The following is a 576,716-nucleotide window of genomic DNA, read 5'->3' as shown; positions in this document are numbered from 1 at the left end:
GGAATCTTCCCTTGTTTTATGTATTGTGTGTTATATATGTTTACTTATTTAATAAAACTCATTGTTTTTTATGTGATATTGAAGTCAGCACTCCATTTCTTTGTTCTTAACGTGTGAACATAGCCTGAGGCTGCTTTCACCCGCTGCTATTTTAAATGCACTCTTTTGTTGTGATGTTTTTTTCTCTTAAAAACATTGCAACATGTGAGCGTGGTCTTACCCGCAACACTGTGCGCCAAACAATTTGATATGAATTTCACCTCTACATGTGAACTAACATTAAAAGGGGTATTCCCATCTCTAAGATCCTGTCCCAATATGTCGTAGATGTAGTAGTAATAATAATAATATTAACAAATTCCTCCAATTAAAAATGTAGTATAGTTCTTCTGATTCACTAAGTCTATTTCCTCATGTGGAGGCATCATAGGACCTTAGATATCCATGGTTACGACCACTGATATAGTAACAGCTAGCTGCTAGTGGTTCTAACCATGGATACCTAAGGTCCTGCACATGAGGAAATGGACAGAGATATTACTTATATTACTACTAGTTATTGGGATATGATCTTGGCGATGGGAATACCCCTTTAAGAATACAATTTGTGTAGAAAACTACAATTCCAAGCAGGTCCTGAAGGTCGGTATCTTTCAGGGCACGTTGGGAATTTCAGTTCCCCATGGAAGAAAAACTGATGCCAAAAATGTGAAAATTGATTTGTTTTTATTACCTCATAGTAGAGGAAATTACTACTACTCGGTATTATCTGCGGCTTTGCCCTTGTCTCAGACGGTCAGTCCTGATACCGGGCCATCGCCTTGGAGCAAGGACTCTCTTAGTTCTATGAGGCGGTGATACGGTCACACAGCGGGAGTCCCCGAGACCCTGCAACCTGTCTGTATGAAGCGCATCTAAGCCCTGGTCAGGTAGGGTGTGGAGGTCTGGGTTCCCAGTGCAGCAGAGGGGTCCACCAGGGGATTGTCCTGTTCTTCTGTGGTCCAGTCTGAGCCGGCATAGAACATTCCGTGTAGACTGTGACATCAGCTCCGGATTTATCCGGTGACATCACAATATACTCCAAAGATGTGGATAACGAATAATTATTTTTCTATTTTTAAGGATCTGAGCGATTTTTATTTATTTATTTTTTATTGTGACACCAAGGACTTTGTATTCACAGTATTTATAGATTTTACCAAATTGTCATCTAAAAAAAATAACTATGCAGATCTGTATATATTCTACACAAATGTGTGTTGTAGGGATTTGCTCTGGTAGGCAATAGCTGGGCGGCAGTAACGAGGCAACACACAGGCATAAAGTCCAATTTCAGTGGTTTTAATGTCACTCAGTAACCAGCAGCTTAACAAAACATAAGGGAAAGCAAACTCATACTCCAGCTTGGAGAACCACTGGTCCCAGACTCACCCCTTGCACGGGACGGGCGTAACTAAGCGGCTGCCAGGTGCCATTTCCGGGGTTCTTCCGAGTCTTTCTGCGATAGTTCTGCAGCACGAGAATCCTATATACAAGTTTCAGGCTGAGTCCACACAAGTTCCTGTAGCTTCCAGAAACACACACTCACCCTGTGGCAATCACCAACCTCCATTACATAGGGCCTAACGCCTCCTACCAGTGAGGTAGACATCACATGGGCTGATCACGTGACCCTGACATCATCGCAGGTCCTGTCTTTAAGAAAAAACCCGGCCAAACATTAATCTGCTAGGAGAAACATATCTTCCATCCAGTAAAACACCCTTTACTGTACCACATACCTACCCCCTATGTTCAACCCTAGAGGGGTGGACACATGACATACAGTGAACTCTGGACATGGCATCTGCATTCTCCTGTAGTCTGCCTGCACGATGTTCTACTGAAAATTTAAAGTTTTGCAGGGACCGGAACCACCTGGTGACTCGGGCATTCCTCTCCTTAGCTTGACTCATCCACGTAAGAGGGGAATGATCTGTCACCAACCGAAATGTCCTCCCCAGCAAATAGTAGCGCAACGATTCCAGTGCCCACTCGATGGCCAGGCACTCTCTCTCTACAATACTGTACCGGGTTTCAGCTGGGGTAAGTTTCCGGCTTAGGAAGCTAACGGGATGCTCTTCCCCGTTAACTTCCTGAGCCAGCACTGCACCGAGGCCTATCTCAGAGGCATCAGTCTGCACCATGAACTCTTTTTTGAAATTTGGAGTGATCAGGACTTGTGTACCACACAGTACCCCTTTTAATTTTGTAAAGGCCTCCTCTAACTGATAATTCCAGTGGACCATCACAGATTTTTTCCCTTTTAAACAATCTGTTAAAGGCGTGGACAGGGTTGCAAAGTTGGGAATGAATCGCCTGTAATATCCTCCAAACCCAAAAAGGCCTTTACCGACCTTGTTTACTTGGGGCTTGAGAACTCCCCTCCCAGTGACATAACCCAAGTAGCGGGCTTTCTCCAACCCTATGAAACACTTCTTTGGGTTGGCAGTTAGCCCTGCTTGTCGCAGGGAGTCTACCACTGCCTGTACTTTTGCTAAGTGGCTTTCCCAATCGGTGCTGAACACAATAATATAATCTAGATAGGCTGAGGCATAGCGGCGATGGGGACGGAGAATAATATCCATTAACCGCTGGAACGTTGCTGGAGCGCCATGCAATCCAAAGGGTAACACCTTATACTGGAACAGCCCCTCAGGTGTTATAAACGCCGTCTTTCCCTTCGCCGCCTCTGTTAGGGATACCTGCCAATAACCTTTTGTGAGGTCCAGAGTTGTAAAATACCGTGCTTGCCCAAAGCGCTCTATCAACTCGTCAACCCGGGGCATGGGGTAGGCGTCAAATTTTGAAATGTCATTGAGTTTTCTAAAATCATTACAGAATCTTAGAGACCCATCAGGCTTGGGTATTAGAGCTATTGGGCTGGCCCACTCACTCTGAGACTCTTCTGTGACCCCTAACTGTAGCATCATTTTTACCTCTTCTGAGATGGCTTGTCGCCGGGCCTCAGGCACCCGATATGGCTTTAGTCGGACCTTGGCCTGTGGCTCTGTGACAACGTCATGTTAGATTAGGGAGGTGCGTCCAGGGAGCTCCGAAAAAACATCTGTATTTCGGCTGATGAACTCCCGGACCTCCTGAACCTGTTTAGGAGACAAAGTATCTGCAATTTTGACGGCGGGTTGGGCTTCTCCCGCCTCGCCCCGAGGTAACGGAGCCTTTACCATCTGAAACGCTGGCAGCGGACTATCCCCACCAAGGTGCTCTCTATCTTTCCAGGGTTTAAACAAATTATTGTGGTAAACCTGTTCTGGCTTTCTCCGTCTTGGTTGGTGTACCTTGTAGTCTACTGGCCCCACCTTCTCCATGATCTCGTAGGGTCCCTGCCACCTTGCGAGAAATTTGCTATCTACGGTAGGCACAAGCACCAAAACCCGATCCCCAGGGCTAAAGGTTCTTACCCGAGCCTCCCGATTATAGACCCGACTCTGTGACCGTTGTGCTGCCTCCATATGTTCCCGGACCAATGGTAGGACTGTCTCCATTCTCTCTTGCATTTTTGCAACATGTTCTATTACACTTTTGTGGGGAGTAGGTTGGTTCTCCCAGGCCTCTTTGGCTATATCTAGTAAGCCCCGTGGATGTCTGCCGTACAATAGTTCAAAGGGTGTACCTTGTAGTCTACTGGCCCCACCTTCTCCATGATCTCGTAGGGTCCCTGCCACCTTGCGAGAAATTTGCTATCTACGGTAGGCACAAGCACCAAAACCCGATCCCCAGGGCTAAAGGTTCTTACCCGAGCCTCCCGATTATAGACCCGACTCTGTGACCGTTGTGCTGCCTCCATATGTTCCCGGACCAAGGGTAGGACTGTCTCCATTCTCTCTTGCATTTTTGCAACATGTTCTATCACACTTTTGTGGGGAGTAGGTTGGTTCTCCCAGGCCTCTTTGGCTATATCTAGTAAGCCCCGTGGATGTCTGCCGTACAATAGTTCAAAGGGCGAGAACCCCGTAGATGCCTGAGGTACCTCCCTCACTGCAAATAACAAATATGGCAATAACAGATCCCAGTCCTTCCCATCTTTGGAAACTGCCTTTTTACCATGCTCTTCGGGGTCTTATTGAACCTTTCTAACAGACCATCTGTTTGGGGATGATAGACCGAGTTACGCAACTGTTTAGCATTTTATCAACCGGCAGAGTTCCTTCATAATTTTTTACATAAAGGGGGTTCCCTGGTCTGTTAAAATTTCTTGCGGAATTCCCACCCGTGAAAACATACCCATGAGTTCCTTTGCTATAAGCTTAGCTGATGTGTGGCGCAGAGGAATGGCCTCAGGATATCGGGTAGCATAATCTAGAACTACCAGAATGTGTTGGTGTCCCCTTGCCGACTTATTGAGAGGCCCCACCAGGTCCATGGCCACTCTCTCGAAGGGCACCTCTATAATCGGCAAAGGCACCAAAGGGCTCCGAAAGTGAGGCTGGGGACTGGTTACCTGGCATACTGGACAGGAGCTACAGTACCGTTTAACTTCTTCATGAACCCCTGGCCAGTAAAATCGTTGCAGGATTCGGTCGAGGGTCTTCTTTTGGCCCAAATGTCCCCCAAGTACATGCGCATGCGCTAAAACCATTACCAGCCTGCGATACGTCTGAGGTACCAGTAATTGTTCTACCATTTCCCCACGTATTATCTCCACTCGGTACAACAAATCCTGGTTCAACTCAAAGCGTGGCAACACCGTATCTACCCCAGGTTGTTGGGGTTCCCCATTTACAAACAGTACATTTTCTCTGGCCCGGCTAAAGTAAGGTCTCGGAGTTGCGCTGTACCAAAATTGTCACCTGATACATTCAAGTCTGACAACTCAGGTCCCGGCGGCAAGTCTTCCACCTCTCCAGCCAATCCTTCTAGGGGAGAATTCTCCCCTTCCTCCACCGAAGGGAAGGTTATTCCGACCGCCAGCACATTTTCCTCCGGGCCACCAGGTTCATGCCCCCCTTCTGGAGAATGTAACCTGGTTGCCTCTGGTACCGGCAGTTGCTCAGTGGATGGTACCACAGACGGCCACAGCACAGAAAACAACGGAAAGTCTCTTCCAATTATCACTTCATAATGTAAATTAGCCACCACCCCCACCTCGTGGCACCGCCTCCCTGCTGGCGTGCTGATTACGACTAGTGCGGTGGGATAGTCTTTTAAGTCTCCATGTATACACAACACCCCAATTTTCCGACCCGTAAACTCGCTGGTGTGTATCCAGCTGGCTCGTACCAGGGTTACAAGACGCCCTGAGTCCAATAGGGCCACAGCCCGGGTGCCCTCCACTTCTAGCCGACACAAATGTTCCATATTAGGGCCCTTCGGGGTGCCCATTGCACACATTGGTTCGGCATAGTGGGTGTTAGGAATCTGGGTTCTATAATGCCTATGCGGGAATCCAGATTCACATATTTGTCTCCAGAGGCTAAGTCCTTTGTCCCAGCTTCTGAGCATGCTCACGGGAATAGCTCTCATTGGAGTTCAGGAGTCAGGTGCTCAGGTCCTGCTCCTGATTTGATTGGTTATGCTCAGGGCTCTGGAGATTTCCGGCAGGTCCCGTACGCTATAAAAAGTGCGCATGGCCGCTATGCCATGCGCTAGTATTTTCATACTGCTGCTGTATGTATGGTGATGGATGCTTGGACTGGTGGACGACTTATTATGAAACCCCTTCCCTCTGATATTACGTTTGTGTGAGTGATTGGGCAGCCGCCAGTAGCAGCGCTAGCGCCAGCGCGCTCCAGCCATACTTTTTGCAGCAGCTAAGCGTCCTGCATTGCTCCAGCGTTTTTGCAGCGCCTTGTTTGCGGCTCTGTTCACGCCGCGCTGCAGTTGCAGCTCATTTCTGCGTCCGCGGTTGCGACGCCAGCACACCTGTTACCACGGTAGGTGTCGGACGTAGTGACATCCTAACTACTCCGGTTTTTGCCTACCGCATGTGTGCCGCTGAGTCCCTGTGTTGCTAACAGGCTCAGCGTTACTTTTCTAATTTTTCCTGGAGCAGCTCTGTGCACTTAACAGAGACTGCTTGATTGCACCTGAGTGATATAGAACCCCGTGCACATTACCGCCACAGTGCTCTGTGTCTTCTAGCTGCGGTTTTTCCATCTGCCGCACGGTGGACCCCGGGCGGCGAACACGTTTATTTATATTTTTTTATGCGTGTTCCGCCGCCGTAACAGTGGGACTGGCGGTAACAAAAATTGGTGTCCATGGGCTCAGTCAGGTGGGGGCAATCAGCTCTCATATGACCTGGTTCCTGGCACCGCCAGCAGATTATGGGGCTCCTTACTTCCCCGGATAAGTCCGGAGCGGCCTTCCTGGGCTCTGCTCGCCGAACCAGGGGCGGGGACTTAGGGAACCTTCCTGTTACCTTTCGGGGGGTCCCTCCCTGTAACTCCTTGGTAGCCCCATACCTTTCTATGAGGTCTATCATCTGCATGGCATCAGTAGGGGGCGCCTGTCCGACCCAGGTCTGGAGGGAGTGGGGCAAAGCCCTCCAAAATCTATCAGTCACTATGCGGTCCAGTATGGCCGTAGGGGATAACACTTCAGGCTGCAACCACTTTTGTAACAGGTGCAACAGGTCGTAATACTGGGACCGGGCGGGCTTGGAGGGGGTAAACTTCCAGTGGTGTACCCGCTGAGCCCTCACTAACACATTTACCCCAAGGCGTGCCAGTATCTCACCCTTGACGACCGTGTAGTCCGCCCTTTGCTCTGGGGGTAGGTCCTGACACGCTTTCAACAGTCCTGGGGTCAGAAACGGATCGAGGACACCTGCCAAATGGTCCCGGGGGAGCTTCTCTCTCTCAGCGACTCCTTCGAACATCTCCAGATACACCTCCACATCGTCCGATTCTCCCATTTTAGGAATCGCTGTACAAACCGCTTTCCGAATATCCTGGATTCCCCGGTCAGCTCCTTTTGCTTGCGCTGTTGTGATATGCTGTATCAACAGCTGATTGGTTTCCTGATGCTGCTGCATAGCCTGCTGCTGCATAGCCTGCTGTCGCATGAACTCTTGTTGCTGCTGCCGCATGGCCTCCTGTTGCTGCTGCATAGCCTGCTGTTGCTGTCGCGTGGCCTCTATTTCTGGAAAGTTCCCCGCCTGGATATCTGCCACTCGTTTCACCCAGGACATAGGCTGGGGTACCGATCAAAAATCAAAACAGCCTGGCCTCACTGCTTCTGCTCGCATTCTCCACCAATTGTAGGGATTTGCTCTGGTAGGCAATAGCTGGGCGGCAGTAACGAGGCAACACACAGGCATAAAGTCCAATTTCAGTGGTTTTAATGTCACTCAGTAACCAGCAGCTTAACAAAACATAAGGGAAAGCAAACTCATACTCCAGCTTGGAGAACCACTGGTCCCAGACTCACCCCTTGCACGGGACGGGCGTAACTAAGCGGCTGCCAGGTCCTGCGGCATCCACCAGGTGCCATTCCCGGGGTTCTTCCGAGTCTTGCTGCGATAGTCCTGCAGCACGGGAATCCTATATACAAGTTTCAGGCTGAGTCCACACAAGTTCCTGTAGCTTCCAGAAACACACACTCAACCTGTGGCAATCACCAACCTCCATTACATAGGGCCTAACCCCTCCCACCAGTGAGGTAGACATCACATGGGCTGATCACGTGACCCCGACATCATCGCAGGTCCCGTCTTTAAGAAAAAACCCGGCCAAACATTAATCTGCTAGGAGAAACATATCTTCCATCCAGTAAAACACCCTTTACTGTACCACAGTGTCCAAAAGAAGGTTTCAAGTAGCTGAGGTGTGTAATATGAGGTTCTGCAGCAGCTGAGCTGTGAATTGTGAGGTTCTGCAGCAACTGAGGTGTTTCATGAGGTTCTGCAGCAGCTGAGATGTGTATTATGAGGTTCTGCAGCATTTGAGGTGGGTAATATGAGGTTCTGCAGCAGTTGATGTGTATATTGTGAGGTTCTGCTGCAGCTGAGATGTGTATTATGAGGTTCTGCAGCAGTTGAGGTGGGTAATATGAGGTTCTGAAGCAGCTGAGGCGTGTAATAAGGTTATGCAGCAGCTGAGACATATTGAAGTTCTGCAGTAGCTGAGCTGTGTATTATGAGGTTCTGTAGCAGCTGAGGTGTATTATGAGTTCTGTAGCAGCTGAGGTGTATTATGAGGTTCTGCAGCAGCTGAGATGTGTATTATGAGATTCTGCAGCAGCTGAGGTGTGTAATATAAGGTTATGCAGCAGCTGAGACGTATTGAGGTTCTGCAGCAGCTGAGGTATATTGTGAGGTTCTGCAGCAGCTGAGGTATACTATGAGGTTCTGCAGCAGCTGAGGTGGGTAATATGAGGTTCTGATCGCGTTATTCCACTTTTTGTTTTCGGCAGTATGATGATAAAGAATTGTTTTTTGCCTTGTTTTTTTCTTTGTGTTCACTAAAGGGGTTAAGTAGTGGGACAGTTTTATAGGTCGAGTCGTTGTGCATGCGGCGATACCACATGTGTGCACTTTTATTGTTTATATTGTTTTTTTCATTCAAATATTTATTTAGTGATAGAATATGTATTGATTTTTTTATTTTTGATTTTTTTAATATTTTTACAATTATTATTTAAAATTATTTTTTTTTCTTTACCTTTTTCCTAAGTCTTTTACTTAGTCCCACTATGGGACAATCATTTTTTGCAGGCTGATCGCTGCACTGACAGGGAGACTACCTGATCATGCACTGTGCATGATCAACAAGTTTCCTAGCTCTGTTGAGCCAGATGTCGTGATGACGACATTCGCTCACCATGGCAACGATAGGGACCCTGCGTGACGCCGCGGGGGCTCTGACCCAAAGGCAGAGGGGCTGTTAGCCCTGTGCCGACTTCCGGAATGCTGTGACTGCAGTATTTCGGGGGATAAACTGACGGGAGTGGTCTGTGACTGCTCCTAGCACCTATTGCAATACAAGATACGACGCCTGTAGACAAGGGGCGCTGTTGCTGAAAATATTCCTTTATTCCATACAGTTCTACATCAAGTTTAGGTTACTCTTCTCTTATGTTAATCATTTTTATTAGATATGTTTATAGTCACCTTTAAGGCACACGCTTCTTGTTGGTATTTCTATCATATCACAGGAGGAGACAATTATTATGTGCCACAATACTAGAAGTCAGCATAATTCCCTGTGCCCAATGGCTTTTCCTAATTCTATGTGTCTAGCCACTGAGCTATAGTACTATATTCACTCTACAAGTGGCCAAAAATCTGTGCCCCCTATAATAAGCCAATTCACGCTCAAGGAAGTGAGAGCAGGTTCCTAAATATTTATCAGCGGCACGGAAGTTTCTATAGAATTCGGCCAACAGGGCAGACATGCCGAAAATCAGTTTGCGGAACCTATTTACCTGCTTTCTGCACAAAAAATAGTGAGAAAAGTGTTTTATTAATGCAGAAGGTGAGAGAAGTTTTAGCTATCAGGAATGGAGTGCTATCATTATCTTAAGATGGATAAATACAATCATGGCCAAAAGTTTTGAGACTGACTCAAACTTTGGTTTTCGTCCTTGGAACCAAAATGCCAATGTCTTTTTCACCAAAGCAACTTAGTTTATCACTTTTCCCATGTGACCTGGTCTCCATTATGGAGGAGAAAAGCATCATCACAACCTTGCCCTGGATGATGGGAGTAGTTGCTCGTGGAGGAGGTTTAGATTTTATTCTTCATTCATGGCCCTGTTGAGGTATTACTGTGAGTGAGCTCCTCCATTGATGAGAAGCCCCCACACACGAGTGGACTCTCTACTGCTGGCAAACACAGGTCTTATGGCAGCGTCATATTTTCTTCTCTAGACAATCATTCTTTCAAATGTTCCAAACAGTTTGTAGGGAAAACTCAGAAAAAAATATCACACCTGTCATTTCCAGAATTCCATAACTTTTCCTGCAATTTCAATGTAGAGATACAAGGCTCAGACACATGGCTCAGACACACAGCTGCTAGATATTAATTGAATTCTTTATTCACTTCATACAAGATATCACAAGTAGAAGTTCCCATGATGAGGATGGTGATGGGTCCTGGACTCACGGAGAGTCGTCGTCCGTCAGCACTCAGGAGAGGAAAAACCCCCAGTGGAGGAAACCTCTAGGGAACCATGGCTGACGGCCTGCCCTTCCCCTGGGCGGTGCTGGATCATGGCAGCATGTTCCGTAGATCGGGTCAGATGCAGCAGAAGATTCACTGATCCTCTGATCACATCTGACTGCAGAAAGTAATGAGGACAGAGACCGAGCCCGGAATCTGCCTCGTCCTGAGGTGCGGCTCATCTGCTCCTGACATGGCGGCCGCCACATCATTGACGTGTGATAGCCGTCACCTCCAGCCGTACCCCATCTTCATTGTGAGGTTAAAGGTCAGGGCGATCTCTTGGACCGTCATACACTCTACATGCCGTTTATAGACATGGAGTTACTCCCTGACCTTTTTGGGAAATCCGCTGATTCTGTTGTTCTGCAGGCAGGATATTAGATGAGTCCTCATCTTCTGATGCTGGAACTCAGCTCTGGGTTCACCGCCATCTGCCATAAACTCGTAGGCAAACGCTATAGCATATAAGCCACAGTCGTACCAGTTCTTCTGCTGATCCACATCGATAAACCTCAGATGTTCCAGGGGATTGTCGACCACTATACTGTACATGTTGTTAATCTGCTGATGGATGGATGGAGACAGATTCCTGATGTTGAAGCTGTCGGCCACAAAGATTTGGCCATTTTTATAGCAGGTTGTCAGCCAGTGCACCCTGTCCGCATCATAGTGGATTTGTACAGCATTCTGCAGTACGCTGTACCCTGGTATCATAAGAGCGCAGGGGGGCTGCAGGCCATCAAAACCCTTAAACTGTCTCTGCAGCAGGTCCTGGGCCATGATGATGACCTCGTCATCCAGGTAGCCTTCCTCCCCTTTGCTCTGCAGGATGGTTAAGAGCTCTGGAGGCAGGTTGTTCTCTTGGTTCCCAATATCGGGCATCTCCACTTGTGGGGTCTCGATCTCCGGGGTTACTCCTCCCCTTCTCATGTACAGCACCATGGAAATAAAGGCGCTATATAAATAAATAATAATAATAACAATAATAATAATGATAAGTAGATCAGTAACGTTTTCTATAGCCGCTCTCTTGTCTGGTGGCAGCATCTCGGGATGACTGTCATCGGAGGGTGATGCTTTCATTTTCAGATTGTCTCGTGGCCTTGTTTGTGGAAGCCCCTCGGGTGCACATTGTGCACATTCTGGATCGGTAAGATCCTGGGATCTTGTTTGTGGCAGTCCCTCGGATGCATCTTCTGCACATTCTGGATCGGCACAATCCTCTCCACTTTCTGCAATGCTAGAGGTGGGCTCAATATCACCTACTATGTAGGTTGGGCTCTTCTCACCGCTGTCTTGGCTGATGACGCGGTCTCTACGTCTTGTTATAGCAATTAATCTGAAGCACTTGACCACTGTCATGGTGGCAGATTTGATGGCCTGGAAGGAATCCTTCAGGAGAGCTCTGAAATTGCATTGGAATTTCCTGAATCGGGTTGGAAGACTAAAGCCAATTACTTCTATAAGTAGATCAATAATATTTTCTATAGCAGCTCTCTTGGCTGGTGGCATCATCTCGGGCTGACTGTCCTCAGAGGTTGATGCTTTCCTTTTCAGATTGTCTTGGGGTCTTGTTTGTGGTAGCCCCTCTGGTGCACCTTGTGCGCATTCTGGATCAGCAAAATCCTGGGGTCTTGTTTGTGGCAGCCCCTCGGGTGCACATTGTGCACAATCTGGATCGGTAAAGTCCTGGGGTCCTGTTTGTGGCAGCCCCTCGGGTGCACATTCTGGATCGGTTAAGTCCTGGGGTCTTGTTTGTGGCAGCCCCTCGGGTGCATCGTGTGCACATTCTGGATCAGCAGGATCCTGAGGTCCTGTTTGTGGCAGCCCCTCGGGTGCACCTTGTGCACATTCTGGATATGCAAAATCCTGGGGTCCTGTTTGTGGCAGCCCCTCGGGTGCACATTCTGGGTCAGTAAAGTCCTGGGGTCTTGTTTGTGGCAGCCCCTCGGGTGCATCTTGTGCACATTCTGGATCGGCAAGATCCTCTCCACTTTCTACAATGCTAGAAGTGGGCTCAGTGTCACCTACTATGTAGGTTGGGCTCTTTTCACCGCTGTCTTGGCTGATGACGTGGTTTCTACGTCTTTTTGTAGCAACTGACCTGATGCTCTTGACCACTGTCATGGTGGCAGATTTGATGGCCTGGAAAGAATCCTTCCGCTGAGCTCTGCAATTGCATTGGAATTTCTTGAATCGGGTCAGAAGACTAAAGCCAGTTGACTTGCAGGAAGAGAGAGCCTTGACCAGCAGCCGCTGGTCACAATGGGGACCTCCATGAATCCCCATGATGTCGTCGCTTTCTTTCTCCTTCGTATTCCTGTAGCTTTGTGTATCCAATAGGGAGTCACACAAATGACAGCCTCGGCTCTGCGGTCAGGCTTTACATAGGCTTTACTCCTTTGCAGTCATTGTGATGTCATAGAGTAGAAGATGTCATCGAGTTCCACACTCCACATTGTGATATCACTGCTTCAGGCTCAGCTGCTAAGGGCCCACCAGTAACATTGATGCTGACGCCACCCTACAGTTACGTGCAGTTATCTGACCCTTAATCACAAATTTCCAGCCACATTCTCCATAAAATGTTATGAGGAGGTTCCTGTATGTGTAGTTATATCTCCACCGAAGTATATGGAGAATGCAGTGGGGGGGGATTGCTGGTTTATAGCACTTGCTGTAAAGTGTAAGTGCACAATATGGCCTGTATTACATGCAGTTTTACCACAAAGGTTTTCAGTTGGACTTGTTTAACGCTTCTTATTTTTACAGCATATTCACACGTTACTTTTTTTGTTCTGCAGCCAAAACCTAATGTTTTGGCAGCAAAAAAAACTGCAGACACAAAAAACACCTTTTGCTGGCTTTTACTCTGGTTTTCTTGCGGCGTTTTTAAGGATCCCAAAGTTCAGCTTTGCTTCCACCGTACAAGCATGAACAATGCGAGGTGTTAGACCACCGATATAAGACGTAGGTGAAACCATAAAACATTTGGGGAAAAAAGGGAAATTTGATAGAAATATTTAGAAAGATTTTTATGTCTGAAAAAAGTGACTATTCTGAGCAAAAAAGTTCCTATGAGTTAATGAAAAAATACACATTTGCAAATGTAAATCCAGCAGGGGGAGGTGAATTGGTCAGACATAGTTTACCTAAGACATTGGCAGTGCATTGGGGTGATCAGGTATTGTTCAACTTCACACATCGGTCAGAGATATCAATAATTTCATTAAACTGTACTAATGTAACCGCCATTCTCAGGTGAGGACACCAAGATATTTTGGTTTAATTTTGGGAAAATCACATTCTGCTGTACCTGCTTTTGTCACTAATAACACTGCAAGAACTGATGGCGTTTCTTGCTATGTTTTTTGCTGCTTTTTTGCACTTATCCATTGCTTTCTATGGGGGGCTGAAGGGAGTGCGGTTTTACCTGCGGATTTGCCCCTGCATTTTGACACCAGTATAATGGAATAGGTGTCGAAACGCAGCAAAATCAGCAGAAAGAATTGACATGCTGCGGATTTCAATCCGCAGCAAGTCCGCAGCCTGTGCACTGCGGTTTTGAAAACCCATTGCTTAGCATTGTACTGTACATTGCTTGCAGATCTGCAGCGGATCCGCAGAGAACAAATCCGCTGCGTGTGCACATACCCTTAAAGCAGCTTTTAACTGGCATAAAAAGGCTGAAAAAACGCAACGTGTGAACATAATGTTAACTGATACACAAAGACAAACGCAGCTATACATATAGCAACAAATCTCATAGCTGTATATAATATAATTATATAGGACTATCAAGAAACTCCGTAGTGTATATTAAGAACAAAGAAATGGAGTGCTGACTTCAATATCACATAAAAAACAATGAGTTTTATTAAATAAGTAAACATATATAACACACAATACATAAAACAAGGGAAGATTCCACAAAAATGCTCCTAGGGAAATTTTTGACATGGGAAAGTTATGCAAAAATTGGAGCTGTATCAATAATTACTGTATCACCCAAATGGAGTACAAAAGTTAAGGCAGTAACCATAAAGAGGTACATAGGGTGAACATAAAGTACATAGTGCAAATATATTAATCACAGCCTTTTAGGCACGCTTACCCATATTAGTGATCGCAAGTGCTGAAAACTTCCCTGAGGAGAGACCCTGGATGCGCATTTCGCGGGATGCTTTATCAAGTTACTGCCTTAACTTTTGTACTCCATTTGGGTGATACAGTAGTTATTGATACAGCTCCAATTTTTGCATAACTTTCCCATGTCAAAAATTTCCCTTGGAGCATTTTTGTGTAATCTTCCCTTGTTTTATGTATTGTGTGTTATATATGTTTACTTATTTAATAAAACTCATTGTTTTTTATGTGATATTGAAGTCAGCACTCCATTTCTTTGTTCTTAACGTGTGAACATAGCCTGAGGCTGCTTTCACCCGCTGCTATTTTAAATGCACTCTTTTGTTGTGATGTTTTTTTCTCTTAAAAACATTGCAACATGTGAGCGTGGTCTTACCCGCAACACTGTGCGCCAAACAATTTGATATGAATTTCACCTCTACATGTGAACTAACATTAAAAGGGGTATTCCCATCTCTAAGATCCTGTCCCAATATGTCGTAGATGTAGTAGTAATAATAATAATATTAACAAATTCCTCCAATTAGAAATGTAGTATAGTTCTTCTGATTCACTAAGTCTATTTCCTCATGTGGAGGCATCATAGGACCTTAGATATCCATGGTTACGACCACTGATATAGTAACAGCTAGCTGCTAGTGGTTCTAACCATGGATACCTAAGGTCCTGCACATGAGGAAATGGACAGAGATGTTACTTATATTACTACTAGATATTGGGATATGATCTTGGCGATGGGAATACCCCTTTAAGAATACAATTTGTGTAGAAAACTACAACTCCAAGCAGGTCCTGGAGGTCGGTATCTTTCAGGGCACGTTGGGAATTTCAGTTCCCCATGGAAGAAAAACTGATGCCAAAAATGTGAAAATTGATTTGTTTTTATTACCTCATAGTAGAGGAAATTACTACTACTCGGTATTATCTGCGGCTTTGCCCTTGTCTCAGACGGTCAGTCCTGATACCGGGCCATCGCCTTGGAGCAAGGACTCTCTTAGTTCTATGAGGCGGTGATACGGTCACACAGCGGGAGTCCCCGAGACCCTGCAACCTGTCTGTATGAAGCGCATCTAAGCCCTGGTCAGGTAGGGTGTGGAGGTCTGGGTTCCCAGTGCAGCAGAGGGGTCCACCAGGGGATTGTCCTGTTCTTCTGTGGTCCAGTCTGAGCCGGCATAGAACATTCCGTGTAGACTGTGACATCAGCTCCGGATTTATCCGGTGACATCACAATATACTCCAAAGATGTGGATAACGAATAATTATTTTTCTATTTTTAAGGATCTGAGCGATTTTTATTTATTTATTTTTTATTGTGACACCAAGGACTTTGTATTCACAGTATTTATAGATTTTACCAAATTGTCATCTAAAAAAAATAACTATGCAGATCTGTATATATTCTACACAAATGTGTGTTGTAGGGATTTGCTCTGGTAGGCAATAGCTGGGCGGCAGTAACGAGGCAACACACAGGCATAAAGTCCAATTTCAGTGGTTTTAATGTCACTCAGTAACCAGCAGCTTAACAAAACATAAGGGAAAGCAAACTCATACTCCAGCTTGGAGAACCACTGGTCCCAGACTCACCCCATGCACGGGACGGGCGTAACTAAGCGGCTGCCAGGTGCCATTTCCGGGGTTCTTCCGAGTCTTGCTGCGATAGTTCTGCAGCACGAGAATCATATATACAAGTTTCAGGCTGAGTCCACACAAGTTCCTGTAGCTTCCAGAAACACACACTCACCCTGTGGCAATCACCAACCTCCATTACATAGGGCCTAACGCCTCCTACCAGTGAGGTAGACATCACATGGGCTGATCACGTGACCCTGACATCATCGCAGGTCCTGTCTTTAAGAAAAAACCCGGCCAAACATTAATCTGCTAGGAGAAACATATCTTCCATCCAGTAAAACACCCTTTACTGTACCACATACCTACCCCCTATGTTCAACCCTAGAGGGGTGGACACATGACATACAGTGAACTCTGGACAGGGCATCTGCATTCCCCTGTAGTCTGCCTGCACGATGTTCTACTGAAAATTTAAAGTTTTGCAGGGACAGGAACCACCTGGTGACTCGGGCATTCCTCTCCTTAGCTTGACTCATCCACGTAAGAGGGGAATGATCTGTCACCAAACAAAATGTCCTCCCCAGCAAATAGTAGCGCAATGATTCCAGTGCCCACTCGATGGCCAGGCACTCTCTCTCTACAATACTGTACCGGGTTTCAGCTGGGGTAAGTTTCAGGCTTAGGAAGCTAACGGGATGCTCTTCCCCGTTAACTTCCTGAGCCAGCACTGCACCGAGGCCTATCTCAGAGGCATCAGTCTGCACCATGAACTCTTTTTTGAAATTTGGAGTGATCAGGACTTGTGTACCACACAGTACCCCTTTTAATTTTGTAAAGGCCTCCTCTAACTGATAATTCCAGTGGACCATCACAGATTTTTTCCCTTTTAAACAATCTGTTAAAGGCGCGGACAGGGTTGCAAAGTTGGGAATGAATCGCCTGTAATATCCTCCAAACCCAAAAAGGCCTTTACCGACCTTGTTTACTTGGGGCTTGAGAACTCCCCTCCCAGTGACATAACCCAAGTAGCGGGCTTCCTCCAACCCTATGAAACACTTCTTTGGGTTGGCAGTTAGCCCTGCTTGTCGCAGGGAGTCTACCATTGCCTGTACTTTTGCTAAGTGGCTTTCCCAATCGGTGCTGAACACAATAATATAATCTAGATAGGCTGAGGCATAGCGGCGATGGGGACGGAGAATAATATCCATTAACCGCTGGAACGTTGCTGGAGCGCCATGCAATCCAAAGGGTAACACCTTATACTGGAACAGCCCCTCAGGTGTTATAAACGCCATCTTTCCCTTCGCCGCCTCTGTTAGGGATACCTGCCAATAACCTTTTGTGAGGTCCAGAGTTGTAAAATACTGTGCTTGCCCAAAGCGCTCTATCAACTCGTCAACCCGGGGCATGGGGTAGGCGTCAAATTTTGAAATGTCATTGAGTTTTCTAAAATCATTACAGAATCTTAGAGACCCATCAGGCTTGGGTATTAGAGCTATTGGGATGGCCCACTCACTCTGAGACTCTTCTGTGACCCCTAACTGTAGCATCATTTTTACCTCTTCTGAGATGGCTTGTCGCCGGGCCTCAGGCACCCGATATGGCTTTAGTCGGACCTTGGCCTGTGGCTCTGTGACAACGTCATGTTAGATTAGGGAGGTGCGTCCAGGGAGCTCCGAAAAAACATCTGTATTTCGGCTGATGAACTCCCGGACCTCCTGAACCTGTTTAGGAGACAAAGTATCTGCAATTTTGACCGCGGGTTGGGCTTCTCCCGCCTCGCCCCGAGGTAACGGAGCCTTTACCATCTGAAACGCTGGCAGCGGACTATCCCCACCAAGGTGCTCTCTATCTTTCCAGGGTTTAAACAAATTATTATGGTAAACCTGTTCTGGCTTTCTCCGTCTTGGTTGGTGTACCTTGTAGTCTACTGGCCCCACCTTCTCCATGATCTCGTAGGGTCCCTGCCACCTTGCGAGAAATTTGCTATCTACGGTAGGCACAAGCACCAAAACCCGATCCCCAGGGCTAAAGGTTCTTACCCGAGCCTCCCGATTATAGACCCGACTCTGTGACCGTTGTGCTGCCTCCATATGTTCCCGGACCAATGGTAGGACTGTCTCCATTCTCTCTTGCATTTTTGCAACATGTTCTATCACACTTTTGTGGGGAGTAGGTTGGTTCTCCCAGGCCTCTTTGGCTATATCTAGTAAGCCCCGTTGATGTCTGCCGTACAATAGTTCAAAGGGTGTACCTTGTAGTCTACTGGCCCCACCTTCTCCATGATCTCGTAGGGTCCCTGCCACCTTGCGAGAAATTTGCTATCTACGGTAGGCACAAGCACCAAAACCCGATCCCCAGGGCTAAAGGTTCTTACCCGAGCCTCCCGATTATAGACCCGACTCTGTGACCGTTGTGCTGCCTCCATATGTTCCCGGACCAAGGGTAGGACTGTCTCCATTCTCTCTTGCATTTTTGCAACATGTTCTATCACACTTTTGTGGGGAGTAGGTTGGTTCTCCCAGGCCTCTTTGGCTATATCTAGTAAGCCCCGTGGATGTCTGCCGTACAATAGTTCAAAGGGCGAGAACCCCGTAGATGCCTGAGGTACCTCCCTCACTGCAAATAACAAATATGGCAATAACAGATCCCAGTCCTTCCCATCTTTGGAAACTGCCTTTTTACCATGCTCTTCGGGGTCTTATTGAACCTTTCTAACAGACCATCTGTTTGGGGATGATAGACCGAGTTACGCAACTGTTTAGCATTTTATCAACCGGCAGAGTTCCTTCATAATTTTTTACATAAAGGGGGTTCCCTGGTCTGTTAAAATTTCTTGCGGAATTCCCACCCGTGAAAACATACCCATGAGTTCCTTTGCTATAAGCTTAGCTGATGTGTGGCGCAGAGGAATGGCCTCAGGATATCGGGTAGCATAATCTAGAACTACCAGAATGTGTTGGTGTCCCCTTGCCGACTTATTGAGAGGCCCCACCAGGTCCATGGCCAATCTCTCGAAGGGCACCTCTATAATCGGCAAAGGCACCAAAGGGCTCCGAAAGTGAGGCTGGGGACTGGTTACCTGGCATACTGGACAGGAGCTACAGTACCGTTTAACTTCTTCATGAACCCCTGGCCAGTAAAATCGTTGCAGGATTCGGTCGAGAGTCTTCTTTTGGCCCAAATGTCCCCCAAGTACATGCGCATGCGCTAAAACCATTACCAGCCTGCGATACGTCTGAGGTACCAGTAATTGTTCTACCATTTCCCCACGTATTATCTCCACTCGGTACAACAAATCCTGGTTCAACTCAAAGCGTGGCAACACCGTATCTACCCCAGGTTGTTGGGGTTCCCCATTTACAAACAGTACATTTTCTCTGGCCCGGCTAAAGTAAGGTCTCGGAGTTGCGCTGTACCAAAATTGTCACCTGATACATTCAAGTCTGACAACTCAGGTCCCGGCGGCAAGTCTTCCACCTCTCCAGCCAATCCTTCTAGGGGAGAATTCTCCCCTTCCTCCACCGAAGGGAAGGTTATTCCGACCGCCAGCACATTTTCCTCCGGGCCACCAGGTTCATGCCCCCCTTCTGGAGAATGTAACCTGGTTGCCTCTGGTACCGGCAGTTGCTCAGTGGATTGTACCACAGACGGCCACAGCACAGAAAACAACGGAAAGTCTCTTCCAATTATCACTTCATAATGTAAATTAGCCACCACCCCCACCTCGTGGCACCGCCTCCCTGCTGGCGTGCTGATTACGACTAGTGCGGTGGGATAGTCTTTTAAGTCTCCATGTATACACAACACCCCAATTTTCCGACCCGTAAACTCGCTGGTGTGTATCCAGCTGGCTCGTACCAGGGTTACAAGACTCCCTGAGTCCAATAGGGCCACAGCCCGGTGCCCTCCACTTCTAGCCGACACAAATGTTCCATATTAGGGCCCTTCAGGGTGCCCATTGCACACATTGGTTCGGCATAGTGGGTGTTAGGAATCTGGGTTCTATAATGCCTATGCGGGAATCCAGATTCACATATTTGTCTCCAGAGGCTAAGTCCTTTGTCCCAGCTTCTGAGCATGCTCACGGGAATAGCTCTCATTGGAGTTCAGGAGTCAGGTGCTCAGGTCCTGCTCCTGATTTGATTGGTTATGCTCAGGGCTCTGGAGATTTCCGGCAGGTCCCGTACGCTATAAAAAGTGCGCATGGCCGCTATGCCATGCGCTAGTATTTTCATACTGCTGCTGTATGTATGGTGATGGATGCTTGGACTGGTGGATGACTTATTATGAAACCCCTTCCCTCTGATATTACGTTTGTGTGAGTGATTGGGCAGCCGCCAGTAGCAGCGCTAGCGCCAGCGCGCTCCAGCCATACTTTTTGCAGCAGCTAAGCGTCCTGCATTGCTCCAGCGTTTTTGCAGCGCCTTGTTTGCGGCTCTGTTCACGCCGCGCTGCAGTTGCAGCTCATTTCTGCGTCCGCGGTTGCGACGCCAGCACACCTGTTACCACGGTAGGTGTCGGACGTAGTGACATCCTAACTACTCCGGTTTTTGCCTACCGCATGTGTGCCGCTGAGTCCCTGTGTTGCTAACAGGCTCAGCGTTACTTTTCTAATTTTTCCTGGAGCAGCTCTGTGCACTTAACAGAGACTGCTTGATTGCACCTGAGTGATATAGAACCCCGTGCACATTACCGCCACAGTGCTCTGTGTCTTCTAGCTGCGGTTTTTCCATCTGCCGCACGGTGGACCCCGGGCGGCGAACACGTTTATTTATATTTTTTTAAGCGTGTTCCGCCGCCGTAACAGTGGGACTGGCGGTAACAAAAATTGGTGTCCATGGGCTCAGTCAGGTGGGGGCAATCAGCTCTCATATGACCTGGTTCCTGGCACCGCCAGCAGATTATGGGGCTCCTTACTTCCCCGGATAAGTCCGGAGCGGCCTTCCTGGGCTCTGCTCGCCGAACCAGGGGCGGGGACTTAGGGAACCTTCCTGTTACCTTTCGGGGGGTCCCTCCCTGTAACTCCTTGGTAGCCCCATACCTTTCTATGAGGTCTATCATCTGCATGGCATCAGTAGGGGGCGCCTGTCCGACCCAGGTCTGGAGGGAGTGGGGCAAAGCCCTCCAAAATCTATCAGTCACTATGCGGTCCAGTATGGCCGTAGGGGATAACACTTCAGGCTGCAACCACTTTTGTAACAGGTGCAACAGGTCATAATACTGGGACCGGGCGGGCTTGGAGGGGGTAAACTTCCAGTGGTGTACCCGCTGAGCCCTCACTAACACATTTACCCCAAGGCGTGCCAGTATCTCACCCTTGACGACCGTGTAGTCCGCCCTTTGCTCTGGGGGTAGGTCCTGACACGCTTTCAACAGTCCTGGGGTCAGAAACGGATCGAGGACACCTGCCAAATGGTCCCGGGGGAGCTTCTCTCTCTCAGCGACTCCTTCGAACATCTCCAGATACACCTCCACATCGTCCGATTCTCCCATTTTAGGAATCGCTGTACAAACCGCTTTCCGAATATCCTGGATTCCCCGGTCAGCTCCTTTTGCTTGCGCTGTTGTGATATGCTGTATCAACAGCTGATTGGTTTTCTGATGCTGCTGCATAGCCTGCTGCTGCATAGCCTGCTGTCGCATGAACTCTTGTTGCTGCTGCCGCATGGCCTTCTGTTGCTGCTACATAGCCTGCTGTTGCTGTCGCGTGGCCTCTATTTCTGGAAAGTTCCCCGCCTGGATATCTGCCACTCGTTTCACCCAGGACATAGGCTGGGGTACCGATCAAAAATCAAAACAGCCTGGCCTCACTGCTTCTGCTCGCATTCTCCACCAATTGTAGGGATTTGCTCTGGTAGGCAATAGCTGGGCGGCAGTAACGAGGCAACACACAGGCATAAAGTCCAATTTCAGTGGTTTTAATGTCACTCAGTAACCAGCAGCTTAACAAAACATAAGGGAAAGCAAACTCATACTCCAGCTTGGAGAACCACTGGTCCCAGACTCACCCCTTGCACGGGACGGGCGTAACTAAGCGGCTGCCAGGTCCTGCGGCATCCGCCAGGTGCCATTCCCGGGGTTCTTCCGAGTCTTGCTGCGATAGTCCTGCAGCACGGGAATCCTATATACAAGTTTCAGGCTGAGTCCACACAAGTTCCTGTAGCTTCCAGAAACCCACACTCAACCTGTGGCAATCACCAACCTCCATTACATAGGGCCTAACCCCTCCCACCAGTGAGGTAGACATCACATGGGCTGATCACGTGACCCCGACATCATCGCAGGTCCCGTCTTTAAGAAAAAACCCGGCCAAACATTAATCTGCTAGGAGAAACATATCTTCCATCCAGTAAAACACCCTTTACTGTACCACAGTGTCCAAAAGAAGGTTTCAAGTAGCTGAGGTGTGTAATATGAGGTTCTGCAGCAGCTGAGCTGTGAATTGTGAGGTTCTGCAGCAACTGAGGTGTTTTATGAGGTTCTGCAGCAGCTGAGATGTGTATTATGAGGTTCTGCAGCATTTGAGGTGGGTAATATGAGGTTCTGCAGCAGTTGATGTGTATATTGTGAGGTTCTGCTGCAGCTGAGATGTGTATTATGAGGTTCTGCAGCAGTTGAGGTGGGTAATATGAGGTTCTGAAGCAGCTGAGGCGTGTAATAAGGTTATGCAGCAGCTGAGACATATTGAAGTTCTGCAGTAGCTGAGCTGTGTATTATGAGGTTCTGTAGCAGCTGAGGTGTATTATGAGTTCTGTAGCAGCTGAGGTGTATTATGAGGTTCTGCAGCAGCTGAGATGTGTATTATGAGATTCTGCAGCAGCTGAGGTGTGTAATATAAGGTTATGCAGCAGCTGAGACGTATTGAGGTTCTGCAGCAGCTGAGGTATATTGTGAGGTTCTGCAGCAGCTGAGGTATACTATGAGGTTCTGCAGCAGCTGAGGTGGGTAATATGAGGTTCTGATCGCGTTATTCCACTTTTTGTTTTCGGCAGTATGATGATAAAGAATTGTTTTTTGCCTTGTTTTTTTCTTTGTGTTCACTAAAGGGGTTAAGTAGTGGGACAGTTTTATAGGTTGAGTCGTTGTGCATGCGGCGATACCACATGTGTGCACTTTTATTGTTTATATTGTTTTTTTAATTCAAATATTTATTTAGTGATAGAATATGTATTGATTTTTTATTTTTGATTTTTTTAATATTTTTACAATTATTATTTAAAAAATTTTTTTTTCTTTACCTTTTTCCTAAGTCTTTTACTTAGTCCCACTATGGGACAATCATTTTTTGCAGGCTGATCGCTGCACTGACAGGGAGACTACCTGATCATGCACTGTGCATGATCAACAAGTTTCCTAGCTCTGTTGAGCCAGATGTCGTGATGACGACATTTGCTCACCATGGCAACGATAGGGACCCTGCGTGACGCCGCGGGGGCTCTGACCCAAAGGCAGAGGGGCTGTTAGCCCTGTGCCGACTTCCGGAATGCTGTGACTGCAGTATTTCGGGGGATAAACTGACGGGAGTGGTCTGTGACTGCTCCTAGCACCTATTGCAATACAAGATACGACGCCTGTAGACAAGGGGCGCTGTTGCTGAAAATATTCCTTTATTTCATACAGTTCTACATCAAGTTTAGGTTACTCTTCTCTTATGTTAATCATTTTTATTAGATATGTTTATAGTCACCTTTAAGGCACACGCTTCTTGTTGGTATTTCTATCATATCACAGGAGGAGACAATTATTATGTGCCACAATGACAACACATCAACACTAGAAGTCAGCATAATTCCCTGTGCCCAATGGCTTTTCCTAATTCTATGTGTCTAGCCACTGAGCTATAGTACTATATTCACTCTACATGTGGCCAAAAATCTGTGCCCCCTATAATAAGCCAATTCACGCTCAAGGAAGTGAGAGCAGGTTCCTAAATATTTATCAGCGGCACGGAAGTTTCTATAGAATTCGGCCAACAGGGCAGACATGCCGAAAATCAGTTTGCGGAACCTATTTACCTGCTTTCTGCACAAAAAATAGTGAGAAAAGTGTTTTATTAATGCAGAAGGTGAGAGAAGTTTTAGCTATCAGGAATGGAGTGCTATCATTATCTTAAGATGGATAAATACAATCATGGCCAAAAGTTTTGAGACTGACTCAAACTTTGGTTTTCGTCCTTGGAACCAAAATGCCAATGTCTTTTTCACCAAAGCAACTTAGTTTATCACTTTTCCCATGTGACCTGGTCTCCATTATGGAGGAGAAAAGCATCATCACAACCTTGCCCTGGATGATGGGAGTAGTTGCTCGTGGAGGAGGTTTAGATTTTATTCTTCATTCATGGCCCTGTTGAGGTATTACTGTGAGTGAGCTCCTCCATTGATGAGAAGCCCCCACACACGAGTGGACTCTCTACTGCTGGCAAACACAGGTCTTATGGCAGCGTCATATTTTCTTCTCTGGACAATCATTCTTTCAAATGTTCCAAACAGTTTGTAGGGAAAACTCAGAAAAAAATATCACACCTGTCATTTCCAGAATTCCATAACTTTTCCTGCAATTTCAATGTAGAGATACAAGGCTCAGACACATGGCTCAGACACACAGCTGCTAGATATTAATTGAATTCTTTATTCACTTCATACAAGATATCACAAGTAGAAGTTCCCATGATGAGGATGGTGATGGGTCCTGGACTCACGGAGAGTCGTCGTCCGTCAGCACTCAGGAGAGGAAAAACCCCCAGTGGAGGAAACCTCTAGGGAACCATGGCTGACGGCCTGCCCTTCCCCTGGGCGGTGCTGGATCATGGCAGCATGTTCCGTAGATCGGGTCAGATGCAGCAGAAGATTCACTGATCCTCTGATCACATCTGACTGCAGAAAGCAATGAGGACAGAGACCGAGCCCGGAATCTGCCTCGTCCTGAGGTGCGGCTCATCTGCTCCTGACATGGCGGCCGCCACATCATTGACGTGTGATAACCGTCACCTCCAGCCTTACCCCATCTTCATTGTGAGGTTAAAGGTTAGGGCGATCTCTTGGACCGTCATACACTCTACATGCCGTTTATAGACATGGAGTTACTCCCTGACCTTTTTGGGAAATCCGCTGATTCTGTTGTTCTGCAGGCAGGATATTAGATGAGTCCTCATCTTCTGATGCTGGAACTCAGCTCTGGGTTCACCGCCATCTGCCATAAACTCGTAGGCAAACGCTATAGCATATAAGCCACAGTCGTACCAGTTCTTCTGCTGATCCACATCGATAAACCTCAGATGTTCCAGGGGATTGTCGACCACTATACTGTACATGTTGTTAATCTGCTGATGGATGGATGGAGACAGATTCCTGATGTTGAAGCTGTCGGCCACAAAGATTTGGCCATTTTTATAGCAGGTTGTCAGCCAGTGCACCCTGTCCGCATCATAGTGGATTTGTACAGCATTCTGCAGTACGCTGTACCCTGGTATCATAAGAGCGCAGGGGGGCTGCAGGCCATCAAAACCCTTAAACTGTCTCTGCAGCAGGTCCTGGGCCATGATGATGACCTCGTCATCCAGGTAGCCTTCCTCCCCTTTGCTCTGCAGGATGGTTAAGAGCTCTGGAGGCAGGTTGTTCTCTTGGTTCCCAATATCGGGCATCTCCACTTGTGGGGTCTCGATCTCCGGGGTTACTCCTCCCCTTCTCATGTACAGCACCATGGAAATAAAGGCGCTATATAAATAAATAATAATAATAACAATAATAATAATGATAAGTAGATCAGTAACGTTTTCTATAGCCGCTCTCTTGTCTGGTGGCAGCATCTCGGGCTGACTGTCATCGGAGGGTGATGCTTTCATTTTCAGATTGTCTCGTGGCCTTGTTTGTGGAAGCCCCTCGGGTGCACATTGTGCACATTCTGGATCGGTAAGATCCTGGGATCTTGTTTGTGGCAGTCCCTCGGATGCATCTTCTGCACATTCTGGATCGGCACAATCCTCTCCACTTTCTGCAATGCTAGAGGTGGGCTCAATATCACCTACTATGTAGGTTGGGCTCTTCTCACCGCTGTCTTGGCTGATGACGCGGTCTCTACGTCTTGTTATAGCAATTAATCTGAAGCACTTGACCACTGTCATGGTGGCAGATTTGATGGCCTGGAAGGAATCCTTCAGGAGAGCTCTGAAATTGCATTGGAATTTCCTGAATCGGGTCGGACGACTAAAGCCAATTACTTCTATAAGTAGATCAATAATATTTTCTATAGCAGCTCTCTTGGCTGGTGGCATCATCTCGGGCTGACTGTCCTCAGAGGTTGATGCTTTCCTTTTCAGATTGTCTTGGGGTCTTGTTTGTGGTAGCCCCTCTGGTGCACCTTGTGCGCATTCTGGATCAGCAAAATCCTGGGGTCTTGTTTGTGGCAGCCCCTCGGGTGCACATTGTGCACAATCTGGATCGGTAAAGTCCTGGGGTCCTGTTTGTGGCAGCCCCTCGGGTGCACATTCTGGATCGGTTAAGTCCTGGAGTCTTGTTTGTGGCAGCCCCTCGGGTGCATCGTGTGCACATTCTGGATCAGCAGGATCCTGAGGTCCTGTTTGTGGCAGCCCCTCGGGTGCACCTTGTGCACATTCTGGATATGCAAAATCCTGGGGTCCTGTTTGTGGCAGCCCCTCGGGTGCACATTCTGGGTCAGTAAAGTCCTGGGGTCTTGTTTGTGGCAGCCCCTCGGGTGCATCTTGTGCACATTCTGGATCGGCAAGATCCTCTCCACTTTCTACAATGCTAGAAGTGGGCTCAGTGTCACCTACTATGTAGGTTGGGCTCTTTTCACCGCTGTCTTGGCTGATGACGTGGTTTCTACGTCTTTTTGTAGCAACTGACCTGATGCTCTTGACCACTGTCATGGTGGCAGATTTGATGGCCTGGAAAGAATCCTTCCGCTGAGCTCTGCAATTGCATTGGAATTTCTTGAATCGGGTCAGAAGACTAAAGCCAGTTGACTTGCAGGAAGAGAGAGCCTTGACCAGCAGCCGCTGGTCACAATGGGGACCTCCATGAATCCCCATGATGTCGTCGCTTTCTTTCTCCTTCGTATTCCTGTAGCTTTGTGTATCCAATAGGGAGTCACACAAATGACAGCCTCAGCTCTGCGGTCAGGCTTTACATAGGCTTTACTCCTTTGCAGTCATTGTGATGTCATAGAGTAGAAGATGTCATCGAGTTCCACACTCCACATTGTGATATCACTGCTTCAGGCTCAGCTGCTAAGGGCCCACCAGTAACATTGATGCTGACGCCACCCTACAGTTACGTGCAGTTATTATCTGACCCTTAATCACAAATTTCCAGCCACATTCTCCATAAAATGTTATGAGGAGGTTCCTGTATGTGTAGTTATATCTCCACCGAAGTATATGGAGAATGCAGTGGGGGGGGATTGCTGGTTTATAGCACTTGCTGTAAAGTGTAAGTGCACAATATGGCCTGTATTACATGCAGTTTTACCACAAAGGTTTTCAGTTGGACTTGTTTAACGCTTCTTATTTTTACAGCATATTCACACGTTACTTTTTTTGTTCTGCAGCCAAAACCTAATGTTTTGGCAGCAAAAAAAACTGCAGACACAAAAAACACCTTTTGCTGGCTTTTACTCTGGTTTTCTTGCGGCGTTTTTAAGGATCCCAAAGTTCAGCTTTGCTTCCACCGTACAAGCATGAACAATGCGAGGTGTTAGACCACCGATATAAGACGTAGGTGAAACCATAAAACATTTGGGGAAAAAAGGGAAATTTGATAGAAATATTTAGAAAGATTTTTATGTCTGAAAAAAGTGACTATTCTGAGCAAAAAAGTTCCTATGAGTTAATGAAAAAATACACATTTGCAAATGTAAATCCAGCAGGGGGAGGTGAATTGGTCAGGCATAGTTTACCTAAGACATTGGCAGTGCATTGGGGTGATCAGGTATTGTTCAACTTCACACATCGGTCAGAGATATCAATAATTTCATTAAACTGTACTAATGTAACCGCCATTCTCAGGTGAGGACACCAAGATATTTTGGTTTAATTTTGGGAAAATCACATTCTGCTGTACCTGCTTTTGTCACTAATAACACTGCAAGAACTGATGGCGTTTCTTGCTATGTTTTTTGCTGCTTTTTTGCACTTATCCATTGCTTTCTATGGGGGGCTGAAGGGAGTGCGGTTTTACCTGCGGATTTGCCCCTGCATTTTGACACCAGTATAATGGAATAGGTGTCGAAACGCAGCAAAATCAGCAGAAAGAATTGACATGCTGCGGATTTCAATCCGCAGCAAGTCCGCAGCCTGTGCACTGCGGTTTTGAAAACCCATTGCTTAGCATTGTACTGTACATTGCTTGCGGATCTGCAGCGGATCCGCAGAGAACAAATCCGCTGCGTGTGCACATACCCTTAAAAGCAGCTTTTAACTGGCATAAAAAGGCTGAAAAAACGCAACGTGTGAACATAATGTTAACTGATACACAAAGACAAACGCAGCTATACATATAGCAACAAATCTCATAGCTGTATATAATATAATTATATAGGACTATCAAGAAACTCCGTAGTGTATATTAAGAACAAAGAAATGGAGTGCTGACTTCAATATCACATAAAAAACAATGAGTTTTATTAAATAAGTAAACATATATAACACACAATACATAAAACAAGGGAAGATTCCACAAAAATGCTCCTAGGGAAATTTTTGACATGGGAAAGTTATGCAAAAATTGGAGCTGTATCAATAATTACTGTATCACCCAAATGGAGTACAAAAGTTAAGGCAGTAACCATAAAGAGGTACATAGGGTGAACATAAAGTACATAGTGCAAATATATTAATCACAGCCTTTTAGGCACGCTTACCCATATTAGTGATCGCAAGTGCTGAAAACTTCCCTGAGGAGAGACCCTGGATGCGCGTTTCGCGGGATGCTTTATCAAGTTACTGCCTTAACTTTTGTACTCCATTTGGGTGATACAGTAGTTATTGATACAGCTCCAATTTTTGCATAACTTTCCCATGTCAAAAATTTCCCTAGGAGCATTTTTGTGGAATCTTCCCTTGTTTTATGTATTGTGTGTTATATATGTTTACTTATTTAATAAAACTCATTGTTTTTTATGTGATATTGAAGTCAGCACTCCATTTCTTTGTTCTTAACGTGTGAACATAGCCTGAGGCTGCTTTCACCCGCTGCTATTTTAAATGCACTCTTTTGTTGTGATGTTTTTTTCTCTTAAAAACATTGCAACATGTGAGCGTGGTCTTACCCGCAACACTGTGCGCCAAACAATTTGATATGAATTTCACCTCTACATGTGAACTAACATTAAAAGGGGTATTCCCATCTCTAAGATCCTGTCCCAATATGTCGTAGATGTAGTAGTAATAATAATAATATTAACAAATTCCTCCAATTAGAAATGTAGTATAGTTCTTCTGATTCACTAAGTCTATTTCCTCATGTGGAGGCATCATAGGACCTTAGATATCCATGGTTACGACCACTGATATAGTAACAGCTAGCTGCTAGTGGTTCTAACCATGGATACCTAAGGTCCTGCACATGAGGAAATGGACAGAGATATTACTTATATTACTACTAGATATTGGGATATGATCTTGGCGATGGGAATACCCCTTTAAGAATACAATTTGTGTAGAAAACTACAACTCCAAGCAGGTCCTGGAGGTCGGTATCTTTCAGGGCACGTTGGGAATTTCAGTTCCCCATGGAAGAAAAACTGATGCCAAAAATGTGAAAATTGATTTGTTTTTATTACCTCATAGTAGAGGAAATTACTACTACTCGGTATTATCTGCGGCTTTGCCCTTGTCTCAGACGGTCAGTCCTGATACCGGGCCATTGCCTTGGAGCAAGGACTCTCTTAGTTCTATGAGGCGGTGATACGGTCACACAGCGGGAGTCCCCGAGACCCTGCAACCTGTCTGTATGAAGCGCATCTAAGCCCTGGTCAGGTAGGGTGTGGAGGTCTGGGTTCCCAGTGCAGCAGAGGGGTCCACCAGGGGATTGTCCTGTTCTTCTGTGGTCCAGTCTGAGCCGGCATAGAACATTCCGTGTAGACTGTGACATCAGCTCCGGATTTATCCGGTGACATCACAATATACTCCAAAGATGTGGATAACGAATAATTATTTTTCTATTTTTAAGGATCTGAGCGATTTTTATTTATTTATTTTTTATTGTGACACCAAGGACTTTGTATTCACAGTATATATAGATTTTACCAAATTGTCATATAAAAAAAATAACTATGCAGATCTGTATATATTCTACACAAATGTGTGTTGTAGGGATTTGCTCTGGTAGGCAATAGCTGGGCGGCAGTAACGAGGCAACACACAGGCATAAAGTCCAATTTCAGTGGTTTTAATGTCACTCAGTAACCAGCAGCTTAACAAAACATAAGGGAAAGCAAACTCATACTCCAGCTTGGAGAACCACTGGTCCCAGACTCACACCATGCACGGGACGGGCGTAACTAAGCGGCTGCCAGGTGCCATTTCCAGGGTTCTTCCGAGTCTTGCTGCGATAGTTCTGCAGCACGAGAATCCTATATACAAGTTTCAGGCTGAGTCCACACAAGTTCCTGTAGCTTCCAGAAACACACACTCACCCTGTGGCAATCACCAACCTCCATTACATAGGGCCTAACGCCTCCTACCAGTGAGGTAGACATCACATGGGCTGATCACGTGACCCTGACATCATCGCAGGTCCTGTCTTTAAGAAAAAACCCGGCCAAACATTAATCTGCTAGGAGAAACATATCTTCCATCCAGTAAAACACCCTTTACTGTACCACATACCTACCCCCTATGTTCAACCCTAGAGGGGTGGACACATGACATACAGTGAACTCTGGACAGGGCATCTGCATTCCCCTGTAGTCTGCCTGCACGATGTTCTACTGAAAATTTAAAGTTTTGCAGGGACAGGAACCACCTGGTGACTCGGGCATTCCTCTCCTTAGCTTTGACTCATCCACGTAAGAGGGGAATGATCTGTCACCAACCGAAATGTCCTCCCCAGCAAATAGTAGCTCAACGATTCCAGTGCCCACTCGATGGCCAGGCACTCTCTCTCTACAATACTGTACCGGGTTTCAGCTGGGGTAAGTTTCCAGCTTAGGAAGCTAACGGGATGCTCTTCCCCATTAACTTCCTGAGCCAGCACTGCACCGAGGCCTATCTCAGAGGCATCAGTCTGCACCATGAACTCTTTTTTGAAATTTGGAGTGATCAGGACTTGTGTACCACACAGTACCCCTTTTAATTTTGTAAAGGCCTCCTCTAACTGATAATTCCAGTGGACCATCACAGATTTTTTCCCTTTTAAACAATCTGTTAAAGGCGCGGACAGGGTTGCAAAGTTGGGAATGAATCGCCTGTAATATCCTCCAAACCCAAAAAGGCCTTTACCGACCTTGTTTACTTGGGGCTTGAGAACTCCCCTCCCAGTGACATAACCCAAGTAGCGGGCTTCCTCCAACCCTATGAAACACTTCTTTGGGTTGGCAGTTAGCCCTGCTTGTCGCAGGGAGTCTACCACTGCCTGTACTTTTGCTAAGTGGCTTTCCCAATCGGTGCTGAACACAATAATATAACCTAGATAGGCTGAGGCATAGCGGCGATGGGGACGGAGAATAATATCCATTAACCGCTGGAACGTTGCTGGAGCGCCATGCAATCCAAAGGGTAACACCTTATACTGGAACAGCCCCTCAGGTGTTATAAACGCCGTCTTTCCCTTCGCCGCCTCTGTTAGGGATACCTGCCAATAACCTTTTGTGAGGTCCAGAGTTGTAAAATACCGTGCTTGCCCAAAGCGCTCTATCAACTCGTCAACCCGGGGCATGGGGTAGGCGTCAAATTTTGAAATGTCATTGAGTTTTCTAAAATCATTACAGAATCTTAGAGACCCATCAGGCTTGGGTATTAGAGCTATTGGGATGGCCCACTCACTCTGAGACTCTTCTGTGACCCCTAACTGTAGCATCATTTTTACCTCTTCTGAGATGGCTTGTCGCCGGGCCTCAGGCACCCAATATGGCTTTAGTTGGACCTTGGCCTGTGGCTCTGTGACAACGTCATGTTAGATTAGGGAGGTGCGTCCAGGGAGCTCCGAAAAAACATCTGTATTTCGGCTGATGAACTCCCGGACCTCCTGAACCTGTTTAGGAGACAAAGTATCTGCAATTTTGACCGCGGGTTGGGCTTCTCCCGCCTCGCCCCGAGGTAACGGAGCCTTTACCATCTGAAACGCTGGCAGCGGACTATCCCCACCAAGGTGCTCTCTATCTTTCCAGGGTTTAAACAAATTATTATGGTAAACCTGTTCTGGCTTTCTCCGTCTTGGTTGGTGTACCTTGTAGTCTACTGGCCCCACCTTCTCCATGATCTCGTAGGGTCCCTGCCACCTTGCGAGAAATTTGCTATCTACGGTAGGCACAAGCACCAAAACCCGATCCCCAGGGCTAAAGGTTCTTACCCGAGCCTCCCGATTATAGACCCGACTCTGTGACCGTTGTGCTGCCTCCATATGTTCCCGGACCAATGGTAGGACTGTCTCCATTCTCTCTTGCATTTTTGCAACATGTTCTATCACACTTTTGTGGGGAGTAGGTTGGTTCTCCCAGGCCTCTTTGGCTATATCTAGTAAGCCCCGTGGATGTCTGCCGTACAATAGTTCAAAGGGTGTACCTTGTAGTCTACTGGCCCCACCTTCTCCATGATCTCGTAGGGTCCCTGCCACCTTGCGAGAAATTTGCTATCTACGGTAGGGACAAGCACCTAAACCCGATCCCCAGGGCTAAAGGTTCTTACCCGAGCCTCCCGATTATAGACCCGACTCTGTGACCGTTGTGCTGCCTCCATATGTTCCCGGACCAAGGGTAGGACTGTCTCCATTCTCTCTTGCATTTTTGCAACATGTTCTATCACACTTTTGTGGGGAGTAGGTTGGTTCTCCCAGGCCTCTTTGGCTATATCTAGTAAGCCCCGTGGATGTCTGCCGTACAATAGTTCAAAGGGCGAGAACCCCGTAGATGCCTGAGGTACCTCCCTCACTGCAAATAACAAATATGGCAATAACAGATCCCAGTCCTTCCCATCTTTGGAAACTGCCTTTTTACCATGCTCTTCGGGGTCTTATTGAACCTTTCTAACAGACCATCTGTTTGGGGATGATAGACCGAGTTACGCAACTGTTTAGCATTTTATCAACCGGCAGAGTTCCTTCATAATTTTTTACATAAAGGGGGTTCCCTGGTCTGTTAAAATTTCTTGCGGAATTCCCACCCGTGAAAACATACCCATGAGTTCCTTTGCTATAAGCTTAGCTGATGTGTGGCGCAGAGGAATGGCCTCAGGATATCGGGTAGCATAATCTAGAACTACCAGAATGTGTTGGTGTCCCCTTGCCGACTTATTGAGAGGCCCCACCAGGTCCATGGCCACTCTCTCGAAGGGCACCTCTATAATCGGCAAAGGCACCAAAGGGCTCCGAAAGTGAGGCTGGGGACTGGTTACCTGGCATACTGGACAGGAGCTACAGTACCGTTTAACTTCTTCATGAACCCCTGGCCAGTAAAATCGTTGCAGGATTCGGTCGAGGGTCTTCTTTTGGCCCAAATGTCCCCCAAGTACATGCGCATGCGCTAAAACCATTACCAGCCTGCGATACGTCTGAGGTACCAGTAATTGTTCTACCATTTCCCCACGTATTATCTCCACTCGGTACAACAAATCCTGGTTCAACTCAAAGCGTGGCAACACCGTATCTACCCCAGGTTGTTGGGGTTCCCCATTTACAAACAGTACATTTTCTCTGGCCCGGCTAAAATAAGGTCTCGGAGTTGCGCTGTACCAAAATTGTCACCTGATACATTCAAGTCTGACAACTCAGGTCCCGGCGGCAAGTCTTCCACCTCTCCAGCCAATCCTTCTAGGGGAGAATTCTCCCCTTCCTCCACTGAAGGGAAGGTTATTCCGACCGCCAGCACATTTTCCTCCGGGCCACCAGGTTCATGCCCCCCTTCTGGAGAATGTAACCTGGTTGCCTCTGGTACCGGCAGTTGCTCAGTGGATGGTACCACAGACGGCCACAGCACAGAAAACAACGGAAAGTCTCTTCCAATTATCACTTCATAATGTAAATTAGCCACCACCCCCACCTCGTGGCACCGCCTCCCTGCTGGCGTGCTGATTACGACTAGTGCGGTGGGATAGTCTTTTAAGTCTCCATGTATACACAACACCCCAATTTTCCGACCCGTAAACTCGCTGGTGTGTATCCAGCTGGCTCGTACCAGGGTTACAAGACTCCCTGAGTCCAATAGGGCCACAGCCCGGGTGCCCTCCACTTCTAGCCGACACAAATGTTCCATATTAGGGCCCTTCGGGGTGCCCATTGCACACATTGGTTCGGCATAGTGGGTGTTAGGAATCTGGGTTCTATAATGCCTATGCGGGAATCCAGATTCACATATTTGTCTCCAGAGGCTAAGTCCTTTGTCCCAGCTTCTGAGCATGCTCACGGGAATAGCTCTCATTGGAGTTCAGGAGTCAGGTGCTCAGGTCCTGCTCCTGATTTGATTGGTTATGCTCAGGGCTCTGGAGATTTCCGGCAGGTCCCGTACGCTATAAAAAGTGCGCATGGCCGCTATGCCATGCGCTAGTATTTTCATACTGCTGCTGTATGTATGGTGATGGATGCTTGGACTGGTGGATGACTTATTATGAAACCCCTTCCCTCTGATATTACGTTTGTGTGAGTGATTGGGCAGCCGCCAGTAGCAGCGCTAGCGCCAGCGCGCTCCAGCCATACTTTTTGCAGCAGCTAAGCGTCCTGCATTGCTCCAGCGTTTTTGCAGCGCCTTGTTTGCGGCTCTGTTCACGCCGCGCTGCAGTTGCAGCTCATTTCTGCGTCCGCGGTTGCGACGCCAGCACACCTGTTACCATGGTAGGTGTCGGACGTAGTGACATCCTAACTACTCCGGTTTTTGCCTACCGCATGTGCGCCGCTGAGTCCCTGTGTTGCTAACAGGCTCAGCGTTACTTTTCTAATTTTTCCTGGAGCAGCTCTGTGCACTTAACAGAGACTGCTTGATTGCACCTGAGTGATATAGAACCCCGTGCACATTACCGCCACAGTGCTCTGTGTCTTCTAGCTGCGGTTTTTCCATCTGCCGCACGGTGGACCCCGGGCGGCGAACACGTTTATTTATATTTTTTTATGCGTGTTCCGCCGCCGTAACAGTGGGACTGGCGGTAACAAAAATTGGTGTCCATGGGCTCAGTCAGGTGGGGGCAATCAGCTCTCATATGACCTGGTTCCTGGCACCGCCAGCAGATTATGGGGCTCCTTACTTCCCCGGATAAGTCCGGAGCGGCCTTCCTGGGCTCTGCTCGCCGAACCAGGGGCGGGGACTTAGGGAACCTTCCTGTTACCTTTCGGGGGGTCCCTCCCTGTAACTCCTTGGTAGCCCCATACCTTTCTATGAGGTCTATCATCTGCATGGCATCAGTAGGGGGCGCCTGTCCGACCCAGGTCTGGAGGGAGTGGGGCAAAGCCCTCCAAAATCTATCAGTCACTATGCGGTCCAGTATGGCCGTAGGGGATAACACTTCAGGCTGCAACCACTTTTGTAACAGGTGCAACAGGTCGTAATACTGGGACCGGGCGGGCTTGGAGGGGGTAAACTTCCAGTGGTGTACCCGCTGAGCCCTCACTAACACATTTACCCCAAGGCGTGCCAGTATCTCACCCTTGACGACCGTGTAGTCCGCCCTTTGCTCTGGGGGTAGGTCCTGACACGCTTTCAACAGTCCTGGGGTCAGAAACGGATCGAGGACACCTGCCAAATGGTCCCGGGGGAGCTTCTCTCTCTCAGCGACTCCTTCGAACATCTCCAGATACACCTCCACATCGTCCGATTCTCCCATTTTAGGAATCGCTGTACAAACCGCTTTCCGAATATCCTGGATTCCCCGGTCAGCTCCTTTTGCTTGCGCTGTTGTGATATGCTGTATCAACAGCTGATTGGTTTTCTGATGCTGCTGCATAGCCTGCTGCTGCATAGCCTGCTGTCGCATGAACTCTTGTTGCTGCTGCCGCATGGCCTTCTGTTGCTGCTGCATAGCCTGCTGTTGCTGTCGCGTGGCCTCTATTTCTGGAAAGTTCCCCGCCTGGATATCTGCCACTCGTTTCACCCAGGACATAGGCTGGGGTACCGATCAAAAATCAAAACAGCCTGGCCTCACTGCTTCTGCTCGCATTCTCCACCAATTGTAGGGATTTGCTCTGGTAGGCAATAGCTGGGCGGCAGTAACGAGGCAACACACAGGCATAAAGTCCAATTTCAGTGGTTTTAATGTCACTCAGTAACCAGCAGCTTAACAAAACATAAGGGAAAGCAAACTCATACTCCAGCTTGGAGAACCACTGGTCCCAGACTCACCCCTTGCACGGGACGGGCGTAACTAAGCGGCTGCCAGGTCCTGCGGCATCCGCCAGGTGCCATTCCCGGGGTTCTTCCGAGTCTTGCTGCGATAGTCCTGCAGCACGGGAATCCTATATACAAGTTTCAGGCTGAGTCCACACAAGTTCCTGTAGCTTCCAGAAACACACACTCAACCTGTGGCAATCACCAACCTCCATTACATAGGGCCTAACCCCTCCCACCAGTGAGGTAGACATCACATGGGCTGATCACGTGACCCCGACATCATCGCAGGTCCCGTCTTTAAGAAAAAACCCGGCCAAACATTAATCTGCTAGGAGAAACATATCTTCCATCCAGTAAAACACCCTTTACTGTACCACAGTGTCCAAAAGAAGGTTTCAAGTAGCTGAGGTGTGTAATATGAGGTTCTGCAGCAGCTGAGCTGTGAATTGTGAGGTTCTGCAGCAACTGAGGTGTTTTATGAGGTTCTGCAGCAGCTGAGATGTGTATTATGAGGTTCTGCAGCATTTGAGGTGGGTAATATGAGGTTCTGCAGCAGTTGATGTGTATATTGTGAGGTTCTGCTGCAGCTGAGATGTGTATTATGAGGTTCTGCAGCAGTTGAGGTGGGTAATATGAGGTTCTGAAGCAGCTGAGGCGTGTAATAAGGTTATGCAGCAGCTGAGACATATTGAAGTTCTGCAGTAGCTGAGCTGTGTATTATGAGGTTCTGTAGCAGCTGAGGTGTATTATGAGTTCTGTAGCAGCTGAGGTGTATTATGAGGTTCTGCAGCAGCTGAGATGTGTATTATGAGATTCTGCAGCAGCTGAGGTGTGTAATATAAGGTTATGCAGCAGCTGAGACGTATTGAGGTTCTGCAGCAGCTGAGGTATATTGTGAGGTTCTGCAGCAGCTGAGGTATACTATGAGGTTCTGCAGCAGCTGAGGTGGGTAATATGAGGTTCTGATCGCGTTATTCCACTTTTTGTTTTCGGCAGTATGATGATAAAGAATTGTTTTTTGCCTTGTTTTTTTCTTTGTGTTCACTAAAGGGGTTAAGTAGCGGGACAGTTTTATAGGTCGAGTCGTTGTGCATGCGGCGATACCACATGTGTGCACTTTTATTGTTTATATTGTTTTTTTAATTCAAATATTTATTTAGTGATAGAATATGTATTGATTTTTTTATTTTTTTAATATTTTTACAATTATTATTTAAATTTTTTTTTTTTTCTTTACCTTTTTCCTAAGTCTTTTACTTAGTCCCACTATGGGACAATCATTTTTTGCAGGCTGATCGCTGCACTGACAGGGAGACTACCTGATCATGCACTGTGCATGATCAACAAGTTTCCTAGCTCTGTTGAGCCAGATGTCGTGATGACGACATTCGCTCACCATGGCAACGATAGGGACCCAGCGTGACGCCGCGGGGGCTCTGACCCAAAGGCAGAGGGGCTGTTAGCCCTGTGCCGACTTCCGGAATGCTGTGACTGCAGTATTTCGGGGGATAAACTGACGGGAGTGGTCTGTGACTGCTCCTAGCACCTATTGCAATACAAGATACGACGCCTGTAGACAAGGGGCGCTGTTGCTGAAAATATTCCTTTATTCCATACAGTTCTACATCAAGTTTAGGTTACTCTTCTCTTATGTTAATCATTTTTATTAGATATGTTTATAGTCACCTTTAAGGCACACGCTTCTTGTTGGTATTTCTATCATATCACAGGAGGAGACAATTATTATGTGCCACAATGACAACACATCAACACTAGAAGTCAGCATCATTCCCTGTGCCCAATGGCTTTTCCTAATTCTATGTGTCTAGCCACTGAGCTATAGTACTATATTGACTCTACACGTGGCCAAAAATCTGTGCCCCCTATAATAAGCCAATTCACGCTCAAGGAAGTGAGAGCAGGTTCCTAAATATTTATCAGCGGCACGGAAGTTTCTATAGAATTCGGCCAACAGGGCAGACATGCCGAAAATCAGTTTGCGGAACGTATTTACATGCTTTCTGCACAAAAAATAGTGAGAAAAGTGTTTTATTAATGCAGAAGGTGAGAGAAGTTTTAGCTATCAGGAATGGAGTGCTATCATTATCTTAAGATGGATAAATACAATCATGGCCAAAAGTTTTGAGACTGACTCAAACTTTGGTTTTCGTCCTTGGAACCAAAATGCCAATGTCTTTTTCACCAAAGCAACTTAGTTTATCACTTTTCCCATGTGACCTGGTCTCCATTATGGAGGAGAAAAGCATCATCACAACCTTGCCCTGGATGATGGGAGTAGTTGCTCGTGGAGGAGGTTTAGATTTTATTCTTCATTCATGGCCCTGTTGAGGTATTACTGTGAGTGAGCTCCTCCATTGATGAGAAGCCCCCACACACGAGTGGACTCTCTACTGCTGGCAAACACAGGTCTTATGGCAGCGTCATATTTTCTTCTCTGGACAATCATTCTTTCAAATGTTCCAATCAGTTTGTAGGGAAAACTCAGAAAAAAATATCACACCTGTCATTTCCAGAATTCCATAACTTTTCCTGCAATTTCAATGTAGAGATACAAGGCTCAGACACATGGCTCAGACACACAGCTGCTAGATATTAATTGAATTCTTTATTCACTTCATACAAGATATCACAAGTAGAAGTTCCCATGATGAGGATGGTGATGGGTCCTGGACTCACGGAGAGTCGTCGTCCGTCAGCACTCAGGAGAGGAAAAACCCCCAGTGGAGGAAACCTCTAGGGAACCATGGCTGACGGCCTGCCCTTCCCCTGGGCGGTGCTGGATCATGGCAGCATGTTCCGTAGATCGGGTCAGATGCAGCAGAAGATTCACTGATCCTCTGATCACATCTGACTGCAGAAAGTAATGAGGACAGAGACCGAGCCCGGAATCTGCCTCGTCCTGAGGTGCGGCTCATCTGCTCCTGACATGGCGGCCGCCACATCATTGACGTGTGATAGCCGTCACCTCCAGCCGTACCCCATCTTCATTGTGAGGTTAAAGGTCAGGGCGATCTCTTGGACCGTCATACACTCTACATGCCGTTTATAGACATGGAGTTACTCCCTGACCTTTTTGGGAAATCCGCTGATTCTGTTGTTCTGCAGGCAGGATATTAGATGAGTCCTCATCTTCTGATGCTGGAACTCAGCTCTGGGTTCACCGCCATCTGCCATAAACTCGTAGGCAAACGCTATAGCATATAAGCCACAGTCGTACCAGTTCTTCTGCTGATCCACATCGATAAACCTCAGATGTTCCAGGGGATTGTCGACCACTATACTGTACATGTTGTTAATCTGCTGATGGATGGATGGAGACAGATTCCTGATGTTGAAGCTGTCGGCCACAAAGATTTGGCCATTTTTATAGCAGGTTGTCAGCCAGTGCACCCTGTCCGCATCATAGTGGATTTGTACAGCATTCTGCAGTACGCTGTACCCTGGTATCATAAGAGCGCAGGGGGGCTGCAGGCCATCAAAACCCTTAAACTGTCTCTGCAGCAGGTCCTGGGCCATGATGATGACCTCGTCATCCAGGTAGCCTTCCTCCCCTTTGCTCTGCAGGATGGTTAAGAGCTCTGGAGGCAGGTTGTTCTCTTGGTTCCCAATATCGGGCATCTCCACTTGTGGGGTCTCGATCTCCGGGGTTACTCCTCCCCTTCTCATGTACAGCACCATGGAAATAAAGGCGCTATATAAATAAATAATAATAATAACAATAATAATAATGATAAGTAGATCAGTAACGTTTTCTATAGCCGCTCTCTTGTCTGGTGGCAGCATCTCGGGCTGACTGTCATCGGAGGGTGATGCTTTCATTTTCAGATTGTCTCGTGGTCTTGTTTGTGGAAGCCCCTCGGGTGCACATTGTGCACATTCTGGATCGGTAAGATCCTGGGATCTTGTTTGTGGCAGTCCCTCGGATGCATCTTCTGCACATTCTGGATCGGCACAATCCTCTCCACTTTCTGCAATGCTAGAGGTGGGCTCAATATCACCTACTATGTAGGTTGGGCTCTTCTCACCGCTGTCTTGGCTGATGACGCGGTCTCTACGTCTTGTTATAGCAATTAATCTGAAGCACTTGACCACTGTCATGGTGGCAGATTTGATGGCCTGGAAGGAATCCTTCAGGAGAGCTCTGAAATTGCATTGGAATTTCCTGAATCGGGTCGGAAGACTAAAGCCAATTACTTCTATAAGTAGATCAATAATATTTTCTATAGCAGCTCTCTTGGCTGGTGGCATCATCTCGGGCTGACTGTCCTCAGAGGTTGATGCTTTCCTTTTCAGATTGTCTTGGGGTCTTGTTTGTGGTAGCCCCTCTGGTGCACCTTGTGCGCATTCTGGATCAGCAAAATCCTGGGGTCTTGTTTGTGGCAGCCCCTCGGGTGCACATTGTGCACAATCTGGATCGGTAAAGTCCTGGGGTCCTGTTTGTGGCAGCCCCTCGGGTGCACATTCTGGATCGGTTAAGTCCTGGGGTCTTGTTTGTGGCAGCCCCTCGGGTGCATCGTGTGCACATTCTGGATCAGCAGGATCCTGAGGTCCTGTTTGTGGCAGCCCCTCGGGTGCACCTTGTGCACATTCTGGATATGCAAAATCCTGGGGTCCTGTTTGTGGCAGCCCCTCGGGTGCACATTCTGGGTCAGTAAAGTCCTGGGGTCTTGTTTGTGGCAGCCCCTCGGGTGCATCTTGTGCACATTCTGGATCGGCAAGATCCTCTCCACTTTCTACAATGCTAGAAGTGGGCTCAGTGTCACCTACTATGTAGGTTGGGCTCTTTTCACCGCTGTCTTGGCTGATGACGTGGTTTCTACGTCTTTTTGTAGCAACTGACCTGATGCTCTTGACCACTGTCATGGTGGCAGATTTGATGGCCTGGAAAGAATCCTTCCGCTGAGCTCTGCAATTGCATTGGAATTTCTTGAATCGGGTCAGAAGACTAAAGCCAGTTGACTTGCAGGAAGAGAGAGCCTTGACCAGCAGCCGCTGGTCACAATGGGGACCTCCATGAATTCCCATGATGTCGTCGCTTTCTTTCTCCTTCGTATTCCTGTAGCTTTGTGTATCCAATAGGGAGTCACACAAATGACAGCCTCGGCTCTGCGGTCAGGCTTTACATAGGCTTTACTCCTTTGCAGTCATTGTGATGTCATAGAGTAGAAGATGTCATCGAGTTCCACACTCCACATTGTGATATCACTGCTTCAGGCTCAGCTGCTAAGGGCCCACCAGTAACATTGATGCTGACGCCACCCTACAGTTACGTGCAGTTATTATCTGACCCTTAATCACAAATTTCCAGCCACATTCTCCATAAAATGTTATGAGGAGGTTCCTGTATGTGTAGTTATATCTCCACCGAAGTATATGGAGAATGCAGTGGGGGGGGATTGCTGGTTTATAGCACTTGCTGTAAAGTGTAAGTGCACAATATGGCCTGTATTACATGCAGTTTTACCACAAAGGTTTTCAGTTGGACTTGTTTAACGCTTCTTATTTTTACAGCATATTCACACGTTACTTTTTTTGTTCTGCAGCCAAAACCTAATGTTTTGGCAGCAAAAAAAACTGCAGACACAAAAAACACCTTTTGCTGGCTTTTACTCTGGTTTTCTTGCGGCGTTTTTAAGGATCCCAAAGTACAGCTTTGCTTCCACTGTACAAGCATGAACAATGCGAGGTGTTAGACCACCGATATAAGACGTAGGTGAAACCATAAGACATTTGGGGAAAAAAGGGAAATTTGATAGAAATATTTAGAAAGATTTTTATGTCTGAAAAAAGTGACTATTCTGAGCAAAAAAGTTCCTATGAGTTAATGAAAAAATACACATTTGCAAATGTAAATCCAGCAGGGGGAGGTGAATTGGTCAGGCATAGTTTACCTAAGACATTGGCAGTGCATTGGGGTGATCAGCTATTGTTCAACTTCACACATCGGTCAGAGATATCAATAATTTCATTAAACTGTACTAATGTAACCGCCATTCTCAGGTGAGGACACCAAGATATTTTGGTTTAATTTTGGGAAAATCACATTCTGCTGTACCTGCTTTTGTCACTAATAACACTGCAAGAACTGATGGCGTTTCTTGCTATGTTTTTTGCTGCTTTTTTGCACTTATCCATTGCTTTCTATGGGGGCTGAAGGGAGTGCGGTTTTACCTGCGGATTTCCCCCATGCGTTTTGACACCAGTATAATGGAATAGGTGTCGAAACGCAGCAAAATCAGCAGAAAGAATTGACATGCTGCGGATTTCAATCCGCAGCAAGTCCGCAGCCTGTGCACTGCGGTTTTGAAAACCCATTGCTTAGCATTGTACTGTACATTGCTTGCGGATCTGCAGCGGATCCGCAGAGAACAAATCCGCTGCGTGTGCACATACCCTTAAAAGCAGCTTTTAACTGGCATAAAAAGGCTGCAAAAACGCAACGTGTGAACATAATGTTAACTGATACACAAAGACAAACGCAGCTATACATATAGCAACAAATCTCATAGCTGTATATAATATAATTATATAGGACTATCAAGAAACTCCGTTGTGTATATTAAGAACAAAGAAATGGAGTGCTGTCTTCAATATCACATAAAAAACAATGAGTTTTATTAAATAAGTAAACATATATAACACACAATACATAAAACAAGGGAAGATTCCACAAAAATGCTCCTAGGGAAATTTTTGACATGGGAAAGTTATGCAAAAATTGGAGCTGTATCAATAATTACTGTATCACCCAAATGGAGTACAAAAGTTAAGGCAGTAACCATAAAGAGGTACATAGGGTGAACATAAAGTACATAGTGCAAATATATTAATCACAGCCTTTTAGGCACGCTTACCCATATTAGTGATCGCAAGTGCTGAAAACTTCCCTGAGGAGAGACCCTGGATGCGCGTTTCGCGGGATGCTTTATCAAGTTACTGCCTTAACTTTTGTACTCCATTTGGGTGATACAGTAGTTATTGATACAGCTCCAATTTTTGCATAACTTTCCCATGTCAAAAATTTCCCTAGGAGCATTTTTGTGGAATCTTCCCTTGTTTTATGTATTGTGTGTTATATATGTTTGCTTATTTAATAAAACTCATTGTTTTTTATGTGATATTGAAGTCAGCACTCCATTTCTTTGTTCTTAACGTGTGAACATAGCCTGAGGCTGCTTTCACCCGCTGCTATTTTAAATGCACTCTTTTGTTGTGATGTTTTTTTCTCTTAAAAACATTGCAACATGTGAGCGTGGTCTTACCCGCAACACTGTGCGCCAAACAATTTGATATGAATTTCACCTCTACATGTGAACTAACATTAAAAGGGGTATTCCCATCTCTAAGATCCTGTCCCAATATGTCGTAGATGTAGTAGTAATAATAATAATATTAACAAATTCCTCCAATTAGAAATGTAGTATAGTTCTTCTGATTCACTAAGTCTATTTCATCATGTGGAGGCATCATAGGACCTTAGATATCCATGGTTACGACCACTGATATAGTAACAGCTAGCTGCTAGTGGTTCTAACCATGGATACCTAAGGTCCTGCACATGAGGAAATGGACAGAGATGTTACTTATATTACTACTAGATATTGGGATATGATCTTGGCGATGGGAATACCCCTTTAAGAATACAATTTGTGTAGAAAACTACAACTCCAAGCAGGTCCTGGAGGTCGGTATCTTTCAGGGCACGTTGGGAATTTCAGTTCCCCATGGAAGATAAACTGATGCCAAAAATGTGAAAATTGATTTGTTTTTATTACCTCATAGTAGAGGAAATTACTACTACTCGGTATTATCTGCGGCTTTGCCCTTGTCTCAGACGGTCAGTCCTGATACCGGGCCATCGCCTTGGAGCAAGGACTCTCTTAGTTCTATGAGGCGGTGATACGGTCACACAGCGGGAGTCCCCGAGACCCTGCAACCTGTCTGTATGAAGCGCATCTAAGCCCTGGTCAGGTAGGGTGTGGAGGTCTGGGTTCCCAGTGCAGCAGAGGGGTCCACCAGGGGATTGTCCTGTTCTTCTGTGGTCCAGTCTGAGCCGGCATAGAACATTCCGTGTAGACTGTGACATCAGCTCCGGATTTATCCGGTGACATCACAATATACTCCAAAGATGTGGATAACGAATAATTATTTTTCTATTTGTAAGGATCTGAGCGATTTTTATTTATTTATTTTTTATTGTGACACCAAGGACTTTGTATTCACAGTATTTATAGATTTTACCAAATTGTCATCTAAAAAAAATAACTATGCAGATCTGTATATATTCTACACAAATGTGTGTTGTAGGTATTTGCTCTGGTAGGCAATAGCTGGGCGGCAGTAACGAGGCAACACACAGGCATAAAGTCCAATTTCAGTGGTTTTAATGTCACTCAGTAACCAGCAGCTTAACAAAACATAAGGGAAAGCAAACTCATACTCCAGCTTGGAGAACCACTGGTCCCAGACTCACCCCATGCACGGGACGGGCGTAACTAAGCGGCTGCCAGGTGCCATTTCCAGGGTTCTTCCGTGTCTTGCTGCGATAGTTCTGCAGCACGAGAATCCTATATACAAGTTTCAGGCTGAGTCCACACAAGTTCCTGTAGCTTTCAGAAACACACACTCACCCTGTGGCAATCACCAACCTCCATTACATAGGGCCTAACGCCTCCTACCAGTGAGGTAGACATCACATGGGCTGATCACGTGACCCTGACATCATCGCAGGTCCTGTCTTTAAGAAAAAACCCGGCCAAACATTAATCTGCTAGGAGAAACATATCTTCCATCCAGTAAAACACCCTTTACTGTACCACATACCTACCCCCTATGTTCAACCCTAGAGGGGTGGACACATGACATACAGTGAACTCTGGACAGGGCATCTGCATTCCCCTGTAGTCTGCCTGCACGATGTTCTACTGAAAATTTAAAGTTTTGCAGGGACAGGAACCACCTGGTGACTCGGGCATTCCTCTCCTTAGCTTGACTCATCCACGTAAGAGGGGAATGATCTGTCACCAACCGAAATGTCCTCCCCAGCAAATAGTAGCGCAACGATTCCAGTGCCCACTCGATGGCCAGGCACTCTCTCTCTACAATACTGTACCGGGTTTCAGCTGGGGTAAGTTTCCAGCTTAGGAAGCTAACGGGATGCTCTTCCCCGTTAACTTCCTGAGCCAGCACTGCACCGAGGCCTATCTCAGAGGCATCAGTCTGCACCATGAACTCTTTTTTGAAATTTGGAGTGATCAGGACTTGTGTACCACACAGTACCCCTTTTAATTTTGTAAAGGCCTCCTCTAACTGATAATTCCAGTGGACCATCACAGATTTTTTCCCTTTTAAACAATCTGTTAAAGGCGCGGACAGGGTTGCAAAGTTGGGAATGAATCGCCTGTAATATCCTCCAAACCCAAAAAGGCCTTTACCGACCTTGTTTACTTGGGGCTTGAGAACTCCCCTCCCAGTGACATAACCCAAGTAGCGGGCTTCCTCCAACCCTATGAAACACTTCTTTGGGTTGGCAGTTAGCCCTGCTTGTCGCAGGGAGTCTACCACTGCCTGTACTTTTGCTAAGTGGCTTTCCCAATCGGTGCTGAACACAATAATATAATCTAGATAGGCTGAGGCATAGCGGCGATGGGGACGGAGAATAATATCCATTAACCGCTGGAACGTTGCTGGAGCGTCATGCAATCCAAAGGGTAACACCTTATACTGGAACAGCCCCTCAGGTGTTATAAACGCCATCTTTCCCTTCGCCGCCTCTGTTAGGGATACCTGCCAATAACCTTTTGTGAGGTCCAGAGTTGTAAAATACTGTGCTTGCCCAAAGCGCTCTATCAACTCGTCAACCCGGGGCATGAGGTAGGCGTCAAATTTTGAAATGTCATTGAGTTTTCTAAAATCATTACAGAATCTTAGAGACCCATCAGGCTTGGGTATTAGAGCTATTGGGATGGCCCATTCACTCTGAGACTCTTCTGTGACCCCTAACTGTAGCATCATTTTTACCTCTTCTGAGATGGCTTGTCGCCGGGCCTCAGGCACCCGATATGGCTTTAGTCGGACCTTGGCCTGTGGCTCTGTGACAACGTCATGTTAGATTAGGGAGGTGCGTCCAGGGAGCTCCGAAAAAACATCTGTATTTCGGCTGATGAACTCCCGGACCTCCTGAACCTGTTTAGGAGACAAAGTATCTGCAATTTTGACCGCGGGTTGGGCTTCTCCCGCCTCGCCCCGAGGTAACGGAGCCTTTACCATCTGAAACGCTGGCAGCGGACTATCCCCACCAAGGTGCTCTCTATCTTTCCAGGGTTTAAACAAATTATTATGGTAAACCTGTTCTGGCTTTCTCCGTCTTGGTTGGTGTACCTTGTAGTCTACTGGCCCCACCTTCTCCATGATCTCGTAGGGTCCCTGCCACCTTGCGAGAAATTTGCTATCTACGGTAGGCACAAGCACCAAAACCCGATCCCCAGGGCTAAAGGTTCTTACCCGAGCCTCCCGATTATAGACCCGACTCTGTGACCGTTGTGCTGCCTCCATATGTTCCCGGACCAATGGTAGGACTGTCTCCATTCTCTCTTGCATTTTTGCAACATGTTCTATCACACTTTTGTGGGGAGTAGGTTGGTTCTCCCAGGCCTCTTTGGCTATATCTAGTAAGCCCCGTGGATGTCTGCCGTACAATAGTTCAAAGGGTGTACCTTGTAGTCTACTGGCCCCACCTTCTCCATGATCTCGTAGGGTCCCTGCCACCTTGCGAGAAATTTGCTATCTACGGTAGGCACAAGCACCAAAACCCGATCCCCAGGGCTAAAGGTTCTTACCCGAGCCTCCCGATTATAGACCCGACTCTGTGACCGTTGTGCTGCCTCCATATGTTCCCGGACCAAGGGTAGGACTGTCTCCATTCTCTCTTGCATTTTTGCAACATGTTCTATCACACTTTTGTGGGGAGTAGGTTGGTTCTCCCAGGCCTCTTTGGCTATATCTAGTAAGCCCCGTGGATGTCTGCCGTACAATAGTTCAAAGGGCGAGAACCCCGTAGATGCCTGAGGTACCTCCCTCACTGCAAATAACAAATATGGCAATAACAGATCCCAGTCCTTCCCATCTTTGGAAACTGCCTTTTTACCATGCTCTTCGGGGTCTTATTGAACCTTTCTAACAGACCATCTGTTTGGGGATGATAGACCGAGTTACGCAACTGTTTAGCATTTTATCAACCGGCAGAGTTCCTTCATAATTTTTTACATAAAGGGGGTTCCCTGGTCTGTTAAAATTTCTTGCGGAATTCCCACCCGTGAAAACATACCCATGAGTTCCTTTGCTATAAGCTTAGCTGATGTGTGGCGCAGAGGAATGGCCTCAGGATATCGGGTAGCATAATCTAGAACTACCAGAATGTGTTGGTGTCCCCTTGCCGACTTATTGAGAGGCCCCACCAGGTCCATGGCCACTCTCTCGAAGGGCACCTCTATAATCGGCAAAGGCACCAAAGGGCTCCGAAAGTGAGGCTGGGGACTGGTTACCTGGCAGACTGGACAGGAGCTACAGTACCGTTTAACTTCTTCATGAACCCCTGGCCAGTAAAATCGTTGCAGGATTCGGTCGAGGGTCTTCTTTTGGCCCAAATGTCCCCCAAGTACATGCGCATGCGCTAAAACCATTACCAGCCTGCGATACGTCTGAGGTACCAGTAATTGTTCTACCATTTCCCCACGTATTATTTCCACTCGGTACAACAAATCCTGGTTCAACTCAAAGCGTGGCAACACCGTATCTACCCCAGGTTGTTGGGGTTCCCCATTTACAAACAGTACATTTTCTCTGGCCCGGCTAAAGTAAGGTCTCGGAGTTGCGCTGTACCAAAATTGTCACCTGATACATTCAAGTCTGACAACTCAGGTCCCGGCGGCAAGTCTTCCACCTCTCCAGCCAATCCTTCTAGGGGAGAATTCTCCCCTTCCTCCACCGAAGGGAAGGTTATTCCGACCGCCAGCACATTTTCCTCCGGGCCACCAGGTTCATGCCCCCCTTCTGGAGAATGTAACCTGGTTGCCTCTGGTACCGGCAGTTGCTCAGTGGATGGTACCACAGACGGCCACAGCACAGAAAACAACGGAAAGTCTCTTCCAATTATCACTTCATAATGTAAATTAGCCACCACCCCCACCTCGTGGCACCGCCTCCCTGCTGGCGTGCTGATTACGACTAGTGCGGTGGGATAGTCTTTTAAGTCTCCATGTATACACAACACCCCAATTTTCCGACCCGTAAACTCGCTGGTGTGTATCCAGCTGGCTCGTACCAGGGTTACAAGACTCCCTGAGTCCAATAGGGCCACAGCCCGGTGCCCTCCACTTCTAGCCGACACAAATGTTCCATATTAGGGCCCTTCGGGGTGCCCATTGCACACATTGGTTCGGCATAGTGGGTGTTAGGAATCTGGGTTCTATAATGCCTATGCGGGAATCCAGATTCACATATTTGTCTCCAGAGGCTAAGTCCTTTGTCCCAGCTTCTGAGCATGCTCACGGGAATAGCTCTCATTGGAGTTCAGGAGTCAGGTGCTCAGGTCCTGCTCCTGATTTGATTGGTTATGCTCAGGGCTCTGGAGATTTCCGGCAGGTCCCGTACGCTATAAAAAGTGCGCATGGCCGCTATGCCATGCGCTAGTATTTTCATACTGCTGCTGTATGTATGGTGATGGATGCTTGGACTGGTGGATGACTTATTATGAAACCCCTTCCCTCTGATATTACGTTTGTGTGAGTGATTGGGCAGCCGCCAGTAGCAGCGCTAGCGCCAGCGCGCTCCAGCCATACTTTTTGCAGCAGCTAAGCGTCCTGCATTGCTCCAGCGTTTTTGCAGCGCCTTGTTTGCGGCTCTGTTCACGCCGCGCTGCAGTTGCAGCTCATTTCTGCGTCCGCGGTTGCGACGCCAGCACACCTGTTACCACGGTAGGTGTCGGACGTAGTGACATCCTAACTACTCCGGTTTTTGCCTACCGCATGTGTGCCGCTGAGTCCCTGTGTTGCTAACAGGCTCAGCGTTACTTTTCTAATTTTTCCTGGAGCAGCTCTGTGCACTTAACAGAGACTGCTTGATTGCACCTGAGTGATATAGAACCCCGTGCACATTACCGCCACAGTGCTCTGTGTCTTCTAGCTGCGGTTTTTCCATCTGCCGCACGGTGGACCCCGGGCGGCGAACACGTTTATTTATATTTTTTTAAGCGTGTTCCGCCGCCGTAACAGTGGGACTGGCGGTAACAAAAATTGGTGTCCATGGGCTCAGTCAGGTGGGGGCAATCAGCTCTCATATGACCTGGTTCCTGGCACCGCCAGCAGATTATGGGGCTCCTTACTTCCCCGGATAAGTCCGGAGCGGCCTTCCTGGGCTCTGCTCGCCGAACCAGGGGCGGGGACTTAGGGAACCTTCCTGTTACCTTTCGGGGGGTCCCTCCCTGTAACTCCTTGGTAGCCCCATACCTTTCTATGAGGTCTATCATCTGCATGGCATCAGTAGGGGGCGCCTGTCCGACCCAGGTCTGGAGGGAGTGGGGCAAAGCCCTCCAAAATCTATCAGTCACTATGCGGTCCAGTATGGCCGTAGGGGATAACACTTCAGGCTGCAACCACTTTTGTAACAGGTGCAACAGGTCATAATACTGGGACCGGGCGGGCTTGGAGGGGGTAAACTTCCAGTGGTGTACCCGCTGAGCCCTCACTAACACATTTACCCCAAGGCGTGCCAGTATCTCACCCTTGACGACCGTGTAGTCCGCCCTTTGCTCTGGGGGTAGGTCCTGACACGCTTTCAACAGTCCTGGGGTCAGAAACGGATCGAGGACACCTGCCAAATGGTCCCGGGGGAGCTTCTCTCTCTCAGCGACTCCTTCGAACATCTCCAGATACACCTCCACATCGTCCGATTCTCCCATTTTAGGAATCGCTGTACAAACCGCTTTCCGAATATCCTGGATTCCCCGGTCAGCTCCTTTTGCTTGCGCTGTTGTGATATGCTGTATCAACAGCTGATTGGTTTTCTGATGCTGCTGCATAGCCTGCTGCTGCATAGCCTGCTGTCGCATGAACTCTTGTTGCTGCTGCCGCATGGCCTTCTGTTGCTGCTGCATAGCCTGCTGTTGCTGTCGCGTGGCCTCTATTTCTGGAAAGTTCCCCGCCTGGATATCTGCCACTCGTTTCACCCAGGACATAGGCTGGGGTACCGATCAAAAATCAAAACAGCCTGGCCTCACTGCTTCTGCTCGCATTCTCCACCAATTGTAGGGATTTGCTCTGGTAGGCAATAGCTGGGCGGCAGTAACGAGGCAACACACAGGCATAAAGTCCAATTTCAGTGGTTTTAATGTCACTCAGTAACCAGCAGCTTAACAAAACATAAGGGAAAGCAAACTCATACTCCAGCTTGGAGAACCACTGGTCCCAGACTCACCCCTTGCACGGGACGGGCGTAACTAAGCGGCTGCCAGGTCCTGCGGCATCCGCCAGGTGCCATTCCCGGGGTTCTTCCGAGTCTTGCTGCGATAGTCCTGCAGCACGGGAATCCTATATACAAGTTTCAGGCTGAGTCCACACAAGTTCCTGTAGCTTCCAGAAACACACACTCAACCTGTGGCAATCACCAACCTCCATTACATAGGGCCTAACCCCTCCCACCAGTGAGGTAGACATCACATGGGCTGATCACGTGACCCCGACATCATCGCAGGTCCCGTCTTTAAGAAAAAACCCGGCCAAACATTAATCTGCTAGGAGAAACATATCTTCCATCCAGTAAAACACCCTTTACTGTACCACAGTGTCCAAAAGAAGGTTTAAAGTAGCTGAGGTGTGTAATATGAGGTTCTGCAGCAGCTGAGCTGTGAATTGTGAGGTTCTGCAGCAACTGAGGTGTTTTATGAGGTTCTGCAGCAGCTGAGATGTGTATTATGAGGTTCTGCAGCATTTGAGGTGGGTAATATGAGGTTCTGCAGCAGTTGATGTGTATATTGTGAGGTTCTGCTGCAGCTGAGATGTGTATTATGAGGTTCTGCAGCAGTTGAGGTGGGTAATATGAGGTTCTGAAGCAGCTGAGGCGTGTAATAAGGTTATGCAGCAGCTGAGACATATTGAAGTTCTGCAGTAGCTGAGCTGTGTATTATGAGGTTCTGTAGCAGCTGAGGTGTATTATGAGTTCTGTAGCAGCTGAGGTGTATTATGAGGTTCTGCAGCAGCTGAGATGTGTATTATGAGATTCTGCAGCAGCTGAGGTGTGTAATATAAGGTTATGCAGCAGCTGAGACGTATTGAGGTTCTGCAGCAGCTGAGGTATATTGTGAGGTTCTGCAGCAGCTGAGGTATACTATGAGGTTCTGCAGCAGCTGAGGTGGGTAATATGAGGTTCTGATCGCGTTATTCCACTTTTTGTTTTCGGCAGTATGATGATAAAGAATTGTTTTTTGCCTTGTTTTTTTCTTTGTGTTCACTAAAGGGGTTAAGTAGTGGGACAGTTTTATAGGTCGAGTCGTTGTGCATGCGGCGATACCACATGTGTGCACTTTTATTGTTTATATTGTTTTTTTCATTCAAATATTTATTTAGTGATAGAATATGTATTGATTTTTTTATTTTTGATTTTTTTAATATTTTTACAATTACTATTTAAAATTTTTTTTTTTCTTTACCTTTTTCCTAAGTCTTTTACTTAGTCCCACTATGGGACAATCATTTTTTGCAGGCTGATCGCTGCACTGACAGGGAGAATACCTGATCATGCACTGTGCATGATCAACAAGTATCCTAGCTCTGTTGAGCCAGATGTCGTGATGACGACATTCGCTCACCATGGCAACGATAGGGACCCTGCGTGACGCCGCGGGGGCTCTGACCCAAAGGCAGAGGGGCTGTTAGCCCTGTGCCGACTTCCGGAATGCTGTGACTGCAGTATTTCGGGGGATAAACTGACGGGAGTGGTCTGTGACTGCTCCTAGCACCTATTGCAATACAAGATACGACGCCTGTAGACAAGGGGCGCTGTTGCTGAAAATATTCCTTTATTCCATACAGTTCTACATCAAGTTTAGGTTACTCTTCTCTTATGTTAATCATTTTTATTAGATATGTTTATAGTCACCTTTAAGGCACACGCTTCTTGTTGGTATTTCTATCATATCACAGGAGGAGACAATTATTATGTGCCACAATGACAACACATCAACACTAGAAGTCAGCATCATTCCCTGTGCCCAATGGCTTTTCCTAATTCTATGTGTCTAGCCACTGAGCTATAGTACTATATTGACTCTACACGTGGCCAAAAATCTGTGCCCCCTATAATAAGCCAATTCACGCTCAAGGAAGTGAGAGCAGGTTCCTAAATATTTATCAGCGGCACGGAAGTTTCTATAGAATTCGGCCAACAGGGCAGACATGCCGAAAATCAGTTTGCGGAACGTATTTACCTGCTTTCTGCACAAAAAATAGTGAGAAAAGTGTTTTATTAATGCAGAAGGTGAGAGAAGTTTTAGCTATCAGGAATGGAGTGCTATCATTATCTTAAGATGGATAAATACAATCATGGCCAAAAGTTTTGAGACTGACTCAAACTTTGGTTTTCGTCCTTGGAACCAAAATGCCAATGTCTTTTTCACCAAAGCAACTTAGTTTATCACTTTTCCCATGTGACCTGGTCTCCATTATGGAGGAGAAAAGCATCATCACAACCTTGCCCTGGATGATGGGAGTAGTTGCTCGTGGAGGAGGTGTAGATTTTATTCTTCATTCATGGCCCTGTTGAGGTATTACTGTGAGTGAGCTCCTCCATTGATGAGAAGCCCCCACACACGAGTGGACTCTCTACTGCTGGCAAACACAGGTCTTATGGCAGCGTCATATTTTCTGCTCCGGACAATCATTCTTTCAAATGTTCCAAACAGTTTGTAGGGAAAACTCAGAAAAAAATATCACACCTGTCATTTCCAGAATTCCATAACTTTTCCTGCAATTTCAATGTAGAGATACAAGGCTCAGACACATGGCTCAGACACACAGCTGCTAGATATTAATTGAATTCTTTATTCACTTCATACAAGATATCACAAGTAGAAGTTCCCATGATGAGGATGGTGATGGGTCCTGGACTCACGGAGAGTCGTCGTCTGTCAGCACTCAGGAGAGGAAAAACCCCCAGTGGAGGAAACCTCTAGGGAACCATGGCTGACGGCCTGCCCTTCCCCTGGGCGGTGCTGGATCATGGCAGCATGTTCCGTAGATCGGGTCAGATGCAGCAGAAGATTCACTGATCCTCTGATCACATCTGACTGCAGAAAGTAATGAGGACAGAGACCGAGCCCGGAATCTGCCTCGTCCTGAGGTGCGGCTCATCTGCTCCTGACATGGCGGCCGCCACATCATTGACGTGTGATAGCCGTCACCTCCAGCCGTACCCCATCTTCATTGTTAGGTTAAAGGTCAGGGCGATCTCTTGGACCGTCATACACTCTACATGCCGTTTATAGACATGGAGTTACTCCCTGACCTTTTTGGGAAATCCGCTGATTCTGTTGTTCTGTAGGCAGGATATTAGATGAGTCCTCATCTTCTGATGCTGGAACTCAGCTCTGGGTTCACCGCCATCTGCCATAAACTCGTAGGCAAACGCTATAGCATATAAGCCACAGTCGTACCAGTTCTTCTGCTGATCCACATCGATAAACCTCAGATGTTCCAGGGGATTGTCGACCACTATACTGTACATGTTGTTAATCTGCTGATGGATGGATGGAGACAGATTCCTGATGTTGAAGCTGTCGGCCACAAAGATTTGGCCATTTTTATAGCAGGTTGTCAGCCAGTGCACCCTGTCCGCATCATAGTGGATTTGTACAGCATTCTGCAGTACGCTGTACCCTGGTATCATAAGAGCGCAGGGGGGCTGCAGGCCATCAAAACCCTTAAACTGTCTCTGCAGCAGGTCCTGGGCCATGATGATGACCTCGTCATCCAGGTAGCCTTCCTCCCCTTTGCTCTGCAGGATGGTTAAGAGCTCTGGAGGCAGGTTGTTCTCTTGGTTCCCAATATCGGGCATCTCCACTTGTGGGGTCTCGATCTCCGGGGTTACTCCTCCCCTTCTCATGTACAGCACCATGGAAATAAAGGCGCTATATAAATAAATTATAATAATAACAATAATAATAATGATAAGTAGATCAGTAACGTTTTCTATAGCCGCTCTCTTGTCTGGTGGCAGCATCTCGGGCTGACTGTCATCGGAGGGTGATGCTTTCATTTTCAGATTGTCTTGTGGTCTTGTTTGTGGAAGCCCCTCGGGTGCACATTGTTTACATTCTGGATCGGTAAGATCCTGGGATCTTGTTTGTGGCAGTCCCTCGGATGCAGCTTCTGCACATTCTGGATCGGCACAATCCTCTCCACTTTCTGCAATGCTAGAGGTGGGCTCAATATCACCTACTATGTAGGTTGGGCTCTTCTCACCGCTGTCTTGGCTGATGACGCGGTCTCTACGTCTTGTTATAGCAATTAATCTGAAGCACTTGACCACTGTCATGGTGGCAGATTTGATGGCCTGGAAGGAATCCTTCAGGAGAGCTCTGAAATTGCATTGGAATTTCCTGAATCGGGTCGGAAGACTAAAGCCAATTACTTCTATAAGTAGATCAATAATATTTTCTATAGCAGCTCTCTTGGCTGGTGGCATCATCTCGGGCTGACTGTCCTCAGAGGTTGATGCTTTCCTTTTCAGATTGTCTTGGGGTCTTGTTTGTGGTAGCCCCTCTGGTGCACCTTGTGCGCATTCTGGATCAGCAAAATCCTGGGGTCTTGTTTGTGGCAGCCCCTCGGGTGCACATTGTGCACAATCTGGATCGGTAAAGTCCTGGGGTCCTGTTTGTGACAGCCCCTCGGGTGCACATTCTGGATCGGTTAAGTCCTGGGGTCTTGTTTGTGGCAGCCCCTCGGGTGCATCGTGTGCACATTCTGGATCAGCAGGATCCTGAGGTCCTGTTTGTGGCAGCCCCTCGGGTGCACCTTGTGCACATTCTGGATATGCAAAATCCTGGGGTCCTGTTTGTGGCAGCCCCTCGGGTGCACATTCTGGGTCAGTAAAGTCCTGGGGTCTTGTTTGTGGCAGCCCCTCGGGTGCATCTTGTGCACATTCTGGATCGGCAAGATCCTCTCCACTTTCTACAATGCTAGAAGTGGGCTCAGTGTCACCTACTATGTAGGTTGGGCTCTTTTCACCGCTGTCTTGGCTGATGACGTGGTTTCTACGTCTTTTTGTAGCAACTGACCTGATGCTCTTGACCACTGTCATGGTGGCAGATTTGATGGCCTGGAAAGAATCCTTCCGCTGAGCTCTGCAATTGCATTGGAATTTCTTGAATCGGGTCAGAAGACTAAAGCCAGTTGACTTGCAGGAAGAGAGAGCCTTGACCAGCAGCCGCTGGTCACAATGGGGACCTCCATGAATCCCCATGATGTCGTCGCTTTCTTTCTCCTTCGTATTCCTGTAGCTTTGTGTATCCAATAGGGAGTCACACAAATGACAGCCTCGGCTCTGCAGTCAGGCTTTACATAGGCTTTACTCCTTTGCAGTCATTGTGATGTCATAGAGTAGAAGATGTCATCGAGTTCCACACTCCACATTGTGATATCACTGCTTCAGGCTCAGCTGCTAAGGGCCCACCAGTAACATTGATGCTGACGCCACCCTACAGTTACGTGCAGTTATTATCTGACCCTTAATCACAAATTTCCAGCCACATTCTCCATAAAATGTTATGAGGAGGTTCCTGTATGTGTAGTTATATCTCCACCGAAGTATATGGAGAATGCAGTGGGGGGGGATTGCTGGTTTATAGCACTTGCTGTAAAGTGTAAGTGCACAATATGGCCTGTATTACATGCAGTTTTACCACAAAGGTTTTCAGTTGGACTTGTTTAACGCTTCTTATTTTTACAGCATATTCACACGTTACTTTTTTTGTTCTGCAGCCAAAACCTAATGTTTTGGCAGCAAAAAAAACTGCAGACACAAAAAACACCTTTTGCTGGCTTTTACTCTGGTTTTCTTGCGGCGTTTTTAAGGATCCCAAAGTTCAGCTTTGCTTCCACCGTACAAGCATGAACAATGCGAGGTGTTAGACCACCGATATAAGACGTAGGTGAAACCATAAAACATTTGGGGAAAAAAGGGAAATTTGATAGAAATATTTAGAAAGATTTTTATGTCTGAAAAAAGTGACTATTCTGAGCAAAAAAGTTCCTATGAGTTAATGAAAAAATACACATTTGCAAATGTAAATCCAGCAGGGGGAGGTGAATTGGTCAGGCATAGTTTACCTAAGACATTGGCAGTGCATTGGGGTGATCAGCTATTGTTCAACTTCACACATCGGTCAGAGATATCAATAATTTCATTAAACTGTACTAATGTAACCGCCATTCTCAGGTGAGGACACCAAGATATTTTGGTTTAATTTTGGGAAAATCACATTCTGCTGTACCTGCTTTTGTCACTAATAACACTGCAAGAACTGATGGCGTTTCTTGCTATGTTTTTTGCTGCTTTTTTGCACTTATCCATTGCTTTCTATGGGGGCTGAAGGGAGTGCGGTTTTACCTGCGGATTTGCCCCTGCATTTTGACACCAGTATAATGGAATAGGTGTCGAAACGCAGCAAAATCAGCAGAAAGAATTGACATGCTGCGGATTTCAATCCGCAGCAAGTCCGCAGCCTGTGCACTGCGGTTTTGAAAACCCATTGCTTAGCATTGTACTGTACATTGCTTGCGGATCTGCAGCGGATCCGCAGAGAACAAATCCGCTGCGTGTGCACATACCCTTAAAAGCAGCTTTTAACTGGCATAAAAAGGCTGCAAAAACGCAACGTGTGAACATAATGTTAACTGATACACAAAGACAAACGCAGCTATACATATAGCAACAAATCTCATAGCTGTATATAATATAATTATATAGGACTATCAAGAAACTCCGTAGTGTATATTAAGAACAAAGAAATGGAGTGCTGACTTCAATATCACATAAAAAACAATGAGTTTTATTAAATAAGTAAACATATATAACACACAATACATAAAACAAGGGAAGATTCCACAAAAATGCTCCTAGGGAAATTTTTGACATGGGAAAGTTATGCAAAAATTGGAGCTGTATCAATAATTACTGTATCACCCAAATGGAGTACAAAAGTTAAGGCAGTAACCATAAAGAGGTACATAGGGTGAACATAAAGTACATAGTGCAAATATATTAATCACAGCCTTTTAGGCATGCTTACACATATTAGTGATCGCAAGTGCTGAAAACTTCCCTGAGGAGAGACCCTGGATGCGCGTTTCGCGGGATGCTTTATCAAGTTACTGCCTTAACTTTTGTACTCCATTTGGGTGATACAGTAGTTATTGATACAGCTCCAATTTTTGCATAACTTTCCCATGTCAAAAATTTCCCTAGGAGCATTTTTGTGGAATCTTCCCTTGTTTTATGTATTGTGTGTTATATATGTTTACTTATTTAATAAAACTCATTGTTTTTTATGTGATATTGAAGTCAGCACTCCATTTCTTTGTTCTTAACGTGTGAACATAGCCTGAGGCTGCTTTCACCCGCTGCTATTTTAAATGCACTCTTTTGTTGTGATGTTTTTTTCTCTTAAAAACATTGCAACATGTGAGCGTGGTCTTACCCGCAACACTGTGCGCCAAACAATTTGATATGAATTTCACCTCTACATGTGAACTAACATTAAAAGGGGTATTCCCATCTCTAAGATCCTGTCCCAATATGTCGTAGATGTAGTAGTAATAATAATAATATTAACAAATTCCTCCAATTAGAAATGTAGTATAGTTCTTCTGATTCACTAAGTCTATTTCCTCATGTGGAGGCATCATAGGACCTTAGATATCCATGGTTACGACCACTGATATAGTAACAGCTAGCTGCTAGTGGTTCTAACCATGGATACCTAAGGTCCTGCACATGAGGAAATGGACAGAGATATTACTTATATTACTACTAGATATTGGGATATGATCTTGGCGATGGGAATACCCCTTTAAGAATACAATTTGTGTAGAAAACTACAACTCCAAGCAGGTCCTGGAGGTCGGTATCTTTCAGGGCACGTTGGGAATTTCAGTTCCCCATGGAAGAAAAACTGATGCCAAAAATGTGAAAATTGATTTGTTTTTATTACCTCATAGTAGAGGAAATTACTACTACTCGGTATTATCTGCGGCTTTGCCCTTGTCTCAGACGGTCAGTCCTGATACCGGGCCATCGCCTTGGAGCAAGGACTCTCTTAGTTCTATGAGGCGGTGATACGGTCACACAGCGGGAGTCCCCGAGACCCTGCAACCTGTCTGTATGAAGCGCATCTAAGCCCTGGTCAGGTAGGGTGTGGAGGTCTGGGTTCCCAGTGCAGCAGAGGGGTCCACCAGGGGATTGTCCTGTTCTTCTGTGGTCCAGTCTGAGCCGGCATAGAACATTCCGTGTAGACTGTGACATCAGCTCCGGATTTATCCGGTGACATCACAATATACTCCAAAGATGTGGATAACGAATAATTATTTTTCTATTTTTAAGGATCTGAGCGATTTTTATTTATTTATTTTTTATTGTGACACCAAGGACTTTGTATTCACAGTATTTATAGATTTTACCAAATTGTCATCTAAAAAAAATAACTATGCAGATCTGTATATATTCTACACAAATGTGTGTTGTAGGGATTTGCTCTGGTAGGCAATAGCTGGGCGGCAGTAACGAGGCAACACACAGGCATAAAGTCCAATTTCAGTGGTTTTAATGTCACTCAGTAACCAGCAGCTTAACAAAACATAAGGGAAAGCAAACTCATACTCCAGCTTGGAGAACCACTGGTCCCAGACTCACCCCATGCACGGGACGGGCGTAACTAAGCGGCTGCCAGGTGCCATTTCCGGGGTTCTTCCGAGTCTTTCTGCGATAGTTCTGCAGCACGAGAATCCTATATACAAGTTTCAGGCTGAGTCCACACAAGTTCCTGTAGCTTCCAGAAACACACACTCACCCTGTGGCAATTACCAACCTCCATTACATAGGGCCTAACGCCTCCTACCAGTGAGGTAGACATCACATGGGCTGATCACGTGACCCTGACATCATCGCAGGTCCTGTCTTTAAGAAAAAACCCGGCCAAACATTAATCTGCTAGGAGAAACATATCTTCCATCCAGTAAAACACCCTTTACTGTACCACATACCTACCCCCTATGTTCAACCCTAGAGGGGTGGACACATGACATACAGTGAACTCTGGACAGGGCATCTGCATTCCCCTGTAGTCTGCCTGCACGATGTTCTACTGAAAATTTAAAGTTTTGCAGGGACAGGAACCACCTGGTGACTCGGGCATTCCTCTCCTTAGCTTGACTCATCCACGTAAGAGGGGAATGATCTGTCACCAACCGAAATGTCCTCCCCAGCAAATAGTAGTGCAACGATTCCAGTGCCCACTCGATGGCCAGGCACTCTCTCTCTACAATACTGTACCGGGTTTCAGCTGGGGTAAGTTTCCGGCTTAGGAAGCTAACGGGATGCTCTTCCCCGTTAACTTCCTGAGCCAGCACTGCACCGAGGCCTATCTCAGAGGCATCAGTCTGCACCATGAACTCTTTTTTGAAATTTGGAGTGATCAGGACTTGTGTACCACACAGTACCCCTTTTAATTTTGTAAAGGCCTCCTCTAACTGATAATTCCAGTGGACCATCACAGATTTTTTCCCTTTTAAACAATCTGTTAAAGGCGCGGACAGGGTTGCAAAGTTGGGAATGAATCGCCTGTAATATCCTCCAAACCCAAAAAGGCCTTTACCGACCTTGTTTACTTGGGGTTTGAGAACTCCCCTCCCAGTGACATAACCCAAGTAGCGGGCTTTCTCCAACCCTATGAAACACTTCTTTGGGTTGGCAGTTAGCCCTGCTTGTCGCAGGGAGTCTACCACTGCCTGTACTTTTGCTAAGTGGCTTTCCCAATCGGTGCTGAACACAATAATATAATCTAGATAGGCTGAGGCATAGCGGCGATGGGGACGGAGAATAATATCCATTAACCGCTGGAACGTTGCTGGAGCGCCATGCAATCCAAAGGGTAACACCTTATACTGGAACAGCCCCTCAGGTGTTATAAACGCCGTCTTTCCCTTCGCCGCCTCTGTTAGGGATACCTGCCAATAACCTTTTGTGAGGTCCAGAGTTGTAAAATACCGTGCTTGCCCAAAGCGCTCTATCAACTCGTCAACCCGGGGCATGGGGTAGGCGTCAAATTTTGAAATGTCATTGAGTTTTCTAAAATCATTACAGAATCTTAGAGACCCATCAGGCTTGGGTATTAGAGCTATTGGGATGGCCCACTCACTCTGAGACTCTTCTGTGACCCCTAACTGTAGCATCATTTTTACCTCTTCTGAGAAGGCTTGTCGCCGGGCCTCAGGCACCCGATATGGCTTTAGTCGGACCTTGGCCTGTGGCTCTGTGACAACGTCATGTTAGATTAGGGAGGTGCGTCCAGGGAGCTCCGAAAAAACATCTGTATTTCGGCTGATGAACTCCCGGACCTCCTGAACCTGTTTAGGAGACAAAGTATCTGCAATTTTGACCGCGGGTTGGGCTTCTCCCGCCTCGCCCCGAGGTAACGGAGCCTTTACCATCTGAAACGCTGGCAGCGGACTATCCCCACCAAGGTGCTCTCTATCTTTCCAGGGTTTAAACAAATTATTATGGTAAACCTGTTCTGGCTTTCTCCATCTTGGTTGGTGTACCTTGTAGTCTACTGGCCCCACCTTCTCCATGATCTCGTAGGGTCCCTGCCACCTTGCGAGAAATTTGCTATCTACGGTAGGCACAAGCACCAAAACCCGATCCCCAGGGCTAAAGGTTCTTACCCGAGCCTCCCGATTATAGACCCGACTCTGTGACCGTTGTGCTGCCTCCATATGTTCCCGGACCAATGGTAGGACTGTCTCCATTCTCTCTTGCATTTTTGCAACATGTTCTATCACACTTTTGTGGGGAGTAGGTTGGTTCTCCCAGGCCTCTTTGGCTATATCTAGTAAGCCCCGTGGATGTCTGCCGTACAATAGTTCAAAGGGTGTACCTTGTAGTCTACTGGGGCACCTTCTCCATGATCTCGTAGGGTCCCTGCCACCTTGCGAGAAATTTGCTATCTACGGTAGGCACAAGCACCAAAACCCGATCCCCATGGCTAAAGGTTCTTACCCGAGCCTCCCGATTATAGACCCGACTCTGTGACCGTTGTGCTGCCTCCATATGTTCCCGGACCAAGGGTAGGACTGTCTCCATTCTCTCTTGCATTTTTGCAACATGTTCTATCACACTTTTGTGGGGAGTAGGTTGGTTCTCCCAGGCCTCTTTGGCTATATCTAGTAAGCCCCGTGGATGTCTGCCGTACAATAGTTCAAAGGGCGAGAACCCCGTAGATGCCTGAGGTACCTCCCTCACTGCAAATAACAAATATGGCAATAACAGATCCCAGTCCTTCCCATCTTTGGAAACTGCCTTTTTACCATGCTCTTCGGGGTCTTATTGAACCTTTCTAACAGACCATCTGTTTGGGGATGATAGACCGAGTTACGCAACTGTTTAGCATTTTATCAACCGGCAGAGTTCCTTCATAATTTTTTACATAAAGGGGGTTCCCTGGTCTGTTAAAATTTCTTGCGAAATTCCCACCCGTGAAAACATACCCATGAGTTCCTTTGCTATAAGCTTAGCTGATGTGTGGCGCAGAGGAATGGCCTCAGGATATCGGGTAGCATAATCTAGAACTACCAGAATGTGTTGGTGTCCCCTTGCCGACTTATTGAGAGGCCCCACCAGGTCCATGGCCACTCTCTCGAAGGGCACCTCTATAATCGGCAAAGGCACCAAAGGGCTCCGAAAGTGAGGCTGGGGACTGGTTACCTGGCATACTGGACAGGAGCTACAGTACCGTTTAACTTCTTCATGAACCCCTGGCCAGTAAAATCGTTGCAGGATTCGGTCGAGGGTCTTCTTTTGGCCCAAATGTCCCCCAAGTACATGCGCATGCGCTAAAACCATTACCAGCCTGCGATACGTCTGAGGTACCAGTAATTGTTCTACCATTTCCCCACGTATTATCTCCACTCGGTACAACAAATCCTGGTTCAACTCAAAGCGTGGCAACACCGTATCTACCCCAGGTTGTTGGGGTTCCCCATTTACAAACAGTACATTTTCTCTGGCCCGGCTAAAGTAAGGTCTCGGAGTTGCGCTGTACCAAAATTGTCACCTGATACATTCAAGTCTGACAACTCAGGTCCCGGCGGCAAGTCTTCCACCTCTCCAGCCAATCCTTCTAGGGGAGAATTCTCCCCTTCCTCCACCGAAGGGAAGGTTATTCCGACCGCCAGCACATTTTCCTCCGGGCCACCAGGTTCATGCCCCCCCTTCTGGAGAATGTAACCTGGTTGCCTCTGGTACCGGCAGTTGCTCAGTGGATGGTACCACAGACGGCCACAGCACAGAAAACAACGGAAAGTCTCTTCCAATTATCACTTCATAATGTAAATTAGCCACCACCCCCACCTCGTGGCACCGCCTCCCTGCTGGCGTGCTGATTACGACTAGTGCGGTGGGATAGTCTTTTAAGTCTCCATGTATACACAACACCCCAATTTTCCGACCCGTAAACTCGCTGGTGTGTATCCAGCTGGCTCGTACCAGGGTTACAAGACTCCCTGAGTCCAATAGGGCCACAGCCCGGTGCCCTCCACTTCTAGCCGACACAAATGTTCCATATTAGGGCCCTTCGGGGTGCCCATTGCACACATTGGTTCGGCATAGTGGGTGTTAGGAATCTGGGTTCTATAATGCCTATGCGGGAATCCAGATTCACATATTTGTCTCCAGAGGCTAAGTCCTTTGTCCCAGCTTCTGAGCATGCTCACGGGAATAGCTCTCATTGGAGTTCAGGAGTCAGGTGCTCAGGTCCTGCTCCTGATTTGATTGGTTATGCTCAAGGCTCTGGAGATTTCCGGCAGGTCCCGTACGCTATAAAAAATGCGCATGGCCGCTATGCCATGCGCTAGTATTTTCATACTGCTGCTGTATGTATGGTGATGGATGCTTGGACTGGTGGATGACTTATTATGAAACCCCTTCCCTCTGATATTACGTTTGTGTGAGTGCTTGGGCAGCCGCCAGTAGCAGCGCTAGCGCCAGCGCGCTCCAGCCATACTTTTTGCAGCAGCTAAGCGTCCTGCATTGCTCCAGCGTTTTTGCAGCGCCTTGTTTGCGGCTCTGTTCACGCCGCGCTGCAGTTGCAGCTCATTTCTGCGTCCGCGGTTGCGACGCCAGCACACCTGTTACCACGGTAGGTGTCGGACGTAGTGACATCCTAACTACTCCGGTTTTTGCCTACCGCATGTGTGCCGCTGAGTCCCTGTGTTGCTAACAGGCTCAGCGTTACTTTTCTAATTTTTCCTGGAGCAGCTCTGTGCAGTTAACAGAGACTGCTTGATTGCACCTGAGTGATATAGAACCCCGTGCACATTACCGCCACAGTGCTCTGTGTCTTCTAGCTGCGGTTTTTCCATCTGCCGCACGGTGGACCCCGGGCGGCGAGCACGTTTATTTATATTTTTTTATGCGTGTTCCGCCGCCGTAACAGTGGGACTGGCGGTAACAAAAATTGGTGTCCATGGGCTCAGTCAGGTGGGGGCAATCAGCTCTCATATGACCTGGTTCCTGGCACCGCCAGCAGATTATGGGGCTCCTTACTTCCCCGGATAAGTCCGGAGCGGCCTTCCTGGGCTCTGCTCGCCGAACCAGGGGCGGGGACTTAGGGAACCTTCCTGTTACCTTTCGGGGGGTCCCTCCCTGTAACTCCTTGGTAGCCCCATACCTTTCTATGAGGTCTATCATCTGCATGGCATCAGTAGGGGGCGCCTGTCCGACCCAGGTCTGGAGGGAGTGGGGCAAAGCCCTCCAAAATCTATCAGTCACTATGCGGTCCAGTATGGCCGTAGGGGATAACACTTCAGGCTGCAACCACTTTTGTAACAGGTGCAACAGGTCGTAATACTGGGACCGGGCGGGCTTGGAGGGGGTAAACTTCCAGTGGTGTACCCGCTGAGCCCTCACTAACACATTTACCCCAAGGCGTGCCAGTATCTCACCCTTGACGACCGTGTAGTCCGCCCTTTGCTCTGGGGGTAGGTCCTGACACGCTTTCAACAGTCCTGGGGTCAGAAACGGATCGAGGACACCTGCCAAATGGTCCCGGGGGAGCTTCTCTCTCTCAGCGACTCCTTCGAACATCTCCAGATACACCTCCACATCGTCCGATTCTCCCATTTTAGGAATCGCTGTACAAACCGCTTTCCGAATATCCTGGATTCCCCGGTTAGCTCCTATTGCTTGCGCTGTTGTGATATGCTGTATCAACAGCTGATTGGTTTCCTGATGCTGCTGCATAGCCTGCTGCTGCATAGCCTGCTGTCGCATGAACTCTTGTTGCTGCTGCCGCATGGCCTCCTGTTACTGCTGCATAGCCTGCTGTTGCTGTCGCGTGGCCTCTATTTCTGGAAAGTTCCCCGCCTGGATATCTGCCACTCGTTTCACCCAGGACATAGGCTGGGGTACCGATCAAAAATCAAAACAGCCTGGCCTCACTGCTTCTGCTCGCATTCTCCACCAATTGTAGGGATTTTCTCTGGTAGGCAATAGCTGGGCGGCAGTAACGAGGCAACACACAGGCATAAAGTCCAATTTCAGTGGTTTTAATGTCACTCAGTAACCAGCAGCTTAACAAAACATAAGGGAAAGCAAACTCATACTCCAGCTTGGAGAACCACTGGTCCCAGACTCACCCCTTGCACGGGACGGGCGTAACTAAGCGGCTGCCAGGTCCTGCGGCATCCGCCAGGTGCCATTCCCGGGGTTCTTCCGAGTCTTGCTGCGATAGTCCTGCAGCACGGGAATCCTATATACAAGTTTCAGGCTGAGTCCACACAAGTTCCTGTAGCTTCCAGAAACACACACTCAACCTGTGGCAATCACCAACCTCCATTACATAGGGCCTAACCCCTCCCACCAGTGAGGTAGACATCACATGGGCTGATCACGTGACCCCGACATCATCGCAGGTCCCGTCTTTAAGAAAAAACCCGGCCAAACATTAATCTGCTAGGAGAAACATATCTTCCATCCAGTAAAACACCCTTTACTGTACCACAGTGTCCAAAAGAAGGTTTAAAGTAGCTGAGGTGTGTAATATGAGGTTCTGCAGCAGCTGAGCTGTGAATTGTGAGGTTCTGCAGCAACTGAGGTGTTTTATGAGGTTCTGCAGCAGCTGAGATGTGTATTATGAGGTTCTGCAGCATTTGAGGTGGGTAATATGAGGTTCTGCAGCAGTTGATGTGTATATTGTGAGGTTCTGCTGCAGCTGAGATGTGTATTATGAGGTTCTGCAGCAGTTGAGGTGGGTAATATGAGGTTCTGAAGCAGCTGAGGCGTGTAATAAGGTTATGCAGCAGCTGAGACATATTGAAGTTCTGCAGTAGCTGAGCTGTGTATTATGAGGTTCTGTAGCAGCTGAGGTGTATTATGAGTTCTGTAGCAGCTGAGGTGTATTATGAGGTTCTGCAGCAGCTGAGATGTGTATTATGAGATTCTGCAGCAGCTGAGGTGTGTAATATAAGGTTATGCAGCAGCTGAGACGTATTGAGGTTCTGCAGCAGCTGAGGTATATTGTGAGGTTCTGCAGCAGCTGAGGTATACTATGAGGTTCTGCAGCAGCTGAGGTGGGTAATATGAGGTTCTGATCGCGTTATTCCACTTTTTGTTTTCGGCAGTATGATGATAAAGAATTGTTTTTTGCCTTGTTTTTTTCTTTGTGTTCACTAAAGGGGTTAAGTAGTGGGACAGTTTTATAGGTCGAGTCGTTGTGCATGCGGCGATACCACATGTGTGCACTTTTATTGTTTATATTGTTTTTTTCATTCAAATATTTATTTAGTGATAGAATATGTATTGATTTTTTTATTTTTGATTTTTTTAATATTTTTACAATTACTATTTAAAATTTTTTTTTTTCTTTACCTTTTTCCTAAGTCTTTTACTTAGTCCCACTATGGGACAATCATTTTTTGCAGGCTGATCGCTGCACTGACAGGGAGAATACCTGATCATGCACTGTGCATGATCAACAAGTATCCTAGCTCTGTTGAGCCAGATGTCGTGATGACGACATTCGCTCACCATGGCAACGATAGGGACCCTGCGTGACGCCGCGGGGGCTCTGACCCAAAGGCAGAGGGGCTGTTAGCCCTGTGCCGACTTCCGGAATGCTGTGACTGCAGTATTTCGGGGGATAAACTGACGGGAGTGGTCTGTGACTGCTCCTAGCACCTATTGCAATACAAGATACGACGCCTGTAGACAAGGGGCGCTGTTGCTGAAAATATTCCTTTATTCCATACAGTTCTACATCAAGTTTAGGTTACTCTTCTCTTATGTTAATCATTTTTATTAGATATGTTTATAGTCACCTTTAAGGCACACGCTTCTTGTTGGTATTTCTATCATATCACAGGAGGAGACAATTATTATGTGCCACAATGACAACACATCAACACTAGAAGTCAGCATCATTCCCTGTGCCCAATGGCTTTTCCTAATTCTATGTGTCTAGCCACTGAGCTATAGTACTATATTGACTCTACACGTGGCCAAAAATCTGTGCCCCCTATAATAAGCCAATTCACGCTCAAGGAAGTGAGAGCAGGTTCCTAAATATTTATCAGCGGCACGGAAGTTTCTATAGAATTCGGCCAACAGGGCAGACATGCCGAAAATCAGTTTGCGGAACGTATTTACCTGCTTTCTGCACAAAAAATAGTGAGAAAAGTGTTTTATTAATGCAGAAGGTGAGAGAAGTTTTAGCTATCAGGAATGGAGTGCTATCATTATCTTAAGATGGATAAATACAATCATGGCCAAAAGTTTTGAGACTGACTCAAACTTTGGTTTTCGTCCTTGGAACCAAAATGCCAATGTCTTTTTCACCAAAGCAACTTAGTTTATCACTTTTCCCATGTGACCTGGTCTCCATTATGGAGGAGAAAAGCATCATCACAACCTTGCCCTGGATGATGGGAGTAGTTGCTCGTGGAGGAGGTGTAGATTTTATTCTTCATTCATGGCCCTGTTGAGGTATTACTGTGAGTGAGCTCCTCCATTGATGAGAAGCCCCCACACACGAGTGGACTCTCTACTGCTGGCAAACACAGGTCTTATGGCAGCGTCATATTTTCTGCTCCGGACAATCATTCTTTCAAATGTTCCAAACAGTTTGTAGGGAAAACTCAGAAAAAAATATCACACCTGTCATTTCCAGAATTCCATAACTTTTCCTGCAATTTCAATGTAGAGATACAAGGCTCAGACACATGGCTCAGACACACAGCTGCTAGATATTAATTGAATTCTTTATTCACTTCATACAAGATATCACAAGTAGAAGTTCCCATGATGAGGATGGTGATGGGTCCTGGACTCACGGAGAGTCGTCGTCTGTCAGCACTCAGGAGAGGAAAAACCCCCAGTGGAGGAAACCTCTAGGGAACCATGGCTGACGGCCTGCCCTTCCCCTGGGCGGTGCTGGATCATGGCAGCATGTTCCGTAGATCGGGTCAGATGCAGCAGAAGATTCACTGATCCTCTGATCACATCTGACTGCAGAAAGTAATGAGGACAGAGACCGAGCCCGGAATCTGCCTCGTCCTGAGGTGCGGCTCATCTGCTCCTGACATGGCGGCCGCCACATCATTGACGTGTGATAGCCGTCACCTCCAGCCGTACCCCATCTTCATTGTTAGGTTAAAGGTCAGGGCGATCTCTTGGACCGTCATACACTCTACATGCCGTTTATAGACATGGAGTTACTCCCTGACCTTTTTGGGAAATCCGCTGATTCTGTTGTTCTGTAGGCAGGATATTAGATGAGTCCTCATCTTCTGATGCTGGAACTCAGCTCTGGGTTCACCGCCATCTGCCATAAACTCGTAGGCAAACGCTATAGCATATAAGCCACAGTCGTACCAGTTCTTCTGCTGATCCACATCGATAAACCTCAGATGTTCCAGGGGATTGTCGACCACTATACTGTACATGTTGTTAATCTGCTGATGGATGGATGGAGACAGATTCCTGATGTTGAAGCTGTCGGCCACAAAGATTTGGCCATTTTTATAGCAGGTTGTCAGCCAGTGCACCCTGTCCGCATCATAGTGGATTTGTACAGCATTCTGCAGTACGCTGTACCCTGGTATCATAAGAGCGCAGGGGGGCTGCAGGCCATCAAAACCCTTAAACTGTCTCTGCAGCAGGTCCTGGGCCATGATGATGACCTCGTCATCCAGGTAGCCTTCCTCCCCTTTGCTCTGCAGGATGGTTAAGAGCTCTGGAGGCAGGTTGTTCTCTTGGTTCCCAATATCGGGCATCTCCACTTGTGGGGTCTCGATCTCCGGGGTTACTCCTCCCCTTCTCATGTACAGCACCATGGAAATAAAGGCGCTATATAAATAAATTATAATAATAACAATAATAATAATGATAAGTAGATCAGTAACGTTTTCTATAGCCGCTCTCTTGTCTGGTGGCAGCATCTCGGGCTGACTGTCATCGGAGGGTGATGCTTTCATTTTCAGATTGTCTTGTGGTCTTGTTTGTGGAAGCCCCTCGGGTGCACATTGTTTACATTCTGGATCGGTAAGATCCTGGGATCTTGTTTGTGGCAGTCCCTCGGATGCAGCTTCTGCACATTCTGGATCGGCACAATCCTCTCCACTTTCTGCAATGCTAGAGGTGGGCTCAATATCACCTACTATGTAGGTTGGGCTCTTCTCACCGCTGTCTTGGCTGATGACGCGGTCTCTACGTCTTGTTATAGCAATTAATCTGAAGCACTTGACCACTGTCATGGTGGCAGATTTGATGGCCTGGAAGGAATCCTTCAGGAGAGCTCTGAAATTGCATTGGAATTTCCTGAATCGGGTCGGAAGACTAAAGCCAATTACTGCTATAAGTAGATCAATAATATTTTCTATAGCAGCTCTCTTGGCTGGTGGCATCATCTCGGGCTGACTGTCCTCAGAGGTTGATGCTTTCCTTTTCAGATTGTCTTGGGGTCTTGTTTGTGGTAGCCCCTCTGGTGCACCTTGTGCGCATTCTGGATCAGCAAAATCCTGGGGTCTTGTTTGTGGCAGCCCCTCGGGTGCACATTGTGCACAATCTGGATCGGTAAAGTCCTGGGGTCCTGTTTGTGACAGCCCCTCGGGTGCACATTCTGGATCGGTTAAGTCCTGGGGTCTTGTTTGTGGCAGCCCCTCGGGTGCATCGTGTGCACATTCTGGATCAGCAGGATCCTGAGGTCCTGTTTGTGGCAGCCCCTCGGGTGCACCTTGTGCACATTCTGGATATGCAAAATCCTGGGGTCCTGTTTGTGGCAGCCCCTCGGGTGCACATTCTGGGTCAGTAAAGTCCTGGGGTCTTGTTTGTGGCAGCCCCTCGGGTGCATCTTGTGCACATTCTGGATCGGCAAGATCCTCTCCACTTTCTACAATGCTAGAAGTGGGCTCAGTGTCACCTACTATGTAGGTTGGGCTCTTTTCACCGCTGTCTTGGCTGATGACGTGGTTTCTACGTCTTTTTGTAGCAACTGACCTGATGCTCTTGACCACTGTCATGGTGGCAGATTTGATGGCCTGGAAAGAATCCTTCCGCTGAGCTCTGCAATTGCATTGGAATTTCTTGAATCGGGTCAGAAGACTAAAGCCAGTTGACTTGCAGGAAGAGAGAGCCTTGACCAGCAGCCGCTGGTCACAATGGGGACCTCCATGAATCCCCATGATGTCGTCGCTTTCTTTCTCCTTCGTATTCCTGTAGCTTTGTGTATCCAATAGGGAGTCACACAAATGACAGCCTCGGCTCTGCAGTCAGGCTTTACATAGGCTTTACTCCTTTGCAGTCATTGTGATGTCATAGAGTAGAAGATGTCATCGAGTTCCACACTCCACATTGTGATATCACTGCTTCAGGCTCAGCTGCTAAGGGCCCACCAGTAACATTGATGCTGACGCCACCCTACAGTTACGTGCAGTTATTATCTGACCCTTAATCACAAATTTCCAGCCACATTCTCCATAAAATGTTATGAGGAGGTTCCTGTATGTGTAGTTATATCTCCACCGAAGTATATGGAGAATGCAGTGGGGGGGGATTGCTGGTTTATAGCACTTGCTGTAAAGTGTAAGTGCACAATATGGCCTGTATTACATGCAGTTTTACCACAAAGGTTTTCAGTTGGACTTGTTTAACGCTTCTTATTTTTACAGCATATTCACACGTTACTTTTTTTGTTCTGCAGCCAAAACCTAATGTTTTGGCAGCAAAAAAAACTGCAGACACAAAAAACACCTTTTGCTGGCTTTTACTCTGGTTTTCTTGCGGCGTTTTTAAGGATCCCAAAGTTCAGCTTTGCTTCCACCGTACAAGCATGAACAATGCGAGGTGTTAGACCACCGATATAAGACGTAGGTGAAACCATAAAACATTTGGGGAAAAAAGGGAAATTTGATAGAAATATTTAGAAAGATTTTTATGTCTGAAAAAAGTGACTATTCTGAGCAAAAAAGTTCCTATGAGTTAATGAAAAAATACACATTTGCAAATGTAAATCCAGCAGGGGGAGGTGAATTGGTCAGGCATAGTTTACCTAAGACATTGGCAGTGCATTGGGGTGATCAGCTATTGTTCAACTTCACACATCGGTCAGAGATATCAATAATTTCATTAAACTGTACTAATGTAACCGCCATTCTCAGGTGAGGACACCAAGATATTTTGGTTTAATTTTGGGAAAATCACATTCTGCTGTACCTGCTTTTGTCACTAATAACACTGCAAGAACTGATGGCGTTTCTTGCTATGTTTTTTGCTGCTTTTTTGCACTTATCCATTGCTTTCTATGGGGGCTGAAGGGAGTGCGGTTTTACCTGCGGATTTGCCCCTGCATTTTGACACCAGTATAATGGAATAGGTGTCGAAACGCAGCAAAATCAGCAGAAAGAATTGACATGCTGCGGATTTCAATCCGCAGCAAGTCCGCAGCCTGTGCACTGCGGTTTTGAAAACCCATTGCTTAGCATTGTACTGTACATTGCTTGCGGATCTGCAGCGGATCCGCAGAGAACAAATCCGCTGCGTGTGCACATACCCTTAAAAGCAGCTTTTAACTGGCATAAAAAGGCTGCAAAAACGCAACGTGTGAACATAATGTTAACTGATACACAAAGACAAACGCAGCTATACATATAGCAACAAATCTCATAGCTGTATATAATATAATTATATAGGACTATCAAGAAACTCCGTAGTGTATATTAAGAACAAAGAAATGGAGTGCTGACTTCAATATCACATAAAAAACAATGAGTTTTATTAAATAAGTAAACATATATAACACACAATACATAAAACAAGGGAAGATTCCACAAAAATGCTCCTAGGGAAATTTTTGACATGGGAAAGTTATGCAAAAATTGGAGCTGTATCAATAATTACTGTATCACCCAAATGGAGTACAAAAGTTAAGGCAGTAACCATAAAGAGGTACATAGGGTGAACATAAAGTACATAGTGCAAATATATTAATCACAGCCTTTTAGGCATGCTTACACATATTAGTGATCGCAAGTGCTGAAAACGTCCCTGAGGAGAGACCCTGGATGCGCGTTTCGCGGGATGCTTTATCAAGTTACTGCCTTAACTTTTGTACTCCATTTGGGTGATACAGTAGTTATTGATACAGCTCCAATTTTTGCATAACTTTCCCATGTCAAAAATTTCCCTAGGAGCATTTTTGTGGAATCTTCCCTTGTTTTATGTATTGTGTGTTATATATGTTTACTTATTTAATAAAACTCATTGTTTTTTATGTGATATTGAAGTCAGCACTCCATTTCTTTGTTCTTAACGTGTGAACATAGCCTGAGGCTGCTTTCACCCGCTGCTATTTTAAATGCACTCTTTTGTTGTGATGTTTTTTTCTCTTAAAAACATTGCAACATGTGAGCGTGGTCTTACCCGCAACACTGTGCGCCAAACAATTTGATATGAATTTCACCTCTACATGTGAACTAACATTAAAAGGGGTATTCCCATCTCTAAGATCCTGTCCCAATATGTCGTAGATGTAGTAGTAATAATAATAATATTAACAAATTCCTCCAATTAGAAATGTAGTATAGTTCTTCTGATTCACTAAGTCTATTTCCTCATGTGGAGGCATCATAGGACCTTAGATATCCATGGTTACGACCACTGATATAGTAACAGCTAGCTGCTAGTGGTTCTAACCATGGATACCTAAGGTCCTGCACATGAGGAAATGGACAGAGATATTACTTATATTACTACTAGATATTGGGATATGATCTTGGCGATGGGAATACCCCTTTAAGAATACAATTTGTGTAGAAAACTACAACTCCAAGCAGGTCCTGGAGGTCGGTATCTTTCAGGGCACGTTGGGAATTTCAGTTCCCCATGGAAGAAAAACTGATGCCAAAAATGTGAAAATTGATTTTTTTTTATTACCTCATAGTAGAGGAAATTACTACTACTCGGTATTATCTGCGGCTTTGCCCTTGTCTCAGACGGTCAGTCCTGATACCGGGCCATCGCCTTGGAGCAAGGACTCTCTTAGTTCTATGAGGCGGTGATACGGTCACACAGCGGGAGTCCCCGAGACCCTGCAACCTGTCTGTATGAAGCGCATCTAAGCCCTGGTCAGGTAGGGTGTGGAGGTCTGGGTTCCCAGTGCAGCAGAGGGGTCCACCAGGGGATTGTCCTGTTCTTCTGTGGTCCAGTCTGAGCCGGCATAGAACATTCCGTGTAGACTGTGACATCAGCTCCGGATTTATCCGGTGACATCACAATATACTCCAAAGATGTGGATAACGAATAATTATTTTTCTATTTTTAAGGATCTGAGCGATTTTTATTTATTTATTTTTTATTGTGACACCAAGGACTTTGTATTCACAGTATTTATAGATTTTACCAAATTGTCATCTAAAAAAAATAACTATGCAGATCTGTATATATTCTACACAAATGTGTGTTGTAGGGATTTGCTCTGGTAGGCAATAGCTGGGCGGCAGTAACGAGGCAACACACAGGCATAAAGTCCAATTTCAGTGGTTTTAATGTCACTCAGTAACCAGCAGCTTAACAAAACATAAGGGAAAGCAAACTCATACTCCAGCTTGGAGAACCACTGGTCCCAGACTCACCCCATGCACGGGACGGGCGTAACTAAGCAGCTGCCAGGTGCCATTTCCGGGGTTCTTCCGAGTCTTGCTGCGATAGTTCTGCAGCACGAGAATCATATATACAAGTTTCAGGCTGAGTCCACACAAGTTCCTGTAGCTTCCAGAAACACACACTCACCCTGTGGCAATCACCAACCTCCATTACATAGGGCCTAACGCCTCCTACCAGTGAGGTAGACATCACATGGGCTGATCACGTGACCCTGACATCATCGCAGGTCCTGTCTTTAAGAAAAAACCCGGCCAAACATTAATCTGCTAGGAGAAACATATCTTCCATCCAGTAAAACACCCTTTACTGTACCACATACCTACCCCCTATGTTCAACCCTAGAGGGGTGGACACATGACATACAGTGAACTCTGGACAGGGCATCTGCATTCCCCTGTAGTCTGCCTGCACGATGTTCTACTGAAAATTTAAAGTTTTGCAGGGACAGGAACCACCTGGTGACTCGGGCATTCCTCTCCTTAGCTTGACTCATCCACGTAAGAGGGGAATGATCTGTCACCAACCGAAATGTCCTCCCCAGCAAATAGTAGCGCAACGATTCCAGTGCCCACTCGATGGCCAGGCACTCTCTACAATACTGTACCGGGTTTCAGCTGGGGTAAGTTTCCGGCTTAGGAAGCTAACGGGATGCTCTTCCCCGTTAACTTCCTGAGCCAGCACTGCACCGAGGCCTATCTCAGAGGCATCAGTCTGCACCATGAACTCTTTTTTGAAATTTGGAGTGATCAGGACTTGTGTACCACACAGTACCCCTTTTAATTTTGTAAAGGCCTCCTCTAACTGATAATTCCAGTGGACCATCACAGATTTTTTCCCTTTTAAACAATCTGTTAAAGGCGCAGACAGGGTTGCAAAGTTGGGAATGAATCGCCTGTAATATCCTCCAAACCCAAAAAGGCCTTTACCGACCTTGTTTACTTGGGGCTTGAGAACTCCCCTCCCAGTGACATAACCCAAGTAGCAGGCTTCCTCCAACCCTATGAAACACTTCTTTGGTTTGGCAGTTAGCCCTGCTTGTCGCAGGGAGTCTACCACTGCCTGTACTTTTGCTAAGTGGCTTTCCCAATCGGTGCTGAACACAATAATATAATCTAGATAGGCTGAGGCATAGCGGCGATGGGGACGGAGAATAATATCCATAAACCGCTGGAACGTTGCTGGAGCGCCATGCAATCCAAAGGGTAACACCTTATACTGGAACAGCCCCTCAGGTGTTATAAACGCCGTCTTTCCCTTCGCCGCCTCTGTTAGGGATACCTGCCAATAACCTTTTGTGAGGTCCAGAGTTGTAAAATACCGTGCTTGCCCAAAGCGCTCTATCAACTCGTCAACCCGGGGCATGGGGTAGGCGTCAAATTTTGAAATGTCATTGAGTTTTCTAAAATCATTACAGAATCTTAGAGACCCATCAGGCTTGGGTATTAGAGCTATTGGGATGGCCCACTCACTCTGAGACTCTTCTGTGACCCCTAACTGTAGCATCATTTTTACCTCTTCTGAGATGGCTTGTCGCCGGGCCTCAGGCACCCGATATGGCTTTAGTCGGACCTTGGCCTGTGGCTCTGTGACAACGTCATGTTAGATTAGGGAGGTGCGTCCAGGGAGCTCCGAAAAAACATCTGTATTTCGGCTGATGAACTCCCGGACCTCCTGAACCTGTTTAGGAGACAAAGTATCTGCAATTTTGACCGCGGGTTGGGCTTCTCCCGCCTCGCCCCGAGGTAACGGAGCCTTTACCATCTGAAACGCTGGCAGCGGACTATCCCCACCAAGGTGCTCTCTATCTTTCCAGGGTTTAAACAAATTATTATGGTAAACCTGTTCTGGCTTTCTCCGTCTTGGTTGGTGTACCTTGTAGTCTACTGGCCCCACCTTCTCCATGATCTCGTAGGGTCCCTGCCACCTTGCGAGAAATTTGCTATCTACGGTAGGCACAAGCACCAAAACCCGATCCCCAGGGCTAAAGGTTCTTACCCGAGCCTCCCGATTATAGACCCGACTCTGTGACCGTTGTGCTGCCTCCATATGTTCCCGGACCAATGGTAGGACTGTCTCCATTCTCTCTTGCATTTTTGCAACATGTTCTATCACACTTTTGTGGGGAGTAGGTTGGTTCTCCCAGGCCTCTTTGGCTATATCTAGTAAGCCCCGTTGATGTCTGCCGTACAATAGTTCAAAGGGTGTACCTTGTAGTCTACTGGCCCCACCTTCTCCATGATCTCGTAGGGTCCCTGCCACCTTGCGAGAAATTTGCTATCTACGGTAGGCACAAGCACCAAAACCCGATCCCCAGGGCTAAAGGTTCTTACCCGAGCCTCCCGATTATAGACCCGACTCTGTGACCGTTGTGCTGCCTCCATATGTTCCCGGACCAAGGGTAGGACTGTCTCCATTCTCTCTTGCATTTTTGCAACATGTTCTATCACACTTTTGTGGGGAGTAGGTTGGTTCTCCCAGGCCTCTTTGGCTATATCTAGTAAGCCCCGTGGATGTCTGCCGTACAATAGTTCAAAGGGCGAGAACCCCGTAGATGCCTGAGGTACCTCCCTCACTGCAAATAACAAATATGGCAATAACAGATCCCAGTCCTTCCCATCTTTGGAAACTGCCTTTTTACCATGCTCTTCGGGGTCTTATTGAACCTTTCTAACAGACCATCTGTTTGGGGATGATAGACCGAGTTACGCAACTGTTTAGCATTTTATCAACCGGCAGAGTTCCTTCATAATTTTTTACATAAAGGGGGTTCCCTGGTCTGTTAAAATTTCTTGCGAAATTCCCACCCGTGAAAACATACCCATGAGTTCCTTTGCTATAAGCTTAGCTGATGTGTGGCGCAGAGGAATGGCCTCAGGATATCGGGTAGCATAATCTAGAACTACCAGAATGTGTTGGTGTCCCCTTGCCGACTTATTGAGAGGCCCCACCAGGTCCATGGCCACTCTCTCGAAGGGCACCTCTATAATCGGCAAAGGCACCAAAGGGCTCCGAAAGTGAGGCTGGGGACTGGTTACCTGGCATACTGGACAGGAGCTACAGTACCGTTTAACTTCTTCATGAACCCCTGGCCAGTAAAATCGTTGCAGGATTCGGTCGAGGGTCTTCTTTTGGCCCAAATGTCCCCCAAGTACATGCGCATGCGCTAAAACCATTACCAGCCTGCGATACGTCTGAGGTACCAGTAATTGTTCTACCATTTCCCCACGTATTATCTCCACTCGGTACAACAAATCCTGGTTCAACTCAAAGCGTGGCAACACCGTATCTACCCCAGGTTGTTGGGGTTCCCCATTTACAAACAGTACATTTTCTCTGGCCCGGCTAAAGTAAGGTCTCGGAGTTGCGCTGTACCAAAATTGTCACCTGATACATTCAAGTCTGACAACTCAGGTCCCGGCGGCAAGTCTTCCACCTCTCCAGCCAATCCTTCTAGGGGAGAATTCTCCCCTTCCTCCACCGAAGGGAAGGTTATTCCGACCGCCAGCACATTTTCCTCCGGGCCACCAGGTTCATGCCCCCCCTTCTGGAGAATGTAACCTGGTTGCCTCTGGTACCGGCAGTTGCTCAGTGGATGGTACCACAGACGGCCACAGCACAGAAAACAACGGAAAGTCTCTTCCAATTATCACTTCATAATGTAAATTAGCCACCACCCCCACCTCGTGGCACCGCCTCCCTGCTGGCGTGCTGATTACGACTAGTGCGGTGGGATAGTCTTTTAAGTCTCCATGTATACACAACACCCCAATTTTCCGACCCGTAAACTCGCTGGTGTGTATCCAGCTGGCTCGTACCAGGGTTACAAGACTCCCTGAGTCCAATAGGGCCACAGCCCGGTGCCCTCCACTTCTAGCCGACACAAATGTTCCATATTAGGGCCCTTCGGGGTGCCCATTGCACACATTGGTTCGGCATAGTGGGTGTTAGGAATCTGGGTTCTATAATGCCTATGCGGGAATCCAGATTCACATATTTGTCTCCAGAGGCTAAGTCCTTTGTCCCAGCTTCTGAGCATGCTCACGGGAATAGCTTTCATTGGAGTTCAGGAGTCAGGTGCTCAGGTCCTGCTCCTGATTTGATTGGTTATGCTCAAGGCTCTGGAGATTTCCGGCAGGTCCCGTACGCTATAAAAAGTGCGCATGGCCGCTATGCCATGCGCTAGTATTTTCATACTGCTGCTGTATGTATGGTGATGGATGCTTGGACTGGTGGATGACTTATTATGAAACCCCTTCCCTCTGATATTACGTTTGTGTGAGTGCTTGGGCAGCCGCCAGTAGCAGCGCTAGCGCCAGCGCGCTCCAGCCATACTTTTTGCAGCAGCTAAGCGTCCTGCATTGCTCCAGCGTTTTTGCAGCGCCTTGTTTGCGGCTCTGTTCACGCCGCGCTGCAGTTGCAGCTCATTTCTGCGTCCGCGGTTGCGACGCCAGCACACCTGTTACCACGGTAGGTGTCGGACGTAGTGACATCCTAACTACTCCGGTTTTTGCCTACCGCATGTGTGCCGCTGAGTCCCTGTGTTGCTAACAGGCTCAGCGTTACTTTTCTAATTTTTCCTGGAGCAGCTCTGTGCACTTAACAGAGACTGCTTGATTGCACCTGAGTGATATAGAACCCCGTGCACATTACCGCCACAGTGCTCTGTGTCTTCTAGCTGCGGTTTTTCCATCTGCCGCACGGTGGACCCCGGGCGGCGAACACGTTTATTTATATTTTTTTATGCGTGTTCCGCCGCCGTAACAGTGGGACTGGCGGTAACAAAAATTGGTGTCCATGGGCTCAGTCAGGTGGGGGCAATCAGCTCTCATATGACCTGGTTCCTGGCACCGCCAGCAGATTATGGGGCTCCTTACTTCCCCGGATAAGTCTGGAGCGGCCTTCCTGGGCTCTGCTCGCCGAACCAGGGGCGGGGACTTAGGGAACCTTCCTGTTACCTTTCGGGGGGTCCCTCCCTGTAACTCCTTGGTAGCCCCATACCTTTCTATGAGGTCTATCATCTGCATGGCATCAGTAGGGGGCGCCTGTCCGACCCAGGTCTGGAGGGAGTGGGGCAAAGCCCTCCAAAATCTATCAGTCACTATGCGGTCCAGTATGGCCGTAGGGGATAACACTTCAGGCTGCAACCACTTTTGTAACAGGTGCAACAGGTCGTAATACTGGGACCGGGCGGGCTTGGAGGGGTAAACTTCCAGTGGTGTACCCGCTGAGCCCTCACTAACACATTTACCCCAAGGCGTGCCAGTATCTCACCCTTGACGACCGTGTAGTCCGCCCTTTGCTCTGGGGGTAGGTCCTGACACGCTTTCAACAGTCCTGGGGTCAGAAACGGATCGAGGACACCTGCCAAATGGTCCCGGGGGAGCTTCTCTCTCTCAGCGACTCCTTCGAACATCTCCAGATACACCTCCACATCGTCCGATTCTCCCATTTTAGGAATCGCTGTACAAACCGCTTTCCGAATATCCTGGATTCCCCGGTCAGCTCCTTTTGCTTGCGCTGTTGTGATATGCTGTATCAACAGCTGATTGGTTTCCTGATGCTGCTGTATAGCCTGCTGCTGCATAGCCTGCTGTCGCATGAACTCTTGTTGCTGCTGCCGCATGGCCTCCTGTTGCTGCTGCATAGCCTGCTGTTGCTGTCGCGTGGCCTCTATTTCTGGAAAGTTCCCCGCCTGGATATCTGCCACTCGTTTCACCCAGGACATAGGCTGGGGTACCAATCAAAAATCAAAACAGCCTGGCCTCACTGCTTCTGCTCGCATTCTCCACCAATTGTAGGGATTTTCTCTGGTAGGCAATAGCTGGGCGGAGGTAACGAGGCAACACACAGGCATAAAGTCCAATTTCAGTGGTTTTAATGTCACTCAGTAACCAGCAGCTTAACAAAACATAAGGGAAAGCAAACTCATACTCCAGCTTGGAGAACCACTGGTCCCAGACTCACCCCTTGCACGGGACGGGCGTAACTAAGCGGCTGCCAGGTCCTGCGGCATCCGCCAGGTGCCATTCCCGGTGTTCTTCCGAGTCTTGCTGCGATAGTCCTGCAGCACGGGAATCCTATATACAAGTTTCAGGCTGAGTCCACACAAGTTCCTGTAGCTTCCAGAAACACACACTCAACCTGTGGCAATCACCAACCTCCATTACATAGGGCCTAACCCCTCCCACCAGTGAGGTAGACATCACATGGGCTGATCACGTGACCCCGACAAGATCGCAGGTCCCGTCTTTAAGAAAAAACCCGGCCAAACATTAATCTGCTAGGAGAAACATATCTTCCATCCAGTAAAACACCCTTTACTGTACCACAGTGTCCAAAAGAAGGTTTAAAGTAGCTGAGGTGTGTAATATGAGGTTCTGCAGCATCTGAGCTGTGAATTGTGAGGTTCTGCAGCAACTGAGGTGTTTTATGAGGTTCTGCAGCAGCTGAGATGTGTATTATGAGGTTCTGCAGCATTTGAGGTGGGTAATATGAGGTTCTGCAGCAGTTGATGTGTATATTGTGAGGTTCTGCTGCAGCTGAGATGTGTATTATGAGGTTCTGCAGCAGTTGAGGTGGGTAATATGAGGTTCTGAAGCAGCTGAGGCGTGTAATAAGGTTATGCAGCAGCTGAGACATATTGAAGTTCTGCAGTAGCTGAGCTGTGTATTATGAGGTTCTGTAGCAGCTGAGGTGTATTATGAGTTCTGTAGCAGCTGAGGTGTATTATGAGGTTCTGCAGCAGCTGAGATGTGTATTATGAGATTCTGCAGCAGCTGAGGTGTGTAATATAAGGTTATGCAGCAGCTGAGACGTATTGAGGTTCTGCAGCAGCTGAGGTATATTGTGAGGTTCTGCAGCAGCTGAGGTATACTATGAGGTTCTGCAGCAGCTGAGGTGGGTAATATGAGGTTCTGATCGCGTTATTCCACCTTTTGTTTTCGGCAGTATGATGATAAAGAATTGTTTTTTGCCTTGTTTTTTTCTTTGTGTTCACTAAAGGGGTTAAGTAGTGGGACAGTTTTATAGGTCGAGTCGTTGTGCATGCGGCGATACCACATGTGTGCACTTTTATTGTTTATATTGTTTTTTTCATTCAAATATTTATTTAGTGATAGAATATGTATTGATTTTTTTATTTTTTATTTTTTTAATATTTTTACAATTATTATTTAAAAAATTTTTTTTTTCTTTACCTTTTTCCTAAGTCTTTTACTTAGTCCCACTATGGGACAATCATTTTTTGCAGGCTGATCGCTGCACTGACAGGGAGACTACCTGATCATGCACTGTGCATGATCAACAAGTTTCCTAGCTCTGTTGAGCCAGATGTCGTGATGATGACATTCGCTCACCATGGCAACGATAGGGACCCTGCGTGACGCCGCGGGGGCTCTGACCCAAAGGCAGAGGGGCTGTTAGCCCTGTGCCGACTTCCGGAATGCTGTGACTGCAGTATTTCGGGGGATAAACTGACGGGAGTGGTCTGTGACTGCTCCTAGCACCTATTGCAATACAAGATACGACGCCTGTAGACAAGGGGCGCTGTTGCTGAAAATATTCCTTTATTCCATACAGTTCTACATCAAGTTTAGGTTACTCTTCTCTTATGTTAATCATTTTTATTAGATATGTTTATAGTCACCTTTAAGGCACACGCTTCTTGTTGGTATTTCTATCATATCACAGGAGGAGACAATTATTATGTGCCACAATGACAACACATCAACACTAGAAGTCAGCATCATTCCCTGTGCCCAATGGCTTTTCCTAATTCTATGTGTCTAGCCACTGAGCTATAGTACTATATTCACTCTACACGTGGCCAAAAATCTGTGCCCCCTATAATAAGCCAATTCACGCTCAAGGAAGTGAGAGCAGGTTCCTAAATATTTATCAGCGGCACGGAAGTTTCTATAGAATTTGGCCAACAGGGAAGACATGCCGAAAATCAGTTTGCGGAACGTATTTACCTGCTTTCTGCACAAAAAATAGTGAGAAAAGTGTTTTATTAATGCAGAAGGTGAGAGAAGTTTTAGCTATCAGGAATGGAGTGCTATCATTATCTTAAGATGGATAAATACAATCATGGCCAAAAGTTTTGAGACTGACTCAAACTTTGGTTTTCGTCCTTGGAACCAAAATGCCAATGTCTTTTTCACCAAAGCAACTTAGTTTATCACTTTTCCCATGTGACCTGGTCTCCATTATGGAGGAGAAAAGCATCATCACAACCTTGCCCTGGATGATGGGAGTAGTTGCTCGTGGAGGAGGTTTAGATTTTATTCTTCATTCATGGCCCTGTTGAGGTATTACTGTGAGTGAGCTCCTCCATTGATGAGAAGCCCCCACACACGAGTGGACTCTCTACTGCTGGCAAACACAGGTCTTATGGCAGCATCATATTTTCTTCTCCGGACAATCATTCTTTCAAATGTTCCAAACAGTTTGTAGGGAAAACTCAGAAAAAAATATCACACCTGTCATTTCCAGAATTCCATAACTTTTCCTGCAATTTCAATGTAGAGATACAAGGCTCAGACACATGGCTCAGACACACAGCTGCTAGATATTAATTGAATTCTTTATTCACTTCATACAAGATATCACAAGTAGAAGTTCCCATGATGAGGATGGTGATGGGTCCTGGACTCACGGAGAGTCGTCGTCCGTCAGCACTCAGGAGAGGAAAAACCCCCAGTGGAGGAAACCTCTAGGGAACCATGGCTGACGGCCTGCCCTTCCCCTGGGCGGTGCTGGATCATGGCAGCATGTTCCGTAGATCGGGTCAGATGCAGCAGAAGATTCACTGATCCTCTGATCACATCTGACTGCAGAAAGTAATGAGGACAGAGACCGAGCCCGGAATCTGCCTAGTCCTGAGGTGCGGCTCATCTGCTCCTGACATGGCGGCCGCCACATCATTGACGTGTGATAGCCGTCACCTCCAGCCGTACCCCATCTTCATTGTGAGGTTAAAGGTCAGGGCGATCTCTTGGACCGTCATACACTCTACATGCCGTTTATAGACATGGAGTTACTCCCTGACCTTTTTGGGAAATCCGCTGATTCTGTTGTTCTGCAGGCAGGATATTAGATGAGTCCTCATCTTCTGATGCTGGAACTCAGCTCTGGGTTCACCGCCATCTGCCATAAACTCGTAGGCAAACGCTATAGCATATAAGCCACAGTCGTACCAGTTCTTCTGCTGATCCACATCGATAAACCTCAGATGTTCCAGGGGATTGTCGACCACTATACTGTACATGTTGTTAATCTGCTGATGGATGGATGGAGACAGATTCCTGATGTTGAAGCTGTCGGCCACAAAGATTTGGCCATTTTTATAGCAGGTTGTCAGCCAGTGCACCCTGTCCGCATCATAGTGGATTTGTACAGCATTCTGCAGTACGCTGTACCCTGGTATCATAAGAGCGCAGGGGGGCTGCAGGCCATCAAAACCCTTAAACTGTCTCTGCAGCAGGTCCTGGGCCATGATGATGACCTCGTCATCCAGGTAGCCTTCCTCCCCTTTGCTCTGCAGGATGGTTAAGAGCTCTGGAGGCAGGTTGTTCTCTTGGTTCCCAATATCGGGCATCTCCACTTGTGGGGTCTCGATCTCCGGGGTTACTCCTCCCCTTCTCATGTACAGCACCATGGAAATAAAGGCGCTATATAAATAAATAATAATAATAACAATAATAATAATGATAAGTAGATCAGTAACGTTTTCTATAGCCGCTCTCTTGTCTGGTGGCAGCATCTCGGGCTGACTGTCATCGGAGGGTGATGCTTTCATTTTCAGATTGTCTCGTGGTCTTGTTTGTGGAAGCCCCTCGGGTGCACATTGTGCACATTCTGGATCGGTAAGATCCTGGGATCTTGTTTGTGGCAGTCCCTCGGATGCATCTTATGCACATTCTGGATCGGCACAATCCTCTCCACTTTCTGCAATGCTAGAGGTGGGCTCAATATCACCTACTATGTAGGTTGGGCTCTTCTCACCGCTGTCTTGGCTGATGACGCGGTCTCTACGTCTTGTTATAGCAATTAATCTGAAGCACTTGACCACTGTCATGGTGGCAGATTTGATGGCCTGGAAGGAATCCTTCAGGAGAGCTCTGAAATTGCATTGGAATTTCCTGAATCGGGTCGGAAGACTAAAGCCAATTACTTCTATAAGTAGATCAATAATATTTTCTATAGCAGCTCTCTTGGCTGGTGGCATCATCTCGGGCTGACTGTCCTCAGAGGTTGATGCTTTCCTTTTCAGATTGTCTTGGGGTCTTGTTTGTGGTAGCCCCTCTGGTGCACCTTGTGCGCATTCTGGATCAGCAAAATCCTGGGGTCTTGTTTGTGGCAGCCCCTCGGGTGCACATTGTGCACAATCTGGATCGGTAAAGTCCTGGGGTCCTGTTTGTGGCAGCCCCTCGGGTGCACATTCTGGATCGGTTAAGTCCTGGGGTCTTGTTTGTGGCAGCCCCTCGGGTGCATCGTGTGCACATTCTGGATCAGCAGGATCCTGAGGTCCTGTTTGTGGCAGCCCCTCGGGTGCACCTTGTGCACATTCTGGATATGCAAAATCCTGGGGTCCTGTTTGTGGCAGCCCCTCGGGTGCACATTCTGGGTCAGTAAAGTCCTGGGGTCTTGTTTGTGGCAGCCCCTCGGGTGCATCTTGTGCACATTCTGGATCGGCAAGATCCTCTCCACTTTCTACAATGCTAGAAGTGGGCTCAGTGTCACCTACTATGTAGGTTGGGCTCTTTTCACCGCTGTCTTGGCTGATGACGTGGTTTCTACGTCTTTTTGTAGCAACTGACCTGATGCTCTTGACCACTGTCATGGTGGCAGATTTGATGGCCTGGAAAGAATCCTTCCGCTGAGCTCTGCAATTGCATTGGAATTTCTTGAATCGGGTCAGAAGACTAAAGCCAGTTGACTTGCAGGAAGAGAGAGCCTTGACCAGCAGCCGCTGGTCACAATGGGGACCTCCATGAATCCCCATGATGTCGTCGCTTTCTTTCTCCTTCGTATTCCTGTAGCTTTGTGTATCCAATAGGGAGTCACACAAATGACAGCCTCGGCTCTGCGGTCAGGCTTTACATAGGCTTTACTCCTTTGCAGTCATTGTGATGTCATAGAGTAGAAGATGTCATCGAGTTCCACACTCCACATTGTGATATCACTGCTTTAGGCTCAGCTGCTAAGGGCCCACCAGTAACATTGATGCTGACGCCACCCTACAGTTACGTGCAGTTATTATCTGACCCTTAATCACAAATTTCCAGCCACATTCTCCATAAAATGTTATGAGGAGGTTCCTGTATGTGTAGTTATATCTCCACCGAAGTATATGGAGAATGCAGTGGGGGGGGATTGCTGGTTTATAGCACTTGCTGTAAAGTGTAAGTGCACAATATGGCCTGTATTACATGCAGTTTTACCACAAAGGTTTTCAGTTGGACTTGTTTAACGCTTCTTATTTTTACAGCATATTCACACGTTACTTTTTTTGTAAACCTAATGTTTTGGCAGCAAAAAAAACTGCAGACACAAAAAACACCTTTTGCTGGCTTTTACTCTGGTTTTCTTGCGGCGTTTTTAAGGATCCCAAAGTTCAGCTTTGCTTCCACCGTACAAGCATGAACAATGCGAGGTGTTAGACCACCGATATAAGACGTAGGTGAAACCATAAAACATTTGGGGAAAAAAGGGAAATTTGATAGAAATATTTAGAAAGATTTTTATGTCTGAAAAAAGTGACTATTCTGAGCAAAAAAGTTCCTATGAGTTAATGAAAAAATACACATTTGCAAATGTAAATCCAGCAGGGGGAGGTGAATTGGTCAGGCATAGTTTACCTAAGACATTGGCAGTGCATTGGGGTGATCAGGTATTGTTCAACTTCACACATCGGTCAGAGATATCAATAATTTCATTAAACTGTACTAATGTAACCGCCATTCTCAGGTGAGGACACCAAGATATTTTGGTTTAATTTTGGGAAAATCACATTCTGCTGTACCTGCTTTTGTCACTAATAACACTGCAAGAACTGATGGCGTTTCTTGCTATGTTTTTTGCTGCTTTTTTGCACTTATCCATTGCTTTCTATGGGGGGCTGAAGGGAGTGCGGTTTTACCTGCGGATTTGCCCCTGCATTTTGACACCAGTATAATGGAATAGGTGTCGAAACGCAGCAAAATCAGCAGAAAGAATTGACATGCTGCGGATTTCAATCCGCAGCAAGTCCGCAGCCTGTGCACTGCGGTTTTGAAAACCCATTGCTTAGCATTGTACTGTACATTGCTTGCGGATCTGCAGCGGATCCGCAGAGAACAAATCCGCTGCGTGTGCACATACCCTTAAAAGCAGCTTTTAACTGGCATAAAAAGGCTGCAAAAACGCAACGTGTGAACATAATGTTAACTGATACACAAAGACAAACGCAGCTATACATATAGCAACAAATCTCATAGCTGTATATAATATAATTATATAGGACTATCAAGAAACTCCGTAGTGTATATTAAGAACAAAGAAATGGAGTGCTGACTTCAATATCACATAAAAAACAATGAGTTTTATTAAATAAGTAAACATATATAACACACAATACATAAAACAAGGGAAGATTCCACAAAAATGCTCCTAGGGAAATTTTTGACATGGGAAAGTTATGCAAAAATTGGAGCTGTATCAATAATTACTGTATCACCCAAATGGAGTACAAAAGTTAAGGCAGTAACCATAAAGAGGTACATAGGGTGAACATAAAGTACATAGTGCAAATATATTAATCACAGCCTTTTAGGCACGCTTACCCATATTAGTGATCGCAAGTGCTGAAAACTTCCCTGAGGAGAGACCCTGGATGCGCGTTTCGCGGGATGCTTTATCAAGTTACTGCCTTAACTTTTGTACTCCATTTGGGTGATACAGTAGTTATTGATACAGCTCCAATTTTTGCATAACTTTCCCATGTCAAAAATTTCCCTAGGAGCATTTTTGTGGAATCTTCCCTTGTTTTATGTATTGTGTGTTATATATGTTTACTTATTTAATAAAACTCATTGTTTTTTATGTGATATTGAAGTCAGCACTCCATTTCTTTGTTCTTAACGTGTGAACATAGCCTGAGGCTGCTTTCACCCGCTGCTATTTTAAATGCACTCTTTTGTTGTGATGTTTTTTTCTCTTAAAAACATTGCAACATGTGAGCGTGGTCTTACCCGCAACACTGTGCGCCAAACAATTTGATATGAATTTCACCTCTACATGTGAACTAACATTAAAAGGGGTATTCCCATCTCTAAGATCCTGTCCCAATATGTCGTAGATGTAGTAGTAATAATAATAATATTAACAAATTCCTCCAATTAGAAATGTAGTATAGTTCTTCTGATTCACTAAGTCTATTTCCTCATGTGGAGGCATCATAGGACCTTAGATATCCATGGTTACGACCACTGATATAGTAACAGCTAGCTGCTAGTGGTTCTAACCATGGATACCTAAGGTCCTGCACATGAGGAAATGGACAGAGATATTACTTATATTACTACTAGATATTGGGATATGATCTTGGCGATGGGAATACCCCTTTAAGAATACAATTTGTGTAGAAAACTACAACTCCAAGCAGGTCCTGGAGGTCGGTATCTTTCAGGGCACGTTGGGAATTTCAGTTCCCCATGGAAGAAAAACTGATGCCAAAAATGTGAAAATTGATTTGTTTTTATTACCTCATAGTAGAGGAAATTACTACTACTCGGTATTATCTGCGGCTTTGCCCTTGTCTCAGACGGTCAGTCCTGATACCGGGCCATCGCCTTGGAGCAAGGACTCTCTTAGTTCTATGAGGCGGTGATACGGTCACACAGCGGGAGTCCCCGAGACCCTGCAACCTGTCTGTATGAAGCGCATCTAAGCCCTGGTCAGGTAGGGTGTGGAGGTCTGGGTTCCCAGTGCAGCAGAGGGGTCCACCAGGGGATTGTCCTGTTCTTCTGTGGTCCAGTCTGAGCCGGCATAGAACATTCCGTGTAGACTGTGACATCAGCTCCGGATTTATCCGGTGACATCACAATATACTCCAAAGATGTGGATAACGAATAATTATTTTTCTATTTTTAAGGATCTGAGCGATTTTTATTTATTTATTTTTTATTGTGACACCAAGGACTTTGTATTCACAGTATTTATAGATTTTACCAAATTGTCATCTAAAAAAAATAACTATGCAGATCTGTATATATTCTACACAAATGTGTGTTGTAGGGATTTGCTCTGGTAGGCAATAGCTGGGCGGCAGTAACGAGGCAACACACAGGCATAAAGTCCAATTTCAGTGGTTTTAATGTCACTCAGTAACCAGCAGCTTAACAAAACATAAGGGAAAGCAAACTCATACTCCAGCTTGGAGAACCACTGGTCCCAGACTCACCCCATGCACGGGACGGGCGTAACTAAGCGGCTGCCAGGTGCCATTTCCGGGGCTCTTCCGAGTCTTGCTGCGATAGTTCTGCAGCACGAGAATCATATATACAAGTTTCAGGCTGAGTCCACACAAGTTCCTGTAGCTTCCAGAAACACACACTCACCCTGTGGCAATCACCAACCTCCATTACATAGGGCCTAACGCCTCCTACCAGTGAGGTAGACATCACATGGGCTGATCACGTGACCCTGACATCATCGCAGGTCCTGTCTTTAAGAAAAAACCCGGCCAAACATTAATCTGCTAGGAGAAACATATCTTCCATCCAGTAAAACACCCTTTACTGTACCACATACCTACCCCCTATGTTCAACCCTAGAGGGGTGGACACATGACATACAGTGAACTCTGGACAGGGCATCTGCATTCCCCTGTAGTCTGCCTGCACGATGTTCTACTGAAAATTTAAAGTTTTGCAGGGACAGGAACCACCTGGTGACTCGGGCATTCCTCTCCTTAGCTTGACTCATCCACGTAAGAGGGGAATGATCTGTCACCAACCGAAATGTCCTCCCCAGCAAATAGTAGCGCAACGATTCCAGTGCCCACTCGATGGCCAGGCACTCTCTACAATACTGTACCGGGTTTCAGCTGGGGTAAGTTTCCGGCTTAGGAAGCTAACGGGATGCTCTTCCCCGTTAACTTCCTCTAACTGATAATTCCAGTGGACCATCACAGATTTTTTCCCTTTTAAACAATCTGTTAAAGGCGCGGACAGGGTTGCAAAGTTGGGAATGAATCGCCTGTAATATCCTCCAAACCCAAAAAGGCCTTTACCTACCTTGTTTACTTGGGGCTTGAGAACTCCCCTCCCAGTGACATAACCCAAGTAGCGGGCTTCCTCCAACCCTATGAAACACTTCTTAGGGTTGGCAGTTAGCCCTGCTTGTCGCAGGGAGTCTACCACTGCCTGTACTTTTGCTAAGTGGCTTTCCCAATCGGTGCTGAACACAATAATATAATCTAGATAGGCTGAGGCATAGCGGCGATGGGGACGGAGAATAATATCCATAAACCACTGGAACGTTGCTGGAGCGCCATGCAATCCAAAGGGTAACACCTTATACTGGAACAGCCCCTCAGGTGTTATAAACGCCGTCTTTCCCTTCGCCGCCTCTGTTAGGGATACCTGCCAATAACCTTTTGTGAGGTCCAGAGTTGTAAAATACCGTGCTTGCCCAAAGCGCTCTATCAACTCGTCAACCCGGGGCATGGGGTAGGCGTCAAATTTTGAAATGTCATTGAGTTTTCTAAAATCATTACAGAATCTTAGAGACCCATCAGGCTTGGGTATTAGAGCTATTGGGATGGCCCACTCACTCTGAGACTCTTCTGTGACCCCTAACTGTAGCATCATTTTTACCTCTTCTGAGATGGCTTGTCGCCGGGCCTCAGGCACCCGATATGGCTTTAGTCGGACCTTGGCCTGTGGCTCTGTGACAACGTCATGTTAGATTAGGGAGGTGCGTCCAGGGAGCTCCGAAAAAACATCTGTATTTCGGCTGATGAACTCCCGGACCTCCTGAACCTGTTTAGGAGACAAAGTATCTGCAATTTTGACCGCGGGTTGGGCTTCTCCCGCCTCGCCCCGAGGTAACGGAGCCTTTACCATCTGAAACGCTGGCAGCGGACTATCCCCACCAAGGTGCTCTCTATCTTTCCAGGGTTTAAACAAATTATTATGGTAAACCTGTTCTGGCTTTCTCCGTCTTGGTTGGTGTACCTTGTAGTCTACTGGCCCCACCTTCTCCATGATCTCGTAGGGTCCCTGCCACCTTGCGAGAAATTTGCTATCTACGGTAGGCACAAGCACCAAAACCCGATCCCCAGGGCTAAAGGTTCTTACCCGAGCCTCCCGATTATAGACCCGACTCTGTGACCGTTGTGCTGCCTCCATATGTTCCCGGACCAATGGTAGGACTGTCTCCATTCTCTCTTGCATTTTTGCAACATGTTCTATCACACTTTTGTGGGGAGTAGGTTGGTTCTCCCAGGCCTCTTTGGCTATATCTAGTAAGCCCCGTGGATGTCTGCCGTACAATAGTTCAAAGGGTGTACCTTGTAGTCTACTGGCCCCACCTTCTCCATGATCTCGTAGGGTCCCTGCCACCTTGCGAGAAATTTGCTATCTACGGTAGGCACAAGCACCAAAACCCGATCCCCAGGGCTAAAGGTTCTTACCCGAGCCTCCCGATTATAGACCCGACTCTGTGACCGTTGTGCTGCCTCCATATGTTCCCGGACCAAGGGTAGGACTGTCTCCATTCTCTCTTGCATTTTTGCAACATGTTCTATCACACTTTTGTGGGGAGTAGGTTGGTTCTCCCAGGCCTCTTTGGCTATATCTAGTAAGCCCCGTGGATGTCTGCCGTACAATAGTTCAAAGGGCGAGAACCCCGTAGATGCCTGAGGTACCTCCCTCACTGCAAATAACAAATATGGCAATAACAGATCCCAGTCCTTCCCATCTTTGGAAACTGCCTTTTTACCATGCTCTTCGGGGTCTTATTGAACCTTTCTAACAGACCATCTGTTTGGGGATGATAGACCGAGTTACGCAACTGTTTAGCATTTTATCAACCGGCAGAGTTCCTTCATAATTTTTTACATAAAGGGGGTTCCCTGGTCTGTTAAAATTTCTTGCGAAATTCCCACCCGTGAAAACATACCCATGAGTTCCTTTGCTATAAGCTTAGCTGATGTGTGGCGCAGAGGAATGGCCTCAGGATATCGGGTAGCATAATCTAGAACTACCAGAATGTGTTGGTGTCCCCTTGCCGACTTATTGAGAGGCCCCACCAGGTCCATGGCCACTCTCTCGAAGGGCACCTCTATAATCGGCAAAGGCACCAAAGGGCTCCGAAAGTGAGGCTGGGGACTGGTTACCTGGCATACTGGACAGGAGCTACAGTACCGTTTAACTTCTTCATGAACCCCTGGCCAGTAAAATCGTTGCAGGATTCGGTCGAGGGTCTTCTTTTGGCCCAAATGTCCCCCAAGTACATGCGCATGCGCTAAAACCATTACCAGCCTGCGATACGTCTGAGGTACCAGTAATTGTTCTACCATTTCCCCACGTATTATCTCCACTCGGTACAACAAATCCTGGTTCAACTCAAAGCGTGGCAACACCGTATCTACCCCAGGTTGTTGGGGTTCCCCATTTACAAACAGTACATTTTCTCTGGCCCGGCTAAAGTAAGGTCTCGGAGTTGCGCTGTACCAAAATTGTCACCTGATACATTCAAGTCTGACAACTCAGGTCCCGGCGGCAAGTCTTCCACCTCTCCAGCCAATCCTTCTAGGGGAGAATTCTCCCCTTCCTCCACCGAAGGGAAGGTTATTCCGACCGCCAGCACATTTTCCTCCGGGCCACCAGGTTCATGCCCCCCCTTCTGGAGAATGTAACCTGGTTGCCTCTGGTACCGGCAGTTGCTCAGTGGATGGTACCACAGACGGCCACAGCACAGAAAACAACGGAAAGTCTCTTCCAATTATCACTTCATAATGTAAATTAGCCACCACCCCCACCTCGTGGCACCGCCTCCCTGCTGGCGTGCTGATTACGACTAGTGCGGTGGGATAGTCTTTTAAGTCTCCATGTATACACAACACCCCAATTTTCCGACCCGTAAACTCGCTGGTGTGTATCCAGCTGGCTCGTACCAGGGTTACAAGACTCCCTGAGTCCAATAGGGCCACAGCCCGGTGCCCTCCACTTCTAGCCGACACAAATGTTCCATATTAGGGCCCTTCGGGGTGCCCATTGCACACATTGGTTCGGCATAGTGGGTGTTAGGAATCTGGGTTCTATAATGCCTATGCGGGAATCCAGATTCACATATTTGTCTCCAGAGGCTAAGTCCTTTGTCCCAGCTTCTGAGCATGCTCACGGGAATAGCTCTCATTGGAGTTCAGGAGTCAGGTGCTCAGGTCCTGCTCCTGATTTGATTGGTTATGCTCAGGGCTCTGGAGATTTCCGGCAGGTCCCGTACGCTATAAAAAGTGCGCATGGCCGCTATGCCATGCGCTAGTATTTTCATACTGCTGCTGTATGTATGGTGATGGATGCTTGGACTGGTGGATGACTTATTATGAAACCCCTTCCCTCTGATATTACGTTTGTGTGAGTGCTTGGGCAGCCGCCAGTAGCAGCGCTAGCGCCAGCGCGCTCCAGCCATACTTTTTGCAGCAGCTAAGCGTCCTGCATTGCTCCAGCATTTTTGCAGCGCCTTGTTTGCGGCTCTGTTCACGCCGCGCTGCAGTTGCAGCTCATTTCTGCGTCCGCGGTTGCGACGCCAGCACACCTGTTACCACGGTAGGTGTCGGACGTAGTGACATCCTAACTACTCCGGTTTTTGCCTACCGCATGTGTGCCGCTGAGTCCCTGTGTTGCTAACAGGCTCAGCGTTACTTTTCTAATTTTTCCTGGAGCAGCTCTGTGCACTTAACAGAGACTGCTTGATTGCACCTGAGTGATATAGAACCCCGTGCACATTACCGCCACAGTGCTCTGTGTCTTCTAGCTGCGGTTTTTCCATCTGCCGCACGGTGGACCCCGGGCGGCGAGCACGTTTATTTATATTTTTTTATGCGTGTTCCGCCGCCGTAACAGTGGGACTGGCGGTAACAAAAATTGGTGTCCATGGGCTCAGTCAGGTGGGGGCAATCAGCTCTCATATGACCTGGTTCCTGGCACCGCCAGCAGATTATGGGGCTCCTTACTTCCCCGGATAAGTCCGGAGCGGCCTTCCTGGGCTCTGCTCGCCGAACCAGGGGCGGGGACTTAGGGAACCTTCCTGTTACCTTTCGGGGGGTCCCTCCCTGTAACTCCTTGGTAGCCCCATACCTTTCTATGAGGTCTATCATCTGCATGGCATCAGTAGGGGGCGCCTGTCCGACCCAGGTCTGGAGGGAGTGGGGCAAAGCCCTCCAAAATCTATCAGTCACTATGCGGTCCAGTATGGCCGTAGGGGATAACACTTCAGGCTGCAACCACTTTTGTAACAGGTGCAACAGGTCGTAATACTGGGACCGGGCGGGCTTGGAGGGGGTAAACTTCCAGTGGTGTACCCGCTGAGCCCTCACTAACACATTTACCCCAAGGCGTGCCAGTATCTCACCCTTGACGACCGTGTAGTCCGCCCTTTGCTCTGGGGGTAGGTCCTGACACGCTTTCAACAGTCCTGGGGTCAGAAACGGATCGAGGACACCTGCCAAATGGTCCCGGGGGAGCTTCTCTCTCTCAGCGACTCCTTCGAACATCTCCAGATACACCTCCACATCGTCCGATTCTCCCATTTTAGGAATCGCTGTACAAACCGCTTTCCGAATATCCTGGATTCCCCGGTTAGCTCCTATTGCTTACGCTGTTGTGATATGCTGTATCAACAGCTGATTGGTTTCCTGATGCTGCTGCATAGCCTGCTGCTGCATAGCCTGCTGTCGCATGAACTCTTGTTGCTGCTGCCGCATGGCCTCCTGTTGCTGCTGCATAGCCTGCTGTTGCTGTCGCGTGGCCTCTATTTCTGGAAAGTTCCCCGCCTGGATATCTGCCACTCGTTTCACCCAGGACATAGGCTGGGGTACCGATCAAAAATCAAAACAGCCTGGCCTCACTGCTTCTGCTCGCATTCTCCACCAATTGTTGGGATTTTCTCTGGTAGGCAATAGCTGGGCGGCAGTAACGAGGCAACACACAGGCATAAAGTCCAATTTCAGTGGTTTTAATGTCACTCAGTAACCAGCAGCTTAACAAAACATAAGGGAAAGCAAACTCATACTCCAGCTTGGAGAACCACTGGTCCCAGACTCACCCCTTGCACGGGACGGGCGTAACTAAGCGGCTGCCAGGTCCTGCGGCATCCGCCAGGTGCCATTCCCGGGGTTCTTCCGAGTCTTGCTGCGATAGTCCTGCAGCACGGGAATCCTATATACAAGTTTCAGGCTGAGTCCACACAAGTTCCTGTAGCTTCCAGAAACACACACTCAACCTGTGGCAATCACCAACCTCCATTACATAGGGCCTAACCCCTCCCACCAGTGAGATAGACATCACATGGGCTGATCACGTGACCCCGACATCATCGCAGGTCCCGTCTTTAAGAAAAAACCCGGCCAAACATTAATCTGCTAGGAGAAACATATCTTCCATCCAGTAAAACACCCTTTACTGTACCACAGTGTCCAAAAGAAGGTTTCAAGTAGCTGAGGTGTGTAATATGAGGTTCTGCAGCAGCTGAGGTGTTTTATGAGGTTCTGCAGCAGCTGAGATGTGTATTATGAGGTTCTGCAGCATTTGAGGTGGGTAATATGAGGTTCTGCAGCAGTTGATGTGTATATTGTGAGGTTCTGCTGCAGCTGAGATGTGTATTATGAGGTTCTGCAGCAGTTGAGGTGGGTAATATGAGGTTCTGAAGCAGCTGAGGCGTGTAATAAGGTTATGCAGCAGCTGAGACATATTGAAGTTCTGCAGTAGCTGAGCTGTGTATTATGAGGTTCTGTAGCAGCTGAGGTGTATTATGAGTTCTGTAGCAGCTGAGGTGTATTATGAGGTTCTGCAGCAGCTGAGATGTGTATTATGAGATTCTGCAGCAGCTGAGGTGTGTAATATAAGGTTATGCAGCAGCTGAGACGTATTGAGGTTCTGCAGCAGCTGAGGTATATTGTGAGGTTCTGCAGCAGCTGAGGTATACTATGAGGTTCTGCAGCAGCTGAGGTGGGTAATATGAGGTTCTGATCGCGTTATTCCACTTTTTGTTTTCGGCAGTATGATGATAAAGAATTGTTTTTTGCCTTGTTTTTTTCTTTGTGTTCACTAAAGGGGTTAAGTAGTGGGACAGTTTTATAGGTCGAGTCGTTGTGCATGCGGCGATACCACATGTGTGCACTTTTATTGTTTATATTGTTTTTTTCATTCAAATATTTATTTAGTGATAGAATATGTATTGATTTTTTTATTTTTGATTTTTTTAATATTTTTACAATTACTATTTAAAAATTTTTTTTTTTCTTTACCTTTTTCCTAAGTCTTTTACTTAGTCCCACTATGGGACAATCATTTTTTGCAGGCTGATCGCTGCACTGACAGGGAGACTACCTGATCATGCACTGTGCATGATCAACAAGTTTCCTAGCTCTGTTGAGCCAGATGTCGTGATGACGACATTCGCTCACCATGGCAACGATAGGGACCCTGCGTGACGCCGCGGGGGCTCTGACCCAAAGGCAGAGGGGCTGTTAGCCCTGTGCCGACTTCCGGAATGCTGTGACTGCAGTATTTCGGGGGATAAACTGACGGGAGTGGTCTGTGACTGCTCCTAGCACCTATTGCAATACAAGATACGACGCCTGTAGACAAGGGGCGCTGTTGCTGAAAATATTCCTTTATTCCATACAGTTCTACATCAAGTTTAGGTTACTCTTCTCTTATGTTAATCATTTTTATTAGATATGTTTATAGTCACCTTTAAGGCACACGCTTCTTGTTGGTATTTCTATCATATCACAGGAGGAGACAATTATTATGTGCCACAATGACAACACATCAACACTAGAAGTCAGCATCATTCCCTGTGCCCAATGGCTTTTCCTAATTCTATGTGTCTAGCCACTGAGCTATAGTACTATATTGACTCTACACGTGGCCAAAAATCTGTGCCCCCTATAATAAGCCAATTCACGCTCAAGGAAGTGAGAGCAGGTTCCTAAATATTTATCAGCGGCACGGAAGTTTCTATAGAATTCGGCCAACAGGGCAGACATGCCGAAAATCAGTTTGCGGAACGTATTTACCTGCTTTCTGCACAAAAAATAGTGAGAAAAGTGTTTTATTAATGCAGAAGGTGAGAGAAGTTTTAGCTATCAGGAATGGAGTGCTATCATTATCTTAAGATGGATAAATACAATCATGGCCAAAAGTTTTGAGACTGACTCAAACTTTGGTTTTCGTCCTTGGAACCAAAATGCCAATGTCTTTTTCACCAAAGCAACTTAGTTTATCACTTTTCCCATGTGACCTGGTCTCCATTATGGAGGAGAAAAGCATCATCACAACCTTGCCCTGGATGATGGGAGTAGTTGCTCGTGGAGGAGGTGTAGATTTTATTCTTCATTCATGGCCCTGTTGAGGTATTACTGTGAGTGAGCTCCTCCATTGATGAGAAGCCCCCACACACGAGTGGACTCTCTACTGCTGGCAAACACAGGTCTTATGGCAGCGTCATATTTTCTGCTCCTGACAATCATTCTTTCAAATGTTCCAAACAGTTTGTAGGGAAAACTCAGAAAAAAATATCACACCTGTCATTTCCAGAATTCCATAACTTTTCCTGCAATTTCAATGTAGAGATACAAGGCTCAGACACATGGCTCAGACACACAGCTGCTAGATATTAATTGAATTCTTTATTCACTTCATACAAGATATCACAAGTAGAAGTTCCCATGATGAGGATGGTGATGGGTCCTGGACTCACGGAGAGTCGTCGTCCGTCAGCACTCAGGAGAGGAAAAACCCCCAGTGGAGGAAACCTCTAGGGAACCATGGCTGACGGCCTGCCCTTCCCCTGGGCGGTGCTGGATCATGGCAGCATGTTCCGTAGATCGGGTCAGATGCAGCAGAAGATTCACTGATCCTCTGATCACATCTGACTGCAGAAAGTAATGAGGACAGAGACCGAGCCCGGAATCTGCCTCGTCCTGAGGTGCGGCTCATCTGCTCCTGACATGGCGGCCGCCACATCATTGACGTGTGATAGCCGTCACCTCCAGCCGTACCCCATCTTGATTGTGAGGTTAAAGGTCAGGGCGATCTCTTGGACCGTCATACACTCTACATGCCGTTTATAGACATGGAGTTACTCCCTGACCTTTTTGGGAAATCCGCTGATTCTGTTGTTCTGTAGGCAGGATATTAGATGAGTCCTCATCTTCTGATGCTGGAACTCAGCTCTGGGTTCACCGCCATCTGCCATAAACTCGTAGGCAAACGCTATAGCATATAAGCCACAGTCGTACCAGTTCTTCTGCTGATCCACATCGATAAACCTCAGATGTTCCAGGGGATTGTCGACCACTATACTGTACATGTTGTTAATCTGCTGATGGATGGATGGAGACAGATTCCTGATGTTGAAGCTGTCGGCCACAAAGATTTGGCCATTTTTATAGCAGGTTGTCAGCCAGTGCACCCTGTCCGCATCATAGTGGATTTGTACAGCATTCTGCAGTACGCTGTACCCTGGTATCATAAGAGCGCAGGGGGGCTGCAGGCCATCAAAACCCTTAAACTGTCTCTGCAGCAGGTCCTGGGCCATGATGATGACCTCGTCATCCAGGTAGCCTTCCTCCCCTTTGCTCTGCAGGATGGTTAAGAGCTCTGGAGGCAGGTTGTTCTCTTGGTTCCCAATATCGGGCATCTCCACTTGTGGGGTCTCGATCTCCAGGGTTACTCCTCCCCTTCTCATGTACAGCACCATGGAAATAAAGGCGCTATATAAATAAATAATAATAATAACAATAATAATAATGATAAGTAGATCAGTAACGTTTTCTATAGCCGCTCTCTTGTCTGGTGGCAGCATCTCGGGCTGACTGTCATCGGAGGGTGATGCTTTCATTTTCAGATTGTCTTGTGGTCTTGTTTGTGGAAGCCCCTCGGGTGCACTTTGTTTACATTCTGGATCGGTAAGATCCTGGGATCTTGTTTGTGGCAGTCCCTCGGATGCATCTTCTGCACATTCTGGATCGGCACAATCCTCTCCACTTTCTGCAATGCTAGAGGTGGGCTCAATATCACCTACTATGTAGGTTGGGCTCTTCTCACCGCTGTCTTGGCTGATGACGCGGTCTCTATGTCTTGTTATAGCAATTAATCTGAAGCACTTGACCACTGTCATGGTGGCAGATTTGATGGCCTGGAAGGAATCCTTCAGGAGAGCTCTGAAATTGCATTGGAATTTCCTGAATCGGGTCGGAAGACTAAAGCCAATTACTTCTATAAGTAGATCAATAATATTTTCTATAGCAGCTCTCTTGGCTGGTGGCATCATCTCGGGCTGACTGTCCTCAGAGGTTGATGCTTTCCTTTTCAGATTGTCTTGGGGTCTTGTTTGTGGTAGCCCCTCTGGTGCACCTTGTGCGCATTCTGGATCAGCAAAATCCTGGGGACTTGTTTGTGGCAGCCCCTCGGGTGCACATTGTGCACAATCTGGATCGGTAAAGTCCTGGGGTCCTGTTTGTGACAGCCCCTCGGGTGCACATTCTGGATCGGTTAAGTCCTGGGGTCTTGTTTGTGGCAGCCCCTCGGGTGCATCGTGTGCACATTCTGGATCAGCAGGATCCTGAGGTCCTGTTTGTGGCAGCCCCTCGGGTGCACCTTGTGCACATTCTGGATATGCAAAATCCTGGGGTCCTGTTTGTGGCAGCCCCTCGGGTGCACATTCTGGGTCAGTAAAGTCCTGGGGTCTTGTTTGTGGCAGCCCCTCGGGTGCATCTTGTGCACATTCTGGATCGGCAAGATCCTCTCCACTTTCTACAATGCTAGAAGTGGGCTCAGTGTCACCTACTATGTAGGTTGGGCTCTTTTCACCGCTGTCTTGGCTGATGACGTGGTTTCTACGTCTTTTTGTAGCAACTGACCTGATGCTCTTGACCACTGTCATGGTGGCAGATTTGATGGCCTGGAAAGAATCCTTCCGCTGAGCTCTGCAATTGCATTGGAATTTCTTGAATCGGGTCAGAAGACTAAAGCCAGTTGACTTGCAGGAAGAGAGAGCCTTGACCAGCAGCCGCTGGTCACAATGGGGACCTCCATGAATCCCCATGATGTCGTCGCTTTCTTTCTCCTTCGTATTCCTGTAGCTTTGTGTATCCAATAGGGAGTCACACAAATGACAGCCTCGGCTCTGCGGTCAGGCTTTACATAGGCTTTACTCCTTTGCAGTCATTGTGATGTCATAGAGTAGAAGATGTCATCGAGTTCCACACTCCACATTGTGATATCACTGCTTCAGGCTCAGCTGCTAAGGGCCCACCAGTAACATTGATGCTGACGCCACCCTACAGTTACGTGCAGTTATTATCTGACCCTTAATCACAAATTTCCAGCCACATTCTCCATAAAATGTTATGAGGAGGTTCCTGTATGTGTAGTTATATCTCCACCGAAGTATATGGAGAATGCAGTGGGGGGGGATTGCTGGTTTATAGCACTTGCTGTAAAGTGTAAGTGCACAATATGGCCTGTATTACATGCAGTTTTACCACAAAGGTTTTCAGTTGGACTTGTTTAACGCTTCTTATTTTTACAGCATATTCACACGTTACTTTTTTTGTTCTGCAGCCAAAACCTAATGTTTTGGCAGCAAAAAAAACTGCAGACACAAAAAACACCTTTTGCTGGCTTTTACTCTGGTTTTCTTGCGGCGTTTTTAAGGATCCCAAAGTTCAGCTTTGCTTCCACCGTACAAGCATGAACAATGCGAGGTGTTAGACCACCGATATAAGACGTAGGTGAAACCATAAAACATTTGGGGAAAAAAGGGAAATTTGATAGAAATATTTAGAAAGATTTTTATGTCTGAAAAAAGTGACTATTCTGAGCAAAAAAGTTCCTATGAGTTAATGAAAAAATACACATTTGCAAATGTAAATCCAGCAGGGGGAGGTGAATTGGTCAGGCATAGTTTACCTAAGACATTGGCAGTGCATTGGGGTGATCAGCTATTGTTCAACTTCACACATCGGTCAGAGATATCAATAATTTCATTAAACTGTACTAATGTAACCGCCATTCTCAGGTGAGGACACCAAGATATTTTGGTTTAATTTTGGGAAAATCACATTCTGCTGTACCTGCTTTTGTCACTAATAACACTGCAAGAACTGATGGCGTTTCTTGCTATGTTTTTTGCTGCTTTTTTGCACTTATCCATTGCTTTCTATGGGGGCTGAAGGGAGTGCGGTTTTACCTGCGGATTTGCCCCTGCATTTTGACACCAGTATAATGGAATAGGTGTCGAAACGCAGCAAAATCAGCAGAAAGAATTGACATGCTGCGGATTTCAATCCGCAGCAAGTCCGCAGCCTGTGCACTGCGGTTTTGAAAACCCATTGCTTAGCATTGTACTGTACATTGCTTGCGGATCTGCAGCGGATCCGCAGAGAACAAATCCGCTGCGTGTGCACATACCCTTAAAAGCAGCTTTTAACTGGCATAAAAAGGCTGAAAAAACGCAACGTGTGAACATAATGTTAACTGATACACAAAGACAAACGCAGCTATACATATAGCAACAAATCTCATAGCTGTATATAATATAATTATATAGGACTATCAAGAAACTCCGTAGTGTATATTAAGAACAAAGAAATGGAGTGCTGACTTCAATATCACATAAAAAACAATGAGTTTTATTAAATAAGTAAACATATATAACACACAATACATAAAACAAGGGAAGATTCCACAAAAATGCTCCTAGGGAAATTTTTGACATGGGAAAGTTATGCAAAAATTGGAGCTGTATCAATAATTACTGTATCACCCAAATGGAGTACAAAAGTTAAGGCAGTAACCATAAAGAGGTACATAGGGTGAACATAAAGTACATAGTGCAAATATATTAATCACAGCCTTTTAGGCACGCTTACCCATATTAGTGATCGCAAGTGCTGAAAACTTCCCTGAGGAGAGACCCTGGATGCGCGTTTCGCGGGATGCTTTATCAAGTTACTGCCTTAACTTTTGTACTCCATTTGGGTGATACAGTAGTTATTGATACAGCTCCAATTTTTGCATAACTTTCCCATGTCAAAAATTTCCCTAGGAGCATTTTTGTGGAATCTTCCCTTGTTTTATGTATTGTGTGTTATATATGTTTACTTATTTAATAAAACTCATTGTTTTTTATGTGATATTGAAGTCAGCACTCCATTTCTTTGTTCTTAACGTGTGAACATAGCCTGAGGCTGCTTTCACCCGCTGCTATTTTAAATGCACTCTTTTGTTGTGATGTTTTTTTCTCTTAAAAACATTGCAACATGTGAGCGTGGTCTTACCCGCAACACTGTGCGCCAAACAATTTGATATGAATTTCACCTCTACATGTGAACTAACATTAAAAGGGGTATTCCCATCTCTAAGATCCTGTCCCAATATGTCGTAGATGTAGTAGTAATAATAATAATATTAACAAATTCCTCCAATTAGAAATGTAGTATAGTTCTTCTGATTCACTAAGTCTATTTCCTCATGTGGAGGCATCATAGGACCTTAGATATCCATGGTTACGACCACTGATATAGTAACAGCTAGCTGCTAGTGGTTCTAACCATGGATACCTAAGGTCCTGCACATGAGGAAATGGACAGAGATATTACTTATATTACTACTAGATATTGGGATATGATCTTGGCGATGGGAATACCCCTTTAAGAATACAATTTGTGTAGAAAACTACAACTCCAAGCAGGTCCTGGAGGTCGGTATCTTTCAGGGCACGTTGGGAATTTCAGTTCCCCATGGAAGAAAAACTGATGCCAAAAATGTGAAAATTGATTTGTTTTTATTACCTCATAGTAGAGGAAATTACTACTACTCGGTATTATCTGCGGCTTTGCCCTTGTCTCAGACGGTCAGTCCTGATACCGGGCCATCGCCTTGGAGCAAGGACTCTCTTAGTTCTATGAGGCGGTGATACGGTCACACAGCGGGAGTCCCCGAGACCCTGCAACCTGTCTGTATGAAGCGCATCTAAGCCCTGGTCAGGTAGGGTGTGGAGGTCTGGGTTCCCAGTGCAGCAGAGGGGTCCACCAGGGGATTGTCCTGTTCTTCTGTGGTCCAGTCTGAGCCGGCATAGAACATTCCGTGTAGACTGTGACATCAGCTCCGGATTCATCCGGTGACATCACAATATACTCCAAAGATGTGGATAACGAATAATTATTTTTCTATTTTTAAGGATCTGAGCGATTTTTATTTATTTATTTTTTATTGTGACACCAAGGACTTTGTATTCACAGTATTTATAGATTTTACCAAATTGTCATCTAAAAAAAATAACTATGCAGATCTGTATATATTCTACACAAATGTGTGTTGTAGGGATTTGCTCTGGTAGGCAATAGCTGGGCGGCAGTAACGAGGCAACACACAGGCATAAAGTCCAATTTCAGTGGTTTTAATGTCACTCAGTAACCAGCAGCTTAACAAAACATAAGGGAAAGCAAACTCATACTCCAGCTTGGAGAACCACTGGTCCCAGACTCACCCCATGCACGGGACGGGCGTAACTAAGCGGCTGCCAGGTGCCATTTCCGGGGTTCTTCCGAGTCTTGCTGCGATAGTTCTGCAGCACGAGAATCCTATATACAAGTTTCAGGCTGAGTCCACACAAGTTCCTGTAGCTTCCAGAAACACACACTCACCCTGTGGCAATCACCAACCTCCATTACATAGGGCCTAACGCCTCCTACCAGTGAGGTAGACATCACATGGGCTGATCACGTGACCCTGACATCATCGCAGGTCCTGTCTTTAAGAAAAAACCCGGCCAAACATTAATCTGCTAGGAGAAACATATCTTCCATCCAGTAAAACACCCTTTACTGTACCACATACCTACCCCCTATGTTCAACCCTAGAGGGGTGGACACATGACATACAGTGAACTCTGGACAGGGCATCTGCATTCCCCTGTAGTCTGCCTGCACGATGTTCTACTGAAAATTTAAAGTTTTGCAGGGACAGGAACCACCTGGTGACTCGGGCATTCCTCTCCTTAGCTTGACTCATCCACGTAAGAGGGGAATGATCTGTCACCAACCGAAATGTCCTCCCCAGCAAATAGTAGCGCAACGATTCCAGTGCCCACTCGATGGCCAGGCACTCTCTACAATACTGTACCGGGTTTCAGCTGGGGTAAGTTTCCGGCTTAGGAAGCTAACGGGATGCTCTTCCCCGTTAACTTCCTGAGCCAGCACTGCACCGAGGCCTATCTCAGAGGCATCAGTCTGCACCATGAACTCTTTTTTGAAATTTGGAGTGATCAGGACTTGTGTACCACACAGTACCCCTTTTAATTTTGTAAAGGCCTCCTCTAACTGATAATTCCAGTGGACCATCACAGATTTTTTCCCTTTTAAACAATCTGTTAAAGGCGCAGACAGGGTTGCAAAGTTGGGAATGAATCGCCTGTAATATCCTCCAAACCCAAAAAGGCCTTTACCGACCTTGTTTACTTGGGGCTTGAGAACTCCCCTCCCAGTGACATAACCCAAGTAGCGGGCTTCCTCCAACCCTATGAAACACTTCTTTGGGTTGGCAGTTAGCCCTGCTTGTCGCAGGGAGTCTACCACTGCCTGTACTTTTGCTAAGTGGCTTTCCCAATCGGTGCTGAACACAATAATATAATCTAGATAGGCTGAGGCATAGCGGCGATGGGGACGGAGAATAATATCCATAAACCGCTGGAACGTTGCTGGAGCGCCATGCAATCCAAAGGGTAACACCTTATACTGGAACAGCCCCTCAGGTGTTATAAACGCCGTCTTTCCCTTCGCCGCCTCTGTTAGGGATACCTGCCAATAACCTTTTGTGAGGTCCAGAGTTGTAAAATACCGTGCTTGCCCAAAGCGCTCTATCAACTCGTCAACCCGGGGCATGGGGTAGGCGTCAAATTTTGAAATGTCATTGAGTTTTCTAAAATCATTACAGAATCTTAGAGACCCATCAGGCTTGGGTATTAGAGCTATTGGGATGGCCCACTCACTCTGAGACTCTTCTGTGACCCCTAACTGTAGCATCATTTTTACCTCTTCTGAGATGGCTTGTCGCCGGGCCTCAGGCACCCGATATGGCTTTAGTCGGACCTTGGCCTGTGGCTCTGTGACAACGTCATGTTAGATTAGGGAGGTGCGTCCAGGGAGCTCCGAAAAAACATCTGTATTTCGGCTGATGAACTCCCGGACCTCCTGAACCTGTTTAGGAGACAAAGTATCTGCAATTTTGACCGCGGGTTGGGCTTCTCCCGCCTCGCCCCGAGGTAACGGAGCCTTTACCATCTGAAACGCTGGCAGCGGACTATCCCCACCAAGGTGCTCTCTATCTTTCCAGGGTTTAAACAAATTATTATGGTAAACCTGTTCTGGCTTTCTCCGTCTTGGTTGGTGTACCTTGTAGTCTACTGGCCCCACCTTCTCCATGATCTCGTAGGGTCCCTGCCACCTTGCGAGAAATTTGCTATCTACGGTAGGCACAAGCACCAAAACCCGATCCCCAGGGCTAAAGGTTCTTACCCGAGCCTCCCGATTATAGACCCGACTCTGTGACCGTTGTGCTGCCTCCATATGTTCCCGGACCAATGGTAGGACTGTCTCCATTCTCTCTTGCATTTTTGCAACATGTTCTATCACACTTTTGTGGGGAGTAGGTTGGTTCTCCCAGGCCTCTTTGGCTATATCTAGTAAGCCCCGTGGATGTCTGCCGTACAATAGTTCAAAGGGTGTACCTTGTAGTCTACTGGCCCCACCTTCTCCATGATCTCGTAGGGTCCCTGCCACCTTGCGAGAAATTTGCTATCTACGGTAGGCACAAGCACCAAAACCCGATCCCCAGGGCTAAAGGTTCTTACCCAAGCCTCCCGATTATAGACCCGACTCTGTGACCGTTGTGCTGCCTCCATATGTTCCCGGACCAAGGGTAGGACTGTCTCCATTCTCTCTTGCATTTTTGCAACATGTTCTATCACACTTTTGTGGGGAGTAGGTTGGTTCTCCCAGGCCTCTTTGGCTATATCTAGTAAGCCCCGTGGATGTCTGCCGTACAATAGTTCAAAGGGCGAGAACCCCGTAGATGCCTGAGGTACCTCCCTCACTGCAAATAACAAATATGGCAATAACAGATCCCAGTCCTTCCCATCTTTGGAAACTGCCTTTTTACCATGCTCTTCGGGGTCTTATTGAACCTTTCTAACAGACCATCTGTTTGGGGATGATAGACCGAGTTACGCAACTGTTTAGCATTTTATCAACCGGCAGAGTTCCTTCATAATTTTTTACATAAAGGGGGTTCCCTGGTCTGTTAAAATTTCTTGCGAAATTCCCACCCGTGAAAACATACCCATGAGTTCCTTTGCTATAAGCTTAGCTGATGTGTGGCGCAGAGGAATGGCCTCAGGATATCGGGTAGCATAATCTAGAACTACCAGAATGTGTTGGTGTCCCCTTGCCGACTTATTGAGAGGCCCCACCAGGTCCATGGCCACTCTCTCGAAGGGCACCTCTATAATCGGCAAAGGCACCAAAGGGCTCCGAAAGTGAGGCTGGGGACTGGTTACCTGGCATACTGGACAGGAGCTACAGTACCGTTTAACTTCTTCATGAACCCCTGGCCAGTAAAATCGTTGCAGGATTCGGTCGAGGGTCTTCTTTTGGCCCAAATGTCCCCCAAGTACATGCGCATGCGCTAAAACCATTACCAGCCTGCGATACGTCTGAGGTACCAGTAATTGTTCTACCATTTCCCCACGTATTATCTCCACTCGGTACAACAAATCCTGGTTCAACTCAAAGCGTGGCAACACCGTATCTACCCCAGGTTGTTGGGGTTCCCCATTTACAAACAGTACATTTTCTCTGGCCCGGCTAAAGTAAGGTCTCGGAGTTGCGCTGTACCAAAATTGTCACCTGATACATTCAAGTCTGACAACTCAGGTCCCGGCGGCAAGTCTTCCACCTCTCCAGCCAATCCTTCTAGGGGAGAATTCTCCCCTTCCTCCACCGAAGGGAAGGTTATTCCGACCGCCAGCACATTTTCCTCCGGGCCACCAGGTTCATGCCCCCCCTTCTGGAGAATGTAACCTGGTTGCCTCTGGTACCGGCAGTTGCTCAGTGGATGGTACCACAGACGGCCACAGCACAGAAAACAACGGAAAGTCTCTTCCAATTATCACTTCATAATGTAAATTAGCCACCACCCCCACCTCGTGGCACCGCCTCCCTGCTGGCGTGCTGATTACGACTAGTGCGGTGGGATAGTCTTTTAAGTCTCCATGTATACATAACACCCCAATTTTCCGACCCGTAAACTCGCTGGTGTGTATCCAGCTGGCTCGTACCAGGGTTACAAGACTCCCTGAGTCCAATAGGGCCACAGCCCTGTGCCCTCCACTTCTAGCCGACACAAATGTTCCATATTAGGGCCCTTCGGGGTGCCCATTGCACACATTGGTTCGGCATAGTGGGTGTTAGGAATCTGGGTTCTATAATGCCTATGCGGGAATCCAGATTCACATATTTGTCTCCAGAGGCTAAGTCCTTTGTCCCAGCTTCTGAGCATGCTCACGGGAATAGCTCTCATTGGAGTTCAGGAGTCAGGTGCTCAGGTCCTGCTCCTGATTTGATTGGTTATGCTCAGGGCTCTGGAGATTTCCGGCAGATCCCGTACGCTATAAAAAGTGCGCATGGCCGCTATGCCATGCGCTAGTATTTTCATACTGCTGCTGTATGTATGGTGATGGATGCTTGGACTGGTGGATGACTTATTATGAAACCCCTTCCCTCTGATATTACGTTTGTGTGAGTGCTTGGGCAGCCGCCAGTAGCAGCGCTAGCGCCAGCGCGCTCCAGCCATACTTTTTGCAGCAGCTAAGCGTCCTGCATTGCTCCAGCGTTTTTGCAGCGCCTTGTTTGCGGCTCTGTTCACGCCGCGCTGCAGTTGCAGCTCATTTCTGCGTCCGCGGTTGCGACGCCAGCACACCTGTTACCACGGTAGGTGTCGGACGTAGTGACATCCTAACTACTCTGGTTTTTGCCTACCGCATGTGTGCCGCTGAGTCCCTGTGTTGCTAACAGGCTCAGCGTTACTTTTCTAATTTTTCCTGGAGCAGCTCTGTGCACTTAACAGAGACTGCTTGATTGCACCTGAGTGATATAGAACCCCGTGCACATTACCGCCACAGTGCTCTGTGTCTTCTAGCTGCGGTTTTTCCATCTGCCGCACGGTGGACCCCGGGCGGCGAGCACGTTTATTTATATTTTTTTATGCGTGTTCCGCCGCCGTAACAGTGGGACTGGCGGTAACAAAAATTGGTGTCCATGGGCTCAGTCAGGTGGGGGCAATCAGCTCTCATATGACCTGGTTCCTGGCACCGCCAGCAGATTATGGGGCTCCTTCCCCGGATAAGTCCGGAGCGGCCTTCCTGGGCTCTGCTCGCCGAACCAGGGGCGGGGACTTAGGGAACCTTCCTGTTACCTTTCGGGGGGTCCCTCCCTGTAACTCCTTGGTAGCCCCATACCTTTCTATGAGGTCTATCATCTGCATGGCATCAGTAGGGGGCGCCTGTCCGACCCAGGTCTGGAGGGAGTGGGGCAAAGCCCTCCAAAATCTATCAGTCACTATGCGGTCCAGTATGGCCGTAGGGGATAACACTTCAGGCTGCAACCACTTTTGTAACAGGTGCAACAGGTCGTAATACTGGGACCGGGCGGGCTTGGAGGGGGTAAACTTCCAGTGGTGTACCCGCTGAGCCCTCACTAACACATTTACCCCAAGGCGTGCCAGTATCTCACCCTTGACGACCGTGTAGTCCGCCCTTTGCTCTGGGGGTAGGTCCTGACACGCTTTCAACAGTCCTGGGGTCAGAAACGGATCGAGGACACCTGCCAAATGGTCCCGGGGGAGCTTCTCTCTCTCAGCGACTCCTTCGAACATCTCCAGATACACCTCCACATCGTCCGATTCTCCCATTTTAGGAATCGCTGTACAAACCGCTTTCCGAATATCCTGGATTCCCCGGTTAGCTCCTATTGCTTACGCTGTTGTGATATGCTGTATCAACAGCTGATTGGTTTCCTGATGCTGCTGCATAGCCTGCTGCTGCATAGCCTGCTGTCGCATGAACTCTTGTTGCTGCTGCCGCATGGCCTCCTGTTGCTGCTGCATAGCCTGCTGTTGCTGTCGCGTGGCCTCTATTTCTGGAAAGTTCCCCGCCTGGATATCTGCCACTCGTTTCACCCAGGACATAGGCTGGGGTACCGATCAAAAATCAAAACAGCCTGGCCTCACTGCTTCTGCTCGCATTCTCCACCAATTGTTGGGATTTTCTCTGGTAGGCAATAGCTGGGCGGCAGTAACGAGGCAACACACAGGCATAAAGTCCAATTTCAGTGGTTTTAATGTCACTCAGTAACCAGCAGCTTAACAAAACATAAGGGAAAGCAAACTCATACTCCAGCTTGGAGAACCACTGGTCCCAGACTCACCCCTTGCACGGGACGGGCGTAACTAAGCGGCTGCCAGGTCCTGCGGCATCCGCCAGGTGCCATTCCCGGGGTTCTTCCGAGTCTTGCTGCGATAGTCCTGCAGCACGGGAATCCTATATACAAGTTTCAGGCTGAGTCCACACAAGTTCCTGTAGCTTCCAGAAACACACACTCAACCTGTGGCAATCACCAACCTCCATTACATAGGGCCTAACCCCTCCCACCAGTGAGATAGACATCACATGGGCTGATCACGTGACCCCGACATCATCGCAGGTCCCGTCTTTAAGAAAAAACCCGGCCAAACATTAATCTGCTAGGAGAAACATATCTTCCATCCAGTAAAACACCCTTTACTGTACCACAGTGTCCAAAAGAAGGTTTCAAGTAGCTGAGGTGTGTAATATGAGGTTCTGCAGCAGCTGAGCTGTGAATTGTGAGGTTCTGCAGCAGCTGAGGTGTTTTATGAGGTTCTGCAGCAGCTGAGATGTGTATTATGAGGTTCTGCAGCATTTGAGGTGGGTAATATGAGGTTCTGCAGCAGTTGATGTGTATATTGTGAGGTTCTGCTGCAGCTGAGATGTGTATTATGAGGTTCTGCAGCAGTTGAGGTGGGTAATATGAGGTTCTGAAGCAGCTGAGGCGTGTAATAAGGTTATGCAGCAGCTGAGACATATTGAAGTTCTGCAGTAGCTGAGCTGTGTATTATGAGGTTCTGTAGCAGCTGAGGTGTATTATGAGTTCTGTAGCAGCTGAGGTGTATTATGAGGTTCTGCAGCAGCTGAGATGTGTATTATGAGATTCTGCAGCAGCTGAGGTGTGTAATATAAGGTTATGCAGCAGCTGAGACGTATTGAGGTTCTGCAGCAGCTGAGGTATATTGTGAGGTTCTGCAGCAGCTGAGGTATACTATGAGGTTCTGCAGCAGCTGAGGTGGGTAATATGAGGTTCTGATCGCGTTATTCCACTTTTTGTTTTCGGCAGTATGATGATAAAGAATTGTTTTTTGCCTTGTTTTTTTCTTTGTGTTCACTAAAGGGGTTAAGTAGTGGGACAGTTTTATAGGTCGAGTCGTTGTGCATGCGGCGATACCACATGTGTGCACTTTTATTGTTTATATTGTTTTTTTCATTCAAATATTTATTTAGTGATAGAATATGTATTGATTTTTTTATTTTTGATTTTTTTAATATTTTTACAATTAGTATTTAAAAATTTTTTTTTTTCTTTACCTTTTTCCTAAGTCTTTTACTTAGTCCCACTATGGGACAATCATTTTTTGCAGGCTGATCGCTGCACTGACAGGGAGACTACCTGATCATGCACTGTGCATGATCAACAAGTTTCCTAGCTCTGTTGAGCCAGATGTCGTGATGACGACATTCGCTCACCATGGCAACGATAGGGACCCTGCGTGACGCCGCGGGGGCTCTGACCCAAAGGCAGAGGGGCTGTTAGCCCTGTGCCGACTTCCGGAATGCTGTGACTGCAGTATTTCGGGGGATAAACTGACGGGAGTGGTCTGTGACTGCTCCTAGCACCTATTGCAATACAAGATACGACGCCTGTAGACAAGGGGCGCTGTTGCTGAAAATATTCCTTTATTCCATACAGTTCTACATCAAGTTTAGGTTACTCTTCTCTTATGTTAATCATTTTTATTAGATATGTTTATAGTCACCTTTAAGGCACACGCTTCTTGTTGGTATTTCTATCATATCACAGGAGGAGACAATTATTATGTGCCACAATGACAACACATCAACACTAGAAGTCAGCATCATTCCCTGTGCCCAATGGCTTTTCCTAATTCTATGTGTCTAGCCACTGAGCTATAGTACTATATTGACTCTACACGTGGCCAAAAATCTGTGCCCCCTATAATAAGCCAATTCACGCTCAAGGAAGTGAGAGCAGGTTCCTAAATATTTATCAGCGGCACGGAAGTTTCTATAGAATTCGGCCAACAGGGCAGACATGCCGAAAATCAGTTTGCGGAACGTATTTACCTGCTTTCTGCACAAAAAATAGTGAGAAAAGTGTTTTATTAATGCAGAAGGTGAGAGAAGTTTTAGCTATCAGGAATGGAGTGCTATCATTATCTTAAGATGGATAAATACAATCATGGCCAAAAGTTTTGAGACTGACTCAAACTTTGGTTTTCGTCCTTGGAACCAAAATGCCAATGTCTTTTTCACCAAAGCAACTTAGTTTATCACTTTTCCCATGTGACCTGGTCTCCATTATGGAGGAGAAAAGCATCATCACAACCTTGCCCTGGATGATGGGAGTAGTTGCTCGTGGAGGAGGTGTAGATTTTATTCTTCATTCATGGCCCTGTTGAGGTATTACTGTGAGTGAGCTCCTCCATTGATGAGAAGCCCCCACACACGAGTGGACTCTCTACTGCTGGCAAACACAGGTCTTATGGCAGCGTCATATTTTCTGCTCCTGACAATCATTCTTTCAAATGTTCCAAACAGTTTGTAGGGAAAACTCAGAAAAAAATATCACACCTGTCATTTCCAGAATTCCATAACTTTTCCTGCAATTTCAATGTAGAGATACAAGGCTCAGACACATGGCTCAGACACACAGCTGCTAGATATTAATTGAATTCTTTATTCACTTCATACAAGATATCACAAGTAGAAGTTCCCATGATGAGGATGGTGATGGGTCCTGGACTCACGGAGAGTCGTCGTCCGTCAGCACTCAGGAGAGGAAAAACCCCCAGTGGAGGAAACCTCTAGGGAACCATGGCTGACGGCCTGCCCTTCCCCTGGGCGGTGCTGGATCATGGCAGCATGTTCCGTAGATCGGGTCAGATGCAGCAGAAGATTCACTGATCCTCTGATCACATCTGACTGCAGAAAGTAATGAGGACAGAGACCGAGCCCGGAATCTGCCTCGTCCTGAGGTGCGGCTCATCTGCTCCTGACATGGCGGCCGCCACATCATTGACGTGTGATAGCCGTCACCTCCAGCCGTACCCCATCTTGATTGTGAGGTTAAAGGTCAGGGCGATCTCTTGGACCGTCATACACTCTACATGCCGTTTATAGACATGGAGTTACTCCCTGACCTTTTTGGGAAATCCGCTGATTCTGTTGTTCTGTAGGCAGGATATTAGATGAGTCCTCATCTTCTGATGCTGGAACTCAGCTCTGGGTTCACCGCCATCTGCCATAAACTCGTAGGCAAACGCTATAGCATATAAGCCACAGTCGTACCAGTTCTTCTGCTGATCCACATCGATAAACCTCAGATGTTCCAGGGGATTGTCGACCACTATACTGTACATGTTGTTAATCTGCTGATGGATGGATGGAGACAGATTCCTGATGTTGAAGCTGTCGGCCACAAAGATTTGGCCATTTTTATAGCAGGTTGTCAGCCAGTGCACCCTGTCCGCATCATAGTGGATTTGTACAGCATTCTGCAGTACGCTGTACCCTGGTATCATAAGAGCGCAGGGGGGCTGCAGGCCATCAAAACCCTTAAACTGTCTCTGCAGCAGGTCCTGGGCCATGATGATGACCTCGTCATCCAGGTAGCCTTCCTCCCCTTTGCTCTGCAGGATGGTTAAGAGCTCTGGAGGCAGGTTGTTCTCTTGGTTCCCAATATCGGGCATCTCCACTTGTGGGGTCTCGATCTCCAGGGTTACTCCTCCCCTTCTCATGTACAGCACCATGGAAATAAAGGCGCTATATAAATAAATAATAATAATAACAATAATAATAATGATAAGTAGATCAGTAACGTTTTCTATAGCCGCTCTCTTGTCTGGTGGCAGCATCTCGGGCTGACTGTCATCGGAGGGTGATGCTTTCATTTTCAGATTGTCTTGTGGTCTTGTTTGTGGAAGCCCCTCGGGTGCACTTTGTTTACATTCTGGATCGGTAAGATCCTGGGATCTTGTTTGTGGCAGTCCCTCGGATGCATCTTCTGCACATTCTGGATCGGCACAATCCTCTCCACTTTCTGCAATGCTAGAGGTGGGCTCAATATCACCTACTATGTAGGTTGGGCTCTTCTCACCGCTGTCTTGGCTGATGACGCGGTCTCTATGTCTTGTTATAGCAATTAATCTGAAGCACTTGACCACTGTCATGGTGGCAGATTTGATGGCCTGGAAGGAATCCTTCAGGAGAGCTCTGAAATTGCATTGGAATTTCCTGAATCGGGTCGGAAGACTAAAGCCAATTACTTCTATAAGTAGATCAATAATATTTTCTATAGCAGCTCTCTTGGCTGGTGGCATCATCTCGGGCTGACTGTCCTCAGAGGTTGATGCTTTCCTTTTCAGATTGTCTTGGGGTCTTGTTTGTGGTAGCCCCTCTGGTGCACCTTGTGCGCATTCTGGATCAGCAAAATCCTGGGGACTTGTTTGTGGCAGCCCCTCGGGTGCACATTGTGCACAATCTGGATCGGTAAAGTCCTGGGGTCCTGTTTGTGACAGCCCCTCGGGTGCACATTCTGGATCGGTTAAGTCCTGGGGTCTTGTTTGTGGCAGCCCCTCGGGTGCATCGTGTGCACATTCTGGATCAGCAGGATCCTGAGGTCCTGTTTGTGGCAGCCCCTCGGGTGCACCTTGTGCACATTCTGGATATGCAAAATCCTGGGGTCCTGTTTGTGGCAGCCCCTCGGGTGCACATTCTGGGTCAGTAAAGTCCTGGGGTCTTGTTTGTGGCAGCCCCTCGGGTGCATCTTGTGCACATTCTGGATCGGCAAGATCCTCTCCACTTTCTACAATGCTAGAAGTGGGCTCAGTGTCACCTACTATGTAGGTTGGGCTCTTTTCACCGCTGTCTTGGCTGATGACGTGGTTTCTACGTCTTTTTGTAGCAACTGACCTGATGCTCTTGACCACTGTCATGGTGGCAGATTTGATGGCCTGGAAAGAATCCTTCCGCTGAGCTCTGCAATTGCATTGGAATTTCTTGAATCGGGTCAGAAGACTAAAGCCAGTTGACTTGCAGGAAGAGAGAGCCTTGACCAGCAGCCGCTGGTCACAATGGGGACCTCCATGAATCCCCATGATGTCGTCGCTTTCTTTCTCCTTCGTATTCCTGTAGCTTTGTGTATCCAATAGGGAGTCACACAAATGACAGCCTCGGCTCTGCGGTCAGGCTTTACATAGGCTTTACTCCTTTGCAGTCATTGTGATGTCATAGAGTAGAAGATGTCATCGAGTTCCACACTCCACATTGTGATATCACTGCTTCAGGCTCAGCTGCTAAGGGCCCACCAGTAACATTGATGCTGACGCCACCCTACAGTTACGTGCAGTTATTATCTGACCCTTAATCACAAATTTCCAGCCACATTCTCCATAAAATGTTATGAGGAGGTTCCTGTATGTGTAGTTATATCTCCACCGAAGTATATGGAGAATGCAGTGGGGGGGGATTGCTGGTTTATAGCACTTGCTGTAAAGTGTAAGTGCACAATATGGCCTGTATTACATGCAGTTTTACCACAAAGGTTTTCAGTTGGACTTGTTTAACGCTTCTTATTTTTACAGCATATTCACACGTTACTTTTTTTGTTCTGCAGCCAAAACCTAATGTTTTGGCAGCAAAAAAAACTGCAGACACAAAAAACACCTTTTGCTGGCTTTTACTCTGGTTTTCTTGCGGCGTTTTTAAGGATCCCAAAGTTCAGCTTTGCTTCCACCGTACAAGCATGAACAATGCGAGGTGTTAGACCACCGATATAAGACGTAGGTGAAACCATAAAACATTTGGGGAAAAAAGGGAAATTTGATAGAAATATTTAGAAAGATTTTTATGTCTGAAAAAAGTGACTATTCTGAGCAAAAAAGTTCCTATGAGTTAATGAAAAAATACACATTTGCAAATGTAAATCCAGCAGGGGGAGGTGAATTGGTCAGGCATAGTTTACCTAAGACATTGGCAGTGCATTGGGGTGATCAGCTATTGTTCAACTTCACACATCGGTCAGAGATATCAATAATTTCATTAAACTGTACTAATGTAACCGCCATTCTCAGGTGAGGACACCAAGATATTTTGGTTTAATTTTGGGAAAATCACATTCTGCTGTACCTGCTTTTGTCACTAATAACACTGCAAGAACTGATGGCGTTTCTTGCTATGTTTTTTGCTGCTTTTTTGCACTTATCCATTGCTTTCTATGGGGGCTGAAGGGAGTGCGGTTTTACCTGCGGATTTGCCCCTGCATTTTGACACCAGTATAATGGAATAGGTGTCGAAACGCAGCAAAATCAGCAGAAAGAATTGACATGCTGCGGATTTCAATCCGCAGCAAGTCCGCAGCCTGTGCACTGCGGTTTTGAAAACCCATTGCTTAGCATTGTACTGTACATTGCTTGCGGATCTGCAGCGGATCCGCAGAGAACAAATCCGCTGCGTGTGCACATACCCTTAAAAGCAGCTTTTAACTGGCATAAAAAGGCTGAAAAAACGCAACGTGTGAACATAATGTTAACTGATACACAAAGACAAACGCAGCTATACATATAGCAACAAATCTCATAGCTGTATATAATATAATTATATAGGACTATCAAGAAACTCCGTAGTGTATATTAAGAACAAAGAAATGGAGTGCTGACTTCAATATCACATAAAAAACAATGAGTTTTATTAAATAAGTAAACATATATAACACACAATACATAAAACAAGGGAAGATTCCACAAAAATGCTCCTAGGGAAATTTTTGACATGGGAAAGTTATGCAAAAATTGGAGCTGTATCAATAATTACTGTATCACCCAAATGGAGTACAAAAGTTAAGGCAGTAACCATAAAGAGGTACATAGGGTGAACATAAAGTACATAGTGCAAATATATTAATCACAGCCTTTTAGGCACGCTTACCCATATTAGTGATCGCAAGTGCTGAAAACTTCCCTGAGGAGAGACCCTGGATGCGCGTTTCGCGGGATGCTTTATCAAGTTACTGCCTTAACTTTTGTACTCCATTTGGGTGATACAGTAGTTATTGATACAGCTCCAATTTTTGCATAACTTTCCCATGTCAAAAATTTCCCTAGGAGCATTTTTGTGGAATCTTCCCTTGTTTTATGTATTGTGTGTTATATATGTTTACTTATTTAATAAAACTCATTGTTTTTTATGTGATATTGAAGTCAGCACTCCATTTCTTTGTTCTTAACGTGTGAACATAGCCTGAGGCTGCTTTCACCCGCTGCTATTTTAAATGCACTCTTTTGTTGTGATGTTTTTTTCTCTTAAAAACATTGCAACATGTGAGCGTGGTCTTACCCGCAACACTGTGCGCCAAACAATTTGATATGAATTTCACCTCTACATGTGAACTAACATTAAAAGGGGTATTCCCATCTCTAAGATCCTGTCCCAATATGTCGTAGATGTAGTAGTAATAATAATAATATTAACAAATTCCTCCAATTAGAAATGTAGTATAGTTCTTCTGATTCACTAAGTCTATTTCCTCATGTGGAGGCATCATAGGACCTTAGATATCCATGGTTACGACCACTGATATAGTAACAGCTAGCTGCTAGTGGTTCTAACCATGGATACCTAAGGTCCTGCACATGAGGAAATGGACAGAGATATTACTTATATTACTACTAGATATTGGGATATGATCTTGGCGATGGGAATACCCCTTTAAGAATACAATTTGTGTAGAAAACTACAACTCCAAGCAGGTCCTGGAGGTCGGTATCTTTCAGGGCACGTTGGGAATTTCAGTTCCCCATGGAAGAAAAACTGATGCCAAAAATGTGAAAATTGATTTGTTTTTATTACCTCATAGTAGAGGAAATTACTACTACTCGGTATTATCTGCGGCTTTGCCCTTGTCTCAGACGGTCAGTCCTGATACCGGGCCATCGCCTTGGAGCAAGGACTCTCTTAGTTCTATGAGGCGGTGATACGGTCACACAGCGGGAGTCCCCGAGACCCTGCAACCTGTCTGTATGAAGCGCATCTAAGCCCTGGTCAGGTAGGGTGTGGAGGTCTGGGTTCCCAGTGCAGCAGAGGGGTCCACCAGGGGATTGTCCTGTTCTTCTGTGGTCCAGTCTGAGCCGGCATAGAACATTCCGTGTAGACTGTGACATCAGCTCCGGATTCATCCGGTGACATCACAATATACTCCAAAGATGTGGATAACGAATAATTATTTTTCTATTTTTAAGGATCTGAGCGATTTTTATTTATTTATTTTTTATTGTGACACCAAGGACTTTGTATTCACAGTATTTATAGATTTTACCAAATTGTCATCTAAAAAAAATAACTATGCAGATCTGTATATATTCTACACAAATGTGTGTTGTAGGGATTTGCTCTGGTAGGCAATAGCTGGGCGGCAGTAACGAGGCAACACACAGGCATAAAGTCCAATTTCAGTGGTTTTAATGTCACTCAGTAACCAGCAGCTTAACAAAACATAAGGGAAAGCAAACTCATACTCCAGCTTGGAGAACCACTGGTCCCAGACTCACCCCATGCACGGGACGGGCGTAACTAAGCGGCTGCCAGGTGCCATTTCCGGGGTTCTTCCGAGTCTTGCTGCGATAGTTCTGCAGCACGAGAATCCTATATACAAGTTTCAGGCTGAGTCCACACAAGTTCCTGTAGCTTCCAGAAACACACACTCACCCTGTGGCAATCACCAACCTCCATTACATAGGGCCTAACGCCTCCTACCAGTGAGGTAGACATCACATGGGCTGATCACGTGACCCTGACATCATCGCAGGTCCTGTCTTTAAGAAAAAACCCGGCCAAACATTAATCTGCTAGGAGAAACATATCTTCCATCCAGTAAAACACCCTTTACTGTACCACATACCTACCCCCTATGTTCAACCCTAGAGGGGTGGACACATGACATACAGTGAACTCTGGACAGGGCATCTGCATTCCCCTGTAGTCTGCCTGCACGATGTTCTACTGAAAATTTAAAGTTTTGCAGGGACAGGAACCACCTGGTGACTCGGGCATTCCTCTCCTTAGCTTGACTCATCCACGTAAGAGGGGAATGATCTGTCACCAACCGAAATGTCCTCCCCAGCAAATAGTAGCGCAACGATTCCAGTGCCCACTCGATGGCCAGGCACTCTCTACAATACTGTACCGGGTTTCAGCTGGGGTAAGTTTCCGGCTTAGGAAGCTAACGGGATGCTCTTCCCCGTTAACTTCCTGAGCCAGCACTGCACCGAGGCCTATCTCAGAGGCATCAGTCTGCACCATGAACTCTTTTTTGAAATTTGGAGTGATCAGGACTTGTGTACCACACAGTACCCCTTTTAATTTTGTAAAGGCCTCCTCTAACTGATAATTCCAGTGGACCATCACAGATTTTTTCCCTTTTAAACAATCTGTTAAAGGCGCAGACAGGGTTGCAAAGTTGGGAATGAATCGCCTGTAATATCCTCCAAACCCAAAAAGGCCTTTACCGACCTTGTTTACTTGGGGCTTGAGAACTCCCCTCCCAGTGACATAACCCAAGTAGCGGGCTTCCTCCAACCCTATGAAACACTTCTTTGGGTTGGCAGTTAGCCCTGCTTGTCGCAGGGAGTCTACCACTGCCTGTACTTTTGCTAAGTGGCTTTCCCAATCGGTGCTGAACACAATAATATAATCTAGATAGGCTGAGGCATAGCGGCGATGGGGACGGAGAATAATATCCATAAACCGCTGGAACGTTGCTGGAGCGCCATGCAATCCAAAGGGTAACACCTTATACTGGAACAGCCCCTCAGGTGTTATAAACGCCGTCTTTCCCTTCGCCGCCTCTGTTAGGGATACCTGCCAATAACCTTTTGTGAGGTCCAGAGTTGTAAAATACCGTGCTTGCCCAAAGCGCTCTATCAACTCGTCAACCCGGGGCATGGGGTAGGCGTCAAATTTTGAAATGTCATTGAGTTTTCTAAAATCATTACAGAATCTTAGAGACCCATCAGGCTTGGGTATTAGAGCTATTGGGATGGCCCACTCACTCTGAGACTCTTCTGTGACCCCTAACTGTAGCATCATTTTTACCTCTTCTGAGATGGCTTGTCGCCGGGCCTCAGGCACCCGATATGGCTTTAGTCGGACCTTGGCCTGTGGCTCTGTGACAACGTCATGTTAGATTAGGGAGGTGCGTCCAGGGAGCTCCGAAAAAACATCTGTATTTCGGCTGATGAACTCCCGGACCTCCTGAACCTGTTTAGGAGACAAAGTATCTGCAATTTTGACCGCGGGTTGGGCTTCTCCCGCCTCGCCCCGAGGTAACGGAGCCTTTACCATCTGAAACGCTGGCAGCGGACTATCCCCACCAAGGTGCTCTCTATCTTTCCAGGGTTTAAACAAATTATTATGGTAAACCTGTTCTGGCTTTCTCCGTCTTGGTTGGTGTACCTTGTAGTCTACTGGCCCCACCTTCTCCATGATCTCGTAGGGTCCCTGCCACCTTGCGAGAAATTTGCTATCTACGGTAGGCACAAGCACCAAAACCCGATCCCCAGGGCTAAAGGTTCTTACCCGAGCCTCCCGATTATAGACCCGACTCTGTGACCGTTGTGCTGCCTCCATATGTTCCCGGACCAATGGTAGGACTGTCTCCATTCTCTCTTGCATTTTTGCAACATGTTCTATCACACTTTTGTGGGGAGTAGGTTGGTTCTCCCAGGCCTCTTTGGCTATATCTAGTAAGCCCCGTGGATGTCTGCCGTACAATAGTTCAAAGGGTGTACCTTGTAGTCTACTGGCCCCACCTTCTCCATGATCTCGTAGGGTCCCTGCCACCTTGCGAGAAATTTGCTATCTACGGTAGGCACAAGCACCAAAACCCGATCCCCAGGGCTAAAGGTTCTTACCCAAGCCTCCCGATTATAGACCCGACTCTGTGACCGTTGTGCTGCCTCCATATGTTCCCGGACCAAGGGTAGGACTGTCTCCATTCTCTCTTGCATTTTTGCAACATGTTCTATCACACTTTTGTGGGGAGTAGGTTGGTTCTCCCAGGCCTCTTTGGCTATATCTAGTAAGCCCCGTGGATGTCTGCCGTACAATAGTTCAAAGGGCGAGAACCCCGTAGATGCCTGAGGTACCTCCCTCACTGCAAATAACAAATATGGCAATAACAGATCCCAGTCCTTCCCATCTTTGGAAACTGCCTTTTTACCATGCTCTTCGGGGTCTTATTGAACCTTTCTAACAGACCATCTGTTTGGGGATGATAGACCGAGTTACGCAACTGTTTAGCATTTTATCAACCGGCAGAGTTCCTTCATAATTTTTTACATAAAGGGGGTTCCCTGGTCTGTTAAAATTTCTTGCGAAATTCCCACCCGTGAAAACATACCCATGAGTTCCTTTGCTATAAGCTTAGCTGATGTGTGGCGCAGAGGAATGGCCTCAGGATATCGGGTAGCATAATCTAGAACTACCAGAATGTGTTGGTGTCCCCTTGCCGACTTATTGAGAGGCCCCACCAGGTCCATGGCCACTCTCTCGAAGGGCACCTCTATAATCGGCAAAGGCACCAAAGGGCTCCGAAAGTGAGGCTGGGGACTGGTTACCTGGCATACTGGACAGGAGCTACAGTACCGTTTAACTTCTTCATGAACCCCTGGCCAGTAAAATCGTTGCAGGATTCGGTCGAGGGTCTTCTTTTGGCCCAAATGTCCCCCAAGTACATGCGCATGCGCTAAAACCATTACCAGCCTGCGATACGTCTGAGGTACCAGTAATTGTTCTACCATTTCCCCACGTATTATCTCCACTCGGTACAACAAATCCTGGTTCAACTCAAAGCGTGGCAACACCGTATCTACCCCAGGTTGTTGGGGTTCCCCATTTACAAACAGTACATTTTCTCTGGCCCGGCTAAAGTAAGGTCTCGGAGTTGCGCTGTACCAAAATTGTCACCTGATACATTCAAGTCTGACAACTCAGGTCCCGGCGGCAAGTCTTCCACCTCTCCAGCCAATCCTTCTAGGGGAGAATTCTCCCCTTCCTCCACCGAAGGGAAGGTTATTCCGACCGCCAGCACATTTTCCTCCGGGCCACCAGGTTCATGCCCCCCCTTCTGGAGAATGTAACCTGGTTGCCTCTGGTACCGGCAGTTGCTCAGTGGATGGTACCACAGACGGCCACAGCACAGAAAACAATGGAAAGTCTCTTCCAATTATCACTTCATAATGTAAATTAGCCACCACCCCCACCTCGTGGCACCGCCTCCCTGCTGGCGTGCTGATTACGACTAGTGCGGTGGGATAGTCTTTTAAGTCTCCATGTATACACAACACCCCAATTTTCCGACCCGTAAACTCGCTGGTGTGTATCCAGCTGGCTCGTACCAGGGTTACAAGACTCCCTGAGTCCAATAGGGCCACAGCCCTGTGCCCTCCACTTCTAGCCGACACAAATGTTCCATATTAGGGCCCTTCGGGGTGCCCATTGCACACATTGGTTCGGCATAGTGGGTGTTAGGAATCTGGGTTCTATAATGCCTATGCGGGAATCCAGATTCACATATTTGTCTCCAGAGGCTAAGTCCTTTGTCCCAGCTTCTGAGCATGCTCACGGGAATAGCTCTCATTGGAGTTCAGGAGTCAGGTGCTCAGGTCCTGCTCCTGATTTGATTGGTTATGCTCAGGGCTCTGGAGATTTCCGGCAGGTCCCGTACGCTATAAAAAGTGCGCATGGCCGCTATGCCATGCGCTAGTATTTTCATACTGCTGCTGTATGTATGGTGATGGATGCTTGGACTGGTGGATGACTTATTATGAAACCCCTTCCCTCTGATATTACGTTTGTGTGAGTGCTTGGGCAGCCGCCAGTAGCAGCGCTAGCGCCAGCGCGCTCCAGCCATACTTTTTGCAGCAGCTAAGCGTCCTGCATTGCTCCAGCGTTTTTGCAGCGCCTTGTTTGCGGCTCTGTTCACGCCGCGCTGCAGTTGCAGCTCATTTCTGCGTCCGCGGTTGCGACGCCAGCACACCTGTTACCACGGTAGGTGTCGGACGTAGTGACATCCTAACTACTCCGGTTTTTGCCTACCGCATGTGTGCCGCTGAGTCCCTGTGTTGCTAACAGGCTCAGCGTTACTTTTCTAATTTTTCCTGGAGCAGCTCTGTGCACTTAACAGAGACTGCTTGATTGCACCTGAGTGATATAGAACCCCGTGCACATTACCGCCACAGTGCTCTGTGTCTTCTAGCTGCGGTTTTTCCATCTGCCGCACGGTGGACCCCGGGCGGCGAGCACGTTTATTTATATTTTTTTATGCGTGTTCCGCCGCCGTAACAGTGGGACTGGCGGTAACAAAAATTGGTGTCCATGGGCTCAGTCAGGTGGGGGCAATCAGCTCTCATATGACCTGGTTCCTGGCACCGCCAGCAGATTATGGGGCTCCTTCCCCGGATAAGTCCGGAGCGGCCTTCCTGGGCTCTGCTCGCCGAACCAGGGGCGGGGACTTAGGGAACCTTCCTGTTACCTTTCGGGGGGTCCCTCCCTGTAACTCCTTGGTAGCCCCATACCTTTCTATGAGGTCTATCATCTGCATGGCATCAGTAGGGGGCGCCTGTCCGACCCAGGTCTGGAGGGAGTGGGGCAAAGCCCTCCAAAATCTATCAGTCACTATGCGGTCCAGTATGGCCGTAGGGGATAACACTTCAGGCTGCAACCACTTTTGTAACAGGTGCAACAGGTCGTAATACTGGGACCGGGCGGGCTTGGAGGGGGTAAACTTCCAGTGGTGTACCCGCTGAGCCCTCACTAACACATTTACCCCAAGGCGTGCCAGTATCTCACCCTTGACGACCGTGTAGTCCGCCCTTTGCTCTGGGGGTAGGTCCTGACACGCTTTCAACAGTCCTGGGGTCAGAAACGGATCGAGGACACCTGCCAAATGGTCCCGGGGGAGCTTCTCTCTCTCAGCGACTCCTTCGAACATCTCCAGATACACCTCCACATCGTCCGATTCTCCCATTTTAGGAATCGCTGTACAAACCGCTTTCCGAATATCCTGGATTCCCCGGTTAGCTCCTATTGCTTACGCTGTTGTGATATGCTGTATCAACAGCTGATTGGTTTCCTGATGCTGCTGCATAGCCTGCTGCTGCATAGCCTGCTGTCGCATGAACTCTTGTTGCTGCTGCCGCATGGCCTCCTGTTGCTGCTGCATAGCCTGCTGTTGCTGTCGCGTGGCCTCTATTTCTGGAAAGTTCCCCGCCTGGATATCTGCCACTCATTTCACCCAGGACATAGGCTGGGGTACCGATCAAAAATCAAAACAGCCTGGCCTCACTGCTTCTGCTCGCATTCTCCACCAATTGTTGGGATTTTCTCTGGTAGGCAATAGCTGGGCGGCAGTAACGAGGCAACACACAGGCATAAAGTCCAATTTCAGTGGTTTTAATGTCACTCAGTAACCAGCAGCTTAACAAAACATAAGGGAAAGCAAACTCATACTCCAGCTTGGAGAACCACTGGTCCCAGACTCACCCCTTGCACGGGACGGGCGTAACTAAGCGGCTGCCAGGTCCTGCGGCATCCGCCAGGTGCCATTCCCGGGGTTCTTCCGAGTCTTGCTGCGATAGTCCTGCAGCACGGGAATCCTATATACAAGTTTCAGGCTGAGTCCACACAAGTTCCTGTAGCTTCCAGAAACACACACTCAACCTGTGGCAATCACCAACCTCCATTACATAGGGCCTAACCCCTCCCACCAGTGAGATAGACATCACATGGGCTGATCACGTGACCCCGACATCATCGCAGGTCCCGTCTTTAAGAAAAAACCCGGCCAAACATTAATCTGCTAGGAGAAACATATCTTCCATCCAGTAAAACACCCTTTACTGTACCACAGTGTCCAAAAGAAGGTTTCAAGTAGCTGAGGTGTGTAATATGAGGTTCTGCAGCAGCTGAGCTGTGAATTGTGAGGTTCTGCAGCAGCTGAGGTGTTTTATGAGGTTCTGCAGCAGCTGAGATGTGTATTATGAGGTTCTGCAGCATTTGAGGTGGGTAATATGAGGTTCTGCAGCAGTTGATGTGTATATTGTGAGGTTCTGCTGCAGCTGAGATGTGTATTATGAGGTTCTGCAGCAGTTGAGGTGGGTAATATGAGGTTCTGAAGCAGCTGAGGCGTGTAATAAGGTTATGCAGCAGCTGAGACATATTGAAGTTCTGCAGTAGCTGAGCTGTGTATTATGAGGTTCTGTAGCAGCTGAGGTGTATTATGAGTTCTGTAGCAGCTGAGGTGTATTATGAGGTTCTGCAGCAGCTGAGATGTGTATTATGAGATTCTGCAGCAGCTGAGGTGTGTAATATAAGGTTATGCAGCAGCTGAGACGTATTGAGGTTCTGCAGCAGCTGAGGTATATTGTGAGGTTCTGCAGCAGCTGAGGTATACTATGAGGTTCTGCAGCAGCTGAGGTGGGTAATATGAGGTTCTGATCGCGTTATTCCACTTTTTGTTTTCGGCAGTATGATGATAAAGAATTGTTTTTTGCCTTGTTTTTTTCTTTGTGTTCACTAAAGGGGTTAAGTAGTGGGACAGTTTTATAGGTCGAGTCGTTGTGCATGCGGCGATACCACATGTGTGCACTTTTATTGTTTATATTGTTTTTTTCATTCAAATATTTATTTAGTGATAGAATATGTATTGATTTTTTTATTTTTGATTTTTTTAATATTTTTACAATTACTATTTAAAAATTTTTTTTTTTCTTTACCTTTTTCCTAAGTCTTTTACTTAGTCCCACTATGGGACAATCATTTTTTGCAGGCTGATCGCTGCACTGACAGGGAGACTACCTGATCATGCACTGTGCATGATCAACAAGTTTCCTAGCTCTGTTGAGCCAGATGTCGTGATGACGACATTCGCTCACCATGGCAACGATAGGGACCCTGCGTGACGCCGCGGGGGCTCTGACCCAAAGGCAGAGGGGCTGTTAGCCCTGTGCCGACTTCCGGAATGCTGTGACTGCAGTATTTCGGGGGATAAACTGACGGGAGTGGTCTGTGACTGCTCCTAGCACCTATTGCAATACAAGATACGACGCCTGTAGACAAGGGGCGCTGTTGCTGAAAATATTCCTTTATTCCATACAGTTCTACATCAAGTTTAGGTTACTCTTCTCTTATGTTAATCATTTTTATTAGATATGTTTATAGTCACCTTTAAGGCACACGCTTCTTGTTGGTATTTCTATCATATCACAGGAGGAGACAATTATTATGTGCCACAATGACAACACATCAACACTAGAAGTCAGCATCATTCCCTGTGCCCAATGGCTTTTCCTAATTCTATGTGTCTAGCCACTGAGCTATAGTACTATATTGACTCTACACGTGGCCAAAAATCTGTGCCCCCTATAATAAGCCAATTCACGCTCAAGGAAGTGAGAGCAGGTTCCTAAATATTTATCAGCGGCACGGAAGTTTCTATAGAATTCGGCCAACAGGGCAGACATGCCGAAAATCAGTTTGCGGAACGTATTTACCTGCTTTCTGCACAAAAAATAGTGAGAAAAGTGTTTTATTAATGCAGAAGGTGAGAGAAGTTTTAGCTATCAGGAATGGAGTGCTATCATTATCTTAAGATGGATAAATACAATCATGGCCAAAAGTTTTGAGACTGACTCAAACTTTGGTTTTCGTCCTTGGAACCAAAATGCCAATGTCTTTTTCACCAAAGCAACTTAGTTTATCACTTTTCCCATGTGACCTGGTCTCCATTATGGAGGAGAAAAGCATCATCACAACCTTGCCCTGGATGATGGGAGTAGTTGCTCGTGGAGGAGGTGTAGATTTTATTCTTCATTCATGGCCCTGTTGAGGTATTACTGTGAGTGAGCTCCTCCATTGATGAGAAGCCCCCACACACGAGTGGACTCTCTACTGCTGGCAAACACAGGTCTTATGGCAGCGTCATATTTTCTGCTCCTGACAATCATTCTTTCAAATGTTCCAAACAGTTTGTAGGGAAAACTCAGAAAAAAATATCACACCTGTCATTTCCAGAATTCCATAACTTTTCCTGCAATTTCAATGTAGAGATACAAGGCTCAGACACATGGCTCAGACACACAGCTGCTAGATATTAATTGAATTCTTTATTCACTTCATACAAGATATCACAAGTAGAAGTTCCCATGATGAGGATGGTGATGGGTCCTGGACTCATGGAGAGTCGTCGTCCGTCAGCACTCAGGAGAGGAAAAACCCCCAGTGGAGGAAACCTCTAGGGAACCATGGCTGACGGCCTGCCCTTCCCCTGGGCGGTGCTGGATCATGGCAGCATGTTCCGTAGATCGGGTCAGATGCAGCAGAAGATTCACTGATCCTCTGATCACATCTGACTGCAGAAAGTAATGAGGACAGAGACCGAGCCCGGAATCTGCCTCGTCCTGAGGTGCGGCTCATCTGCTCCTGACATGGCGGCCGCCACATCATTGACGTGTGATAGCCGTCACCTCCAGCCGTACCCCATCTTGATTGTGAGGTTAAAGGTCAGGGCGATCTCTTGGACCGTCATACACTCTACATGCCGTTTATAGACATGGAGTTACTCCCTGACCTTTTTGGGAAATCCGCTGATTCTGTTGTTCTGTAGGCAGGATATTAGATGAGTCCTCATCTTCTGATGCTGGAACTCAGCTCTGGGTTCACCGCCATCTGCCATAAACTCGTAGGCAAACGCTATAGCATATAAGCCACAGTCGTACCAGTTCTTCTGCTGATCCACATCGATAAACCTCAGATGTTCCAGGGGATTGTCGACCACTATACTGTACATGTTGTTAATCTGCTGATGGATGGATGGAGACAGATTCCTGATGTTGAAGCTGTCGGCCACAAAGATTTGGCCATTTTTATAGCAGGTTGTCAGCCAGTGCACCCTGTCCGCATCATAGTGGATTTGTACAGCATTCTGCAGTACGCTGTACCCTGGTATCATAAGAGCGCAGGGGGGCTGCAGGCCATCAAAACCCTTAAACTGTCTCTGCAGCAGGTCCTGGGCCATGATGATGACCTCGTCATCCAGGTAGCCTTCCTCCCCTTTGCTCTGCAGGATGGTTAAGAGCTCTGGAGGCAGGTTGTTCTCTTGGTTCCCAATATCGGGCATCTCCACTTGTGGGGTCTCGATCTCCAGGGTTACTCCTCCCCTTCTCATGTACAGCACCATGGAAATAAAGGCGCTATATAAATAAATAATAATAATAACAATAATAATAATGATAAGTAGATCAGTAACGTTTTCTATAGCCGCTCTCTTGTCTGGTGGCAGCATCTCGGGCTGACTGTCATCGGAGGGTGATGCTTTCATTTTCAGATTGTCTTGTGGTCTTGTTTGTGGAAGCCCCTCGGGTGCACTTTGTTTACATTCTGGATCGGTAAGCTCCTGGGATCTTGTTTGTGGCAGTCCCTCGGATGCATCTTCTGCACATTCTGGATCGGCACAATCCTCTCCACTTTCTGCAATGCTAGAGGTGGGCTCAATATCACCTACTATGTAGGTTGGGCTCTTCTCACCGCTGTCTTGGCTGATGACGCGGTCTCTATGTCTTGTTATAGCAATTAATCTGAAGCACTTGACCACTGTCATGGTGGCAGATTTGATGGCCTGGAAGGAATCCTTCAGGAGAGCTCTGAAATTGCATTGGAATTTCCTGAATCGGGTCGGAAGACTAAAGCCAATTACTTCTATAAGTAGATCAATAATATTTTCTATAGCAGCTCTCTTGGCTGGTGGCATCATCTCGGGCTGACTGTCCTCAGAGGTTGATGCTTTCCTTTTCAGATTGTCTTGGGGTCTTGTTTGTGGTAGCCCCTCTGGTGCACCTTGTGCGCATTCTGGATCAGCAAAATCCTGGGGTCTTGTTTGTGGCAGCCCCTCGGGTGCACATTGTGCACAATCTGGATCGGTAAAGTCCTGGGGTCCTGTTTGTGACAGCCCCTCGGGTGCACATTCTGGATCGGTTAAGTCCTGGGGTCTTGTTTGTGGCAGCCCCTCGGGTGCATCGTGTGCACATTCTGGATCAGCAGGATCCTGAGGTCCTGTTTGTGGCAGCCCCTCGGGTGCACCTTGTGCACATTCTGGATATGCAAAATCCTGGGGTCCTGTTTGTGGCAGCCCCTCGGGTGCACATTCTGGGTCAGTAAAGTCCTGGGGTCTTGTTTGTGGCAGCCCCTCGGGTGCATCTTGTGCACATTCTGGATCGGCAAGATCCTCTCCACTTTCTACAATGCTAGAAGTGGGCTCAGTGTCACCTACTATGTAGGTTGGGCTCTTTTCACCGCTGTCTTGGCTGATGACGTGGTTTCTACGTCTTTTTGTAGCAACTGACCTGATGCTCTTGACCACTGTCATGGTGGCAGATTTGATGGCCTGGAAAGAATCCTTCCGCTGAGCTCTGCAATTGCATTGGAATTTCTTGAATCGGGTCAGAAGACTAAAGCCAGTTGACTTGCAGGAAGAGAGAGCCTTGACCAGCAGCCGCTGGTCACAATGGGGACCTCCATGAATCCCCATGATGTCGTCGCTTTCTTTCTCCTTCGTATTCCTGTAGCTTTGTGTATCCAATAGGGAGTCACACAAATGACAGCCTCGGCTCTGCGGTCAGGCTTTACATAGGCTTTACTCCTTTGCAGTCATTGTGATGTCATAGAGTAGAAGATGTCATCGAGTTCCACACTCCACATTGTGATATCACTGCTTCAGGCTCAGCTGCTAAGGGCCCACCAGTAACATTGATGCTGACGCCACCCTACAGTTACGTGCAGTTATTATCTGACCCTTAATCACAAATTTCCAGCCACATTCTCCATAAAATGTTATGAGGAGGTTCCTGTATGTGTAGTTATATCTCCACCGAAGTATATGGAGAATGCAGTGGGGGGGGATTGCTGGTTTATAGCACTTGCTGTAAAGTGTAAGTGCACAATATGGTCTGTATTACATGCAGTTTTACCACAAAGGTTTTCAGTTGGACTTGTTTAACGCTTCTTATTTTTACAGCATATTCACACGTTACTTTTTTTGTTCTGCAGCCAAAACCTAATGTTTTGGCAGCAAAAAAAACTGCAGACACAAAAAACACCTTTTGCTGGCTTTTACTCTGGTTTTCTTGCGGCGTTTTTAAGGATCCCAAAGTACAGCTTTGCTTCCACCGTACAAGCATGAACAATGCGAGGTGTTAGACCACCGATATAAGACGTAGGTGAAACCATAAAACATTTGGGGAAAAAAGGGAAATTTGATAGAAATATTTAGAAAGATTTTTATGTCTGAAAAAAGTGACTATTCTGAGCAAAAAAGTTCCTATGAGTTAATGAAAAAATACACATTTGCAAATGTAAATCCAGCAGGGGGAGGTGAATTGGTCAGGCATAGTTTACCTAAGACATTGGCAGTGCATTGGGGTGATCAGCTATTGTTCAACTTCACACATCGGTCAGAGATATCAATAATTTCATTAAACTGTACTAATGTAACCGCCATTCTCAGGTGAGGACACCAAGATATTTTGGTTTAATTTTGGGAAAATCACATTCTGCTGTACCTGCTTTTGTCACTAATAACACTGCAAGAACTGATGGCGTTTCTTGCTATGTTTTTTGCTGCTTTTTTGCACTTATCCATTGCTTTCTATGGGGGCTGAAGGGAGTGCGGTTTTACCTGCGGATTTGCCCCTGCATTTTGACACCAGTATAATGGAATAGGTGTCGAAACGCAGCAAAATCAGCAGAAAGAATTGACATGCTGCGGATTTCAATCCGCAGCAAGTCCGCAGCCTGTGCACTGCGGTTTTGAAAACCCATTGCTTAGCATTGTACTGTACATTGCTTGCGGATCTGCAGCGGATCCGCAGAGAACAAATCCGCTGCGTGTGCACATACCCTTAAAAGCAGCTTTTAACTGGCATAAAAAGGCTGAAAAAACGCAACGTGTGAACATAATGTTAACTGATACACAAAGACAAACGCAGCTATACATATAGCAACAAATCTCATAGCTGTATATAATATAATTATATAGGACTATCAAGAAACTCCGTAGTGTATATTAAGAACAAAGAAATGGAGTGCTGACTTCAATATCACATAAAAAACAATGAGTTTTATTAAATAAGTAAACATATATAACACACAATACATAAAACAAGGGAAGATTCCACAAAAATGCTCCTAGGGAAATTTTTGACATGGGAAAGTTATGCAAAAATTGGAGCTGTATCAATAATTACTGTATCACCCAAATGGAGTACAAAAGTTAAGGCAGTAACCATAAAGAGGTACATAGGGTGAACATAAAGTACATAGTGCAAATATATTAATCACAGCCTTTTAGGCACGCTTACCCATATTAGTGATCGCAAGTGCTGAAAACTTCCCTGAGGAGAGACCCTGGATGCGCGTTTCGCGGGATGCTTTATCAAGTTACTGCCTTAACTTTTGTACTCCATTTGGGTGATACAGTAGTTATTGATACAGCTCCAATTTTTGCATAACTTTCCCATGTCAAAAATTTCCCTAGGAGCATTTTTGTGGAATCTTCCCTTGTTTTATGTATTGTGTGTTATATATGTTTACTTATTTAATAAAACTCATTGTTTTTTATGTGATATTGAAGTCAGCACTCCATTTCTTTGTTCTTAACGTGTGAACATAGCCTGAGGCTGCTTTCACCCGCTGCTATTTTAAATGCACTCTTTTGTTGTGATGTTTTTTTCTCTTAAAAACATTGCAACATGTGAGCGTGGTCTTACCCGCAACACTGTGCGCCAAACAATTTGATATGAATTTCACCTCTACATGTGAACTAACATTAAAAGGGGTATTCCCATCTCTAAGATCCTGTCCCAATATGTCGTAGATGTAGTAGTAATAATAATAATATTAACAAATTCCTCCAATTAGAAATGTAGTATAGTTCTTCTGATTCACTAAGTCTATTTCCTCATGTGGAGGCATCATAGGACCTTAGATATCCATGGTTACGACCACTGATATAGTAACAGCTAGCTGCTAGTGGTTCTAACCATGGATACCTAAGGTCCTGCACATGAGGAAATGGACAGAGATATTACTTATATTACTACTAGATATTGGGATATGATCTTGGCGATGGGAATACCCCTTTAAGAATACAATTTGTGTAGAAAACTACAACTCCAAGCAGGTCCTGGAGGTCGGTATCTTTCAGGGCACGTTGGGAATTTCAGTTCCCCATGGAAGAAAAACTGATGCCAAAAATGTGAAAATTGATTTGTTTTTATTACCTCATAGTAGAGGAAATTACTACTACTCGGTATTATCTGCGGCTTTGCCCTTGTCTCAGACGGTCAGTCCTGATACCGGGCCATCGCCTTGGAGCAAGGACTCTCTTAGTTCTATGAGGCGGTGATACGGTCACACAGCGGGAGTCCCCGAGACCCTGCAACCTGTCTGTATGAAGCGCATCTAAGCCCTGGTCAGGTAGGGTGTGGAGGTCTGGGTTCCCAGTGCAGCAGAGGGGTCCACCAGGGGATTGTCCTGTTCTTCTGTGGTCCAGTCTGAGCCGGCATAGAACATTCCGTGTAGACTGTGACATCAGCTCCGGATTCATCCGGTGACATCACAATATACTCCAAAGATGTGGATAACGAATAATTATTTTTCTATTTTTAAGGATCTGAGCGATTTTTATTTATTTATTTTTTATTGTGACACCAAGGACTTTGTATTCACAGTATTTATAGATTTTACCAAATTGTCATCTAAAAAAAATAACTATGCAGATCTGTATATATTCTACACAAATGTGTGTTGTAGGGATTTGCTCTGGTAGGCAATAGCTGGGCGGCAGTAACGAGGCAACACACAGGCATAAAGTCCAATTTCAGTGGTTTTAATGTCACTCAGTAACCAGCAGCTTAACAAAACATAAGGGAAAGCAAACTCATACTCCAGCTTGGAGAACCACTGGTCCCAGACTCACCCCATGCACGGGACGGGCGTAACTAAGCGGCTGCCAGGTGCCATTTCCGGGGTTCTTCCGAGTCTTGCTGCGATAGTTCTGCAGCACGAGAATCCTATATACAAGTTTCAGGCTGAGTCCACACAAGTTCCTGTAGCTTCCAGAAACACACACTCACCCTGTGGCAATCACCAACCTCCATTACATAGGGCCTAACGCCTCCTACCAGTGAGGTAGACATCACATGGGCTGATCACGTGACCCTGACATCATCGCAGGTCCTGTCTTTAAGAAAAAACCCGGCCAAACATTAATCTGCTAGGAGAAACATATCTTCCATCCAGTAAAACACCCTTTACTGTACCACATACCTACCCCCTATGTTCAACCCTAGAGGGGTGGACACATGACATACAGTGAACTCTGGACAGGGCATCTGCATTCCCCTGTAGTCTGCCTGCACGATGTTCTACTGAAAATTTAAAGTTTTGCAGGGACAGGAACCACCTGGTGACTCGGGCATTCCTCTCCTTAGCTTGACTCATCCACGTAAGAGGGGAATGATCTGTCACCAACCGAAATGTCCTCCCCAGCAAATAGTAGCGCAACGATTCCAGTTCCCACTCGATGGCCAGGCACTCTCTACAATACTGTACCGGGTTTCAGCTGGGGTAAGTTTCCGGCTTAGGAAGCTAACGGGATGCTCTTCCCCGTTAACTTCCTGAGCCAGCACTGCACCGAGGCCTATCTCAGAGGCATCAGTCTGCACCATGAACTCTTTTTTGAATTTGGAGTGATCAGGACTTGTGTACCACACAGTACCCCTTTTAATTTTGTAAAGGCCTCCTCTAACTGATAATTCCAGTGGACCATCACAGATTTTTTCCCTTTTAAACAATCTGTTAAAGGCGCAGACAGGGTTGCAAAGTTGGGAATGAATCGCCTGTAATATCCTCCAAACCCAAAAAGGCCTTTACCGACCTTGTTTACTTGGGGCTTGAGAACTCCCCTCCCAGTGACATAACCCAAGTAGCGGGCTTCCTCCAACCCTATGAAACACTTCTTTGGGTTGGCAGTTAGCCCTGCTTGTCGCAGGGAGTCTACCACTGCCTGTACTTTTGCTAAGTGGCTTTCCCAATCGGTGCTGAACACAATAATATAATCTAGATAGGCTGAGGCATAGCGGCGATGGGGACGGAGAATAATATCCATAAACCGCTGGAACGTTGCTGGAGCGCCATGCAATCCAAAGGGTAACACCTTATACTGGAACAGCCCCTCAGGTGTTATAAACGCCGTCTTTCCCTTCGCCGCCTCTGTTAGGGATACCTGCCAATAACCTTTTGTGAGGTCCAGAGTTGTAAAATACCGTGCTTGCCCAAAGCGCTCTATCAACTCGTCAACCCGGGGCATGGGGTAGGCGTCAAATTTTGAAATGTCATTGAGTTTTCTAAAATCATTACAGAATCTTAGAGACCCATCAGGCTTGGGTATTAGAGCTATTGGGATGGCCCACTCACTCTGAGACTCTTCTGTGACCCCTAACTGTAGCATCATTTTTACCTCTTCTGAGATGGCTTGTCGCCGGGCCTCAGGCACCCGATATGGCTTTAGTCGGACCTTGGCCTGTGGTTCTGTGACAACGTCATGTTAGATTAGGGAGGTGCGTCCAGGGAGCTCCGAAAAAACATCTGTATTTCGGCTGATGAACTCCCGGACCTCCTGAACCTGTTTAGGAGACAAAGTATCTGCAATTTTGACCGCGGGTTGGGCTTCTCCCGCCTCGCCCCGAGGTAACGGAGCCTTTACCATCTGAAACGCTGGCAGCGGACTATCCCCACCAAGGTGCTCTCTATCTTTCCAGGGTTTAAACAAATTATTATGGTAAACCTGTTCTGGCTTTCTCCGTCTTGGTTGGTGTACCTTGTAGTCTACTGGCCCCACCTTCTCCATGATCTCGTAGGGTCCCTGCCACCTTGCGAGAAATTTGCTATCTACGGTAGGCACAAGCACCAAAACCCGATCCCCAGGGCTAAAGGTTCTTACCCGAGCCTCCCGATTATAGACCCGACTCTGTGACCGTTGTGCTGCCTCCATATGTTCCCGGACCAATGGTAGGACTGTCTCCATTCTCTCTTGCATTTTTGCAACATGTTCTATCACACTTTTGTGGGGAGTAGGTTGGTTCTCCCAGGCCTCTTTGGCTATATCTAGTAAGCCCCGTGGATGTCTGCCGTACAATAGTTCAAAGGGTGTACCTTGTAGTCTACTGGCCCCACCTTCTCCATGATCTCGTAGGGTCCCTGCCACCTTGCGAGAAATTTGCTATCTACGGTAGGCACAAGCACCAAAACCCGATCCCCAGGGCTAAAGGTTCTTACCCAAGCCTCCCGATTATAGACCCGACTCTGTGACCGTTGTGCTGCCTCCATATGTTCCCGGACCAAGGGTAGGACTGTCTCCATTCTCTCTTGCATTTTTGCAACATGTTCTATCACACTTTTGTGGGGAGTAGGTTGGTTCTCCCAGGCCTCTTTGGCTATATCTAGTAAGCCCCGTGGATGTCTGCCGTACAATAGTTCAAAGGGCGAGAACCCCGTAGATGCCTGAGGTACCTCCCTCACTGCAAATAACAAATATGGCAATAACAGATCCCAGTCCTTCCCATCTTTGGAAACTGCCTTTTTACCATGCTCTTCGGGGTCTTATTGAACCTTTCTAACAGACCATCTGTTTGGGGATGATAGACCGAGTTACGCAACTGTTTAGCATTTTATCAACCGGCAGAGTTCCTTCAGAATTTTTTACATAAAGGGGGTTCCCTGGTCTGTTAAAATTTCTTGCGAAATTCCCACCCGTGAAAACATACCCATGAGTTCCTTTGCTATAAGCTTAGCTGATGTGTGGCGCAGAGGAATGGCCTCAGGATATCGGGTAGCATAATCTAGAACTACCAGAATGTGTTGGTGTCCCCTTGCCGACTTATTGAGAGGCCCCACCAGGTCCATGGCCACTCTCTCGAAGGGCACCTCTATAATCGGCAAAGGCACCAAAGGGCTCCGAAAGTGAGGCTGGGGACTGGTTACCTGGCATACTGGACAGGAGCTACAGTACCGTTTAACTTCTTCATGAACCCCTGGCCAGTAAAATCGTTGCAGGATTCGGTCGAGGGTCTTCTTTTGGCCCAAATGTCCCCCAAGTACATGCGCATGCGCTAAAACCATTACCAGCCTGCGATACGTCTGAGGTACCAGTAATTGTTCTACCATTTCCCCACGTATTATCTCCACTCGGTACAACAAATCCTGGTTCAACTCAAAGCGTGGCAACACCGTATCTACCCCAGGTTGTTGGGGTTCCCCATTTACAAACAGTACATTTTCTCTGGCCCGGCTAAAGTAAGGTCTCGGAGTTGCGCTGTACCAAAATTGTCACCTGATACATTCAAGTCTGACAACTCAGGTCCCGGCGGCAAGTCTTCCACCTCTCCAGCCAATCCTTCTAGGGGAGAATTCTCCCCTTCCTCCACCGAAGGGAAGGTTATTCCGACCGCCAGCACATTTTCCTCCGGGCCACCAGGTTCATGCCCCCCCTTCTGGAGAATGTAACCTGGTTGCCTCTGGTACCGGCAGTTGCTCAGTGGATGGTACCACAGACGGCCACAGCACAGAAAACAACGGAAAGTCTCTTCCAATTATCACTTCATAATGTAAATTAGCCACCACCCCCACCTCGTGGCACCGCCTCCCTGCTGGCGTGCTGATTACGACTAGTGCAGTGGGATAGTCTTTTAAGTCTCCATGTATACACAACACCCCAATTTTCCGACCCGTAAACTCGCTGGTGTGTATCCAGCTGGCTCGTACCAGGGTTACAAGACTCCCTGAGTCCAATAGGGCCACAGCCCGGTGCCCTCCACTTCTAGCCGACACAAATGTTCCATATTAGGGCCCTTCGGGGTGCCCATTGCACACATTGGTTCGGCATAGTGGGTGTTAGGAATCTGGGTTCTATAATGCCTATGCGGGAATCCAGATTCACATATTTGTCTCCAGAGGCTAAGTCCTTTGTCCCAGCTTCTGAGCATGCTCACGGGAATAGCTCTCATTGGAGTTCAGGAGTCAGGTGCTCAGGTCCTGCTCCTGATTTGATTGGTTATGCTCAGGGCTCTGGAGATTTCCGGCAGGTCCCGTACGCTATAAAAAGTGCGCATGGCCGCTATGCCATGCGCTAGTATTTTCATACTGCTGCTGTATGTATGGTGATGGATGCTTGGACTGGTGGATGACTTATTATGAAACCCCTTCCCTCTGATATTACGTTTGTGTGAGTGCTTGGGCAGCCGCCAGTAGCAGCGCTAGCGCCAGCGCGCTCCAGCCATACTTTTTGCAGCAGCTAAGCGTCCTGCATTGCTCCAGCGTTTTTGCAGCGCCTTGTTTGCGGCTCTGTTCACGCCGCGCTGCAGTTGCAGCTCATTTCTGCGTCCGCGGTTGCGACGCCAGCACACCTGTTACCACGGTAGGTGTCGGACGTAGTGACATCCTAACTACTCCGGTTTTTGCCTACCGCATGTGTGCCGCTGAGTCCCTGTGTTGCTAACAGGCTCAGCGTTACTTTTCTAATTTTTCCTGGAGCAGCTCTGTGCACTTAACAGAGACTGCTTGATTGCACCTGAGTGATATAGAACCCCGTGCACATTACCGCCACAGTGCTCTGTGTCTTCTAGCTGCGGTTTTTCCATCTGCCGCACGGTGGACCCCGGGCGGCGAGCACGTTTATTTATATTTTTTTATGCGTGTTCCGCCGCCGTAACAGTGGGACTGGCGGTAACAAAAATTGGTGTCCATGGGCTCAGTCAGGTGGGGGCAATCAGCTCTCATATGACCTGGTTCCTGGCACCGCCAGCAGATTATGGGGCTCCTTACTTCCCCGGATAAGTCCGGAGCGGCCTTCCTGGGCTCTGCTCGCCGAACCAGGGGCGGGGACTTAGGGAACCTTCCTGTTACCTTTCGGGGGGTCCCTCCCTGTAACTCCTTGGTAGCCCCATACCTTTCTATGAGGTCTATCATCTGCATGGCATCAGTAGGGGGCGCCTGTCCGACCCAGGTCTGGAGGGAGTGGGGCAAAGCCCTCCAAAATCTATCAGTCACTATGCGGTCCAGTATGGCCGTAGGGGATAACACTTCAGGCTGCAACCACTTTTGTAACAGGTGCAACAGGTCGTAATACTGGGACCGGGCGGGCTTGGAGGGGGTAAACTTCCAGTGGTGTACCCGCTGAGCCCTCACTAACACATTTACCCCAAGGCGTGCCAGTATCTCACCCTTGACGACCGTGTAGTCCGCCCTTTGCTCTGGGGGTAGGTCCTGACACGCTTTCAACAGTCCTGGGGTCAGAAACGGATCGAGGACACCTGCCAAATGGTCCCGGGGGAGCTTCTCTCTCTCAGCGACTCCTTCGAACATCTCCAGATACACCTCCACATCGTCCGATTCTCCCATTTTAGGAATCGCTGTACAAACCGCTTTCCGAATATCCTGGATTCCCCGGTTAGCTCCTATTGCTTGCGCTGTTGTGATATGCTGTATCAACAGCTGATTGGTTTCCTGATGCTGCTGCATAGCCTGCTGCTGCATAGCCTGCTGTCGCATGAACTCTTGTTGCTGCTGCCGCATGGCCTCCTGTTGCTGCTGCATAGCCTGCTGTTGCTGTCGCTGTCGCGTGGCCTCTATTTCTGGAAAGTTCCCCGCCTGGATATCTGCCACTCGTTTCACCCAGGACATAGGCTGGGGTACCGATCAAAAATCAAAACAGCCTGGCCTCACTGCTTCTGCTCGCATTCTCCACCAATTGTAGGGATTTTCTCTGGTAGGCAATAGCTGGGCGGCAGTAACGAGGCAACACACAGGCATAAAGTCCAATTTCAGTGGTTTTAATGTCACTCAGTAACCAGCAGCTTAACAAAACATAAGGGAAAGCAAACTCATACTCCAGCTTGGAGAACCACTGGTCCCAGACTCACCCCTTGCACGGGACGGGCGTAACTAAGCGGCTGCCAGGTCCTGCGGCATCCGCCAGGTGCCATTCCCGGGGTTCTTCCGAGTCTTGCTGCGATAGTCCTGCAGCACGGGAATCCTATATACAAGTTTCAGGCTGAGTCCACACAAGTTCCTGTAGCTTCCAGAAACACACACTCAACCTGTGGCAATCACCAACCTCCATTACATAGGGCCTAACCCCTCCCACCAGTGAGGTAGACATCACATGGGCTGATCACGTGACCCCGACATCATCGCAGGTCCCGTCTTTAAGAAAAAACCCGGCCAAACATTAATCTGCTAGGAGAAACATATCTTCCATCCAGTAAAACACCCTTTACTGTACCACAGTGTCCAAAAGAAGGTTTCAAGTAGCTGAGGTGTGTAATATGAGGTTCTGCAGCAGCTGAGCTGTGAATTGTGAGGTTCTGCAGCAACTGAGGTGTTTTATGAGGTTCTGCAGCAGCTGAGATGTGTATTATGAGGTTCTGCAGCATTTGAGGTGGGTAATATGAGGTTCTGCAGCAGTTGATGTGTATATTGTGAGGTTCTGCTGCAGCTGAGATGTGTATTATGAGGTTCTGCAGCAGTTGAGGTGGGTAATATGAGGTTCTGAAGCAGCTGAGGCGTGTAATAAGGTTATGCAGCAGCTGAGACATATTGAAGTTCTGCAGTAGCTGAGCTGTGTATTATGAGGTTCTGTAGCAGCTGAGGTGTATTATGAGTTCTGTAGCAGCTGAGGTGTATTATGAGGTTCTGCAGCAGCTGAGATGTGTATTATGAGATTCTGCAGCAGCTGAGGTGTGTAATATAAGGTTATGCAGCAGCTGAGACGTATTGAGGTTCTGCAGCAGCTGAGGTATATTGTGAGGTTCTGCAGCAGCTGAGGTATACTATGAGGTTCTGCAGCAGCTGAGGTGGGTAATATGAGGTTCTGATCGCGTTATTCCACTTTTTGTTTTCGGCAGTATGATGATAAAGAATTGTTTTTTGCCTTGTTTTTTTCTTTGTGTTCACTAAAGGGGTTAAGTAGTGGGACAGTTTTATAGGTCGAGTCGTTGTGCATGCGGCGATACCACATGTGTGCACTTTTATTGTTTATATTGTTTTTTTCATTCAAATATTTATTTAGTGATAGAATATGTATTGATTTTTTTATTTTTGATTTTTTTAATATTTTTACAATTACTATTTAAAATTTTTTTTTTTTCTTTACCTTTTTCCTAAGTCTTTTACTTAGTCCCACTATGGGACAATCATTTTTTGCAGGCTGATCGCTGCACTGACAAGGAGACTACCTGATCATGCACTGTGCATGATCAACAAGTTTCCTAGCTCTGTTGAGCCAGATGTCGTGATGACGACATTCGCTCACCATGGCAACGATAGGGACCCTGCGTGACGCCGCGGGGGCTCTGACCCAAAGGCAGAGGGGCTGTTAGCCCTGTGCCGACTTCCGGAATGCTGTGACTGCAGTATTTCGGGGGATAAACTGACGGGAGTGGTCTGTGACTGCTCCTAGCACCTATTGCAATACAAGATACGACGCCTGTAGACAAGGGGCGCTGTTGCTGAAAATATTCCTTTATTCCATACAGTTCTACATCAAGTTTAGGTTACTCTTCTCTTATGTTAATCATTTTTATTAGATATGTTTATAGTCACCTTTAAGGCACACGCTTCTTGTTGGTATTTCTATCATATCACAGGAGGAGACAATTATTATGTGCCACAATGACAACACATCAACACTAGAAGTCAGCATCATTCCCTGTGCCCAATGGCTTTTCCTAATTCTATGTGTCTAGCCACTGAGCTATAGTACTATATTGACTCTACACGTGGCCAAAAATCTGTGCCCCCTATAATAAGCCAATTCACGCTCAAGGAAGTGAGAGCAGGTTCCTAAATATTTATCAGCGGCACGGAAGTTTCTATAGAATTCGGCCAACAGGGCAGACATGCCGAAAATCAGTTTGCGGAACGTATTTACCTGCTTTCTGCACAAAAAATAGTGAGAAAAGTGTTTTATTAATGCAGAAGGTGAGAGAAGTTTTAGCTATCAGGAATGGAGTGCTATCATTATCTTAAGATGGATAAATACAATCATGGCCAAAAGTTTTGAGACTGACTCAAACTTTGGTTTTCGTCCTTGGAACCAAAATGCCAATGTCTTTTTCACCAAAGCAACTTAGTTTATCACTTTTCCCATGTGACCTGGTCTCCATTATGGAGGAGAAAAGCATCATCACAACCTTGCCCTGGATGATGGGAGTAGTTGCTCGTGGAGGAGGTGTAGATTTTATTCTTCATTCATGGCCCTGTTGAGGTATTACTGTGAGTGAGCTCCTCCATTGATGAGAAGCCCCCACACACGAGTGGACTCTCTACTGCTGGCAAACACAGGTCTTATGGCAGCGTCATATTTTCTGCTCCTGACAATCATTCTTTCAAATGTTCCAAACAGTTTGTAGGGAAAACTCAGAAAAAAATATCACACCTGTCATTTCCAGAATTCCATAACTTTTCCTGCAATTTCAATGTAGAGATACAAGGCTCAGACACATGGCTCAGACACACAGCTGCTAGATATTAATTGAATTCTTTATTCACTTCATACAAGATATCACAAGTAGAAGTTCCCATGATGAGGATGGTGATGGGTCCTGGACTCACGGAGAGTCGTCGTCCGTCAGCACTCAGGAGAGGAAAAACCCCCAGTGGAGGAAACCTCTAGGGAACCATGGCTGACGGCCTGCCCTTCCCCTGGGCGGTGCTGGATCATGGCAGCATGTTCCGTAGATCGGGTCAGATGCAGCAGAAGATTCACTGATCCTCTGATCACATCTGACTGCAGAAAGTAATGAGGACAGAGACCGAGCCCGGAATCTGCCTCGTCCTGAGGTGCGGCTCATCTGCTCCTGACATGGCGGCCGCCACATCATTGACGTGTGATAGCCGTCACCTCCAGCCGTACCCCATCTTCATTGTGAGGTTAAAGGTCAGGGCGATCTCTTGGACCGTCATACACTCTACATGCCGTTTATAGACATGGAGTTACTCCCTGACCTTTTTGGGAAATCCGCTGATTCTGTTGTTCTGTAGGCAGGATATTAGATGAGTCCTCATCTTCTGATGCTGGAACTCAGCTCTGGGTTCACCGCCATCTGCCATAAACTCGTAGGCAAACGCTATAGCATATAAGCCACAGTCGTACCAGTTCTTCTGCTGATCCACATCGATAAACCTCAGATGTTCCAGGGGATTGTCGACCACTATACTGTACATGTTGTTAATCTGCTGATGGATGGATGGAGACAGATTCCTGATGTTGAAGCTGTCGGCCACAAAGATTTGGCCATTTTTATAGCAGGTTGTCAGCCAGTGCACCCTGTCCGCATCATAGTGGATTTGTACAGCATTCTGCAGTACGCTGTACCCTGGTATCATAAGAGCGCAGGGGGGCTGCAGGCCATCAAAACCCTTAAACTGTCTCTGCAGCAGGTCCTGGGCCATGATGATGACCTCGTCATCCAGGTAGCCTTCCTCCCCTTTGCTCTGCAGGATGGTTAAGAGCTCTGGAGGCAGGTTGTTCTCTTGGTTCCCAATATCGGGCATCTCCACTTGTGGGGTCTCGATCTCCGGGGTTACTCCTCCCCTTCTCATGTACAGCACCATGGAAATAAAGGCGCTATATAAATAAATAATAATAATAACAATAATAATAATGATAAGTAGATCAGTAACGTTTTCTATAGCCGCTCTCTTGTCTGGTGGCAGCATCTCGGGCTGACTGTCATCGGAGGGTGATGCTTTCATTTTCAGATTGTCTTGTGGTCTTGTTTGTGGAAGCCCCTCGGGTGCACATTGTTTACATTCTGGATCGGTAAGATCCTGGGATCTTGTTTGTGGCAGTCCCTCGGATGCATCTTCTGCACATTCTGGATCGGCACAATCCTCTCCACTTTCTGCAATGCTAGAGGTGGGCTCAATATCACCTACTATGTAGGTTGGGCTCTTCTCACCGCTGTCTTGGCTGATGACGCGGTCTCTATGTCTTGTTATAGCAATTAATCTGAAGCACTTGACCACTGTCATGGTGGCAGATTTGATGGCCTGGAAGGAATCCTTCAGGAGAGCTCTGAAATTGCATTGGAATTTCCTGAATCGGGTCGGAAGACTAAAGCCAATTACTTCTATAAGTAGATCAATAATATTTTCTATAGCAGCTCTCTTGGCTGGTGGCATCATCTCGGGCTGACTGTCCTCAGAGGTTGATGCTTTCCTTTTCAGATTGTCTTGGGGTCTTGTTTGTGGTAGCCCCTCTGGTGCAGCTTGTGCGCATTCTGGATCAGCAAAATCCTGGGGTCTTGTCTGTGGCAGCCCCTCGGGTGCACATTGTGCACAATCTGGATCGGTAAAGTCCTGGGGTCCTGTTTGTGACAGCCCCTCGGGTGCACATTCTGGATCGGTTAAGTCCTGGGGTCTTGTTTGTGGCAGCCCCTCGGGTGCATCGTGTGCACATTCTGGATCAGCAGGATCCTGAGGTCCTGTTTGTGGCAGCCCCTCGGGTGCACCTTGTGCACATTCTGGATATGCAAAATCCTGGGGTCCTGTTTGTGGCAGCCCCTCGGGTGCACATTCTGGGTCAGTAAAGTCCTGGGGTCTTGTTTGTGGCAGCCCCTCGGGTGCATCTTGTGCACATTCTGGATCGGCAAGATCCTCTCCACTTTCTACAATGCTAGAAGTGGGCTCAGTGTCACCTACTATGTAGGTTGGGCTCTTTTCACCGCTGTCTTGGCTGATGACGTGGTTTCTACGTCTTTTTGTAGCAACTGACCTGATGCTCTTGACCACTGTCATGGTGGCAGATTTGATGGCCTGGAAAGAATCCTTCCGCTGAGCTCTGCAATTGCATTGGAATTTCTTGAATCGGGTCAGAAGACTAAAGCCAGTTGACTTGCAGGAAGAGAGAGCCTTGACCAGCAGCCGCTGGTCACAATGGGGACCTCCATGAATCCCCATGATGTCGTCGCTTTCTTTCTCCTTCGTATTCCTGTAGCTTTGTGTATCCAATAGGGAGTCACACAAATGACAGCCTCGGCTCTGCGGTCAGGCTTTACATAGGCTTTACTCCTTTGCAGTCATTGTGATGTCATAGAGTAGAAGATGTCATCGAGTTCCACACTCCACATTGTGATATCACTGCTTCAGGCTCAGCTGCTAAGGGCCCACCAGTAACATTGATGCTGACGCCACCCTACAGTTACGTGCAGTTATTATCTGACCCTTAATCACAAATTTCCAGCCACATTCTCCATAAAATGTTATGAGGAGGTTCCTGTATGTGTAGTTATATCTCCACCGAAGTATATGGAGAATGCAGTGGGGGGGGATTGCTGGTTTATAGCACTTGCTGTAAAGTGTAAGTGCACAATATGGCCTGTATTACATGCAGTTTTACCACAAAGGTTTTCAGTTGGACTTGTTTAACGCTTCTTATTTTTACAGCATATTCACACGTTACTTTTTTGTTCTGCAGCCAAAACCTAATGTTTTGGCAGCAAAAAAAACTGCAGACACAAAAAACACCTTTTGCTGGCTTTTACTCTGGTTTTCTTGCGGCGTTTTTAAGGATCCCAAAGTTCAGCTTTGCTTCCACCGTACAAGCATGAACAATGCGAGGTGTTAGACCACCGATATAAGACGTAGGTGAAACCATAAAACATTTGGGGAAAAAAGGGAAATTTGATAGAAATATTTAGAAAGATTTTTATGTCTGAAAAAAGTGACTATTCTGAGCAAAAAAGTCCCTATGAGTTAATGAAAAAATACACATTTGCAAATGTAAATCCAGCAGGGGGAGGTGAATTGGTCAGGCATAGTTTACCTAAGACATTGGCAGTGCATTGGGGTGATCAGCTATTGTTCAACTTCACACATCGGTCAGAGATATCAATAATTTCATTAAACTGTACTAATGTAACCGCCATTCTCAGGTGAGGACACCAAGATATTTTGGTTTAATTTTGGGAAAATCACATTCTGCTGTACCTGCTTTTGTCACTAATAACACTGCAAGAACTGATGGCGTTTCTTGCTATGTTTTTTGCTGCTTTTTTGCACTTATCCATTGCTTTCTATGGGGGCTGAAGGGAGTGCGGTTTTACCTGCGGATTTGCCCCTGCATTTTGACACCAGTATAATGGAATAGGTGTCGAAACGCAGCAAAATCAGCAGAAAGAATTGACATGCTGCGGATTTCAATCCGCAGCAAGTCCGCAGCCTGTGCACTGCGGTTTTGAAAACCCATTGCTTAGCATTGTACTGTACATTGCTTGCGGATCTGTAGCGGATCCGCAGAGAACAAATCCGCTGCGTGTGCACATACCCTTAAAAGCAGCTTTTAACTGGCATAAAAAGGCTGCAAAAACGCAACGTGTGAACATAATGTTAACTGATACACAAAGACAAACGCAGCTATACATATAGCAACAAATCTCATAGCTGTATATAATATAATTATATAGGACTATCAAGAAACTCCGTAGTGTATATTAAGAACAAAGAAATGGAGTGCTGACTTCAATATCACATAAAAAACAATGAGTTTTATTAAATAAGTAAACATATATAACACACAATACATAAAACAAGGGAAGATTCCACAAAAATGCTCCTAGGGAAATTTTTGACATGGGAAAGTTATGCAAAAATTGGCGCTGTATCAATAATTACTGTATCACCCAAATGGAGTTCAAAAGTTAAGGCAGTAACCATAAAGAGGTACATAGGGTGAACATAAAGTACATAGTGCAAATATATTAATCACAGCCTTTTAGGCACGCTTACCCATATTAGTGATCGCAAGTGCTGAAAACTTCCCTGAGGAGAGACCCTGGATGCGCGTTTCGCGGGATGCTTTATCAAGTTACTGCCTTAACTTTTGTACTCCATTTGGGTGATACAGTAGTTATTGATACAGCTCCAATTTTTGCATAACTTTCCCATGTCAAAAATTTCCCTAGGAGCATTTTTGTGGAATCTTCCCTTGTTTTATGTATTGTGTGTTATATATGTTTACTTATTTAATAAAACTCATTGTTTTTTATGTGATATTGAAGTCAGCACTCCATTTCTTTGTTCTTAACGTGTGAACATAGCCTGAGGCTGCTTTCACCCGCTGCTATTTTAAATGCACTCTTTTGTTGTGATGTTTTTTTCTCTTAAAAACATTGCAACATGTGAGCGTGGTCTTACCCGCAACACTGTGCGCCAAACAATTTGATATGAATTTCACCTCTACATGTGAACTAACATTAAAAGGGGTATTCCCATCTCTAAGATCCTGTCCCAATATGTCGTAGATGTAGTAGTAATAATAATAATATTAACAAATTCCTCCAATTAGAAATGTAGTATAGTTCTTCTGATTCACTAAGTCTATTTCCTCATGTGGAGGCATCATAGGACCTTAGATATCCATGGTTACGACCACTGATATAGTAACAGCTAGCTGCTAGTGGTTCTAACCATGGATACCTAAGGTCCTGCACATGAGGAAATGGACAGAGATATTACTTATATTACTACTAGATATTGGGATATGATCTTGGCGATGGGAATACCCCTTTAAGAATACAATTTGTGTAGAAAACTACAACTCCAAGCAGGTCCTGGAGGTCGGTATCTTTCAGGGCACGTTGGGAATTTCAGTTCCCCATGGAAGAAAAACTGATGCCAAAAATGTGAAAATTGATTTGTTTTTATTACCTCATAGTAGAGGAAATTACTACTACTCGGTATTATCTGCGGCTTTGCCCTTGTCTCAGACGGTCAGTCCTGATACCGGGCCATCGCCTTGGAGCAAGGACTCTCTTAGTTCTATGAGGCGGTGATACGGTCACACAGCGGGAGTCCCCGAGACCCTGCAACCTGTCTGTATGAAGCGCATCTAAGCCCTGGTCAGGTAGGGTGTGGAGGTCTGGGTTCCCAGTGCAGCAGAGGGGTCCACCAGGGGATTGTCCTGTTCTTCTGTGGTCCAGTCTGAGCCGGCATAGAACATTCCGTGTAGACTGTGACATCAGCTCCGGATTTATCCGGTGACATCACAATATACTCCAAAGATGTGGATAACGAATAATTATTTTTCTATTTTTAAGGATCTGAGCGATTTTTATTTATTTATTTTTTATTGTGACACCAAGGACTTTGTATTCACAGTATTTATAGATTTTACCAAATTGTTATCTAAAAATAATAACTATGCAGATCTGTATATATTCTACACAAATGTGTGTTGTAGGGATTTGCTCTGGTAGGCAATAGCTGGGCGGCAGTAACGAGGCAACACACAGGCATAAAGTCCAATTTCAGTGGTTTTAATGTCACTCAGTAACCAGCAGCTTAACAAAACATAAGGGAAAGCAAACTCATACTCCAGCTTGGAGAACCACTGGTCCCAGACTCACCCCATGCACGGGACGGGCGTAACTAAGCGGCTGCCAGGTGCCATTTCCGGGGTTCTTCCGAGTCTTGCTGCGATAGTTCTGCAGCACGAGAATCCTATATACAAGTTTCAGGCTGAGTCCACACAAGTTCCTGTAGCTTCCAGAAACACACACTCACCCTGTGGCAATCACCAACCTCCATTACATAGGGCCTAACGCCTCCTACCAGTGAGGTAGACATCACATGGGCTGATCACGTGACCCTGACATCATCGCAGGTCCTGTCTTTAAGAAAAAACCCGGCCAAACATTAATCTGCTAGGAGAAACATATCTTCCATCCAGTAAAACACCCTTTACTGTACCACATACCTACCCCCTATGTTCAACCCTAGAGGGGTGGACACATGACATACAGTGAACTCTGGACAGGGCATCTGCATTCCCCTGTAGTCTGCCTGCACGATGTTCTACTGAAAATTTAAAGTTTTGCAGGGACAGGAACCACCTGGTGACTCGGGCATTCCTCTCCTTAGCTTGACTCATCCACGTAAGAGGGGAATGATCTGTCACCAACCGAAATGTCCTCCCCAGCAAATAGTAGCGCAGCGATTCCAGTGCCCACTCGATGGCCAGGCACTCTCTACAATACTGTACCGGGTTTCAGCTGGGGTAAGTTTCCGGCTTAGGAAGCTAACGGGATGCTCTTCCCCGTTAACTTCCTGAGCCAGCACTGCACCGAGGCCTATCTCAGAGGCATCAGTCTGCACCATGAACTCTTTTTTGAAATTTGGAGTGATCAGGACTTGTGTACCACACAGTACCCCTTTTAATTTTGTAAAGGCCTCCTCTAACTGATAATTCCAGTGGACCATCACAGATTTTTTCCCTTTTAAACAATCTGTTAAAGGCGCAGACAGGGTTGCAAAGTTGGGAATGAATCGCCTGTAATATCCTCCAAACCCAAAAAGGCCTTTACCGACCTTGTTTACTTGGGGCTTGAGAACTCCCCTCCCAGTGACATAACCCAAGTAGCGGGCTTCCTCCAACCCTATGAAACACTTCTTTGGGTTGGCAGTTAGCCCTGCTTGTCGCAGGGAGTCTACCACTGCCTGTACTTTTGCTAAGTGGCTTTCCCAATCGGTGCTGAACACAATAATATAATCTAGATAGGCTGAGGCATAGCGGCGATGGGGACGGAGAATAATATCCATAAACCGCTGGAACGTTGCTGGAGCGCCATGCAATCCAAAGGGTAACACCTTATACTGGAACAGCCCCTCAGGTGTTATAAACGCCGTCTTTCCCTTCGCCGCCTCTGTTAGGGATACCTGCCAATAACCTTTTGTGAGGTCCAGAGTTGTAAAATACCGTGCTTGCCCAAAGCGCTCTATCAACTCGTCAACCCGGGGCATGGGGTAGGCGTCAAATTTTGAAATGTCATTGAGTTTTCTAAAATCATTACAGAATCTTAGAGACCCATCAGGCTTGGGTATTAGAGCTATTGGGATGGCCCACTCACTCTGAGACTCTTCTGTGACCCCTAACTGTAGCATCATTTTTACCTCTTCTGAGATGGCTTGTCGCCGGGCCTCAGGCACCCGATATGGCTTTAGTCGGACCTTGGCCTGTGGCTCTGTGACAACGTCATGTTAGATTAGGGAGGTGCGTCCAGGGAGCTCCGAAAAAACATCTGTATTTCGGCTGATGAACTCCCGGACCTCCTGAACCTGTTTAGGAGACAAAGTATCTGCAATTTTGACCGCGGGTTGGGCTTCTCCCGCCTCGCCCCGAGGTAACGGAGCCTTTACCATCTGAAACGCTGGCAGCGGACTATCCCCACCAAGGTGCTCTCTATCTTTCCAGGGTTTAAACAAATTATTATGGTAAACCTGCTCTGGCTTTCTCCGTCTTGGTTGGTGTACCTTGTAGTCTACTGGCCCCACCTTCTCCATGATCTCGTAGGGTCCCTGCCACCTTGCGAGAAATTTGCTATCTACGGTAGGCACAAGCACCAAAACCCGATCCCCAGGGCTAAAGGTTCTTACCCGAGCCTCCCGATTATAGACCCGACTCTGTGACCGTTGTGCTGCCTCCATATGTTCCCGGACCAATGGTAGGACTGTCTCCATTCTCTCTTGCATTTTTGCAACATGTTCTATCACACTTTTGTGGGGAGTAGGTTGGTTCTCCCAGGCCTCTTTGGCTATATCTAGTAAGCCCCGTGGATGTCTGCCGTACAATAGTTCAAAGGGTGTACCTTGTAGTCTACTGGCCCCACCTTCTCCATGATCTCGTAGGGTCCCTGCCACCTTGCGAGAAATTTGCTATCTACGGTAGGCACAAGCACCAAAACCCGATCCCCAGGGCTAAAGGTTCTTACCCGAGCCTCCCGATTATAGACCCGACTCTGTGACCGTTGTGCTGCCTCCATATGTTCCCGGACCAAGGGTAGGACTGTCTCCATTCTCTCTTGCATTTTTGCAACATGTTCTATCACACTTTTGTGGGGAGTAGGTTGGTTCTCCCAGGCCTCTTTGGCTATATCTAGTAAGCCCCGTGGATGTCTGCCGTACAATAGTTCAAAGGGCGAGAACCCCGTAGATGCCTGAGGTACCTCCCTCACTGCAAATAACAAATATGGCAATAACAGATCCCAGTCCTTCCCATCTTTGGAAACTGCCTTTTTACCATGCTCTTCGGGGTCTTATTGAACCTTTCTAACAGACCATCTGTTTGGGGATGATAGACCGAGTTACGCAACTGTTTAGCATTTTATCAACCGGCAGAGTTCCTTCATAATTTTTTACATAAAGGGGGTTCCCTGGTCTGTTAAAATTTCTTGCGAAATTCCCACCCGTGAAAACATACCCATGAGTTCCTTTGCTATAAGCTTAGCTGATGTGTGGCGCAGAGGAATGGCCTCAGGATATCGGGTAGCATAATCTAGAACTACCAGAATGTGTTGGTGTCCCCTTGCCGACTTATTGAGAGGCCCCACCAGGTCCATGGCCACTCTCTCGAAGGGCACCTCTATAATCGGCAAAGGCACCAAAGGGCTCCGAAAGTGAGGCTGGGGACTGGTTACCTGGCATACTGGACAGGAGCTACAGTACCGTTTAACTTCTTCATGAACCCCTGGCCAGTAAAATCGTTGCAGGATTCGGTCGAGGGTCTTCTTTTGGCCCAAATGTCCCCCAAGTACATGCGCATGCGCTAAAACCATTACCAGCCTGCGATACGTCTGAGGTACCAGTAATTGTTCTACCATTTCCCCACGTATTATCTCCACTCGGTACAACAAATCCTGGTTCAACTCAAAGCGTGGCAACACCGTATCTACCCCAGGTTGTTGGGGTTCCCCATTTACAAACAGTACATTTTCTCTGGCCCGGCTAAAGTAAGGTCTCGGAGTTGCGCTGTACCAAAATTGTCACCTGATACATTCAAGTCTGACAACTCAGGTCCCGGCGGCAAGTCTTCCACCTCTCCAGCCAATCCTTCTAGGGGAGAATTCTCCCCTTCCTCCACCGAAGGGAAGGTTATTCCGACCGCCAGCACATTTTCCTCCGGGCCACCAGGTTCATGCCCCCCCTTCTGGAGAATGTAACCTGGTTGCCTCTGGTACCGGCAGTTGCTCAGTGGATGGTACCACAGACGGCCACAGCACAGAAAACAACGGAAAGTCTCTTCCAATTATCACTTCATAATGTAAATTAGCCACCACCCCCACCTCGTGGCACCGCCTCCCTGCTGGCGTGCTGATTACGACTAGTGCGGTGGGATAGTCTTTTAAGTCTCCATGTATACACAACACCCCAATTTTCCGACCCGTAAACTCGCTGGTGTGTATCCAGCTGGCTCGTACCAGGGTTACAAGACTCCCTGAGTCCAATAGGGCCACAGCCCGGGTGCCCTCCACTTCTAGCCGACACAAATGTTCCATATTAGGGCCCTTCGGGGTGCCCATTGCACACATTGGTTCGGCATAGTGGGTGTTAGGAATCTGGGTTCTATAATGCCTATGCGGGAATCCAGATTCACATATTTGTCTCCAGAGGCTAAGTCCTTTGTCCCAGCTTCTGAGCATGCTCACGGGAATAGCTCTCATTGGAGTTCAGGAGTCAGGTGCTCAGGTCCTGCTCCTGATTTGATTGGTTATGCTCAGGGCTCTGGAGATTTCCGGCAGGTCCCGTACGCTATAAAAAGTGCGCATGGCCGCTATGCCATGCGCTAGTATTTTCATACTGCTGCTGTATGTATGGTGATGGATGCTTGGACTGGTGGATGACTTATTATGAAACCCCTTCCCTCTGATATTACGTTTGTGTGAGTGATTGGGCAGCCGCCAGTAGCAGCGCTAGCGCCAGCGCGCTCCAGCCATACTTTTTGCAGCAGCTAAGCGTCCTGCATTGCTCCAGCGTTTTTGCAGCGCCTTGTTTGCGGCTCTGTTCACGCCGCGCTGCAGTTGCAGCTCATTTCTGCGTCCGCGGTTGCGACGCCAGCACACCTGTTACCACGGTAGGTGTCGGACGTAGTGACATCCTAACTACTCCGGTTTTTGCCTACCGCATGTGTGCCGCTGAGTCCCTGTGTTGCTAACAGGCTCAGCGTTACTTTTCTAATTTTTCCTGGAGCAGCTCTGTGCACTTAACAGAGACTGCTTGATTGCACCTGAGTGATATAGAACCCCGTGCACATTACCGCCACAGTGCTCTGTGTCTTCTAGCTGCGGTTTTTCCATCTGCCGCACGGTGGACCCCGGGCGGCGAACACGTTTATTTATATTTTTTTATGCGTGTTCCGCCGCCGTAACAGTGGGACTGGCGGTAACAAAAATTGGTGTCCATGGGCTCAGTCAGGTGGGGGCAATCAGCTCTCATATGACCTGGTTCCTGGCACCGCCAGCAGATTATGGGGCTCCTTACTTCCCCGGATAAGTCCGGAGCGGCCTTCCTGGGCTCGAGCTCGCCGAACCAGGGGCGGGGACTTAGGGAACCTTCCTGTTACCTTTCGGGGGGTCCCTCCCTGTAACTCCTTGGTAGCCCCATACCTTTCTATGAGGTCTATCATCTGCATGGCATCAGTAGGGGGCGCCTGTCCGACCCAGGTCTGGAGGGAGTGGGGCAAAGCCCTCCAAAATCTATCAGTCACTATGCGGTCCAGTATGGCCGTAGGGGATAACACTTCAGGCTGCAACCACTTTTGTAACAGGTGCAACAGGTCGTAATACTGGGACCGGGCGGGCTTGGAGGGGTAAACTTCCAGTGGTGTACCCGCTGAGCCCTCACTAACACATTTACCCCAAGGCGTGCCAGTATCTCACCCTTGACGACCGTGTAGTCCGCCCTTTGCTCTGGGGGTAGGTCCTGACACGCTTTCAACAGTCCTGGGGTCAGAAACGGATCGAGGACACCTGCCAAATGGTCCCGGGGGAGCTTCTCTCTCTCAGCGACTCCTTCGAACATCTCCAGATACACCTCCACATCGTCCGATTCTCCCATTTTAGGAATCGCTGTACAAACCGCTTTCCGAATATCCTGGATTCCCCGGTCAGCTCCTTTTGCTTGCGCTGTTGTGATATGCTGTATCAACAGCTGATTGGTTTCCTGATGCTGCTGCATAGCCTGCTGCTGCATAGCCTGCTGTCGCATGAACTCTTGTTGCTGCTGCCGCATGGCCTCCTGTTGCTGCTGCATAGCCTGCTGTTGCTGTCGCGTGGCCTCTATTTCTGGAAAGTTCCCCGCCTGGATATCTGCCACTCGTTTCACCCAGGACATAGGCTGGGGTACCGATCAAAAATCAAAACAGCCTGGCCTCACTGCTTCTGCTCGCATTCTCCACCAATTGTAGGGATTTGCTCTGGTAGGCAATAGCTGGGCGGCAGTAACGAGGCAACACACAGGCATAAAGTCCAATTTCAGTGGTTTTAATGTCACTCAGTAACCAGCAGCTTAACAAAACATAAGGGAAAGCAAACTCATACTCCAGCTTGGAGAACCACTGGTCCCAGACTCACCCCTTGCACGGGATGGGCGTAACTAAGCGGCTGCCAGGTCCTGCGGCATCCGCCAGGTGCCATTCCCGGGGTTCTTCCGAGTCTTGCTGCGATAGTCCTGCAGCACGGGAATCCTATATACAAGTTTCAGGCTGAGTCCACACAAGTTCCTGTAGCTTCCAGAAACACACACTCAACCTGTGGCAATCACCAACCTCCATTACATAGGGCCTAACCCCTCCCACCAGTGAGGTAGACATCACATGGGCTGATCACGTGACCCCGACATCATCGCAGGTCCCGTCTTTAAGAAAAAACCCGGCCAAACATTAATCTGCTAGGAGAAACATATCTTCCATCCAGTAAAACACCCTTTACTGTACCACAGTGTCCAAAAGAAGGTTTCAAGTAGCTGAGGTGTGTAATATGAGGTTCTGCAGCAGCTGAGCTGTGAATTGTGAGGTTCTGCAGCAACTGAGGTGTTTTATGAGGTTCTGCAGCAGCTGAGATGTGTATTATGAGGTTCTGCAGCATTAGAGGTGGGTAATATGAGGTTCTGCAGCAGTTGATGTGTATATTGTGAGGTTCTGCTGCAGCTGAGATGTGTATTATGAGGTTCTGCAGCAGTTGAGGTGGGTAATATGAGGTTCTGAAGCAGCTGAGGCGTGTAATAAGGTTATGCAGCAGCTGAGACATATTGAAGTTCTGCAGTAGCTGAGCTGTGTATTATGAGGTTCTGTAGCAGCTGAGGTGTATTATGAGTTCTGTAGCAGCTGAGGTGTATTATGAGGTTCTGCAGCAGCTGAGATGTGTATTATGAGATTCTGCAGCAGCTGAGGTGTGTAATATAAGGTTATGCAGCAGCTGAGACGTATTGAGGTTCTGCAGCAGCTGAGGTATATTGTGAGGTTCTGCAGCAGCTGAGGTATACTATGAGGTTCTGCAGCAGCTGAGGTGGGTAATATGAGGTTCTGATCGCGTTATTCCACTTTTTGTTTTCGGCAGTATGATGATAAAGAATTGTTTTTTGCCTTGTTTTTTTCTTTGTGTTCACTAAAGGGGTTAAGTAGTGGGACAGTTTTATAGGTCGAGTCGTTGTGCATGCGGCGATACCACATGTGAGCACTTTTATTGTTTATATTGTTTTTTTCATTCAAATATTTATTTAATGATAGAATATGTATTGATTTTTTTATTTTTGATTTTTTTAATATTTTTACAATTATTATTTAAAAAAATTTTTTTTTCTTTACCTTTTTCCTAAGTCTTTTACTTAGTCCCACTATGGGACAATCATTTTTTGCAGGCTGATCGCTGCACTGACAGGGAGACTACCTGATCATGCACTGTGCATGATCAACAAGTTTCCTAGCTCTGTTGAGCCAGATGTCGTGATGACGACATTCGCTCACCATGGCAACGATAGGGACCCTGCGTGGCGCCGCGGGGGCTCTGACCCAAAGGCAGAGGGGCTGTTAGCCCTGTGCCGACTTCCGGAATGCTGTGACTGCAGTATTTCGGGGGATAAACTGACGGGAGTGGTCTGTGACTGCTCCTAGCACCTATTGCAATACAAGATACGACGCCTGTAGACAAGGGGCGCTGTTGCTGAAAATATTCCTTTATTCCATACAGTTCTACATCAAGTTTAGGCTACTCTTCTCTTATGTTAATCATTTTTATTAGATATGTTTATAGTCACCTTTAAGGCACACGCTTCTTGTTGGTATTTCTATCATATCACAGGAGGAGACAATTATTATGTGCCACAATGACAACACATCAACACTAGAAGTCAGCATAATTCCCTGTGCCCAATAGCTTTTCCTAATTCTATGTGTCTAGCCACTGAGCTATAGTACTATATTCACTCTACACGTGGCCAAAAATCTGTGCCCCCTATAATAAGCCAATTCACGCTCAAGGAAGCGAGAGCAGGTTCCTAAATATTTATCAGCGGCACGGAAGTTTCTATAGAATTCGGCCAACAGGGCAGACATGCCGAAAATCAGTTTGCGGAACGTATTTACCTGCTTTCTGCACAAAAAATAGTGAGAAAAGTGTTTTATTAATGCAGAAGGTGAGAGAAGTTTTAGCTATCAGGAATGGAGTGCTATCATTATCTTAAGATGGATAAATACAATCATGGCCAAAAGTTTTGAGACTGACTCAAACTTTGGTTTTCGTCCTTGGAACCAAAATGCCAATGTCTTTTTCACCAAAGCAACTTAGTTTATCACTTTTCCCATGTGACCTGGTCTCCATTATGGAGGAGAAAAGCATCATCACAACCTTGCCCTGGATGATGGGAGTAGTTGCTCGTGGAGGAGGTTTAGATTTTATTCTTCATTCATGGCCCTGTTGAGGTATTACTGTGAGTGAGCTCCTCCATTGATGAGAAGCCCCCACACACGAGTGGACTCTCTACTGCTGGCAAACACAGGTCTTATGGCAGCGTCATATTTTCTTCTCTGGACAATCATTCTTTCAAATGTTCCAAACAGTTTGTAGGGAAAACTCAGAAAAAAATATCACACCTGTCATTTCCAGAATTCCATAACTTTTCCTGCAATTTCAATGTAGAGATACAAGGCTCAGACACATGGCTCAGACACACAGCTGCTAGATATTAATTGAATTCTTTATTCACTTCATACAAGATATCACAAGTAGAAGTTCCCATGATGAGGATGGTGATGGGTCCTGGACTCACGGAGAGTCGTCGTCCGTCAGCACTCAGGAGAGGAAAAACCCCCAGTGGAGGAAACCTCTAGGGAACCATGGCTGACGGCCTGCCCTTCCCCTGGGCGGTGCTGGATCATGGCAGCATGTTCCGTAGATCGGGTCAGATGCAGCAGAAGATTCACTGATCCTCTGATCACATCTGACTGCAGAAAGTAATGAGGACAGAGACCGAGCCCGGAATCTGCCTCGTCCTGAGGTGCGGCTCATCTGCTCCTGACATGGCGGCCGCCACATCATTGACGTGTGATAGCCGTCACCTCCAGCCGTACCCCATCTTCATTGTGAGGTTAAAGGTCAGGGCGATCTCTTGGACCGTCATACACTCTACATGCCGTTTATAGACATGGAGTTACTCCCTGACCTTTTTGGGAAATCCGCTGATTCTGTTGTTCTGCAGGCAGGATATTAGATGAGTCCTCATCTTCTGATGCTGGAACTCAGCTCTGGGTTCACCGCCATCTGTCATAAACTCGTAGGCAAACGCTATAGCATATAAGCCACAGTCGTACCAGTTCTTCTGCTGATCCACATCGATAAACCTCAGATGTTCCAGGGGATTGTCGACCACTATACTGTACATGTTGTTAATCTGCTGATGGATGGATGGAGACAGATTCCTGATGTTGAAGCTGTCGGCCACAAAGATTTGGCCATTTTTATAGCAGGTTGTCAGCCAGTGCACCCTGTCCGCATCATAGTGGATTTGTACAGCATTCTGCAGTACGCTGTACCCTGGTATCATAAGAGCGCAGGGGGGCTGCAGGCCATCAAAACCCTTAAACTGTCTCTGCAGCAGGTCCTGGGCCATGATGATGACCTTGTCATCCAGGTAGCCTTCCTCCCCTTTGCTCTGCAGGATGGTTAAGAGCTCTGGAGGCAGGTTGTTCTCTTGGTTCCCAATATCGGGCATCTCCACTTGTGGGGTCTCGATCTCCGGGGTTACTCCTCCCCTTCTCATGTACAGCACCATGGAAATAAAGGCGCTATATAAATAAATAATAATAATAACAATAATAATAATGATAAGTAGATCAGTAACGTTTTCTATAGCCGCTCTCTTGTCTGGTGGCAGCATCTCGGGCTGACTGTCATCGGAGGGTGATGCTTTCATTTTCAGATTGTCTCGTGGTCTTGTTTGTGGAAGCCCCTCGGGTGCACATTGTGCACATTCTGGATCGGTAAGATCCTGGGATCTTGTTTGTGGCAGTCCCTCGGATGCATCTTCTGCACATTCTGGATCGGCACAATCCTCTCCACTTTCTGCAATGCTAGAGGTGGGCTCAATATCACCTACTATGTAGGTTGGGCTCTTCTCACCGCTGTCTTGGCTGATGACGCGGTCTCTACGTCTTGTTATAGCAATTAATCTGAAGCACTTGACCACTGTCATGGTGGCAGATTTGATGGCCTGGAAGGAATCCTTCAGGAGAGCTCTGAAATTGCATTGGAATTTCCTGAATCGGGTTGGAAGACTAAAGCCAATTACTTCTATAAGTAGATCAATAATATTTTCTATAGCAGCTCTCTTGGCTGGTGGCATCATCTCGGGCTGACTGTCCTCAGAGGTTGATGCTTTCCTTTTCAGATTGTCTTGGGGTCTTGTTTGTGGTAGCCCCTCTGGTGCACCTTGTGCGCATTCTGGATCAGCAAAATCCTGGGGTCTTGTTTGTGGCAGCCCCTCGGGTACACATTGTGCACAATCTGGATCGGTAAAGTCCTGGGGTCCTGTTTGTGGCAGCCCCTCGGGTGCACATTCTGGATCAGTTAAGTCCTGGGGTCTTGTTTGTGGCAGCCCCTCGGGTGCATCGTGTGCACATTCTGGATCAGCAGGATCCTGAGGTCCTGTTTGTGGCAGCCCCTCGGGTGCACCTTGTGCACATTCTGGATATGCAAAATCCTGGGGTCCTGTTTGTGGCAGCCCCTCGGGTGCACATTCTGGGTCAGTAAAGTCCTGGGGTCTTGTTTGTGGCAGCCCCTCGGGTGCATCTTGTGCACATTCTGGATCGGCAAGATCCTCTCCACTTTCTACCATGCTAGAAGTGGGCTCAGTGTCACCTACTATGTAGGTTGGGCTCTTTTCACCGCTGTCTTGGCTGATGACGTGGTTTCTACGTCTTTTTGTAGCAACTGACCTGATGCTCTTGACCACTGTCATGGTGGCAGATTTGATGGCCTGGAAAGAATCCTTCCGCTGAGCTCTGCAATTGCATTGGAATTTCTTGAATCGGGTCAGAAGACTAAAGCCAGTTGACTTGCAGGAAGAGAGAGCCTTGACCAGCAGCCGCTGGTCACAATGGGGACCTCCATGAATCCCCATGATGTCGTCGCTTTCTTTCTCCTTCGTATTCCTGTAGCTTTGTGTATCCAATAGGGAGTCACACAAATGACAGCCTCGGCTCTGCGGTCAGGCTTTACATAGGCTTTACTCCTTTGCAGTCATTGTGATGTCATAGAGTAGAAGATGTCATCGAGTTCCACACTCCACATTGTGATATCACTGCTTCAGGCTCAGCTGCTAAGGGCCCACCAGTAACATTGATGCTGACGCCACCCTACAGTTACGTGCAGTTATTATCTGACCCTTAATCACAAATTTCCAGCCACATTCTCCATAAAATGTTATGAGGAGGTTCCTGTATGTGTAGTTATATCTCCACCGAAGTATATGGAGAATGCAGTGGGGGGGGATTGCTGGTTTATAGCACTTGCTGTAAAGTGTAAGTGCACAATATGGCCTGTATTACATGCAGTTTTACCACAAAGGTTTTCAGTTGGACTTGTTTAACGCTTCTTATTTTTACAGCATATTCACACGTTACTTTTTTTGTTCTGCAGCCAAAACCTAATGTTTTGGCAGCAAAAAAAACTGCAGACACAAAAAACACCTTTTGCTGGCTTTTACTCTGGTTTTCTTGCGGCGTTTTTAAGGATCCCAAAGTTCAGCTTTGCTTCCACCGTACAAGCATGAACAATGCGAGGTGTTAGACCACCGATATAAGACGTAGGTGAAACCATAAAACATTTGGGGAAAAAAGGGAAATTTGATAGAAATATTTAGAAAGATTTTTATGTCTGAAAAAAGTGACTATTCTGAGCAAAAAAGTTCCTATGAGTTAATGAAAAAATACACATTTGCAAATGTAAATCCAGCAGGGGGAGGTGAATTGGTCAGGCATAGTTTACCTAAGACATTGGCAGTGCATTGGGGTGATCAGGTATTGTTCAACTTCACACATCGGTCAGAGATATCAATAATTTCATTAAACTGTACTAATGTAACCGCCATTCTCAGGTGAGGACACCAAGATATTTTGGTTTAATTTTGGGAAAATCACATTCTGCTGTACCTGCTTTTGTCACTAATAACACTGCAAGAACTGATGGCGTTTCTTGCTATGTTTTTTGCTGCTTTTTTGCACTTATCCATTGCTTTCTATGGGGGGCTGAAGGGAGTGCGGTTTTACCTGCGGATTTGCCCCTGCATTTTGACACCAGTATAATGGAATAGGTGTCGAAACGCAGCAAAATCAGCAGAAAGAATTGACATGCTGCGGATTTCAATCCGCAGCAAGTCCGCAGCCTGTGCACTGCGGTTTTGAAAACCCATTGCTTAGCATTGTACTGTACATTGCTTGCGGATCTGCAGCGGATCCGCAGAGAACAAATCCGCTGCGTGTGCACATACCCTTAAAAGCAGCTTTTAACTGGCATAAAAAGGCTGAAAAAACGCAACGTGTGAACATAATGTTAACTGATACACAAAGACAAACGCAGCTATACATATAGCAACAAATCTCATAGCTGTATATAATATAATTATATAGGACTATCAAGAGAAGAAACTCCGTAGTGTATATTAAGAACAAAGAAATGGAGTGCTGACTTCAATATCACATAAAAAACAATGAGTTTTATTAAATAAGTAAACATATATAACACACAATACATAAAACAAGGGAAGATTCCACAAAAATGCTCCTAGGGAAATTTTTGACATGGGAAAGTTATGCAAAAATTGGAGCTGTATCAATAATTACTGTATCACCCAAATGGAGTACAAAAGTTAAGGCAGTAACCATAAAGAGGTACATAGGGTGAACATAAAGTACATAGTGCAAATATATTAATCACAGCCTTTTAGGCACGCTTACCCATATTAGTGATCGCAAGTGCTGAAAACTTCACTGAGGAGAGACCCTGGATGCGCGTTTCGCGGGATGCTTTATCAAGTTACTGCCTTAACTTTTGTACTCCATTTGGGTGATACAGTAGTTATTGATACAGCTCCAATTTTTGCATAACTTTCCCATGTCAAAAATTTCCCTTGGAGCATTTTTGTGGAATCTTCCCTTGTTTTATGTATTGTGTGTTATATATGTTTACTTATTTAATAAAACTCATTGTTTTTTATGTGATATTGAAGTCAGCACTAAATTTCTTTGTTCTTAACGTGTGAACATAGCCTGAGGCTGCTTTCACCCGCTGCTATTTTAAATGCACTCTTTTGTTGTGATGTTTTTTTCTCTTAAAAACATTGCAACATGTGAGCGTGGTCTTACCCGCAACACTGTGCGCCAAACAATTTGATATGAATTTCACCTCTACATGTGAACTAACATTAAAAGGGGTATTCCCATCTCTAAGATCCTGTCCCAATATGTCGTAGATGTAGTAGTAATAATAATAATATTAACAAATTCCTCCAATTAGAAATGTAGTATAGTTCTTCTGATTCACTAAGTCTATTTCCTCATGTGGAGGCATCATAGGACCTTAGATATCCATGGTTACGACCACTGATATAGTAACAGCTAGCTGCTAGTGGTTCTAACCATGGATACCTAAGGTCCTGCACATGAGGAAATGGACAGAGATATTACTTATATTACTACTAGATATTGGGATAGGATCTTGGCGATGGGAATACCCCTTTAAGAATACAATTTGTGTAGAAAACTACAACTCCAAGCAGGTCCTGGAGGTCGGTATCTTTCAGGGCACGTTGGGAATTTCAGTTCCCCATGGAAGAAAAACTGATGCCAAAAATGTGAAAATTGATTTGTTTTTATTACCTCATAGTAGAGGAAATTACTACTACTCGGTATTATCTGCGGCTTTGCCCTTGTCTCAGACGGTCAGTCCTGATACCGGGCCATCGCCTTGGAGCAAGGACTCTCTTAGTTCTATGAGGCGGTGATACGGTCACACAGCGGGAGTCCCCGAGACCCTGCAACCTGTCTGTATGAAGCGCATCTAAGCCCTGGTCAGGTAGGGTGTGGAGGTCTGGGTTCCCAGTGCAGCAGAGGGGTCCACCAGGGGATTGTCCTGTTCTTCTGTGGTCCAGTCTGAGCCGGCATAGAACATTCCGTGTAGACTGTGACATCAGCTCCGGATTTATCCGGTGACATCACAATATACTCCAAAGATGTGGATAACGAATAATTATTTTTCTATTTTTAAGGATCTGAGCGATTTTTATTTATTTTTTTATTGTGACACCAAGGACTTTGTATTCACAGTATTTATAGATTTTACCAAATTGTCATCTAAAAAAAATAACTATGCAGATCTGTATATATTCTACACAAATGTGTGTTGTAGGGATTTGCTCTGGTAGGCAATAGCTGGGCGGCAGTAACGAGGCAACACACAGGCATAAAGTCCAATTTCAGTGGTTTTAATGTCACTCAGTAACCAGCAGCTTAACAAAACATAAGGGAAAGCAAACTCATACTCCAGCTTGGAGAACCACTGGTCCCAGACTCACACCATGCACGGGACGGGCGTAACTAAGCGGCTGCCAGGTGCCATTTCCGGGGTTCTTCCGAGTCTTGCTGCGATAGTTCTGCAGCACGAGAATCCTATGTACAAGTTTCAGGCTGAGTCCACACAAGTTCCTGTAGCTTCCAGAAATACACACTCACCCTGTGGCAATCACCAACCTCCATTACATAGGGCCTAACGCCTCCTACCAGTGAGGTAGACATCACATGGGCTGATCACGTGACCCTGACATCATCGCAGGTCCTGTCTTTAAGAAAAAACCCGGCCAAACATTAATCTGCTAGGAGAAACATATCTTCCATCCAGTAAAACACCCTTTACTGTACCACATACCTACCCCCTATGTTCAACCCTAGAGGGGTGGACACATGACATACAGTGAACTCTGGACAGGGCATCTGCATTCCCCTGTAGTCTGCCTGCACGATGTTCTACTGAAAATTTAAAGTTTTGCAGGGACCGGAACCACCTGGTGACTCGGGCATTCCTCTCCTTAGCTTGACTCATCCACGTAAGAGGGGAATGATCTGTCACCAACCGAAATGTCCTCCCCAGCAAATAGTAGCGCAACGATTCCAGTGCCCACTCGATGGCCAGGCACTCTCTCTCTACAATACTGTACCGGGTTTCAGCTGGGGTAAGTTTCCAGCTTAGGAAGCTAACGGGATGCTCTTCCCCGTTAACTTCCTGAGCCAGCACTGCACCGAGGCCTATCTCAGAGGCATCAGTCTGCACCATGAACTCTTTTTTGAAATTTGGAGTGATCAGGACTTGTGTACCACACAGTACCCCTTTTAATTTTGTAAAGGCCTCCTCTAACTGATAATTCCAGTGGACCATCACAGATTTTTTCCCTTTTAAACAATCTGTTAAAGGCGCGGACAGGGTTGAAAAGTTGGGAATGAATCGCCTGTAATATCCTCCAAACCCAAAAAGGCCTTTACCGACCTTGTTTACTTGGGGCTTGAGAACTCCCCTCCCAGTGACATAACCCAAGTAGCGGGCTTCCTCCAACCCTATGAAACACTTCTTTGGGTTGGCAGTTAGCCCTGCTTGTCGCAGGGAGTCTACCACTGCCTGTACTTTTGCTAAGTGGCTTTCCCAATCGGTGCTGAACACAATAATATAATCTAGATAGGCTGAGGCATAGCGGCGATGGGGACGGAGAATAATATCCATTAACCGCTGGAACGTTGCTGGAGCGCCATGCAATCCAAAGGGTAACACCTTATACTGGAACAGCCCCTCAGGTGTTATAAATGCCGTCTTTCCCTTCGCCGCCTCTGTTAGGGATACCTGCCAATAACCTTTTGTGAGGTCCAGAGTTGTAAAATACCGTGCTTGCCCAAAGCGCTCTATCAACTCGTCAACCCGGGGCATGGGGTAGGCGTCAAATTTTGAAATGTCATTGAGTTTTCTAAAATCATTACAGAATCTTAGAGACCCATCAGGCTTGGGTATTAGAGCTATTGGGATGGCCCACTCACTCTGAGACTCTTCTGTGACCCCTAACTGTAGCATCATTTTTACCTCTTCTGAGATGGCTTGTCGCCGGGCCTCAGGCACCCGATATGGCTTTAGTCGGACCTTGGCCTGTGGCTCTGTGACAACGTCATATTAGATTAGGGAGGTGCGTCCAGGGAGCTCCGAAAAAACATCTGTATTTCGGCTGATGAACTCCCGGACCTCCTGAACCTGTTTAGGAGACAAAGTATCTGCAATTTTGACCGCGGGTTGGGCTTCTCCCGCCTCGCCCCGAGGTAACGGAGCCTTTACCATCTGAAACGCTGGCAGCGGACTATCCCCACCAAGGTGCTCTCTATCTTTCCAGGGTTTAAACAAATTATTATGGTAAACCTGTTCTGGCTTTCTCCGTCTTGGTTGGTGTACCTTGTAGTCTACTGGCCCCACCTTCTCCATGATCTCGTAGGGTCCCTGCCACCTTGCGAGAAATTTGCTATCTACGGTAGGCACAAGCACCAAAACCCGATCCCCAGGGCTAAAGGTTCTTACCCGAGCCTCCCGATTATTGACCCGACTCTGTGACCGTTGTGCTGCCTCCATATGTTCCCGGACCAATGGTAGGACTGTCTCCATTCTCTCTTGCATTTTTGCAACATGTTCTATCACACTTTTGTGGGGAGTAGGTTGGTTCTCCCAGGCCTCTTTGGCTATATCTAGTAAGCCCCGTGGATGTCTGCAGTACAATAGTTCAAAGGGTGTACCTTGTAGTCTACTGGCCCCACCTTCTCCATGATCTCGTAGGGTCCCTGCCACCTTGCGAGAAATTTGCTATCTACGGTAGGCACAAGCACCAAAACCCGATCCCCAGGGCTAAAGGTTCTTACCCGAGCCTCCCGATTATAGACCCGACTCTGTGACCGTTGTGCTGCCTCCATATGTTCCCGGACCAAGGGTAGGACTGTCTCCATTCTCTCTTGCATTTTTGCAACATGTTCTATCACACTTTTGTGGGGAGTAGGTTGGTTCTCCCAGGCCTCTTTGGCTATATCTAGTAAGCCCCGTGGATGTCTGCCGTACAATAGTTCAAAGGGCGAGAACCCCGTAGATGCCTGAGGTACCTCCCTCACTGCAAATAACAAATATGGCAATAACAGATCCCAGTCCTTCCCATTTTTGGAAACTGCCTTTTTACCATGCTCTTCGGGGTCTTATTGAACCTTTCTAACAGACCATCTGTTTGGGGATGATAGACCGAGTTACGCAACTGTTTAGCATTTTATCAACCGGCAGAGTTCCTTCATAATTTTTTACATAAAGGGGGTTCCCTGGTCTGTTAAAATTTCTTGCGGAATTCCCACCCGTGAAAACATACCCATGAGTTCCTTTGCTATAAGCTTAGCTGATGTGTGGCGCTGAGGAATGGCCTCAGGATATCGGGTAGCATAATCTAGAACTACCAGAATGTGTTGATGTCCCCTTGCCGACTTATTGAGAGGCCCCACCAGGTCCATGGCCACTCTCTCGAAGGGCACCTCTATAATCGGCAAAGGCACCAAAGGGCTCCGAAAGTGAGGCTGGGGACTGGTTACCTGGCATACTGGACAGGAGCTACAGTACCGTTTAACTTCTTCATGAACCCCTGGCCAGTAAAATCGTTGCAGGATTCGGTCGAGGGTCTTCTTTTGGCCCAAATGTCCCCCAAGTACATGCGCATGCGCTAAAACCATTACCAGCCTGCGATACGTCTGAGGTACCAGTAATTGTTCTACCATTTCCCCACGTATTATCTCCACTCGGTACAACAAATCCTGGTTCAACTCAAAGCGTGGCAACACCGTATCTACCCCAGGTTGTTGGGGTTCCCCATTTACAAACAGTACATTTTCTCTGGCCCGGCTAAAATAAGGTCTCGGAGTTGCGCTGTACCAAAATTGTCACCTGATACATTCAAGTCTGACAACTCAGGTCCCGGCGGCAAGTCTTCCACCTCTCCAGCCAATCCTTCTAGGGGAGAATTCTCCCCTTCCTCCACCGAAGGGAAGATTATTCCGACCGCCAGCACATTTTCCTCCGGGCCACCAGGTTCATGCCCCCCTTCTGGAGAATGTAACCTGGTTGCCTCTGGTACCGGCAGTTGCTCAGTGGATGGTACCACAGACGGCCACAGCACAGAAAACAACGGAAAGTCTCTTCCAATTATCACTTCATAATGTAAATTAGCCACCACCCCCACCTCGTGGCACCGCCTCTCTGCTGGCGTGCTGATTACGACTAGTGCGGTGGGATAGTCTTTTAAGTCTCCATGTATACACAACACCCCAATTTTCCGACCCGTAAACTCGCTGGTGTGTATCCAGCTGGCTCGTACCAGGGTTACAAGACTCCCTGAGTCCAATAGGGCCACAGCCCGGGTGCCCTCCACTTCTAGCCGACACAAATGTTCCATATTAGGGCCCTTCGGGGTGCCCATTGCACACATTGGTTCGGCATAGTGGGTGTTAGGAATCTGGGTTCTATAATGCCTATGCGGGAATCCAGATTCACATATTTGTCTCCAGAGGCTAAGTCCTTTGTCCCAGCTTCTGAGCATGCTCACGGGAATAGCTCTCATTGGAGTTCAGGAGTCAGGTGCTCAGGTCCTGCTCCTGATTTGATTGGTTATGCTCAGGGCTCTGGAGATTTCCGGCAGGTCCCGTACGCTATAAAAAGTGCGCATGGCCGCTATGCCATGCGCTAGTATTTTCATACTGCTGCTGTATGTATGGTGATGGATGCTTGGACTGGTGGATGACTTATTATGAAACCCCTTCCCTCTGATATTATGTTTGTGTGAGTGATTGGGCAGCCGCCAGTAGCAGCGCTAGCGCCAGTGCGCTCCAGCCATACTTTTTGCAGCAGCTAAGAGTCCTGCATTGCTCCAGCGTTTTTGCAGCGCCTTGTTTGCGGCTCTGTTCACGCCGCGCTGCAGTTGCAGCTCATTTCTGCGTCCGCGGTTGCGACGCCAGCACACCTGTTACCACGGTAGGTGTCGGACGTAGTGACATCCTAACTACTCCGGTTTTTGCCTACCGCATGTGTGCCGCTGAGTCCCTGTGTTGCTAACAGGCTCAGCGTTACTTTTCTAATTTTTCCTGGAGCAGCTCTGTGCACTTAACAGAGACTGCTTGATTGCACCTGAGTGATATAGAACCCCGTGCACATTACCGCCACAGTGCTCTGTGTCTTCTAGCTGCGGTTTTTCCATCTGCCGCACGGTGGACCCCGGGCGGCGAACACGTTTATTTATATTTTTTTATGCGTGTTCCGCCGCCGTAACAGTGGGACTGGCGGTAACAAAAATTGGTGTCCATGGGCTCAGTCAGGTGGGGGCAATCAGCTCTCATATGACCTGGTTCCTGGCACCGCCAGCAGATTATGGGGCTCCTTACTTCCCCGGATAAGTCCGGAGCGGCCTTCCTGGGCTCTGCTCGCCGAACCAGGGGCGGGGACTTAGGGAACCTTCCTGTTACCTTTCGGGGGGTCCCTCCCTGTAACTCCTTGGTAGCCCCATACCTTTCTATGAGGTCTATCATCTGCATGGCATCAGTAGGGGGCGCCTGTCCGACCCAGGTCTGGAGGGAGTGGGGCAAAGCCCTCCAAAATCTATCAGTCACTATGCGGTCCAGTATGGCCGTAGGGGATAACACTTCAGGCTGCAACCACTTTTGTAACAGGTGCAACAGGTCGTAATACTGGGACCGGGCGGGCTTGGAGGGGGTAAACTTCCAGTGGTGTACCCGCTGAGCCCTCACTAACACATTTACCCCAAGGCGTGCCAGTATCTCACCCTTGACGACCGTGTAGTCCGCCCTTTGCTCTGGGGGTAGGTCCTGACACGCTTTCAACAGTCCTGGGGTCAGAAACGGATCGAGGACACCTGCCAAATGGTCCCGGGGGAGCTTCTCTCTCTCAGCGACTCCTTCGAACATCTCCAGAATCACCTCCACATCGTCCGATTCTCCCATTTTAGGAATCGCTGTACAAACCGCTTTCCGAATATCCTGGATTCCCCGGTCAGCTCCTTTTGCTTGCGCTGTTGTGATATGCTGTATCAACAGCTGATTGGTTTCCTGATGCTGCTGCATAGCCTGCTGCTGCATAGCCTGCTGTCGCATGAACTCTTGTTGCTGCTGCCGCTTGGCCTCCTGTTGCTGCTGCATAGCCTGCTGTTGCTGTCGCGTGGCCTCTATTTCTGGAAAGTTCCCCGCCTGGATATCTGCCACTCGTTTCACCCAGGACATAGGCTGGGGTACCGATCAAAAATCAAAACAGCCTGGCCTCACTGCTTCTGCTCGCATTCTCCACCAATTGTAGGGATTTGCTCTGGTAGGCAATAGCTGGGCGGCAGTAACGAGGAAACACACAGGCATAAAGTCCAATTTCAGTGGTTTTAATGTCACTCAGTAACCAGCACTTAACAAAACATAAGGGAAAGCAAACTCATACTCCAGCTTGGAGAACCACTGGTCCCAGACTCACCCCTTGCACGGGACGGGCGTAACTAAGCGGCTGCCAGGTCCTGCGGCATCCGCCAGGTGCCATTCCCGGTGTTCTTCCGAGTCTTGCTGCACGGGAATCCTATATACAAGTTTCAGGCTGAGTCCACACAAGTTCCTGTAGCTTCCAGAAACACACACTCAACCTGTGGCAATCACCAACCTCCATTACATAGGGCCTAACCCCTCCCACCAGTGAGGTAGACCTCACATGGGCTGATCACGTGACCCCGACATCATCGCAGGTCCCGTCTTTAAGAAAAAACCCGGCCAAACACTAATCTGCTAGGAGAAACATATCTTCCATCCAGTAAAACACCCTTTACTGTACCACAGTGTCCAAAAGAAGGTTTCAAGTAGCTGAGGTGTGTAATATGAGGTTCTGCAGCAGCTGAGCTGTGAATTGTGAGGTTCTGCAGCAACTGAGGTGTTTTATGAGGTTCTGCAGCAGCTGAGATGTGTATTATGAGGTTCTGCAGCATTTGAGGTGGGTAATATGAGGTTCTGCAGCAGTTGATGTGTATATTGTGAGGTTCTGCTGCAGCTGAGATGTGTATTATGAGGTTCTGCAGCAGTTGAGGTGGGTAATATGAGGTTCTGAAGCAGCTGAGGCGTGTAATAAGGTTATGCAGCAGCTGAGACATATTGAAGTTCTGCAGTAGCTGAGCTGTGTATTATGAGGTTCTGTAGCAGCTGAGGTGTATTATGAGTTCTGTAGCAGCTGAGGTGTATTATGAGGTTCTGCAGCAGCTGAGATGTGTATTATGAGATTCTGCAGCAGCTGAGGTGTGTAATATAAGGTTATGCAGCAGCTGAGACGTATTGAGGTTCTGCAGCAGCTGAGGTATATTGTGAGGTTCTGCAGCAGCTGAGGTATACTATGAGGTTCTGCAGCAGCTGAGGTGGGTAATATGAGGTTCTGATCGCGTTATTCCACTTTTTGTTTTCGGCAGTATGATGATAAAGAATTGTTTTTTGCCTTGTTTTTTTCTTTGTGTTCACTAAAGGGGTTAAGTAGTTGGACAGTTTTATAGGTCGAGTCGTTGTGCATGCGGCGATACCACATGTGTGCACTTTTATTGTTTATATTGTTTTTTTCATTCAAATATTTATTTAGTGATAGAATATGTATTGATTTTTTTATTTTTTTAATATTTTTACAATTATTATTTAAATTTTTTTTTTTTTCTTTACCTTTTTCCTAAGTCTTTTACTTAGTCCCACTATGGGACAATCATTTTTTGCAGGCTGATCGCTGCACTGACAGGGAGACTACCTGATCATGCACTGTGCATGATCAACAAGTTTCCTAGCTCTGTTGAGCCAGATGTCGTGATGACGACATTCGCTCACCATGGCAACGATAGGGACCCTGCGTGACGCCGCGGGGGCTCTGACCCAAAGGCAGAGGGGCTGTTAGCCCTGTGCCGACTTCCGGAATGCTGTGACTGCAGTATTTCGGGGGATAAACTGACGGGAGTGGTCTGTGACTGCTCCTAGCACCTATTGCAATACAAGATACGACGCCTGTAGACAAGGGGCGCTGTTGCTGAAAATATTCCTTTATTCCATACAGTTCTACATCAAGTTTAGGTTACTCTTCTCTTATGTTAATCATTTTTATTAGATATGTTTATAGTCACCTTTAAGGCACACGCTTCTTGTTGGTATTTCTATCATATCACAGGAGGAGACAATTATTATGTGCCACAATGACAACACATCAACACTAGAAGTCAGCATCATTCCCTGTGCCCAATGGCTTTTCCTAATTCTATGTGTCTAGCCACTGAGCTATAGTACTATATTCACTCTACACGTGGCCAAAAATCTGTGCCCCCTATAATAAGCCAATTCACGCTCAAGGAAGTGAGAGCAGGTTCCTAAATATTTATCAGCGGCACGGAAGTTTCTATAGAATTCGGCCAACAGGGCAGACATGCCGAAAATCAGTTTGCGGAACGTATTTACCTGCTTTCTGCACAAAAAATAGTGAGAAAAGTGTTTTATTAATGCAGAAGGTGAGAGAAGTTTTAGCTATCAGGAATGGAGTGCTATCATTATCTTAAGATGGATAAATACAATCATGGCCAAAAGTTTTGAGACTGACTCAAACTTTGGTTTTCGTCCTTGGAACCAAAATGCCAATGTCTTTTTCACCAAAGCAACTTAGTTTATCACTTTTCCCATGTGACCTGGTCTCCATTATGGAGGAGAAAAGCATCATCACAACCTTGCCCTGGATGATGGGAGTAGTTGCTCGTGGAGGAGGTTTAGATTTTATTCTTCATTCATGGCCCTGTTGAGGTATTACTGTGAGTGAGCTCCTCCATTGATGAGAAGCCCCCACACACGAGTGGACTCTCTACTGCTGGCAAACACAGGTCTTATGGCAGCGTCATATTTTCTTCTCTGGACAATCATTCTTTCAAATGTTCCAAACAGTTTGTAGGGAAAACTCAGAAAAAAATATCACACCTGTCATTTCCAGAATTCCATAACTTTTCCTGCAATTTCAATGTAGAGATACAAGGCTCAGACACATGGCTCAGACACACAGCTGCTAGATATTAATTGAATTCTTTATTCACTTCATACAAGATATCACAAGTAGAAGTTCCCATGATGAGGATGGTGATGGGTCCTGGACTCACGGAGAGTCGTCGTCCGTCAGCACTCAGGAGAGGAAAAACCCCCAGTGGAGGAAACCTCTAGGGAACCATGGCTGACGGCCTGCCCTTCCCCTGGGCGGTGCTGGATCATGGCAGCATGTTCCGTAGATCGGGTCAGATGCAGCAGAAGATTCACTGATCCTCTGATCACATCTGACTGCAGAAAGTAATGAGGACAGAGACCGAGCCCGGAATCTGCCTCGTCCTGAGGTGCGGCTCATCTGCTCCTGACATGGCGGCCGCCACATCATTGACGTGTGATAGCCGTCACCTCCAGCCGTACCCCATCTTCATTGTGAGGTTAAAGGTCAGGGCGATCTCTTGGACCGTCATACACTCTACATGCCGTTTATAGACATGGAGTTACTCCCTGACCTTTTTGGGAAATCCGCTGATTCTGTTGTTCTGCAGGCAGGATATTAGATGAGTCCTCATCTTCTGATGCTGGAACTCAGCTCTGGGTTCACCGCCATCTGCCATAAACTCGTAGGCAAACGCTATAGCATATAAGCCACAGTCGTACCAGTTCTTCTGCTGATCCACATCGATAAACCTCAGATGTTCCAGGGGATTGTCGACCACTATACTGTACATGTTGTTAATCTGCTGATGGATGGATGGAGACAGATTCCTGATGTTGAAGCTGTCGGCCACAAAGATTTGGCCATTTTTATAGCAGGTTGTCAGCCAGTGCACCCTGTCCGCATCATAGTGGATTTGTACAGCATTCTGCAGTACGCTGTACCCTGGTATCATAAGAGCGCAGGGGGGCTGCAGGCCATCAAAACCCTTAAACTGTCTCTGCAGCAGGTCCTGGGCCATGATGATGACCTCGTCATCCAGGTAGCCTTCCTCCCCTTTGCTCTGCAGGATGGTTAAGAGCTCTGGAGGCAGGTTGTTCTCTTGGTTCCCAATATCGGGCATCTCCACTTGTGGGGTCTCGATCTCCGGGGTTACTCCTCCCCTTCTCATGTACAGCACCATGGAAATAAAGGCGCTATATAAATAAATAATAATAATAACAATAATAATAATGATAAGTAGATCAGTAACGTTTTCTATAGCCGCTCTCTTGTCTGGTGGCAGCATCTCGGGCTGACTGTCATCGGAGGGTGATGCTTTCATTTTCAGATTGTCTCGTGGTCTTGTTTGTGGAAGCCCCTCGGGTGCACATTGTGCACATTCTGGATCGGTAAGATCCTGGGATCTTGTTTGTGGCAGTCCCTCGGATGCATCTTCTGCACATTCTGGATCGGCACAATCCTCTCCACTTTCTGCAATGCTAGAGGTGGGCTCAATATCACCTACTATGTAGGTTGGGCTCTTCTCACCGCTGTCTTGGCTGATGACGCGGTCTCTACGTCTTGTTATAGCAATTAATCTGAAGCACTTGACCACTGTCATGGTGGCAGATTTGATGGCCTGGAAGGAATCCTTCAGGAGAGCTCTGAAATTGCATTGGAATTTCCTGAATCGGGTCGGAAGACTAAAGCCAATTACTTCTATAAGTAGATCAATAATATTTTCTATAGCAGCTCTCTTGGCTGGTGGCATCATCTCGGGCTGACTGTCCTCAGAGGTTGATGCTTTCCTTTTCAGATTGTCTTGGGGTCTTGTTTGTGGTAGCCCCTCTGGTGCACCTTGTGCGCATTCTGGATCAGCAAAATCCTGGGGTCTTGTTTGTGGCAGCCCCTCGGGTGCACATTGTGCACAATCTGGATCGGTAAAGTCCTGGGGTCCTGTTTGTGGCAGCCCCTCGGGTGCACATTCTGGATCGGTTAAGTCCTGGGGTCTTGTTTGTGGCAGCCCCTCGGGTGCATCGTGTGCACATTCTGGATCAGCAGGATCCTGAGGTCCTGTTTGTGGCAGCCCCTCGGGTGCACCTTGTGCACATTCTGGATATGCAAAATCCTGGGGTCCTGTTTGTGGCAGCCCCTCGGGTGCACATTCTGGGTCAGTAAAGTCCTGGGGTCTTGTTTGTGGCAGCCCCTCGGGTGCATCTTGTGCACATTCTGGATCGGCAAGATCCTCTCCACTTTCTACAATGCTAGAAGTGGGCTCAGTGTCACCTACTATGTAGGTTGGGCTCTTTTCACCGCTGTCTTGGCTGATGACGTGGTTTCTACGTCTTTTTGTAGCAACTGACCTGATGCTCTTGACCACTGTCATGGTGGCAGATTTGATGGCCTGGAAAGAATCCTTCCGCTGAGCTCTGCAATTGCATTGGAATTTCTTGAATCGGGTCAGAAGACTAAAGCCAGTTGACTTGCAGGAAGAGAGAGCCTTGACCAGCAGCCGCTGGTCACAATGGGGACCTCCATGAATCCCCATGATGTCGTCGCTTTCTTTCTCCTTCGTATTCCTGTAGCTTTGTGTATCCAATAGGGAGTCACACAAATGACAGCCTCGGCTCTGCGGTCAGGCTTTACATAGGCTTTACTCCTTTGCAGTCATTGTGATGTCATAGAGTAGAAGATGTCATCGAGTTCCACACTCCACATTGTGATATCACTGCTTCAGGCTCAGCTGCTAAGGGCCCACCAGTAACATTGATGCTGACGCCACCCTACAGTTACGTGCAGTTATCTGACCCTTAATCACAAATTTCCAGCCACATTCTCCATAAAATGTTATGAGGAGGTTCCTGTATGTGTAGTTATATCTCCACCGAAGTATATGGAGAATGCAGTGGGGGGGGATTGCTGGTTTATAGCACTTGCTGTAAAGTGTAAGTGCACAATATGGCCTGTATTACATGCAGTTTTACCACAAAGGTTTTCAGTTGGACTTGTTTAACGCTTCTTATTTTTACAGCATATTCACACGTTACTTTTTTTGTTCTGCAGCCAAAACCTAATGTTTTGGCAGCAAAAAAAACTGCAGACACAAAAAACACCTTTTGCTGGCTTTTACTCTGGTTTTCTTGCGGCGTTTTTAAGGATCCCAAAGTTCAGCTTTGCTTCCACCGTACAAGCATGAACAATGCGAGGTGTTAGACCACCGATATAAGACGTAGGTGAAACCATAAAACATTTGGGGAAAAAAGGGAAATTTGATAGAAATATTTAGAAAGATTTTTATGTCTGAAAAAAGTGACTATTCTGAGCAAAAAAGTTCCTATGAGTTAATGAAAAAATACACATTTGCAAATGTAAATCCAGCAGGGGGAGGTGAATTGGTCAGGCATAGTTTACCTAAGACATTGGCAGTGCATTGGGGTGATCAGCTATTGTTCAACTTCACACATCGGTCAGAGATATCAATAATTTCATTAAACTGTACTAATGTAACCGCCATTCTCAGGTGAGGACACCAAGATATTTTGGTTTAATTTTGGGAAAATCACATTCTGCTGTACCTGCTTTTGTCACTAATAACACTGCAAGAACTGATGGCGTTTCTTGCTATGTTTTTTGCTGCTTTTTTGCACTTATCCATTGCTTTCTATGGGGGGCTGAAGGGAGTGCGGTTTTACCTGCGGATTTGCCCCTGCATTTTGACACCAGTATAATGGAATAGGTGTCGAAACGCAGCAAAATCAGCAGAAAGAATTGACATGCTGCGGATTTCAATCCGCAGCAAGTCCGCAGCCTGTGCACTGCGGTTTTGAAAACCCATTGCTTAGCATTGTACTGTACATTGCTTGCGGATCTGCAGCGGATCCGCAGAGAACAAATCCGCTGCGTGTGCACATACCCTTAAAAGCAGCTTTTAACTGGCATAAAAAGGCTGAAAAAACGCAACGTGTGAACATAATGTTAACTGATACACAAAGACAAACGCAGCTATACATATAGCAACAAATCTCATAGCTGTATATAATATAATTATATAGGACTATCAAGAAACTCCGTAGTGTATATTAAGAACAAAGAAATGGAGTGCTGACTTCAATATCACATAAAAAAACAATGAGTTTTTTTAAATAAGTAAACATATATAACACACAATACATAAAACAAGGGAAGATTCCACAAAAATGCTCCTAGGGAAATTTTTGACATGGGAAAGTTATGCAAAAATTGGAGCTGTATCAATAACTACTGTATCACCCAAATGGAGTACAAAAGTTAAGGCAGTAACTTGATAAAGCATCCCGCGAAACGCGCATCCAGGGTCTCTCCTCAGGGAAGTTTTCAGCACTTGCGATCACTAATATGGGTAAGCGTGCCTAAAAGGCTGTGATTAATATATTTGCACTATGTACTTTATGTTCACCCTATGTACCTCTTTATGGTTACTGCCTTAACTTTTGTACTCCATTTGGGTGATACAGTAATTATTGATACAGCTCCAATTTTTGCATAACTTTCCCATGTCAAAAATTTCCCTAGGAGCATTTTTGTGGAATCTTCCCTTGTTTTATGTATTGTGTGTTATATATGTTTACTTATTTAATAAAACTCATTGTTTTTTATGTGATATTGAAGTCAGCACTCCATTTCTTTGTTCTTAACGTGTGAACATAGCCTGAGGCTGCTTTCACCCGCTGCTATTTTAAATGCACTCTTTTGTTGTGATGTTTTTTTCTCTTAAAAACATTGCAACATGTGAGCGTGGTCTTACCCGCAACACTGTGCACCAAACAATTTGATATGAATTTCACCTCTACATGTGAACTAACATTAAAAGGGGTATTCCCATCTCTAAGATCCTGTCCCAATATGTCGTAGATGTAGTAGTAATAATAATAATATTAACAAATTCCTCCAATTAGAAATGTAGTATAGTTCTTCTGATTCACTAAGTCTATTTCCTCATGTGGAGGCATCATAGGACCTTAGATATCCATGGTTACGACCACTGATATAGTAACAGCTAGCTGCTAGTGGTTCTAACCATGGATACCTAAGGTCCTGCACATGAGGAAATGGACAGAGATATTACTTATATTACTACTAGATATTGGGATAGGATCTTGGAGATGGGAATACCCCTTTAAGAATACAATTTGTGTAGAAAACTACAACTCCAAGCAGGTCCTGGAGGTCGGTATCTTTCAGGGCACGTTGGGAATTTCAGTTCCCCATGGAAGAAAAACTGATGCCAAAAATGTGAAAATTGATTTGTTTTTATTACCTCATAGTAGAGGAAATTACTACTACTCGGTATTATCTGCGGCTTTGCCCTTGTCTCAGACGGTCAGTCCTGATACCGGGCCATCGCCTTGGAGCAAGGACTCTCTTAGTTCTATGAGGCGGTGATACGGTCACACAGCGGGAGTCCCCGAGACCCTGCAACCTGTCTGTATGAAGCGCATCTAAGCCCTGGTCAGGTAGGGTGTGGAGGTCTGGGTTCCCAGTGCAGCAGAGGGGTCCACCAGGGGATTGTCCTGTTCTTCTGTGGTCCAGTCTGAGCCGGCATAGAACATTCCGTGTAGACTGTGACATCAGCTCCGGATTTATCCGGTGACATCACAATACACTCCAAAGATGTGGATAACGAATAATTATTTTTCTATTTTTAAGGATCTGAGCGATTTTTATTTATTTATTTTTTATTGTGACACCAAGGACTTTGTATTCACAGTATTTATAGATTTTACCAAATTGTCATCTAAAAAAAATAACTATGCAGATCTGTATATATTCTACACAAATGTGTGTTGTAGGGATTTGCTCTGGTAGGCAATAGCTGGGCGGCAGTAACGAGGCAACACACAGGCATAAAGTCCAATTTCAGTGGTTTTAATGTCACTCAGTAACCAGCAGCTTAACAAAACATAAGGGAAAGCAAACTCATACTCCAGCTTGGAGAACCACTGGTCCCAGACTCACCCCATGCACGGGACGGGCGTAACTAAGCGGCTGCCAGGTGCCATTTCCGGGGTTCTTCCGAGTCTTGCTGCGATAGTTTTGCAGCACGAGAATCCTATATACAAGTTTCAGGCTGAGTCCACACAAGTTACGGTAGCTTCCAGAAACACACACTCACCCTGTGGCAATCACCAACCTCCATTACATAGGGCCTAACGCCTCCTACCAGTGAGGTAGACATCACATGGGCTGATCACGTGACCCTGACATCATCGCAGGTCCTGTCTTTAAGAAAAAACCCGGCCAAACATTAATCTGCTAGGAGAAACATATCTTCCATCCAGTAAAACACCCTTTACTGTACCACATACCTACCCCCTATGTTCAACCCTAGAGGGGTGGACACATGACATACAGTGAACTCTGGACAGGGCATCTGCATTCCCCTGTAGTCTGCCTGCACGATGTTCTACTGAAAATTTAAAGTTTTGCAGGGACAGGAACCACCTGGTGACTCGGGCATTCCTCTCCTTAGCTTGACTCATCCACGTAAGAGGGGAATGATCTGTCACCAACCGAAATGTCCTCCCCAGCAAATAGTAGCGCAACGATTCCAGTGCCCACTCGATGGCCAGGCACTCTCTCTACAATACTGTACCGGGTTTCAGCTGGGGTAAGTTTCCAGCTTAGGAAGCTAACGGGATGCTCTTCCCCGTTAACTTCCTGAGCCAGCACTGCACCGAGGCCTATCTCAGAGGCATCAGTCTGCACCATGAACTCTTTTTTGAAATTTGGAGTGATCAGGACTTGTGTACCACACAGTACCCCTTTTAATTTTGTAAAGGCCTCCTCTAACTGATAATTCCAGTGGACCATCACAGATTTTTTCCCTTTTAAACAATCTGTTAAAGGCGCGGACAGGGTTGCAAAGTTGGGAATGAATCGCCTGTAATATCCTCCAAACCCAAAAAGGCCTTTACCGACCTTGTTTACTTGGGGCTTGAGAACTCCCCTCCCAGTGACATAACCCAAGTAGCGGGCTTCCTCCAACCCTATGAAACACTTCTTTGGGTTGGCAGTTAGCCCTGCTTGTCGCAGGGAGTCTACCACTGCCTGTACTTTTGCTAAGTGGCTTTCCCAATCGGTGCTGAACACAATAATATAATCTAGATAGGCTGAGGCATAGCGGCGATGGGGACGGAGAATAATATCCATTAACCGCTGGAACGTTGCTGGAGCGCCATGCAATCCAAAGGGTAACACCTTATACTGGAACAGCCCCTCAGGTGTTATAAACGCCGTCTTTCCCTTCGCCGCCTCTGTTAGGGATACCTGCCAATAACCTTTTGTGAGGTCCAGAGTTGTAAAATACCGTGCTTGCCCAAAGCGCTCTATCAACTCGTCAACCTGGGGCATGGGGTAGGCGTCAAATTTTGAAATGTCATTGAGTTTTCTAAAATCATTACAGAATCTTAGAGACCCATCAGGCTTGGGTATTAGAGCTATTGGGCTGGCCCACTCACTCTGAGACTCTTCTGTGACCCCTAACTGTAGCATCATTTTTACCTCTTCTGAGATGGCTTGTTGCCGGGCCTCAGGCACCCGATATGGCTTTAGTCGGACCTTGGCCTGTGGCTCTGTGACAACGTCATGTTAGATTAGGGAGGTGCGTCCAGGGAGCTCCGAAAAAACATCTGTATTTCGGCTGATGAACTCCCGGACCTCCTGAACCTGTTTAGGAGTCAAAGTATCTGCAATTTTGACCGCGGGTTGGGCTTCTCCCGCCTCGCCCCGAGGTAACGGAGCCTTTACCATCTGAAACGCTGGCAGCGGACTATCCCCACCAAGGTGCTCTCTATCTTTCCAGGGTTTAAACAAATTATTATGGTAAACCTGTTCTGGCTTTCTCCGTCTTGGTTGGTGTACCTTGTAGTCTACTGGCCCCACCTTCTCCATGATCTCGTAGGGTCCCTGCCACCTTGCGAGAAATTTGCTATCTACGGTAGGCACAAGCACCAAAACCCGATCCCCAGGGCTAAAGGTTCTTACCCGAGCCTCCCGATTATAGACCCGACTCTGTGACCGTTGTGCTGCCTCCATATGTTCCCGGACCAATGGTAGGACTGTCTCCATTCTCTCTTGCATTTTTGCAACATGTTCTATCACACTTTTGTGGGGAGTAGGTTGGTTCTCCCAGGCCTCTTTGGCTATATCTAGTAAGCCCCGTGGATGTCTGCCGTACAATAGTTCAAAGGGTGTACCTTGTAGTCTACTGGCCCCACCTTCTCCATGATCTCGTAGGGTCCCTGCCACCTTGCGAGAAATTTGCTATCTACGGTAGGCACAAGCACCAAAACCCGATCCCCAGGGCTAAAGGTTCTTACCCGAGCCTCCCGATTATAGACCCGACTCTGTGACCGTTGTGCTGCCTCCATATGTTCCAGGACCAAGGGTAGGACTGTCTCCATTCTCTCTTGCATTTTTGCAACATGTTCTATCACACTTTTGTGGGGAGTAGGTTGGTTCTCCCAGGCCTCTTTGGCTATATCTAGTAAGCCCCGTGGATGTCTGCCGTACAATAGTTCAAAGGGCGAGAACCCCGTAGATGCCTGAGGTACCTCCCTCACTGCAAATAACAAATATGGCAATAACAGATCCCAGTCCTTCCCATCTTTGGAAACTGCCTTTTTACCATGCTCTTCGGGGTCTTATTGAACCTTTCTAACAGACCATCTGTTTGGGGATGATAGACCGAGTTACGCAACTGTTTAGCATTTTATCAACCGGCAGAGTTCCTTCATAATTTTTTACATAAAGGGGGTTCCCTGGTCTGTTAAAATTTCTTGCGGAATTCCCACCCGTGAAAACATACCCATGAGTTCCTTTGCTATTAGCTTAGCTGATGTGTGGCGCAGAGGAATGGCCTCAGGATATCGGGTAGCATAATCTAGAACTACCAGAATGTGTTGGTGTCCCCTTGCCGACTTATTGAGAGGCCCCACCAGGTCCATGGCCACTCTCTCGAAGGGCACCTCTATAATCGGCAAAGGCACCAAAGGGCTCCGAAAGTGAGGCTGGGGACTGGTTACCTGGCATACTGGACAGGAGCTACAGTACCGTTTAACTTCTTCATGAACCCCTGGCCAGTAAAATCGTTGCAGGATTCGGTCGAGGGTCTTCTTTTGGCCCAAATGTCCCCCAAGTACATGCGCATGCGCTAAAACCATTACCAGCCTGCGATACGTCTGAGGTACCAGTAATTGTTCTACCATTTCCCCACGTATTATCTCCACTCGGTACAACAAATCCTGGTTCAACTCAAAGCGTGGCAACACCGTATCTACCCCAGGTTGTTGGGGTTCCCCATTTACAAACAGTACATTTTCTCTGGCCCGGCTAAAGTAAGGTCTCGGAGTTGCGCTGTACCAAAATTGTCACCTGATACATTCAAGTCTGACAACTCAGGTCCCGGCGGCAAGTCTTCCACCTCTCCAGCCAATCCTTCTAGGGGAGAATTCTCCCCTTCCTCCACCGAAGGGAAGGTTATTCCGACCGCCAGCACATTTTCCTCCGGGCCACCAGGTTCATGCCCCCCTTCTGGAGAATGTAACCTGGTTGCCTCTGGTACCGGCAGTTGCTCAGTGGATGGTACCACAGACGGCCACAGCACAGAAAACAACGGAAAGTCTCTTCCAATTATCACTTCTTAATGTAAATTAGCCACCACCCCCACCTCGTGGCACCGCCTCCCTGCTGGCGTGCTGATTACGACTAGTGCGGTGGGATAGTCTTTTAAGTCTCCATGTATACACAACACCCCAATTTTCCGACCCGTAAACTCGCTGGTGTGTATCCAGCTGGCTCGTACCAGGGTTACAAGACTCCCTGAGTCCAATAGGGCCACAGCCCGGGTGCCCTCCACTTCTAGCCGACACAAATGTTCCATATTAGGGCCCTTCGGGGTGCCCATTGCACACATTGGTTCGGCATAGTGGGTGTTAGGAATCTGGGTTCTATAATGCCTATGCGGGAATCCAGATTCACATATTTGTCTCCAGAGGCTAAGTCCTTTGTCCCAGCTTCTGAGCATGCTCACGGGAATAGCTCTCATTGGAGTTCAGGAGTCAGGTGCTCAGGTCCTGCTCCTGATTTGATTGGTTATGCTCAGGGCTCTGGAGATTTCCGGCAGGTCCCGTACGCTATAAAAAGTGCGCATGGCCGCTATGCCATGCGCTAGTATTTTCATACTGCTGCTGTATGTATGGTGATGGATGCTTGGACTGGTGGATGACTTATTATGAAACCCCTTCCCTCTGATATTACGTTTGTGTGAGTGATTGGGCAGCCGCCAGTAGCAGCGCTAGCGCCAGCGCGTTCCAGCCATACTTTTTGCAGCAGCTAAGCGTCCTGCATTGCTCCAGCGTTTTTGCAGCGCCTTGTTTGCGGCTCTGTTCACGCCGTGCTGCAGTTGCAGCTCATTTCTGCGTCCGCGGTTGCGACGCCAGCACACCTGTTACCACGGTAGGTGTCGGACGTAGTGACATACTAACTACTCCGGTTTTTGCCTACCGCATGTGTGCCGCTGAGTCCCTGTGTTGCTAACAGGCTCAGCGTTACTTTTCTAATTTTTCCTGGAGCAGCTCTGTGCACTTAACAGAGACTGCTTGATTGCACCTGAGTGATATAGAACCCCGTGCACATTACTGCCACAGTGCTCTGTGTCTTCTAGCTGCGGTTTTTCCATCTGCCGCACGGTGGACCCCGGGCGGCGAACACGTTTATTTATATTTTTTTATGCGTGTTCCGCCGCCGTAACAGTGGGACAGGCGGTAACAAAAATTGGTGTCCATGGGCTCAGTCAGGTGGGGGCAATCAGCTCTCATATGACCTGGTTCCTGGCACCGCCAGCAGATTATGGGGCTCCTTACTTCCCCGGATAAGTCCGGAGCGGCCTTCCTGGGCTCTGCTCGCCGAACCAGGGGCGGGGACTTAGGGAACCTTCCTGTTACCTTTCGGGGGGTCCCTCCCTGTAACTCCTTGGTAGCCCCATACCTTTCTATGAGGTCTATCATCTGCATGGCATCAGTAGGGGGCGCCTGTCCGACCCAGGTCTGGAGGGAGTGGGGCAAAGCCCTCCAAAATCTATCAGTCACTATGCGGTCCAGTATGGCCGTAGGGGATAACACTTCAGGCTGCAACCACTTTTGTAACAGGTGCAACAGGTCGTAATACTGGGACCGGGCGGGCTTGGAGGGGGTAAACTTCCAGTGGTGTACCCGCTGAGCCCTCACTAACACATTTACCCCAAGGCGTGCCAGTATCTCACCCTTGACGACCGTGTAGTCCGCCCTTTGCTCTGGGGGTAGGTCCTGACACGCTTTCAACAGTCCTGGGGTCAGAAACGGATCGAGGACACCTGCCAAATGGTCCCGGGGGAGCTTCTCTCTCTCAGCGACTCCTTCGAACATCTCCAGATACACCTCCACATCGTCCGATTCTCCCATTTTAGGAATCGCTGTACAAACCGCTTTCCGAATATCCTGGATTCCCCGGTTAGCTCCTATTGCTTGCGCTGTTGTGATATGCTGTATCAACAGCTGATTGGTTTCCTGATGCTGCTGCATAGCCTGCTGCTGCATAGCCTGCTGTCGCATGAACTCTTGTTGCTGCTGCCGCATGGCCTCCTGTTGCTGCTGCATAGCCTGCTGTTGCTGTCGCATGGCCTCTATTTCTGGAAAGTTCCCCGCCTGGATATCTGCCACTCGTTTCACCCAGGACATAGGCTGGGGTACCGATCAAAAATCAAAACAGCCTGGCCTCACTGCTTCTGCTCGCATTCTCCACCAATTGTAGGGATTTGCTCTGGTAGGCAATAGCTGGGCGGCAGTAACGAGGCAACACACAGGCATAAAGTCCAATTTCAGTGGTTTTAATGTCACTCAGTAACCAGCAGCTTAACAAAACATAAGGGAAAGCAAACTCATACTCCAGCTTGGAGAACCACTGGTCCCAGACTCACCCCTTGCACGGGACGGGCGTAACTAAGCGGCTGCCAGGTCCTGCGGCATCCGCCAGGTGCCATTCCCGGGGTTCTTCCGAGTCTTGCTGCGATAGTCCTGCAGCACGGGAATCCTATATACAAGTTTCAGGCTGAGTCCACACAAGTTCCTGTAGCTTCCAGAAACACACACTCAACCTGTGGCAATCACCAACCTCCATTACATAGGGCCTAACCCCTCCCACCAGTGAGGTAGACATCACATGGGCTGATCACGTGACCCCGACATCATCGCAGGTCCCGTCTTTAAGAAAAAACCCGGCCAAACATTAATCTGCTAGGAGAAACATATCTTCCATCCAGTAAAACACCCTTTACTGTACCACAGTGTCCAAAAGAAGGTTTCAAGTAGCTGAGGTGTGTAATATGAGGTTCTGCAGCAGCTGAGCTGTGAATTGTGAGGTTCTGCAGCAACTGAGGTGTTTTATGAGGTTCTGCAGCAGCTGAGATGTGTATTATGAGGTTCTGCAGCATTTGAGGTGGGTAATATGAGGTTCTGCAGCAGTTGATGTGTATATTGTGAGGTTCTGCTGCAGCTGAGATGTGTATTATGAGGTTCTGCAGCAGTTGAGGTGGGTAATATGAGGTTCTGAAGCAGCTGAGGCGTGTAATAAGGTTATGCAGCAGCTGAGACATATTGAAGTTCTGCAGTAGCTGAGCTGTGTATTATGAGGTTCTGTAGCAGCTGAGGTGTATTATGAGTTCTGTAGCAGCTGAGGTGTATTATGAGGTTCTGCAGCAGCTGAGATGTGTATTATGAGATTCTGCAGCAGCTGAGGTGTGTAATATAAGGTTATGCAGCAGCTGAGACGTATTGAGATTCTGCAGCAGCTGAGGTATATTGTGAGGTTCTGCAGCAGCTGAGGTATACTATGAGGTTCTGCAGCAGCTGAGGTGGGTAATATGAGGTTCTGATCGCGTTATTCCACTTTTTGTTTTCGGCAGTATGATGATAAAGAATTGTTTTTTGCCTTGTTTTTTTCTTTGTGTTCACTAAAGGGGTTAAGTAGTGGGACAGTTTTATAGGTCGAGTCGTTGTGCATGCGGCGATACCACATGTGTGCACTTTTATTGTTTATATTGTTTTTTTCATTCAAATATTTATTTAGTGATAGAATATGTATTGATTTTTTTATTTTTGATTTTTTTAATATTTTTACAATTATTATTTAAATTTTTTTTTTTTCTTTACCTTTTTCCTAAGTCTTTTACTTAGTCCCACTATGGGACAATCATTTTTTGCAGGCTGATCGCTGCACTGACAGGGAGACTACCTGATCATGCACTGTGCATGATCAACAAGTTTCCTAGCTCTGTTGAGCCATATGTCGTGATGACGACATTCGCTCACCATGGCAACGATAGGGACCCTGCGTGACGCCGCGGGGGCTCTGACCCAAAGGCAGAGGGGCTGTTAGCCCTGTGCCGACTTCCGGAATGCTGTGACTGCAGTATTTCGGGGGATAAACTGACGGGAGTGATCTGTGACTGCTCCTAGCACCTATTGCAATACAAGATACGACGCCTGTAGACAAGGGGCGCTGTTGCTGAAAATATTCCTTTACTCCATACAGTTCTACATCAAGTTTAGGTTACTCTTCTCTTATGTTAATCATTTTTATTAGATATGTTTATAGTCACCTTTAAGGCACACGCTTCTTGTTGGTATTTCTATCATATCACAGGAGGAGACAATTATTATGTGCCACAATGACAACACATCAACACTAGAAGTCAGCATCATTCCCTGTGCCCAATGGCTTTTCCTAATTCTATGTGTCTAGCCACTGAGCTATAGTACTATATTGACTCTACACGTGGCCAAAAATCTGTGCCCCCTATAATAAGCCAATTCACGCTCAAGGAAGTGAGAGCAGGTTCCTAAATATTTATCAGCGGCACGGAAGTTTCTATAGAATTCGGCCAACAGGGCAGACATGCCGAAAATCAGTTTGCGGAACGTATTTACCTGCTTTCTGCACAAAAAATAGTGAGAAAAGTGTTTTATTAATGCAGAAGGTGAGAGAAGTTTTAGCTATCAGGAATGGAGTGCTATCATTATCTTAAGATGGATAAATACAACCATGGCCAAAAGTTTTGAGACTGACTCAAACTTTGGTTTTCGTCCTTGGAACCAAAATGCCAATGTCTTTTTCACCAAAGCAACTTAGTTTATCACTTTTCCCATGTGACCTGGTCTCCATTATGGAGGAGAAAAGCATCATCACAACCTTGCCCTGGATGATGGGAGTAGTTGCTCGTGGAGGAGGTGTAGATTTTATTCTTCATTCATGGCCCTGTTGAGGTATTACTGTGAGTGAGCTCCTCCATTGATGAGAAGCCCCCACACACGAGTGGACTCTCTACTGCTGGCAAACACAGGTCTTATGGCAGCGTCATATTTTCTGCTCCGGACAATCATTCTTTCAAATGTTCCAAACAGTTTGTAGGGAAAACTCAGAAAAAAATATCACACCTGTCATTTCCAGAATTCCATAACTTTTCCTGCAATTTCAATGTAGAGATACAAGGCTCAGACACATGGCTCAGACACACAGCTGCTAGATATTAATTGAATTCTTTATTCACTTCATACAAGATATCACAAGTAGAAGTTCCCATGATGAGGATGGTGATGGGTCCTGGACTCACGGAGAGTCGTCGTCTGTCAGCACTCAGGAAAGGAAAAACCCCCAGTGGAGGAAACCTCTAGGGAACCATGGCTGACGGCCTGCCCTTCCCCTGGGCGGTGCTGGATCATGGCAGCATGTTCCGTAGATCGGGTCAGATGCAGCAGAAGATTCACTGATCCTCTGATCACATCTGACTGCAGAAAGTAATGAGGACAGAGACCGAGCCCGGAATCTGCCTCGTCCTGAGGTGCGGCTCATCTGCTCCTGACATGGCGGCCGCCACATCATTGACGTGTGATAGCCGTCACCTCCAGCCGTACCCCATCTTCATTGTGAGGTTAAAGGTCAGGGCGATCTCTTGGACCGTCATACACTCTACATGCCGTTTATAGACATGGAGTTACTCCCTGACCTTTTTGGGAAATCCGCTGATTCTGTTGTTCTGTAGGCAGGATATTAGATGAGTCCTCATCTTCTGATGCTGGAACTCAGCTCTGGGTTCACCGCCATCTGCCATAAACTCGTAGGCAAACGCTATAGCATATAAGCCACAGTCGTACCAGTTCTTCTGCTGATCCACATCGATAAACCTCAGATGTTCCAGGGGATTGTCGACCACTATACTGTACATGTTGTTAATCTGCTGATGGATGGATGGAGACAGATTCCTGATGTTGAAGCTGTCGGCCACAAAGATTTGGCCATTTTTATAGCAGGTTGTCAGCCAGTGCACCCTGTCCGCATCATAGTGGATTTGTACAGCATTCTGCAGTACGCTGTACCCTGGTATCATAAGAGCGCAGGGGGGCTGCAGGCCATCAAAACCCTTAAACTGTCTCTGCAGCAGGTCCTGGGCCATGATGATGACCTCGTCATCCAGGTAGCCTTCCTCCCCTTTGCTCTGCAGGATGGTTAAGAGCTCTGGAGGCAGGTTGTTCTCTTGGTTCCCAATATCGGGCATCTCCACTTGTGGGGTCTCGATCTCCGGGGTTACTCCTCCCCTTCTCATGTACAGCACCATGGAAATAAAGGCGCTATATAAATAAATAATAATAATAACAATAATAATAATGATAAGTAGATCAGTAACGTTTTCTATAGCCGCTCTCTTGTCTGGTGGCAGCATCTCGGGCTGACTGTCATCGGAGGGTGATGCTTTCATTTTCAGATTGTCTTGTGGTGTTGTTTGTGGAAGCCCCTCGGGTGCACATTGTGCACATTCTGGATCGGTAAGATCCTGGGATCTTGTTTGTGGCAGTCCCTCGGATGCATCTTCTGCACATTCTGGATCGGCACAATCCTCTCCACTTTCTGCAATGCTAGAGGTGGGCTCAATATCACCTACTATGTAGGTTGGGCTCTTCTCACCGCTGTCTTGGCTGATGACGCGGTCTCTACGTCTTGTTATAGCAATTAATCTGAAGCACTTGACCACTGTCATGGTGGCAGATTTGATGGCCGGGAAGGAATCCTTCAGGAGAGCTCTGAAATTGCATTGGAATTTCCTGAATCGGGTCGGAAGACTAAAGCCAATTACTTCTATAAGTAGATCAATAATATTTTCTATAGCAGCTCTCTTGGCTGGTGGCATCATCTCGGGCTGACTGTCCTCAGAGGTTGATGCTTTCCTTTTCAGATTGTCTTGGGGTCTTGTTTGTGGTAGCCCCTCTGGTGCACCTTGTGCGCATTCTGGATCAGCAAAATCCTGGGGTCTTGTTTGTGGCAGCCCCTCGGGTGCACATTGTGCACAATCTGGATCGGTAAAGTCCTGGGGTCCTGTTTGTGACAGCCCCTCGGGTGCACATTCTGGATCGGTTAAGTCCTGGGGTCTTGTTTGTGGCAGCCCCTCGGGTGCATCGTGTGCACATTCTGGATCAGCAGGATCCTGAGGTCCTGTTTGTGGCAGCCCCTCGGGTGCACCTTGTGCACATTCTGGATATGCAAAATCCTGGGGTCCTGTTTGTGGCAGCCCCTCGGGTGCACATTCTGGGTCAGTAAAGTCCTGGGGTCTTGTTTGTGGCAGCCCCTCGGGTGCATCTTGTGCACATTCTGGATCGGCAAGATCCTCTCCACTTTCTACAATGCTAGAAGTGGGCTCAGTGTCACCTACTATGTAGGTTGGGCTCTTTTCACCGCTGTCTTGGCTGATGACGTGGTTTCTACGTCTTTTTGTAGCAACTGACCTGATGCTCTTGACCACTGTCATGGTGGCAGATTTGATGGCCTGGAAAGAATCCTTCCGCTGAGCTCTGCAATTGCATTGGAATTTCTTGAATCGGGTCAGAAGACTAAAGCCAGTTGACTTGCAGGAAGAGAGAGCCTTGACCAGCAGCCGCTGGTCACAATGGGGACCTCCATGAATCCCCATGATGTCGTCGCTTTCTTTCTCCTTCGTATTCCTGTAGCTTTGTGTATCCAATAGGGAGTCACACAAATGACAGCCTCGGCTCTGCGGTCAGGCTTTACATAGGCTTTACTCCTTTGCAGTCATTGTGATGTCATAGAGTAGAAGATGTCATCGAGTTCCACACTCCACATTGTGATATCACTGCTTCAGGCTCAGCTGCTAAGGGCCCACCAGTAACATTGATGCTGACGCCACCCTACAGTTACGTGCAGTTATTATCTGACCCTTAATCACAAATTTCCAGCCACATTCTCCATAAAATGTTATGAGGAGGTTCCTGTATGTGTAGTTATATCTCCACCGAAGTATATGGAGAATGCAGTGGGGGGGGATTGCTGGTTTATAGCACTTGCTGTAAAGTGTAAGTGCACAATATGGCCTGTATTACATGCAGTTTTACCACAAAGGTTTTCAGTTGGACTTGTTTAACGCTTCTTATTTTTACAGCATATTCACACGTTACTTTTTTTGTTCTGCAGCCAAAACCTAATGTTTTGGCAGCAAAAAAAACTGCAGACACAAAAAACACCTTTTGCTGGCTTTTACTCTGGTTTTCTTGCGGCGTTTTTAAGGATCCCAAAGTTCAGCTTTGCTTCCACCGTACAAGCATGAACAATGCGAGGTGTTAGACCACCGATATAAGACGTAGGTGAAACCATAAAACATTTGGGGAAAAAAGGGAAATTTGATAGAAATATTTAGAAAGATTTTTATGTCTGAAAAAAGTGACTATTCTGAGCAAAAAAGTTCCTATGAGTTAATGAAAAAATACACATTTGCAAATGTAAATCCAGCAGGGGGAGGTGAATTGGTCAGGCATAGTTTACCTAAGACATTGGCAGTGCATTGGGGTGATCAGCTATTGTTCAACTTCACACATCGGTCAGAGATATCTATAATTTCATTAAACTGTACTAATGTAACCGCCATTCTCAGGTGAGGACACCAAGATATTTTGGTTTAATTTTGGGAAAATCACATTCTGCTGTACCTGCTTTTGTCACTAATAACAATGCAAGAACTGATGGCGTTTCTTGCTATGTTTTTTGCTGCTTTTTTGCACTTATCCATTGCTTTCTATGGGGGGCTGAAGGGAGTGCGGTTTTACCTGCGGATTTGCCCCTGCGTTTTGACACCAGTATAATGGAATAGGTGTCGAAACGCAGCAAAATTAGCAGAAAGAATTGACATGCTGCGGATTTCAATCCGCAGCAAGTCCGCAGCCTGTGCACTGCGGTTTTGAAAACCCATTGCTTAGCATTGTACTGTACATTGCTTGCGGATCTGCAGCGGATCCGCAGAGAACAAATCCGCTGCGTGTGCACATACCCTTAAAAGCAGCTTTTAACTGGCATAAAAAGGCTGCAAAAACGCAACGTGTGAACATAATGTTAACTGATACACAAAGACAAACGCAGCTATACATATAGCAACAAATCTCATAGCTGTATATAATATAATTATATAGGACTATCAAGAAACTCCGTAGTGTATATTAAGAACAAAGAAATGGAGTGCTGACTTCAATATCACATAAAAAACAATGAGTTTTATTAAATAAGTAAACATATATAACACACAATACATAAAACAAGGGAAGATTCCACAAAAATGCTCCTAGGGAAATTTTTGACATGGGAAAGTTATGCAAAAATTGGAGCTGTATCAATAATTACTGTATCACCCAAATGGAGTACAAAAGTTAAGGCAGTAACCATAAAGAGGTACATAGGGTGAACATAAAGTACATAGTGCAAATATATTAATCACAGCCTTTTAGGCACGCTTACCCATATTAGTGATCGCAAGTGCTGAAAACTTCCCTGAGGAGAGACCCTGGATGCGCGTTTCGCGGGATGCTTTATCAAGTTACTGCCTTAACTTTTGTACTCCATTTGGGTGATACAGTAGTTATTGATACAGCTCCAATTTTTGCATAACTTTCCCATGTCAAAAATTTCCCTAGGAGCATTTTTGTGGAATCTTCCCTTGTTTTATGTATTGTGTGTTATATATGTTTACTTATTTAATAAAACTCATTGTTTTTTTATGTGATATTGAAGTCAGCACTCCATTTCTTTGTTCTTAACGTGTGAACATAGCCTGAGGCTGCTTTCACCCGCTGCTATTTTAAATGCACTCTTTTGTTTTGTTTATGTTTTTTTCTCTTAAAAACATTGCAACATGTGAGCGTGGTCTTACCCGCAACACTGTGCGCCAAACAATTTGATATGAATTTCACCTCTACATGTGAACTAACATTAAAAGGGGTATTCCCATCTCTAAGATCCTGTCCCAATATGTCGTAGATGTAGTAGTAATAATAATAATATTAACAAATTCCTCCAATTAGAAATGTAGTATAGTTCTTCTGATTCACTAAGTCTATTTCCTCATGTGGAGGCATCATAGGACCTTAGATATCCATGGTTACGACCACTGATATAGTAACAGCTAGCTGCTAGTGGTTCTAACCATGGATACCTAAGGTCCTGCACATGAGGAAATGGACAGAGATATTACTTATATTACTACTAGATATTGGGATATGATCTTGGCGATGGGAATACCCCTTTAAGAATACAATTTGTGTAGAAAACTACAACTCCAAGCAGGTCCTGGAGGTCGGTATCTTTCAGGGCACGTTGGGAATTTCAGTTCCCCATGGAAGAAAAACTGATGCCAAAAATGTGAAAATTGATTTGTTTTTATTACCTCATAGTAGAGGAAATTACTACTACTCGGTTTGGCTTTGCCCTTGTCTCAGACGGTCAGTCCTGATACCGGGCCATCGCCTTGGAGCAAGGACTCTCTTAGTTCTATGAGGCGGTGATACGGTCACACAGCGGGAGTCCCCGAGACCCTGCAACCTGTCTGTATGAAGCGCATCTAAGCCCTGGTCAGGTAGGGTGTGGAGGTCTGGGTTCCCAGTGCAGCAGAGGGGTCCACCAGGGGATTGTCCTGTTCTTCTGTGGTCCAGTCTGAGCCGGCATAGAACATTCCGTGTAGACTGTGACATCAGCTCCGGATTTATCCGGTGACATCACAATATACTCCAAAGATGTGGATAACGAATAATTATTTTTCTATTTTTAAGGATCTGAGCGATTTTTATTTATTTATTTTTTATTGTGACACCAAGGACTTTGTATTCACAGTATTTATAGATTTTACCAAATTGTCATCTTAAAAAAAATAACTATGCAGATCTGTATATATTCTACACAAATGTGTGTTGTAGGGATTTGCTCTGGTAGGCAATAGCTGGGCGGCAGTAACGAGGCAACACACAGGCATAAAGTCCAATTTCAGTGGTTTTAATGTCACTCAGTAACCAGCAGCTTAACAAAACATAAGGGAAAGCAAACTCATACTCCAGCTTGGAGAACCACTGGTCCCAGACTCACCCCATGCACGGGACGGGCGTAACTAAGCGGCTGCCAGGTGCCATTTCCGGGGTTCTTCCGAGTCTTTCTGCGATAGTTCTGCAGCACGAGAATCCTATATACAAGTTTCAGGCTGAGTCCACACAAGTTCCTGTAGCTTCCAGAAACACACACTCACCCTGTGGCAATCACCAACCTCCATTACATAGGGCCTAACGCCTCCTACCAGTGAGGTAGACATCACATGGGCTGATCACGTGACCCTGACATCATCGCAGGTCCTGTCTTTAAGAAAAAACCCGGCCAAACATTAATCTGCTAGGAGAAACATATCTTCCATCCAGTAAAACACCCTTTACTGTACCACATACCTACCCCCTATGTTCAACCCTAGAGGGGTGGACACATGACATACAGTGAACTCTGGACAGGGCATCTGCATTCCCCTGTAGTCTGCCTGCACGATGTTCTACTGAAAATTTAAAGTTTTGCAGGGACAGGAACCACCTGGTGACTCGGGCATTCCTCTCCTTAGCTTGACTCATCCACGTAAGAGGGGAATGATCTGTCACCAACCGAAATGTCCTCCCCAGCAAATAGTAGCGCAACGATTCCAGTGCCCACTCGATGGCCAGGCACTCTCTCTCTACAATACTGTACCGGGTTTCAGCTGGGGTAAGTTTCCAGCTTAGGAAGCTAATGGGATGCTCTTCCCCGTTAACTTCCTGAGCCAGCACTGCACCGAGGCCTATCTCAGAGGCATCAGTCTGCACCATGAACTCTTTTTTGAAATTTGGAGTGATCAGGACTTGTGTACCACACAGTACCCCTTTTAATTTTGTAAAGGCCTCCTCTAACTGATAATTCCAGTGGACCATCACAGATTTTTTCCCTTTTAAACAATCTGTTAAAGGCGCGGACAGGGTTGCAAAGTTGGGAATGAATCGCCTGTAATATCCTCCAAACCCAAAAAGGCCTTTACCGACCTTGTTTACTTGGGGCTTGAGAACTCCCCTCCCAGTGACATAACCCAAGTAGCGGGCTTCTTCCAACCATATGAAACACTTCTTTGGGTTGGCAGTTAGCCCTGCTTGTCGCAGGGAGTCTACCACTGCCTGTACTTTTGCTAAGTGGCTTTCCCAATCGGTGCTGAACACAATAATATAATCTAGATAGGCTGAGGCATAGCGGCGATGGGGACGGAGAATAATATCCATTAACCGCTGGAACGTTGCTGGAGCGCCATGCAATCCAAAGGGTAACACCTTATACTGGAACAGCCCCTCAGGTGTTATAAACGCCGTCTTTCCCTTCGCCGCCTCTGTTAGGGATACCTGCCAATAACCTTTTGTGAGGTCCAGAGTTGTAAAATACCGTGCTTACCCAAAGCGCTCTATCAACTCGTCAACCCGGGGCATGGGGTAGGCGTCAAATTTTGAAATGTCATTGAGTTTTCTAAACTCATTACAGAATCTTAGAGACCCATCAGGCTTGGGTATTAGAGCTATTGGGCTGGCCCACTCACTCTGAGACTCTTCTGTGACCCCTAACTGTAGCATCATTTTTACCTCTTCTGAGATGGCTTGTCGCCGGGCCTCAGGCACCCGATATGGCTTTAGTCGGACCTTGGCCTGTGGCTCTGTGACAACGTCATGTTAGATTAGGGAGGTGCGTCCAGGGAGCTCCGAAAAAACATCTGTATTTCGGCTGATGAACTCCCAGACCTCCTGAACCTGTTTAGGAGACAAAGTATCTGCAATTTTGACCGTGGGTTGGGCTTCTCCCGCCTCGCCCCGAGGTAACGGAGCCTTTACCATCTGAAACGCCTGCAGCGGACTATCCCCACCAAGGTGCTCTCTATCTTTCCAGGGTTTAAACAAATTATTATGGTAAACCTGTTCTGGCTTTCTCCGTCTTGGTTGGTGTACCTTGTAGTCTACTGGCCCCACCTTCTCCATGATCTCGTAGGGTCCCTGCCACCTTGCGAGAAATTTGCTATCTACGGTAGGCACAAGCACCAAAATCCGATCCTCAGGGCTAAAGGTTCTTACCCGAGCCTCCCGATTATAGACCCGACTCTGTGACCGTTGTGCTGCCTCCATATGTTCCCGGACCAATGGTAGGACTGTCTCCATTCTCTCTTGCATTTTTGCAACATGTTCTATCACACTTTTGTGGGGAGTAGGTTGGTTCTCCCAGGCCTCTTTGGCTATATCTAGTAAGCCCCGTGGATGTCTGCCGTACAATAGTTCAAAGGGTGTACCTTGTAGTCTTACTGGCCCCACCTTCTCCATGATCTCGTAGGGTCCCTGCCACCTTGCGAGAAATTTGCTATCTACGGTAGGCACAAGCACCAAAACCCGATCCCCAGGGCTAAAGGTTCTTACCCGAGCCTCCCGATTATAGACCCGACTCTGTGACCGTTGTGCTGCCTCCATATGTTCCCGGACCAAGGGTAGGACTGTCTCCATTCTCTCTTGCATTTTTGCAACATGTTCTATCACACTTTTGTGGGGAGTAGGTTGGTTCTCCCAGGCCTCTTTGGCTATATCTAGTAAGCCCCGTGGATGTCTGCCGTACAATAGTTCAAAGGGCGAGAACCCCGTAGATGCCTGAGGTACCTCCCTCACTGCAAATAACAAATATGGCAATAACAGATCCCAGTCCTTCCCATCTTTGGAAACTGCCTTTTTACCATGCTCTTCGGGGTCTTATTGAACCTTTCTAACAGACCATCTGTTTGGGGATGATAGACCGAGTTACGCAACTGTTTAGCATTTTATCAACCGGCAGAGTTCCTTCATAATTTTTTACATAAAGGGGGTTCCCTGGTCTGTTAAAATTTCTTGCGGAATTCCCACCCGTGAAAACATACCCATGAGTTCCTTTGCTATAAGCTTAGCTGATGTGTGGCGCAGAGGAATGGCCTCAGGATATCGGGTAGCATAATCTAGAACTACCAGAATGTGTTGGTGTCCCCTTGCCGACTTATTGAGAGGCCCCACCAGGTCCATGGCCACTCTCTCGAAGGGCACCTCTATAATCGGCAAAGGCACCAAAGGGCTCCGAAAGTGAGGCTGGGGACTGGTTACCTGGCATACTGGACAGGAGCTACAGTACCGTTTAACTTCTTCATGAACCCCTGGCCAGTAAAATCGTTGCAGGATTCGGTCGAGGGTCTTCTTTTGGCCCAAATGTCCCCCAAGTACATGCGCATGCGCTAAAACCATTACCAGCCTGCGATACGTCTGAGGTACCAGTAATTGTTCTACCATTTCCCCACGTATTATCTCCACTCGGTACAACAAATCCTGGTTCAACTCAAAGCGTGGCAACACCGTATCTACCCCAGGTTGTTGGGGTTCCCCATTTACAAACAGTACATTTTCTCTGGCCCAGCTAAAGTAAGGTCTCGGAGTTGCGCTGTACCAAAATTGTCACCTGATACATTCAAGTCTGACAACTCAGGTCCCGGCGGCAAGTCTTCCACCTCTCCAGCCAATCCTTCTAGGGGAGAATTCTCCCCTTCCTCCACCGAAGGGAAGGTTATTCCGACCGCCAGCACATTTTCCTCCGGGCCACCAGGTTCATGCCCCCCCTTCTGGAGAATGTAACCTGGTTGCCTCTGGTACCGGCAGTTGCTCAGTGGATGGTACCACAGACGGCCACAGCACAGAAAACAACGGAAAGTCTCTTCCAATTATCACTTCATAATGTAAATTAGCCACCACCCCCACCTCGTGGCACCGCCTCCCTGCTGGCGTGCTGATTACGACTAGTGCGGTGGGATAGTCTTTTAAGTCTCCATGTATACACAACACCCCAATTTTCCGACCCGTAAACTCGCTGGTGTGTATCCAACTGGCTCGTACCAGGGTTACAAGACTCCCTGAGTCCAATAGGGCCACAGCCCGGGTGCCCTCCACTTCTAGCCGACACAAATGTTCCATATTAGGGCCCTTCGGGGTGCCCATTGCACACATTGGTTCGGCATAGTGGGTGTTAGGAATCTGGGTTCTATAATGCCTATGCGGGAATCCAGATTCACATATTTGTCTCCAGAGGCTAAGTCCTTTGTCCCAGCTTCTGAGCATGCTCACGGGAATAGCTCTCATTGGAGTTCAGGAGTCAGGTGCTCAGGTCCTGCTCCTGATTTGATTGGTTATGCTCAGGGCTCTGGAGATTTCCGGCAGGTCCCGTACGCTATAAAAAGTGCGCATGGCCGCTATGCCATGCGCTAGTATTTTCATACTGCTGCTGTATGTATGGTGATGGATGCTTGGACTGGTGGATGACTTATTATGAAACCCCTTCCCTCTGATATTACGTTTGTGTGAGTGATTGGGCAGCCGCCAGTAGCAGCGCTAGCGCCAGCGCGCTCCAGCCATACTTTTTGCAGCAGCTAAGCGTCCTGCATTGCTCCAGCGTTTTTGCAGCGCCTTGTTTGCGGCTCTGTTCACGCCGCGCTGCAGTTGCAGCTCATTTCTGCGTCCGCGGTTGCGACGCCAGCACACCTGTTACCACGGTAGGTGTCGGACGTAGTGACATCCTAACTACTCCGGTTTTTGCCTACCGCATGTGTGCCGCTGAGTCCCTGTGTTGCTAACAGGCTCAGCGTTACTTTTCTAATTTTTCCTGGAGCAGCTCTGTGCACTTAACAGAGACTGCTTGATTGCACCTGAGTGATATAGAACCCCGTGCACATTACCGCCACAGTGCTCTGTGTCTTCTAGCTGCGGTTTTTCCATCTGCCGCACGGTGGACCCCGGGCGGCGAACACGTTTATTTATATTTTTTTATGCGTGTTCCGCCGCCGTAACAGTGGGACTGGCGGTAACAAAAATTGGTGTCCATGGGCTCAGTCAGGTGGGGGCAATCAGCTCTCATATGACCTGGTTCCTGGCACCGCCAGCAGATTATGGGGCTCCTTACTTCCCCGGATAAGTCCGGAGCGGCCTTCCTGGGCTCTGCTCGCCGAACCAGGGGCGGGGACTTAGGGAACCTTCCTGTTACCTTTCGGGGGGTCCCTCCCTGTAACTCCTTGGTAGCCCCATACCTTTCTATGAGGTCTATCATCTGCATGGCATCAGTAGGGGGCGCCTGTCCGACCCAGGTCTGGAGGGAGTGGGGCAAAGCCCTCCAAAATCTATCAGTCACTATGCGGTCCAGTATGGCCGTAGGGGATAACACTTCAGGCTGCAACCACTTTTTTAACAGGTGCAACAGGTCGTAATACTGGGACCGGGCGGGCTTGGAGGGGTAAACTTCCAGTGGTGTACCCGCTGAGCCCTCACTAACACATTTACCCCAAGGCGTGCCAGTATCTCACCCTTGACGACCGTGTAGTCCGCCCTTTGCTCTGGGGGTAGGTCCTGACACGCTTTCAACAGTCCTGGGGTCAGAAACGGATCGAGGACACCTGCCAAATGGTCCCGGGGGAGCTTCTCTCTCTCAGCGACTCCTTCGAACATCTCCAGATACACCTCCACATCGTCCGATTCTCCCATTTTAGGAATCGCTGTACAAACCGCTTTCCGAATATCCTGGATTCCCCGGTCAGCTCCTTTTGCTTGCGCTGTTGTGATATGCTGTATCAACAGCTGATTGGTTTCCTGATGCTGCTGCATAGCCTGCTGCTGCATAGCCTGCTGTCGCATGAACTCTTGTTGCTGCTGCCGCATGGCCTCCTGTTGCTGCTGCATAGCCTGCTGTTGCTGTCGCGTGGCCTCTATTTCTGGAAAGTTCCCCGCCTGGATATCTGCCACTCGTTTCACCCAGGACATAGGCTGGGGTACCGATCAAAAATCAAAACAGCCTGGCCTCACTGCTTCTGCTCGCATTCTCCACCAATTGTAGGGATTTGCTCTGGTAGGCAATAGCTGGGCGGCAGTAACGAGGCAACACACAGGCATAAAGTCCAATTTCAGTGGTTTTAATGTCACTCAGTAACCAGCAGCTTAACAAAACATAAGGGAAAGCAAACTCATACTCCAGCTTGGAGAACCACTGGTCCCAGACTCACCCCTTGCACGGGACGGGCGTAACTAAGCGGCTGCCAGGTCCTGCGGCATCCGCCAGGTGCCATTCCCGGGGTTCTTCCGAGTCTTGCTGCGATAGTCCTGCAGCACGGGAATCCTATATACAAGTTTCAGGCTGAGTCCACACAAGTTCCTGTAGCTTCCAGAAACACACACTCAACCTGTGGCAATCACCAACCTCCATTACATAGGGCCTAACCCCTCCCACCAGTGAGGTAGACATCACATGGGCTGATCACGTGACCCTGACATCATCGCAGGTCCCGTCTTTAAGAAAAAACCCGGCCAAACATTAATCTGCTAGGAGAAACATATCTTCCATCCAGTAAAACACCCTTTACTGTACCACATACCTACCCCCTATGTTCAACCCTAGAGGGGTGGACACATGACATACAGTGAACTCTGGACAGGGCATCTGCATTCCCCTGTAGTCTGCCTGCACGATGTTCTACTGAAAATTTAAAGTTTTGCAGGGACAGGAACCACCTGGTGACTCGGGCATTCCTCTCCTTAGCTTGACTCATCCACGTAAGAGGGGAATGATCTGTCACCAACCGAAATGTCCTCCCCAGCAAATAGTAGCGCAACGATTCCAGTGCCCACTCGATGGCCAGGCACTCTCTCTCTACAATACTGTACCGGGTTTCAGCTGGGGTAAGTTTCCAGCTTAGGAAGCTAACGGGATGCTCTTCCCCGTTAACTTCCTGAGCCAGCACTGCACCGAGGCCTATCTCAGAGGCATCAGTCTGCACCATGAACTCTTTTTTGAAATTGGAGTGATCAGGACTTGTGTACCACACAGTACCCCTTTTAATTTTGTAAAGGCCTCCTCTAACTGATAATTCCAGTGGACCATCACAGATTTTTTCCCTTTTAAACAATCTGTTAAAGGCGCGGACAGGGTTGCAAAGTTGGGAATGAATCGCCTGTAATATCCTCCAAGCCCAAAAAGGCCTTTACCGACCTTGTTTACTTGGGGCTTGAGAACTCCCCTCCCAGTGACATAACCCAAGTAGCGGGCTTCCTCCAACCCTATGAAACACTTCTTTGGGTTGGCAGTTAGCCCTGCTTGTCGCAGGGAGTCTACCACTGCCTGTACTTTTGCTAAGTGGCTTTCCCAATCGGTGCTGAACACAATAATATAATCTAGATAGGCTGAGGCATAGCGGCGATGGGGACGGAGAATAATATCCATTAACCGCTGGAACGTTGCTGGAGCGCCATGCAATCCAAAGGGTAACACCTTATACTGGAACAGCCCCTCAGGTGTTATAAACGCCATCTTTCCCTTCGCCGCCTCTGTTAGGGATACCTGCCAATAACCTTTTGTGAGGTCCAGAGTTGTAAAATACCGTGCTTGCCCAAAGCGCTCTATCAACTCGTCAACCCGGGGCATGGGGTAGGCGTCAAATTTTGAAATGTCATTGAGTTTTCTAAAATCATTACAGAATCTTAGAGACCCATCAGGCTTGGGTATTAGAGCTATTGGGATGGCCCACTCACTCTGAGACTCTTCTGTGACCCCTAACTGTAGCATCATTTTTACCTCTTCTGAGATGGCTTGTCGCCGGGCCTCAGGCACCCGATATGGCTTTAGTCGGACCTTGGCCTGTGGCTCTGTGACAACGTCATGTTAGATTAGGGAGGTGCGTCCAGGGAGCTCCGAAAAAACATCTGTATTTCGGCTGATGAACTCCCGGACCTCCTGAACCTGTTTAGGAGACAAAGTATCTGCAATTTTGACGGCGGGTTGGGCTTCTCCCGCCTCGCCCCGAGGTAACGGAGCCTTTACCATCTGAAACGCTGGCAGCGGACTATCCCCACCAAGGTGCTCTCTATCTTTCCAGGGTTTAAACAAATTATTATGGTAAACCTGTTCTGGCTTTCTCCGTCTTGGTTGGTGTACCTTGTAGTCTACTGGCCCCACCTTCTCCATGATCTCGTAGGGTCCCTGCCACCTTGCGAGAAATTTGCTATCTACGGTAGGCACAAGCACCAAAACCCGATCCCCAGGGCTAAAGGTTCTTACCCGAGCCTCCCGATTATAGACCCGACTCTGTGACCGTTGTGCTGCCTCCATATGTTCCCGGACCAATGGTAGGACTGTCTCCATTCTCTCTTGCATTTTTGCAACATCTTCTATAACACTTTTGTGGAGAGTAGGTTGGTTCTCCCAGGCCTCTTTGGCTATATCTAGTAAGCCCCGTGGATGTCTGCCGTACAATAGTTCAAAGGGCGAGAACCCCGTAGATGCCTGAGGTACCTCCCTCACTGCAAATAACAAATATGGCAATAACAGATCCCAGTCCTTCCCATCTTTGGAAACTGCCTTTTTACCATGCTCTTCGGGGTCTTATTGAACCTTTCTAACAGACCATCTGTTTGGGGATGATAGACCGAGTTACGCAACTGTTTAGCATTTTATCAACCGGCAGAGTTCCTTCATAATTTTTTACATAAAGGGGGTTCCCTGGTCTGTTAAAATTTCTTGCGGAATTCCCACCCGTGAAAACATACCCATGAGTTCCTTTGCTATAAGCTTAGCTGATGTGTGGCGCAGAGGAATGGCCTCAGGATATCGGGTAGCATAATCTAGAACTACCAGAATGTGTTGGTGTCCCCTTGCCGACTTATTGAGAGGCCCCACCAGGTCCATGGCCACTCTCTCGAAGGGCACCTCTATAATCGGCAAAGGCACCAAAGGGCTCCGAAAGTGAGGCTGGGGACTGGTTACCTGGCATACTGGACAGGAGCTACAGTACCGTTTAACTTCTTCATGAACCCCTGGCCAGTAAAATCGTTGCAGGATTCGGTCGAGGGTCTTCTTTTGGCCCAAATGTCCCCCAAGTAAATGCGCATGCGCTAAAACCATTACCAGCCTGCGATACGTCTGAGGTACCAGTAATTGTTCTACCATTTCCCCACGTATTATCTCCACTCGGTACAACAAATCCTGGTTCAACTCAAAGCGTGGCAACACCGTATCTACCCCAGGTTGTTGGGGTTCCCCATTTACAAACAGTACATTTTCTCTGGCCCGGCTAAAGTAAGGTCTCGGAGTTGCGCTGTACCAAAATTGTCACCTGATACATTCAAGTCTGACAACTCAGGTCCCGGCGGCAAGTCTTCCACCTCTCCAGCCAATCCTTCTAGGGGAGAATTCTCCCCTTCCTCCACCGAAGGGAAGGTTATTCCGACCGCCAGCACATTTTCCTCCGGGCCACCAGGTTCATGCCCCCCTTCTGGAGAATGTAACCTGGTTGCCTCTGGTACCGGCAGTTGCTCAGTGGATGGTACCACAGACGGCCACAGCACAGAAAACAACGGAAAGTCTCTTCCAATTATCACTTCATAATGTAAATTAGCCACCACCCCCACCTCGTGGCACCGCCTCCCTGCTGGCGTGCTGATTACGACTAGTGCGGTGGGATAGTCTTTTAAGTCTCCATGTATACACAACACCCCAATTTTCCGACCCGTAAACTCGCTGGTGTGTATCCAGCTGGCTCGTACCAGGGTTACAAGACTCCCTGAGTCCAATAGGGCCACAGCCCGGGTGCCCTCCACTTCTAGCCGACACAAATGTTCCATATTAGGGCCCTTCGGGGTGCCCATTGCACACATTGGTTCGGCATAGTGGGTGTTAGGAATCTGGGTTCTATAATGCCTATGCGGGAATCCAGATTCACATATTTGTCTCCAGAGGCTAAGTCCTTTGTCCCAGCTTCTGAGCATGCTCACGGGAATAGCTCTCATTGGAGTTCAGGAGTCAGGTGCTCAGGTCCTGCTCCTGATTTGATTGGTTATGCTCAGGGCTCTGGAGATTTCCGGCAGGTCCCGTACGCTATAAAAAGTGCGCATGGCCGCTATGCCATGCGCTAGTATTTTCATACTGCTGCTGTATGTATGGTGATGGATGCTTGGACTGGTGGATGACTTATTATGAAACCCCTTCCCTCTGATATTACGTTTGTGTGAGTGATTGGCAAGCCGCCAGTAGCAGCGCTAGCGCCAGCGCGCTCCAGCCATACTTTTTGCAGCAGCTAAGCGTCCTGCATTGCTCCAGCGTTTTTGCAGCGCCTTGTTTGCGGCTCTGTTCACGCCGCGCTGCAGTTGCAGCTCATTTCTGCGTCCGCGGTTGCGACGCCAGCACACCTGTTACCACGGTAGGTGTCGGACGTAGTGACATCCTAACTACTCCGGTTTTTGCCTACCGCATGTGTGCCGCTGAGTCCCTGTGTTGCTAACAGGCTCAGCGTTACTTTTCTAATTTTTCCTGGAGCAGCTCTGTGCACTTAACAGAGACTGCTTGATTGCACCTGAGTGATATAGAACCCCGTGCACATTACCGCCACAGTGCTCTGTGTCTTCTAGCTGCGGTTTTTCCATCTGCCGCACGGTGGACCCCGGGCGGCGAACACGTTTATTTATATTTTTTTATGCGTGTTCCGCCGCCGTAACAGTGGGACTGGCGGTAACAAAAATTGGTGTCCATGGGCTCAGTCAGGTGGGGGCAATCAGCTCTCATATGACCTGGTTCCTGGCACCGCCAGCAGATTATGGGGCTCCTTACTTCCCCGGATAAGTCCGGAGCGGCCTTCCTGGGCTCTGCTCGCCGAACCAGGGGCGGGGACTTAGGGAACCTTCCTGTTACCTTTTGGGGGGTCCCTCCCTGTAACTCCTTGGTAGCCCCATACCTTTCTATGAGGTCTATCATCTGCATGGCATCAGTAGGGGGCGCCTGTCCGACCCAGGTCTGGAGGGAGTGGGGCCAAGCCCTCCAAAATCTATCAGTCACTATGCGGTCCAGTATGGCCGTAGGGGATAACACTTCAGGCTGCAACCACTTTTTTAACAGGTGCAACAGGTCGTAATACTGGGACCGGGCGGGCTTGGAGGGGTAAACTTCCAGTGGTGTACCCGCTGAGCCCTCACTAACACATTTACCCCAAGGCGTGCCAGTATCTCACCCTTGACGACCGTGTAGTCCGCCCTTTGCTCTGGGGGTAGGTCCTGACACGCTTTCAACAGTCCTGGGGTCAGAAACGGATCGAGGACACCTGCCAAATGGTCCCGGGGGAGCTTCTCTCTCTCAGCGACTCCTTCGAACATCTCCAGATACACCTCCACATCGTCCGATTCTCCCATTTTAGGAATCGCTGTACAAACCGCTTTCCGAATATCCTGGATTCCCCGGTCAGCTCCTTTTGCTTGCGCTGTTGTGATATGCTGTATCAACAGCTGATTGGTTTCCTGATGCTGCTGCATAGCCTGCTGCTGCATAGCCTGCTGTCGCATGAACTCTTGTTGCTGCTGCCGCATGGCCTCCTGTTGCTGCTGCATAGCCTGCTGTTGCTGTCGCGTGGCCTCTATTTCTGGAAAGTTCCCCGCCTGGATATCTGCCACTCGTTTCACCCAGGACATAGGCTGGGGTACCGATCAAAAATCAAAACAGCCTGGCCTCACTGCTTCTGCTCGCATTCTCCACCAATTGTAGGGATTTGCTCTGGTAGGCAATAGCTGGGCGGCAGTAACGAGGAAACACACAGGCATAAAGTCCAATTTCAGTGGTTTTAATGTCACTCAGTAACCAGCAGCTTAACAAAACATAAGGGAAAGCAAACTCATACTCCAGCTTGGAGAACCACTGGTCCCAGACTCACCCCTTGCACGGGACGGGCGTAACTAAGCGGCTGCCAGGTCCTGCGGCATCCGCCAGGTGCCATTCCCGGGGTTCTTCCGAGTCTTGCTGCGATAGTCCTACAGCACGGGAATCCTATATACAAGTTTCAGGCTGAGTCCACACAAGTTCCTGTAGCTTCCAGAAACACACACTCAACCTGTGGCAATCACCAACCTCCATTACATAGGGCCTAACCCCTCCCACCAGTGAGGTAGACATCACATGGGCTGATCACGTGACCCCGACATCATCGCAGGTCCCGTCTTTAAGAAAAAACCCGGCCAAACATTAATCTGCTAGGAGAAACATATCTTCCATCCAGTAAAACACCCTTTGTTGTACCACAGTGTCCAAAAGAAGGTTTCAAGTAGCTGAGGTGTGTAATATGAGGTTCTGCAGCAGCTGAGCTGTGAATTGTGAGGTTCTGCAGCAACTGAGGTGTTTTATGAGGTTCTGCAGCAGCTGAGATGTGTATTATGAGGTTCTGCAGCATTTGAGGTGGGTAATATGAGGTTCTGCAGCAGTTGATGTGTATATTGTGAGGTTCTGCTGCAGCTGAGATGTGTATTATGAGGTTCTGCAGCAGTTGAGGTGGGTAATATGAGGTTCTGAAGCAGCTGAGGCGTGTAATAAGGTTATGCAGCAGCTGAGACATATTGAAGTTCTGCAGTAGCTGAGCTGTGTATTATGAGGTTCTGTAGCAGCTGAGGTGTATTATGAGTTCTGTAGCAGCTGAGGTGTATTATGAGGTTCTGCAGCAGCTGAGATGTGTATTATGAGATTCTGCAGCAGCTGAGGTGTGTAATATAAGGTTATGCAGCAGCTGAGACGTATTGAGGTTCTGCAGCAGCTGAGGTATATTGTGAGGTTCTGCAGCAGCTGAGGTATACTATGAGGTTCTGCAGCAGCTGAGGTGGGTAATATGAGGTTCTGATCGCTTTATTCCACTTTTTGTTTTCGGCAGTATGATGATAAAGAATTGTTTTTTGCCTTGTTTTTTTCTTTGTGTTCACTAAAGGGGTTAAATAGTGGGACAGTTTTGTAGGTCGAGTCGTTGTGCATTCGGCGATACCACATGTGTGCACTTTTATTGTTTATATTGTTTTTTTCATTCAAATATTTATTTAGTGATAGAATATGTATTGATTTTTTTATTTTTGATTTTTTTAATATTTTTACAATTATTATTTAAAAATTTTTTTTTTTCTTTACCTTTTTCCTAAGTCTTTTACTTAGTCCCACTATGGGACAATCATTTTTTGCAGGCTGATCGCTGCACTGACAGGGAGACTACCTGATCATGCACTGTGCATGATCAACAAGTTTCCTAGCTCTGTTGAGCCAGATGTCGTGATGACGACATTCGCTCACCATGGCAACGATAGGGACCCTGCGTGACGCCGCGGGGGCTCTGACCCAAAGGCAGAGGGGCTGTTAGCCCTGTGCCGACTTCCGGAATGCTGTGACTGCAGTATTTCGGGGGATAAACTGACGGGAGTGGTCTGTGACTGCTCCTAGCACCTATTGCAATACAAGATACGACGCCTGTAGACAAGGGGCGCTGTTGCTGAAAATATTCCTTTATTCCATACAGTTCTACATCAAGTTTAGGTTACTCTTCTCTTATGTTAATCATTTTTATTAGATATGTTTATAGTCACCTTTAAGGCACACGCTTCTTGTTGGTATTTCTATCATATCACAGGAGGAGACAATTATTATGTGCCACAATGACAACACATCAACACTAGAAGTCAGCATAATTCCCTGTGCCCAATGGCTTTTCCTAATTCTATGTGTCTAGCCACTGAGCTATAGTACTATATTCACTGTACACGTGGCCAAAAATCTGTGCCCCCTATAATAAGCCAATTCACGCTCAAGGAAGTGAGAGCAGGTTCCTAAATATTTATCAGCGGCACGGAAGTTTCTATAGAATTCGGCCAACAGGGCAGACATGCCGAAAATCAGTTTGCGGAACCTATTTACCTGCTTTCTGCACAAAAAATAGTGAGAAAAGTGTTTTATTAATGCAGAAGGTGAGAGAAGTTTTAGCTATCAGGAATGGAGTGCTATCATTATCTTAAGATGGATAAATACAATCATGGCCAAAAGTTTTGAGACTGACTCAAACTTTGGTTTTCGTCCTTGGAACCAAAATGCCAATGTCTTTTTCACCAAAGCAACTTAGTTTATCACTTTTCCCATGTGACCTGGTCTCCATTATGGAGGAGAAAAGCATCATCACAACCTTGCCCTGGATGATGGGAGTAGTTGCTCGTGGAGGAGGTTTAGATTTTATTCTTCATTCATGGCCCTGTTGAGGTATTACTGTGAGTGAGCTCCTCCATTGATGAGAAGCCCCCACACACGAGTGGACTCTCTACTGCTGGCAAACACAGGTCTTATGGCAGCGTCATATTTTCTTCTCTGGACAATCATTCTTTCAAATGTTCCAAACAGTTTGTAGGGAAAACTCAGAAAAAAATATCACACCTGTCATTTCCAGAATTCCATAACTTTTCCTGCAATTTCAATGTAGAGATACAAGGCTCAGACACATGGCTCAGACACACAGCTGCTAGATATTAATTTAATTCTTTATTCACTTCATACAAGATATCACAAGTAGAAGTTCCCATGATGAGGATGGTGATGGGTCCTGGACTCACGGAGAGTCGTCGTCCGTCAGCACTCAGGAGAGGAAAAACCCCCAGTGGAGGAAACCTCTAGGGAACCATGGCTGACGGCCTGCCCTTCCCCTGGGCGGTGCTGGATCATGGCAGCATGTTCCGTAGATCGGGTCAGATGCAGCAGAAGATTCACTGATCCTCTGATCACATCTGACTGCAGAAAGTAATGAGGACAGAGACCGAGCCCGGAATCTGCCTCGTCCTGAGGTGCGGCTCATCTGCTCCTGACATGGCGGCCGCCACATCATTGACGTGTGATAGCCGTCACCTCCAGCCGTACCCCATCTTCATTGTGAGGTTAAAGGTCAGGGCGATCTCTTGGACCGTCATACACTCTACATGCCGTTTATAGACATGGAGTTACTCCCTGACCTTTTTGGGAAATCCGCTGATTCTGTTGTTCTGCAGGCAGGATATTAGATGAGTCCTCATCTTCTGATGCTGGAACTCAGCTCTGGGTTCACCGCCATCTGCCATAAACTCGTAGGCAAACGCTATAGCATATAAGCCACAGTCGTACCAGTTCTTCTGCTGATCCACATCGATAAACCTCAGATGTTCCAGGGGATTGTCGACCACTATACTGTACATGTTGTTAATCTGCTGATGGATGGATGGAGACAGATTCCTGATGTTGAAGCTGTCGGCCACAAAGATTTGGCCATTTTTATAGCAGGTTGTCAGCCAGTGCACCCTGTCCGCATCATAGTGGATTTGTACAGCATTCTGCAGTACGCTGTACCCTGGTATCATAAGAGCGCAGGGGGGCTGCAGGCCATCAAAACCCTTAAACTGTCTCTGCAGCAGGTCCTGGGCCATGATGATGACCTCGTCATCCAGGTAGCCTTCCTCCCCTTTGCTCTGCAGGATGGTTAAGAGCTCTGGAGGCAGGTTGTTCTCTTGGTTCCCAATATCGGGCATCTCCACTTGTGGGGTCTCGATCTCCGGGGTTACTCCTCCCCTTCTCATGTACAGCACCATGGAAATAAAGGCGCTATATAAATAAATAATAATAATAACAATAATAATAATGATAAGTAGATCAGTAACGTTTTCTATAGCCGCTCTCTTGTCTGGTGGCAGCATCTCGGGCTGACTGTCATCGGAGGGTGATGCTTTCATTTTCAGATTGTCTCGTGGCCTTGTTTGTGGAAGCCCCTCGGGTGCACATTGTGCACATTCTGGATCGGTAAGATCCTGGGATCTTGTTTGTGGCAGTCCCTCGGATGCATCTTCTGCACATTCTGGATCGGCACAATCCTCTCCACTTTCTGCAATGCTAGAGGTGGGCTCAATATCACCTACTATGTAGGTTGGGCTCTTCTCACCGCTGTCTTGGCTGATGACGCGGTCTCTACGTCTTGTTATAGCAATTAATCTGAAGCACTTGACCACTGTCATGGTGGCAGATTTGATGGCCTGGAAGGAATCCTTCAGGAGAGCTCTGAAATTGCATTGGAATTTCCTGAATCGGGTCGGAAGACTAAAGCCAATTACTTCTATAAGTAGATCAATAATATTTTCTATAGCAGCTCTCTTGGCTGGTGGCATCATCTCGGGCTGACTGTCCTCAGAGGTTGATGCTTTCCTTTTCAGATTGTCTTGGGGTCTTGTTTGTGGTAGCCCCTCTGGTGCACCTTGTGCGCATTCTGGATCAGCAAAATCCTGGGGTCTTGTTTGTGGCAGCCCCTCGGGTGCACATTGTGCACAATCTGGATCGGTAAAGTCCTGGGGTCCTGTTTGTGGCAGCCCCTCGGGTGCACATTCTGGATCGGTTAAGTCCTGGGGTCTTGTTTGTGGCAGCCCCTCGGGTGCATCGTGTGCACATTCTGGATCAGCAGGATCCTGAGGTCCTGTTTGTGGCAGCCCCTCGGGTGCACCTTGTGCACATTCTGGATATGCAAAATCCTGGGGTCCTGTTTGTGGCAGCCCCTCGGGTGCACATTCTGGGTCAGTAAAGTCCTGGGGTCTTGTTTGTGGCAGCCCCTCGGGTGCATCTTGTGCACATTCTGGATCGGCAAGATCCTCTCCACTTTCTTCAATGCTAGAAGTGGGCTCAGTGTCACCTACTATGTAGGTTGGGCTCTTTTCACCGCTGTCTTGGCTGATGACGTGGTTTCTACGTCTTTTTGTAGCAACTGACCTGATGCTCTTGACCACTGTCATGGTGGCAGATTTGATGGCCTGGAAAGAATCCTTCCGCTGAGCTCTGCAATTGCATTGGAATTTCTTGAATCGGGTCAGAAGACTAAAGCCAGTTGACTTGCAGGAAGAGAGAGCCTTGACCAGCAGCCGCTGGTCACAATGGGGACCTCCATGAATCCCCATGATGTCGTCGCTTTCTTTCTCCTTCGTATTCCTGTAGCTTTGTGTATCCAATAGGGAGTCACACAAATGACAGCCTCGGCTCTGCGGTCAGGCTTTACATAGGCTTTACTCCTTTGCAGTCATTGTGATGTCATAGAGTAGAAGATGTTATCGAGTTCCACACTCAACATTGTGATATCACTGCTTCAGGCTCAGCTGCTAAGGGCCCACCAGTAACATTGATGCTGACGCCACCCTACAGTTACGTGCAGTTATTATCTGACCCTTAATCACAAATTTCCAGCCACATTCTCCATAAAATGTTATGAGGAGGTTCCTGTATGTGTAGTTATATCTCCACCGAAGTATATGGAGAATGCAGTGGGGGGGGATTGCTGGTTTATAGCACTTGCTGTAAAGTGTAAGTGCACAATATGGCCTGTATTACATGCAGTTTTACCACAAAGGTTTTCAGTTGGACTTGTTTAACGCTTCTTATTTTTACAGCATATTCACACGTTACTTTTTTTGTTCTGCAGCCAAAACCTAATGTTTTGGCAGCAAAAAAAACTGCAGACACAAAAAACACCTTTTGCTGGCTTTTACTCTGGTTTTCTTGCGGCGTTTTTAAGGATCCCAAAGTTCAGCTTTGCTTCCACCGTACAAGCATGAACAATGCGAGGTGTTAGACCACCGATATAAGACGTAGGTGAAACCATAAAACATTTGGGGAAAAAAGGGAAATTTGATAGAAATATTTAGAAAGATTTTTATGTCTGAAAAAAGTGACTATTCTGAGCAAAAAAGTTCCTATGAGTTAATGAAAAAATACACATTTGCAAATGTAAATCCAGCAGGGGGAGGTGAATTGGTCAGGCATAGTTTACCTAAGACATTGGCAGTGCATTGGGGTGATCAGGTATTGTTCAACTTCACACATCGGTCAGAGATATCAATAATTTCATTAAACTGTACTAATGTAACCGCCATTCTCAGGTGAGGACACCAAGATATTTTGGTTTAATTTTGGGAAAATCACATTCTGCTGTACCTGCTTTTGTCACTAATAACACTGCAAGAACTGATGGCGTTTCTTGCTATGTTTTTTGCTGCTTTTTTGCACTTATCCATTGCTTTCTATGGGGGGCTGAAGGGAGTGCGGTTTTACCTGCGGATTTGCCCCTGCATTTTGACACCAGTATAATGGAATAGGTGTCGAAACGCAGCAAAATCAGCAGAAAGAATTGACATGCTGCGGATTTCAATCCGCAGCAAGTCCGCAGCCTGTGCACTGCGGTTTTGAAAACCCATTGCTTAGCATTGTACTGTACATTGCTTGCGGATCTGCAGCGGATCCGCAGAGAACAAATCCGCTGCGTGTGCACATACCCTTAAAAGCAGCTTTTAACTGGCATAAAAAGGCTGAAAAAACGCAACGTGTGAACATAATGTTAACTGATACACAAAGACAAACGCAGCTATACATATAGCAACAAATCTCATAGCTGTATATAATATAATTATATAGGACTATCAAGAGAAGAAACTCCGTAGTGTATATTAAGAACAAAGAAATGGAGTGCTGACTTCAATATCACATAAAAAACAATGAGTTTTATTAAATAAGTAAACATATATAACACACAATACATAAAACAAGGGAAGATTCCACAAAAATGCTCCTAGGGAAATTTTTGACATGGGAAAGTTATGCAAAAATTGGAGCTGTATCAATAATTACTGTATCACCCAAATGGAGTACAAAAGTTAAGGCAGTAACCATAAAGAGGTACATAGGGTGAACATAAAGTACATAGTGCAAATATATTAATCACAGCCTTTTAGGCACGCTTACCCATATTAGTGATCGCAAGTGCTGAAAACTTCCCTGAGGAGAGACCCTGGATGCGCGTTTCGCGGGATGCTTTATCAAGTTACTGCCTTAACTTTTGTACTCCATTTGGGTGATACAGTAGTTATTGATACAGCTCCAATTTTTGCATAACTTTCCCATGTCAAAAATTTCCCTTGGAGCATTTTTGTAGAATCTTCCCTTGTTTTATGTATTGTGTGTTATATATGTTTACTTATTTAATAAAACTCATTGTTTTTTATGTGATATTGAAGTCAGCACTCCATTTCTTTGTTCTTAACGTGTGAACATAGCCTGAGGCTGCTTTCACCCGCTGCTATTTTAAATGCACTCTTTTGTTGTGATGTTTTTTTCTCTTAAAAACATTGCAACATGTGAGCGTGGTCTTACCCGCAACACTGTGCGCCAAACAATTTGATATGAATTTCACCTCTACATGTGAACTAACATTAAAAGGGGTATTCCCATCTCTAAGATCCTGTCCCAATATGTCGTAGATGTAGTAGTAATAATAATAATATTAACAAATTCCTCCAATTAGAAATGTAGTATAGTTCTTCTGATTCACTAAGTCTATTTCCTCATGTGGAGGCATCATAGGACCTTAGATATCCATGGTTACGACCACTGATATAGTAACAGCTAGCTGCTAGTGGTTCTAACCATGGATACCTAAGGTCCTGCACATGAGGAAATGGACAGAGATATTACTTATATTACTACTAGATATTGGGATATGATCTTGGCGATGGGAATACCCCTTTAAGAATACAATTTGTGTAGAAAACTACAACTCCAAGCAGGTCCTGGAGGTCGGTATCTTTCAGGGCACGTTGGGAATTTCAGTTCCCCATGGAAGAAAAACTGATGCCAAAAATGTGAAAATTGATTTGTTTTTATTACCTCATAGTAGAGGAAATTACTACTACTCGGTATTATCTGCGGCTTTGCCCTTGTCTCAGACGGTCAGTCCTGATACCGGGCCATCGCCTTGGAGCAAGGACTCTCTTAGATCTATGAGGCGGTGATACGGTCACACAGCGGGAGTCCCCGAGACCCTGCAACCTGTCTGTATGAAGCGCATCTAAGCCCTGGTCAGGTAGGGTGTGGAGGTCTGGGTTCCCAGTGCAGCAGAGGGGTCCACCAGGAGATTGTCCTGTTCTTCTGTGGTCCAGTCTGAGCCGGCATAGAACATTCCGTGTAGACTGTGACATCAGCTCCGGATTTATCCGGTGACATCACAATATACTCCAAAGATGTGGATAACGAATAATTATTTTTCTATTTTTAAGGATCTGAGCGATTTTTATTTATTTATTTTTTATTGTGACACCAAGGACTTTGTATTCACAGTATTTATAGATTTTACCAAATTGTCATCTAAAAAAAATAACTATGCAGATCTGTATATATTCTACACAAATGTGTGTTGTAGGGATTTGCTCTGGTAGGCAATAGCTGGGCGGCAGTAACGAGGCAACACACAGGCATAAAGTCCAATTTCAGTGGTTTTAATGTCACTCAGTAACCAGCAGCTTAACAAAACATAAGGGAAAGCAAACTCATACTCCAACTTGGAGAACCACTGGTCCCAGACTCACCCCATGCACGGGACGGGCGTAACTAAGCGGCTGCCAGGTGCCATTTCCGGGGTTCTTCCGAGTCTTGCTGCGATAGTTCTGCAGAATCATATATACAAGTTTCAGGCTGAGTCCACACAAGTTCCTGTAGCTTCCAGAAACACACACTCACCCTGTGGCAATCACCAACCTCCATTACATAGGGCCTAACGCCTCCTACCAGTGAGGTAGACATCACATGGGCTGATCACATGACCCTGACATCATCGCAGGTCCTGTCTTTAAGAAAAAACCCGGCCAAACATTAATCTGCTAGGAGAAACATATCTTCCATCCAGTAAAACACCCTTTACTGTACCACATACCTACCCCCTATGTTCAACCCTAGAGGGGTGGACACATGACATACAGTGAACTCTGGACAGGGCATCTGCATTCCCCTGTAGTCTGCCTGCACGATGTTCTACTGAAAATTTAAAGTTTTGCAGGGACAGGAACCACCTGGTGACTCGGGCATTCCTCTCCTTAGCTTGACTCATCCACGTAAGAGGGGAATGATCTGTCACCAACCGAAATGTCCTCCCCAGCAAATAGTAGCGCAACGATTCCAGTGCCCACTCGATGGCCAGGCACTCTCTCTCTACAATACTGTACCGGGTTTCAGCTGGGGTAAGTTTCCAGCTTAGGAAGCTAACGGGATGCTCTTCCCCGTTAACTTCCTGAGCCAGCACTGCACCGAGGCCTATCTCAGAGGCATCAGTCTGCACCATGAACTCTTTTTTGAAATTTGGAGTGATCAGGACTTGTGTACCACACAGTACCCCTTTTAATTTTGTAAAGGCCTCCTCTAACTGATAATTCCAGTGGACCATCACAGATTTTTTCCCTTTTAAACAATCTGTTAAAGGCGCGGACAGGGTTGCAAAGTTGGGAATGAATCGCCTGTAATATCCTCCAAACCCAAAAAGGCCTTTACCGACCTTGTTTACTTGGGGCTTGAGAACTCCCCTCCCAGTGACATAACCCAAGTAGCGGGCTTCCTCCAACCCTATGAAACACTTCTTTGGGTTGGCAGTTAGCCCTGCTTGTCGCAGGGAGTCTACCACTGCCTGTACTTTTGCTAAGTGGCTTTCCCAATCGGTGCTGAACACAATAATATAATCTAGATAGGCTGAGGCATAGCGGCGATGGGGACGGAGAATAATATCCATTAACCGCTAGAACGTTGCTGGAGCGCCATGCAATCCAAAGGGTAACACCTTATACTGGAACAGCCCCTCAGGTGTTATAAACGCCGTCTTTCCCTTCGCCGCCTCTGTCAGGGATACCTGCCAATAACCTTTTGTGAGGTCCAGAGTTGTAAAATACCGTGCTTGCCCAAAGCGCTCTATCAACTCGTCAACCCGGGGCATGGGGTAGGCGTCAAATTTTGAAATGTCATTGAGTTTTCTAAAATCATTACAGAATCTTAGAGACCCATCAGGCTTGGGTATTAGAGCTATTGGGCTGGCCCACTCACTCTGAGACTCTTCTGTGACCCCTAACTGTAGCATCATTTTTACCTCTTCTGAGATGGCTTGTCGCCGGGCCTCAGGCACCCGATATGGCTTTAGTCGGACCTTGGCCTGTGGCTCTGTGACAACGTCATGTTAGATTAGGGAGGTGCGTCCAGGGAGCTCCGAAAAAACATCTGTATTTCGGCTGATGAACTCCCGGACCTCCTGAACCTGTTTAGGAGACAAAGTATCTGCAATTTTGACGGCGGGTTGGGCTTCTCCCGCCTCGCCCCGAGGTAACGGAGCCTTTACCATCTGAAACGCTGGCAGCGGACTATCCCCACCAAGGTGCTCTCTATCTTTCCAGGGTTTAAACAAATTATTATGGTAAACCTGTTCTGGCTTTCTCCGTCTTGGTTGGTGTACCTTGTAGTCTACTGGCCCCACCTTCTCCATGATCTCGTAGGGTCCCTGCCACCTTGCGAGAAATTTGCTATCTACGGTAGGCACAAGCACCAAAACCCGATCCCCAGGGCTAAAGGTTCTTACCCGAGCCTCCCGATTATAGACCCGACTCTGTGACCGTTGTGCTGCCTCCATATGTTCCCGGACCAAGGGTAGGACTGTCTCCATTCTCTCTGGCATTTTTGCAACATGTTCTATCACACTTTTGTGGGGAGTAGGTTGGTTCTCCCAGGCCTCTTTGGCTATATCTAGTAAGCCCCGTGGATGTCTGCCGTACAATAGTTCAAAGGGCGAGAACCCCGTAGATGCCTGAGGTACCTCCCTCACTGCAAATAACAAATATGGCAATAACAGATCCCAGTCCTTCCCATCTTTGGAAACTGCCTTTTTACCATGCTCTTCGGGGTCTTATTGAACCTTTCTAACAGACCATCTGTTTGGGGATGATAGACCGAGTTACGCAACTGTTTAGCATTTTATCAACCGGCAGAGTTCCTTCATAATTTTTTACATAAAGGGGGTTCCCTGGTCTGTTAAAATTTCTTGCGGAATTCCCACCCGTGAAAACATACCCATGAGTTCCTTTGCTATAAGCTTAGCTGATGTGTGGCGCAGAGGAATGGCCTCAGGATATCGGGTAGCATAATCTAGAACTACCAGAATGTGTTGGTGTCCCCTTGCCGACTTATTGAGAGGCCCCACCAGGTCCATGTCCACTCTCGAAGGGCACCTCTATAATCGGCAAAGGCACCAAAGGGCTCCGAAAGTGAGGCTGGGGACTGGTTACCTGGCATACTGGACAGGAGCTACAGTACCGTTTAACTTCTTCATGAACCCCTGGCCAGTAAAATCGTTGCAGGATTCGGTCGAGGGTCTTCTTTTGGCCCAAATGTCCCCCAAGTACATGCGCATGCGCTAAAACCATTACCAGCCTGCGATACGTCTGAGGTACCAGTAATTGTTCTACCATTTCCCCACGTATTATCTCCACTCGGTACAACAAATCCTGGTTCAACTCAAAGCGTGGCAACACCGTATCTACCCCAGGTTGTTGGGGTTCCCCATTTACAAACAGTACATTTTCTCTGGCCCGGCTAAAGTAAGGTCTCGGAGTTGCGCTGTACCAAAATTGTCACCTGATACATTCAAGTCTGACAACTCAGGTCCCGGCGGCAAGTCTTCCACCTCTCCAGCCAATCCTTCTAGGGGAGAATTCTCCCCTTCCTCCACCGAAGGGAAGGTTATTCCGACCGCCAGCACATTTTCCTCCGGGCCACCAGGTTCATGCCCCCCTTCTGGAGAATGTAACCTGGTTGCCTCTGGTACCGGCAGTTGCTCAGTGGATGGTACCACAGACGGCCACAGCACAGAAAACAACGGAAAGTCTCTTCCAATTATCACTTCATAATGTAAATTAGCCACCACCCCCACCTCGTGGCACCGCCTCCCTGCTGGCGTGCTGATTACGACTAGTGCGGTGGGATAGTCTTTTAAGTCTCCATGTATACACAACACCCCAATTTTCCGACCCGTAAACTCGCTGGTGTGTATCCAGCTGGCTCGTACCAGGGTTACAAGACTCCCTGAGTCCAATAGGGCCACAGCCCGGGTGCCCTCCACTTCTAGCCGACACAAATGTTCCATATTAGGGCCCTTCGGGGTGCCCATTGCACACATTGGTTCGGCATAGTGGGTGTTAGGAATCTGGGTTCTATAATGCCTATGCGGGAATCCAGATTCACATATTTGTCTCCAGAGGCTAAGTCCTTTGTCCCAGCTTCTGAGCATGCTCACGGGAATAGCTCTCATTGGAGTTCAGGAGTCAGGTGCTCAGGTCCTGCTCCTGATTTGATTGGTTATGCTCAGGGCTCTGGAGATTTCCGGCAGGTCCCGTACGCTATAAAAAGTGCGCATGGCCGCTATGCCATGCGCTAGTATTTTCATACTGCTGCTGTATGTATGGTGATGGATGCTTGGACTGGTGGACGACTTATTATGAAACCCCTTCCCTCTGATATTACGTTTGTGTGAGTGATTGGGCAGCCGCCAGTAGCAGCGCTAGCGCCAGCGCGCTCCAGCCATACTTTTTGCAGCAGCTAAGCGTCCTGCATTGCTCCAGCGTTTTTGCAGCGCCTTGTTTGCGGCTCTGTTCACGCCGCGCTGCAGTTGCAGCTCATTTCTGCGTCCGCGGTTGCGACGCCAGCACACCTGTTACCACGGTAGGTGTCGGACGTAGTGACATCCTAACTACTCCGGTTTTTGCCTACCGCATGTGTGCCGCTGAGTCCCTGTGTTGCTAACAGGCTCAGCGTTACTTTTCTAATTTTTCCTGGAGCAGCTCTGTGCACTTAACAGAGACTGCTTGATTGCACCTGAGTGATATAGAACCCCGTGCACATTACCGCCACAGTGCTCTGTGTCTTCTAGCTGCGGTTTTTCCATCTGCCGCACGGTGGACCCCGGGCGGCGAACACGTTTATTTATATTTTTTTATGCGTGTTCCGCCGCCGTAACAGTGGGACTGGCGGTAACAAAAATTGGTGTCCATGGGCTCAGTCAGGTGGGGGCAATCAGCTCTCATATGACCTGGTTCCTGGCACCGCCAGCAGATTATGGGGCTCCTTACTTCCCCGGATAAGTCCGGAGCGGCCTTCCTGGGCTCTGCTCGCCGAACCAGGGGCGGGGACTTAGGGAACCTTCCTGTTACCTTTCGGGGGGTCCCTCCCTGTAACTCCTTGGTAGCCCCATACCTTTCTATGAGGTCTATCATCTGCATGGCATCAGTAGGGGGCGCCTGTCCGACCCAGGTCTGGAGGGAGTGGGGCCAAGCCCTCCAAAATCTATCAGTCACTATGCGGTCCAGTATGGCCGTAGGGGATAACACTTCAGGCTGCAACCACTTTTGTAACAGGTGCAACAGGTCGTAATACTGGGACCGGGCGGGCTTGGAGGGGGTAAACTTCCAGTGGTGTACCCGCTGAGCCCTCACTAACACATTTACCCCAAGGCGTGCCAGTATCTCACCCTTGACGACCGTGTAGTCCGCCCTTTGCTCTGGGGGTAGGTCCTGACACGCTTTCAACAGTCCTGGGGTCAGAAACGGATCGAGGACACCTGCCAAATGGTCCCGGGGGAGCTTCTCTCTCTCAGCGACTCCTTCGAACATCTCCAGATACACCTCCACATCGTCCGATTCTCCCATTTTAGGAATCGCTGTACAAACCGCTTTCCGAATATCCTGGATTCCCCGGTCAGCTCCTTTTGCTTGCGCTGTTGTGATATGCTGTATCAACAGCTGATTGGTTTCCTGATGCTGCTGCATAGCCTGCTGCTGCATAGCCTGCTGTCGCATGAACTCTTGTTGCTGCTGCCGCATGGCCTCCTGTTGCTGCTGCATAGCCTGCTGTTGCTGTCGCGTGGCCTCTATTTCTGGAAAGTTCCCCGCCTGGATATCTGCCACTCGTTTCACCCAGGACATAGGCTGGGGTACCGATCAAAAATCAAAACAGCCTGGCCTCACTGCTTCTGCTCGCATTCTCCACCAATTGTAGGGATTTGCTCTGGTAGGCAATAGCTGGGCGGCAGTAACGAGGAAACACACAGGCATAAAGTCCAATTTCAGTGGTTTTAATGTCACTCAGTAACCAGCAGCTTAACAAAACATAAGGGAAAGCAAACTCATACTCCAGCTTGGAGAACCACTGGTCCCAGACTCACCCCTTGCACGGGATGGGCGTAACTAAGCGGCTGCCAGGTCCTGCGGCATCCGCCAGGTGCCATTCCCGGTGTTCTTCCGAGTCTTGCTGCGATAGTCCTGCAGCACGGGAATCCTATATACAAGTTTCAGGCTGAGTCCACACAAGTTCCTGTAGCTTCCAGAAACACACACTCAACCTGTGGCAATCACCAACCTCCATTACATAGGGCCTAACCCCTCCCACCAGTGAGGTAGACATCACATGGGCTGATCACGTGACCCCGACATCATCGCAGGTCCCGTCTTTAAGAAAAAACCCGGCCAAACATTAATCTGCTAGGAGAAACATATCTTCCATCCAGTAAAACACCCTTTACTGTACCACAGTGTCCAAAAGAAGGTTTCAAGTAGCTGAGGTGTGTAATATGAGGTTCTGCAGCAGCTGAGCTGTGAATTGTGAGGTTCTGCAGCAACTGAGGTGTTTTATGAGGTTCTGCAGCAGCTGAGATGTGTATTATGAGGTTCTGCAGCATTTGAGGTGGGTAATATGAGGTTCTGCAGCAGTTGATGTGTATATTGTGAGGTTCTGCTGCAGCTGAGATGTGTATTATGAGGTTCTGCAGCAGTTGAGGTGGGTAATATGAGGTTCTGAAGCAGCTGAGGCGTGTAATAAGGTTATGCAGCAGCTGAGACATATTGAAGTTCTGCAGTAGCTGAGCTGTGTATTATGAGGTTCTGTAGCAGCTGAGGTGTATTATGAGTTCTGTAGCAGCTGAGGTGTATTATGAGGTTCTGCAGCAGCTGAGATGTGTATTATGAGATTCTGCAGCAGCTGAGGTGTGTAATATAAGGTTATGCAGCAGCTGAGACGTATTGAGGTTCTGCAGCAGCTGAGGTATATTGTGAGGTTCTGCAGCAGCTGAGGTATACTATGAGGTTCTGCAGCAGCTGAGGTGGGTAATATGAGGTTCTGATCGCGTTATTCCACTTTTTGTTTTCGGCAGTATGATGATAAAGAATTGTTTTTTGCCTTGTTTTTTTCTTTGTGTTCACTAAAGGGGTTAAGTAGTGGGACAGTTTTATAGGTTGAGTCGTTGTGCATGCGGCGATACCACATGTGTGCACTTTTATTGTTTATATTGTTTTTTTCATTCAAATATTTATTTAGTGATAGAATATGTATTGATTTTTTTATTTTTGATTTTTTTAATATTTTTACAATTATTATTTAAAAATTTTTTTTTTCTTTACCTTTTTCATAAGTCTTTTACTTAGTCCCACTATGGGACAATCATTTTTTGCAGGCTGATCGCTGCACTGACAGGGAGACTACCTGATCATGCACTGTGCATGATCAACAAGTTTCCTAGCTCTGTTGAGCCAGATGTCGTGATGACGACATTTGCTCACCATGGCAACGATAGGGACCCTGCGTGACGCCGCGGGGGCTCTGACCCAAAGGCAGAGGGGCTGTTAGCCCTGTGCCGACTTCCGGAATGCTGTGACTGCAGTATTTCGGGGGATAAACTGACGGGAGTGGTCTGTGACTGCTCCTAGCACCTATTGCAATACAAGATACGACGCCTGTAGACAAGGGGCGCTGTTGCTGAAAATATTCCTTTATTCCATACAGTTCTACATCAAGTTTAGGTTACTCTTCTCTTATGTTAATCATTTTTATTAGATATGTTTATAGTCACCTTTAAGGCACACGCTTCTTGTTGGTATTTCTATCATATCACAGGAGGAGACAATTATTATGTGCCACAATGACAACACATCAACACTAGAAGTCAGCATAATTCCCTGTGCCCAATGGCTTTTCCTAATTCTATGTGTCTAGCCACTGAGCTATAGTACTATATTCACTCTACACGTGGCCAAAAATCTGTGCCCCCTATAATAAGCCAATTCACGCTCAAGGAAGTGAGAGCAGGTTCCTAAATATTTATCAGCGGCACGGAAGTTTCTATAGAATTCGGCCGACAGGGCAGACATGCCGAAAATCAGTTTGCGGAACGTATTTACCTGCTTTCTGCACAAAAAATAGTGAGAAAAGTGTTTTATTAATGCAGAAGGTGAGAGAAGTTTTAGCTATCAGGAATGGAGTGCTATCATTATCTTAAGATGGATAAATACAATCATGGCCAAAAGTTTTGAGACTGACTCAAACTTTGGTTTTCGTCCTTGGAACCAAAATGCCAATGTCTTTTTCACCAAAGCAACTTAGTTTATCACTTTTCCCATGTGACCTGGTCTCCATTATGGAGGAGAAAAGCATCATCACAACCTTGCCCTGGATGATGGGAGTAGTTGCTCGTGGAGGAGGTTTAGATTTTATTCTTCATTCATGGCCCTGTTGAGGTATTACTGTGAGTGAGCTCCTCCATTGATGAGAAGCCCCCACACACGAGTGGACTCTCTACTGCTGGCAAACACAGGTCTTATGGCAGCGTCATATTTTCTTCTCTGGACAATCATTCTTTCAAATGTTCCAAACAGTTTGTAGGGAAAACTCAGAAAAAAATATCACACCTGTCATTTCCAGAATTCCATAACTTTTCCTGCAATTTCAATGTAGAGATAAAAGGCTCAGACACATGGCTCAGACACACAGCTGCTAGATATTAATTGAATTCTTTATTCACTTCATACAAGATATCACAAGTAGAAGTTCCCATGATGAGGATGGTGATGGGTCCTGGACTCACGGAGAGTCGTCGTCCGTCAGCACTCAGGAGAGGAAAAACCCCCAGTGGAGGAAACCTCTAGGGAACCATGGCTGACGGCCTGCCCTTCCCCTGGGCGGTGCTGGATCATGTTAGCATGTTCCGTAGATCGGGTCAGATGCAGCAGAAGATTCACTGATCCTCTGATCACATCTGACTGCAGAAAGTAATGAGGACAGAGACCGAGCCCGGAATCTGCCTCGTCCTGAGGTGCGGCTCATCTGCTCCTGACATGGCGGCCGCCACATCATTGACGTGTGATAGCCGTCACCTCCAGCCGTACCCCATCTTCATTGTGAGGTTAAAGGTCAGGGCGATCTCTTGGACCGTCATACACTCTACATGCCGTTTATAGACATGGAGTTACTCCCTGACCTTTTTGGGAAATCCGCTGATTCTGTTGTTCTGCAGGCAGGATATTAGATGAGTCCTCATCTTCTGATGCTGGAACTCAGCTCTGGGTTCACCGCCATCTGCCATAAACTCGTAGGCAAACGCTATAGCATATAAGCCACAGTCGTACCAGTTCTTCTGCTGATCCACATCGATAAACCTCAGATGTTCCAGGGGATTGTCGACCACTATACTGTACATGTTGTTAATCTGCTGATGGATGGATGGAGACAGATTCCTGATGTTGAAGCTGTCGGCCACAAAGATTTGGCCATTTTTATAGCAGGTTGTCAGCCAGTGCACCCTGTCCGCATCATAGTGGATTTGTACAGCATTCTGCAGTACGCTGTACCCTGGTATCATAAGAGCGCAGGGGGGCTGCAGGCCATCAAAACCCTTAAACTGTCTCTGCAGCAGGTCCTGGGCCATGATGATGACCTCGTCATCCAGGTAGCCTTCCTCCCCTTTGCTCTGCAGGATGGTTAAGAGCTCTGGAGGCAGGTTGTTCTCTTGGTTCCCAATATCGGGCATCTCCACTTGTGGGGTCTCGATCTCCGGGGTTACTCCTCCCCTTCTCATGTACAGCACCATGGAAATAAAGGCGCTATATAAATAAATAATAATAATAACAATAATAATAATGATAAGTAGATCAGTAACGTTTTCTATAGCCGCTCTCTTGTCTGGTGGCAGCATCTCGGGCTGACTGTCATCGGAGGGTGATGCTTTCATTTTCAGATTGTCTCGTGGTCTTGTTTGTGGAAGCCCCTCGGGTGCACATTGTGCACATTCTGGATCGGTAAGATCCTGGGATCTTGTTTGTGGCAGTCCCTCGGATGCATCTTCTGCACATTCTGGATCGGCACAATCCTCTCCACTTTCTGCAATGCTAGAGGTGGGCTCAATATCACCTACTATGTAGGTTGGGCTCTTCTCACCGCTGTCTTGGCTGATGACGCGGTCTCTACGTCTTGTTATAGCAATTAATCTGAAGCACTTGACCACTGTCATGGTGGCAGATTTGATGGCCTGGAAGGAATCCTTCAGGAGAGCTCTGAAATTGCATTGGAATTTCCTGAATCGGGTCGGAAGACTAAAGCCAATTACTTCTATAAGTAGATCAATAATATTTTCTATAGCAGCTCTCTTGGCTGGTGGCATCATCTCGGGCTGACTGTCCTCAGAGGTTGATGCTTTCCTTTTCAGATTGTCTTGGGGTCTTGTTTGTGGTAGCCCCTCTGGTGCACCTTGTGCGCATTCTGGATCAGCAAAATCCTGGGGTCTTGTTTGTGGCAGCCCCTCGGGTGCACATTGTGCACAATCTGGATCGGTAAAGTCCTGGGGTCCTGTTTGTGGCAGCCCCTCGGGTGCACATTCTGGATCGGTTAAGTCCTGGGGTCTTGTTTGTGGCAGCCCCTCGGGTGCATCGTGTGCACATTCTGGATCAGCAGGATCCTGAGGTCCTGTTTGTGGCAGCCCCTCGGGTGCACCTTGTGCACATTCTGGATATGCAAAATCCTGGGGTCCTGTTTGTGGCAGCCCCTCGGGTGCACATTCTGGGTCAGTAAAGTCCTGGGGTCTTGTTTGTGGCAGCCCCTCGGGTGCATCTTGTGCACATTCTGGATCGGCAAGATCCTCTCCACTTTCTACAATGCTAGAAGTGGGCTCAGTGTCACCTACTATGTAGGTTGGGCTCTTTTCACCGCTGTCTTGGCTGATGACGTGGTTTCTACGTCTTTTTGTAGCAACTGACCTGATGCTCTTGACCACTGTCATGGTGGCAGATTTGATGGCCTGGAAAGAATCCTTCCGCTGAGCTCTGCAATTGCATTGGAATTTCTTGAATCGGGTCAGAAGACTAAAGCCAGTTGACTTGCAGGAAGAGAGAGCCTTGACCAGCAGCCGCTGGTCACAATGGGGACCTCCATGAATCCCCATGATGTCGTCGCTTTCTTTCTCCTTCGTATTCCTGTAGCTTTGTGTATCCAATAGGGAGTCACACAAATGACAGCCTCGGCTCTGCGGTCAGGCTTTACATAGGCTTTACTCCTTTGCAGTCATTGTGATGTCATAGAGTAGAAGATGTCATCGAGTTCCACACTCCACATTGTGATATCACTGCTTCAGGCTCAGCTGCTAAGGGCCCACCAGTAACATTGATGCTGACGCCACCCTACAGTTACGTGCAGTTATTATCTGACCCTTAATCACAAATTTCCAGCCACATTCTCCATAAAATGTTATGAGGAGGTTCCTGTATGTGTAGTTATATCTCCACCGAAGTATATGGAGAATGCAGTGGGGGGGGATTGCTGGTTTATAGCACTTGCTGTAAAGTGTAAGTGCACAATATGGCCTGTATTACATGCAGTTTTACCACAAAGGTTTTCAGTTGGACTTGTTTAACGCTTCTTATTTTTACAGCATATTCACACGTTACTTTTTTTGTTCTGCAGCCAAAACCTAATGTTTTGGCAGCAAAAAAAACTGCAGACACAAAAAACACCTTTTGCTGGCTTTTACTCTGGTTTTCTTGCGGCGTTTTTAAGGATCCCAAAGTTCAGCTTTGCTTCCACCGTACAAGCATGAACAATGCGAGGTGTTAGACCACCGATATAAGACGTAGGTGAAACCATAAAACATTTGGGGAAAAAAGGGAAATTTGATAGAAATATTTAGAAAGATTTTTATGTCTGAAAAAAGTGACTATTCTGAGCAAAAAAGTTCCTATGAGTTAATGAAAAAATACACATTTGCAAATGTAAATCCAGCAGGGGGAGGTGAATTGGTCAGGCATAGTTTACCTAAGACATTGGCAGTGCATTGGGGTGATCAGGTATTGTTCAACTTCACACATCGGTCAGAGATATCAATAATTTCATTAAACTGTACTAATGTAACCGCCATTCTCAGGTGAGGACACCAAGATATTTTGGTTTAATTTTGGGAAAATCACATTCTGCTGTACCTGCTTTTGTCACTAATAACACTGCAAGAACTGATGGCGTTTCTTGCTATGTTTTTTGCTGCTTTTTTGCACTTATCCATTGCTTTCTATGGGGGCTGAAGGGAGTGCGGTTTTACCTGCGGATTTGCCCCTGCATTTTGACACCAGTATAATGGAATAGGTGTCGAAACGCAGCAAAATCAGCAGAAAGAATTGACATGCTGCGGATTTCAATCCGCAGCAAGTCCGCAGCCTGTGCACTGCGGTTTTGAAAACCCATTGCTTAGCATTGTACTGTACATTGCTTGCGGATCTGCAGCGGATCCGCAGAGAACAAATCCGCTGCGTGTGCACATACCCTTAAAAGCAGCTTTTAACTGGCATAAAAAGGCTGAAAAAACGCAACGTGTGAACATAATGTTAACTGATACACAAAGACAAACGCAGCTATACATATAGCAACAAATCTCATAGCTGTATATAATATAATTATATAGGACTATCAAGAGAAGAAACTCCGTAGTGTATATTAAGAACAAAGAAATGGAGTGCTGACTTCAATATCACATAAAAAACAATGAGTTTTATTAAATAAGTAAACATATATAACACACAATACATAAAACAAGGGAAGATTCCACAAAAATGCTCCTAGGGAAATTTTTGACATGGGAAAGTTATGCAAAAATTGGAGCTGTATCAATAATTACTGTATCACCCAAATGGAGTACAAAAGTTAAGGCAGTAACCATAAAGAGGTACATAGGGTGAACATAAAGTACATAGTGCAAATATATTAATCACAGCCTTTTAGGCACGCTTACCCATATTAGTGATCGCAAGTGCTGAAAACTTCACTGAGGAGAGACCCTGGATGCGCGTTTCGCGGGATGCTTTATCAAGTTACTGCCTTAACTTTTGTACTCCATTTGGGTGATACAGTAGTTATTGATACAGCTCCAATTTTTGCATAACTTTCCCATGTCAAAAATTTCCCTAGGAGCATTTTTGTGGAATCTTCCCTTGTTTTATGTATTGTGTGTTATATATGTTTACTTATTTAATAAAACTCATTGTTTTTTATGTGATATTGAAGTCAGCACTCCATTTCTTTGTTCTTAACGTGTGAACATAGCCTGAGGCTGCTTTCACCCGCTGCTATTTTAAATGCACTCTTTTGTTGTGATGTTTTTTTCTCTTAAAAACATTGCAACATGTGAGCGTGGTCTTACCCGCAACACTGTGCGCCAAACAATTTGATATGAATTTCACCTCTACATGTGAACTAACATTAAAAGGGGTATTCCCATCTCTAAGATCCTGTCCCAATATGTCGTAGATGTAGTAGTAATAATAATAATATTAACAAATTCCTCCAATTAGAAATGTAGTATAGTTCTTCTGATTCACTAAGTCTATTTCCTCATGTGGAGGCATCATAGGACCTTAGATATCCATGGTTACGACCACTGATATAGTAACAGCTAGCTGCTAGTGGTTCTAACCATGGATACCTAAGGTCCTGCACATGAGGAAATGGACAGAGATATTACTTATATTACTACTAGATATTGGGATATGATCTTGGCGATGGGAATACCCCTTTAAGAATACAATTTGTGTAGAAAACTACAACTCCAAGCAGGTCCTGGAGGTCGGTATCTTTCAGGGCACGTTGGGAATTTCAGTTCCCCATGGAAGAAAAACTGATGCCAAAAATGTGAAAATTGATTTGTTTTTATTACCTCATAGTAGAGGAAATTACTACTACTCGGTATTATCTGCGGCTTTGCCCTTGTCTCAGACGGTCAGTCCTGATACCGGGCCATCGCCTTGGAGCAAGGACTCTCTTAGTTCTATGAGGCGGTGATACGGTCACACAGCGGGAGTCCCCGAGACCCTGCAACCTGTCTGTATGAAGCGCATCTAAGCCCTGGTCAGGTAGGGTGTGGAGGTCTGGGTTCCCAGTGCAGCAGAGGGGTCCACCAGGGGATTGTCCTGTTCTTCTGTGGTCCAGTCTGAGCCGGCATAGAACATTCCGTGTAGACTGTGACATCAGCTCCGGATTTATCCGGTGACATCACAATATACTCCAAAGATGTGGATAACGAATAATTATTTTTCTATTTTTAAGGATCTGAGCGATTTTTATTTATTTATTTTTTATTGTGACACCAAGGACTTTGTATTCACAGTATTTATAGATTTTACCAAATTGTCATCTAAAAAAAATAACTATGCAGATCTGTATATATTCTACACAAATGTGTGTTGTAGGGATTTGCTCTGGTAGGCAATAGCTGGGCGGCAGTAACGAGGCAACACACAGGCATAAAGTCCAATTTCAGTGGTTTTAATGTCACTCAGTAACCAGCAGCTTAACAAAACATAAGGGAAAGCAAACTCATACTCCAGCTTGGAGAACCACTGGTCCCAGACTCACCCCATGCACGGGACGGGCGTAACTAAGCGGCTGCCAGGTGCCATTTCCGGGGTTCTTCCGAGTCTTGCTGCGATAGTTCTGCAGCACGAGAATCCTATATACAAGTTTCAGGCTGAGTCCACACAAGTTCCTGTAGCTTCCAGAAACACACACTCACCCTGTGGCAATCACCAACCTCCATTACATAGGGCCTAACGCCTCCTACCAGTGAGGTAGACATCACATGGGCTGATCACGTGACCCTGACATCATCGCAGGTCCTGTCTTTAAGAAAAAACCCGGCCAAACATTAATCTGCTAGGAGAAACATATCTTCCATCCAGTAAAACACCCTTTACTGTACCACATACCTACCCCCTATGTTCAACCCTAGAGGGGTGGACACATGACATACAGTGAACTCTGGACAGGGCATCTGCATTCCCCTGTAGTCTGCCTGCACGATGTTCTACTGAAAATTTAAAGTTTTGCAGGGACAGGAACCACCTGGTGACTCGGGCATTCCTCTCCTTAGCTTGACTCATCCACGTAAGAGGGGAATGATCTGTCACCAACCGAAATGTCCTCCCCAGCAAATAGTAGCGCAACGATTCCAGTGCCCACTCGATGGCCAGGCACTCTCTCTCTACAATACTGTACCGGGTTTCAGCTGGGGTAAGTTTCCAGCTTAGGAAGCTAACGGGATGCTCTTCCCCGTTAACTTCCTGAGCCAGCACTGCACCGAGGCCTATCTCAGAGGCATCAGTCTGCACCATGAACTCTTTTTTGAAATTTGGAGTGATCAGGACTTGTGTACCACACAGTACCCCTTTTAATTTTGTAAAGGCCTCCTCTAACTGATAATTCCAGTGGACCATCACAGATTTTTTCCCTTTTAAACAATCTGTTAATGGCGCGGACAGGGTTGCAAAGTTGGGAATGAATCGCCTGTAATATCCTCCAAACCCAAAAAGGCCTTTACCGACCTTGTTTACTTGGGGCTTGAGAACTCCCCTCCCAGTGACATAACCCAAGTAGCGGGCTTCCTCCAACCCTATGAAACACTTCTTTGGGTTGGCAGTTAGCCCTGCTTGTCGCAGGGAGTCTACCACTGCCTGTACTTTTGCTAAGTGGCTTTCCCAATCGGTGCTGAACACAATAATATAATCTAGATAGGCTGAGGCATAGCGGCGATGGGGACGGAGAATAATATCCATTAACCGCTGGAACGTTGCTGGAGCGCCATGCAATCCAAAGGGTAACACCTTATACTGGAACAGCCCCTCAGGTGTTATAAACGCCGTCTTTCCCTTCGCCGCCTCTGTTAGGGATACCTGCCAATAACCTTTTGTGAGGTCCAGAGTTGTAAAATACCGTGCTTGCCCAAAGCGCTCTATCAACTCGTCAACCCGGGGCATGGGGTAGGCGTCAAATTTTGAAATGTCATTGAGTTTTCTAAAATCATTACAGAATCTTAGAGACCCATCAGGCTTGGGTATTAGAGCTATTGGGCTGGCCCACTCACTCTGAGACTCTTCTGTGACCCCTAACTGTAGCATCATTTTTACCTCTTCTGAGATGGCTTGTTGCCGGGCCTCAGGGACCCGATATGGCTTTAGTCGGACCTTGGCCTGTGGCTCTGTGACAACGTCATGTTAGATTAGGGAGGTGCGTCCAGGGAGCTCCGAAAAAACATCTGTATTTCGGCTGATGAACTCCCGGACCTCCTGAACCTGTTTAGGAGACAAAGTATCTGCAATTTTGACCGCGGGTTGGGCTTCTCCCGCCTCGCCCCGAGGTAACGGAGCCTTTACCATCTGAAACGCTGGCAGCGGACTATCCCCACCAAGGTGCTCTCTATCTTTCCAGGGTTTAAACAAATTATTATGGTAAACCTGTTCTGGCTTTCTCCGTCTTGGTTGGTGTACCTTGTAGTCTACTGGCCCCACCTTCTCCATGATCTCGTAGGGTCCCTGCCACCTTGCGAGAAATTTGCTATCTACGGTAGGCACAAGCACCAAAACCCGATCCCCAGGGCTAAAGGTTCTTACCCGAGCCTCCCGATTATAGACCCGACTCTGTGACCGTTGTGCTGCCTCCATATGTTCCCGGACCAATGGTAGGACTGTCTCCATTCTCTCTTGCATTTTTGCAACATGTTCTATCACACTTTTGTGGGGAGTAGGTTGGTTCTCCCAGGCCTCTTTGGCTATATCTAGTAAGCCCCGTGGATGTCTGCCGTACAATAGTTCAAAGGGCGAGAACCCTGTAGATGCCTGAGGTACCTCCCTCACTGCAAATAACAAATATGGCAATAACAGATCCCAGTCCTTCCCATCTTTGGAAACTGCCTTTTTACCATGCTCTTCGGGGTCTTATTGAACCTTTCTAACAGACCATCTGTTTGGGGATGATAGACCGAGTTACGCAACTGTTTAGCATTTTATCAACCGGCAGAGTTCCTTCATAATTTTTTACATAAAGGGGGTTCCCTGGTCTGTTAAAATTTCTTGCGGAATTCCCACCCGTGAAAACATACCCATGAGTTCCTTTGCTATAAGCTTAGCTGATGTGTGGCGCAGAGGAATGGCCTCAGGATATCGGGTAGCATAATCTAGAACTACCAGAATGTGTTGGTGTCCCCTTGCCGACTTATTGAGAGGCCCCACCAGGTCCATGGCCACTCTCTCGAAGGGCACCTCTATAATCGGCAAAGGCACCAAAGGGCTCCGAAAGTGAGGCTGGGGACTGGTTACCTGGCATACTGGACAGGAGCTACAGTACCGTTTAACTTCTTCATGAACCCCTGGCCAGTAAAATCGTTGCAGGATTCGGTCGAGGGTCTTCTTTTGGCCCAAATGTCCCCCAAGTACATGCGCATGCGCTAAAACCATTACCAGCCTGCGATACGTCTGAGGTACCAGTAATTGTTCTACCATTTCCCCACGTATTATCTCCACTCGGTACAACAAATCCTGGTTCAACTCAAAGCGTGGCAACACCGTATCTACCCCAGGTTGTTGGGGTTCCCCATTTACAAACAGTACATTTTCTCTGGCCCGGCTAAAGTAAGGTCTCGGAGTTGCGCTGTACCAAAATTGTCACCTGATACATTCAAGTCTGACAACTCAGGTCCCGGCGGCAAGTCTTCCACCTCTCCAGCCAATCCTTCTAGGGGAGAATTCTCCCCTTCCTCCACCGAAGGGAAGGTTATTCCGACCGCCAGCACATTTTCCTCCGGGCCACCAGGTTCATGCCCCCCCTTCTGGAGAATGTAACCTGGTTGCCTCTGGTACCGGCAGTTGCTCAGTGGATGGTACCACAGACGGCCACAGCACAGAAAACAACGGAAAGTCTCTTCCAATTATCACTTCATAATGTAAATTAGCCACCACCCCCACCTCGTGGCACCGCCTCCCTGCTGGCGTGCTGATTACGACTAGTGCGGTGGGATAGTCTTTTAAGTCTCCATGTATACACAACACCCCAATTTTCCGACCCGTAAACTCGCTGGTGTGTATCCAGCTGGCTCGTACCAGGGTTACAAGACTCCCTGAGTCCAATAGGGCCACAGCCCGGGTGCCTCCATATTAGGGCCCTTCGGGGTGCCCATTGCACACATTGGTTCGGCATAGTGGGTGTTAGAAATCTGGGTTCTATAATGCCTATGCGGGAATCCAGATTCACATATTTGTCTCCAGAGGCTAAGTCCTTTGTCCCAGCTTCTGAGCATGCTCACGGGAATAGCTCTCATTGGAGTTCAGGAGTCAGGTGCTCAGGTCCTGCTCCTGATTTGATTGGTTATGCTCAGGGCTCTGGAGATTTCCGGCAGGTCCCGTACGCTATAAAAAGTGCGCATGGCCGCTATGCCATGCGCTAGTATTTTCATACTGCTGCTGTATGTATGGTGATGGATGCTTGGACTGGTGGATGACTTATTATGAAACCCCTTCCCTCTGATATTACGTTTGTGTGAGTGATTGGGCAGCCGCCAGTAGCAGCGCTAGCGCCAGCGCGTTCCAGCCATACTTTTTGCAGCAGCTAAGCGTCCTGCATTGCTCCAGCGTTTTTGCAGCGCCTTGTTTGCGGCTCTGTTCACGCCGCGCTGCAGTTGCAGCTCATTTCTGTGTCCGCGGTTGCGACGCCAGCACAACTGTTACCACGGTAGGTGTCGGACGTAGTGACATCCTAACTACTCCGGTTTTTGCCTACCGCATGTGTGCCGCTGAGTCCCTGTGTTGCTAACAGGCTCAGCGTTACTTTTCTAATTTTTCCTGGAGCAGCTCTGTGCACTTAACAGAGACTGCTTGATTGCACCTGAGTGATATAGAACCCCGTGCACATTACCGCCACAGTGCTCTGTGTCTTCTAGCTGCGGTTTTTCCATCTGCCGCACGGTGGACCCCGGGCGGCGAACACGTTTATTTATATTTTTTTATGCGTGTTCCGCCGCCGTAACAGTGGGACTGGCGGTAACAAAAATTGGTGTCCATGGGCTCAGTCAGGTGGGGGCAATCAGCTCTCATATGACCTGGTTCCTGGCACCGCCACCAGATTATGGGGCTCCTTACTTCCCCGGATAAGTCCGGAGCGGCCTTCCTGGGCTCTGCTCGCCGAACCAGGGGCGGGGACTTAGGGAACCTTCCTGTTACCTTTCGGTGGGTCCCTCCCTGTAACTCCTTGGTAGCCCCATACCTTTCTATGAGGTCTATCATCTGCATGGCATCAGTAGGGGGCAACTGTCCGACCCAGGTCTGGAGGGAGTGGGGCAAAGCCCTCCAAAATCTATCAGTCACTATGCGGTCCAGTATGGCCGTAGGGGATAACACTTCAGGCTGCAACCACTTTTGTAACAGGTGCAACAGGTCGTAATACTGGGACCGGGCGGGCTTGGAGGGGGTAAACTTCCAGTGGTGTACCCGCTGAGCCCTCACTAACACATTTACCCCAAGGCGTGCCAGTATCTCACCCTTGACGACCGTGTAGTCCGCCCTTTGCTCTGGGGGTAGGTCCTGACACGCTTTCAACAGTCCTGGGGTCAGAAACGGATCGAGGACACCTGCCAAATGGTCCCGGGGGAGCTTCTCTCTCTCAGCGACTCCTTCGAACATCTCCAGATACACCTCCACATCGTCCGATTCTCCCATTTTAGGAATCGCTGTACAAACCGCTTTCCGAATATCCTGGATTCCCCGGTTAGCTCCTATTGCTTGCGCTGTTGTGATATGCTGTATCAACAGCTGATTGGTTTCCTGATGCTGCTGCATAGCCTGCTGCTGCATAGCCTGCTGTCGCATGAACTCTTGTTGCTGCTGCCGCATGGCCTCCTGTTGCTGCTGCATAGCCTGCTGTTGCTGTCGCGTGGCCTCTATTTCTGGAAAGTTCCCCGCCTGGATATCTGCCACTCGTTTCACCCAGGACATAGGCTGGGGTACCGATCAAAAATCAAAACAGCCTGGCCTCACTGCTTCTGCTCGCATTCTCCACCAATTGTAGGGATTTTCTCTGGTAGGCAATAGCTGGGCGGCAGTAACGAGGCAACACACAGGCATAAAGTCCAATTTCAGTGGTTTTAATGTCACTCAGTAACCAGCAGCTTAACAAAACATAAGGGAAAGCAAACTCATACTCCAGCTTGGAGAACCACTGGTCCCAGACTCACCCCTTGCACGGGACGGGCGTAACTAAGCGGCTGCCAGGTCCTGCGGCATCCGCCAGGTGCCATTCCCGGGGTTCTTCCGAGTCTTGCTGCGATAGTCCTGCAGCACGGGAATCCTATATACAAGTTTCAGGCTGAGTCCACACAAGTTCCTGTAGCTTCCAGAAACACACACTCAACCTGTGGCAATCACCAACCTCCATTACATAGGGCCCAACCCCTCCCACCAGTGAGGTAGACATCACATGGGCTGATCACGTGACCCCGACATCATCGCAGGTCCCGTCTTTAAGAAAAAACCCGGCCAAACATTAATCTGCTAGGAGAAACATATCTTCCATCCAGTAAAACACCCTTTACTGTACCACAGTGTCCAAAAGAAGGTTTCAAGTAGCTGAGGTGTGTAATATGAGGTTCTGCAGCAGCTGAGCTGTGAATTGTGAGGTTCTGCAGCAACTGAGGTGTTTTATGAGGTTCTGCAGCAGCTGAGATGTGTATTATGAGGTTCTGCAGCATTTGAGGTGGGTAATATGAGGTTCTGCAGCAGTTGATGTGTATATTGTGAGGTTCTGCTGCAGCTGAGATGTGTATTATGAGGTTCTGCAGCAGTTGAGGTGGGTAATATGAGGTTCTGAAGCAGCTGAGGCGTGTAATAAGGTTATGCAGCAGCTGAGACATATTGAAGTTCTGCAGTAGCTGAGCTGTGTATTATGAGGTTCTGTAGCAGCTGAGGTGTATTATGAGTTCTGTAGCAGCTGAGGTGTATTATGAGGTTCTGCAGCAGCTGAGATGTGTATTATGAGATTCTGCAGCAGCTGAGGTGTGTAATATAAGGTTATGCAGCAGCTGAGACGTATTGAGGTTCTGCAGCAGCTGAGGTATATTGTGAGGTTCTGCAGCAGCTGAGGTATACTATGAGGTTCTGCAGCAGCTGAGGTGGGTAATATGAGGTTCTGATCGCGTTATTCCACTTTTTGTTTTCGGCAGTATGATGATAAAGAATTGTTTTTTGCCTTGTTTTTTTCTTTGTGTTCACTAAAGGGGTTAAGTAGTGGGACAGTTTTATAGGTCGAGTCGTTGTGCATGCGGCGATACCACATGTGTGCACTTTTATTGTTTATATTGTTTTTTTCATTCAAATATTTATTTAGTGATAGAATATGTATTGATTTTTTTATTTTTGATTTTTTTAATATTTTTACAATTACTATTTAAAATTTTTTTTTTTCTTTACCTTTTTCCTAAGTATTTTACTTAGTCCCACTATGGGACAATCATTTTTTGCAGGCTGATCGCTGCACTGACAGGGAGACTACCTGATCATGCACTGTGCATGATCAACAAGTTTCCTAGCTCTGTTGAGCCAGATGTCGTGATGACGACATTCGCTCACCATGGCAACGATAGGGACCCTGCGTGACGCCGCGGGGGCTCTGACCCAAAGGCAGAGGGGCTGTTAGCCCTGTGCCGACTTCCGGAATGCTGTGACTGCAGTATTTCGGGGGATAAACTGACGGGAGTGGTCTGTGACTGCTCCTAGCACCTATTGCAATACAAGATACGACGCCTGTAGACAAGGGGCGCTGTTGCTGAAAATATTCCTTTATTCCATACAGTTCTACATCAAGTTTAGGTTACTCTTCTCTTATGTTAATCATTTTTATTAGATATGTTTATAGTCACCTTTAAGGCACACGCTTCTTGTTGGTATTTCTATCATATCACAGGAGGAGACAATTATTATGTGCCACAATGACAACACATCAACACTAGAAGTCAGCATCATTCCCTGTGCCCAATGGCTTTTCCTAATTCTATGTGTCTAGCCACTGAGCTATAGTACTATATTGACTCTACACGTGGCCAAAAATCTGTGCCCCCTATAATAAGCCAATTCACGCTCAAGGAAGTGAGAGCAGGTTCCTAAATATTTATCAGCGGCACGGAAGTTTCTATAGAATTCGGCCAACAGGGCAGACATGCCGAAAATCAGTTTGCGGAACGTATTTACCTGCTTTCTGCACAAAAAATAGTGAGAAAAGTGTTTTATTAATGCAGAAGGTGAGAGAAGTTTTAGCTATCAGGAATGGAGTGCTATCATTATCTTAAGATGGATAAATACAATCATGGCCAAAAGTTTTGAGACTGACTCAAACTTTGGTTTTCGTCCTTGGAACCAAAATGCCAATGTCTTTTTCACCAAAGCAACTTAGTTTATCACTTTTCCCATGTGACCTGGTCTCCATTATGGAGGAGAAAAGCATCATCACAACCTTGCCCTGGATGATGGGAGTAGTTGCTCGTGGAGGAGGTGTAGATTTTATTCTTCATTCATGGCCCTGTTGAGGTATTACTGTGAGTGAGCTCCTCCATTGATGAGAAGCCCCCACACACGAGTGGACTCTCTACTGCTGGCAAACACAGGTCTTATGGCAGCGTCATATTTTCTGCTCCAGACAATCATTCTTTCAAATGTTCCAAACAGTTTGTAGGGAAAACTCAGAAAAAAATATCACACCTGTCATTTCCAGAATTCCATAACTTTTCCTGCAATTTCAATGTAGAGATACAAGGCTCAGACACATGGCTCAGACACACAGCTGCTAGATATTAATTGAATTCTTTATTCACTTCATACAAGATATCACAAGTAGAAGTTCCCATGATGAGGATGGTGATGGGTCCTGGACTCACGGAGAGTCGTCGTCTGTCAGCACTCAGGAGAGGAAAAACCCCCAGTGGAGGAAACCTCTAGGGAACCATGGCTGACGGCCTGCCCTTCCCCTGGGCGGTGCTGGATCATGGCAGCATGTTCCGTAGATCGGGTCAGATGCAGCAGAAGATTCACTGATCCTCTGATCACATCTGACTGCAGAAAGTAATGAGGACAGAGACCGAGCCCGGAATCTGCCTAGTCCTGAGGTGCGGCTCATCTGCTCCTGACATGGCGGCCGCCACATCATTGACGTGTGATAGCCGTCACCTCCAGCCGTACCCCATCTTCATTGTGAGGTTAAAGGTCAGGGCGATCTCTTGGACCGTCATACACTCTACATGCCGTTTATAGACATGGAGTTACTCCCTGACCTTTTTGGGAAATCCGCTGATTCTGTTGTTCTGTAGGCAGGATATTAGATGAGTCCTCATCTTCTGATGCTGGAACTCAGCTCTGGGTTCACCGCCATCTGCCATAAACTCGTAGGCAAACGCTATAGCATATAAGCCACAGTCGTACCAGTTCTTCTGCTGATCCACATCGATAAACCTCAGATGTTCCAGGGGATTGTCGACCACTATACTGTACATGTTGTTAATCTGCTGATGGATGGATGGAGACAGATTCCTGATGTTGAAGCTGTCGGCCACAAAGATTTGGCCATTTTTATAGCAGGTTGTCAGCCAGTGCACCCTGTCCGCATCATAGTGGATTTGTACAGCATTCTGCAGTACGCTGTACCCTGGTATCATAAGAGCGCAGGGGGGCTGCAGGCCATCAAAACCCTTAAACTGTCTCTGCAGCAGGTCCTGGGCCATGATGATGACCTCGTCATCCAGGTAGCCTTCCTCCCCTTTGCTCTGCAGGATGGTTAAGAGCTCTGGAGGCAGGTTGTTCTCTTGGTTCCCAATATCGGGCATCTCCACTTGTGGGGTCTCGATCTCCGGGGTTACTCCTCCCCTTCTCATGTACAGCACCATGGAAATAAAGGCGCTATATAAATAAATAATAATAATAACAATAATAATAATGATAAGTAGATCAGTAACGTTTTCTATAGCCGCTCTCTTGTCTGGTGGCAGCATCTCGGGCTGACTGTCATCGGAGGGTGATGCTTTCATTTTCAGATTGTCTTGTGGTCTTGTTTGTGGAAGCCCCTCGGGTGCACATTGTTTACATTCTGGATCGGTAAGATCCTGGGATCTTGTTTGTGGCAGTCCCTCGGATGCATCTTCTGCACATTCTGGATCGGCACAATCCTCTCCACTTTCTGCAATGCTAGAGGTGGGCTCAATATCACCTACTATGTAGGTTGGGCTCTTCTCACCGCTGTCTTGGCTGATGACGCGGTCTCTATGTCTTGTTATAGCAATTAATCTGAAGCACTTGACCACTGTCATGGTGGCAGATTTGATGGCCTGGAAGGAATCCTTCAGGAGAGCTCTGAAATTGCATTGGAATTTCCTGAATCGGGTCGGAAGACTAAAGCCAATTACTTCTATAAGTAGATCAATAATATTTTCTATAGCAGCTCTCTTGGCTGGTGGCATCATCTCGGGCTGACTGTCCTCAGAGGTTGATGCTTTCCTTTTCAGATTGTCTTGGGGTCTTGTTTGTGGTAGCCCCTCTGGTGCACCTTGTGCGCATTCTGGATCAGCAAAATCCTGGGGTCTTGTTTGTGGCAGCCCCTCGGGTGCACATTGTGCACAATCTGGATCGGTAAAGTCCTGGGGTCCTGTTTGTGACAGCCCCTCGGGTGCACATTCTGGATCGGTTAAGTCCTGGGGTCTTGTTTGTGGCAGCCCCTCGGGTGCATCGTGTGCACATTCTGGATCAGCAGGATCCTGAGGTCCTGTTTGTGGCAGCCCCTCGGGTGCACCTTGTGCACATTCTGGATATGCAAAATCCTGGGGTCCTGTTTGTGGCAGCCCCTCGGGTGCACATTCTGGGTCAGTAAAGTCCTGGGGTCTTGTTTGTGGCAGCCCCTCGGGTGCATCTTGTGCACATTCTGGATCGGCAAGATCCTCTCCACTTTCTACAATGCTAGAAGTGGGCTCAGTGTCACCTACTATGTAGGTTGGGCTCTTTTCACCGCTGTCTTGGCTGATGACGTGGTTTCTACGTCTTTTTGTAGCAACTGACCTGATGCTCTTGACCACTGTCATGGTGGCAGATTTGATGGCCTGGAAAGAATCCTTCCGCTGAGCTCTGCAATTGCATTGGAATTTCTTGAATCGGGTCAGAAGACTAAAGCCAGTTGACTTGCAGGAAGAGAGAGCCTTGACCAGCAGCCGCTGGTCACAATGGGGACCTCCATGAATCCCCATGATGTCGTCGCTTTCTTTCTCCTTCGTATTCCTGTAGCTTTGTGTATCCAATAGGGAGTCACACAAATGACAGCCTCGGCTCTGCGGTCAGGCTTTACATAGGCTTTACTCCTTTGCAGTCATTGTGATGTCATAGAGTAGAAGATGTCATCGAGTTCCACACTCCACATTGTGATATCACTGCTTCAGGCTCAGCTGCTAAGGGCCCACCAGTAACATTGATGCTGACGCCACCCTACAGTTACGTGCAGTTATCTGACCCTTAATCACAAATTTCCAGCCACATTCTCCATAAAATGTTATGAGGAGGTTCCTGTATGTGTAGTTATATCTCCACCGAAGTATATGGAGAATGCAGTGGGGGGGGATTGCTGGTTTATAGCACTTGCTGTAAAGTGTAAGTGCACAATATGGCCTGTATTACATGCAGTTTTACCACAAAGGTTTTCAGTTGGACTTGTTTAACGCTTCTTATTTTTACAGCATATTCACACGTTACTTTTTTTGTTCTGCAGCCAAAACCTAATGTTTTGGCAGCAAAAAAAACTGCAGACACAAAAAACACCTTTTGCTGGCTTTTACTCTGGTTTTCTTGCGGCGTTTTTAAGGATCCCAAAGTTCAGCTTTGCTTCCACCGTACAAGCATGAACAATGCGAGGTGTTAGACCACCGATATAAGACGTAGGTGAAACCATAAAACATTTGGGGAAAAAAGGGAAATTTGATAGAAATATTTAGAAAGATTTTTATGTCTGAAAAAAGTGACTATTCTGAGCAAAAAAGTTCCTATGAGTTAATGAAAAAATACACATTTGCAAATGTAAATCCAGCAGGGGGAGGTGAATTGGTCAGGCATAGTTTACCTAAGACATTGGCAGTGCATTGGGGTGATCAGCTATTGTTCAACTTCACACATCGGTCAGAGATATCAATAATTTCATTAAACTGTACTAATGTAACCGCCATTCTCAGGTGAGGACACCAAGATATTTTGGTTTAATTTTGGGAAAATCACATTCTGCTGTACCTGCTTTTGTCACTAATAACACTGCAAGAACTGATGGCGTTTCTTGCTATGTTTTTTGCTGCTTTTTTGCACTTATCCATTGCTTTCTATGGGGGCTGAAGGGAGTGCGGTTTTACCTGCGGATTTGCCCCTGCATTTTGACACCAGTATAATGGAATAGGTGTCGAAACGCAGCAAAATCAGCAGAAAGAATTGACATGCTGCGGATTTCAATCCGCAGCAAGTCCGCAGCCTGTGCACTGCGGTTTTGAAAACCCATTGCTTAGCATTGTACTGTACATTGCTTGCGGATCTGCAGCGGATCCGCAGAGAACAAATCCGCTGCGTGTGCACATACCCTTAAAAGCAGCTTTTAACTGGCATAAAAAGGCTGCAAAAACGCAACGTGTGAACATAATGTTAACTGATACACAAAGACAAACGCAGCTATACATATAGCAACAAATCTCATAGCTGTATATAATATAATTATATAGGACTATCAAGAGAAGAAACTCAGTAGTGTATATTAAGAACAAAGAAATGGAGTGCTGTCTTCAATATCACATAAAAAACAATGAGTTTTATTAAATAAGTAAACATATATAACACACAATACATAAAACAAGGGAAGATTCCACAAAAATGCTCCTAGGGAAATTTTTGACATGGGAAAGTTATGCAAAAATTGGAGCTGTATCAATAATTACTGTATCACCCAAATGGAGTACAAAAGTTAAGGCAGTAACCATAAAGAGGTACATAGGGTGAACATAAAGTACATAGTGCAAATATATTAATCACAGCCTTTTAGGCACGCTTACCCATATTAGTGATCGCAAGTGCTGAAAACTTCCCTGAGGAGAGACCCTGGATGCGCGTTTCGCGGGATGCTTTATCAAGTTACTGCCTTAACTTTTGTACTCCATTTGGGTGATACAGTAGTTATTGATACAGCTCCAATTTTTGCATAACTTTCCCATGTCAAAAATTTCCCTTGGAGCATTTTTGTGGAATCTTCCCTTGTTTTATGTATTGTGTGTTATATATGTTTACTTATTTAATAAAACTCATTGTTTTTTATGTGATATTGAAGTCAGCACTCCATTTCTTTGTTCTTAACGTGTGAACATAGCCTGAGGCTGCTTTCACCCGCTGCTATTTTAAATGCACTCTTTTGTTGTGATGTTTTTTTCTCTTAAAAACATTGCAACATGTGAGCGTGGTCTTACCCGCAACACTGTGCGCCAAACAATTTGATATGAATTTCACCTCTACATGTGAACTAACATTAAAAGGGGTATTCCCATCTCTAAGATCCTGTCCCAATATGTCGTAGATGTAGTAGTAATAATAATAATATTAACAAATTCCTCCAATTAGAAATGTAGTATAGTTCTTCTGATTCACTAAGTCTATTTCCTCATGTGGAGGCATCATAGGACCTTAGATATCCATGGTTACGACCACTGATATAGTAACAGCTAGCTGCTAGTGGTTCTAACCATGGATACCTAAGGTCCTGCACATGAGGAAATGGACAGAGATATTACTTATATTACTACTAGATATTGGGATATGATCTTGGCGATGGGAATACCCCTTTAAGAATACAATTTGTGTAGAAAACTACAACTCCAAGCAGGTCCTGGAGGTCGGTATCTTTCAGGGCACGTTGGGAATTTCAGTTCCCCATGGAAGAAAAACTGATGCCAAAAATGTGAAAATTGATTTGTTTTTATTACCTCATAGTAGAGGAAATTACTACTACTCGGTATTATCTGCGGCTTTGCCCTTGTCTCAGACGGTCAGTCCTGATACCGGGCCATCGCCTTGGAGCAAGGACTCTCTTAGTTCTATGAGGCGGTGATACGGTCACACAGCGGGAGTCCCCGAGACCCTGCAACCTGTCTGTATGAAGCGCATCTAAGCCCTGGTCAGGTAGGGTGTGGAGGTCTGGGTTCCCAGTGCAGCAGAGGGGTCCACCAGGGGATTGTCCTGTTCTTCTGTGGTCCAGTCTGAGCCGGCATAGAACATTCCGTGTAGACTGTGACATCAGCTCCGGATTTATCCGGTGACATCACAATATACTCCAAAGATGTGGATAACGAATAATTATTTTTCTATTTTTAAGGATCTGAGCGATTTTTATTTATTTATTTTTTATTGTGACACCAAGGACTTTGTATTCACAGTATTTATAGATTTTACCAAATTGTCATCTAAAAAAAATAACTATGCAGATCTGTATATATTCTACACAAATGTGTGTTGTAGGGATTTGCTCTGGTAGGCAATAGCTGGGCGGCAGTAACGAGGCAACACACAGGCATAAAGTCCAATTTCAGTGGTTTTAATGTCACTCAGTAACAAGCAGCTTAACAAAACATAAGGGAAAGCAAACTCATACTCCAGCTTGGAGAACCACTGGTCCCAGACTCACCCCATGCACGGGACGGGCGTAACTAAGCGGCTGCCAGGTGCCATTTCCGGGGTTCTTCCGAGTCTTGCTGCGATAGTTCTGCAGCACGAGAATTCTATATACAAGTTTCAGGCTGAGTCCACACAAGTTCCTGTAGCTTCCAGAAACACACACTCACCCTGTGGCAATCACCAACCTCCATTACATAGGGCCTAACGCCTCCTACCAGTGAGGTAGACATCACATGGGCTGATCACGTGACCCTGACATCATCGCAGGTCCTGTCTTTAAGAAAAAACCCGGCCAAACATTAATCTGCTAGGAGAAACATATCTTCCATCCAGTAAAACACCCTTTACTGTACCACATACCTACCCCCTATGTTCAACCCTCGAGGGGTGGACACATGACATACAGTGAACTCTGGACAGGGCATCTGCATTCCCCTGTAGTCTGCCTGCACGATGTTCTACTGAAAATTTAAAGTTTTGCAGGGACAGGAACCACCTGGTGACTCGGGCATTCCTCTCCTTAGCTTGACTCATCCACGTAAGAGGGGAATGATCTGTCACCAACCGAAATGTCCTCCCCAGCAAATAGTAGCGCAACGATTCCAGTGCCCACTCGATGGCCAGGCACTCTCTCTCTACAATACTGTACCGGGTTTCAGCTGGGGTAAGTTTCCGGCTTAGGAAGCTAAAGGGATGCTCTTCCCCGTTAACTTCCTGAGCCAGCACTGCACCGAGGCCTATCTCAGAGGCATCAGTCTGCACCATGAACTCTTTTTTGAAATTTGGAGTGATCAGGACTTGTGCACCACACAGTACCCCTTTTAATTTTGTAAAGGCCTCCTCTAACTGATAATTCCAGTGGACCATCACAGATTTTTTCCCTTTTAAACAATCTGTTAAAGGCGCGGACAGGGTTGCAAAGTTGGGAATGAATCGCCTGTAATATCCTCCAAACCCAAAAAGGCCTTTACCGACCTTGTTTACTTGGGGCTTGAGAACTCCCCTCCCAGTGACATAACCCAAGTAGCGGGCTTCCTCCAACCCTATGAAACACTTCTTTGGGTTGGCAGTTAGCCCTGCTTGTCGCAGGGAGTCTACCACTGCCTGTACTTTTGCTAAGTGGCTTTCCCAATCGTTGCTGAACACAATAATATAATCTAGATAGGCTGAGGCATAGCGGCGATGGGGACGGAGAATAATATCCATTAACCGCTGGAACGTTGCTGGAGCGCCATGCAATCCAAAGGGTAACACCTTATACTGGAACAGCCCCTCAGGTGTTATTAACGCCGTCTTTCCCTTTGCCGCCTCTGTTAGGGATACCTGCCAATAACCTTTTGTGAGGTTCAGAGTTGTAAAATACCATGCTTGCCCAAAGCGCTCTATCAACTCGTCAACCCGGGGCATGGGGTAGGCGTCAAATTTTGAAATGTCATTGAGTTTTCTAAAATCATTACAGAATCTTAGAGACCCATCAGGCTTGGGTATTAGAGCTATTGGGATGGCCCACTCACTCTGAGACTCTTCTGTGACCCCTAACTGTAGCATCATTTTTACCTCTTCTGAGATGGCTTGTCGCCGGGCCTCAGGCACCCGATATGGCTTTAGTCGGACCTTGGCCTGTGGCTCTGTGACAACGTCATGTTAGATTAGGGAGGTGCGTCCAGGGAGCTCCGAAAAAACATCTGTATTTCGGCTGATGAACTCCCGGACCTCCTGAACCTGTTTAGGAGACAAAGTATCTGCAATTTTGACCGCGGGTTGGGCTTCTCCCGCCTCGCCCCGAGGTAACGGAGCCTTTACCATCTGAAACGCTGGCAGCGGACTATCCCCACCAAGGTGCTCTCTATCTTTCCAGGGTTTAAACAAATTATTGTGGTAAACCTGTTCTGGCTTTCTCCGTCTTGGTTGGTGTACCTTGTAGTCTACTGGCCCCACCTTCTCCATGATCTCGTAGGGTCCCTGCCACCTTGCGAGAAATTTGCTATCTACGGTAGGCACAAGCACCAAAACCCGATCCCCAGGGCTAAAGGTTCTTACCCGAGCCTCCCGATTATAGACCCGACTCTGTGACCGTTGTGCTGCCTCCATATGTTCCCGGACCAATGGTAGGACTGTCTCCATTCTCTCTTGCATTTTTGCAACATGTTCTATCACACTTTTGTGGGGAGTAGGTTGGTTCTCCCAGGCCTCTTTGGCTATATCTAGTAAGCCCCGTGGATGTCTGCCGTACAATAGTTCAAAGGGTGTACCTTGTAGTCTACTGGCCCCACCTTCTCCATGATCTCGTAGGGTCCCTGCCACCTTGCGAGAAATTTGCTATCTACGGTAGGCACAAGCACCAAAACCCGATCCCCAGGGCTAAAGGTTCTTACCCGAGCCTCCCGATTATAGACCCGACTCTGTGACCGTTGTGCTGCCTCCATATGTTCCCGGACCAAGGGTAGGACTGTATCCTTTCTCTCTTGCATTTTTGCAACATGTTCTATCACACTTTTGTGGGGAGTAGGTTGGTTCTCCCAGGCCTCTTTGGCTATATCTAGTAAGCCCCGTGGATGTCTGCCGTACAATAGTTCAAAGGGCGAGAACCCCGTAGATGCCTGAGGTACCTCCCTCACTGCAAATAACAAATATGGCAATAACAGATCCCAGTCCTTCCCATCTTTGGAAACTGCCTTTTTACCATGCTCTTCGGGGTCTTATTGAACCTTTCTAACAGACCATCTGTTTGGGGATGATAGACCGAGTTACGCAACTGTTTAGCATTTTATCAACCGGCAGAGTTCCTTCATAATTTTTTACATAAAGGGGGTTCCCTGGTCTGTTAAAATTTCTTGCGGAATTCCCACCCGTGAAAACATACCCATGAGTTCCTTTGCTATAAGCTTAGCTGATGTGTGGCGCAGAGGAATGGCCTCAGGATATCGGGTAGCATAATCTAGAACTACCAGAATGTGTTGGTGTCCCCTTGCCGACTTATTGAGAGGCCCCACCAGGTCCATGGCCACTCTCTCGAAGGGCACCTCTATAATCGGCAAAGGCACCAAAGGGCTCCGAAAGTGAGGCTGGGGACTGGTTACCTGGCATACTGGACAGGAGCTACAGTACCGTTTAACTTCTTCATGAACCCCTGGCCAGTAAAATCATTGCAGGATTCGGTCGAGGGTCTTCTTTTGGCCCAAATGTCCCCCAAGTACATGCGCATGCGCTAAAACCATTACCAGCCTGCGATACGTCTGAGGTACCAGTAATTGTTCTACCATTTCCCCACGTATTATCTCCACTCGGTACAACAAATCCTGGTTCAACTCAAAGCGTGGCAACACCGTATCTACCCCAGGTTGTTGGGGTTCCCCATTTACAAACAGTACATTTTCTCTGGCCCGGCTAAAATAAGGTCTCGGAGTTGCGCTGTACCAAAATTGTCACCTGATACATTCAAGTCTGACAACTCAGGTCCCGGCGGCAAGTCTTCCACCTCTCCAGCCAATCCTTCTAGGGGAGAATTCTCCCCTTCCTCCACCGAAGGGAAGGTTATTCCGACCGCCAGCACATTTTCCTCCGGGCCACCAGGTTCATGCCCCCCTTCTGGAGAATGTAACCTGGTTGCCTCTGGTACCGGCAGTTGCTCAGTGGATGGTACCACAGACGGCCACAGCACAGAAAACAACGGAAAGTCTCTTCCAATTATCACTTCATAATGTAAATTAGCCACCACCCCCACCTCGTGGCACCGCCTCCCTGCTGGCGTGCTGATTACGACTAGTGCGGTGGGATAGTCTTTTAAGTCTCCATGTATACACAACACCCCAATTTTCCGACCCGTAAACTCGCTGGTGTGTATCCAGCTGGCTCGTACCAGGGTTACAAGACTCCCTGAGTCCAATAGGGCCACAGCCCGGGTGCCCTCCACTTCTAGCCGACACAAATGTTCCATATTAGGGCCCTTCGGGGTGCCCATTGCACACATTGGTTCGGCATAGTGGGTGTTAGGATTCTGGGTTCTATAATGCCTATGCGGGAATCCAGATTCACATATTTGTCTCCAGAGGCTAAGTCCTTTGTCCCAGCTTCTGAGCATGCTCACGGGAATAGCTCTCATTGGAGTTCAGGAGTCAGGTGCTCAGGTCCTGCTCCTGATTTGATTGGTTATGCTCAGGGCTCTGGAGATTTCCGGCAGGTCCCGTACGCTATAAAAAGTGCGCATGGCCGCTATGCCATGCGCTAGTATTTTCATACTGCTGCTGTATGTATGGTGATGGATGCTTGGACTGGTGGATGACTTATTATGAAACCCCTTCCCTCTGATATTACGTTTGTGTGAGTGATTGGGCAGCCGCCAGTAGCAGCGCTAGCGCCAGCGCGCTCCAGCCATACTTTTTGCAGCAGCTAAGCGTCCTGCATTGCTCCAGCGTTTTTGCAGCGCCTTGTTTGCGGCTCTGTTCACGCCGCGCTGCAGTTGCAGCTCATTTCTGCGTCCGCGGTTGCGACGCCAGCACACCTGTTACCACGGTAGGTGTCGGACGTAGTGACATCCTAACTACTCCGGTTTTTGCCTACCGCATGTGTGCCGCTGAGTCCCTGTGTTGCTAACAGGCTCAGCGTTACTTTTCTAATTTTTCCTGGAGCAGCTCTGTGCACTTAACAGAGACTGCTTGATTGCACCTGAGTGATATAGAACCCCGTGCACATTACCGCCACAGTGCTCTGTGTCTTCTAGCTGCGGTTTTTCCATCTGCCGCACGGTGGACCCCGGGCGGCGAACACGTTTATTTATATTTTTTTATGCGTGTTCCGCCGCCGTAACAGTGGGACTGGCGGTAACAAAAATTGGTGTCCATGGGCTCAGTCAGGTGGGGGCAATCAGCTCTCATATGACCTGGTTCCTGGCACCGCCAGCAGATTATGGGGCTCCTTACTTCCCCGGATAAGTCCGGAGCGGCCTTCCTGGGCTCTGCTCGCCGAACCAGGGGCGGGGACTTAGGGAACCTTCCTGTTACCTTTCGGGGGGTCCCTCCCTGTAACTCCTTGGTAGCCCCATACCTTTCTATGAGGTCTATCATCTGCATGGCATCAGTAGGGGGCGCCTGTCCGACCCAGGTCTGGAGGGAGTGGGGCAAAGCCCTCCAAAATCTATCAGTCACTATGCGGTCCAGTATGGCCGTAGGGGATAACACTTCAGGCTGCAACCACTTTTGTAACAGGTGCAACAGGTCGTAATACTGGGACCGGGCGGGCTTGGAGGGGGTAAACTTCCAGTGGTGTACCCGCTGAGCCCTCACTAACACATTTACCCCAAGGCGTGCCAGTATCTCACCCTTGACGACCGTGTAGTCCGCCCTTTGCTCTGGGGGTAGGTCCTGACACGCTTTCAACAGTCCTGGGGTCAGAAACGGATCGAGGACACCTGCCAAATGGTCCCGGGGGAGCTTCTCTCTCTCAGCGACTCCTTCGAACATCTCCAGATACACCTCCACATCGTCCGATTCTCCCATTTTAGGAATCGCTGTACAAACCGCTTTCCGAATATCCTGGATTCCCCGGTCAGCTCCTTTTGCTTGCGCTGTTGTGATATGCTGTATCAACAGCTGATTGGTTTTCTGATGCTGCTGCATAGCCTGCTGCTGCATAGCCTGCTGTCGCATGAACTCTTGTTGCTGCTGCCGCATGGCCTTCTGTTGCTGCTGCATAGCCTGCTGTTGCTGTCGCGTGGCCTCTATTTCTGGAAAGTTCCCCGCCTGGATATCTGCCACTCGTTTCACCCAGGACATAGGCTGGGGTACCGATCAAAAATCAAAACAGCCTGGCCTCACTGCTTCTGCTCGCATTCTCCACCAATTGTAGGGATTTGCTCTGGTAGGCAATAGCTGGGCGGCAGTAACGAGGCAACACACAGGCATAAAGTCCAATTTCAGTGGTTTTAATGTCACTCAGTAACCAGCAGCTTAACAAAACATAAGGGAAAGCAAATTCATACTCCAGCTTGGAGAACCACTGGTCCCAGACTCACCCCTTGCACGGGACGGGCGTAACTAAGCGGCTGCCAGGTCCTGCGGCATCCGCCAGGTGCCATTCCCGGGGTTCTTCCGAGTCTTGCTGCGATAGTCCTGCAGCACGGGAATCCTATATACAAGTTTCAGGCTGAGTCCACACAAGTTCCTGTAGCTTCCAGAAACACACACTCAACCTGTGGCAATCACCAACCTCCATTACATAGGGCCTAACCCCTCCCACCAGTGAGGTAGACATCACATGGGCTGATCACGTGACCCCGACATCATCGCAGGTCCCGTCTTTAAGAAAAAACCCGGCCAAACATTAATCTGCTAGGAGAAACATATCTTCCATCCAGTAAAACACCCTTTACTGTACCACAGTGTCCAAAAGAAGGTTTCAAGTAGCTGAGGTGTGTAATATGAGGTTCTGCAGCAGCTGAGCTGTGAATTGTGAGGTTCTGCAGCAACTGAGGTGTTTTATGAGGTTCTGCAGCAGCTGAGATGTGTATTATGAGGTTCTGCAGCATTTGAGGTGGGTAATATGAGGTTCTGCAGCAGTTGATGTGTATATTGTGAGGTTCTGCTGCAGCTGAGATGTGTATTATGAGGTTCTGCAGCAGTTGAGGTGGGTAATATGAGGTTCTGAAGCAGCTGAGGCGTGTAATAAGGTTATGCAGCAGCTGAGACATATTGAAGTTCTGCAGTAGCTGAGCTGTGTATTATGAGGTTCTGTAGCAGCTGAGGTGTATTATGAGTTCTGTAGCAGCTGAGGTGTATTATGAGGTTCTGCAGCAGCTGAGATGTGTATTATGAGATTCTGCAGCAGCTGAGGTGTGTAATATAAGGTTATGCAGCAGCTGAGATGTATTGAGGTTCTGCAGCAGCTGAGGTATATTGTGAGGTTCCGCAGCAGCTGAGGTATACTATGAGGTTCTGCAGCAGCTGAGGTGGGTAATATGAGGTTCTGATCGCGTTATTCCACTTTTTGTTTTCGGCAGTATGATGATAAAGAATTGTTTTTTGCCTTGTTTTTTTCTTTGTGTTCACTAAAGGGGTTAAGTAGTGGGACAGTTTTATAGGTCGAGTCGTTGTGCATGCGGCGATACCACATGTGTGCACTTTTATTGTTTATATTGTTTTTTTCATTCAAATATTTATTTAGTGATAGAATATGTATTGATTTTTTTATTTTTTTAATATTTTTACAATTATTATTTAAAATTTTTTTTTTTTCTTTACCTTTTTCCTAAGTCTTTTACTTAGTCCCACTATGGGACAATCATTTTTTGCAGGCTGATCGCTGCACTGACAGGGAGACTACCTGATCATGCACTGTGCATGATCAACAAGTTTCCTAGCTCTGTTGAGCCAGATGTCGTGATGACGACATTCGCTCACCATGGCAACGATAGGGACCCTGCGTGACGCCGCGGGGGCTCTGACCCAAAGGCAGAGGGGCTGTTAGCCCTGTGCCGACTTCCGGAATGCTGTGACTGCAGTATTTCGGGGGATAAACTGACGGGAGTGGTCTGTGACTGCTCCTAGCACCTATTGCAATACAAGATACGACGCCTGTAGACAAGGGGCGCTGTTGCTGAAAATATTCCTTTATTCCATACAGTTCTACATCAAGTTTAGGTTACTCTTCTCTTATGTTAATCATTTTTATTAGATATGTTTATAGTCACCTTTAAGGCACACGCTTCTTGTTGGTATTTCTATCATATCACAGGAGGAGACAATTATTATGTGCCACAATGACAACACATCAACACTAGAAGTCAGCATCATTCCCTGTGCCCAATGGCTTTTCCTAATTCTATGTGTCTAGCCACTGAGCTATAGTACTATATTGACTCTACACGTGGCCAAAAATCTGTGCCCCCTATAATAAGCCAATTCACGCTCAAGGAAGTGAGAGCAGGTTCCTAAATATTTATCAGCGGCACGGAAGTTTCTATAGAATTCGGCCAACAGGGCAGACATGCCGAAAATCAGTTTGCGGAACGTATTTACATGCTTTCTGCACAAAAAATAGTGAGAAAAGTGTTTTATTAATGCAGAAGGTGAGAGAAGTTTTAGCTATCAGGAATGGAGTGCTATCATTATCTTAAGATGGATAAATACAATCATGGCCAAAAGTTTTGAGACTGACTCAAACTTTGGTTTTCGTCCTTGGAACCAAAATGCCAATGTCTTTTTCACCAAAGCAACTTAGTTTATCACTTTTCCCATGTGACCTGGTCTCCATTATGGAGGAGAAAAGCATCATCACAACCTTGCCCTGGATGATGGGAGTAGTTGCTCGTGGAGGAGGTTTAGATTTTATTCTTCATTCATGGCCCTGTTGAGGTATTACTGTGAGTGAGCTCCTCCATTGATGAGAAGCCCCCACACACGAGTGGACTCTCTACTGCTGGCAAACACAGGTCTTATGGCAGCGTCATATTTTCTTCTCTGGACAATCATTCTTTCAAATGTTCCAAACAGTTTGTAGGGAAAACTCAGAAAAAAATATCACACCTGTCATTTCCAGAATTCCATAACTTTTCCTGCAATTTCAATGTAGAGATACAAGGCTCAGACACATGGCTCAGACACACAGCTGCTAGATATTAATTGAATTCTTTATTCACTTCATACAAGATATCACAAGTAGAAGTTCCCATGATGAGGATGGTGATGGGTCCTGGACTCACGGAGAGTCGTCGTCCGTCAGCACTCAGGAGAGGAAAAACCCCCAGTGGAGGAAACCTCTAGGGAACCATGGCTGACGGCCTGCCCTTCCCCTGGGCGGTGCTGGATCATGGCAGCATGTTCCGTAGATCGGGTCAGATGCAGCAGAAGATTCACTGATCCTCTGATCACATCTGACTGCAGAAAGTAATGAGGACAGAGACCGAGCCCGGAATCTGCCTCGTCCTGAGGTGCGGCTCATCTGCTCCTGACATGGCGGCCGCCACATCATTGACGTGTGATAGCCGTCACCTCCAGCCGTACCCCATCTTCATTGTGAGGTTAAAGGTCAGGGCGATCTCTTGGACCGTCATACACTCTACATGCCGTTTATAGACATGGAGTTACTCCCTGACCTTTTTGGGAAATCCGCTGATTCTGTTGTTCTGCAGGCAGGATATTAGATGAGTCCTCATCTTCTGATGCTGGAACTCAGCTCTGGGTTCACCGCCATCTGCCATAAACTCGTAGGCAAACGCTATAGCATATAAGCCACAGTCGTACCAGTTCTTCTGCTGATCCACATCGATAAACCTCAGATGTTCCAGGGGATTGTCGACCACTATACTGTACATGTTGTTAATCTGCTGATGGATGGATGGAGACAGATTCCTGATGTTGAAGCTGTCGGCCACAAAGATTTGGCCATTTTTATAGCAGGTTGTCAGCCAGTGCACCCTGTCCGCATCATAGTGGATTTGTACAGCATTCTGCAGTACGCTGTACCCTGGTATCATAAGAGCGCAGGGGGGCTGCAGGCCATCAAAACCCTTAAACTGTCTCTGCAGCAGGTCCTGGGCCATGATGATGACCTCGTCATCCAGGTAGCCTTCCTCCCCTTTGCTCTGCAGGATGGTTAAGAGCTCTGGAGGCAGGTTGTTCTCTTGGTTCCCAATATCGGGCATCTCCACTTGTGGGGTCTCGATCTCCGGGGTTACTCCTCCCCTTCTCATGTACAGCACCATGGAAATAAAGGCGCTATATAAATAAATAATAATAATAACAATAATAATAATGATAAGTAGATCAGTAACGTTTTCTATAGCCGCTCTCTTGTCTGGTGGCAGCATCTCGGGCTGACTGTCATCGGAGGGTGATGCTTTCATTTTCAGATTGTCTCGTGGTCTTGTTTGTGGAAGCCCCTCGGGTGCACATTGTGCACATTCTGGATCGGTAAGATCCTGGGATCTTGTTTGTGGCAGTCCCTCGGATGCATCTTCTGCACATTCTGGATCGGCACAATCCTCTCCACTTTCTGCAATGCTAGAGGTGGGCTCAATATCACCTACTATGTAGGTTGGGCTCTTCTCACCGCTGTCTTGGCTGATGACGCGGTCTCTACGTCTTGTTATAGCAATTAATCTGAAGCACTTGACCACTGTCATGGTGGCAGATTTGATGGCCTGGAAGGAATCCTTCAGGAGAGCTCTGAAATTGCATTGGAATTTCCTGAATCGGGTCGGAAGACTAAAGCCAATTACTTCTATAAGTAGATCAATAATATTTTCTATAGCAGCTCTCTTGGCTGGTGGCATCATCTCGGGCTGACTGTCCTCAGAGGTTGATGCTTTCCTTTTCAGATTGTCTTGGGGTCTTGTTTGTGGTAGCCCCTCTGGTGCACCTTGTGCGCATTCTGGATCAGCAAAATCCTGGGGTCTTGTTTGTGGCAGCCCCTCGGGTGCACATTGTGCACAATCTGGATCGGTAAAGTCCTGGGGTCCTGTTTGTGGCAGCCCCTCGGGTGCACATTCTGGATCGGTTAAGTCCTGGGGTCTTGTTTGTGGCAGCCCCTCGGGTGCATCGTGTGCACATTCTGGATCAGCAGGATCCTGAGGTCCTGTTTGTGGCAGCCCCTCGGGTGCACCTTGTGCACATTCTGGATATGCAAAATCCTGGGGTCCTGTTTGTGGCAGCCCCTCAGGTGCACATTCTGGGTCAGTAAAGTCCTGGGGTCTTGTTTGTGGCAGCCCCTCGGGTGCATCTTGTGCACATTCTGGATCGGCAAGATCCTCTCCACTTTCTACAATGCTAGAAGTGGGCTCAGTGTCACCTACTATGTAGGTTGGGCTCTTTTCACCGCTGTCTTGGCTGATGACGTGGTTTCTACGTCTTTTTGTAGCAACTGACCTGATGCTCTTGACCACTGTCATGGTGGCAGATTTGATGGCCTGGAAAGAATCCTTCCGCTGAGCTCTGCAATTGCATTGGAATTTCTTGAATCGGGTCAGAAGACTAAAGCCAGTTGACTTGCAGGAAGAGAGAGCCTTGACCAGCAGCCGCTGGTCACAATGGGGACCTCCATGAATCCCCATGATGTCGTCGCTTTCTTTCTCCTTCGTATTCCTGTAGCTTTGTGTATCCAATAGGGAGTCACACAAATGACAGCCTCGGCTCTGCGGTCAGGCTTTACATAGGCTTTACTCCTTTGCAGTCATTGTGATGTCATAGAGTAGAAGATGTCATCGAGTTCCACACTCCACATTGTGATATCACTGCTTCAGGCTCAGCTGCTAAGGGCCCACCAGTAACATTGATGCTGACGCCACCCTACAGTTACGTGCAGTTATCTGACCCTTAATCACAAATTTCCAGCCACATTCTCCATAAAATGTTATGAGGAGGTTCCTGTATGTGTAGTTATATCTCCACCGAAGTATATGGAGAATGCAGTGGGGGGGGATTGCTGGTTTATAGCACTTGCTGTAAAGTGTAAGTGCACAATATGGCCTGTATTACATGCAGTTTTACCACAAAGGTTTTCAGTTGGACTTGTTTAACGCTTCTTATTTTTACAGCATATTCACACGTTACTTTTTTTGTTCTGCAGCCAAAACCTAATGTTTTGGCAGCAAAAAAAACTGCAGACACAAAAAACACCTTTTGCTGGCTTTTACTCTGGTTTTCTTGCGGCGTTTTTAAGGATCCCAAAGTTCAGCTTTGCTTCCACCGTACAAGCATGAACAATGCGAGGTGTTAGACCACCGATATAAGACGTAGGTGAAACCATAAAACATTTGGGGAAAAAAGGGAAATTTGATAGAAATATTTAGAAAGATTTTTATGTCTGAAAAAAGTGACTATTCTGAGCAAAAAAGTTCCTATGAGTTAATGAAAAAATACACATTTGCAAATGTAAATCCAGCAGGGGGAGGTGAATTGGTCAGGCATAGTTTACCTAAGACATTGGCAGTGCATTGGGGTGATCAGCTATTGTTCAACTTCACACATCGGTCAGAGATATCAATAATTTCATTAAACTGTACTAATGTAACCGCCATTCTCAGGTGAGGACACCAAGATATTTTGGTTTAATTTTGGGAAAATCACATTCTGCTGTACCTGCTTTTGTCACTAATAACACTGCAAGAACTGATGGCGTTTCTTGCTATGTTTTTTGCTGCTTTTTTGCACTTATCCATTGCTTTCTATGGGGGGCTGAAGGGAGTGCGGTTTTACCTGCGGATTTGCCCCTGCATTTTGACACCAGTATAATGGAATAGGTGTCGAAACGCAGCAAAATCAGCAGAAAGAATTGACATGCTGCGGATTTCAATCCGCAGCAAGTCCGCAGCCTGTGCACTGCGGTTTTGAAAACCCATTGCTTAGCATTGTACTGTACATTGCTTGCGGATCTGCAGCGGATCCGCAGAGAACAAATCCGCTGCGTGTGCACATACCCTTAAAAGCAGCTTTTAACTGGCATAAAAAGGCTGAAAAAACGCAACGTGTGAACATAATGTTAACTGATACACAAAGACAAACGCAGCTATACATATAGCAACAAATCTCATAGCTGTATATAATATAATTATATAGGACTATCAAGAAACTCCGTAGTGTATATTAAGAACAAAGAAATGGAGTGCTGACTTCAATATCACATAAAAAACAATGAGTTTTATTAAATAAGTAAACATATATAACACACAATACATAAAACAAGGGAAGATTCCACAAAAATGCTCCTAGGGAAATTTTTGACATGGGAAAGTTATGCAAAAATTGGAGCTGTATCAATAATTACTGTATCACCCAAATGGAGTACAAAAGTTAAGGCAGTAACCATAAAGAGGTACATAGGGTGAACATAAAGTACATAGTGCAAATATATTAATCACAGCCTTTTAGGCACGCTTACCCATATTAGTGATCGCAAGTGCTGAAAACTTCCCTGAGGAGAGACCCTGGATGCGCGTTTCGCGGGATGCTTTATCAAGTTACTGCCTTAACTTTTGTACTCCATTTGGGTGATACAGTAATTATTGATACAGCTCCAATTTTTGCATAACTTTCCCATGTCAAAAATTTCCCTAGGAGCATTTTTGTGGAATCTTCCCTTGTTTTATGTATTGTGTGTTATATATGTTTACTTATTTAATAAAACTCATTGTTTTTTATGTGATATTGAAGTCAGCACTCCATTTCTTTGTTCTTAACGTGTGAACATAGCCTGAGGCTGCTTTCACCCGCTGCTATTTTAAATGCACTCTTTTGTTGTGATGTTTTTTTCTCTTAAAAACATTGCAACATGTGAGCGTGGTCTTACCCGCAACACTGTGCGCCAAACAATTTGATATGAATTTCACCTCTACATGTGAACTAACATTAAAAGGGGTATTCCCATCTCTAAGATCCTGTCCCAATATGTCGTAGATGTAGTAGTAATAATAATAATATTAACAAATTCCTCCAATTAGAAATGTAGTATAGTTCTTCTGATTCACTAAGTCTATTTCCTCATGTGGAGGCATCATAGGACCTTAGATATCCATGGTTACGACCACTGATATAGTAACAGCTAGCTGCTAGTGGTTCTAACCATGGATACCTAAGGTCCTGCACATGAGGAAATGGACAGAGATATTACTTATATTACTACTAGATATTGGGATATGATCTTGGCGATGGGAATACCCCTTTAAGAATACAATTTGTGTAGAAAACTACAACTCCAAGCAGGTCCTGGAGGTCGGTATCTTTCAGGGCACGTTGGGAATTTCAGTTCCCCATGGAAGAAAAACTGATGCCAAAAATGTGAAAATTGATTTGTTTTTATTACCTCATAGTAGAGGAAATTACTACTACTCGGTATTATCTGCGGCTTTGCCCTTGTCTCAGACGGTCAGTCCTGATACCGGGCCATCGCCTTGGAGCAAGGACTCTCTTAGTTCTATGAGGCGGTGATACGGTCACACAGCGGGAGTCCCCGAGACCCTGCAACCTGTCTGTATGAAGCGCATCTAAGCCCTGGTCAGGTAGGGTGTGGAGGTCTGGGTTCCCAGTGCAGCAGAGGGGTCCACCAGGGGATTGTCCTGTTCTTCTGTGGTCCAGTCTGAGCCGGCATAGAACATTCCGTGTAGACTGTGACATCAGCTCCGGATTTATCCGGTGACATCACAATATACTCCAAAGATGTGGATAACGAATAATTATTTTTCTATTTTTAAGGATCTGAGCGATTTTTATTTATTTATTTTTTATTGTGACACCAAGGACTTTGTATTCACAGTATTTATAGATTTTACCAAATTGTCATCTAAAAAAAATAACTATGCAGATCTGTATATATTCTACACAAATGTGTGTTGTAGGGATTTGCTCTGGTAGGCAATAGCTGGGCGGCAGTAACGAGGCAACACACAGGCATAAAGTCCAATTTCAGTGGTTTTAATGTCACTCAGTAACCAGCAGCTTAACAAAACATAAGGGAAAGCAAACTCATACTCCAGCTTGGAGAACCACTGGTCCCAGACTCACCCCATGCACGGGACGGGCGTAACTAAGCGGCTGCCAGGTGCCATTTCCGGGGTTCTTCCGAGTCTTGCTGCGATAGTTCTGCAGCACGAGAATCATATATACAAGTTTCAGGTTGAGTCCACACAAGTTCCTGTAGCTTCCAGAAACACACACTCACCCTGTGGCAATCACCAACCTCCATTACATAGGGCCTAACGCCTCCTACCAGTGAGGTAGACATCACATGGGCTGATCACGTGACCCTGACATCATCGCAGGTCCTGTCTTTAAGAAAAAACCCGGCCAAACATTAATCTGCTAGGAGAAACATATCTTCCATCCAGTAAAACACCCTTTACTGTACCACATACCTACCCCCTATGTTCAACCCTAGAGGGGTGGACACATGACATACAGTGAACTCTGGACAGGGCATCTGCATTCCCCTGTAGTCTGCCTGCACGATGTTCTATTGAAAATTTAAAGTTTTGCAGGGACAGGAACCACCTGGTGACTCGGGCATTCCTCTCCTTAGCTTGACTCATCCACGTAAGAGGGGAATGATCTGTCACCAACCGAAATGTCCTCCCCAGGAAATAGTAGCGCAACGATTCCAGTGCCCACTCGATGGCCAGGCACTCTCTCTCTACAATACTGTACCGGGTTTCAGCTGGGGTAAGTTTCCGGCTTAGGAAGCTAACGGGATGCTCTTCCCCGTTAACTTCCTGAGCCAGCACTGCACCGAGGCCTATCTCAGAGGCATCAGTCTGCACCATGAACTCTTTTTTGAAATTTGGAGTGATCAGGACTTGTGTACCACACAGTACCCCTTTTAATTTTGTAAAGGCCTCCTCTAACTGATAATTCCAGTGGACCATCACAGATTTTTTCCCTTTTAAACAATCTGTTAAAGGCGCAGACAGGGTTGCAAAGTTGGGAATGAATCGCCTGTAATATCCTCCAAACCCAAAAAGGCCTTTACCGACCTTGTTTACTTGGGGCTTGAGAACTCCCCTCCCAGTGACATAACCCAAGTAGCGGGCTTCCTCCAACCCTATGAAACACTTCTTTGGGTTGGCAGTTAGCCCTGCTTGTCGCAGGGAGTCTACCACTGCCTGTACTTTTGCTAAGTGGCTTTCCCAATCGGTGCTGAACACAATAATATAATCTAGATAGGCTGAGGCATAGCGGCGATGGGGACGGAGAATAATATCCATTAACCGCTGGAACGTTGCTGGAGCGCCATGCAATCCAAAGGGTAACACCTTATACTGGAACAGCACCTCAGGTGTTATAAACGCCATCTTTCCCTTCGCCGCCTCTGTTAGGGATACCTGCCAATAACCTTTTGTGAGGTCCAGAGTTGTAAAATACCGTGCTTGCCCAAAGCGCTCTATCAACTCGTAAACCCGGGGCATGGGGTAGGCGTCAAATTTTGAAATGTCATTGAGTTTTCTAAAATCATTACAGAATCTTAGAGACCCATCAGGCTTGGGTATTAGAGCTATTGGGATGGCCCACTCACTCTGAGACTCTTCTGTGACCCCTAACTGTAGCATCATTTTTACCTCTTCTGAGATGGCTTGTCGCCAGGCCTCAGGCACCCGATATGGCTTTAGTCGGACCTTGGCCTGTGGCTCTGTGACAACGTCATGTTAGATTAGGGAGGTGCGTCCAGGGAGCTCCGAAAAAACATCTGTATTTCGGCTGATGAACTCCCGGACCTCCTGAACCTGTTTAGGAGACAAAGTATCTGCAATTTTGACCGCGGGTTGGGCTTCTCCCGCCTCGCCCCGAGGTAACGGAGCCTTTACCATCTGAAACGCTGGCAGCGGACTATCCCCACCAAGGTGCTCTCTATCTTTCCAGGGTTTAAACAAATTATTGTGGTAAACCTGTTCTGGCTTTCTCCGTCTTGGTTGGTGTACCTTGTAGTTTACTGGCCCCACCTTCTCCATGATCTCGTAGGGTCCCTGCCACCTTGCGAGAAATTTGCTATCTACGGTAGGCACAAGCACCAAAACCCGATCCCCAGGGCTAAAGGTTCTTACCCGAGCCTCCCGATTATAGACCCGACTCTGTGACCGTTGTGCTGCCTCCATATGTTCCCGGACCAATGGTAGGACTGTCTCCATTCTCTCTTGCATTTTTGCAACATGTTCTATCACACTTTTGTGGGGAGTAGGTTGGTTCTCCCAGGCCTCTTTGGCTATATCTAGTAAGCCCCGTGGATGTCTGCCGTACAATAGTTCAAAGGGTGTACCTTGTAGTCTACTGGCCCCACCTTCTCCATGATCTCGTAGAGTCCCTGCCACCTTGCGAGAAATTTGCTATCTACGGTAGGCACAAGCACCAAAACCCGATCCCCAGGGCTAAAGGTTCTTACCCGAGCCTCCCGATTATAGACTCGACTCTGTGACCGTTGTGCTGCCTCCATATGTTCCCGGACCAAGGGTAGGACTGTCTCCATTCTCTCTTGCATTTTTGCAACACGTTCTATCACACTTTTGTGGGGAGTAGGTTGGTTCTCCCAGGCCTCTTTGGCTATATCTAGTAAGCCCCGTGGATGTCTGCCGTACAATAGTTCAAAGGGCGAGAACCCCGTAGATGCCTGAGGTACCTCCCTCACTGCAAATAACAAATATGGCAATAACAGATCCCAGTCCTTCCCATCTTTGGAAACTGCCTTTTTACCATGCTCTTCGGGGTCTTATTGAACCTTTCTAACAGACCATCTGTTTGGGGATGATAGACCGAGTTACGCAACTGTTTAGCATTTTATCAACCGGCAGAGTTCCTTCATAATTTTTTACATAAAGGGGGTTCCCTGGTCTGTTAAAATTTCTTGCGGAATTCCCACCCGTGAAAACATACCCATGAGTTCCTTTGCTATAAGCTTAGCTGATGTGTGGCGCAGAGGAATGGCCTCAGGATATCGGGTAGCATAATCTAGAACTACCAGAATGTGTTGGTGTCCCCTTGCCGACTTATTGAGAGGCCCCACCAGGTCCATGGCCACTCTCTCGAAGGGCACCTCTATAATCGGCAAAGGCACCAAAGGGCTCCGAAAGTGAGGCTGGGGACTGGTTACCTGGCATACTGGACAGGAGCTACAGTACCGTTTAACTTCTTCATGAACCCCTGGCCAGTAAAATCGTTGCAGGATTCGGTCGAGGGTCTTCTTTTGGCCCAAATGTCCCCCAAGTACATGCGCATGCGCTAAAACCATTACCAGCCTGCGATACGTCTGAGGTACCAGTAATTGTTCTACCATTTCCCCACGTATTATCTCCACTCGGTACAACAAATCCTGGTTCAACTCAAAGCGTGGCAACACCGTATCTACCCCAGGTTGTTGGGGTTCCCCATTTACAAACAATACATTTTCTCTGGCCCGGCTAAAATAAGGTCTCGGAGTTGCGCTGTACCAAAATTGTCACCTGATACATTCAAGTCTGACAACTCAGGTCCCGGCGGCAAGTCTTCCACCTCTCCAGCCAATCCTTCTAGGGGAGAATTCTCCCCTTCCTCCACCGAAGGGAAGGTTATTCCGACCGCCAGCACATTTTCCTCCGGGCCACCAGGTTCATGCCCCCCTTCTGGAGAATGTAACCTGGTTGCCTCTGGTACCGGCAGTTGCTCAGTGGATGGTACCACAGACGGCCACAGCACAGAAAACAACGGAAAGTCTATTCCAATTATCACTTCATAATGTAAATTAGCCACCAACCCCACCTCGTGGCACCGCCTCCCTGCTGGCGTGCTGATTACGACTAGTGCGGTGGGATAGTCTTTTAAGTCTCCATGTATACACAACACCCCAATTTTCCGACCCGTAAACTCGCTGGTGTGTATCCAGCTGGCTCGTACCAGGGTTACAAGACTCCCTGAGTCCAATAGGGCCACAGCCCGGGTGCCCTCCACTTCTAGCCGACACAAATGTTCCATATTAGGGCCCTTCGGGGTGCCCATTGCACACATTGGTTCGGCATAGTGGGTGTTAGGAATCTGGGTTCTATAATGCCTATGCGGGAATCCAGATTCACATATTTGTCTCCAGAGGCTAAGTCCTTTGTCCCAGCTTCTGAGCATGCTCACGGGAATAGCTCTCATTGGAGTTCAGGAGTCAGGTGCTCAGGTCCTGCTCCTGATTTGATTGGTTATGCTCAGGGCTCTGGAGATTTCCGGCAGGTCCCGTACGCTATAAAAAGTGCGCATGGCCGCTATGCCATGCGCTAGTATTTTCATACTGCTGCTGTATGTATGGTGATGGATGCTTGGACTGGTGGATGACTTATTATGAAACCCCTTCCCTCTGATATTACGTTTGTGTGAGTGATTGGGCAGCCGCCAGTAGCAGCGCTAGCGCCAGCGCGCTCCAGCCATACTTTTTGCAGCAGCTAAGCGTCCTGCATTGCTCCAGCGTTTTTGCAGCGCCTTGTTTGCGGCTCTGTTCACGCCGCGCTGCAGTTGCAGCTCATTTCTGCGTCCGCGGTTGCGACGCCAGCACACCTGTTACCACGGTAGGTGTCGGACGTAGTGACATCCTAACTACTCCGGTTTTTGCCTACCGCATGTGTGCCGCTGAGTCCCTGTGTTGCTAACAGGCTCAGCGTTACTTTTCTAATTTTTCCTGGAGCAGCTCTGTGCACTTAACAGAGACTGCTTGATTGCACCTGAGTGATATAGAACCCCGTGCACATTACCGCCACAGTGCTCTGTGTCTTCTAGCTGCGGTTTTTCCATCTGCCGCACGGTGGACCCCGGGCGGCGAACACGTTTATTTATATTTTTTTATGCGTGTTCCGCCGCCGTAACAGTGGGACTGGCGGTAACAAAAATTGGTGTCCATGGGCTCAGTCAGGTGGGGGCAATCAGCTCTCATATGACCTGGTTCCTGGCACCGCCAGCAGATTATGGGGCTCCTTACTTCCCCGGATAAGTCCGGAGCGGCCTTCCTGGGCTCTGCTCGCCGAACCAGGGGCGGGGACTTAGGGAACCTTCCTGTTACCTTTCGGGGGGTCCCTCCCTGTAACTCCTTGGTAGCCCCATACCTTTCTATGAGGTCTATCATCTGCATGGCATCAGTAGGGGGCGCCTGTCCGACCCAGGTCTGGAGGGAGTGGGGCAAAGCCCTCCAAAATCTATCAGTCACTATGCGGTCCAGTATGGCCGTAGGGGATAACACTTCAGGCTGCAACCACTTTTGTAACAGGTGCAACAGGTCGTAATACTGGGACCGGGCGGGCTTGGAGGGGGTAAACTTCCAGTGGTGTACCCGCTGAGCCCTCACTAACACATTTACCCCAAGGCGTGCCAGTATCTCACCCTTGACGACCGTGTAGTCCGCCCTTTGCTCTGGGGGTAGGTCCTGACACGCTTTCAACAGTCCTGGGGTCAGAAACGGATCGAGGACACCTGCCAAATGGTCCCGGGGGAGCTTCTCTCTCTCAGCGACTCCTTCGAACATCTCCAGATACACCTCCACATCGTCCGATTCTCCCATTTTAGGAATCGCTGTACAAACCGCTTTCCGAATATCCTGGATTCCCCGGTCAGCTCCTTTTGCTTGCGCTGTTGTGATATGCTGTATCAACAGCTGATTGGTTTCCTGATGCTGCTGCATAGCCTGCTGCTGCATAGCCTGCTGTCGCATGAACTCTTGTTGCTGCTGCCGCATGGCCTCCTGTTGCTGCTGCATAGCCTGCTGTTGCTGTCGCGTGACCTCTATTTCTGGAAAGTTCCCCGCCTGGATATCTGCCACTCGTTTCACCCAGGACATAGGCTGGGGTACCGATCAAAAATCAAAACAGCCTGGCCTCACTGCTTCTGCTCGCATTCTCCACCAATTGTAGGGATTTGCTCTGGTAGGCAATAGCTGGGCGGCAGTAACGAGGAAACACACAGGCATAAAGTCCAATTTCAGTGGTTTTAATGTCACTCAGTAACCAGCAGCTTAACAAAACATAAGGGAAAGCAAACTCATACTCCAGCTTGGAGAACCACTGGTCCCAGACTCACCCCTTGCACGGGACGGGCGTAACTAAGCGGCTGCCAGGTCCTGCGGCATCCGCCAGGTGCCATTCCCGGTGTTCTTCCGAGTCTTGCTGCGATAGTCCTGCAGCACGGGAATCCTATATACAAGTTTCAGGCTGAGTCCACACAAGTTCCTGTAGCTTCCAGAAACACACACTCAACCTGTGGCAATCACCAACCTCCATTACATAGGGCCTAACCCCTCCCACCAGTGAGGTAGACATCACATGGGCTGATCACGTGACCCCGACATCATCGCAGGTCCCGTCTTTAAGAAAAAACCCGGCCAAATATTAATCTGCTAGGAGAAACATATCTTCCATCCAGTAAAACACCCTTTACTGTACCACAGTGTCCAAAAGAAGGTTTCAAGTAGCTGAGGTGTGTAATATGAGGTTCTGCAGCAGCTGAGCTGTGAATTGTGAGGTTCTGCAGCAACTGAGGTGTTTTATGAGGTTCTGCAGCAGCTGAGATGTGTATTATGAGGTTCTGCAGCATTTGAGGTGGGTAATATGAGGTTCTGCAGCAGTTGATGTGTATATTGTGAGGTTCTGCTGCAGCTGAGATGTGTATTATGAGGTTCTGCAGCAGTTGAGGTGGGTAATATGAGGTTCTGAAGCAGCTGAGGCGTGTAATAAGGTTATGCAGCAGCTGAGACATATTGAAGTTCTGCAGTAGCTGAGCTGTGTATTATGAGGTTCTGTAGCAGCTGAGGTGTATTATGAGTTCTGTAGCAGCTGAGGTGTATTATGAGGTTCTGCAGCAGCTGAGATGTGTATTATGAGATTCTGCAGCAGCTGAGGTGTGTAATATAAGGTTATGCAGCAGCTGAGACGTATTGAGGTTCTGCAGCAGCTGAGGTATATTGTGAGGTTCTGCAGCAGCTGAGGTATACTATGAGGTTCTGCAGCAGCTGAGGTGGGTAATATGAGGTTCTGATCGCGTTATTCCACTTTTTGTTTTCGGCAGTATGATGATAAAGAATTGTTTTTTGCCTTGTTTTTTTCTTTGTGTTCACTAAAGGGGTTAAGTAGTGGGACAGTTTTATAGGTCGAGTCGTTGTGCATGCGGCGATACCACATGTGTGCACTTTTATTGTTTATATTGTTTTTTTCATTCAAATATTTATTTAGTGATAGAATATGTATTGATTTTTTTATTTTTTTAATATTTTTACAATTATTATTTTAAAATTTTTTTTTCTTTACCTTTTTCCTAAGTCTTTTACTTAGTCCCACTATGGGACAATCATTTTTTGCAGGCTGATCGCTGCACTGACAGGGAGACTACCTGATCATGCACTGTGCATGATCAACAAGTTTCCTAGCTCTGTTGAGCCAGATGTCGTGATGACGACATTCGCTCACCATGGCAACGATAGGGACCCTGCGTGACGCCGCGGGGGCTTTGACCCAAAGGCAGAGGGGCTGTTAGCCCTGTGCCGACTTCCGGAATGCTGTGACTGCAGTATTTCGGGGGATAAACTGACGGGAGTGGTCTGTGACTGCTCCCAGCACCTATTGCAATACAAGATACGACGCCTGTAGACAAGGGGCGCTGTTGCTGAAAATATTCCTTTATTCCATACAGTTCTACATCAAGTTTAGGTTACTCTTCTCTTATGTTAATCATTTTTATTAGATATGTTTATAGTCACCTTTAAGGCACACGCTTCTTGTTGGTATTTCTATCATATCACAGGAGGAGACAATTATTATGTGCCACAATGACAACACATCAACACTAGAAGTCAGCATCATTCCCTGTGCCCAATGGCTTTTCCTAATTCTATGTGTCTAGCCACTGAGCTATAGTACTATATTCACTCTACACGTGGCCAAAAATCTGTGCCCCCTATAATAAGCCAATTCACGCTCAAGGAAGTGAGAGCAGGTTCCTAAATATTTATCAGCGGCACGGAAGTTTCTATAGAATTCGGCCAACAGGGCAGACATGCCGAAAATCAGTTTGCGGAACGTATTTACCTGCTTTCTGCACAAAAAATAGTGAGAAAAGTGTTTTATTAATGCAGAAGGTGAGAGAAGTTTTAGCTATCAGGAATGGAGTGCTATCATTATCTTAAGATGGATAAATACAATCATGGCCAAAAGTTTTGAGACTGACTCAAACTTTGGTTTTCGTCCTTGGAACCAAAATGCCAATGTCTTTTTCACCAAAGCAACTTAGTTTATCACTTTTCCCATGTGACCTGGTCTCCATTATGGAGGAGAAAAGCATCATCACAACCTTGCCCTGGATGATGGAAGTAGTTGCTCGTGGAGGAGGTTTAGATTTTATTCTTCATTCATGGCCCTGTTGAGGTATTACTGTGAGTGAGCTCCTCCATTGATGAGAAGCCCCCACACACGAGTGGACTCTCTACTGCTGGCAAACACAGGTCTTATGGCAGCGTCATATTTTCTTCTCTGGACAATCATTCTTTCAAATGTTCCAAACAGTTTGTAGGGAAAACTCAGAAAATAATATCACACCTGTCATTTCCAGAATTCCATAACTTTTCCTGCAATTTCAATGTAGAGATACAAGGCTCAGACACATGGCTCAGACACACAGCTGCTAGATATTAATTGAATTCTTTATTCACTTCATGCAAGATATCACAAGTAGAAGTTCCCATGATGAGGATGGTGATGGGTCCTGGACTCACGGAGAGTCGTCGTCCGTCAGCACTCAGGAGAGGAAAAACCCCCAGTGGAGGAAACCTCTAGGGAACCATGGCTGACGGCCTGCCCTTCCCCTGGGCGGTGCTGGATCATGGCAGCATGTTCCGTAGATCGGGTCAGATGCAGCAGAAGATTCACTGATCCTCTGATCACATCTGACTGCAGAAAGTAATGAGGACAGAGACCGAGCCCGGAATCTGCCTCGTCCTGAGGTGCGGCTCATCTGCTCCTGACATGGCGGCCGCCACATCATTGACGTGTGATAGCCGTCACCTCCAGCCGTACCCCATCTTCATTGTGAGGTTAAAGGTCAGGGCGATCTCTTGGACCGTCATACACTCTACATGCCGTTTATAGACATGGAGTTACTCCCTGACCTTTTTGGGAAATCCGCTGATTCTGTTGTTCTGCAGGCAGGATATTAGATGAGTCCTCATCTTCTGATGCTGGAACTCAGCTCTGGGTTCACCGCCATCTGCCATAAACTCGTAGGCAAACGCTATAGCATATAAGCCACAGTCGTACCAGTTCTTCTGCTTATCCACATCGATAAACCTCAGATGTTCCAGGGGATTGTCGACCACTATACTGTACATGTTGTTAATCTGCTGATGGATGGATGGAGACAGATTCCTGATGTTGAAGCTGTCGGCCACAAAGATTTGGCCATTTTTATAGCAGGTTGTCAGCCAGTGCACCCTGTCCGCATCATAGTGGATTTGTACAGCATTCTGCAGTACGCTGTACCCTGGTATCATAAGAGCGCAGGGGGGCTGCAGGCCATCAAAACCCTTAAACTGTCTCTGCAGCAGGTCCTGGGCCATGATGATGACCTCGTCATCCAGGTAGCCTTCCTCCCCTTTGCTCTGCAGGATGGTTAAGAGCTCTGGAGGCAGGTTGTTCTCTTGGTTCCCAATATCGGGCATCTCCACTTGTGGGGTCTCGATCTCCGGGGTTACTCCTCCCCTTCTCATGTACAGCACCATGGAAATAAAGGCGCTATATAAATAAATAATAATAATAACAATAATAATAATGATAAGTAGATCAGTAACGTTTTCTATAGCCGCTCTCTTGTCTGGTGGCAGCATCTCGGGCTGACTGTCATCGGAGGGTGATGCTTTCATTTTCAGATTGTCTCGTGGTCTTGTTTGTGGAAGCCCCTCGGGTGCACATTGTGCACATTCTGGATCGGTAAGATCCTGGGATCTTGTTTGTGGCAGTCCCTCGGATGCATCTTCTGCACATTCTGGATCGGCACAATCCTCTCCACTTTCTGCAATGCTAGAGGTGGGCTCAATATCACCTACTATGTAGGTTGGGCTCTTCTCACCGCTGTCTTGGCTGATGACGCGGTCTCTACGTCTTGTTATAGCAATTAATCTGAAGCACTTGACCACTGTCATGGTGGCAGATTTGATGGCCTGGAAGGAATCCTTCAGGAGAGCTCTGAAATTGCATTGGAATTTCCTGAATCGGGTCGGAAGACTAAAGCCAATTACTTCTATAAGTAGATCAATAATATTTTCTATAGCAGCTCTCTTGGCTGGTGGCATCATCTCGGGCTGACTGTCCTCAGAGGTTGATGCTTTCCTTTTCAGATTGTCTTGGGGTCTTGTTTGTGGTAGCCCCTCTGGTGCACCTTGTGCGCATTCTGGATCAGCAAAATCCTGGGGTCTTGTTTGTGGCAGCCCCTCGGGTGCACATTGTGCACAATCTGGATCGGTAAAGTCCTGGGGTCCTGTTTGTGGCAGCCCCTCGGGTGCACATTCTGGATCGGTTAAGTCCTGGGGTCTTGTTTGTGGCAGCCCCTCGGGTGCATCGTGTGCACATTCTGGATCAGCAGGATCCTGAGGTCCTGTTTGTGGCAGCCCCTCGGGTGCACCTTGTGCACATTCTGGATATGCAAAATCCTGGGGTCCTGTTTGTGGCAGCCCCTCGGGTGCACATTCTGGGTCAGTAAAGTCCTGGGGTCTTGTTTGTGGCAGCCCCTCGGGTGCATCTTGTGCACATTCTGGATCGGCAAGATCCTCTCCACTTTCTACAATGCTAGAAGTGGGCTCAGTGTCACCTACTATGTAGGTTGGGCTCTTTTCACCGCTGTCTTGGCTGATGACGTGGTTTCTACGTCTTTTTGTAGCAACTGACCTGATGCTCTTGACCACTGTCATGGTGGCAGATTTGATGGCCTGGAAAGAATCCTTCCGCTGAGCTCTGCAATTGCATTGGAATTTCTTGAATCGGGTCAGAAGACTAAAGCCAGTTGACTTGCAGGAAGAGAGAGCCTTGACCAGCAGCCGCTGGTCACAATGGGGACCTCCATGAATCCCCATGATGTCGTCGCTTTCTTTCTCCTTCGTATTCCTGTAGCTTTGTGTATCCAATAGGGAGTCACACAAATGACAGCCTCGGCTCTGCGGTCAGGCTTTACATAGGCTTTACTCCTTTGCAGTCATTGTGATGTCATAGAGTAGAAGATGTCATCGAGTTCCACACTCCACATTGTGATATCACTGCTTCAGGCTCAGCTGCTAAGGGCCCACCAGTAACATTGATGCTGACGCCACCCTACAGTTACGTGCAGTTATCTGACCCTTAATCACAAATTTCCAGCCACATTCTCCATAAAATGTTATGAGGAGGTTCCTGTATGTGTAGTTATATCTCCACCGAAGTATATGGAGAATGCAGTGGGGGGGATTGCTGGTTTATAGCACTTGCTGTAAAGTGTAAGTGCACAATATGGCCTGTATTACATGCAGTTTTACCACAAAGGTTTTCAGTTGGACTTGTTTAACGCTTCTTATTTTTACAGCATATTCACACGTTACTTTTTTTGTTCTGCAGCCAAAACCTAATGTTTTGGCAGCAAAAAAAACTGCAGACACAAAAAACACCTTTTGCTGGCTTTTACTCTGGTTTTCTTGCGGCGTTTTTAAGGATCCCAAAGTTCAGCTTTGCTTCCACCGTACAAGCATGAACAATGCGAGGTGTTAGACCACCGATATAAGACGTAGGTGAAACCATAAAACATTTGGGGAAAAAAGGGAAATTTGATAGAAATATTTAGAAAGATTTTTATGTCTGAAAAAAGTGACTATTCTGAGCAAAAAAGTTCCTATGAGTTAATGAAAAAATACACATTTGCAAATGTAAATCCAGCAGGGGGAGGTGAATTGGTCAGGCATAGTTTACCTAAGACATTGGCAGTGCATTGGGGTGATCAGCTATTGTTCAACTTCACACATCGGTCAGAGATATCAATAATTTCATTAAACTGTACTAATGTAACCGCCATTCTTAGGTGAGGACACCAAGATATTTTGGTTTAATTTTGGGAAAATCACATTCTGCTGTACCTGCTTTTGTCACTAATAACACTGCAAGAACTGATGGCGTTTCTTGCTATGTTTTTTGCTGCTTTTTTGCACTTATCCATTGCTTTCTATGGGGGGCTGAAGGGAGTGCGGTTTTACCTGCGGATTTGCCCCTGCATTTTGACACCAGTATAATGGAATAGGTGTCGAAACGCAGCAAAATCAGCAGAAAGAATTGACATGCTGCGGATTTCAATCCGCAGCAAGTCCGCAGTCTGTGCACTGCGGTTTTGAAAACCCATTGCTTAGCATTGTACTGTACATTGCTTGCGGATCTGCAGCGGATCCGCTGAGAACAAATCCGCTGCGTGTGCACATACCCTTAAAAGCAGCTTTTAACTGGCATAAAAAGGCTGAAAAAATGCAACGTGTGAACATAATGTTAACTGATACACAAAGACAAACGCAGCTATACATATAGCAACAAATCTCATAGCTGTATATAATATAATTATATAGGACTATCAAGAAACTCCGTAGTGTATATTAAGAACAAAGAAATGGAGTGCTGACTTCAATATCACATAAAAAACAATGAGTTTTATTAAATAAGTAAACATATATAACACACAATACATAAAACAAGGGAAGATTCCACAAAAATGCTCCTAGGGAAATTTTTGACATGGGAAAGTTATGCAAAAATTGGAGCTGTATCAATAATTACTGTATCACCCAAATGGAGTACAAAAGTTAAGGCAGTAACCAAAAAGAGGTACATAGGGTGAACATAAAGTACATAGTGCAAATATATTAATCACAGCCTTTTAGGCACGCTTACCCATATTAGTGATCGCAAGTGCTGAAAACTTCCCTGAGGAGAGACCCTGGATGCGCGTTTCGCGGGATGCTTTATCAAGTTACTGCCTTAACTTTTGTACTCCATTTGGGTGATACAGTAGTTATTGATACAGCTCCAATTTTTGCATAACTTTCCCATGTCAAAAATTTCCCTAGGAGCATTTTTGTGGAATCTTCCCTTGTTTTATGTATTGTGTGTTATATATGTTTACTTATTTAATAAAACTCATTGTTTTTTATGTGATATTGAAGTCAGCACTCCATTTCTTTGTTCTTAACGTGTGAACATAGCCTGAGGGTGCTTTCACCCGCTGCTATTTTAAATGCATTCTTTTGTTGTGATTTTTTTTCTCTTAAAAACATTGCAACATGTGAGCGTGGTCTTACCCGCAACACTGTGCGCCAAACAATTTGATATGAATTTCACCTCTACATGTGAACTAACATTAAAAGGGGTATTCCCATCTCTAAGATCCTGTCCCAATATGTCGTAGATGTAGTAGTAATAATAATAATATTAACAAATTCCTCCAATTAGAAATGTAGTATAGTTCTTCTGATTCACTAAGTCTATTTCCTGATGTGGAGGCATCATAGGACCTTAGATATCCATGGTTACGACCACTGATATAGTAACAGCTAGCTGCTAGTGGTTCTAACCATGGATACCTAAGGTCCTGCACATGAGGAAATGGACAGAGATATTACTTATATTACTACTAGATATTGGGATATGATCTTGGCGATGGGAATACCCCTTTAAGAATACAATTTGTGTAGAAAACTACAACTCCAAGCAGGTCCTGGAGGTCGGTATCTTTCAGGGCACGTTGGGAATATCAGTTCCCCGTGGAAGAAAAACTGATGCCAAAAATGTGAAAATTGATTTGTTTTTATTACCTCATAGTAGAGGAAATTACTACTACTCGGTATTATCTGCGGCTTTGCCCTTGTCTCAGACGGTCAGTCCTGATACCGGGCCATCGCCTTGGAGCAAGGACTCTCTTAGTTCTATGAGGCGGTGATACGGTCACACAGCGGGAGTCCCCGAGACCCTGCAACCTGTCTGTATGAAGCGCATCTAAGCCCTGGTCAGGTAGGGTGTGGAGGTCTGGGTTCCCAGTGCAGCAGAGGGGTCCACCAGGGGATTGTCCTGTTCTTCTGTGGTCCAGTCTGAGCCGGCATAGAACATTCCGTGTAGACTGTGACATCAGCTCCGGATTTATCCGGTGACATCACAATATACTCCAAAGATGTGGATAACGAATAATTATTTTTCTATTTTTAAGGATCTGAGCGATTTTTATTTATTTTTTTTTTATTGTGACACCAAGGACTTTGTATTCACAGTATTTATAGATTTTACCAAATTGTCATCTAAAAAAAATAACTATGCAGATCTGTATATATTCTACACAAATGTGTGTTGTAGGGATTTGCTCTGGTAGGCAATAGCTGGGCGGCAGTAACGAGGCAACACACAGGCATAAAGTCCAATTTCAGTGGTTTTAATGTCACTCAGTAACCAGCAGCTTAACAAAACATAAAGGAAGCAAACTCATACTCCAGCTTGGAGAACCACTGGTCCCAGACTCACCCCATGCACGGGACGGGCGTAACTAAGCGGCTGCCAGGTGCCATTTCCGGGGTTCTTCCGAGTCTTGCTGCGATAGTTCTGCAGCACGAGAATCATATATACAAGTTTCAGGCTGAGTCCACACAAGTTCCTGTAGCTTCCAGAAACACACACTCACCCTGTGGCAATCACCAACCTCCATTACATAGGGCCTAACGCCTCCTACCAGTGAGGTAGACATCACATGGGCTGATAACGTGACCCTGACATCATCGCAGGTCCTGTCTTTAAGAAAAAACCCGGCCAAACATTAATCTGCTAGGAGAAACATATCTTCCATCCAGTAAAACACCCTTTACTGTACCACATACCTACCCCCTATGTTCAACCCTAGAGGGGTGGACACATGACATACAGTGAACTCTGGACAGGGCATCTGCATTCCCCTGTAGTCTGCCTGCACGATGTTCTACTGAAAATTTAAAGTTTTGCAGGGACAGGAACCACCTGGTGACTCGGGCATTCCTCTCCTTAGCTTGACTCATCCACGTAAGAGGGGAATGATCTGTCACCAAACAAAATGTCCTCCCCAGCAAATAGTAGCGCAATGATTCCAGTGCCCACTCGATGGCCAGGCACTCTCTCTCTACAATACTGTACCGGGTTTCAGCTGGGGTAAGTTTCAGGCTTAGGAAGCTAACGGGATGCTCTTCCCCGTTAACTTCCTGAGCCAGCACTGCACCGAGGCCTATCTCAGAGGCATCAGTCTGCACCATGAACTCTTTTTTGAAATTTGGAGTGATCAGGACTTGTGTACCACACAGTACCCCTTTTAATTTTGTAAAGGCCTCCTCTAACTGATAATTCCAGTGGACCATCACAGATTTTTTCCCTTTTAAACAATCTGTTAAAGGCGCGGACAGGGTTGCAAAGTTGGGAATGAATCGCCTGTAATATCCTCCAAACCCAAAAAGGCCTTTACCGACCTTGTTTACTTGGGGCTTGAGAACTCCCCTCCCAGTGACATAACCCAAGTAGCGGGCTTCCTCCAACCCTATGAAACACTTCTTTGGGTTGGCAGTTAGCCCTGCTTGTCGCAGGGAGTCTACCACTGCCTGTACTTTTGATAAGTGGCTTTCCCAATCGGTGCTGAACACAATAATATAATCTAGATAGGCTGAGGCATAGCGGCGATGGGGACGGAGAATAATATCCATTAACCGCTGGAACGTTGCTGGAGCGCCATGCAATCCAAAGGGTAACACCTTATACTGGAACAGCCCCTCAGGTGTTATAAACGCCATCTTTCCCTTCGCCGCCTCTGTTAGGGATACCTGCCAATAACCTTTTGTGAGGTCCAGAGTTGTAAAATACTGTGCTTGCCCAAAGCGCTCTATCAACTCGTCAACCCGGGGCATGGGGTAGGCGTCAAATTTTGAAATGTCATTGAGTTTTCTAAAATCATTACAGAATCTTAGAGACCCATCAGGCTTGGGTATTAGAGCTATTGGGATGGCCCATTCACTCTGAGACTCTTCTGTGACCCCTAACTGTAGCATCATTTTTACCTCTTCTGAGATGGCTTGTCGCCGGGCCTCAGGCACCCGATATGGCTTTAGTCGGACCTTGGCCTGTGGCTCTGTGACAACGTCATGTTAGATTAGGGAGGTGCGTCCAGGGAGCTCCGAAAAAACATCTGTATTTCGGCTGATGAACTCCCGGACCTCCTGAACCTGTTTAGGAGACAAAGTATCTGCAATTTTGACCGCGGGTTGGGCTTCTCCCGCCTCGCCCCGAGGTAACGGAGCCTTTACCATCTGAAACGCTGGCAGCGGACTATCCCCACCAAGGTGCTCTCTATCTTTCCCGACTCTGTGACCGTTGTGCTGCCTCCATATGTTCCCGGACCAATGGTAGGACTGTCTCCATTCTCTCTTGCATTTTTGCAACATGTTCTATCACACTTTTGTGGGGAGTAGGTTGGTTCTCCCAGGCCTCTTTGGCTATATCTAGTAAGCCCCGTGGATGTCTGACGTACAATAGTTCAAAGGGTGTACCTTGTAGTCTACTGGCCCCACCTTCTCCATGATCTCGTAGGGTCCCTGCCACCTTGCGAGAAATTTGCTATCTACGGTAGGCACAAGCACCAAAACCCGATCCCCAGGGCTAAAGGTTCTTACCCGAGCCTCCCGATTATAGACCCGACTCTGTGACCGTTGTGCTGCCTCCATATGTTCCCGGACCAAGGGTAGGACTGTCTCCATTCTCTCTTGCATTTTTGCAACATGTTCTATCACACTTTTGTGGGGAGTAGGTTGGTTCTCCCAGGCCTCTTTGGCTATATCTAGTAAGCCCCGTGGATGTCTGCCGTACAATAGTTCAAAGGGCGAGAACCCCGTAGATGCCTGAGGTACCTCCCTCACTGCAAATAACAAATATGGCAATAACAGATCCCAGTCCTTCCCATCTTTGGAAACTGCCTTTTTACCATGCTCTTCGGGGTCTTATTGAACCTTTCTAACAGACCATCTGTTTGGGGATGATAGACTGAGTTACGCAACTGTTTAGCATTTTATCAACCGGCAGAGTTCCTTCATAATTTTTTACATAAAGGGGGTTCCCTGGTCTGTTAAAATTTCTTGCGGAATTCCCACCCGTGAAAACATACCCATGAGTTCCTTTGCTATAAGCTTAGCTGATGTGTGGCGCAGAGGAATGGCCTCAGGATATCGGGTAGCATAATCTAGAACTACCAGAATGTGTTGGTGTCCCCTTGCCGACTTATTGAGAGGCCCCACCAGGTCCATGGCCACTCTCTCGAAGGGCACCTCTATAATCGGCAAAGGCACCAAAGGGCTCCGAAAGTGAGGCTGGGGACTGGTTACCTGGCAGACTGGACAGGAGCTACAGTACCGTTTAACTTCTTCATGAACCCCTGGCCAGTAAAATCGTTGCAGGATTCGGTCGAGGGTCTTCTTTTGGCCCAAATGTCCCCCAAGTACATGCGCATGCGCTAAAACCATTACCAGCCTGCGATACGTCTGAGGTACCAGTAATTGTTCTACCATTTCCCCACGTATTATTTCCACTCGGTACAACAAATCCTGGTTCAACTCAAAGCGTGGCAACACCGTATCTACCCCAGGTTGTTGGGGTTCCCCATTTACAAACAGTACATTTTCTCTGGCCCGGCTAAAGTAAGGTCTCGGAGTTGCGCTGTACCAAAATTGTCACCTGATACATTCAAGTCTGACAACTCAGGTCCCGGCGGCAAGTCTTCCACCTCTCCAGCCAATCCTTCTAGGGGAGAATTCTCCCCTTCCTCCACCGAAGGGAAGGTTATTCCGACCGCCAGCACATTTTCCTCCGGGCCACCAGGTTCATGCCCCCCTTCTGGAGAATGTAACCTGGTTGCCTCTGGTACCGGCAGTTGCTCAGTGGATGGTACCACAGACGGCCACAGCACAGAAAACAACGGAAAGTCTCTTCCAATTATCACTTCATAATGTAAATTAGCCACCACCCCCACCTCGTGGCACCGCCTCCCTGCTGGCGTGCTGATTACGACTAGTGCGGTGGGATAGTCTTTTAAGTCTCCATGTATACACAACACCCCAATTTTCCGACCCGTAAACTCGCTGGTGTGTATCCAGCTGGCTCGTACCAGGGTTACAAGACTCCCTGAGTCCAATAGGGCCACAGCCCGGTGCCCTCCACTTCTAGCCGACACAAATGTTCCATATTAGGGCCCTTCGGGGTGCCCATTGCACACATTGGTTCGGCATAGTGGGTGTTAGGAATCTGGGTTCTATAATGCCTATGCGGGAATCCAGATTCACATATTTGTCTCCAGAGGCTAAGTCCTTTGTCCCAGCTTCTGAGCATGCTCACGGGAATAGCTCTCATTGGAGTTCAGGAGTCAGGTGCTCAGGTCCTGCTCCTGATTTGATTGGTTATGCTCAGGGCTCTGGAGATTTCCGGCAGGTCCCGTACGCTATAAAAAGTGCGCATGGCCGCTATGCCATGCGCTAGTATTTTCATACTGCTGCTGTATGTATGGTGATGGATGCTTGGACTGGTGGATGACTTATTATGAAACCCCTTCCCTCTGATATTACGTTTGTGTGAGTGATTGGGCAGCCGCCAGTAGCAGCGCTAGCGCCAGCGCGCTCCAGCCATACTTTTTGCAGCAGCTAAGCGTCCTGCATTGCTCCAGCGTTTTTGCAGCGCCTTGTTTGCGGCTCTGTTCACGCCGCGCTGCAGTTGCAGCTCATTTCTGCGTCCGCGGTTGCGACGCCAGCACACCTGTTACCACGGTAGGTGTCGGACGTAGTGACATCCTAACTACTCCGGTTTTTGCCTACCGCATGTGTGCCGCTGAGTCCCTGTGTTGCTAACAGGCTCAGCGTTACTTTTCTAATTTTTCCTGGAGCAGCTCTGTGCACTTAACAGAGACTGCTTGATTGCACCTGAGTGATATAGAACCCCGTGCACATTACCGCCACAGTGCTCTGTGTCTTCTAGCTGCGGTTTTTCCATCTGCCGCACGGTGGACCCCGGGCGGCGAACACGTTTATTTATATTTTTTTAAGCGTGTTCCGCCGCCGTAACAGTGGGACTGGCGGTAACAAAAATTGGTGTCCATGGGCTCAGTCAGGTGGGGGCAATCAGCTCTCATATGACCTGGTTCCTGGCACCGCCAGCAGATTATGGGGCTCCTTACTTCCCCGGATAAGTCCGGAGCGGCCTTCCTGGGCTCTGCTCGCCGAACCAGGGGCGGGGACTTAGGGAACCTTCCTGTTACCTTTCGGGGGGTCCCTCCCTGTAACTCCTTGGTAGCCCCATACCTTTCTATGAGGTCTATCATCTGCATGGCATCAGTAGGGGGCGCCTGTCCGACCCAGGTCTGGAGGGAGTGGGGCAAAGCCCTCCAAAATCTATCAGTCACTATGCGGTCCAGTATGGCCGTAGGGGATAACACTTCAGGCTGCAAACACTTTTGTAACAGGTGCAACAGGTCATAATACTGGGACCGGGCGGGCTTGGAGGGGGTAAACTTCCAGTGGTGTACCCGCTGAGCCCTCACTAACACATTTACCCCAAGGCGTGCCAGTATCTCACCCTTGACGACCGTGTAGTCCGCCCTTTGCTCTGGGGGTAGGTCCTGACACGCTTTCAACAGTCCTGGGGTCAGAAACGGATCGAGGACACCTGCCAAATGGTCCCGGGGGAGCTTCTCTCTCTCAGCGACTCCTTCGAACATCTCCAGATACACCTCCACATCGTCCGATTCTCCCATTTTAGGAATCGCTGTACAAACCGCTTTCCGAATATCCTGGATTCCCCGGTCAGCTCCTTTTGCTTGCGCTGTTGTGATATGCTGTATCAACAGCTGATTGGTTTTCTGATGCTGCTGCATAGCCTGCTGCTGCATAGCCTGCTGTCGCATGAACTCTTGTTGCTGCTGCCGCATGGCCTTCTGTTGCTGCTGCATAGCCTGCTGTTGCTGTCGCGTGGCCTCTATTTCTGGAAAGTTCCCCGCCTGGATATCTGCCACTCGTTTCACCCAGGACATAGGCTGGGGTACCGATCAAAAATCAAAACAGCCTGGCCTCACTGCTTCTGCTCGCATTCTCCACCAATTGTAGGGATTTGCTCTGGTAGGCAATAGCTGGGCGGCAGTAACGAGGCAACACACAGGCATAAAGTCCAATTTCAGTGGTTTTAATGTCACTCAGTAACCAGCAGCTTAACAAAACATAAGGGAAAGCAAACTCATACTCCAGCTTGGAGAACCACTGGTCCCAGACTCACCCCTTGCACGGGACGGGCGTAACTAAGCGGCTGCCAGGTCCTGCGGCATCCGCCAGGTGCCATTCCCGGGGTTCTTCCGAGTCTTGCTGCGATAGTCCTGCAGCACGGGAATCCTATATACAAGTTTCAGGCTGAGTCCACACAAGTTCCTGTAGCTTCCAGAAACACACACTCAACCTGTGGCAATCACCAACCTCCATTACATAGGGCCTAACCCCTCCCACCAGTGAGGTAGACATCACATGGGCTGATCACGTGACCCCGACATCATCGCAGGTCCCGTCTTTAAGAAAAAACCCGGCCAAACATTAATCTGCTAGGAGAAACATATCTTCCATCCAGTAAAACACCCTTTACTGTACCACAGTGTCCAAAAGAAGGTTTCAAGTAGCTGAGGTGTGTAATATGAGGTTCTGCAGCAGCTGAGCTGTGAATTGTGAGGTTCTGCAGCAACTGAGGTGTTTTATGAGGTTCTGCAGCAGCTGAGATGTGTATTATGAGGTTCTGCAGCATTTGAGGTGGGTAATATGAGGTTCTGCAGCAGTTGATGTGTATATTGTGAGGTTCTGCTGCAGCTGAGATGTGTATTATGAGGTTCTGCAGCAGTTGAGGTGGGTAATATGAGGTTCTGAAGCAGCTGAGGCGTGTAATAAGGTTATGCAGCAGCTGAGACATATTGAAGTTCTGCAGTAGCTGAGCTGTGTATTATGAGGTTCTGTAGCAGCTGAGGTGTATTATGAGTTCTGTAGCAGCTGAGGTGTATTATGAGGTTCTGCAGCAGCTGAGATGTGTATTATGAGATTCTGCAGCAGCTGAGGTGTGTAATATAAGGTTATGCAGCAGCTGAGACGTATTGAGGTTCTGCAGCAGCTGAGGTATATTGTGAGGTTCTGCAGCAGCTGAGGTATACTATGAGGTTCTGCAGCAGCTGAGGTGGGTAATATGAGGTTCTGATCGCGTTATTCCACTTTTTGTTTTCGGCAGTATGATGATAAAGAATTGTTTTTTGCCTTGTTTTTTTCTTTGTGTTCACTAAAGGGGTTAAGTAGTGGGACAGTTTTATAGGTTGAGTCGTTGTGCATGCGGCGATACCACATGTGTGCACTTTTATTGTTTATATTGTTTTTTTCATTCAAATATTTATTTAGTGATAGAATATGTATTGATTTTTTTATTTTTGATTTTTTTAATATTTTTACAATTATTATTTAAAAAATTTTTTTTTCTTTACCTTTTTCCTAAGTCTTTTACTTAGTCCCACTATGGGACAATCATTTTTTGCAGGCTGATCGCTGCACTGACAGGGAGACTACCTGATCATGCACTGTGCATGATCAACAAGTTTCCTAGCTCTGTTGAGCCAGATGTCGTGATGACGACATTCGCTCACCATGGCAACGATAGGGACCCTGCGTGACGCCGCGGGGGCTCTGACCCAAAGGCAGAGGGGCTGTTAGCCCTGTGCCGACTTCCGGAATGCTGTGACTGCAGTATTTCGGGGGATAAACTGACGGGAGTGGTCTGTGACTGCTCCTAGCACCTATTGCAATACAAGATACGACGCCTGTAGACAAGGGGCGCTGTTGCTGAAAATATTCCTTTATTCCATACAGTTCTACATCAAGTTTAGGGTACTCTTCTCTTATGTTAATCATTTTTATTAGATATGTTTATAGTCACCTTTAAGGCACACGCTTCTTGTTGGTATTTCTATCATATCACAGGAGGAGACAATTATTATGTGCCACAATGACAACACATCAACACTAGAAGTCAGCATAATTCCCTGTGCCCAATGGCTTTTCCTAATTCTATGTGTCTAGCCACTGAGCTATAGTACTATATTCACTCTACACGTGGCCAAAAATCTGTGCCCCCTATAATAAGCCAATTCACGCTCAAGGAAGTGAGAGCAGGTTCCTAAATATTTATCAGCGGCACGGAAGTTTCTATAGAATTCGGCCAACAGGGCAGACATGCCGAAAATCAGTTTGCGGAACGTATTTACCTGCTTTCTGCACAAAAAATAGTGAGAAAAGTGTTTTATTAATGCAGAAGGTGAGAGAAGTTTTAGCTATCAGGAATGGAGTGCTATCATTATCTTAAGATGGATAAATACAATCATGGCCAAAAGTTTTGAGACTGACTCAAACTTTGGTTTTCGTCCTTGGAACCAAAATGCCAATGTCTTTTTCACCAAAGCAACTTAGTTTATCACTTTTCCCATGTGACCTGGTCTCCATTATGGAGGAGAAAAGCATCATCACAACCTTGCCCTGGATGATGGGAGTAGTTGCTCGTGGAGGAGGTTTAGATTTTATTCTTCATTCATGGCCCTGTTGAGGTATTACTGTGAGTGAGCTCCTCCATTGATGAGAAGCCCCCACACACGAGTGGACTCTCTACTGCTGGCAAACACAGGTCTTATGGCAGCGTCATATTTTCTTCTCCGGACAATCATTCTTTCAAATGTTCCAAACAGTTTGTAGGGAAAACTCAGAAAAAAATATCACACCTGTCATTTCCAGAATTCCATAACTTTTCCTGCAATTTCAATGTAGAGATACAAGGCTCAGACACATGGCTCAGACACACAGCTGCTAGATATTAATTGAATTCTTTATTCACTTCATACAAGATATCACAAGTAGAAGTTCCCATGATGAGGATGGTGATGGGTCCTGGACTCACGGAGAGTCGTCGTCCGTCAGCACTCAGGAGAGGAAAAACCCCCAGTGGAGGAAACCTCTAGGGAACCATGGCTGACGGCCTGCCCTTCCCCTGGGCGGTGCTGGATCATGGCAGCATGTTCCGTAGATCGGGTCAGATGCAGCAGAAGATTCACTGATCCTCTGATCACATCTGACTGCAGAAAGTAATGAGGACAGAGACCGAGCCCGGAATCTGCCTAGTCCTGAGGTGCGGCTCATCTGCTCCTGACATGGCGGCCACCACATCATTGACGTGTGATAGCCGTCACCTCCAGCCGTACCCCATCTTCATTGTGAGGTTAAAGGTCAGGGCGATCTCTTGGACCGTCATACACTCTACATGCCGTTTATAGACATGGAGTTACTCCCTGACCTTTTTGGGAAATCCGCTGATTCTGTTGTTCTGCAGGCAGGATATTAGATGAGTCCTCATCTTCTGATGCTGGAACTCAGCTCTGGGTTCACCGCCATCTGCCATAAACTCGTAGGCAAACGCTATAGCATATAAGCCACAGTCGTACCAGTTCTTCTGCTGATCCACATCGATAAACCTCAGATGTTCCAGGGGATTGTCGACCACTATACTGTACATGTTGTTAATCTGCTGATGGATGGATGGAGACAGATTCCTGATGTTGAAGCTGTCGGCCACAAAGATTTGGCCATTTTTATAGCAGGTTGTCAGCCAGTGCACCCTGTCCGCATCATAGTGGATTTGTACAGCATTCTGCAGTACGCTGTACCCTGGTATCATAAGAGCGCAGGGGGGCTGCAGGCCATCAAAACCCTTAAACTGTCTCTGCAGCAGGTCCTGGGCCATGATGATGACCTCGTCATCCAGGTAGCCTTCCTCCCCTTTGCTCTGCAGGATGGTTAAGAGCTCTGGAGGCAGGTTGTTCTCTTGGTTCCCAATATCGGGCATCTCCACTTGTGGGGTCTCGATCTCCGGGGTTACTCCTCCCCTTCTCATGTACAGCACCATGGAAATAAAGGCGCTATATAAATAAATAATAATAATAACAATAATAATAATGATAAGTAGATCAGTAACGTTTTCTATAGCCGCTCTCTTGTCTGGTGGCAGCATCTCGGGCTGACTGTCATCGGAGGGTGATGCTTTCATTTTCAGATTGTCTTGTGGTCTTGTTTGTGGAAGCCCCTCGGGTGCACATTGTTTACATTCTGGATCGGTAAGATCCTGGGATCTTGTTTGTGGCAGTCCCTCGGATGCATCTTCTGCACATTCTGGATCGGCACAATCCTCTCCACTTTCTGCAATGCTAGAGGTGGGCTCAATATCACCTACTATGTAGGTTGGGCTCTTCTCACCGCTGTCTTGGCTGATGACGCGGTCTCTACGTCTTGTTATAGCAATTAATCTGAAGCACTTGACCACTGTCATGGTGGCAGATTTGATGGCCTGGAAGGAATCCTTCAGGAGAGCTCTGAAATTGCATTGGAATTTCCTGAATCGGGTCGGAAGACTAAAGCCAATTACTTCTATAAGTAGATCAATAATATTTTCTATAGCAGCTCTCTTGGCTGGTGGCATCATCTCGGGCTGACTGTCCTCAGAGGTTGATGCTTTCCTTTTCAGATTGTCTTGGGGTCTTGTTTGTGGTAGCCCCTCTGGTGCACCTTGTGCGCATTCTGGATCAGCAAAATCCTGGGGTCTTGTTTGTGGCAGCCCCTCGGGTGCACATTGTGCACAATCTGGATCGGTAAAGTCCTGGGGTCCTGTTTGTGGCAGCCCCTCGGGTGCACATTCTGGATCGGTTAAGTCCTGGGGTCTTGTTTGTGGCAGCCCCTCGGGTGCATCGTGTGCACATTCTGGATCAGCAGGATCCTGAGGTCCTGTTTGTGGCAGCCCCTCGGGTGCACCTTGTGCACATTCTGGATATGCAAAATCCTGGGGTCCTGTTTGTGGCAGCCCCTCGGGTGCACATTCTGGGTCAGTAAAGTCCTGGGGTCTTGTTTGTGGCAGCCCCTCGGGTGCATCTTTTGCACATTCTGGATCGGCAAGATCCTCTCCACTTTCTACAATGCTAGAAGTGGGCTCAGTGTCACCTACTATGTAGGTTGGGCTCTTTTCACCGCTGTCTTGGCTGATGACGTGGTTTCTACGTCTTTTTGTAGCAACTGACCTGATGCTCTTGACCACTGTCATGGTGGCAGATTTGATGGCCTGGAAAGAATCCTTCCGCTGAGCTCTGCAATTGCATTGGAATTTCTTGAATCGGGTCAGAAGACTAAAGCCAGTTGACTTGCAGGAAGAGAGAGCCTTGACCAGCAGCCGCTGGTCACAATGGGGACCTCCATGAATCCCCATGATGTCGTCGCTTTCTTTCTCCTTCGTATTCCTGTAGCATTGTGTATCCAATAGGGAGTCACACAAATGACAGCCTCGGCTCTGCGGTCAGGCTTTACATAGGCTTTACTCCTTTGCAGTCATTGTGATGTCATAGAGTAGAAGATGTCATCCAGTTCCACACTCCACATTGTGATATCACTGCTTCAGGCTCAGCTGCTAAGGGCCCACCAGTAACATTGATGCTGACGCCACCCTACAGTTACGTGCAGTTATTATCTGACCCTTAATCACAAATTTCCAGCCACATTCTCCATAAAATGTTATGAGGAGGTTCCTGTATGTGTAGTTATATCTCCACCGAAGTATATGGAGAATGCAGTGGGGGGGGATTGCTGGTTTATAGCACTTGCTGTAAAGTGTAAGTGCACAATATGGCCTGTATTACATGCAGTTTTACCACAAAGGTTTTCAGTTGGACTTGTTTAACGCTTCTTATTTTTACAGCATATTCACACGTTACTTTTTTTGTTCTGCAGCCAAAACCTAATGTTTTGGCAGCAAAAAAAACTGCAGACACAAAAAACAGCTTTTGCTGGCTTTTACTCTGGTTTTCTTGCGGCGTTTTTAAGGATCCCAAAGTTCAGCTTTGCTTCCACCGTACAAGCATGAACAATGCGAGGTGTTAGACCACCGATATAAGACGTAGGTGAAACCATAAAACATTTGGGGAAAAAAGGGAAATTTGATAGAAATATTTAGAAAGATTTTTATGTCTGAAAAAAGTGACTATTCTGAGCAAAAAAGTTCCTATGAGTTAATGAAAAAATACACATTTGCAAATGTAAATCCAGCAGGGGGAGGTGAATTGGTCAGGCATAGTTTACCTAAGACATTGGCAGTGCATTGGGGTGATCAGCTATTGTCCAACTTCACACATCGGTCAGAGATATCAATAATTTCATTAAACTGTACTAATGTAACCGCCATTCTCAGGTGAGGACACCAAGATATTTTGGTTTAATTTTGGGAAAATCACATTCTGCTGTACCTGCTTTTGTCACTAATAACACTGCAAGAACTGATGGCGTTTCTTGCTATGTTTTTTGCTGCTTTTTTGCACTTATCCATTGCTTTCTATGGGGGCTGAAGGGAGTGCGGTTTTACCTGCGGATTTGCCCCTGCATTTTGACACCAGTATAATGGAATAGGTGTCGAAACGCAGCAAAATCAGCAGAAAGAATTGACATGCTGCGGATTTCAATCCGCAGCAAGTCCGCAGCCTGTGCACTGCGGTTTTGAAAACCCATTGCTTAGCATTGTACTGTACATTGCTTGCGGATCTGCAGCGGATCCGCAGAGAACAAATCCGCTGCGTGTGCACATACCCTTAAAAGCAGCTTTTAACTGGCATAAAAAGGCTGCAAAAACGCAACGTGTGAACATAATGTTAACTGATACACAAAGACAAACGCAGCTATACATATAGCAACAAATCTCATAGCTGTATATAATATAATTATATAGGACTATCAAGAAACTCCGTAGTGTATATTAAGAACAAAGAAATGGAGTGCTGACTTCAATATCACATAAAAAACAATGAGTTTTATTAAATAAGTAAACATATATAACACACAATACATAAAACAAGGGAAGATTCCACAAAAATGCTCCTAGGGAAATTTTTGACATGGGAAAGTTATGCAAAAATTGGAGCTGTATCAATAATTACTGTATCACCCAAATGGAGTACAAAAGTTAAGGCAGTAACCATAAAGAGGTACATAGGGTGAACATAAAGTACATAGTGCAAATATATTAATCACAGCCTTTTAGGCACGCTTACCCATATTAGTGATCGCAAGTGCTGAAAACTTCCCTGAGGAGAGACCCTGGATGCGCGTTTCGCGGGATGCTTTATCAAGTTACTGCCTTAACTTTTGTACTCCATTTGGGTGATACAGTAGTTATTGATACAGCTCCAATTTTTGCATAACTTTCCCATGTCAAAAATTTCCCTAGGAGCATTTTTGTGGAATCTTCCCTTGTTTTATGTATTGTGTGTTATATATGTTTACTTATTTAATAAAACTCATTGTTTTTTATGTGATATTGAAGTCAGCACTCCATTTCTTTGTTCTTAACGTGTGAACATAGCCTGAGGCTGCTTTCACCCGCTGCTATTTTAAATGCACTCTTTTGTTGTGATGTTTTTTTCTCTTAAAAACATTGCAACATGTGAGCGTGGTCTTACCCGCAACACTGTGCGCCAAACAATTTGATATGAATTTCACCTCTACATGTGAACTAACATTAAAAGGGGTATTCCCATCTCTAAGATCCTGTCCCAATATGTCGTAGATGTAGTAGTAATAATAATAATATTAACAAATTCCTCCAATTAGAAATGTAGTATAGTTCTTCTGATTCACTAAGTCTATTTCCTGATGTGGAGGCATCATAGGACCTTAGATATCCATGGTTACGACCACTGATATAGTAACAGCTAGCTGCTAGTGGTTCTAACCATGGATACCTAAGGTCCTGCACATGAGGAAATGGACAGAGATATTACTTATATTACTACTAGATATTGGGATATGATCTTGGCGATGGGAATACCCCTTTAAGAATACAATTTGTGTAGAAAACTACAACTCCAAGCAGGTCCTGGAGGTCGGTATCTTTCAGGGCACGTTGGGAATTTCAGTTCCCCATGGAAGAAAAACTGATGCCAAAAATGTGAAAATTGATTTGTTTTTATTACCTCATAGTAGAGGAAATTACTACTACTCGGTATTATCTGCGGCTTTGCCCTTGTCTCAGACGGTCAGTCCTGATACCGGGCCATCGCCTTGGAGCAAGGACTCTCTTAGTTCTATGAGGCGGTGATACGGTCACACAGCGGGAGTCCCCGAGACCCTGCAACCTGTCTGTATGAAGCGCATCTAAGCCCTGGTCAGGTAGGGTGTGGAGGTCTGGGTTCCCAGTGCAGCAGAGGGGTCCACCAGGGGATTGTCCTGTTCTTCTGTGGTCCAGTCTGAGCCGGCATAGAACATTCCGTGTAGACTGTGACATCAGCTCCGGATTTATCCGGTGACATCACAATATACTCCAAAGATGTGGATAACGAATAATTATTTTTCTATTTTTAAGGATCTGAGCGATTTTTATTTATTTATTTTTTATTGTGACACCAAGGACTTTGTATTCACAGTATTTATAGATTTTACCAAATTGTCATCTAAAAAAAATAACTATGCAGATCTGTATATATTCTACACAAATGTGTGTTGTAGGGATTTGCTCTGGTAGGCAATAGCTGGGCGGCAGTAACGAGGCAACACACAGGCATAAAGTCCAATTTCAGTGGTTTTAATGTCACTCAGTAACCAGCAGCTTAACAAAACATAAGGGAAAGCAAACTCATACTCCAGCTTGGAGAACCACTGGTCCCAGACTCACCCCATGCACGGGACGGGCGTAACTAAGCGGCTGCCAGGTGCCATTTCCGGGGTTCTTCCGAGTCTTGCTGCGATAGTTCTGCAGCACGAGAATCATATATACAAGTTTCAGGCTGAGTCCACACAAGTTCCTGTAGCTTCCAGAAACACACACTCACCCTGTGGCAATCACCAACCTCCATTGGGCCTAACGCCTCCTACCAGTGAGGTAGACATCACATGGGCTGATCACGTGACCCTGACATCATCGCAGGTCCTGTCTTTAAGAAAAAACCCGGCCAAACATTAATCTGCTAGGAGAAACATATCTTCCATCCAGTAAAACACCCTTTACTGTACCACATACCTACCCCCTATGTTCAACCCTAGAGGGGTGGACACATGACATACAGTGAACTCTGGACAGGGCATCTGCATTCCCCTGTAGTCTGCCTGCACGATGTTCTACTGAAAATTTAAAGTTTTGCAGGGACAGGAACCACCTGGTGACTCGGGCATTCCTCTCCTTAGCTTGACTCATCCACGTAAGAGGGGAATGATCTGTCACCAACCGAAATGTCCTCCCCAGCAAATAGTAGCGCAACGATTCCAGTGCCCACTCGATGGCCAGGCACTCTCTACAATACTGTACCGGGTTTCAGCTGGGGTAAGTTTCCGGCTTAGGAAGCTAACGGGATGCTCTTCCCCGTTAACTTCCTGAGCCAGCACTGCACCGAGGCCTATCTCAGAGGCATCAGTCTGCACCATGAACTCTTTTTTGAAATTTGGAGTGATCAGGACTTGTGTACCACACAGTACCCCTTTTAATTTTGTAAAGGCCTCCTCTAACTGATAATTCCAGTGGACCATCACAGATTTTTTCCCTTTTAAACAATCTGTTAAAGGCGCAGACAGGGTTGCAAAGTTGGGAATGAATCGCCTGTAATATCCTCCAAACCCAAAAAGGCCTTTACCGACCTTGTTTACTTGGGGCTTGAGAACTCCCCTCCCAGTGACATAACCCAAGTAGCAGGCTTCCTCCAACCCTATGAAACACTTCTTTGGGTTGGCAGTTAGCCCTGCTTGTCGCAGGGAGTCTACCACTGCCTGTACTTTTGCTAAGTGGCTTTCCCAATCGGTGCTGAACACAATAATATAATCTAGATAGGCTGAGGCATAGCGGCGATGGGGACGGAGAATAATATCCATAAACCGCTGGAACGTTGCTGGAGCGCCATGCAATCCAAAGGGTAACACCTTATACTGGAACAGCCCCTCAGGTGTTATAAACGCCGTCTTTCCCTTCGCCGCCTCTGTTAGGGATACCTGCCAATAACCTTTTGTGAGGTCCAGAGTTGTAAAATACCGTGCTTGCCCAAAGCGCTCTATCAACTCGTCAACCCGGGGCATGGGGTAGGCGTCAAATTTTGAAATGTCATTGAGTTTTCTAAAATCATTACAGAATCTTAGAGACCCATCAGGCTTGGGTATTAGAGCTATTGGGATGGCCCACTCACTCTGAGACTCTTCTGTGACCCCTAACTGTAGCATCATTTTTACCTCTTCTGAGATGGCTTGTCGCCGGGCCTCAGGCACCCGATATGGCTTTAGTCGGACCTTGGCCTGTGGCTCTGTGACAACGTCATGTTAGATTAGGGAGGTGCGTCCAGGGAGCTCCGAAAAAACATCTGTATTTCGGCTGATGAACTCCCGGACCTCCTGAACCTGTTTAGGAGACAAAGTATCTGCAATTTTGACCGCGGGTTGGGCTTCTCCCGCCTCGCCCCGAGGTAACGGAGCCTTTACCATCTGAAACGCTGGCAGCGGACTATCCCCACCAAGGTGCTCTCTATCTTTCCAGGGTTTAAACAAATTATTATGGTAAACCTGTTCTGGCTTTCTCCGTCTTGGTTGGTGTACCTTGTAGTCTACTGGCCCCACCTTCTCCATGATCTCGTAGGGTCCCTGCCACCTTGCGAGAAATTTGCTATCTACGGTAGGCACAAGCACCAAAACCCGATCCCCAGGGCTAAAGGTTCTTACCCGAGCCTCCCGATTATAGACCCGACTCTGTGACCGTTGTGCTGCCTCCATATGTTCCCGGACCAATGGTAGGACTGTCTCCATTCTCTCTTGCATTTTTGCAACATGTTCTATCACACTTTTGTGGGGAGTAGGTTGGTTCTCCCAGGCCTCTTTGGCTATATCTAGTAAGCCCCGTTGATGTCTGCCGTACAATAGTTCAAAGGGTGTACCTTGTAGTCTACTGGCCCCACCTTCTCCATGATCTCGTAGGGTCCCTGCCACCTTGCGAGAAATTTGCTATCTACGGTAGGCACAAGCACCAAAACCCGATCCCCAGGGCTTAAGGTTCTTACCCGAGCCTCCCGATTATAGACCCGACTCTGTGACCGTTGTGCTGCCTCCATATGTTCCCGGACCAAGGGTAGGACTGTCTCCATTCTCTCTTGCATTTTTGCAACATGTTCTATCACACTTTTGTGGGGAGTAGGTTGGTTCTCCCAGGCCTCTTTGGCTATATCTAGTAAGCCCCGTGGATGTCTGCCGTACAATAGTTCAAAGGGCGAGAACCCCGTAGATGCCTGAGGTACCTCCCTCACTGCAAATAACAAATATGGCAATAACAGATCCCAGTCCTTCCCATCCTTGGAAACTGCCTTTTTACCATGCTCTTCGGGGTCTTATTGAACCTTTCTAACAGACCATCTGTTTGGGGATGATAGACCGAGTTACGCAACTGTTTAGCATTTTATCAACCGGCAGAGTTCCTTCATAATTTTTTACATAAAGGGGGTTCCCTGGTCTGTTAAAATTTCTTGCGAAATTCCCACCCGTGAAAACATACCCATGAGTTCCTTTGCTATAAGCTTAGCTGATGTGTGGCGCAGAGGAATGGCCTCAGGATATCGGGTAGCATAATCTAGAACTACCAGAATGTGTTGGTGTCCCCTTGCCGACTTATTGAGAGGCCCCACCAGGTCCATGGCCACTCTCTCGAAGGGCACCTCTATAATCGGCAAAGGCACCAAAGGGCTCCGAAAGTGAGGCTGGGGACTGGTTACCTGGCATACTGGACAGGAGCTACAGTACCGTTTAACTTCTTCATGAACCCCTGGCCAGTAAAATCGTTGCAGGATTCGGTCGAGGGTCTTCTTTTGGCCCAAATGTCCCCCAAGTACATGCGCATGCGCTAAAACCATTACCAGCCTGCGATACGTCTGAGGTACCAGTAATTGTTCTACCATTTCCCCACGTATTATCTCCACTCGGTACAACAAATCCTGGTTCAACTCAAAGCGTGGCAACACCGTATCTACCCCAGGTTGTTGGGGTTCCCCATTTACAAACAGTACATTTTCTCTGGCCCGGCTAAAGTAAGGTCTCGGAGTTGCGCTGTACCAAAATTGTCACCTGATACATTCAAGTCTGACAACTCAGGTCCCGGCGGCAAGTCTTCCACCTCTCCAGCCAATCCTTCTAGGGGAGAATTCTCCCCTTCCTCCACCGAAGGGAAGGTTATTCCGACCGCCAGCACATTTTCCTCCGGGCCACCAGGTTCATGCCCCCCCTTCTGGAGAATGTAACCTGGTTGCCTCTGGTACCGGCAGTTGCTCAGTGGATGGTACCACAGACGGCCACAGCACAGAAAACAACGGAAAGTCTCTTCCAATTATCACTTCATAATGTAAATTAGCCACCACCCCCACCTCGTGGCACCGCCTCCCTGCTGGCGTGCTGATTACGACTAGTGCGGTGGGATAGTCTTTTAAGTCTCCATGTATACACAACACCCCAATTTTCCGACCCGTAAACTCGCTGGTGTGTATCCAGCTGGCTCGTACCAGGGTTACAAGACTCCCTGAGTCCAATAGGGCCACAGCCCGGTGCCCTCCACTTCTAGCCGACACAAATGTTCCATATTAGGGCCCTTCGGGGTGCCCATTGCACACATTGGTTCGGCATAGTGGGTGTTAGGAATCTGGGTTCTATAATGCCTATGCGGGAATCCAGATTCACATATTTGTCTCCAGAGGCTAAGTCCTTTGTCCCAGCTTCTGAGCATGCTCACGGGAATAGCTCTCATTGGAGTTCAGGAGTCAGGTGCTCAGGTCCTGCTCCTGATTTGATTGGTTATGCTCAAGGCTCTGGAGATTTCCGGCAGGTCCCGTACGCTATAAAAAGTGCGCATGGCCGCTATGCCATGCGCTAGTATTTTCATACTGCTGCTGTATGTATGGTGATGGATGCTTGGACTGGTGGATGACTTATTATGAAACCCCTTCCCTCTGATATTACGTTTGTGTGAGTGCTTGGGCAGCCGCCAGTAGCAGCGCTAGCGCCAGCGCGCTCCAGCCATACTTTTTGCAGCAGCTAAGCGTCCTGCATTGCTCCAGCGTTTTTGCAGCGCCTTGTTTGCGGCTCTGTTCACGCCGCGCTGCAGTTGCAGCTCATTTCTGCGTCCGCGGTTGCGACGCCAGCACACCTGTTACCACGGTAGGTGTCGGACGTAGTGACATCCTAACTACTCCGGTTTTTGCCTACCGCATGTGTGCCGCTGAGTCCCTGTGTTGCTAACAGGCTCAGCGTTACTTTTCTAATTTTTCCTGGAGCAGCTCTGTGCACTTAACAGAGACTGCTTGATTGCACCTGAGTGATATAGAACCCCGTGCACATTACCGCCACAGTGCTCTGTGTCTTCTAGCTGCGGTTTTTCCATCTGCCGCACGGTGGACCCCGGGCGGCGAACACGTTTATTTATATTTTTTTATGCGTGTTACGCCGCCGTAACAGTGGGACTGGCGGTAACAAAAATTGGTGTCCATGGGCTCAGTCAGGTGGGGGCAATCAGCTCTCATATGACCTGGTTCCTGGCACCGCCAGCAGATTATGGGGCTCCTTACTTCCCCGGATAAGTCTGGAGCGGCCTTCCTGGGCTCTGCTCGCCGAACCAGGGGCGGGGACTTAGGGAACCTTCCTGTTACCTTTCGGGGGGTCCCTCCCTGTAACTCCTTGGTAGCCCCATACCTTTCTATGAGGTCTATCATCTGCATGGCATCAGTAGGGGGCGCCTGTCCGACCCAGGTCTGGAGGAAGTGGGGCAAAGCCCTCCAAAATCTATCAGTCACTATGCGGTCCAGTATGGCCGTAGGGGATAACACTTCAGGCTGCAACCACTTTTGTAACAGGTGCAACAGGTCGTAATACTGGGACTGGGCGGGCTTGGAGGGGTAAACTTCCAGTGGTGTACCCGCTGAGCCCTCACTAACACATTTACCCCAAGGCGTGCCAGTATCTCACCCTTGACGACCGTGTAGTCCGCCCTTTGCTCTGGGGGTAGGTCCTGACACGCTTTCAACAGTCCTGGGGTCAGAAACGGATCGAGGACACCTGCCAAATGGTCCCGGGGGAGCTTCTCTCTCTCAGCGACTCCTTCGAACATCTCCAGATACACCTCCACATCGTCCGATTCTCCCATTTTAGGAATCGCTGTACAAACCGCTTTCCGAATATCCTGGATTCCCCGGTCAGCTCCTTTTGCTTGCGCTGTTGTGATATGCTGTATCAACAGCTGATTGGTTTCCTGATGCTGCTGTATAGCCTGCTGCTGCATAGCCTGCTGTCGCATGAACTCTTGTTGCTGCTGCCGCATGGCCTCCTGTTGCTGCTGCATAGCCTGCTGTTGCTGTCGCGTGGCCTCTATTTCTGGAAAGTTCCCCGCCTGGATATCTGCCACTCGTTTCACCCAGGACATAGGCTGGGGTACCAATCAAAAATCAAAACAGCCTGGCCTCACTGCTTCTGCTCGCATTCTCCACCAATTGTAGGGATTTTCTCTGGTAGGCAATAGCTGGGCGGAGGTAACGAGGCAACACACAGGCATAAAGTCCAATTTCAGTGGTTTTAATGTCACTCAGTAACCAGCAGCTTAACAAAACATAAGGGAAAGCAAACTCATACTCCAGCTTGGAGAACCACTGGTCCCAGACTCACCCCTTGCACGGGACGGGCGTAACTAAGCGGCTGCCAGGTCCTGCGGCATCCGCCAGGTGCCATTCCCGGTGTTCTTCCGAGTCTTGCTGCGATAGTCCTGCAGCACGGGAATCCTATATACAAGTTTCAGGCTGAGTCCACACAAGTTCCTGTAGCTTCCAGAAACACACACTCAACCTGTGGCAATCACCAACCTCCATTACATAGGGCCTAACCCCTCCCACCAGTGAGGTAGACATCACATGGGCTGATCACGTGACCCCGACATCATCGCAGGTCCCGTCTTTAAGAAAAAACCCGGCCAAACATTAATCTGCTAGGAGAAACATATCTTCCATCCAGTAAAACACCCTTTACTGTACCACAGTGTCCAAAAGAAGGTTTCAAGTAGCTGAGGTGTGTAATATGAGGTTCTGCAGCAGCTGAGCTGTGAATTGTGAGGTTCTGCAGCAACTGAGGTGTTTTATGAGGTTCTGCAGCAGCTGAGATGTGTATTATGAGGTTCTGCAGCATTTGAGGTGGGTAATATGAGGTTCTGCAGCAGTTGATGTGTATATTGTGAGGTTCTGCTGCAGCTGAGATGTGTATTATGAGGTTCTGCAGCAGTTGAGGTGGGTAATATGAGGTTCTGAAGCAGCTGAGGCGTGTAATAAGGTTATGCAGCAGCTGAGACATATTGAAGTTCTGCAGTAGCTGAGCTGTGTATTATGAGGTTCTGTAGCAGCTGAGGTGTATTATGAGTTCTGTAGCAGCTGAGGTGTATTATGAGGTTCTGCAGCAGCTGAGATGTGTATTATGAGATTCTGCAGCAGCTGAGGTGTGTAATATAAGGTTATGCAGCAGCTGAGACGTATTGAGGTTCTGCAGCAGCTGAGGTATATTGTGAGGTTCTGCAGCAGCTGAGGTATACTATGAGGTTCTGCAGCACCTGAGGTGGGTAATATGAGGTTCTGATCGCGTTATTCCACCTTTTGTTTTCGGCAGTATGATGATAAAGAATTGTTTTTTGCCTTGTTTTTTTCTTTGTGTTCACTAAAGGGGTTAAGTAGTGGGACAGTTTTATAGGTCGAGTCGTTGTGCATGCGGCGATACCACATGTGTGCACTTTTATTGTTTATATTGTTTTTTTCATTCAAATATTTATTTAGTGATAGAATATGTATTGATTTTTTTATTTTTTATTTTTTTAATATTTTTACAATTATTATTTAAAATTTTTTTTTTTTCTTTACCTTTTTCCTAAGTCTTTTACTTAGTCCCACTATGGGACAATCATTTTTTGCAGGCTGATCGCTGCACTGACAGGGAGACTACCTGATCATGCACTGTGCATGATCAACAAGTTTCCTAGCTCTGTTGAGCCAGATGTCGTGATGATGACATTCGCTCACCATGGCAACGATAGGGACCCTGCGTGACGCCGCGGGGGCTCTGACCCAAAGGCAGAGGGGCTGTTAGCCCTGTGCCGACTTCCGGAATGCTGTGACTGCAGTATTTCGGGGGATAAACTGACGGGAGTGGTCTGTGACTGCTCCTAGCACCTATTGCAATACAAGATACGACGCCTGTAGACAAGGGGCGCTGTTGCTGAAAATATTCCTTTATTCCATACAGTTCTACATCAAGTTTAGGTTACTCTTCTCTTATGTTAATCATTTTTATTAGATATGTTTATAGTCACCTTTAAGGCACACGCTTCTTGTTGGTATTTCTATCATATCACAGGAGGAGACAATTATTATGTGCCACAATGACAACACATCAACACTAGAAGTCAGCATCATTCCCTGTGCCCAATGGCTTTTCCTAATTCTATGTGTCTAGCCACTGAGCTATAGTACTATATTCACTCTACACGTGGCCAAAAATCTGTGCCCCCTATAATAAGCCAATTCACGCTCAAGGAAGTGAGAGCAGGTTCCTAAATATTTATCAGCGGCACGGAAGTTTCTATAGAATTTGGCCAACAGGGAAGACATGCCGAAAATCAGTTTGCGGAACGTATTTACCTGCTTTCTGCACAAAAAATAGTGAGAAAAGTGTTTTATTAATGCAGAAGGTGAGAGAAGTTTTAGCTATCAGGAATGGAGTGCTATCATTATCTTAAGATGGATAAATACAATCATGGCCAAAAGTTTTGAGACTGACTCAAACTTTGGTTTTCGTCCTTGGAACCAAAATGCCAATGTCTTTTTCACCAAAGCAACTTAGTTTATCACTTTTCCCATGTGACCTGGTCTCCATTATGGAGGAGAAAAGCATCATCACAACCTTGCCCTGGATGATGGGAGTAGTTGCTCGTGGAGGAGGTTTAGATTTTATTCTTCATTCATGGCCCTGTTGAGGTATTACTGTGAGTGAGCTCCTCCATTGATGAGAAGCCCCCACACACGAGTGGACTCTCTACTGCTGGCAAACACAGGTCTTATGGCAGCGTCATATTTTCTTCTCTGGACAATCATTCTTTCAAATGTTCCAAACAGTTTGTAGGGAAAACTCAGAAAAAAATATCACACCTGTCATTTCCAGAATTCCATAACTTTTCCTGCAATTTCAATGTAGAGATACAAGGCTCAGACACATGGCTCAGACACACAGCTGCTAGATATTAATTGAATTCTTTATTCACTTCATACAAGATATCACAAGTAGAAGTTCCCATGATGAGGATGGTGATGGGTCCTGGACTCACGGAGAGTCGTCGTCCGTCAGCACTCAGGAGAGGAAAAACCCCCAGTGGAGGAAACCTCTAGGGAACCATGGCTGACGGCCTGCCCTTCCCCTGGGCGGTGCTGGATCATGGCAGCATGTTCCGTAGATCGGGTCAGATGCAGCAGAAGATTCACTGATCCTCTGATCACATCTGACTGCAGAAAGTAATGAGGACAGAGACCGAGCCCGGAATCTGCCTAGTCCTGAGGTGCGGCTCATCTGCTCCTGACATGGCGGCCGCCACATCATTGACGTGTGATAGCCGTCACCTCCAGCCGTACCCCATCTTCATTGTGAGGTTAAAGGTCAGGGCGATCTCTTGGACCGTCATACACTCTACATGCCGTTTATAGACATGGAGTTACTCCCTGACCTTTTTGGGAAATCCGCTGATTCTGTTGTTCTGCAGGCAGGATATTAGATGAGTCCTCATCTTCTGATGCTGGAACTCAGCTCTGGGTTCACCGCCATCTGCCATAAACTCGTAGGCAAACGCTATAGCATATAAGCCACAGTCGTACCAGTTCTTCTGCTGATCCACATCGATAAACCTCAGATGTTCCAGGGGATTGTCGACCACTATACTGTACATGTTGTTAATCTGCTGATGGATGGATGGAGACAGATTCCTGATGTTGAAGCTGTCGGCCACAAAGATTTGGCCATTTTTATAGCAGGTTGTCAGCCAGTGCACCCTGTCCGCATCATAGTGGATTTGTACAGCATTCTGCAGTACGCTGTACCCTGGTATCATAAGAGCGCAGGGGGGCTGCAGGCCATCAAAACCCTTAAACTGTCTCTGCAGCAGGTCCTGGGCCATGATGATGACCTCGTCATCCAGGTAGCCTTCCTCCCCTTTGCTCTGCAGGATGGTTAAGAGCTCTGGAGGCAGGTTGTTCTCTTGGTTCCCAATATCGGGCATCTCCACTTGTGGGGTCTCGATCTCCGGGGTTACTCCTCCCCTTCTCATGTACAGCACCATGGAAATAAAGGCGCTATATAAATAAATAATAATAATAACAATAATAATAATGATAAGTAGATCAGTAACGTTTTCTATAGCCGCTCTCTTGTCTGGTGGCAGCATCTCGGGCTGACTGTCATCGGAGGGTGATGCTTTCATTTTCAGATTGTCTCGTGGTCTTGTTTGTGGAAGCCCCTCGGGTGCACATTGTGCACATTCTAGATCGGTAAGATCCTGGGATCTTGTTTGTGGCAGTCCCTCGGATGCATCTTCTGCACATTCTGGATCGGCACAATCCTCTCCACTTTCTGCAATGCTAGAGGTGGGCTCAATATCACCTACTATGTAGGTTGGGCTCTTCTCACCGCTGTCTTGGCTGATGACGCGGTCTCTACGTTTGTTATAGCAATTAATCTGAAGCACTTGACCACTGTCATGGTGGCAGATTTGATGGCCTGGAAGGAATCCTTCAGGAGAGCTCTGAAATTGCATTGGAATTTCCTGAATCGGGTCGGAAGACTAAAGCCAATTACTTCTATAAGTAGATCAATAATATTTTCTATAGCAGCTCTCTTGGCTGGTGGCATCATCTCGGGCTGACTGTCCTCATAGGTTGATGCTTTCCTTTTCAGATTGTCTTGGGGTCTTGTTTGTGGTAGCCCCTCTGGTGCACCTTGTGCGCATTCTGGATCAGCAAAATCCTGGGGTCTTGTTTGTGGCAGCCCCTCGGGTGCACATTGTGCACAATCTGGATCGGTAAAGTCCTGGGGTCCTGTTTGTGGCAGCCCCTCGGGTGCACATTCTGGATCGGTTAAGTCCTGGGGTCTTGTTTGTGGCAGCCCCTCGGGTGCATCGTGTGCACATTCTGGATCAGCAGGATCCTGAGGTCCTGTTTGTGGCAGCCCCTCGGGTGCACCTTGTGCACATTCTGGATATGCAAAATCCTGGGGTCCTGTTTGTGGCAGCCCCTCGGGTGCACATTCTGGGTCAGTAAAGTCCTGGGGTCTTGTTTGTGGCAGCCCCTCGGGTGCATCTTGTGCACATTCTGGATCGGCAAGATCCTCTCCACTTTCTACAATGCTAGAAGTGGGCTCAGTGTCACCTACTATGTAGGTTGGGCTCTTTTCACCGCTGTCTTGGCTGATGACGTGGTTTCTACGTCTTTTTGTAGCAACTGACCTGATGCTCTTGACCACTGTCATGGTGGCAGATTTGATGGCCTGGAAAGAATCCTTCCGCTGAGCTCTGCAATTGCATTGGAATTTCTTGAATCGGGTCAGAAGACTAAAGCCAGTTGACTTGCAGGAAGAGAGAGCCTTGACCAGCAGCCGCTGGTCACAATGGGGACCTCCATGAATCCCCATGATGTCGTCGCTTTCTTTCTCCTTCGTATTCCTGTAGCTTTGTGTATCCAATAGGGAGTCACACAAATGACAGCCTCGGCTCTGCGGTCAGGCTTTACATAGGCTTTACTCCTTTGCAGTCATTGTGATGTCATAGAGTAGAAGATGTCATCCAGTTCCACACTCCACATTGTGATATCACTGCTTCAGGCTCAGCTGCTAAGGGCCCACCAGTAACATTGATGCTGACGCCACCCTACAGTTACGTGCAGTTATTATCTGACCCTTAATCACAAATTTCCAGCCACATTCTCCATAAAATGTTATGAGGAGGTTCCTGTATGTGTAGTTATATCTCCACCGAAGTATATGGAGAATGCAGTGGGGGGGGATTGCTGGTTTATAGCACTTGCTGTAAAGTGTAAGTGCACAATATGGCCTGTATTACATGCAGTTTTACCACAAAGGTTTTCAGTTGGACTTGTTTAACGCTTCTTATTTTTACAGCATATTCACACGTTACTTTTTTTGTAAACCTAATGTTTTGGCAGCAAAAAAAACTGCAGACACAAAAAAACACCTTTTGCTGGCTTTTACTCTGGTTTTCTTGCGGCGTTTTTAAGGATCCCAAAGTTCAGCTTTGCTTCCACCGTACAAGCATGAACAATGCGAGGTGTTAGACCACCGATATAAGACGTAGGTGAAACCATAAAACATTTGGGGAAAAAAGGGAAATTTGATAGAAATATTTAGAAAGATTTTTATGTCTGAAAAAAGTGACTATTCTGAGCAAAAAAGTTCCTATGAGTTAATGAAAAAATACACATTTGCAAATGTAAATCCAGCAGGGGGAGGTGAATTGGTCAGGCATAGTTTACCTAAGACATTGGCAGTGCATTGGGGTGATCAGCTATTGTTCAACTTCACACATCGGTCAGAGATATCAATAATTTCATTAAACTGTACTAATGTAACCGCCATTCTCAGGTGAGGACACCAAGATATTTTGGTTTAATTTTGGGAAAATCACATTCTGCTGTACCTGCTTTTGTCACTAATAACACTGCAAGAACTGATGGCATTTCTTGCTATGTTTTTTGCTGCTTTTTTGCACTTATCCATTGCTTTCTATGGGGGGCTGAAGGGAGTGCGGTTTTACCTGCGGATTTGCCCCTGCATTTTGACACCAGTATAATGGAATAGGTGTCGAAACGCAGCAAAATCAGCAGAAAGAATTGACATGCTGCGGATTTCAATCCGCAGCAAGTCCGCAGCCTGTGCACTGCGGTTTTGAAAACCCATTGCTTAGCATTGTACTGTACATTGCTTGCGGATCTGCAGCGGATCCGCAGAGAACAAATCCGCTGCGTGTGCACATACCCTTAAAAGCAGCTTTTAACTGGCATAAAAAGGCTGAAAAAACGCAACGTGTGAACATAATGTTAACTGATACACAAAGACAAACGCAGCTATACATATAGCAACAAATCTCATAGCTGTATATAATATAATTATATAGGACTATCAAGAGAAGAAACTCCGTTGTGTATATTAAGAACAAAGAAATGGAGTGCTGACTTCAATATCACATAAAAAACAATGAGTTTTATTAAATAAGTAAACATATATAACACACAATACATAAAACAAGGGAAGATTCCACAAAAATGCTCCTAGGGAAATTTTTGACATGGGAAAGTTATGCAAAAATTGGAGCTGTATCAATAATTACTGTATCACCCAAATGGAGTACAAAAGTTAAGGCAGTAACCATAAAGAGGTACATAGGGTGAACATAAAGTACATAGTGCAAATATATTAATCACAGCCTTTTAGGCACGCTTACCCATATTAGTGATCGCAAGTGCTGAAAACTTCCCTGAGGAGAGACCCTGGATGCGCGTTTCGCGGGATGCTTTATCAAGTTACTGCCTTAACTTTTGTACTCCATTTGGGTGATACAGTAGTTATTGATACAGCTCCAATTTTTGCATAACTTTCCCATGTCAAAAATTTCCCTAGGAGCATTTTTGTGGAATCTTCCCTTGTTTTATGTATTGTGTGTTATATATGTTTACTTATTTAATAAAACTCATTGTTTTTTATGTGATATTGAAGTCAGCACTCCATTTCTTTGTTCTTAACGTGTGAACATAGTCTGAGGCTGCTTTCACCCGCTGCTATTTTAAATGCACTTTTTTGTTGTGATGTTTTTTTCTCTTAAAAACATTGCAACATGTGAGCGTGGTCTTACCCGCAACACTGTGCGCCAAACAATTTGATATGAATTTCACCTCTACATGTGAACTAACATTAAAAGGGGTATTCCCATCTCTAAGATCCTGTCCCAATATGTCGTAGATGTAGTAGTAATAATAATAATATTAACAAATTCCTCCAATTAGAAATGTAGTATAGTTCTTCTGATTCACTAAGTCTATTTCCTCATGTGGAGGCATCATAGGACCTTAGATATCCATGGTTACGACCACTGATATAGTAACAGCTAGCTGCTAGTGGTTCTAACCATGGATACCTAAGGTCCTGCACATGAGGAAATGGACAGAGATATTACTTATATTACTACTAGATATTGGGATATGATCTTGGCGATGGGAATACCCCTTTAAGAATACAATTTGTGTAGAAAACTACAACTCCAAGCAGGTCCTGGAGGTCGGTATCTTTCAGGGCACGTTGGGAATTTCAGTTCCCCATGGAAGAAAAACTGATGCCAAAAATGTGAAAATTGATTTGTTTTTATTACCTCATAGTAGAGGAAATTACTACTACTCGGTATTATCTGCGGCTTTGCCCTTGTCTCAGACGGTCAGTCCTGATACCGGGCCATCGCCTTGGAGCAAGGACTCTCTTAGTTCTATGAGGCGGTGATACGGTCACACAGCGGGAGTCCCCGAGACCCTGCAACCTGTCTGTATGAAGCGCATCTAAGCCCTGGTCAGGTAGGGTGTGGAGGTCTGGATTCCCAGTGCAGCAGAGGGGTCCACCAGGGGATTGTCCTGTTCTTCTGTGGTCCAGTCTGAGCCGGCATAGAACATTCCGTGTAGACTGTGACATCAGCTCCGGATTTATCCGGTGACATCACAATATACTCCAAAGATGTGGATAACGAATAATTATTTTTCTATTTTTAAGGATCTGAGCGATTTTTATTTATTTATTTTTTATTGTGACACCAAGGACTTTGTATTCACAGTATTTATAGATTTTACCAAATTGTCATCTAAAAAAAATAACTATGCAGATCTGTATATATTCTACACAAATGTGTGTTGTAGGGATTTGCTCTGGTAGGCAATAGCTGGGCGGCAGTAACGAGGCAACACACAGGCATAAAGTCCAGTTTCAGTGGTTTTAATGTCACTCAGTAACCAGCAGCTTAACAAAACATAAGGGAAAGCAAACTCATACTCCAGCTTGGAGAACCACTGGTCCCAGACTCACCCCATGCACGGGACGGGCGTAACTAAGCGGCTGCCAGGTGCCATTTCCGGGGTTCTTCCGAGTCTTGCTGCGATAGTTCTGCAGCACGAGAATCCTATATACAAGTTTCAGGCTGAGTCCACACAAGTTCCTGTAGCTTCCAGAAACACACACTCACCCTGTGGCAATCACCAACCTCCATTACATAGGGCCTAACGCCTCCTACCAGTGAGGTAGACATCACATGGGCTGATCACGTGACCCTGACATCATCGCAGGTCCTGTCTTTAAGAAAAAACCCGGCCAAACATTAATCTGCTAGGAGAAACATATCTTCCATCCAGTAAAACACCCTTTACTGTACCACATACCTACCCCCTATGTTCAACCCTAGAGGGGTGGACACATGACATACAGTGAACTCTGGACAGGGCATCTGTATTCTCCTGTAGTCTGCCTGCACGATGTTCTACTGAAAATTTAAAGTTTTGCAGGTACAGGAACCACCTGGTGACTCGGGCATTCCTCTCCTTAGCTTGACTCATCCACGTAAGAGGGGAATGATCTGTCACCAACCGAAATGTCCTCCCCAGCAAATAGTAGCGCAACGATTCCAGTGCCCACTCGATGGCCAGGCACTCTCTCTCTACAATACTGTACCGGGTTTCAGCTGGGGTAAGTTTCCAGCTTAGGAAGCTAACGGGATGCTCTTCCCCGTTAACTTCCTGAGCCAGCACTGCACCGAGGCCTATCTCAGAGGCATCAGTCTGCACCATGAACTCTTTTTTGAAATTTGGAGTGATCAGGACTTGTGTACCACACAGTACCCCTTTTAATTTTGTAAAGGCCTCCTCTAACTGATAATTCCAGTGGACCATCACAGATTTTTTCCCTTTTAAACAATCTGTTAAAGGCGCGGACAGGGTTGCAAAGTTGGGAATGAATCGCCTGTAATATCCTCCAAACCCAAAAAGGCCTTTACCGACCTTGTTTACTTGGGGCTTGAGAACTCCCCTCCCAGTGACATAACCCAAGTAGCGGGCTTCCTCCAACCCTATGAAACACTTCTTTGGGTTGGCAGTTAGCCCTGCTTGTCGCAGGGAGTCTACCACTGCCTGTACTTTTGCTAAGTGGCTTTCCCAATCGGTGCTGAACACAATAATATAATCTAGATAGGCTGAGGCATAGCGGCGATGGGGACGGAGAATAATATCCATTAACCGCTGGAACGTTGCTGGAGCGCCATGCAATCCAAAGGGTAACACCTTATACTGGAACAGCCCCTCAGGTGTTATAAACGCCGTCTTTCCCTTCGCCGCCTCTGTTAGGGATACCTGCCAATAACCTTTTGTGAGGTCCAGAGTTGTAAAATACCGTGCTTGCCCAAAGCGCTCTATCAACTCGTCAACCCGGGGCATGGGGTAGGCGTCAAATTTTGAAATGTCATTGAGTTTTCTAAAATCATTACAGAATCTTAGAGACCCATCAGGCTTGGGTATTAGAGCTATTGGGCTGGCCCACTCACTCTGAGACTCTTCTGTGACCCCTAACTGTAGCATCATTTTTACCTCTTCTGAGATGGCTTGTTGCCGGGCCTCAGGCACCCGATATGGCTTTAGTCGGACCTTGGCCTGTGGCTCTGTGACAACGTCATGTTAGATTAGGGAGGTGCGTCCAGGGAGCTCCGAAAAAACATCTGTATTTCGGCTGATGAACTCCCGGACCTCCTGAACCTGTTTAGGAGACAAAGTATCTGCAATTTTGACCACGGGTTGGGCTTCTCCCGCCTCGCCCCGAGGTAACGGAGCCTTTACCATCTGAAACGCTGGCAGCGGACTATCCCCACCAAGGTGCTCTCTATCTTTCCAGGGTTTAAACAAATTATTATGGTAAACCTGTTCTGGCTTTCTCCGTCTTGGTTGGTGTACCTTGTAGTCTACTGGCCCCACCTTCTCCATGATCTCGTAGGGTCCCTGCCACCTTGCGAGAAATTTGCTATCTACGGTAGGCACAAGCACCAAAACCCGATCCCCAGGGCTAAAGGTTCTTACCCGAGCCTCCCGATTATAGACCCGACTCTGTGACCGTTGTGCTGCCTCCATATGTTCCCGGACCAATGGTAGGACTGTCTCCATTCTCTCTTGCATTTTTGCAACATGTTCTATCACACTTTTGTGGGGAGTAGGTTGGTTCTCCCAGGCCTCTTTGGCTATATCTAGTAAGCCCCGTTGATGTCTGCCGTACAATAGTTCAAAGGGTGTACCTTGTAGTCTACTGGCCCCACCTTCTCCATGATCTCGTAGGGTCCCTGCCACCTTGCGAGAAATTTGCTATCTACGGTAGGCACAAGCACCAAAACCCGATCCCCAGGGCTAAAGGTTCTTACCCGAGCCTCCCGATTATAGACCCGACTCTGTGACCGTTGTGCTGCCTCCATATGTTCCCGGACCAAGGGTAGGACTGTCTCCATTCTCTCTTGCATTTTTGCAACATGTTCTATCACACTTTTGTGGGGAGTAGGTTGGTTCTCCCAGGCCTCTTTGGCTATATCTAGTAAGCCCCGTGGATGTCTGCCGTACAATAGTTCAAAGGGCGAGAACCCCGTAGATGCCTGAGGTACCTCCCTCACTGCAAATAACAAATATGGCAATAACAGATCCCAGTCCTTCCCATCTTTGGAAACTGCCTTTTTACCATGCTCTTCGGGGTCTTATTGAACCTTTCTAACAGACCATCTGTTTGGGGATGATAGACCGAGTTACGCAACTGTTTAGCATTTTATCAACTGGCAGAGTTCCTTCATAATTTTTTACATAAAGGGGGTTCCCTGGTCTGTTAAAATTTCTTGCGGAATTCCCACCCGTGAAAACATACCCATGAGTTCCTTTGCTATAAGCTTAGCTGATGTGTGGCGCAGAGGAATGGCCTCAGGATATCGGGTAGCATAATCTAGAACTACCAGAATGTGTTGGTGTCCCCTTGCCGACTTATTGAGAGGCCCCACCAGGTCCATGGCCACTCTCTCGAAGGGCACCTCTATAATCGGCAAAGGCACCAAAGGGCTCCGAAAGTGAGGCTGGGGACTGGTTACCTGGCATACTGGACAGGAGCTACAGTACTGTTTAACTTCTTCATGAACCCCTGGCCAGTAAAATCGTTGCGGGATTCGGTCGAGGGTCTTCTTTTGGCCCAAATGTCCCCCAAGTACATGCGCATGCGCTAAAACCATTACCAGCCTGCGATACGTCTGAGGTACCAGTAATTGTTCTACCATTTCCCCATGTATTATCTCCACTCGGTACAACAAATCCTGGTTCAACTCAAAGCGTGGCAACACCGTATCTACCCCAGGTTGTTGGGGTTCCCCATTTACAAACAGTACATTTTCTCTGGCCCGGCTAAAGTAAGGTCTCGGAGTTGCGCTGTACCAAAATTGTCACCTGATACATTCAAGTCTGACAACTCAGGTCCCGGCGGCAAGTCTTCCACCTCTCCAGCCAATCCTTCTAGGGGAGAATTCTCCCCTTCCTCCACCGAAGGGAAGGTTATTCCGACCGCCAGCACATTTTCCTCCGGGCCACCAGGTTCATGCCCCCCCTTCTGGAGAATGTAACCTGGTTGCCTCTGGTACCGGCAGTTGCTCAGTGGATGGTACCACAGACGGCCACAGCACAGAAAACAACGGAAAGTCTCTTCCAATTATCACTTCATAATGTAAATTAGCCACTACCCCCACCTCGTGGCACCGCCTCCCTGCTGGCGTGCTGATTACGACTAGTGCGGTGGGATAGTCTTTTAAGTCTCCATGTATACACAACACCCCAATTTTCCGACCCGTAAACTCGCTGGTGTGTATCCAGCTGGCTCGTACCAGGGTTACAAGACTCCCTGAGTCCAATAGGGCCACAGCCCGGGTGCCCTCCACTTCTAGCCGACACAAATGTTCCATATTAGGGCCCTTCGGGGTGCCCATTGCACACATTGGTTCGGCATAGTGGGTGTTAGAAATCTGGGTTCTATAATGCCTATGCGGGAATCCAGATTCACATATTTGTCTCCAGAGGCTAAGTCCTTTGTCCCAGCTTCTGAGCATGCTCACGGGAATAGCTCTCATTGGAGTTCAGGAGTCAGGTGCTCAGGTCCTGCTCCTGATTTGATTGGTTATGCTCAGGGCTCTGGAGATTTCCGGCAGGTCCCGTACGCTATAAAAAGTGCGCATGGCCGCTATGCCATGCGCTAGTATTTTCATACTGCTGCTGTATGTATGGTGATGGATGCTTGGACTGGTGGATGACTTATTATGAAACCCCTTCCCTCTGATATTACGTTTGTGTGAGTGATTGGGCAGCCGCCAGTAGCAGCGCTAGCGCCAGCGCGTTCCAGCCATACTTTTTGCAGCAGCTAAGCGTCCTGCATTGCTCCAGCGTTTTTGCAGCGCCTTGTTTGCGGCTCTGTTCACGCCGCGCTGCAGTTGCAGCTCATTTCTGTGTCCGCGGTTGCAACGCCAGCACACCTGTTACCACGGTAGGTGTCGGACGTAGTGACATCCTAACTACTCCGGTTTTTGCCTACCGCATGTGTGCCGCTGAGTCCCTGTGTTGCTAACAGGCTCAGCGTTACTTTTCTAATTTTTCCTGGAGCAGCTCTGTGCACTTAACAGAGACTGCTTGATTGCACCTGAGTGATATAGAACCCCGTGCACATTACCGCCACAGTGCTCTGTGTCTTCTAGCTGCGGTTTTTCCATCTGCCGCACGGTGGACCCCGGGCGGCGAACACGTTTATTTATATTTTTTTATGCGTGTTCCGCCGCCGTAACAGTGGGACTGGCGGTAACAAAAATTGGTGTCCATGGGCTCAGTCAGGTGGGGGCAATCAGCTCTCATATGACCTGGTTCCTGGCACCACCAGCAGATTATGGGGCTCCTTACTTCCCCGGATAAGTCCGGAGCGGCCTTCCTGGGCTCTGCTCGCCGAACCAGGGGCGGGGACTTAGGGAACCTTCCTGTTACCTTTCGGGGGGTCCCTCCCTGTAACTCCTTGGTAGCCCCATACCTTTCTATGAGGTCTATCATCTGCATGGCATCAGTAGGGGGCGCCTGTCCGACCCAGGTCTGGAGGGAGTGGGGCAAAGCCCTCCAAAATCTATCAGTCACTATGCGGTCCAGTATGGCCGTAGGGGATAACACTTCAGGCTGCAACCACTTTTGTAACAGGTGCAACAGGTCGTAATACTGGGACCGGGCGGGCTTGGAGGGGGTAAACTTCCAGTGGTGTACCCGCTGAGCCCTCACTAACACATTTACCCCAAGGCGTGCCAGTATCTCACCCTTGACGACCGTGTAGTCCGCCCTTTGCTCTGGGGGTAGGTCCTGACACGCTTTCAACAGTCCTGGGGTCAGAAACGGATCGAGGACACCTGCCAAATGGTCCCGGGGGAGCTTCTCTCTCTCAGCGACTCCTTCGAACATCTCCAGATACACCTCCACATCGTCCGATTCTCCCATTTTAGGAATCGCTGTACAAACCGCTTTCCGAATATCCTGGATTCCCCGGTTAGCTCCTATTGCTTGCGCTGTTGTGATATGCTGTATCAACAGCTGATTGGTTTCCTGATGCTGCTGCATAGCCTGCTGCTGCATAGCCTGCTGTCGCATGAACTCTTGTTGCTGCTGCCGCATGGCCTCCTGTTGCTGCTGCATAGCCTGCTGTTGCTGTCGCGTGGCCTCTATTTCTGGAAAGTTCCCCGCCTGGATATCTGCCACTCGTTTCACCCAGGACATAGGCTGGGGTACCGATCAAAAATCAAAACAGCCTGGCCTCACTGCTTCTGCTCGCATTCTCCACCAATTGTAGGGATTTTCTCTGGTAGGCAATAGCTGGGCGGCAGTAACGAGGCAACACACAGGCATAAAGTCCAATTTCAGTGGTTTTAATGTCACTCAGTAACCAGCAGCTTAACAAAACATAAGGGAAAGCAAACTCATACTCCAGCTTGGAGAACCACTGGTCCCAGACTCACCCCTTGAACGGGACGGGCGTAACTAAGCGGCTGCCAGGTCCTGCGGCATCCGCCAGGTGCCATTCCCGGGGTTCTTCCGAGTCTTGCTGCGATAGTCCTGCAGCACGGGAATCCTATATACAAGTTTCAGGCTGAGTCCACACAAGTTCCTGTAGCTTCCAGAAACACACACTCAACCTGTGGCAATCACCAACCTCCATTACATAGGGCCTAACCCCTCCCACCAGTGAGGTAGACATCACATGGGCTGATCACGTGACCCCGACATCATCGCAGGTCCCGTCTTTAAGAAAAAACCCGGCCAAACATTAATCTGCTAGGAGAAACATATCTTCCATCCAGTAAAACACCCTTTACTGTACCACAGTGTCCAAAAGAAGGTTTCAAGTAGCTGAGGTGTGTAATATGAGGTTCTGCAGCAGCTGAGCTGTGAATTGTGAGGTTCTGCAGCAACTGAGGTGTTTTATGAGGTTCTGCAGCAGCTGAGATGTGTATTATGAGGTTCTGCAGCATTTGAGGTGGGTAATATGAGGTTCTGCAGCAGTTGATGTGTATATTGTGAGGTTCTGCTGCAGCTGAGATGTGTATTATGAGGTTCTGCAGCAGTTGAGGTGGGTAATATGAGGTTCTGAAGCAGCTGAGGCGTGTAATAAGGTTATGCAGCAGCTGAGACATATTGAAGTTCTGCAGTAGCTGAGCTGTGTATTATGAGGTTCTGTAGCAGCTGAGGTGTATTATGAGTTCTGTAGCAGCTGAGGTGTATTATGAGGTTCTGCAGCAGCTGAGATGTGTATTATGAGATTCTGCAGCAGCTGAGGTGTGTAATATAAGGTTATGCAGCAGCTGAGACGTATTGAGGTTCTGCAGCAGCTGAGGTATATTGTGAGGTTCCGCAGCAGCTGAGGTATACTATGAGGTTCTGCAGCAGCTGAGGTGGGTAATATGAGGTTCTGATCGCGTTATTCCACTTTTTGTTTTCGGCAGTATGATGATAAAGAATTGTTTTTTGCCTTGTTTTTTTCTTTGTGTTCACTAAAGGGGTTAAGTAGTGGGACAGTTTTATAGGTCGAGTCGTTGTGCATGCGGCGATACCACATGTGTGCACTTTTATTGTTTATATTGTTTTTTTCATTCAAATATTTATTTAGTGATAGAATATGTATTGATTTTTTTATTTTTGATTTTTTTAATATTTTTACAATTACTATTTAATTTTTTTTTTTTCTTTACCTTTTTCCTAAGTCTTTTACTTAGTCCCACTATGGGACAATCATTTTTTGCAGGCTGATCGCTGCACTGACAGGGAGACTACCTGATCATGCACTGTGCATGATCAACAAGTTTCCTAGCTCTGTTGAGCCAGATGTCGTGATGACGACATTCGCTCACCATGGCAACGATAGGGACCCTGCGTGACGCCGCGGGGGCTCTGACCCAAAGGCAGAGGGGCTGTTAGCCCTGTGCCGACTTCCGGAATGCTGTGACTGCAGTATTTCGGGGGATAAACTGACGGGAGTGGTCTGTGACTGCTCCTAGCACCTATTGCAATACAAGATACGACGCCTGTAGACAAGGGGCGCTGTTGCTGAAATTATTCCTTTATTCCATACAGTTCTACATCAAGTTTAGGTTACTCTTCTCTTATGTTAATCATTTTTATTAGATATGTTTATAGTCACCTTTAAGGCACACGCTTCTTGTTGGTATTTCTATCATATCACAGGAGGAGACAATTATTATGTGCCACAATGACAACACATCAACACTAGAAGTCAGCATCATTCCCTGTGCCCAATGGCTTTTCCTAATTCTATGTGTCTAGCCACTGAGCTATAGTACTATATTGACTCTACACGTGGCCAAAAATCTGTGCCCCCTATAATAAGCCAATTCACGCTCAAGGAAGTGAGAGCAGGTTCCTAAATATTTATCAGCGGCACGGAAGTTTCTATAGAATTCGGCCAACAGGGCAGACATGCCGAAAATCAGTTTGCGGAACGTATTTACCTGCTTTCTGCACAAAAAATAGTGAGAAAAGTGTTTTATTAATGCAGAAGGTGAGAGAAGTTTTAGCTATCAGGAATGGAGTGCTATCATTATCTTAAGATGGATAAATACAATCATGGCCAAAAGTTTTGAGACTGACTCAAACTTTGGTTTTCGTCCTTGGAACCAAAATGCCAATGTCTTTTTCACCAAAGCAACTTAGTTTATCACTTTTCCCATGTGACCTGGTCTCCATTATGGAGGAGAAAAGCATCATCACAACCTTGCCCTGGATGATGGGAGTAGTTGCTCGTGGAGGAGGTGTAGATTTTATTCTTCATTCATGGCCCTGTTGAGGTATTACTGTGAGTGAGCTCCTCCATTGATGAGAAGCCCCCACACACGAGTGGACTCTCTACTGCTGGCAAACACAGGTCTTATGGCAGCGTCATATTTTCTGCTCCGGACAATCATTCTTTCAAATGTTCCAAACAGTTTGTAGGGAAAACTCAGAAAAAAATATCACACCTGTCATTTCCAGAATTCCATAACTTTTCCTGCAATTTCAATGTAGAGATACAAGGCTCAGACACATGGCTCAGACACACAGCTGCTAGATATTAATTGAATTCTTTATTCACTTCATACAAGATATCACAAGTAGAAGTTCCCATGATGAGGATGGTGATGGGTCCTGGACTCACGGAGAGTCGTCGTCTGTCAGCACTCAGGAGAGGAAAAACCCCCAGTGGAGGAAACCTCTAGGGAACCATGGCTGACGGCCTGCCCTTCCCCTGGGCGGTGCTGGATCATGGCAGCATGTTCCGTAGATCGGGTCAGATGCAGCAGAAGATTCACTGATCCTCTGATCACATCTGACTGCAGAAAGTAATGAGGACAGAGACCGAGCCCGGAATCTGCCTAGTCCTGAGGTGCGGCTCATCTGCTCCTGACATGGCGGCCGCCACATCATTGACGTGTGATAGCCGTCACCTCCAGCCGTACCCCATCTTCATTGTTAGGTTAAAGGTCAGGGCGATCTCTTGGACCGTCATACACTCTACATGCCGTTTATAGACATGGAGTTACTCCCTGACCTTTTTGGGAAATCCGCTGATTCTGTTGTTCTGTAGGCAGGATATTAGATGAGTCCTCATCTTCTGATGCTGGAACTCAGCTCTGGGTTCACCGCCATCTGCCATAAACTCGTAGGCAAACGCTATAGCATATAAGCCACAGTCGTACCAGTTCTTCTGCTGATCCACATCGATAAACCTCAGATGTTCCAGGGGATTGTCGACCACTATACTGTACATGTTGTTAATCTGCTGATGGATGGATGGAGACAGATTCCTGATGTTGAAGCTGTCGGCCACAAAGATTTGGCCATTTTTATAGCAGGTTGTCAGCCAGTGCACCCTGTCCGCATCATAGTGGATTTGTACAGCATTCTGCAGTACGCTGTACCCTGGTATCATAAGAGCGCAGGGGGGCTGCAGGCCATCAAAACCCTTAAACTGTCTCTGCAGCAGGTCCTGGGCCATGATGATGACCTCGTCATCCAGGTAGCCTTCCTCCCCTTTGCTCTGCAGGATGGTTAAGAGCTCTGGAGGCAGGTTGTTCTCTTGGTTCCCAATATCGGGCATCTCCACTTGTGGGGTCTCGATCTCCGGGGTTACTCCTCCCCTTCTCATGTACAGCACCATGGAAATAAAGGCGCTATATAAATAAATAATAATAATAACAATAATAATAATGATAAGTAGATCAGTAACGTTTTCTATAGCCGCTCTCTTGTCTGGTGGCAGCATCTCGGGCTGACTGTCATCGGAGGGTGATGCTTTCATTTTCAGATTGTCTTGTGGTCTTGTTTGTGGAAGCCCCTCGGGTGCACATTGTTTACATTCTGGATCGGTAAGATCCTGGGATCTTGTTTGTGGCAGTCCCTCGGATGCATCTTCTGCACATTCTGGATCGGCACAATCCTCTCCACTTTCTGCAATGCTAGAGGTGGGCTCAATATCACCTACTATGTAGGTTGGGCTCTTCTCACCGCTGTCTTGGCTGATGACGCGGTCTCTACGTCTTGTTATAGCAATTAATCTGAAGCACTTGACCACTGTCATGGTGGCAGATTTGATGGCCTGGAAGGAATCCTTCAGGAGAGCTCTGAAATTGCATTGGAATTTCCTGAATCGGGTCGGAAGACTAAAGCCAATTACTTCTATAAGTAGATCAATAATATTTTCTATAGCAGCTCTCTTGGCTGGTGGCATCATCTCGGGCTGACTGTCCTCAGAGGTTGATGCTTTCCTTTTCAGATTGTCTTGGGGTCTTGTTTGTGGTAGCCCCTCTGGTGCACCTTGTGCGCATTCTGGATCAGCAAAATCCTGGGGTCTTGTTTGTGGCAGCCCCTCGGGTGCACATTGTGCACAATCTGGATCGGTAAAGTCCTGGGGTCCTGTTTGTGACAGCCCCTCGGGTGCACATTCTGGATCGGTTAAGTCCTGGGGTCTTGTTTGTGGCAGCCCCTCGGGTGCATCGTGTGCACATTCTGGATCAGCAGGATCCTGAGGTCCTGTTTGTGGCAGCCCCTCGGGTGCACCTTGTGCACATTCTGGATATGCAAAATCCTGGGGTCCTGTTTGTGGCAGCCCCTCGGGTGCACATTCTGGGTCAGTAAAGTCCTGGGGTCTTGTTTGTGGCAGCCCCTCGGGTGCATCTTGTGCACATTCTGGATCGGCAAGATCCTCTCCACTTTCTACAATGCTAGAAGTGGGCTCAGTGTCACCTACTATGTAGGTTGGGCTCTTTTCACCGCTGTCTTGGCTGATGACGTGGTTTCTACGTCTTTTTGTAGCAACTGACCTGATGCTCTTGACCACTGTCATGGTGGCAGATTTGATGGCCTGGAAAGAATCCTTCCGCTGAGCTCTGCAATTGCATTGGAATTTCTTGAATCGGGTCAGAAGACTAAAGCCAGTTGACTTGCAGGAAGAGAGAGCCTTGACCAGCAGCCGCTGGTCACAATGGGGACCTCCATGAATCCCCATGATGTCGTCGCTTTCTTTCTCCTTCGTATTCCTGTAGCTTTGTGTATCCAATAGGGAGTCACACAAATGACAGCCTCGGCTCTGCGGTCAGGCTTTACATAGGCTTTACTCCTTTGCAGTCATTGTGATGTCATAGAGTAGAAGATGTCATCGAGTTCCACACTCCACATTGTGATATCACTGCTTCAGGCTCAGCTGCTAAGGGCCCACCAGTAACATTGATGCTGACGCCACCCTACAGTTACGTGCAGTTATTATCTGACCCTTAATCACAAATTTCCAGCCACATTCTCCATAAAATGTTATGAGGAGGTTCCTGTATGTGTAGTTATATCTCCACCGAAGTATATGGAGAATGCAGTGGGGGGGGATTGCTGGTTTATAGCACTTGCTGTAAAGTGTAAGTGCACAATATGGCCTGTATTACATGCAGTTTTACCACAAAGGTTTTCAGTTGGACTTGTTTAACGCTTCTTATTTTTACAGCATATTCACACGTTACTTTTTTTGTTCTGCAGCCAAAACCTAATGTTTTGGCAGCAAAAAAAACTGCAGACACAAAAAACACCTTTTGCTGGCTTTTACTCTGGTTTTCTTGCGGCGTTTTTAAGGATCCCAAAGTTCAGCTTTGCTTCCACCGTACAAGCATGAACAATGCGAGGTGTTAGACCACCGATATAAGACGTAGGTGAAACCATAAAACATTTGGGGAAAAAAGGGAAATTTGATAGAAATATTTAGAAAGATTTTTATGTCTGAAAAAAGTGACTATTCTGAGCAAAAAAGTTCCTATGAGTTAATGAAAAAATACACATTTGCAAATGTAAATCCAGCAGGGGGAGGTGAATTGGTCAGGCATAGTTTACCTAAGACATTGGCAGTGCATTGGGGTGATCAGCTATTGTTCAACTTCACACATCGGTCAGAGATATCAATAATTTCATTAAACTGTACTAATGTAACCGCCATTCTCAGGTGAGGACACCAAGATATTTTGGTTTAATTTTGGGAAAATCACATTCTGCTGTACCTGCTTTTGTCACTAATAACACTGCAAGAACTGATGGCGTTTCTTGCTATGTTTTTTGCTGCTTTTTTGCACTTATCCATTGCTTTCTATGGGGGCTGAAGGGAGTGCGGTTTTACCTGCGGATTTGCCCCTGCATTTTGACACCAGTATAATGGAATAGGTGTCGAAACGCAGCAAAATCAGCAGAAAGAATTGACATGCTGCGGATTTCAATCCGCAGCAAGTCCGCAGCCTGTGCACTGCGGTTTTGAAAACCCATTGCTTAGCATTGTACTGTACATTGCTTGCGGATCTGCAGCGGATCCGCAGAGAACAAATCCGCTGCGTGTGCACATACCCTTAAAAGCAGCTTTTAACTGGCATAAAAAGGCTGCAAAAACGCAACGTGTGAACATAATGTTAACTGATACACAAAGACAAACGCAGCTATACATATAGCAACAAATCTCATAGCTGTATATAATATAATTATATAGGACTATCAAGAAACTCCGTAGTGTATATTAAGAACAAAGAAATGGAGTGCTGACTTCAATATCACATAAAAAACAATGAGTTTTATTAAATAAGTAAACATATATAACACACAATACATAAAACAAGGGAAGATTCCACAAAAATGCTCCTAGGGAAATTTTTGACATGGGAAAGTTATGCAAAAATTGGAGCTGTATCAATAATTACTGTATCACCCAAATGGAGTACAAAAGTTAAGGCAGTAACCATAAAGAGGTACATAGGGTGAACATAAAGTACATAGTGCAAATATATTAATCACAGCCTTTTAGGCACGCTTACCCATATTAGTGATCGCAAGTGCTGAAAACTTCCCTGAGGAGAGACCCTGGATGCGCGTTTCGCGGGATGCTTTATCAAGTTACTGCCTTAACTTTTGTACTCCATTTGGGTGATACAGTAGTTATTGATACAGCTCCAATTTTTGCATAACTTTCCCATGTCAAAAATTTCCCTAGGAGCATTTTTGTGGAATCTTCCCTTGTTTTATGTATTGTGTGTTATATATGTTTACTTATTTAATAAAACTCATTGTTTTTTATGTGATATTGAAGTCAGCACTCCATTTCTTTGTTCTTAACGTGTGAACATAGCCTGAGGCTGCTTTCACCCGCTGCTATTTTAAATGCACTCTTTTGTTGTGATGTTTTTTTCTCTTAAAAACATTGCAACATGTGAGCGTGGTCTTACCCGCAACACTGTGCGCCAAACAATTTGATATGAATTTCACCTCTACATGTGAACTAACATTAAAAGGGGTATTCCCATCTCTAAGATCCTGTCCCAATATGTCGTAGATGTAGTAGTAATAATAATAATATTAACAAATTCCTCCAATTAGAAATGTAGTATAGTTCTTCTGATTCACTAAGTCTATTTCCTCATGTGGAGGCATCATAGGACCTTAGATATCCATGGTTACGACCACTGATATAGTAACAGCTAGCTGCTAGTGGTTCTAACCATGGATACCTAAGGTCCTGCACATGAGGAAATGGACAGAGATATTACTTATATTACTACTAGATATTGGGATATGATCTTGGCGATGGGAATACCCCTTTAAGAATACAATTTGTGTAGAAAACTACAACTCCAAGCAGGTCCTGGAGGTCGGTATCTTTCAGGGCACGTTGGGAATTTCAGTTCCCCATGGAAGAAAAACTGATGCCAAAAATGTGAAAATTGATTTGTTTTTATTACCTCATAGTAGAGGAAATTACTACTACTCGGTATTATCTGCGGCTTTGCCCTTGTCTCAGACGGTCAGTCCTGATACCGGGCCATCGCCTTGGAGCAAGGACTCTCTTAGTTCTATGAGGCGGTGATACGGTCACACAGCGGGAGTCCCCGAGACCCTGCAACCTGTCTGTATGAAGCGCATCTAAGCCCTGGTCAGGTAGGGTGTGGAGGTCTGGGTTCCCAGTGCAGCAGAGGGGTCCACCAGGGGATTGTCCTGTTCTTCTGTGGTCCAGTCTGAGCCGGCATAGAACATTCCGTGTAGACTGTGACATCAGCTCCGGATTTATCCGGTGACATCACAATATACTCCAAAGATGTGGATAACGAATAATTATTTTTCTATTTTTAAGGATCTGAGCGATTTTTATTTATTTATTTTTTATTGTGACACCAAGGACTTTGTATTCACAGTATTTATAGATTTTACCAAATTGTCATCTAAAAAAAATAACTATGCAGATCTGTATATATTCTACACAAATGTGTGTTGTAGGGATTTGCTCTGGTAGGCAATAGCTGGGCGGCAGTAACGAGGCAACACACAGGCATAAAGTCCAATTTCAGTGGTTTTAATGTCACTCAGTAACCAGCAGCTTAACAAAACATAAGGGAAAGCAAACTCATACTCCAGCTTGGAGAACCACTGGTCCCAGACTCACCCCATGCACGGGACGGGCGTAACTAAGCGGCTGCCAGGTGCCATTTCCGGGGTTCTTCCGAGTCTTGCTGCGATAGTTCTGCAGCACGAGAATCATATATACAAGTTTCAGGCTGAGTCCACACAAGTTCCTGTAGCTTCCAGAAACACACACTCACCCTGTGGCAATCACCAACCTCCATTACATAGGGCCTAACGCCTCCTACCAGTGAGGTAGACATCACATGGGCTGATCACGTGACCCTGACATCATCGCAGGTCCTGTCTTTAAGAAAAAACCCGGCCAAACATTAATCTGCTAGGAGAAACATATCTTCCATCCAGTAAAACACCCTTTACTGTACCACATACCTACCCCCTATGTTCAACCCTAGAGGGGTGGACACATGACATACAGTGAACTCTGGACAGGGCATCTGCATTCCCCTGTAGTCTGCCTGCACGATGTTCTACTGAAAATTTAAAGTTTTGCAGGGACAGGAACCACCTGGTGACTCGGGCATTCCTCTCCTTAGCTTGACTCATCCACGTAAGAGGGGAATGATCTGTCACCAACCGAAATGTCCTCCCCAGCAAATAGTAGCGCAACGATTCCAGTGCCCACTCGATGGCCAGGCACTCTCTACAATACTGTACCGGGTTTCAGCTGGGGTAAGTTTCCGGCTTAGGAAGCTAACGGGATGCTCTTCCCCGTTAACTTCCTGAGCCAGCACTGCACCGAGGCCTATCTCAGAGGCATCAGTCTGCACCATGAACTCTTTTTTGAAATTTGGAGTGATCAGGACTTGTGTACCACACAGTACCCCTTTTAATTTTGTAAAGGCCTCCTCTAACTGATAATTCCAGTGGACCATCACAGATTTTTTCCCTTTTAAACAATCTGTTAAAGGCGCAGACAGGGTTGCAAAGTTGGGAATGAATCGCCTGTAATATCCTCCAAACCCAAAAAGGCCTTTACCGACCTTGTTTACTTGGGGCTTGAGAACTCCCCTCCCAGTGACATAACCCAAGTAGCAGGCTTCCTCCAACCCTATGAAACACTTCTTTGGGTTGGCAGTTAGCCCTGCTTGTCGCAGGGAGTCTACCACTGCCTGTACTTTTGCTAAGTGGCTTTCCCAATCGGTGCTGAACACAATAATATAATCTAGATAGGCTGAGGCATAGCGGCGATGGGGACGGAGAATAATATCCATAAACCGCTGGAACGTTGCTGGAGCGCCATGCAATCCAAAGGGTAACACCTTATACTGGAACAGCCCCTCAGGTGTTATAAACGCCGTCTTTCCCTTCGCCGCCTCTGTTAGGGATACCTGCCAATAACCTTTTGTGAGGTCCAGAGTTGTAAAATACCGTGCTTGCCCAAAGCGCTCTATCAACTCGTCAACCCGGGGCATGGGGTAGGCCTCAAATTTTGAAATGTCATTGAGTTTTCTAAAATCATTACAGAATCTTAGAGACCCATCAGGCTTGGGTATTAGAGCTATTGGGATGGCCCACTCACTCTGAGACTCTTCTGTGACCCCTAACTGTAGCATCATTTTTACCTCTTCTGAGATGGCTTGTCGCCGGGCCTCAGGCACCCGATATGGCTTTAGTCGGACCTTGGCCTGTGGCTCTGTGACAACGTCATGTTAGATTAGGGAGGTGCGTCCAGGGAGCTCCGAAAAAACATCTGTATTTCGGCTGATGAACTCCCGGACCTCCTGAACCTGTTTAGGAGACAAAGTATCTGCAATTTTGACCGCGGGTTGGGCTTCTCCCGCCTCGCCCCGAGGTAACGGAGCCTTTACCATCTGAAACGCTGGCAGCGGACTATCCCCACCAAGGTGCTCTCTATCTTTCCAGGGTTTAAACAAATTATTATGGTAAACCTGTTCTGGCTTTCTCCGTCTTGGTTGGTGTACCTTGTAGTCTACTGGCCCCACCTTCTCCATGATCTCGTAGGGTCCCTGCCACCTTGCGAGAAATTTGCTATCTACGGTAGGCACAAGCACCAAAACCCGATCCCCAGGGCTAAAGGTTCTTACCCGAGCCTCCCGATTATAGACCCGACTCTGTGACCGTTGTGCTGCCTCCATATGTTCCCGGACCAATGGTAGGACTGTCTCCATTCTCTCTTGCATTTTTGCAACATGTTCTATCACACTTTTGTGGGGAGTAGGTTGGTTCTCCCAGGCCTCTTTGGCTATATCTAGTAAGCCCCGTGGATGTCTGCCGTACAATAGTTCAAAGGGTGTACCTTGTAGTCTACTGGCCCCACCTTCTCCATGATCTCGTAGGGTCCCTGCCACCTTGCGAGAAATTTGCTATCTACGGTAGGCACAAGCACCAAAACCCGATCCCCAGGGCTAAAGGTTCTTACCCGAGCCTCCCGATTATAGACCCGACTCTGTGACCGTTGTGCTGCCTCCATATGTTCCCGGACCAAGGGTAGGACTGTCTCCATTCTCTCTTGCATTTTTGCAACATGTTCTATCACACTTTTGTGGGGAGTAGGTTGGTTCTCCCAGGCCTCTTTGGCTATATCTAGTAAGCCCCGTGGATGTCTGCCGTACAATAGTTCAAAGGGCGAGAACCCCGTAGATGCCTGAGGTACCTCCCTCACTGCAAATAACAAATATGGCAATAACAGATCCCAGTCCTTCCCATCTTTGGAAACTGCCTTTTTACCATGCTCTTCGGGGTCTTATTGAACCTTTCTAACAGACCATCTGTTTGGGGATGATAGACCGAGTTACGCAACTGTTTAGCATTTTATCAACCGGCAGAGTTCCTTCATAATTTTTTACATAAAGGGGGTTCCCTGGTCTGTTAAAATTTCTTGCGAAATTCCCACCCGTGAAAACATACCCATGAGTTCCTTTGCTATAAGCTTAGCTGATGTGTGGCGCAGAGGAATGGCCTCAGGATATCGGGTAGCATAATCTAGAACTACCAGAATGTGTTGGTGTCCCCTTGCCGACTTATTGAGAGGCCCCACCAGGTCCATGGCCACTCTCTCGAAGGGCACCTCTATAATCGGCAAAGGCACCAAAGGGCTCCGAAAGTGAGGCTGGGGACTGGTTACCTGGCATACTGGACAGGAGCTACAGTACCGTTTAACTTCTTCATGAACCCCTGGCCAGTAAAATCGTTGCAGGATTCGGTCGAGGGTCTTCTTTTGGCCCAAATGTCCCCCAAGTACATGCGCATGCGCTAAAACCATTACCAGCCTGCGATACGTCTGAGGTACCAGTAATTGTTCTACCATTTCCCCACGTATTATCTCCACTCGGTACAACAAATCCTGGTTCAACTCAAAGCGTGGCAACACCGTATCTACCCCAGGTTGTTGGGGTTCCCCATTTACAAACAGTACATTTTCTCTGGCCCGGCTAAAGTAAGGTCTCGGAGTTGCGCTGTACCAAAATTGTCACCTGATACATTCAAGTCTGACAACTCAGGTCCCGGCGGCAAGTCTTCCACCTCTCCAGCCAATCCTTCTAGGGGAGAATTCTCCCCTTCCTCCACCGAAGGGAAGGTTATTCCGACCGCCAGCACATTTTCCTCCGGGCCACCAGGTTCATGCCCCCCCTTCTGGAGAATGTAACCTGGTTGCCTCTGGTACCGGCAGTTGCTCAGTGGATGGTACCACAGACGGCCACAGCACAGAAAACAATGGAAAGTCTCTTCCAATTATCACTTCATGATGTAAATTAGCCACCACCCCCACCTCGTGGCACCGCCTCCCTGCTGGCGTGCTGATTACGACTAGTGCGGTGGGATAGTCTTTTAAGTCTCCATGTATACACAACACCCCAATTTTCCGACCCGTAAACTCGCTGGTGTGTATCCAGCTGGCTCGTACCAGGGTTACAAGACTCCCTGAGTCCAATAGGGCCACAGCCCGGTGCCCTCCACTTCTAGCCGACACAAATGTTCCATATTAGGGCCCTTCGGGGTGCCCATTGCACACATTGGTTCGGCATAGTGGGTGTTAGGAATCTGGGTTCTATAATGCCTATGCGGGAATCCAGATTCACATATTTGTCTCCAGAGGCTAAGTCCTTTGTCCCAGCTTCTGAGCATGCTCACGGGAATAGCTCTCATTGGAGTTCAGGAGTCAGGTGCTCAGGTCCTGCTCCTGATTTGATTGGTTATGCTCAGGGCTCTGGAGATTTCCGGCAGGTCCCGTACGCTATAAAAAGTGCGCATGGCCGCTATGCCATGCGCTAGTATTTTCATACTGCTGCTGTATGTATGGTGATGGATGCTTGGACTGGTGGATGACTTATTATGAAACCCCTTCCCTCTGATATTACGTTTGTGTGAGTGCTTGGGCAGCCGCCAGTAGCAGCGCTAGCGCCAGCGCGCTCCAGCCATACTTTTTGCAGCAGCTAAGCGTCCTGCATTGCTCCAGCGTTTTTGCAGCGCCTTGTTTGCGGCTCTGTTCACGCCGCGCTGCAGTTGCAGCTCATTTCTGCGTCCGCGGTTGCGACGCCAGCACACCTGTTACCACGGTAGGTGTCGGACGTAGTGACATCCTAACTACTCCGGTTTTTGCCTACCGCATGTGTGCCGCTGAGTCCCTGTGTTGCTAACAGGCTCAGCGTTACTTTTCTAATTTTTCCTGGAGCAGCTCTGTGCACTTAACAGAGACTGCTTGATTGCACCTGAGTGATATAGAACCCCGTGCACATTACCGCCACAGTGCTCTGTGTCTTCTAGCTGCGGTTTTTCCATCTGCCGCACGGTGGACCCCGGGCGGCGAGCACGTTTATTTATATTTTTTTATGCGTGTTCCGCCGCCGTAACAGTGGGACTGGCGGTAACAAAAATTGGTGTCCATGGGCTCAGTCAGGTGGGGGCAATCAGCTCTCATATGACCTGGTTCCTGGCACCGCCAGCAGATTATGGGGCTCCTTACTTCCCCGGATAAGTCCGGAGCGGCCTTCCTGGGCTCTGCTCGCCGAACCAGGGGCGGGGACTTAGGGAACCTTCCTGTTACCTTTCGGGGGGTCCCTCCCTGTAACTCCTTGGTAGCCCCATACCTTTCTATGAGGTCTATCATCTGCATGGCATCAGTAGGGGGCGCCTGTCCGACCCAGGTCTGGAGGGAGTGGGGCAAAGCCCTCCAAAATCTATCAGTCACTATGCGGTCCAGTATGGCCGTAGGGGATAACACTTCAGGCTGCAACCACTTTTGTAACAGGTGCAACAGGTCGTAATACTGGGACCGGGCGGGCTTGGAGGGGGTAAACTTCCAGTGGTGTACCCGCTGAGCCCTCACTAACACATTTACCCCAAGGCGTGCCAGTATCTCACCCTTGACGACCGTGTAGTCCGCCCTTTGCTCTGGGGGTAGGTCCTGACACGCTTTCAACAGTCCTGGGGTCAGAAACGGATCGAGGACACCTGCCAAATGGTCCCGGGGGAGCTTCTCTCTCTCAGCGACTCCTTCGAACATCTCCAGATACACCTCCACATCGTCCGATTCTCCCATTTTAGGAATCGCTGTACAAACCGCTTTCCGAATATCCTGGATTCCCCGGTTAGCTCCTATTGCTTACGCTGTTGTGATATGCTGTATCAACAGCTGATTGGTTTCCTGATGCTGCTGCATAGCCTGCTGCTGCATAGCCTGCTGTCGCATGAACTCTTGTTGCTGCTGCCGCATGGCCTCCTGTTGCTGCTGCATAGCCTGCTGTTGCTGTCGCGTGGCCTCTATTTCTGGAAAGTTCCCCGCCTGGATATCTGCCACTCGTTTCACCCAGGACATAGGCTGGGGTACCGATCAAAAATCAAAACAGCCTGGCCTCACTGCTTCTGCTCGCATTCTCCACCAATTGTTGGGATTTTCTCTGGTAGGCAATAGCTGGGCGGCAGTAACGAGGCAACACACAGGCATAAAGTCCAATTTCAGTGGTTTTAATGTCACTCAGTAACCAGCAGCTTAACAAAACATAAGGGAAAGCAAACTCATACTCCAGCTTGGAGAACCACTGGTCCCAGACTCACCCCTTGCACGGGACGGGCGTAACTAAGCGGCTGCCAGGTCCTGCGGCATCCGCCAGGTGCCATTCCCGGGGTTCTTCCGAGTCTTGCTGCGATAGTCCTGCAGCACGGGAATCCTATATACAAGTTTCAGGCTGAGTCCACACAAGTTCCTGTAGCTTCCAGAAACACACACTCAACCTGTGGCAATCACCAACCTCCATTACATAGGGCCTAACCCCTCCCACCAGTGAGATAGACATCACATGGGCTGATCACGTGACCCCGACATCATCGCAGGTCCCGTCTTTAAGAAAAAACCCGGCCAAACATTAATCTGCTAGGAGAAACATATCTTCCATCCAGTAAAACACCCTTTACTGTACCACAGTGTCCAAAAGAAGGTTTCAAGTAGCTGAGGTGTGTAATATGAGGTTCTGCAGCAGCTGAGCTGTGAATTGTGAGGTTCTGCAGCAGCTGAGGTGTTTTATGAGGTTCTGCAGCAGCTGAGATGTGTATTATGAGGTTCTGCAGCATTTGAGGTGGGTAATATGAGGTTCTGCAGCAGTTGATGTGTATATTGTGAGGTTCTGCTGCAGCTGAGATGTGTATTATGAGGTTCTGCAGCAGTTGAGGTGGGTAATATGAGGTTCTGAAGCAGCTGAGGCGTGTAATAAGGTTATGCAGCAGCTGAGACATATTGAAGTTCTGCAGTAGCTGAGCTGTGTATTATGAGGTTCTGTAGCAGCTGAGGTGTATTATGAGTTCTGTAGCAGCTGAGGTGTATTATGAGGTTCTGCAGCAGCTGAGATGTGTATTATGAGATTCTGCAGCAGCTGAGGTGTGTAATATAAGGTTATGCAGCAGCTGAGACGTATTGAGGTTCTGCAGCAGCTGAGGTATATTGTGAGGTTCTGCAGCAGCTGAGGTATACTATGAGGTTCTGCAGCAGCTGAGGTGGGTAATATGAGGTTCTGATCGCGTTATTCCACTTTTTGTTTTCGGCAGTATGATGATAAAGAATTGTTTTTTGCCTTGTTTTTTTCTTTGTGTTCACTAAAGGGGTTAAGTAGTGGGACAGTTTTATAGGTCGAGTCGTTGTGCATGCGGCGATACCACATGTGTGCACTTTTATTGTTTATATTGTTTTTTTCATTCAAATATTTATTTAGTGATAGAATATGTATTGATTTTTTTATTTTTGATTTTTTTAATATTTTTACAATTACTATTTAAAAATTTTTTTTTTTCTTTACCTTTTTCCTAAGTCTTTTACTTAGTCCCACTATGGGACAATCATTTTTTGCAGGCTGATCGCTGCACTGACAGGGAGACTACCTGATCATGCACTGTGCATGATCAACAAGTTTCCTAGCTCTGTTGAGCCAGATGTCGTGATGACGACATTCGCTCACCATGGCAACGATAGGGACCCTGCGTGACGCCGCGGGGGCTCTGACCCAAAGGCAGAGGGGCTGTTAGCCCTGTGCCGACTTCCGGAATGCTGTGACTGCAGTATTTCGGGGGATAAACTGACGGGAGTGGTCTGTGACTGCTCCTAGCACCTATTGCAATACAAGATACGACGCCTGTAGACAAGGGGCGCTGTTGCTGAAAATATTCCTTTATTCCATACAGTTCTACATCAAGTTTAGGTTACTCTTCTCTTATGTTAATCATTTTTATTAGATATGTTTATAGTCACCTTTAAGGCACACGCTTCTTGTTGGTATTTCTATCATATCACAGGAGGAGACAATTATTATGTGCCACAATGACAACACATCAACACTAGAAGTCAGCATCATTCCCTGTGCCCAATGGCTTTTCCTAATTCTATGTGTCTAGCCACTGAGCTATAGTACTATATTGACTCTACACGTGGCCAAAAATCTGTGCCCCCTATAATAAGCCAATTCACGCTCAAGGAAGTGAGAGCAGGTTCCTAAATATTTATCAGCGGCACGGAAGTTTCTATAGAATTCGGCCAACAGGGCAGACATGCCGAAAATCAGTTTGCGGAACGTATTTACCTGCTTTCTGCACAAAAAATAGTGAGAAAAGTGTTTTATTAATGCAGAAGGTGAGAGAAGTTTTAGCTATCAGGAATGGAGTGCTATCATTATCTTAAGATGGATAAATACAATCATGGCCAAAAGTTTTGAGACTGACTCAAACTTTGGTTTTCGTCCTTGGAACCAAAATGCCAATGTCTTTTTCACCAAAGCAACTTAGTTTATCACTTTTCCCATGTGACCTGGTCTCCATTATGGAGGAGAAAAGCATCATCACAACCTTGCCCTGGATGATGGGAGTAGTTGCTCGTGGAGGAGGTGTAGATTTTATTCTTCATTCATGGCCCTGTTGAGGTATTACTGTGAGTGAGCTCCTCCATTGATGAGAAGCCCCCACACACGAGTGGACTCTCTACTGCTGGCAAACACAGGTCTTATGGCAGCGTCATATTTTCTGCTCCTGACAATCATTCTTTCAAATGTTCCAAACAGTTTGTAGGGAAAACTCAGAAAAAAATATCACACCTGTCATTTCCAGAATTCCATAACTTTTCCTGCAATTTCAATGTAGAGATACAAGGCTCAGACACATGGCTCAGACACACAGCTGCTAGATATTAATTGAATTCTTTATTCACTTCATACAAGATATCACAAGTAGAAGTTCCCATGATGAGGATGGTGATGGGTCCTGGACTCACGGAGAGTCGTCGTCCGTCAGCACTCAGGAGAGGAAAAACCCCCAGTGGAGGAAACCTCTAGGGAACCATGGCTGACGGCCTGCCCTTCCCCTGGGCGGTGCTGGATCATGGCAGCATGTTCCGTAGATCGGGTCAGATGCAGCAGAAGATTCACTGATCCTCTGATCACATCTGACTGCAGAAAGTAATGAGGACAGAGACCGAGCCCGGAATCTGCCTCGTCCTGAGGTGCGGCTCATCTGCTCCTGACATGGCGGCCGCCACATCATTGACGTGTGATAGCCGTCACCTCCAGCCGTACCCCATCTTGATTGTGAGGTTAAAGGTCAGGGCGATCTCTTGGACCGTCATACACTCTACATGCCGTTTATAGACATGGAGTTACTCCCTGACCTTTTTGGGAAATCCGCTGATTCTGTTGTTCTGTAGGCAGGATATTAGATGAGTCCTCATCTTCTGATGCTGGAACTCAGCTCTGGGTTCACCGCCATCTGCCATAAACTCGTAGGCAAACGCTATAGCATATAAGCCACAGTCGTACCAGTTCTTCTGCTGATCCACATCGATAAACCTCAGATGTTCCAGGGGATTGTCGACCACTATACTGTACATGTTGTTAATCTGCTGATGGATGGATGGAGACAGATTCCTGATGTTGAAGCTGTCGGCCACAAAGATTTGGCCATTTTTATAGCAGGTTGTCAGCCAGTGCACCCTGTCCGCATCATAGTGGATTTGTACAGCATTCTGCAGTACGCTGTACCCTGGTATCATAAGAGCGCAGGGGGGCTGCAGGCCATCAAAACCCTTAAACTGTCTCTGCAGCAGGTCCTGGGCCATGATGATGACCTCGTCATCCAGGTAGCCTTCCTCCCCTTTGCTCTGCAGGATGGTTAAGAGCTCTGGAGGCAGGTTGTTCTCTTGGTTCCCAATATCGGGCATCTCCACTTGTGGGGTCTCGATCTCCGGGGTTACTCCTCCCCTTCTCATGTACAGCACCATGGAAATAAAGGCGCTATATAAATAAATAATAATAATAACAATAATAATAATGATAAGTAGATCAGTAACGTTTTCTATAGCCGCTCTCTTGTCTGGTGGCAGCATCTCGGGCTGACTGTCATCGGAGGGTGATGCTTTCATTTTCAGATTGTCTTGTGGTCTTGTTTGTGGAAGCCCCTCGGGTGCACATTGTTTACATTCTGGATCGGTAAGATCCTGGGATCTTGTTTGTGGCAGTCCCTCGGATGCATCTTCTGCACATTCTGGATCGGCACAATCCTCTCCACTTTCTGCAATGCTAGAGGTGGGCTCAATATCACCTACTATGTAGGTTGGGCTCTTCTCACCGCTGTCTTGGCTGATGACGCGGTCTCTATGTCTTGTTATAGCAATTAATCTGAAGCACTTGACCACTGTCATGGTGGCAGATTTGATGGCCTGGAAGGAATCCTTCAGGAGAGCTCTGAAATTGCATTGGAATTTCCTGAATCGGGTCGGAAGACTAAAGCCAATTACTTCTATAAGTAGATCAATAATATTTTCTATAGCAGCTCTCTTGGCTGGTGGCATCATCTCGGGCTGACTGTCCTCAGAGGTTGATGCTTTCCTTTTCAGATTGTCTTGGGGTCTTGTTTGTGGTAGCCCCTCTGGTGCACCTTGTGCGCATTCTGGATCAGCAAAATCCTGGGGTCTTGTTTGTGGCAGCCCCTCGGGTGCACATTGTGCACAATCTGGATCGGTAAAGTCCTGGGGTCCTGTTTGTGACAGCCCCTCAGGTGCACATTCTGGATCGGTTAAGTCCTGGGGTCTTGTTTGTGGCAGCCCCTCGGGTGCATCGTGTGCACATTCTGGATCAGCAGGATCCTGAGGTCCTGTTTGTGGCAGCCCCTCGGGTGCACCTTGTGCACATTCTGGATATGCAAAATCCTGGGGTCCTGTTTGTGGCAGCCCCTCGGGTGCACATTCTGGGTCAGTAAAGTCCTGGGGTCTTGTTTGTGGCAGCCCCTCGGGTGCATCTTGTGCACATTCTGGATCGGCAAGATCCTCTCCACTTTCTACAATGCTAGAAGTGGGCTCAGTGTCACCTACTATGTAGGTTGGGCTCTTTTCACCGCTGTCTTGGCTGATGACGTGGTTTCTACGTCTTTTTGTAGCAACTGACCTGATGCTCTTGACCACTGTCATGGTGGCAGATTTGATGGCCTGGAAAGAATCCTTCCGCTGAGCTCTGCAATTGCATTGGAATTTCTTGAATCGGGTCAGAAGACTAAAGCCAGTTGACTTGCAGGAAGAGAGAGCCTTGACCAGCAGCCGCTGGTCACAATGGGGACCTCCATGAATCCCCATGATGTCGTCGCTTTCTTTCTCCTTCGTATTCCTGTAGCTTTGTGTATCCAATAGGGAGTCACACAAATGACAGCCTCGGCTCTGCGGTCAGGCTTTACATAGGCTTTACTCCTTTGCAGTCATTGTGATGTCATAGAGTAGAAGATGTCATCGAGTTCCACACTCCACATTGTGATATCACTGCTTCAGGCTCAGCTGCTAAGGGCCCACCAGTAACATTGATGCTGACGCCACCCTACAGTTACGTGCAGTTATTATCTGACCCTTAATCACAAATTTCCAGCCACATTCTCCATAAAATGTTATGAGGAGGTTCCTGTATGTGTAGTTATATCTCCACCGAAGTATATGGAGAATGCAGTGGGGGGGGATTGCTGGTTTATAGCACTTGCTGTAAAGTGTAAGTGCACAATATGGCCTGTATTACATGCAGTTTTACCACAAAGGTTTTCAGTTGGACTTGTTTAACGCTTCTTATTTTTACAGCATATTCACACGTTACTTTTTTTGTTCTGCAGCCAAAACCTAATGTTTTGGCAGCAAAAAAAACTGCAGACACAAAAAACAGCTTTTGCTGGCTTTTACTCTGGTTTTCTTGCGGCGTTTTTAAGGATCCCAAAGTTCAGCTTTGCTTCCACCGTACAAGCATGAACAATGCGAGGTGTTAGACCACCGATATAAGACGTAGGTGAAACCATAAAACATTTGGGGAAAAAAGGGAAATTTGATAGAAATATTTAGAAAGATTTTTATGTCTGAAAAAAGTGACTATTCTGAGCAAAAAAGTTCCTATGAGTTAATGAAAAAATACACATTTGCAAATGTAAATCCAGCAGGGGGAGGTGAATTGGTCAGGCATAGTTTACCTAAGACATTGGCAGTGCATTGGGGTGATCAGCTATTGTTCAACTTCACACATCGGTCAGAGATATCAATAATTTCATTAAACTGTACTAATGTAACCGCCATTCTCAGGTGAGGACACCAAGATATTTTGGTTTAATTTTGGGAAAATCACATTCTGCTGTACCTGCTTTTGTCACTAATAACACTGCAAGAACTGATGGCGTTTCTTGCTATGTTTTTTGCTGCTTTTTTGCACTTATCCATTGCTTTCTATGGGGGCTGAAGGGAGTGCGGTTTTACCTGCGGATTTGCCCCTGCATTTTGACACCAGTATAATGGAATAGGTGTCGAAACGCAGCAAAATCAGCAGAAAGAATTGACATGCTGCGGATTTCAATCCGCAGCAAGTCCGCAGCCTGTGCACTGCGGTTTTGAAAACCCATTGCTTAGCATTGTACTGTACATTGCTTGCGGATCTGCAGCGGATCCGCAGAGAACAAATCCGCTGCGTGTGCACATACCCTTAAAAGCAGCTTTTAACTGGCATAAAAAGGCTGAAAAAACGCAACGTGTGAACATAATGTTAACTGATACACAAAGACAAACGCAGCTATACATATAGCAACAAATCTCATAGCTGTATATAATATAATTATATTGGACTATCAAGAAACTCCGTAGTGTATATTAAGAACAAAGAAATGGAGTGCTGACTTCAATATCACATAAAAAACAATGAGTTTTATTAAATAAGTAAACATATATAACACACAATACATAAAACAAGGGAAGATTCCACAAAAATGCTCCTAGGGAAATTTTTGACATGGGAAAGTTATGCAAAAATTGGAGCTGTATCAATAATTACTGTATCACCCAAATGGAGTACAAAAGTTAAGGCAGTAACCATAAAGAGGTACATAGGGTGAACATAAAGTACATAGTGCAAATATATTAATCACAGCCTTTTAGGCACGCTTACCCATATTAGTGATCACAAGTGCTGAAAACTTCCCTGAGGAGAGACCCTGGATGCGCGTTTCGCGGGATGCTTTATCAAGTTACTGCCTTAACTTTTGTACTCCATTTGGGTGATACAGTAGTTATTGATACAGCTCCAATTTTTGCATAACTTTCCCATGTCAAAAATTTCCCTAGGAGCATTTTTGTGGAATCTTCCCTTGTTTTATGTATTGTGTGTTATATATGTTTACTTATTTAATAAAACTCATTGTTTTTTATGTGATATTGAAGTCAGCACTCCATTTCTTTGTTCTTAACGTGTGAACATAGCCTGAGGCTGCTTTCACCCGCTGCTATTTTAAATGCACTCTTTTGTTGTGATGTTTTTTTCTCTTAAAAACATTGCAACATGTGAGCGTGGTCTTACCCGCAACACTGTGCGCCAAACAATTTGATATGAATTTCACCTCTACATGTGAACTAACATTAAAAGGGGTATTCCCATCTCTAAGATCCTGTCCCAATATGTCGTAGATGTAGTAGTAATAATAATAATATTAACAAATTCCTCCAATTAGAAATGTAGTATAGTTCTTCTGATTCACTAAGTCTATTTCCTCATGTGGAGGCATCATAGGACCTTAGATATCCATGGTTACGACCACTGATATAGTAACAGCTAGCTGCTAGTGGTTCTAACCATGGATACCTAAGGTCCTGCACATGAGGAAATGGACAGAGATATTACTTATATTACTACTAGATATTGGGATATGATCTTGGCGATGGGAATACCCCTTTAAGAATACAATTTGTGTAGAAAACTACAACTCCAAGCAGGTCCTGGAGGTCGGTATCTTTCAGGGCACGTTGGGAATTTCAGTTCCCCATGGAAGAAAAACTGATGCCAAAAATGTGAAAATTGATTTGTTTTTATTACCTCATAGTAGAGGAAATTACTACTACTCGGTATTATCTGCGGCTTTGCCCTTGTTTCAGACGGTCAGTCCTGATACCGGGCCATCGCCTTGGAGCAAGGACTCTCTTAGTTCTATGAGGCGGTGATACGGTCACACAGCGGGAGTCCCCGAGACCCTGCAACCTGTCTGTATGAAGCACATCTAAGCCCTGGTCAGGTAGGGTGTGGAGGTCTGGGTTCCCAGTGCAGCAGAGGGGTCCACCAGGGGATTGTCCTGTTCTTCTGTGGTCCAGTCTGAGCCGGCATAGAACATTCCGTGTAGACTGTGACATCAGCTCCGGATTCATCCGGTGACATCACAATATACTCCAAAGATGTGGATAACGAATAATTATTTTTCTATTTTTAAGGATCTGAGCGATTTTTATTTATTTATTTTTTATTGTGACACCAAGGACTTTGTATTCACAGTATTTATAGATTTTACCAAATTGTCATCTAAAAAAAATAACTATGCAGATCTGTATATATTCTACACAAATGTGTGTTGTAGGGATTTGCTCTGGTAGGCAATAGCTGGGCGGCAGTAACGAGGCAACACACAGGCATAAAGTCCAATTTCAGTGGTTTTAATGTCACTCAGTAACCAGCAGCTTAACAAAACATAAGGGAAAGCAAACTCATACTCCAGCTTGGAGAACCACTGGTCCCAGACTCACCCCATGCACGGGACGGGCGTAACTAAGCGGCTGCCAGGTGCCATTTCCGGGGTTCTTCCGAGTCTTGCTGCGATAGTTCTGCAGCACGAGAATCCTATATACAAGTTTCAGGCTGAGTCCACACAAGTTCCTGTAGCTTCCAGAAACACACACTCACCCTGTGGCAATCACCAACCTCCATTACATAGGGCCTAACGCCTCCTACCAGTGAGGTAGACATCACATGGGCTGATCACGTGACCCTGACATCATCGCAGGTCCTGTCTTTAAGAAAAAACCCGGCCAAACATTAATCTGCTAGGAGAAACATATCTTCCATCCAGTAAAACACCCTTTACTGTACCACATACCTACCCCCTATGTTCAACCCTAGAGGGGTGGACACATGACATACAGTGAACTCTGGACAGGGCATCTGCATTCCCCTGTAGTCTGCCTGCACGATGTTCTACTGAAAATTTAAAGTTTTGCAGGGACAGGAACCACCTGGTGACTCGGGCATTCCTCTCCTTAGCTTGACTCATCCACGTAAGAGGGGAATGATCTGTCACCAACCGAAATGTCCTCCCCAGCAAATAGTAGCGCAACGATTCCAGTGCCCACTCGATGGCCAGGCACTCTCTACAATACTGTACCGGGTTTCAGCTGGGGTAAGTTTCCGGCTTAGGAAGCTAACGGGATGCTCTTCCCCGTTAACTTCCTGAGCCAGCACTGCACCGAGGCCTATCTCAGAGGCATCAGTCTGCACCATGAACTCTTTTTTGAAATTTGGAGTGATCAGGACTTGTGTACCACACAGTACCCCTTTTAATTTTGTAAAGGCCTCCTCTAACTGATAATTCCAGTGGACCATCACAGATTTTTTCCCTTTTAAACAATTTGTTAAAGGCGCAGACAGGGTTGCAAAGTTGGGAATGAATCGCCTGTAATATCCTCCAAACCCAAAAAGGCCTTTACCGACCTTGTTTACTTGGGGCTTGAGAACTCCCCTCCCAGTGACATAACCCAAGTAGCGGGCTTCCTCCAACCCTATGAAACACTTCTTTGGGTTGGCAGTTAGCCCTGCTTGTCGCAGGGAGTCTACCACTGCCTGTACTTTTGCTAAGTGGCTTTCCCAATCGGTGCTGAACACAATAATATAATCTAGATAGGCTGAGGCATAGCGGCGATGGGGACGGAGAATAATATCCATAAACCGCTGGAACGTTGCTGGAGCGCCATGCAATCCAAAGGGTAACACCTTATACTGGAACAGCCCCTCAGGTGTTATAAACGCCGTCTTTCCCTTCGCCGCCTCTGTTAGGGATACCTGCCAATAACCTTTTGTGAGGTCCAGAGTTGTAAAATACCGTGCTTGCCCAAAGCGCTCTATCAACTCGTCAACCCGGGGCATGGGGTAGGCGTCAAATTTTGAAATGTCATTGAGTTTTCTAAAATCATTACAGAATCTTAGAGACCCATCAGGCTTGGGTATTAGAGCTATTGGGATGGCCCACTCACTCTGAGACTCTTCTGTGACCCCTAACTGTAGCATCATTTTTACCTCTTCTGAGATGGCTTGTCGCCGGGCCTCAGGCACCCGATATGGCTTTAGTCGGACCTTGGCCTGTGGCTCTGTGACAACGTCATGTTAGATTAGGGAGGTGCGTCCAGGGAGCTCCGAAAAAACATCTGTATTTCGGCTGATGAACTCCCGGACCTCCTGAACCTGTTTAGGAGACAAAGTATCTGCAATTTTGACCGCGGGTTGGGCTTCTCCCGCCTCGCCCCGAGGTAACGGAGCCTTTACCATCTGAAACGCTGGCAGCGGACTATCCCCACCAAGGTGCTCTCTATCTTTCCAGGGTTTAAACAAATTATTATGGTAAACCTGTTCTGGCTTTCTCCGTCTTGGTTGGTGTACCTTGTAGTCTACTGGCCCCACCTTCTCCATGATCTCGTAGGGTCCCTGCCACCTTGCGAGAAATTTGCTATCTACGGTAGGCACAAGCACCAAAACCCGATCCCCAGGGCTAAAGGTTCTTACCCGAGCCTCCCGATTATAGACCCGACTCTGTGACCGTTGTGCTGCCTCCATATGTTCCCGGACCAATGGTAGGACTGTCTCCATTCTCTCTTGCATTTTTGCAACATGTTCTATCACACTTTTGTGGGGAGTAGGTTGGTTCTCCCAGGCCTCTTTGGCTATATCTAGTAAGCCCCGTGGATGTCTGCCGTACAATAGTTCAAAGGGTGTACCTTGTAGTCTACTGGCCCCACCTTCTCCATGATCTCGTAGGGTCCCTGCCACCTTGCGAGAAATTTGCTATCTACGGTAGGCACAAGCACCAAAACCCGATCCCCAGGGCTAAAGGTTCTTACCCAAGCCTCCCGATTATAGACCCGACTCTGTGACCGTTGTGCTGCCTCCATATGTTCCCGGACCAAGGGTAGGACTGTCTCCATTCTCTCTTGCATTTTTGCAACATGTTCTATCACACTTTTGTGGGGAGTAGGTTGGTTCTCCCAGGCCTCTTTGGCTATATCTAGTAAGCCCCGTGGATGTCTGCCGTACAATAGTTCAAAGGGCGAGAACCCCGTAGATGCCTGAGGTACCTCCCTCACTGCAAATAACAAATATGGCAATAACAGATCCCAGTCCTTCCCATCTTTGGAAACTGCCTTTTTACCATGCTCTTCGGGGTCTTATTGAACCTTTCTAACAGACCATCTGTTTGGGGATGATAGACCGAGTTACGCAACTGTTTAGCATTTTATCAACCGGCAGAGTTCCTTCATAATTTTTTACATAAAGGGGGTTCCCTGGTCTGTTAAAATTTCTTGCGAAATTCCCACCCGTGAAAACATACCCATGAGTTCCTTTGCTATAAGCTTAGCTGATGTGTGGCACAGAGGAATGGCCTCAGGATATCGGGTAGCATAATCTAGAACTACCAGAATGTGTTGGTGTCCCCTTGCCGACTTATTGAGAGGCCCCACCAGGTCCATGGCCACTCTCTCGAAGGGCACCTCTATAATCGGCAAAGGCACCAAAGGGCTCCGAAAGTGAGGCTGGGGACTGGTTACCTGGCATACTGGACAGGAGCTACAGTACCGTTTAACTTCTTCATGAACCCCTGGCCAGTAAAATCGTTGCAGGATTCGGTCGAGGGTCTTCTTTTGGCCCAAATGTCCCCCAAGTACATGCGCATGCGCTAAAACCATTACCAGCCTGCGATACGTCTGAGGTACCAGTAATTGTTCTACCATTTCCCCACGTATTATCTCCACTCGGTACAACAAATCCTGGTTCAACTCAAAGCGTGGCAACACCGTATCTACCCCAGGTTGTTGGGGTTCCCCATTTACAAACAGTACATTTTCTCTGGCCCGGCTAAAGTAAGGTCTCGGAGTTGCGCTGTACCAAAATTGTCACCTGATACATTCAAGTCTGACAACTCAGGTCCCGGCGGCAAGTCTTCCACCTCTCCAGCCAATCCTTCTAGGGGAGAATTCTCCCCTTCCTCCACCGAAGGGAAGGTTATTCCGACCGCCAGCACATTTTCCTCCGGGCCACCAGGTTCATGCCCCCCCTTCTGGAGAATGTAACCTGGTTGCCTCTGGTACCGGCAGTTGCTCAGTGGATGGTACCACAGACGGCCACAGCACAGAAAACAACGGAAAGTCTCTTCCAATTATCACTTCATAATGTAAATTAGCCACCACCCCCACCTCGTGGCACCGCCTCCCTGCTGGCGTGCTGATTACGACTAGTGCGGTGGGATAGTCTTTTAAGTCTCCATGTATACACAACACCCCAATTTTCCGACCCGTAAACTCGCTGGTGTGTATCCAGCTGGCTCGTACCAGGGTTACAAGACTCCCTGAGTCCAATAGGGCCACAGCCCTGTGCCCTCCACTTCTAGCCGACACAAATGTTCCATATTAGGGCCCTTCGGGGTGCCCATTGCACACATTGGTTCGGCATAGTGGGTGTTAGGAATCTGGGTTCTATAATGCCTATGCGGGAATCCAGATTCACATATTTGTCTCCAGAGGCTAAGTCCTTTGTCCCAGCTTCTGAGCATGCTCACGGGAATAGCTCTCATTGGAGTTCAGGAGTCAGGTGCTCAGGTCCTGCTCCTGATTTGATTGGTTATGCTCAGGGCTCTGGAGATTTCCGGCAGGTCCCGTACGCTATAAAAAGTGCGCATGGCCGCTATGCCATGCGCTAGTATTTTCATACTGCTGCTGTATGTATGGTGATGGATGCTTGGACTGGTGGATGACTTATTATGAAACCCCTTCCCTCTGATATTACGTTTGTGTGAGTGCTTGGGCAGCCGCCAGTAGCAGCGCTAGCGCCAGCGCGCTCCAGCCATACTTTTTGCAGCAGCTAAGCGTCCTGCATTGCTCCAGCGTTTTTGCAGCGCCTTGTTTGCGGCTCTGTTCACGCCGCGCTGCAGTTGCAGCTCATTTCTGCGTCCGCGGTTGCGACGCCAGCACACCTGTTACCACGGTAGGTGTCGGACGTAGTGACATCCTAACTACTCCGGTTTTTGCCTACCGCATGTGTGCCGCTGAGTCCCTGTGTTGCTAACAGGCTCAGCGTTACTTTTCTAATTTTTCCTGGAGCAGCTCTGTGCACTTAACAGAGACTGCTTGATTGCACCTGAGTGATATAGAACCCCGTGCACATTACCGCCACAGTGCTCTGTGTCTTCTAGCTGCAGTTTTTCCATCTGCCGCACGGTGGACCCCGGGCGGCGAGCACGTTTATTTATATTTTTTATGCGTGTTCCGCCGCCGTAACAGTGGGACTGGCGGTAACAAAAATTGGTGTCCATGGGCTCAGTCAGGTGGGGGCAATCAGCTCTCATATGACCTGGTTCCTGGCACCGCCAGCAGATTATGGGGCTCCTTACTTCCCCGGATAAGTCCGGAGCGGCCTTCCTGGGCTCTGCTCGCCGAACCAGGGGCGGGGACTTAGGGAACCTTCCTGTTACCTTTCGGGGGGTCCCTCCCTGTAACTCTTTGGTAGCCCCATACCTTTCTATGAGGTCTATCATCTGCATGGCATCAGTAGGGGGCGCCTGTCCGACCCAGGTCTGGAGGGAGTGGGGCAAAGCCCTCCAAAATCTATCAGTCACTATGCGGTCCAGTATGGCCGTAGGGGATAACACTTCAGGCTGCAACCACTTTTGTAACAGGTGCAACAGGTCGTAATACTGGGACCGGGCGGGCTTGGAGGGGGTAAACTTCCAGTGGTGTACCCGCTGAGCCCTCACTAACACATTTACCCCAAGGCGTGCCAGTATCTCACCCTTGACGACCGTGTAGTCCGCCCTTTGCTCTGGGGGTAGGTCCTGACACGCTTTCAACAGTCCTGGGGTCAGAAACGGATCGAGGACACCTGCCAAATGGTCCCGGGGGAGCTTCTCTCTCTCAGCGACTCCTTCGAACATCTCCAGATACACCTCCACATCGTCCGATTCTCCCATTTTAGGAATCGCTGTACAAACCGCTTTCCGAATATCCTGGATTCCCCGGTTAGCTCCTATTGCTTGCGCTGTTGTGATATGCTGTATCAACAGCTGATTGGTTTCCTGATGCTGCTGCATAGCCTGCTGCTGCATAGCCTGCTGTCGCATGAACTCTTGTTGCTGCTGCCGCATGGCCTCCTGTTGCTGCTGCATAGCCTGCTGTTGCTGTCGCGTGGCCTCTATTTCTGGAAAGTTCCCCGCCTGGATATCTGCCACTCGTTTCACCCAGGACATAGGCTGGGGTACCGATCAAAAATCAAAACAGCCTGGCCTCACTGCTTCTGCTCGCATTCTCCACCAATTGTTGGGATTTTCTCTGGTAGGCAATAGCTGGGCGGCAGTAACGAGGCAACACACAGGCATAAAGTCCAATTTCAGTGGTTTTAATGTCACTCAGTAACCAGCAGCTTAACAAAACATAAGGGAAAGCAAACTCATACTCCAGCTTGGAGAACCACTGGTCCCAGACTCACCCCTTGCACGGGACGGGCGTAACTAAGCGGCTGCCAGGTCCTGCGGCATCCGCCAGGTGCCATTCCCAGGGTTCTTCCGAGTCTTGCTGCGATAGTCCTGCAACACGGGAATCCTATATACAAGTTTCAGGCTGAGTCCACACAAGTTCCTGTAGCTTCCAGAAACACACACTCAACCTGTGGCAATCACCAACCTCCATTACATAGGGCCTAACCCCTCCCACCAGTGAGGTAGACATCACATGGGCTGATCACGTGACCCCGACATCATCGCAGGTCCCGTCTTTAAGAAAAAACCCGGCCAAACATTAATCTGCTAGGAGAAACATATCTTCCATCCAGTAAAACACCCTTTACTGTACCACAGTGTCCAAAAGAAGGTTTCAAGTAGCTGAGGTGTGTAATATGAGGTTCTGCAGCAGCTGAGCTGTGAATTGTGAGGTTCTGCAGCAACTGAGGTGTTTTATGAGGTTCTGCAGCAGCTGAGATGTGTATTATGAGGTTCTGCAGCATTTGAGGTGGGTAATATGAGGTTCTGCAGCAGTTGATGTGTATATTGTGAGGTTCTGCTGCAGCTGAGATGTGTATTATGAGGTTCTGCAGCAGTTGAGGTGGGTAATATGAGGTTCTGAAGCAGCTGAGGCGTGTAATAAGGTTATGCAGCAGCTGAGACATATTGAAGTTCTGCAGTAGCTGAGCTGTGTATTATGAGGTTCTGTAGCAGCTGAGGTGTATTATGAGTTCTGTAGCAGCTGAGGTGTATTATGAGGTTCTGCAGCAGCTGAGATGTGTATTATGAGATTCTGCAGCAGCTGAGGTGTGTAATATAAGGTTATGCAGCAGCTGAGACGTATTGAGGTTCTGCAGCAGCTGAGGTATATTGTGAGGTTCTGCAGCAGCTGAGGTATACTATGAGGTTCTGCAGCAGCTGAGGTGGGTAATATGAGGTTCTGATCGCGTTATTCCACTTTTTGTTTTCGGCAGTATGATGATAAAGAATTGTTTTTTGCCTTGTTTTTTTCTTTGTGTTCACTAAAGGGGTTAAGTAGTGGGACAGTTTTATAGGTCGAGTCGTTGTGCATGCGGCGATACCACATGTGTGCACTTTTATTGTTTATATTGTTTTTTTCATTCAAATATTTATTTAGTGATAGAATATGTATTGATTTTTTTATTTTTGATTTTTTTAATATTTTTACAATTACTATTTAAAAATTTTTTTTTTTCTTTACCTTTTTCCTAAGTCTTTTACTTAGTCCCACTATGGGACAATCATTTTTTGCAGGCTGATCGCTGCACTGACAGGGAGACTACCTGATCATGCACTGTGCATGATCAACAAGTTTCCTAGCTCTGTTGAGCCAGATGTCGTGATGACGACATTCGCTCACCATGGCAACGATAGGGACCCTGCGTGACGCCGCGGGGGCTCTGACCCAAAGGCAGAGGGGCTGTTAGCCCTGTGCCGACTTCCGGAATGCTGTGACTGCAGTATTTCGGGGGATAAACTGACGGGAGTGGTCTGTGACTGCTCCTAGCACCTATTGCAATACAAGATACGACGCCTGTAGACAAGGGGCGCTGTTGCTGAAAATATTCCTTTATTCCATACAGTTCTACATCAAGTTTAGGTTACTCTTCTCTTATGTTAATCATTTTTATTAGATATGTTTATAGTCACCTTTAAGGCACACGCTTCTTGTTGGTATTTCTATCATATCACAGGAGGAGACAATTATTATGTGCCACAATGACAACACATCAACACTAGAAGTCAGCATCATTCCCTGTGCCCAATGGCTTTTCCTAATTCTATGTGTCTAGCCACTGAGCTATAGTACTATATTGACTCTACACGTGGCCAAAAATCTGTGCCCCCTATAATAAGCCAATTCACGCTCAAGGAAGTGAGAGCAGGTTCCTAAATATTTATCAGCGGCACGGAAGTTTCTATAGAATTCGGCCAACAGGGCAGACATGCCGAAAATCAGTTTGCGGAACGTATTTACCTGCTTTCTGCACAAAAAATAGTGAGAAAAGTGTTTTATTAATGCAGAAGGTGAGAGAAGTTTTAGCTATCAGGAATGGAGTGCTATCATTATCTTAAGATGGATAAATACAATCATGGCCAAAAGTTTTGAGACTGACTCAAACTTTGGTTTTCGTCCTTGGAACCAAAATGCCAATGTCTTTTTCACCAAAGCAACTTAGTTTATCACTTTTCCCATGTGACCTGGTCTCCATTATGGAGGAGAAAAGCATCATCACAACCTTGCCCTGGATGATGGGAGTAGTTGCTCGTGGAGGAGGTGTAGATTTTATTCTTCATTCATGGCCCTGTTGAGGTATTACTGTGAGTGAGCTCCTCCATTGATGAGAAGCCCCCACACACGAGTGGACTCTCTACTGCTGGCAAACACAGGTCTTATGGCAGCGTCATATTTTCTGCTCCTGACAATCATTCTTTCAAATGTTCCAAACAGTTTGTAGGGAAAACTCAGAAAAAAATATCACACCTGTCATTTCCAGAATTCCATAACTTTTCCTGCAATTTCAATGTAGAGATACAAGGCTCAGACACATGGCTCAGACACACAGCTGCTAGATATTAATTGAATTCTTTATTCACTTCATACAAGATATCACAAGTAGAAGTTCCCATGATGAGGATGGTGATGGGTCCTGGACTCACGGAGAGTCGTCGTCCGTCAGCACTCAGGAGAGGAAAAACCCCCAGTGGAGGAAACCTCTAGGGAACCATGGCTGACGGCCTGCCCTTCCCCTGGGCGGTGCTGGATCATGGCAGCATGTTCCGTAGATCGGGTCAGATGCAGCAGAAGATTCACTGATCCTCTGATCACATCTGACTGCAGAAAGTAATGAGGACAGAGACCGAGCCCGGAATCTGCCTCGTCCTGAGGTGCGGCTCATCTGCTCCTGACATGGCGGCCGCCACATCATTGACGTGTGATAGCCGTCACCTCCAGCCGTACCCCATCTTGATTGTGAGGTTAAAGGTCAGGGCGATCTCTTGGACCGTCATACACTCTACATGCCGTTTATAGACATGGAGTTACTCCCTGACCTTTTTGGGAAATCCGCTGATTCTGTTGTTCTGTAGGCAGGATATTAGATGAGTCCTCATCTTCTGATGCTGGAACTCAGCTCTGGGTTCACCGCCATCTGCCATAAACTCGTAGGCAAACGCTATAGCATATAAGCCACAGTCGTACCAGTTCTTCTGCTGATCCACATCGATAAACCTCAGATGTTCCAGGGGATTGTCGACCACTATACTGTACATGTTGTTAATCTGCTGATGGATGGATGGAGACAGATTCCTGATGTTGAAGCTGTCGGCCACAAAGATTTGGCCATTTTTATAGCAGGTTGTCAGCCAGTGCACCCTGTCCGCATCATAGTGGATTTGTACAGCATTCTGCAGTACGCTGTACCCTGGTATCATAAGAGCGCAGGGGGGCTGCAGGCCATCAAAACCCTTAAACTGTCTCTGCAGCAGGTCCTGGGCCATGATGATGACCTCGTCATCCAGGTAGCCTTCCTCCCCTTTGCTCTGCAGGATGGTTAAGAGCTCTGGAGGCAGGTTGTTCTCTTGGTTCCCAATATCGGGCATCTCCACTTGTGGGGTCTCGATCTCCGGGGTTACTCCTCCCCTTCTCATGTACAGCACCATGGAAATAAAGGCGCTATATAAATAAATAATAATAATAACAATAATAATAATGATAAGTAGATCAGTAACGTTTTCTATAGCCGCTCTCTTGTCTGGTGGCAGCATCTCGGGCTGACTGTCATCGGAGGGTGATGCTTTCATTTTCAGATTGTCTTGTGGTCTTGTTTGTGGAAGCCCCTCGGGTGCACATTGTTTACATTCTGGATCGGTAAGATCCTGGGATCTTGTTTGTGGCAGTCCCTCGGATGCATCTTCTGCACATTCTGGATCGGCACAATCCTCTCCACTTTCTGCAATGCTAGAGGTGGGCTCAATATCACCTACTATGTAGGTTGGGCTCTTCTCACCGCTGTCTTGGCTGATGACGCGGTCTCTATGTCTTGTTATAGCAATTAATCTGAAGCACTTGACCACTGTCATGGTGGCAGATTTGATGGCCTGGAAGGAATCCTTCAGGAGAGCTCTGAAATTGCATTGGAATTTCCTGAATCGGGTCGGAAGACTAAAGCCAATTACTTCTATAAGTAGATCAATAATATTTTCTATAGCAGCTCTCTTGGCTGGTGGCATCATCTCGGGCTGACTGTCCTCAGAGGTTGATGCTTTCCTTTTCAGATTGTCTTGGGGTCTTGTTTGTGGTAGCCCCTCTGGTGCACCTTGTGCGCATTCTGGATCAGCAAAATCCTGGGGTCTTGTTTGTGGCAGCCCCTCGGGTGCACATTGTACACAATCTGGATCGGTAAAGTCCTGGGGTCCTGTTTGTGACAGCCCCTCGGGTGCACATTCTGGATCGGTTAAGTCCTGGGGTCTTGTTTGTGGCAGCCCCTCGGGTGCATCGTGTGCACATTCTGGATCAGCAGGATCCTGAGGTCCTGTTTGTGGCAGCCCCTCGGGTGCACCTTGTGCACATTCTGGATATGCAAAATCCTGGGGTCCTGTTTGTGGCAGCCCCTCGGGTGCACATTCTGGGTCAGTAAAGTCCTGGGGTCTTGTTTGTGGCAGCCCCTCGGGTGCATCTTGTGCACATTCTGGATCGGCAAGATCCTCTCCACTTTCTACAATGCTAGAAGTGGGCTCAGTGTCACCTACTATGTAGGTTGGGCTCTTTTCACCGCTGTCTTGGCTGATGACGTGGTTTCTACGTCTTTTTGTAGCAACTGACCTGATGCTCTTGACCACTGTCATGGTGGCAGATTTGATGGCCTGGAAAGAATCCTTCCGCTGAGCTCTGCAATTGCATTGGAATTTCTTGAATCGGGTCAGAAGACTAAAGCCAGTTGACTTGCAGGAAGAGAGAGCCTTGACCAGCAGCCGCTGGTCACAATGGGGACCTCCATGAATTCCCATGATGTCGTCGCTTTCTTTCTCCTTCGTATTCCTGTAGCTTTGTGTATCCAATAGGGAGTCACACAAATGACAGCCTCGGCTCTGCGGTCAGGCTTTACATAGGCTTTACTCCTTTGCAGTCATTGTGATGTCATAGAGTAGAAGATGTCATCGAGTTCCACACTCCACATTGTGATATCACTGCTTCAGGCTCAGCTGCTAAGGGCCCACCAGTAACATTGATGCTGACGCCACCCTACAGTTACGTGCAGTTATTATCTGACCCTTAATCACAAATTTCCAGCCACATTCTCCATAAAATGTTATGAGGAGGTTCCTGTATGTGTAGTTATATCTCCACCGAAGTATATGGAGAATGCAGTGGGGGGGGATTGCTGGTTTATAGCACTTGCTGTAACGTGTAAGTGCACAATATGGCCTGTATTACATGCAGTTTTACCACAAAGGTTTTCAGTTGGACTTGTTTAACGCTTCTTATTTTTACAGCATATTCACACGTTACTTTTTTTGTTCTGCAGCCAAAACCTAATGTTTTGGCAGCAAAAAAAACTGCAGACACAAAAAACACCTTTTGCTGGCTTTTACTCTGGTTTTCTTGCGGCGTTTTTAAGGATCCCAAAGTTCAGCTTTGCTTCCACCGTACAAGCATGAACAATGCGAGGTGTTAGACCACCGATATAAGACGTAGGTGAAACCATAAAACATTTGGGGAAAAAAGGGAAATTTGATAGAAATATTTAGAAAGATTTTTATGTCTGAAAAAAGTGACTATTCTGAGCAAAAAAGTTCCTATGAGTTAATGAAAAAATACACATTTGCAAATGTAAATCCAGCAGGGGGAGGTGAATTGGTCAGGCATAGTTTACCTAAGACATTGGCAGTGCATTGGGGTGATCAGCTATTGTTCAACTTCACACATCGGTCAGAGATATCAATAATTTCATTAAACTGTACTAATGTAACCGCCATTCTCAGGTGAGGACACCAAGATATTTTGGTTTAATTTTGGGAAAATCACATTCTGCTGTACCTGCTTTTGTCACTAATAACACTGCAAGAACTGATGGCGTTTCTTGCTATGTTTTTTGCTGCTTTTTTGCACTTATCCATTGCTTTCTATGGGGGCTGAAGGGAGTGCGGTTTTACCTGCGGATTTGCCCCTGCATTTTGACACCAGTATAATGGAATAGGTGTCGAAACGCAGCAAAATCAGCAGAAAGAATTGACATGCTGCGGATTTCAATCCGCAGCAAGTCCGCAGCCTGTGCACTGCGGTTTTGAAAACCCATTGCTTAGCATTGTACTGTACATTGCTTGCGGATCTGCAGCGGATCCGCAGAGAACAAATCCGCTGCGTGTGCACATACCCTTAAAAGCAGCTTTTAACTGGCATAAAAAGGCTGAAAAAACGCAACGTGTGAACATAATGTTAACTGATACACAAAGACAAACGCAGCTATACATATAGCAACAAATCTCATAGCTGTATATAATATAATTATATAGGACTATCAAGAAACTCCGTAGTGTATATTAAGAACAAAGAAATGGAGTGCTGACTTCAATATCACATAAAAAACAATGAGTTTTATTAAATAAGTAAACATATATAACACACAATACATAAAACAAGGGAAGATTCCACAAAAATGCTCCTAGGGAAATTTTTGACATGGGAAAGTTATGCAAAAATTGGAGCTGTATCAATAATTACTGTATCACCCAAATGGAGTACAAAAGTTAAGGCAGTAACCATAAAGAGGTACATAGGGTGAACATAAAGTACATAGTGCAAATATATTAATCACAGCCTTTTAGGCACGCTTACCCATATTAGTGATCGCAAGTGCTGAAAACTTCCCTGAGGAGAGACCCTGGATGCGCGTTTCGCGGGATGCTTTATCAAGTTACTGCCTTAACTTTTGTACTCCATTTGGGTGATACAGTAATTATTGATACAGCTCCAATTTTTGCATAACTTTCCCATGTCAAAAATTTCCCTAGGAGCATTTTTGTGGAATCTTCCCTTGTTTTATGTATTGTGTGTTATATATGTTTACTTATTTAATAAAACTCATTGTTTTTTATGTGATATTGAAGTCAGCACTCCATTTCTTTGTTCTTAACGTGTGAACATAGCCTGAGGCTGCTTTCACCCGCTGCTATTTTAAATGCACTCTTTTGTTGTGATGTTTTTTTCTCTTAAAAACATTGCAACATGTGAGCGTGGTCTTACCCGCAACACTGTGCGCCAAACAATTTGATATGAATTTCACCTCTACATGTGAACTAACATTAAAAGGGGTATTCCCATCTCTAAGATCCTGTCCCAATATGTCGTAGATGTAGTAGTAATAATAATAATATTAACAAATTCCTCCAATTAGAAATGTAGTATAGTTCTTCTGATTCACTAAGTCTATTTCCTGATGTGGAGGCATCATAGGATCTTAGATATCCATGGTTATGACCACTGATATAGTAACAGCTAGCTGCTAGTGGTTCTAACCATGGATACCTAAGGTCCTGCACATGAGGAAATGGACAGAGATATTACTTATATTACTACTAGATATTGGGATATGATCTTGGCGATGGGAATACCCCTTTAAGAATACAATTTGTGTAGAAAACTACAACTCCAAGCAGGTCCTGGAGGTCGGTATCTTTCAGGGCACGTTGGGAATTTCAGTTCCCCATGGAAGAAAAACTGATGCCAAAAATGTGAAAATTGATTTGTTTTTATTACCTCATAGTAGAGGAAATTACTACTACTCGGTATTATCTGCGGCTTTGCCCTTGTCTCAGACGGTCAGTCCTGATACCGGGCCATCGCCTTGGAGCAAGGACTCTCTTAGTTCTATGAGGCGGTGATACGGTCACACAGCGGGAGTCCCCGAGACCCTGCAACCTGTCTGTATGAAGCGCATCTAAGCCCTGGTCAGGTAGGGTGTGGAGGTCTGGGTTCCCAGTGCAGCAGAGGGGTCCACCAGGGGATTGTCCTGTTCTTCTGTGGTCCAGTCTGAGCCGGCATAGAACATTCCGTGTAGACTGTGACATCAGCTCCGGATTTATCCGGTGACATCACAATATACTCCAAAGATGTGGATAACGAATAATTATTTTTCTATTTTTAAGGATCTGAGCGATTTTTATTTATTTATTTTTTATTGTGACACCAAGGACTTTGTATTCACAGTATTTATAGATTTTACCAAATTGTCATCTAAAAAAAATAACTATGCAGATCTGTATATATTCTACACAAATGTGTGTTGTAGGGATTTGCTCTGGTAGGCAATAGCTGGGCGGCAGTAACGAGGCAACACACAGGCATAAAGTCCAATTTCAGTGGTTTTAATGTCACTCAGTAACCAGCAGCTTAACAAAACATAAGGGAAAGCAAACTCATACTCCAGCTTGGAGAACCACTGGTCCCAGACTCACCCCATGCACGGGACGGGCGTAACTAAGCGGCTGCCAGGTGCCATTTCCGGGGTTCTTCCGAGTCTTGCTGCGATAGTTCTGCAGCACGAGAATCATATATACAAGTTTCAGGCTGAGTCCACACAAGTTCCTGTAGCTTCCAGAAACACACACTCACCCTGTGGCAATCACCAACCTCCATTACATAGAGCCTAACGCCTCCTACCAGTGAGGTAGACATCACATGGGCTGATCACGTGACCCTGACATCATCGCAGGTCCTGTCTTTAAGAAAAAACCCGGCCAAACATTAATCTGCTAGGAGAAACATATCTTCCATCCAGTAAAACACCCTTTACTGTACCACATACCTACCCCCTATGTTCAACCCTAGAGGGGTGGACACATGACATACAGTGAACTCTGGACAGGGCATCTGCATTCCCCTGTAGTCTGCCTGCACGATGTTCTACTGAAAATTTAAAGTTTTGCAGGGACAGGAACCACCTGGTGACTCGGGCATTCCTCTCCTTAGCTTGACTCATCCACGTAAGAGGGGAATGATCTGTCACCAACCGAAATGTCCTCCCCAGCAAATAGTAGCGCAACGATTCCAGTGCCCACTCGATGGCCAGGCACTCTCTACAATACTGTACCGGGTTTCAGCTGGGGTAAGTTTCCGGCTTAGGAAGCTAACGGGATGCTCTTCCCCGTTAACTTCCTGAGCCAGCACTGCACCGAGGCCTATCTCAGAGGCATCAGTCTGCACCATGAACTCTTTTTTGAAATTTGGAGTGATCAGGACTTGTGTACCACACAGTACCCCTTTTAATTTTGTAAAGGCCTCCTCTAACTGATAATTCCAGTGGACCATCACAGATTTTTTCCCTTTTAAACAATCTGTTAAAGGCGCAGACAGGGTTGCAAAGTTGGGAATGAATCGCCTGTAATATCCTCCAAACCCAAAAAGGCCTTTACCGACCTTGTTTACTTGGGGCTTGAGAACTCCCCTCCCAGTGACATAACCCAAGTAGCAGGCTTCCTCCAACCCTATGAAACACTTCTTTGGGTTGGCAGTTAGCCCTGCTTGTCGCAGGGAGTCTACCACTGCCTGTACTTTTGCTAAGTGGCTTTCCCAATCGGTGCTGAACACAATAATATAATCTAGATAGGCTGAGGCATAGCGGCGATGGGGACGGAGAATAATATCCATAAACCGCTGGAACGTTGCTGGAGCGCCATGCAATCCAAAGGGTAACACCTTATACTGGAACAGCCCCTCAGGTGTTATAAACGCCGTCTTTCCCTTCGCCGCCTCTGTTAGGGATACCTGCCAATAACCTTTTGTGAGGTCCAGAGTTGTAAAATACCGTGCTTGCCCAAAGCGCTCTATCAACTCGTCAACCCGGGGCATGGGGTAGGCGTCAAATTTTGAAATGTCATTGAGTTTTCTAAAATCATTACAGAATCTTAGAGACCCATCAGGCTTGGGTATTAGAGCTACTGGGATGGCCCACTCACTCTGAGACTCTTCTGTGACCCCTAACTGTAGCATCATTTTTACCTCTTCTGAGATGGCTTGTCGCCGGGCCTCAGGCACCCGATATGGCTTTAGTCGGACCTTGGCCTGTGGCTCTGTGACAACGTCATGTTAGATTAGGGAGGTGCGTCCAGGGAGCTCCGAAAAAACATCTGTATTTCGGCTGATGAACTCCCGGACCTCCTGAACCTGTTTAGGAGACAAAGTATCTGCAATTTTGACCGCGGGTTGGGCTTCTCCCGCCTCGCCCCGAGGTAACGGAGCCTTTACCATCTGAAACTCTGGCAGCGGACTATCCCCACCAAGGTGCTCTCTATCTTTCCAGGGTTTAAACAAATTATTATGGTAAACCTGTTCTGGCTTTCTCCGTCTTGGTTGGTGTACCTTGTAGTCTACTGGCCCCACCTTCTCCATGATCTCGTAGGGTCCCTGCCACCTTGCGAGAAATTTGCTATCTACGGTAGGCACAAGCACCAAAACCCGATCCCCAGGGCTAAAGGTTCTTACCCGAGCCTCCCGATTATAGACCCGACTCTGTGACCGTTGTGCTGCCTCCATATGTTCCCGGACCAATGGTAGGACTGTCTCCATTCTCTCTTGCATTTTTGCAACATGTTCTATCACACTTTTGTGGGGAGTAGGTTGGTTCTCCCAGGCCTCTTTGGCTATATCTAGTAAGCCCCGTTGATGTCTGCCGTACAATAGTTCAAAGGGTGTACCTTGTAGTCTACTGGCCCCACCTTCTCCATGATCTCGTAGGGTCCCTGCCACCTTGCGAGAAATTTGCTATCTACGGTAGGCACAAGCACCAAAACCCGATCCCCAGGGCTAAAGGTTCTTACCCGAGCCTCCCGATTATAGACCCGACTCTGTGACCGTTGTGCTGCCTCCATATGTTCCCGGACCAAGGGTAGGACTGTCTCCATTCTCTCTTGCATTTTTGCAACATGTTCTATCACACTTTTGTGGGGAGTAGGTTGGTTCTCCCAGGCCTCTTTGGCTATATCTAGTAAGCCCCGTGGATGTCTGCCGTACAATAGTTCAAAGGGCGAGAACCCCGTAGATGCCTGAGGTACCTCCCTCACTGCAAATAACAAATATGGCAATAACAGATCCCAGTCCTTCCCATCTTTGGAAACTGCCTTTTTACCATGCTCTTCGGGGTCTTATTGAACCTTTCTAACAGACCATCTGTTTGGGGATGATAGACCGAGTTACGCAACTGTTTAGCATTTTATCAACCGGCAGAGTTCCTTCATAATTTTTTACATAAAGGGGGTTCCCTGGTCTGTTAAAATTTCTTGCGAAATTCCCACCCGTGAAAACATACCCATGAGTTCCTTTGCTATAAGCTTAGCTGATGTGTGGCGCAGAGGAATGGCCTCAGGATATCGGGTAGCATAATCTAGAACTACCAGAATGTGTTGGTGTCCCCTTGCCAACTTATTGAGAGGCCCCACCAGGTCCATGGCCACTCTCTCGAAGGGCACCTCTATAATCGGCAAAGGCACCAAAGGGCTCCGAAAGTGAGGCTGGGGACTGGTTACCTGGCATACTGGACAGGAGCTACAGTACCGTTTAACTTCTTCATGAACCCCTGGCCAGTAAAATCGTTGCAGGATTCGGTCGAGGGTCTTCTTTTGGCCCAAATGTCCCCCAAGTACATGCGCATGCGCTAAAACCATTACCAGCCTGCGATACGTCTGAGGTACCAGTAATTGTTCTACCATTTCCCCACGTATTATCTCCACTCGGTACAACAAATCCTGGTTCAACTCAAAGCGTGGCAACACCGTATCTACCCCAGGTTGTTGGGGTTCCCCATTTACAAACAGTACATTTTCTCTGGCCCGGCTAAAGTAAGGTCTCGGAGTTGCGCTGTACCAAAATTGTCACCTGATACATTCAAGTCTGACAACTCAGGTCCCGGCGGCAAGTCTTCCACCTCTCCAGCCAATCCTTCTAGGGGAGAATTCTCCCCTTCCTCCACCGAAGGGAAGGTTATTCCGACCGCCAGCACATTTTCCTCCGGGCCACCAGGTTCATGCCCCCCCTTCTGGAGAATGTAACCTGGTTGCCTCTGGTACCGGCAGTTGCTCAGTGGATGGTACCACAGACGGCCACAGCACAGAAAACAACGGAAAGTCTCTTCCAATTATCACTTCATAATGTAAATTAGCCACCACCCCCACCTCGTGGCACCGCCTCCCTGCTGGCGTGCTGATTACGACTAGTGCGGTGGGATAGTCTTTTAAGTCTCCATGTATACACAACACCCCAATTTTCCGACCCGTAAACTCGCTGGTGTGTATCCAGCTGGCTCGTACCAGGGTTACAAGACTCCCTGAGTCCAATAGGGCCACAGCCCGGTGCCCTCCACTTCTAGCCGACACAAATGTTCCATATTAGGGCCCTTCGGGGTGCCCATTGCACACATTGGTTCGGCATAGTGGGTGTTAGGAATCTGGGTTCTATAATGCCTATGCGGGAATCCAGATTCACATATTTGTCTCCAGAGGCTAAGTCCTTTGTCCCAGCTTCTGAGCATGCTCACGGGAATAGCTCTCATTGGAGTTCAGGAGTCAGGTGCTCAGGTCCTGCTCCTGATTTGATTGGTTATGCTCAGGGCTCTGGAGATTTCCGGCAGGTCCCGTACGCTATAAAAAGTGCGCATGGCCGCTATGCCATGCGCTAGTATTTTCATACTGCTGCTGTATGTATGGTGATGGATGCTTGGACTGGTGGATGACTTATTATGAAACCCCTTCCCTCTGATATTACGTTTGTGTGAGTGCTTGGGCAGCCGCCAGTAGCAGCGCTAGCGCCAGCGCGCTCCAGCCATACTTTTTGCAGCAGCTAAGCGTCCTGCATTGCTCCAGCGTTTTTGCAGCGCCTTGTTTGCGGCTCTGTTCACGCCGCGCTGCAGTTGCAGCTCATTTCTGCGTCCGCGGTTGCGACGCCAGCACACCTGTTACCACGGTAGGTGTCGGACGTAGTGACATCCTAACTACTCCGGTTTTTGCCTACCGCATGTGTGCCGCTGAGTCCCTGTGTTGCTAACAGGCTCAGCGTTACTTTTCTAATTTTTCCTGGAGCAGCTCTGTGCACTTAACAGAGACTGCTTGATTGCACCTGAGTGATATAGAACCCCGTGCACATTACCGCCACAGTGCTCTGTGTCTTCTAGCTGCGGTTTTTCCATCTGCCGCACGGTGGACCCCGGGCGGCGAGCACGTTTATTTATATTTTTTTATGCGTGTTCCGCCGCCGTAACAGTGGGACTGGCGGTAACAAAAATTGGTGTCCATGGGCTCAGTCAGGTGGGGGCAATCAGCTCTCATATGACCTGGTTCCTGGCACCGCCAGCAGATTATGGGGCTCCTTACTTCCCCGGATAAGTCCGGAGCGGCCTTCCTGGGCTCTGCTCGCCGAACCAGGGGCGGGGACTTAGGGAACCTTCCTGTTACCTTTCGGGGGGTCCCTCCCTGTAACTCCTTGGTAGCCCCATACCTTTCTATGAGGTCTATCATCTGCATGGCATCAGTAGGGGGCGCCTGTCCGACCCAGGTCTGGAGGGAGTGGGGCAAAGCCCTCCAAAATCTATCAGTCACTATGCGGTCCAGTATGGCCGTAGGGGATAACACTTCAGGCTGCAACCACTTTTGTAACAGGTGCAACAGGTCGTAATACTGGGACCGGGCGGGCTTGGAGGGGGTAAACTTCCAGTGGTGTACCCGCTGAGCCCTCACTAACACATTTACCCCAAGGCGTGCCAGTATCTCACCCTTGACGACCGTGTAGTCCGCCCTTTGCTCTGGGAGTAGGTCCTGACACGCTTTCAACAGTCCTGGGGTCAGAAACGGATCGAGGACACCTGCCAAATGGTCCCGGGGGAGCTTCTCTCTCTCAGCGACTCCTTCGAACATCTCCAGATACACCTCCACATCGTCCGATTCTCCCATTTTAGGAATCGCTGTACAAACCGCTTTCCGAATATCCTGGATTCCCCGGTTAGCTCCTATTGCTTGCGCTGTTGTGATATGCTGTATCAACAGCTGATTGGTTTCCTGATGCTGCTGCATAGCCTGCTGTCGCATGAACTCTTGTTGCTGCTGCCGCATGGCCTCCTGTTGCTGCTGCATAGCCTGCTGTTGCTGTCGCTGTCGCGTGGCCTCTATTTCTGGAAAGTTCCCCGCCTGGATATCTGCCACTCGTTTCACCCAGGACATAGGCTGGGGTACCGATCAAAAATCAAAACAGCCTGGCCTCACTGCTTCTGCTCGCATTCTCCACCAATTGTAGGGATTTTCTCTGGTAGGCAATAGCTGGGCGGCAGTAACGAGGCAACACACAGGCATAAAGTCCAATTTCAGTGGTTTTAATGTCACTCAGTAACCAGCAGCTTAACAAAACATAAGGGAAAGCAAACTCATACTCCAGCTTGGAGAACCACTGGTCCCAGACTCACCCCTTGCACGGGACGGGCGTAACTAAGCGGCTGCCAGGTCCTGCGGCATCCGCCAGGTGCCATTCCCGGGGTTCTTCCGAGTCTTGCTGCGATAGTCCTGCAGCACGGGAATCCTATATACAAGTTTCAGGCTGAGTCCACACAAGTTCCTGTAGCTTCCAGAAACACACACTCAACCTGTGGCAATCACCAACCTCCATTACATAGGGCCTAACCCCTCCCACCAGTGAGGTAGACATCACATGGACTGATCACGTGACCCCGACATCATCGCAGGTCCCGTCTTTAAGAAAAAACCCGGCCAAACATTAATCTGCTAGGAGAAACATATCTTCCATCCAGTAAAACACCCTTTACTGTACCACAGTGTCCAAAAGAAGGTTTCAAGTAGCTGAGGTGTGTAATATGAGGTTCTGCAGCAGCTGAGCTGTGAATTGTGAGGTTCTGCAGCAACTGAGGTGTTTTATGAGGTTCTGCAGCAGCTGAGATGTGTATTATGAGGTTCTGCAGCATTTGAGGTGGGTAATATGAGGTTCTGCAGCAGTTGATGTGTATATTGTGAGGTTCTGCTGCAGCTGAGATGTGTATTATGAGGTTCTGCAGCAGTTGAGGTGGGTAATATGAGGTTCTGAAGCAGCTGAGGCGTGTAATAAGGTTATGCAGCAGCTGAGACATATTGAAGTTCTGCAGTAGCTGAGCTGTGTATTATGAGGTTCTGTAGCAGCTGAGGTGTATTATGAGTTCTGTAGCAGCTGAGGTGTATTATGAGGTTCTGCAGCAGCTGAGATGTGTATTATGAGATTCTGCAGCAGCTGAGGTGTGTAATATAAGGTTATGCAGCAGCTGAGACGTATTGAGGTTCTGCAGCAGCTGAGGTATATTGTGAGGTTCTGCAGCAGCTGAGGTATACTATGAGGTTCTGCAGCAGCTGAGGTGGGTAATATGAGGTTCTGATCGCGTTATTCCACTTTTTGTTTTCGGCAGTATGATGATAAAGAATTGTTTTTTGCCTTGTTTTTTTCTTTGTGTTCACTAAAGGGGTTAAGTAGTGGGACAGTTTTATAGGTCGAGTCGTTGTGCATGCGGCGATACCACATGTGTGCACTTTTATTGTTTATATTGTTTTTTTCATTCAAATATTTATTTAGTGATAGAATATGTATTGATTTTTTTAATATTTTTACAATTACTATTTAAAATTTTTTTTTTTTCTTTACCTTTTTCCTAAGTCTTTTACTTAGTCCCACTATGGGACAATCATTTTTTGCAGGCTGATCGCTGCACTGACAGGGAGACTACCTGATCATGCACTGTGCATGATCAACAAGTTTCCTAGCTCTGTTGAGCCAGATGTCGTGATGACGACATTCGCTCACCATGGCAACGATAGGGACCCTGCGTGACGCCGCGGGGGCTCTGACCCAAAGGCAGAGGGGCTGTTAGCCCTGTGCCGACTTCCGGAATGCTGTGACTTCAGTATTTCGGGGGATAAACTGACGGGAGTGGTCTGTGACTGCTCCTAGCACCTATTGCAATACAAGATACGACGCCTGTAGACAAGGGGCGCTGTTGCTGAAAATATTCCTTTATTCCATACAGTTCTACATCAAGTTTAGGTTACTCTTCTCTTATGTTAATCATTTTTATTAGATATGTTTATAGTCACCTTTAAGGCACACGCTTCTTGTTGGTATTTCTATCATATCACAGGAGGAGACAATTATTATGTGCCACAATGACAACACATCAACACTAGAAGTCAGCATCATTCCCTGTGCCCAATGGCTTTTCCTAATTCTATGTGTCTAGCCACTGAGCTATAGTACTATATTGACTCTACACGTGGCCAAAAATCTGTGCCCCCTATAATAAGCCAATTCACGCTCAAGGAAGTGAGAGCAGGTTCCTAAATATTTATCAGCGGCACGGAAGTTTCTATAGAATTCGGCCAACAGGGCAGACATGCCGAAAATCAGTTTGCGGAACGTATTTACCTGCTTTCTGCACAAAAAATAGTGAGAAAAGTGTTTTATTAATGCAGAAGGTGAGAGAAGTTTTAGCTATCAGGAATGGAGTGCTATCATTATCTTAAGATGGATAAATACAATCATGGCCAAAAGTTTTGAGACTGACTCAAACTTTGGTTTTCGTCCTTGGAACCAAAATGCCAATGTCTTTTTCACCAAAGCAACTTAGTTTATCACTTTTCCCATGTGACCTGGTCTCCATTATGGAGGAGAAAAGCATCATCACAACCTTGCCCTGGATGATGGGAGTAGTTGCTCGTGGAGGAGGTGTAGATTTTATTCTTCATTCATGGCCCTGTTGAGGTATTACTGTGAGTGAGCTCCTCCATTGATGAGAAGCCCCCACACACGAGTGGACTCTCTACTGCTGGCAAACACAGGTCTTATGGCAGCGTCATATTTTCTGCTCCTGACAATCATTCTTTCAAATGTTCCAAACAGTTTGTAGGGAAAACTCAGAAAAAAATATCACACCTGTCATTTCCAGAATTCCATAACTTTTCCTGCAATTTCAATGTAGAGATACAAGGCTCAGACACATGGCTCAGACACACAGCTGCTAGATATTAATTGAATTCTTTATTCACTTCATACAAGATATCACAAGTAGAAGTTCCCATGATGAGGATGGTGATGGGTCCTGGACTCACGGAGAGTCGTCGTCCGTCAGCACTCAGGAGAGGAAAAACCCCCAGTGGAGGAAACCTCTAGGGAACCATGGCTGACGGCCTGCCCTTCCCCTGGGTGGTGCTGGATCATGGCAGCATGTTCCGTAGATCGGGTCAGATGCAGCAGAAGATTCACTGATCCTCTGATCACATCTGACTGCAGAAAGTAATGAGGACAGAGACCGAGCCCGGAATCTGCCTCGTCCTGAGGTGCGGCTCATCTGCTCCTGACATGGCGGCCGCCACATCATTGACGTGTGATAGCCGTCACCTCCAGCCGTACCCCATCTTGATTGTGAGGTTAAAGGTCAGGGCGATCTCTTGGACCGTCATACACTCTACATGCCGTTTATAGACATGGAGTTACTCCCTGACCTTTTTGGGAAATCCGCTGATTCTGTTGTTCTGTAGGCAGGATATTAGATGAGTCCTCATCTTCTGATGCTGGAACTCAGCTCTGGGTTCACCGCCATCTGCCATAAACTCGTAGGCAAACGCTATAGCATATAAGCCACAGTCGTACCAGTTCTTCTGCTGATCCACATCGATAAACCTCAGATGTTCCAGGGGATTGTCGACCACTATACTGTACATGTTGTTAATCTGCTGATGGATGGATGGAGACAGATTCCTGATGTTGAAGCTGTCGGCCACAAAGATTTGGCCATTTTTATAGCAGGTTGTCAGCCAGTGCACCCTGTCCGCATCATAGTGGATTTGTACAGCATTCTGCAGTACGCTGTACCCTGGTATCATAAGAGCGCAGGGGGGCTGCAGGCCATCAAAACCCTTAAACTGTCTCTGCAGCAGGTCCTGGGCCATGATGATGACCTCGTCATCCAGGTAGCCTTCCTCCCCTTTGCTCTGCAGGATGGTTAAGAGCTCTGGAGGCAGGTTGTTCTCTTGGTTCCCAATATCGGGCATCTCCACTTGTGGGGTCTCGATCTCCGGGGTTACTCCTCCCCTTCTCATGTACAGCACCATGGAAATAAAGGCGCTATATAAATAAATAATAATAATAACAATAATAATAATGATAAGTAGATCAGTAACGTTTTCTATAGCCGCTCTCTTGTCTGGTGGCAGCATCTCGGGCTGACTGTCATCGGAGGGTGATGCTTTCATTTTCAGATTGTCTTGTGGTCTTGTTTGTGGAAGCCCCTCGGGTGCACATTGTTTACATTCTGGATCGGTAAGATCCTGGGATCTTGTTTGTGGCAGTCCCTCGGATGCATCTTCTGCACATTCTGGATCGGCACAATCCTCTCCACTTTCTGCAATGCTAGAGGTGGGCTCAATATCACCTACTATGTAGGTTGGGCTCTTCTCACCGCTGTCTTGGCTGATGACGCGGTCTCTATGTCTTGTTATAGCAATTAATCTGAAGCACTTGACCACTGTCATGGTGGCAGATTTGATGGCCTGGAAGGAATCCTTCAGGAGAGCTCTGAAATTGCATTGGAATTTCCTGAATCGGGTCGGAAGACTAAAGCCAATTACTTCTATAAGTAGATCAATAATATTTTCTATAGCAGCTCTCTTGGCTGGTGGCATCATCTCGGGCTGACTGTCCTCAGAGGTTGATGCTTTCCTTTTCAGATTGTCTTGGGGTCTTGTTTGTGGTAGCCCCTCTGGTGCACCTTGTGCGCATTCTGGATCAGCAAAATCCTGGGGTCTTGTTTGTGGCAGCCCCTCGGGTGCACATTGTGCACAATCTGGATCGGTAAAGTCCTGGGGTCCTGTTTGTGACAGCCCCTCGGGTGCACATTCTGGATCGGTTAAGTCCTGGGGTCTTGTTTGTGGCAGCCCCTCTGGTGCATCGTGTGCACATTCTGGATCAGCAGGATCCTGAGGTCCTGTTTGTGGCAGCCCCTCGGGTGCACCTTGTGCACATTCTGGATATGCAAAATCCTGGGGTCCTGTTTGTGGCAGCCCCTCGGGTGCACATTCTGGGTCAGTAAAGTCCTGGGGTCTTGTTTGTGGCAGCCCCTCGGGTGCATCTTGTGCACATTCTGGATCGGCAAGATCCTCTCCACTTTCTACAATGCTAGAAGTGGGCTCAGTGTCACCTACTATGTAGGTTGGGCTCTTTTCACCGCTGTCTTGGCTGATGACGTGGTTTCTACGTCTTTTTGTAGCAACTGACCTGATGCTCTTGACCACTGTCATGGTGGCAGATTTGATGGCCTGGAAAGAATCCTTCCGCTGAGCTCTGCAATTGCATTGGAATTTCTTGAATCGGGTCAGAAGACTAAAGCCAGTTGACTTGCAGGAAGAGAGAGCCTTGACCAGCAGCCGCTGGTCACAATGGGGACCTCCATGAATCCCCATGATGTCGTCGCTTTCTTTCTCCTTCGTATTCCTGTAGCTTTGTGTATCCAATAGGGAGTCACACAAATGACAGCCTCGGCTCTGCGGTCAGGCTTTACATAGGCTTTACTCCTTTGCAGTCATTGTGATGTCATAGAGTAGAAGATGTCATCGAGTTCCACACTCCACATTGTGATATCACTGCTTCAGGCTCAGCTGCTAAGGGCCCACCAGTAACATTGATGCTGACGCCACCCTACAGTTACGTGCAGTTATTATCTGACCCTTAATCACAAATTTCCAGCCACATTCTCCATAAAATGTTATGAGGAGGTTCCTGTATGTGTAGTTATATCTCCACCGAAGTATATGGAGAATGCAGTGGGGGGGGGATTGCTGGTTTATAGCACTTGCTGTAACGTGTAAGTGCACAATATGGCCTGTATTACATGCAGTTTTACCACAAAGGTTTTCAGTTGGACTTGTTTAACGCTTCTTATTTTTACAGCATATTCACACGTTACTTTTTTTGTTCTGCAGCCAAAACCTAATGTTTTGGCAGCAAAAAAAACTGCAGACACAAAAAACACCTTTTGCTGGCTTTTACTCTGGTTTTCTTGCGGCGTTTTTAAGGATCCCAAAGTTCAGCTTTGCTTCCACCGTACAAGCATGAACAATGCGAGGTGTTAGACCACCGATATAAGACGTAGGTGAAACCATAAAACATTTGGGGAAAAAAGGGAAATTTGATAGAAATATTTAGAAAGATTTTTATGTCTGAAAAAAGTGACTATTCTGAGCAAAAAAGTTCCTATGAGTTAATGAAAAAATACACATTTGCAAATGTAAATCCAGCAGGGGGAGGTGAATTGGTCAGGCATAGTTTACCTAAGACATTGGCAGTGCATTGGGGTGATCAGCTATTGTTCAACTTCACACATCGGTCAGAGATATCAATAATTTCATTAAACTGTACTAATGTAACCGCCATTCTCAGGTGAGGACACCAAGATATTTTGGTTTAATTTTGGGAAAATCACATTCTGCTGTACCTGCTTTTGTCACTAATAACATTGCAAGAACTGATGGCGTTTCTTGCTATGTTTTTTGCTGCTTTTTTGCACTTATCCATTGCTTTCTATGGGGGCTGAAGGGAGTGCGGTTTTACCTGCGGATTTGCCCCTGCATTTTGACACCAGTATAATGGAATAGGTGTCGAAACGCAGCAAAATCAGCAGAAAGAATTGACATGCTGCGGATTTCAATCCGCAGCAAGTCCGCAGCCTGTGCACTGCGGTTTTGAAAACCCATTGCTTAGCATTGTACTGTACATTGCTTGCGGATCTGCAGCGGATCCGCAGAGAACAAATCCGCTGCGTGTGCACATACCCTTAAAAGCAGCTTTTAACTGGCATAAAAAGGCTGAAAAAACGCAACGTGTGAACATAATGTTAACTGATACACAAAGACAAACGCAGCTATACATATAGCAACAAATCTCATAGCTGTATATAATATAATTATATAGGACTATCAAGAAACTCCGTAGTGTATATTAAGAACAAAGAAATGGAGTGCTGACTTCAATATCACATAAAAAACAATGAGTTTTATTAAATAAGTAAACATATATAACACACAATACATAAAACAAGGGAAGATTCCACAAAAATGCTCCTAGGGAAATTTTTGACATGGGAAAGTTATGCAAAAATTGGAGCTGTATCAATAATTACTGTATCACCCAAATGGAGTACAAAAGTTAAGGCAGTAACCATAAAGAGGTACATAGGGTGAACATAAAGTACATAGTGCAAATATATTAATCACAGCCTTTTAGGCACGCTTACCCATATTAGTGATCACAAGTGCTGAAAACTTCCCTGAGGAGAGACCCTGGATGCGCGTTTCGCGGGATGCTTTATCAAGTTACTGCCTTAACTTTTGTACTCCATTTGGGTGATACAGTAGTTATTGATACAGCTCCAATTTTTGCATAACTTTCCCATGTCAAAAATTTCCCTAGGAGCATTTTTGTGGAATCTTCCCTTGTTTTATGTATTGTGTGTTATATATGTTTACTTATTTAATAAAACTCATTGTTTTTTATGTGATATTGAAGTCAGCACTCCATTTCTTTGTTCTTAACGTGTGAACATAGCCTGAGGCTGCTTTCACCCGCTGCTATTTTAAATGCACTCTTTTGTTGTGATGTTTTTTTCTCTTAAAAACATTGCAACATGTGAGCGTGGTCTTACCCGCAACACTGTGCGCCAAACAATTTGATATGAATTTCACCTCTACATGTGAACTAACATTAAAAGGGGTATTCCCATCTCTAAGATCCTGTCCCAATATGTCGTAGATGTAGTAGTAATAATAATAATATTAACAAATTCCTCCAATTAGAAATGTAGTATAGTTCTTCTGATTCACTAAGTCTATTTCCTCATGTGGAGGCATCATAGGACCTTAGATATCCATGGTTACGACCACTGATATAGTAACAGCTAGCTGCTAGTGGTTCTAACCATGGATACCTAAGGTCCTGCACATGAGGAAATGGACAGAGATATTACTTATATTACTACTAGATATTGGGATATGATCTTGGCGATGGGAATACCCCTTTAAGAATACAATTTGTGTAGAAAACTACAACTCCAAGCAGGTCCTGGAGGTCGGTATCTTTCAGGGCACGTTGGGAATTTCAGTTCCCCGTGGAAGAAAAACTGATGCCAAAAATGTGAAAATTGATTTGTTTTTATTACCTCATAGTAGAGGAAATTACTACTACTCGGTATTATCTGCGGCTTTGCCCTTGTCTCAGACGGTCAGTCCTGATACCGGGCCATCGCCTTGGAGCAAGGACTCTCTTAGTTCTATGAGGCGGTGATACGGTCACACAGCGGGAGTCCCCGAGACCCTGCAACCTGTCTGTATGAAGCGCATCTAAGCCCTGGTCAGGTAGGGTGTGGAGGTCTGGGTTCCCAGTGCAGCAGAGGGGTCCACCAGGGGATTGTCCTGTTCTTCTGTGGTCCAGTCTGAGCCGGCATAGAACATTCCGTGTAGACTGTGACATCAGCTCCGGATTTATCCGGTGACATCACAATATACTCCAAAGATGTGGATAACGAATAATTATTTTTCTATTTTTAAGGATCTGAGCGATTTTTATTTATTTATTTTTTATTGTGACACCAAGGACTTTGTATTCACAGTATTTATAGATTTTACCAAATTGTCATCTAAAAAAAATAACTATGCAGATCTGTATATATTCTACACAAATGTGTGTTGTAGGGATTTGCTCTGGTAGGCAATAGCTGGGCGGCAGTAACGAGGCAACACACAGGCATAAAGTCCAATTTCAGTGGTTTTAATGTCACTCAGTAACCAGCAGCTTAACAAAACATAAGGGAAAGCAAACTCATACTCCAGCTTGGAGAACCACTGGTCCCAGACTCACCCCATGCACGGGACGGGCGTAACTAAGCGGCTGCCAGGTGCCATTTCCGGGGTTCTTCCGAGTCTTGCTGCGATAGTTCTGCAGCACGAGAATCATATATACAAGTTTCAGGCTGAGTCCACACAAGTTCCTGTAGCTTCCAGAAACACACACTCACCCTGTGGCAATCACCAACCTCCATTACATAGGGCCTAACGCCTCCTACCAGTGAGGTAGACATCACATGGGCTGATCACGTGACCCTGACATCATCGCAGGTCCTGTCTTTAAGAAAAAACCCGGCCAAACATTAATCTGCTAGGAGAAACATATCTTCCATCCAGTAAAACACCCTTTACTGTACCACATACCTACCCCCTATGTTCAACCCTAGAGGGGTGGACACATGACATACAGTGAACTCTGGACAGGGCATCTGCATTCCCCTGTAGTCTGCCTGCACGATGTTCTACTGAAAATTTAAAGTTTTGCAGGGACAGGAACCACCTGGTGACTCGGGCATTCCTCTCCTTAGCTTGACTCATCCACGTAAGAGGGGAATGATCTGTCACCAACCGAAATGTCCTCCCCAGCAAATAGTAGCGCAACGATTCCAGTGCCCACTCGATGGCCAGGCACTCTCTACAATACTGTACCGGGTTTCAGCTGGGGTAAGTTTCCGGCTTAGGAAGCTAACGGGATGCTCTTCCCCGTTAACTTCCTGAGCCAGCACTGCACCGAGGCCTATCTCAGAGGCATCAGTCTGCACCATGAACTCTTTTTTGAAATTTGGAGTGATCAGTACTTGTGTACCACACAGTACCCCTTTTAATTTTGTAAAGGCCTCCTCTAACTGATAATTCCAGTGGACCATCACAGATTTTTTCCCTTTTAAACAATCTGTTAAAGGCGCGGACAGGGTTGCAAAGTTGGGAATGAATCGCCTGTAATATCCTCCAAACCCAAAAAGGCCTTTACCGACCTTGTTTACTTGGGGCTTGAGAACTCCCCTCCCAGTGACATAACCCAAGTAGCGGGCTTCCTCCAACCCTATGAAACACTTCTTTGGGTTGGCAGTTAGCCCTGCTTGTCGCAGGGAGTCTACCACTGCCTGTACTTTTGCTAAGTGGCTTTCCCAATCGGTGCTGAACACAATAATATAATCTAGATAGGCTGAGGCATAGCGGCGATGGGGACGGAGAATAATATCCATAAACCGCTGGAACGTTGCTGGAGCGCCATGCAATCCAAAGGGTAACACCTTATACTGGAACAGCCCCTCAGGTGTTATAAACGCCGTCTTTCCCTTCGCCGCCTCTGTTAGGGATACCTGCCAATAACCTTTTGTGAGGTCCAGAGTTGTAAAATACCGTGCTTGCCCAAAGCGCTCTATCAACTCGTCAACCCGGGGCATGGGGTAGGCGTCAAATTTTGAAATGTCATTGAGTTTTCTAAAATCATTACAGAATCTTAGAGACCCATCAGGCTTGGGTATTAGAGCTATTGGGATGGCCCACTCACTCTGAGACTCTTCTGTGACCCCTAACTGTAGCATCATTTTTACCTCTTCTGAGATGGCTTGTCGCCGGGCCTCAGGCACCCGATATGGCTTTAGTCGGACCTTGGCCTGTGGCTCTGTGACAACGTCATGTTAGATTAGGGAGGTGCGTCCAGGGAGCTCCGAAAAAACATCTGTATTTCGGCTGATGAACTCCCGGACCTCCTGAACCTGTTTAGGAGACAAAGTATCTGCAATTTTGACCGCGGGTTGGGCTTCTCCCGCCTCGCCCCGAGGTAACGGAGCCTTTACCATCTGAAACGCTGGCAGCGGACTATCCCCACCAAGGTGCTCTCTATCTTTCCAGGGTTTAAACAAATTATTATGGTAAACCTGTTCTGGCTTTCTCCGTCTTGGTTGGTGTACCTTGTAGTCTACTGGCCCCACCTTCTCCATGATCTCGTAGGGTCCCTGCCACCTTGCGAGAAATTTGCTATCTACGGTAGGCACAAGCACCAAAACCCGATCCCCAGGGCTAAAGGTTCTTACCCGAGCCTCCCGATTATAGACCCGACTCTGTGACCGTTGTGCTGCCTCCATATGTTCCCGGACCAATGGTAGGACTGTCTCCATTCTCTCTTGCATTTTTGCAACATGTTCTATCACACTTTTGTGGGGAGTAGGTTGGTTCTCCCAGACCTCTTTGGCTATATCTAGTAAGCCCCGTGGATGTCTGCCGTACAATAGTTCAAAGGGTGTACCTTGTAGTCTACTGGCCCCACCTTCTCCATGATCTCGTAGGGTCCCTGCCACCTTGCGAGAAATTTGCTATCTACGGTAGGCACAAGCACCAAAACCCGATCCCCAGGGCTAAAGGTTCTTACCCAAGCCTCCCGATTATAGACCCGACTCTGTGACCGTTGTGCTGCCTCCATATGTTCCCGGACCAAGGGTAGGACTGTCTCCATTCTCTCTTGCATTTTTGCAACATGTTCTATCACACTTTTGTGGGGAGTAGGTTGGTTCTCCCAGGCCTCTTTGGCTATATCTAGTAAGCCCCGTGGATGTCTGCCGTACAATAGTTCAAAGGGCGAGAACCCCGTAGATGCCTGAGGTACCTCCCTCACTGCAAATAACAAATATGGCAATAACAGATCCCAGTCCTTCCCATCTTTGGAAACTGCCTTTTTACCATGCTCTTCGGGGTCTTATTGAACCTTTCTAACAGACCATCTGTTTGGGGATGATAGACCGAGTTACGCAACTGTTTAGCATTTTATCAACCGGCAGAGTTCCTTCATAATTTTTTACATAAAGGGGGTTCCCTGGTCTGTTAAAATTTCTTGCGAAATTCCCACCCGTGAAAACATACCCATGAGTTCCTTTGCTATAAGCTTAGCTGATGTGTGGCGCAGAGGAATGGCCTCAGGATATCGGGTAGCATAATCTAGAACTACCAGAATGTGTTGGTGTCCCCTTGCCGACTTATTGAGAGGCCCCACCAGGTCCATGGCCACTCTCTCGAAGGGCACCTCTATAATCGGCAAAGGCACCAAAGGGCTCCGAAAGTGAGGCTGGGGACTGGTTACCTGGCATACTGAACAGGAGCTACAGTACCGTTTAACTTCTTCATGAACCCCTGGCCAGTAAAATCGTTGCAGGATTCGGTCGAGGGTCTTCTTTTGGCCCAAATGTCCCCCAAGTACATGCGCATGCGCTAAAACCATTACCAGCCTGCGATACGTCTGAGGTACCAGTAATTGTTCTACCATTTCCCCACGTATTATCTCCACTCGGTACAACAAATCCTGGTTCAACTCAAAGCGTGGCAACACCGTATCTACCCCAGGTTGTTGGGGTTCCCCATTTACAAACAGTACATTTTCTCTGGCCCGGCTAAAGTAAGGTCTCGGAGTTGCGCTGTACCAAAATTGTCACCTGATACATTCAAGTCTGACAACTCAGGTCCCGGCGGCAAGTCTTCCACCTCTCCAGCCAATCCTTCTAGGGGAGAATTCTCCCCTTCCTCCACCGAAGGGAAGGTTATTCCGACCGCCAGCACATTTTCCTCCGGGCCACCAGGTTCATGCCCCCCCTTCTGGAGAATGTAACCTGGTTGCCTCTGGTACCGGCAGTTGCTCAGTGGATGGTACCACAGACGGCCACAGCACAGAAAACAACGGAAAGTCTCTTCCAATTATCACTTCATAATGTAAATTAGCCACCACCCCCACCTCGTGGCACCGCCTCCCTGCTGGCGTGCTGATTACGACTAGTGCGGTGGGATAGTCTTTTAAGTCTCCATGTATACACAACACCCCAATTTTCCGACCCGTAAACTCGCTGGTGTGTATCCAGCTGGCTCGTACCAGGGTTACAAGACTCCCTGAGTCCAATAGGGCCACAGCCCGGTGCCCTCCACTTCTAGCCGACACAAATGTTCCATATTAGGGCCCTTCGGGGTGCCCATTGCACACATTGGTTCGGCATAGTGGGTGTTAGGAATCTGGGTTCTATAATGCCTATGCGGGAATCCAGATTCACATATTTGTCTCCAGAGGCTAAGTCCTTTGTCCCAGCTTCTGAGCATGCTCACGGGAATAGCTCTCATTGGAGTTCAGGAGTCAGGTGCTCAGGTCCTGCTCCTGATTTGATTGGTTATGCTCAGGGCTCTGGAGATTTCCGGCAGGTCCCGTACGCTATAAAAAGTGCGCATGGCCGCTATGCCATGCGCTAGTATTTTCATACTGCTGCTGTATGTATGGTGATGGATGCTTGGACTGGTGGATGACTTATTATGAAACCCCTTCCCTCTGATATTACGTTTGTGTGAGTGCTTGGGCAGCCGCCAGTAGCAGCGCTAGCGCCAGCGCGCTCCAGCCATACTTTTTGCAGCAGCTAAGCGTCCTGCATTGCTCCAGCGTTTTTGCAGCGCCTTGTTTGCGGCTCTGTTCACGCCGCGCTGCAGTTGCAGCTCATTTCTGCATCCGCGGTTGCGACGCCAGCACACCTGTTACCACGGTAGGTGTCGGACGTAGTGACATCCTAACTACTCCGGTTTTTGCCTACCGCATGTGTGCCGCTGAGTCCCTGTGTTGCTAACAGGCTCAGCGTTACTTTTCTAATTTTTCCTGGAGCAGCTCTGTGCACTTAACAGAGACTGCTTGATTGCACCTGAGTGATATAGAACCCCGTGCACATTACCGCCACAGTGCTCTGTGTCTTCTAGCTGCGGTTTTTCCATCTGCCGCACGGTGGACCCCGGGCGGCGAGCACGTTTATTTATATTTTTTTATGCGTGTTCCGCCGCCGTAACAGTGGGACTGGCGGTAACAAAAATTGGTGTCCATGGGCTCAGTCAGGTGGGGGCAATCAGCTCTCATATGACCTGGTTCCTGGCACCGCCAGCAGATTATGGGGCTCCTTACTTCCCCGGATAAGTCCGGAGCGGCCTTCCTGGGCTCTGCTCGCCGAACCAGGGGCGGGGACTTAGGGAACCTTCCTGTTACCTTTCGGGGGGTCCCTCCCTGTAACTCCTTGGTAGCCCCATACCTTTCTATGAGGTCTATCATCTGCATGGCATCAGTAGGGGGCGCCTGTCCGACCCAGGTCTGGAGGGAGTGGGGCAAAGCCCTCCAAAATCTATCAGTCACTATGCGGTCCAGTATGGCCGTAGGGGATAACACTTCAGGCTGCAACCACTTTTGTAACAGGTGCAACAGGTCGTAATACTGGGACCGGGCGGGCTTGGAGGGGGTAAACTTCCAGTGGTGTACCCGCTGAGCCCTCACTAACACATTTACCCCAAGGCGTGCCAGTATCTCACCCTTGACGACCGTGTAGTCCGCCCTTTGCTCTGGGGGTAGGTCCTGACACGCTTTCAACAGTCCTGGGGTCAGAAACGGATCGAGGACACCTGCCAAATGGTCCCGGGGGAGCTTCTCTCTCTCAGCGACTCCTTCGAACATCTCCAGATACACCTCCACATCGTCCGATTCTCCCATTTTAGGAAAATATTCAGGATTGAGAGTCCTCAGTAGTTGATACCTTTTAATGGCTAACTGAAAAGATGGTAATACATTGCAAGCTTTCGAGACTACTCAATTGAGTAGTCTCGAAAGCTTGCAATGTATTACCATCTTTTCAGTTAGCCATTAAAAGGTATCAACTACTGAGGACTCTCAATCCTGAATATTTTTCTATCTACTGGCTAACACGGTACAAAGATACCCATTTTAGGAATCGCTGTACAAACCGCTTTCCGAATATCCTGGATTCCCCGGTTAGCTCCTATTGCTTACGCTGTTGTGATATGCTGTATCAACAGCTGATTGGTTTCCTGATGCTGCTGCATAGCCTGCTGTCGCATGAACTCTTGTTGCTGCTGCCGCATGGCCTCCTGTTGCTGCTGCATAGCCTGCTGTTGCTGTCGCGTGGCCTCTATTTCTGGAAAGTTCCCCGCCTGGATATCTGCCACTCGTTTCACCCAGGACATAGGCTGGGGTACCGATCAAAAATCAAAACAGCCTGGCCTCACTGCTTCTGCTCGCATTCTCCACCAATTGTTGGGATTTTCTCTGGTAGGCAATAGCTGGGCGGCAGTAACGAGGCAACACACAGGCATAAAGTCCAATTTCAGTGGTTTTAATGTCACTCAGTAACCAGCAGCTTAACAAAACATAAGGGAAAGCAAACTCATACTCCAGCTTGGAGAACCACTGGTCCCAGACTCACCCCTTGCACGGGACGGGCGTAACTAAGCGGCTGCCAGGTCCTGCGGCATCCGCCAGGTGCCATTCCCGGGGTTCTTCCGAGTCTTGCTGCGATAGTCCTGCAGCACGGGAATCCTATATACAAGTTTCAGGCTGAGTCCACACAAGTTCCTGTAGCTTCCAGAAACACACACTCAACCTGTGGCAATCACCAACCTCCATTACATAGGGCCTAACCCCTCCCACCAGTGAGATAGACATCACATGGGCTGATCACGTGACCCCGACATCATCGCAGGTCCCGTCTTTAAGAAAAAACCCGGCCAAACATTAATCTGCTAGGAGAAACATATCTTCCATCCAGTAAAACACCCTTTACTGTACCACAGTGTCCAAAAGAAGGTTTCAAGTAGCTGAGGTGTGTAATATGAGGTTCTGCAGCAGCTGAGCTGTGAATTGTGAGGTTCTGCAGCAGCTGAGGTGTTTTATGAGGTTCTGCAGCAGCTGAGATGTGTATTATGAGGTTCTGCAGCATTTGAGGTGGGTAATATGAGGTTCTGCAGCAGTTGATGTGTATATTGTGAGGTTCTGCTGCAGCTGAGATGTGTATTATGAGGTTCTGCAGCAGTTGAGGTGGGTAATATGAGGTTCTGAAGCAGCTGAGGCGTGTAATAAGGTTATGCAGCAGCTGAGACATATTGAAGTTCTGCAGTAGCTGAGCTGTGTATTATGAGGTTCTGTAGCAGCTGAGGTGTATTATGAGTTCTGTAGCAGCTGAGGTGTATTATGAGGTTCTGCAGCAGCTGAGATGTGTATTATGAGATTCTGCAGAAGCTGAGGTGTGTAATATAAGGTTATGCAGCAGCTGAGACGTATTGAGGTTCTGCAGCAGCTGAGGTATATTGTGAGGTTCTGCAGCAGCTGAGGTATACTATGAGGTTCTGCAGCAGCTGAGGTGGGTAATATGAGGTTCTGATCGCGTTATTCCACTTTTTGTTTTCGGCAGTATGATGATAAAGAATTGTTTTTTGCCTTGTTTTTTTCTTTGTGTTCACTAAAGGGGTTAAGTAGTGGGACAGTTTTATAGGTCGAGTCGTTGTGCATGCGGCGATACCACATGTGTGCACTTTTATTGTTTATATTGTTTTTTTCATTCAAATATTTATTTAGTGATAGAATATGTATTGATTTTTTTATTTTTGATTTTTTTAATATTTTTACAATTACTATTTAAAATTTTTTTTTTTTCTTTACCTTTTTCCTAAGTCTTTTACTTAGTCCCACTATGGGACAATCATTTTTTGCAGGCTGATCGCTGCACTGACAGGGAGACTACCTGATCATGCACTGTGCATGATCAACAAGTTTCCTAGCTCTGTTGAGCCAGATGTCGTGATGACGACATTCGCTCACCATGGCAACGATAGGGACCCTGCGTGACGCCGCGGGGGCTCTGACCCAAAGGCAGAGGGGCTGTTAGCCCTGTGCCGACTTCCGGAATGCTGTGACTGCAGTATTTCGGGGGATAAACTGACGGGAGTGGTCTGTGACTGCTCCTAGCACCTATTGCAATACAAGATACGACGCCTGTAGACAAGGGGCGCTGTTGCTGAAAATATTCCTTTATTCCATACAGTTCTACATCAAGTTTAGGTTACTCTTCTCTTATGTTAATCATTTTTATTAGATATGTTTATAGTCACCTTTAAGGCACACGCTTCTTGTTGGTATTTCTATCATATCACAGGAGGAGACAATTATTATGTGCCACAATGACAACACATCAACACTAGAAGTCAGCATCATTCCCTGTGCCCAATGGCTTTTCCTAATTCTATGTGTCTAGCCACTGAGCTATAGTACTATATTGACTCTACACGTGGCCAAAAATCTGTGCCCCCTATAATAAGCCAATTCACGCTCAAGGAAGTGAGAGCAGGTTCCTAAATATTTATCAGCGGCACGGAAGTTTCTATAGAATTCGGCCAACAGGGCAGACATGCCGAAAATCAGTTTGCGGAACGTATTTACCTGCTTTCTGCACAAAAAATAGTGAGAAAAGTGTTTTATTAATGCAGAAGGTGAGAGAAGTTTTAGCTATCAGGAATGGAGTGCTATCATTATCTTAAGATGGATAAATACAATCATGGCCAAAAGTTTTGAGACTGACTCAAACTTTGGTTTTCGTCCTTGGAACCAAAATGCCAATGTCTTTTTCACCAAAGCAACTTAGTTTATCACTTTTCCCATGTGACCTGGTCTCCATTATGGAGGAGAAAAGCATCATCACAACCTTGCCCTGGATGATGGGAGTAGTTGCTCGTGGAGGAGGTGTAGATTTTATTCTTCATTCATGGCCCTGTTGAGGTATTACTGTGAGTGAGCTCCTCCATTGATGAGAAGCCCCCACACACGAGTGGACTCTCTACTGCTGGCAAACACAGGTCTTATGGCAGCGTCATATTTTCTGCTCCTGACAATCATTCTTTCAAATGTTCCAAACAGTTTGTAGGGAAAACTCAGAAAAAAATATCACACCTGTCATTTCCAGAATTCCATAACTTTTCCTGCAATTTCAATGTAGAGATACAAGGCTCAGACACATGGCTCAGACACACAGCTGCTAGATATTAATTGAATTCTTTATTCACTTCATACAAGATATCACAAGTAGAAGTTCCCATGATGAGGATGGTGATGGGTCCTGGACTCACGGAGAGTCGTCGTCCGTCAGCACTCAGGAGAGGAAAAACCCCCAGTGGAGGAAACCTCTAGGGAACCATGGCTGACGGCCTGCCCTTCCCCTGGGCGGTGCTGGATCATGGCAGCATGTTCCGTAGATCGGGTCAGATGCAGCAGAAGATTCACTGATCCTCTGATCACATCTGACTGCAGAAAGTAATGAGGACAGAGACCGAGCCCGGAATCTGCCTCGTCCTGAGGTGCGGCTCATCTGCTCCTGACATGGCGGCCGCCACATCATTGACGTGTGATAGCCATCACCTCCAGCCGTACCCCATCTTGATAGTGAGGTTAAAGGTCAGGGCGATCTCTTGGACCGTCATACACTCTACATGCCGTTTATAGACATGGAGTTACTCCCTGACCTTTTTGGGAAATCCGCTGATTCTGTTGTTCTGTAGGCAGGATATTAGATGAGTCCTCATCTTCTGATGCTGGAACTCAGCTCTGGGTTCACCGCCATCTGCCATAAACTCGTAGGCAAACGCTATAGCATATAAGCCACAGTCGTACCAGTTCTTCTGCTGATCCACATCGATAAACCTCAGATGTTCCAGGGGATTGTCGACCACTATACTGTACATGTTGTTAATCTGCTGATGGATGGATGGAGACAGATTCCTGATGTTGAAGCTGTCGGCCACAAAGATTTGGCCATTTTTATAGCAGGTTGTCAGCCAGTGCACCCTGTCCGCATCATAGTGGATTTGTACAGCATTCTGCAGTACGCTGTACCCTGGTATCATAAGAGCGCAGGGGGGCTGCAGGCCATCAAAACCCTTAAACTGTCTCTGCAGCAGGTCCTGGGCCATGATGATGACCTCGTCATCCAGGTAGCCTTCCTCCCCTTTGCTCTGCAGGATGGTTAAGAGCTCTGGAGGCAGGTTGTTCTCTTGGTTCCCAATATCGGGCATCTCCACTTGTGGGGTCTCGATCTCCGGGGTTACTCCTCCCCTTCTCATGTACAGCACCATGGAAATAAAGGCGCTATATAAATAAATAATAATAATAACAATAATAATAATGATAAGTAGATCAGTAACGTTTTCTATAGCCGCTCTCTTGTCTGGTGGCAGCATCTCGGGCTGAGTGTCATCGGAGGGTGATGCTTTCATTTTCAGATTGTCTTGTGGTCTTGTTTGTGGAAGCCCCTCGGGTGCACATTGTTTACATTCTGGATCGGTAAGATCCTGGGATCTTGTTTGTGGCAGTCCCTCGGATGCATCTTCTGCACATTCTGGATCGGCACAATCCTCTCCACTTTCTGCAATGCTAGAGGTGGGCTCAATATCACCTACTATGTAGGTTGGGCTCTTCTCACCGCTGTCTTGGCTGATGACGCGGTCTCTATGTCTTGTTATAGCAATTAATCTGAAGCACTTGACCACTGTCATGGTGGCAGATTTGATGGCCTGGAAGGAATCCTTCAGGAGAGCTCTGAAATTGCATTGGAATTTCCTGAATCGGGTCGGAAGACTAAAGCCAATTACTTCTATAAGTAGATCAATAATATTTTCTATAGCAGCTCTCTTGGCTGGTGGCATCATCTCGGGCTGACTGTCCTCAGAGGTTGATGCTTTCCTTTTCAGATTGTCTTGGGGTCTTGTTTGTGGTAGCCCCTCTGGTGCACCTTGTGCGCATTCTGGATCAGCAAAATCCTGGGGTCTTGTTTGTGGCAGCCCCTCGGGTGTGCACAATCTGGATCGGTAAAGTCCTGGGGTCCTGTTTGTGACAGCCCCTCGGGTGCACATTCTGGATCGGTTAAGTCCTGGGGTCTTGTTTGTGGCAGCCCCTCGGGTGCATCGTGTGCACATTCTGGATCAGCAGGATCCTGAGGTCCTGTTTGTGGCAGCCCCTCGGGTGCACCTTGTGCACATTCTGGATATGCAAAATCCTGGGGTCCTGTTTGTGGCAGCCCCTCGGGTGCACATTCTGGGTCAGTAAAGTCCTGGGGTCTTGTTTGTGGCAGCCCCTCGGGTGCATCTTGTGCACATTCTGGATCGGCAAGATCCTCTCCACTTTCTACAATGCTAGAAGTGGGCTCAGTGTCACCTACTATGTAGGTTGGGCTCTTTTCACCGCTGTCTTGGCTGATGACGTGGTTTCTACGTCTTTTTGTAGCAACTGACCTGATGCTCTTGACCACTGTCATGGTGGCAGATTTGATGGCCTGGAAAGAATCCTTCCGCTGAGCTCTGCAATTGCATTGGAATTTCTTGAATCGGGTCAGAAGACTAAAGCCAGTTGACTTGCAGGAAGAGAGAGCCTTGACCAGCAGCCGCTGGTCACAATGGGGACCTCCATGAATCCCCATGATGTCGTCGCTTTCTTTCTCCTTCGTATTCCTGTAGCTTTGTGTATCCAATAGGGAGTCACACAAATGACAGCCTCGGCTCTGCGGTCAGGCTTTACATAGGCTTTACTCCTTTGCAGTCATTGTGATGTCATAGAGTAGAAGATGTCATCGAGTTCCACACTCCACATTGTGATATCACTGCTTCAGGCTCAGCTGCTAAGGGCCCACCAGTAACATTGATGCTGACGCCACCCTACAGTTACGTGCAGTTATTATCTGACCCTTAATCGCAAATTTCCAGCCACATTCTCCATAAAATGTTATGAGGAGGTTCCTGTATGTGTAGTTATATCTCCACCGAAGTATATGGAGAATGCAGTGGGGGGGGGATTGCTGGTTTATAGCACTTGCTGTAACGTGTAAGTGCACAATATGGCCTGTATTACATGCAGTTTTACCACAAAGGTTTTCAGTTGGACTTGTTTAACGCTTCTTATTTTTACAGCATATTCACACGTTACTTGTTTTGTTTTGGCAGCAAAAAAAATTGCAGACACAAAAAACACCTTTTGCTGGCTTTTACTCTGGTTTTCTTGCGGCGTTTTTAAGGATCCCAAAGTTCAGCTTTGCTTCCACCGTACAAGCATGAACAATGCGAGGTGTTAGACCACCGATATAAGACGTAGGTGAAACCATAAAACATTTGGGGAAAAAAGGGAAATTTGATAGAAATATTTAGAAAGATTTTTATGTCTGAAAAAAGTGACTATTCTGAGCAAAAAAGTTCCTATGAGTTAATGAAAAAATACACATTTGCAAATGTAAATCCAGCAGGGGGAGGTGAATTGGTCAGGCATAGTTTACCTAAGACATTGGCAGTGCATTGGGGTGATCAGGCATTGTTCAACTTCACACATCGGTCAGAGATATCAATAATTTCATTAAACTGTACTAATGTAACCGCCATTCTCAGGTGAGGACACCAAGATATTTTGGTTTAATTTTGGGAAAATCACATTCTGCTGTACCTGCTTTTGTCACTAATAACACTGCAAGAACTGATGGCGTTTCTTGCTATGTTTTTTGCTGCTTTTTTGCACTTATCCATTGCTTTCTATGGGGGCTGAAGGGAGTGCGGTTTTACCTGCGGATTTGCCCCTGCATTTTGACACCAGTATAATGGAATAGGTGTCGAAACGCAGCAAAATCAGCAGAAAGAATTGACATGCTGCGGATTTCAATCCGCAGCAAGTCCGCAGCCTGTGCACTGCGGTTTTGAAAACCCATTGCTTAGCATTGTACTGTACATTGCTTGCGGATCTGCAGCGGATCCGCAGAGAACAAATCCGCTGCGTGTGCACATACCCTTAAAAGCAGCTTTTAACTGGCATAAAAAGGCTGAAAAAACGCAACGTGTGAACATAATGTTAACTGATACACAAAGACAAACGCAGCTATACATATAGCAACAAATCTCATAGCTGTATATAATATAATTATATAGGACTATCAAGAAACTCCGTAGTGTATATTAAGAACAAAGAAATGGAGTGCTGACTTCAATATCACATAAAAAACAATGAGTTTTATTAAATAAGTAAACATATATAACACACAATACATAAAACAAGGGAAGATTCCACAAAAATGCTCCTAGGGAAATTTTTGACATGGGAAAGTTATGCAAAAATTGGAGCTGTATCAATAATTACTGTATCACCCAAATGGAGTACAAAAGTTAAGGCAGTAACCATAAAGAGGTACATAGGGTGAACATAAAGTACATAGTGCAAATATATTAATCACAGCCTTTTAGGCACGCTTACCCATATTAGTGATCGCAAGTGCTGAAAACTTCCCTGAGGAGAGACCCTGGATGCGCGTTTCGCGGGATGCTTTATCAAGTTACTGCCTTAACTTTTGTACTCCATTTGGGTGATACAGTAGTTATTGATACAGCTCCAATTTTTGCATAACTTTCCCATGTCAAAAATTTCCCTAGGAGCATTTTTGTGGAATCTTCCCTTGTTTTATGTATTGTGTGTTATATATGTTTACTTATTTAATAAAACTCATTGTTTTTTATGTGATATTGAAGTCAGCACTCCATTTCTTTGTTCTTAACGTGTGAACATAGCCTGAGGCTGCTTTCACCCGCTGCTATTTTAAATGCACTCTTTTGTTGTGATGTTTTTTTCTCTTAAAAACATTGCAACATGTGAGCGTGGTCTTACCCGCAACACTGTGCGCCAAACAATTTGATATGAATTTCACCTCTACATGTGAACTAACATTAAAAGGGGTATTCCCATCTCTAAGATCCTGTCCCAATATGTCGTAGATGTAGTAGTAATAATAATAATATTAACAAATTCCTCCAATTAGAAATGTAGTATAGTTCTTCTGATTCACTAAGTCTATTTCCTGATGTGGAGGCATCATAGGACCTTAGATATCCATGGTTACGACCACTGATATAGTAACAGCTAGCTGCTAGTGGTTCTAACCATGGATACCTAAGGTCCTGCACATGAGGAAATGGACAGAGATATTACTTATATTACTACTAGATATTGGGATATGATCTTGGCGATGGGAATACCCCTTTAAGAATACAATTTGTGTAGAAAACTACAACTCCAAGCAGGTCCTGGAGGTCGGTATCTTTCAGGGCACATTGGGAATTTCAGTTCCCCATGGAAGAAAAACTGATGCCAAAAATGTGAAAATTGATTTGTTTTTATTACCTCATAGTAGAGGAAATTACTACTACTCGGTATTATCTGCGGCTTTGCCCTTGTCTCAGACGGTCAGTCCTGATACCGGGCCATCGCCTTGGAGCAAGGACTCTCTTAGTTCTATGAGGCGGTGATACGGTCACACAGCGGGAGTCCCCGAGACCCTGCAACCTGTCTGTATGAAGCGCATCTAAGCCCTGGTCAGGTAGGGTGTGGAGGTCTGGGTTCCCAGTGCAGCAGAGGGGTCCACCAGGGGATTGTCCTGTTCTTCTGTGGTCCAGTCTGAGCCGGCATAGAACATTCCGTGTAGACTGTGACATCAGCTCCGGATTTATCCGGTGACATCACAATATACTCCAAAGATGTGGATAACGAATAATTATTTTTCTATTTTTAAGGATCTGAGCGATTTTTATTTATTTATTTTTTATTGTGACACCAAGAACTTTGTATTCACAGTATTTATAGATTTTACCAAATTGTCATCTAAAAAAAATAACTATGCAGATCTGTATATATTCTACACAAATGTGTGTTGTAGGGATTTGCTCTGGTAGGCAATAGCTGGGCGGCAGTAACGAGGCAACACACAGGCATAAAGTCCAATTTCAGTGGTTTTAATGTCACTCAGTAACCAGCAGCTTAACAAAACATAAGGGAAAGCAAACTCATACTCCAGCTTGGAGAACCACTGGTCCCAGACTCACCCCATGCACGGGACGGGCGTAACTAAGCGGCTGCCAGGTGCCATTTCCGGGGTTCTTCCGAGTCTTGCTGCGATAGTTCTGCAGCACGAGAATCATATATACAAGTTTCAGGCTGAGTCCACACAAGTTCCTGTAGCTTCCAGAAACACACACTCACCCTGTGGCAATCACCAACCTCCATTACATAGGGCCTAACGCCTCCTACCAGTGAGGTAGACATCACATGGGCTGATCACGTGACCCTGACATCATCGCAGGTCCTGTCTTTAAGAAAAAACCCGGCCAAACATTAATCTGCTAGGAGAAACATATCTTCCATCCAGTAAAACACCCTTTACTGTACCACATACCTACCCCCTATGTTCAACCCTAGAGGGGTGGACACATGACATACAGTGAACTCTGGACAGGGCATCTGCATTCCCCTGTAGTCTGCCTGCACGATGTTCTACTGAAAATTTAAAGTTTTGCAGGGACAGGAACCACCTGGTGACTCGGGCATTCCTCTCCTTAGCTTGACTCATCCACGTAAGAGGGGAATGATCTGTCACCAACCGAAATGTCCTCCCCAGCAAATAGTAGCGCAACGATTCCAGTGCCCACTCGATGGCCAGGCACTCTCTACAATACTGTACCGGGTTTCAGCTGGGGTAAGTTTCCGGCTTAGGAAGCTAACGGGATGCTCTTCCCCGTTAACTTCCTGAGCCAGCACTGCACCGAGGCCTATCTCAGAGGCATCAGTCTGCACCATGAACTCTTTTTTGAAATTTGGAGTGATCAGGACTTGTGTACCACACAGTACCCCTTTTAATTTTGTAAAGGCCTCCTCTAACTGATAATTCCAGTGGACCATCACAGATTTTTTCCCTTTTAAACAATCTGTTAAAGGCGCAGACAGGGTTGCAAAGTTGGGAATGAATCGCCTGTAATATCCTCCAAACCCAAAAAGGCCTTTACCGACCTTGTTTACTTGGGGCTTGAGAACTCCCCTCCCAGTGACATAACCCAAGTAGCAGGCTTCCTCCAACCCTATGAAACACTTCTTTGGGTTGGCAGTTAGCCCTGCTTGTCGCAGGGAGTCTACCACTGCCTGTACTTTTGCTAAGTGGCTTTCCCAATCGGTGCTGAACACAATAATATAATCTAGATAGGCTGAGGCATAGCGGCGATGGGGACGGAGAATAATATCCATAAACCGCTGGAACGTTGCTGGAGCGCCATGCAATCCAAAGGGTAACACCTTATACTGGAACAGCCCCTCAGGTGTTATAAACGCCGTCTTTCCCTTCGCCGCCTCTGTTAGGGATACCTGCCAATAACCTTTTGTGAGGTCCAGAGTTGTAAAATACCGTGCTTGCCCAAAGCGCTCTATCAACTCGTCAACCCGGGGCATGGGGTAGGCCTCAAATTTTGAAATGTCATTGAGTTTTCTAAAATCATTACAGAATCTTAGAGACCCATCAGGCTTGGGTATTAGAGCTATTGGGATGGCCCACTCACTCTGAGACTCTTCTGTGACCCCTAACTGTAGCATCATTTTTACCTCTTCTGAGATGGCTTGTCGCCGGGCCTCAGGCACCCGATATGGCTTTAGTCGGACCTTGGCCTGTGGCTCTGTGACAACGTCATGTTAGATTAGGGAGGTGCGTCCAGGGAGCTCCGAAAAAACATCTGTATTTCGGCTGATGAACTCCCGGACCTCCTGAACCTGTTTAGGAGACAAAGTATCTGCAATTTTGACCGCGGGTTGGGCTTCTCCCGCCTCGCCCCGAGGTAACGGAGCCTTTACCATCTGAAACGCTGGCAGCGGACTATCCCCACCAAGGTGCTCTCTATCTTTCCAGGGTTTAAACAAATTATTATGGTAAACCTGTTCTGGCTTTCTCCGTCTTGGTTGGTGTACCTTGTAGTCTACTGGCCCCACCTTCTCCATGATCTCGTAGGGTCCCTGCCACCTTGCGAGAAATTTGCTATCTACGGTAGGCACAAGCACCAAAACCCGATCCCCAGGGCTAAAGGTTCTTACCCGAGCCTCCCGATTATAGACCCGACTCTGTGACCGTTGTGCTGCCTCCATATGTTCCCGGACCAATGGTAGGACTGTCTCCATTCTCTCTTGCATTTTTGCAACATGTTCTATCACACTTTTGTGGGGAGTAGGTTGGTTCTCCCAGGCCTCTTTGGCTATATCTAGTAAGCCCCGTTGATGTCTGCCGTACAATAGTTCAAAGGGTGTACCTTGTAGTCTACTGGCCCCACCTTCTCCATGATCTCGTAGGGTCCCTGCCACCTTGCGAGAAATTTGCTATCTACGGTAGGCACAAGCACCAAAACCCGATCCCCAGGGCTAAAGGTTCTTACCCGAGCCTCCCGATTATAGACCCGACTCTGTGACCGTTGTGCTGCCTCCATATGTTCCCGGACCAAGGGTAGGACTGTCTCCATTCTCTCTTGCATTTTTGCAACATGTTCTATCACACTTTTGTGGGGAGTAGGTTGGTTCTCCCAGGCCTCTTTGGCTATATCTAGTAAGCCCCGTGGATGTCTGCCGTACAATAGTTCAAAGGGCGAGAACCCCGTAGATGCCTGAGGTACCTCCCTCACTGCAAATAACAAATATGGCAATAACAGATCCCAGTCCTTCCCATCTTTGGAAACTGCCTTTTTACCATGCTCTTCGGGGTCTTATTGAACCTTTCTAACAGACCATCTGTTTGGGGATGATAGACCGAGTTACGCAACTGTTTAGCATTTTATCAACCGGCAGAGTTCCTTCATAATTTTTTACATAAAGGGGGTTCCCTGGTCTGTTAAAATTTCTTGCGAAATTCCCACCCGTGAAAACATACCCATGAGTTCCTTTGCTATAAGCTTAGCTGATGTGTGGCGCAGAGGAATGGCCTCAGGATATCGGGTAGCATAATCTAGAACTACCAGAATGTGTTGGTGTCCCCTTGCCGACTTATTGAGAGGCCCCACCAGGTCCATGGCCACTCTCTCAAAGGGCACCTCTATAATCGGCAAAGGCACCAAAGGGCTCCGAAAGTGAGGCTGGGGACTGGTTACCTGGCATACTGGACAGGAGCTACAGTACCGTTTAACTTCTTCATGAACCCCTGGCCAGTAAAATCGTTGCAGGATTCGGTCGAGGGTCTTCTTTTGGCCCAAATGTCCCCCAAGTACATGCGCATGCGCTAAAACCATTACCAGCCTGCGATACGTCTGAGGTACCAGTAATTGTTCTACCATTTCCCCACGTATTATCTCCACTCGGTACAACAAATCCTGGTTCAACTCAAAGCGTGGCAACACCGTATCTACCCCAGGTTGTTGGGGTTCCCCATTTACAAACAGTACATTTTCTCTGGCCCGGCTAAAGTAAGGTCTCGGAGTTGCGCTGTACCAAAATTGTCACCTGATACATTCAAGTCTGACAACTCAGGTCCCGGCGGCAAGTCTTCCACCTCTCCAGCCAATCCTTCTAGGGGAGAATTCTCCCCTTCCTCCACCGAAGGGAAGGTTATTCCGACCGCCAGCACATTTTCCTCCGGGCCACCAGGTTCATGCCCCCCCTTCTGGAGAATGTAACCTGGTTGCCTCTGGTACCGGCAGTTGCTCAGTGGATGGTACCACAGACGGCCACAGCACAGAAAACAACGGAAAGTCTCTTCCAATTATCACTTCATAATGTAAATTAGCCACCACCCCCACCTCGTGGCACCGCCTCCCTGCTGGCGTGCTGATTACGACTAGTGCGGTGGGATAGTCTTTTAAGTCTCCATGTATACACAACACCCCAATTTTCCGACCCGTAAACTCGCTGGTGTGTATCCAGCTGGCTCGTACCAGGGTTACAAGACTCCCTGAGTCCAATAGGGCCACAGCCCGGTGCCCTCCACTTCTAGCCGACACAAATGTTCCATATTAGGGCCCTTCGGGGTGCCCATTGCACACATTGGTTCGGCATAGTGGGTGTTAGGAATCTGGGTTCTATAATGCCTATGCGGGAATCCAGATTCACATATTTGTCTCCAGAGGCTAAGTCCTTTGTCCCAGCTTCTGAGCATGCTCACGGGAATAGCTCTCATTGGAGTTCAGGAGTCAGGTGCTCAGGTCCTGCTCCTGATTTGATTGGTTATGCTCAGGGCTCTGGAGATTTCCGGCAGGTCCCGTACGCTATAAAAAGTGCGCATGGCCGCTATGCCATGCGCTAGTATTTTCATACTGCTGCTGTATGTATGGTGATGGATGCTTGGACTGGTGGATGACTTATTATGAAACCCCTTCCCTCTGATATTACGTTTGTGTGAGTGCTTGGGCAGCCGCCAGTAGCAGCGCTAGCGCCAGCGCGCTCCAGCCATACTTTTTGCAGCAGCTAAGCGTCCTGCATTGCTCCAGCGTTTTTGCAGCGCCTTGTTTGCGGCTCTGTTCACGCCGCGCTGCAGTTGCAGCTCATTTCTGCGTCCGCGGTTGCGACGCCAGCACACCTGTTACCACGGTAGGTGTCGGACGTAGTGACATCCTAACTACTCCGGTTTTTGCCTACCGCATGTGTGCCGCTGAGTCCCTGTGTTGCTAACAGGCTCAGCGTTACTTTTCTAATTTTTCCTGGAGCAGCTCTGTGCACTTAACAGAGACTGCTTGATTGCACCTGAGTGATATAGAACCCCGTGCACATTACCGCCACAGTGCTCTGTGTCTTCTAGCTGCGGTTTTTCCATCTGCCGCACGGTGGACCCCGGGCGGCGAGCACGTTTATTTATATTTTTTTATGCGTGTTCCGCCGCCGTAACAGTGGGACTGGCGGTAACAAAAATTGGTGTCCATGGGCTCAGTCAGGTGGGGGCAATCAGCTCTCATATGACCTGGTTCCTGGCACCGCCAGCAGATTATGGGGCTCCTTACTTCCCCGGATAAGTCCGGAGCGGCCTTCCTGGGCTCTGCTCGCCGAACCAGGGGCGGGGACTTAGGGAACCTTCCTGTTACCTTTCGGGGGGTCCCTCCCTGTAACTCCTTGGTAGCCCCATACCTTTCTATGAGGTCTATCATCTGCATGGCATCAGTAGGGGGCGCCTGTCCGACCCAGGTCTGGAGGGAGTGGGGCAAAGCCCTCCAAAATCTATCAGTCACTATGCGGTCCAGTATGGCCGTAGGGGATAACACTTCAGGCTGCAACCACTTTTGTAACAGGTGCAACAGGTCGTAATACTGGGACCGGGCGGGCTTGGAGGGGGTAAACTTCCAGTGGTGTACCCGCTGAGCCCTCACTAACACATTTACCCCAAGGCGTGCCAGTATCTCACCCTTGACGACCGTGTAGTCCGCCCTTTGCTCTGGGGGTAGGTCCTGACACGCTTTCAACAGTCCTGGGGTCAGAAACGGATCGAGGACACCTGCCAAATGGTCCCGGGGGAGCTTCTCTCTCTCAGCGACTCCTTCGAACATCTCCAGATACACCTCCACATCGTCCGATTCTCCCATTTTAGGAATCGCTGTACAAACCGCTTTCCGAATATCCTGGATTCCCCGGTTAGCTCCTATTGCTTACGCTGTTGTGATATGCTGTATCAACAGCTGATTGGTTTCCTGATGCTGCTGCATAGCCTGCTGCTGCATAGCCTGCTGTCGCATGAACTCTTGTTGCTGCTGCCGCATGGCCTCCTGTTGCTGCTGCATAGCCTGCTGTTGCTGTCGCGTGGCCTCTATTTCTGGAAAGTTCCCCGCCTGGATATCTGCCACTCGTTTCACCCAGGACATAGGCTGGGGTACCGATCAAAAATCAAAACAGCCTGGCCTCACTGCTTCTGCTCGCATTCTCCACCAATTGTTGGGATTTTCTCTGGTAGGCAATAGCTGGGCGGCAGTAACGAGGCAACACACAGGCATAAAGTCCAATTTCAGTGGTTTTAATGTCACTCAGTAACCAGCAGCTTAACAAAACATAAGGGAAAGCAAACTCATACTCCAGCTTGGAGAACCACTGGTCCCAGACTCACCCCTTGCACGGGACGGGCGTAACTAAGCGGCTGCCAGGTCCTGCGGCATCCGCCAGGTGCCATTCCCGGGGTTCTTCCGAGTCTTGCTGCGATAGTCCTGCAGCACGGGAATCCTATATACAAGTTTCAGGCTGAGTCCACACAAGTTCCTGTAGCTTCCAGAAACACACACTCAACCTGTGGCAATCACCAACCTCCATTACATAGGGCCTAACCCCTCCCACCAGTGAGATAGACATCACATGGGCTGATCACGTGACCCCGACATCATTGCAGGTCCCGTCTTTAAGAAAAAACCCGGCCAAACATTAATCTGCTAGGAGAAACATATCTTCCATCCAGTAAAACACCCTTTACTGTACCACAGTGTCCAAAAGAAGGTTTCAAGTAGCTGAGGTGTGTAATATGAGGTTCTGCAGCAGCTGAGCTGTGAATTGTGAGGTTCTGCAGCAGCTGAGGTGTTTTATGAGGTTCTGCAGCAGCTGAGATGTGTATTATGAGGTTCTGCAGCATTTGAGGTGGGTAATATGAGGTTCTGCAGCAGTTGATGTGTATATTGTGAGGTTCTGCTGCAGCTGAGATGTGTATTATGAGGTTCTGCAGCAGTTGAGGTGGGTAATATGAGGTTCTGAAGCAGCTGAGGCGTGTAATAAGGTTATGCAGCAGCTGAGACATATTGAAGTTCTGCAGTAGCTGAGCTGTGTATTATGAGGTTCTGTAGCAGCTGAGGTGTATTATGAGTTCTGTAGCAGCTGAGGTGTATTATGAGGTTCTGCAGCAGCTGAGATGTGTATTATGAGATTCTGCAGCAGCTGAGGTGTGTAATATAAGGTTATGCAGCAGCTGAGACGTATTGAGGTTCTGCAGCAGCTGAGGTATATTGTGAGGTTCTGCAGCAGCTGAGGTATACTATGAGGTTCTGCAGCAGCTGAAGTGGGTAATATGAGGTTCTGATCGCGTTATTCCACTTTTTGTTTTCGGCAGTATGATGATAAAGAATTGTTTTTTGCCTTGTTTTTTTCTTTGTGTTCACTAAAGGGGTTAAGTAGTGGGACAGTTTTATAGGTCGAGTCGTTGTGCATGCGGCGATACCACATGTGTGCACTTTTATTGTTTATATTGTTTTTTTCATTCAAATATTTATTTAGTGATAGAATATGTATTGATTTTTTTATTTTTGATTTTTTTAATATTTTTACAATTACTATTTAAAAATTTTTTTTTTTCTTTACCTTTTTCCTAAGTCTTTTACTTAGTCCCACTATGGGACAATCATTTTTTGCAGGCTGATCGCTGCACTGACAGGGAGACTACCTGATCATGCACTGTGCATGATCAACAAGTTTCCTAGCTCTGTTGAGCCAGATGTCGTGATGACGACATTCGCTCACCATGGCAACGATAGGGACCCTGCGTGACGCCGCGGGGGCTCTGACCCAAAGGCAGAGGGGCTGTTAGCCCTGTGCCGACTTCCGGAATGCTGTGACTGCAGTATTTCGGGGGATAAACTGACGGGAGTGGTCTGTGACTGCTCCTAGCACCTATTGCAATACAAGATACGACGCCTGTAGACAAGGGGCGCTGTTGCTGAAAATATTCCTTTATTCCATACAGTTCTACATCAAGTTTAGGTTACTCTTCTCTTATGTTAATCATTTTTATTAGATATGTTTATAGTCACCTTTAAGGCACACGCTTCTTGTTGGTATTTCTATCATATCACAGGAGGAGACAATTATTATGTGCCACAATGACAACACATCAACACTAGAAGTCAGCATCATTCCCTGTGCCCAATGGCTTTTCCTAATTCTATGTGTCTAGCCACTGAGCTATAGTACTATATTGACTCTACACGTGGCCAAAAATCTGTGCCCCCTATAATAAGCCAATTCACGCTCAAGGAAGTGAGAGCAGGTTCCTAAATATTTATCAGCGGCACGGAAGTTTCTATAGAATTCGGCCAACAGGGCAGACATGCCGAAAATCAGTTTGCGGAACGTATTTACCTGCTTTCTGCACAAAAAATAGTGAGAAAAGTGTTTTATTAATGCAGAAGGTGAGAGAAGTTTTAGCTATCAGGAATGGAGTGCTATCATTATCTTAAGATGGATAAATACAATCATGGCCAAAAGTTTTGAGACTGACTCAAACTTTGGTTTTCGTCCTTGGAACCAAAATGCCAATGTCTTTTTCACCAAAGCAACTTAGTTTATCACTTTTCCCATGTGACCTGGTCTCCATTATGGAGGAGAAAAGCATCATCACAACCTTGCCCTGGATGATGGGAGTAGTTGCTCGTGGAGGAGGTGTAGATTTTATTCTTCATTCATGGCCCTGTTGAGGTATTACTGTGAGTGAGCTCCTCCATTGATGAGAAGCCCCCACACACGAGTGGACTCTCTACTGCTGGCAAACACAGGTCTTATGGCAGCGTCATATTTTCTGCTCCTGACAATCATTCTTTCAAATGTTCCAAACAGTTTGTAGGGAAAACTCAGAAAAAAATATCACACCTGTCATTTCCAGAATTCCATAACTTTTCCTGCAATTTCAATGTAGAGATACAAGGCTCAGACACATGGCTCAGACACACAGCTGCTAGATATTAATTGAATTCTTTATTCACTTCATACAAGATATCACAAGTAGAAGTTCCCATGATGAGGATGGTGATGGGTCCTGGACTCACGGAGAGTCGTCGTCCGTCAGCACTCAGGAGAGGAAAAACCCCCAGTGGAGGAAACCTCTAGGGAACCATGGCTGACGGCCTGCCCTTCCCCTGGGCGGTGCTGGATCATGGCAGCATGTTCCGTAGATCGGGTCAGATGCAGCAGAAGATTCACTGATCCTCTGATCACATCTGACTGCAGAAAGTAATGAGGACAGAGACCGAGCCCGGAATCTGCCTCGTCCTGAGGTGCGGCTCATCTGCTCCTGACATGGCGGCCGCCACATCATTGACGTGTGATAGCCGTCACCTCCAGCCGTACCCCATCTTGATTGTGAGGTTAAAGGTCAGGGCGATCTCTTGGACTGTCATACACTCTACATGCCGTTTATAGACATGGAGTTACTCCCTGACCTTTTTGGGAAATCCGCTGATTCTGTTGTTCTGTAGGCAGGATATTAGATGAGTCCTCATCTTCTGATGCTGGAACTCAGCTCTGGGTTCACCGCCATCTGCCATAAACTCGTAGGCAAACGCTATAGCATATAAGCCACAGTCGTACCAGTTCTTCTGCTGATCCACATCGATAAACCTCAGATGTTCCAGGGGATTGTCGACCACTATACTGTACATGTTGTTAATCTGCTGATGGATGGATGGAGACAGATTCCTGATGTTGAAGCTGTCGGCCACAAAGATTTGGCCATTTTTATAGCAGGTTGTCAGCCAGTGCACCCTGTCCGCATCATAGTGGATTTGTACAGCATTCTGCAGTACGCTGTACCCTGGTATCATAAGAGCGCAGGGGGGCTGCAGGCCATCAAAACCCTTAAACTGTCTCTGCAGCAGGTCCTGGGCCATGATGATGACCTCGTCATCCAGGTAGCCTTCCTCCCCTTTGCTCTGCAGGATGGTTAAGAGCTCTGGAGGCAGGTTGTTCTCTTGGTTCCCAATATCGGGCATCTCCACTTGTGGGGTCTCGATCTCCGGGGTTACTCCTCCCCTTCTCATGTACAGCACCATGGAAATAAAGGCGCTATATAAATAAATAATAATAATAACAATAATAATAATGATAAGTAGATCAGTAACGTTTTCTATAGCCGCTCTCTTGTCTGGTGGCAGCATCTCGGGCTGACTGTCATCGGAGGGTGATGCTTTCATTTTCAGATTGTCTTGTGGTCTTGTTTGTGGAAGCCCCTCGGGTGCACATTGTTTACATTCTGGATCGGTAAGATCCTGGGATCTTGTTTGTGGCAGTCCCTCGGATGCATCTTCTGCACATTCTGGATCGGCACAATCCTCTCCACTTTCTGCAATGCTAGAGGTGGGCTCAATATCACCTACTATGTAGGTTGGGCTCTTCTCACCGCTGTCTTGGCTGATGACGCGGTCTCTATGTCTTGTTATAGCAATTAATCTGAAGCACTTGACCACTGTCATGGTGGCAGATTTGATGGCCTGGAAGGAATCCTTCAGGAGAGCTCTGAAATTGCATTGGAATTTCCTGAATCGGGTCGGAAGACTAAAGCCAATTACTTCTATAAGTAGATCAATAATATTTTCTATAGCAGCTCTCTTGGCTGGTGGCATCATCTCGGGCTGACTGTCCTCAGAGGTTGATGCTTTCCTTTTCAGATTGTCTTGGGGTCTTGTTTGTGGTAGCCCCTCTGGTGCACCTTGTGCGCATTCTGGATCAGCAAAATCCTGGGGTCTTGTTTGTGGCAGCCCCTCGGGTGCACATTGTGCACAATCTGGATCGGTAAAGTCCTGGGGTCCTGTTTGTGACAGCCCCTCGGGTGCACATTCTGGATCGGTTAAGTCCTGGGGTCTTGTTTGTGGCAGCCCCTCGGGTGCATCGTGTGCACATTCTGGATCAGCAGGATCCTGAGGTCCTGTTTGTGGCAGCCCCTCGGGTGCACCTTGTGCACATTCTGGATATGCAAAATCCTGGGGTCCTGTTTGTGGCAGCCCCTCGGGTGCACATTCTGGGTCAGTAAAGTCCTGGGGTCTTGTTTGTGGCAGCCCCTCGGGTGCATCTTGTGCACATTCTGGATCGGCAAGATCCTCTCCACTTTCTACAATGCTAGAAGTGGGCTCAGTGTCACCTACTATGTAGGTTGGGCTCTTTTCACCGCTGTCTTGGCTGATGACGTGGTTTCTACGTCTTTTTGTAGCAACTGACCTGATGCTCTTGACCACTGTCATGGTGGCAGATTTGATGGCCTGGAAAGAATCCTTCCGCTGAGCTCTGCAATTGCATTGGAATTTCTTGAATCGGGTCAGAAGACTAAAGCCAGTTGACTTGCAGGAAGAGAGAGCCTTGACCAGCAGCCGCTGGTCACAATGGGGACCTCCATGAATCCCCATGATGTCGTCGCTTTCTTTCTCCTTCGTATTCCTGTAGCTTTGTGTATCCAATAGGGAGTCACACAAATGACAGCCTCGGCTCTGCGGTCAGGCTTTACATAGGCTTTACTCCTTTGCAGTCATTGTGATGTCATAGAGTAGAAGATGTCATCGAGTTCCACACTCCACATTGTGATATCACTGCTTCAGGCTCAGCTGCTAAGGGCCCACCAGTAACATTGATGCTGACGCCACCCTACAGTTACGTGCAGTTATTATTGTTAACTGATACACAAAGACAAACGCAGCTATACATATAGCAACAAATCTCATAGCTGTATATAATATAATTATATAGGACTATCAAGAAACTCCGTAGTGTATATTAAGAACAAAGAAATGGAGTGCTGACTTCAATATCACATAAAAAACAATGAGTTTTATTAAATAAGTAAACATATATAACACACAATACATAAAACAAGGGAAGATTCCACAAAAATGCTCCTAGGGAAATTTTTGACATGGGAAAGTTATGCAAAAATTGGAGCTGTATCAAAAATTACTGTATCACCCAAATGGAGTACAAAAGTTAAGGCAGTAACCATAAAGAGGTACATAGGGTGAACATAAAGTACATAGTGCAAATATATTAATCACAGCCTTTTAGGCATGCTTACCCATATTAGTGATCACAAGTGCTGAAAACTTCCCTGAGGAGAGACCCTGGATGCGCGTTTCGCGGGATGCTTTATCAAGTTACTGCCTTAACTTTTGTACTCCATTTGGGTGATACAGTAGTTATTGATACAGCTCCAATTTTTGCATAACTTTCCCATGTCAAAAATTTCCCTAGGAGCATTTTTGTGGAATCTTCCCTTGTTTTATGTATTGTGTGTTATATATGTTTACTTATTTAATAAAACTCATTGTTTTTTATGTGATATTGAAGTCAGCACTCCATTTCTTTGTTCTTAACGTGTGAACATAGCCTGAGGCTGCTTTCACCCGCTGCTATTTTAAATGCACTCTTTTGTTGTGATGTTTTTTTCTCTTAAAAACATTGCAACATGTGAGCGTGGTCTTACCCGCAACACTGTGCGCCAAACAATTTGATATGAATTTCACCTCTACATGTGAACTAACATTAAAAGGGGTATTCCCATCTCTAAGATCCTGTCCCAATATGTCGTAGATGTAGTAGTAATAATAATAATATTAACAAATTCCTCCAATTAGAAATGTAGTATAGTTCTTCTGATTCACTAAGTCTATTTCCTGATGTGGAGGCATCATAGGACCTTAGATATCCATGGTTACGACCACTGATATAGTAACAGCTAGCTGCTAGTGGTTCTAACCATGGATACCTAAGGTCCTGCACATGAGGAAATGGACAGAGATATTACTTATATTACTACTAGATATTGGGATATGATCTTGGCGATGGGAATACCCCTTTAAGAATACAATTTGTGTAGAAAACTACAACTCCAAGCAGGTCCTGGAGGTCGGTATCTTTCAGGGCACGTTGGGAATTTCAGTTCCCCATGGAAGAAAAACTGATGCCAAAAATGTGAAAATTGATTTGTTTTTATTACCTCATAGTAGAGTAAATTACTACTACTCGGTATTATCTGCGGCTTTGCCCTTGTTTCAGACGGTCAGTCCTGATACCGGGCCATCGCCTTGGAGCAAGGACTCTCTTAGTTCTATGAGGCGGTGATACGGTCACACAGCGGGAGTCCCCGAGACCCTGCAACCTGTCTGTATGAAGCGCATCTAAGCCCTGGTCAGGTAGGGTGTGGAGGTCTGGGTTCCCAGTGCAGCAGAGGGGTCCACCAGGGGATTGTCCTGTTCTTCTGTGGTCCAGTCTGAGCCGGCATAGAACATTCCGTGTAGACTGTGACATCAGCTCCGGATTCATCCGGTGACATCACAATATACTCCAAAGATGTGGATAACGAATAATTATTTTTCTATTTTTAAGGATCTGAGCGATTTTTATTTATTTATTTTTTATTGTGACACCAAGGACTTTGTATTCACAGTATTTATAGATTTTACCAAATTGTCATCTAAAAAAAATAACTATGCAGATCTGTATATATTCTACACAAATGTGTGTTGTAGGGATTTGCTCTGGTAGGCAATAGCTGGGCGGCAGTAACGAGGCAACACACAGGCATAAAGTCCAATTTCAGTGGTTTTAATGTCACTCAGTAACCAGCAGCTTAACAAAACATAAGGGAAAGCAAACTCATACTCCAGCTTGGAGAACCACTGGTCCCAGACTCACCCCATGCACGGGACGGGCGTAACTAAGCGGCTGCCAGGTGCCATTTCCGGGGTTCTTCCGAGTCTTGCTGCGATAGTTCTGCAGCACGAGAATCCTATATACAAGTTTCAGGCTGAGTCCACACAAGTTCCTGTAGCTTCCAGAAACACACACTCACCCTGTGGCAATCACCAACCTCCATTACATAGGGCCTAACGCCTCCTACCAGTGAGGTAGACATCACATGGGCTGATCACGTGACCCTGACATCATCGCAGGTCCTGTCTTTAAGAAAAAACCCGGCCAAACATTAATCTGCTAGGAGAAACATATCTTCCATCCAGTAAAACACCCTTTACTGTACCACATACCTACCCCCTATGTTCAACCCTAGAGGGGTGGACACATGACATACAGTGAACTCTGGACAGGGCATCTGCATTCCCCTGTAGTCTGCCTGCACGATGTTCTACTGAAAATTTAAAGTTTTGCAGGGACAGGAACCACCTGGTGACTCGGGCATTCCTCTCCTTAGCTTGACTCATCCACGTAAGAGGGGAATGATCTGTCACCAACCGAAATGTCCTCCCCAGCAAATAGTAGCGCAACGATTCCAGTGCCCACTCGATGGCCAGGCACTCTCTACAATACTGTACCGGGTTTCAGCTGGGGTAAGTTTCCGGCTTAGGAAGCTAACGGGATGCTCTTCCCCGTTAACTTCCTGAGCCAGCACTGCACCGAGGCCTATCTCAGAGGCATCAGTCTGCACCATGAACTCTTTTTTGAAATTTGGAGTGATCAGGACTTGTGTACCACACAGTACCCCTTTTAATTTTGTAAAGGCCTCCTCTAACTGATAATTCCAGTGGACCATCACAGATTTTTTCCCTTTTAAACAATTTGTTAAAGGCGCAGACAGGGTTGCAAAGTTGGGAATGAATCGCCTGTAATATCCTCCAAACCCAAAAAGGCCTTTACCGACCTTGTTTACTTGGGGCTTGAGAACTCCCCTCCCAGTGACATAACCCAAGTAGCGGGCTTCCTCCAACCCTATGAAACACTTCTTTGGGTTGGCAGTTAGCCCTGCTTGTCGCAGGGAGTCTACCACTGCCTGTACTTTTGCTAAGTGGCTTTCCCAATCGGTGCTGAACACAATAATATAATCTAGATAGGCTGAGGCATAGCGGCGATGGGGACGGAGAATAATATCCATAAACCGCTGGAACGTTGCTGGAGCGCCATGCAATCCAAAGGGTAACACCTTATACTGGAACAGCCCCTCAGGTGTTATAAACGCCGTCTTTCCCTTCGCCGCCTCTGTTAGGGATACCTGCCAATAACCTTTTGTGAGGTCCAGAGTTGTAAAATACCGTGCTTGCCCAAAGCGCTCTATCAACTCGTCAACCCGGGGCATGGGGTAGGCGTCAAATTTTGAAATGTCATTGAGTTTTCTAAAATCATTACAGAATCTTAGAGACCCATCAGGCTTGGGTATTAGAGCTATTGGGATGGCCCACTCACTCTGAGACTCTTCTGTGACCCCTAACTGTAGCATCATTTTTACCTCTTCTGAGATGGCTTGTCGCCGGGCCTCAGGCACCCGATATGGCTTTAGTCGGACCTTGGCCTGTGGCTCTGTGACAACGTCATGTTAGATTAGGGAGGTGCGTCCAGGGAGCTCCGAAAAAACATCTGTATTTCGGCTGATGAACTCCCGGACCTCCTGAACCTGTTTAGGAGACAAAGTATCTGCAATTTTGACCGCGGGTTGGGCTTCTCCCGCCTCGCCCCGAGGTAACGGAGCCTTTACCATCTGAAACGCTGGCAGCGGACTATCCCCACCAAGGTGCTCTCTATCTTTCCAGGGTTTAAACAAATTATTATGGTAAACCTGTTCTGGCTTTCTCCGTCTTGGTTGGTGTACCTTGTAGTCTACTGGCCCCACCTTCTCCATGATCTCGTAGGGTCCCTGCCACCTTGCGAGAAATTTGCTATCTACGGTAGGCACAAGCACCAAAACCCGATCCCCAGGGCTAAAGGTTCTTACCCGAGCCTCCCGATTATAGACCCGACTCTGTGACCGTTGTGCTGCCTCCATATGTTCCCGGACCAATGGTAGGACTGTCTCCATTCTCTCTTGCATTTTTGCAACATGTTCTATCACACTTTTGTGGGGAGTAGGTTGGTTCTCCCAGGCCTCTTTGGCTATATCTAGTAAGCCCCGTGGATGTCTGCCGTACAATAGTTCAAAGGGTGTACCTTGTAGTCTACTGGCCCCACCTTCTCCATGATCTCGTAGGGTCCCTGCCACCTTGCGAGAAATTTGCTATCTACGGTAGGCACAAGCACCAAAACCCGATCCCCAGGGCTAAAGGTTCTTACCCAAGCCTCCCGATTATAGACCCGACTCTGTGACCGTTGTGCTGCCTCCATATGTTCCCGGACCAAGGGTAGGACTGTCTCCATTCTCTCTTGCATTTTTGCAACATGTTCTATCACACTTTTGTGGGGAGTAGGTTGGTTCTCCCAGGCCTCTTTGGCTATATCTAGTAAGCCCCGTGGATGTCTGCCGTACAATAGTTCAAAGGGCGAGAACCCCGTAGATGCCTGAGGTACCTCCCTCACTGCAAATAACAAATATGGCAATAACAGATCCCAGTCCTTCCCATCTTTGGAAACTGCCTTTTTACCATGCTCTTCGGGGTCTTATTGAACCTTTCTAACAGACCATCTGTTTGGGGATGATAGACCGAGTTACGCAACTGTTTAGCATTTTATCAACCGGCAGAGTTCCTTCATAATTTTTTACATAAAGGGGGTTCCCTGGTCTGTTAAAATTTCTTGCGAAATTCCCACCCGTGAAAACATACCCATGAGTTCCTTTGCTATAAGCTTAGCTGATGTGTGGCGCAGAGGAATGGCCTCAGGATATCGGGTAGCATAATCTAGAACTACCAGAATGTGTTGGTGTCCCCTTGCCGACTTATTGAGAGGCCCCACCAGGTCCATGGCCACTCTCTCGAAGGGCACCTCTATAATCGGCAAAGGCACCAAAGGGCTCCGAAAGTGAGGCTGGGGACTGGTTACCTGGCATACTGGACAGGAGCTACAGTACCGTTTAACTTCTTCATGAACCCCTGGCCAGTAAAATCGTTGCAGGATTCGGTCGAGGGTCTTCTTTTGGCCCAAATGTCCCCCAAGTACATGCGCATGCGCTAAAACCATTACCAGCCTGCGATACGTCTGAGGTACCAGTAATTGTTCTACCATTTCCCCACGTATTATCTCCACTCGGTACAACAAATCCTGGTTCAACTCAAAGCGTGGCAACACCGTATCTACCCCAGGTTGTTGGGGTTCCCCATTTACAAACAGTACATTTTCTCTGGCCCGGCTAAAGTAAGGTCTCGGAGTTGCGCTGTACCAAAATTGTCACCTGATACATTCAAGTCTGACAACTCAGGTCCCGGCGGCAAGTCTTCCACCTCTCCAGCCAATCCTTCTAGGGGAGAATTCTCCCCTTCCTCCACCGAAGGGAAGGTTATTCCGACCGCCAGCACATTTTCCTCCGGGCCACCAGGTTCATGCCCCCCCTTCTGGAGAATGTAACCTGGTTGCCTCTGGTACCGGCAGTTGCTCAGTGGATGGTACCACAGACGGCCACAGCACAGAAAACAACGGAAAGTCTCTTCCAATTATCACTTCATAATGTAAATTAGCCACCACCCCCACCTCGTGGCACCGCCTCCCTGCTGGCGTGCTGATTACGACTAGTGCGGTGGGATAGTCTTTTAAGTCTCCATGTATACACAACACCCCAATTTTCCGACCCGTAAACTCGCTGGTGTGTATCCAGCTGGCTCGTACCAGGGTTACAAGACTCCCTGAGTCCAATAGGGCCACAGCCCTGTGCCCTCCACTTCTAGCCGACACAAATGTTCCATATTAGGGCCCTTCGGGGTGCCCATTGCACACATTGGTTCGGCATAGTGGGTGTTAGGAATCTGGGTTCTATAATGCCTATGCGGGAATCCAGATTCACATATTTGTCTCCAGAGGCTAAGTCCTTTGTCCCAGCTTCTGAGCATGCTCACGGGAATAGCTCTCATTGGAGTTCAGGAGTCAGGTGCTCAGGTCCTGCTCCTGATTTGATTGGTTATGCTCAGGGCTCTGGAGATTTCCGGCAGGTCCCGTACGCTATAAAAAGTGCGCATGGCCGCTATGCCATGCGCTAGTATTTTCATACTGCTGCTGTATGTATGGTGATGGATGCTTGGACTGGTGGATGACTTATTATGAAACCCCTTCCCTCTGATATTACGTTTGTGTGAGTGCTTGGGCAGCCGCCAGTAGCAGCGCTAGCGCCAGCGCGCTCCAGCCATACTTTTTGCAGCAGCTAAGCGTCCTGCATTGCTCCAGCGTTTTTGCAGCGCCTTGTTTGCGGCTCTGTTCACGCCGCGCTGCAGTTGCAGCTCATTTCTGCGTCCGCGGTTGCGACGCCAGCACACCTGTTACCACGGTAGGTGTCGGACGTAGTGACATCCTAACTACTCCGGTTTTTGCCTACCGCATGTGTGCCGCTGAGTCCCTGTGTTGCTAACAGGCTCAGCGTTACTTTTCTAATTTTTCCTGGAGCAGCTCTGTGCACTTAACAGAGACTGCTTGATTGCACCTGAGTGATATAGAACCCCGTGCACATTACCGCCACAGTGCTCTGTGTCTTCTAGCTGCGGTTTTTCCATCTGCCGCACGGTGGACCCCGGGCGGCGAGCACGTTTATTTATATTTTTTTATGCGTGTTCCGCCGCCGTAACAGTGGGACTGGCGGTAACAAAAATTGGTGTCCATGGGCTCAGTCAGGTGGGGGCAATCAGCTCTCATATGACCTGGTTCCTGGCACCGCCAGCAGATTATGGGGCTCCTTACTTCCCCGGATAAGTCCGGAGCGGCCTTCCTGGGCTCTGCTCGCCGAACCAGGGGCGGGGACTTAGGGAACCTTCCTGTTACCTTTCGGGGGGTCCCTCCCTGTAACTCTTTGGTAGCCCCATACCTTTCTATGAGGTCTATCATCTGCATGGCATCAGTAGGGGGCGCCTGTCCGACCCAGGTCTGGAGGGAGTGGGGCAAAGCCCTCCAAAATCTATCAGTCACTATGCGGTCCAGTATGGCCGTAGGGGATAACACTTCAGGCTGCAACCACTTTTGTAACAGGTGCAACAGGTCGTAATACTGGGACCGGGCGGGCTTGGAGGGGGTAAACTTCCAGTGGTGTACCCGCTGAGCCCTCACTAACACATTTACCCCAAGGCGTGCCAGTATCTCACCCTTGACGACCGTGTAGTCCGCCCTTTGCTCTGGGGGTAGGTCCTGACACGCTTTCAACAGTCCTGGGGTCAGAAACGGATCGAGGACACCTGCCAAATGGTCCCGGGGGAGCTTCTCTCTCTCAGCGACTCCTTCGAACATCTCCAGATACACCTCCACATCGTCCGATTCTCCCATTTTAGGAATCGCTGTACAAACCGCTTTCCGAATATCCTGGATTCCCCGGTTAGCTCCTATTGCTTGCGCTGTTGTGATATGCTGTATCAACAGCTGATTGGTTTCCTGATGCTGCTGCATAGCCTGCTGCTGCATAGCCTGCTGTCGCATGAACTCTTGTTGCTGCTGCCGCATGGCCTCCTGTTGCTGCTGCATAGCCTGCTGTTGCTGTCGCGTGGCCTCTATTTCTGGAAAGTTCCCCGCCTGGATATCTGCCACTCGTTTCACCCAGGACATAGGCTGGGGTACCGATCAAAAATCAAAACAGCCTGGCCTCACTGCTTCTGCTCGCATTCTCCACCAATTGTAGGGATTTTCTCTGGTAGGCAATAGCTGGGCGGCAGTAACGAGGCAACACACAGGCATAAAGTCCAATTTCAGTGGTTTTAATGTCACTCAGTAACCAGCAGCTTAACAAAACATAAGGGAAAGCAAACTCATACTCCAGCTTGGAGAACCACTGGTCCCAGACTCACCCCTTGCACGGGACGGGCGTAACTAAGCGGCTGCCAGGTCCTGCGGCATCCGCCAGGTGCCATTCCCGGGGTTCTTCCGAGTCTTGCTGCGATAGTCCTGCAACACGGGAATCCTATATACAAGTTTCAGGCTGAGTCCACACAAGTTCCTGTAGCTTCCAGAAACACACACTCAACCTGTGGCAATCACCAACCTCCATTACATAGGGCCTAACCCCTCCCACCAGTGAGGTAGACATCACATGGGCTGATCACGTGACCCCGACATCATCGCAGGTCCCGTCTTTAAGAAAAAACCCGGCCAAACATTAATCTGCTAGGAGAAACATATCTTCCATCCAGTAAAACACCCTTTACTGTACCACAGTGTCCAAAAGAAGGTTTCAAGTAGCTGAGGTGTGTAATATGAGGTTCTGCAGCAGCTGAGCTGTGAATTGTGAGGTTCTGCAGCAACTGAGGTGTTTTATGAGGTTCTGCAGCAGCTGAGATGTGTATTATGAGGTTCTGCAGCATTTGAGGTGGGTAATATGAGGTTCTGCAGCAGTTGATGTGTATATTGTGAGGTTCTGCTGCAGCTGAGATGTGTATTATGAGGTTCTGCAGCAGTTGAGGTGGGTAATATGAGGTTCTGAAGCAGCTGAGGCGTGTAATAAGGTTATGCAGCAGCTGAGACATATTGAAGTTCTGCAGTAGCTGAGCTGTGTATTATGAGGTTCTGTAGCAGCTGAGGTGTATTATGAGTTCTGTAGCAGCTGAGGTGTATTATGAGGTTCTGCAGCAGCTGAGATGTGTATTATGAGATTCTGCAGCAGCTGAGGTGTGTAATATAAGGTTATGCAGCAGCTGAGACGTATTGAGGTTCTGCAGCAGCTGAGGTATATTGTGAGGTTCTGCAGCAGCTGAGGTATACTATGAGGTTCTGCAGCAGCTGAGGTGGGTAATATGAGGTTCTGATCGCGTTATTCCACTTTTTGTTTTCGGCAGTATGATGATAAAGAATTGTTTTTTGCCTTGTTTTTTTCTTTGTGTTCACTAAAGGGGTTAAGTAGTGGGACAGTTTTATAGGTCGAGTCGTTGTGCATGCGGCGATACCACATGTGTGCACTTTTATTGTTTATATTGTTTTTTTCATTCAAATATTTATTTAGTGATAGAATATGTATTGATTTTTTTATTTTTGATTTTTTTAATATTTTTACAATTACTATTTAAAAATTTTTTTTTTTCTTTACCTTTTTCCTAAGTCTTTTACTTAGTCCCACTATGGGACAATCATTTTTTGCAGGCTGATCGCTGCACTGACAGGGAGACTACCTGATCATGCACTGTGCATGATCAACAAGTTTCCTAGCTCTGTTGAGCCAGATGTCGTGATGACGACATTCGCTCACCATGGCAACGATAGGGACCCTGCGTGACGCCGCGGGGGCTCTGACCCAAAGGCAGAGGGGCTGTTAGCCCTGTGCCGACTTCCGGAATGCTGTGACTGCAGTATTTCGGGGGATAAACTGACGGGAGTGGTCTGTGACTGCTCCTAGCACCTATTGCAATACAAGATACGACGCCTGTAGACAAGGGGCGCTGTTGCTGAAAATATTCCTTTATTCCATACAGTTCTACATCAAGTTTAGGTTACTCTTCTCTTATGTTAATCATTTTTATTAGATATGTTTATAGTCACCTTCAAGGCACACGCTTCTTGTTGGTATTTCTATCATATCACAGGAGGAGACAATTATTATGTGCCACAATGACAACACATCAACACTAGAAGTCAGCATCATTCCCTGTGCCCAATGGCTTTTCCTAATTCTATGTGTCTAGCCACTGAGCTATAGTACTATATTGACTCTACACGTGGCCAAAAATCTGTGCCCCCTATAATAAGCCAATTCACGCTCAAGGAAGTGAGAGCAGGTTCCTAAATATTTATCAGCGGCACGGAAGTTTCTATAGAATTCGGCCAACAGGGCAGACATGCCGAAAATCAGTTTGCGGAACGTATTTACCTGCTTTCTGCACAAAAAATAGTGAGAAAAGTGTTTTATTAATGCAGAAGGTGAGAGAAGTTTTAGCTATCAGGAATGGAGTGCTATCATTATCTTAAGATGGATAAATACAATCATGGCCAAAAGTTTTGAGACTGACTCAAACTTTGGTTTTCGTCCTTGGAACCAAAATGCCAATGTCTTTTTCACCAAAGCAACTTAGTTTATCACTTTTCCCATGTGACCTGGTCTCCATTATGGAGGAGAAAAGCATCATCACAACCTTGCCCTGGATGATGGGAGTAGTTGCTCGTGGAGGAGGTGTAGATTTTATTCTTCATTCATGGCCCTGTTGAGGTATTACTGTGAGTGAGCTCCTCCATTGATGAGAAGCCCCCACACACGAGTGGACTCTCTACTGCTGGCAAACACAGGTCTTATGGCAGCGTCATATTTTCTGCTCCTGACAATCATTCTTTCAAATGTTCCAAACAGTTTGTAGGGAAAACTCAGAAAAAAATATCACACCTGTCATTTCCAGAATTCCATAACTTTTCCTGCAATTTCAATGTAGAGATACAAGGCTCAGACACATGGCTCAGACACACAGCTGCTAGATATTAATTGAATTCTTTATTCACTTCATACAAGATATCACAAGTAGAAGTTCCCATGATGAGGATGGTGATGGGTCCTGGACTCACGGAGAGTCGTCGTCCGTCAGCACTCAGGAGAGGAAAAACCCCCAGTGGAGGAAACCTCTAGGGAACCATGGCTGACGGCCTGCCCTTCCCCTGGGCGGTGCTGGATCATGGCAGCATGTTCCGTAGATCGGGTCAGATGCAGCAGAAGATTCACTGATCCTCTGATCACATCTGACTGCAGAAAGTAATGAGGACAGAGACCGAGCCCGGAATCTGCCTCGTCCTGAGGTGCGGCTCATCTGCTCCTGACATGGCGGCCGCCACATCATTGACGTGTGATAGCCGTCACCTCCAGCCGTACCCCATCTTCATTGTGAGGTTAAAGGTCAGGGCGATCTCTTGGACCGTCATACACTCTACATGCCGTTTATAGACATGGAGTTACTCCCTGACCTTTTTGGGAAATCCGCTGATTCTGTTGTTCTGTAGGCAGGATATTAGATGAGTCCTCATCTTCTGATGCTGGAACTCAGCTCTGGGTTCACCGCCATCTGCCATAAACTCGTAGGCAAACGCTATAGCATATAAGCCACAGTCGTACCAGTTCTTCTGCTGATCCACATCGATAAACCTCAGATGTTCCAGGGGATTGTCGACCACTATACTGTACATGTTGTTAATCTGCTGATGGATGGATGGAGACAGATTCCTGATGTTGAAGCTGTCGGCCACAAAGATTTGGCCATTTTTATAGCAGGTTGTCAGCCAGTGCACCCTGTCCGCATCATAGTGGATTTGTACAGCATTCTGCAGTACGCTGTACCCTGGTATCATAAGAGCGCAGGGGGGCTGCAGGCCATCAAAACCCTTAAACTGTCTCTGCAGCAGGTCCTGGGCCATGATGATGACCTCGTCATCCAGGTAGCCTTCCTCCCCTTTGCTCTGCAGGATGGTTAAGAGCTCTGGAGGCAGGTTGTTCTCTTGGTTCCCAATATCGGGCATCTCCACTTGTGGGGTCTCGATCTCCGGGGTTACTCCTCCCCTTCTCATGTACAGCACCATGGAAATAAAGGCGCTATATAAATAAATAATAATAATAACAATAATAATAATGATAAGTAGATCAGTAACGTTTTCTATAGCCGCTCTCTTGTCTGGTGGCAGCATCTCGGGCTGACTGTCATCGGAGGGTGATGCTTTCATTTTCAGATTGTCTTGTGGTCTTGTTTGTGGAAGCCCCTCGGGTGCACATTGTTTACATTCTGGATCGGTAAGATCCTGGGATCTTGTTTGTGGCAGTCCCTCGGATGCATCTTCTGCACATTCTGGATCGGCACAATCCTCTCCACTTTCTGCAATGCTAGAGGTGGGCTCAATATCACCTACTATGTAGGTTGGGCTCTTCTCACCGCTGTCTTGGCTGATGACGCGGTCTCTATGTCTTGTTATAGCAATTAATCTGAAGCACTTGACCACTGTCATGGTGGCAGATTTGATGGCCTGGAAGGAATCCTTCAGGAGAGCTCTGAAATTGCATTGGAATTTCCTGAATCGGGTCGGAAGACTAAAGCCAATTACTTCTATAAGTAGATCAATAATATTTTCTATAGCAGCTCTCTTGGCTGGTGGCATCATCTCGGGCTGACTGTCCTCAGAGGTTGATGCTTTCCTTTTCAGATTGTCTTGGGGTCTTGTTTGTGGTAGCCCCTCTGGTGCACCTTGTGCGCATTCTGGATCAGCAAAATCCTGGGGTCTTGTTTGTGGCAGCCCCTCGGGTGCACATTGTGCACAATCTGGATCGGTAAAGTCCTGGGGTCCTGTTTGTGACAGCCCCTCGGGTGCACATTCTGGATCGGTTAAGTCCTGGGGTCTTGTTTGTGGCAGCCCCTCGGGTGCATCGTGTGCACATTCTGGATCAGCAGGATCCTGAGGTCCTGTTTGTGGCAGCCCCTCGGGTGCACCTTGTGCACATTCTGGATATGCAAAATCCTGGGGTCCTGTTTGTGGCAGCCCCTCGGGTGCACATTCTGGGTCAGTAAAGTCCTGGGGTCTTGTTTGTGGCAGCCCCTCGGGTGCATCTTGTGCACATTCTGGATCGGCAAGATCCTCTCCACTTTCTACAATGCTAGAAGTGGGCTCAGTGTCACCTACTATGTAGGTTGGGCTCTTTTCACCGCTGTCTTGGCTGATGACGTGGTTTCTACGTCTTTTTGTAGCAACTGACCTGATGCTCTTGACCACTGTCATGGTGGCAGATTTGATGGCCTGGAAAGAATCCTTCCGCTGAGCTCTGCAATTGCATTGGAATTTCTTGAATCGGGTCAGAAGACTAAAGCCAGTTGACTTGCAGGAAGAGAGAGCCTTGACCAGCAGCCGCTGGTCACAATGGGGACCTCCATGAATCCCCATGATGTCGTCGCTTTCTTTCTCCTTCGTATTCCTGTAGCTTTGTGTATCCAATAGGGAGTCACACAAATGACAGCCTCGGCTCTGCGGTCAGGCTTTACATAGGCTTTACTCCTTTGCAGTCATTGTGATGTCATAGAGTAGAAGATGTCATCGAGTTCCACACTCCACATTGTGATATCACTGCTTCAGGCTCAGCTGCTAAGGGCCCACCAGTAACATTGATGCTGACGCCACCCTACAGTTACGTGCAGTTATTATCTGACCCTTAATCACAAATTTCCAGCCACATTCTCCATAAAATGTTATGAGGAGGTTCCTGTATGTGTAGTTATATCTCCACCGAAGTATATGGAGAATGCAGTGGGGGGGGATTGCTGGTTTATAGCACTTGCTGTAAAGTGTAAGTGCACAATATGGCCTGTATTACATGCAGTTTTACCACAAAGGTTTTCAGTTGGACTTGTTTAACGCTTCTTATTTTTACAGCATATTCACACGTTACTTTTTTTGTTCTGCAGCCAAAACCTAATGTTTTGGCAGCAAAAAAAACTGCAGACACAAAAAACACCTTTTGCTGGCTTTTACTCTGGTTTTCTTGCGGCGTTTTTAAGGATCCCAAAGTTCAGCTTTGCTTCCACCGTACAAGCATGAACAATGCGAGGTGTTAGACCACCGATATAAGACGTAGGTGAAACCATAAAACATTTGGGGAAAAAAGGGAAATTTGATAGAAATATTTAGAAAGATTTTTATGTCTGAAAAAAGTGACTATTCTGAGCAAAAAAGTTCCTATGAGTTAATGAAAAAATACACATTTGCAAACGTAAATCCAGCAGGGGGAGGTGAATTGGTCAGGCATAGTTTACCTAAGACATTGGCAGTGCATTGGGGTGATCAGGTATTGTTCAACTTCACACATCGGTCAGAGATATCAATAATTTCATTAAACTGTACTAATGTAACCGCCATTCTCAGGTGAGGACACCAAGATATTTTGGTTTAATTTTGGGAAAATCACATTCTGCTGTACCTGCTTTTGTCACTAATAACACTGCAAGAACTGATGGCGTTTCTTGCTATGTTTTTTGCTGCTTTTTTGCACTTATCCATTGCTTTCTATGGGGGCTGAAGGGAGTGCGGTTTTACCTGCGGATTTGCCCCTGCATTTTGACACCAGTATAATGGAATAGGTGTCGAAACGCAGCAAAATCAGCAGAAAGAATTGACATGCTGCGGATTTCAATCCGCAGCAAGTCCGCAGCCTGTGCACTGCGGTTTTGAAAACCCATTGCTTAGCATTGTACTGTACATTGCTTGCGGATCTGCAGCGGATCCGCAGAGAACAAATCCGCTGCGTGTGCACATACCCTTAAAAGCAGCTTTTAACTGGCATAAAAAGGCTGAAAAAACGCAACGTGTGAACATAATGTTAACTGATACACAAAGACAAACGCAGCTATACATATAGCAACAAATCTCATAGCTGTATATAATATAATTATATAGGACTATCAAGAAACTCCGTAGTGTATATTAAGAACAAAGAAATGGAGTGCTGACTTCAATATCACATAAAAAACAATGAGTTTTATTAAATAAGTAAACATATATAACACACAATACATAAAACAAGGGAAGATTCCACAAAAATGCTCCTAGGGAAATTTTTGACATGGGAAAGTTATGCAAAAATTGGAGCTGTATCAATAATTACTGTATCACCCAAATGGAGTACAAAAGTTAAGGCAGTAACCATAAAGAGGTACATAGGGTGAACATAAAGTACATAGTGCAAATATATTAATCACAGCCTTTTAGGCACGCTTACCCATATTAGTGATCGCAAGTGCTGAAAACTTCCCTGAGGAGAGACCCTGGATGCGCGTTTCGCGGGATGCTTTATCAAGTTACTGCCTTAACTTTTGTACTCCATTTGGGTGATACAGTAGTTATTGATACAGCTCCAATTTTTGCATAACTTTCCCATGTCAAAAATTTCCCTAGGAGCATTTTTGTGGAATCTTCCCTTGTTTTATGTATTGTGTGTTATATATGTTTACTTATTTAATAAAACTCATTGTTTTTTATGTGATATTGAAGTCAGCACTCCATTTCTTTGTTCTTAACGTGTGAACATAGCCTGAGGCTGCTTTCACCCGCTGCTATTTTAAATGCACTCTTTTGTTGTGATGTTTTTTTCTCTTAAAAACATTGCAACATGTGAGCGTGGTCTTACCCGCAACACTGTGCGCCAAACAATTTGATATGAATTTCACCTCTACATGTGAACTAACATTAAAAGGGGTATTCCCATCTCTAAGATCCTGTCCCAATATGTCGTAGATGTAGTAGTAATAATAATAATATTAACAAATTCCTCCAATTAGAAATGTAGTATAGTTCTTCTGATTCACTAAGTCTATTTCCTCATGTGGAGGCATCATAGGACCTTAGATATCCATGGTTACGACCACTGATATAGTAACAGCTAGCTGCTAGTGGTTCTAACCATGGATACCTAAGGTCCTGCACATGAGGAAATGGACAGAGATATTACTTATATTACTACTAGATATTGGGATATGATCTTGGCGATGGGAATACCCCTTTAAGAATACAATTTGTGTAGAAAACTACAACTCCAAGCAGGTCCTGGAGGTCGGTATCTTTCAGGGCACGTTGGGAATTTCAGTTCCCCATGGAAGAAAAACTGATGCCAAAAATGTGAAAATTGATTTGTTTTTATTACCTCATAGTAGAGGAAATTACTACTACTCGGTATTATCTGCGGCTTTGCCCTTGTCTCAGACGGTCAGTCCTGATACCGGGCCATCGCCTTGGAGCAAGGACTCTCTTAGTTCTATGAGGCGGTGATACGGTCACACAGCGGGAGTCCCCGAGACCCTGCAACCTGTCTGTATGAAGCGCATCTAAGCCCTGGTCAGGTAGGGTGTGGAGGTCTGGGTTCCCAGTGCAGCAGAGGGGTCCACCAGGGGATTGTCCTGTTCTTCTGTGGTCCAGTCTGAGCCGGCATAGAACATTCCGTGTAGACTGTGACATCAGCTCCGGATTTATCCGGTGACATCACAATATACTCCAAAGATGTGGATAACGAATAATTATTTTTCTATTTTTAAGGATCTGAGCGATTTTTATTTATTTATTTTTTATTGTGACACCAAGGACTTTGTATTCACAGTATTTATAGATTTTACCAAATTGTCATCTAAAAAAAATAACTATGCAGATCTGTATATATTCTACACAAATGTGTGTTGTAGGGATTTGCTCTGGTAGGCAATAGCTGGGCGGCAGTAACGAGGCAACACACAGGCATAAAGTCCAATTTCAGTGGTTTTAATGTCACTCAGTAACCAGCAGCTTAACAAAACATAAGGGAAAGCAAACTCATACTCCAGCTTGGAGAACCACTGGTCCCAGACTCACCCCATGCACGGGACGGGCGTAACTAAGCGGCTGCCAGGTGCCATTTCCGGGGTTCTTCCGAGTCTTGCTGCGATAGTTCTGCAGCACGAGAATCCTATATACAAGTTTCAGGCTGAGTCCACACAAGTTCCTGTAGCTTCCAGAAACACACACTCACCCTGTGGCAATCACCAACCTCCATTACATAGGGCCTAACGCCTCCTACCAGTGAGGTAGACATCACATGGGCTGATCACGTGACCCTGACATCATCGCAGGTCCTGTCTTTAAGAAAAAACCCGGCCAAACATTAATCTGCTAGGAGAAACATATCTTCCATCCAGTAAAACACCCTTTACTGTACCACATACCTACCCCCTATGTTCAACCCTAGAGGGGTGGACACATGACATACAGTGAACTCTGGACAGGGCATCTGCATTCCCCTGTAGTCTGCCTGCACGATGTTCTACTGAAAATTTAAAGTTTTGCAGGGACAGGAACCACCTGGTGACTCGGGCATTCCTCTCCTTAGCTTGACTCATCCACGTAAGAGGGGAATGATCTGTCACCAACCGAAATGTCCTCCCCAGCAAATAGTAGCGCAACGATTCCAGTGCCCACTCGATGGCCAGGCACTCTCTACAATACTGTACCGGGTTTCAGCTGGGGTAAGTTTCCGGCTTAGGAAGCTAACGGGATGCTCTTCCCCGTTAACTTCCTGAGCCAGCACTGCACCGAGGCCTATCTCAGAGGCATCAGTCTGCACCATGAACTCTTTTTTGAAATTTGGAGTGATCAGGACTTGTGTACCACACAGTACCCCTTTTAATTTTGTAAAGGCCTCCTCTAACTGATAATTCCAGTGGACCATCACAGATTTTTTCCCTTTTAAACAATCTGTTAAAGGCGCAGACAGGGTTGCAAAGTTGGGAATGAATCGCCTGTAATATCCTCCAAACCCAAAAAGGCCTTTACCGACCTTGTTTACTTGGGGCTTGAGAACTCCCCTCCCAGTGACATAACCCAAGTAGCAGGCTTCCTCCAACCCTATGAAACACTTCTTTGGGTTGGCAGTTAGCCCTGCTTGTCGCAGGGAGTCTACCACTGCCTGTACTTTTGCTAAGTGGCTTTCCCAATCGGTGCTGAACACAATAATATAATCTAGATAGGCTGAGGCATAGCGGCGATGGGGACGGAGAATAATATCCATAAACCGCTGGAACGTTGCTGGAGCGCCATGCAATCCAAAGGGTAACACCTTATACTGGAACAGCCCCTCAGGTGTTATAAACGCCGTCTTTCCCTTCGCCGCCTCTGTTAGGGATACCTGCCAATAACCTTTTGTGAGGTCCAGAGTTGTAAAATACCGTGCTTGCCCAAAGCGCTCTATCAACTCGTCAACCCGGGGCATGGGGTAGGCGTCAAATTTTGAAATGTCATTGAGTTTTCTAAAATCATTACAGAATCTTAGAGACCCATCAGGCTTGGGTATTAGAGCTATTGGGATGGCCCACTCACTCTGAGACTCTTCTGTGACCCCTAACTGTAGCATCATTTTTACCTCTTCTGAGATGGCTTGTCGCCGGGCCTCAGGCACCCGATATGGCTTTAGTCGGACCTTGGCCTGTGGCTCTGTGACAACGTCATGTTAGATTAGGGAGGTGCGTCCAGGGAGCTCCGAAAAAACATCTGTATTTCGGCTGATGAACTCCCGGACCTCCTGAACCTGTTTAGGAGACAAAGTATCTGCAATTTTGACCGCGGGTTGGGCTTCTCCCGCCTCGCCCCGAGGTAACGGAGCCTTTACCATCTGAAACTCTGGCAGCGGACTATCCCCACCAAGATGCTCTCTATCTTTCCAGGGTTTAAACAAATTATTATGGTAAACCTGTTCTGGCTTTCTCCGTCTTGGTTGGTGTACCTTGTAGTCTACTGGCCCCACCTTCTCCATGATCTCGTAGGGTCCCTGCCACCTTGCGAGAAATTTGCTATCTACGGTAGGCACAAGCACCAAAACCCGATCCCCAGGGCTAAAGGTTCTTACCCGAGCCTCCCGATTATAGACCCGACTCTGTGACCGTTGTGCTGCCTCCATATGTTCCCGGACCAATGGTAGGACTGTCTCCATTCTCTCTTGCATTTTTGCAACATGTTCTATCACACTTTTGTGGGGAGTAGGTTGGTTCTCCCAGGCCTCTTTGGCTATATCTAGTAAGCCCCGTTGATGTCTGCCGTACAATAGTTCAAAGGGTGTACCTTGTAGTCTACTGGCCCCACCTTCTCCATGATCTCGTAGGGTCCCTGCCACCTTGCGAGAAATTTGCTATCTACGGTAGGCACAAGCACCAAAACCCGATCCCCAGGGCTAAAGGTTCTTACCCGAGCCTCCCGATTATAGACCCGACTCTGTGACCGTTGTGCTGCCTCCATATGTTCCCGGACCAAGGGTAGGACTGTCTCCATTCTCTCTTGCATTTTTGCAACATGTTCTATCACACTTTTGTGGGGAGTAGGTTGGTTCTCCCAGGCCTCTTTGGCTATATCTAGTAAGCCCCGTGGATGTCTGCCGTACAATAGTTCAAAGGGCGAGAACCCCGTAGATGCCTGAGGTACCTCCCTCACTGCAAATAACAAATATGGCAATAACAGATCCCAGTCCTTCCCATCTTTGGAAACTGCCTTTTTACCATGCTCTTCGGGGTCTTATTGAACCTTTCTAACAGACCATCTGTTTGGGGATGATAGACCGAGTTACGCAACTGTTTAGCATTTTATCAACCGGCAGAGTTCCTTCATAATTTTTTACATAAAGGGGGTTCCCTGGTCTGTTAAAATTTCTTGCGAAATTCCCACCCGTGAAAACATACCCATGAGTTCCTTTGCTATAAGCTTAGCTGATGTGTGGCGCAGAGGAATGGCCTCAGGATATCGGGTAGCATAATCTAGAACTACCAGAATGTGTTGGTGTCCCCTTGCCGACTTATTGAGAGGCCCCACCAGGTCCATGGCCACTCTCTCGAAGGGCACCTCTATAATCGGCAAAGGCACCAAAGGGCTCCGAAAGTGAGGCTGGGGACTGGTTACCTGGCATATTGGACAGGAGCTACAGTACCGTTTAACTTCTTCATGAACCCCTGGCCAGTAAAATCGTTGCAGGATTCGGTCGAGGGTCTTCTTTTGGCCCAAATGTCCCCCAAGTACATGCGCATGCGCTAAAACCATTACCAGCCTGCGATACGTCTGAGGTACCAGTAATTGTTCTACCATTTCCCCACGTATTATCTCCACTCGGTACAACAAATCCTGGTTCAACTCAAAGCGTGGCAACACCGTATCTACCCCAGGTTGTTGGGGTTCCCCATTTACAAACAGTACATTTTCTCTGGCCCGGCTAAAGTAAGGTCTCGGAGTTGCGCTGTACCAAAATTGTCACCTGATACATTCAAGTCTGACAACTCAGGTCCCGGCGGCAAGTCTTCCACCTCTCCAGCCAATCCTTCTAGGGGAGAATTCTCCCCTTCCTCCACCGAAGGGAAGGTTATTCCGACCGCCAGCACATTTTCCTCCGGGCCACCAGGTTCATGCCCCCCCTTCTGGAGAATGTAACCTGGTTGCCTCTGGTACCGGCAGTTGCTCAGTGGATGGTACCACAGACGGCCACAGCACAGAAAACAACGGAAAGTCTCTTCCAATTATCACTTCATAATGTAAATTAGCCACCACCCCCACCTCGTGGCACCGCCTCCCTGCTGGCGTGCTGATTACGACTAGTGCGGTGGGATAGTCTTTTAAGTCTCCATGTATACACAACACCCCAATTTTCCGACCCGTAAACTCGCTGGTGTGTATCCAGCTGGCTCGTACCAGGGTTACAAGACTCCCTGAGTCCAATAGGGCCACAGCCCGGAGCCCTCCACTTCTAGCCGACACAAATGTTCCATATTAGGGCCCTTCGGGGTGCCCATTGCACACATTGGTTCGGCATAGTGGGTGTTAGGAATCTGGGTTCTATAATGCCTATGCGGGAATCCAGATTCACATATTTGTCTCCAGAGGCTAAGTCCTTTGTCCCAGCTTCTGAGCATGCTCACGGGAATAGCTCTCATTGGAGTTCAGGAGTCAGGTGCTCAGGTCCTGCTCCTGATTTGATTGGTTATGCTCAGGGCTCTGGAGATTTCCGGCAGGTCCCGTACGCTATAAAAAGTGCGCATGGCCGCTATGCCATGCGCTAGTATTTTCATACTGCTGCTGTATGTATGGTGATGGATGCTTGGACTGGTGGATGACTTATTATGAAACCCCTTCCCTCTGATATTACGTTTGTGTGAGTGCTTGGGCAGCCGCCAGTAGCAGCGCTAGCGCCAGCGCGCTCCAGCCATACTTTTTGCAGCAGCTAAGCGTCCTGCATTGCTCCAGCGTTTTTGCAGCGCCTTGTTTGCGGCTCTGTTCACGCCGCGCTGCAGTTGCAGCTCATTTCTGCGTCCGCGGTTGCGACGCCAGCACACCTGTTACCACGGTAGGTGTCGGACGTAGTGACATCCTAACTACTCCGGTTTTTGCCTACCGCATGTGTGCCGCTGAGTCCCTGTGTTGCTAACAGGCTCAGCGTTACTTTTCTAATTTTTCCTGGAGCAGCTCTGTGCACTTAACAGAGACTGCTTGATTGCACCTGAGTGATATAGAACCCCGTGCACATTACCGCCACAGTGCTCTGTGTCTTCTAGCTGCGGTTTTTCCATCTGCCGCACGGTGGACCCCGGGCGGCGAGCACGTTTATTTATATTTTTTTATGCGTGTTCCGCCGCCGTAACAGTGGGACTGGCGGTAACAAAAATTGGTGTCCATGGGCTCAGTCAGGTGGGGGCAATCAGCTCTCATATGACCTGGTTCCTGGCACCGCCAGCAGATTATGGGGCTCCTTACTTCCCCGGATAAGTCTGGAGCGGCCTTCCTGGGCTCTGCTCGCCGAACCAGGGGCGGGGACTTAGGGAACCTTCCTGTTACCTTTCGGGGGGTCCCTCCCTGTAACTCCTTGGTAGCCCCATACCTTTCTATGAGGTCTATCATCTGCATGGCATCAGTAGGGGGCGCCTGTCCGACCCAGGTCTGGAGGGAGTGGGGCAAAGCCCTCCAAAATCTATCAGTCACTATGCGGTCCAGTATGGCCGTAGGGGATAACACTTCAGGCTGCAACCACTTTTGTAACAGGTGCAACAGGTCGTAATACTGGGACCGGGCGGGCTTGGAGGGGGTAAACTTCCAGTGGTGTACCCGCTGAGCCCTCACTAACACATTTACCCCAAGGCGTGCCAGTATCTCACCCTTGACGACCGTGTAGTCCGCCCTTTGCTCTGGGAGTAGGTCCTGACACGCTTTCAACAGTCCTGGGGTCAGAAACGGATCGAGGACACCTGCCAAATGGTCCCGGGGGAGCTTCTCTCTCTCAGCGACTCCTTCGAACATCTCCAGATACACCTCCACATCGTCCGATTCTCCCATTTTAGGAATCGCTGTACAAACCGCTTTCCGAATATCCTGGATTCCCCGGTTAGCTCCTATTGCTTGCGCTGTTGTGATATGCTGTATCAACAGCTGATTGGTTTCCTGATGCTGCTGCATAGCCTGCTGCTGCATAGCCTGCTGTCGCATGAACTCTTGTTGCTGCTGCCGCATGGCCTCCTGTTGCTGCTGCATAGCCTGCTGTTGCTGTCGCGTGGCCTCTATTTCTGGAAAGTTCCCCGCCTGGATATCTGCCACTCGTTTCACCCAGGACATAGGCTGGGGTACCGATCAAAAATCAAAACAGCCTGGCCTCACTGCTTCTGCTCGCATTCTCCACCAATTGTTGGGATTTTCTCTGGTAGGCAATAGCTGGGCGGCAGTAACGAGGCAACACACAGGCATAAAGTCCAATTTCAGTGGTTTTAATGTCACTCAGTAACCAGCAGCTTAACAAAACATAAGGGAAAGCAAACTCATACTCCAGCTTGGAGAACCACTGGTCCCAGACTCACCCCTTGCACGGGACGGGCGTAACTAAGCGGCTGCCAGGTCCTGCGGCATCCGCCAGGTGCCATTCCCGGGGTTCTTCCGAGTCTTGCTGCGATAGTCCTGCAGCACGGGAATCCTATATACAAGTTTCAGGCTGAGTCCACACAAGTTCCTGTAGCTTCCAGAAACACACACTCAACCTGTGGCAATCACCAACCTCCATTACATAGGGCCTAACCCCTCCCACCAGTGAGATAGACATCACATGGGCTGATCACGTGACCCCGACATCATCGCAGGTCCCGTCTTTAAGAAAAAACCCGGCCAAACATTAATCTGCTAGGAGAAACATATCTTCCATCCAGTAAAACACCCTTTACTGTACCACAGTGTCCAAAAGAAGGTTTCAAGTAGCTGAGGTGTGTAATATGAGGTTCTGCAGCAGCTGAGCTGTGAATTGTGAGGTTCTGCAGCAGCTGAGGTGTTTTATGAGGTTCTGCAGCAGCTGAGATGTGTATTATGAGGTTCTGCAGCATTTGAGGTGGGTAATATGAGGTTCTGCAGCAGTTGATGTGTATATTGTGAGGTTCTGCTGCAGCTGAGATGTGTATTATGAGGTTCTGCAGCAGTTGAGGTGGGTAATATGAGGTTCTGAAGCAGCTGAGGCGTGTAATAAGGTTATGCAGCAGCTGAGACATATTGAAGTTCTGCAGTAGCTGAGCTGTGTATTATGAGGTTCTGTAGCAGCTGAGGTGTATTATGAGTCCTGTAGCAGCTGAGGTGTATTATGAGGTTCTGCAGCAGCTGAGATGTGTATTATGAGATTCTGCAGCAGCTGAGGTGTGTAATATAAGGTTATGCAGCAGCTGAGACATATTGAGGTTCTGCAGCAGCTGAGGTATATTGTGAGGTTCTGCAGCAGCTGAGGTATACTATGAGGTTCTGCAGCAGCTGAGGTGGGTAATATGAGGTTCTGATCGCGTTATTCCACTTTTTGTTTTCGGCAGTATGATGATAAAGAATTGTTTTTTGCCTTGTTTTTTTCTTTGTGTTCACTAAAGGGGTTAAGTAGTGGGACAGTTTTATAGGTCGAGTCGTTGTGCATGCGGCGATACCACATGTGTGCACTTTTATTGTTTATATTGTTTTTTTCATTCAAATATTTATTTAGTGATAGAATATGTATTGATTTTTTTATTTTTGATTTTTTTAATATTTTTACAATTACTATTTAAAATTTTTTTTTTTTCTTTACCTTTTTCCTAAGTCTTTTACTTAGTCCCACTATGGGACAATCATTTTTTGCAGGCTGATCGCTGCACTGACAGGGAGACTACCTGATCATGCACTGTGCATGATCAACAAGTTTCCTAGCTCTGTTGAGCCAGATGTCGTGATGACGACATTCGCTCACCATGGCAACGATAGGGACCCTGCGTGACGCCGCGGGGGCTCTGACCCAAAGGCAGAGGGGCTGTTAGCCCTGTGCCGACTTCCGGAATGCTGTGACTGCAGTATTTCGGGGGATAAACTGACGGGAGTGGTCTGTGACTGCTCCTAGCACCTATTGCAATACAAGATACGACGCCTGTAGACAAGGGGCGCTGTTGCTGAAAATATTCCTTTATTCCATACAGTTCTACATCAAGTTTAGGTTACTCTTCTCTTATGTTAATCATTTTTATTAGATATGTTTATAGTCACCTTTAAGGCACACGCTTCTTGTTGGTATTTCTATCATATCACAGGAGGAGACAATTATTATGTGCCACAATGACAACACATCAACACTAGAAGTCAGCATCATTCCCTGTGCCCAATGGCTTTTCCTAATTCTATGTGTCTAGCCACTGAGCTATAGTACTATATTGACTCTACACGTGGCCAAAAATCTGTGCCCCCTATAATAAGCCAATTCACGCTCAAGGAAGTGAGAGCAGGTTCCTAAATATTTATCAGCGGCACGGAAGTTTCTATAGAATTCGGCCAACAGGGCAGACATGCCGAAAATCAGTTTGCGGAACGTATTTACCTGCTTTCTGCACAAAAAATAGTGAGAAAAGTGTTTTATTAATGCAGAAGGTGAGAGAAGTTTTAGCTATCAGGAATGGAGTGCTATCATTATCTTAAGATGGATAAATACAATCATGGCCAAAAGTTTTGAGACTGACTCAAACTTTGGTTTTCGTCCTTGGAACCAAAATGCCAATGTCTTTTTCACCAAAGCAACTTAGTTTATCACTTTTCCCATGTGACCTGGTCTCCATTATGGAGGAGAAAAGCATCATCACAACCTTGCCCTGGATGATGGGAGTAGTTGCTCGTGGAGGAGGTGTAGATTTTATTCTTCATTCATGGCCCTGTTGAGGTATTACTGTGAGTGAGCTCCTCCATTGATGAGAAGCCCCCACACACGAGTGGACTCTCTACTGCTGGCAAACACAGGTCTTATGGCAGCGTCATATTTTCTGCTCCTGACAATCATTCTTTCAAATGTTCCAAACAGTTTGTAGGGAAAACTCAGAAAAAAATATCACACCTGTCATTTCCAGAATTCCATAACTTTTCCTGCAATTTCAATGTAGAGATACAAGGCTCAGACACATGGCTCAGACACACAGCTGCTAGATATTAATTGAATTCTTTATTCACTTCATACAAGATATCACAAGTAGAAGTTCCCATGATGAGGATGGTGATGGGTCCTGGACTCACGGAGAGTCGTCGTCCGTCAGCACTCAGGAGAGGAAAAACCCCCAGTGGAGGAAACCTCTAGGGAACCATGGCTGACGGCCTGCCCTTCCCCTGGGCGGTGCTGGATCATGGCAGCATGTTCCGTAGATCGGGTCAGATGCAGCAGAAGATTCACTGATCCTCTGATCACATCTGACTGCAGAAAGTAATGAGGACAGAGACCGAGCCCGGAATCTGCCTCGTCCTGAGGTGCGGCTCATCTGCTCCTGACATGGCGGCCGCCACATCATTGACGTGTGATAGCCGTCACCTCCAGCCGTACCCCATCTTGATTGTGAGGTTAAAGGTCAGGGCGATCTCTTGGACCGTCATACACTCTACATGCCGTTTATAGACATGGAGTTACTCCCTGACCTTTTTGGGAAATCCGCTGATTCTGTTGTTCTGTAGGCAGGATATTAGATGAGTCCTCATCTTCTGATGCTGGAACTCAGCTCTGGGTTCACCGCCATCTGCCATAAACTCGTAGGCAAACGCTATAGCATATAAGCCACAGTCGTACCAGTTCTTCTGCTGATCCACATCGATAAACCTCAGATGTTCCAGGGGATTGTCGACCACTATACTGTACATGTTGTTAATCTGCTGATGGATGGATGGAGACAGATTCCTGATGTTGAAGCTGTCGGCCACAAAGATTTGGCCATTTTTATAGCAGGTTGTCAGCCAGTGCACCCTGTCCGCATCATAGTGGATTTGTACAGCATTCTGCAGTACGCTGTACCCTGGTATCATAAGAGCGCAGGGGGGCTGCAGGCCATCAAAACCCTTAAACTGTCTCTGCAGCAGGTCCTGGGCCATGATGATGACCTCGTCATCCAGGTAGCCTTCCTCCCCTTTGCTCTGCAGGATGGTTAAGAGCTCTGGAGGCAGGTTGTTCTCTTGGTTCCCAATATCGGGCATCTCCACTTGTGGGGTCTCGATCTCCGGGGTTACTCCTCCCCTTCTCATGTACAGCACCATGGAAATAAAGGCGCTATATAAATAAATAATAATAATAACAATAATAATAATGATAAGTAGATCAGTAACGTTTTCTATAGCCGCTCTCTTGTCTGGTGGCAGCATCTCGGGCTGACTGTCATCGGAGGGTGATGCTTTCATTTTCAGATTGTCTTGTGGTCTTGTTTGTGGAAGCCCCTCGGGTGCACATTGTTTACATTCTGGATCGGTAAGATCCTGGGATCTTGTTTGTGGCAGTCCCTCGGATGCATCTTCTGCACATTCTGGATCGGCACAATCCTCTCCACTTTCTGCAATGCTAGAGGTGGGCTCAATATCACCTACTATGTAGGTTGGGCTCTTCTCACCGCTGTCTTGGCTGATGACGCGGTCTCTATGTCTTGTTATAGCAATTAATCTGAAGCACTTGACCACTGTCATGGTGGCAGATTTGATGGCCTGGAAGGAATCCTTCAGGAGAGCTCTGAAATTGCATTGGAATTTCCTGAATCGGGTCGGAAGACTAAAGCCAATTACTTCTATAAGTAGATCAATAATATTTTCTATAGCAGCTCTCTTGGCTGGTGGCATCATCTCGGGCTGACTGTCCTCAGAGGTTGATGCTTTCCTTTTCAGATTGTCTTGGGGTCTTGTTTGTGGTAGCCCCTCTGGTGCACCTTGTGCGCATTCTGGATCAGCAAAATCCTGGGGTCTTGTTTGTGGCAGCCCCTCGGGTGCACATTGTGCACAATCTGGATCGGTAAAGTCCTGGGGTCCTGTTTGTGACAGCCCCTCGGGTGCACATTCTGGATCGGTTAAGTCCTGGGGTCTTGTTTGTGGCAGCCCCTCGGGTGCATCGTGTGCACATTCTGGATCAGCAGGATCCTGAGGTCCTGTTTGTGGCAGCCCCTCGGGTGCACCTTGTGCACATTCTGGATATGCAAAATCCTGGGGTCCTGTTTGTGGCAGCCCCTCGGGTGCACATTCTGGGTCAGTAAAGTCCTGGGGTCTTGTTTGTGGCAGCCCCTCGGGTGCATCTTGTGCACATTCTGGATCGGCAAGATCCTCTCCACTTTCTACAATGCTAGAAGTGGGCTCAGTGTCACCTACTATGTAGGTTGGGCTCTTTTCACCGCTGTCTTGGCTGATGACGTGGTTTCTACGTCTTTTTGTAGCAACTGACCTGATGCTCTTGACCACTGTCATGGTGGCAGATTTGATGGCCTGGAAAGAATCCTTCCGCTGAGCTCTGCAATTGCATTGGAATTTCTTGAATCGGGTCAGAAGACTAAAGCCAGTTGACTTGCAGGAAGAGAGAGCCTTGACCAGCAGCCGCTGGTCACAATGGGGACCTCCATGAATCCCCATGATGTCGTCGCTTTCTTTCTCCTTCGTATTCCTGTAGCTTTGTGTATCCAATAGGGAGTCACACAAATGACAGCCTCGGCTCTGCGGTCAGGCTTTACATAGGCTTTACTCCTTTGCAGTCATTGTGATGTCATAGAGTAGAAGATGTCATCGAGTTCCACACTCCACATTGTGATATCACTGCTTCAGGCTCAGCTGCTAAGGGCCCACCAGTAACATTGATGCTGACGCCACCCTACAGTTACGTGCAGTTATTATCTGACCCTTAATCACAAATTTCCAGCCACATTCTCCATAAAATGTTATGAGGAGGTTCCTGTATGTGTAGTTATATCTCCACCGAAGTATATGGAGAATGCAGTGGGGGGGGATTGCTGGTTTATAGCACTTGCTGTAAAGTGTAAGTGCACAATATGGCCTGTATTACATGCAGTTTTACCACAAAGGTTTTCAGTTGGACTTGTTTAACGCTTCTTATTTTTACAGCATATTCACACGTTACTTTTTTTGTTCTGCAGCCAAAACCTAATGTTTTGGCAGCAAAAAAAACTGCAGACACAAAAAACACCTTTTGCTGGCTTTTACTCTGGTTTTCTTGCGGCGTTTTTAAGGATCCCAAAGTTCAGCTTTGCTTCCACCGTACAAGCATGAACAATGCGAGGTGTTAGACCACCGATATAAGACGTAGGTGAAACCATAAAACATTTGGGGAAAAAAGGGAAATTTGATAGAAATATTTAGAAAGATTTTTATGTCTGAAAAAAGTGACTATTCTGAGCAAAAAAGTTCCTATGAGTTAATGAAAAAATACACATTTGCAAATGTAAATCCAGCAGGGGGAGGTGAATTGGTCAGGCATAGTTTACCTAAGACATTGGCAGTGCATTGGGGTGATCAGCTATTGTTCAACTTCACACATCGGTCAGAGATATCAATAATTTCATTAAACTGTACTAATGTAACCGCCATTCTCAGGTGAGGACACCAAGATATTTTGGTTTAATTTTGGGAAAATCACATTCTGCTGTACCTGCTTTTGTCACTAATAACACTGCAAGAACTGATGGCGTTTCTTGCTATGTTTTTTGCTGCTTTTTTGCACTTATCCATTGCTTTCTATGGGGGCTGAAGGGAGTGCGGTTTTACCTGCGGATTTGCCCCTGCATTTTGACACCAGTATAATGGAATAGGTGTCGAAACGCAGCAAAATCAGCAGAAAGAATTGACATGCTGCGGATTTCAATCCGCAGCAAGTCCGCAGCCTGTGCACTGCGGTTTTGAAAACCCATTGCTTAGCATTGTACTGTACATTGCTTGCGGATCTGCAGCGGATCCGCAGAGAACAAATCCGCTGCGTGTGCACATACCCTTAAAAGCAGCTTTTAACTGGCATAAAAAGGCTGAAAAAACGCAACGTGTGAACATAATGTTAACTGATACACAAAGACAAACGCAGCTATACATATAGCAACAAATCTCATAGCTGTATATAATATAATTATATAGGACTATCAAGAAACTCCGTAGTGTATATTAAGAACAAAGAAATGGAGTGCTGACTTCAATATCACATAAAAAACAATGAGTTTTATTAAATAAGTAAACATATATAACACACAATACATAAAACAAGGGAAGATTCCACAAAAATGCTCCTAGGGAAATTTTTGACATGGGAAAGTTATGCAAAAATTGGAGCTGTATCAATAATTACTGTATCACCCAAATGGAGTACAAAAGTTAAGGCAGTAACCATAAAGAGGTACATAGGGTGAACATAAAGTACATAGTGCAAATATATTAATCACAGCCTTTTAGGCACGCTTACCCATATTAGTGATCGCAAGTGCTGAAAACTTCCCTGAGGAGAGACCCTGGATGCGCGTTTCGCGGGATGCTTTATCAAGTTACTGCCTTAACTTTTGTACTCCATTTGGGTGATACAGTAGTTATTGATACAGCTCCAATTTTTGCATAACTTTCCCATGTCAAAAATTTCCCTAGGAGCATTTTTGTGGAATCTTCCCTTGTTTTATGTATTGTGTGTTATATATGTTTACTTATTTAATAAAACTCATTGTTTTTTATGTGATATTGAAGTCAGCACTCCATTTCTTTGTTCTTAACGTGTGAACATAGCCTGAGGCTGCTTTCACCCGCTGCTATTTTAAATGCACTCTTTTGTTGTGATGTTTTTTTCTCTTAAAAACATTGCAACATGTGAGCGTGGTCTTACCCGCAACACTGTGCGCCAAACAATTTGATATGAATTTCACCTCTACATGTGAACTAACATTAAAAGGGGTATTCCCATCTCTAAGATCCTGTCCCAATATGTCGTAGATGTAGTAGTAATAATAATAATATTAACAAATTCCTCCAATTAGAAATGTAGTATAGTTCTTCTGATTCACTAAGTCTATTTCCTCATGTGGAGGCATCATAGGACCTTAGATATCCATGGTTACGACCACTGATATAGTAACAGCTAGCTGCTAGTGGTTCTAACCATGGATACCTAAGGTCCTGCACATGAGGAAATGGACAGAGATATTACTTATATTACTACTAGATATTGGGATATGATCTTGGCGATGGGAATACCCCTTTAAGAATACAATTTGTGTAGAAAACTACAACTCCAAGCAGGTCCTGGAGGTCGGTATCTTTCAGGGCACGTTGGGAATTTCAGTTCCCCATGGAAGAAAAACTGATGCCAAAAATGTGAAAATTGATTTGTTTTTATTACCTCATAGTAGAGGAAATTACTACTACTCGGTATTATCTGCGGCTTTGCCCTTGTCTCAGACGGTCAGTCCTGATACCGGGCCATCGCCTTGGAGCAAGGACTCTCTTAGTTCTATGAGGCGGTGATACGGTCACACAGCGGGAGTCCCCGAGACCCTGCAACCTGTCTGTATGAAGCGCATCTAAGCCCTGGTCAGGTAGGGTGTGGAGGTCTGGGTTCCCAGTGCAGCAGAGGGGTCCACCAGGGGATTGTCCTGTTCTTCTGTGGTCCAGTCTGAGCCGGCATAGAACATTCCGTGTAGACTGTGACATCAGCTCCGGATTCATCCGGTGACATCACAATATACTCCAAAGATGTGGATAACGAATAATTATTTTTCTATTTTTAAGGATCTGAGCGATTTTTATTTATTTATTTTTTATTGTGACACCAAGGACTTTGTATTCACAGTATTTATAGATTTTACCAAATTGTCATCTAAAAAAAATAACTATGCAGATCTGTATATATTCTACACAAATGTGTGTTGTAGGGATTTGCTCTGGTAGGCAATAGCTGGGCGGCAGTAACGAGGCAACACACAGGCATAAAGTCCAATTTCAGTGGTTTTAATGTCACTCAGTAACCAGCAGCTTAACAAAACATAAGGGAAAGCAAACTCATACTCCAGCTTGGAGAACCACTGGTCCCAGACTCACCCCATGCACGGGACGGGCGTAACTAAGCGGCTGCCAGGTGCCATTTCCGGGGTTCTTCCGAGTCTTGCTGCGATAGTTCTGCAGCACGAGAATCCTATATACAAGTTTCAGGCTGAGTCCACACAAGTTCCTGTAGCTTCCAGAAACACACACTCACCCTGTGGCAATCACCAACCTCCATTACATAGGGCCTAACGCCTCCTACCAGTGAGGTAGACATCACATGGGCTGATCACGTGACCCTGACATCATCGCAGGTCCTGTCTTTAAGAAAAAACCCGGCCAAACATTAATCTGCTAGGAGAAACATATCTTCCATCCAGTAAAACACCCTTTACTGTACCACATACCTACCCCCTATGTTCAACCCTAGAGGGGTGGACACATGACATACAGTGAACTCTGGACAGGGCATCTGCATTCCCCTGTAGTCTGCCTGCACGATGTTCTACTGAAAATTTAAAGTTTTGCAGGGACAGGAACCACCTGGTGACTCGGGCATTCCTCTCCTTAGCTTGACTCATCCACGTAAGAGGGGAATGATCTGTCACCAACCGAAATGTCCTCCCCAGCAAATAGTAGCGCAACGATTCCAGTGCCCACTCGATGGCCAGGCACTCTCTACAATACTGTACCGGGTTTCAGCTGGGGTAAGTTTCCGGCTTAGGAAGCTAACGGGATGCTCTTCCCCGTTAACTTCCTGAGCCAGCACTGCACCGAGGCCTATCTCAGAGGCATCAGTCTGCACCATGAACTCTTTTTTGAAATTTGGAGTGATCAGGACTTGTGTACCACACAGTACCCCTTTTAATTTTGTAAAGGCCTCCTCTAACTGATAATTCCAGTGGACCATCACAGATTTTTTCCCTTTTAAACAATTTGTTAAAGGCGCAGACAGGGTTGCAAAGTTGGGAATGAATCGCCTGTAATATCCTCCAAACCCAAAAAGGCCTTTACCGACCTTGTTTACTTGGGGCTTGAGAACTCCCCTCCCAGTGACATAACCCAAGTAGCGGGCTTCCTCCAACCCTATGAAACACTTCTTTGGGTTGGCAGTTAGCCCTGCTTGTCGCAGGGAGTCTACCACTGCCTGTACTTTTGCTAAGTGGCTTTCCCAATCGGTGCTGAACACAATAATATAATCTAGATAGGCTGAGGCATAGCGGCGATGGGGACGGAGAATAATATCCATAAACCGCTGGAACGTTGCTGGAGCGCCATGCAATCCAAAGGGTAACACCTTATACTGGAACAGCCCCTCAGGTGTTATAAACGCCGTCTTTCCCTTCGCCGCCTCTGTTAGGGATACCTGCCAATAACCTTTTGTGAGGTCCAGAGTTGTAAAATACCGTGCTTGCCCAAAGCGCTCTATCAACTCGTCAACCCGGGGCATGGGGTAGGCGTCAAATTTTGAAATGTCATTGAGTTTTCTAAAATCATTACAGAATCTTAGAGACCCATCAGGCTTGGGTATTAGAGCTATTGGGATGGCCCACTCACTCTGAGACTCTTCTGTGACCCCTAACTGTAGCATCATTTTTACCTCTTCTGAGATGGCTTGTCGCCGGGCCTCAGGCACCCGATATGGCTTTAGTCGGACCTTGGCCTGTGGCTCTGTGACAACGTCATGTTAGATTAGGGAGGTGCGTCCAGGGAGCTCCGAAAAAACATCTGTATTTCGGCTGATGAACTCCCGGACCTCCTGAACCTGTTTAGGAGACAAAGTATCTGCAATTTTGACCGCGGGTTGGGCTTCTCCCGCCTCGCCCCGAGGTAACGGAGCCTTTACCATCTGAAACGCTGGCAGCGGACTATCCCCACCAAGGTGCTCTCTATCTTTCCAGGGTTTAAACAAATTATTATGGTAAACCTGTTCTGGCTTTCTCCGTCTTGGTTGGTGTACCTTGTAGCCTACTGGCCCCACCTTCTCCATGATCTCGTAGGGTCCCTGCCACCTTGCGAGAAATTTGCTATCTACGGTAGGCACAAGCACCAAAACCCGATCCCCAGGGCTAAAGGTTCTTACCCGAGCCTCCCGATTATAGACCCGACTCTGTGACCGTTGTGCTGCCTCCATATGTTCCCGGACCAATGGTAGGACTGTCTCCATTCTCTCTTGCATTTTTGCAACATGTTCTATCACACTTTTGTGGGGAGTAGGTTGGTTCTCCCAGGCCTCTTTGGCTATATCTAGTAAGCCCCGTGGATGTCTGCCGTACAATAGTTCAAAGGGTGTACCTTGTAGTCTACTGGCCCCACCTTCTCCATGATCTCGTAGGGTCCCTGCCACCTTGCGAGAAATTTGCTATCTACGGTAGGCACAAGCACCAAAACCCGATCCCCAGGGCTAAAGGTTCTTACCCAAGCCTCCCGATTATAGACCCGACTCTGTGACCGTTGTGCTGCCTCCATATGTTCCCGGACCAAGGGTAGGACTGTCTCCATTCTCTCTTGCATTTTTGCAACATGTTCTATCACACTTTTGTGGGGAGTAGGTTGGTTCTCCCAGGCCTCTTTGGCTATATCTAGTAAGCCCCGTGGATGTCTGCCGTACAATAGTTCAAAGGGCGAGAACCCCGTAGATGCCTGAGGTACCTCCCTCACTGCAAATAACAAATATGGCAATAACAGATCCCAGTCCTTCCCATCTTTGGAAACTGCCTTTTTACCATGCTCTTCGGGGTCTTATTGAACCTTTCTAACAGACCATCTGTTTGGGGATGATAGACCGAGTTACGCAACTGTTTAGCATTTTATCAACCGGCAGAGTTCCTTCATAATTTTTTACATAAAGGGGGTTCCCTGGTCTGTTAAAATTTCTTGCGAAATTCCCACCCGTGAAAACATACCCATGAGTTCCTTTGCTATAAGCTTAGCTGATGTGTGGCGCAGAGGAATGGCCTCAGGATATCGGGTAGCATAATCTAGAACTACCAGAATGTGTTGGTGTACCCTTGCCGACTTATTGAGAGGCCCCACCAGGTCCATGGCCACTCTCTCGAAGGGCACCTCTATAATCGGCAAAGGCACCAAAGGGCTCCGAAAGTGAGGCTGGGGACTGGTTACCTGGCATACTGGACAGGAGCTACAGTACCGTTTAACTTCTTCATGAACCCCTGGCCAGTAAAATCGTTGCAGGATTCGGTCGAGGGTCTTCTTTTGGCCCAAATGTCCCCCAAGTACATGCGCATGCGCTAAAACCATTACCAGCCTGCGATACGTCTGAGGTACCAGTAATTGTTCTACCATTTCCCCACGTATTATCTCCACTCGGTACAACAAATCCTGGTTCAACTCAAAGCGTGGCAACACCGTATCTACCCCAGGTTGTTGGGGTTCCCCATTTACAAACAGTACATTTTCTCTGGCCCGGCTAAAGTAAGGTCTCGGAGTTGCGCTGTACCAAAATTGTCACCTGATACATTCAAGTCTGACAACTCAGGTCCCGGCGGCAAGTCTTCCACCTCTCCAGCCAATCCTTCTAGGGGAGAATTCTCCCCTTCCTCCACCGAAGGGAAGGTTATTCCGACCGCCAGCACATTTTCCTCCGGGCCACCAGGTTCATGCCCCCCCTTCTGGAGAATGTAACCTGGTTGCCTCTGGTACCGGCAGTTGCTCAGTGGATGGTACCACAGACGGCCACAGCACAGAAAACAACGGAAAGTCTCTTCCAATTATCACTTCATAATGTAAATTAGCCACCACCCCCACCTCGTGGCACCGCCTCCCTGCTGGCGTGCTGATTACGACTAGTGCGGTGGGATAGTCTTTTAAGTCTCCATGTATACACAACACCCCAATTTTCCGACCCGTAAACTCGCTGGTGTGTATCCAGCTGGCTCGTACCAGGGTTACAAGACTCCCTGAGTCCAATAGGGCCACAGCCCTGTGCCCTCCACTTCTAGCCGACAAAAATGTTCCATATTAGGGCCCTTCGGGGTGCCCATTGCACACATTGGTTCGGCATAGTGGGTGTTAGGAATCTGGGTTCTATAATGCCTATGCGGGAATCCAGATTCACATATTTGTCTCCAGAGGCTAAGTCCTTTGTCCCAGCTTCTGAGCATGCTCACGGGAATAGCTCTCATTGGAGTTCAGGAGTCAGGTGCTCAGGTCCTGCTCCTGATTTGATTGGTTATGCTCAGGGCTCTGGAGATTTCCGGCAGGTCCCGTACGCTATAAAAAGTGCGCATGGCCGCTATGCCATGCGCTAGTATTTTCATACTGCTGCTGTATGTATGGTGATGGATGCTTGGACTGGTGGATGACTTATTATGAAACCCCTTCCCTCTGATATTACGTTTGTGTGAGTGCTTGGGCAGCCGCCAGTAGCAGCGCTAGCGCCAGCGCGCTCCAGCCATACTTTTTGCAGCAGCTAAGCGTCCTGCATTGCTCCAGCGTTTTTGCAGCGCCTTGTTTGCGGCTCTGTTCACGCCGCGCTGCAGTTGCAGCTCATTTCTGCGTCCGCGGTTGCGACGCCAGCACACCTGTTACCACGGTAGGTGTCGGACGTAGTGACATCCTAACTACTCCGGTTTTTGCCTACCGCATGTGTGCCGCTGAGTCCCTGTGTTGCTAACAGGCTCAGCGTTACTTTTCTAATTTTTCCTGGAGCAGCTCTGTGCACTTAACAGAGACTGCTTGATTGCACCTGAGTGATATAGAACCCCGTGCACATTACCGCCACAGTGCTCTGTGTCTTCTAGCTGCGGTTTTTCCATCTGCCGCACGGTGGACCCCGGGCGGCGAGCACGTTTATTTATATTTTTTTATGCGTGTTCCGCCGCCGTAACAGTGGGACTGGCGGTAACAAAAATTGGTGTCCATGGGCTCAGTCAGGTGGGGGCAATCAGCTCTCATATGACCTGGTTCCTGGCACCGCCAGCAGATTATGGGGCTCCTTACTTCCCCGGATAAGTCCGGAGCGGCCTTCCTGGGCTCTGCTCGCCGAACCAGGGGCGGGGACTTAGGGAACCTTCCTGTTACCTTTCGGGGGGTCCCTCCCTGTAACTCCTTGGTAGCCCCATACCTTTCTATGAGGTCTATCATCTGCATGGCATCAGTAGGGGGCGCCTGTCCGACCCAGGTCTGGAGGGAGTGGGGCAAAGCCCTCCAAAATCTATCAGTCACTATGCGGTCCAGTATGGCCGTAGGGGATAACACTTCAGGCTGCAACCACTTTTGTAACAGGTGCAACAGGTCGTAATACTGGGACCGGGCGGGCTTGGAGGGGGTAAACTTCCAGTGGTGTACCCGCTGAGCCCTCACTAACACATTTACCCCAAGGCGTGCCAGTATCTCACCCTTGACGACCGTGTAGTCCGCCCTTTGCTCTGGGGGTAGGTCCTGACACGCTTTCAACAGTCCTGGGGTCAGAAACGGATCGAGGACACCTGCCAAATGGTCCCGGGGGAGCTTCTCTCTCTCAGCGACTCCTTCGAACATCTCCAGATACACCTCCACATCGTCCGATTCTCCCATTTTAGGAATCGCTGTACAAACCGCTTTCCGAATATCCTGGATTCCCCGGTTAGCTCCTATTGCTTGCGCTGTTGTGATATGCTGTATCAACAGCTGATTGGTTTCCTGATGCTGCTGCATAGCCTGCTGCTGCATAGCCTGCTGTCGCATGAACTCTTGTTGCTGCTGCCGCATGGCCTCCTGTTGCTGCTGCATAGCCTGCTGTTGCTGTCGCGTGGCCTCTATTTCTGGAAAGTTCCCCGCCTGGATATCTGCCACTCGTTTCACCCAGGACATAGGCTGGGGTACCGATCAAAAATCAAAACAGCCTGGCCTCACTGCTTCTGCTCGCATTCTCCACCAATTGTAGGGATTTTCTCTGGTAGGCAATAGCTGGGCGGCAGTAACGAGGCAACACACAGGCATAAAGTCCAATTTCAGTGGTTTTAATGTCACTCAGTAACCAGCAGCTTAACAAAACATAAGGGAAAGCAAACTCATACTCCAGCTTGGAGAACCACTGGTCCCAGACTCACCCCTTGCACGGGACGGGCGTAACTAAGCGGCTGCCAGGTCCTGCGGCATCCGCCAGGTGCCATTCCCGGGGTTCTTCCGAGTCTTGCTGCGATAGTCCTGCAACACGGGAATCCTATATACAAGTTTCAGGCTGAGTCCACACAAGTTCCTGTAGCTTCCAGAAACACACACTCAACCTGTGGCAATCACCAACCTCCATTACATAGGGCCTAACCCCTCCCACCAGTGAGGTAGACATCACATGGGCTGATCACGTGACCCCGACATCATCGCAGGTCCCGTCTTTAAGAAAAAACCCGGCCAAACATTAATCTGCTAGGAGAAACATATCTTCCATCCAGTAAAACACCCTTTACTGTACCACAGTGTCCAAAAGAAGGTTTCAAGTAGCTGAGGTGTGTAATATGAGGTTCTGCAGCAGCTGAGCTGTGAATTGTGAGGTTCTGCAGCAACTGAGGTGTTTTATGAGGTTCTGCAGCAGCTGAGATGTGTATTATGAGGTTCTGCAGCATTTGAGGTGGGTAATATGAGGTTCTGCAGCAGTTGATGTGTATATTGTGAGGTTCTGCTGCAGCTGAGATGTGTATTATGAGGTTCTGCAGCAGTTGAGGTGGGTAATATGAGGTTCTGAAGCAGCTGAGGCGTGTAATAAGGTTATGCAGCAGCTGAGACATATTGAAGTTCTGCAGTAGCTGAGCTGTGTATTATGAGGTTCTGTAGCAGCTGAGGTGTATTATGAGTTCTGTAGCAGCTGAGGTGTATTATGAGGTTCTGCAGCAGCTGAGATGTGTATTATGAGATTCTGCAGCAGCTGAGGTGTGTAATATAAGGTTATGCAGCAGCTGAGACGTATTGAGGTTCTGCAGCAGCTGAGGTATATTGTGAGGTTCTGCAGCAGCTGAGGTATACTATGAGGTTCTGCAGCAGCTGAGGTGGGTAATATGAGGTTCTGATCGCGTTATTCCACTTTTTGTTTTCGGCAGTATGATGATAAAGAATTGTTTTTTGCCTTGTTTTTTTCTTTGTGTTCACTAAAGGGGTTAAGTAGTGGGACAGTTTTATAGGTCGAGTCGTTGTGCATGCGGCGATACCACATGTGTGCACTTTTATTGTTTATATTGTTTTTTTCATTCAAATATTTATTTAGTGATAGAATATGTATTGATTTTTTTATTTTTGATTTTTTTAATATTTTTACAATTACTATTTAAAAATTTTTTATTTTCTTTACCTTTTTCCTAAGTCTTTTACTTAGTCCCACTATGGGACAATCATTTTTTGCAGGCTGATCGCTGCACTGACAGGGAGACTACCTGATCATGCACTGTGCATGATCAACAAGTTTCCTAGCTCTGTTGAGCCAGATGTCGTGATGACGACATTCGCTCACCATGGCAACGATAGGGACCCTGCGTGACGCCGCGGGGGCTCTGACCCAAAGGCAGAGGGGCTGTTAGCCCTGTGCCGACTTCCGGAATGCTGTGACTGCAGTATTTCGGGGGATAAACTGACGGGAGTGGTCTGTGACTGCTTCTAGCACCTATTGCAATACAAGATACGACGCCTGTAGACAAGGGGCGCTGTTGCTGAAAATATTCCTTTATTCCATACAGTTCTACATCAAGTTTAGGTTACTCTTCTCTTATGTTAATCATTTTTATTAGATATGTTTATAGTCACCTTTAAGGCACACGCTTCTTGTTGGTATTTCTATCATATCACAGGAGGAGACAATTATTATGTGCCACAATGACAACACATCAACACTAGAAGTCAGCATCATTCCCTGTGCCCAATGGCTTTTCCTAATTCTATGTGTCTAGCCACTGAGCTATAGTACTATATTGACTCTACACGTGGCCAAAAATCTGTGCCCCCTATAATAAGCCAATTCACGCTCAAGGAAGTGAGAGCAGGTTCCTAAATATTTATCAGCGGCACGGAAGTTTCTATAGAATTCGGCCAACAGGGCAGACATGCCGAAAATCAGTTTGCGGAACGTATTTACCTGCTTTCTGCACAAAAAATAGTGAGAAAAGTGTTTTATTAATGCAGAAGGTGAGAGAAGTTTTAGCTATCAGGAATGGAGTGCTATCATTATCTTAAGATGGATAAATACAATCATGGCCAAAAGTTTTGAGACTGACTCAAACTTTGGTTTTCGTCCTTGGAACCAAAATGCCAATGTCTTTTTCACCAAAGCAACTTAGTTTATCACTTTTCCCATGTGACCTGGTCTCCATTATGGAGGAGAAAAGCATCATCACAACCTTGCCCTGGATGATGGGAGTAGTTGCTCGTGGAGGAGGTGTAGATTTTATTCTTCATTCATGGCCCTGTTGAGGTATTACTGTGAGTGAGCTCCTCCATTGATGAGAAGCCCCCACACACGAGTGGACTCTCTACTGCTGGCAAACACAGGTCTTATGGCAGCGTCATATTTTCTGCTCCTGACAATCATTCTTTCAAATGTTCCAAACAGTTTGTAGGGAAAACTCAGAAAAAAATATCACACCTGTCATTTCCAGAATTCCATAACTTTTCCTGCAATTTCAATGTAGAGATACAAGGCTCAGACACATGGCTCAGACACACAGCTGCTAGATATTAATTGAATTCTTTATTCACTTCATACAAGATATCACAAGTAGAAGTTCCCATGATGAGGATGGTGATGGGTCCTGGACTCACGGAGAGTCGTCGTCCGTCAGCACTCAGGAGAGGAAAAACCCCCAGTGGAGGAAACCTCTAGGGAACCATGGCTGACGGCCTGCCCTTCCCCTGGGCGGTGCTGGATCATGGCAGCATGTTCCGTAGATCGGGTCAGATGCAGCAGAAGATTCACTGATCCTCTGATCACATCTGACTGCAGAAAGTAATGAGGACAGAGACCGAGCCCGGAATCTGCCTCGTCCTGAGGTGCGGCTCATCTGCTCCTGACATGGCGGCCGCCACATCATTGACGTGTGATAGCCGTCACCTCCAGCCGTACCCCATCTTCATTGTGAGGTTAAAGGTCAGGGCGATCTCTTGGACCGTCATACACTCTACATGCCGTTTATAGACATGGAGTTACTCCCTGACCTTTTTGGGAAATCCGCTGATTCTGTTGTTCTGTAGGCAGGATATTAGATGAGTCCTCATCTTCTGATGCTGGAACTCAGCTCTGGGTTCACCGACATCTGCCATAAACTCGTAGGCAAACGCTATAGCATATAAGCCACAGTCGTACCAGTTCTTCTGCTGATCCACATCGATAAACCTCAGATGTTCCAGGGGATTGTCGACCACTATACTGTACATGTTGTTAATCTGCTGATGGATGGATGGAGACAGATTCCTGATGTTGAAGCTGTCGGCCACAAAGATTTGGCCATTTTTATAGCAGGTTGTCAGCCAGTGCACCCTGTCCGCATCATAGTGGATTTGTACAGCATTCTGCAGTACGCTGTACCCTGGTATCATAAGAGCGCAGGGGGGCTGCAGGCCATCAAAACCCTTAAACTGTCTCTGCAGCAGGTCCTGGGCCATGATGATGACCTCGTCATCCAGGTAGCCTTCCTCCCCTTTGCTCTGCAGGATGGTTAAGAGCTCTGGAGGCAGGTTGTTCTCTTGGTTCCCAATATCGGGCATCTCCACTTGTGGGGTCTCGATCTCCGGGGTTACTCCTCCCCTTCTCATGTACAGCACCATGGAAATAAAGGCGCTATATAAATAAATAATAATAATAACAATAATAATAATGATAAGTAGATCAGTAACGTTTTCTATAGCCGCTCTCTTGTCTGGTGGCAGCATCTCGGGCTGACTGTCATCGGAGGGTGATGCTTTCATTTTCAGATTGTCTTGTGGTCTTGTTTGTGGAAGCCCCTCGGGTGCACATTGTTTACATTCTGGATCGGTAAGATCCTGGGATCTTGTTTGTGGCAGTCCCTCGGATGCATCTTCTGCACATTCTGGATCGGCACAATCCTCTCCACTTTCTGCAATGCTAGAGGTGGGCTCAATATCACCTACTATGTAGGTTGGGCTCTTCTCACCGCTGTCTTGGCTGATGACGCGGTCTCTATGTCTTGTTATAGCAATTAATCTGAAGCACTTGACCACTGTCATGGTGGCAGATTTGATGGCCTGGAAGGAATCCTTCAGGAGAGCTCTGAAATTGCATTGGAATTTCCTGAATCGGGTCGGAAGACTAAAGCCAATTACTTCTATAAGTAGATCAATAATATTTTCTATAGCAGCTCTCTTGGCTGGTGGCATCATCTCGGGCTGACTGTCCTCAGAGGTTGATGCTTTCCTTTTCAGATTGTCTTGGGGTCTTGTTTGTGGTAGCCCCTCTGGTGCACCTTGTGCGCATTCTGGATCAGCAAAATCCTGGGGTCTTGTTTGTGGCAGCCCCTCGGGTGCACATTGTGCACAATCTGGATCGGTAAAGTCCTGGGGTCCTGTTTGTGACAGCCCCTCGGGTGCACATTCTGGATCGGTTAAGTCCTGGGGTCTTGTTTGTGGCAGCCCCTCGGGTGCATCGTGTGCACATTCTGGATCAGCAGGATCCTGAGGTCCTGTTTGTGGCAGCCCCTCGGGTGCACCTTGTGCACATTCTGGATATGCAAAATCCTGGGGTCCTGTTTGTGGCAGCCCCTCGGGTGCACATTCTGGGTCAGTAAAGTCCTGGGGTCTTGTTTGTGGCAGCCCCTCGGGTGCATCTTGTGCACATTCTGGATCGGCAAGATCCTCTCCACTTTCTACAATGCTAGAAGTGGGCTCAGTGTCACCTACTATGTAGGTTGGGCTCTTTTCACCGCTGTCTTGGCTGATGACGTGGTTTCTACGTCTTTTTGTAGCAACTGACCTGATGCTCTTGACCACTGTCATGGTGGCAGATTTGATGGCCTGGAAAGAATCCTTCCGCTGAGCTCTGCAATTGCATTGGAATTTCTTGAATCGGGTCAGAAGACTAAAGCCAGTTGACTTGCAGGAAGAGAGAGCCTTGACCAGCAGCCGCTGGTCACAATGGGGACCTCCATGAATTCCCATGATGTCGTCGCTTTCTTTCTCCTTCGTATTCCTGTAGCTTTGTGTATCCAATAGGGAGTCACACAAATGACAGCCTCGGCTCTGCGGTCAGGCTTTACATAGGCTTTACTCCTTTGCAGTCATTGTGATGTCATAGAGTAGAAGATGTCATCGAGTTCCACACTCCACATTGTGATATCACTGCTTCAGGCTCAGCTGCTAAGGGCCCACCAGTAACATTGATGCTGACGCCACCCTACAGTTACGTGCAGTTATTATCTGACCCTTAATCACAAATTTCCAGCCACATTCTCCATAAAATGTTATGAGGAGGTTCCTGTATGTGTAGTTATATCTCCACCGAAGTATATGGAGAATGCAGTGGGGGGGGGATTGCTGGTTTATAGCACTTGCTGTAACGTGTAAGTGCACAATATGGCCTGTATTAAATGCAGTTTTACCACAAAGGTTTTCAGTTGGACTTGTTTAACGCTTCTTATTTTTACAGCATATTCACACGTTACTTTTTTTGTTCTGCAGCCAAAACCTAATGTTTTGGCAGCAAAAAAAACTGCAGACACAAAAAACACCTTTTGCTGGCTTTTACTCTGGTTTTCTTGCGGCGTTTTTAAGGATCCCAAAGTTCAGCTTTGCTTCCACCGTACAAGCATGAACAATGCGAGGTGTTAGACCACCGATATAAGACGTAGGTGAAACCATAAAACATTTGGGGAATAAAGGGAAATTTGATAGAAATATTTAGAAAGATTTTTATGTCTGAAAAAAGTGACTATTCTGAGCAAAAAAGTTCCTATGAGTTAATGAAAAAATACACATTTGCAAATGTAAATCCAGCAGGGGGAGGTGAATTGGTCAGGCATAGTTTACCTAAGACATTGGCAGTGCATTGGGGTGATCAGCTATTGTTCAACTTCACACATCGGTCAGAGATATCAATAATTTCATTAAACTGTACTAATGTAACCGCCATTCTCAGGTGAGGACACCAAGATATTTTGGTTTAATTTTGGGAAAATCACATTCTGCTGTACCTGCTTTTGTCACTAATAACACTGCAAGAACTGATGGCGTTTCTTGCTATGTTTTTTGCTGCTTTTTTGCACTTATCCATTGCTTTCTATGGGGGCTGAAGGGAGTGCGGTTTTACCTGCGGATTTGCCCCTGCATTTTGACACCAGTATAATGGAATAGGTGTCGAAACGCAGCAAAATCAGCAGAAAGAATTGACATGCTGCGGATTTCAATCCGCAGCAAGTCCGCAGCCTGTGCACTGCGGTTTTGAAAACCCATTGCTTAGCATTGTACTGTACATTGCTTGCGGATCTGCAGCGGATCCGCAGAGAACAAATCCGCTGCGTGTGCACATACCCTTAAAAGCAGCTTTTAACTGGCATAAAAAGGCTGCAAAAACGCAACGTGTGAACATAATGTTAACTGATACACAAAGACAAACGCAGCTATACATATAGCAACAAATCTCATAGCTGTATATAATATAATTATATAGGACTATCAAGAAACTCCGTAGTGTATATTAAGAACAAAGAAATGGAGTGCTGACTTCAATATCACATAAAAAACAATGAGTTTTATTAAATAAGTAAACATATATAACACACAATACATAAAACAAGGGAAGATTCCACAAAAATGCTCCTAGGGAAATTTTTGACATGGGAAAGTTATGCAAAAATTGGAGCTGTATCAATAATTACTGTATCACCCAAATGGAGTACAAAAGTTAAGGCAGTAACCATAAAGAGGTACATAGGGTGAACATAAAGTACATAGTGCAAATATATTAATCACAGCCTTTTAGGCACGCTTACCCATATTAGTGATCGCAAGTGCTGAAAACTTCCCTGAGGAGAGACCCTGGATGCGCGTTTCGCGGGATGCTTTATCAAGTTACTGCCTTAACTTTTGTACTCCATTTGGGTGATACAGAAGTTATTGATACAGCTCCAATTTTTGCATAACTTTCCCATGTCAAAAATTTCCCTAGGAGCATTTTTGTGGAATCTTCCCTTGTTTTATGTATTGTGTGTTATATATGTTTACTTATTTAATAAAACTCATTGTTTTTTATGTGATATTGAAGTCAGCACTCCATTTCTTTGTTCTTAACGTGTGAACATAGCCTGAGGCTGCTTTCACCCGCTGCTATTTTAAATGCACTCTTTTGTTGTGATGTTTTTTTCTCTTAAAAACATTGCAACATGTGAGCGTGGTCTTACCCGCAACACTGTGCGCCAAACAATTTGATATGAATTTCACCTCTACATGTGAACTAACATTAAAAGGGGTATTCCCATCTCTAAGATCCTGTCCCAATATGTCGTAGATGTAGTAGTAATAATAATAATATTAACAAATTCCTCCAATTAGAAATGTAGTATAGTTCTTCTGATTCACTAAGTCTATTTCCTCATGTGGAGGCATCATAGGACCTTAGATATCCATGGTTACGACCACTGATATAGTAACAGCTAGCTGCTAGTGGTTCTAACCATGGATACCTAAGGTCCTGCACATGAGGAAATGGACAGAGATATTACTTATATTACTACTAGATATTGGGATATGATCTTGGCGATGGGAATACCCCTTTAAGAATACAATTTGTGTAGAAAACTACAACTCCAAGCAGGTCCTGGAGGTCGGTATCTTTCAGGGCACGTTGGGAATTTCAGTTCCCCATGGAAGAAAAACTGATGCCAAAAATGTGAAAATTGATTTGTTTTTATTACCTCATAGTAGAGGAAATTACTACTACTCGGTATTATCTGCGGCTTTGCCCTTGTCTCAGACGGTCAGTCCTGATACCGGGCCATCGCCTTGGAGCAAGGACTCTCTTAGTTCTATGAGGCGGTGATACGGTCACACAGCGGGAGTCCCCGAGACCCTGCAACCTGTCTGTATGAAGCGCATCTAAGCCCTGGTCAGGTAGGGTGTGGAGGTCTGGGTTCCCAGTGCAGCAGAGGGGTCCACCAGGGGATTGTCCTGTTCTTCTGTGGTCCAGTCTGAGCCGGCATAGAACATTCCGTGTAGACTGTGACATCAGCTCCGGATTTATCCGGTGACATCACAATATACTCCAAAGATGTGGATGACGAATAATTATTTTTCTATTTTTAAGGATCTGAGCGATTTTTATTTATTTATTTTTTATTGTGACACCAAGGACTTTGTATTCACAGTATTTATAGATTTTACCAAATTGTCATCTAAAAAAAATAACTATGCAGATCTGTATATATTCTACACAAATGTGTGTTGTAGGGATTTGCTCTGGTAGGCAATAGCTGGGCGGCAGTAACGAGGCAACACACAGGCATAAAGTCCAATTTCAGTGGTTTTAATGTCACTCAGTAACCAGCAGCTTAACAAAACATAAGGGAAAGCAAACTCATACTCCAGCTTGGAGAACCACTGGTCCCAGACTCACCCCATGCACGGGACGGGCGTAACTAAGCGGCTGCCAGGTGCCATTTCCGGGGTTCTTCCGAGTCTTGCTGCGATAGTTCTGCAGCACGAGAATCATATATACAAGTTTCAGGCTGAGTCCACACAAGTTCCTGTAGCTTCCAGAAACACACACTCACCCTGTGGCAATCACCAACCTCCATTACATAGGGCCTAACGCCTCCTACCAGTGAGGTAGACATCACATGGGCTGATCACGTGACCCTGACATCATCGCAGGTCCTGTCTTTAAGAAAAAACCCGGCCAAACATTAATCTGCTAGGAGAAACATATCTTCCATCCAGTAAAACACCCTTTACTGTACCACATACCTACCCCCTATGTTCAACCCTAGAGGGGTGGACACATGACATACAGTGAACTCTGGACAGGGCATCTGCATTCCCCTGTAGTCTGCCTGCACGATGTTCTACTGAAAATTTAAAGTTTTGCAGGAACAGGAACCACCTGGTGACTCGGGCATTCCTCTCCTTAGCTTGACTCATCCACGTAAGAGGGGAATGATCTGTCACCAACCGAAATGTCCTCCCCAGCAAATAGTAGCGCAACGATTCCAGTGCCCACTCGATGGCCAGGCACTCTCTACAATACTGTACCGGGTTTCAGCTGGGGTAAGTTTCCGGCTTAGGAAGCTAACGGGATGCTCTTCCCCGTTAACTTCCTGAGCCAGCACTGCACCGAGGCCTATCTCAGAGGCATCAGTCTGCACCATGAACTCTTTTTTGAAATTTGGAGTGATCAGGACTTGTGTACCACACAGTACCCCTTTTAATTTTGTAAAGGCCTCCTCTAACTGATAATTCCAGTGGACCATCACAGATTTTTTCCCTTTTAAACAATCTGTTAAAGGCGCAGACAGGGTTGCAAAGTTGGGAATGAATCGCCTGTAATATCCTCCAAACCCAAAAAGGCCTTTACCGACCTTGTTTACTTGGGGCTTGAGAACTCCCCTCCCAGTGACATAACCCAAGTAGCAGGCTTCCTCCAACCCTATGAAACACTTCTTTGGGTTGGCAGTTAGCCCTGCTTGTCGCAGGGAGTCTACCACTGCCTGTACTTTTGCTAAGTGGCTTTCCCAATCGGTGCTGAACACAATAATATAATCTAGATAGGCTGAGGCATAGCGGCGATGGGGACGGAGAATAATATCCATAAACCGCTGGAACGTTGCTGGAGCGCCATGCAATCCAAAGGGTAACACCTTATACTGGAACAGCCCCTCAGGTGTTATAAACGCCGTCTTTCCCTTCGCCGCCTCTGTTAGGGATACCTGCCAATAACCTTTTGTGAGGTCCAGAGTTGTAAAATACCGTGCTTGCCCAAAGCGCTCTATCAACTCGTCAACCCGGGGCATGGGGTAGGCGTCAAATTTTGAAATGTCATTGAGTTTTCTAAAATCATTACAGAATCTTAGAGACCCATCAGGCTTGGGTATTAGAGCTATTGGGATGGCCCACTCACTCTGAGACTCTTCTGTGACCCCTAACTGTAGCATCATTTTTACCTCTTCTGAGATGGCTTGTCGCCGGGCCTCAGGCACCCGATATGGCTTTAGTCGGACCTTGGCCTGTGGCTCTGTGACAACGTCATGTTAGATTAGGGAGGTGCGTCCAGGGAGCTCCGAAAAAACATCTGTATTTCGGCTGATGAACTCCCGGACCTCCTGAACCTGTTTAGGAGACAAAGTATCTGCAATTTTGACCGCGGGTTGGGCTTCTCCCGCCTCGCCCCGAGGTAACGGAGCCTTTACCATCTGAAACTCTGGCAGCGGACTATCCCCACCAAGGTGCTCTCTATCTTTCCAGGGTTTAAACAAATTATTATGGTAAACCTGTTCTGGCTTTCTCCGTCTTGGTTGGTGTACCTTGTAGTCTACTGGCCCCACCTTCTCCATGATCTCGTAGGGTCCCTGCCACCTTGCGAGAAATTTGCTATCTACGGTAGGCACAAGCACCAAAACCCGATCCCCAGGGCTAAAGGTTCTTACCCGAGCCTCCCGATTATAGACCCGACTCTGTGACCGTTGTGCTGCCTCCATATGTTCCCGGACCAATGGTAGGACTGTCTCCATTCTCTCTTGCATTTTTGCAAGATGTTCTATCACACTTTTGTGGGGAGTAGGTTGGTTCTCCCAGGCCTCTTTGGCTATATCTAGTAAGCCCCGTTGATGTCTGCCGTACAATAGTTCAAAGGGTGTACCTTGTAGTCTACTGGCCCCACCTTCTCCATGATCTCGTAGGGTCCCTGCCACCTTGCGAGAAATTTGCTATCTACGGTAGGCACAAGCACCAAAACCCGATCCCCAGGGCTAAAGGTTCTTACCCGAGCCTCCCGATTATAGACCCGACTCTGTGACCGTTGTGCTGCCTCCATATGTTCCCGGACCAAGGGTAGGACTGTCTCCATTCTCTCTTGCATTTTTGCAACATGTTCTATCACACTTTTGTGGGGAGTAGGTTGGTTCTCCCAGGCCTCTTTGGCTATATCTAGTAAGCCCCGTGGATGTCTGCCGTACAATAGTTCAAAGGGCGAGAACCCCGTAGATGCCTGAGGTACCTCCCTCACTGCAAATAACAAATATGGCAATAACAGATCCCAGTCCTTCCCATCTTTGGAAACTGCCTTTTTACCATGCTCTTCGGGGTCTTATTGAACCTTTCTAACAGACCATCTGTTTGGGGATGATAGACCGAGTTACGCAACTGTTTAGCATTTTATCAACCGGCAGAGTTCCTTCATAATTTTTTACATAAAGGGGGTTCCCTGGTCTGTTAAAATTTCTTGCGAAATTCCCACCCGTGAAAACATACCCATGAGTTCCTTTGCTATAAGCTTAGCTGATGTGTGGCGCAGAGGAATGGCCTCAGGATATCGGGTAGCATAATCTAGAACTACCAGAATGTGTTGGTGTCCCCTTGCCGACTTATTGAGAGGCCCCACCAGGTCCATGGCCACTCTCTCGAAGGGCACCTCTATAATCGGCAAAGGCACCAAAGGGCTCCGAAAGTGAGGCTGGGGACTGGTTACCTGGCATACTGGACAGGAGCTACAGTACCGTTTAACTTCTTCATGAACCCCTGGCCAGTAAAATCGTTGCAGGATTCGGTCGAGGGTCTTCTTTTGGCCCAAATGTCCCCCAAGTACATGCGCATGCGCTAAAACCATTACCAGCCTGCGATACGTCTGAGGTACCAGTAATTGTTCTACCATTTCCCCACGTATTATCTCCACTCGGTACAACAAATCCTGGTTCAACTCAAAGCGTGGCAACACCGTATCTACCCCAGGTTGTTGGGGTTCCCCATTTACAAACAGTACATTTTCTCTGGCCCGGCTAAAGTAAGGTCTCGGAGTTGCGCTGTACCAAAATTGTCACCTGATACATTCAAGTCTGACAACTCAGGTCCCGGCGGCAAGTCTTCCACCTCTCCAGCCAATCCTTCTAGGGGAGAATTCTCCCCTTCCTCCACCGAAGGGAAGGTTATTCCGACCGCCAGCACATTTTCCTCCGGGCCACCAGGTTCATGCCCCCCCTTCTGGAGAATGTAATCTGGTTGCCTCTGGTACCGGCAGTTGCTCAGTGGATGGTACCACAGACGGCCACAGCACAGAAAACAACGGAAAGTCTCTTCCAATTATCACTTCATAATGTAAATTAGCCACCACCCCCACCTCGTGGCACCGCCTCCCTGCTGGCGTGCTGATTACGACTAGTGCGGTGGGATAGTCTTTTAAGTCTCCATGTATACACAACACCCCAATTTTCCGACCCGTAAACTCGCTGGTGTGTATCCAGCTGGCTCGTACCAGGGTTACAAGACTCCCTGAGTCCAATAGGGCCACAGCCCGGTGCCCTCCACTTCTAGCCGACACAAATGTTCCATATTAGGGCCCTTCGGGGTGCCCATTGCACACATTGGTTCGGCATAGTGGGTGTTAGGAATCTGGGTTCTATAATGCCTATGCGGGAATCCAGATTCACATATTTGTCTCCAGAGGCTAAGTCCTTTGTCCCAGCTTCTGAGCATGCTCACGGGAATAGCTCTCATTGGAGTTCAGGAGTCAGGTGCTCAGGTCCTGCTCCTGATTTGATTGGTTATGCTCAGGGCTCTGGAGATTTCCGGCAGGTCCCGTACGCTATAAAAAGTGCGCATGGCCGCTATGCCATGCGCTAGTATTTTCATACTGCTGCTGTATGTATGGTGATGGATGCTTGGACTGGTGGATGACTTATTATGAAACCCCTTCCCTCTGATATTACGTTTGTGTGAGTGCTTGGGCAGCCGCCAGTAGCAGCGCTAGCGCCAGCGCGCTCCAGCCATACTTTTTGCAGCAGCTAAGCGTCCTGCATTGCTCCAGCGTTTTTGCAGCGCCTTGTTTGCGGCTCTGTTCACGCCGCGCTGCAGTTGCAGCTCATTTCTGCGTCCGCGGTTGCGACGCCAGCACACCTGTTACCACGGTAGGTGTCGGACGTAGTGACATCCTAACTACTCCGGTTTTTGCCTACCGCATGTGTGCCGCTGAGTCCCTGTGTTGCTAACAGGCTCAGCGTTACTTTTCTAATTTTTCCTGGAGCAGCTCTGTGCACTTAACAGAGACTGCTTGATTGCACCTGAGTGATATAGAACCCCGTGCACATTACCGCCACAGTGCTCTGTGTCTTCTAGCTGCGGTTTTTCCATCTGCCGCACGGTGGACCCCGGGCGGCGAGCACGTTTATTTATATTTTTTTATGCGTGTTCCGCCGCCGTAACAGTGGGACTGGCGGTAACAAAAATTGGTGTCCATGGGCTCAGTCAGGTGGGGGCAATCAGCTCTCATATGACCTGGTTCCTGGCACCGCCAGCAGATTATGGGGCTCCTTACTTCCCCGGATAAGTCCGGAGCGGCCTTCCTGGGCTCTGCTCGCCGAACCAGGGGCGGGGACTTAGGGAACCTTCCTGTTACCTTTCGGGGGGTCCCTCCCTGTAACTCCTTGGTAGCCCCATACCTTTCTATGAGGTCTATCATCTGCATGGCATCAGTAGGGGGCGCCTGTCCGACCCAGGTCTGGAGGGAGTGGGGCAAAGCCCTCCAAAATCTATCAGTCACTATGCGGTCCAGTATGGCCGTAGGGGATAACACTTCAGGCTGCAACCACTTTTGTAACAGGTGCAACAGGTCGTAATACTGGGACCGGGCGGGCTTGGAGGGGGTAAACTTCCAGTGGTGTACCCGCTGAGCCCTCACTAACACATTTACCCCAAGGCGTGCCAGTATCTCACCCTTGACGACCGTGTAGTCCGCCCTTTGCTCTGGGAGTAGGTCCTGACACGCTTTCAACAGTCCTGGGGTCAGAAACGGATCGAGGACACCTGCCAAATGGTCCCGGGGGAGCTTCTCTCTCTCAGCGACTCCTTCGAACATCTCCAGATACACCTCCACATCGTCCGATTCTCCCATTTTAGGAATCGCTGTACAAACCGCTTTCCGAATATCCTGGATTCCCCGGTTAGCTCCTATTGCTTGCGCTGTTGTGATATGCTGTATCAACAGCTGATTGGTTTCCTGATGCTGCTGCATAGCCTGCTGCTGCATAGCCTGCTGTCGCATGAACTCTTGTTGCTGCTGCCGCATGGCCTCCTGTTGCTGCTGCATAGCCTGCTGTTGCTGTCGCTGTCGCGTGGCCTCTATTTCTGGAAAGTTCCCCGCCTGGATATCTGCCACTCGTTTCACCCAGGACATAGGCTGGGGTACCGATCAAAAATCAAAACAGCCTGGCCTCACTGCTTCTGCTCGCATTCTCCACCAATTGTAGGGATTTTCTCTGGTAGGCAATAGCTGGGCGGCAGTAACGAGGCAACACACAGGCATAAAGTCCAATTTCAGTGGTTTTAATGTCACTCAGTAACCAGCAGCTTAACAAAACATAAGGGAAAGCAAACTCATACTCCAGCTTGGAGAACCACTGGTCCCAGACTCACCCCTTGCACGGGACGGGCGTAACTAAGCGGCTGCCAGGTCCTGCGGCATCCGCCAGGTGCCATTCCCGGGGTTCTTCCGAGTCTTGCTGCGATAGTCCTGCAGCACGGGAATCCTATATACAAGTTTCAGGCTGAGTCCACACAAGTTCCTGTAGCTTCCAGAAACACACACTCAACCTGTGGCAATCACCAACCTCCATTACATAGGGCCTAACCCCTCCCACCAGTGAGGTAGACATCACATGGGCTGATCACGTGACCCCGACATCATCGCAGGTCCCGTCTTTAAGAAAAAACCCGGCCAAACATTAATCTGCTAGGAGAAACATATCTTCCATCCAGTAAAACACCCTTTACTGTACCACAGTGTCCAAAAGAAGGTTTCAAGTAGCTGAGGTGTGTAATATGAGGTTCTGCAGCAGCTGAGCTGTGAATTGTGAGGTTCTGCAGCAACTGAGGTGTTTTATGAGGTTCTGCAGCAGCTGAGATGTGTATTATGAGGTTCTGCAGCATTTGAGGTGGGTAATATGAGGTTCTGCAGCAGTTGATGTGTATATTGTGAGGTTCTGCTGCAGCTGAGATGTGTATTATGAGGTTCTGCAGCAGTTGAGGTGGGTAATATGAGGTTTTGAAGCAGCTGAGGCGTGTAATAAGGTTATGCAGCAGCTGAGACATATTGAAGTTCTGCAGTAGCTGAGCTGTGTATTATGAGGTTCTGTAGCAGCTGAGGTGTATTATGAGTTCTGTAGCAGCTGAGGTGTATTATGAGGTTCTGCAGCAGCTGAGATGTGTATTATGAGATTCTGCAGCAGCTGAGGTGTGTAATATAAGGTTATGCAGCAGCTGAGACGTATTGAGGTTCTGCAGCAGCTGAGGTATATTGTGAGGTTCTGCAGCAGCTGAGGTATACTATGAGGTTCTGCAGCAGCTGAGGTGGGTAATATGAGGTTCTGATCGCGTTATTCCACTTTTTGTTTTCGGCAGTATGATGATAAAGAATTGTTTTTTGCCTTGTTTTTTTCTTTGTGTTCACTAAAGGGGTTAAGTAGTGGGACAGTTTTATAGGTCGAGTCGTTGTGCATGCGGCGATACCACATGTGTGCACTTTTATTGTTTATATTGTTTTTTTCATTCAAATATTTATTTAGTGATAGAATATGTATTGATTTTTTTATTTTTGATTTTTTTAATATTTTTACAATTACTATTTAAAAATTTTTTTTTTTCTTTACCTTTTTCCTAAGTCTTTTACTTAGTCCCACTATGGGACAATCATTTTTTGCAGGCTGATCGCTGCACTGACAGGGAGACTACCTGATCATGCACTGTGCATGATCAACAAGTTTCCTAGCTCTGTTGAGCCAGATGTCGTGATGACGACATTCGCTCACCATGGCAACGATAGGGACCCTGCGTGACGCCGCGGGGGCTCTGACCCAAAGGCAGAGGGGCTGTTAGCCCTGTGCCGACTTCCGGAATGCTGTGACTGCAGTATTTCGGGGGATAAACTGACGGGAGTGGTCTGTGACTGCTCCTAGCACCTATTGCAATACAAGATACGACGCCTGTAGACAAGGGGCGCTGTTGCTGAAAATATTCCTTTATTCCATACAGTTCTACATCAAGTTTAGGTTACTCTTCTCTTATGTTAATCATTTTTATTAGATATGTTTATAGTCACCTTTAAGGCACACGCTTCTTGTTGGTATTTCTATCATATCACAGGAGGAGACAATTATTATGTGCCACAATGACAACACATCAACACTAGAAGTCAGCATCATTCCCTGTGCCCAATGGCTTTTCCTAATTCTATGTGTCTAGCCACTGAGCTATAGTACTATATTGACTCTACACGTGGCCAAAAATCTGTGCCCCCTATAATAAGCCAATTCACGCTCAAGGAAGTGAGAGCAGGTTCCTAAATATTTATCAGCGGCACGGAAGTTTCTATAGAATTCGGCCAACAGGGCAGACATGCCGAAAATCAGTTTGCGGAACGTATTTACCTGCTTTCTGCACAAAAAATAGTGAGAAAAGTGTTTTATTAATGCAGAAGGTGAGAGAAGTTTTAGCTATCAGGAATGGAGTGCTATCATTATCTTAAGATGGATAAATACAATCATGGCCAAAAGTTTTGAGACTGACTCAAACTTTGGTTTTCGTCCTTGGAACCAAAATGCCAATGTCTTTTTCACCAAAGCAACTTAGTTTATCACTTTTCCCATGTGACCTGGTCTCCATTATGGAGGAGAAAAGCATCATCACAACCTTGCCCTGGATGATGGGAGTAGTTGCTCGTGGAGGAGGTGTAGATTTTATTCTTCATTCATGGCCCTGTTGAGGTATTACTGTGAGTGAGCTCCTCCATTGATGAGAAGCCCCCACACACGAGTGGACTCTCTACTGCTGGCAAACACAGGTCTTATGGCAGCGTCATATTTTCTGCTCCTGACAATCATTCTTTCAAATGTTCCAAACAGTTTGTAGGGAAAACTCAGAAAAAAATATCACACCTGTCATTTCCAGAATTCCATAACTTTTCCTGCAATTTCAATGTAGAGATACAAGGCTCAGACACATGGCTCAGACACACAGCTGCTAGATATTAATTGAATTCTTTATTCACTTCATACAAGATATCACAAGTAGAAGTTCCCATGATGAGGATGGTGATGGGTCCTGGACTCACGGAGAGTCGTCGTCCGTCAGCACTCAGGAGAGGAAAAACCCCCAGTGGAGGAAACCTCTAGGGAACCATGGCTGACGGCCTGCCCTTCCCCTGGGCGGTGCTGGATCATGGCAGCATGTTCCGTAGATCGGGTCAGATGCAGCAGAAGATTCACTGATCCTCTGATCACATCTGACTGCAGAAAGTAATGAGGACAGAGACCGAGCCCGGAATCTGCCTCGTCCTGAGGTGCGGCTCATCTGCTCCTGACATGGCGGCCGCCACATCATTGACGTGTGATAGCCGTCACCTCCAGCCGTACCCCATCTTCATTGTGAGGTTAAAGGTCAGGGCGATCTCTTGGACCGTCATACACTCTACATGCCGTTTATAGACATGGAGTTACTCCCTGACCTTTTTGGGAAATCCGCTGATTCTGTTGTTCTGTAGGCAGGATATTAGATGAGTCCTCATCTTCTGATGCTGGAACTCAGCTCTGGGTTCACCGCCATCTGCCATAAACTCGTAGGCAAACGCTATAGCATATAAGCCACAGTCGTACCAGTTCTTCTGCTGATCCACATCGATAAACCTCAGATGTTCCAGGGGATTGTCGACCACTATACTGTACATGTTGTTAATCTGCTGATGGATGGATGGAGACAGATTCCTGATGTTGAAGCTGTCGGCCACAAAGATTGGGCCATTTTTATAGCAGGTTGTCAGCCAGTGCACCCTGTCCGCATCATAGTGGATTTGTACAGCATTCTGCAGTACGCTGTACCCTGGTATCATAAGAGCGCAGGGGGGCTGCAGGCCATCAAAACCCTTAAACTGTCTCTGCAGCAGGTCCTGGGCCATGATGATGACCTCGTCATCCAGGTAGCCTTCCTCCCCTTTGCTCTGCAGGATGGTTAAGAGCTCTGGAGGCAGGTTGTTCTCTTGGTTCCCAATATCGGGCATCTCCACTTGTGGGGTCTCGATCTCCGGGGTTACTCCTCCCCTTCTCATGTACAGCACCATGGAAATAAAGGCGCTATATAAATAAATAATAATAATAACAATAATAATAATGATAAGTAGATCAGTAACGTTTTCTATAGCCGCTCTCTTGTCTGGTGGCAGCATCTCGGGCTGACTGTCATCGGAGGGTGATGCTTTCATTTTCAGATTGTCTTGTGGTCTTGTTTGTGGAAGCCCCTCGGGTGCACATTGTTTACATTCTGGATCGGTAAGATCCTGGGATCTTGTTTGTGGCAGTCCCTCGGATGCATCTTCTGCACATTCTGGATCGGCACAATCCTCTCCACTTTCTGCAATGCTAGAGGTGGGCTCAATATCACCTACTATGTAGGTTGGGCTCTTCTCACCGCTGTCTTGGCTGATGACGCGGTCTCTATGTCTTGTTATAGCAATTAATCTGAAGCACTTGACCACTGTCATGGTGGCAGATTTGATGGCCTGGAAGGAATCCTTCAGGAGAGCTCTGAAATTGCATTGGAATTTCCTGAATCGGGTCGGAAGACTAAAGCCAATTACTTCTATAAGTAGATCAATAATATTTTCTATAGCAGCTCTCTTGGCTGGTGGCATCATCTCGGGCTGACTGTCCTCAGAGGTTGATGCTTTCCTTTTCAGATTGTCTTGGGGTCTTGTTTGTGGTAGCCCCTCTGGTGCACCTTGTGCGCATTCTGGATCAGCAAAATCCTGGGGTCTTGTTTGTGGCAGCCCCTCGGGTGCACATTGTGCACAATCTGGATCGGTAAAGTCCTGGGGTCCTGTTTGTGACAGCCCCTCGGGTGCACATTCTGGATCGGTTAAGTCCTGGGGTCTTGTTTGTGGCAGCCCCTCGGGTGCATCGTGTGCACATTCTGGATCAGCAGGATCCTGAGGTCCTGTTTGTGGCAGCCCCTCGGGTGCACCTTGTGCACATTCTGGATATGCAAAATCCTGGGGTCCTGTTTGTGGCAGCCCCTCGGGTGCACATTCTGGGTCAGTAAAGTCCTGGGGTCTTGTTTGTGGCAGCCCCTCGGGTGCATCTTGTGCACATTCTGGATCGGCAAGATCCTCTCCACTTTCTACAATGCTAGAAGTGGGCTCAGTGTCACCTACTATGTAGGTTGGGCTCTTTTCACCGCTGTCTTGGCTGATGACGTGGTTTCTACGTCTTTTTGTAGCAACTGACCTGATGCTCTTGACCACTGTCATGGTGGCAGATTTGATGGCCTGGAAAGAATCCTTCCGCTGAGCTCTGCAATTGCATTGGAATTTCTTGAATCGGGTCAGAAGACTAAAGCCAGTTGACTTGCAGGAAGAGAGAGCCTTGACCAGCAGCCGCTGGTCACAATGGGGACCTCCATGAATCCCCATGATGTCGTCGCTTTCTTTCTCCTTCGTATTCCTGTAGCTTTGTGTATCCAATAGGGAGTCACACAAATGACAGCCTCGGCTCTGCGGTCAGGCTTTACATAGGCTTTACTCCTTTGCAGTCATTGTGATGTCATAGAGTAGAAGATGTCATCGAGTTCCACACTCCACATTGTGATATCACTGCTTCAGGCTCAGCTGCTAAGGGCCCACCAGTAACATTGATGCTGACGCCACCCTACAGTTACGTGCAGTTATTATCTGACCCTTAATCACAAATTTCCAGCCACATTCTCCATAAAATGTTATGAGGAGGTTCCTGTATGTGTAGTTATATCTCCACCGAAGTATATGGAGGATGCAGTGGGGGGGAATTGCTGGTTTATAGCACTTGCTGTAACGTGTAAGTGCACAATATGGCCTGTATTACATGCAGTTTTACCACAAAGGTTTTCAGTTGGACTTGTTTAACGCTTCTTATTTTTACAGCATATTCACACGTTACTTTTTTTGTTCTGCAGCCAAAACCTAATGTTTTGGCAGCAAAAAAAACTGCAGACACAAAAAACACCTTTTGCTGGCTTTTACTCTGGTTTTCTTGCGGCGTTTTTAAGGATCCCAAAGTTCAGCTTTGCTTCCACCGTACAAGCATGAACAATGCGAGGTGTTAGACCACCGATATAAGACGTAGGTGAAACCATAAAACATTTGGGGAAAAAAGGGAAATTTGATAGAAATATTTAGAAAGATTTTTATGTCTGAAAAAAGTGACTATTCTGAGCAAAAAAGTTCCTATGAGTTAATGAAAAAATACACATTTGCAAATGTAAATCCAGCAGGGGGAGGTGAATTGGTCAGGCATAGTTTACCTAAGACATTGGCAGTGCATTGGGGTGATCAGCTATTGTTCAACTTCACACATCGGTCAGAGATATCAATAATTTCATTAAACTGTACTAATGTAACCGCCATTCTCAGGTGAGGACACCAAGATATTTTGGTTTAATTTTGGGAAAATCACATTCTGCTGTACCTGCTTTTGTCACTAATAACACTGCAAGAACTGATGGCGTTTCTTGCTATGTTTTTGCTGCTTTTTTGCACTTATCCATTGCTTTCTATGGGGGCTGAAGGGAGTGCGGTTTTACCTGCGGATTTGCCCCTGCATTTTGACACCAGTATAATGGAATAGGTGTCGAAACGCAGCAAAATCAGCAGAAAGAATTGACATGCTGCGGATTTCAATCCGCAGCAAGTCCGCAGCCTGTGCACTGCTGTTTTGAAAACCCATTGCTTAGCATTGTACTGTACATTGCTTGCGGATCTGCAGCGGATCCGCAGAGAACAAATCCGCTGCGTGTGCACATACCCTTAAAAGCAGCTTTTAACTGGCATAAAAAGGCTGCAAAAACGCAACGTGTGAACATAATGTTAACTGATACACAAAGACAAACGCAGCTATACATATAGCAACAAATCTCATAGCTGTATATAATATAATTATATAGGACTATCAAGAAACTCCGTAGTGTATATTAAGAACAAAGAAATGGAGTGCTGACTTCAATATCACATAAAAAACAATGAGTTTTATTAAATAAGTAAACATATATAACACACAATACATAAAACAAGGGAAGATTCCACAAAAATGCTCCTAGGGAAATTTTTGACATGGGAAAGTTATGCAAAAATTGGAGCTGTATCAATAATTACTGTATCACCCAAATGGAGTACAAAAGTTAAGGCAGTAACCATAAAGAGGTACATAGGGTGAACATAAAGTACATAGTGCAAATATATTAATCACAGCCTTTTAGGCACGCTTACCCATATTAGTGATCGCAAGTGCTGAAAACTTCCCTGAGGAGAGACCCTGGATGCGCGTTTCGCGGGATGCTTTATCAAGTTACTGCCTTAACTTTTGTACTCCATTTGGGTGATACAGTAGTTATTGATACAGCTCCAATTTTTGCATAACTTTCCCATGTCAAAAATTTCCCTAGGAGCATTTTTGTGGAATCTTCCCTTGTTTTATGTATTGTGTGTTATATATGTTTACTTATTTAATAAAACTCATTGTTTTTTATGTGATATTGAAGTCAGCACTCCATTTCTTTGTTCTTAACGTGTGAACATAGCCTGAGGCTGCGTTCACCCGCTGCTATTTTAAATGCACTCTTTTGTTGTGATGTTTTTTTCTCTTAAAAACATTGCAACATGTGAGCGTGGTCTTACCCGCAACACTGTGCGCCAAACAATTTGATATGAATTTCACCTCTACATGTGAACTAACATTAAAAGGGGTATTCCCATCTCTAAGATCCTGTCCCAATATGTCGTAGATGTAGTAGTAATAATAATAATATTAACAAATTCCTCCAATTAGAAATGTAGTATAGTTCTTCTGATTCACTAAGTCTATTTCCTCATGTGGAGGCATCATAGGACCTTAGATATCCATGGTTACGACCACTGATATAGTAACAGCTAGCTGCTAGTGGTTCTAACCATGGATACCTAAGGTCCTGCACATGAGGAAATGGACAGAGATATTACTTATATTACTACTAGATATTGGGATATGATCTTGGCGATGGGAATACCCCTTTAAGAATACAATTTGTGTAGAAAACTACAACTCCAAGCAGGTCCTGGAGGTCGGTATCTTTCAGGGCACGTTGGGAATTTCAGTTCCCCATGGAAGAAAAACTGATGCCAAAAATGTGAAAATTGATTTGTTTTTATTACCTCATAGTAGAGGAAATTACTACTACTCGGTATTATCTGCGGCTTTGCCCTTGTCTCAGACGGTCAGTCCTGATACCGGGCCATCGCCTTGGAGCAAGGACTCTCTTAGTTCTATGAGGCGGTGATACGGTCACACAGCGGGAGTCCCCGAGACCCTGCAACCTGTCTGTATGAAGCGCATCTAAGCCCTGGTCAGGTAGGGTGTGGAGGTCTGGGTTCCCAGTGCAGCAGAGGGGTCCACCAGGGGATTGTCCTGTTCTTCTGTGGTCCAGTCTGAGCCGGCATAGAACATTCCGTGTAGACTGTGACATCAGCTCCGGATTTATCCGGTGACATCACAATATACTCCAAAGATGTGGATAACGAATAATTATTTTTCTATTTTTAAGGATCTGAGCGATTTTTATTTATTTATTTTTTATTGTGACACCAAGGACTTTGTATTCACAGTATTTATAGATTTTACCAAATTGTCATCTAAAAAAAATAACTATGCAGATCTGTATATATTCTACACAAATGTGTGTTGTAGGGATTTGCTCTGGTAGGCAATAGCTGGGCGGCAGTAACGAGGCAACACACAGGCATAAAGTCCAATTTCAGTGGTTTTAATGTCACTCAGTAACCAGCAGCTTAACAAAACATAAGGGAAAGCAAACTCATACTCCAGCTTGGAGAACCACTGGTCCCAGACTCACCCCATGCACAGGACGGGCGTAACTAAGCGGCTGCCAGGTGCCATTTCCGGGGTTCTTCCGAGTCTTGCTGCGATAGTTCTGCAGCACGAGAATCATATATACAAGTTTCAGGCTGAGTCCACACAAGTTCCTGTAGCTTCCAGAAACACACACTCACCCTGTGGCAATCACCAACCTCCATTACATAGGGCCTAACGCCTCCTACCAGTGAGGTAGACATCACATGGGCTGATCACGTGACCCTGACATCATCGCAGGTCCTGTCTTTAAGAAAAAACCCGGCCAAACATTAATCTGCTAGGAGAAACATATCTTCCATCCAGTAAAACACCCTTTACTGTACCACATACCTACCCCCTATGTTCAACCCTAGAGGGGTGGACACATGACATACAGTGAACTCTGGACAGGGCATCTGCATTCCCCTGTAGTCTGCCTGCCTTTAAAGTTTTGCAGGGACAGGAACCACCTGGTGACTCGGGCATTCCTCTCCTTAGCTTGACTCATCCACGTAAGAGGGGAATGATCTGTCACCAACCGAAATGTCCTCCCCAGCAAATAGTAGCGCAACGATTCTAGTGCCCACTCGATGGCCAGGCACTCTCTACAATACTGTACCGGGTTTCAGCTGGGGTAAGTTTCCGGCTTAGGAAGCTAACGGGATGCTCTTCCCCGTTAACTTCCTGAGCCAGCACTGCACCGAGGCCTATCTCAGAGGCATCAGTCTGCACCATGAACTCTTTTTTGAAATTTGGAGTGATCAGGACTTGTGTACCACACAGTACCCCTTTTAATTTTGTAAAGGCCTCCTCTAACTGATAATTCCAGTGGACCATCACAGATTTTTTCCCTTTTAAACAATCTGTTAAAGGCGCAGACAGGGTTGCAAAGTTGGGAATGAATCGCCTGTAATATCCTCCAAACCCAAAAAGGCCTTTACCGACCTTGTTTACTTGGGGCTTGAGAACTCCCCTCCCAGTGACATAACCCAAGTAGCGGGCTTCCTCCAACCCTATGAAACACTTCTTTGGGTTGGCAGTTAGCCCTGCTTGTCGCAGGGAGTCTACCACTGCCTGTACTTTTGCTAAGTGGCTTTCCCAATCGGTGCTGAACACAATAATATAATCTAGATAGGCTGAGGCATAGCGGCGATGGGGACGGAGAATAATATCCATAAACCGCTGGAACGTTGCTGGAGCGCCATGCAATCCAAAGGGTAACACCTTATACTGGAACAGCCCCTCAGGTGTTATAAACGCCGTCTTTCCCTTCGCCGCCTCTGTTAGGGATACCTGCCAATAACCTTTTGTGAGGTCCAGAGTTGTAAAATACCGTGCTTGCCCAAAGCGCTCTATCAACTCGTCAACCCGGGGCATGGGGTAGGCGTCAAATTTTGAAATGTCATTGAGTTTTCTAAAATCATTACAGAATCTTAGAGACCCATCAGGCTTGGGTATTAGAGCTATTGGGATGGCCCACTCACTCTGAGACTCTTCTGTGACCCCTAACTGTAGCATCATTTTTACCTCTTCTGAGATGGCTTGTCGCCGGGCCTCAGGCACCCGATATGGCTTTAGTCGGACCTTGGCCTGTGGCTCTGTGACAACGTCATGTTAGATTAGGGAGGTGCGTCCAGGGAGCTCCGAAAAAACATCTGTATTTCGGCTGATGAACTCCCGGACCTCCTGAACCTGTTTAGGAGACAAAGTATCTGCAATTTTGACCGCGGGTTGGGCTTCTCCCGCCTCGCCCCGAGGTAACGGAGCCTTTACCATCTGAAACGCTGGCAGCGGACTATCCCCACCAAGGTGCTCTCTATCTTTCCAGGGTTTAAACAAATTATTATGGTAAACCTGTTCTGGCTTTCTCCGTCTTGGTTGGTGTACCTTGTAGTCTACTGGCCCCACCTTCTCCATGATCTCGTAGGGTCCCTGCCACCTTGCGAGAAATTTGCTATCTACGGTAGGCACAAGCACCAAAACCCGATCCCCAGGGCTAAAGGTTCTTACCCGAGCCTCCCGATTATAGACCCGACTCTGTGACCGTTGTGCTGCCTCCATATGTTCCCGGACCAATGGTAGGACTGTCTCCATTCTCTCTTGCATTTTTGCAACATGTTCTATCACACTTTTGTGGGGAGTAGGTTGGTTCTCCCAGGCCTCTTTGGCTATATCTAGTAAGCCCCGTGGATGTCTGCCGTACAATAGTTCAAAGGGTGTACCTTGTAGTCTACTGGCCCCACCTTCTCCATGATCTCGTAGGGTCCCTGCCACCTTGCGAGAAATTTGCTATCTACGGTAGGCACAAGCACCAAAACCCGATCCCCAGGGCTAAAGGTTCTTACCCGAGCCTCCCGATTATAGACCCGACTCTGTGACCGTTGTGCTGCCTCCATATGTTCCCGGACCAAGGGTAGGACTGTCTCCATTCTCTCTTGCATTTTTGCAACATGTTCTATCACACTTTTGTGGGGAGTAGGTTGGTTCTCCCAGGCCTCTTTGGCTATATCTAGTAAGCCCCGTGGATGTCTGCCGTACAATAGTTCAAAGGGCGAGAACCCCGTAGATGCCTGAGGTACCTCCCTCACTGCAAATAACAAATATGGCAATAACAGATCCCAGTCCTTCCCATCTTTGGAAACTGCCTTTTTACCATGCTCTTCGGGGTCTTATTGAACCTTTCTAACAGACCATCTGTTTGGGGATGATAGACCGAGTTACGCAACTGTTTAGCATTTTATCAACCGGCAGAGTTCCTTCATAATTTTTTACATAAAGGGGGTTCCCTGGTCTGTTAAAATTTCTTGCGAAATTCCCACCCGTGAAAACATACCCATGAGTTCCTTTGCTATAAGCTTAGCTGATGTGTGGCGCAGAGGAATGGCCTCAGGATATCGGGTAGCATAATCTAGAACTACCAGAATGTGTTGGTGTCCCCTTGCCGACTTATTGAGAGGCCCCACCAGGTCCATGGCCACTCTCTCGAAGGGCACCTCTATAATCGGCAAAGGCACCAAAGGGCTCCGAAAGTGAGGCTGGGGACTGGTTACCTGGCATACTGGACAGGAGCTACAGTACCGTTTAACTTCTTCATGAACCCCTGGCCAGTAAAATCGTTGCAGGATTCGGTCGAGGGTCTTCTTTTGGCCCAAATGTCCCCCAAGTACATGCGCATGCGCTAAAACCATTACCAGCCTGCGATACGTCTGAGGTACCAGTAATTGTTCTACCATTTCCCCACGTATTATCTCCACTCGGTACAACAAATCCTGGTTCAACTCAAAGCGTGGCAACACCGTATCTACCCCAGGTTGTTGGGGTTCCCCATTTACAAACAGTACATTTTCTCTGGCCCGGCTAAAGTAAGGTCTCGGAGTTGCGCTGTACCAAAATTGTCACCTGATACATTCAAGTCTGACAACTCAGGTCCCGGCGGCAAGTCTTCCACCTCTCCAGCCAATCCTTCTAGGGGAGAATTCTCCCCTTCCTCCACCGAAGGGAAGGTTATTCCGACCGCCAGCACATTTTCCTCCGGGCCACCAGGTTCATGCCCCCCCTTCTGGAGAATGTAACCTGGTTGCCTCTGGTACCGGCAGTTGCTCAGTGGATGGTACCACAGACGGCCACAGCACAGAAAACAACGGAAAGTCTCTTCCAATTATCACTTCATGATGTAAATTAGCCACCACCCCCACCTCGTGGCACCGCCTCCCTGCTGGCGTGCTGATTACGACTAGTGCGGTGGGATAGTCTTTTAAGTCTCCATGTATACACAACACCCCAATTTTCCGACCCGTAAACTCGCTGGTGTGTATCCAGCTGGCTCGTACCAGGGTTACAAGACTCCCTGAGTCCAATAGGGCCACAGCCCGGTGCCCTCCACTTCTAGCCGACACAAATGTTCCATATTAGGGCCCTTCGGGGTGCCCATTGCACACATTGGTTCGGCATAGTGGGTGTTAGGAATCTGGGTTCTATAATGCCTATGCGGGAATCCAGATTCACATATTTGTCTCCAGAGGCTAAGTCCTTTGTCCCAGCTTCTGAGCATGCTCACGGGAATAGCTCTCATTGGAGTTCAGGAGTCAGGTGCTCAGGTCCTGCTCCTGATTTGATTGGTTATGCTCAGGGCTCTGGAGATTTCCGGCAGGTCCTGTACGCTATAAAAAGTGCGCATGGCCGCTATGCCATGCGCTAGTATTTTCATACTGCTGCTGTATGTATGGTGATGGATGCTTGGACTGGTGGATGACTTATTATGAAACCCCTTCCCTCTGATATTACGTTTGTGTGAGTGCTTGGGCAGCCGCCAGTAGCAGCGCTAGCGCCAGCGCGCTCCAGCCATACTTTTTGCAGCAGCTAAGCGTCCTGCATTGCTCCAGCGTTTTTGCAGCGCCTTGTTTGCGGCTCTGTTCACGCCGCGCTGCAGTTGCAGCTCATTTCTGCGTCCGCGGTTGCGACGCCAGCACACCTGTTACCACGGTAGGTGTCGGACGTAGTGACATCCCAACTACTCCGGTTTTTGCCTACCGCATGTGTGCCGCTGAGTCCCTGTGTTGCTAACAGGCTCAGCGTTACTTTTCTAATTTTTCCTGGAGCAGCTCTGTGCACTTAACAGAGACTGCTTGATTGCACCTGAGTGATATAGAACCCCGTGCACATTACCGCCACAGTGCTCTGTGTCTTCTAGCTGCGGTTTTTCCATCTGCCGCACGGTGGACCCCGGGCGGCGAGCACGTTTATTTATATTTTTTTATGCGTGTTCCGCCGCCGTAACAGTGGGACTGGCGGTAACAAAAATTGGTGTCCATGGGCTCAGTCAGGTGGGGGCAATCAGCTCTCATATGACCTGGTTCCTGGCACCGCCAGCAGATTATGGGGCTCCTTACTTCCCCGGATAAGTCCGGAGCGGCCTTCCTGGGCTCTGCTCGCCGAACCAGGGGCGGGGACTTAGGGAACCTTCCTGTTACCTTTCGGGGGGTCCCTCCCTGTAACTCCTTGGTAGCCCCATACCTTTCTATGAGGTCTATCATCTGCATGGCATCAGTAGGGGGCGCCTGTCAGACCCAGGTCTGGAGGGAGTGGGGCAAAGCCCTCCAAAATCTATCAGTCACTATGCGGTCCAGTATGGCCGTAGGGGATAACACTTCAGGCTGCAACCACTTTTGTAACAGGTGCAACAGGTCGTAATACTGGGACCGGGCGGGCTTGGAGGGGGTAAACTTCCAGTGGTGTACCCGCTGAGCCCTCACTAACACATTTACCCCAAGGCGTGCCAGTATCTCACCCTTGACGACCGTGTAGTCCGCCCTTTGCTCTGGGGGTAGGTCCTGACACGCTTTCAACAGTCCTGGGGTCAGAAACGGATCGAGGACACCTGCCAAATGGTCCCGGGGGAGCTTCTCTCTCTCAGCGACTCCTTCGAACATCTCCAGATACACCTCCACATCGTCCGATTCTCCCATTTTAGGAATCGCTGTACAAACCGCTTTCCGAATATCCTGGATTCCCCGGTTAGCTCCTATTGCTTGCGCTGTTGTGATATGCTGTATCAACAGCTGATTGGTTTCCTGATGCTGCTGCATAGCCTGCTGCTGCATAGCCTGCTGTCGCATGAACTCTTGTTGCTGCTGCCGCATGGCCTCCTGTTGCTGCTGCATAGCCTGCTGTTGCTGTCGCGTGGCCTCTATTTCTGGAAAGTTCCCCGCCTGGATATCTGCCACTCGTTTCACCCAGGACATAGGCTGGGGTACCGATCAAAAATCAAAACAGCCTGGCCTCACTGCTTCTGCTCGCATTCTCCACCAATTGTAGGGATTTTCTCTGGTAGGCAATAGCTGGGCGGCAGTAACGAGGCAACACACAGGCATAAAGTCCAATTTCAGTGGTTTTAATGTCACTCAGTAACCAGCAGCTTAACAAAACATAAGGGAAAGCAAACTCATACTCCAGCTTGGAGAACCACTGGTCCCAGACTCACCCCTTGCACGGGACGGGCGTAACTAAGCGGCTGCCAGGTCCTGCGGCATCCGCCAGGTGCCATTCCCGGGGTTCTTCAGAGTCTTGCTGCGATAGTCCTGCAGCACGGGAATCCTATATACAAGTTTCAGGCTGAGTCCACACAAGTTCCTGTAGCTTCCAGAAACACACACTCAACCTGTGGCAATCACCAACCTCCATTACATAGGGCCTAACCCCTCCCACCAGTGAGGTAGACATCACATGGGCTGATCACGTGACCCCGACATCATCGCAGGTCCCGTCTTTAAGAAAAAACCCGGCCAAACATTAATCTGCTAGGAGAAACATATCTTCCATCCAGTAAAACACCCTTTACTGTACCACAGTGTCCAAAAGAAGGTTTCAAGTAGCTGAGGTGTGTAATATGAGGTTCTGCAGCAGCTGAGCTGTGAATTGTGAGGTTCTGCAGCAACTGAGGTGTTTTATGAGGTTCTGCAGCAGCTGAGATGTGTATTATGAGGTTCTGCAGCATTTGAGGTGGGTAATATGAGGTTCTGCAGCAGTTGATGTGTATATTGTGAGGTTCTGCTGCAGCTGAGATGTGTATTATGAGGTTCTGCAGCAGTTGAGGCGGGTAATATGAGGTTCTGAAGCAGCTGAGGCGTGTAATAAGGTTATGCAGCAGCTGAGACATATTGAAGTTCTGCAGTAGCTGAGCTGTGTATTATGAGGTTCTGTAGCAGCTGAGGTGTATTATGAGTTCTGTAGCAGCTGAGGTGTATTATGAGGTTCTGCAGCAGCTGAGATGTGTATTATGAGATTCTGCAGCAGCTGAGGTGTGTAATATAAGGTTATGCAGCAGCTGAGACGTATTGAGGTTCTGCAGCAGCTGAGGTATATTGTGAGGTTCTGCAGCAGCTGAGGTATACTATGAGGTTCTGCAGCAGCTGAGGTGGGTAATATGAGGTTCTGATCGCGTTATTCCACTTTTTGTTTTCGGCAGTATGATGATAAAGAATTGTTTTTTGCCTTGTTTTTTTCTTTGTGTTCACTAAAGGGGTTAAGTAGTGGGACAGTTTTATAGGTCGAGTCGTTGTGCATGCGGCGATACCACATGTGTGCACTTTTATTGTTTATATTGTTTTTTTCATTCAAATATTTATTTAGTGATAGAATATGTATTGATTTTTTTATTTTTGATTTTTTTAATATTTTTACAATTACTATTTAAAATTTTTTTTTTTTCTTTACCTTTTTCCTAAGTCTTTTACTTAGTCCCACTATGGGACAATCATTTTTTGCAGGCTGATCGCTGCACTGACAGGGAGACTACCTGATCATGCACTGTGCATGATCAACAAGTTTCCTAGCTCTGTTGAGCCAGATGTCGTGATGACGACATTCGCTCACCATGGCAACGATAGGGACCCTGCGTGACGCCGCGGGGGCTCTGACCCAAAGGCAGAGGGGCTGTTAGCCCTGTGCCGACTTCCGGAATGCTGTGACTGCAGTATTTCGGGGGATAAACTGACAGGAGTGGTCTGTGACTGCTCCTAGCACCTATTGCAATACAAGATACGACGCCTGTAGACAAGGGGCGCTGTTGCTGAAAATATTCCTTTATTCCATACAGTTCTACATCAAGTTTAGGTTACTCTTCTCTTATGTTAATCATTTTTATTAGATATGTTTATAGTCACCTTTAAGGCACACGCTTCTTGCTGGTATTTCTATCATATCACAGGAGGAGACAATTATTATGTGCCACAATGACAACACATCAACACTAGAAGTCAGCATCATTCCCTGTGCCCAATGGCTTTTCCTAATTCTATGTGTCTAGCCACTGAGCTATAGTACTATATTGACTCTACACGTGGCCAAAAATCTGTGCCCCCTATAATAAGCCAATTCACGCTCAAGGAAGTGAGAGCAGGTTCCTAAATATTTATCAGCGGCACGGAAGTTTCTATAGAATTCGGCCAACAGGGCAGACATGCCGAAAATCAGTTTGCGGAACGTATTTACCTGCTTTCTGCACAAAAAATAGTGAGAAAAGTGTTTTATTAATGCAGAAGGTGAGAGAAGTTTTAGCTATCAGGAATGGAGTGCTATCATTATCTTAAGATGGATAAATACAATCATGGCCAAAAGTTTTGAGACTGACTCAAACTTTGGTTTTCGTCCTTGGAACCAAAATGCCAATGTCTTTTTCACCAAAGCAACTTAGTTTATCACTTTTCCCATGTGACCTGGTCTCCATTGTGGAGGAGAAAAGCATCATCACAACCTTGCCCTGGATGATGGGAGTAGTTGCTCGTGGAGGAGGTGTAGATTTTATTCTTCATTCATGGCCCTGTTGAGGTATTACTGTGAGTGAGCTCCTCCATTGATGAGAAGCCCCCACACACGAGTGGACTCTCTACTGCTGGCAAACACAGGTCTTATGGCAGCGTCATATTTTCTGCTCCTGACAATCATTCTTTCAAATGTTCCAAACAGTTTGTAGGGAAAACTCAGAAAAAAATATCACACCTGTCATTTCCAGAATTCCATAACTTTTCCTGCAATTTCAATGTAGAGATACAAGGCTCAGACACATGGCTCAGACACACAGCTGCTAGATATTAATTGAATTCTTTATTCACTTCATACAAGATATCACAAGTAGAAGTTCCCATGATGAGGATGGTGATGGGTCCTGGACTCACGGAGAGTCGTCGTCCGTCAGCACTCAGGAGAGGAAAAACCCCCAGTGGAGGAAACCTCTAGGGAACCATGGCTGACGGCCTGCCCTTCCCCTGGGCGGTGCTGGATCATGGCAGCATGTTCCGTAGATCGGGTCAGATGCAGCAGAAGATTCACTGATCCTCTGATCACATCTGACTGCAGAAAGTAATGAGGACAGAGACCGAGCCCGGAATCTGCCTCGTCCTGAGGTGCGGCTCATCTGCTCCTGACATGGCGGCCGCCACATCATTGACGTGTGATAGCCGTCACCTCCAGCCGTACCCCATCTTCATTGTGAGGTTAAAGGTCAGGGCGATCTCTTGGACCGTCATACACTCTACATGCCGTTTATAGACATGGAGTTACTCCCTGACCTTTTTGGGAAATCCGCTGATTCTGTTGTTCTGTAGGCAGGATATTAGATGAGTCCTCATCTTCTGATGCTGGAACTCAGCTCTGGGTTCACCGCCATCTGCCATAAACTCGTAGGCAAACGCTATAGCATATAAGCCACAGTCGTACCAGTTCTTCTGCTGATCCACATCGATAAACCTCAGATGTTCCAGGGGATTGTCGACCACTATACTGTACATGTTGTTAATCTGCTGATGGATGGATGGAGACAGATTCCTGATGTTGAAGCTGTCGGCCACAAAGATTTGGCCATTTTTATAGCAGGTTGTCAGCCAGTGCACCCTGTCCGCATCATAGTGGATTTGTACAGCATTCTGCAGTACGCTGTACCCTGGTATCATAAGAGCGCAGGGGGGCTGCAGGCCATCAAAACCCTTAAACTGTCTCTGCAGCAGGTCCTGGGCCATGATGATGACCTCGTCATCCAGGTAGCCTTCCTCCCCTTTGCTCTGCAGGATGGTTAAGAGCTCTGGAGGCAGGTTGTTCTCTTGGTTCCCAATATCGGGCATCTCCACTTGTGGGGTCTCGATCTCCGGGGTTACTCCTCCCCTTCTCATGTACAGCACCATGGAAATAAAGGCACTATATAAATAAATAATAATAATAACAATAATAATAATGATAAGTAGATCAGTAACGTTTTCTATAGCCGCTCTCTTGTCTGGTGGCAGCATCTCGGGCTGACTGTCATCGGAGGGTGATGCTTTCATTTTCAGATTGTCTCGTGGTCTTGTTTGTGGAAGCCCCTCGGGTGCACATTGTTTACATTCTGGATCGGTAAGATCCTGGGATCTTGTTTGTGGCAGTCCCTCGGATGCATCTTCTGCACATTCTGGATCGGCACAATCCTCTCCACTTTCTGCAATGCTAGAGGTGGGCTCAATATCACCTACTATGTAGGTTGGGCTCTTCTCACCGCTGTCTTGGCTGATGACGCGGTCTCTACGTCTTGTTATAGCAATTAATCTGAAGCACTTGACCACTGTCATGGTGGCAGATTTGATGGCCTGGAAGGAATCCTTCAGGAGAGCTCTGAAATTGCATTGTAATTTCCTGAATCGGGTCGGAAGACTAAAGCCAATTACTTCTATAAGTAGATCAATAATATTTTCTATAGCAGCTCTCTTGGCTGGTGGCATCATCTCGGGCTGACTGTCCTCAGAGGTTGATGCTTTCCTTTTCAGATTGTCTTGGGGTCTTGTTTGTGGTAGCCCCTCTGGTGCACCTTGTGCGCATTCTGGATCAGCAAAATCCTGGGGTCTTGTTTGTGGCAGCCCCTCGGGTGCACATTGTGCACAATCTGGATCGGTAAAGTCCTGGGGTCCTGTTTGTGGCAGCCCCTCGGGTGCACATTCTGGATCGGTTAAGTCCTGGGGTCTTGTTTGTGGCAGCCCCTCGGGTGCATCGTGTGCACATTCTGGATCAGCAGGATCCTGAGGTCCTGTTTGTGGCAGCCCCTCGGGTGCACCTTGTGCACATTCTGGATATGCAAAATCCTGGGGTCCTGTTTGTGGCAGCCCCTCGGGTGCACATTCTGGGTCAGTAAAGTCCTGGGGTCTTGTTTGTGGCAGCCCCTCGGGTGCATCTTGTGCACATTCTGGATCGGCAAGATCCTCTCCACTTTCTACAATGCTAGAAGTGGGCTCAGTGTCACCTACTATGTAGGTTGGGCTCTTTTCACCGCTGTCTTGGCTGATGACGTGGTTTCTACGTCTTTTTGTAGCAACTGACCTGATGCTCTTGACCACTGTCATGGTGGCAGATTTGATGGCCTGGAAAGAATCCTTCCGCTGAGCTCTGCAATTGCATTGGAATTTCTTGAATCGGGTCAGAAGACTAAAGCCAGTTGACTTGCAGGAAGAGAGAGCCTTGACCAGCAGCCGCTGGTCACAATGGGGACCTCCATGAATCCCCATGATGTCGTCGCTTTCTTTCTCCTTCGTATTCCTGTAGCTTTGTGTATCCAATAGGGAGTCACACAAATGACAGCCTCGGCTCTGCGGTCAGGCTTTACATAGGCTTTACTCCTTTGCAGTCATTGTGATGTCATAGAGTAGAAGATGTCATCGAGTTCCACACTCCACATTGTGATATCACTGCTTCAGGCTCAGCTGCTAAGGGCCCACCAGTAACATTGATGCTGACGCCACCCTACAGTTACGTGCAGTTATCTGACCCTTAATCACAAATTTCCAGCCACATTCTCCATAAAATGTTATGAGGAGGTTCCTGTATGTGTAGTTATATCTCCACCGAAGTATATGGAGAATGCAGTGGGGGGGGATTGCTGGTTTATAGCACTTGCTGTAAAGTGTAAGTGCACAATATGGCCTGTATTACATGCAGTTTTACCACAAAGGTTTTCAGTTGGACTTGTTTAACGCTTCTTATTTTTACAGCATATTCACACGTTACTTTTTTTGTTCTGCAGCCAAAACCTAATGTTTTGGCAGCAAAAAAAACTGCAGACACAAAAAACACCTTTTGCTGGCTTTTACTCTGGTTTTCTTGCGGCGTTTTTAAGGATCCCAAAGTTCAGCTTTGCTTCCACCGTACAAGCATGAACAATGCGAGGTGTTAGACCACCGATATAAGACGTAGGTGAAACCATAAAACATTTGGGGAAAAAAGGGAAATTTGATAGAAATATTTAGAAAGATTTTTATGTCTGAAAAAAGTGACTATTCTGAGCAAAAAAGTTCCTATGAGTTAATGAAAAAATACACATTTGCAAATGTAAATCCAGCAGGGGGAGGTGAATTGGTCAGGCATAGTTTACCTAAGACATTGGCAGTGCATTGGGGTGATCAGCTATTGTTCAACTTCACACATCGGTCAGAGATATCAATAATTTCATTAAACTGTACTAATGTAACCGCCATTCTCAGGTGAGGACACCAAGATATTTTGGTTTAATTTTGGGAAAATCACATTCTGCTGTACCTGCTTTTGTCACTAATAACACTGCAAGAACTGATGGCGTTTCTTGCTATGTTTTTTGCTGCTTTTTTGCACTTATCCATTGCTTTCTATGGGGGGCTGAAGGGAGTGCGGTTTTACCTGCGGATTTGCCCCTGCATTTTGACACCAGTATAATGGAATAGGTGTCGAAACGCAGCAAAATCAGCAGAAAGAATTGACATGCTGCGGATTTCAATCCGCAGCAAGTCCGCAGCCTGTGCACTGCGGTTTTGAAAACCCATTGCTTAGCATTGTACTGTACATTGCTTGCGGATCTGCAGCGGATCCGCAGAGAACAAATCCGCTGCGTGTGCACATACCCTTAAAAGCAGCTTTTAACTGGCATAAAAAGGCTGAAAAAACGCAACGTGTGAACATAATGTTAACTGATACACAAAGACAAACGCAGCTATACATATAGCAACAAATCTCATAGCTGTATATAATATAATTATATAGGACTATCAAGAAACTCCGTAGTGTATATTAAGAACAAAGAAATGGAGTGCTGACTTCAATATCACATAAAAAACAATGAGTTTTATTAAATAAGTAAACATATATAACACACAATACATAAAACAAGGGAAGATTCCACAAAAATGCTCCTAGGGAAATTTTTGACATGGGAAAGTTATGCAAAAATTGGAGCTGTATCAATAATTACTGTATCACCCAAATGGAGTACAAAAGTTAAGGCAGTAACCATAAAGAGGTACATAGGGTAAACATAAAGTACATAGTGCAAATATATTAATCACAGCCTTTTAGGCACGCTTACCCATATTAGTGATCGCAAGTGCTGAAAACTTCCCTGAGGAGAGACCCTGGATGCGCGTTTCGCGGGATGCTTTATCAAGTTACTGCCTTAACTTTTGTACTCCATTTGGGTGATACAGTAGTTATTGATACAGCTCCAATTTTTGCATAACTTTCCCATGTCAAAAATTTCCCTAGGAGCATTTTTGTGGAATCTTCCCTTGTTTTATGTATTGTGTGTTATATATGTTTACTTATTTAATAAAACTCATTGTTTTTTATGTGATATTGAAGTCAGCACTCCATTTCTTTGTTCTTAACGTGTGAATATAGCCTGAGGCTGCTTTCACCCGCTGCTATTTTAAATGCATTCTTTTGTTGTGATGTTTTTTTCTCTTAAAAACATTGCAACATGTGAGCGTGGTCTTACCCGCAACACTGTGCGCCAAACAATTTGATATGAATTTCACCTCTACATGTGAACTAACATTAAAAGGGGTATTCCCATCTCTAAGATCCTGTCCCAATATGTCGTAGATGTAGTAGTAATAATAATAATATTAACAAATTCCTCCAATTAGAAATGTAGTATAGTTCTTCTGATTCACTAAGTCTATTTCCTCATGTGGAGGCATCATAGGACCTTAGATATCCATGGTTACGACCACTGATATAGTAACAGCTAGCTGCTAGTGGTTCTAACCATGGATACCTAAGGTCCTGCACATGAGGAAATGGACAGAGATATTACTTATATTACTACTAGATATTGGGATATGATCTTGGCGATGGGAATACCCCTTTAAGAATACAATTTGTGTAGAAAACTACAACTCCAAGCAGGTCCTGGAGGTTGGTATCTTTCAGGGCACGTTGGGAATTTCAGTTCCCCGTGGAAGAAAAACTGATGCCAAAAATGTGAAAATTGATTTGTTTTTATTACCTCATAGTAGAGGAAATTACTACTACTCGGTATTATCTGCGGCTTTGCCCTTGTCTCAGACGGTCAGTCCTGATACCGGGCCATCGCCTTGGAGCAAGGACTCTCTTAGTTCTATGAGGCGGTGATACGGTCACACAGCGGGAGTCCCCGAGACCCTGCAACCTGTCTGTATGAAGCGCATCTAAGCCCTGGTCAGGTAGGGTGTGGAGGTCTGGGTTCCCAGTGCAGCAGAGGGGTCCACCAGGGGATTGTCCTGTTCTTCTGTGGTCCAGTCTGAGCCGGCATAGAACATTCCGTGTAGACTGTGACATCAGCTCCGGATTTATCCGGTGACATCACAATATACTCCAAAGATGTGGATAACGAATAATTATTTTTCTATTTTTAAGGATCTGAGCGATTTTTATTTATTTTTTTTTTATTGTGACACCAAGGACTTTGTATTCACAGTATTTATAGATTTTACCAAATTGTCATCTAAAAAAAATAACTATGCAGATCTGTATATATTCTACACAAATGTGTGTTGTAGGGATTTGCTCTGGTAGGCAATAGCTGGGCGGCAGTAACGAGGCAACACACAGGCATAAAGTCCAATTTCAGTGGTTTTAATGTCACTCAGTAACCAGCAGCTTAACAAAACATAAGGGAAAGCAAACTCATACTCCAGCTTGGAAAACCACTGGTCCCAGACTCACCCCATGCACGGGACGGGCGTAACTAAGCGGCTGCCAGGTGCCATTTCCGGGGTTCTTCCGAGTCTTGCTGCGATAGTTCTGCAGCACGAGAATCATATATACAAGTTTCAGGCTGAGTCCACACAAGTTCCTGTAGCTTCCAGAAACACACACTCACCCTGTGGCAATCACCAACCTCCATTACATAGGGCCTAACGCCTCCTACCAGTGAGGTAGACATCACATGGGCTGATCACGTGACCCTGACATCATCGCAGGTCCTGTCTTTAAGAAAAAACCCGGCCAAACATTAATCTGCTAGGAGAAACATATCTTCCATCCAGTAAAACACCCTTTACTGTACCACATACCTACCCCCTATGTTCAACCCTAGAGGGGTGGACACATGACATACAGTGAACTCTGGACAGGGCATCTGCATTCCCCTGTAGTCTGCCTGCACGATGTTCTACTGAAAATTTAAAGTTTTGCAGGGACAGGAACCACCTGGTGACTCGGGCATTCCTCTCCTTAGCTTGACTCATCCACGTAAGAGGGGAATGATCTGTCACCAAACAAAATGTCCTCCCCAGCAAATAGTAGCGCAATGATTCCAGTGCCCACTCGATGGCCAGGCACTCTCTCTCTACAATACTGTACCGGGTTTCAGCTGGGGTAAGTTTCAGGCCTAGGAAGCTAACGGGATGCTCTTCCCCGTTAACTTCCTGAGCCAGCACTGCACCGAGGCCTATCTCAGAGGCATCAGTCTGCACCATGAACTCTTTTTTGAAATTTGGAGTGATCAGGACTTGTGTACCACACAGTACCCCTTTTAATTTTGTAAAGGCCTCCTCTAACTGATAATTCCAGTGGACCATCACAGATTTTTTCCCTTTTAAACAATCTGTTAAAGGCGCAGACAGGGTTGCAAAGTTGGGAATGAATCGCCTGTAATATCCTCCAAACCCAAAAAGGCCTTTACCGACCTTGTTTACTTGGGGCTTGAGAACTCCCCTCCCAGTGACATAACCCAAGTAGCGGGCTTCCTCCAACCCTATGAAACACTTCTTTGGGTTGGCAGTTAGCCCTGCTTGTCGCAGGGAGTCTACCACTGCCTGTACTTTTGCTAAGTGGCTTTCCCAATCGGTGCTGAACACAATAATATAATCTAGATAGGCTGAGGCATAGCGGCGATGGGGACGGAGAATAATATCCATTAACCGCTGGAACGTTGCTGGAGCGCCATGCAATCCAAAGGGTAACACCTTATACTGGAACAGCCCCTCAGGTGTTATAAACGCCGTCTTTCCCTTCGCCGCCTCTGTTAGGGATACCTGCCAATAACCTTTTGTGAGGTCCAGAGTTGTAAAATACCGTGCTTGCCCAAAGCGCTCTATCAACTCGTCAACCCAGGGCATGGGGTAGGCGTCAAATTTTGAAATGTCATTGAGTTTTCTAAAATCATTACAGAATCTTAGAGACCCATCAGGCTTGGGTATTAGAGCTATTGGGCTGGCCCACTCACTCTGAGACTCTTCTGTGACCCCTAACTGTAGCATCATTTTTACCTCTTCTGAGATGGCTTGTTGCCGGGCCTCAGGCACCCGATATGGCTTTAGTCGGACCTTGGCCTGTGGCTCTGTGACAACGTCATGTTAGATTAGGGAGGTGCGTCCAGGGAGCTCCGAAAAAACATCTGTATTTCGGCTGATGAACTCCCGGACCTCCTGAACCTGTTTAGGAGACAAAGTATCTGCAATTTTGACCGCGGGTTGGGCTTCTCCCGCCTCGCCCCGAGGTAACGGAGCCTTTACCATCTGAAACGCTGGCAGCGGACTATCCCCACCAAGGTGCTCTCTATCTTTCCAGGGTTTAAACAAATTATTATGGTAAACCTGTTCTGGCTTTCTCCGTCTTGGTTGGTGTACCTTGTAGTCTACTGGCCCCACCTTCTCCATGATCTCGTAGGGTCCCTGCCACCTTGCGAGAAATTTGCTATCTACGGTAGGCACAAGCACCAAAACCCGATCCCCAGGGCTAAAGGTTCTTACCCGGGCCTCCCGATTATAGACCCGACTCTGTGACCGTTGTGCTGCCTCCATATGTTCCCGGACCAATGGTAGGACTGTCTCCATTCTCTCTTGCATTTTTGCAACATGTTCTATCACACTTTTGTGGGGAGTAGGTTGGTTCTCCCAGGCCTCTTTGGCTATATCTAGTAAGCCCCGTGGATGTCTGCCGTACAATAGTTCAAAGGGTGTACCTTGTAGTCTACTGGCCCCACCTTCTCCATGATCTCGTAGGGTCCCTGCCACCTTGCGAGAAATTTGCTATCTACGGTAGGCACAAGCACCAAAACCCGATCCCCAGGGCTAAAGGTTCTTACCCGAGCCTCCCGATTATAGACCCGACTCTGTGACCGTTGTGCTGCCTCCATATGTTCCCGGACCAAGGGTAGGACTGTCTCCATTCTCTCTTGCATTTTTGCAACATGTTCTATCACACTTTTGTGGGGAGTAGGTTGGTTCTCCCAGGCCTCTTTGGCTATATCTAGTAAGCCCCGTGGATGTCTGCCGTACAATAGTTCAAAGGGCGAGAACCCCGTAGATGCCTGAGGTACCTCCCTCACTGCAAATAACAAATATGGCAATAACAGATCCCAGTCCTTCCCATCTTTGGAAACTGCCTTTTTACCATGCTCTTCGGGGTCTTATTGAACCTTTCTAACAGACCATCTGTTTGGGGATGATAGACCGAGTTACGCAACTGTTTAGCATTTTATCAACCGGCAGAGTTCCTTCATAATTTTTTACATAAAGGGGGTTCCCTGGTCTGTTAAAATTTCTTGCGGAATTCCCACCCGTGAAAACATACCCATGAGTTCCTTTGCTATAAGCTTAGCTGATGTGTGGCGCAGAGGAATGGCCTCAGGATATCGGGTAGCATAATCTAGAACTACCAGAATGTGTTGGTGTCCCCTTGCCGACTTATTGAGAGGCCCCACCAGGTCCATGGCCACTCTCTCGAAGGGCACCTCTATAATCGGCAAAGGCACCAAAGGGCTCCGAAAGTGAGGCTGGGGACTGGTTACCTGGCATACTGGACAGGAGCTACAGTACCGTTTAACTTCTTCATGAACCCCTGGCCAGTAAAATCGTTGCAGGATTCGGTCGAGGGTCTTCTTTTGGCCCAAATGTCCCCCAAGTACATGCGCATGCGCTAAAACCATTACCAGCCTGCGATACGTCTGAGGTACCAGTAATTGTTCTACCATTTCCCCACGTATTATCTCCACTCGGTACAACAAATCCTGGTTCAACTCAAAGCGTGGCAACACCGTATCTACCCCAGGTTGTTGGGGTTCCCCATTTACAAACAGTACATTTTCTCTGGCCCGGCTAAAGTAAGGTCTCGGAGTTGCGCTGTACCAAAATTGTCACCTGATACATTCAAGTCTGACAACTCAGGTCCCGGGGGCAAGTCTTCCACCTCTCCAGCCAATCCTTCTAGGGGAGAATTCTCCCCTTCCTCCACCGAAGGGAAGGTTATTCCGACCGCCAGCACATTTTCCTCCGGGCCACCAGGTTCATGCCCCCCCTTCTGGAGAATGTAACCTGGTTGCCTCTGGTACCGGCAGTTGCTCAGTGGATGGTACCACAGACGGCCACAGCACAGAAAACAACGGAAAGTCTCTTCCAATTATCACTTCATAATGTAAATTAGCCACCACCCCCACCTCGTGGCACCGCCTCCCTGCTGGCGTGCTGATTACGACTAGTGCGGTGGGATAGTCTTTTAAGTCTCCATGTATACACAACACCCCAATTTTCTGACCCGTAAACTCGCTGGTGTGTATCCAGCTGGCTCGTACCAGGGTTACAAGACTCCCTGAGTCCAATAGGGCCACAGCCCGGGTGCCCTCCACTTCTAGCCGACACAAATGTTCCATATTAGGGCCCTTCGGGGTGCCCATTGCACACATTGGTTCGGCATAGTGGGTGTTAGGAATCTGGGTTCTATAATGCCTATGCGGGAATCCAGATTCACATATTTGTCTCCAGAGGCTAAGTCCTTTGTCCCAGCTTCTGAGCATGCTCACGGGAATAGCTCTCATTGGAGTTCAGGAGTCAGGTGCTCAGGTCCTGCTCCTGATTTGATTGGTTATGCTCAGGGCTCTGGAGATTTCCGGCAGGTCCCGTACGCTATAAAAAGTGCGCATGGCCGCTATGCCATGCGCTAGTATTTTCATACTGCTGCTGTATGTATGGTGATGGATGCTTGGACTGGTGGATGACTTATTATGAAACCCCTTCCCTCTGATATTACGTTTGTGTGAGTGATTGGGCAGCCGCCAGTAGCAGCGCTAGCGCCAGCGCGCTCCAGCCATACTTTTTGCAGCAGCTAAGCGTCCTGCATTGCTCCAGCGTTTTTGCAGCGCCTTGTTTGCGGCTCTGTTCACGCCGCGCTGCAGTTGCAGCTCATTTCTGCGTCCGCGGTTGCGACGCCAGCACACCTGTTACCACGGTAGGTGTCGGACGTAGTGACATCCTAACTACTCCCGTTTTTGCCTACCGCATGTGTGCCGCTGAGTCCCTGTGTTGCTAACAGGCTCAGCGTTACTTTTCTAATTTTTCCTGGAGCAGCTCTGTGCACTTAACAGAGACTGCTTGATTGCACCTGAGTGATATAGAACCCCGTGCACATTACCGCCACAGTGCTCTGTGTCTTCTAGCTGCGGTTTTTCCATCTGCCGCACGGTGGACCCCGGGCGGCGAACACGTTTATTTATATTTTTTTATGCGTGTTCCGCCGCCGTAACAGTGGGACTGGCGGTAACAAAAATTGGTGTCCATGGGCTCAGTCAGGTGGGGGCAATCAGCTCTCATATGACCTGGTTCCTGGCACCGCCAGCAGATTATGGGGCTCCTTACTTCCCCGGATAAGTCCGGAGCGGCCTTCCTGGGCTCTGCTCGCCGAACCAGGGGCGGGGACTTAGGGAACCTTCCTGTTACCTTTCGGGGGGTCCCTCCCTGTAACTCCTTGGTAGCCCCATACCTTTCTATGAGGTCTATCATCTGCATGGCATCAGTAGGGGGCGCCTGTCCGACCCAGGTCTGGAGGGAGTGGGGCAAAGCCCTCCAAAATCTATCAGTCACTATGCGGTCCAGTATGGCCGTAGGGGATAACACTTCAGGCTGCAACCACTTTTTTAACAGGTGCAACAGGTCGTAATACTGGGACCGGGCGGGCTTGGAGGGGTAAACTTCCAGTGGTGTACCCGCTGAGCCCTCACTAACACATTTACCCCAAGGCGTGCCAGTATCTCACCCTTGACGACCGTGTAGTCCGCCCTTTGCTCTGGGGGTAGGTCCTGACACGCTTTCAACAGTCCTGGGGTCAGAAACGGATCGAGGACACCTGCCAAATGGTCCCGGGGGAGCTTCTCTCTCTCAGCGACTCCTTCGAACATCTCCAGATACACCTCCACATCGTCCGATTCTCCCATTTTAGGAATCGCTGTACAAACCGCTTTCCGAATATCCTGGATTCCCCGGTCAGCTCCTTTTGCTTGCGCTGTTGTGATATGCTGTATCAACAGCTGATTGGTTTTCTGATGCTGCTGCATAGCCTGCTGCTGCATAGCCTGCTGTCGCATGAACTCTTGTTGCTGCTGCCGCATGGCCTTCTGTTGCTGCTGCATAGCCTGCTGTTGCTGTCGCGTGGCCTCTATTTCTGGAAAGTTCCCCGCCTGGATATCTGCCACTCGTTTCACCCAGGACATAGGCTGGGGTACCGATCAAAAATCAAAACAGCCTGGCCTCACTGCTTCTGCTCGCATTCTCCACCAATTGTAGGGATTTGCTCTGGTAGGCAATAGCTGGGCGGCAGTAACGAGGCAACACACAGGCATAAAGTCCAATTTCAGTGGTTTTAATGTCACTCAGTAACCAGCAGCTTAACAAAACATAAGGGAAAGCAAACTCATACTCCAGCTTGGAGAACCACTGGTCCCAGACTCACCCCTTGCACGGGACGGGCGTAACTAAGCGGCTGCCAGGTCCTGCGGCATCCGCCAGGTGCCATTCCCGGGGTTCTTCCGACTCTTGCTGTGATAGTCCTGCAGCACGGGAATCCTATATACAAGTTTCAGGCTGAGTCCACACAAGTTCCTGTAGCTTCCAGAAACACACACTCAACCTGTGGCAATCACCAACCTCCATTACATAGGGCCTAACCCCTCCCACCAGTGAGGTAGACATCACATGGGCTGATCACGTGACCCCGACATCATCGCAGGTCCCGTCTTTAAGAAAAAACCCGGCCAAACATTAATCTGCTAGGAGAAACATATCTTCCATCCAGTAAAACACCCTTTACTGTACCACAGTGTCCAAAAGAAGGTTTCAAGTAGCTGAGGTGTGTAATATGAGGTTCTGCAGCAGCTGAGCTGTGAATTGTGAGGTTCTGCAGCAACTGAGGTGTTTTATGAGGTTCTGCAGCAGCTGAGATGTGTATTATGAGGTTCTGCAGCATTTGAGGTGGGTAATATGAGGTTCTGCAGCAGTTGATGTGTATATTGTGAGGTTCTGCTGCAGCTGAGATGTGTATTATGAGGTTCTGCAGCAGTTGAGGTGGGTAATATGAGGTTCTGAAGCAGCTGAGGCGTGTAATAAGGTTATGCAGCAGCTGAGACATATTGAAGTTCTGCAGTAGCTGAGCTGTGTATTATGAGGTTCTGTAGCAGCTGAGGTGTATTATGAGTTCTGTAGCAGCTGAGGTGTATTATGAGGTTCTGCAGCAGCTGAGATGTGTATTATGAGATTCTGCAGCAGCTGAGGTGTGTAATATAAGGTTATGCAGCAGCTGAGACGTATTGAGGTTCTGCAGCAGCTGAGGTATATTGTGAGGTTCTGCAGCAGCTGAGGTATACTATGAGGTTCTGCAGCAGCTGAGGTGGGTAATATGAGGTTCTGATCGCGTTATTCCACTTTTTGTTTTCGGCAGTATGATGATAAAGAATTGTTTTTTGCCTTGTTTTTTTCTTTGTGTTCACTAAAGGGGTTAAGTAGTGGGACAGTTTTATAGGTTGAGTCGTTGTGCATGCGGCGATACCACATGTGTGCACTTTTATTGTTTATATTGTTTTTTTCATTCAAATATTTATTTAGTGATAGAATATGTATTGATTTTTTTATTTTTTATTTTTTTAATATTTTTACAATTATTATTTAAAAATTTTTTTTTTCTTTACCTTTTTCCTAAGTCTTTTACTTAGTCCCACTATGGGACAATCATTTTTTGCAGGCTGATCGCTGCACTGACAGGGAGACTACCTGATCATGCACTGTGCATGATCAACAAGTTTCCTAGCTCTGTTGAGCCAGATGTCGTGATGACGACATTTGCTCACCATGGCAACGATAGGGACCCTGCGTGACGCCGCGGGGGCTCTGACCCAAAGGCAGAGGGGCTGTTAGCCCTGTGCCGACTTCCGGAATGCTGTGACTGCAGTATTTCGGGGGATAAACTGACGGGAGTGGTCTGTGACTGCTCCTAGCACCTATTGCAATACAAGATACGACGCCTGTAGACAAGGGGCGCTGTTGCTGAAAATATTCCTTTATTCCATACAGTTCTACATCAAGTTTAGGTTACTCTTCTCTTATGTTAATCATTTTTATTAGATATGTTTATAGTCACCTTTAAGGCACACGCTTCTTGTTGGTATTTCTATCATATCACAGGAGGAGACAATTATTATGTGCCACAATACTAGAAGTCAGCATAATTCCCTGTGCCCAATGGCTTTTCCTAATTCTATGTGTCTAGCCACTGAGCTATAGTACTATATTCACTCTACAAGTGGCCAAAAATCTGTGCCCCCTATAAGAAGCCAATTCACGCTCAAGGAAGTGAGAGCAGGTTCCTAAATATTTATCAGCGGCACGGAAGTTTCTATAGAATTCGGCCAACAGGGCAGACATGCCGAAAATCAGTTTGCGGAACCTATTTACCTGCTTTCTGCACAAAAAATAGTGAGAAAAGTGTTTTATTAATGCAGAAGGTGAGAGAAGTTTTAGCTATCAGGAATGGAGTGCTATCATTATCTTAAGATGGATAAATACAATCATGGCCAAAAGTTTTGAGACTGACTCAAACTTTGGTTTTCGTCCTTGGAACCAAAATGCCAATGTCTTTTTCACCAAAGCAACTTAGTTTATCACTTTTCCCATGTGACCTGGTCTCCATTATGGAGGAGAAAAGCATCATCACAACCTTGCCCTGGATGATGGGAGTAGTTGCTCGTGGAGGAGGTTTAGATTTTATTCTTCATTCATGGCCCTGTTGAGGTATTACTGTGAGTGAGCTCCTCCATTGATGAGAAGCCCCCACACACGAGTGGACTCTCTACTGCTGGCAAACACAGGTCTTATGGCAGCGTCATATTTTCTTCTCTGGACAATCATTCTTTCAAATGTTCCAAACAGTTTGTAGGGAAAACTCAGAAAAAAATATCACACCTGTCATTTCCAGAATTCCATAACTTTTCCTGCAATTTCAATGTAGAGATACAAGGCTCAGACACATGGCTCAGACACACAGCTGCTAGATATTAATTGAATTCTTTATTCACTTCATACAAGATATCACAAGTAGAAGTTCCCATGATGAGGATGGTGATGGGTCCTGGACTCACGGAGAGTCGTCGTCCGTCAGCACTCAGGAGAGGAAAAACCCCCAGTGGAGGAAACCTCTAGGGAACCATGGCTGACGGCCTGCCCTTCCCCTGGGCGGTGCTGGATCATGGCAGCATGTTCCGTAGATCGGGTCAGATGCAGCAGAAGATTCACTGATCCTCTGATCACATCTGACTGCAGAAAGTAATGAGGACAGAGACCGAGCCCGGAATCTGCCTCGTCCTGAGGTGCGGCTCATCTGCTCCTGACATGGCGGCCGCCACATCATTGACGTGTGATAGCCGTCACCTCCAGCCGTACCCCATCTTCATTGTGAGGTTAAAGGTCAGGGCGATCTCTTGGACCGTCATACACTCTACATGCCGTTTATAGACATGGAGTTACTCCCTGACCTTTTTGGGAAATCCGCTGATTCTGTTGTTCTGCAGGCAGGATATTAGATGAGTCCTCATCTTCTGATGCTGGAACTCAGCTCTGGGTTCACCGCCATCTGCCATAAACTCGTAGGCAAACGCTATAGCATATAAGCCACAGTCGTACCAGTTCTTCTGCTGATCCACATCGATAAACCTCAGATGTTCCAGGGGATTGTCGACCACTATACTGTACATGTTGTTAATCTGCTGATGGATGGATGGAGACAGATTCCTGATGTTGAAGCTGTCGGCCACAAAGATTTGGCCATTTTTATAGCAGGTTGTCAGCCAGTGCACCCTGTCCGCATCATAGTGGATTTGTACAGCATTCTGCAGTACGCTGTACCCTGGTATCATAAGAGCGCAGGGGGGCTGCAGGCCATCAAAACCCTTAAACTGTCTCTGCAGCAGGTCCTGGGCCATGATGATGACCTCGTCATCCAGGTAGCCTTCCTCCCCTTTGCTCTGCAGGATGGTTAAGAGCTCTGGAGGCAGGTTGTTCTCTTGGTTCCCAATATCGGGCATCTCCACTTGTGGGGTCTCGATCTCCGGGGTTACTCCTCCCCTTCTCATGTACAGCACCATGGAAATAAAGGCGCTATATAAATAAATAATAATAATAACAATAATAATAATGATAAGTAGATCAGTAACGTTTTCTATAGCCGCTCTCTTGTCTGGTGGCAGCATCTCGGGATGACTGTCATCGGAGGGTGATGCTTTCATTTTCAGATTGTCTCGTGGCCTTGTTTGTGGAAGCCCCTCGGGTGCACATTGTGCACATTCTGGATCGGTAAGATCCTGGGATCTTGTTTGTGGCAGTCCCTCGGATGCATCTTCTGCACATTCTGGATCGGCACAATCCTCTCCACTTTCTGCAATGCTAGAGGTGGGCTCAATATCACCTACTATGTAGGTTGGGCTCTTCTCACCGCTGTCTTGGCTGATGACGCGGTCTCTACGTCTTGTTATAGCAATTAATCTGAAGCACTTGACCACTGTCATGGTGGCAGATTTGATGGCCTGGAAGGAATCCTTCAGGAGAGCTCTGAAATTGCATTGGAATTTCCTGAATCGGGTCGGAAGACTAAAGCCAATTACTTCTATAAGTAGATCAATAATATTTTCTATAGCAGCTCTCTTGGCTGGTGGCATCATCTCGGGCTGACTGTCCTCAGAGGTTGATGCTTTCCTTTTCAGATTGTCTTGGGGTCTTGTTTGTGGTAGCCCCTCTGGTGCACCTTGTGCGCATTCTGGATCAGCAAAATCCTGGGGTCTTGTTTGTGGCAGCCCCTCGGGTGCACATTGTGCACAATCTGGATCGGTAAAGTCCTGGGGTCCTGTTTGTGGCAGCCCCTCGGGTGCACATTCTGGATCGGTTAAGTCCTGGGGTCTTGTTTGTGGCAGCCCCTCGGGTGCATCGTGTGCACATTCTGGATCAGCAGGATCCTGAGGTCCTGTTTGTGGCAGCCCCTCGGGTGCACCTTGTGCACATTCTGGATATGCAAAATCCTGGGGTCCTGTTTGTGGCAGCCCCTCGGGTGCACATTCTGGGTCAGTAAAGTCCTGGGGTCTTGTTTGTGGCAGCCCCTCGGGTGCATCTTGTGCACATTCTGGATCGGCAAGATCCTCTCCACTTTCTACAATGCTAGAAGTGGGCTCAGTGTCACCTACTATGTAGGTTGGGCTCTTTTCACCGCTGTCTTGGCTGATGACGTGGTTTCTACGTCTTTTTGTAGCAACTGACCTGATGCTCTTGACCACTGTCATGGTGGCAGATTTGATGGCCTGGAAAGAATCCTTCCGCTGAGCTCTGCAATTGCATTGGAATTTCTTGAATCGGGTCAGAAGACTAAAGCCAGTTGACTTGCAGGAAGAGAGAGCCTTGACCAGCAGCCGCTGGTCACAATGGGGACCTCCATGAATCCCCATGATGTCGTCGCTTTCTTTCTCCTTCGTATTCCTGTAGCTTTGTGTATCCAATATGGAGTCACACAAATGACAGCCTCGGCTCTGCGGTCAGGCTTTACATAGGCTTTACTCCTTTGCAGTCATTGTGATGTCATAGAGTAGAAGATGTCATCGAGTTCCACACTCCACATTGTGATATCACTGCTTCAGGCTCAGCTGCTAAGGGCCCACCAGTAACATTGATGCTGACGCCACCCTACAGTTACGTGCAGTTATTATCTGACCCTTAATCACAAATTTCCAGCCACATTCTCCATAAAATGTTATGAGGAGGTTCCTGTATGTGTAGTTATATCTCCACCGAAGTATATGGAGAATGCAGTGGGGGGGGATTGCTGGTTTATAGCACTTGCTGTAAAGTGTAAGTGCACAATATGGCCTGTATTACATGCAGTTTTACCACAAAGGTTTTCAGTTGGACTTGTTTAACGCTTCTTATTTTTACAGCATATTCACACGTTACTTTTTTTGTTCTGCAGCCAAAACCTAATGTTTTGGCAGCAAAAAAAACTGCAGACACAAAAAACACCTTTTGCTGGCTTTTACTCTGGTTTTCTTGCGGCGTTTTTAAGGATCCCAAAGTTCAGCTTTGCTTCCACCGTACAAGCATGAACAATGCGAGGTGTTAGACCACCGATATAAGACGTAGGTGAAACCATAAAACATTTGGGGAAAAAAGGGAAATTTGATAGAAATATTTAGAAAGATTTTTATGTCTGAAAAAAGTGACTATTCTGAGCAAAAAAGTTCCTATGAGTTAATGAAAAAATACACATTTGCAAATGTAAATCCAGCAGGGGGAGGTGAATTGGTCAGACATAGTTTACCTAAGACATTGGCAGTGCATTGGGGTGATCAGCTATTGTTCAACTTCACACATCGGTCAGAGATATCAATAATTTCATTAAACTGTACTAATGTAACCGCCATTCTCAGGTGAGGACACCAAGATATTTTGGTTTAATTTTGGGAAAATCACATTCTGCTGTACCTGCTTTTGTCACTAATAACACTGCAAGAACTGATGGCGTTTCTTGCTATGTTTTTTGCTGCTTTTTTGCACTTATCCATTGCTTTCTATGGGGGGCTGAAGGGAGTGCGGTTTTACCTGCGGATTTGCCCCTGCATTTTGACACCAGTATAATGGAATAGGTGTCGAAACGCAGCAAAATCAGCAGAAAGAATTGACATGCTGCGGATTTCAATCCGCAGCAAGTCCGCAGCCTGTGCACTGCGGTTTTGAAAACCCATTGCTTAGCATTGTACTGTACATTGCTTGCAGATCTGCAGCGGATCCGCAGAGAACAAATCCGCTGCGTGTGCACATACCCTTAAAGCAGCTTTTAACTGGCATAAAAAGGCTGAAAAAACGCAACGTGTGAACATAATGTTAACTGATACACAAAGACAAACGCAGCTATACATATAGCAACAAATCTCATAGCTGTATATAATATAATTATATAGGACTATCAAGAGAAGAAACTCCGTAGTGTATATTAAGAACAAAGAAATGGAGTGCTGACTTCAATATCACATAAAAAACAATGAGTTTTATTAAATAAGTAAACATATATAACACACAATACATAAAACAAGGGAAGATTCCACAAAAATGCTCCTAGGGAAATTTTTGACATGGGAAAGTTATGCAAAAATTGGAGCTGTATCAATAATTACTGTATCACCCAAATGGAGTACAAAAGTTAAGGCAGTAACCATAAAGAGGTACATAGGGTGAACATAAAGTACATAGTGCAAATATATTAATCACAGCCTTTTAGGCATGCTTACCCATATTAGTGATCGCAAGTGCTGAAAACTTCCCTGAGGAGAGACCCTGGATGCGCGTTTCGCGGGATGCTTTATCAAGTTACTGCCTTAACTTTTGTACTCCATTTGGGTGATACAGTAGTTATTGATACAGCTCCAATTTTTGCATAACTTTCCCATGTCAAAAATTTCCCTTGGAGCATTTTTGTGGAATCTTCCCTTGTTTTATGTATTGTGTGTTATATATGTTTACTTATTTAATAAAACTCATTGTTTTTTATGTGATATTGAAGTCAGCACTCCATTTCTTTGTTCTTAACGTGTGAACATAGCCTGAGGCTGCTTTCACCCGCTGCTATTTTAAATGCACTCTTTTGTTGTGATGTTTTTTTCTCTTAAAAACATTGCAACATGTGAGCGTGGTCTTACCCGCAACACTGTGCGCCAAACAATTTGATATGAATTTCACCTCTACATGTGAACTAACATTAAAAGGGGTATTCCCATCTCTAAGATCCTGTCCCAATATGTCGTAGATGTAGTAGTAATAATAATAATATTAACAAATTCCTCCAATTAGAAATGTAGTATAGTTCTTCTGATTCACTAAGTCTATTTCCTCATGTGGAGGCATCATAGGACCTTAGATATCCATGGTTACGACCACTGATATAGTAACAGCTAGCTGCTAGTGGTTCTAACCATGGATACCTAAGGTCCTGCACATGAGGAAATGGACAGAGATATTACTTATATTACTACTAGATATTGGGATATGATCTTGGCGATGGGAATACCCCTTTAAGAATACAATTTGTGTAGAAAACTACAACTCCAAGCAGGTCCTGGAGGTCGGTATCTTTCAGGGCACGTTGGGAATTTCAGTTCCCCATGGAAGAAAAACTGATGCCAAAAATGTGAAAATTGATTTGTTTTTATTACCTCATAGTAGAGGAAATTACTACTACTCGGTATTATCTGCGGCTTTGCCCTTGTCTCAGACGGTCAGTCCTGATACCGGGCCATCGCCTTGGAGCAAGGACTCTCTTAGTTCTATGAGGCGGTGATACGGTCACACAGCGGGAGTCCCCGAGACCCTGCAACCTGTCTGTATGAAGCGCATCTAAGCCCTGGTCAGGTAGGGTGTGGAGGTCTGGGTTCCCAGTGCAGCAGAGGGGTCCACCAGGGGATTGTCCTGTTCTTCTGTGGTCCAGTCTGAGCCGGCATAGAACATTCCGTGTAGACTGTGACATCAGCTCCGGATTTATCCGGTGACATCACAATATACTCCAAAGATGTGGATAACGAATAATTATTTTTCTATTTTTAAGGATCTGAGCGATTTTTATTTATTTATTTTTTATTGTGACACCAAGGACTTTGTATTCACAGTATTTATAGATTTTACCAAATTGTCATCTAAAAAAAATAACTATGCAGATCTGTATATATTCTACACAAATGTGTGTTGTAGGGATTTGCTCTGGTAGGCAATAGCTGGGCGGCAGTAACGAGGCAACACACAGGCATAAAGTCCAATTTCAGTGGTTTTAATGTCACTCAGTAACCAGCAGCTTAACAAAACATAAGGGAAAGCAAACTCATACTCCAGCTTGGAGAACCACTGGTCCCAGACTCACCCCATGCACGGGACGGGCGTAACTAAGCAGCTGCCAGGTGCCATTTCCGGGGTTCTTCCGAGTCTTGCTGCGATAGTTCTGCAGCACGAGAATCATATATACAAGTTTCAGGCTGAGTCCACACAAGTTCCTGTAGCTTCCAGAAACACACACTCACCCTGTGGCAATCACCAACCTCCATTACATAGGGCCTAACGCCTCCTACCAGTGAGGTAGACATCACATGGGCTGATCACGTGACCCTGACATCATCGCAGGTCCTGTCTTTAAGAAAAAACCCGGCCAAACATTAATCTGCTAGGAGAAACATATCTTCCATCCAGTAAAACACCCTTTACTGTACCACATACCTACCCCCTATGTTCAACCCTAGAGGGGTGGACACATGACATACAGTGAACTCTGGACAGGGCATCTGCATTCCCCTGTAGTCTGCCTGCACGATGTTCTACTGAAAATTTAAAGTTTTGCAGGGACAGGAACCACCTGGTGACTCGGGCATTCCTCTCCTTAGCTTGACTCATCCACGTAAGAGGGGAATGATCTGTCATCAAACAAAATGTCCTCCCCAGCAAATAGTAGCGCAATGATTCCAGTGCCCACTCGATGGCCAGGCACTCTCTCTCTACAATACTGTACCGGGTTTCAGCTGGGGTAAGTTTCAGGCTTAGGAAGCTAACGGGATGCTCTTCCCCGTTAACTTCCTGAGCCAGCACTGCACCGAGGCCTATCTCAGAGGCATCAGTCTGCACCATGAACTCTTTTTTGAAATTTGGAGTGATCAGGACTTGTGTACCACACAGTACCCCTTTTAATTTTGTAAAGGCCTCCTCTAACTGATAATTCCAGTGGACCATCACAGATTTTTTCCCTTTTAAACAATCTGTTAAAGGCGCGGACAGGGTTGCAAAGTTGGGAATGAATCGCCTGTAATATCCTCCAAACCCAAAAAGGCCTTTACCGACCTTGTTTACTTGGGGCTTGAGAACTCCCCTCCCAGTGACATAACCCAAGTAGCGGGCTTCCTCCAACCCTATGAAACACTTCTTTGGGTTGGCAGTTAGCCCTGCTTGTCGCAGGGAGTCTACCATTGCCTGTACTTTTGCTAAGTGGCTTTCCCAATCGGTGCTGAACACAATAATATAATCTAGATAGGCTGAGGCATAGCGGCGATGGGGACGGAGAATAATATCCATTAACCGCTGGAACGTTGCTGGAGCGCCATGCAATCCAAAGGGTAACACCTTATACTGGAACAGCCCCTCAGGTGTTATAAACGCCATCTTTCCCTTCGCCGCCTCTGTTAGGGATACCTGCCAATAACCTTTTGTGAGGTCCAGAGTTGTAAAATACTGTGCTTGCCCAAAGCGCTCTATCAACTCGTCAACCCGGGGCATGGGGTAGGCGTCAAATTTTGAAATGTCATTGAGTTTTCTAAAATCATTACAGAATCTTAGAGACCCATCAGGCTTGGGTATTAGAGCTATTGGGATGGCCCACTCACTCTGAGACTCTTCTGTGACCCCTAACTGTAGCATCATTTTTACCTCTTCTGAGATGGCTTGTTGCCGGGCCTCAGGCACCCGATATGGCTTTAGTCGGACCTTGGCCTGTGGCTCTGTGACAACGTCATGTTAGATTAGGGAGGTGCGTCCAGGGAGCTCCGAAAAAACATCTGTATTTCGGCTGATGAACTCCCGGACCTCCTGAACCTGTTTAGGAGACAAAGTATCTGCAATTTTGACCGCGGGTTGGGCTTCTCCCACCTCGCCCCGAGGTAACGGAGCCTTTACCATCTGAAACGCTGGCAGCGGACTATCCCCACCAAGGTGCTCTCTATCTTTCCAGGGTTTAAACAAATTATTATGGTAAACCTGTTCTGGCTTTCTCCGTCTTGGTTGGTGTACCTTGTAGTCTACTGGCCCCACCTTCTCCATGATCTCGTAGGGTCCCTGCCACCTTGCGAGAAATTTGCTATCTACGGTAGTCACAAGCACCAAAACCCGATCCCCAGGGCTAAAGGTTCTTACCCGAGCCTCCCGATTATAGACCCGACTCTGTGACCGTTGTGCTGCCTCCATATGTTCCCGGACCAATGGTAGGACTGTCTCCATTCTCTATTGCATTTTTGCAACATGTTCTATCACACTTTTGTGGGGAGTAGGTTGGTTCTCCCAGGCCTCTTTGGCTATATCTAGTAAGCCCCGTGGATGTCTGCCGTACAATAGTTCAAAGGGTGTACCTTGTAGTCTACTGGCCCCACCTTCTCCATGATCTCGTAGGGTCCCTGCCACCTTGCGAGAAATTTGCTATCTACGGTAGGCACAAGCACCAAAACCCGATCCCCAGGGCTAAAGGTTCTTACCCGAGCCTCCCGATTATAGACCCGACTCTGTGACCATTGTGCTGCCTCCATATGTTCCCGGACCAAGGGTAGGACTGTCTCCATTCTCTCTTGCATTTTTGCAACATGTTCTATCACACTTTTGTGGGGAGTAGGTTGGTTCTCCCAGGCCTCTTTGGCTATATCTAGTAAGCCCCGTGGATGTCTGCCGTACAATAGTTCAAAGGGCGAGAACCCCGTAGATGCCTGAGGTACCTCCCTCACTGCAAATAACAAATATGGCAATAACAGATCCCAGTCCTTCCCATCTTTGGAAACTGCCTTTTTACCATGCTCTTCGGGGTCTTATTGAACCTTTCTAACAGACCATCTGTTTGGGGATGATAGACCGAGTTACGCAACTGTTTAGCATTTTATCAACCGGCAGAGTTCCTTCATAATTTTTTACATAAAGGGGGTTCCCTGGTCTGTTAAAATTTCTTGCGGAATTCCCACCCGTGAAAACATACCCATGAGTTCCTTTGCTATAAGCTTAGCTGATGTGTGGCGCAGAGGAATGGCCTCAGGATATCGGGTAGCATAATCTAGAACTACCAGAATGTGTTGGTGTCCCCTTGCCGACTTATTGAGAGGCCCCACCAGGTCCATGGCCAATCTCTCGAAGGGCACCTCTATAATCGGCAAAGGCACCAAAGGGCTCCGAAAGTGAGGCTGGGGACTGGTTACCTGGCATACTGGACAGGAGCTACAGTACCGTTTAACTTCTTCATGAACCCCTGGCCAGTAAAATCGTTGCAGGATTCGGTCGAGAGTCTTCTTTTGGCCCAAATGTCCCCCAAGTACATGCGCATGCGCTAAAACCATTACCAGCCTGCGATACGTCTGAGGTACCAGTAATTGTTCTACCATTTCCCCACGTATTATCTCCACTCGGTACAACAAATCCTGGTTCAACTCAAAGCGTGGCAACACCGTATCTACCCCAGGTTGTTGGGGTTCCCCATTTACAAACAGTACATTTTCTCTGGCCCGGCTAAAGTAAGGTCTCGGAGTTGCGCTGTACCAAAATTGTCACCTGATACATTCAAGTCTGACAACTCAGGTCCCGGCGGCAAGTCTTCCACCTCTCCAGCCAATCCTTCTAGGGGAGAATTCTCCCCTTCCTCCACCGAAGGGAAGGTTATTCCGACCGCCAGCACATTTTCCTCCGGGCCACCAGGTTCATGCCCCCCTTCTGGAGAATGTAACCTGGTTGCCTCTGGTACCGGCAGTTGCTCAGTGGATTGTACCACAGATGGCCACAGCACAGAAAACAACGGAAAGTCTCTTCCAATTATCACTTCATAATGTAAATTAGCCACCACCCCCACCTCGTGGCACCGCCTCCCTGCTGGCGTGCTGATTACGACTAGTGCGGTGGGATAGTCTTTTAAGTCTCCATGTATACACAACACCCCAATTTTCCGACCCGTAAACTCGCTGGTGTGTATCCAGCTGGCTCGTACCAGGGTTACAAGACTCCCTGAGTCCAATAGGGCCACAGCCCGGTGCCCTCCACTTCTAGCCGACACAAATGTTCCATATTAGGGCCCTTCAGGGTGCCCATTGCACACATTGGTTCGGCATAGTGGGTGTTAGGAATCTGGGTTCTATAATGCCTATGCGGGAATCCAGATTCACATATTTGTCTCCAGAGGCTAAGTCCTTTGTCCCAGCTTCTGAGCATGCTCACGGGAATAGCTCTCATTGGAGTTCAGGAGTCAGGTGCTCAGGTCCTGCTCCTGATTTGATTGGTTATGCTCAGGGCTCTGGAGATTTCCGGCAGGTCCCGTACGCTATAAAAAGTGCGCATGGCCGCTATGCCATGCGCTAGTATTTTCATACTGCTGCTGTATGTATGGTGATGGATGCTTGGACTGGTGGATGACTTATTATGAAACCCCTTCCCTCTGATATTACGTTTGTGTGAGTGATTGGGCAGCCGCCAGTAGCAGCGCTAGCGCCAGCGCGCTCCAGCCATACTTTTTGCAGCAGCTAAGCGTCCTGCATTGCTCCAGCGTTTTTGCAGCGCCTTGTTTGCGGCTCTGTTCACGCCGCGCTGCAGTTGCAGCTCATTTCTGCGTCCGCGGTTGCGACGCCAGCACACCTGTTACCACGGTAGGTGTCGGACGTAGTGACATCCTAACTACTCCGGTTTTTGCCTACCGCATGTGTGCCGCTGAGTCCCTGTGTTGCTAACAGGCTCAGCGTTACTTTTCTAATTTTTCCTGGAGCAGCTCTGTGCACTTAACAGAGACTGCTTGATTGCACCTGAGTGATATAGAACCCCGTGCACATTACCGCCACAGTGCTCTGTGTCTTCTAGCTGCGGTTTTTCCATCTGCCGCACGGTGGACCCCGGGCGGCGAACACGTTTATTTATATTTTTTTAAGCGTGTTCCGCCGCCGTAACAGTGGGACTGGCGGTAACAAAAATTGGTGTCCATGGGCTCAGTCAGGTGGGGGCAATCAGCTCTCATATGACCTGGTTCCTGGCACCGCCAGCAGATTATGAGGCTCCTTACTTCCCCGGATAAGTCCGGAGCGGCCTTCCTGGGCTCTGCTCGCCGAACCAGGGGCGGGGACTTAGGGAACCTTCCTGTTACCTTTCGGGGGGTCCCTCTCTGTAACTCCTTGGTAGCCCCATACCTTTCTATGAGGTCTATCATCTGCATGGCATCAGTAGGGGGCGCCTGTCCGACCCAGGTCTGGAGGGAGTGGGGCAAAGCCCTCCAAAATCTATCAGTCACTATGCGGTCCAGTATGGCCGTAGGGGATAACACTTCAGGCTGCAACCACTTTTGTAACAGGTGCAACAGGTCATAATACTGGGACCGGGCGGGCTTGGAGGGGGTAAACTTCCAGTGGTGTACCCGCTGAGCCCTCACTAACACATTTACCCCAAGGCGTGCCAGTATCTCACCCTTGACGACCGTGTAGTCCGCCCTTTGCTCTGGGGGTAGGTCCTGACACGCTTTCAACAGTCCTGGGGTCAGAAACGGATCGAGGACACCTGCCAAATGGTCCCGGGGGAGCTTCTCTCTCTCAGCGACTCCTTCGAACATCTCCAGATACACCTCCACATCGTCCGATTCTCCCATTTTAGGAATCGCTGTACAAACCGCTTTCCGAATATCCTGGATTCCCCGGTCAGCTCCTTTTGCTTGCGCTGTTGTGATATGCTGTATCAACAGCTGATTGGTTTTCTGATGCTGCTGCATAGCCTGCTGCTGCATAGCCTGCTGTCGCATGAACTCTTGTTGCTGCTGCCGCATGGCCTTCTGTTGCTGCTACATAGCCTGCTGTTGCTGTCGCGTGGCCTCTATTTCTGGAAAGTTCCCCGCCTGGATATCTGCCACTCGTTTCACCCAGGACATAGGCTGGGGTACCGATCAAAAATCAAAACAGCCTGGCCTCACTGCTTCTGCTCGCATTCTCCACCAATTGTAGGGATTTGCTCTGGTAGGCAATAGCTGGGCGGCAGTAACGAGGCAACACACAGGCATAAAGTCCAATTTCAGTGGTTTTAATGTCACTCAGTAACCAGCAGCTTAACAAAACATAAGGGAAAGCAAACTCATACTCCAGCTTGGAGAACCACTGGTCCCAGACTCACCCCTTGCACGGGACGGGCGTAACTAAGCGGCTGCCAGGTCCTGCGGCATCCGCCAGGTGCCATTCCCGGGGTTCTTCCGAGTCTTGCTGCGATAGTCCTGCAGCACGGGAATCCTATATACAAGTTTCAGGCTGAGTCCACACAAGTTCCTGTAGCTTCCAGAAACACACACTCAACCTGTGGCAATCACCAACCTCCATTACATAGGGCCTAACCCCTCCCACCAGTGAGGTAGACATCACATGGGCTGATCACGTGACCCCGACATCATCGCAGGTCCCGTCTTTAAGAAAAAACCCGGCCAAACATTAATCTGCTAGGAGAAACATATCTTCCATCCAGTAAAACACCCTTTACTGTACCACAGTGTCCAAAAGAAGGTTTCAAGTAGCTGAGGTGTGTAATATGAGGTTCTGCAGCAGCTGAGCTGTGAATTGTGAGGTTCTGCAGCAACTGAGGTGTTTTATGAGGTTCTGCAGCAGCTGAGATGTGTATTATGAGGTTCTGCAGCATTTGAGGTGGGTAATATGAGGTTCTGCAGCAGTTGATGTGTATATTGTGAGGTTCTGCTGCAGCTGAGATGTGTATTATGAGGTTCTGCAGCAGTTGAGGTGGGTAATATGAGGTTCTGAAGCAGCTGAGGCGTGTAATAAGGTTATGCAGCAGCTGAGACATATTGAAGTTCTGCAGTAGCTGAGCTGTGTATTATGAGGTTCTGTAGCAGCTGAGGTGTATTATGAGTTCTGTAGCAGCTGAGGTGTATTATGAGGTTCTGCAGCAGCTGAGATGTGTATTATGAGATTCTGCAGCAGCTGAGGTGTGTAATATAAGGTTATGCAGCAGCTGAGACGTATTGAGGTTCTGCAGCAGCTGAGGTATATTGTGAGGTTCTGCAGCAGCTGAGGTATACTATGAGGTTCTGCAGCAGCTGAGGTGGGTAATATGAGGTTCTGATCGCGTTATTCCACTTTTTCTTTTCGGCAGTATGATGATAAAGAATTGTTTTTTGCCTTGTTTTTTTCTTTGTGTTCACTAAAGGGGTTAAGTAGTGGGACAGTTTTATAGGTTGAGTCGTTGTGCATGCGGCGATACCACATGTGTGCACTTTTATTGTTTATATTGTTTTTTTAATTCAAATATTTATTTAGTGATAGAATATGTATTGATTTTTTTATTTTTGATTTTTTTAATATTTTTACAATTATTATTTAAAAAATTTTTTTTTCTTTACCTTTTTCCTAAGTCTTTTACTTAGTCCCACTATGGGACAATCATTTTTTGCAGGCTGATCGCTGCACTGACAGGGAGACTACCTGATCATGCACTGTGCATGATCAACAAGTTTCCTAGCTCTGTTGAGCCAGATGTCGTGATGACGACATTTGCTCACCATGGCAACGATAGGGACCCTGCGTGACGCCGCGGGGGCTCTGACCCAAAGGCAGAGGGGCTGTTAGCCCTGTGCCGACTTCCGGAATGCTGTGACTGCAGTATTTCGGGGGATAAACTGACGGGAGTGGTCTGTGACTGCTCCTAGCACCTATTGCAATACAAGATACGACGCCTGTAGACAAGGGGCGCTGTTGCTGAAAATATTCCTTTATTCCATACAGTTCTACATCAAGTTTAGGTTACTCTTCTCTTATGTTAATCATTTTTATTAGATATGTTTATAGTCACCTTTAAGGCACACGCTTCTTGTTGGTATTTCTATCATATCACAGGAGGAGACAATTATTATGTGCCACAATGACAACACATCAACACTAGAAGTCAGCATAATTCCCTGTGCCCAATGGCTTTTCCTAATTCTATGTGTCTAGCCACTGAGCTATAGTACTATATTGACTCTACACGTGGCCAAAAATCTGTGCCCCCTATAATAAGCCAATTCACGCTCAAGGAAGTGAGAGCAGGTTCCTAAATATTTATCAGCGGCACGGAAGTTTCTATAGAATTCGGCCAACAGGGCAGACATGCCGAAAATCAGTTTGCGGAACCTATTTACCTGCTTTCTGCACAAAAAATAGTGAGAAAAGTGTTTTATTAATGCAGAAGGTGAGAGAAGTTTTAGCTATCAGGAATGGAGTGCTATCATTATCTTAAGATGGATAAATACAATCATGGCCAAAAGTTTTGAGACTGACTCAAACTTTGGTTTTCGTCCTTGGAACCAAAATGCCAATGTCTTTTTCACCAAAGCAACTTAGTTTATCACTTTTCCCATGTGACCTGGTCTCCATTATGGAGGAGAAAAGCATCATCACAACCTTGCCCTGGATGATGGGAGTAGTTGCTCGTGGAGGAGGTTTAGATTTTATTCTTCATTCATGGCCCTGTTGAGGTATTACTGTGAGTGAGCTCCTCCATTGATGAGAAGCCCCCACACACGAGTGGACTCTCTACTGCTGGCAAACACAGGTCTTATGGCAGCGTCATATTTTCTTCTCTGGACAATCATTCTTTCAAATGTTCCAAACAGTTTGTAGGGAAAACTCAGAAAAAAATATCACACCTGTCATTTCCAGAATTCCATAACTTTTCCTGCAATTTCAATGTAGAGATACAAGGCTCAGACACATGGCTCAGACACACAGCTGCTAGATATTAATTGAATTCTTTATTCACTTCATACAAGATATCACAAGTAGAAGTTCCCATGATGAGGATGGTGATGGGTCCTGGACTCACGGAGAGTCGTCGTCCGTCAGCACTCAGGAGAGGAAAAACCCCCAGTGGAGGAAACCTCTAGGGAACCATGGCTGACGGCCTGCCCTTCCCCTGGGCGGTGCTGGATCATGGCAGCATGTTCCGTAGATCGGGTCAGATGCAGCAGAAGATTCACTGATCCTCTGATCACATCTGACTGCAGAAAGCAATGAGGACAGAGACCGAGCCCGGAATCTGCCTCGTCCTGAGGTGCGGCTCATCTGCTCCTGACATGGCGGCCGCCACATCATTGACGTGTGATAACCGTCACCTCCAGCCGTACCCCATCTTCATTGTGAGGTTAAAGGTCAGGGCGATCTCTTGGACCGTCATACACTCTACATGCCGTTTATAGACATGGAGTTACTCCCTGACCTTTTTGGGAAATCCGCTGATTCTGTTGTTCTGCAGGCAGGATATTAGATGAGTCCTCATCTTCTGATGCTGGAACTCAGCTCTGGGTTCACCGCCATCTGCCATAAACTCGTAGGCAAACGCTATAGCATATAAGCCACAGTCGTACCAGTTCTTCTGCTGATCCACATCGATAAACCTCAGATGTTCCAGGGGATTGTCGACCACTATACTGTACATGTTGTTAATCTGCTGATGGATGGATGGAGACAGATTCCTGATGTTGAAGCTGTCGGCCACAAAGATTTGGCCATTTTTATAGCAGGTTGTCAGCCAGTGCACCCTGTCCGCATCATAGTGGATTTGTACAGCATTCTGCAGTACGCTGTACCCTGGTATCATAAGAGCGCAGGGGGGCTGCAGGCCATCAAAACCCTTAAACTGTCTCTGCAGCAGGTCCTGGGCCATGATGATGACCTCGTCATCCAGGTAGCCTTCCTCCCCTTTGCTCTGCAGGATGGTTAAGAGCTCTGGAGGCAGGTTGTTCTCTTGGTTCCCAATATCGGGCATCTCCACTTGTGGGGTCTCGATCTCCGGGGTTACTCCTCCCCTTCTCATGTACAGCACCATGGAAATAAAGGCGCTATATAAATAAATAATAATAATAACAATAATAATAATGATAAGTAGATCAGTAACGTTTTCTATAGCCGCTCTCTTGTCTGGTGGCAGCATCTCGGGCTGACTGTCATCGGAGGGTGATGCTTTCATTTTCAGATTGTCTCGTGGCCTTGTTTGTGGAAGCCCCTCGGGTGCACATTGTGCACATTCTGGATCGGTAAGATCCTGGGATCTTGTTTGTGGCAGTCCCTCGGATGCATCTTCTGCACATTCTGGATCGGCACAATCCTCTCCACTTTCTGCAATGCTAGAGGTGGGCTCAATATCACCTACTATGTAGGTTGGGCTCTTCTCACCGCTGTCTTGGCTGATGACGCGGTCTCTACGCCTTGTTATAGCAATTAATCTGAAGCACTTGACCACTGTCATGGTGGCAGATTTGATGGCCTGGAAGGAATCCTTCAGGAGAGCTCTGAAATTGCATTGGAATTTCCTGAATCGGGTCGGACGACTAAAGCCAATTACTTCTATAAGTAGATCAATAATATTTTCTATAGCAGCTCTCTTGGCTGGTGGCATCATCTCGGGCTGACTGTCCTCAGAGGTTGATGCTTTCCTTTTCAGATTGTCTTGGGGTCTTGTTTGTGGTAGCCCCTCTGGTGCACCTTGTGCGCATTCTGGATCAGCAAAATCCTGGGGTCTTGTTTGTGGCAGCCCCTCGGGTGCACATTGTGCACAATCTGGATCGGTAAAGTCCTGGGGTCCTGTTTGTGGCAGCCCCTCGGGTGCACATTCTGGATCGGTTAAGTCCTGGGGTCTTGTTTGTGGCAGCCCCTCGGGTGCATCGTGTGCACATTCTGGATCAGCAGGATCCTGAGGTCCTGTTTGTGGCAGCCCCTCGGGTGCACCTTGTGCACATTCTGGATATGCAAAATCCTGGGGTCCTGTTTGTGGCAGCCCCTCGGGTGCACATTCTGGGTCAGTAAAGTCCTGGGGTCTTGTTTGTGGCAGCCCCTCGGGTGCATCTTGTGCACATTCTGGATCGGCAAGATCCTCTCCACTTTCTACAATGCTAGAAGTGGGCTCAGTGTCACCTACTATGTAGGTTGGGCTCTTTTCACCGCTGTCTTGGCTGATGACGTGGTTTCTACGTCTTTTTGTAGCAACTGACCTGATGCTCTTGACCACTGTCATGGTGGCAGATTTGATGGCCTGGAAAGAATCCTTCCGCTGAGCTCTGCAATTGCATTGGAATTTCTTGAATCGGGTCAGAAGACTAAAGCCAGTTGACTTGCAGGAAGAGAGAGCCTTGACCAGCAGCCGCTGGTCACAATGGGGACCTCCATGAATCCCCATGATGTCGTCGCTTTCTTTCTCCTTCGTATTCCTGTAGCTTTGTGTATCCAATAGGGAGTCACACAAATGACAGCCTCAGCTCTGCGGTCAGGCTTTACATAGGCTTTACTCCTTTGCAGTCATTGTGATGTCATAGAGTAGAAGATGTCATCGAGTTCCACACTCCACATTGTGATATCACTGCTTCAGGCTCAGCTGCTAAGGGCCCACCAGTAACATTGATGCTGACGCCACCCTACAGTTACGTGCAGTTATCTGACCCTTAATCACAAATTTCCAGCCACATTCTCCATAAAATGTTATGAGGAGGTTCCTGTATGTGTAGTTATATCTCCACCGAAGTATATGGAGAATGCAGTGGGGGGGGATTGCTGGTTTATAGCACTTGCTGTAAAGTGTAAGTGCACAATATGGCCTGTATTACATGCAGTTTTACCACAAAGGTTTTCAGTTGGACTTGTTTAACGCTTCTTATTTTTACAGCATATTCACACGTTACTTTTTTTGTTCTGCAGCCAAAACCTAATGTTTTGGCAGCAAAAAAAACTGCAGACACAAAAAACACCTTTTGCTGGCTTTTACTCTGGTTTTCTTGCGGCGTTTTTAAGGATCCCAAAGTTCAGCTTTGCTTCCACCGTACAAGCATGAACAATGCGAGGTGTTAGACCACCGATATAAGACGTAGGTGAAACCATAAGACATTTGGGGAAAAAAGGGAAATTTGATAGAAATATTTAGAAAGATTTTTATGTCTGAAAAAAGTGACTATTCTGAGCAAAAAAGTTCCTATGAGTTAATGAAAAAATACACATTTGCAAATGTAAATCCAGCAGGGGGAGGTGAATTGGTCAGACATAGTTTACCTAAGACATTGGCAGTGCATTGGGGTGATCAGGTATTGTTCAACTTCACACATCGGTCAGAGATATCAATAATTTCATTAAACTGTACTAATGTAACCGCCATTCTCAGGTGAGGACACCAAGATATTTTGGTTTAATTTTGGGAAAATCACATTCTGCTGTACCTGCTTTTGTCACTAATAACACTGCAAGAACTGATGGCGTTTCTTGCTATGTTTTTTGCTGCTTTTTTGCACTTATCCATTGCTTTCTATGGGGGGCTGAAGGGAGTGCGGTTTTACCTGCGGATTTGCCCCTGCATTTTGACACCAGTATAATGGAATAGGTGTCGAAACGCAGCAAAATCAGCAGAAAGAATTGACATGCTGCGGATTTCAATCCGCAGCAAGTCCGCAGCCTGTGCACTGCGGTTTTGAAAACCCATTGCTTAGCATTGTACTGTACATTGCTTGCGGATCTGCAGCGGATCCGCAGAGAACAAATCCGCTGCGTGTGCACATACCCTTAAAAGCAGCTTTTAACTGGCATAAAAAGGCTGAAAAAACGCAACGTGTGAACATAATGTTAACTGATACACAAAGACAAACGCAGCTATACATATAGCAACAAATCTCATAGCTGTATATAATATAATTATATAGGACTATCAAGAAACTCCGTAGTGTATATTAAGAACAAAGAAATGGAGTGCTGACTTCAATATCACATAAAAAACAATGAGTTTTATTAAATAAGTAAACATATATAACACACAATACATAAAACAAGGGAAGATTCCACAAAAATGCTCCTAGGGAAATTTTTGACATGGGAAAGTTATGCAAAAATTGGAGCTGTATCAATAATTACTGTATCACCCAAATGGAGTACAAAAGTTAAGGCAGTAACCATAAAGAGGTACATAGGGTGAACATAAAGTACATAGTGCAAATATATTAATCACAGCCTTTTAGGCACGCTTACCCATATTAGTGATCGCAAGTGCTGAAAACTTCCCTGAGGAGAGACCCTGGATGCGCGTTTCGCGGGATGCTTTATCAAGTTACTGCCTTAACTTTTGTACTCCATTTGGGTGATACAGTAGTTATTGATACAGCTCCAATTTTTGCATAACTTTCCCATGTCAAAAATTTCCCTTGGAGCATTTTTGTGGAATCTTCCCTTGTTTTATGTATTGTGTGTTATATATGTTTACTTATTTAATAAAACTCATTGTTTTTTATGTGATATTGAAGTCAGCACTCCATTTCTTTGTTCTTAACGTGTGAACATAGCCTGAGGCTGCGTTCACCCGCTGCTATTTTAAATGCACTCTTTTGTTGTGATGTTTTTTTCTCTTAAAAACATTGCAACATGTGAGCGTGGTCTTACCCGCAACACTGTGCGCCAAACAATTTGATATGAATTTCACCTCTACATGTGAACTAACATTAAAAGGGGTATTCCCATCTCTAAGATCCTGTCCCAATATGTCGTAGATGTAGTAGTAATAATAATAATATTAACAAATTCCTCCAATTAGAAATGTAGTATAGTTCTTCTGATTCACTAAGTCTATTTCCTCATGTGGAGGCATCATAGGACCTTAGATATCCATGGTTACGACCACTGATATAGTAACAGCTAGCTGCTAGTGGTTCTAACCATGGATACCTAAGGTCCTGCACATGAGGAAATGGACAGAGATATTACTTATATTACTACTAGATATTGGGATATGATCTTGGCGATGGGAATACCCCTTTAAGAATACAATTTGTGTAGAAAACTACAACTCCAAGCAGGTCCTGGAGGTCGGTATCTTTCAGGGCACGTTGGGAATTTCAGTTCCCCATGGAAGAAAAACTGATGCCAAAAATGTGAAAATTGATTTGTTTTTATTACCTCATAGTAGAGGAAATTACTACTACTCGGTATTATCTGCGGCTTTGCCCTTGTCTCAGACGGTTAGTCCTGATACCGGGCCATTGCCTTGGAGCAAGGACTCTCTTAGTTCTATGAGGCGGTGATACGGTCACACAGCGGGAGTCCCCGAGACCCTGCAACCTGTCTGTATGAAGCGCATCTAAGCCCTGGTCAGGTAGGGTGTGGAGGTCTGGGTTCCCAGTGCAGCAGAGGGGTCCACCAGGGGATTGTCCTGTTCTTCTGTGGTCCAGTCTGAGCCGGCATAGAACATTCCGTGTAGACTGTGACATCAGCTCCGGATTTATCCGGTGACATCACAATATACTCCAAAGATGTGGATAACGAATAATTATTTTTCTATTTTTAAGGATCTGAGCGATTTTTATTTATTTATTTTTTATTGTGACACCAAGGACTTTGTATTCACAGTATATATAGATTTTACCAAATTGTCATATAAAAAAAATAACTATGCAGATCTGTATATATTCTACACAAATGTGTGTTGTAGGGATTTGCTCTGGTAGGCAATAGCTGGGCGGCAGTAACGAGGCAACACACAGGCATAAAGTCCAATTTCAGTGGTTTTAATGTCACTCAGTAACCAGCAGCTTAACAAAACATAAGGGAAAGCAAACTCATACTCCAGCTTGGAGAACCACTGGTCCCAGACTCACACCATGCACGGGACGGGCGTAACTAAGCGGCTGCCAGGTGCCATTTCCGGGGTTCTTCCGAGTCTTGCTGCGATAGTTCTGCAGCACGAGAATCCTATATACAAGTTTCAGGCTGAGTCCACACAAGTTCCTGTAGCTTCCAGAAACACACACTCACCCTGTGGCAATCACCAACCTCCATTACATAGGGCCTAACGCCTCCTACCAGTGAGGTAGACATCACATGGGCTGATCACGTGACCCTGACATCATCGCAGGTCCTGTCTTTAAGAAAAAACCCGGCCAAACATTAATCTGCTAGGAGAAACATATCTTCCATCCAGTAAAACACCCTTTACTGTACCACATACCTACCCCCTATGTTCAACCCTAGAGGGGTGGACACATGACATACAGTGAACTCTGGACAGGGCATCTGCATTCCCCTGTAGTCTGCCTGCACGATGTTCTACTGAAAATTTAAAGTTTTGCAGGGACAGGAACCACCTGGTGACTCGGGCATTCCTCTCCTTAGCTTTGACTCATCCACGTAAGAGGGGAATGATCTGTCACCATCCGAAATGTCCTCCCCAGCAAATAGTAGCTCAACGATTCCAGTGCCCACTCGATGGCCAGGCACTCTCTCTCTACAATACTGTACCGGGTTTCAGCTGGGGTAAGTTTCCAGCTTAGGAAGCTAACGGGATGCTCTTCCCCATTAACTTCCTGAGCCAGCACTGCACCGAGGCCTATCTCAGAGGCATCAGTCTGCACCATGAACTCTTTTTTGAAATTTGGAGTGATCAGGACTTGTGTACCACACAGTACCCCTTTTAATTTTGTAAAGGCCTCCTCTAACTGATAATTCCAGTGGACCATCACAGATTTTTTCCCTTTTAAACAATCTGTTAAAGGCGCGGACAGGGTTGCAAAGTTGGGAATGAATCGCCTGTAATATCCTCCAAACCCAAAAAGGCCTTTACCGACCTTGTTTACTTGGGGCTTGAGAACTCCCCTCCCAGTGACATAACCCAAGTAGCGGGCTTCCTCCAACCCTATGAAACACTTCTTTGGGTTGGCAGTTAGCCCTGCTTGTCGCAGGGAGTCTACCACTGCCTGTACTTTTGCTAAGTGGCTTTCCCAATCGGTGCTGAACACAATAATATAACCTAGATAGGCTGAGGCATAGCGGCGATGGGGACGGAGAATAATATCCATTAACCGCTGGAACGTTGCTGGAGCGCCATGCAATCCAAAGGGTAACACCTTATACTGGAACAGCCCCTCAGGTGTTATAAACGCCGTCTTTCCCTTCGCCGCCTCTGTTAGGGATACCTGCCAATAACCTTTTGTGAGGTCCAGAGTTGTAAAATACCGTGCTTGCCCAAAGCGCTCTATCAACTCGTCAACCCGGGGCATGGGGTAGGCGTCAAATTTTGAAATGTCATTGAGTTTTCTAAAATCATTACAGAATCTTAGAGACCCATCAGGCTTGGGTATTAGAGCTATTGGGATGGCCCACTCACTCTGAGACTCTTCTGTGACCCCTAACTGTAGCATCATTTTTACCTCTTCTGAGATGGCTTGTCGCCGGGCCTCAGGCACCCAATATGGCTTTAGTTGGACCTTGGCCTGTGGCTCTGTGACAACGTCATGTTAGATTAGGGAGGTGCGTCCAGGGAGCTCCGAAAAAACATCTGTATTTCGGCTGATGAACTCCCGGACCTCCTGAACCTGTTTAGGAGACAAAGTATCTGCAATTTTGACCGCGGGTTGGGCTTCTCCCGCCTCGCCCCGAGGTAACGGAGCCTTTACCATCTGAAACGCTGGCAGCGGACTATCCCCACCAAGGTGCTCTCTATCTTTCCAGGGTTTAAACAAATTATTATGGTAAACCTGTTCTGGCTTTCTCCGTCTTGGTTGGTGTACCTTGTAGTCTACTGGCCCCACCTTCTCCATGATCTCGTAGGGTCCCTGCCACCTTGCGAGAAATTTGCTATCTACGGTAGGCACAAGCACCAAAACCCGATCCCCAGGGCTAAAGGTTCTTACCCGAGCCTCCCGATTATAGACCCGACTCTGTGACCGTTGTGCTGCCTCCATATGTTCCCGGACCAATGGTAGGACTGTCTCCATTCTCTCTTGCATTTTTGCAACATGTTCTATCACACTTTTGTGGGGAGTAGGTTGGTTCTCCCAGGCCTCTTTGGCTATATCTAGTAAGCCCCGTGGATGTCTGCCGTACAATAGTTCAAAGGGTGTACCTTGTAGTCTACTGGCCCCACCTTCTCCATGATCTCGTAGGGTCCCTGCCACCTTGCGAGAAATTTGCTATCTACGGTAGGCACAAGCACCAAAACCCGATCCCCAGGGCTAAAGGTTCTTACCCGAGCCTCCCGATTATAGACCCGACTCTGTGACCGTTGTGCTGCCTCCATATGTTCCCGGACCAAGGGTAGGACTGTCTCCATTCTCTCTTGCATTTTTGCAACATGTTCTATCACACTTTTGTGGGGAGTAGGTTGGTTCTCCCAGGCCTCTTTGGCTATATCTAGTAAGCCCCGTGGATGTCTGCCGTACAATAGTTCAAAGGGCGAGAACCCCGTAGATGCCTGAGGTACCTCCCTCACTGCAAATAACAAATATGGCAATAACAGATCCCAGTCCTTCCCATCTTTGGAAACTGCCTTTTTACCATGCTCTTCGGGGTCTTATTGAACCTTTCTAACAGACCATCTGTTTGGGGATGATAGACCGAGTTACGCAACTGTTTAGCATTTTATCAACCGGCAGAGTTCCTTCATAATTTTTTACATAAAGGGGGTTCCCTGGTCTGTTAAAATTTCTTGCGGAATTCCCACCCGTGAAAACATACCCATGAGTTCCTTTGCTATAAGCTTAGCTGATGTGTGGCGCAGAGGAATGGCCTCAGGATATCGGGTAGCATAATCTAGAACTACCAGAATGTGTTGGTGTCCCCTTGCCGACTTATTGAGAGGCCCCACCAGGTCCATGGCCAATCTCTCGAAGGGCACCTCTATAATCGGCAAAGGCACCAAAGGGCTCCGAAAGTGAGGCTGGGGACTGGTTACCTGGCATACTGGACAGGAGCTACAGTACCGTTTAACTTCTTCATGAACCCCTGGCCAGTAAAATCGTTGCAGGATTCGGTCGAGAGTCTTCTTTTGGCCCAAATGTCCCCCAAGTACATGCGCATGCGCTAAAACCATTACCAGCCTGCGATACGTCTGAGGTACCAGTAATTGTTCTACCATTTCCCCACGTATTATCTCCACTCGGTACAACAAATCCTGGTTCAACTCAAAGCGTGGCAACACCGTATCTACCCCAGGTTGTTGGGGTTCCCCATTTACAAACAGTACATTTTCTCTGGCCCGGCTAAAGTAAGGTCTCGGAGTTGCGCTGTACCAAAATTGTCACCTGATACATTCAAGTCTGACAACTCAGGTCCCGGCGGCAAGTCTTCCACCTCTCCAGCCAATCCTTCTAGGGGAGAATTCTCCCCTTCCTCCACCGAAGGGAAGGTTATTCCGACCGCCAGCACATTTTCCTCCGGGCCACCAGGTTCATGCCCCCCTTCTGGAGAATGTAACCTGGTTGCCTCTGGTACCGGCAGTTGCTCAGTGGATTGTACCACAGATGGCCACAGCACAGAAAACAACGGAAAGTCTCTTCCAATTATCACTTCATAATGTAAATTAGCCACCACCCCCACCTCGTGGCACCGCCTCCCTGCTGGCGTGCTGATTACGACTAGTGCGGTGGGATAGTCTTTTAAGTCTCCATGTATACACAACACCCCAATTTTCCGACCCGTAAACTCGCTGGTGTGTATCCAGCTGGCTCGTACCAGGGTTACAAGACTCCCTGAGTCCAATAGGGCCACTGCCCGGTGCCCTCCACTTCTAGCCGACACAAATGTTCCATATTAGGGCCCTTCAGGGTGCCCATTGCACACATTGGTTCGGCATAGTGGGTGTTAGGAATCTGGGTTCTATAATGCCTATGCGGGAATCCAGATTCACATATTTGTCTCCAGAGGCTAAGTCCTTTGTCCCAGCTTCTGAGCATGCTCACGGGAATAGCTCTCATTGGAGTTCAGGAGTCAGGTGCTCAGGTCCTGCTCCTGATTTGATTGGTTATGCTCAGGGCTCTGGAGATTTCCGGCAGGTCCCGTACGCTATAAAAAGTGCGCATGGCCGCTATGCCATGCGCTAGTATTTTCATACTGCTGCTGTATGTATGGTGATGGATGCTTGGACTGGTGGATGACTTATTATGAAACCCCTTCCCTCTGATATTACGTTTGTGTGAGTGATTGGGCAGCCGCCAGTAGCAGCGCTAGCGCCAGCGCGCTCCAGCCATACTTTTTGCAGCAGCTAAGCGTCCTGCATTGCTCCAGCGTTTTTGCAGCGCCTTGTTTGCGGCTCTGTTCACGCCGCGCTGCAGTTGCAGCTCATTTCTGCGTCCGCGGTTGCGACGCCAGCACACCTGTTACCACGGTAGGTGTCGGACGTAGTGACATCCTAACTACTCCGGTTTTTGCCTACCGCATGTGTGCCGCTGAGTCCCTGTGTTGCTAACAGGCTCAGCGTTACTTTTCTAATTTTTCCTGGAGCAGCTCTGTGCACTTAACAGAGACTGCTTGATTGCACCTGAGTGATATAGAACCCCGTGCACATTACCGCCACAGTGCTCTGTGTCTTCTAGCTGCGGTTTTTCCATCTGCCGCACGGTGGACCCCGGGCGGCGAACACGTTTATTTATATTTTTTTAAGCGTGTTCCGCCGCCGTAACAGTGGGACTGGCGGTAACAAAAATTGGTGTCCATGGGCTCAGTCAGGTGGGGGCAATCAGCTCTCATATGACCTGGTTCCTGGCACCGCCAGCAGATTATGGGGCTCCTTACTTCCCCGGATAAGTCCGGAGCGGCCTTCCTGGGCTCTGCTCGCCGAACCAGGGGCGGGGACTTAGGGAACCTTCCTGTTACCTTTCGGGGGGTCCCTCCCTGTAACTCCTTGGTAGCCCCATACCTTTCTATGAGGTCTATCATCTGCATGGCATCAGTAGGGGGCGCCTGTCCGACCCAGGTCTGGAGGGAGTGGGGCAAAGCCCTCCAAAATCTATCAGTCACTATGCGGTCCAGTATGGCCGTAGGGGATAACACTTCAGGCTGCAACCACTTTTGTAACAGGTGCAACAGGTCATAATACTGGGACCGGGCGGGCTTGGAGGGGGTAAACTTCCAGTGGTGTACCCGCTGAGCCCTCACTAACACATTTACCCCAAGGCGTGCCAGTATCTCACCCTTGACGACCGTGTAGTCCGCCCTTTGCTCTGGGGGTAGGTCCTGACACGCTTTCAACAGTCCTGGGGTCAGAAACGGATCGAGGACACCTGCCAAATGGTCCCGGGGGAGCTTCTCTCTCTCAGCGACTCCTTCGAACATCTCCAGATACACCTCCACATCGTCCGATTCTCCCATTTTAGGAATCGCTGTACAAACCGCTTTCCGAATATCCTGGATTCCCCGGTCAGCTCCTTTTGCTTGCGCTGTTGTGATATGCTGTATCAACAGCTGATTGGTTTTCTGATGCTGCTGCATAGCCTGCTGCTGCATAGCCTGCTGTCGCATGAACTCTTGTTGCTGCTGCCGCATGGCCTTCTGTTGCTGCTACATAGCCTGCTGTTGCTGTCGCGTGGCCTCTATTTCTGGAAAGTTCCCCGCCTGGATATCTGCCACTCGTTTCACCCAGGACATAGGCTGGGGTACCGATCAAAAATCAAAACAGCCTGGCCTCACTGCTTCTGCTCGCATTCTCCACCAATTGTAGGGATTTGCTCTGGTAGGCAATAGCTGGGCGGCAGTAACGAGGCAACACACAGGCATAAAGTCCAATTTCAGTGGTTTTAATGTCACTCAGTAACCAGCAGCTTAACAAAACATAAGGGAAAGCAAACTCATACTCCAGCTTGGAGAACCACTGGTCCCAGACTCACCCCTTGCACGGGACGGGCGTAACTAAGCGGCTGCCAGGTCCTGCGGCATCCGCCAGGTGCCATTCCCGGGGTTCTTCCGAGTCTTGCTGCGATAGTCCTGCAGCACGGGAATCCTATATACAAGTTTCAGGCTGAGTCCACACAAGTTCCTGTAGCTTCCAGAAACCCACACTCAACCTGTGGCAATCACCAACCTCCATTACATAGGGCCTAACCCCTCCCACCAGTGAGGTAGACATCACATGGGCTGATCACGTGACCCCGACATCATCGCAGGTCCCGTCTTTAAGAAAAAACCCGGCCAAACATTAATCTGCTAGGAGAAACATATCTTCCATCCAGTAAAACACCCTTTACTGTACCACAGTGTCCAAAAGAAGGTTTCAAGTAGCTGAGGTGTGTAATATGAGGTTCTGCAGCAGCTGAGCTGTGAATTGTGAGGTTCTGCAGCAACTGAGGTGTTTTATGAGGTTCTGCAGCAGCTGAGATGTGTATTATGAGGTTCTGCAGCATTTGAGGTGGGTAATATGAGGTTCTGCAGCAGTTGATGTGTATATTGTGAGGTTCTGCTGCAGCTGAGATGTGTATTATGAGGTTCTGCAGCAGTTGAGGTGGGTAATATGAGGTTCTGAAGCAGCTGAGGCGTGTAATAAGGTTATGCAGCAGCTGAGACATATTGAAGTTCTGCAGTAGCTGAGCTGTGTATTATGAGGTTCTGTAGCAGCTGAGGTGTATTATGAGTTCTGTAGCAGCTGAGGTGTATTATGAGGTTCTGCAGCAGCTGAGATGTGTATTATGAGATTCTGCAGCAGCTGAGGTGTGTAATATAAGGTTATGCAGCAGCTGAGACGTATTGAGGTTCTGCAGCAGCTGAGGTATATTGTGAGGTTCTGCAGCAGCTGAGGTATACTATGAGGTTCTGCAGCAGCTGAGGTGGGTAATATGAGGTTCTGATCGCGTTATTCCACTTTTTCTTTTCGGCAGTATGATGATAAAGAATTGTTTTTTGCCTTGTTTTTTTCTTTGTGTTCACTAAAGGGGTTAAGTAGTGGGACAGTTTTATAGGTTGAGTCGTTGTGCATGCGGCGATACCACATGTGTGCACTTTTATTGTTTATATTGTTTTTTTAATTCAAATATTTATTTAGTGATAGAATATGTATTGATTTTTTTATTTTTGATTTTTTTAATATTTTTACAATTATTATTTAAAAAATTTTTTTTTCTTTACCTTTTTCCTAAGTCTTTTACTTAGTCCCACTATGGGACAATCATTTTTTGCAGGCTGATCGCTGCACTGACAGGGAGACTACCTGATCATGCACTGTGCATGATCAACAAGTTTCCTAGCTCTGTTGAGCCAGATGTCGTGATGACGACATTTGCTCACCATGGCAACGATAGGGACCCTGCGTGACGCCGCGGGGGCTCTGACCCAAAGGCAGAGGGGCTGTTAGCCCTGTGCCGACTTCCGGAATGCTGTGACTGCAGTATTTCGGGGGATAAACTGACGGGAGTGGTCTGTGACTGCTCCTAGCACCTATTGCAATACAAGATACGACGCCTGTAGACAAGGGGCGCTGTTGCTGAAAATATTCCTTTATTCCATACAGTTCTACATCAAGTTTAGGTTACTCTTCTCTTATGTTAATCATTTTTATTAGATATGTTTATAGTCACCTTTAAGGCACACGCTTCTTGTTGGTATTTCTATCATATCACAGGAGGAGACAATTATTATGTGCCACAATGACAACACATCAACACTAGAAGTCAGCATAATTCCCTGTGCCCAATGGCTTTTCCTAATTCTATGTGTCTAGCCACTGAGCTATAGTACTATATTCACTCTACACGTGGCCAAAAATCTGTGCCCCCTATAATAAGCCAATTCACGCTCAAGGAAGTGAGAGCAGGTTCCTAAATATTTATCAGCGGCACGGAAGTTTCTATAGAATTCGGCCAACAGGGCAGACATGCCGAAAATCAGTTTGCGGAACCTATTTACCTGCTTTCTGCACAAAAAATAGTGAGAAAAGTGTTTTATTAATGCAGAAGGTGAGAGAAGTTTTAGCTATCAGGAATGGAGTGCTATCATTATCTTAAGATGGATAAATACAATCATGGCCAAAAGTTTTGAGACTGACTCAAACTTTGGTTTTCGTCCTTGGAACCAAAATGCCAATGTCTTTTTCACCAAAGCAACTTAGTTTATCACTTTTCCCATGTGACCTGGTCTCCATTATGGAGGAGAAAAGCATCATCACAACCTTGCCCTGGATGATGGGAGTAGTTGCTCGTGGAGGAGGTTTAGATTTTATTCTTCATTCATGGCCCTGTTGAGGTATTACTGTGAGTGAGCTCCTCCATTGATGAGAAGCCCCCACACACGAGTGGACTCTCTACTGCTGGCAAACACAGGTCTTATGGCAGCGTCATATTTTCTTCTCTGGACAATCATTCTTTCAAATGTTCCAAACAGTTTGTAGGGAAAACTCAGAAAAAAATATCACACCTGTCATTTCCAGAATTCCATAACTTTTCCTGCAATTTCAATGTAGAGATACAAGGCTCAGACACATGGCTCAGACACACAGCTGCTAGATATTAATTGAATTCTTTATTCACTTCATACAAGATATCACAAGTAGAAGTTCCCATGATGAGGATGGTGATGGGTCCTGGACTCACGGAGAGTCGTCGTCCGTCAGCACTCAGGAGAGGAAAAACCCCCAGTGGAGGAAACCTCTAGGGAACCATGGCTGACGGCCTGCCCTTCCCCTGGGCGGTGCTGGATCATGGCAGCATGTTCCGTAGATCGGGTCAGATGCAGCAGAAGATTCACTGATCCTCTGATCACATCTGACTGCAGAAAGCAATGAGGACAGAGACCGAGCCCGGAATCTGCCTCGTCCTGAGGTGCGGCTCATCTGCTCCTGACATGGCGGCCGCCACATCATTGACGTGTGATAACCGTCACCTCCAGCCGTACCCCATCTTCATTGTGAGGTTAAAGGTCAGGGCGATCTCTTGTACCGTCATACACTCTACATGCCGTTTATAGACATGGAGTTACTCCCTGACCTTTTTGGGAAATCCGCTGATTCTGTTGTTCTGCAGGCAGGATATTAGATGAGTCCACATCTTCTGATGCTGGAACTCAGCTCTGGGTTCACCGCCATCTGCCATAAACTCGTAGGCAAACGCTATAGCATATAAGCCACAGTCGTACCAGTTCTTCTGCTGATCCACATCGATAAACCTCAGATGTTCCAGGGGATTGTCGACCACTATACTGTACATGTTGTTAATCTGCTGATGGATGGATGGAGACAGATTCCTGATGTTGAAGCTGTCGGCCACAAAGATTTGGCCATTTTTATAGCAGGTTGTCAGCCAGTGCACCCTGTCCGCATCATAGTGGATTTGTACAGCATTCTGCAGTACGCTGTACCCTGGTATCATAAGAGCGCAGGGGGGCTGCAGGCCATCAAAACCCTTAAACTGTCTCTGCAGCAGGTCCTGGGCCATGATGATGACCTCGTCATCCAGGTAGCCTTCCTCCCCTTTGCTCTGCAGGATGGTTAAGAGCTCTGGAGGCAGGTTGTTCTCTTGGTTCCCAATATCGGGCATCTCCACTTGTGGGGTCTCGATCTCCGGGGTTACTCCTCCCCTTCTCATGTACAGCACCATGGAAATAAAGGCGCTATATAAATAAATAATAATAATAACAATAATAATAATGATAAGTAGATCAGTAACGTTTTCTATAGCCGCTCTCTTGTCTGGTGGCAGCATCTCGGGCTGACTGTCATCGGAGGGTGATGCTTTCATTTTCAGATTGTCTCGTGGCCTTGTTTGTGGAAGCCCCTCGGGTGCACATTGTGCACATTCTGGATCGGTAAGATCCTGGGATCTTGTTTGTGGCAGTCCCTCGGATGCATCTTCTGCACATTCTGGATCGGCACAATCCTCTCCACTTTCTGCAATGCTAGAGGTGGGCTCAATATCACCTACTATGTAGGTTGGGCTCTTCTCACCGCTGTCTTGGCTGATGACGCGGTCTCTACGTCTTGTTATAGCAATTAATCTGAAGCACTTGACCACTGTCATGGTGGCAGATTTGATGGCCTGGAAGGAATCCTTCAGGAGAGCTCTGAAATTGCATTGGAATTTCCTGAATCGGGTCGGACGACTAAAGCCAATTACTTCTATAAGTAGATCAATAATATTTTCTATAGCAGCTCTCTTGGCTGGTGGCATCATCTCGGGCTGACTGTCCTCAGAGGTTGATGCTTTCCTTTTCAGATTGTCTTGGGGTCTTGTTTGTGGTAGCCCCTCTGGTGCACCTTGTGCGCATTCTGGATCAGCAAAATCCTGGGGTCTTGTTTGTGGCAGCCCCTCGGGTGCACATTGTGCACAATCTGGATCGGTAAAGTCCTGGGGTCCTGTTTGTGGCAGCCCCTCGGGTGCACATTCTGGATCGGTTAAGTCCTGGGGTCTTGTTTGTGGCAGCCCCTCGGGTGCATCGTGTGCACATTCTGGATCAGCAGGATCCTGAGGTCCTGTTTGTGGCAGCCCCTCGGGTGCACCTTGTGCACATTCTGGATATGCAAAATCCTGGGGTCCTGTTTGTGGCAGCCCCTCGGGTGCACATTCTGGGTCAGTAAAGTCCTGGGGTCTTGTTTGTGGCAGCCCCTCGGGTGCATCTTGTGCACATTCTGGATCGGCAAGATCCTCTCCACTTTCTACAATGCTAGAAGTGGGCTCAGTGTCACCTACTATGTAGGTTGGGCTCTTTTCACCGCTGTCTTGGCTGATGACGTGGTTTCTACGTCTTTTTGTAGCAACTGACCTGATGCTCTTGACCACTGTCATGGTGGCAGATTTGATGGCCTGGAAAGAATCCTTCCGCTGAGCTCTGCAATTGCATTGGAATTTCTTGAATCGGGTCAGAAGACTAAAGCCAGTTGACTTGCAGGAAGAGAGAGCCTTGACCAGCAGCCGCTGGTCACAATGGGGACCTCCATGAATCCCCATGATGTCGTCGCTTTCTTTCTCCTTCGTATTCCTGTAGCTTTGTGTATCCAATAGGGAGTCACACAAATGACAGCCTCAGCTCTGCGGTCAGGCTTTACATAGGCTTTACTCCTTTGCAGTCATTGTGATGTCATAGAGTAGAAGATGTCATCGAGTTCCACACTCCACATTGTGATATCACTGCTTCAGGCTCAGCTGCTAAGGGCCCACCAGTAACATTGATGCTGACGCCACCCTACAGTTACGTGCAGTTATTATCTGACCCTTAATCACAAATTTCCAGCCACATTCTCCATAAAATGTTATGAGGAGGTTCCTGTATGTGTAGTTATATCTCCACCGAAGTATATGGAGAATGCAGTGGGGGGGGATTGCTGGTTTATAGCACTTGCTGTAAAGTGTAAGTGCACAATATGGCCTGTATTACATGCAGTTTTACCACAAAGGTTTTCAGTTGGACTTGTTTAACGCTTCTTATTTTTACAGCATATTCACACGTTACTTTTTTTGTTCTGCAGCCAAAACCTAATGTTTTGGCAGCAAAAAAAACTGCAGACACAAAAAACACCTTTTGCTGGCTTTTACTCTGGTTTTCTTGCGGCGTTTTTAAGGATCCCAAAGTTCAGCTTTGCTTCCACCGTACAAGCATGAACAATGCGAGGTGTTAGACCACCGATATAAGACGTAGGTGAAACCATAAGACATTTGGGGAAAAAAGGGAAATTTGATAGAAATATTTAGAAAGATTTTTATGTCTGAAAAAAGTGACTATTCTGAGCAAAAAAGTTCCTATGAGTTAATGAAAAAATACACATTTGCAAATGTAAATCCAGCAGGGGGAGGTGAATTGGTCAGGCATAGTTTACCTAAGACATTGGCAGTGCATTGGGGTGATCAGGTATTGTTCAACTTCACACATCGGTCAGAGATATCAATAATTTCATTAAACTGTACTAATGTAACCGCCATTCTCAGGTGAGGACACCAAGATATTTTGGTTTAATTTTGGGAAAATCACATTCTGCTGTACCTGCTTTTGTCACTAATAACACTGCAAGAACTGATGGCGTTTCTTGCTATGTTTTTTGCTGCTTTTTTGCACTTATCCATTGCTTTCTATGGGGGCTGAAGGGAGTGCGGTTTTACCTGCGGATTTGCCCCTGCATTTTGACACCAGTATAATGGAATAGGTGTCGAAACGCAGCAAAATCAGCAGAAAGAATTGACATGCTGCGGATTTCAATCCGCAGCAAGTCCGCAGCCTGTGCACTGCGGTTTTGAAAACCCATTGCTTAGCATTGTACTGTACATTGCTTGCGGATCTGCAGCGGATCCGCAGAGAACAAATCCGCTGCGTGTGCACATACCCTTAAAAGCAGCTTTTAACTGGCATAAAAAGGCTGAAAAAACGCAACGTGTGAACATAATGTTAACTGATACACAAAGACAAACGCAGCTATACATATAGCAACAAATCTCATAGCTGTATATAATATAATTATATAGGACTATCAAGAAACTCCGTAGTGTATATTAAGAACAAAGAAATGGAGTGCTGACTTCAATATCACATAAAAAACAATGAGTTTTATTAAATAAGTAAACATATATAACACACAATACATAAAACAAGGGAAGATTCCACAAAAATGCTCCTAGGGAAATTTTTGACATGGGAAAGTTATGCAAAAATTGGAGCTGTATCAATAATTACTGTATCACCCAAATGGAGTACAAAAGTTAAGGCAGTAACCATAAAGAGGTACATAGGGTGAACATAAAGTACATAGTGCAAATATATTAATCACAGCCTTTTAGGCACGCTTACCCATATTAGTGATCGCAAGTGCTGAAAACTTCCCTGAGGAGAGACCCTGGATGCGCGTTTCGCGGGATGCTTTATCAAGTTACTGCCTTAACTTTTGTACTCCATTTGGGTGATACAGTAGTTATTGATACAGCTCCAATTTTTGCATAACTTTCCCATGTCAAAAATTTCCCTTGGAGCATTTTTGTGGAATCTTCCCTTGTTTTATGTATTGTGTGTTATATATGTTTACTTATTTAATAAAACTCATTGTTTTTTATGTGATATTGAAGTCAGCACTCCATTTCTTTGTTCTTAACGTGTGAACATAGCCTGAGGCTGCGTTCACCCGCTGCTATTTTAAATGCACTCTTTTGTTGTGATGTTTTTTTCTCTTAAAAACATTGCAACATGTGAGCGTGGTCTTACCCGCAACACTGTGCGCCAAACAATTTGATATGAATTTCACCTCTACATGTGAACTAACATTAAAAGGGGTATTCCCATCTCTAAGATCCTGTCCCAATATGTCGTAGATGTAGTAGTAATAATAATAATATTAACAAATTCCTCCAATTAGAAATGTAGTATAGTTCTTCTGATTCACTAAGTCTATTTCCTCATGTGGAGGCATCATAGGACCTTAGATATCCATGGTTACGACCACTGATATAGTAACAGCTAGCTGCTAGTGGTTCTAACCATGGATACCTAAGGTCCTGCACATGAGGAAATGGACAGAGATATTACTTATATTACTACTAGATATTGGGATATGATCTTGGCGATGGGAATACCCCTTTAAGAATACAATTTGTGTAGAAAACTACAACTCCAAGCAGGTCCTGGAGGTCGGTATCTTTCAGGGCACGTTGGGAATTTCAGTTCCCCATGGAAGAAAAACTGATGCCAAAAATGTGAAAATTGATTTGTTTTTATTACCTCATAGTAGAGGAAATTACTACTACTCGGTATTATCTGCGGCTTTGCCCTTGTCTCAGACGGTTAGTCCTGATACCGGGCCATTGCCTTGGAGCAAGGACTCTCTTAGTTCTATGAGGCGGTGATACGGTCACACAGCGGGAGTCCCCGAGACCCTGCAACCTGTCTGTATGAAGCGCATCTAAGCCCTGGTCAGGTAGGGTGTGGAGGTCTGGGTTCCCAGTGCAGCAGAGGGGTCCACCAGGGGATTGTCCTGTTCTTCTGTGGTCCAGTCTGAGCCGGCATAGAACATTCCGTGTAGACTGTGACATCAGCTCCGGATTTATCCGGTGACATCACAATATACTCCAAAGATGTGGATAACGAATAATTATTTTTCTATTTTTAAGGATCTGAGCGATTTTTATTTATTTATTTTTTATTGTGACACCAAGGACTTTGTATTCACAGTATATATAGATTTTACCAAATTGTCATATAAAAAAAATAACTATGCAGATCTGTATATATTCTACACAAATGTGTGTTGTAGGGATTTGCTCTGGTAGGCAATAGCTGGGCGGCAGTAACGAGGCAACACACAGGCATAAAGTCCAATTTCAGTGGTTTTAATGTCACTCAGTAACCAGCAGCTTAACAAAACATAAGGGAAAGCAAACTCATACTCCAGCTTGGAGAACCACTGGTCCCAGACTCACCCCTTGCACGGGACGGGCGTAACTAAGCGGCTGCCAGGTCCTGCGGCATCCGCCAGGTGCCATTTCCGGGGTTCTTCCGAGTCTTGCTGCGATAGTCCTGCAGCACGGGAATCCTATATACAAGTTTCAGGCTGAGTCCACACAAGTTCCTGTAGCTTCCAGAAACACACACTCACCCTGTGGCAATCACCAACCTCCATTACATAGGGCCTAACCCCTCCCACCAGTGAGGTAGACATCACATGGGCTGATCACGTGACCCCGACATCATCGCAGGTCCCGTCTTTAAGAAAAAACCCGGCCAAACATTAATCTGCTAGGAGAAACATATCTTCCATCCAGTAAAACACCCTTTACTGTACCACAGTGTCCAAAAGAAGGTTTCAAGTAGCTGAGGTGTGTAATATGAGGTTCTGCAGCAGCTGAGCTGTGAATTGTGAGGTTCTGCAGCAACTGAGGTGTTTTATGAGGTTCTGCAGCAGCTGAGATGTGTATTATGAGGTTCTGCAGCATTTGAGGTGGGTAATATGAGGTTCTGCAGCAGTTGATGTGTATATTGTGAGGTTCTGCTGCAGCTGAGATGTGTATTATGAGGTTCTGCAGCAGTTGAGGTGGGTAATATGAGGTTCTGAAGCAGCTGAGGCGTGTAATAAGGTTATGCAGCAGCTGAGACATATTGAAGTTCTGCAGTAGCTGAGCTGTGTATTATGAGGTTCTGTAGCAGCTGAGGTGTATTATGAGTTCTGTAGCAGCTGAGGTGTATTATGAGGTTCTGCAGCAGCTGAGATGTGTATTATGAGATTCTGCAGCAGCTGAGGTGTGTAATATAAGGTTATGCAGCAGCTGAGACGTATTGAGGTTCTGCAGCAGCTGAGGTATATTGTGAGGTTCTGCAGCAGCTGAGGTATACTATGAGGTTCTGCAGCAGCTGAGGTGGGTAATATGAGGTTCTGATCGCGTTATTCCACTTTTTGTTTTCGGCAGTATGATGATAAAGAATTGTTTTTTGCCTTGTTTTTTTCTTTGTGTTCACTAAAGGGGTTAAGTAGTGGGACAGTTTTATAGGTCGAGTCGTTGTGCATGCGGCGATACCACATGTGTGCACTTTTATTGTTTATATTGTTTTTTTAATTCAAATATTTATTTAGTGATAGAATATGTATTGATTTTTTTATTTTTTTAATATTTTTACAATTATTATTTAAAATTTTTTTTTTTTCTTTACCTTTTTCCTAAGTCTTTTACTTAGTCCCACTATGGGACAATCATTTTTTGCAGGCTGATCGCTGCACTGACAGGGAGACTACCTGATCATGCACTGTGCATGATCAACAAGTTTCCTAGCTCTGTTGAGCCAGATGTCGTGATGACGACATTCGCTCACCATGGCAACGATAGGGACCCTGCGTGACGCCGCGGGGGCTCTGACCCAAAGGCAGAGGGGCTGTTAGCCCTGTGCCGACTTCCGGAATGCTGTGACTGCAGTATTTCGGGGGATAAACTGACGGGAGTGGTCTGTGACTGCTCCTAGCACCTATTGCAATACAAGATACGACGCCTGTAGACAAGGGGCGCTGTTGCTGAAAATATTCCTTTATTCCATACAGTTCTACATCAAGTTTAGGTTACTCTTCTCTTATGTTAATCATTTTTATTAGATATGTTTATAGTCACCTTTAAGGCACACGCTTCTTGTTGGTATTTCTATCATATCACAGGAGGAGACAATTATTATGTGCCACAATGACAACACATCAACACTAGAAGTCAGCATCATTCCCTGTGCCCAATGGCTTTTCCTAATTCTATGTGTCTAGCCACTGAGCTATAGTACTATATTGACTCTACACGTGGCCAAAAATCTGTGCCCCCTATAATAAGCCAATTCACGCTCAAGGAAGTGAGAGCAGGTTCCTAAATATTTATCAGCGGCACGGAAGTTTCTATAGAATTCGGCCAACAGGGCAGACATGCCGAAAATCAGTTTGCGGAACGTATTTACATGCTTTCTGCACAAAAAATAGTGAGAAAAGTGTTTTATTAATGCAGAAGGTGAGAGAAGTTTTAGCTATCAGGAATGGAGTGCTATCATTATCTTAAGATGGATAAATACAATCATGGCCAAAAGTTTTGAGACTGACTCAAACTTTGGTTTTCGTCCTTGGAACCAAAATGCCAATGTCTTTTTCACCAAAGCAACTTAGTTTATCACTTTTCCCATGTGACCTGGTCTCCATTATGGAGGAGAAAAGCATCATCACAACCTTGCCCTGGATGATGGGAGTAGTTGCTCGTGGAGGAGGTTTAGATTTTATTCTTCATTCATGGCCCTGTTGAGGTATTACTGTGAGTGAGCTCCTCCATTGATGAGAAGCCCCCACACACGAGTGGACTCTCTACTGCTGGCAAACACAGGTCTTATGGCAGCGTCATATTTTCTTCTCTGGACAATCATTCTTTCAAATGTTCCAAACAGTTTGTAGGGAAAACTCAGAAAAAAATATCACACCTGTCATTTCCAGAATTCCATAACTTTTCCTGCAATTTCAATGTAGAGATACAAGGCTCAGACACATGGCTCAGACACACAGCTGCTAGATATTAATTGAATTCTTTATTCACTTCATACAAGATATCACAAGTAGAAGTTCCCATGATGAGGATGGTGATGGGTCCTGGACTCACGGAGAGTCGTCGTCCGTCAGCACTCAGGAGAGGAAAAACCCCCAGTGGAGGAAACCTCTAGGGAACCATGGCTGACGGCCTGCCCTTCCCCTGGGCGGTGCTGGATCATGGCAGCATGTTCCGTAGATCGGGTCAGATGCAGCAGAAGATTCACTGATCCTCTGATCACATCTGACTGCAGAAAGTAATGAGGACAGAGACCGAGCCCGGAATCTGCCTCGTCCTGAGGTGCGGCTCATCTGCTCCTGACATGGCGGCCGCCACATCATTGACGTGTGATAGCCGTCACCTCCAGCCGTACCCCATCTTCATTGTGAGGTTAAAGGTCAGGGCGATCTCTTGGACCGTCATACACTCTACATGCCGTTTATAGACATGGAGTTACTCCCTGACCTTTTTGGGAAATCCACTGATTCTGTTGTTCTGCAGGCAGGATATTAGATGAGTCCTCATCTTCTGATGCTGGAACTCAGCTCTGGGTTCACCGCCATCTGCCATAAACTCGTAGGCAAACGCTATAGCATATAAGCCACAGTCGTACCAGTTCTTCTGCTGATCCACATCGATAAACCTCAGATGTTCCAGGGGATTGTCGACCACTATACTGTACATGTTGTTAATCTGCTGATGGATGGATGGAGACAGATTCCTGATGTTGAAGCTGTCGGCCACAAAGATTTGGCCATTTTTATAGCAGGTTGTCAGCCAGTGCACCCTGTCCGCATCATAGTGGATTTGTACAGCATTCTGCAGTACGCTGTACCCTGGTATCATAAGAGCGCAGGGGGGCTGCAGGCCATCAAAACCCTTAAACTGTCTCTGCAGCAGGTCCTGGGCCATGATGATGACCTCGTCATCCAGGTAGCCTTCCTCCCCTTTGCTCTGCAGGATGGTTAAGAGCTCTGGAGGCAGGTTGTTCTCTTGGTTCCCAATATCGGGCATCTCCACTTGTGGGGTCTCGATCTCCGGGGTTACTCCTCCCCTTCTCATGTACAGCACCATGGAAATAAAGGCGCTATATAAATAAATAATAATAATAACAATAATAATAATGATAAGTAGATCAGTAACGTTTTCTATAGCCGCTCTCTTGTCTGGTGGCAGCATCTCGGGCTGACTGTCATCGGAGGGTGATGCTTTCATTTTCAGATTGTCTCGTGGTCTTGTTTGTGGAAGCCCCTCGGGTGCACATTGTGCACATTCTGGATCGGTAAGATCCTGGGATCTTGTTTGTGGCAGTCCCTCGGATGCATCTTCTGCACATTCTGGATCGGCACAATCCTCTCCACTTTCTGCAATGCTAGAGGTGGGCTCAATATCACCTACTATGTAGGTTGGGCTCTTCTCACCGCTGTCTTGGCTGATGACGCGGTCTCTACGTCTTGTTATAGCAATTAATCTGAAGCACTTGACCACTGTCATGGTGGCAGATTTGATGGCCTGGAAGGAATCCTTCAGGAGAGCTCTGAAATTGCATTGGAATTTCCTGAATCGGGTCGGAAGACTAAAGCCAATTACTTCTATAAGTAGATCAATAATATTTTCTATAGCAGCTCTCTTGGCTGGTGGCATCATCTCGGGCTGACTGTCCTCAGAGGTTGATGCTTTCCTTTTCAGATTGTCTTGGGGTCTTGTTTGTGGTAGCCCCTCTGGTGCACCTTGTGCGCATTCTGGATCAGCAAAATCCTGGGGTCTTGTTTGTGGCAGCCCCTCGGGTGCACATTGTGCACAATCTGGATCGGTAAAGTCCTGGGGTCCTGTTTGTGGCAGCCCCTCGGGTGCACATTCTGGATCGGTTAAGTCCTGGGGTCTTGTTTGTGGCAGCCCCTCGGGTGCATCGTGTGCACATTCTGGATCAGCAGGATCCTGAGGTCCTGTTTGTGGCAGCCCCTCAGGTGCACCTTGTGCACATTCTGGATATGCAAAATCCTGGGGTCCTGTTTGTGGCAGCCCCTCGGGTGCACATTCTGGGTCAGTAAAGTCCTGGGGTCTTGTTTGTGGCAGCCCCTCGGGTGCATCTTGTGCACATTCTGGATCGGCAAGATCCTCTCCACTTTCTACAATGCTAGAAGTGGGCTCAGTGTCACCTACTATGTAGGTTGGGCTCTTTTCACCGCTGTCTTGGCTGATGACGTGGTTTCTACGTCTTTTTGTAGCAACTGACCTGATGCTCTTGACCACTGTCATGGTGGCAGATTTGATGGCCTGGAAAGAATCCTTCCGCTGAGCTCTGCAATTGCATTGGAATTTCTTGAATCGGGTCAGAAGACTAAAGCCAGTTGACTTGCAGGAAGAGAGAGCCTTGACCAGCAGCCGCTGGTCACAGTGGGGACCTCCATGAATCCCCATGATGTCGTCGCTTTCTTTCTCCTTCGTATTCCTGTAGCTTTGTGTATCCAATAGGGAGTCACACAAATGACAGCCTCGGCTCTGCGGTCAGGCTTTACATAGGCTTTACTCCTTTGCAGTCATTGTGATGTCATAGAGTAGAAGATGTCATCGAGTTCCACACTCCACATTGTGATATCACTGCTTCAGGCTCAGCTGCTAAGGGCCCACCAGTAACATTGATGCTGACGCCACCCTACAGTTACGTGCAGTTATCTGACCCTTAATCACAAATTTCCAGCCACATTCTCCATAAAATGTTATGAGGAGGTTCCTGTATGTGTAGTTATATCTCCACCGAAGTATATGGAGAATGCAGTGGGGGGGGATTGCTGGTTTATAGCACTTGCTGTAAAGTGTAAGTGCACAATATGGCCTGTATTACATGCAGTTTTACCACAAAGGTTTTCAGTTGGACTTGTTTAACGCTTCTTAGTTTTACAGCATATTCACACGTTACTTTTTTTGTTCTGCAGCCAAAACCTAATGTTTTGGCAGCAAAAAAAACTGCAGACACAAAAAACACCTTTTGCTGGCTTTTACTCTGGTTTTCTTGCGGCGTTTTTAAGGATCCCAAAGTTCAGCTTTGCTTCCACCGTACAAGCATGAACAATGCGAGGTGTTAGACCACCGATATAAGACGTAGGTGAAACCATAAAACATTTGGGGAAAAAAGGGAAATTTGATAGAAATATTTAGAAAGATTTTTATGTCTGAAAAAAGTGACTATTCTGAGCAAAAAAGTTCCTATGAGTTAATGAAAAAATACACATTTGCAAATGTAAATCCAGCAGGGGGAGGTGAATTGGTCAGGCATAGTTTACCTAAGACATTGGCAGTGCATTGGGGTGATCAGCTATTGTTCAACTTCACACATCGGTCAGAGATATCAATAATTTCATTAAACTGTACTAATGTAACCACCATTCTCAGGTGAGGACACCAAGATATTTTGGTTTAATTTTGGGAAAATCACATTCTGCTGTACCTGCTTTTGTCACTAATAACACTGCAAGAACTGATGGCGTTTCTTGCTATGTTTTTTGCTGCTTTTTTGCACTTATCCATTGCTTTCTATGGGGGGCTGAAGGGAGTGCGGTTTTACCTGCGGATTTGCCCCTGCATTTTGACACCAGTATAATGGAATAGGTGTCGAAACGCAGCAAAATCAGCAGAAAGAATTGACATGCTGCGGATTTCAATCCGCAGCAAGTCCGCAGCCTGTGCACTGCGGTTTTGAAAACCCATTGCTTAGCATTGTACTGTACATTGCTTGCGGATCTGCAGCGGATCCGCTGAGAACAAATCCGCTGCGTGTGCACATACCCTTAAAAGCAGCTTTTAACTGGCATAAAAAGGCTGAAAAAATGCAACGTGTGAACATAATGTTAACTGATACACAAAGACAAACGCAGCTATACATATAGCAACAAATCTCATAGCTGTATATAATATAATTATATAGGACTATCAAGAAACTCCGTAGTGTATATTAAGAACAAAGAAATGGAGTGCTGACTTCAATATCACATAAAAAACAATGAGTTTTATTAAATAAGTAAACATATATAACACACAATACATAAAACAAGGGAAGATTCCACAAAAATGCTCCTAGGGAAATTTTTGACATGGGAAAGTTATGCAAAAATTGGAGCTGTATCAATAATTACTGTATCACCCAAATGGAGTACAAAAGTTAAGGCAGTAACCATAAAGAGGTACATAGGGTGAACATAAAGTACATAGTGCAAATATATTAATCACAGCCTTTTAGGCACGCTTACCCATATTAGTGATCGCAAGTGCTGAAAACTTCCCTGAGGAGAGACCCTGGATGCGCGTTTCGCGGGATGCTTTATCAAGTTACTGCCTTAACTTTTGTACTCCATTTGGGTGATACAGTAGTTATTGATACAGCTCCAATTTTTGCATAACTTTCCCATGTCAAAAATTTCCCTAGGAGCATTTTTGTGGAATCTTCCCTTGTTTTATGTATTGTGTGTTATATATGTTTACTTATTTAATAAAACTCATTGTTTTTTATGTGATATTGAAGTCAGCACTCCATTTCTTTGTTCTTAACGTGTGAACATAGCCTGAGGGTGCTTTCACCCGCTGCTATTTTAAATGCATTCTTTTGTTGTGATGTTTTTTTCTCTTAAAAACATTGCAACATGTGAGCGTGGTCTTACCCGCAACACTGTGCGCCAAACAATTTGATATGAATTTCACCTCTACATGTGAACTAACATTAAAAGGGGTATTCCCATCTCTAAGATCCTGTCCCAATATGTCGTAGATGTAGTAGTAATAATAATAATATTAACAAATTCCTCCAATTAGAAATGTAGTATAGTTCTTCTGATTCACTAAGTCTATTTCCTCATGTGGAGGCATCATAGGACCTTAGATATCCATGGTTACGACCACTGATATAGTAACAGCTAGCTGCTAGTGGTTCTAACCATGGATACCTAAGGTCCTGCACATGAGGAAATGGACAGAGATATTACTTATATTACTACTAGATATTGGGATATGATCTTGGCGATGGGAATACCCCTTTAAGAATACAATTTGTGTAGAAAACTACAACTCCAAGCAGGTCCTGGAGGTCGGTATCTTTCAGGGCACGTTGGGAATTTCAGTTCCCCGTGGAAGAAAAACTGATGCCAAAAATGTGAAAATTGATTTGTTTTTATTACCTCATAGTAGAGGAAATTACTACTACTCGGTATTATCTGCGGCTTTGCCCTTGTCTCAGACGGTCAGTCCTCATACCGGGCCATCGCCTTGGAGCAAGGACTCTCTTAGTTCTATGAGGCGGTGATACGGTCACACAGCGGGAGTCCCCGAGACCCTGCAACCTGTCTGTATGAAGCGCATCTAAGCCCTGGTCAGGTAGGGTGTGGAGGTCTGGGTTCCCAGTGCAGCAGAGGGGTCCACCAGGGGATTGTCCTGTTCTTCTGTGGTCCAGTCTGAGCCGGCATAGAACATTCCGTGTAGACTGTGACATCAGCTCCGGATTTATCCGGTGACATCACAATATACTCCAAAGATGTGGATAACGAATAATTATTTTTCTATTTTTAAGGATCTGAGCGATTTTTATTTATTTTTTTTTTATTGTGACACCAAGGACTTTGTATTCACAGTATTTACAGATTTTACCAAATTGTCATCTAAAAAAAATAACTATGCAGATCTGTATATATTCTACACAAATGTGTGTTGTAGGGATTTGCTCTGGTAGGCAATAGCTGGGCGGCAGTAACGAGGCAACACACAGGCATAAAGTCCAATTTCAGTGGTTTTAATGTCACTCAGTAACCAGCAGCTTAACAAAACATTATGGAAGCAAACTCATACTCCAGCTTGGAGAACCACTGGTCCCAGACTCACCCCATGCACGGGACGGGCGTAACTAAGCGGCTGCCAGGTGCCATTTCCGGGGTTCTTCCGAGTCTTGCTGCGATAGTTCTGCAGCACGAGAATCATATATACAAGTTTCAGGCTGAGTCCACACAAGTTCCTGTAGCTTCCAGAAACACACACTCACCCTGTGGCAATCACCAACCTCCATTACATAGGGCCTAACGCCTCCTACCAGTGAGGTAGACATCACATGGGCTGATCACGTGACCCTGACATCATCGCAGGTCCTGTCTTTAAGAAAAAACCCGGCCAAACATTAATCTGCTAGGAGAAACATATCTTCCATCCAGTAAAACACCCTTTACTGTACCACATACCTACCCCCTATGTTCAACCCTAGAGGGGTGGACACATGACATACAGTGAACTCTGGACAGGGCATCTGCATTCCCCTGTAGTCTGCCTGCACGATGTTCTACTGAAAATTTAAAGTTTTGCAGGGACAGGAACCACCTGGTGACTCGGGCATTCCTCTCCTTAGCTTGACTCATCCACGTAAGAGGGGAATGATCTGTCACCAAACAAAATGTCCTCCCCAGCAAATAGTAGCGCAATGATTCCAGTGCCCACTCGATGGCCAGGCACTCTCTCTCTACAATACTGTACCGGGTTTCAGCTGGGGTAAGTTTCAGGCTTAGGAAGCTAACGGGATGCTCTTCCCCGTTAACTTCCTGAGCCAGCACTGCACCGAGGCCTATCTCAGAGGCATCAGTCTGCACCATGAACTCTTTTTTGAAATTTGGAGTGATCAGGACTTGTGTACCACACAGTACCCCTTTTAATTTTGTAAAGGCCTCCTCTAACTGATAATTCCAGTGGACCATCACAGATTTTTTCCCTTTTAAACAATCTGTTAAAGGCGCGGACAGGGTTGCAAAGTTGGGAATGAATCGCCTGTAATATCCTCCAAACCCAAAAAGGCCTTTACCGACCTTGTTTACTTGGGGCTCGAGAACTCCCCTCCCAGTGACATAACCCAAGTAGCGGGCTTCCTCCAACCCTATGAAACACTTCTTTGGGTTGGCAGTTAGCCCTGCTTGTCGCAGGGAGTCTACCACTGCCTGTACTTTTGCTAAGTGGCTTTCCCAATCGGTGCTGAACACAATAATATAATCTAGATAGGCTGAGGCATAGCGGCGATGGGGACGGAGAATAATATCCATTAACCGCTGGAACGTTGCTGGAGCGCCATGCAATCCAAAGGGTAACACCTTATACTGGAACAGCCCCTCAGGTGTTATAAACGCCATCTTTCCCTTCGCCGCCTCTGTTAGGGATACCTGCCAATAACCTTTTGTGAGGTCCAGAGTTGTAAAATACTGTGCTTGCCCAAAGCGCTCTATCAACTCGTCAACCCGGGGCATGAGGTAGGCGTCAAATTTTGAAATGTCATTGAGTTTTCTAAAATCATTACAGAATCTTAGAGACCCATCAGGCTTGGGTATTAGAGCTATTGGGATGGCCCATTCACTCTGAGACTCTTCTGTGACCCCTAACTGTAGCATCATTTTTACCTCTTCTGAGATGGCTTGTCGCCGGGCCTCAGGCACCCGATATGGCTTTAGTCGGACCTTGGCCTGTGGCTCTGTGACAACGTCATGTTAGATTAGGGAGGTGCGTCCAGGGAGCTCCGAAAAAACATCTGTATTTCGGCTGATGAACTCCCGGACCTCCTGAACCTGTTTAGGAGACAAAGTATCTGCAATTTTGACTGCGGGTTGGGCTTCTCCCGCCTCGCCCCGAGGTAACGGAGCCTTTACCATCTGAAACGCTGGCAGCGGACTATCCCCACCAAGGTGCTCTCTATCTTTCCAGGGTTTAAACAAATTATTATGGTAAACCTGTTCTGGCTTTCTCCGTCTTGGTTGGTGTACCTTGTAGTCTACTGGCCCCACCTTCTCCATGATCTCGTAGGGTCCCTGCCACCTTGCGAGAAATTTGCTATCTACGGTAGGCACAAGCACCAAAACCCGATCCCCAGGGCTAAAGGTTCTTACCCGAGCCTCCCGATTATAGACCCGACTCTGTGACCGTTGTGCTGCCTCCATATGTTCCCGGACCAATGGTAGGACTGTCTCCATTCTCTCTTGCATTTTTGCAACATGTTCTATCACACTTTTGTGGGGAGTAGGTTGGTTCTCCCAGGCCTCTTTGGCTATATCTAGTAAGCCCCGTGGATGTCTGCCGTACAATAGTTCAAAGGGTGTACCTTGTAGTCTACTGGCCCCACCTTCTCCATGATCTCGTAGGGTCCCTGCCACCTTGCGAGAAATTTGCTATCTACGGTAGGCACAAGCACCAAAACCCGATCCCCAGGGCTAAAGGTTCTTACCCGAGCCTCCCGATTATAGACCCGACTCTGTGACCGTTGTGCTGCCTCCATATGTTCCCGGACCAAGGGTAGGACTGTCTCCATTCTCTCTTGCATTTTTGCAACATGTTCTATCACACTTTTGTGGGGAGTAGGTTGGTTCTCCCAGGCCTCTTTGGCTATATCTAGTAAGCCCCGTGGATGTCTGCCGTACAATAGTTCAAAGGGCGAGAACCCCGTAGATGCCTGAGGTACCTCCCTCACTGCAAATAACAAATATGGCAATAACAGATCCCAGTCCTTCCCATCTTTGGAAACTGCCTTTTTACCATGCTCTTCGGGGTCTTATTGAACCTTTCTAACAGACCATCTGTTTGGGGATGATAGACCGAGTTACGCAACTGTTTAGCATTTTATCAACCGGCAGAGTTCCTTCATAATTTTTTACATAAAGGGGGTTCCCTGGTCTGTTAAAATTTCTTGCGGAATTCCCACCCGTGAAAACATACCCATGAGTTCCTTTGCTATAAGCTTAGCTGATGTGTGGCGCAGAGGAATGGCCTCAGGATATCGGGTAGCATAATCTAGAACTACCAGAATGTGTTGGTGTCCCCTTGCCGACTTATTGAGAGGCCCCACCAGGTCCATGGCCACTCTCTCGAAGGGCACCTCTATAATCGGCAAAGGCACCAAAGGGCTCCGAAAGTGAGGCTGGGGACTGGTTACCTGGCAGACTGGACAGGAGCTACAGTACCGTTTAACTTCTTCATGAACCCCTGGCCAGTAAAATCGTTGCAGGATTCGGTCGAGGGTCTTCTTTTGGCCCAAATGTCCCCCAAGTACATGCGCATGCGCTAAAACCATTACCAGCCTGCGATACGTCTGAGGTACCAGTAATTGTTCTACCATTTCCCCACGTATTATTTCCACTCGGTACAACAAATCCTGGTTCAACTCAAAGCGTGGCAACACCGTATCTACCCCAGGTTGTTGGGGTTCCCCATTTACAAACAGTACATTTTCTCTGGCCCGGCTAAAGTAAGGTCTCGGAGTTGCGCTGTACCAAAATTGTCACCTGATACATTCAAGTCTGACAACTCAGGTCCCGGCGGCAAGTCTTCCACCTCTCCAGCCAATCCTTCTAGGGGAGAATTCTCCCCTTCCTCCACCGAAGGGAAGGTTATTCCGACCGCCAGCACATTTTCCTCCGGGCCACCAGGTTCATGCCCCCCTTCTGGAGAATGTAACCTGGTTGCCTCTGGTACCGGCAGTTGCTCAGTGGATGGTACCACAGACGGCCACAGCACAGAAAACAACGGAAAGTCTCTTCCAATTATCACTTCATAATGTAAATTAGCCACCACCCCCACCTCGTGGCACCGCCTCCCTGCTGGCGTGCTGATTACGACTAGTGCGGTGGGATAGTCTTTTAAGTCTCCATGTATACACAACACCCCAATTTTCCGACCCGTAAACTCGCTGGTGTGTATCCAGCTGGCTCGTACCAGGGTTACAAGACTCCCTGAGTCCAATAGGGCCACAGCCCGGTGCCCTCCACTTCTAGCCGACACAAATGTTCCATATTAGGGCCCTTCGGGGTGCCCATTGCACACATTGGTTCGGCATAGTGGGTGTTAGGAATCTGGGTTCTATAATGCCTATGCGGGAATCCAGATTCACATATTTGTCTCCAGAGGCTAAGTCCTTTGTCCCAGCTTCTGAGCATGCTCACGGGAATAGCTCTCATTGGAGTTCAGGAGTCAGGTGCTCAGGTCCTGCTCCTGATTTGATTGGTTATGCTCAGGGCTCTGGAGATTTCTGGCAGGTCCCGTACGCTATAAAAAGTGCGCATGGCCGCTATGCCATGCGCTAGTATTTTCATACTGCTGCTGTATGTATGGTGATGGATGCTTGGACTGGTGGATGACTTATTATGAAACCCCTTCCCTCTGATATTACGTTTGTGTGAGTGCTTGGGCAGCCGCCAGTAGCAGCGCTAGCGCCAGCGCGCTCCAGCCATACTTTTTGCAGCAGCTAAGCGTCCTGCATTGCTCCAGCGTTTTTGCAGCGCCTTGTTTGCGGCTCTGTTCACGCCGCGCTGCAGTTGCAGCTCATTTCTGCGTCCGCGGTTGCGACGCCAGCACACCTGTTACCACGGTAGGTGTCGGACGTAGTGACATCCTAACTACTCCGGTTTTTGCCTACCGCATGTGTGCCGCTGAGTCCCTGTGTTGCTAACAGGCTCAGCGTTACTTTTCTAATTTTTCCTGGAGCAGCTCTGTGCACTTAACAGAGACTGCTTGATTGCACCTGAGTGATATAGAACCCCGTGCACATTACCGCCACAGTGCTCTGTGTGTTCTAGCTGCGGTTTTTCCATCTGCCGCACGGTGGACCCCGGGCGGCGAACACGTTTATTTATATTTTTTTAAGCGTGTTCCGCCGCCGTAACAGTGGGACTGGCGGTAACAAAAATTGGTGTCCATGGGCTCAGTCAGGTGGGGGCAATCAGCTCTCATATGACCTGGTTCCTGGCACCGCCAGCAGATTATGGGGCTCCTTACTTCCCCGGATAAGTCCGGAGCGGCCTTCCTGGGCTCTGCTCGCCGAACCAGGGGCGGGGACTTAGGGAACCTTCCTGTTACCTTTCGGGGGGTCCCTCCCTGTAACTCCTTGGTAGCCCCATACCTTTCTATGAGGTCTATCATCTGCATGGCATCAGTAGGGGGCGCCTGTCCGACCCAGGTCTGGAGGGAGTGGGGCAAAGCCCTCCAAAATCTATCAGTCACTATGCGGTCCAGTATGGCCGTAGGGGATAACACTTCAGGCTGCAACCACTTTTGTAACAGGTGCAACAGGTCATAATACTGGGACCGGGCGGGCTTGGAGGGGGTAAACTTCCAGTGGTGTACCCGCTGAGCCCTCACTAACACATTTACCCCAAGGCGTGCCAGTATCTCACCCTTGACGACCGTGTAGTCCGCCCTTTGCTCTGGGGGTAGGTCCTGACACGCTTTCAACAGTCCTGGGGTCAGAAACGGATCGAGGACACCTGCCAAATGGTCCCGGGGGAGCTTCTCTCTCTCAGCGACTCCTTCGAACATCTCCAGATACACCTCCACATCGTCCGATTCTCCCATTTTAGGAATCGCTGTACAAACCGCTTTCCGAATATCCTGGATTCCCCGGTCAGCTCCTTTTGCTTGCGCTGTTGTGATATGCTGTATCAACAGCTGATTGGTTTTCTGATGCTGCTGCATAGCCTGCTGCTGCATAGCCTGCTGTCGCATGAACTCTTGTTGCTGCTGCCGCATGGCCTTCTGTTGCTGCTGCATAGCCTGCTGTTGCTGTCGCGTGGCCTCTATTTCTGGAAAGTTCCCCGCCTGGATATCTGCCACTCGTTTCACCCAGGACATAGGCTGGGGTACCGATCAAAAATCAAAACAGCCTGGCCTCACTGCTTCTGCTCGCATTCTCCACCAATTGTAGGGATTTGCTCTGGTAGGCAATAGCTGGGCGGCAGTAACGAGGCAACACACAGGCATAAAGTCCAATTTCAGTGGTTTTAATGTCACTCAGTAACCAGCAGCTTAACAAAACATAAGGGAAAGCAAACTCATACTCCAGCTTGGAGAACCACTGGTCCCAGACTCACCCCTTGCACGGGACGGGCGTAACTAAGCGGCTGCCAGGTCCTGCGGCATCCGCCAGGTGCCATTCCCGGGGTTCTTCCGAGTCTTGCTGCGATAGTCCTGCAGCACGGGAATCCTATATACAAGTTTCAGGCTGAGTCCACACAAGTTCCTGTAGCTTCCAGAAACACACACTCAACCTGTGGCAATCACCAACCTCCATTACATAGGGCCTAACCCCTCCCACCAGTGAGGTAGACATCACATGGGCTGATCACGTGACCCCGACATCATCGCAGGTCCCGTCTTTAAGAAAAAACCCAGCCAAACATTAATCTGCTAGGAGAAACATATCTTCCATCCAGTAAAACACCCTTTACTGTACCACAGTGTCCAAAAGAAGGTTTCAAGTAGCTGAGGTGTGTAATATGAGGTTCTGCAGCAGCTGAGCTGTGAATTGTGAGGTTCTGCAGCAACTGAGGTGTTTTATGAGGTTCTGCAGCAGCTGAGATGTGTATTATGAGGTTCTGCAGCATTTGAGGTGGGTAATATGAGGTTCTGCAGCAGTTGATGTGTATATTGTGAGGTTCTGCTGCAGCTGAGATGTGTATTATGAGGTTCTGCAGCAGTTGAGGTGGGTAATATGAGGTTCTGAAGCAGCTGAGGCGTGTAATAAGGTTATGCAGCAGCTGAGACATATTGAAGTTCTGCAGTAGCTGAGCTGTGTATTATGAGGTTCTGTAGCAGCTGAGGTGTATTATGAGTTCTGTAGCAGCTGAGGTGTATTATGAGGTTCTGCAGCAGCTGAGATGTGTATTATGAGATTCTGCAGCAGCTGAGGTGTGTAATATAAGGTTATGCAGCAGCTGAGACGTATTGAGGTTCTGCAGCAGCTGAGGTATATTGTGAGGTTCTGCAGCAGCTGAGGTATACTATGAGGTTCTGCAGCAGCTGAGGTGGGTAATATGAGGTTCTGATCGCGTTATTCCACTTTTTCTTTTCGGCAGTATGATGATAAAGAATTGTTTTTTGCCTTGTTTTTTTCTTTGTGTTCACTAAAGGGGTTAAGTAGTGGGACAGTTTTATAGGTTGAGTCGTTGTGCATGCGGCGATACCACATGTGTGCACTTTTATTGTTTATATTGTTTTTTTCATTCAAATATTTATTTAGTGATAGAATATGTATTGATTTTTTTATTTTTGATTTTTTTAATATTTTTACAATTATTATTTAAAAATTTTTTTTTTCTTTACCTTTTTCCTAAGTCTTTTACTTAGTCCCACTATGGGACAATCATTTTTTGCAGGCTGATCGCTGCACTGACAGGGAGACTACCTGATCATGCACTGTGCATGATCAACAAGTTTCCTAGCTCTGTTGAGCCAGATGTCGTGATGACGACATTTGCTCACCATGGCAACGATAGGGACCCTGCGTGACGCCGCGGGGGCTCTGACCCAAAGGCAGAGGGGCTGTTAGCCCTGTGCCGACTTCCGGAATGCTGTGACTGCAGTATTTCGGGGGATAAACTGACGGGAGTGGTCTGTGACTGCTCCTAGCACCTATTGCAATACAAGATACGACGCCTGTAGACAAGGGGCGCTGTTGCTGAAAATATTCCTTTATTCCATACAGTTCTACATCAAGTTTAGGGTACTCTTCTCTTATGTTAATCATTTTTATTAGATATGTTTATAGTCACCTTTAAGGCACACGCTTCTTGTTGGTATTTCTATCACATCACAGGAGGAGACAATTATTATGTGCCACAATGACAACACATCAACACTAGAAGTCAGCATAATTCCCTGTGCCCAATGGCTTTTCCTAATTCTATGTGTCTAGCCACTGAGCTATAGTACTATATTCACTCTACACGTGGCCAAAAATCTGTGCCCCCTATAATAAGCCAATTCACGCTCAAGGAAGTGAGAGCAGGTTCCTAAATATTTATCAGCGGCACGGAAGTTTCTATAGAATTCGGCCAACAGGGCAGACATGCCGAAAATCAGTTTGCGGAGCGTATTTACCTGCTTTCTGCACAAAAAATAGTGAGAAAAGTGTTTTATTAATGCAGAAGGTGAGAGAAGTTTTAGCTATCAGGAATGGAGTGCTATCATTATCTTAAGATGGATAAATACAATCATGGCCAAAAGTTTTGAGACTGACTCAAACTTTGGTTTTCGTCCTTGGAACCAAAATGCCAATGTCTTTTTCACCAAAGCAACTTAGTTTATCACTTTTCCCATGTGACCTGGTCTCCATTATGGAGGAGAAAAGCATCATCACAACCTTGCCCTGGATGATGGGAGTAGTTGCTCGTGGAGGAGGTTTAGATTTTATTCTTCATTCATGGCCCTGTTGAGGTATTACTGTGAGTGAGCTCCTCCATTGATGAGAAGCCCCCACACACGAGTGGACTCTCTACTGCTGGCAAACACAGGTCTTATGGCAGCGTCATATTTTCTTCTCCGGACAATCATTCTTTCAAATGTTCCAAACAGTTTGTAGGGAAAACTCAGAAAAAAATATCACACCTGTCATTTCCAGAATTCCATAACTTTTCCTGCAATTTCAATGTAGAGATACAAGGCTCAGACACATGGCTCAGACACACAGCTGCTAGATATTAATTGAATTCTTTATTCACTTCATACAAGATATCACAAGTAGAAGTTCCCATGATGAGGATGGTGATGGGTCCTGGACTCACGGAGAGTCGTCGTCCGTCAGCACTCAGGAGAGGAAAAACCCCCAGTGGAGGAAACCTCTAGGGAACCATGGCTGACGGCCTGCCCTTCCCCTGGGCGGTGCTGGATCATGGCAGCATGTTCCGTAGATCGGGTCAGATGCAGCAGAAGATTCACTGATCCTCTGATCACATCTGACTGCAGAAAGTAATGAGGACAGAGACCGAGCCCGGAATCTGCCTAGTCCTGAGGTGCGGCTCATCTGCTCCTGACATGGCGGCCGCCACATCATTGACGTGTGATAGCCGTCACCTCCAGCCGTACCCCATCTTCATTGTGAGGTTAAAGGTCAGGGCGATCTCTTGGACCGTCATACACTCTACATGCCGTTTATAGACATGGAGTTACTCCCTGACCTTTTTGGGAAATCCGCTGATTCTGTTGTTCTGCAGGCAGGATATTAGATGAGTCCTCATCTTCTGATGCTGGAACTCAGCTCTGGGTTCACCGCCATCTGCCATAAACTCGTAGGCAAACGCTATAGCATATAAGCCACAGTCGTACCAGTTCTTCTGCTGATCCACATCGATAAACCTCAGATGTTCCAGGGGATTGTCGACCACTATACTGTACATGTTGTTAATCTGCTGATGGATGGATGGAGACAGATTCCTGATGTTGAAGCTGTCGGCCACAAAGATTTGGCCATTTTTATAGCAGGTTGTCAGCCAGTGCACCCTGTCCGCATCATAGTGGATTTGTACAGCATTCTGCAGTACGCTGTACCCTGGTATCATAAGAGCGCAGGGGGGCTGCAGGCCATCAAAACCCTTAAACTGTCTCTGCAGCAGGTCCTGGGCCATGATGATGACCTCGTCATCCAGGTAGCCTTCCTCCCCTTTGCTCTGCAGGATGGTTAAGAGCTCTGGAGGCAGGTTGTTCTCTTGGTTCCCAATATCGGGCATCTCCACTTGTGGGGTCTCGATCTCCGGGGTTACTCCTCCCCTTCTCATGTACAGCACCATGGAAATAAAGGCGCTATATAAATAAATAATAATAATAACAATAATAATAATGATAAGTAGATCAGTAACGTTTTCTATAGCCGCTCTCTTGTCTGGTGGCAGCATCTCGGGCTGACTGTCATCGGAGGGTGATGCTTTCATTTTCAGATTGTCTTGTGGTCTTGTTTGTGGAAGCCCCTCGGGTGCACATTGTTTACATTCTGGATCGGTAAGATCCTGGGATCTTGTTTGTGGCAGTCCCTCGGATGCATCTTCTGCACATTCTGGATCGGCACAATCCTCTCCACTTTCTGCAATGCTAGAGGTGGGCTCAATATCACCTACTATGTAGGTTGGGCTCTTCTCACCGCTGTCTTGGCTGATGACGCGGTCTCTACGTCTTGTTATAGCAATTAATCTGAAGCACTTGACCACTGTCATGGTGGCAGATTTGATGGCCTGGAAGGAATCCTTCAGGAGAGCTCTGAAATTGCATTGGAATTTCCTGAATCGGGTCGGAAGACTAAAGCCAATTACTTCTATAAGTAGATCAATAATATTTTCTATAGCAGCTCTCTTGGCTGGTGGCATCATCTCGGGCTGACTGTCCTCAGAGGTTGATGCTTTCCTTTTCAGATTGTCTTGGGGTCTTGTTTGTGGTAGCCCCTCTGGTGCACCTTGTGCGCATTCTGGATCAGCAAAATCCTGGGGTCTTGTTTGTGGCAGCCCCTCGGGTGCACATTGTGCACAATCTGGATCGGTAAAGTCCTGGGGTCCTGTTTGTGGCAGCCCCTCGGGTGCACATTCTGGATCGGTTAAGTCCTGGGGTCTTGTTTGTGGCAGCCCCTCGGGTGCATCGTGTGCACATTCTGGATCAGCAGGATCCTGAGGTCCTGTTTGTGGCAGCCCCTCGGGTGCACCTTGTGCACATTCTGGATATGCAAAATCCTGGGGTCCTGTTTGTGGCAGCCCCTCGGGTGCACATTCTGGGTCAGTAAAGTCCTGGGGTCTTGTTTGTGGCAGCCCCTCGGGTGCATCTTTTGCACATTCTGGATCGGCAAGATCCTCTCCACTTTCTACAATGCTAGAAGTGGGCTCAGTGTCACCTACTATGTAGGTTGGGCTCTTTTCACCGCTGTCTTGGCTGATGACGTGGTTTCTACGTCTTTTTGTAGCAACTGACCTGATGCTCTTGACCACTGTCATGGTGGCAGATTTGATGGCCTGGAAAGAATCCTTCCGCTGAGCTCTGCAATTGCATTGGAATTTCTTGAATCGGGTCAGAAGACTAAAGCCAGTTGACTTGCAGGAAGAGAGAGCCTTGACCAGCAGCCGCTGGTCACAATGGGGACCTCCATGAATCCCCATGATGTCGTCGCTTTCTTTCTCCTTCGTATTCCTGTAGCTTTGTGTATCCAATAGGGAGTCACACAAATGACAGCCTCGGCTCTGCGGTCAGGCTTTACATAGGCTTTACTCCTTTGCAGTCATTGTGATGTCATAGAGTAGAAGATGTCATCGAGTTCCACACTCCACATTGTGATATCACTGCTTCAGGCTCAGCTGCTAAGGGCCCACCAGTAACATTGATGCTGACGCCACCCTACAGTTACGTGCAGTTATCTGACCCTTAATCACAAATTTCCAGCCACATTCTCCATAAAATGTTATGAGGAGGTTCCTGTATGTGTAGTTATATCTCCACCGAAGTATATGGAGAATGCAGTGGGGGGGGATTGCTGGTTTATAGCACTTGCTGTAAAGTGTAAGTGCACAATATGGCCTGTATTACATGCAGTTTTACCACAAAGGTTTTCAGTTGGACTTGTTTAACGCTTCTTATTTTTGCAGCATATTCACACGTTACTTTTTTTGTTCTGCAGCCAAAACCTAATGTTTTGGCAGCAAAAAAAACTGCAGACACAAAAAACACCTTTTGCTGGCTTTTACTCTGGTTTTCTTGCGGCGTTTTTAAGGATCCCAAAGTTCAGCTTTGCTTCCACCGTACAAGCATGAACAATGCGAGGTGTTAGACCACCGATATAAGACGTAGGTGAAACCATAAAACATTTGGGGAAAAAAGGGAAATTTGATAGAAATATTTAGAAAGATTTTTATGTCTGAAAAAAGTGACTATTCTGAGCAAAAAAGTTCCTATGAGTTAATGAAAAAATACACATTTGCAAATGTAAATCCAGCAGGGGGAGGTGAATTGGTCAGGCATAGTTTACCTAAGACATTGGCAGTGCATTGGGGTGATCAGGTATTGTTCAACTTCACACATCGGTCAGAGATATCAATAATTTCATTAAACTGTACTAATGTAACCGCCATTCTCAGGTGAGGACACCAAGATATTTTGGTTTAATTTTGGGAAAATCACATTCTGCTGTACCTGCTTTTGTCACTAATAACACTGCAAGAACTGATGGCGTTTCTTGCTATGTTTTTTGCTGCTTTTTTGCACTTATCCATTGCTTTCTATGGGGGGCTGAAGGGAGTGCGGTTTTACCTGCGGATTTGCCCCTGCATTTTGACACCAGTATAATGGAATAGGTGTCGAAACGCAGCAAAATCAGCAGAAAGAATTGACATGCTGCGGATTTCAATCCGCAGCAAGTCCGCAGCCTGTGCACTGCGGTTTTGAAAACCCATTGCTTAGCATTGTACTGTACATTGCTTGCGGATCTGCAGCGGATCCGCAGAGAACAAATCCGCTGCGTGTGCACATACCCTTAAAAGCAGCTTTTAACTGGCATAAAAAGGCTGCAAAAACGCAACGTGTGAACATAATGTTAACTGATACACAAAGACAAACGCAGCTATACATATAGCAACAAATCTCATAGCTGTATATAATATAATTATATAGGACTATCAAGAGAAGAAACTCCGTAGTGTATATTAAGAACAAAGAAATGGAGTGCTGACTTCAATATCACATAAAAAACAATGAGTTTTATTAAATAAGTAAACATATATAACACACAATACATAAAACAAGGGAAGATTCCACAAAAATGCTCCTAGGGAAATTTTTGACACGGGAAAGTTATGCAAAAATTGGAGCTGTATCAATAATTACTGTATCACCCAAATGGAGTACAAAAGTTAAGGCAGTAACCATAAAGAGGTACATAGGGTGAACATAAAGTACATAGTGCAAATATATTAATCACAGCCTTTTAGGCACGCTTACCCATATTAGTGATCGCAAGTGCTGAAAACTTCCCTGAGGAGAGACCCTGGATGCGCGTTTCGCGGGATGCTTTATCAAGTTACTGCCTTAACTTTTGTACTCCATTTGGGTGATACAGTAGTTATTGATACAGCTCCAATTTTTGCATAACTTTCCCATGTCAAAAATTTCCCTAGGAGCATTTTTGTGGAATCTTCCCTTGTTTTATGTATTGTGTGTTATATATGTTTACTTATTTAATAAAACTCATTGTTTTTTATGTGATATTGAAGTCAGCACTCCATTTCTTTGTTCTTAACGTGTGAGCATAGCCTGAGGCTGCTTTCACCCGCTGCTATTTTAAATGCACTCTTTTGTTGTGATGTTTTTTTCTCTTAAAAACATTGCAACATGTGAGCGTGGTCTTACCCGCAACACTGTGCGCCAAACAATTTGATATGAATTTCACCTCTACATGTGAACTAACATTAAAAGGGGTATTCCCATCTCTAAGATCCTGTCCCAATATGTCGTAGATGTAGTAGTAATAATAATAATATTAACAAATTCCTCCAATTAGAAATGTAGTATAGTTCTTCTGATTCACTAAGTCTATTTCCTCATGTGGAGGCATCATAGAACCTTAGATATCCATGGTTACGACCACTGATATAGTAACAGCTAGCTGCTAGTGGTTCTAACCATGGATACCTAAGGTCCTGCACATGAGGAAATGGACAGAGATATTACTTATATTACTACTAGATATTGGGATATGATCTTGGCGATGGGAATACCCCTTTAAGAATACAATTTGTGTAGAAAACTACAATTCCAAGCAGGTCCTGGAGGTCGGTATCTTTCAGGGCACGTTGGGAATTTCAGTTCCCCATGGAAGAAAAACTGATGCCAAAAATGTGAAAATTGATTTGTTTTTATTACCTCATAGTAGAGGAAATTACTACTACTCGGTATTATCTGCGGCTTTGCCCTTGTCTCAGACGGTCAGTCCTGATACCGGGCCATCGCCTTGGAGCAAGGACTCTCTTAGTTCTATGAGGCGGTGATACGGTCACACAGCGGGAGTCCCCGAGACCCTGCAACCTGTCTGTATGAAGCGCATCTAAGCCCTGGTCAGGTAGGGTGTGGAGGTCTGGGTTCCCAGTGCAGCAGAGGGGTCCACCAGGGGATTGTCCTGTTCTTCTGTGGTCCAGTCTGAGCCGGCATAGAACATTCCGTGTAGACTGTGACATCAGCTCCGGATTTATCCGGTGACATCACAATATACTCCAAAGATGTGGATAACGAATAATTATTTTTCTATTTTTAAGGATCTGAGCGATTTTTATTTATTTATTTTTTATTGTGACACCAAGGACTTTGTATTCACAGTATTTATAGATTTTACCAAATTGTCATCTAAAAAAAATAACTATGCAGATCTGTATATATTCTACACAAATGTGTGTTGTAGGGATTTGCTCTGGTAGGCAATAGCTGGGCGGCAGTAACGAGGCAACACACAGGCATAAAGTCCAATTTCAGTGGCTTTAATGTCACTCAGTAACCAGCAGCTTAACAAAACATAAGGGAAAGCAAACTCATACTCCAGCTTGGAGAACCACTGGTCCCAGACTCACCCCATGCACGGGACGGGCGTAACTAAGCGGCTGCCAGGTGCCATTTCCGGGGTTCTTCCGAGTCTTTCTGCGATAGTTCTGCAGCACGAGAATCCTATATACAAGTTTCAGGCTGAGTCCACACAAGTTCCTGTAGCTTCCAGAAACACACACTCACCCTGTGGCAATTACCAACCTCCATTACATAGGGCCTAACGCCTCCTACCAGTGAGGTAGACATCACATGGGCTGATCACGTGACCCTGACATCATCGCAGGTCCTGTCTTTAAGAAAAAACCCGGCCAAACATTAATCTGCTAGGAGAAACATATCTTCCATCCAGTAAAACACCCTTTACTGTACCACATACCTACCCCCTATGTTCAACCCTAGAGGGGTGGACACATGACATACAGTGAACTCTGGACAGGGCATCTGCATTCCCCTGTAGTCTGCCTGCACGATGTTCTACTGAAAATTTAAAGTTTTGCAGGGACAGGAACCACCTGGTGACTCGGGCATTCCTCTCCTTAGCTTGACTCATCCACGTAAGAGGGGAATGATCTGTCACCAACCGAAATGTCCTCCCCAGCAAATAGTAGCGCAACGATTCCAGTGCCCACTCGATGGCCAGGCACTCTCTCTCTACAATACTGTACTGGGTTTCAGCTGGGGTAAGTTTCCGGCTTAGGAAGCTAACGGGATGCTCTTCCCCGTTAACTTCCTGAGCCAGCACTGCACCGAGGCCTATCTCAGAGGCATCAGTCTGCACCATGAACTCTTTTTTGAAATTTGGAGTGATCAGGACTTGTGTACCACACAGTACCCCTTTTAATTTTGTAAAGGCCTCCTCTAACTGATAATTCCAGTGGACCATCACAGATTTTTTCCCTTTTAAACAATCTGTTAAAGGCGTGGACAGGGTTGCAAAGTTGGGAATGAATCGCCTGTAATATCCTCCAAACCCAAAAAGGCCTTTACCGACCTTGTTTACTTGGGGTTTGAGAACTCCCCTCCCAGTGACATAACCCAAGTATCGGGCTTTCTCCAACCCTATGAAACACTTCTTTGGGTTGGCAGTTAGCCCTGCTTGTCGCAGGGAGTCTACCACTGCCTGTACTTTTGCTAAGTGGCTTTCCCAATCGGTGCTGAACACAATAATATAATCTAGATAGGCTGAGGCATAGCGGCGATGGGGACGGAGAATAATATCCATTAACCGCTGGAACGTTGCTGGAGCGCCATGCAATCCAAAGGGTAACACCTTATACTGGAACAGCCCCTCAGGTGTTATAAACGCCGTCTTTCCCTTCGCCGCCTCTGTTAGGGATACCTGCCAATAACCTTTTGTGAGGTCCAGAGTTGTAAAATACCGTGCTTGCCCAAAGCGCTCTATCAACTCGTCAACCCGGGGCATGGGGTAGGCGTCAAATTTTGAAATGTCATTGAGTTTTCTAAAATCATTACAGAATCTTAGAGACCCATCAGGCTTGGGTATTAGAGCTATTGGGATGGCCCACTCACTCTGAGACTCTTCTGTGACCCCTAACTGTAGCATCATTTTTACCTCTTCTGAGATGGCTTGTCGCCGGGCCTCAGGCACCCGATATGGCTTTAGTCGGACCTTGGCCTGTGGCTCTGTGACAACGTCATGTTAGATTAGGGAGGTGCGTCCAGGGAGCTCCGAAAAAACATCTGTATTTCGGCTGATGAACTCCCGGACCTCCTGAACCTGTTTAGGAGACAAAGTATCTGCAATTTTGACCGCGGGTTGGGCTTCTCCCGCCTCGCCCCGAGGTAACGGAGCCTTTACCATCTGAAACGCTGGCAGCGGACTATCCCCACCAAGGTGCTCTCTATCTTTCCAGGGTTTAAACAAATTATTATGGTAAACCTGTTCTGGCTTTCTCCGTCTTGGTTGGTGTACCTTGTAGTCTACTGGCCCCACCTTCTCCATGATCTCGTAGGGTCCCTGCCACCTTGCGAGAAATTTGCTATCTACGGTAGGCACAAGCACCAAAACCCGATCCCCAGGGCTAAAGGTTCTTACCCGAGCCTCCCGATTATAGACCCGACTCTGTGACCGTTGTGCTGCCTCCATATGTTCCCGGACCAATGGTAGGACTGTCTCCATTCTCTCTTGCATTTTTGCAACATGTTCTATCACACTTTTGTGGGGAGTAGGTTGGTTCTCCCAGGCCTCTTTGGCTATATCTAGTAAGCCCCGTGGATGTCTGCCGTACAATAGTTCAAAGGGTGTACCTTGTAGTCTACTGGGGCACCTTCTCCATGATCTCGTAGGGTCCCTGCCACCTTGCGAGAAATTTGCTATCTACGGTAGGCACAAGCACCAAAACCCGATCCCCAGGGCTAAAGGTTCTTACCCGAGCCTCCCGATTATAGACCCGACTCTGTGACCGTTGTGCTGCCTCCATATGTTCCCGGACCAAGGGTAGGACTGTCTCCATTCTCTCTTGCATTTTTGCAACATGTTCTATCACACTTTTGTGGGGAGTAGGTTGGTTCTCCCAGGCCTCTTTGGCTATATCTAGTAAGCCCCGTGGATGTCTGCCGTACAATAGTTCAAAGGGCGAGAACCCCGTAGATGCCTGAGGTACCTCCCTCACTGCAAATAACAAATATGGCAATAACAGATCCCAGTCCTTCCCATCTTTGGAAACTGCCTTTTTACCATGCTCTTCGGGGTCTTATTGAACCTTTCTAACAGACCATCTGTTTGGGGATGATAGACCGAGTTACGCAACTGTTTAGCATTTTATCAACCGGCAGAGTTCCTTCATAATTTTTTACATAAAGGGGGTTCCCTGGTCTGTTAAAATTTCTTGCGAAATTCCCACCCGTGAAAACATACCCATGAGTTCCTTTGCTATAAGCTTAGCTGATGTGTGGCGCAGAGGAATGGCCTCAGGATATCGGGTAGCATAATCTAGAACTACCAGAATGTGTTGGTGTCCCCTTGCCGACTTATTGAGAGGCCCCACCAGGTCCATGGCCACTCTCTCGAAGGGCACCTCTATAATCGGCAAAGGCACCAAAGGGCTCCGAAAGTGAGGCTGGGGACTGGTTACCTGGCATACTGGACAGGAGCTACAGTACCGTTTAACTTCTTCATGAACCCCTGGCCAGTAAAATCGTTGCAGGATTCGGTCGAGGGTCTTCTTTTGGCCCAAATGTCCCCCAAGTACATGCGCATGCGCTAAAACCATTACCAGCCTGCGATACGTCTGAGGTACCAGTAATTGTTCTACCATTTCCCCACGTATTATCTCCACTCGGTACAACAAGTCCTGGTTCAACTCAAAGCGTGGCAACACCATATCTACCCCAGGTTGTTGGGGTTCCCCATTTACAAACAGTACATTTTCTCTGGCCCGGCTAAAGTAAGGTCTCGGAGTTGCGCTGTACCAAAATTGTCACCTGATACATTCAAGTCTGACAACTCAGGTCCCGGCGGCAAGTCTTCCACCTCTCCAGCCAATCCTTCTAGGGGAGAATTCTCCCCTTCCTCCACCGAAGGGAAGGTTATTCCGACCGCCAGCACATTTTCCTCCGGGCCACCAGGTTCATGCCCCCCCTTCTGGAGAATGTAACCTGGTTGCCTCTGGTACCGGCAGTTGCTCAGTGGATGGTACCACAGACGGCCACAGCACAGAAAACAACGGAAAGTCTCTTCCAATTATCACTTCATAATGTAAATTAGCCACCACCCCCACCTCGTGGCACCGCCTCCCTGCTGGCGTGCTGATTACGACTAGTGCGGTGGGATAGTCTTTTAAGTCTCCATGTATACACAACACCCCAATTTTCCGACCCGTAAACTCGCTGGTGTGTATCCAGCTGGCTCGTACCAGGGTTACAAGACTCCCTGAGTCCAATAGGGCCACAGCCCGGTGCCCTCCACTTCTAGCCGACACAAATGTTCCATATTAGGGCCCTTCGGGGTGCCCATTGCACACATTGGTTCGGCATAGTGGGTGTTAGGAATCTGGGTTCTATAATGCCTATGCGGGAATCCAGATTCACATATTTGTCTCCAGAGGCTAAGTCCTTTGTCCCAGCTTCTGAGCATGCTCACGGGAATAGCTCTCATTGGAGTTCAGGAGTCAGGTGCTCAGGTCCTGCTCCTGATTTGATTGGTTATGCTCAAGGCTCTGGAGATTTCCGGCAGGTCCCGTACGCTATAAAAAGTGCGCATGGCCGCTATGCCATGCGCTAGTATTTTCATACTGCTGCTGTATGTATGGTGATGGATGCTTGGACTGGTGGATGACTTATTATGAAACCCCTTCCCTCTGATATTACGTTTGTGTGAGTGCTTGGGCAGCCGCCAGTAGCAGCGCTAGCGCCAGCCCGCTCCAGCCATACTTTTTGCAGCAGCTAAGCGTCCTGCATTGCTCCAGCGTTTTTGCAGCGCCTTGTTTGCGGCTCTGTTCACGCCGCGCTGCAGTTGCAGCTCATTTCTGCGTCCGCGGTTGCGACGCCAGCACACCTGTTACCACGGTAGGTGTCGGACGTAGTGACATCCTAACTACTCCGGTTTTTGCCTACCGCATGTGTGCCGCTGAGTCCCTGTGTTGCTAACAGGCTCAGCGTTACTTTTCTAATTTTTCCTGGAGCAGCTCTGTGCACTTAACAGAGACTGCTTGATTGCACCTGAGTGATATAGAACCCCGTGCACATTACCGCCACAGTGCTCTGTGTCTTCTAGCTGCGGTTTTTCCATCTGCCGCACGGTGGACCCCGGGCGGCGAGCACGTTTATTTATATTTTTTTATGCGTGTTCCGCCGCCGTAACAGTGGGACTGGCGGTAACAAAAATTGGTGTCCATGGGCTCAGTCAGGTGGGGGCAATCAGCTCTCATATGACCTGGTTCCTGGCACCGCCAGCAGATTATGGGGCTCCTTACTTCCCCGGATAAGTCCGGAGCGGCCTTCCTGGGCTCTGCTCGCCGAACCAGGGGCGGGGACTTAGGGAACCTTCCTGTTACCTTTCGGGGGGTCCCTCCCTGTAACTCCTTGGTAGCCCCATACCTTTCTATGAGGTCTATCATCTGCATGGCATCAGTAGGGGGCGCCTGTCCGACCCAGGTCTGGAGGGAGTGGGGCAAAGCCCTCCAAAATCTATCAGTCACTATGCGGTCCAGTATGGCCGTAGGGGATAACACTTCAGGCTGCAACCACTTTTGTAACAGGTGCAACAGGTCGTAATACTGGGACCGGGCGGGCTTGGAGGGGGTAAACTTCCAGTGGTGTACCCGCTGAGCCCTCACTAACACATTTACCCCAAGGCGTGCCAGTATCTCACCCTTGACGACCGTGTAGTCCGCCCTTTGCTCTGGGGGTAGGTCCTGACACGCTTTCAACAGTCCTGGGGTCAGAAACGGATCGAGGACACCTGCCAAATGGTCCCGGGGGAGCTTCTCTCTCTCAGCGACTCCTTCGAACATCTCCAGATACACCTCCACATCGTCCGATTCTCCCATTTTAGGAATCGCTGTACAAACCGCTTTCCGAATATCCTGGATTCCCCGGTTAGCTCCTATTGCTTGCGCTGTTGTGATATGCTGTATCAACAGCTGATTGGTTTCCTGATGCTGCTGCATAGCCTGCTGCTGCATAGCCTGCTGTCGCATGAACTCTTGTTGCTGCTGCCGCATGGCCTCCTGTTACTGCTGCATAGCCTGCTGTTGCTGTCGCGTGGCCTCTATTTCTGGAAAGTTCCCCGCCTGGATATCTGCCACTCGTTTCACCCAGGACATAGGCTGGGGTACCGATCAAAAATCAAAACAGCCTGGCCTCACTGCTTCTGCTCGCATTCTCCACCAATTGTAGGGATTTTCTCTGGTAGGCAATAGCTGGGCGGCAGTAACGAGGCAACACACAGGCATAAAGTCCAATTTCAGTGGTTTTAATGTCACTCAGTAACCAGCAGCTTAACAAAACATAAGGGAAAGCAAACTCATACTCCAGCTTGGAGAACCACTGGTCCCAGACTCACCCCATGCACGGGACGGGCGTAACTAAGCGGCTGCCAGGTCCTGCGGCATCCGCCAGGTGCCATTCCCGGGGTTCTTCCGAGTCTTGCTGCGATAGTCCTGCAGCACGGGAATCCTATATACAAGTTTCAGGCTGAGTCCACACAAGTTCCTGTAGCTTCCAGAAACACACACTCAACCTGTGGCAATCACCAACCTCCATTACATAGGGCCTAACCCCTCCCACCAGTGAGGTAGACATCACATGGGCTGATCACGTGACCCCGACATCATCGCAGGTCCCGTCTTTAAGAAAAAACCCGGCCAAACATTAATCTGCTAGGAGAAACATATCTTCCATCCAGTAAAACACCCTTTACTGTACCACAGTGTCCAAAAGAAGGTTTCAAGTAGCTGAGGTGTGTAATATGAGGTTCTGCAGCAGCTGAGCTGTGAATTGTGAGGTTCTGCAGCAACTGAGGTGTTTTATGAGGTTCTGCAGCAGCTGAGATGTGTATTATGAGGTTCTGCAGCATTTGAGGTGGGTAATATGAGGTTCTGCAGCAGTTGATGTGTATATTGTGAGGTTCTGCTGCAGCTGAGATGTGTATTATGAGGTTCTGCAGCAGTTGAGGTGGGTAATATGAGGTTCTGAAGCAGCTGAGGCGTGTAATAAGGTTATGCAGCAGCTGAGACATATTGAAGTTCTGCAGTAGCTGAGCTGTGTATTATGAGGTTCTGTAGCAGCTGAGGTGTATTATGAGTTCTGTAGCAGCTGAGGTGTATTATGAGGTTCTGCAGCAGCTGAGATGTGTATTATGAGATTCTGCAGCAGCTGAGGTGTGTAATATAAGGTTATGCAGCAGCTGAGACGTATTGAGGTTCTGCAGCAGCTGAGGTATATTGTGAGGTTCTGCAGCAGCTGAGGTATACTATGAGGTTCTGCAGCAGCTGAGGTGGGTAATATGAGGTTCTGATCGCGTTATTCCACTTTTTGTTTTCGGCAGTATGATGATAAAGAATTGTTTTTTGCCTTGTTTTTTTCTTTGTGTTCACTAAAGGGGTTAAGTAGTGGGACAGTTTTATAGGTCGAGTCGTTGTGCATGCGGCGATACCACATGTGTGCACTTTTATTGTTTATATTGTTTTTTTCATTCAAATATTTATTTAGTGATAGAATATGTATTGATTTTTTTATTTTTGATTTTTTTAATATTTTTACAATTACTATTTAAAATTTTTTTTTTTCTTTACCTTTTTCCTAAGTCTTTTACTTAGTCCCACTATGGGACAATCATTTTTTGCAGGCTGATCGCTGCACTGACAGGTAGAATACCTGATCATGCACTGTGCATGATCAACAAGTATCCTAGCTCTGTTGAGCCAGATGTCGTGATGACGACATTCGCTCACCATGGCAACGATAGGGACCCTGCGTGACGCCGCGGGGGCTCTGACCCAAAGGCAGAGGGGCTGTTAGCCCTGTGCCGACTTCCGGAATGCTGTGACTGCAGTATTTCGGGGGATAAACTGACGGGAGTGGTCTGTGACTGCTCCTAGCACCTATTGCAATACAAGATACGACGCCTGTAGACAAGGGGCGCTGTTGCTGAAAATATTCCTTTATTCCATACAGTTCTACATCAAGTTTAGGTTACTCTTCTCTTATGTTAATCATTTTTATTAGATATGTTTATAGTCACCTTTAAGGCACACGCTTCTTGTTGGTATTTCTATCATATCACAGGAGGAGACAATTATTATGTGCCACAATGACAACACATCAACACTAGAAGTCAGCATCATTCCCTGTGCCCAATGGCTTTTCCTAATTCTATGTGTCTAGCCACTGAGCTATAGTACTATATTGACTCTACACGTGGCCAAAAATCTGTGCCCCCTATAATAAGCCAATTCACGCTCAAGGAAGTGAGAGCAGGTTCCTAAATATTTATCAGCGGCACGGAAGTTTCTATAGAATTCGGCCAACAGGGCAGACATGCCGAAAATCAGTTTGCGGAACGTATTTACCTGCTTTCTGCACAAAAAATAGTGAGAAAAGTGTTTTATTAATGCAGAAGGTGAGAGAAGTTTTAGCTATCAGGAATGGAGTGCTATCATTATCTTAAGATGGATAAATACAATCATGGCCAAAAGTTTTGAGACTGACTCAAACTTTGGTTTTCGTCCTTGGAACCAAAATGCCAATGTCTTTTTCACCAAAGCAACTTAGTTTATCACTTTTCCCATGTGACCTGGTCTCCATTATGGAGGAGAAAAGCATCATCACAACCTTGCCCTGGATGATGGGAGTAGTTGCTCGTGGAGGAGGTGTAGATTTTATTCTTCATTCATGGCCCTGTTGAGGTATTACTGTGAGTGAGCTCCTCCATTGATGAGAAGCCCCCACACACGAGTGGACTCTCTACTGCTGGCAAACACAGGTCTTATGGCAGCGTCATATTTTCTTCTCCGGACAATCATTCTTTCAAATGTTCCAAACAGTTTGTAGGGAAAACTCAGAAAAAAATATCACACCTGTCATTTCCAGAATTCCATAACTTTTCCTGCAATTTCAATGTAGAGATACAAGGCTCAGACACATGGCTCAGACACACAGCTGCTAGATATTAATTGAATTCTTTATTCACTTCATACAAGATATCACAAGTAGAAGTTCCCATGATGAGGATGGTGATGGGTCCTGGACTCACGGAGAGTCGTCGTCTGTCAGCACTCAGGAGAGGAAAAACCCCCAGTGGAGGAAACCTCTAGGGAACCATGGCTGACGGCCTGCCCTTCCCCTGGGCGGTGCTGGATCATGGCAGCATGTTCCGTAGATCGGGTCAGATGCAGCAGAAGATTCACTGATCCTCTGATCACATCTGACTGCAGAAAGTAATGAGGACAGAGACCGAGCCCGGAATCTGCCTCGTCCTGAGGTGCGGCTCATCTGCTCCTGACATGGCGGCCGCCACATCATTGACGTGTGATAGCCGTCACCTCCAGCCGTACCCCATCTTCATTGTTAGGTTAAAGGTCAGGGCGATCTCTTGGACCGTCATACACTCTACATGCCGTTTATAGACATGGAGTTACTCCCTGACCTTTTTGGGAAATCCGCTGATTCTGTTGTTCTGTAGGCAGGATATTAGATGAGTCCTCATCTTCTGATGCTGGAACTCAGCTCTGGGTTCACCGCCATCTGCCATAAACTCGTAGGCAAACGCTATAGCATATAAGCCACAGTCGTACCAGTTCTTCTGCTGATCCACATCGATAAACCTCAGATGTTCCAGGGGATTGTCGACCACTATACTGTACATGTTGTTAATCTGCTGATGGATGGATGGAGACAGATTCCTGATGTTGAAGCTGTCGGCCACAAAGATTTGGCCATTTTTATAGCAGGTTGTCAGCCAGTGCACCCTGTCCGCATCATAGTGGATTTGTACAGCATTCTGCAGTACGCTGTACCCTGGTATCATAAGAGCGCAGGGGGGCTGCAGGCCATCAAAACCCTTAAACTGTCTCTGCAGCAGGTCCTGGGCCATGATGATGACCTCGTCATCCAGGTAGCCTTCCTCCCCTTTGCTCTGCAGGATGGTTAAGAGCTCTGGAGGCAGGTTGTTCTCTTGGTTCCCAATATCGGGCATCTCCACTTGTGGGGTCTCGATCTCCGGGGTTACTCCTCCCCTTCTCATGTACAGCACCATGGAAATAAAGGCGCTATATAAATAAATAATAATAATAACAATAATAATAATGATAAGTAGATCAGTAACGTTTTCTATAGCCGCTCTCTTGTCTGGTGGCAGCATCTCGGGCTGACTGTCATCGGAGGGTGATGCTTTCATTTTCAGATTGTCTTGTGGTCTTGTTTGTGGAAGCCCCTCGGGTGCACATTGTTTACATTCTGGATCGGTAAGATCCTGGGATCTTGTTTGTGGCAGTCCCTCGGATGCAGCTTCTGCACATTCTGGATCGGCACAATCCTCTCCACTTTCTGCAATGCTAGAGGTGGGCTCAATATCACCTACTATGTAGGTTGGGCTCTTCTCACCGCTGTCTTGGCTGATGACGCGGTCTCTACGTCTTGTTATAGCAATTAATCTGAAGCACTTGACCACTGTCATGGTGGCAGATTTGATGGCCTGGAAGGAATCCTTCAGGAGAGCTCTGAAATTGCATTGGAATTTCCTGAATCGGGTCGGAAGACTAAAGCCAATTACTTCTATAAGTAGATCAATAATATTTTCTATAGCAGCTCTCTTGGCTGGTGGCATCATCTCGGGCTGACTGTCCTCAGAGGTTGATGCTTTCCTTTTCAGATTGTCTTGGGGTCTTGTTTGTGGTAGCCCCTCTGGTGCACCTTGTGCGCATTCTGGATCAGCAAAATCCTGGGGTCTTGTTTGTGGCAGCCCCTCGGGTGCACATTGTGCACAATCTGGATCGGTAAAGTCCTGGGGTCCTGTTTGTGGCAGCCCCTCGGGTGCACATTCTGGATCGGTTAAGTCCTGGGGTCTTGTTTGTGGCAGCCCCTCGGGTGCATCGTGTGCACATTCTGGATCAGCAGGATCCTGAGGTCCTGTTTGTGGCAGCCCCTCGGGTGCACCTTGTGCACATTCTGGATATGCAAAATCCTGGGGTCCTGTTTGTGGCAGCCCCTCGGGTGCACATTCTGGGTCAGTAAAGTCCTGGGGTCTTGTTTGTGGCAGCCCCTCGGGTGCATCTTGTGCACATTCTGGATCGGCAAGATCCTCTCCACTTTCTACAATGCTAGAAGTGGGCTCAGTGTCACCTACTATGTAGGTTGGGCTCTTTTCACCGCTGTCTTGGCTGATGACGTGGTTTCTACGTCTTTTTGTAGCAACTGACCTGATGCTCTTGACCACTGTCATGGTGGCAGATTTGATGGCCTGGAAAGAATCCTTCCGCTGAGCTCTGCAATTGCATTGGAATTTCTTGAATCGGGTCAGAAGACTAAAGCCAGTTGACTTGCAGGAAGAGAGAGCCTTGACCAGCAGCCGCTGGTCACAATGGGGACCTCCATGAATCCCCATGATGTCGTCGCTTTCTTTCTCCTTCGTATTCCTGTAGCTTTGTGTATCCAATAGGGAGTCACACAAATGACAGCCTCGGCTCTGCAGTCAGGCTTTACATAGGCTTTACTCCTTTGCAGTCATTGTGATGTCATAGAGTAGAAGATGTCATCGAGTTCCACACTCCACATTGTGATATCACTGCTTCAGGCTCAGCTGCTAAGGGCCCACCAGTAACATTGATGCTGACGCCACCCTACAGTTACGTGCAGTTATTATCTGACCCTTAATCACAAATTTCCAGCCACATTCTCCATAAAATGTTATGAGGAGGTTCCTGTATGTGTAGTTATATCTCCACCGAAGTATATGGAGAATGCAGTGGGGGGGGATTGCTGGTTTATAGCACTTGCTGTAAAGTGTAAGTGCACAATATGGCCTGTATTACATGCAGTTTTACCACAAAGGTTTTCAGTTGGACTTGTTTAACGCTTCTTATTTTTACAGCATATTCACACGTTACTTTTTTTGTTCTGCAGCCAAAACCTAATGTTTTGGCAGCAAAAAAAACTGCAGACACAAAAAACACCTTTTGCTGGCTTTTACTCTGGTTTTCTTGCGGCGTTTTTAAGGATCCCAAAGTTCAGCTTTGCTTCCACCGTACAAGCATGAACAATGCGAGGTGTTAGACCACCGATATAAGACGTAGGTGAAACCATAAAACATTTGGGGAAAAAAGGGAAATTTGATAGAAATATTTAGAAAGATTTTTATGTCTGAAAAAAGTGACTATTCTGAGCAAAAAAGTTCCTATGAGTTAATGAAAAAATACACATTTGCAAATGTAAATCCAGCAGGGGGAGGTGAATTGGTCAGACATAGTTTACCTAAGACATTGGCAGTGCATTGGGGTGATCAGCTATTGTTCAACTTCACACATCGGTCAGAGATATCAATAATTTCATTAAACTGTACTAATGTAACCGCCATTCTCAGGTGAGGACACCAAGATATTTTGGTTTAATTTTGGGAAAATCACATTCTGCTGTACCTGCTTTTGTCACTAATAACACTGCAAGAACTGATGGCGTTTCTTGCTATGTTTTTTGCTGCTTTTTTGCACTTATCCATTGCTTTCTATGGGGGCTGAAGGGAGTGCGGTTTTACCTGCGGATTTGCCCCTGCATTTTGACACCAGTATAATGGAATAGGTGTCGAAACGCAGCAAAATCAGCAGAAAGAATTGACATGCTGCGGATTTCAATCCGCAGCAAGTCCGCAGCCTGTGCACTGCGGTTTTGAAAACCCATTGCTTAGCATTGTACTGTACATTGCTTGCGGATCTGCAGCGGATCCGCAGAGAACAAATCCGCTGCGTGTGCACATACCCTTAAAAGCAGCTTTTAACTGGCATAAAAAGGCTGCAAAAACGCAACGTGTGAACATAATGTTAACTGATACACAAAGACAAACGCAGCTATACATATAGCAACAAATCTCATAGCTGTATATAATATAATTATATAGGACTATCAAGAAACTCCGTAGTGTATATTAAGAACAAAGAAATGGAGTGCTGACTTCAATATCACATAAAAAACAATGAGTTTTATTAAATAAGTAAACATATATAACACACAATACATAAAACAAGGGAAGATTCCACAAAAATGCTCCTAGGGAAATTTTTGACATGGGAAAGTTATGCAAAAATTGGAGCTGTATCAATAATTACTGTATCACCCAAATGGAGTACAAAAGTTAAGGCAGTAACCATAAAGAGGTACATAGGGTGAACATAAAGTACATAGTGCAAATATATTAATCACAGCCTTTTAGGCACGCTTACCCATATTAGTGATCGCAAGTGCTGAAAACTTCCCTGAGGAGAGACCCTGGATGCGCGTTTCGCGGGATGCTTTATCAAGTTACTGCCTTAACTTTTGTACTCCATTTGGGTGATACAGTAGTTATTGATACAGCTCCAATTTTTGCATAACTTTCCCATGTCAAAAATTTCCCTAGGAGCATTTTTGTGGAATCTTCCCTTGTTTTATGTATTGTGTGTTATATATGTTTACTTATTTAATAAAACTCATTGTTTTTTATGTGATATTGAAGTCAGCACTCCATTTCTTTGTTCTTAACGTGTGAACATAGCCTGAGGCTGCTTTCACCCGCTGCTATTTTAAATGCACTCTTTTGTTGTGATGTTTTTTTCTCTTAAAAACATTGCAACATGTGAGCGTGGTCTTACCCGCAACACTGTGCGCCAAACAATTTGATATGAATTTCACCTCTACATGTGAACTAACATTAAAAGGGGTATTCCCATCTCTAAGATCCTGTCCCAATATGTCGTAGATGTAGTAGTAATAATAATAATATTAACAAATTCCTCCAATTAGAAATGTAGTATAGTTCTTCTGATTCACTAAGTCTATTTCCTGATGTGGAGGCATCATAGGACCTTAGATATCCATGGTTACGACCACTGATATAGTAACAGCTAGCTGCTAGTGGTTCTAACCATGGATACCTAAGGTCCTGCACATGAGGAAATGGACAGAGATATTACTTATATTACTACTAGATATTGGGATATGATCTTGGCGATGGGAATACCCCTTTAAGAATACAATTTGTGTAGAAAACTACAACTCCAAGCAGGTCCTGGAGGTCGGTATCTTTCAGGGCACGTTGGGAATTTCAGTTCCCCATGGAAGAAAAACTGATGCCAAAAATGTGAAAATTGATTTGTTTTTATTACCTCATAGTAGAGGAAATTACTACTACTCGGTATTATCTGCGGCTTTGCCCTTGTCTCAGACGGTCAGTCCTGATACCGGGCCATCGCCTTGGAGCAAGGACTCTCTTAGTTCTATGAGGCGGTGATACGGTCACACAGCGGGAGTCCCCGAGACCCTGCAACCTGTCTGTATGAAGCGCATCTAAGCCCTGGTCAGGTAGGGTGTGGAGGTCTGGGTTCCCAGTGCAGCAGAGGGGTCCACCAGGGGATTGTCCTGTTCTTCTGTGGTCCAGTCTGAGCCGGCATAGAACATTCCGTGTAGACTGTGACATCAGCTCCGGATTCATCCGGTGACATCACAATATACTCCAAAGATGTGGATAACGAATAATTATTTTTCTATTTTTAAGGATCTGAGCGATTTTTATTTATTTATTTTTTATTGTGACACCAAGGACTTTGTATTCACAGTATTTATAGATTTTACCAAATTGTCATCTAAAAAAAATAACTATGCAGATCTGTATATATTCTACACAAATGTGTGTTGTAGGGATTTGCTCTGGTAGGCAATAGCTGGGCGGCAGTAACGAGGCAACACACAGGCATAAAGTCCAATTTCAGTGGTTTTAATGTCACTCAGTAACCAGCAGCTTAACAAAACATAAGGGAAAGCAAACTCATACTCCAGCTTGGAGAACCACTGGTCCCAGACTCACCCCATGCACGGGACGGGCGTAACTAAGCTGCTGCCAGGTGCCATTTCCGGGGTTCTTCCGAGTCTTGCTGCGATAGTTCTGCAGCACGAGAATCCTATATACAAGTTTCAGGCTGAGTCCACACAAGTTCCTGTAGCTTCCAGAAACACACACTCACCCTGTGGCAATCACCAACCTCCATTACATAGGGCCTAACGCCTCCTACCAGTGAGGTAGACATCACATGGGCTGATCACGTGACCCTGACATCATTGCAGGTCCTGTCTTTAAGAAAAAACCCGGCCAAACATTAATCTGCTAGGAGAAACATATCTTCCATCCAGTAAAACACCCTTTACTGTACCACATACCTACCCCCTATGTTCAACCCTAGAGGGGTGGACACATGACATACAGTGAACTCTGGACAGGGCATCTGCATTCCCCTGTAGTCTGCCTGCACGATGTTCTACTGAAAATTTAAAGTTTTGCAGGGACAGGAACCACCTGGTGACTCGGGCATTCCTCTCCTTAGCTTGACTCATCCACGTAAGAGGGGAATGATCTGTCACCAACCGAAATGTCCTCCCCAGCAAATAGTAGCGCAACGATTCTAGTGCCCACTCGATGGCCAGGCACTCTCTACAATACTGTACCGGGTTTCAGCTGGGGTAAGTTTCCGGCTTAGGAAGCTAACGGGATGCTCTTCCCCGTTAACTTCCTGAGCCAGCACTGCACCGAGGCCTATCTCAGAGGCATCAGTCTGCACCATGAACTCTTTTTTGAAATTTGGAGTGATCAGGACTTGTGTACCACACAGTACCCCTTTTAATTTTGTAAAGGCCTCCTCTAACTGATAATTCCAGTGGACCATCACAGATTTTTTCCCTTTTAAACAATCTGTTAAAGGCGCGGACAGGGTTGCAAAGTTGGGAATGAATCGCCTGTAATATCCTCCAAACCCAAAAAGGCCTTTACCTACCTTGTTTACTTGGGGCTTGAGAACTCCCCTCCCAGTGACATAACCCAAGTAGCGGGCTTCCTCCAACCCTATGAAACACTTCTTTGGGTTGGCAGTTAGCCCTGCTTGTCGCAGGGAGTCTACCACTGCCTGTACTTTTGCTAAGTGGCTTTCCCAATCGGTGCTGAACACAATAATATAATCTAGATAGGCTGAGGCATAGCGGCGATGGGGACGGAGAATAATATCCATAAACCGCTGGAACGTTGCTGGAGCGCCATGCAATCCAAAGGGTAACACCTTATACTGGAACAGCCCCTCAGGTGTTATAAACGCCGTCTTTCCCTTCGCCGCCTCTGTTAGGGATACCTGCCAATAACCTTTTGTGAGGTCCAGAGTTGTAAAATACCGTGCTTGCCCAAAGCGCTCTATCAACTCGTCAACCCGGGGCATGGGGTAGGCGTCAAATTTTGAAATGTCATTGAGTTTTCTAAAATCATTACAGAATCTTAGAGACCCATCAGGCTTGGGTATTAGAGCTATTGGGATGGCCCACTCACTCTGAGACTCTTCTGTGACCCCTAACTGTAGCATCATTTTTACCTCTTCTGAGATGGCTTGTCGCCGGGCCTCAGGCACCCGATATGGCTTTAGTCGGACCTTGGCCTGTGGCTCTGTGACAACGTCATGTTAGATTAGGGAGGTGCGTCCAGGGAGCTCCGAAAAAACATCTGTATTTCGGCTGATGAACTCCCGGACCTCCTGAACCTGTTTAGGAGACAAAGTATCTGCAATTTTGACCGCGGGTTGGGCTTCTCCCGCCTCGCCCCGAGGTAACGGAGCCTTTACCATCTGAAACGCTGGCAGCGGACTATCCCCACCAAGGTGCTCTCTATCTTTCCAGGGTTTAAACAAATTATTATGGTAAACCTGTTCTGGCTTTCTCCGTCTTGGTTGGTGTACCTTGTAGTCTACTGGCCCCACCTTCTCCATGATCTCGTAGGGTCCCTGCCACCTTGCGAGAAATTTGCTATCTACGGTAGGCACAAGCACCAAAACCCGATCCCCAGGGCTAAAGGTTCTTACCCGAGCCTCCCGATTATAGACCCGACTCTGTGACCGTTGTGCTGCCTCCATATGTTCCCGGACCAATGGTAGGACTGTCTCCATTCTCTCTTGCATTTTTGCAACATGTTCTATCACACTTTTGTGGGGAGTAGGTTGGTTCTCCCAGGCCTCTTTGGCTATATCTAGTAAGCCCCGTGGATGTCTGCCGTACAATAGTTCAAAGGGTGTACCTTGTAGTCTACTGGCCCCACCTTCTCCATGATCTCGTAGGGTCCCTGCCACCTTGCGAGAAATTTGCTATCTACGGTAGGCACAAGCACCAAAACCCGATCCCCAGGGCTAAAGGTTCTTACCCGAGCCTCCCGATTATAGACCCGACTCTGTGACCGTTGTGCTGCCTCCATATGTTCCCGGACCAAGGGTAGGACTGTCTCCATTCTCTCTTGCATTTTTGCAACATGTTCTATCACACTTTTGTGGGGAGTAGGTTGGTTCTCCCAGGCCTCTTTGGCTATATCTAGTAAGCCCCGTGGATGTCTGCCGTACAATAGTTCAAAGGGCGAGAACCCCGTAGATGCCTGAGGTACCTCCCTCACTGCAAATAACAAATATGGCAATAACAGATCCCAGTCCTTCCCATCTTTGGAAACTGCCTTTTTACCATGCTCTTCGGGGTCTTATTGAACCTTTCTAACAGACCATCTGTTTGGGGATGATAGACCGAGTTACGCAACTGTTTAGCATTTTATCAACCGGCAGAGTTCCTTCATAATTTTTTACATAAAGGGGGTTCCCTGGTCTGTTAAAATTTCTTGCGAAATTCCCACCCGTGAAAACATACCCATGAGTTCCTTTGCTATAAGCTTAGCTGATGTGTGGCGCAGAGGAATGGCCTCAGGATATCGGGTAGCATAATCTAGAACTACCAGAATGTGTTGGTGTCCCCTTGCCGACTTATTGAGAGGCCCCACCAGGTCCATGGCCACTCTCTCGAAGGGCACCTCTATAATCGGCAAAGGCACCAAAGGGCTCCGAAAGTGAGGCTGGGGACTGGTTACCTGGCATACTGGACAGGAGCTACAGTACCGTTTAACTTCTTCATGAACCCCTGGCCAGTAAAATCGTTGCAGGATTCGGTCGAGGGTCTTCTTTTGGCCCAAATGTCCCCCAAGTACATGCGCATGCGCTAAAACCATTACCAGCCTGCGATACGTCTGAGGTACCAGTAATTGTTCTACCATTTCCCCACGTATTATCTCCACTCGGTACAACAAATCCTGGTTCAACTCAAAGCGTGGCAACACCGTATCTACCCCAGGTTGTTGGGGTTCCCCATTTACAAACAGTACATTTTCTCTGGCCCGGCTAAAGTAAGGTCTCGGAGTTGCGCTGTACCAAAATTGTCACCTGATACATTCAAGTCTGACAACTCAGGTCCCGGCGGCAAGTCTTCCACCTCTCCAGCCAATCCTTCTAGGGGAGAATTCTCCCCTTCCTCCACCGAAGGGAAGGTTATTCCGACCGCCAGCACATTTTCCTCCGGGCCACCAGGTTCATGCCCCCCCTTCTGGAGAATGTAACCTGGTTGCCTCTGGTACCGGCAGTTGCTCAGTGGATGGTACCACAGACGGCCACAGCACAGAAAACAACGGAAAGTCTCTTCCAATTATCACTTCATAATGTAAATTAGCCACCACCCCCACCTCGTGGCACCGCCTCCCTGCTGGCGTGCTGATTACGACTAGTGCGGTGGGATAGTCTTTTAAGTCTCCATGTATACACAACACCCCAATTTTCCGACCCGTAAACTCGCTGGTGTGTATCCAGCTGGCTCGTACCAGGGTTACAAGACTCCCTGAGTCCAATAGGGCCACAGCCCGGTGCCCTCCACTTCTAGCCGACACAAATGTTCCATATTAGGGCCCTTCGGGGTGCCCATTGCACACATTGGTTCGGCATAGTGGGTGTTAGGAATCTGGGTTCTATAATGCCTATGCGGGAATCCAGATTCACATATTTGTCTCCAGAGGCTAAGTCCTTTGTCCCAGCTTCTGAGCATGCTCACGGGAATAGCTCTCATTGGAGTTCAGGAGTCAGGTGCTCAGGTCCTGCTCCTGATTTGATTGGTTATGCTCAGGGCTCTGGAGATTTCCGGCAGGTCCCGTACGCTATAAAAAGTGCGCATGGCCGCTATGCCATGCGCTAGTATTTTCATACTGCTGCTGTATGTATGGTGATGGATGCTTGGACTGGTGGATGACTTATTATGAAACCCCTTCCCTCTGATATTACGTTTGTGTGAGTGCTTGGGCAGCCGCCAGTAGCAGCGCTAGCGCCAGCGCGCTCCAGCCATACTTTTTGCAGCAGCTAAGCGTCCTGCATTGCTCCAGCGTTTTTGCAGCGCCTTGTTTGCGGCTCTGTTCACGCCGCGCTGCAGTTGCAGCTCATTTCTGCGTCCGCGGTTGCGACGCCAGCACACCTGTTACCACGGTAGGTGTCGGACGTAGTGACATCCTAACTACTCCGGTTTTTGCCTACCGCATGTGTGCCGCTGAGTCCCTGTGTTGCTAACAGGCTCAGCGTTACTTTTCTAATTTTTCCTGGAGCAGCTCTGTGCACTTAACAGAGACTGCTTGATTGCACCTGAGTGATATAGAACCCCGTGCACATTACCGCCACAGTGCTCTGTGTCTTCTAGCTGCGGTTTTTCCATCTGCCGCACGGTGGACCCCGGGCGGCGAGCACGTTTATTTATATTTTTTTATGCGTGTTCCGCCGCCGTAACAGTGGGACTGGCGGTAACAAAAATTGGTGTCCATGGGCTCAGTCAGGTGGGGGCAATCAGCTCTCATATGACCTGGTTCCTGGCACCGCCAGCAGATTATGGGGCTCCTTACTTCCCCGGATAAGTCCGGAGCGGCCTTCCTGGGCTCTGCTCGCCGAACCAGGGGCGGGGACTTAGGGAACCTTCCTGTTACCTTTCGGGGGGTCCCTCCCTGTAACTCCTTGGTAGCCCCATACCTTTCTATGAGGTCTATCATCTGCATGGCATCAGTAGGGGGCGCCTGTCCGACCCAGGTCTGGAGGGAGTGGGGCAAAGCCCTCCAAAATCTATCAGTCACTATGCGGTCCAGTATGGCCGTAGGGGATAACACTTCAGGCTGCAACCACTTTTGTAACAGGTGCAACAGGTCGTAATACTGGGACCGGGCGGGCTTGGAGGGGGTAAACTTCCAGTGGTGTACCCGCTGAGCCCTCACTAACACATTTACCCCAAGGCGTGCCAGTATCTCACCCTTGACGACCGTGTAGTCCGCCCTTTGCTCTGGGGGTAGGTCCTGACACGCTTTCAACAGTCCTGGGATCAGAAACGGATCGAGGACACCTGCCAAATGGTCCCGGGGGAGCTTCTCTCTCTCAGCGACTCCTTCGAACATCTCCAGATACACCTCCACATCGTCCGATTCTCCCATTTTAGGAATCGCTGTACAAACCGCTTTCCGAATATCCTGGATTCCCCGGTTAGCTCCTATTGCTTGCGCTGTTGTGATATGCTGTATCAACAGCTGATTGGTTTCCTGATGCTGCTGCATAGCCTGCTGCTGCATAGACTGCTGTCGCATGAACTCTTGTTGCTGCTGCCGCATGGCCTCCTGTTGCTGCTGCATAGCCTGCTGTTGCTGTCGCTGTCGCGTGGCCTCTATTTCTGGAAAGTTCCCCGCCTGGATATCTGCCACTCGTTTCACCCAGGACATAGGCTGGGGTACCGATCAAAAATCAAAACAGCCTGGCCTCACTGCTTCTGCTCGCATTCTCCACCAATTGTAGGGATTTTCTCTGGTAGGCAATAGCTGGGCGGCAGTAACGAGGCAACACACAGGCATAAAGTCCAATTTCAGTGGTTTTAATGTCACTCAGTAACCAGCAGCTTAACAAAACATAAGGGAAAGCAAACTCATACTCCAGCTTGGAGAACCACTGGTCCCAGACTCACCCCTTGCACGGGACGGGCGTAACTAAGCGGCTGCCAGGTCCTGCGGCATCCGCCAGGTGCCATTCCCGGGGTTCTTCCGAGTCTTGCTGCGATAGTCCTGCAGCACGGGAATCCTATATACAAGTTTCAGGCTGAGTCCACACAAGTTCCTGTAGCTTCCAGAAACACACACTCAACCTGTGGCAATCACCAACCTCCATTACATAGGGCCTAACCCCTCCCACCAGTGAGGTAGACATCACATGGGCTGATCACGTGACCCCGACATCATCGCAGGTCCCGTCTTTAAGAAAAAACCCGGCCAAACATTAATCTGCTAGGAGAAACATATCTTCCATCCAGTAAAACACCCTTTACTGTGCCACAGTGTCCAAAAGAAGGTTTCAAGTAGCTGAGGTGTGTAATATGAGGTTCTGCAGCAGCTGAGCTGTGAATTGTGAGGTTCTGCAGCAACTGAGGTGTTTTATGAGGTTCTGCAGCAGCTGAGATGTGTATTATGAGGTTCTGCAGCATTTGAGGTGGGTAATATGAGGTTCTGCAGCAGTTGATGTGTATATTGTGAGGTTCTGCTGCAGCTGAGATGTGTATTATGAGGTTCTGCAGCAGTTGAGGTGGGTAATATGAGGTTCTGAAGCAGCTGAGGCGTGTAATAAGGTTATGCAGCAGCTGAGACATATTGAAGTTCTGCAGTAGCTGAGCTGTGTATTATGAGGTTCTGTAGCAGCTGAGGTGTATTATGAGTTCTGTAGCAGCTGAGGTGTATTATGAGGTTCTGCAGCAGCTGAGATGTGTATTATGAGATTCTGCAGCAGCTGAGGTGTGTAATATAAGGTTATGCAGCAGCTGAGACGTATTGAGGTTCTGCAGCAGCTGAGGTATATTGTGAGGTTCTGCAGCAGCTGAGGTATACTATGAGGTTCTGCAGCAGCTGAGGTGGGTAATATGAGGTTCTGATCGCGTTATTCCACTTTTTGTTTTCGGCAGTATGATGATAAAGAATTGTTTTTTGCCTTGTTTTTTTCTTTGTGTTCACTAAAGGGGTTAAGTAGTGGGACAGTTTTATAGGTCGAGTCGTTGTGCATGCGGCGATACCACATGTGTGCACTTTTATTGTTTATATTGTTTTTTTCATTCAAATATTTATTTAGTGATAGAATATGTATTGATTTTTTTATTTTTGATTTTTTTAATATTTTTACAATTACTATTTAAAATTTTTTTTTTTTCTTTACCTTTTTCCTAAGTCTTTTACTTAGTCCCACTATGGGACAATCATTTTTTGCAGGCTGATCGCTGCACTGACAGGGAGACTACCTGATCATGCACTGTGCATGATCAACAAGTTTCCTAGCTCTGTTGAGCCAGATGTCGTGATGACGACATTCGCTCACCATGGCAACGATAGGGACCCTGCGTGACGCCGCGGGGGCTCTGACCCAAAGGCAGAGGGGCTGTTAGCCCTGTGCCGACATCCGGAATGCTGTGACTGCAGTATTTCGGGGGATAAACTGACGGGAGTGGTCTGTGACTGCTCCTAGCACCTATTGCAATACAAGATACGACGCCTGTAGACAAGGGGCGCTGTTGCTGAAAATATTCCTTTATTCCATACAGTTCTACATCAAGTTTAGGTTACTCTTCTCTTATGTTAATCATTTTTATTAGATATGTTTATAGTCACCTTTAAGGCACACGCTTCTTGTTGGTATTTCTATCATATCACAGGAGGAGACAATTATTATGTGCCACAATGACAACACATCAACACTAGAAGTCAGCATCATTCCCTGTGCCCAATGGCTTTTCCTAATTCTATGTGTCTAGCCACTGAGCTATAGTACTATATTGACTCTACACGTGGCCAAAAATCTGTGCCCCCTATAATAAGCCAATTCACGCTCAAGGAAGTGAGAGCAGGTTCCTAAATATTTATCAGCGGCACGGAAGTTTCTATAGAATTCGGCCAACAGGGCAGACATGCCGAAAATCAGTTTGCGGAACGTATTTACCTGCTTTCTGCACAAAAAATAGTGAGAAAAGTGTTTTATTAATGCAGAAGGTGAGAGAAGTTTTAGCTATCAGGAATGGAGTGCTATCATTATCTTAAGATGGATAAATACAATCATGGCCAAAAGTTTTGAGACTGACTCAAACTTTGGTTTTCGTCCTTGGAACCAAAATGCCAATGTCTTTTTCACCAAAGCAACTTAGTTTATCACTTTTCCCATGTGACCTGGTCTCCATTATGGAGGAGAAAAGCATCATCACAACCTTGCCCTGGATGATGGGAGTAGTTGCTCGTGGAGGAGGTGTAGATTTTATTCTTCATTCATGGCCCTGTTGAGGTATTACTGTGAGTGAGCTCCTCCATTGATGAGAAGCCCCCACACACGAGTGGACTCTCTACTGCTGGCAAACACAGGTCTTATGGCAGCGTCATATTTTCTGCTCCTGACAATCATTCTTTCAAATGTTCCAAACAGTTTGTAGGGAAAACTCAGAAACAAATATCACACCTGTCATTTCCAGAATTCCATAACTTTTCCTGCAATTTCAATGTAGAGATACAAGGCTCAGACACATGGCTCAGACACACAGCTGCTAGATATTAATTGAATTCTTTATTCACTTCATACAAGATATCACAAGTAGAAGTTCCCATGATGAGGATGGTGATGGGTCCTGGACTCACGGAGAGTCGTCGTCCGTCAGCACTCAGGAGAGGAAAAACCCCCAGTGGAGGAAACCTCTAGGGAACCATGGCTGACGGCCTGCCCTTCCCCTGGGCGGTGCTGGATCATGGCAGCATGTTCCGTAGATCGGGTCAGATGCAGCAGAAGATTCACTGATCCTCTGATCACATCTGACTGCAGAAAGTAATGAGGACAGAGACCGAGCCCGGAATCTGCCTCGTCCTGAGGTGCGGCTCATCTGCTCCTGACATGGCGGCCGCCACATCATTGACGTGTGATAGCCGTCACCTCCAGCCGTACCCCATCTTGATTGTGAGGTTAAAGGTCAGGGCGATCTCTTGGACCGTCATACACTCTACATGCCGTTTATAGACATGGAGTTACTCCCTGACCTTTTTGGGAAATCCGCTGATTCTGTTGTTCTGTAGGCAGGATATTAGATGAGTCCTCATCTTCTGATGCTGGAACTCAGCTCTGGGTTCACCGCCATCTGCCATAAACTCGTAGGCAAACGCTATAGCATATAAGCCACAGTAGTACCAGTTCTTCTGCTGATCCACATCGATAAACCTCAGATGTTCCAGGGGATTGTCGACCACTATACTGTACATGTTGTTAATCTGCTGATGGATGGATGGAGACAGATTCCTGATGTTGAAGCTGTCGGCCACAAAGATTTGGCCATTTTTATAGCAGGTTGTCAGCCAGTGCACCCTGTCCGCATCATAGTGGATTTGTACAGCATTCTGCAGTACGCTGTACCCTGGTATCATAAGAGCGCAGGGGGGCTGCAGGCCATCAAAACCCTTAAACTGTCTCTGCAGCAGGTCCTGGGCCATGATGATGACCTCGTCATCCAGGTAGCCTTCCTCCCCTTTGCTCTGCAGGATGGTTAAGAGCTCTGGAGGCAGGTTGTTCTCTTGGTTCCCAATATCGGGCATCTCCACTTGTGGGGTCTCGATCTCCGGGGTTACTCCTCCCCTTCTCATGTACAGCACCATGGAAATAAAGGCGCTATATAAATAAATAATAATAATAACAATAATAATAATGATAAGTAGATCAGTAACGTTTTCTATAGCCGCTCTCTTGTCTGGTGGCAGCATCTCGGGCTGACTGTCATCGGAGGGTGATGCTTTCATTTTCAGATTGTCTTGTGGTCTTGTTTGTGGAAGCCCCTCGGGTGCACATTGTTTACATTCTGGATCGGTAAGATCCTGGGATCTTGTTTGTGGCAGTCCCTCGGATGCATCTTCTGCACATTCTGGATCGGCACAATCCTCTCCACTTTCTGCAATGCTAGAGGTGGGCTCAATATCACCTACTATGTAGGTTGGGCTCTTCTCACCGCTGTCTTGGCTGATGACGCGGTCTCTATGTCTTGTTATAGCAATTAATCTGAAGCACTTGACCACTGTCATGGTGGCAGATTTGATGGCCTGGAAGGAATCCTTCAGGAGAGCTCTGAAATTGCATTGGAATTTCCTGAATCGGGTCGGAAGACTAAAGCCAATTACTTCTATAAGTAGATCAATAATATTTTCTATAGCAGCTCTCTTGGCTGGTGGCATCATCTCGGGCTGACTGTCCTCAGAGGTTGATGCTTTCCTTTTCAGATTGTCTTGGGGTCTTGTTTGTGGTAGCCCCTCTGGTGCACCTTGTGCGCATTCTGGATCAGCAAAATCCTGGGGTCTTGTTTGTGGCAGCCCCTCGGGTGCACATTGTGCACAATCTGGATCGGTAAAGTCCTGGGGTCCTGTTTGTGACAGCCCCTCGGGTGCACATTCTGGATCGGTTAAGTCCTGGGGTCTTGTTTGTGGCAGCCCCTCGGGTGCATCGTGTGCACATTCTGGATCAGCAGGATCCTGAGGTCCTGTTTGTGGCAGCCCCTCGGGTGCACCTTGTGCACATTCTGGATATGCAAAATCCTGGGGTCCTGTTTGTGGCAGCCCCTCGGGTGCACATTCTGGGTCAGTAAAGTCCTGGGGTCTTGTTTGTGGCAGCCCCTCGGGTGCATCTTGTGCACATTCTGGATCGGCAAGATCCTCTCCACTTTCTACAATGCTAGAAGTGGGCTCAGTGTCACCTACTATGTAGGTTGGGCTCTTTTCACCGCTGTCTTGGCTGATGACGTGGTTTCTACGTCTTTTTGTAGCAACTGACCTGATGCTCTTGACCACTGTCATGGTGGCAGATTTGATGGCCTGGAAAGAATCCTTCCGCTGAGCTCTGCAATTGCATTGGAATTTCTTGAATCGGGTCAGAAGACTAAAGCCAGTTGACTTGCAGGAAGAGAGAGCCTTGACCAGCAGCCGCTGGTCACAATGGGGACCTCCATGAATCCCCATGATGTCGTCGCTTTCTTTCTCCTTCGTATTCCTGTAGCTTTGTGTATCCAATAGGGAGTCACACAAATGACAGCCTCGGCTCTGCGGTCAGGCTTTACATAGGCTTTACTCCTTTGCAGTCATTGTGATGTCATAGAGTAGAAGATGTCATCGAGTTCCACACTCCACATTGTGATATCACTGCTTCAGGCTCAGCTGCTAAGGGCCCACCAGTAACATTGATGCTGACGCCACCCTACAGTTACGTGCAGTTATTATCTGACCCTTAATCACAAATTTCCAGCCACATTCTCCATAAAATGTTATGAGGAGGTTCCTGTATGTGTAGTTATATCTCCACCGAAGTATATGGAGAATGCAGTGGGGGGGGATTGCTGGTTTATAGCACTTGCTGTAACGTGTAAGTGCACAATATGGCCTGTATTACATGCAGTTTTACCACAAAGGTTTTCAGTTGGACTTGTTTAACGCTTCTTATTTTTACAGCATATTCACACGTTACTTTTTTTGTTCTGCAGCCAAAACCTAATGTTTTGGCAGCAAAAAAAACTGCAGACACAAAAAACACCTTTTGCTGGCTTTTACTTTGGTTTTCTTGCGGCGTTTTTAAGGATCCCAAAGTTCAGCTTTGCTTCCACCGTACAAGCATGAACAATGCGAGGTGTTAGACCACCGATATAAGACGTAGGTGAAACCATAAAACATTTGGGGAAAAAAGGGAAATTTGATAGAAATATTTAGAAAGATTTTTATGTCTGAAAAAAGTGACTATTCTGAGCAAAAAAGTTCCTATGAGTTAATGAAAAAATACACATTTGCAAATGTAAATCCAGCAGGGGGAGGTGAATTGGTCAGGCATAGTTTACCTAAGACATTGGCAGTGCATTGGGGTGATCAGCTATTGTTCAACTTCACACATCGGTCAGAGATATCAATAATTTCATTAAACTGTACTAATGTAACCGCCATTCTCAGGTGAGGACACCAAGATATTTTGGTTTAATTTTGGGAAAATCACATTCTGCTGTACCTGCTTTTGTCACTAATAACACTGCAAGAACTGATGGCGTTTCTTGCTATGTTTTTTGCTGCTTTTTTGCACTTATCCATTGCTTTCTATGGGGGCTGAAGGGAGTGCGGTTTTACCTGCGGATTTGCCCCTGCATTTTGACACCAGTATAATGGAATAGGTGTCGAAACGCAGCAAAATCAGCAGAAAGAATTGACATGCTGCGGATTTCAATCCGCAGCAAGTCCGCAGCCTGTGCACTGCGGTTTTGAAAACCCATTGCTTAGCATTGTACTGTACATTGCTTGCGGATCTGCAGCGGATCCGCAGAGAACAAATCCGCTGCGTGTGCACATACCCTTAAAAGCAGCTTTTAACTGGCATAAAAAGGCTGAAAAAACGCAACGTGTGAACATAATGTTAACTGATACACAAAGACAAACGCAGCTATACATATAGCAACAAATCTCATAGCTGTATATAATATAATTATATAGGACTATCAAGAAACTCCGTAGTGTATATTAAGAACAAAGAAATGGAGTGCTGACTTCAATATTACATAAAAAACAATGAGTTTTATTAAATAAGTAAACATATATAACACACAATACATAAAACAAGGGAAGATTCCACAAAAATGCTCCTAGGGAAATTTTTGACATGGGAAAGTTATGCAAAAATTGGAGCTGTATCAATAATTACTGTATCACCCAAATGGAGTACAAAAGTTAAGGCAGTAACCATAAAGAGGTACATAGGGTGAACATAAAGTACATAGTGCAAATATATTAATCACAGCCTTTTAGGCACGCTTACCCATATTAGTGATCGCAAGTGCTGAAAACTTCCCTGAGGAGAGACCCTGGATGCGCGTTTCGCGGGATGCTTTATCAAGTTACTGCCTTAACTTTTGTACTCCATTTGGGTGATACAGTAGTTATTGATACAGCTCCAATTTTTGCATAACTTTCCCATGTCAAAAATTTCCCTAGGAGCATTTTTGTGGAATCTTCCCTTGTTTTATGTATTGTGTGTTATATATGTTTACTTATTTAATAAAACTCATTGTTTTTTATGTGATATTGAAGTCAGCACTCCATTTCTTTGTTCTTAACGTGTGAACATAGCCTGAGGCTGCTTTCACCCGCTGCTATTTTAAATGCACTCTTTTGTTGTGATGTTTTTTTCTCTTAAAAACATTGCAACATGTGAGCGTGGTCTTACCCGCAACACTGTGCGCCAAACAATTTGATATGAATTTCACCTCTACATGTGAACTAACATTAAAAGGGGTATTCCCATCTCTAAGATCCTGTCCCAATATGTCGTAGATGTAGTAGTAATAATAATAATATTAACAAATTCCTCCAATTAGAAATGTAGTATAGTTCTTCTGATTCACTAAGTCTATTTCCTCATGTGGAGGCATCATAGGACCTTAGATATCCATGGTTACGACCACTGATATAGTAACAGCTAGCTGCTAGTGGTTCTAACCATGGATACCTAAGGTCCTGCACATGAGGAAATGGACAGAGATATTACTTATATTACTACTAGATATTGGGATATGATCTTGGCGATGGGAATACCCCTTTAAGAATACAATTTGTGTAGAAAACTACAACTCCAAGCAGGTCCTGGAGGTCGGTATCTTTCAGGGCACGTTGGGAATTTCAGTTCCCCATGGAAGAAAAACTGATGCCAAAAATGTGAAAATTGATTTGTTTTTATTACCTCATAGTAGAGGAAATTACTACTACTCGGTATTATCTGCGGCTTTGCCCTTGTCTCAGACGGTCAGTCCTGATACCGGGCCATCGCCTTGGAGCAAGGACTCTCTTAGTTCTATGAGGCGGTGATACGGTCACACAGCAGGAGTCCCCGAGACCCTGCAACCTGTCTGTATGAAGCGCATCTAAGCCCTGGTCAGGTAGGGTGTGGAGGTCTGGGTTCCCAGTGCAGCAGAGGGGTCCACCAGGGGATTGTCCTGTTCTTCTGTGGTCCAGTCTGAGCCGGCATAGAACATTCCGTGTAGACTGTGACATCAGCTCCGGATTTATCCGGTGACATCACAATATACTCCAAAGATGTGGATAACGAATAATTATTTTTCTATTTTTAAGGATCTGAGCGATTTTTATTTATTTATTTTTTATTGTGACACCAAGGACTTTGTATTCACAGTATTTATAGATTTTACCAAATTGTCATCTAAAAAAATAACTATGCAGATCTGTATATATTCTACACAAATGTGTGTTGTAGGGATTTGCTCTGGTAGGCAATAGCTGGGCGGCAGTAACGAGGCAACACACAGGCATAAAGTCCAATTTCAGTGGTTTTAATGTCACTCAGTAACCAGCAGCTTAACAAAACATAAGGGAAAGCAAACTCATACTCCAGCTTGGAGAACCACTGGTCCCAGACTCACCCCTTGCACGGGACGGGCGTAACTAAGCGGCTGCCAGGTCCTGCGGCATCCGCCAGGTGCCATTCCCGGGGTTCTTCCGAGTCTTGCTGCGATAGTCCTGCAGCACGGGAATCCTATATACAAGTTTCAGGCTGAGTCCACACAAGTTCCTGTAGCTTCCAGAAACACACACTCAACCTGTGGCAATCACCAACCTCCATTACATAGGGCCTAACCCCTCCCACCAGTGAGGTAGACATCACATGGGCTGATCACGTGACCCCGACATCATCGCAGGTCCCGTCTTTAAGAAAAAACCCGGCCAAACATTAATCTGCTAGGAGAAACATATCTTCCATCCAGTAAAACACCCTTTACTGTACCACAGTGTCCAAAAGAAGGTTTCAAGTAGCTGAGGTGTGTAATATGAGGTTCTGCAGCAGCTGAGCTGTGAATTGTGAGGTTCTGCAGCAACTGAGGTGTTTTATGAGGTTCTGCAGCAGCTGAGATGTGTATTATGAGGTTCTGCAGCATTTGAGGTGGGTAATATGAGGTTCTGCAGCAGTTGATGTGTATATTGTGAGGTTCTGCTGCAGCTGAGATGTGTATTATGAGGTTCTGCAGCAGTTGAGGTGGGTAATATGAGGTTCTGAAGCAGCTGAGGCGTGTAATAAGGTTATGCAGCAGCTGAGACATATTGAAGTTCTGCAGTAGCTGAGCTGTGTATTATGAGGTTCTGTAGCAGCTGAGGTGTATTATGAGTTCTGTAGCAGCTGAGGTGTATTATGAGGTTCTGCAGCAGCTGAGATGTGTATTATGAGATTCTGCAGCAGCTGAGGTGTGTAATATAAGGTTATGCAGCAGCTGAGACGTATTGAGGTTCTGCAGCAGCTGAGGTATATTGTGAGGTTCTGCAGCAGCTGAGGTATACTATGAGGTTCTGCAGCAGCTGAGGTGGGTAATATGAGGTTCTGATCGCGTTATTCCACTTTTTGTTTTCGGCAGTATGGTGATAAAGAATTGTTTTTTGCCTTGTTTTTTTCTTTGTGTTCACTAAAGGGGTTAAGTAGTGGGACAGTTTTATAGGTCGAGTCGTTGTGCATGCGGCGATACCACATGTGTGCACTTTTATTGTTTATATTGTTTTTTTCATTCAAATATTTATTTAGTGATAGAATATGTATTGATTTTTTTATTTTTGATTTTTTTAATATTTTTACAATTACTATTTAAAAATATTTTTTTTTCTTTACCTTTTTCCTAAGTCTTTTACTTAGTCCCACTATGGGACAATCATTTTTTGCAGGCTGATCGCTGCACTGACAGGGAGACTACCTGATCATGCACTGTGCATGATCAACAAGTTTCCTAGCTCTGTTGAGCCAGATGTCGTGATGACGACATTCGCTCACCATGGCAACGATAGGGACCCTGCGTGACGCCGCGGGGGCTCTGACCCAAAGGCAGAGGGGCTGTTAGCCCTGTGCCGACTTCCGGAATGCTGTGACTGCAGTATTTCGGGGGATAAACTGACGGGAGTGGTCTGTGACTGCTCCTAGCACCTATTGCAATACAAGATACGACGCCTGTAGACAAGGGGCGCTGTTGCTGAAAATATTCCTTTATTCCATACAGTTCTACATCAAGTTTAGGTTACTCTTCTCTTATGTTAATCATTTTTATTAGATATGTTTATAGTCACCTTTAAGGCACACGCTTCTTGTTGGTATTTCTATCATATCACAGGAGGAGACAATTATTATGTGCCACAATGACAACACATCAACACTAGAAGTCAGCATCATTCCCTGTGCCCAATGGCTTTTCCTAATTCTATGTGTCTAGCCACTGAGCTATAGTACTATATTGACTCTACACGTGGCCAAAAATCTGTGCCCCCTATAATAAGCCAATTCACGCTCAAGGAAGTGAGAGCAGGTTCCTAAATATTTATCAGCGGCACGGAAGTTTCTATAGAATTCGGCCAACAGGGCAGACATGCCGAAAATCAGTTTGCGGAACGTATTTACCTGCTTTCTGCACAAAAAATAGTGAGAAAAGTGTTTTATTAATGCAGAAGGTGAGAGAAGTTTTAGCTATCAGGAATGGAGTGCTATCATTATCTTAAGATGGATAAATACAATCATGGCCAAAAGTTTTGAGACTGACTCAAACTTTGGTTTTCGTCCTTGGAACCAAAATGCCAATGTCTTTTTCACCAAAGCAACTTAGTTTATCACTTTTCCCATGTGACCTGGTCTCCATTATGGAGGAGAAAAGCATCATCACAACCTTGCCCTGGATGATGGGAGTAGTTGCTCGTGGAGGAGGTGTAGATTTTATTCTTCATTCATGGCCCTGTTGAGGTATTACTGTGAGTGAGCTCCTCCATTGATGAGAAGCCCCCACACACGAGTGGACTCTCTACTGCTGGCAAACACAGGTCTTATGGCAGCGTCATATTTTCTGCTCCTGACAATCATTCTTTCAAATGTTCCAAACAGTTTGTAGGGAAAACTCAGAAAAAAATATCACACCTGTCATTTCCAGAATTCCATAACTTTTCCTGCAATTTCAATGTAGAGATACAAGGCTCAGACACATGGCTCAGACACACAGCTGCTAGATATTAATTGAATTCTTTATTCACTTCATACAAGATATCACAAGTAGAAGTTCCCATGATGAGGATGGTGATGGGTCCTGGACTCACGGAGAGTCGTCGTCCGTCAGCACTCAGGAGAGGAAAAACCCCCAGTGGAGGAAACCTCTAGGGAACCATGGCTGACGGCCTGCCCTTCCCCTGGGCGGTGCTGGATCATGGCAGCATGTTCCGTAGATCGGGTCAGATGCAGCAGAAGATTCACTGATCCTCTGATCACATCTGACTGCAGAAAGTAATGAGGACAGAGACCGAGCCCGGAATCTGCCTCGTCCTGAGTTGCGGCTCATCTGCTCCTGACATGGCGGCCGCCACATCATTGACGTGTGATAGCCGTCACCTCCAGCCGTACCCCATCTTGATTGTGAGGTTAAAGGTCAGGGCGATCTCTTGGACCGTCATACACTCTACATGCCGTTTATAGACATGGAGTTACTCCCTGACCTTTTTGGGAAATCCGCTGATTCTGTTGTTCTGTAGGCAGGATATTAGATGAGTCCTCATCTTCTGATGCTGGAACTCAGCTCTGGGTTCACCGCCATCTGCCATAAACTCGTAGGCAAACGCTATAGCATATAAGCCACAGTCGTACCAGTTCTTCTGCTGATCCACATCGATAAACCTCAGATGTTCCAGGGGATTGTCGACCACTATACTGTACATGTTGTTAATCTGCTGATGGATGGATGGAGACAGATTCCTGATGTTGAAGCTGTCGGCCACAAAGATTTGGCCATTTTTATAGCAGGTTGTCAGCCAGTGCACCCTGTCCGCATCATAGTGGATTTGTACAGCATTCTGCAGTACGCTGTACCCTGGTATCATAAGAGCGCAGGGGGGCTGCAGGCCATCAAAACCCTTAAACTGTCTCTGCAGCAGGTCCTGGGCCATGATGATGACCTCGTCATCCAGGTAGCCTTCCTCCCCTTTGCTCTGCAGGATGGTTAAGAGCTCTGGAGGCAGGTTGTTCTCTTGGTTCCCAATATCGGGCATCTCCACTTGTGGGGTCTCGATCTCCGGGGTTACTCCTCCCCTTCTCATGTACAGCACCATGGAAATAAAGGCGCTATATAAATAAATAATAATAATAACAATAATAATAATGATAAGTAGATCAGTAACGTTTTCTATAGCCGCTCTCTTGTCTGGTGGCAGCATCTCGGGCTGACTGTCATCGGAGGGTGATGCTTTCATTTTCAGATTGTCTTGTGGTCTTGTTTGTGGAAGCACCTCGGGTGCACTTTGTTTACATTCTGGATCGGTAAGATCCTGGGATCTTGTTTGTGGCAGTCCCTCGGATGCATCTTCTGCACATTCTGGATCGGCACAATCCTCTCCACTTTCTGCAATGCTAGAGGTGGGCTCAATATCACCTACTATGTAGGTTGGGCTCTTCTCACCGCTGTCTTGGCTGATGACGCGGTCTCTATGTCTTGTTATAGCAATTAATCTGAAGCACTTGACCACTGTCATGGTGGCAGATTTGATGGCCTGGAAGGAATCCTTCAGGAGAGCTCTGAAATTGCATTGGAATTTCCTGAATCGGGTCGGAAGACTAAAGCCAATTACTTCTATAAGTAGATCAATAATATTTTCTATAGCAGCTCTCTTGGCTGGTGGCATCATCTCGGGCTGACTGTCCTCAGAGGTTGATGCTTTCCTTTTCAGATTGTCTTGGGGTCTTGTTTGTGGTAGCCCCTCTGGTGCACCTTGTGCGCATTCTGGATCAGCAAAATCCTGGGGTCTTGTTTGTGGCAGCCCCTCGGGTGCACATTGTGCACAATCTGGATCGGTAAAGTCCTGGGGTCCTGTTTGTGACAGCCCCTCGGGTGCACATTCTGGATCGGTTAAGTCCTGGGGTCTTGTTTGTGGCAGCCCCTCGGGTGCATCGTGTGCACATTCTGGATCAGCAGGATCCTGAGGTCCTGTTTGTGGCAGCCCCTCGGGTGCACCTTGTGCACATTCTGGATATGCAAAATCCTGGGGTCCTGTTTGTGGCAGCCCCTCGGGTGCACATTCTGGGTCAGTAAAGTCCTGGGGTCTTGTTTGTGGCAGCCCCTCGGGTGCATCTTGTGCACATTCTGGATCGGCAAGATCCTCTCCACTTTCTACAATGCTAGAAGTGGGCTCAGTGTCACCTACTATGTAGGTTGGGCTCTTTTCACCGCTGTCTTGGCTGATGACGTGGTTTCTACGTCTTTTTGTAGCAACTGACCTGATGCTCTTGACCACTGTCATGGTGGCAGATTTGATGGCCTGGAAAGAATCCTTCCGCTGAGCTCTGCAATTGCATTGGAATTTCTTGAATCGGGTCAGAAGACTAAAGCCAGTTGACTTGCAGGAAGAGAGAGCCTTGACCAGCAGCCGCTGGTCACAATGGGGACCTCCATGAATCCCCATGATGTCGTCGCTTTCTTTCTCCTTCGTATTCCTGTAGCTTTGTGTATCCAATAGGGAGTCACACAAATGACAGCCTCGGCTCTGCGGTCAGGCTTTACATAGGCTTTACTCCTTTGCAGTCATTGTGATGTCATAGAGTAGAAGATGTCATCGAGTTCCACACTCCACATTGTGATATCACTGCTTCAGGCTCAGCTGCTAAGGGCCCACCAGTAACATTGATGCTGACGCCACCCTACAGTTACGTGCAGTTATTATCTGACCCTTAATCACAAATTTCCAGCCACATTCTCCATAAAATGTTATGAGGAGGTTCCTGTATGTGTAGTTATATCTCCACCGAAGTATATGGAGAATGCAGTGGGGGGGGATTGCTGGTTTATAGCACTTGCTGTAAAGTGTAAGTGCACAATATGGCCTGTATTACATGCAGTTTTACCACAAAGGTTTTCAGTTGGACTTGTTTAACGCTTCTTATTTTTACAGCATATTCACACGTTACTTTTTTTGTTCTGCAGCCAAAACCTAATGTTTTGGCAGCAAAAAAAACTGCAGACACAAAAAACACCTTTTGCTGGCTTTTACTCTGGTTTTCTTGCGGCGTTTTTAAGGATCCCAAAGTTCAGCTTTGCTTCCACCGTACAAGCATGAACAATGCGAGGTGTTAGACCACCGATATAAGACGTAGGTGAAACCATAAAACATTTGGGGAAAAAAGGGAAATTTGATAGAAATATTTAGAAAGATTTTTATGTCTGAAAAAAGTGACTATTCTGAGCAAAAAAGTTCCTATGAGTTAATGAAAAAATACACATTTGCAAATGTAAATCCAGCAGGGGGAGGTGAATTGGTCAGGCATAGTTTACCTAAGACATTGGCAGTGCATTGGGGTGATCAGCTATTGTTCAACTTCACACATCGGTCAGAGATATCAATAATTTCATTAAACTGTACTAATGTAACCGCCATTCTCAGGTGAGGACACCAAGATATTTTGGTTTAATTTTGGGAAAATCACATTCTGCTGTACCTGCTTTTGTCACTAATAACACTGCAAGAACTGATGGCGTTTCTTGCTATGTTTTTTGCTGCTTTTTTGCACTTATCCATTGCTTTCTATGGGGGCTGAAGGGAGTGCGGTTTTACCTGCGGATTTGCCCCTGCATTTTGACACCAGTATAATGGAATAGGTGTCGAAACGCAGCAAAATCAGCAGAAAGAATTGACATGCTGCGGATTTCAATCCGCAGCAAGTCCGCAGCCTGTGCACTGCGGTTTTGAAAACCCATTGCTTAGCATTGTACTGTACATTGCTTGCGGATCTGCAGCGGATCCGCAGAGAACAAATCCGCTGCGTGTGCACATACCCTTAAAAGCAGCTTTTAACTGGCATAAAAAGGCTGAAAAAACGCAACGTGTGAACATAATGTTAACTGATACACAAAGACAAACGCAGCTATACATATAGCAACAAATCTCATAGCTGTATATAATATAATTATATAGGACTATCAAGAAACTCCGTAGTGTATATTAAGAACAAAGAAATGGAGTGCTGACTTCAATATCACATAAAAAACAATGAGTTTTATTAAATAAGTAAACATATATAACACACAATACATAAAACAAGGGAAGATTCCACAAAAATGCTCCTAGGGAAATTTTTGACATGGGAAAGTTATGCAAAAATTGGAGCTGTATCAATAATTACTGTATCACCCAAATGGAGTACAAAAGTTAAGGCAGTAACCATAAAGAGGTACATAGGGTGAACATAAAGTACATAGTGCAAATATATTAATCACAGCCTTTTAGGCACGCTTACCCATATTAGTGATCACAAGTGCTGAAAACTTCCCTGAGGAGAGACCCTGGACGCGCGTTTCGCGGGATGCTTTATCAAGTTACTGCCTTAACTTTTGTACTCCATTTGGGTGATACAGTAGTTATTGATACAGCTCCAATTTTTGCATAACTTTCCCATGTCAAAAATTTCCCTAGGAGCATTTTTGTGGAATCTTCCCTTGTTTTATGTATTGTGTGTTATATATGTTTACTTATTTAATAAAACTCATTGTTTTTTATGTGATATTGAAGTCAGCACTCCATTTCTTTGTTCTTAACGTGTGAACATAGCCTGAGGCTGCTTTCACCCGCTGCTATTTTAAATGCACTCTTTTGTTGTGATGTTTTTTTCTCTTAAAAACATTGCAACATGTGAGCGTGGTCTTACCCGCAACACTGTGCGCCAAACAATTTGATATGAATTTCACCTCTACATGTGAACTAACATTAAAAGGGGTATTCCCATCTCTAAGATCCTGTCCCAATATGTCGTAGATGTAGTAGTAATAATAATAATATTAACAAATTCCTCCAATTAGAAATGTAGTATAGTTCTTCTGATTCACTAAGTCTATTTCCTGATGTGGAGGCATCATAGGACCTTAGATATCCATGGTTACGACCACTGATATAGTAACAGCTAGCTGCTAGTGGTTCTAACCATGGATACCTAAGGTCCTGCACATGAGGAAATGGACAGGGATATTACTTATATTACTACTAGATATTGGGATATGATCTTGGCGATGGGAATACCCCTTTAAGAATACAATTTGTGTAGAAAACTACAACTCCAAGCAGGTCCTGGAGGTCGGTATCTTTCAGGGCACGTTGGGAATTTCAGTTCCCCATGGAAGAAAAACTGATGCCAAAAATGTGAAAATTGATTTGTTTTTATTACCTCATAGTAGAGGAAATTACTACTACTCGGTATTATCTGCGGCTTTGCCCTTGTCTCAGACGGTCAGTCCTGATACCGGGCCATCGCCTTGGAGCAAGGACTCTCTTAGTTCTATGAGGCGGTGATACGGTCACACAGCGGGAGTCCCCGAGACCCTGCAACCTGTCTGTATGAAGCGCATCTAAGCCCTGGTCAGGTAGGGTGTGGAGGTCTGGGTTCCCAGTGCAGCAGAGGGGTCCACCAGGGGATTGTCCTGTTCTTCTGTGGTCCAGTCTGAGCCGGCATAGAACATTCCGTGTAGACTGTGACATCAGCTCCGGATTCATTCGGTGACATCACAATATACTCCAAAGATGTGGATAACGAATAATTATTTTTCTATTTTTAAGGATCTGAGCGATTTTTATTTATTTATTTTTTATTGTGACACCAAGGACTTTGTATTCACAGTATTTATAGATTTTACCAAATTGTCATCTAAAAAAATAACTATGCAGATCTGTATATATTCTACACAAATGTGTGTTGTAGGGATTTGCTCTGGTAGGCAATAGCTGGGCGGCAGTAACGAGGCAACACACAGGCATAAAGTCCAATTTCAGTGGTTTTAATGTCACTCAGTAACCAGCAGCTTAACAAAACATAAGGGAAAGCAAACTCATACTCCAGCTTGGAGAACCACTGGTCCCAGACTCACCCCATGCACGGGACGGGCGTAACTAAGCGGCTGCCAGGTGCCATTTCCGGGGTTCTTCCGAGTCTTGCTGCGATAGTTCTGCAGCACGAGAATCCTATATACAAGTTTCAGGCTGAGTCCACACAAGTTCCTGTAGCTTCCAGAAACACACACTCACCCTGTGGCAATCACCAACCTCCATTACATAGGGCCTAACGCCTCCTACCAGTGAGGTAGACATCACATGGGCTGATCACGTGACCCTGACATCATCGCAGGTCCTGTCTTTAAGAAAAAACCCGGCCAAACATTAATCTGCTAGGAGAAACATATCTTCCATCCAGTAAAACACCCTTTACTGTACCACATACCTACCCCCTATGTTCAACCCTAGAGGGGTGGACACATGACATACAGTGAACTCTGGACAGGGCATCTGCATTCCCCTGTAGTCTGCCTGCACGATGTTCTACTGAAAATTTAAAGTTTTGCAGGGACAGGAACCACCTGGTGACTCGGGCATTCCTCTCCTTAGCTTGACTCATCCACGTAAGAGGGGAATGATCTGTCACCAACCGAAATGTCCTCCCCAGCAAATAGTAGCGCAACGATTCCAGTGCCCACTCGATGGCCAGGCACTCTCTACAATACTGTACCGGGTTTCAGCTGGGGTAAGTTTCCGGCTTAGGAAGCTAACGGGATGCTCTTCCCCGTTAACTTCCTGAGCCAGCACTGCACCGAGGCCTATCTCAGAGGCATCAGTCTGCACCATGAACTCTTTTTTGAAATTTGGAGTGATCAGGACTTGTGTACCACACAGTACCCCTTTTAATTTTGTAAAGGTCTCCTCTAACTGATAATTCCAGTGGACCATCACAGATTTTTTCCCTTTTAAACAATTTGTTAAAGGCGCAGACAGGGTTGCAAAGTTGGGAATGAATCGCCTGTAATATCCTCCAAACCCAAAAAGGCCTTTACCGACCTTGTTTACTTGGGGCTTGAGAACTCCCCTCCCAGTGACATAACCCAAGTAGCGGGCTTCCTCCAACCCTATGAAACACTTCTTTGGGTTGGCAGTTAGCCCTGCTTGTCGCAGGGAGTCTACCACTGCCTGTACTTTTGCTAAGTGGCTTTCCCAATCGGTGCTGAACACAATAATATAATCTAGATAGGCTGAGGCATAGCGGCGATGGGGACGGAGAATAATATCCATAAACCGCTGGAACGTTGCTGGAGCGCCATGCAATCCAAAGGGTAACACCTTATACTGGAACAGCCCCTCAGGTGTTATAAACGCCGTCTTTCCCTTCGCCGCCTCTGTTAGGGATACCTGCCAATAACCTTTTGTGAGGTCCAGAGTTGTAAAATACCGTGCTTGCCCAAAGCGCTCTATCAACTCGTCAACCCGGGGCATGGGGTAGGCGTCAAATTTTGAAATGTCATTGAGTTTTCTAAAATCATTACAGAATCTTAGAGACCCATCAGGCTTGGGTATTAGAGCTATTGGGATGGCCCACTCACTCTGAGACTCTTCTGTGACCCCTAACTGTAGCATCATTTTTACCTCTTCTGAGATGGCTTGTCGCCGGGCCTCGGGCACCCGATATGGCTTTAGTCGGACCTTGGCCTGTGGCTCTGTGACAACGTCATGTTAGATTAGGGAGGTGCGTCCAGGGAGCTCCGAAAAAACATCTGTATTTCGGCTGATGAACTCCCGGACCTCCTGAACCTGTTTAGGAGACAAAGTATCTGCAATTTTGACAGCGGGTTGGGCTTCTCCCGCCTCGCCCCGAGGTAACGGAGCCTTTACCATCTGAAACGCTGGCAGCAGACTATCCCCACCAAGGTGCTCTCTATCTTTCCAGGGTTTAAACAAATTATTATGGTAAACCTGTTCTGGCTTTCTCCGTCTTGGTTGGTGTACCTTGTAGTCTACTGGCCCCACCTTCTCCATGATCTCGTAGGGTCCCTGCCACCTTGCGAGAAATTTGCTATCTACGGTAGGCACAAGCACCAAAACCCGATCCCCAGGGCTAAAGGTTCTTACCCGAGCCTCCCGATTATAGACCCGACTCTGTGACCGTTGTGCTGCCTCCATATGTTCCCGGACCAATGGTAGGACTGTCTCCATTCTCTCTTGCATTTTTGCAACATGTTCTATCACACTTTTGTGGGGAGTAGGTTGGTTCTCCCAGGCCTCTTTGGCTATATCTAGTAAGCCCCGTGGATGTCTGCCGTACAATAGTTCAAAGGGTGTACCTTGTAGTCTACTGGCCCCACCTTCTCCATGATCTCGTAGGGTCCCTGCCACCTTGCGAGAAATTTGCTATCTACGGTAGGCACAAGCACCAAAACCCGATCCCCAGGGCTAAAGGTTCTTACCCAAGCCTCCTGATTATAGACCCGACTCTGTGACCGTTGTGCTGCCTCCATATGTTCCCGGACCAAGGGTAGGACTGTCTCCATTCTCTCTTGCATTTTTGCAACATGTTCTATCACACTTTTGTGGGGAGTAGGTTGGTTCTCCCAGGCCTCTTTGGCTATATCTAGTAAGCCCCGTGGATGTCTGCCGTACAATAGTTCAAAGGGCGAGAACCCCGTAGATGCCTGAGGTACCTCCCTCACTGCAAATAACAAATATGGCAATAACAGATCCCAGTCCTTCCCATCTTTGGAAACTGCCTTTTTACCATGCTCTTCGGGGTCTTATTGAACCTTTCTAACAGACCATCTGTTTGGGGATGATAGACCGAGTTACGCAACTGTTTAGCATTTTATCAACCGGCAGAGTTCCTTCATAATTTTTTACATAAAGGGGGTTCCCTGGTCTGTTAAAATTTCTTGCGAAATTCCCACCCGTGAAAACATACCCATGAGTTCCTTTGCTATAAGCTTAGCTGATGTGTGGCGCAGAGGAATGGCCTCAGGATATCGGGTAGCATAATCTAGAACTACCAGAATGTGTTGGTGTCCCCTTGCCGACTTATTGAGAGGCCCCACCAGGTCCATGGCCACTCTCTCGAAGGGCACCTCTATAATCGGCAAAGGCACCAAAGGGCTCCGAAAGTGAGGCTGGGGACTGGTTACCTGGCATACTGGACAGGAGCTACAGTACCGTTTAACTTCTTCATGAACCCCTGGCCAGTAAAATCGTTGCAGGATTCGGTCGAGGGTCTTCTTTTGGCCCAAATGTCCCCCAAGTACATGCGCATGCGCTAAAACCATTATCAGCCTGCGATACGTCTGAGGTACCAGTAATTGTTCTACCATTTCCCCACGTATTATCTCCACTCGGTACAACAAATCCTGGTTCAACTCAAAGCGTGGCAACACCGTATCTACCCCAGGTTGTTGGGGTTCCCCATTTACAAACAGTACATTTTCTCTGGCCCGGCTAAAGTAAGGTCTCGGAGTTGCGCTGTACCAAAATTGTCACCTGATACATTCAAGTCTGACAACTCAGGTCCCGGCGGCAAGTCTTCCACCTCTCCAGCCAATCCTTCTAGGGGAGAATTCTCCCCTTCCTCCACCGAAGGGAAGGTTATTCCGACCGCCAGCACATTTTCCTCCGGGCCACCAGGTTCATGCCCCCCCTTCTGGAGAATGTAACCTGGTTGCCTCTGGTACCGGCAGTTGCTCAGTGGATGGTACCACAGACGGCCACAGCACAGAAAACAACGGAAAGTCTCTTCCAATTATCACTTCATAATGTAAATTAGCCACCACCCCCACCTCGTGGCACCGCCTCCCTGCTGGCGTGCTGATTACGACTAGTGCGGTGGGATACTCTTTTAAGTCTCCATGTATACACAACACCCCAATTTTCCGACCCGTAAACTCGCTGGTGTGTATCCAGCTGGCTCGTACCAGGGTTACAAGACTCCCTGAGTCCAATAGGGCCACAGCCCTGTGCCCTCCACTTCTAGCTGACACAAATGTTCCATATTAGGGCCCTTCGGGGTGCCCATTGCACACATTGGTTCGGCATAGTGGGTGTTAGGAATCTGGGTTCTATAATGCCTATGCGGGAATCCAGATTCACATATTTGTCTCCAGAGGCTAAGTCCTTTGTCCCAGCTTCTGAGCATGCTCACGGGAATAGCTCTCATTGGAGTTCAGGAGTCAGGTGCTCAGGTCCTGCTCCTGATTTGATTGGTTATGCTCAGGGCTCTGGAGATTTCCGGCAGGTCCCGTACGCTATAAAAAGTGCGCATGGCCGCTATGCCATGCGCTAGTATTTTCATACTGCTGCTGTATGTATGGTGATGGATGCTTGGACTGGTGGATGACTTATTATGAAACCCCTTCCCTCTGATATTACGTTTGTGTGAGTGCTTGGGCAGCCGCCAGTAGCAGCGCTAGCGCCAGCGCGCTCCAGCCATACTTTTTGCAGCAGCTAAGCGTCCTGCATTGCTCCAGCGTTTTTGCAGCGCCTTGTTTGCGGCTCTGTTCACGCCGCGCTGCAGTTGCAGCTCATTTCTGCGTCCGCGGTTGCGACGCCAGCACACCTGTTACCACGGTAGGTGTCGGACGTAGTGACATCCTAACTACTCCGGTTTTTGCCTACCGCATGTGTGCCGCTGAGTCCCTGTGTTGCTAACAGGCTCAGCGTTACTTTTCTAATTTTTCCTGGAGCAGCTCTGTGCACTTAACAGAGACTGCTTGATTGCACCTGAGTGATATAGAACCCCGTGCACATTACCGCCACAGTGCTCTGTGTCTTCTAGCTGCGGTTTTTCCATCTGCCGCACGGTGGACCCCGGGCGGCGAGCACGTTTATTTATATTTTTTATGCGTGTTCCGCCGCCGTAACAGTGGGACTGGCGGTAACAAAAATTGGTGTCCATGGGCTCAGTCAGGTGGGGGCAATCAGCTCTCATATGACCTGGTTCCTGGCACCGCCAGCAGATTATGGGGCTCCTTACTTCCCCGGATAAGTCCGGAGCGGCCTTCCTGGGCTCTGCTCGCCGAACCAGGGGCGGGGACTTAGGGAACCTTCCTGTTACCTTTCGGGGGGTCGCTCCCTGTAACTCCTTGGTAGCCCCATACCTTTCTATGAGGTCTATCATCTGCATGGCATCAGTAGGGGGCGCCTGTCCGACCCAGGTCTGGAGGGAGTGGGGCAAAGCCCTCCAAAATCTATCAGTCACTATGCGGTCCAGTATGGCCGTAGGGGATAACACTTCAGGCTGCAACCACTTTTGTAACAGGTGCAACAGGTCGTAATACTGGGACCGGGCGGGCTTGGAGGGGGTAAACTTCCAGTGGTGTACCCGCTGAGCCCTCACTAACACATTTACCCCAAGGCGTGCCAGTATCTCACCCTTGACGACCGTGTAGTCCGCCCTTTGCTCTGGGGGTAGGTCCTGACACGCTTTCAACAGTCCTGGGGTCAGAAACGGATCGAGGACACCTGCCAAATGGTCCCGGGGGAGCTTCTCTCTCTCAGCGACTCCTTCGAACATCTCCAGATACACCTCCACATCGTCCGATTCTCCCATTTTAGGAATCGCTGTACAAACCGCTTTCCGAATATCCTGGATTCCCCGGTTAGCTCCTATTGCTTGCGCTGTTGTGATATGCTGTATCAACAGCTGATTGGTTTCCTGATGCTGCTGCATAGCCTGCTGCTGCATAGCCTGCTGTCGCATGAACTCTTGTTGCTGCTGCCGCATGGCCTCCTGTTGCTGCTGCATAGCCTGCTGTTGCTGTCGCGTGGCCTCTATTTCTGGAAAGTTCCCCGCCTGGATATCTGCCACTCGTTTCACCCAGGACATAGGCTGGGGTACCGATCAAAAATCAAAACAGCCTGGCCTCACTGCTTCTGCTCGCATTCTCCACCAATTGTAGGGATTTTCTCTGGTAGGCAATAGCTGGGCGGCAGTAACGAGGCAACACACAGGCATAAAGTCCAATTTCAGTGGTTTTAATGTCACTCAGTAACCAGCAGCTTAACAAAACATAAGGGAAAGCAAACTCATACTCCAGCTTGGAGAACCACTAGTCCCAGACTCACCCCTTGCATGGGACGGGCGTAACTAAGCGGCTGCCAGGTCCTGCGGCATCCGCCAGGTGCCATTCCCGGGGTTCTTCCGAGTCTTGCTGCGATAGTCCTGCAACACGGGAATCCTATATACAAGTTTCAGGCTGAGTCCACACAAGTTCCTGTAGCTTCCAGAAACACACACTCAACCTGTGGCAATCACCAACCTCCATTACATAGGGCCTAACCCCTCCCACCAGTGAGGTAGACATCACATGGGCTGATCACGTGACCCCGACATCATCGCAGGTCCCGTCTTTAAGAAAAAACCCGGCCAAACATTAATCTGCTAGGAGAAACATATCTTCCATCCAGTAAAACACCCTTTACTGTACCACAGTGTCCAAAAGAAGGTTTCAAGTAGCTGAGGTGTGTAATATGAGGTTCTGCAGCAGCTGAGCTGTGAATTGTGAGGTTCTGCAGCAACTGAGGTGTTTTATGAGGTTCTGCAGCAGCTGAGATGTGTATTATGAGGTTCTGCAGCATTTGAGGTGGGTAATATGAGGTTCTGCAGCAGTTGATGTGTATATTGTGAGGTTCTGCTGCAGCTGAGATGTGTATTATGAGGTTCTGCAGCAGTTGAGGTGGGTAATATGAGGTTCTGAAGCAGCTGAGGCGTGTAATAAGGTTATGCAGCAGCTGAGACATATTGAAGTTCTGCAGTAGCTGAGCTGTGTATTATGAGGTTCTGTAGCAGCTGAGGTGTATTATGAGTTCTGTAGCAGCTGAGGTGTATTATGAGGTTCTGCAGCAGCTGAGATGTGTATTATGAGATTCTGCAGCAGCTGAGGTGTGTAATATAAGGTTATGCAGCAGCTGAGACGTATTGAGGTTCTGCAGCAGCTGAGGTATATTGTGAGGTTCTGCAGCAGCTGAGGTATACTATGAGGTTCTGCAGCAGCTGAGGTGGGTAATATGAGGTTCTGATCGCGTTATTCCACTTTTTGTTTTCGGCAGTATGATGATAAAGAATTGTTTTTTGCCTTGTTTTTTTCTTTGTGTTCACTAAAGGGGTTAAGTAGTGGGACAGTTTTATAGGTCGAGTCGTTGTGCATGCGGCGATACCACATGTGTGCACTTTTATTGTTTATATTGTTTTTTTCATTCAAATATTTATTTAGTGATAGAATATGTATTGATTTTTTTATTTTTGATTTTTTTAATATTTTTACAATTACTATTTAAAATTTTTTTTTTTTCTTTACCTTTTTCCTAAGTCTTTTACTTAGTCCCACTATGGGACAATCATTTTTTGCAGGCTGATCGCTGCACTGACAGGGAGACTACCTGATCATGCACTGTGCATGATCAACAAGTTTCCTAGCTCTGTTGAGCCAGATGTCGTGATGACGACATTCGCTCACCATGGCAACGATAGGGACCCTGCGTGACGCCGCGGGGGCTCTGACCCAAAGGCAGAGGGGCTGTTAGCCCTGTGCCGACTTCCGGAATGCTGTGACTGCAGTATTTCGGGGGATAAACTGACGGGAGTGGTCTGTGACTGCTCCTAGCACCTATTGCAATACAAGATACGACGCCTGTAGACAAGGGGCGCTGTTGCTGAAAATATTCCTTTATTCCATACAGTTCTACATCAAGTTTAGGTTACTCTTCTCTTATGTTAATCATTTTTATTAGATATGTTTATAGTCACCTTTAAGGCACACGCTTCTTGTTGGTATTTCTATCATATCACAGGAGGAGACAATTATTATGTGCCACAATGACAACACATCAACACTAGAAGTCAGCATCATTCCCTGTGCCCAATGGCTTTTCCTAATTCTATGTGTCTAGCCACTGAGCTATAGTACTATATTGACTCTACACGTGGCCAAAAATCTGTGCCCCCTATAATAAGCCAATTCACGCTCAAGGAAGTGAGAGCAGGTTCCTAAATATTTATCAGCGGCACGGAAGTTTCTATAGAATTCGGCCAACAGGGCAGACATGCCGAAAATCAGTTTGCGGAACGTATTTACCTGCTTTCTGCACAAAAAATAGTGAGAAAAGTGTTTTATTAATGCAGAAGGTGAGAGAAGTTTTAGCTATCAGGAATGGAGTGCTATCATTATCTTAAGATGGATAAATACAATCATGGCCAAAAGTTTTGAGACTGACTCAAACTTTGGTTTTCGTCCTTGGAACCAAAATGCCAATGTCTTTTTCACCAAAGCAACTTAGTTTATCACTTTTCCCATGTGACCTGGTCTCCATTATGGAGGAGAAAAGCATCATCACAACCTTGCCCTGGATGATGGGAGTAGTTGCTCGTGGAGGAGGTGTAGATTTTATTCTTCATTCATGGCCCTGTTGAGGTATTACTGTGAGTGAGCTCCTCCATTGATGAGAAGCCCCCACACACGAGTGGACTCTCTACTGCTGGCAAACACAGGTCTTATGGCAGCGTCATATTTTCTGCTCCTGACAATCATTCTTTCAAATGTTCCAAACAGTTTGTAGGGAAAACTCAGAAAAAAATATCACACCTGTCATTTCCAGAATTCCATAACTTTTCCTGCAATTTCAATGTAGAGATACAAGGCTCAGACACATGGCTCAGACACACAGCTGCTAGATATTAATTGAATTCTTTATTCACTTCATACAAGATATCACAAGTAGAAGTTCCCATGATGAGGATGGTGATGGGTCCTGGACTCACGGAGAGTCGTCGTCCGTCAGCACTCAGGAGAGGAAAAACCCCCAGTGGAGGAAACCTCTAGGGAACCATGGCTGACGGCCTGCCCTTCCCCTGGGCGGTGCTGGATCATGGCAGCATGTTCCGTAGATCGGGTCAGATGCAGCAGAAGATTCACTGATCCTCTGATCACATCTGACTGCAGAAAGTAATGAGGACAGAGACCGAGCCCGGAATCTGCCTCGTCCTGAGTTGCGGCTCATCTGCTCCTGACATGGCGGCCGCCACATCATTGACGTGTGATAGCCGTCACCTCCAGCCGTACCCCATCTTCATTGTGAGGTTAAAGGTCAGGGCGATCTCTTGGACCGTCATACACTCTACATGCCGTTTATAGACATGGAGTTACTCCCTGACCTTTTTGGGAAATCCGCTGATTCTGTTGTTCTGTAGGCAGGATATTAGATGAGTCCTCATCTTCTGATGCTGGAACTCAGCTCTGGGTTCACCGCCATCTGCCATAAACTCATAGGCAAACGCTATAGCATATAAGCCACAGTCGTACCAGTTCTTCTGCTGATCCACATCGATAAACCTCAGATGTTCCAGGGGATTGTCGACCACTATACTGTACATGTTGTTAATCTGCTGATGGATGGATGGAGACAGATTCCTGATGTTGAAGCTGTCGGCCACAAAGATTTGGCCATTTTTATAGCAGGTTGTCAGCCAGTGCACCCTGTCCGCATCATAGTGGATTTGTACAGCATTCTGCAGTACGCTGTACCCTGGTATCATAAGAGCGCAGGGGGGCTGCAGGCCATCAAAACCCTTAAACTGTCTCTGCAGCAGGTCCTGGGCCATGATGATGACCTCGTCATCCAGGTAGCCTTCCTCCCCTTTGCTCTGCAGGATGGTTAAGAGCTCTGGAGGCAGGTTGTTCTCTTGGTTCCCAATATCGGGCATCTCCACTTGTGGGGTCTCGATCTCCGGGGTTACTCCTCCCCTTCTCATGTACAGCACCATGGAAATAAAGGCGCTATATAAATAAATAATAATAATAACAATAATAATAATGATAAGTAGATCAGTAACGTTTTCTATAGCCGCTCTCTTGTCTGGTGGCAGCATCTCGGGCTGACTGTCATCGGAGGGTGATGCTTTCATTTTCAGATTGTCTTGTGGTCTTGTTTGTGGAAGCCCCTCGGGTGCACATTGTTTACATTCTGGATCGGTAAGATCCTGGGATCTTGTTTGTGGCAGTCCCTCGGATGCATCTTCTGCACATTCTGGATCGGCACAATCCTCTCCACTTTCTGCAATGCTAGAGGTGGGCTCAATATCACCTACTATGTAGGTTGGGCTCTTCTCACCGCTGTCTTGGCTGATGACGCGGTCTCTATGTCTTGTTATAGCAATTAATCTGAAGCACTTGACCACTGTCATGGTGGCAGATTTGATGGCCTGGAAGGAATCCTTCAGGAGAGCTCTGAAATTGCATTGGAATTTCCTGAATCGGGTCGGAAGACTAAAGCCAATTACTTCTATAAGTAGATCAATAATATTTTCTATAGCAGCTCTCTTGGCTGGTGGCATCATCTCGGGCTGACTGTCCTCAGAGGTTGATGCTTTCCTTTTCAGATTGTCTTGGGGTCTTGTTTGTGGTAGCCCCTCTGGTGCACCTTGTGCGCATTCTGGATCAGCAAAATCCTGGGGTCTTGTTTGTGGCAGCCCCTCGGGTGCACATTGTGCACAATCTGGATCGGTAAAGTCCTGGGGTCCTGTTCGTGACAGCCCCTCGGGTGCACATTCTGGATCGGTTAAGTCCTGGGGTCTTGTTTGTGGCAGCCCCTCGGGTGCATCGTGTGCACATTCTGGATCAGCAGGATCCTGAGGTCCTGTTTGTGGCAGCCCCTCGGGTGCACCTTGTGCACATTCTGGATATGCAAAATCCTGGGGTCCTGTTTGTGGCAGCCCCTCGGGTGCACATTCTGGGTCAGTAAAGTCCTGGGGTCTTGTTTGTGGCAGCCCCTCGGGTGCATCTTGTGCACATTCTGGATCGGCAAGATCCTCTCCACTTTCTACAATGCTAGAAGTGGGCTCAGTGTCACCTACTATGTAGGTTGGGCTCTTTTCACCGCTGTCTTGGCTGATGACGTGGTTTCTACGTCTTTTTGTAGCAACTGACCTGATGCTCTTGACCACTGTCATGGTGGCAGATTTGATGGCCTGGAAAGAATCCTTCCGCTGAGCTCTGCAATTGCATTGGAATTTCTTGAATCGGGTCAGAAGACTAAAGCCAGTTGACTTGCAGGAAGAGAGAGCCTTGACCAGCAGCCGCTGGTCACAATGGGGACCTCCATGAATTCCCATGATGTCGTCGCTTTCTTTCTCCTTCGTATTCCTGTAGCTTTGTGTATCCAATAGGGAGTCACACAAATGACAGCCTCGGCTCTGCGGTCAGGCTTTACATAGGCTTTACTCCTTTGCAGTCATTGTGATGTCATAGAGTAGAAGATGTCATCGAGTTCCACACTCCACATTGTGATATCACTGCTTCAGGCTCAGCTGCTAAGGGCCCACCAGTAACATTGATGCTGACGCCACCCTACAGTTACGTGCAGTTATCTGACCCTTAATCACAAATTTCCAGCCACATTCTCCATAAAATGTTATGAGGAGGTTCCTGTATGTGTAGTTATATCTCCACCGAAGTATATGGAGAATGCAGTGGGGGGGAATTGCTGGTTTATAGCACTTGCTGTAAAGTGTAAGTGCACAATATGGCCTGTATTACATGCAGTTTTACCACAAAGGTTTTCAGTTGGACTTGTTTAACGCTTCTTATTTTTACAGCATATTCACACGTTACTTTTTTTGTTCTGCAGCCAAAACCTAATGTTTTGGCAGCAAAAAAAACTGCAGACACAAAAAACACCTTTTGCTGGCTTTTACTCTGGTTTTCTTGCGGCGTTTTTAAGGATCCCAAAGTTCAGCTTTGCTTCCACCGTACAAGCATGAACAATGCGAGGTGTTAGACCACCGATATAAGACGTAGGTGAAACCATAAGACATTTGGGGAAAAAAGGGAAATTTGATAGAAATATTTAGAAAGATTTTTATGTCTGAATAAAGTGACTATTCTGAGCAAAAAAGTTCCTATGAGTTAATGAAAAAATACACATTTGCAAATGTAAATCCAGCAGGGGGAGGTGAATTGGTCAGGCATAGTTTACCTAAGACATTGGCAGTGCATTGGGGTGATCAGCTATTGTTCAACTTCACACATCGGTCAGAGATATCAATAATTTCATTAAACTGTACTAATGTAACCGCCATTCTCAGGTGAGGACACCAAGATATTTTGGTTTAATTTTGGGAAAATCACATTCTGCTGTACCTGCTTTTGTCACTAATAACACTGCAAGAACTGATGGCGTTTCTTGCTATGTTTTTTGCTGCTTTTTTGCACTTATCCATTGCTTTCTATGGGGGGCTGAAGGGAGTGCGGTTTTACCTGCGGATTTGCCCCTGCATTTTGACACCAGTATAATGGAATAGGTGTCGAAATGCAGCAAAATCAGCAGAAAGAATTGACATGCTGCGGATTTCAATCCGCAGCAAGTCCGCAGCCTGTGCACTGCGGTTTTGAAAACCCATTGCTTAGCATTGTACTGTACATTGCTTGCGGATCTGCAGCGGATCCGCAGAGAACAAATCCGCTGCGTGTGCACATACCCTTAAAAGCAGCTTTTAACTGGCATAAAAAGGCTGAAAAAACGCAACGTGTGAACATAATGTTAACTGATACACAAAGACAAACGCAGCTATACATATAGCAACAAATCTCATAGCTGTATATAATATAATTATATAGGACTATCAAGAAACTCCGTAGTGTATATTAAGAACAAAGAAATGGAGTGCTGACTTCAATATCACATAAAAAACAATGAGTTTTATTAAATAAGTAAACATATATAACACACAATACATAAAACAAGGGAAGATTCCACAAAAATGCTCCTAGGGAAATTTTTGACATGGGAAAGTTATGCAAAAATTGGAGCTGTATCAATAATTACTGTATCACCCAAATGGAGTACAAAAGTTAAGGCAGTAACCATAAAGAGGTACATAGGGTGAACATAAAGTACATAGTGCAAATATATTAATCACAGCCTTTTAGGCACGCTTACCCATATTAGTGATCGCAAGTGCTGAAAACTTCCCTGAGGAGAGACCCTGGATGCGCGTTTCGCGGGATGCTTTATCAAGTTACTGCCTTAACTTTTGTACTCCATTTGGGTGATACAGTAGTTATTGATACAGCTCCAATTTTTGCATAACTTTCCCATGTCAAAAATTTCCCTAGGAGCATTTTTGTGGAATCTTCCCTTGTTTTATGTATTGTGTGTTATATATGTTTACTTATTTAATAAAACTCATTGTTTTTTATGTGATATTGAAGTCAGCACTCCATTTCTTTGTTCTTAACGTGTGAACATAGCCTGAGGCTGCTTTCACCCGCTGCTATTTTAAATGCACTCTTTTGTTGTGATGTTTTTTTCTCTTAAAAACATTGCAACATGTGAGCGTGGTCTTACCCGCAACACTGTGCGCCAAACAATTTGATATGAATTTCACCTCTACATGTGAACTAACATTAAAAGGGGTATTCCCATCTCTAAGATCCTGTCCCAATATGTCGTAGATGTAGTAGTAATAATAATAATATTAACAAATTCCTCCAATTAGAAATGTAGTATAGTTCTTCTGATTCACTAAGTCTATTTCCTCATGTGGAGGCATCATAGGACCTTAGATATCCATGGTTACGACCACTGATATAGTAACAGCTAGCTGCTAGTGGTTCTAACCATGGATACCTAAGGTCCTGCACATGAGGAAATGGACAGAGATATTACTTATATTACTACTAGATATTGGGATATGATCTTGGCGATGGGAATACCCCTTTAAGAATACAATTTGTGTAGAAAACTACAACTCCAAGCAGATCCTGGAGGTCGGTATCTTTCAGGGCACGTTGGGAATTTCAGTTCCCCATGGAAGAAAAACTGATGCCAAAAATGTGAAAATTGATTTGTTTTTATTACCTCATAGTAGAGGAAATTACTACTACTCGGTATTATCTGCGGCTTTGCCCTTGTCTCAGACGGTCAGTCCTGATACCGGGCCATCGCCTTGGAGCAAGGACTCTCTTAGTTCTATGAGGCGGTGATACGGTCACACAGCGGGAGTCCCCGAGACCCTGCAACCTGTCTGTATGAAGCGCATCTAAGCCCTGGTCAGGTAGGGTGTGGAGGTCTGGGTTCCCAGTGCAGCAGAGGGGTCCACCAGGGGATTGTCCTGTTCTTCTGTGGTCCAGTCTGAGCCGGCATAGAACATTCCGTGTAGACTGTGACATCAGCTCCGGATTTATCCGGTGACATCACAATATACTCCAAAGATGTGGATAACGAATAATTATTTTTCTATTTTTAAGGATCTGAGCGATTTTTATTTATTTATTTTTTATTGTGACACCAAGGACTTTGTATTCACAGTATTTATAGATTTTACCAAATTGTCATCTAAAAAAAATAACTATGCAGATCTGTATATATTCTACACAAATGTGTGTTGTAGGGATTTGCTCTGGTAGGCAATAGCTGGGCGGCAGTAACGAGGCAACACACAGGCATAAAGTCCAATTTCAGTGGTTTTAATGTCACTCAGTAACCAGCAGCTTAACAAAACATAAGGGAAAGCAAACTCATACTCCAGCTTGGAGAACCACTGGTCCCAGACTCACCCCATGCACGGGACGGGCGTAACTAAGCGGCTGCCAGGTGCCATTTCCGGGGTTCTTCCGAGTCTTGCTGCGATAGTTCTGCAGCACGAGAATCATATATACAAGTTTCAGGCTGAGTCCACACAACTTCCTGTAGCTTCCAGAAACACACACTCACCCTGTGGCAATCACCAACCTCCATTACATAGGGCCTAACGCCTCCTACCAGTGAGGTAGACATCACATGGGCTGATCACGTGACCCTGACATCATCGCAGGTCCTGTCTTTAAGAAAAAACCCGGCCAAACATTAATCTGCTAGGAGAAACATATCTTCCATCCAGTAAAACACCCTTTACTGTACCACATACCTACCCCCTATGTTCAACCCTAGAGGGGTGGACACATGACATACAGTGAACTCTGGACAGGGCATCTGCATTCCCCTGTAGTCTGCCTGCACGATGTTCTACTGAAAATTTAAAGTTTTGCAGGGACAGGAACCACCTGGTGACTCGGGCATTCCTCTCCTTAGCTTGACTCATCCACGTAAGAGGGGAATGATCTGTCACCAACCGAAATGTCCTCCCCAGCAAATAGTAGCGCAACGATTCCAGTGCCCACTCGATGGCCAGGCACTCTCTACAATACTGTACCGGGTTTCAGCTGGGGTAAGTTTCCGGCTTAGGAAGCTAACGGGATGCTCTTCCCCGTTAACTTCCTGAGCCAGCACTGCACCGAGGCCTATCTCAGAGGCATCAGTCTGCACCATGAACTCTTTTTTGAAATTTGGAGTGATCAGGACTTGTGTACCACACAGTACCCCTTTTAATTTTGTAAAGGCCTCCTCTAACTGATAATTCCAGTGGACCATCACAGATTTTTTCCCTTTTAAACAATCTGTTAAAGGCGCAGACAGGGTTGCAAAGTTGGGAATGAATCGCCTGTAATATCCTCCAAACCCAAAAAGGCCTTTACCGACCTTGTTTACTTGGGGCTTGAGAACTCCCCTCCCAGTGACATAACCCAAGTAGCGGGCTTCCTCCAACCCTATGAAACACTTCTTTGGGTTGGCAGTTAGCCCTGCTTGTCGCAGGGAGTCTACCACTGCCTGTACTTTTGCTAAGTGGCTTTCCCAATCGGTGCTGACACAATAATATAATCTAGATAGGCTGAGGCATAGCGGCGATGGGGACGGAGAATAATATCCATAAACCGCTGGAACGTTGCTGGAGCGCCATGCAATCCAAAGGGTAACACCTTATACTGGAACAGCCCCTCAGGTGTTATAAACGCCGTCTTTCCCTTCGCCGCCTCTGTTAGGGATACCTGCCAATAACCTTTTGTGAGGTCCAGAGTTGTAAAATACCGTGCTTGCCCAAAGCGCTCTATCAACTCGTCAACCCGGGGCATGGGGTAGGCGTCAAATTTTGAAATGTCATTGAGTTTTCTAAAATCATTACAGAATCTTAGAGACCCATCAGGCTTGGGTATTAGAGCTATTGGGATGGCCCACTCACTCTGAGACTCTTCTGTGACCCCTAACTGTAGCATCATTTTTACCTCTTCTGAGATGGCTTGTCGCCGGGCCTCAGGCACCCGATATGGCTTTAGTCGGACCTTGGCCTGTGGCTCTGTGACAACGTCATGTTAGATTAGGGAGGTGCGTCCAGGGAGCTCCGAAAAAACATCTGTATTTCGGCTGATGAACTCCCGGACCTCCTGAACCTGTTTAGGAGACAAAGTATCTGCAATTTTGACCGCGGGTTGGGCTTCTCCCGCCTCGCCCCGAGGTAACGGAGCCTTTACCATCTGAAACGCTGGCAGCGGACTATCCCCACCAAGGTGCTCTCTATCTTTCCAGGGTTTAAACAAATTATTATGGTAAACCTGTTCTGGCTTTCTCCGTCTTGGTTGGTGTACCTTGTAGTCTACTGGCCCCACCTTCTCCATGATCTCGTAGGGTCCCTGCCACCTTGCGAGAAATTTGCTATCTACGGTAGGCACAAGCACCAAAACCCGATCCCCAGGGCTAAAGGTTCTTACCCGAGCCTCCCGATTATAGACCCGACTCTGTGACCGTTGTGCTGCCTCCATATGTTCCCGGACCAATGGTAGGACTGTCTCCATTCTCTCTTGCATTTTTGCAACATGTTCTATCACACTTTTGTGGGGAGTAGGTTGGTTCTCCCAGGCCTCTTTGGCTATATCTAGTAAGCCCCGTGGATGTCTGCCGTACAATAGTTCAAAGGGTGTACCTTGTAGTCTACTGGCCCCACGTTCTCCATGATCTCGTAGGGTCCCTGCCACCTTGCGAGAAATTTGCTATCTACGGTAGGCACAAGCACCAAAACCCGATCCCCAGGGCTAAAGGTTCTTACCCGAGCCTCCCGATTATAGACCCGACTCTGTGACCGTTGTGCTGCCTCCATATGTTCCCGGACCAAGGGTAGGACTGTCTCCATTCTCTCTTGCATTTTTGCAACATGTTCTATCACACTTTTGTGGGGAGTAGGTTGGTTCTCCCAGGCCTCTTTGGCTATATCTAGTAAGCCCCGTGGATGTCTGCCGTACAATAGTTCAAAGGGCGAGAACCCCGTAGATGCCTGAGGTACCTCCCTCACTGCAAATAACAAATATGGCAATAACAGATCCCAGTCCTTCCCATCTTTGGAAACTGCCTTTTTACCATGCTCTTCGGGGTCTTATTGAACCTTTCTAACAGACCATCTGTTTGGGGATGATAGACCGAGTTACGCAACTGTTTAGCATTTTATCAACCGGCAGAGTTCCTTCATAATTTTTTACATAAAGGGGGTTCCCTGGTCTGTTAAAATTTCTTGCGAAATTCCCACCCGTGAAAACATACCCATGAGTTCCTTTGCTATAAGCTTAGCTGATGTGTGGCGCAGAGGAATGGCCTCAGGATATCGGGTAGCATAATCTAGAACTACCAGAATGTGTTGGTGTCCCCTTGCCGACTTATTGAGAGGCCCCACCAGGTCCATGGCCACTCTCTCGAAGGGCACCTCTATAATCGGCAAAGGCACCAAAGGGCTCCGAAAGTGAGGCTGGGGACTGGTTACCTGGCATACTGGACAGGAGCTACAGTACCGTTTAACTTCTTCATGAACCCCTGGCCAGTAAAATCGTTGCAGGATTCGGTCGAGGGTCTTCTTTTGGCCCAAATGTCCCCCAAGTACATGCGCATGCGCTAAAACCATTACCAGCCTGCGATACGTCTGAGGTACCAGTAATTGTTCTACCATTTCCCCACGTATTATCTCCACTCGGTACAACAAATCCTGGTTCAACTCAAAGCGTGGCAACACCGTATCTACCCCAGGTTGTTGGGGTTCCCCATTTACAAACAGTACATTTTCTCTGGCCCGGCTAAAGTAAGGTCTCGGAGTTGCGCTGTACCAAAATTGTCACCTGATACATTCAAGTCTGACAACTCAGGTCCCGGCGGCAAGTCTTCCACCTCTCCAGCCAATCCTTCTAGGGGAGAATTCTCCCCTTCCTCCACCGAAGGGAAGGTTATTCCGACCGCCAGCACATTTTCCTCCGGGCCACCAGGTTCATGCCCCCCCTTCTGGAGAATGTAACCTGGTTGCCTCTGGTACCGGCAGTTGCTCAGTGGATGGTACCACAGATGGCCACAGCACAGAAAACAACGGAAAGTCTCTTCCAATTATCACTTCATGATGTAAATTAGCCACCACCCCCACCTCGTGGCACCGCCTCCCTGCTGGCGTGCTGATTACGACTAGTGCGGTGGGATAGTCTTTTAAGTCTCCATGTATACACAACACCCCAATTTTCCGACCCGTAAACTCGCTGGTGTGTATCCAGCTGGCTCGTACCAGGGTTACAAGACTCCCTGAGTCCAATAGGGCCACAGCCCGGTGCCCTCCACTTCTAGCCGACACAAATGTTCCATATTAGGGCCCTTCGGGGTGCCCATTGCACACATTGGTTCGGCATAGTGGGTGTTAGGAATCTGGGTTCTATAATGCCTATGCGGGAATCCAGATTCACATATTTGTCTCCAGAGGCTAAGTCCTTTGTCCCAGCTTCTGAGCATGCTCACGGGAATAGCTCTCATTGGAGTTCAGGAGTCAGGTGCTCAGGTCCTGCTCCTGATTTGATTGGTTATGCTCAGGGCTCTGGAGATTTCCGGCAGGTCCCGTACGCTATAAAAAGTGCGCATGGCCGCTATGCCATGCGCTAGTATTTTCATACTGCTGCTGTATGTATGGTGATGGATGCTTGGACTGGTGGATGACTTATTATGAAACCCCTTCCCTCTGATATTACGTTTGTGTGAGTGCTTGGGCAGCCGCCAGTAGCAGCGCTAGCGCCAGCGCGCTCCAG

This window comes from Dendrobates tinctorius, unplaced genomic scaffold (assembly GCF_039654945.1).
Source record: "Dendrobates tinctorius isolate UK_male_01 unplaced genomic scaffold, ASM3965494v1 ptg000024l, whole genome shotgun sequence".
NCBI lineage: Eukaryota > Metazoa > Chordata > Amphibia > Anura > Dendrobatidae > Dendrobates > Dendrobates tinctorius.
Note: the sequence above shows the minus strand (reverse complement) of the source record.